The sequence below is a fragment of the Schistocerca serialis genome, chromosome 1, assembly GCF_023864345.2.
Source record: "Schistocerca serialis cubense isolate TAMUIC-IGC-003099 chromosome 1, iqSchSeri2.2, whole genome shotgun sequence".
NCBI lineage: Eukaryota > Metazoa > Arthropoda > Insecta > Orthoptera > Acrididae > Schistocerca > Schistocerca serialis.
Genome location: NC_064638.1, coordinates 95,451,903 through 96,028,618, shown reverse-complemented (window position 1 = coordinate 96,028,618; position 576,716 = coordinate 95,451,903). Strand labels below are relative to the sequence as shown.

At 42.9% G+C, this 576,716-nt stretch overlaps 1 protein-coding gene and 2 non-coding genes across 3 annotated transcripts; 2 read left to right on the top strand and 1 right to left on the bottom strand.

Moving 5' to 3' along the window:
* Nucleotides 1-126,410: 126,410 nt before the first annotated feature.
* On the top strand, nt 126,411-549,096 carry LOC126462698 (homeobox protein six1-like; the record flags this gene model as incomplete). The annotated part of the gene is made up of 3 exons (XM_050096093.1): nt 126,411-126,999; nt 488,709-488,859; nt 548,926-549,096. Coding segments are annotated over exons 1-3 (885 nt in total), but the record flags the coding sequence as incomplete, so codon positions are not given.
* Trnat-ugu (transfer RNA threonine (anticodon UGU)) lies at nt 257,085-257,159 on the bottom strand. Its single transcript has one exon. It is a non-coding gene; the product is annotated as a tRNA-Thr (tRNA).
* Nucleotides 346,423-346,496, top strand: Trnat-ugu (transfer RNA threonine (anticodon UGU)). Its single transcript has one exon. It is a non-coding gene; the product is annotated as a tRNA-Thr (tRNA).
* Nucleotides 549,097-576,716: the final 27,620 nt, after the last annotated feature.

The window sequence follows — 576,716 nt, the reverse complement described above, 5'->3', positions numbered from 1 at the left end:
GCACAGAACAATTCTCTACCAAGCCGCACCCACCCGGCTGGAATCTAGTGTTTACTTCCACGCTCCGCCCCAGTTCTGACGCACACTTCGAGCCAATGCACACTACGAACAGCACACTGCAACAAGTCCATATGGTTTCATCGGCATTACTTACGTTATGGGTTATGTCGGGAGTTCTTCTTACAAAGTGAGCTGACAGTCAAAGAGCCGACTGCCGACACAATTCCCGCAACCACACACATGCAAGTCGGAAGCCAGCTGCCACGAGGCGGCCTCTTCCACCGCTCTTGAGGGACATAACTTGTTTCTTCTCAGTGAACCGTGGTATTAAGTTACCTTGCACATTGCTTCCTCCTTGCAGTTGTGCCTTGAGAATGGCAGGGTGTGCTCCTGTCGAAATATCGGTGGTGGTCGACGACGTCACCCGGCAGTAAACCCGTAAGTTATCTTAACATTCAATTCGCTGGGAAAATTTAAGGTCTCAAAATGAATATAGGTTAAATCGAGTGTCACGCTGGTCTTGCCCCTTATCCATCAGTCGTGCGACTGGTACCTGCTTTCCACCAATCTCTGTCGTTTTATAACAGACAGGGAGTCATCTCACAGAAAGCAGCACACTGCACCTCAAGGTGCAGGGTGTCCAAAATTTTCAATGATGCTTAACAGGGTGTTAGTCAGCCTTTAGAACACGATACAGCAGACGTCCTGCGTGGCGTGGGTTTGCCACGTCTTCGGTAGATTTACAAAGATATTCTGCACCAGGTGTCTTCGAACGTGTTACACAGTTTCCATAATGTACGATCCGGCGGTTTTCTGGCGAGATTTGGTGCCCGATAACACCTCATATGTCTTCCATCAGGTTCAGACTCAAATCGCTCTAAGCACTATGGGACTTAACATCTGAGGTCATCAGTCCCCTAGACTTAAAACTACTTCAACCTAACTAACCCAAGGACATTACACACATCCATACCCGAGGTAGGATTCAAACCTGCGACCGCAGCTGCAGCGCGGTTGCGGACTGAAGCTCCTAGAACGGCTCGGCCACAGCGGCCGCAGCCGGCCATCAGGTTCACATGAGACGACTTTGGTGGCCAAAAAATCAACATATGCTCTCTATTATCCTACTCAATCAACTATACCCGATTGTGGGATTCTGACACGGCCAGTTACCCTCCTGGCAGACGCTATTGCTGTCCGAAGACATCAAGCATTAAGGGACGCATGTGTTTGCAGTTACGTTATGTAGCCGTCAGCTGTTCGATGTGCTTATGTTACGGTTACACCTGATGCTAAAGGAATAGCTGCATTAAGTAATGGAATTTGTATAGGATTAAAAGGTTGAATTCCTATTGGAGGTCATAATATTCCTATTTCAATTGTTGGTGCTAGTCTTCTTTTAAAGAAGGCTCAGAAGAATGATACAAAGAACAATACTTCTGATGCAATAAATAGGATTATTCATCATCGTAATCCAGTTGATACAAATCCTGTATGTAATCCTTGATAGTTTGCTTCCCGTACTACACATCTCCGTTTAGCCCTAACGGGTAATTAGAACCTGTTTGAAGAAGAAAGAATAAGTGAATTGCTGCCATAGCTGCAATAATAAATGGTAATACAAAATGAAATGTAAAGAATCGATTTAATGTTGCGTTATCAACTGCACATTCTCCTCACACTCATTGAACTAAATCAGTTCCCAAGTATGAATGGAGCCTTCAGTTATTGCCACAGGTCCGATAGAGACACAGATGAAATGCCCTGTAGCATACCACTTCCTCCACTGGCCTGTGTCCGTGACGTGGTGTGTCATTCCAGATGGTTAATGCCATATCCTGATACTACAACCAGCTGGTGATTCGCGTGGTATCGTCCAACGATGGCGGTGCCGTAATCTCGCTTCGATATCACAGGAGATAACGATGTTTGGCTGCATTCCACAATAGCGACCGCGAGGCGCTAAGGAAACCACACCCTCTCTCCCAGCGCCTCAGCGCCACAACACGGAGGCAGGTAGACAGCCAAGAAGAGGAAGGCTCGTCCCCAGTTCGTGACCTCCGTTCAAGAAGATAACATCGCCTTAGTTAAGACCCAAATGTGAATTACGTCTTAGTCTGAACGGTAACAGTGACCTTTATACATACGTAGTTCAAGTGCAGAATCCAGTTAAACGTCTGCATGAAGTGATGCTTTAGAGTTCCGAGACAGTTGTACATTTCTGTGGCAATGGACTGTACACCGAGGTGAGAAAAGTCGTGGGAAACCCATATGGACGTATATAGACGGCGATAGTGTCACGTACACTACGTATAAAGGGGCAGTGCTTTGGCGGACCTGTCATTTGTACTGGTGTGGTTCCTTTGAAAACGTTTCTGACGTGATTATGGGCGCATGACGGCAATTAACAGACTCTGAATGGGAGCTGGAGCTAGACGCATGGTACATTTCATTTCGACGAGATAGCCTTTGCGAACACCGCAATGCGTGCAGCACCTCCCCTGGGTTCGTGACCACAACGATGGACCCTATACGACTGGAAAACCACCTCCTGCTCAAATGAGGCCAATTTCAGTTGGTAAGAGCTGATGGTACGGTTCATTTCCCAAACTATTAGGGAATTCTAAATTTTGAGATCCACAGTGTCGAGAGTGTGCCCAGAATATTAAATTTCAGGCATTACCTCTCACGATGGACAACGCCGTGGGGCCTTTACGTGACGACCGAGAGAAGCGGTGTTTGTGTAGCATTGTCAGTGCTAACACTAGCAACATTGGGTGAAATAAGCGCGGAAATCAGTGTGGGACGAGCGACGAATGTATCCGGTTTTGCAGAATTGTCAGTGCTAACAGACTAGCAACACGGCGCGAAATAACAGCAGAAATCAGTGTGGGACCTGCGACGAATGTCTCCGTTAGAACAGTGCAGCGAAGTGTGGCGTTAATGGGCTACAGCAGCAGACGATCGACGAGATAGCCTTTGCGAACACCGCAATGCGTGCAGCACCTCCCCTGGGTTCGTGACCACAACGATGGACCCTATACGACTGGAAAACCACCTCCTGCTCAAATGAGACCAATTTCAGTTGGTAAGAGCTGATGGTACGGTTCGAATGTGGAGCAGATCCCACGAAGGCATGGACCCAAGGTACCAACAAGGCTCTATGCAAGTGGCAATGGTTCCCTCTTGATGTGTGCTACGTTTAAGTGCAATGGACTGGTCTTCTAGCCCAACAGAAGCGGTCATTAAATGTAAATGGTTATGCTCGGCAACTTGGAGACTATTCGTAGCCATCCATCGACTTCCCGTTCCCAAACCATGTTGGTATTTTTATGGTCAACAATGCGCCATGTCACAGGGCCACATTTGTTCGCGATTGGTTTGAAGAACATTCTGAACAGTTCGAGCGAATTGGCCACCGAGAGCGCCCGACACGAAGCCCTTCGTACATTTATGGGATATAAGCGGGAGGTCAGTTCGTGCACGAGATCGTCCACCGGTAACACTTTCGCAGTTACGGACGGCTATAGTGGCAACATTGCTCAATATTTCTGCAGGGGAGTTCCAACGACTTGTTGAGCGCATGCGACGTCGAGTTGCTGCGCTACGCTGGGCAAAAGCAGATCCGACACAACATTAGGAAGTACCCAGTGATTTTTGTCACCTCGGTGTGTTAAGTTAAGTAAATCTTTTTATCATTCTTGTATAAAGTGAACTAATGTTCAATATGTTGTAGTTCCACTCCTCCAACCCCCTGCACTGGCAAAGAATCCACAATTATACTGAAGATTGTAATTTTTCAGTTCATAACAACTGGCCTGGCCATTTCCATTGATCCACGGTGCAATCTCGATGATCCTGCGCCTACTGCAACAGTAACTAACGACATAGTGTGGTGAACATGGGAACACATAGGGCCGAACTGTGTATCTAGAAACACTGTAATCTATTGCCAAATCCTCCTCTAATCACCGTTTACTCTAAATGCGGGACAAGTCACCGACCTCTGCGTTCTGTGATGAGGCGTGCCAGTGCTACAGTTTGTCGCCTACTCGTTGCTTCACCGTCCTCGAACCATTTGTGAGATGGCAAGAACTATGCCCCTTACATTAAGTCATTAAAGATCACCTAACTCACGTTGAGCGAACAGTATGGCTGAACAAAAATGACTGACAAGGCACAATGCATCTTGTAGAGGGTGTAGTATGGACGTATTGAAATAATTAATGTTGGGTGATGGTTTTAAAGTAATTCACATGACATGAAAACTTTGTGGAATCGCGCCGATTTACTGGAGGCTAGTTTATCCCAGGGAAGTACCCAGAACTGACCGTGGCCACCTGGGGAGCAGCTAAGGGAAGCAACAATATACAGCTTAGGGCGGCTCAAGCTCTGAGAAATCGGTAACGGGGTGCAGCCTCCAGCCGCCTTAAGATGAGTGACAGTAGGTGGTTGACCCCACGCTGGTGTACCAGGAACTTGTATGCCTGTTGATAAATGTCCGTCATCCCGTTTTCAGTGAAACATGCGAGAAAGCCGCGCAAAGCTGCGGTGGAGCGGTCAACAGAGGTCAAAATATGTGTGTTCGTGACTACAGCAACTTCATGCTGAATTCACAGTCCACAGAATCTGAAGTAAATCAGGTGAAGAGTGACAGAATGAAATACGCCGGCCTCCGATGGGAACGTAGGACCAAGGAATTTGAGGTACTCTCCTGGCAGTCAGAATTCCGGAAAAATTGGTGTTTGTGCAGACGCTAACTTTGATGGGTGGCCTGGGAGGTGCTAAATAGAAGAAGTTGAGAGGAAGGGAAATTCTGTGGGAATTTATTCACTTCCCAGAGCAGGCATTGGTTGGCACTGGGAAGCAACGAATAATTAATGCGACTTGCGCTGCAATTGGCGTAAGTTATTTTGCTGGAGGGGAAACCGAGGTGAAGAGCAGACTGGGAGAAGTCCCCGTAGAGGTCTTCCGTTCCCAGCTTGCCAAAAGTGCGGACGTGGCGTTCTTTACTCAGCTTGTCTGAGAAAGAGTGAGCATCTCTGCAGTTTAGGACTTAGCAAATGGAACGATTGAGCTTGGAGATAGGAAGTTTTAGTTCAGCTATGTACTCAGCAAGATATCTAGGAGTGAATAGACGAGCGCAGACTTGCAGCACCACAAGGTCGGCCTACGTCCACACAACAACACCACTCCGCCACGCTGAATTCGGTGATATTGCGCCCGCTCTGACCACTGATTAATTTGTTGGATCACGTCGGCAAAGTTTCCACGAGGGTTTCATGGACCGTGTATTGTAGAATCCTCCTCGCACTTCGCATTATGCCTGGGTCAGTTGATAGGAATTACTTTTGATTTATCGCGCTTTACTCCACGCAAACGAAATTTATTACCACTGCCAGTTAGGAGAGTCATGTAATGTGATGATTGAAGGTCGTGAGTTAAAAATAAATGAGTGCTAATCGATTCCATCTGTTTTGCAATCAAGTAGTTGAAATCCCACGTCACTTTCTTAGTTAATTTTATGTTCAACATTTGCATCTGGAGTTCAATAGCTCAATATAACATCAATGTGCACCCCTTTTTAATTAAAAGGGATCAATTCTGAATCAATTAATGTCAACACTGCCACCGCAGTTCAATCAGGAATCACAGGGCCTCATTACTTTCTTTGCATTATCTGACATTGCAGCAGTTTTGCACTCTCTGTTGATCTTTTAGTCAATTACCTGGGGTGAACACACGCCAAAACCAGATAAGTGTCGGGTGGGGTGTTACATATGGCTGACCCATGCCAGGATACGATACTTTGGGATTTGCTAGGAAGTAGTCTTAAAAAAGGAAATTTTTCCACGTGATCCATTGCTTAGTCATTTTTAATTGAAAAACAGGTAGCGTTAGTTACAATAAGTTATACTGTCTTCTTCATGTGCTGTCCTTTCAAATTGACATTTATAGGTGAGTCAGCACTGTATTTGTGAGTTGTTGGTGTACTTATGATGTACTGAGCACACAGAACACAATCATTGGTACTAGCCTTTTTGGGGGATTTCTTTATGAACTGTTTGTCGCGTCATTGCTCACACCCAGTGTAACAAAATGGTTCAAATGGCTCTGAGCACTATGGGACTTAACATCTTACGTCATCAGTCCCCTAGAAGTTAGAACTACTTAAACCTAACTAACCTAAGGACATCACACAACACTCAGACATCAGAAGGCAGAGAAAATCCCTGACCCCGCCGGGAATCGAACCCGGGAACCCGGGCGTGGGAAGCGTAAACGCTACCGCACGACCATGAGATGCGGGCCCCAGTGTATCAATTTGTGTCCTGATATATGTTTTGTGTTATCTAATTATTGAGTGTAAGGGGTACCTGGGTTTTGAGTTTCCGTGTAACATAAAAGTGCAAATGATAACGAGGGGAAAAGCCAAGACAACGGCAGAATATAATCAGACTGTTACTCGGGAGAACATGGGTGATAGTAGGGAAAGCTCTACTGATGTGCGTGACGAACGCGAGTTGCAACTTCCTGAAACTGCCTCTCACGACTGGTTTAGCCAGCTGAATAGCAAGGACGTGGATTCAGGCAGTGATACTGAGGGCTCGGGGGACGCAGGGAGTACAGGATTAATCCACAAGTATGGAAGATCCAGCCTAAGAAGCCTGAGTGTGTTGGAACAAAACGGTGTCCGACCATTATCAAACGATTCATTCACAAGTGATCCGACGGGGGCGCGGAGACGGTACTTGTCTAGATATCGAAGGGTTCCTCAGAACAGAGGAGAAGAGTCGCATTTTCAACCACAAAAGGACGAGGATCAAAATGCGGCTACTCTCAAAAACATTGCGGACCTGTTGCAACAGATGCAAACGGTGAACTTAGAGCAGAGCGCCAACCTTAATGCCGAAATTAAAAAGGCGAATTCGGAGCTGAACTATAGGCTCACAGAAGTTCATAGGGAAGTAAAAGAGGAGGTAAAGAATCTCGGCGTCAAAATAGAGAAAGAGATTGCCATCATCAAACGAACGACAAGTGAAGCCAAATTAATTGCGAAAGGTGCAGGGAAAATAGCGAGAGAAACTCGGGACTCCACGCAAAGCACGTCAAAAGTAGGAGAGGTCATGTTATCAAGGCTACAGAGCCGGATAAAACGTGTTGAAGAAAAGCAACAAGAGCAACCGGACATAGGGCCCAACGAGATGTTTAAAGAGGAGGTGGCGATATTAAAAAGAAATTTAGAGGACGAGGTAAAACGTCTCATTACAGAGACATCAGGAAAGGAGAAGGGTGTAATTACTGCGTCGACTGAACCGTCACTTGCCGGACCACAGATAACCGCTTCACGGTGTGACAAAGTTGACACTATAAGCAACGGGAGCCACGCCTTCATTCACAGCTCTGAGGCAACGACCGAGGTAAACACGGACAGCGCGCAGCAGTCCAGTGAGCACAATTGCTGTCAACTGATTAGATGTACCGAACAACTGTCGAAAATACAGAGGGGGAGAGATGACGATAGCGTGTCGGAACGAATTAGTCCACGTCCCGAAGTTCATACGAATCGTAAGAACGGTCGAAATGATAACTGGAATGATGACCGGTTTGACTACAAGCATTTTGTATCAGTCCGAAAGTTCCATCACTACAAGGACGACGGTAATAGCTTGCATCCAAAAACGTTTATGGGACAATTCGAGCTATCTTTTCCCCCACACTGGCCATTGCTGTACCAGCTGGATTTTGTGTGCTCCCATATGGAGTGCGCGACCGCTGAGCACATGAGAAATGTAGCGAAGACGAGCGTCTCGTTCGAAGAATTCAAAAATGCCTTCTTGGGCAAGTATTGGTCTAAAGAAACCCAAGAAAGGATCAAACAAGAAATTATGATGTCCAGAGGTATGGAAGGGGCGGGGTACCGGAGTCCGGTCAATTTTTTTGAAAATATGACAAAAAGGAACCAGTACCTAGACAACCCATGTAGCGGTGCGGAAATCATCAGATTATGCTACATGAAACTTCCCATCTCGTATCAACAATCACTTGCCGGTCGTTGTGGTAGCGATACTGAGGTATTTAAGGGCATTTTCCGCGAACTGGAATTCGCATTTCAAGAGCAGCAGGCGCGGGAGAAACGCCGACAGTGTGAACAAAATAACAACCATCGCAATAATGGACCTCAGTGGGATAGTAGGCCAGTGCTGAACTACAACGGCCACAATCAAGATAAGAGTAATGGCAACTCGAAAAGAAGGTACACGGAAGATGAGCGACACTCTCCGGTGCAACATAATAAATTACAAAGGCCTTGGGGCGGTAATCAGCAATCGGGAAGGAACAGGAATAATGGTTACCAAAATATCAACCAGGAAGAGGTCGAAGTCCGCCCTCCGAAGCCTGGTCCATCCCACCTTAACGGGCAGGATTACGAATGACGAGACCAGAGCGCGGACAGGAGTTGCAAAACGTCAGTAACCTCGGAACTAGTCAGTAACATAAACATTATCGAATACGAGGATGTCACCGAGTTACTCTTCGAAGAAAAGGAAGGGCAACAAAATAAAGAATTATCCCAAATCGACTATGGCTTTGGTCGTTGATAGGAAATCCATACCAATGATAATAACGGTGGACAGTTGAGGAATGACAAAAAGATTAGCAGTCAACTGATGTCCCTGACATTCGAATTCTAAACGTGTCTATTGAGATATTTCTATACTCTTTCCAAGTAATGCACCCCTGACCTTCGTCTTTTTTTTGGCAAGAGTCGATGGGTTCAGCACATTCTTACATGTCTTAAATACCTCTTCTGAGATAGCTGAAAGCTGGCTTCCACTATCAATTATAGCGGCCACCGTTAAGTCACCTATTTTGATTTTGACTACTGGGTAGCCATAATCGATTTGGGTCGAGGAGAAGTCACATTAGGAGAGGGTGATAAAATCCATCTTCGTTTCGATGAACAGGCAATCCCAGGGCTGGTACAAAAGAGCTGTCTCAGACTACAGTTTCCAAACCAGGAGGAGTCAACAGGCGAAGCCGACGGCGGACAGGACAATCGAGATAGTACTTCGAAACAAGCACAGTTAGGAGAAATCCATAAGGAAATAAGCGAGAAATTGCAGGGCATAAGGGTCATAAGAGACGCAGACAAAGAAGGGTTAGACAATGTGCTAAGAAGGGATATTGAAGTTTTTCTCCCCAAGACGGGCTCCATAAAGGGCTATCAATATAAATTTGACGTAAAGAGGCACAAACCGTTTCGAGTACTGCCCTACACGATTCCGTGGTCGTACCGTCTATCGAACTCCAGCGTATGCAGAGGGAGGATGTGATAGAGCCTGCAAAGTCACAATACAACAGCCCCCTCAGGATCGTAGACAAAAGGAATGGGGAAATTCGACTTGTGTTAGATTCCCGGTAGATCAATACGATCATAGTTCCGGAAACCGGCAGACCCGGGGGGCTTGATGAGTTGCTGCAGAAATTCCATGGAGTTTCGGTGTTTTCCTCTCTGGATTTGAAATCCAGCTTCTGGCAAATCGAGTTGGATCCAGAATGTAGAAGATACACGGCGTTCATTGCATTTGGTAGATGCTATCAATTTAGGAGACTCCCCTTTGGCCTGAATATTTCGTCTGCAGCATTTATAAGAGGATTAGGACCAATTTTGGATGAGGGGTTAAGGGAGAGAATAACATGTTACATTGCTGATATCCTCATTGCGGTAAAGACATGGGAATCTCACAACATCTTCTAGGAGAAGTGATCTCCAAATTAAGAAAACATGGGGTGACGGTAAATATAAAAAAGTCCTGTTTTGGAGGAAGACAAGTACATTTTATTGGTCATGTCATCTCAGGGGAAGGAATTATGCCAGACCCAGAGCAAATGAGGGCAATCGCAGAATTTGCAACGCCTACCACAAGGGAACAGCTGAGAGGCTTTCTCGGTGTCGTGAATTTTTACAAAAAATTCATATATATAGAGGCATTGGCGACACCACGACTGTGTCAATTAACCGGAAAGAATGCGACGTTGGTATGGGACAACGATGCAGAAAGCGAATTCAGTATGCTAAAATCAGCTCTGGTAAAGGCTCCGATTCTGTCACATCCTGATCTGGCGCATTACTTCTGTATGGCCACGGATAGCGCGAAAACCGGGCTAGGCGTAATGGTCTTCCAAGAATATGAAGAAGATGGAATAAAGATACACAAAACGATCGCGTTCGGGAGTCGGGTGCTGAGTAAAAGCGAAAGGAACTACTCAGTAACCGAATTGGAGGCCCTCGCGATAGTGTGGGGGTTCCAGAAGTTCAAGTACGTCTTATTCGGACGTAAGACACATATCTATACCGATCATAGAGCTCTGGAGTTCTTACTTACGGCCAAATTAACGCATGGGAAGCTTGCGAGATGGGTTGCTGTCCTCCAGGAATTCAATTTCACAATAGTCTACGTACCGGGACCCATAAATGTAATAGCGGATGCACTATACCGTTCCCCTCTGGGGATAAGCGATTATCGGGCTGAAGAACTGGAACAAGAACATTTCTCCTTGTTCTATCTACGAAAAGTGGCATTTGAAAATTATATCTCAGTGACAATGCGTGATATTTGGCGAGAACAAGACAAAGATCCTGTGCTGAGAGGAATAAAAGAAAAGTGGAAAGATAGAACGCAAGCCAGGCTTAGGCAGCATTATCTGTTAAGAAAGGGGGTCGTGTTTTACAGAAGAAATCCGGGTGAGACGTTGTGGGTTGTGTGTGTGCCAGAGGAAGTAATAATCAAGCTCATCTGGTATACACATCTCAGTTATGCTCACTTCGGACCCAGGAAGTGTAGTGACTTGGCAAGACAGCCAAGCCACTCGGAGGTAGCCGAAAGGCACGCGTTTAAGATCACGCAGACTGGCGTGAGGTCTGGAACAGGACAATGTCTTGAGAATTGCAAATAAAGTACGAAGATCTTGGAATAGTTAACTTTAATCCATAATTGGTGTACATCGCTCTTGACGGTACATTAATAACAATCTCAATATAAACTGGTAATGGCGCCTTGCTAGGTCGTAGCAAATGACGTAGCTGAAGGCTATGCTAACTATCGTCTCGGCAAATGAGAGCGTATTTGTCAGTGTAGCATCGCTAGCAAAGTCGGCTGTACAACTGGGGCGAGTGCTAGGACGTCTCTCTAGACCTGCCGTGTGGCGGCGCTCGGTCTGCAATCACTGACAGTGGCGACACGCGGGTCCGACGTATACTAACGGACCGCGGCCGATTTAAAGGCTACCACCTAGCAAGTGTGGTGTCTGTCGGTGACACCACAGGAAGTGCTTCTTGAAACTAAAAAGCGTCTGTCACTTCAAAAACATGGAGAGACGAATACGCAAGTTTCTCGCGGTATGTAAGAAGTGTCAGAAGGCGAAAACAAGTACTGTAGCCATGCAGCCGCAGCTGTACCCCATTATTCCGGAGAAATTAAGACAAACAGCGGCGACGGACTTGATGGGTCCGTTACCAACCACACAAACGGGTTATAGATACATCATGGTGGTCTTAGAATTAACGTCTAAGTACGTCACCCTGACACCATTGAAAAGAGCAACCGGGACAACGGTGAGCAGGGCGCTACATAAAGATTTCCTGGCACGGGTAGGGGCAGTAGAGTATATTTTGTCAGACAATGGGCCACAGTACAGGTCGGAGCTATGGAAGAGAACACTTGAAAGTCATGGAATTAAACCAGTTTTCATATCCCGCTTCCACCCCAGTTCTAATCCCTCTGAAAGAACAATGAAGGATTTACGAAACCTTTGCAGGTTGTACTGCAGTAAGAAGCACGCCACGTGGGACATCTTCATCCAAGATTTTCAGGAAGTAATTAATGAGATACCCCACAGCACCACACTGTTAGCTCCAGTTACGGTACTAAAGAACCGGGACCCGCCGGACAGGCTCCGTCAGTTAGTGGAGTTTCCTCCAAGAACACGTCAGCGACATGGGACCGTCGTGCAGGAAGCCCTACAAAATATCCGAAGTGCAGGCGAGAAGCGCAAAGCACGAGCTGATAAAAGGGCGTGAGTACGACAATTTGTGGTTGGGGAAAAGGTACTCATTAAGACACACCGGCTGTCAAACAAGCAAAGGAAGTTGTGCCACAAATTCTTCGCCGCGTATAGTGGGCCTGTGCGCGTGCGGAGAATAGCGCATCCAACGCATTGGAAGTAGAATCCATAAAAACAGGAAAATCACTGGGAGTGCATCCGATAGCGCATGTAAAGGCGTTTGTGGAATGATGAACTGCAGACTTTGTACATGGAATTGTAGTAAATATAGGCTTAGAATAAGGATTTTTGTTAAAGTGTCTTGTTTGTTTGTGCATATACTGGTCTCAGTGGTAGAATGTTTCGTTTATATGTGCCGATATTTTGCGTTTTTATTATTAATCATGATATCTCGCCTCTCGATGTTGCGAAAGTAAAGTGTACTAGAGTATTTTGTAAAGACACATGATTAAAGAATGGAAAACAAGTATTTCTGGGCGTACCCCTAGAAAAAGATTGATTAGGAACTCTGTAAATTACCGAAAAGTTCCCTGGAATTGTATCTCCGTCATTGGAGAGCATATTTAAGATGGCCAGTCCCGTAGGTCGTTACGAGGACGCACCGACGCATCTTGTATGACGCTGAATACTGATTAGGAACTCTGTAAATTACCGAAAGGTTTCCTGGAATTGTATCTCCGTCATTGGAGAACATATTTAAGATGGCCAGTCCCGTAGGTCGTTACGAGGACGCACCGACGCACCTTGTATGACGCTGAATACGTAAGAGGTGGACAGCTATGCGCAGTTTCGTGAATTAGCGCACCCAGTATGCATTGATACGCCAGAAATACTTGTTGGTACCAAGATAGTGTAACAACTGCGAGTGTGAGCAGTGAGCTATATTTGTGTTGTACCATTATGACATTGCTAATCCGAAACATGTTCACAGGTCTTATAAAACCATTCGTGACAAAAGGAGAAAACGGGAAGAAAATAGAGAAGAAGTGTCGCAATAGAACACGATAAAGGACGCTATCCAAACTTCCAACAAAAATCTTGGTAAGACTGAAACATGTCTAAGTTTGTTGTGTTTTATACATGTTCGCAGGCACAATAAGAAGGACGTCTGTCACATAGGGAACTCAGAAGAAAAAACAAGATTAGAGATAAAAAGTAGTAAATAGTAGATATGTAGTCGGGTTGGCCAACACCGTGTTAGTCATAGGAATTGGTACTTAGAAATGGTGATGGAATCCTGTCCAAATAATCTTGATTCCCTATTCCTTGATTGTGTGTGTGTGAATGACTGTGAAGCAAGTTGTCTTGTACACTTTTTATGTTTATGTATTTAAAAAAGTTCAGTTACATTTCTATTTTAATTGATCCTGAAGTTGATTTACAAACAAGCAAATCATTCCTTTTATAATGAGACAATGTCATTGTCTTAAAAAAAATAAAAAAATAAAAAAATGTATAGTACTGATGGTTAAACATAAGCACTTTACATGTACTAAAATTAGTTATCTTAGTTTGTTAAGGTGGCGTAACTGAGCGAGAGGGAGTTGAAGCTACGACACCTGGCACACCACACACGAGCTGACAAGGAACGAGGACGACAGCAATGAGGGGAGCACACAGCTGACGATGATGATGGCATGCAGACCACGCCCTGAATCGACGGGGCCGGTGGTCAACTAAGCAGCCAAGGAGAGGTGAGATCCAGCACCTGTGTGTACAACAAAGAGGTCGGTCCTGATCTCTGTACACGGTGCGGATCGGGGGCAGCAATGAAGAGGTCCAAGAAGGTTTCTATATTTGTTGCTCGCCGCGTCAGGTGGAGCGACAGCCCAGCTGACCTATTGTGCCTAATGACACCAACTTTGAGCGCCTGAGCAAAAAAAATAGGCTCTGGTCTTATCACGGTCCCTCCCTTGCCCTAAAACGTCTATAGAGGAAGCAATGACCTGTGGCTGAGCCTCGAGAGGTCACCGATCATAGATGCACCGTTGGGGTCTTGTGCCTGTCGAACAAGATGTCAACAACGAGCTCTTAGGGGAGAGCCATCCTGCCTCAAGAAGATGCATGCGCCTGTGGCGCCATCTCCGTAATCGACGTTGCTCTCTTCTCAGCCGTTAGCCATCCCTCAACTTGCTAGTCAGAACTAATGTCACTTCTGTTCCTGCCGTGTGTGTGTGTGTATGTGTGTGTGTGTCAGTGTGGATTCAAATGAATAACATGCGCCTCAATGAACATACTCATTTGTTCTGTTTATGAATTATGTTACAAGAAGGTTATGATTTTATAGATGTGCCATTTGTTAAAACGTCATATATCTGTCATGCCACGTCTGTTTGTGTTAGAATAAGATTTCATACTTATACCTTGTTACAAATACACAACAGTGGTTGCTCAATACGCAATGATTCTTGTCATTTTGCTTGTGTGTTATATATATATATATATATATATATATATATATATATATATATATATATATATATATAAAAGTACATGTGTGTACACAATTCAGACACTGGACTGTGCCAGACCTTGTTGAATTGTGTAAAGATGACATTTACGCCATGCACAATATAAACGTCCAGAGACAGACACAAAAAAAACATTTATTAATAAAATGTCAATCGGACGTTCACATATAATTAATGAGAGCACAGAGGTGCTTAAAGATGTGTATTTGCCCTTTGCGACGTGTGTCCTTGTAATATAATTCTAGTTTTCTTTTGAGTACTCTGACCAATAATTGTCTCAGAAATCACCAGAGATTAAAGTAAAATTAGACTAAATAATGACAACATCTTTAACGGTAAATCCAGTCATTGAAGGCAGGTACCCTAGGAATGAGTGGGAGTTTGCAACATAGAGAAGGCAGTGGTAATCAATCACCCATAACTAACTACGGGAACGGATTAAAATAACAGTTATGGAGATATTAATTTTATGCCACAGGTGGTAACATCATAGGAGTCATCACCTGTGCTACAAAATTGATTTGAAGAGAGGGGCTATGTAAGATGGCAAGAACTATGCCCCTTACATTAAGTCATTTAAGATCACCTAACTCACGTTGAGCGAAAAGTAGGGCTGAACAAAAATGACTGAGAAGACACAATGCATCTTGTAGAGGGTATAGTATGGACGTATTGAAATAATTAATGTCGGGTGATGGTTTTAAAGTAATTCACATGACATGAAAACTTTGTGGAAATGCGTCGATTTACTGGAGGCTAGTTTATCACAGGGAAGTACCAAGAATTGATCGTGGCCACCTGGGGAGCGGCTAAGGGAAGTGACAATAGGCAGCTTAGGGTGTCTCAGGCTCTGAGAAAGCTGTAATGGGGTGCGGCCTCTAGCCGCCTTAAAATGAGTAACAGTGAGTAGGTGGTTGACCCCATGCTGGTGTACCAGGATCTTGTACACCTGTTGATAAACGTCTGTCGTCCTGTGTTCTGTGAAACATGCGAGAAAGCCGCCAAAGCTATGGTAGAGTGGTCAACAGAGGTCAAAAAATGCGTGTTCATGACTACAGCAACTACACGTTGACTTCACGGTCTGCAGAGTGTGAAGTAAATCAGGTGATGAGCAACAGAATGAAATACGCCGGCCTCTGACGGGAACGTAGGACGAAGGAATTTGAAGTACTCTCCTGGGAGTCAGAATTCCAGAAAAATTGGTGTTTCTGCAGACGCTAACCGTGATGGGTGGCCTGGGAGGTGCTAAATAGAAGAAGTTGAGAGGAAGGGAAATTTTGTGGGAATTTGTTCACTTCCCAGAGCAGGCATTGGTCAGCACTCGGAAGCCACGCATAATTATCGCGACTTGTGCTGCAATTGGCGTAAGTTATTTTGCTGGAGGGGAAATCGAGGCGAAGAGTGGACTGGGAGAAGTCGCCGTAGAGGTCTTCCGTTCCCAGCTTGCCAAAAGTGCGGACGTGGCATTCTTTACTCAGCTTGTCTGAGAAAGAGTGAGCATCTATGAAGTATAGGACTTAGCAAATGGAACGATTGAGCTTGGAGATAGGAAGGTTTAGTTCAGCTATGTACTCAGCAAGATAGCTAGGAGTGAATAGACGAGCACAGACTTGCAGCACCACAAGGTCGGCCTACGTCCGCACAACGACACCACTCCGCCACACTGAATTCAGTGATATTGCGCCCGCTCCGACCACTGATTAATTTGTTGGATCACGTCGGCAAAGTTTCCACGAGGGTTTCACGGACCGTATATTGTAGAATTCTTCCCCCACTTCGTATTATGCCTGGGACAGTTGATAGGAATTACTTTTGATTTATCGTGCTTTACTCCACGCAAACGCAATTTATTTCCACTGCCTGTTAGGAGAGTCATGTAATGTGATGATTGAAGGCCGTGAGTTAAAAATAAATGTGTGCTAAGCGACTCCATCTGTTTTGCAATCAAGTAGTTGAAATCCCAAGTCACTTTCTTAGTTAATTTAGCGTTCAACATTTGCATCTGGTGTTCAATAGCTGAATATAACATGAATGTGCACCCCTTTTTAATTATAAGGGATCAATTCTGAATCAATTAATGTCAACACTGCCACCGCAGTTCAATCAGGAATCACAGGGCCTTATTACTTTCTTTGCGTTATCCAACATTGCGGCAGTTTTGCACTCTCTGTTGATCTTTTAGTCAATTACCTGGGGTGAACACACACCAAAACCAGATAAGTGACGGGTGGGGTGTTACATATGGCTGACCCATGCCAGGATACGATACTTCGGGATTTGCTAGGAAGTAGACTTAAAAAAGGAAATTTTTCCACGTGATCCATTGCTTAGCCATTTTTAATTGAAAAACGGGTAGCGTTAGTTACAATAAGTTATATTGTCTTCTTCATGTGCTGTCCTTTCAAACTGACATTTAGAGGTGCCTCAGCATTGTATTTGTGAGTTGTTGGTGTACTTATGATGTGCAGTGGCGTAATCAGCCGATGCTGAGCACACAGAACACAATCATTGGTACTAGCCTTTTTGGGGGAATTCTTTATGAACTGTTTGTCGCGTCATTGCTCACACCCAGTGTATCAATTTGTGTCCTGATATATGTTTTGTGTTATCTAATTATTGAGTGTAAGGGGTACCTGGGTTTTGAGTTTCCGTGTAACATAAAAGTGCAAATGATAACGAGGGGAAAAGCCAAGACAACGGCAGAATATAATCAGACTGTTACTCGGGAGAACATGGGTGATAGTAGGGAAAGCTCTACTGATGTGCGTGACGAACGCGAGTTGCAACTTCCTGAAACTGCCTCTCACGACTGGTTTAGCCCGCTGAATAGCAAGGACGTGGATTCAGGCAATGATACTGAGGGCTCGGGGGACGCAGGGAGTACAGGATTAATCCACAAGTATGGAAGATCCAGCCTAAGAAGCCTGAGTGTGTTGGAACAAAACGGTGTCCGACCATTATCAAACGATTCATTCACAAGTGATCCGACGGGGGCGCGGAGACGGTACTTGTCTAGATATCGAAGGGTTCCTCAGAACAGAGGAGAAGAGTCGCATTTTCAACCACAAAAGGACGAGGATCAAAATGCGGCTACTCTCAAAAACATTGCGGACCTGTTGCAACAGATGCAAACGGTGAACTTAGAGCAGAGCGCCAACCTTAATGCCGAAATTAAAAAGGCGAATTCGGAGCTGAACTATAGGCTCACAGAAGTTCATAGGGAAGTAAAAGAGGAGGTAAAGAATCTCGGCGTCAAAATAGAGAAAGAGATTGCCATCATCAAACGAACGACAAGTGAAGCCAAATTAATTGCGAAAGGTGCAGGGAAAATAGCGAGAGAAACTCGGGACTCCACGCAAAGCACGTCAAAAGTAGGAAAGGTCACGTTATCAAGGCTACAGAGCCGGATAAAACGTGTTGAAGAAAAGCAACAAGAGCAACCGGACATAGGGCCTAACGAGATGTTGAAAGAAGAGGTGGCGATATTAAAAAGAAATTTAGGGGACGAGGTAGAACGTCTCATTACAGAGATATCAGGAAAGGAGAAGGATGTAATTACTGCGTCGACTGAACCGTTACTTGCCGGAACACAGATAACCGCTTCACGGTGTGACAAAGTTGACACTGTAAGCAACGGGAGCTACGCCTTGATTCACAGCTCTGAGGCAACGACCGAGGTAAACACGGACGGCGCGCAGCAGTCCAGTGAGCACAATTGCTGTCAACTGATTAGATGTACCGAACAAATGTCGAAAATACAGAGGGGGAGAGATGACGATAGCGTGTTGGAACGAATTAGTCCACGTCCCGAAGTTCATACGAATCGTAAGAACGGTCGAAATGATAACTGGAATGATGACCGGTTTGACTACAAGCATTTTGTATCAGTCCGAAAGTTCCATCACTACAAGGACGAAGGTAATAGCTTGTATCCAAAAACGTTTATGGGACAATTCGAGCTATCTTTGCCCCCACACTGGCCATTGCTGTACCAGCTGGATTTTGTGTGCTCCCATATGGAGTGCGCGACCGCTGAGCACATGAGAAATGTAGCGAAGACGAGCGTCTCGTTCGAAGAATTCAAAAATGCCTTCTTGGGCAAGTATTGGTCTAAAGAAACCCAAGAAAGGATCAAACAAGAAATTATGATGTCCAGAGGTATGGAAGGCGCGGGGTACCGGAGTCCGGTCAATTTTTTTGAAAATATGACAAAAAAGAACCAGTACCTAGACAACCCATGTAGCGGTGCGGAAATCATCAGATTATGCTATATGAAACTTCCCATCTCGTATCAACAATCACTTGCCGGTCGTTGTGGTAGCGATACTGAGGTATTTAAGGGCATTTTGCGCGAACTGGAATTCGCATCTCAAGAGCAACAGGCGCGGGAGAAACGCCGACAGTGTGAACAAAATAACAACCATCGCAATAATGGACCTCAGTGGGATAGTAGGCCAGTGCTGAACTACAACTGCCACAATCAAGATAAGAGTAATGGCAACTCGAAAAGAAGGTACACGGAAGATGAGCGACACTCTCCGGTGCAACATAATAAATTACAAAGGCCTTGGGGCGGTAATCAGCAATCGGGAAGGAACAGGAATAATGGTTACCAAAATATCAACCAGGAAGAGGTCGAAGTCCGCCCTCCGAAGCCTGGTCCATCCCACCTTAACGGGCAGGATTACGAATGACGAGACCAGAGCGCGGACAGGAGTTGCAAAACGTCCGTAACCTCGGAACTAGTCAGTAACATAAACATTATCGAATACGAGGATGTCACCGAGTTACTCTTCGAAGAAAAGGAAGGGCAACAAAATAAAGAAATATCCCAAATCGATTATGGCTTTGTTCGTTGATAGGAAATCCATACCAATGATAATAACGGTGGACAGTTTAGGAATGACAAAAAGATTAGCAGTCAACTGATGTCCCTGACATTCGAATTCTAAACGTGTCTATTGAGATATTTCTAGACTCTTTCCAAGTAATGCACCCCTGACCTTCGTCTTTTTTGTGGCAAGAGTCGATGGGTTCAGCACATTCTTACATGTCTTACATACCTCTTCTGAGATAGCTGAAAGCTGGCTTCCACTATCAATTATAGCGGCCACCGTTAAGTCACCTATTTTGATTTTGACTACTGGGTAGCCATAATCGATTTGGGTCAAGGAGAAGTCACATTAGGAGAGGGTGATAAAATCCATCTTCGTTTCGATGAACAGGCAATCCCAGGGCAGGTACAAAAGAGCTGTCTCAGACTACAGTTTCCAAACCAGGAGGAGTCAACAGGTGAAGTCGACGGCGGACAGGACAATCGAGATAGTACTTCGAAACAAGCACAGCTAGGAGAAATCCATAATGAAATAAGCGAGAAATTGCAGGGGATAAAGGTCATAAGAGTCGCAGACAAAGAAGGGTTAGACAATGTGCTAAGAAGGAATATTGAAGTTTTTCTCCCCAAGACGGGCTCCATAAAGGGCTATCAATATAAATTTGACGTAAAGAGGTACAAACCGTTTCGAGTACCGCCCTACCCGATTCCGTGGTGGTACCGTCTATCGAACTCCAGCGTATGCAGAGGGAGGATGTGATAGAGCCTGCAAAGTCACAATACAACAGCCCCCTCAGGATCGTAGACAAAAGGAACGGGGAAATTCGACTTGTGTTAGATTCCCGGTAGATCAATACGATCATAGTTCCGGAAACCGGCAGACCCGGGGGGCTTGATGAGTTGCTGCAGAAATTCCATGGAATTTCGGTGTTTTCATCTCTGGATTTGAAATCCAGCTTCTGGCGAATCGAGTTGGATCCAGAATGTAGAAGATACACGGCGTTCATTGCATTTGGTACATGCTATCAATTTAGGAGACTCCCCTTTGGCCTGAATATTTCGTCTGCAGCATTTATAAGAGGATTAGGAACAATTTTGGATGAGGGGTTAAGGGAGAGAATAAAATGTTACGCTGATTATATCCTCATTGCGGAAAAGACATGGGAATCTCACATCATCTTCTAGGAGAAGTGATCTCCACATTAAGAAAACATGGGGTGACGGTAAATATAAAAAAGTCCTGTTTTGGAGAAAGACAAATACATTTTTTTGGTCATGTCATCTCAGGGGAAGGAATTATGCCAGACCCAGAGCAAATGAGGGCAATCGCAGAATTTGCAACGCCTACCACAAGGGAACAGCTGAGAGGCTTTCTCGGTGTCGTGAATTTTTACAAAAAATTCATATATATAGAGGCATTGGCGACACCACGACTGTGTCAATTAACCGGAAAGAATGCGACGTTGGTATGGGACAACGATGCAGAAAGCGAATTCAGTATGCTAAAATAAGCTCTGGTAAAGGCTCCGATTCTGTCACATCCTGATCTGGCGCATTACTTCTGTATGGCCACGGATAGCGCGAAAACCGGGCTAGGCGTAATGGTCTTCCAAGAATATGAAGAAGATGGAATAAAGATACACAAAACGATCGCGGTCGGGAGTCGGGTGCTGAGTAAAAGCGAAAGGAACTACTCAGTAACCGAATTGGAGGCCCTCGCGATAGTGTGGGGGTTCCAGAAGTTCAAGTACGTTTTATTCGGACGTAAGACACATGTCTATACCGATCATAGAGCTCTGGAGTTCTTACTTACGGCCAAATTAACGAATGGGAGGCTTGCGAGATGGATTGCTGTCCTCCAGGAATTCAATTTCACAATAGTCTACGTACCGGGACCCACAAATGTAATAGCGGATGCACTATACCGTTCCCCTCTGGGGATAAGCGATTATCAGGCTGAAGAACTGGAACAAGAACATTTCTCCTTGTTCTACACTCCTGGAAATGGAAAAAAGAACACATTGACACCGGTGTGTCAGACCCACCATACTTGCTCCGGACACTGCGAGAGGGCTGTACAAGCAATGATCACACGCACGGCACAGCGGACACACCAGGAACCGCGGCGTTGGCTGTCGAATGGCGCTAGCTGCGCAGCATTTGTGCACCGCCGCCGTCAGTGTCAGCCAGTTTGCCGTGGCATACGGAGCTCCATCGCAGTCTTTAACACTGGTAGCATGCCGCGACAGCGTGGACGTGAACCGTATGTGCAGTTGACGGACTTTGAGCGAGGGCGTATATTGGGCATGCGGGAGGCCGGGTGGACGTACCGCCGAATTGCTCAACACGTGGGGCGTGAGGTCTCCACAGTACATCGATGTTGTCGCCAGTGGTCGGCGGAAGGTGCACGTGCCCGTCGACCTGGGACCGGACCGCGGCGACGCACGGATGCACGCCAAGACCGTAGGATCCTACGCAGTGCCGTAGGGGACCGCACCGCCACTTCCCAGCAAATTAGGGACACTGTTGCTCCTGGGGTATCGGCGAGGACCATTCGCATCCGTCTCCATGAAGCTGGGCTACGGTCCCGCACACCGTTAGGCCGTCTTCCGCTCACGCCCCAACATCGTGCAGCCCGCCTCCAGTGGTGTCGCGACAGGCGTGAATGGAGGGACGAATGGAGACGTGTCGTCTTCAGCGATGAGAGTCGCTTCTGCCTTGGTGCCAATGATGGTCGTATGCGTGTTTGGCGCCGTGCAGGTGAGCGCCACAATCAGGACTGCATACGACCGAGGCACACAGGGCCAACACTCGGCATCATGGTGTGGGGAGCGATCTCCCACACTGGCCGTACACCACTGGTGATCGTCGAGGGGACACTGAATAGTGCACGGTACATCCAAACCGTCATCGAACCCATCGTTCTACCATTCCTAGACCGGCAAGGGAACTTGCTGTTCCAACAGGACAATGCACGTTCGCATGTATCCCGTGCCACCCAACGTGCTCTAGAAGGTGTAAGTCAACTACCCTGGCCAGCAAGATCTCCGGATCTGTCCCCCATTGAGCATGTTTGGGACTGGATGAAGCGTCGTCTCACGCGGTCTGCACGTCCAGCACGAACGCTGGGCGAACTGAGGCGCCAGGTGGAAATGGCATGGCAAGCCGTTCCACAGGACTACATCCAGCATCTCTACGATCGTCTCCATGGGAGAATAGCAGCCTGCATTGCTGCGAAAGGTGGATATACACTGTACTAGTGCCGACATTGTGCATGCTCTGTTGCCTGTGTCTATGTGCCTGTGGTTCTGTCAGTGTGATCATGTGATGTATCTGACCCCAGGAATGTGTCAATAAAGTTTCCCCTTCCTGGGACAATGAATTCACGGTGTTCTTATTTCAATTTCCAGGAGTGTATCTACGAAAAGTGGCATTTGAAAATTATATCACAGTGACAATGCGTGATATTTGGCGAGAACAAGACAAAGATCCTGTGCTGAGAGGAATAAAAGAAAAGTGGAAAGATAGAACGCAAGCCAGGCTTAGGCAGCATTATCTGTTAAGAAAGGGGGTCCTGTTTTACAGAAGAAATCCGGGTGAGACGTTGTGGGTTGTGTGTGTGCCAGAGGAAGTAATAATCAAGCTCATCTGGTATACACATCTCAGTTATGCTCACTTCGGACCCAGGAAGTGTAGTGACTTGGCAAGACAGCCAAGCCACTCGGAGGTAGCCGAAAGGCACGCGTTTAAGCTCACGCAGACTGGCGTGAGGTCTGGAACAGGACAATGTCTTGAGAATTGCAAATAAAGTACGAAGATCTTGGAATACTTAACTTTAATCCATAATTGGTGTACATCGCTCTTGACGGTACATTAATAACAATCTCAATATAAACTGGTAATGGCGCCTTGCTAGGTCGTAGCAAATGACGTAGCTGAAGGCTATGCTAACTATCGTCTCGGCAAATGAGAGCGTATGTGTCAGTGTAGCATCGCTAGCAAAGTCGGCTGTACAACTGGGGCGAGTGCTAGAACGTCTCTCTAGACCTGCCGTGTGGCGGCGCTCGGTCTGCAATCACTGACAGTGGCGACACGCGGGTCCGACGTATACTAACGGACCGCGGCCGATTTAAAGGCTACCACCTAGCAAGTGTGATGTCTGGCGGTGATACCACAGGAAGTGCTTCTTGAAACTAAAAAGCGTCTGTCACTTCAAAAACATGGAGAGACGAATACGCAAGTTTCTCGCGGTATGTAAGAAGTGTCAGAAGGCGAAAACAAGTACTGTAGCCGTGCAGCCGCAGCTGTACCCCATTATTCCGGAGAAATTAAGACAAACAGCGGCGACGGACTAGATGTGTCCGTTACCAACCACACAAACGGGTTATAGATACATCATGGTGGTCTTAGAATTAACGTCTAAGTACGTCACCCTGACACCATTGAAAAGAGCAACCGGGACAACGGTGAGCAGGGCGCTACGTAAAGATTTCCTGGCACGGGTAGGGGCAGTAGAGTATATTTTGTCAGACAATGTGCCACAGTACAGGTCGGAGCTATGAAAGAGAACACTTGAAAGTCATGGAATTAAACCAGTTTTCATATCCCGCTTCCACCCCAGTTCTAATCCCTCTGAAAGAACAATGAAGGATTTACGAAACCTTTGCAGGTTGTACTGCAGTAAGAAGCACGCCACGTGGGACATCTTCTTCAAAGATTTCCAGGAAGTAATTAATGAGATACCCCACAGCACCACACTGTTAGCTCCAATTACGGTACTAAAGAGCCGGGACCCGCCGGACAGGCTCCGTCAGTTAGTGGAGTTTCCTCCAAGAACACGTCAGCGACATGGGACCGTCGTGCAGGAAGCCCTACAAAATATCCGAAGTGCAGGCGAGAAGCGCAAAGCACGAGCTGATAAAAGGGCGCGAGTACGACAATTTGTGGTTGGGGAAAAGGTACTCATTAAGACACACCGGCTGTCAAACAAGCAAAGGAAGTTGTGCCACAAATTCTTCGCCGCGTATAGTGGGCCTGTGCGCGTGCGGAGAATAGCGCATGCCAACGCATTGGAAGTAGAATCCATAAAAACAGGAAAATCACTGGGAGTGCATCCGATAGCGCATGTAAAGGCGTTTGTGGAATGATGAACTGCAGACTTTGTACATGAAATTGTAGTAAATATAGGCTTAGAATAAGGATTTTTGTTAAAGTGTCTTGTTTGTTTGTGCATATACTGGTCTCAGTGGTAGAATGTTTCGTTTATATGTGCCGATATTTTGCGTTTTTAATATTAATCATGATATCTCGCCTCTCGATGTTGCGAAAGTAAAGTGTACTAGAGTGTACTAGAATATTTTGTAAATACACATGATTAAGGAATGGAAAACAAGTATTTCTGGGAGTACCCCTAGAAAAAGATTGATTAGGAACTCTGTAAATTACCGAAAAGTTCCCTGGAATTGTATCTCCGTCATTGTAGAGCATATTTAAGATGGCCAGTCCCGTAGGTCGTTACGAGGACGCACCGACGCATCTTGTATGACGCTGAATACGTAAGAGGTGGACAGCTATGCGCAGTTTCGTGAATTAGCGCGCCCAGTGTAAACTTCCAACAAAAATCTTGGTAAGACTGAAACATGTCTAAGTTTGTTGTGTTTTATACATGTTCGCAGGCACAATAAGAGGGACGTCTGTCACATGGGGAACTCAGAAGAAAAAACAAGATTAGAGATAAAAAGTAGTAAATAGTAGATATGTAGTCGGGTTGGCCAACACCGTGTTAGTCATAGGAATTGGTAGTTAGAAATGGTGATGGGATACTGTCCAAATAATGTTGATTCCCTATTCCTTGATTGTGTGCGTGTGAATGACTGTGAAGCAAGTTGTCTTGTACACTTTTTATGTTTATGTATAAAAAGAAGTTCAGTTACATTTCAATTTTAATTGATCCTGAAGTTGATTTACAAACAAGGAAATCATTCCTTTTGTAATGAGACAATGTCATTGTCTTAAAAAAAATAAAAAAATAAAAAAAATGTATAGTACTGATGGTTAAACATCAGCAGTTTACATGTACTAAAATTAGTTATCTTAGTTTGTTAAGGTAGCGTAACTGAGCGAGAGGGAGTTGAAGCTACGACACCTGGCACACCACACACGAGCTGACAAGGAACGAGGACGACAGCAATGAGGGGAGCACACAGCTGACGATGATGATGGCATGCAGACCACGCCCTGAATCGACGGGGCCGGTGGTCAACTCAGCAGCCAAGGAGAGGTGAGATCCAGCACCTGTGTGTACAACAAAGAGGTCGGTCCTGATCTCTGTACACGGTGCGGATCGGGGGCAGCAATGAAGAGGTCCAAGAAGGTTTCTATATTTGTTGCTCGCCGCGTCAGGTGGAGCGACAGCCCAGCTGACCTATTGTGCCTAATGACACGAACTTTGAGCGCCTGAGCAAAAAGAATAGGCTCTTGTCTGATCACGGTCCCTCCCTTGCCCTAAAACGTCTATAGAAGGAGCAATGACCTGTGGCTGAGCCTCGAGAGGTCACCGATCATAGATGCACCGTTGGGGTCTTGTGCCTGTCGAACAAGATGTCAACAACGAGCTCTTAGGGGAGAGCCATCCTGCCTCAAGAAGATGCATGCGCCTGTGGCGCCATCTCCGTAATCGACGTTGCTCTCTTCTCAGCCATTAGCCATCCCTCAACTTGCTAGTCAGAACTAATGTCACTTCCGTTCCTGCCGTGTGTGTGTGTGTGTGTGTGTGTGTGTGTGTGTGTGTGTGTGTGTGTGTGTGTCAGTGTGGATTCAAATGAATAACATGCGCTGCAACGAACGTACTCATTTGTCCTGTTTATGAATTATGTTATAAGAAGGTTATGATTTCATAGATGTGCCATTTGTTAAAACGTCATATATCTGTCATGCCACGTCTGTTTGTGTTAGAATAAGATTTCATACTTATACCTTGTTACAAATACACAACAGTGGTTGATCATTACGCAATGATTCTTGTCATTTTGCTTGTGTTTTATATATATATATATATATATATATATATATATATATATATATATATATATATACATAAAAGTACATTTGTGTACACAATCCAGACACTGGACTGTGCCAGACCTTGTTGAATTGTGTAAAGATGACATTTACACCATGCATAATATAAACATCCAGAGACAGACAAAAAAAGAAAAAAAAACATTTATTTATAAAATGTCAAACGGGCGTTCACATATAATTAATGAGAGCACAGAAGTGCTTAAAGATGTGTATTTGCCCTTTGCGATGTGTGTCCTTGTAATATAATTCTAGTTTTCTTTTGAGTACTCTGACCAATAATTGTCTCAGAAATCGGCAGAGATTAAAGTAAAATTAGACTAAATAATGACAACATCTTTAACGGTAAATCCTGTCATTGAAGGCAGGTACCCTAGGAATGAGTGGGAGTTTGCATCAGAGAGAAGGCAGTGGTAATCAATCACCCATAACTAACCACGGGAACAGATTAAAATAACAGTTATGGAGATATTAATTTTATACCACAGCTGGTAACACCATAGGAGTCATCACCTGTGCTACAAAATTGATTTGAAGACAGGGGCTGTGTAAGATGGCAAGAACTATGCCCCTTACATTAAGTCATTAAAGATCACCTAACTCACGTTGAGCGAAAAGTAGGGCTGAACAAAAATGACTGACAAGACACAATGCATCTTGTAGAGGGTATAGTATGGACGTATTGAAATAATTAATGTCGGGTGATGGTCTTAAAGTAATTCACATGACATAAAACTTTGTGGAAATGCGTCGATTTACTGGAGGCTAGTTTATCCTAGGGAAGTATCAAGAATTGATCGTGGCCGCCTGGGGAGCGGCTAAGGGAAGTGACAATAGGCAGCTTAGGGCGGCTCAAGCTCTGAGAAAGCGGTAATGGGGTGCGGCCTCCAGCCGCCTTAAGATGAGTGGCAGTGAGTAGGTGGCTGACCCCATGCTGGTGTACCAGGAACTTGTATGCCTGTTGATAAATGTCCATCGTCCCGTATTCAGTGAAACATGCGAGAAAGCCGCGCAAAGCTATGGTAGAGCAGTCAACAGAGGTCAAAAAATGCGTGTTCATGACTACAGCAACTTCACGTTGAATTCACGGTCTGCAGAGTCTGAAGTAAATCAGGTGACGAGCGACAGAATGAAATACGCCGGCCTCTGACGGGAACGTAGGACCAAGGAATTTGAAGTACTCTCCTGGGAGTCAGAATTCCAGAAAAATTGGTGTTTGTGCAGACGCTAACCGTGATGGTTGGCCTGGGAGGTGCTAAATAGAAGAAGTTGAGAGGAAGGGAAATTCTGCGGGAATTTGTTCACTTCCCAGAGCAGGCATTGGTCGGCACTGGGAAGTGACGCATAATTAACGCGACTTGTGCTTCAATTGGCGTAAGTGATTTTGCTGGAGGGGAAATCGAGGCGAAGAGCGGACTGAGAGAAGTCACCGTAGAGGTCTTCCGTTCCCAGCTTGCTAAAAGTGCGGACGTGGCGTTCTTTACTCAGCTTGTCTGAGAAGAGTGAGCATCTCTGCAGTTTAGGACTTAGCAAATGGAACGATTGAGCTTGGAGATAGGAAGTTTTAGTTCAGCTATGTACTCAGCAAGATAGCTAGGAGTGAATAGACGAGCACAGACTTGCAGCACCACAAGGTCGGCCTACGTCCGCACAACGACCCCACTCCGCCACACTGAATTCGGTGATATTGCGCCCGCTCCGACCACTGATTAATTTGTTGGATCACGTCGACAAAGTTTCCACGAGGGTTTCATGGACCGTGTATTATAGAATTCTTCTCGCACTTCGCATTATGCCTGGGTCAGTTGATAGGAATTACTTTTGATTTATCGCGCTTTACTCCACGCAAACGCAATTTATTACCACTGCCTGTTAGGAGAGTCATGTAATGTGATGATTGAAGGTCGTGAGTTAAAAATAAATGTGTGCTAAGCGACTCCATCTGTTTTGCAATCAAGTAGTTGAAATCCCAAGTCACTTTCTTAGTTAATGTAATTTTCAACATTTGCATCTGGTGTTCAATAGCTGAATATAACATCAATGTGCACCCCTTTTTAATTATAAGGGATCAATTCTGAATCAATTAATGTCAACACTGCCACCGCAGTTCAATCAGGAATCACAGGGCCTTATTACTTTCTTTGCGGTATCCGACATTGCGGCAGTTTTGCACTCTCTGTTGATCTTTTAGTCAATTACCTGGGGTGAACACACGCCAAAACCAGATTAGTGACGGTTGGGGTGTTACACATTTGCCACAGGCACCAACACCTGAACAGCTACGCCGTTGTCGTAATTTTCGTTCCTAAACGCCGAGTTTTAACAGTCTGCCTTTTGTCAGATTTGCTTATGTCAGTGGACCTTCTTATTTGCGAACCGTACCGTCATTAGAATGATTCCCTATTCGTTTCCGCTGCGCTTATACATTTTCACTACCGCGTCACGCGCCTGAAACGTCACCATGCAGCCGGCCGCGGTGGCCGAGCGGTTCTAGGCGCTTCAGTCCGGAGACACGCAGGTTCGAATTCTGCGTTGGGCAAGGATGTGTGTGATGTCGTTAGATTAGTTAGGTTTAAGTAGTTCCAAGTCTAGGGGACTGATGACCTCAGATGTTAAGTCCCATAGTGCTCAGAGCCATTTTAACCGTCACCAAGCGGAATTCATTCTCACGGTGGACGATGATGATAATGTTTCGGCTCGTCATTGCGTTTTCACCTGTTTAGACTTTCATAATTTTGAAGCTATGTTAGATAATAGCAGTTGCTTTCAAAGTTTAATAACATAAGTCACAAAGTTTCTTATTTTATATTTTTCTGGTATTGAAGGTTTGAAGAAATTGTAACTTCAGAGTGTAGCCTGATTTGTAAGGTCTGGTATCTAAATGCAACGAAAGTATGGAAGAGAACCGCCATCCTGACCAACTATTTGGGGTTGACCTCCGTCAGTTATAAAAATAGTTGGCGCATTGCACGTCTTCTTTAGATGCCAACGTGGACAAGGTATGGCAGACGTTTGCAAGCAGTCCTCCAAAATCAGTTTCTCCGGACGTCACAGAGTGAGAAATTCCACAGTCAAAAAGTCTTGCAGATGACATTACTTTTTTACACTTACAAAGAGTAGCTGTTCGAGACACTATAACCGACGGACGTATTTGAAGAAGAACAGTTTGAAGTCAGCGTGCTAGCTAAGACTGACGCAAAGAAAGTCCTGTTGGGAAAGATTTGTTTCTTCAACGAGTCAGTTTTTTGTGTTTCCAGCAGGCTGAACCATCATAGCTTTTGCATACGGGGAACCATCTCTTTTGTAAGGTTATTTGATAATTTAAATTTAACAGCTTCCTTAATAACACAATACCAATAGCTGGAAATGCATCCTAGAATCTCAGTGTTGTTTCTAAAATCGAGGTTGAAATTCACTTGCACAGAGCTTACTTGCTCCAGTATTGCCTTGAAAGTGGCAGAATGTGCTCCTACTGAAATATCAGCGGTTGTCGGCGACTTCAGCCGGCTGGGTTCCCGTAGGGTACTTGAAAATTGTATATGGTTACAGAAACTAACATCTCTTACTGCACCTGTTTACAGTGTTAAATTATTTTCTAGAGGATCTGTTGTGTTAACGTACTTGAAAAATTTATAATGGAACAATGTTAATGTCCCTAGAAGTAGTGTGCTATCAAGATCTGACAAGCATAATTAGTAATATTTTGTAATAGTTAACTAGAACGGGAACTGCACAGATATTTTATTGCTCTATCGTTTATATTTAGCCTGAGCTTCTCCTTAACGTGATATGATTTATTATAACAGTAAGTGCATAATCATACAAAAGAAAGAAGAAACCATTAGCACTGAGGAAGATCAAGTTTAGCCCTTCTCTATTTCGTTTCGTGAATACCTTTTCTACAACGGAAAGGTGTAGAAGGTAGACCTGACAGACATCGTTGAGATAAGAGTAACAGGTGGGTTTGTCGCGTTAGGTTTGGGGAACCCTTTTTATGTGGAAAAAAGTTTACCGCAGACGGGCTGAGCGATAGGGAGTTTCCAGTCAGCAGCGATAGCTATTAGGGCTAACATATGCACAAATTATTAGAAGAACACGATTATTAATATTTCTACGTTAGGAAGTCGTCTGATGCGATCTGTGACACCATTCTATTAGGGCTAACATATGCACAAATTATTAGAAGAACACGATTATTAATATTTCTACGTTAGGAAGTCGTCTCTGGTAATTATTAGCCGTTGATGCAAGACATACCAGGCTAAATTGAACCACTTTACTTCAAGCAGGAGTAACAGGGGCAGCCATTATGACGCCACTGTAATATCATTTTAAGCAGAGTGTGAACAATTAGCAGAAGTTCCTTTCGTTGCATATCCTCAACTGTACTGCTCATAAAAAACACAAACTACAGAGTATTTATTTGTTATTGTTGTAAAAGAACAGCCAGGCTTAATTAGACAGGTACTGAGATCATGTTCGTATTTGGTCAACACACTGATAAGCCAAAACCTTATGACCACTGCCCACCGCGTCGCTGGATGCCGCCTCGTGTCGTTGCGAGCTCGTGGCGCGGTAACAAAGGTATGTAATCGGAGCAGACACGAACTGGGGATCACCCTAGCGAAGATATGAGCTGCAAAAGGAGAAATTCACTGAGATAAGCGTTTTTGACAAAGGGCAGATTATTATTCCGCAGAGCCCGTGAACGAGCATCTAGAAGACGGAGAATCTGGCAGAATGTTCATATGCTGCTGTCGTGAGCATCTACGGAAAGACGTAGAAGAACAGTGAAACAACCACTAGGCGCTAAATGGCAGAACGTGCACGACTCTTTACTGAACTTTGGGTTCGGAGATTTGTCTGCTCTGTAAAGTAGGATAGATGGAGATCCGTAGCATCTCTGCCGGAAGAGCACAATTCTGGTGCACGCACCAGTGTTTCCGGGCACACTCTTCACCGTTTATTGTTGAACATGGAGCTTTGCAGCAGACCACCCCTACATGTTTACATGTTGACCCAATGACATCGTCAGTTACGACTTCACTGAGCAGACCATCGCTATTCGACCATTGATCAATGGAAACGTGTCAGCTCTTCGGATGAGTCGCATTTTTGCTACGCGTCTCCACAAACGCCGTCATCGAGTTCAACGGTGACTCGAAACGTGCAGCGCGCCACGGACACAGGCTGATGGCAGCATTATTATCCTATGGCAGATATTCTTCTGCGCTTGCATGGGACCTGTGGTAGTAACCGAAGACTCTCCGACAGCTGCGAACCTCCTGCATCCGATTATGTTGGACGTCTTCCGCAACGACGACAAGAATTTGGCAGTGCAGATTATCATACATGGAAGCAGAATGGTTACTTATGAATAGGAATACGAAGGATGAATTCAATTTTCCTTCGTCTTCGGATGACCTTACTGTAGCTCATGGCCGACAGAATCGTGGTCACCATTCTCGCCCTCCAGGTATATAGCAGATGACGATGATGAAGAAGTTGGCCACAAGGCTAGAATGAGGTCAGTAGTGAAAGGCTTGCAACAGTTATCTCTTTAAGTAAATGATGAAAAGTTAACAAGTGTAAGTAGGCTGTTTAGGTTTTTATGTGTGTCTGTGCTGTGCTGTGTGCAGTCTGTGGCTGGTTGGCATTGTTGGAATATTCGCTATTGTAGTGTTGGGCAGTTGGATGTGAACAGCGCGTAGCGTTGGGCAGTTGGAGGTGAGCCGCCAGCAGTGGTGGATGTGGAGAGATGGCAGATTTTTGAGAGCTGGGCGTGTGTCCGTGAGAAAAACGAAATTTGTAAGACTGGATGTCATGAACAGATTACACACACACACACACACACACACACACATATATATATATATATATATATATATATATATATATATAAGGTAAATATATTGTTTGTTCTCTATCAAAATCTTTCATTAGCTAACTATGCCTATCAGTAGTTTGTGCCTTCAGTAGTTAGAATCCTTTATTTAGCTGGCAGTATTGGCGCTCGCTGTATTGCAGTAGTTCGAGTAACGAAAATTTTTGTGAGGTAAGTGATTCATGAAAGGCATAGGTTATTGTTAGTCAGCGCCATTCCTTTGTAGGGATTATTGAAAGTCAGACTGCGTTGCGCTAGAAATATTGTGTGTCAGTTTAGTGATGATCAGAATAAGTAAAGAGAGAAATGTCTGAGTACGTTCAGTTTTGCTCAGCTGTTTGGAAATCAAATAACGTAAGGGGTTTACCAGCACAGTAATTCATAAATTTTTCTAAGGGGACGTTACACAAGGAGCTACAGGAATGTCATAAATGGTTATTATGTTTGATTAAAACTACGAAGATATGCGGCCAAGAGGCAGAATGTTCATCCTTCAGTGGTTTTGATCCTTCTAGGACTGGTTTACAACTGCATATACACTTCTACATCTATCACGATATCTACATCTACAAGCTTTTTAATGGTATGTAATTTGTGTACCACTGTTTCTTTCCCTTTCTCTTTTCCAGTCGCAAATGGTTCGCGGGAAGAACGATTGCTTGCAAGTATCCGTGTGGGCTTGAATCTCTCTAATTTTATATTCACGGTCTTTCCGAGAGAGAGGAGGAAATGATAGATTATCTGACTGTTCTAAGGAAGTACGCCACTGGACTTTTAACAGCAAACCACAGTGTGAAGCATAATGTCTCTCTTGCGGCATCTGCCACTGGAGTTGTCTATCCCCGTGAAGCTTTCGTGCGTACTAGATGAACCTGTAACGAAACGTGCTGCTCTTCTTCGAATCTTCTTTATTTCTTCAATCAATGCTATAGGACGCCCCGCACAGAACGCATTTTTAATTTAATAATAAAACATACATTTTATCTGAAAATTTCCAGTATTATTATGTCAATATGAAACACAAAGACTGCCATTAACCTGCAACAAAATATGGTATATATGTCCTCCACGGCTTCATGCGCTCTGTGGACAAAATTTTCGACAACTCCAGACCAAAATGCCGTTTTAATTTGACCAATGGTACGTCTAATTTCTGCGTTGGGTTAATGGATGGTTCGCGGGTTGTTCACATAAACACAGGATTTTATATATCCCCACAATAAAGTCATATGTGTCAAATCACACTGTCTCGGTGGCCAGTTCTGATCACTGCTGCGAGAGATAAGAGGAGCAGGGAATCATTGCCTCAGAAACCTTGTTGCTTGAACGGAAGTGAGGCAGTTTGTCCCATTCCGTTGGAACCATACGTGTTCCACATTCAATTCTTCCAATTGCAGCCATAAAAACTATGCTATCTTGTGGCGATAGCGATCAGCAGTCACTGTCACTGCTTTTCCAGTCTTGTCTTCAAGAAGCTATGGCCCAGTTAGTTCGTCAGCGCATAACCAGCACCAAAAAGGGCCTCACAGACCATGCGAGTATTCTCTGTGCGCCAAATCCAGCAATTTTGTTTGTTCACGTAACCGTTAAGCAGAAAATGTGCTTGTTTATTAACGTAACCATTAAGCATAAAATGTGCTTTGTCACTTGGTATTATTTTCTTATGAAAATCACTATCCAATTCTTGTTTTGTGAATTCCTCATCGGCAACCGAGAGGGTGGCGCAGTGGTTAGCACACTGGACTCGCATTCGGGAGGACGACGGTTCAAACGCGCTTCCGGCCATCCTCATTTTGGTTTCCCGTGATTTCCCCAAATCGCCTCAAGTAAATGCGGGTATGGTTCCTGTGAAAGGGCACGGCCGACTTCCTTCCCTAATTGTATGGGACCGGTCACTCGCTGTTTGGTCCCCTTTCCCGAATCAACTAACTAATCCAATCGGCAAATGTTCGACGCTTCAGATGGTCCAACGGCTTCAGCTCTTGTGTTAATTGGTTCGTAAAAGGGTGCAAATGCCGATCTTTTGTTAAAATTCGATGGAAACTGCTTTTCGGAATGGCTAACTGTTGAGAACGACTGCGAATCGACTTCACTGGACTTGTAGCTATGTTCTCACTGACGGAAGCGACATTCTCTACCGATCGACTAGAATGAGGACGTCAAGGCGATTTGAGGTTCACTGTCGATCCTGTATCTTTAAATTTCCTTACTATTCTCTGCACTGTTCACACATTAGGCGCATTTCACCTGTCAGAAGTTACGCGAAGTGGTCGAACGGTCTCTGCATAGCATTCAGCATACTTGAAATGTACTTTCAAAATCTGAAAGCGTTAATCCATCATGTTAGCTGATAACATTACAATCAAATGCCAACTGAGAAGGCCAATCGGTAATCGCAATATCAACAGATGGCAACTGCTTAAATTTCAGGTCTGGCAGCCTAACAAATTGAAAGAGGGACCCAATTTAAAAACTGCGTTCCTTATGGGACGTACTTTTTTTGTTTTGGATCCCAAACTGACAAAGCAACTATCAACTCTTGGTAGAATGAGGGTTTCATAATCTCCTTTGTGGGTGGACGGCATTTCCTGAGATTTCTTTCAATGAATATCAGTCTGACATCTGCGTTATCTGCGATTAGTTTTATGTGGCCGTTCCACATTAACTGCCAATCCCTGCACCAAGCTCCGATCCTGTGTCTTTCCGCATTCCGCTACGGTTTCCTAGCGTTGCGACTGCTCTTTAAACATTAGCATCACCTGCGAAAAGCCTCGTGAAACTTCAATGTTACCCACTAGGGCTTTCATATAGAAAGTGATCAGCCCGAACATTATGAGTCGGTATGTCCACCTTTGGCATGGATAACAGGGCCGACCCGTCGACGCATGGAAGCAGTGAGAACTTGGTAGTCGCTGGAGGGAGTTGGCACCACATCTGCACACACAAGTCACTTGATTCCCGTAAATTCCGGGGAGGGGTCGATGACCTCTGACGCCAAGTTCAATCACATCGCAGATGAGTTCGACCGGGTTCAGATGTGGCGAGTTGGGGGAGCCAGCACATCAATTCGAACTCACCTCTGTGTTCCTCGGACCACTGCATCACACTCCTGCCCTTGTGACATCTTGTTGAAAAATGCCACTGTCTTCGAGAAATATGATCGTCATGCAAAGGCGTACGTGGCTTGCAACCAATGTACGATACTCCATGGCCGTCGTGATATTTTGCGCGAGCTCCACTGGACCCATGGATGCCGACGTGAATGTTCCCCAGAGCATAATGCAGTCGCCGCCAGCTTGTCTCCATCCCGCAGTACAGGTGTCAAGGAGATGTTCCCCTTGTAGGCGACGCATTCGCGCCCTCCCAACGGCATGATGAATAAGGTATCGGGATTTATCAGACTATTTAGCGCCCTGTCACTTCACCAAAGTACAGTGCCGATGGTCACGAGACCATTTCAGTGAGAGTTGCCGATGCCATGGTATTAATATCGGCATATATATATATTGGTCGATGTGTGCGGAGGAAAATAATTAGGAGTGTTTGGTGCACTGCGTGTTCAGATACACTTGTACTCTGCCCAGGAGAAAAGTCCGATGTTAGTTCCGCCACAGTTCGGCGCCTGTCTTATCTCAACAGTCAGCCCAGCCCACGACTTCCGATATCTGTAATGAGGGGTGGCTGCCCAGCCCCGCGACGTCTGGACATGGTTTCACCTTGGTTTCGCCACGTCTTGAAGACAGTCTCCACAGAACACCTCAAACACCCGACAAGTTATGCAGTTTCCGAAATGCTGGTGCTGAGCCTCCGGGCCATCACCATCTGCCCTTGCGTCAGAGACAGATCGCGCGCCATCCCAATTCTACAAACGTGCAGCATGTTCACTGATACTACAGACACCGTGCGTGTGTCTGACTAGCAGTCATTCCTCGCTAGGTGACGCTGCTATCGCCTGGACTGGTTTATACCGATAGTAGATCAGTGATCATAATGTTCTCGCTGATGAATGTTCATTGTGAAAAGTGATAATACTATGACACTGCCTTAGGGTACATCCTAAGTTACTTTTATGTTGAGAGGTGGCATGAGCCCCCTTTTATATTTCTATCTTACGATTTTCCTCTCTAATTGCATGCAGTGAAAAGCTGCCATTCCTTCACACATGGACTTCCCAAGCAGCGTCTCTCGTCACCCGGGTGGTCCGGTGACAGGCGGGCTCTGCTGATCTTGAAAGGGTTAAGCTGACGGGTGTGAGGGAGTCGAGTGAATGCTTTCTAGACACCGACATTGTACAATAGCGGCAGACACGCTCGCAGGGGCCTGAAGTAGCGGCTGGGCTAGAGGTTCCGCTACTTCGCAGAAACTTAGCGAAAACACTTTCTGGCGGGCTACCAGCGAGGCGTGGGAATGACTTGTGTACCCAGGCAGTTTTGGCTGGCAAATTCCCGCGCTTTCTGCAAAATCGTAACTGTGATTGGCTTGCTCAGGGCATAGCTCCATGACGTAGCAAAATCGGCGCAGAAATTGGCACCAAGAATATCCATTGGTGGAATGGTAGTGCTCCGGCAATAGAGTGGAATTTTCCGCCGGTTTTCGAGTTGCTGATTGGAACGCTTAACCATGGCCACTGTCGTGGGGGCGGGAATGTTCTGTGTTCGGTTTTGTACAGGTGCTCTTGTGGAGTAGTCGGCTCTCGCCTTTCAGTCGGAGTAGGTTACGACACTGAGCTCTCGCTGCTCTGGACAGCATGCCTTCCGTTGGTTGTCTAATATACTTTTATTTGATTGTAACTGTTTAACGAAGTTGCTGAAGTTTCGACTTCAACGTAACTTTCCGAGTACAGTTGGCAATTGAGCGTTCTGCGTACAAGCGGTCTATGTTGTCTGTCTTGGGCAGTTTTGGCTAAAGTTGACTGTATCGGAGTTACTATGTGACTTCGCTTGTGAAAATCAATCACTGTACCGTCAGAAGATTGTGTGGCGAGCCTTCTTCGTCTCCCTCAGAGGCGCATTTGTATCGATAGGAAGTCTTTAATCTGAAACAACCAGACCAGGACAATTTGTTTCGGGCTATACTCGTGACATTATCATCACCACGACGGGACGTCGAAGCAACCAGCCATCACTTCCAGTACGCCAGATCGTGTCCTTGCAGCTAAGAAGACAGCTTGGTAATATACGTCCGCAGCACCGGCAAAGCAGGCATTTTTGCTAGGCGATAATCAGAGCTCAGCAGAGCGCGCCTGTTCGTCTTCTCTAACTTTGTTCTATCTTGGGTGTTCATTGTCTGAGTTCTCACTAATGCAGCAGCAATTAATGTTGGGTTAGCTGTGTGTCTCTCTTAAAATTTGAGTTGCAAGGAATTGGCTCCACATACCACTTCGTCATAAACGTCACAATCTAGTTTAGGGACAGCTTCACCTTCACAGCGTTTATTTGAGTATCCAATTTGAGCCAATTTGATGTATTGTAAATGTTTCATGTGTTTTTGTTTATTATTTTGTGTTTAGTCTTAATAAATCATATTGTTATTTTGGACAGAACTTTCATTCTGTTAATCGGTAGAGCAACCCTATCATTTCTCACTACGTTAATGAAACCTTCCTTTATTTAACTTATTTATCAAATTAAATTATTGCAGGTGCCAAACTCTTTTTCTACTCCACTTGCAGGGTTTGTTACAGTCAGTTCGCGTATCTTTTTAATCCATGCGCAGCAGCAAAAGTCGAAGTTAGAATAGGGGGGGGGGGGGGGGGCTTAGAGCATCATTTACATATGTAGATTCTAGAAGAATTTAGTGTTAAATACACTGCTAGCCCCGGCACCTCGCAACGTCTGAAGACTTCTCTCAGTTGAGTATGACACACAGGGTTCTGTTCGCAAGAAACTTTTTAATCCAGCCACACAGCTGATCTGATATTCCGTATGCTTGTATTTTGTTCATTAGGTGACAGTGCAGAACTCTATCGAACGGCTTCGGAAAGTCAAGGAACGCGGCATCAACCTAGGCTCCTGTACCTGCTGCTTTCTGGCTCTCGTGGACGAACAGAGCGAGCTGCGCTTCACAGTGTCGTTGTGTTTTTCAACCCTTATTGATTTCTACAAAGGAGATTTTCGGTCTCCAGAAATGTAAGAAAACGTGATCATAAAACATGTCAAAAATGTTCAGATGTGCATGAATTCCTAAGGGACCAAAACTGCTGAGGTCATCGGTCCCTAGACTTAAACACTATTTAAAGTAAATTGTGCAAAGAAACACACACACACATCCATGCCCGACGGAGGACTCGAACCTCCGGCCGGAGAGCCGCGCAATCCGTAACATGACGCCCTAAACCTCGCGGCCACTCGGAGCGGCAAGACACATGTTTCAAATTTCTACAACAGATCGATGACGGAGGTGTAGGCGTTCAGTTTTTCGGGTCTGTTCGACGAATGACTCTTGAAAACGAGAATGACTTGCGTTTCTTTTTCTAATCGTTAGCAACGCTTCGCTCCTCCACCAACCTACTATACAAGAGTAGCGATTTCTTCCCCATACCCTGAATAAAACCGTACTGGTATTGGTGTCCCCTTAGGTCCAGTGGCCTACTCTCTGTTGAACGATTTCAGTTGCTTTTCTATCCCTTGGTCGTATTTCGGATCTGTCATTCGTGCGACGATTTAAAGGACGATGTGTTGCGCGATCTACCTCGGTCGAACAGTTTTGGGATAAGACAAATAGTATTTCGGCCTCCGTTTCGACGCCGTTGTGGTCGCAACCAATTTCCTTCCTTAACTTCCACAATTCTACTTCGTGCTCTGTCTCTAATAGTCGCCGACGGAACCCTAGGCTTATTTCCTTCCCTTATCCTTAAATTCCCTGTAAATAATATACCATTTTTAGTTTCTGTTATTTAATACGCAGCGTTAACCATTTCTGTAGAATACTTTACTTTAGTAATGGAACTCCAGTAATACTTGGTAGCGCTGAATCACTTTAAATACACAATACAACAACGCATTTAGAGACCATAATCAGGTTGCTGTCATGGTCTCATGTTATAAACACTAAGAACTCTAACAATAAATTTGTGACATTCCTAACATAAAATAGACCATAAGGGAAAAAAAAACGAAGCACCACGAAGGAATTACCCGAATGGGATGGAAATAGGCAAATGTGACTGAGAACTGATGGTTACGATTGAGGACGGGGCCGTAATCAGCTACTATAGGTTCCTTTTTGCAATTACACACATTTATTTTAAAATGAAAATTCCAGACTCAGCAATAAATAAAGATATCACACGTTATTAATGAAAGAATAAACAACTGTGTAATTAAGAGCGCTTTCAGGACGTTGCAGTTTACCAAATGAGCATAAAATACAGACACAGCAAATAATGTTTTAAAATAAGCCAGTGTGATCCCAATTAGAATTTTAAGGCAGGTAACCACAGTCACGGCTGAAGGCCTTTAACGCCAAGTAAGGCATTATATAAAAAAATTTAGAAACACACAATAAAACAGCAAATACAATAATAAAACACAAGGGCCAGTCACAGATGGTGCACCAGGAATCGACCTCTGAGCAGGTCCGCCAAAAAACACCTTCGCGAGCGATGAGATAGGCACCCAAGACTTGCATTCACTTCACAAGATGGTAACTCAGACTGGTGGCAGTCTAACGAATGACTAATGATAATCTTGCTGAGGCTACCTGACGTCCAGTAAACCAAATGCAAAGATGTAAAAATACGGCAAAGCCGGAACCGACGGTGTGGGCTCCGTCCGCAGATTATTGTGCTTCGAGGGCCCAGAACGAGAAAGGAATCACTACCACCAGAGTAGAAGAATCGCCAACCAACCCACAATCAAGAAAGTTGTCAAAACTACACGCCTCACCGGACAGCAGCGGCCGCGCGGGGTTAGCCGAGCGGTCTCAAGCGTTGCAGTCGTGGACTGTGCTGCTCGTCCTGGCGGAGGTTCGAGTCCTCCCTCGGGCATGGGTGTGTGTGTTTGTCCTTAGGATAATTTAGGTTAAGTAGTGTGTAAGTTTAGGGACTGATGACCTTAGTAGTTAAGTCCCATAAGATTTCACACACACATTTGGATAGCAGCGGCAAGGCGAGGAAACGTACACTGCCATTACAGACCCCCAGGGCAGGTAACTGGGACGTTAGTGCCCACGAGGCAGCAATAGTACCGCTGGTTGAACTTTTAACAAATAGTAACAAACTGAACGCAATAAATCATAATTAGAAGTCCAGGAAAGCTAATAAGCCTTCCCTAAGCACTCCACTCACTGCTCTTTACCTCGGCAACACTACAACACGAACCCAAGTCACTGGAGAATCGCAAGATCTCACAATGATGGAGGTTTCTTTACTTGCATCCAAATGCATTCAACTTAAAGCTTGCAGGATTCGATTTACGACGAGGTCGTGCAACCTTGTGACCACAGGCCTTCGATCCGGTAGTCCATGCGTGCCTTCAGTGGTCCCGGCGTGTTCTCGCACTGCGCGGACCTGGCTCCTCCTGAGTCCCCAACCGAACTGCACACTGACTCGTCCTGGAAGAACCACGACGCCTCCCCAAAGATAGGGCCACAGTAACTACATATCGATAACCGCCACTGCTTCCACTAGCGGACTGGCAATGCTTGCGAAACAAAGTGGCGCCAGTCAACACGAGAAGAAGACAAAACAACTGCAACCATGTCAACTATACGATACGGTCTTGCCTCCAATAGAGGACGGAAACCTACCAATAGCACCAACACGAGCCGCAGCATGGCTCAGTGACGTATATTTTCAAACAAACAAATGATTACAATTTCATAGAAGTTGGATGATTTAGTCAAGAGAAAGAGCGTCACAAACTGACCAAGTAGTTATTCGGAGTGGTACTGATTGACAGATTTGTTGGATGTCGTCCCGAGGGAGATCGTTCCAACTTCTGTCCTACGGGTTCGTTAGATCGTCAAAATGCCAAGATGGCTGGAGGGCCTAGTCCATAATGCTCCAAACGTAGTCAATTTCTGAGAGATCCGGTGACCTCACAGGCCAGAGTAGGGTTTGGCATGCACAAAGACAAGCAATAGAAAGGCTCATCGTGTGCGGGTGGACATCATCTTGCTGAAATGTAAGACTAGGATCGCTTCCCATGATGAGCAACGAAACGGGACATAGAATATGGTAGACGTTAAAAGCGATGGCTCGTTTTTATTTTACAGGTTACTATTCCTTGCTGTAGGGGCTGTGATTTTTGATACTTTGTCTAAACCAGCCAGGTAAAACAGAGGCCACTACTTCCACTACATCAAGTGGATTTAGTGCTCACGTATTCACACTGAGCCGTGAACACTTCCCAGTTTATCAGTGCTGAATAATTGAAATGATAATTACTATTATCGGTGCCAAGCGTGCAATGGTCGTGCCAGGCACGCGATATTGAATCTTTATACAATCGTTAATGGCGCGAGACCTGCACGACCTTATAGCAACCGTTATAGTTCTGCGTTATTCTGTTACACCAGTGGTGATTTCACGTATGAAAGAGCTAATGTAAGATTAAGGGACTCATTTACTAAACAGTTGAAAATTAAACAATAATACAACCAATTGGGGGTGGGGGAAGAAAGATTCGAGTTCAGCAACCTGCCCCAACGTACGTTCGTAACAAGCCATGATAGCAGGAGAAAAGGAATTTGAGCAACGATCGCCGTATTATCAAATAGGGTCCCATGTAGTAAAGGAAGGGGTCGCAGGCACTCAACGACCACCACCATAAATCAGCCAAAGACTAAGAAAGATGCTACTGTGCGTGAATCGCTAGGTAGCCTCCCGTACTAAAGGAATAAAACCCGCAAGACGCGAAACTATTCACAATGACCTATAAGGTTCCCTCTGGGCCGCAGGGCGCGAATCTACAGTCACGTCGGCGCTCATGCTTACCGAACTTCATCTCCTGGAAGCAGCACCTCCGGTCTCCGGCACACGGTCACACTAGAACTGACTTACTGCCCCTTTGTCCACTATCCACCCGCGGAGGGTGGTTGGTGCCTACCACAGAAAAACGGGCGCGCACCTGAACTGGCCAATCATACGGCCGGAATTTCACAGGGAGGCGACCTGGGGACATTAAAATCGAGCAGAAATAGCAGTTACAAGGTTGGTATGGTAGGTTGGGGAACTGAGATCAGGAGAAACTTTGGCCACTACTGAACCCTGGCGATCGGAAAAAGGATGGGAAACGGGAAGCCATCATTGCTGCTAGGAAGACTGCTGCCCTCGCCCATAAATAAAGAAAATTCCTGGCACCAAGCTCCTCTCACAGATCAGTGTGAGACAAACTGTAAAAATCGTCAAATAAATCAGGCAACCCAAAGAAATTATTAATATTGCCTGAATTATGCTGGGATTAGAAATATGAAATGCGAGCACTGAATGATGAATGAAGTGCACGTCTTTCAACGTGCTGTGCGGTGAGGCTGCCGTGGATGGCGACCAAACGGCACCTGGTAATAAATGGCACTCAGATCATCACTCCTGGTTATCAGGCTGTACAGCGGGCGTCAATCAGGTTGGTATCGCATCGCTGCCCGGGTTGTATCCAGACTCGTCTTCAGTCATCAGCAGGGCTCAGTTCGAAGGGGTACTAATCAGTGAAGCCAGATTCCAGGCCGAATGTGCCCGGCGCCGCACCGTTGCAAATGGGCTTGCTGGTGTACAGAGGTCAATGGTAGTCGGTGCAAGGGGCACCGTGAGATCAGCCCCCTGTCTGTGAACCGCCTATTCACGGTCCTTGTGGTTACTTAAACACCAGCTGCTCGCCGGATCCATGATAATGGTGAATCCGGGGCCCTGAGCTCCTCTCTGACGGTTCCTCGGTCCTTAGGTTTTGTCGTTTCTTTAGGTCGACTGCTTCCTACTCGATGCTGTATTCGGTCGTGGTTCACGCATTCCTGTCACCGTAGTGACATCGTTTCCATTCTAATATCGAGCGACTTGCCGATTATTTCAACCAACTCCTCTGACATTGTTCATGAGCGTCTCTGTGAGGCATATTTACTGTCCCATTAAGTACACGGAATGAAATTCACCAAGACGTCGTGCCCTGGTATCGAAATATTCCCTGTTTACTATTCTGCGCAGTGAAAGTGTGGTAAAGCGTCACACATTCATCTATCGGCTGTCGAAATTTACAATTTTGCATTTTCCATCGAAACCTGTATGAATATAAATTTGTGACCAATTTTCGTAAGTCCTTCGTGGTACGTCGTCTTCTGATTTAGAATTATAATAAAATGCACTGGGGCCTCGTGTTACATGACTGCAGCCCACTTCTGTCTTTGTCACCCCCATCACACACAGCATCCGCGCATCAGTCTCTGTCGTCTTCATCAGCTGTCTCACCAGGAGGGCTCAGTTGAAGTTTCTGCTGGTGTCGCTTGCTACTTCGTCAGAATAGCGGCAGAAGCATCAATTGGCCATTTCAGGTATTAACATTTCAACACCAGGTATGGTAGTATATAAAGTGACTGTACTTACTTGCTTATACAGTATAGTCGGAAGAATACATGTTTAAATTTGTCAATAAAATTCTTCTGGGTTGTTGACTGCATTGTCAATATACACTCCTGGAAATTGAAATAAGAACACCGTGAATTCATTGTCCCAGGAAGGGGAAACTTTATTGACACATTCCTAGGGTCAGATACATCACATGATCACACTGACAGAACCACAGGCACATAGACACAGGCAACAGAGCATGCACAATGTCGGCGCTAGTACAGTGTATATCCACCTTTCGCAGCAATGCAGGCTGCTATTCTCCCATGGAGACGATCGTAGAGATGCTGGATGTAGTCCTGTGGAACGGCTTGCCATGCCATTTCCACCTGGCGCCTCAGTTGGACCAGCGTTCGTGCTGGACGTGCAGACCGCGTGAGACAACGCTTCATCCAGTCCCAAACATGCTCAATGGGGGACAGATCCGGAGATCTTGCTGGCCAGGGTAGTTGACTTACACCTTCTAGAGCACGTTGGGTGGCACGGGATACATGCGGACGTGCATTGTCCTGTTGGAACAGCAAGTTCCCTTGCCGGTCTAGGAATGGTAGAACGATGGGTTCGATGACGGTTTGGATGTACCGTGCACTATTCAGTGTCCCCTCGACGATCACCAGTGGTGTACGGCCAGTGTAGCAGATCGCTCCCCACACCATGATGCCGGGTGTTGGCCCTGTGTGCCTCGGTCGTATGCAGTCCTGATTGTGGCGCTAACCTGCACGGCGCCAAACACGCATACGACCATCATTGGCACCAAGGCAGAAGCGACTCTCATCGCTGAAGACGACACGTCTCCATTCGTCCCTCCATTCACGCCTGTCGCGACACCACTGGAGGCGGGCTGCACGATGTTGGGGCGTGAGCGGAAGACGGCCTAACGGTGTGCGGGACCGCAGCCCAGCTTCATGGAGACGGTTGCGAATGGTCCTCGCCGATACCCCAGGAGCAACAGTGTCCCTAATTTGCTGGGAAGTGGCGGTGCGGTCCCCTACGGCACTGCGTAGGATCCTACGGTCTTGGCGTGCATCCGTGCGTCGCTGCGGTCCGGTTCCAGGTCGACGGGCACGTGCACCTTCCGCCGACCACTGGCGACAACATCGATGTACTGTAGAGACCTCACGCCCCACGTGTTGAGCAATTCGGCGGTACGTCCACCCGGCCTCCCGCATGCCCACTATATGCCCTCGCTCAAAGTCCGTCAACTGCACATACGGTCCACGTCCACGCTGTCGCGGCATGCTACCAGTGTTAAAGACTGCGATGGAGCTCCGTATGCCACGGCAAATTGGCTGACACTGACGGCGGCGGTGCACAAATGATGCGCAGCTAGCGCCATTCGACGGCCAACACCGCGGTTCCTGGTGTGTCCGCTGTGCCGTGCGTGTGATCATTGCTTGTACAGCCCTCTTGCAGTGTCCGGAGCAAGTATGGTGGGTCTGACACACCGGTGTCAATGTGTTCTTTTTTCCATTTCCAGGAGTGTATAAAACTGTCCGACGTTTAGGAAAAATTTCGGAGAGCGCAGTGACTTTTTGGAGAAACAATAGTCTTATCGTGGCTAAGCACTGAGCCAAAGTAAATTCTGATAACGGATTCGGGCACGTTTTCAATTCTATGCCAGAGCTCATCAACCGTAGTGGCTGGCAAGTGACGCCGAGTCATTGTCTCGATAACACAAGGCCATATGAATCGAGCTTTTTTAAAAGGGCATATCTCATGCTGAGTAAATTTTCAGGACACAAAAACTCCAAACTACAAAACATAGATGCTTTTTGGTGGTTTTATGTGATTAGTACAGTAATATCTGATTTCATGTGAGAAGGATTTTCACCTTAAGTAATTATGCTTTGTGTAATTGAACTATAAACTTCGTTTATTTACGCAATTTTTAAAAAATACATCCTAAATTAAAAAACTCATGTCATAATTAAGCAAACTTCCCTTGGTTTTCTTAAACTTCGTTTAATTATTTTTCAAGGGTATACAAAATACCATTAAGAGCAATGGGTTATGATACAAATCACAATAAGTACTAAAAAAATATAACACCAGTACTGTCATCAACTAGATTACATAAAATTCATTCTTCTTATTCCGTGGAATTTTCAGGTTCAGTTGGCCAAGAAAATAGTTCTGTGTAGAAATAATTGTGCTCATGAGGAATGTAGGGCTAGATTTTCTTCATGTCTTCAATCATTGCTCTTTTGATGGGAACTTTCCCAGAAGAGTACGATGGTGATGATGCCGGAGCAGGTTCATTGAACTGAAAGCCATGAAGAAAGTGCGGCAGCCCAGGCCATTTATCGTCGAATACTTCTTAATGTAACCTTTTCTTTCATGGGAATAGACTAACAGTAAGCTGTCTCAAATAGAAAAGCTCCTGAACTGGAATCTTTGGTAGGGTTATATTCTGCATGTAGTCAATTGCGGTGGACAAAACATGGCTTTCTTTTTGCCCCGTTGCAGATAATTCATGCTTTAGAACAGAATAAAACTTTCTACTCCCGCGTTTATGTATTAATAGTTCGGCTGTATCTGTCCTTTTAGCAACCTCGTTAAGATGAGAGGCTTTAATTTTCTGGTTAAGTTCTTCACAGGTACAACATACATCTACTTGAGGCCTACCAAATCTGTAGCCAAAACTTGTTATAATAATTCCAGTAGGTGTAGTATGAGACAGTTCTGAATTCAGGATATTTCCTTCTAAACAGTTTCCACATTGTTTCTATTTATAGCTGAGGGCTCAGGTAGCATGTTTTGTCCTGAGAATAATGCGATTCATACAATGGGAAAGATCTAAAATGATCGTGAATCGCCTCATGCATATCAGGTGCAAGACATCTGGTAATACCCCTACCTCTTTTATCTTCTGGAGTACATCCAGCCATTTTTAAAATTCTGATTCTTCTGACTCGCTTTTCACTCAGAGAAAAACTGAAGCGAAAGCTTTCATGCGCACCTTCATTCGATCACTTCCTACAAGAATGTGATAAGAGAAAGTAGCACTTTTCACTACCTTGGGATTAGTTCCACCGTCTGGTCTTCTTTGTTTAACTTCACATACATCAATCAAACCTTGTAGATACAAATCCTGGGGTCGCGCGGGATTAGCCGAGCGGTCTCAAGCGCTGCAGTCATGGACTGTGCGGCTGGTCCCGGCGGAGGTTCGAGTCCTCCCTCGGGCATGGGTGTGTGTGTTTGTCCTTAGGATAATTTAGGTTAAGTGGTGTGTAAGCTTAGGGACTGATGACCTTAGCAGTTAAGTCCCATAAGAATTCACACACATTTGAACATTTGAACAAATCCTGGGCATTCTTATTAAGAATATTGTAAAATTTTCGAAACACAGCCAATCAGTTGTCTTCCCCCAGATTGTCCAAACACTTTAATGTATATCTAACAGAAGAAAGAAAAAGAAAGAAACAAATGAGTAATTGTTGCAGTAAACGGAACTAGTACATGGTCGTTCTGAAGAAGATGGAAGCTACCATATAAAACAACTTTGGTTACCTATCAATAATATTGTTATTAATTGTTAGCTGATAGGAAATGAGGCACTTAAAGTAGTAAAGGAGTTTTGCTATTTGGGGAGCAAAATAACTGATGATGGTCGAAGTAGAGAGGATATAAAATGTAGGCTGGCAATGGCAAGGAAAGCGTTTCTGAAGAAGAGAAATTTGTTAACATCCAGTATGGATTTAAGTGTCAGGAAGTCATTTCTGAAAGTATTTGTATGGAGTGTAGCCATGTATGGAAGTGAAACATGGACGATAAATAGTTTGGACAAGAAGAGAATAGAAGCTTTCGAAATGTGGTGCTACAGAAGAATGCTGAAGATTAGATGGGTAGATCACATAACTAATGAGGAAGTATTGAATAGGATTGGGGAGAAGAGAAGTTTGTGGCGCAACTTGACCAGAAGAAGGGATCGGTTGGTAGGGCATGTTCTGAGGCATCAAGGGATCACCAATTTAGTATTGGAGGGGAGCGTGGAGGGTAAAAATCGTAGAGGGAGACCAAGAGATGAATACACTAAGCAGATTCAGAAGGATGTAGGTTGCAGTAGGTACTGGGAGATGAAAAAGCTTGCACAGGATAGAGTAGCATGGAGAGCTGCATCAAACCAGTCTCAGGACTGAAGACAACAACAACAACAACAATTATAAACATAAAGTATAGCTTTTAAACAATAACGTATTGCTAAATCGTTAACAAAAAACGGAACAAAACAGTGGAAGCAAAGTGGCATACCTTCAGGAAAATTCAGGTTTTTTAGCCTCAACAATGTTGCCTCTGTAGTTAACATAACCTTCACCCTCGAGTCGGGCTGCTTTTACTTTGTTTACCTTACATAATGACGGATTTGCACCACGCTATCAATGTCACTCATTTTATCGTTTGATGTGAACTAATTGTCAGCTGAACAGCAATGAAACAAAGGCTGTATATCACAGGTTATAAAATAAGCGGCAAACTGAAACAGCTGTTTACAATGCTGCCAACAAATTTTTTTAAAGAAGCGGAAGTCAGTGACATACGCCCATTTTTAAAAAAACTGCGATCTTTGGTCTGGTATTCTCGCTCAGTGTGAGGCATTATAAACACCCTTTTAGAACTAATCGAGAAAGTGATGGCCTAGGCAACAATTGAAGGTCTTCTTCGTCGAAGCAGATGAGAACAGCACGGTCTATGAGTGATTTTGAACTATCTTGTAGCAAAATAACGTCACGGAGACGTCTAATACAGGACACGGCACCGGCTTTAACAGGTTACAAATGTAGCGGCTGCTGTCCAAATTACCGTCCAAGCGAACCAGAGATGATCGTGTTGTTTACGCAGTGGCAACCTAGGCCATCACGTCAGGCACTGGGCTGCTATGACGAAGGAGAACGCAATTTGGCAACGCTTGTTCTCCTCGGAGCTTCCGAACACGGATACGTCCATCGTAATGAAGTAGGCAGTGCCGCACTCCTCTCAAGAGACGACGTGGTACCGCTCCTGGTCCAGTGTTGTTGTTGAGCACAAGCCGAAAGGGCTCTGGCTGGTGTCAAAAGGAGCTACAAGGGCCGCCGCCGTGCTGACAGTCCGTGGTGCTCCACATGTCGTCGCCCTGTCCAGGTTGAGATCCCCTGCTATACCCGCAGGACAGGACAGATAGTTTAATTTGTGGAAAGGGGCCAAAATGAGTGGCTGTCAGTTGCACTCGAACGTACTACTTTATTCATTTGACAAACATTACAAGAGTAAAGAAAACATTAAAAATAGAGCAAGCCAAACATTAATTTTAGAACTTAATTCCGGCTAAATGCGACATTCAGTTTCACGCTTCAAGGGCAAAACAGCTTTAATTTAAAATTGGCTGAAGGCCAACAACGTAAGACTCAAAAACAGGAATTTGAATTTAAAAGGCAGAAGACCTTATCGGAAAACATTTTTTCTAAATTAGGCTGAAGGCCAAACCATCTCACGCCTGAAGGGCAAAAGAACTTCAATTTAAAATCGGCTAGAAGCCATACACAAACAAACAACAAGGACAAATAAGAAAAGGCAGCACATCAAACGGCACTCAGAAGTTTCCAAGGGTCGGCCTGGAATTCAAACATTGCTCGCTTAGCTGAAAGAGGCAGTCGGCTCAACAATTCTCAATCCGTCGGCAACCCAACCGACAGACAGTCAACGGATCAAGCGACAGGATAACTTCTGCTCCACACGACCAGCTCACAACAGGGAGTTCAACGGAACAACGCAGAAGGTATCGGCGCCCACAACGAATTACACATTCAGCTGTCGAACCACACGCCGTGCTGGACAGCCACAACACGACGAGGAAAATACACTGCCCGAATTTACGTCAACAGCCAGGCAGGTAACCAGTACGTTAACGGCCACAAGGCAGAAGATTCCGCTGGTGCACTTCAATTCAAACAAATCAAGTTAAGCTCCAAAGGAGAGCGGCTAGAATTTCGCCAACTTGAAAACACACGTTGTTGCTCGCGGGAATGTCCCAACAGGCCAGAAGAAAACTCAAACGACACAATGTGAACAGTTGGGGCTTTCTGGTATTTTAAGTAAAGACTCAACTTTCTATCCGGGATCGGTGAGCCACGGACCTCGTAGCAATGGGAACAGCACCTCACATTCCGACCGCGCGTGGACGCCGCCAGCAGGCCCCGGCTAGACACGCGCCACGGAGACTTCCTCGCTGCTCCACGCCAACCGACCAACTGCCCAGGCCCGGAAACGGTGAAACGACCAAATATACGTCGGCCGATGAGACGACCAACCGAACGACCAACCAACGGTCGTCCCGCTCCAATCTCCCTCCGACGGACAGTTCACGTGTGTCGCCAGCGGTCGGCGAGCACTGGCTGTCGGCGCCTCACCGGCGCTCCGTCCCCGACTTCACTGCTGCTGCGTCCCGACTGCACTGCTGGTCCGTCTCCCACTGCCTGCCAGACACACGACGACCCGGAAATACTATCGGTAGCTGCAAAGATGGTACGACGGTGCACTTATCGATACGCGCTGCTGCTGCCGCTCACGGGCAAGTAAGGCAGTTAGTGACACCAGTAAATGGAATAAGAAAACGAGACGGCAGTACCGTAATAGAAGATGACAGACAATAAATAGGATAAACGCGAGCTGTGGACGGCTCACAGGTGAATACCTGTCTTCCTACAAAGAAGCCCATCACCTGACTCAAGGTACGTGACGTGGCTGTCCGGTCCAACATGGCCGAGGGTTGGTACTCTGCCTGATCTAAAGTATCCAGACATTCCTATGTAAAGCGGAACTGACCACCAGATGTCACTGGAGGCGAACTCGCCAGTACAAAAAGAGTCTGGGAGTTGTGTGTTCTCAGCAGAGAAGCAATAACAGCAGAACAGGTCTGTCAGGGGAGCTTAGTGACGTCGAAACGTGTACCTGTCATTGGATGTTGCCTGAGTAACAAATCCATCACAGACATTTGAACCCCTCACAAACTGCCCAGGTCGACTGTTGATGCAGTGATTGTGAAGTGGAAAAGCGACGTAACGAACGTAGTCAAACCGGGAAGGTACACTATTGGCCATTAAAATTGCTACACCACGAAGATGACCTGCTACAGACGCGAAATTTAAACGACAGGAAGAAGATACTGTGATACGCAAATGATTAGCTTTTCAGAGCATTCAGATAAAGTGGGCACCGGTGACGACACCTACAACGTGCTGACATGAGGAAAGTTTCCAACCGATTTCTCATACACAAACAGCAGTTGACCGGCGTTGCCTGGTGAAACGTTGTTGTGATGCCTCGTGTAAAGAGGAGAAATGCGTACCATCACGTTTCCGACTTTCCGGATTGTAGCCTATCGCGCTTGCGGTTTATCGTATCGCGGCATTGCTGCTCGCGTTGGTCGAGACCCAATGACTGTTAGCAGAATATGGAATCGGTGGGTTCAGGAGGGTAATATGGAATGCCGTGGTGGATCCCAACGGCCTCGTATCACTTGCAGTCGAGATGACAGGCATCTTCTCCGCATAGCTGTAACGGATCGTGCAGCCACGTTTCGATCCCTGAGTCAACACATGGGGACGTTTGCAAGACAACAACCATCTGCACGAACAGTTCGACGACGTTTGCAGCAGCATGGACTATAAGCTCGGAGGCCATGGCTGCGGTTATCCTTGACGCTGCATCACAGACAGGAGCGCCTGCGATGGTGTACTCAACGACGAAGCTGGGTGTACGAACGGCAAAACGTCATTTTTTCGGATTAATCCAGGTTCTGTTTACAGCATCATGATGGTCGCATCCGTGTTTGGCGACATCGCGGTGAACGCACACTGGAAGCGTGTATTCGTCATCGCCATGCTGGCGTATCATACGGCGTGATGGTGTGGGGTGCCATCGGTTACATGTCTCGGTCACCTCTTGTTCGCACTGACGGCACTTTGAACAGTGGACGTTACATTTCAGATGTGTTACGACCCGTGGCTCTACCCTCCATTCGATCCCTGTGAAATTCTACATTTCAGCAGGAGGATAATGCACGACCGCCCCCCCCCCCCCCCCCCCCCCCCCATGAAACATGGACCTTGCCGTTGGTGGGGAGGCTTGCGTGCCTCAGCGATACAGATAGCCGTACCGTAGGTACAACCACAACGGAGGGGTATCTGTTGAGAGGCCAGACAAACGTGTGGTTCCTGAAGAGGGGCAGCAGCCTTTTCAGTAGTTGCAAGGGCAACAGTCTGGATGATTGACTGATCTGGCCTTGCAACAATAACCAAAACGGCCTTGCTGTGCTGGTACTGCGAACGGCTGAAAGCAAGGGGAAACTACGGCCGTAATTTTTCCCGAGGGCATGCAGCTTTACTGTATGATTAAATGATGATGGCGTCCTCTTGGGTAAAATATTCCGGAGGTAAAATAGTCCCCCATTCGGATCTCCGGGCGGGGACTACTCAAGAGGATGTCGTTATCAGGAGAAAGAAAACTGGCGTTCTACGGATCGGAGCGTGGAATGTCAGATCCCTTAATCGGGCAGGTAGGTTAGAAAATTTAAAAAGGGAAATGGATAGGTTAAAGTTAGATATATTGGGAATTAGTGAAGTTCGGTAGCAGGAGGAACAAGACTTGTGGTCAGGTGACTACAGGTTTATAAACACAAAATCAAATAGGGGTAATGCAGGAGTAGGTTTAATAATGAATAGGAAAATAGGAATGCGGGTAAGCTACTACAAACAGCATAGTGAACGCATTATTGTGGCCAAGATAGATACGAAGCCCACACCTACTACAGTAGTACAAGTTTATATGCCAACTAGCTCTGCAGATGACGAAGAAATTGAAGAAATGTATGATGAAATAAAAGAAATTATTCAGATAGTGAAGGGAGGCGAAAATTTAATAGTCATGGGTGACTGGAGTTCGAGTGTAGGAAAAGGGAGAGAAGGAAACGTAGTAGTTGAATATGGACTGGGGCTAAGAAATGAAAGAGGAAGCCGCCTGGTAGAATTTTGCACAGAGCACAACTTAATCATAGCTAACACTTGGTTTAAGAATCATGATAGAAGGTTGTATACATGGAAGAACCCTGGAGATACTAAAAGGTATCAGATAGATTATACAATGGTAAAACAGAGATTTAGCAACCAGGTTTTAAATTGTAAGACATTTCCAGGGGCAGATGTGGACTCTGACCACAATCTATTAGTTATGACCTGTAGATTAAAACTGAAGAAACTGCAAAAAGGTGGGAATTTAAGGAGAAGGGACCTGGATAAACTAAAAGAGCCAGAGGTTGTACAGAGTTTCAGGGAGAGCATAAGGGAACAATTAACAGGAATGGGGAAAGAAATACAGTAGAAGAAGAATGGGTAGCTTTGAGGGATGAAATAGTGAAGGCAGCAGAGGATCAAGTAGGTAAAAAGACGAGGGCTACTAGCAATCCTTGGGTAACAGAAGAAATATTGAATTTAATTGATGAAAGGAGAAAATATAAAAATGCAGTAAATGAAGCAGGCAAAAAGGAATACAAACGTCTCAAAAATGAGATCGACAGGAAGTGCAAAATGGCTAAGCAGGCATGGCTAGAGGACAAATGTAAGGATGTAGAGGCTTATCTCACTAGGGGTAAGATAGATACTGCCTACAGGAAAATTAAAGAGACCTTTGGAAATAAGAGAACCACTTGTATGAACATAAAGAGCTCAGATGGAAACAAAGTTCTAAGCAAAGACGGAAAGCAGAAAGGTGGAAGGAGTATATAGAGGGTCTATACAAGGGCAATGTACTTGAGGACAATATTATGGAAATGGAAGAGGATGTAGATGAAGATGAAATGGGAGATACGATACTGCGTGAAGAGTTTGACAGAGCACTGAAAGAGCTGAGTCGAAACAAGGCCCCCGGAGTAGACAACATTCCATTGGAACTACTGACGGCCTTGGGAGAGCCAGTCCTGACAAAACTCTATCATCTGGTGAGCAATATGTATGAAACAGGCGAAATGCCCTCAGACTTCAAGAAGAATATAATAATTCCAATCCCAAAGAAAGCAGGTGTTGACAGATGTGAAAATTACCGAACAATCAGTTTAATAAGCCACAGCTGCAAAATACTAACACGAATTCTTTACAGACGAATGGAAAAACTAGTAGAAGCCGACCTCGGGGAAGATCAGTTTGGATTCCGTAGAAATACTGGAACACGTGAGGCAATACTGACCTTACGACTTATCTTAGAAGAAAGGTTAAGGAAAGGCAAACCTACGTTTCTAGCATTTGTAGACTTAGAGAAAGCTTTTGACAATGTTGACTGGAATACTCTCTTTCAAATTCTAAAGGTGGCAGGGGTAAAATACAGGGAGCGAAAGGCTATTTACAATTTGTACAGAAACCAGTAGGCAGTTATAAGAGTCGAGGGACATGAAAGGGAAGCAGTGGTTGGGAAGGGAGTAAGACAGGGTTGTAACCTCTCCCCGATGCTATTCAATCTGTATATTGAGCAAGCAGTAAAGGAAATAAAAAAAAAGTTCGGAGTAGGAATTAAAATCCATGGAGAAGAAATAAAAACTTTGAGGTTCGCCGATGACATTGTAATTCTGTCAGAGACAGCAAAGGACTTGGAAGAGCAGTTGAACGGAATGGACAGTGTCTTGAAACGAGGATATAAGATGAACATCAACAAAAGCAAAACGAGGATAATGGAATGTAGTCGAATTAAGTCGGGTGATGTTGAGGGTATTAGATTAGGAAATGAGACACTTAAAGTAGTAAAGGAGTTTTGCTATTTAGGGAGTAAAATAACTGATGATGGTCGAAGTAGAGAGGATATAAAATGTAGACTGGCAATGGCAAGGAAAGCGTTTCTGAAGAAGAGAAATTTGTTAACATCGAGTATAGATTTAAGTGTCAGGAAGTCGTTTCTGAAAGTATTTGTATGGAGTGTAGCCATGTATGGAAGTGAAACATGGACGGTAAATAGTTTGGACAAGAAGAGAATAGAAGCTTTCGAAATGTGGTGCTACAGAAGAATGCTGAAGATTAGATGGGTAGACCACATAACTAATGAGGAAGTATTGAATAGGATTGGGGAGAAGAGAAGTTTGTGGCACAACTTGACCAGAAGAAGGGATCGGTTGGTAGGACATGTTCTGAGGCATCAAGGGATCACCAATTTAGTATTGGAGGGCAGCGTGGAGGGTAAAAATCGTAGGGGGAGACCAAGAGATGAATACACTAAGCAGATTCAGAAGGATGTAGGTTGCCGTAGGTACTGGGATATGAAGAAGCTTGCACAGGATAGAGTAGCATGGAGAGCTGCATCAAACCAGTCTCAGGACTGAAGACCACAACAACCACAACAAACAATGCACGACCGCATGTTGCAGGTCCTGTTCGGGCTTTCTGGATACAGAAAATGTTCGACTGCTGCCCTGAACAGCACATTCTCCAGATTTCTCAGCAATTAAAAACGTCTGGTCAATGGTGGCCGAGCAACTGGCTCTGTCTGAACTGTGGTATTGTGTTGAAGCTGCATGGGCAGCTGTACCTGTACACGCCATCCAAGCTCTGTTTGACTCAATGCCCATGCGTGTCAAGGCCGTTATTACGGCCAGAGGTGGTTGTTCTGGGTACTGATTTCTCAGGATCTATGCACCCAAATTGCGTGAAAATGTAATCACATGTCAGTTCTAGTACAATATATTTGTCCAATGAATACCCGTTTATCATCTGCATTTCTTCTTGGTGTAGGAATTTTAATGACCAGTAGTGTAGTTAAACCGGGCATACCTATTGCACTGACGGACAGGAACCGTCGGACATTTCGGAAGATAGTTGCAAATAATGGTATGAAATCAACGGATGCAATTTTTCGCGAGATCCAACGTGCTACCAGCAGCCCAGTTAGCACAATGACTGCGCATAGTGAGTTAAAAAGAACAGGGTAGAACGGTCGAGCCGCTCCTTGTGGTCTTGCTATTCATGCTGTATATTAATGCTTTTGAGAACAATATTCACGGTAACCTCAGATTTTCACAGATGATGCAATCATCTACAACGAAGTACAGTCTGAACAAACCTATAGAAATATTCGGATGACCCGGACAGCAGTGGGGATTCCAACCTGATCTGTCGCCCACCACGCGGCCCGACAACCAGTTGTGATGGTCTGGGGTGGCATTTCTTTTCTAGCAGAAGCCCTTTGGTTCATCCGCGGCACCCCTACAGCACAGCAGTACGTCCACGGTATTCTATAACCCGATTTGTTGCCACCCCCCCCCCCCCCCATACCACCATTGGCTTACATTTTTACAAGATAATTCCCACCTGCTCACAGTGAGAGGTTCTACTCCTTGTCTTTGTGCTTACCAAATTCTACCTTGCCCTGTAAGTTGGCTGAATCTCTCCCCAATTGAGAACGTCTGGAGAACCATGGGCAGCGCCCTGATGTAACATGCCAATGGACAGAATTTAGCACAGTATGCCTCAGGAGGACATCTGAGCCGTGAGCGGCTCGCGTTCGTGCCCATTATTGCTTGACATCTTGTCTTTGCGGTTCTGCCGTCCCGTTTGTTATTCGATTTACTGGCGTCACTAAGTTGCTGGCTTGCCAGCCTGTGTGTGGCAACAGCAGCGCTAATTGATAATAGCACTGTCGTACTATGTATGGAGCGACTGCTAGTATTTCCGGGTTGTGTGTCGGGAGTTCATTGGGGACGGAGCAGCAGTGAGGTCCAGACAGCCATCATTCGCCCGACCATTGCTGGCACACATCACTTCAGTGGGGACGACCTAGGTTGGTCGTTCGGACGGTCGTCTCATCGGACGACATGTATTTGCTCGCTGAACGCTTCTGGGTTTTCTGTGTGTGTCGACTTGTGATTCCTCCAAGTTGTTCCATAGTGACTGGTTTTAGTATTGTTCGAGTTGTTTGTGAAGGTGTTTCGCGGAACCATCAGTAGCTTGTGGTTTTGACTGATCAGTTATTTTAATGCTGTTTGCGTGCTGGACTGAGTGGGTCAGGTGGGACAGAGCAGCGAGGAAGTCTCTGCGGCGCGAGGTCTGGCCGGGACTGCTGGCAGTGTGCACATGCTGTCGGATTGTGAGGTGCCAGCTGCAAGAGCTACAAGTTCGTCGCCCACCGAACCTGGACACTGAAGTTGAGTGATCAGTTAACCTGTTATGAAACCTCAACTACTGTGACATCTCTTTGTTCATTGTCGGTTGTTGCTTTCTGGGCTGTTCTGGCTAGCAGCAACGTGTGGTGTGTTGGAGTTGGCGAAATATTGCAGCTGTCTTCCAGTGTGGTCTTTAACTATTAAATTGGTTGTCACTTATCAATGAAGTGCACCTGCGGTATTTTCTGCCTGGTGGCCGTTAACGTCTCAGTTACCTGCCCTGGTTGTTAGCGTAGTTTTCCGGCAGAGTGTTTTTCCTCTCCGTGTTGATGCTGTCCAGCACGGCATGTAGTTCGACAGCCTTTTAGTTGTCAGTTGATATTTTTTTCTTAAGAGTGGTTATTGTGCCTTGGCTGATTTTAGACGCCAATTTTGAAGATGTAGTGTGGCTGCTATCTTCCTCCTCGACTGATATTTTCCATTCTCTTTCCGTTGGCCAGGCACAAGGGAATTGATTAGGTTGTTGGTCGCTCCTTCAGCCGTCCCTGGATTGGGTTGCCATCCCATTATTTAACCTTACTCTGGGCTGCCTGTCTCACCTCACCTTATGTTAGAGCCGCCTCCTCAGGCCAACCCTTGGAAAACTTCTGAGCACCACTTCTGTTTAGATTGTTATTTTCATTTCAGTCTGATGTATTGTGTGAGGCCATCAGCCCTCTATTAATTTAGTTTGTTTTAATTTTAAGATAAGGCCTTCAGCCATCTTAAATTAAAATTTTGAAAGTTGATTTGTTTAAGACTATTTTTTTTTTAAATTTGCTCTATCTGAAATCATTGTTATCCAGGTCCTAAGCCCTGAGTTGTTCAATGTCTTGTGTGTGGCCTTCAGCCGAGTATTTACATGAAATATTTTTTTTTAAAGTATGGCCTTCAGCTGCGTGTATTCTTTAAAGCAATTTTTATAACTTGTGTTCAGGCCTTCAGCCGTTCTTGTTTTTGGTGTGGTTTCAGGCCTTCAGTCAGCGCAGGAGGTATCACAAGTTTTCTCAACTAGGCCTTCAGCCATATTGCTTTAATTTGATCCTTTTAAGGCAATGTGTAATTAAGTGGTTCTTGGGGGACCACTTAAAAATGGGGACCAACCCAGTATTCACCTAGCGGAATGTGGAAAACCGCCTAAAAACCACATCCAGGTTGGCCGGCACAATGGCCTCGTCGTTAATCTGGGGCCGGCGCACCCACCCGAGTCCAGAAAGCAGCGCGTTAGCGCTCTCCGCTACCCTGGCGGGTTAACACTTGTCAGTCAATATTAAGTCAAATAACTGTCTGCGTAAGGGTCAGACATGCACCAACGCGTTACTGATCGTGGAGCTCTTTCTTTTGAATAAATCATCCAAGTTTTCCGAAAGTGGAATGATCTGTTTGTCTGTACATGTACATGTACATCACATCTACCCATTTCCGTCCCATTCGGATAATTTTTCGTGGTGCGTCTTCTTAGATTGAGTGTGGTTTGTATTTTCCTGTGCAGTGAAGAACTGAGCTGTCGCCGCAACGTCTGACGTAGGAATGCTCCTGAAAATCACGTAATAGCTGAGCTCGTCGCCGGGTCTGTGGGGCCGTAACTGACGGAACGGGCAGGTTGTGTCGCGCTGCGGGGGGGCGGGGGGGGGGGGAGGAATGGGGAGGGGGCGGGGCGGGGCGTCGCCCTGCGTGGGCCTCACGGCGGCGCCCACGCGCCAGCGCCTGCATTGCAGATGTCTATCAGCCCAGCCCCGCGCACAATGGAAGCCGGCGGCCGGCACAATACGGAGCCGGCGGAACCGCCCGGCTGCAAACTCGCGACTGCGCACTTCGCAGCCGCCGGCGTATGGCGAGAGAATGAAGGAGTGCGAACAATGCAACTCTGCGGGTACAGTGCGGCATGATTGTGGTGGAGGTGTCGCCCCTTGTCGACTAACAGAATGCCACATTAAATTTAATAGCTGTGCTGGTCTGCTGCAACTGCCGGCATGTTTCTGTCTCACCCTCTGCTATCTGTGCGAAAATGCATGACCATGCAAGGCCCCACACTGTTCGTAAAACAGTTGCAACAATCACACACCTTCTTTTTGAGTGTCTTCCTCATCCACCATATTCGGCAGACCCTGCCCCAAGTGATTTCCATATGTTTGGACCACTCGAAGACGCCATGGGAGGAAAGAAGTTCCGTTCTGATGAAGAGGTACGCCACGCGGTGCATGAGTCGTTGCGCGGACTACCAAATGAATATTTTTTTAAAGGAATTTATGCACTTTGTATGTGGTGTCACCGCCAGACACCACACTTGCTAGGTGGTAGCCTTTAAATCGGCCGCGGTCCGTTAGTATACGTCGGACCCGGGTGTCGCCACTATCAGTGATTGCAGACCGAGCGCCGCCACACGGCAGGTCTAGAGAGACTTCCTAGCACTCGCCCTAGTTGTACAGCCGACTTTGCTAGCGATGGTTCACTGACAAATTACGCTCTCATTTGCCGAGACGATAGTTTGCATAGCCTTCAGCTACGTCATTTGCTACGACCTAGCAAGGCGCCATTATCATTTGATATTTATCTTGTGATGCATGTACCGTCAGACCGATGTTCACCAATTATGAATTAAAGTTAAGTATTCCAGTAGTTACTTACGTTCTTTGCTACTATAAATTCCCTTAACTGTTCCAGACCTCACGCCAGCCTGCGTGAGCTTAAACGCGTGCCTTTCGGCTTCCTCTCATAATGACTTGGCTGTCTTGCCAAGTCACAACATTGTAAGTGCTGGAGGACTTGCATTGAGCGTGTGGGAGATTATGTTGAAAAGTGATACAGCTTTGTACCACTTCTGCACAATAAATAATATTTTAAAAAATATTTAACGTTTTCATTTGACTCACCCTCGTATAAAAAACTATTACTCACAGCTGCTGAAACGGTGTACATTTCACCAATAGAGAATAATTTCAACACTCACTTCACTTCATCGTTGGCTGACTGACACTGCAATCGGTTTTCACGGCTTTACTGAAACTAAAACAGTCACGGCTGTGAAGTTATTTTTATTTAAAAACAATACCTTTCGAAGGCATCATCACATTTATCTAAAAGAAGAAAGGAGGCCAATTAAATAGCTATCCTGTAAACACTGTAAGACATGGTTCTAAGCTGTGACAATAATTTAATTAAAACCGAAAAAGACACTCACGTAAAACTGTCGAATTGAAGTTCATTGCGCCGGCTACCAAAGGTCTGTGTCAACCGCATACCCATAAAACCGTCTGGATGGATATCTAGTCATCAGAATAATTACAAGGAACTGTGAAAACCTAGACAGAAATATGTAGAAATCAACTTACAATCACAATGGAAACGAGGTCTGAGAAACTGTTAAAGGAAACCTACGAAGAATTACAAATGCCTTTGAAATGTTATAGCAGCAACCAACACGGCGTACATGAATTTGGACCGGATTCCAAACAGGTGGGCTGTCTAACCGTCAGCGGCAATATTTGAAAGGTATTCCATTCAGCCAAAAGAGGGAAAAAGCTGAACTTATTAGAAGAAATGGAAATTACTACTCACTCATGTGAACGTGGTACTCATATTCACATACATAGTAGTAGTGTGGTTCTCCTTCCATTATCGACAAAAAAACTCATAAAACACTGTTTAAGAAACAGACTTCTTGCCGTAGTGCTTCTGCACGCAACGACGGAAAAGTTGCGACAAAGGTTCTGAGGCCTTGGATTACACTATCGAGGGGCGTGAGAACTGCTTTACGGAAAAACGTGTGAGATCTGCTATACCTTCTACGGTGTAACAAATAACTACTCTGTAATAAGAACAGCTACTTCGTGTATCACACCCGTTTCTGTAAAATCGGTGTCCTGGAAAGCAGACGCAGTTTCATTACCCTTTGAATAAGGTTTCACTGTTAAACAAACTTATTTTAAAAAGATTCAACATAATTTGATTGGTATAAATTAGGTTTCCCTCTAAAAAGAAAAGTCCAAGGAACGTTTATCATTTTGTTTCTATTTGTACTATCTCTACATAATTCCAATTGAAATGGACAAAACCGTAATGTGACAATTTCATAACGAAATTTGTTTAGTTAATCAGTGTATGTAAAAACGAGATTTTATTTGAAAATTCTCAGAAAATTTGTTGTATAAAATCGTAACTTTATATTGCCCTCAGTTTAATAATTGGACACAGTAATGAGTGCACAAAAGCTACACAAATTTCGAGGAAGATCTGCAGTAATAAACATAACACTTAATATCATAAAACTCGAAAATAGGTTGACGAAGGACACAACGGGCACGAACTTCCTGAATAAGGTATAGGCTGATGCTTATTTCCTGTATGCGAAAAATGAACGACGCTTACAAGAATTCAGTTCATTTTAATAGCAGAGGACGGAGTAAATACTGAGAAAGCGTTTTCAGCCACGGTTACAAAAAATACAAATAAAAGCACCATAATCGTTCGGGAGTGATACCCTATGATCAGGAAGAGGAGTTGGGGGCGTTGCCATTTTATCAAATAAAAGGAATAAGGGCATATGACCGGGTTCCTAGGAGGAAGTTATTGTCTTGCAACGTCCCCTTTCAACAATTTATACAAGACTGTGCTTAACCTGACACACAATATTTTGTTAGCGCAACGCAATCTGACTTTCAAAATTCCCTACAAAAGAATGGCCCTGACTAACATTAAACTATACCTTTCACAAATCACTTACCTCACAAAAAACTTCGCTGCTCAAGCTACTGCAATACAGCGAGCGCCACTACTGCCAGCTAAATAAAAGATTCAAACTATGGAAGGCACTAACTACTGATAGGGATAGTTAGCAAATGAAAGATATTAATAGAGAACGAACAATGTATTTACCTTGATATCATCACAAGTCATAATATATATATCAGTTCATGACAAATTACAAACCTCCGCCATCTCTCTCCCCACATCCACCACTGCTGGCGGCTCACCTCCAACTGCGCAACGCTACGCGCTGTTCACAGCCAGCTGCCTAACACTACAATGGCGAGTATTACAACAATGCAAAGCAGCCACAGACTGCACACAGCACAGCCAGTGATTTTCATATTTAGCGCTACGTAACGTTGCCAATAAGAAAACATAAACAGCCTACTTACATAGAGAAAACATAAACAGCCTACTTACATAGAGAAAACATAAACAGCCTACTTACATAGCCCCCATGCTCCCCACAAAAATTTTTACAAATGGTGTTGGGCACTGGCCAATACAGATTTGACAAAAATTTTTCACAATTACAGTAACAAAGATATAAAATGCACATACTTATTAATATTATGTTGGTCAAAAGATCAAAATTTCTCACAGTCCATAAAGACAGTCCACATTGTTCATCACAGTAAAAATGCAGAGTTTTTCTCAAAGTCCGAGCAGTAAAAGAAAATGCACATAGAAGTAGTGGATTTCCATGCAGTCTTGAAGAAATAGTGTTGACCTTCCAACGGAAAGACAGTGCTGACTCTCGACATGCAGACAGGTAATGGGCCACAACAGAGCAAACCCACAGCAGAGTCATTCGAAGTTTGGAAGAATATTGGTAGGTAGGTCATCACAGAGCAGACCCACTGGAGTCCTGGTAGAGATTACGGTATTGGTGGGCCACCAGAGGTGCAGACCCACTGTAGTCCTTGTAGAGATAATGGCAATAGTGGGCCATCAAAGATGCAGACCCACTGTAGTCCTTGTAGAGATAATGGTAATGGTGGGCCACCAGAGGTGCAGACCCACTGCAGTCCTTGAAGAGATGGCCAGCAGCCATCTGTTGTGACTGTGCAGGTGCACAATCACCACTGAAGAGTCTTGCGGATAATGTAGCAAGTCCATAACCACCACTTGTGCGCTCACAAAGTTTTTGGAATTGTCCTTAGAACCAGCAATGCTGTTATCCAGTCCCTTGCTGAATTATTAACACACGTGCAAACACTAACAGTCCCTACTTCTCACATATTGTCCATGTACTATGACCAACAGAAACGTGTGCAGTGAAATGTTACTTAATTTGAAGAACTGGTAACAATTACAATTTTATAACATGAGAATACAATAACAAAGGTACACAATACATCATTAAAAACATAACAATATAGATAACATTTGTAGTAATAGGGGCTTTACAAAAGAATAGAAATAGACATATACGTCAGTGTTATAGGAATTATGACATGAGTACATACATAGAAGATCAGAATAATTATTGAAACATCAACTTCACACATGAGCATTTAAACAGAATGAATAATGTCTAACATCTTTACAAAGTAAATAACATATTATTAATGCCAATTATATTTGAGGATAACAGTATTCCTCATCATAGTGAATGTAGCTTAATATTAAAAGAGGAAAAAATTCTATGAAACTACACAGAGACAGGAAGAAAACATCTACACAAGGGTACACAAACACATAGTGGGATAACACCAATAGGAAAGGACAGGGTTCGTTTTCAGTGTAACAAGTGGTACTGCAGTCCATCCCAAAACTTCATTCTATCTTTCCTCTTATTTCATCCCCTGTTTCCACCAAAAAAATTCTATCTAAGCATGCTTTCTGTATTTATATGTTCACACATTTCTTACCTCAACATTTATTTCCAAGAAAATCCTACCTAAACCTGTTTTCTCAATGCATTTCTTCCAATTCATCGCAACTCATTCTCTTAGAGGCTACCCCCTCTTAAGCTAACTTAAATCTACTGAGCTCAGATGCTAAACTAAGGAACGAGGCAATGCAGCAGCACAAAACAATTAACACAAGCAGCAATGACAAAAAATACAGATTGGCAAAGCTAGCAGCAGCAAATGTAATAACTTATATCAAAACATGACATAGCTCAAGCAGAAAAAATAGTACACCAAAGATAACAATGCAGATAAGGGAAATGTATAATCACATCTTAATGTCTATGTAATTAAAGTGGTGAACCACAAATTATTCTACAAAAGAAATTACCAAGTACTTGAAAAGAAAATTATAGATGCAGTTACTGGTATTAGTCCCTTCTTATTGTTCTCTCCATTCGAAGAGCTCCTTTTTCGAAGAATGTGGATCAGAAAATAATTATTTAATAAATCTGTTGACAGAAAGTGTTCACATTAGCAAATGCATTTAATTTTATTTTATGAAACCAATGCTGCAACACAGCTGGAAAACAGATGTCAAATGAAATAAGCAACTATGAAAAGCAAAGCATAAAAATATCATTCAGTAGTCATGTGACATTTCACAAGTTAGTAGCTCTCAACTCTCATAGAAAGACACTTGTCATTATCGGGTTTGCAGATGTACGAATATTTCCCATCAATTCATAAGCATTTCAGTAATTAGCACAAAGTGCGAGTAATCATATGTTTTCAAGTAACGAGGGTGTCGCATTAGCGATGAAAGGCACACCCTAATGGCTTGTTCTCCAGGTGTTTGACACGTCCCACGTCCCCTTTTTTTTTCTACCTGTGCCGCTGAAAAGGGCTCGCAATAATGGCTTTTTCTCCAGGCGTCTGACACAGCTGGGTGCCCGCGACGCATTACGTGCAGGTGGTCACTTAACTTTCTTACGGAAATATTTACCGCTACAGTGACAGCCTCACATAAAAATATTTCACAGGTCAAGAATTAGCGTTGCAAATCTGTAGAAACAAAATCCTATGAATATAACAGTGTCCAAAAAATGTTCAGTGGCATTGTGATACATTCACACATGATTCACACATGTCATAACTCTTAAAGTACGATTCTTGGTTTCCAACAACCTTTTCATAAATCAGAGTCCCTAACCCCTACTCCTTATTCCTTACCTTATTACACATATACATATTCATATTCATCAACACGTCTTCAATATTTCATCATAATAGCTACATAGCATAATCAGATTCCTCATATAGCATCAGCTTATTTATCATAAACATACCTCAACAGCATAGTACACATCGTCGTCGTAATAATAACATCATAACACTTCAGTCAAATCTTAAAATCGTCGTAACTTCCTCCAATAATTTCAAAACGTAAAAAAAATTCTCTGCTCATTTCAATAGTGTCATCTACCTCAAACGTACTTTAAAATCATGCTCCCTTACCAAATATATCATTCAAATCTCTCATAGTATCACAATGGTTCCGAAAAAATATGAACAGTTTACAAAGTACAGACAAAATACAGTTTCATAAGTGTGAAGTTATCCAGCTGTGTAATTACGTAAACATCTGTCACTGACGTAGTAAAAAAATGTTTATCTCTCAGTTAAATGATCAGATAGCTGTGTAATTTGTATGTTAGAGAAATATGGTACCGATGTGTAAAGTTGTATAAGCAAATACCATATTAGCTAGGGTTCCTTGTGGTTGCCACACACATGGTACACAAAGTAAGCGTGTACCCCCCTGAGGATAAATGTAATTATGCCCTCAGGTGTTACAAATTACAGCAATGGAATGAAATGTATCACGGAAAACTTTCTTTGTAATTCAAAAATCTTTAAAAATAAATGTTTTAAGTATAAAATTGATCACTGAAATGCGTGTCCTGTAGCGCTAAATGTGCATCTTGTTGTAAGATAATCTCTGTGGAAGTGTCGTAGTTATTTTCCTCCGAAAGCTAAGTTCTGCAGAAGCCAATGTACTTACCTCATGATAAACAAAAGTGAAATGCTTTGCGTATAGATATCGTAGTTATTATGCTTATTGGCGTGATGAAGAAAGTACTGTACAGTAACGTAATGTTGTGCCACGAAAAAGGCTGTCTCATTGTTGCTATACCACAAAAGTTACTACTAAAACATGTTTTTCTTTCCAGAAGAATTCAGAAAACTGTGCAGATATAAAACAGATACACCGCAAAAGTAACATTGTAAATTGTCACTCATTAGTAGCGTCGTGATAAAAATCGTGTAGCTGTCACATAAACTAACCACTGTGCCGTCTGGTATCTCACAGAAAGTACTTTAAACCCAGAATGTATTTTCAAGTAAACCAAAATGTTGCATTAAAATCTCATTAGCAGTACCAGTATGTAAGCCTTATAGTCGTTACGTAATCGTGCAACAAACAAGCAAGAATGTACACACACAATAACACTGTGACGTCTGTTTACTATAACAATGCATTCGTCATTTCTGTTTAAATAAGTTCTCTTGGTTCTTGATTGGATATTTAACTTCAAACATTGTTGTATTTTAACAGATTCTAAGTCTGACAAAGCATATTAGTAATGTGAAGCGAAAAATTTTATGACAAAGACTATGTTAAAAAGCAGATTATCTTTCAATAAACGGTTTTACATGTGAAATGTGGTGTAAACCTTTACTCTTCCTAGTACGCAGAGTTTCAACTTCAAAGCAATTATCAAGTTGTATACGTCGGTAAGGAATGCTAAAATTTGCTCAAGGTTAGCGTCTATGTTATTTTTCCCTGAGCCAGCGGCCGCACGCGGCTGCCTGCTGTGCAAGTCATTGTCTGTCTCTTTGTTGGCGCGCGTCGTTATTGGGATTAGGAGACCTAACTTCTACAAATTCGCCTTGCCGAGAGGGCCCTGCTCTGTTTGAATCCCGCCAGTTCTGATGCAATTGACGTCTGTCGTTATGATCATATCGTCTGTCGTCATTTCGGTAGAATCCGTAGTTCCTTCCTTGTCGGTCACGTGGTGGAGAATTTCTCCCTGAATCGTAACTCCGCGCTGAACTGTTGCGTCTGAAGTTATTCTGTCTCCCCTGGTAATAATTGTTTTGGTTCCCATATTGTCTGTTTCTATGGTTATCTCTGTCATATTCATTACTACGGAAATGCGATCTTTCTCTGTAACTATTATTACTCTGCCAGTGGTTGTCATACGGGTGGTGTCTGTTTTGGTCACGATTTGTGTTGTGAGAATAGCCTTGTCGTGTCAAGTTATTACTTCTTTCATCGCGGAATTGCGACGGATGTGACCTGTAATTGTTGTGTTCCTGCTTTCGCGTTCCGCGATTGTCAGTGTCAATTTCTAATTCTTGTAAAAGTCCCTGAAATGCTTCAATGTCGTCTTTGCAACGTCCTGCCAAAATAATATGTCGTAAATGTTCAGGCAGTTTGATTAAGCAAATGCGGATGAGTTCTGAGGGGCTGTATGGGTTTGAAAGATACTGATTCTTATGCAACATGTCTTCAAAATATTTCGTAAGACTGGAAAATTCAGATTGTTCGAAACGTTTCATCATTATGATGCTATGTTTTACACGGTCTTGTGTGGCTTGAGACCAATATGCTGAGAGGAAGGCATGGTAAAACTCTCCTTCACTGTGACAATCGTGAATGACCGATCGCATTCTTACAGCTGGTTCATTCTCCAAGTAGCCACACATAAATTCTAATCTGTGTTCTAACGACCAGTTGGGAGGAAAACAATGAGAGAATTGATGGAGCCATGCTTGTGGATGAATGTCGTTGGCAGAATTCTTAAACCTTTTGAATTTACGTGTAGTAATGAACAGCTTATAGTCAAAATCATCGTGTCGGCGAGTAGCATCTCGGTCATAGTTACGTCGTTTCGGCGGTTCCATCTCAAAATTCGGCGTACCTTGCCAACTTCTTTCACAATTTCCGAAGTGCCCTGTGTTGTTATTTTGTGTCTGTTCCGTATTTCTAAGTTCCTCTTCCCGTGTTGGAGCGCGAGTGTCTTCTGAAATACGTAATTCTTGTACTACTTGTGCCAACTGATCTTGCACTTCCCGGATTTCTCTTTTGTACTGTGTATTGATTTGATTTTGATTTTGTTTGAATTTTCTAATTTGTTCATACTCTTCTGTGTCAGTGAAGGCTACAGGTGTTGTGTCATTCAGATCATCATCTACCTTTGTAGATAAGTTAGTGAACTGATCTGAAAGTTCGGCTACTTTATCAGATAGTGAAATCATTTCCTCTGTATGTTTTTCTGAACCAAGTTTCAGAGTGTCCATTTGTGTTGCAATCGTGTCTACTGTGACCTTTAAGTTTTCCTGAGTTTTTGCAAGTTGCGTAACCGAATCGGTAGATGCAACTGAGTCAATTTTAGCTTGCAAGGTGTTGTGATTTTCATGAAAAATAGTTTGCAGTTCTTTTATGGCTGCTTCATGATTCTGTAATGCATTTTCATGCCGCGAAAAAATAGGTTGGAAATGCTCACAAATTTGTGATTTTACGTCATTACAGACTTTTTGACATTTCGATTCAATGTTATGTAACTCACTAGTTAAATCTTCACGTGTTTGTTCAAGTGTGGTGTCTAACTTTTGAAGATTTTGTTCCATTGTGTCTAACTTTTTGAGATTTTGTTCCACTGTGTCTAACTGTTGCTGTGTTTGTCTCTGATTTTGTTCCATTTGTTGCATTAATTGCAATAATAATGTATTAGTGTCTGGAATCTGTTTCTCTACGCTTTTCGGCAGTGCATTTGCACCGACAACATTCACATTTTGACAAGCAGAAAATGTGTCTTGACTTATTTGAGAAAACGGTGATGACCCAAAACCTGAATCTACAGTATTTGCGAAATTGTGTCCTGTCATTTCGGATTCCTGAGGCGAGCTGTTGCCGACCGATCGATCGATAATGCTTCCCTCTTCACTAATTGTTTCACTGTCCACGCCATTGTTTGCCGCCCGCTCCATTTCCCTATGCACAATTACCAACTTACTACTTTGAACATTAGTTAATTCATTACCCAGTGGTGCTGGCAAGCTACGCTCGTCGTCACTATCATTTCTCAATTTACTTTGGAGCCTAGTGTTACGTTTTTCACACGCCATAATTGTCACAATATTTCACACGATAACACAGAAAAGCACAATTTGAAGTGCAAAAATAGGAGAACACATTAACATAACACTGAAAATAATATCTAGTTAATTGCAAGCGTAGCTGCGAAATACTTGGTGCAAATCTATATGCATGCCACAACTGTTTTACTGTACAACAATGAAAGGCTACAACTGCAAAAGAGATTCTCTCTACACTTACGCGCTAGCAATAAACAAAAGCTACACTAAATACACAAACTACAAGAAAAATCAGAAGATTCCAGTGAGGTATCCTAGGCTAAGGGTCGACATATGCAACGTCCCCTTTCAACAATTTATACAAGACTGTGCTTAACCTGACACACAATATTTTGTTAGCGCAACGCAATCTGACTTTCAAAATTCCCTACAAAAGAATGGCCCTGACTAACATTAAACTATACCTTTCACAAATCACTTACCTCACAAAAAACTTCGCTGCTCAAGCTACTGCAATACAGCGAGCGCCACTACTGCCAGCTAAATAAAAGATTCAAACTATGGAAGGCACTAACTACTGATAGGGATAGTTAGCAAATGAAAGATATTAATAGAGAACGAACAATGTATTTACCTTGATATCATCACAAGTCATAATATATATATCAGTTCATGACAAATTACAAACCTCCGCCATCTCTCTCCCCACACCCACCACTGCTGGCGGCTCACCTCCAACTGCGCAACGCTACGCGCTGTTCACAGCCAGCTGCCTAACACTACAATGGCGAGTATTACAACAATGCAAAGCAGCCACAGACTGCACACAGCACAGCCAGTGATTTTCATATTTAGCGCTACGTAACGTTGCCAATAAGAAAACATAAACAGCCTACTTACAGTCTGTACTACGAGATTATGGAATAGGAAGCAAACTTTTGCAAGCAATTAAAGGTCTTTACATGGATAGTCAGGCAGCAGTTAGAGTTGACGGTAAATTGAGTTCATGCTTCAAAGTAGTTTCAGGAGTAAGACAAGGCTGCAACCTGTCTCCACTGTTGTTCATATTATTTATGGATCATATGTTGAAAACAATAGACTGGCTGGGTGAGATTAAGGTATGTGAACACAAAATAAGCAGTCTTGCATATGCGGATGACTTAGTTGTGATGGCAGATTCAATTGAAAGTTTGCAAAGTAATATTTCAGAGCTAGATCAGAAATGTAAGGACTATGGTATGAAGATTAGCATCTCCAAAACGAAAGTAATGTCAGTGGGAAAGAAATATAAACGGATTGAGTGCCAAATAGGAGGAACAAAGTTAGAACAGGTGGACGGTTTCAAGTACTTAGGACACATATTCTCACAGGATGGCAACATAGTGAAAGAACTGGAAGCGAGGTGTACCAAAGCTAGTGCAGTGAGCGCTCAGCTACGATCTACTCTCTTCTGGAAGAAGGAAGTCAGTACCAAGACTAAGTTATCTGTGCACCGTTCAATCTTTCGACCAACTTTGTTGTATGGGAGCGAAAGCTGGGTGGATTCAGGTAACCTTATCAACAAGGTTGAGGTTACGGACATGAAAGTAGCTAGGATGATTGCAGATACTAGTAGATGGGAACAATGGCAGGAGGGTGTCCCCAATGAGGAAATCAAAGAACAACTGGGAATGAACTCTATAGATGTAGCAGTCAGGGCGAACAGGCTTAGATGGTGGGGTCATGTTACACGCATGGGAGAAGCAAGGTTACCCAAGAGACTCATGGGTTCAGCAGTAGAGGGTAGGAGGAGTCGGGGCAGACCAAGGAGAAGGTACCTGGATTCGGTCAAGAATGATTTTGAAGTACTAGGTTTAACATCAGAAGAGGCACCAATGTTAGCACTGAATAGGGGATCGTGGAGGAATTTTATATGGGGGCTATGTTCCAGACTGAACGCTGAAAGGCATAATCAGTCTTAAATGATGATGATGATGATGATGATGAAAGGAATAAGGAACGGGAGGGGACAGGGCAGAGATGACGTAGGTAGTTCTAAACTTTTGAGAATAGCTGAGCCAGACTTTCTAGCACTTGACTCTTGTTGAAAATTTCTTTGGATCTATTGAATCTTTTATGTCTTCATCTATCCTGGGACACTGAATTCTTATACAAAATTGTTCTATACTTAAAACAATCACTGCTGCAAAACCTTTTTATTAAAAAAACACGTTTCACCGCGGTTAAGCATCATCAGATTATCTAAAAGAAAGAGAAGATTAATTAAATAACTGTTCCACGACCATTACAAATCATGGTTCTAAGCTGTGCCAATCATTTAATTAAAACCGTAAAAAACGTTCACGTAAAACAGTCAAATGAAGTTCATTGTGTTCGCTAGCAAAGCTCTATGTAATCACATACGCACAAAACATATAGATGAAAATCCGGTCGTCGAAACAATTAAAACGAACTGTAGGAACGTAGACAGAAACCTTCGGGAATTATCCCGCAGCCTGGATGCCAAACAGTTGGGCAATCTAAGCGGCGGCGGCACTAGAAATACTCAACGGCGGATTGCGAATATTGCCATGCTAATACAACGAGTGCACAACAGAGGGATTAAATTAGATTAAAATTAAAATGTACTGAAATTAAAATTATTTCAACGGGTAATATGGGCATCCCAAACTACCTGCAGTACTATGATACTTACCGAACCTTATAGTATTGTGTTAGACAAAGATAGAATTAAAAGTTAAACAGCAAGTCCGAAATCGATAAATCTCACAGAACCAGCGTCCAAGAACAATTAATTAATAAAACTGTGGTGTCACCGCCACACCACACTTGCTAGGTGGTAGCCTTTAAATCGGCCGCGGTCCATTAGTATACGCCGGACCCGTGTGTCGCCACTGTCAGTGATTGCAGACCGAGCGCCACCACACGGCAGGTCTAGAGAGACTTCCTAGCACTCGCCCCAGTTGTACAGCCGACTTAGCCAGAGATGGATCACTGACAACTACGCTCTCATTTGCCGAGACGATAGTTAGCATAGCCTTCAGCTACGTCATTTGCTACGACCTAGCAAGGCGCCATAGCATTTGATATTATTTTATATTGTGGTTATAAGATGTACCGTCAAGAGAGATGTTCTACAATTGTGGATTAAAGTTAAGTATTACATCAACTACGTACTTTATTTGCTACTATTAATTCCTTTAACTGTTCCAGACCTCACGCCAATCTGCGTGAGCTTAACGCGTGCCTTTCGGCTTCCTCTCATTGTGACTTGGCTGTCTTGACAAGTCACAATAAAAACAACTGTAAAATTAGAATAAAACTCTTACAAACCTTAAGAACGTTAACAAATTATATATGTCTGTGTAAGTGGCACGATGCAATGACACTGCACAATGGAATGCACGCTAAAAACCATACAATTATAGTGAATGTTAATACAAAACAATGAAAACCTATACATTTGAGTGCTTACATGGTGGTCAAGGGATTAAAACACATCATACACTGTACAAAATGACAAAATATAGAAGATCCGGAGCCAATGGTGCATGCCGAATAGGTCTTAGATTAGAGTACGATAATACAACGATAAAACAAATTATAGGAATAGTAGTGTTAAATCAATGGAGTGACCTCATTACAGGTATCAGTAAATTATAAAGGTGTGAGTTTTGCTGAGCAACCTGTTATTAAAAAGAGTACCACCATGTTCACATGAGTGAGTAGTAATTTCCATTTCTTCTAATAAGTTCAGCTTTTTCCCATTTTTGGCTAAATGGAATACCTTCCAAAAATTGCCGCTGCCAGTTAGACAGCCCAGCTGTTTGGCAATCGGGCCAAATTCATGTACGCTGCGTTGGTTGCTGCTATAACAGTTCAAAGGCATTTGTAATTCTTCGTCGGTTTCCTTTATCAGTTTCTCAGACCCTGTTTCCATTGTGGCTGTGAGCTGATTTCTACAATTTTCTGTCTAGGTTTTCACATTTCCTTGTAATTATTCTGATGACTAGATATCCATCCAGACGGTTTTATGAGTATGTGGTTGACACAGACCTTTGGTAACCGGCGCAATGAACTTCAATTCGACAGTTTTACGTGAGTGTATTTTTCGGTTTTAATTAAATTATTGTCACAGCTTAGAACCATGCCTTCCATTGTTTATAGGATAGCGATTTAATTGGTCTCCTTTATCCTTTTATGCCTTCGAAACGTATTGTTTTTCAATTAAAATAACTTTACATCCCTGACTGTTTTAGTTTCAGTACAACCGTGAAAACCGGTTGGTGTATCAGTTAGCCAATGATGAAGTGAAAGGAGTATTGAAATTATTCTCTATTGGTGAAATGTACACCGTTTCAGCAGCTGTGAGTAATCATTTTTTATACTAGGGTGAGTCAAATGAAAACCTTAAATATCGTTTTAAATATTATTTATTGTGCAGAAGTGGTAGAAAGCTGTATCACTTTTCATCTCCCCTACGCTCAATGCAAGTCCTCCAGCACTTACAAAGTGCATAAATTCCTTTAGAAAAATATTCTTTTGGTAGTCTGCACTACCACTCATGCGCCGCGTGGCGTACATCTTCATCAGAACGGAACTTCTTTCCTCCCATTTCGTCTTTGAGTGGTCCAAACATATGGAAGTCACTAGGGGCAAGGCCTGGTGAGTATGGTGGATGAGGAAGACACTCAAAATGCAGGTCTGTGATTGTTGCAACTGTTGTACGGGCAGTGTGGGGCCTTGCATTGTCATGTTGCAAAAGGACACCTGCAGACAGCAATCCACATCGCTTTGATTTATTTGCAGGCCGCAGATGATTTTTTAAGAGATCTGTGTATGATGCACTGGTGACAGTGGTCCCTCTAGGCATGTAATGCTCCAAAATGACGCCTTTTTTATCCCAAAAGAGAGAGAGCATAACCTTCCCTGCTGATGGTTCTGTTCGAAACTTCTTAGGTTTTGGTGATGAGAAATGGCGCCATTCCTTGCTCGCTCTCTTCGTTTCCGGTTGGTGGAGGTGAACCCAGGTTTCGCCCCCAGTAACGATTCTTGCAAAGAAGCCATCACCTTGTCGTTCAAAGCGCCGAAGAAGTTCTTCACAAGCATCAACACGTCGTTCTCTCATTTCAGGAGTCAGCTGCCGTGTCACCCATCTTGCAGACACTTTGTGAAACTAGAGCACATCATGCACAATGTGGTGTGCTGACCCATGACTAATCTGTAAACCTGCTGCATTGTCATTCAGTGTCACTCAGCGGTTTTCCTTCACTATGGCTTCAACTGCTGCAGTTTTCTGTGGAGTCACAACTCGTTGTGCCTGACCTGGACGAGGAGCATTTTCCACTGTGACAGTCACACCATTTGCGAACTTCGTACTCCATTCGTAGACTTGCTGCTGTGACAAACATGCATCACCGTAATGAACCTTCTTTTGTCGATAAATTTCAATAGGTTTCACACCTTCACTACGCAGAAACCGAATAACAGGACGCTGTTCTTCCTTGGTGCAAGTTGCAAGTGGGGGGGGGGGGGGCATTTTTATACTGATACTGCGATGGTACGTGTGCATCTGCACTATGCTGCCACCTACAGGACATTCTGCACGCTGTTTGTAGCACGCTTACCAACTTTTAGGATAGCGGCGTGAAATTTCGATTTGTTATTACACGTTTAAGGTTTTCATTTGACTCACCCTCGTAAATGAGTGACGAGGTAGTGCGGCGTCAGCGTGGCCGGCAGGAGCAGGTGATGCGTGATGGGAAACCGTTCGGGGCGTTGTTACCAACACCGGCCGTCGCATCAAACGGATTCTCCTCGGCCGAGGCGAGTCTGATACCCGCGCGCGGCCCACGCCTCTAGCTTTCGGACAAACAGCGGAAGCGGGTCGCGTGGCGCGGGCCCCGTTTGTGCTGCGTAAGAGCCGGCCCTTTGTCTCGCGGTAGTGCAGCATCACCGGCCAGACCCACGCCCACCTGCTCCGCGCGACGACATCCCACTGGCAGTGCAGGGACGAGGCGTGGCGCGGCGAACCCGCACCGGTGCTCCGGCCACAAGCCTCTACAAAGCGCAGACGTCTTGCAATAAGCTAACCAACGACACGCTAAAGCCTTCCCTGTTCCTCTCTTTTCTGTTGGTATACTCTAGGGCTGTTGATAAAATGTAGATATATCGATATAGCGATATTTTTCCCAAAATGTATATACACGAGGGACGTTCAATAAGTAATGGCTCTCTTTTTTTTCTCGTAACATATTTATTGTTAAAAGTCAGAATTTTGTGGCAATATACGGCATGTCTTGTCCGTGTCCTATTTTTCTTCGTAGTCTCAATCACGTTCTATAGCCATACGCCAACACTGTGGAAGAGCATGTATTCCTTTAAACGTCGACAAGTGCGAAGCAGTTCTGTTCACACACAGAGCGAAACTACTGCGCAAACATCAACACTGTCAACAGGTAACACTACATACACGCCCAGTACGTTTCCGAGAGAAAGTGAGATATCTCGGTGTCTGGCTGGACCGGAAATTTACATCGGGCGGGGAGGGGGGGCCGGCCGTTGGTGGCCGAGTGGTTCTAGGCGCTTCAGTCTGGAACCGCGCGACCGCTACGGTCGCAGGTTCGAATCCTGCCTCGGGCATGGATGTGTGTGATGTCCTTAGGTTAGTTAGGTTTAAGTAGTTCTAAGTTCTAGGGGACCGATGACCTCAGACGTTAAGTCCCATAGTGCTCAGAGCCATTTGAACCATTTGGGGAGGGGGTGGAGGGGGGAGGGGGGGGGGGAGAGACCACAACGAATACGTTACCAACAACAGCGCGCACGCGAGGCTCAAATAACTCTATCCAATACTAGACACGGAAAGTACACTGATTAGGAGGGTGTCGAGATCCATATACATAACACTGATTAGCCCCGTCTGGGTATACGTTGCTACTACACGCCTGCACCGCCTGCAGATCATACAGAACAGAGTGCTACGCATCATTAGCAACGCTTCACGCTACACACGCACCGTGGATCTCCACAATGAATACCGCCTTGAAACCCTCAAGGAAGTATTCAAAAAACACGCCACACGACGATACAGGAACTCGAGGCACTCAAACAGTCCTTTCATCCTTACTCTGGGAAACTATGATCACAAACTTAGGTGGAAGCATAAGCGGCCAAAGACACCCAGAAGCGACAACGTCGGCAAGCCCCTGCAAATCAGCAACATTGACTCGGTATGCCAACTGCTATTAAAGTCGACCAATAGGGTACAGCAGAGAAATCGACACGGTCGCACACGGACACACAAACAAATCGCCAACATTACCCTACACTGTGCATCCGATATATGACCTATCGGACACAAAACGATGATGAACCTAGCTGTTACAGGTATACTGACGCTGACCGAGAAATCAACCCCGGCACGCAGCGGCAGCCGCCGAGTAACAGCACCGCACGAAGTCAAAAGTATCTACCTGCATGATATCCACTCCTAACAAAGTCTACACTTGCATGACCTGTCGCAGGCAGCAAGAAAACCGCTACCGGTACTGCTCTTACAACCCGACCCGACTATCGCAGACTGAGCGAGGTGACGCAGTGGTTAAACACTGGACTCGCATTCGGGAGGACGACGGTTCAATCCCGCGTCCGGCCATCCTGGTTTAGGTTTTCCGTGATTTCCCTAAATCGCTCCAGGCAAATGCCGGGATGGTTCCTGTGGTGTCACCGCCAGACACCACACTTGCTAGGTGGTAGCTTAAATCGGCCGCGGTCCATTTAGTACATGTCGGACCCGCGTGTCGCCACTGTGTGATCGCAGACCTAGCGCCACCACAAGGCAGGTCTCGAGATACGATAGAGCACTCGCCCCAGTTGTACGGACGACATTGCTAGCGACAATACGGACGAAGCCTTCCTCTCATTTGCCGAGAGTCAGTTAGAATAGCCTTCTGCTAAGTCCATGGCTACGACCTAGCAAGGCGCCAATTGTAACAGTGCATGTATCTTACGAGTCGCATTTGTATAGTCAAGAGAGATGTATCACAAGGAGTCATTAAAGTTAAGTATAAAGCAGCTACGTACTTTTCTTGATAGCAGTCATAACGTATCTTGTTCCAGACTTGACGCCAGTCGGCGTGTGTGTACGCGTGCCTTTCTTTCGGCTACTTCAGTGTGGCGTAACAGTCTTGTTACGTCACAACAGTTCCTTTCAAAGGGCACGGCCGACTTCCTTCCCTAATCCGATGAGACCGATGACCTCGCTGTCTGGTCTCCTTCCCCAAAACAATCCCCCCCCCCCCCCCCCCCGACTATCGCAGAGGTTTTTTTCGCTTAGCTCTTGTCTTGTTGGCACTTTTTTCCCCTCTGCCCTTCAAACCGTTACCCTTCGTTCAACTTTCCACCCAATCTGTCTCCAGATGAGCGTGTACTAATGGTTAACCTTAACCAGACGTACGCAAATATCTCAGTACCCACATCCTGCGAGACTTCACTCTAGTGAAAACTAACCCTTTTGCAGAGATGTCAGTAGGCCTTTGCGTTGGCCATCAGGCGGGTGTGGGGGTGGAGGTGCTCCACCTCTTTATGAAAAAGTCCCTGCTGCTAAAAGCTCTTCCTGTAGGCGTGAGCACCTTTTTGAATATCCGAGAGTCTCGATCATTACAGAGCACTTCCAATGGCGAGCTGTGATCTTAATTGCACAGAAAATGTCTGGGATTATTCGGAGCAGCTGGTGAAACTTAACGATCAAGATCCCCGAATTTGTTATTTCTACCAGGTATATCCGTCAATGAGTGACTTGAGCTGGATAATAAATACCTGAAGGAATTTGTGGACTCTCTTCCTCAACTATTTGAGGCCATCAACAAAGGTCGTGTTATACGGTTTTAGCTTGCTATCTGCTGAAGCAGAATTAAGGTTTTGTTGTTTCAGATGGTTTTCTGACGATGCTGTTGCCTACACTAATGTTCCGATGGCGAATGAGGGGAAATTCAAACGGTCGTGTTTCACCGTTCCTTATCGGTGAAGCATTCAAGTTTGGCCCACCGGACTCGCGTTCTGGAGGAAAGACGTCAAATCCCGGTCCAGGTCTCGGTTTCCTTCAAATACTCTTAATCAGTGAAGCCAAGTGTCGGGATGGTTCTTTCGAGTGACCACGAGTAATTTTCTTCCCTTCTCTTGTACGACCTCCATCTCTAATGACCTGAAATGACATTCAGTCAATTTTCGATTAAATGGCTGTTCTCTCTAAATGTGACAAAAGACAGTAAAGCTCCTTTAACAAGAGAAGTGCCCGATAATATCCGCACCTCTCACATTATTCAAATACAGCACCTAGGAATAATACTGCAAAACGATGTGGAATGGGATGAAGGCGAATATTCTTAGTAGGATTCTGGGAAAGCACACTGCATTCGTTTAGGAAACAGCTTATAAAAGATTACTATAAGCTATTAAGTATTTGCTATTCTGAACAAGTTAACCTGACCGAAAACTTCAGAGAAATTCAGAGACGGGATTGTCTCAGAGCGGTGTAGCCAGTATAGAACTGAAATAAAATCTCTGGGAGAAAGGCCAAATTGTTCTTAAGAAACCATGTTGGGAGAGTTAAGAGGATCCACGTCCGCGGTAAACTACGCCACATCTCTACTAACGCAAAGTCGTATGGCATGACTGACTGGGGGACCTCGACGGGCTGGTTGAGCCACCTCATCAAAAAGGTTTTTTCCTATCACACACGCCCGCAGGCAGCTTTCCTTCGCGAAGTGTGTGTGTTGAATGTATCTGATACGTGTTGATGACCGTAATGGGTCTGTACAGTGTAGTATCACGTTCATGTTGGAGATGATGGGGGAAGGGAAAGTGAACCCGCTGCCAGCACATAGCCTACTCCTATCGAAAAGCACCAAGGGAGCCGCAGATCTTAACGTCCCCATCCAAGCAGGCGGATCGTCTTCAACAGTGTCACAAGCCCCCACTTTATGAGACTCTGCGGAAAGATTTGGAATTTAATCCAGGGCATTCGCGCAAACATTGGAGATCAGGAAGTTTATTTCATCCCTCCTCACCCTTGCCGCAATCGTCAAGCAGTTTTTCCAACAGCGAGTGACATACCCAAGCCCGGCGTTTAACTTTGTCATGTGACCGGCCATTGGTGAAAGCTCTGCTGTCTCCATCGTGTACCTATCTCATGTATGAGATGGATAAAATAGCAGCGATTAGTATGCATAGATAGACTTTCTTTTACTTCCCTCCATTTATGTATGCAACACACCAAAGATTGGACAACACTAATACAAAGCATGCTCATCTATATGTCTATAATGTCTTGCGAAGTACATCTGAACGTCAGATCCCCATCCAGCGATTCAAATTTAGGTTTTCAATTGTTTCCCTAAATCAATGTAGAAGCGGGGTCTCACGTAAAGAAGACGATGACCGATTTCTGTCTCCATTGTTCAACAAACCAGAATTCCATCTCTAATGACCTTCCTGTCGACTGAAAATTCAACACAAACCGTCGTTTCTTATTAATTAAACCTTCTGCTCTGGCAGCCTTCTGTTCTAAATGACCTTTGAACCACGAAGAATCGAATATTGAATCAACAAGCCTGTCACTTAAAACTGGCTAGTTACAAAATGTTTCCAACGTAATTTGAGATGCGTGCCACTACAGCTTGTTGTGAGATAGAGATCATTAGATGCAAATGGCTTCTGTGGATGTTGTTATGTTAGTAAAGAAAAAAAAGGCCGTCCTGCGTTCGTATATACACCATCCACACTTTTTGCAATCATGTTAATAACTGCTTACACAAGATACAAGAATCAGTGCTAACATTCAATAAGTTGCAACTAAAGCAAGAGACTCGTCAAAACTTTATCATACGTAGGAAACTTACAAGAGGCGTACTACATTAAATTGCGGGTTGTAGTTAGTAAGGGCAGCTCTTCTGATTTCTTGTGGAACTGCATTTTTATTCATTGTACTCAGACATAAATATATGCTTGACTTTTTACACGAAACAACCATAATATCTGTCTTTAATTGCTCATTAAGTCTCCCTTTCACAGAACTAACATTCCGATTGCTCGGGCAATTACGGAGGAACGAGAAAGTCCACTCCTTCTTTTCTTCTCTTCTTACTGAATTGTGTTTCCGTTAGTTTCTAATTTTAAACACACATCTCATAGGCAATACGCTTATGTATCAACTCTTCTAGAAGAGTAATGTAGTAACGCTCACATTTCCAATTTTGTCACCTCAGTTTTGTTACTTACGAGCCCCTAAAGTGCTGTCGAAACAAAAAAAATGAGGCTCATAAAGAATAATCCGTGTGTCGGAGACCAGCAGAAAGAATTAGAGCGTATATCGTGAGTATTAAAGTGAGGCAGAGCCAGCTAGTTGAGGAGAGGTCATTGATCGTTTGGTCCGCATTGTGTACGTTTAAAGCAACTACAAAAGAAGTTGCAGTTGCAACGTTTTGCCGGCCTTAGATTCATCAGCGATGTGGCATTAAATCTGACGTGTATGGAAAGGAAAACGGAAGTGGGTTTTCGAGGGAATAATCTCAGTCTCGGGCTTAAGTGATTTTGAGAAATACCACAAAAAGAAAATCAGAATGGTTGAATCAAGGTGTGAATTCTGCTGTCCTCGAAGACAAGCACGATATCAAAAACGGCAAAAACTGCCTGGTGGAAATGTTAAGTCTACCTCCACAAATGAAAAACAGATTTCTTGGAAAAATTTTGGAGAATACCTCTGTAAAGGACCGACTTATAAGACGCTAGGGCGTCCAATTCTAGAATGCTCTTCCAGCGTTACGAGTTCTTGTCAGACATGTCATCGACCAAATTCAAGAGGCGCTGCTCGGACCACGCCTGTACATGGCGTTCAAAAAACGTGTCAGACGTTCCTACAAGTATCGGCCAAAACTAGAAGAAAACCTCCTCAAATAATATGTCCAGAAGCTAATACCCATGAAGATGGGGACTGATCTGTCCTCTCATTCCCCTCTGTCTGCTACGTAGAAGGAGCCATTACAGACAGGTCCGTGTGTGATTATCACGTATTGTGACGTAATCTTCAGCTCTCCTTCGCGGTAAATCACCTGGCCTTCCAAATACACCTGTCCTGTTCGTGTTGCGTCACTTACATTGATCAAACGCTACTGCAACATCTGCGCATTGTCGATGGGTGCACTCCAATGCCTTTAAATAACCACACAGCCAGAAATCCGACAGATACAGATCCGATGAAACCGGAGACCACCCTGCCACAAGTTCGGTTGATTAATAACTAAATAAAGAAAGCTGTTTCCGAATTTCAGTATATTGTTATAAGAGTTCTGTCACTGGCTACTCCTGTGACTAAAGCTACAAATTTTGTGTACAAATCTGTTTATTAAACAGTTTTAGATTTACTCATTTAAGAAACAAGATAAAACTAAAAACACAAAAGAAAGAATTCGGGCGATGTCCTGTAGTTAGAGCAGAAACTGTTGATATTTTCGACCCGTACAAAGTGGTGCCAGGCTACCACTACATTAACATTATTTATTCCGTTTTGCTTATTTACGTTTGTTTCTTCGAAAATACCTTCACAACATTGAAAAAACCTGTAATATTCAGTCAGTATAACACCCTCCAGGTTTGTCGTGGGCGACTACGTACAGATGCAATAGCACTGCGATGAGGTAGCCTTCAGTGCGAGAACAACTCGCCATTGAGCTGTTTTGCCACTCTTCCATTGCATTCATTGAACCCAAACACGAGATGCATACCGACCAGCTCTTCATCTGTAAAACTTTTCCAACTGCTTTCTATTACTATTAATGTACAACTGACGCTGTTGCAACGAGGCATCCGAAACAAGACCGAGCAGTACCCAATGCAAGTGTGGAAGAGTAAAATGGGGATTACTGTCGTCAACGGCAGGTACTTTGAGTAAATAGAATGCTTTAATATCCGTAGAAGACACGCAGTGAATATTTGAGCAGTTGTGCAAAAATTTTCAGTAAAGGGGGGTAAAAAATCAAAAGAACTGTTGTTTCACTGAAATGATCCACGGGAAACCACGGTTCCTTATATTAAAATACTCAGAAAAAATCCGTGCACAATCTCCAATAATAATGCTGTGGAGTTCGTACTCACATCATATTGTTAGAGTAGGGATAAGAAGCTTTATTGCGTAATTCATGATTTGTATTGTATTATTTTTGTGTAATGACTACAGATATAAAGCTGTCTTCTCTGTGAAGCTTGTGTTTTGTTTAAAATGCAAGATTTAACGTTTCCCGCACTGGTAGCTTCTGAACAGGCTGTTCCACATATCGTCTTAATTACTACCTTATTTTGGATTCCATATCAACAAAGTATTTTTCCTTGAACAAAACAATACAAGTAATTCCATCACAATCCACCGTACAGCAGGTTAAAAAATAAATGGTTTGGAGCGTCAAATATCTATTCAGTATAATACGGACACTTTAACGTGGCGTTTTGGTAGGGGAGTCTCTCGAACTAAGCCTCAAATAATTTACAGTTCTGATTAGCAGTTATAAATTTCAGGCTGTCTTTTTTTGGCAACTATTTCCTTTTCATAGACTACAAGAACAGTCAGAATTTTTTAAATATTTAAAAAGATAGTTTAAAAACATCTTTTGCTGCTGATGTCTTGATGGCAAAAAGAACCAGGATAGTTTCCACAGAATACAATTGCCTTCTGAAGCCACTCTTATATGGCCATAAGCCACGATTTTAAATCTCGTTACTTTCTTTTGTATGATTGCGAATTTCTTAATAATAAGCATTTTAAAAGAGTAAGTGGTGTACTAAAAACCTTTAGGCGTAAGAAGTTATAGTTACGCCAACTTTTGTTTTGTATGAGTCTATGAATAGTCGAGACGACAGTGCCTCGATCTCATTTTGCCTCAGCTTATCTCGTCTCACGATGTTTGTATTGTGTTAGCTCGTAACTTTTAATTATCAAAGTATATAGTGTGACAGTTTCAAAACTTAAATTTCAGAAACACCTTCCACTTTATCTGAAAGTAATTATCTTTGTGAGAAGGAAAGCTTTTATTATAAAAAAGGTAATTAATATTTATGTTAATTCAGGAAAGTGAGATAAGGAGTTTCAGGGACAGAAATTAGTTCAAAGCTTAAATAGTGAGAACTTTAATTACTCTTTAACGCTACATTACTCATACCAGCGCAGCGATCGTTAAATATTTAATAAAATCGAACGAAAAATTAACGTAGGAGTAGGATGATTGACTACAAGAATTAATGAACATTGACTTCGTAATAACTCACAAAAATAGATTTTAAAATGAATTTAATTCACTAACGAGCCTGTAAAATTAATTTGGACAGGACTCGCTTAAAGATTATCGTCTTCAGTCATTGATTAATCCATCAAAGTTAAGGAGAGAAAGACACTGCGAAATATGCAGTTCTAGAGCGAACTGTGTTTTACGACAAATTTTAAAGACAGTAAATTGGGTCATCTTCTCGCAAAGAATATTAACAATTACCATGTCCTGATATCAGAAAGAATATAACATTAACAATGATTAACCACTACCAACTAATCAAGGAATATCAAAATTACGAGAGCCGTCACACTTCTCCACTTCCATATTGACTTCGGTTCACTCTTTTTATACTTAGTGCACAACATTAAATTTGAGAGACCGTGGAGAATAATTGACTAAATTACATCTGTAATGACAAAAAAAGGTTTCCTTCGGCAAAAGCTAATCATGTAAACACAAAGTTTCTAACAGGACATATTATGGTTTTAACTGACTCGCTGAGAGCAGTCGTGGGTTCGGTAGCTGCGTTTCCTAATATTCATTAAAGCATCCTTCCTCTGTGCTCGATTCGTCTATAGATATCATATTCATAATAGCCACTAGGAGTACATCTTTTGGCTATTCAGTTACATGTACCAGCACATCTATTGTAGCTGTTGCTAGTGGATTAGAATGTTGGGTGTCGTTAGCTCTGTGAATTCTATTGACTCAGCTTTTCTGAAATTACTCACAGTTGGATGCAGGTCAGCAACTTCTATGTCATTATAATAATCGTTAAAGGAAGCGTCTTCAGCTGCATAGGAAGATTTATATATTCACTGATTACTATTTTCGGACCGCTTGTCTATTATCAAATCATCCGTGTATGTTAGTCGTACGTTACAGACAGGTATACATTACAGGTCACAAAAGTTGTCACCGTGTAACTATGCACAGTAGCGCCAACACATGAACACTGTATGTCAAAACGTAAAATTTGTGTTAAAGTTTTAACACAGTAACCCAAGTATTACTTAGAAACTGTCCATGTGTCTTGAGGTAGCGTAACTCAAGGCACGCAAATTATGCAGGCTATATTCATTGAGTGTTTGAGAACGAAACGACTTAGCCAGTTCTAATGAATTTCGCGCATAATTTCAGATCTTCACGAAATTTCTCCTCGCTGACATTCCACACAAAATTATGAAAGGAGAAAAATAGTTTATCGTTTACCACATTTCCACATTTCATGCAATAAAAATGCAACATCCTGCGTGACGTTTTAATTTATTACTTCTTTACTACAACCGCTATTAACAACATATTTTTTAGCCAGTATTCACTTGTATCATTGAATGTGACTGCAATATTATAGCACTGTACTATACAAAGTTAGGGAGGTGCGATTTTTTATGTATGGGAGTTCGTTTCTTTAAAGAGTCAGGGGTGGGGGTGCAGTTTTATAACAGTAATTGGATTTTTAGCTCCTTCAATTAATCAACTATTTTACGTGTTCTGCGACAGCTGGCATTGTCATCATGAGAAATAATGTAATCTCTCCTGGTTCCGTCTACGATTTTGTTCACTGATCCTCTAAAGCAATGGTCCGAAATCTACAGTGTAAACAAAGACACAAACGATCATTTTCTACAATGCGCTTCTCGAACGAACCACTTCTGTTGGTTTCAGTTCATCGTGGAACACTCAAACAGTTGACTGTTGCTTAGTTTCTGGCTCTTACTGCTTGGACAATAAAATATTTAATTGATGATTCATTTATCATTATATTTTTATTTCTTGTTAGAAGTGGAATAAATGAAAGTAAGTTGATCTGAAGTCCTATTCAAACCCCAAATCAGGAATTTGATGAAATGGACAGGATCGTTCCTGTCATTAATGTTACAAGTACATCGAAGTTAAGCTTGACCTTAGGAAGTTGAGCACGGATTTTGCGTTTCTTTGGTCGGCTGTTTCAGCATTTCCTTGAACAAACATGTAGTATTCACCACTATTTCGAAGGAAATTTCTGTAATTTCAGCTTGATTAATTTATCTCTGTTGCAAAAATTATAGGCCTTAAAATGGGCGATGTTCCGTCGTTAGTGCGAATCTGCCTCGCAGCGCTTGTTTTATAAAATTCGACCTTATCTGTTCCCGCAGACCTCTTCTTATTTGGGTATACTAACTTGCAGCTCGAAAAAGTTGCTCCGAAAATAATATTTATATAAGTTGGACTTCTGACTCACAGACCTAGTCTTGACATATTGAATAACTATAGAAGATAGGTACTGAATAAATCTAAGGTAATTCATAATTCATCCTAACTTATATGCAGTATAACATAGGTCATCCGTCATTGTTAACAACCAGAAAATATTTTTTATTCAAGTCTAAAATAACAACCATTTTTATGTGGTACCCCATACTACCTATCTTCTATGATGCAGAGGTATTGTGGTGGTATTTTTACATCACTGTGTCTGCAGCTCATCGGGATTATATTAAATTTCATATATGCAGCATGGTCCGATTGAATTCAGCTCTGTCCGAAATTATAATAAGTTCAGTTATATCTATTTCATCCATATTTTTAAAAACTGGAACAGACTACGATCACAGTCCATATTTCATTTGTTTTCACGAACGCTACATCTGTTTTTAAACCCTTTATGCGGAATAGATTGGGAACAGATATTTTTCGGAGACGCTCATCCATAATCGAGTGTACTGTGATCTTCGACAGCCCCGCCTCACGGTAGGGCACATGCCCTTCCCCTTCGGTTACGTTGCACATAACATCGACCCCGTTCGGAACAGCAGTTGATTTTCCTCAACTCAGTGGAATTCATTGCTAGCGGAAGAACGACCACGAGGAAATTCTTAAACAAATTTAAAACAGTCCCTCCTAAAAGTGATTAACAGAAGTTGAACAAAGAGATTAGATGGGTTGCTTTTAAGACCGCCTCTGTAACGGAACGGTTACCGTCACTACCATCGGTGTGGAAAGACCCGGATTCGATTCCCGGTACCTTCGGTAATCATTTGTGTAGTGTCATGTCCCATATCGGTGGAATAAATTTCATTGTTATTACATCTCTTGGTCTTCCTGTTTCAATATTTTACCTACAGTATTGTAGATCGCACCTCTTTTTACAGCATTGTAGGAAGCAGTTGTCCAGTCGGGACAGGCCTAAGATCTGATCCCTCAATGGTGTATACATTATTTAACGATGTTGAGCTAAGCGTTTACGAGAATCGTGAAGCATGATCCAACGAGAAGCTTCCATTTTTCGCAACACTGTTTTTTGGACCGTTCATTGTACACAAACTACTCAGAAAATTTCTGGGTTGTCATTATTGTAACAACAAATAACTAGAAAATCTGAAACAGTACTATAACATGCCATCTCAACAGCGCTATATACTGGTCCTTAAAGGGCGAGCTTAGTACCAGAGAAGAGTAGGGAACCGTCACGTTAGCAACGCACAGGTTTCTGCACCAGATTTCAACGAACGTCCGAAGAGATGTGACTTCAATGCTTCGGTCCGTCTTGAAAGAGATCTTTCCTGAGTGTTACAGCTACTTGACAAATGATACAAGTAGTGCATTCTGGGAAATGAAGAATGTTTAGTATAATACGAATAAATTTATTTTGTTTTTAGCTTCTAATTCACTGAATTTTCAGGAAAGAAACTGGTCCTTAGCGCGTGACGAGTAGCGATGACGTTATATGCAAAACAGAGAGGTACATATGACATCATACAGAAGAATTATCTCTCTACAGGGAGAAGGCAAAGCAGGAAATTTCTATTTTTTTTTTTTCTTTGCAGGCTTGTAAGAACGAAACTTCTCCATTTCATACCAGAGGTACTCAAAAACACAAGTGACAGATTTCAAGTTACAGTATTTATAATTAAAATTCGGTTTCTTGGCTGTAAGGAGCGTGTAAGTTATTGTTTGTCAGGGCGAACTTACCATAATAAGTAACCTAAGATACACGTAACATATGAGACACTTGAACCACATTGTTATTATCAGTTGCGGCACAATTAAAACCAACGTGTAGTCCTTTAAGCTGGAAAACATAAAAATATTAACGACTGTAGAGAGTCTATCAAAATGGTTCAAATGGCTCTAAGCACTATGGGACTTAACATCTGAGGTCATCAGTCCCCTAGACTTAGAACTTCTTAAACCTAACTAACCTAAGAACATCACACACATCCATGCCCGAGGCAGGATTCGAACCTGCGACCGTAGCAGCAGCGCGGTTCCAGACTGAAGCGCCTAGAACCGTTCGGCCACAGCGGCCTGCGGAGAGTCTATCACTAATAATTGTTTCAATCAGTAGCATCAGCCCCATCAATAACTGTAAATTGTGAAACTGAAGTGAATGTGGGATTAAAATAAGCGTGCAACATTTGAGAAGGGAATTATAAATAAACATGACCAAGTCGTTTCATGAATTCCCTACCAAATCGACTGCTTTTCTCAATGCAGTGTTTCTTGCTCTTGTATTCGGCCCGACGTATAGGGCTTAAGTTACGAATCCTTTTGCTGGCGCCAGTAGCAAGTACTGCTAAACGCTGCTCTACAATTTCCAAGTCTGTCCAGTAGCTACTGAGTACAGATGGTGCTTACTAGTAAACAACATTAAGCTAAATGTGCCGACCACAGTAAAAAAAATGCAAATGTATAAACGAACTATACGTCTACGTGCTGTCCAATGCTTTGGAACAAGTACTTTCCACATCATACAAACTCTTTATACACGTACTTTAATTTTTATAATAGTTGCAGTTCCAGATCATCATCACAAGTCGTTGCGCTCATTGTTGAGTGTCGTGACCCCCATAAACCAATCATTTCCATACTGGTTGATTACCAGCTTCTCTTAGAGCCAGCTGAAGAGTTAGACGAGAAATCTTCTTGATTTCATCTTGCCACCTGCTCGTTGCTTTTCCCTCGGTCTCTCTCCCTCGATCTTCCCTTCCATGATTATTCTCTCTAAGTTTTCTCCATCACTTCTTACAATACCGCCAAAGTTGATGGATGACACGAAAAGAAAGGCTCCTGGAGATACTGAGTTACTGAATAATGAACATATTTGTTCTCTTCTCATTCCATTTTATGCACAGAAACCTGCGCCAGCACCAAAGGTCCAATGCATCAATACGCCGCTTGTCAGTGGCCTTAAGCGTCCATATTTCGGATCCATAAAAGAAAATGGAAAACACGATTGTTCCAACTCAACCGTGTGTTCAATATTGCTCTGTTCAGCCAGATGTTAAGTTTCTTCATTGTCACTCGCCCTAGCGTGATCCGTCTCCTTAGCTCATCATCACAGCTTCCCGTGTAGCAGAAGGTTAATCCAAGATAGATGAAGAATGCACTATTTTTAGTTCCTTTGACCGACATTTTAGTTGGACCTTCGCTCCTCGATCAATTATCATGGGTTTGGAACTGCTGAGATTGGGATCCAGTCCATATCGTAGACCAATGTCCTTTACTTTTGTTAGCAGCTCAGCAAGTTCATCTTCGCTGCTGTCTGCCATTAGCAAATCTGACGTTGTTAATAGTTCTACCACCAACTGAGATGCCTTTACGCCAGCCGTCAGGGGCATTCATATTGACATGTTGTGCATAGAAGTATTCTACAGTTGCGGGGATATAAGACAACCCATTTGCCAACTTTTGATACAATCATCTTCATAGTTGCGAGGTGATTATTGTATAGGCTTCTGATCAGTGCTGTCAAATCGATGGGACACCGAACTCTGCAAGCACCTGCCACAGCTGTTCCCAGACAACACAATCAAAGACTCTCCTGTAGACAAGGAAGTAGATGAAGATAGGAACTCAGAACCCTCACTATTTGTTTATTATTTCTCATATATCGAGAATCTGTTCACGAGGTCACTTTCCTCCAACAAAACCTGTTTGTTCTGTGGATATATGAGTTCTGGATATAACAATGAAACTGCAAACATGAAGAAATGAGGTTTCCTATTTTTCCATTAACACGTGGTTTGGCGGTTGCACGAAGGCCAGACAGACCAGATATCAATTACCTGGCTTTTCCTGGAACCAGAGTAAGCTTTAGATTAAATGATGTGCGCCACTACGCACTGAATGCCTACTGGAATATGTTCCTAAGTTGAAACGTAATTCACAAGAAAAGCCGTCTTAGTGTAAATTAACGCATCCCTTTGCTCCACCAATTACCATTTGTAATGGCGGCTGCATGTGGTCTAGACTCAACGTTCTTAGTCCTATTACTGTACACCGCAGGATTTACGACTTCCCAGCTCTAGTCGCAAGGCCTCGCGGATAAAGGATTTAATGAATTTTGAAATTAAAAATACCAGAAACCAGTCACAGTAGTGACGCTAACAAACAATGGAACTGTGGAAGAAATTTACTGCTAATTATTGCTGCGACGAATGCGCGCTCATGGGCACGGAGCGATTTCAATCTAGCAGATATGCCTGTGCGTAAAATTCACAGACAAATTTTTGTTGGACTGTCAGCTATGTAGAGCTGATATCGGTAAGAGAGGCTGAGGGAAATAAAAGCAGAATTAGGGTTTAAGGACCCGTCGACGACCAGGTCATCAGCGACGGTCCAGAAAAGGGGGGGGCGGGAGGGAGAATAGGATACGAAGTCAGCAGTGTCATTTCAAAGGAATCATCGTAGCGTTCGCCGTCAGTGATTTTAAGGTATCACAGGAAACTTAAATCTTGTTGGGCGAACTGGGATTTGAACCGCTGCCCTCCAGAATTCGAGTCCAGTGTCTGGCTCCATCGACACGTTGCTCGATCTCAGCTAAAGGAACAACTTTATAAAAGAATATAACATAACATAAAATGGAGTATTATAATAATATTAACCAATTAATATTAACTAATGCTTGTAATTAACTGTGTCAAGGACCAAACGTTCCCATAGTGGATATTGGTGTCACATTTTCGAAAACAGCCAGGAAACTCTTGTTGTTATTGTTTCCATGAGTCAGTATCAATTTCTTACTTGTTTGATGCGTCAATGAGACGTTGTAATAATAGATCAACAAATCAGAATTACTCTTGGTATAAAGACTAAACAATGGATGAAATATATGACAATCTGAATTGTTGAATATCAAATTATAGTATGGATTAAGACAGGAGGGACGAAGCTATTTATTTCAATCCAAGAATTAATCAAACGGTAATGTAGACCGGTGTGAAACTCTCACTTTTGAATACTTTGATCAAAGTCGAAAATCTTGCTGCACACGGTCAGCTACTTCAAAAACCTTTATTATTTACTACCAGTTTCGATTTTTACTGATTACCCTCACGAAGAAGAACATATAGGCTACATGCCGTTCCCTCTTACGCCGCATAATGTCCAAAACATGAAGTGGTCAACAGAACTCAATACATACATTAAATTTTGTTCAGTTGATTCAATGTACCATTAATTTAACAGCACGCTGCATTCAGCATCTGGAGCCCTAAAAAAATATGATCAATGCAGCGTGTGATATGGAATGCATCTGTGGGTCAATGCGAGTGATGTTGGAGTGAGTGACGTTTTTTGCTCTTTTATTCGTTTCTTGTAATATTTGTAAGGGCACTGAGAACATCCCCGTTGGGCGCTAGTAAACCCCAAAATCAAGCATGCACACACACACAAACACACACACACACACACACACACACACACACAGGCGCGCGCGCGTTCACAAATACCATCAGTGCTAAAATCTGAACCACAACACTCTCTCCACAGCCGCATTTCATGTCATATTTTCTAAAACAGCTACGGAAAGCTTGTTAGTTACTTTTCCATGAGACAACATCATGTTCTTACTTGACTCTTGCGGAGGCGACATGTTGTAATAATAACCGGTGACCAAAGACACATCACTTCCATATCCATATTATGAGAGCCAGATAGTAACTCAAATATCTAACGACTTAACTTAAATACAGTGTTTCCATTTGTAACGTAATCTTTCCGCACAAGACATGCTGAATATACACTCCTGGAAATTGAAATAAGAACACCGTGAATTCATTGTCCCAGGAAGGGGAAACTTTATTGACACGTTCCTGGGGTCAGATACATCACATGATCACACTGACAGAACCACAGGCACATAGACACAGGCAACAGAGCATGCACAATGTCGGCACTAGTACAGTGTATATCCACCTTTCGCAGCAATGCAGGCTGCTATTCTCCCATGGAGACGATCGTAGAGATGCTGGATGTAGTCCTGTGGAACGGCTTGCCATGCCATTTCAACCTGGCGCCTCAGTTGGACCAGCGTTCGTGCTGGACGTGCAGACCGCGTGAGACGACGCTTCATCCAGTCCCAAACATGCTCAATGGGGGACAGATCCGGAGATCTTGCTGGCCAGGGTAGTTGACTTACACCTTCTAGAGCACGTTGGGTGGCACGGGATATATGCGGACGTGCATTGTCCTGTTGGAACAGCAAGTTCCCTAGCCGGTCTAGGAATGGTAGAACCATGGGTTCGATGACGGTTTGGATGTACCGTGCACTATTCAGTGTCCCCTCGACGATCACCAGTGGTGTACGGCCAGTGTAGGAGATCGCTCCCCACACCATGATGCCGGGTGTTGGCCCTGTGTGCCTCGGTCGTATGCAGTCCTGATTGTGGCGCTCACCTGCACGGCGCCAAACACGCATACGACCATCATTGGCACCAAGGCAGAAGCGACTCTCATCGCTGAAGACGACACGTCTCCATTCGTCCCTCCATTCACGCCTGTCGCGACACCACTGGAGGCGGGCTGCACGATGTTGGGGCGTGAGCGGAAGACGGCCTAACGGTGTGCGGGACCGTAGCCCAGCTTCATGGAGACGGTTGCGAATGGTCCTCGCCGATACCCCAGGAGCAACAGTGTCCCTAATTTGCTGGGAAGTGGCGGTGCGGTCCCCTAAGGCACTGCGTAGGATCCTACGGTCTTGGCGTGCATCCGTGCGTCGCTGCGGTCCGGTCCCAGGTCGACGGGCACGTGCACCTTCCGCCGACCACTGGCGACAACATCGATGTACTGTGGAGACCTCACGCCCCACGTGTTGAGCAATTCGGCGGTACGTCCACCCGGCCTCCCGCATGCCCACTATACGCCCTCGCTCAAAGTCCGTCAACTGCACATACGGTTCACGTCCACGCTGTCGCGGCATGCTACCAGTGTTAAAGACTGCGATGGAGCTCCGTATGCCACGGCAAACTGGCTGACACTGACGGCGGCGGTGCACAAATGCTGCGCAGCTAGCGCCATTCGACGGCCAACACCGCGGTTCCTGGTGTGTCCGCTGTGCCGTGCGTGTGATTATTGCTTGTACAGCCCTCTCGCAGTGTCCGGAGCAAGTATGGTGAGTCTGACACACCGGTGTCACTGTGTTCTTTTTTCCATTTCCAGGAGTGTAATATTATTGTCTGCCTTATTTTGACAGACGAGACACGACGTTAATTAAAACCTCTGTGATAGTCAAACAGTAAACAAAGTCAGCTGCTGTGAAAGACTGTATCACATTCTAAAAATAAAAGAATTAAAATTAGAGAAAGGCTTACCACGACGAATTATCCGAATGGGACGGAAATAGATAGATGCGATACACATATACAGACAAACGAATGAAACAAATGATTACAGTCTCAGAAAAATTGGATTATTTATTCAATGGAAAGAACTTCACAAACTGAGCAAGTCAATAACACGTTGGTCCAAAAAAAATGTAAAATGGCTCTAAGCGCTATGGGACTTAACATCTGAGGTCATCAGTCCCCTACAACTTAGAACTACTTAAGCCTAACTAACCTAAGGATATCACACACATCCATGCCCGAGGCAGTATTCGAACCTGCGACCGTAGCAGCTGCGCGGTTCCGGATTGAAGCGCCTAGAACCGCTCGGCCACAGTGGCCGACACTTTGGTCCACCTCTGGCTCTTGTGCAAGCAGTTATTCCACTTGGCTTTAATTAGAGTTGTCTGATGTCCTCTTGAGGGATATCGTGCCAAATTCTGTCCAACATCGTCAACATCACGAGCTTGTTGGAGGGCCCTTCTCATAATGCTCCAAAAGTTCTAGATTGGGCAGAGTTCTGGCGACCTTGCTGCCCAAGGCAAGGTTTGGCAAGTACGAGGACAAGCGATTGAAACTCTCGCCTCATGCGGGCGAGTATTAAGTTGCTGAAATGTTAATCCAGGATGGCTTACTATGAAGAGCAACAAAACGGGGTCTGGAATATCGTGGAAGTACCGTTGTGCTGTAATGTTGCCGTGGATGGCAACCAAAGGTGTCATGCTATGAAAAGAAAGGGCATCATTCCTGTATGACGGACTACAATCGGCTAGTATCCTAGCGCTATCCAGGGCGTCTCCAGACACGTATCCGCTGGACGTCGGAGCGCTATTCGAAGCGGGACTTACCACTGACGAGAATTTTACATCAGTCAATAAGATTCCAAGTCGAAGCAGTGTCTGGATACGCCGCCGCCGCGGGGGATTAGCCGAGCGGTCTTAGGCGCTGCAGTCATGGACTGTGCGGCTGGTCCCGGCGGAGGTTCGAGTCCTCCCTCGGCATGGATGTGTGTGATGTTCTTAGGTTAGTTACGCTTAAGAAGTTCTAAGTCTAGGGGACTGATGACCTCAGATGTTAAGTCCCATAGTGCTTAGAGCCATTTGAACCATTTTGATAGACTCTCTACAGTCGTTAGTATTTTTATGTTTTCCAGTTTAAAGGACTACACGTTGGTTTTAATTGTGCCGCAACTGATAATAACAATATGGTTCAAATGTCCCATAAGTTACGTGTATCTTAGGTTACTTATTATGGTAAGTTCGCCCTGACAAACAATAACTCACACGCTCCTTACAGCCAAGAAACCGAATTTTAATTATAAATACTGTAACTTGAAATCTGTCACTTGTGTTTTTGAGTACCTCTGATACGAAGTGGAGAAGTTTCGTTCTTACAAGCCTGCAAAGAAAAAAAAATAGAAATTTCCTGCTTTGCCTTCTCCCTGTAGAGAGATAATTCTTCTGTATGATGTCACATCTACCTCTCTGTTTTGCATATAACGTCATCGCTACTCCTCATGCGCTGAGGACCAGTTTCTTTCCTGAAAATTCAGTGAATTAGTTTGTCGTTAGGATAATTTAGGTTAAGTAGTGAGTAAGCTTAGGGACTGGTGACCTTTGTAGTTAAGTCCCATAAGATTTCACACACATCTGAACATTTTTTGATACGCCCCGGGCAGCGGTGGGATACCAGTCTGACTCGCCCGCCGTACGGCCCGACAACCGGGACAACGGTCTGGAACGCCATTTCGTTTCATAGCAGGCATCCTTTGGTTGCCACCCGCGGCACTCTTATAGCATTGCAGTACGTCGACGATATTCAACACCCCGTTCTGTTGCCCTTCGTGGCGAACCATCCTGCACTTACATTTCGGCAAGATAAAGCCGGCCCGCGCACAACGAGAATTTCTAATGCTTGTCTTCGTGCTTGCAAAACCCTATCTTCGGCAGCAAGATAGCCGGATCTCTCTCCAATTGCGAAGTTGAGGGGAAGGGGTGGCATTATGAGCAGGGCCCTCCACCCATCTCGGGATTTTGAGGATCTAGTGCGTTAGTTGAGAGAATTAGGGAGAAGGCCATGGCCATCCAACAACTGTCTCTATCAATACCACGCCGAATGTTTTCATAAGGGCCAGACGTGTAGCAATGCGTTATTTACTTGCTCGATTTGTGAAGCTCTTTCTATTGAATAAATCATTCAGTTTATCTGAAACTGTAATGGTGTGTTTCTCTGCATATCTACATCAGATATACCGATTTCTGTCGTGGTGAGTCTTTTTTTTTTTCTTAGAGTGTGTTAATACCAGCTGAGATTTTTATTTATTATTATGCACAAGCAGTTTTACAACTATAGCATCTGTGTGAACATGTAAATCCATCTCAATCTACATAATGTCAGAAACATGAACTGTAGAATAAAAGTCAGTATGTGGATTTGTCCAATTTTACAGTCTACTCCAATATGCCGTAAGTACAGGCTGGCCAAATATCTCACGAAATAAGCGTCAAACGAAAAAACTACAAAGAACGAAACTCGTCTAGCTTGAAGGGGGAAACCAGATGGTGCTATGGTTGTCCCGCTAGATGGCGCTGCAGTAGGTCAAACGGATATCAACTGCGTTTTTTTAAATAGGAACCCCCATTTTTTTTACAAATTCGTGTAGTTCGTAAAGAAATGTGAATGTTTTAGTTGGACCACTTTTTTCGCTTTGTGATAGATGGCACTGAAATAGTCACAAACGTATAAGTACGTGGTATCACGTAACATTCCGCCAGTGCGGACGTTATTTGCTTCGTGATACATTACCCGTGTTAAAATGGACCGTTTACCAATTGCGGAAAACGTCGATATCGTGTTGATGTATGGCTATTGTGATCAAAATGCCCAACGGGCGTGTGCTATCTACGCTGATCGGTATCCTGGACGACATCATCCAAGTGTCCGGTCCGTGCGCCGGACAGTTACGTTATTTAAGGAAACAGGAAGTGTTCAGCCACATGCGAAACGTCAACCACGACCTGCAACAAATGATGATGCCCAAGTAGCAAACAAATTGCGCGAGAACGGGAATATCAAAAACGTCGGTGTTGAGAATGCTACATGAACATCGATTGCACCCGTACCATATTTCTATGCACCAGGAATTGCATGGCGACGACTTTGAACGCCATGTACAGTTCTGCCACTGGGCACAAGAGAAATTACTGGACTATGACAGATTTTTTGCACGCGTTCTATTTAGCGACGAAGCGTCATTCACCAACAGCAGTAATGTAAACCGGCATATAGCTCGCGTACGGTTGAAGCGGTACTGAATAGCATATTTCGTGACAGGTGGATTGGTCGTCGAAGCACCATACCCCCCAAGCTAGACAAGTTTCGTTCTTTATAGTTTTTCGTTTGACGCTTACTTCGTGAGATATTTGGCCCGGTCACGATCAATGGACCACCCTGTATAATATTATACTGCATCCAACAGAGCGTGACTTGTGTACGAACACCAACTTGGTCTATAGATTCTGGACGGACGGATTGCTGGGCTGAGTTCAACGCGTCACGTGCAAAGTTCCTTCATACCATTATTACCCACTTAATCGAACAAGTGCAGTGACAATTATTGTCGAGTAAATTATAGCATAACGAAAATGTCATTTCTAATGTATGTTATGGGACATCTGGCAACGGAGGCACGAAACTGTCTCTCAAGCGCGCACGTCAGCATACTGGTATTGTGTTTCACTCATCAACTCATTCCTGGACTGCGGAAACGACAGCTCAATTAGGCGATGATGCCACGCCACAGATGAGTCCCACAACCGCGCGCGTCGTGCTGTCAGCTTTAACATTATAATGCACGAAATACGTCGCTACCTTTCTCCAGCTGTCACGATCGATATCGCCATGGGTAGGTACGATAACTAATGAAGAGGGACTGAATACAATTAGAGAGAAAATAAATTTATGGCATATCTTCGGTAACAGAAGGGATAGAGTGATCGCCAACAGCCCGAAGCATCAGTGGATTGTTAAGTTGGTAATGGAGAGAATTGTAAGTGGTAAAAATTGTAAATGCGGGCCAACTGCAAGCAGACAAAATTGCTTTTCGCTTGGCTGACGTGCTGGTTCATCTTAAAACACAGTGGATTTATATAATTGAAACGTATTCGTTGTTGCGAATATGGACAACTATCAGCTTTATAATGGAATGACGACAATGGAAGTTTGTGGCAGAACGGGACTCGAACTCAGATTTCCCGCTTATCCGGATTTCATGCTTACCGACAACTGATGGTTGTCCATATTCGCAACAGTGAATAAATGTCAAGTACTTCATAGCGGCTATGGTCGCCGCAGTGCCTGCTCCTCCGGACATACATGAATGTGCGAAGAAACTTTGCGTCGCACCGCTGAACAACGAAGCCACTGCTGTAGAGTGCAGCGGTATTCGGTTGCAACAGTTACGCAGAGATGAAGAGATTTACACAGGCCAGCTTAGCGTAGAGAACGGCATCATACCAACCTTCGAACTAAAGACTGTAAAACAATATCATATGTTAACTGATTCTTTACTCGTTTCTTGCGATAACACCTTCATAACTATAAAAGAAAAGTACACTATTGTGTACAATGTCTGACGATGATCTTGTAAGTCGAAAAGCAGTTAACAAAATAAATTAGTACTCCAGAACACATATAATATCGTGCTTTTTATTTATAACAATATTGCAGTTTACAAATCGAGGAAATATGCTGAGAAATATAACTGGGAGAGTACTGGAGATTATTGGGGATACTGGTGATGTTTACGGTGAGCCGGTGACAGAGAAACGAAGTAACAGAAAATGTGAAGCATATCTAAACTTTCCTTAGTTATATACCGAAATAAAATTATTTGCTGCTGTTTTAGATTACTTTCCTTTAATTCTTTCACGACCACAAGAGAGTAAATGAGACAAGAATTTGCAACCAGAATTGCAAACGAATAACTGAGAAACGGGAATTATTGACTAATTTCTGAAATGGAACGTTCAGAATCTTTCAAATGGAGTTATAGTATGTAAAAATATGGACGTCAAGTTGAGTGGACAATTTAGGAAATTTTATTTCAAAGGAACACACCGCCATTTGACTGCGTTATTGTTTATCTAAGTACAACCCAGGTTTCGGCCTTTTCTGCCGTTTTCAAGTATTTGATTTTATGCCTTTAACACATATTGCAGGACACTTCGACAATAGTTCGTCTTGCGAATAGATCTATAATTAAGAACGTTATTGGTCCCAGAAAACTAGTTTATTGTCTACTGCTGGGTGATAACCTTATGTGTAGAGATTAATTCCGAACGCTCTGACACCGCCTACTCCACCTTTTTATCGTGTACTGCCCTTTAATCGATTGCTATTTGCTGCACCCACCGCCACCTAACTTTTGTTTCAAATGTTCTATTATTCTCCTATCCCTATAATTTTTCCTCTTGCTTTGTCTGACAGGTAAGTGCATCGATTATCCCTGAATAACCTACTTTCACAAGGAGACAGCTAATGATGATGTTTGTGCCACTCACTACCTCAGCTGAAAAATATTTATAAGCTTCTATCATTTTGTACTTCAGTATATAATTAGCTGTGTAATACTAAACTGGCTTCAAGTCAAGAAATAATAAAAAACAAGTAAAACTGTTGACGTTTTGTGGGCAGAGTACTGACGACAGGCGCTGAACGATAACGTTTTTTCAATCAAATGAATCCATTTCTTGTCTGATGGAGCTACTCTTATAGCTTCAATATGATTATACGATCGACAGTGAGAGATTCTGTTGTGCAGCCTTGTATGAAATACAGTGAATCCTCCACCACACACTTTTCCCTCAGTCATAACAGCGTTTCTAGAGATGTTGACAAAAGTGATAACTGCCCTTGATTAGTAGATTTACAATTCGAGTTTTTTACATGACATTTTGTTTTTTAACGTCCAGTGTCTCAAATCTGTCCACAGATGAAACATAAACAAGTATTTTAACCTGTTTCTTTCACTGTCGTTACAATAATTATATTCCCACAAGGCGATTCACGCTTTAAAACTTTTACGATACCGAGACAGCTGCTTCGTGCAAGATTTGAAGATTAATGTGGCACACCAACAGGAAAGAGAACAGATAAAGAAAGTAATGATACCTCATAATATTGGGCTTATTAAGAATTAAGATCGAATTGTTACGATAACATTGCAGAATTAGAACGTGCAAATACCTTTCGATCCTAGCAGGTTGCTTTTATTGCAGTTGCGAAACAATATCATAACAAGTCCATCTGTTGCTTAATAACTCGAGCTTAACAAGTTTTGACGCTCTGTTCATTTTTTGCATTTCCATACAGCGTAACAGCAGCTTTTTGTGACAGAAAATAACTTCCTTGACGATATGTATTTAATCAGTAACGCTATGACGGAGATGAGAACACCAAAACGAAATAGCAAGTGTACCTTTTGATAATGACTTAAGCTATGTTTGTCAGAAAATGTGCTTTACACAGATAATTACAACTGATTTTAAGAACACAATGATTCCAACCTGATTAATTCCTTTAGCTCTCTTCTTGATTGTGCCAGTCAGGTAACTGCAAAGCTTCTACCGCTTCTGGGCTCCTGAAACATGTATTGGCAGATTCTCTAAAATTGTTTTTCCACATGAATGAACTACAAATTATGGTCTTATTTCATGAATGAGAAATATTGCCTTCACGTTATTAACGCATTATGAAACATTAATGCCTAGGTGGAAAATCTTTCCTCCATGATTGGCTAGTACTGGGTTAACGGTGACGAGGTGCAGAATAAGAAAGCAAACAATACGCTCAAGCTAATGTTCTTTGCCTTCAAAGGAGTAAATCCTACCGTCCTGGCAAAGGAAAACAAGACGAAGGGAAAAAATGTGTTAATTACGGTCAAGGGAATGGGAATGCGGAACGTATGTCTCCTTCCGTCGTGATATACCATTGTTTGGTATGATAATCGTGTATGATAATCACGTAGCCGTTAGAAGAATGACTGAAAAAAATGTCGATGAATAATTCGTATTTTTTGTTCGTTTTCTACTTTCTAAAAGGCCGATGAATCTGACTGTGCCCATGAAGCAGCGTGTATGTAGAATCTGAATTAAGTACACTGAAAATTAGCGAAATTCAGCTGATATGTTCTACGGAATGGAACTTAGGAGAACATTTTCACGACGGAATAAGAAAACTGAAGAGTGTATAAGCAATGTAGCCCGATGCTACCTATAGTTTTTTTTTAATGTTCACGTAGTCATGTACCTAGGGTCACTTTGTCATACTGATTTTATAATTTTTTCCGTAGGCACTTCTTTTTTTTAGGAAACAAGTGAAGCTCATTACCCCTTTTATAAGTAGCGTTACTACTAGGGCACACGCGCAGAGATTTCTTTTTAGGTAGAATTGATTATAATGTCTGTGGAAGCGGATTTTCGAGGCAGCTACCCGGATAGAAGCCCGAGAAGATTTCATCAGCACTATACACCGGGAAAGCCTACATTCACAATGTCTGTGGAAGTTCACTTTCTGTATTTTGTTACTTTTTTACATGATGTAATGACATTCGCTATACTCTAATCGAAACAGAAACGAATCCGGTCAATAGAATGGTTGCATAATTCGTAAGCTTCTCTAAAAAATAAAAAAATGCAAATTGCCCACTCGAAATGTATTCAGCTGGAGACGAATGCACCGTCTCAGTGACACGACATATAGCCTTCTGCCAAGCGTACTTTTACGGAAAGTTAGTCTTAATACCATCACCTAAATGGACAGAAGATATAATGATTCCAGTACACTGACAATCTGTTTCTCGTTTTCCTGCGGAAGTAACGGTCACTGAAGGAGAGGTGAAAAGATCATTTTTCCTCTCCGTATAAGTCGATGACAGCAGATCATTGCCGTAGTGCATCAGCCTGTTTCTGAACTGGAACATTATTGTGTTCAGGGAATAGGTGTCTGATTATTGTTCAAAACGAAGGCTGGCGGGTGCTTAGATAAGATTAAGAGAACGAGGAACAGAAGACTATTAGGAAGACGCAAAAATGAAACTAGATTGTCGTAAAATAGCGGACAGAGGCAGTTGCGTAAAGACAACAACCGTCCTTGCTAGAAATAATCTCGGAACTGACAAAAGGAACCAAAACAATTTCAGCTTGTATGTTCAAACTTACGTTATGCACCCGTCAAGTGCGAGCAAAATTACATTTTGAAAGCGAAACGTGTAACGTAACAGTTGTTCTCTCACACAGCTTTTCTTCCGAAAGAGCAGGGTTCAAATCACTTCTGATCATTCTGACTTCCATCGTCCTCAGTTAGACTCCTTTAATTTAGATTTACTGCTTCTACAGCATAACCACGATACCTTTTTCCCCTCAGACCTTTTTCATAAGCAAATGCAAGTGTTTTTATTGACAAACTGCAAGCGGACTGGCAAACCACTTACTTATGAACTTACAGAATTATAATGTCCCACAGTTACGATTACATGTGCATAATTTCACCTACGCACAACGCAGAACGTAGAAAACTTCTGATATTTAGATAAAGAAAAGAACTTCAGAAATTAAACAAGTGATGACACTACATCTGAAACATGATTCTGAACAATAGAAAAAATTATTTACTATTTTTAAATACATGTAATATTAAGAAGGAGCACTTTCTGACGTATTTATTTTCTCATGAATAATTTCTCAGCTCCTTACGCCATCGTTAGGTGACAAATGAGTATTACAAACAGAGATAAAATGATGTGCGCCTTACAATATATTGGTGATACAGAAGATACAAAAATGATGACGTTTACTCAGGAATGTATTACATGTTTTATTTCACACATAAATAGTTATGTTAATCACATAACGAAACTTAGTTTTTTATGTGGAGATACATCCAGCAGTTGATGTGAAATAAAGTTGAAATTACAATTTTAATCTAGTATTTGTAACTAAAACTTGATTTAAAGATTGGGAAAATGAAATTGAGTTTTGCAGTGTAATACTTAAGTAGTTTTCTGTGTCATATTTTTACTGATATCTGTTTCCAATAACGTCATCTTTCTGGGGTTTTTGAAAACAATAAAACTTCACATTCTACATCATATGAGTGATTTTATGCTGAAGGATGATATGCAAAGGCTGAATCTTTCTTTCCTAATCTCCAGCTGTGAAATATTAAGAGTTATGAGAAAAAATGTAATAACAGGCTCATTCTATTAAAGATGAAATAGGTGAAATATTCGAAAGGGACCTTGATTACAGTTTACAGCATGAACTGAATGTCTATTGTTAATATTTCCAGCCATCTCTCCTGACTTGCTACGTCAATTACGCTATACTATACGGACGAAAAAAATCCATCTTTTGCAACTGAATGTACGTCTCATTTATGTGTACTGAACATGTTCCGCCTATTCTTGATAGGTATCTTCTGTTGTATCATTTTTGTGTCCTATATGTCCTTTTCATACCCCCGTGTGTTCTTTCACTAGGTACATGCAGCATAGGTTTCTTCCAATTGATAGGTCACATTTAAAAATTTCACTGCACATAATCTACACTGTAGCACACCGCACATGTTCTTTCTCACGGTATTATGTTCGCAAAACGAATGTTAATTTCGTGTTGAGGCTTAACTGAAATTCTTTCCGGCTGCACAATGAATAAAAAATATTTTCCACGTTTTGTGACTTTTAAATAAAGCACTTTTTCATCTTTTTAGATCGAAATACGTCGGTATCCTGGCCCTTTCTATATGACACGATACACTGCACGGTAAACGTGATACTTGTTTGGTCAGGTGCAGGAAAATACAGCGTCGGACTGTAGTAGAATCAGATACGCGCTTTCGTGCAGGACTACCCACCTGAATCTCACCTTTCACTAAAGAAACGAAGTAGATACAATGTTGTCTAACATAGTATTTCACGGTACAGCATTTTGGCACTGTCACTACACACTTCTTATCATTTTTGGACAAAACTGAAATCACCACCTAGCGATATTTGAATTACAAGTCTCCTGTTGCTTAATTTTTGCATATTCTGCTTTAGAATCAGCATTTTTCGAAATAGACAGGCGTGGTTTGGAAAATTTAATCATGTCGTCTGGTAACTGAGACGCGTGAGCAACAGCCAGATTTTTTCCAGTGTGCAAGCCACGCACAGTTAGGCGTTTCGAGAGTCACGCTTTCGTATCTGGCTGTCAGTGTTTGAATTATAAATCAGAAGTGTTTGAATTTTTCAACGAAACAGTCATTAAATAAAGTTTGATAGAATTTTCTCGTCCTAATTTGAAATTTCCAACTTGTGTTCCACCGGTTCGTCCCATCACACTACCGCTCGCTCGCCAGTGGCCTCCTTTCCCGCAGCAGTATCTGCATGTGAATACAAAAAAGAGAAAATGTATTTGGCGATTGTTGTAGTATCATGTGTTCGTTGTCCGCTAGAGTTCATCAGAAATTGGCAGCTAGCTTCAAATGGCAATAAATTACAAGCGTCAAACTCTTACACGAGAAATACTAGAAGCTGTAGACAAACTTAGATTTGATGCAAACCGTTTAAAGTTATTATAAAGTCTGAAGTATAGCAAACATAACAAAAATGTTCTTGGCATTATTTACAGTTTCAACATTAAAAAATACGAAAGGCCTACCTTACCATTCACTATACAAAACAATTTTATCGCTTAATGGCTGTTGTCAGTAAATTTAGATTACGTAACATATTGTGAAGGAATGACTGAATCCAATATGTGGACTACAGTTATGTCGGTCTTCGCACCTGCCTCCTCATATCGTGTATTTATTCTCTTGCGGACAAAGAAACGAAAAATTGTAGCAAACCCTGATAGCTTCTTTTGCGTTCAGCAGTAAAGACCCTATTGTATGTTATATATAATACACATGTTTCCTCAGCGGGAAATAGTAATTGGTTCCATGAATTGTCACTACCTTTACAGCTTAGTGTCGCCACACTTAACACAGAATATAGATGACACTACGATGCAACTGGTGAGATCTGCACACATATTGGAGTTTTTTTTTTTCTTTTTCCTTTTGGTGATGAGGTAGCCTTGGGGGGGGGGGGGAGGGGGTGGTTAGGAGGGGGCGTGCTACAAAATAAGGGAAAATAACGAAAGATATAGTCATTGTAACTTCTAGTATAGTCAAATGATTATAAAAAAGAATGTTAACAGGCCCTTTGGCAAACAAAAGATAGTTTGCCAAAGATAGTCATACAGCAGACTGATGTTACAAGTCAGAGGTCATCTAAAACTTGGCGTCCAAGAAAATAGTTCGGACAGTAAAACTAATTATAACAAGTTGAAACAACGAACAGAAACTAATGGACACGGTATTGCTGAATCTCCGCAATGGATATGGTGCTCACATTAACAACATGGAGATACTGCTTACCGAATCACAGAGGCAGAGAATTAGTCATCGTTTTCTGATTGCAGAATTTCTGCCCTAGTGACAGACAGATCTACATAGTCGCAAGAAAGGTCAAGAATAAGCACGCGGTTTAGAATGGAACCTTTACATGGATATGTCGCCAGCAGGCGTTGATTAATTGATTTACTTCGCATTACCGAAACTGGAGGGAAAGTTCCAGCTCTTTCCATTTAGTTTCGCCTGAACTTGATTTTACTATTGACTATTGGCTGAAGACGTATTGGCGCTGTTCAGTGAATTAAACCAATGGAAGACACTGAAAGTACGCTTACTAGTGTTTATTTCTGCTTTTTGTCACCTATAGCATAACACTGTGCAGTTGATTAAACTTTGATGTAATTTGCAGTTTCTTATCCTGGGAGTAGATTTACAGAACTGCGGAGCACTGATTTAGGGTAAGTCCAGGATAATTGGACTACTTATTTTCTTCAGTATAAAATGTTGGTGTTTTTCAAATTTTTTACCTCTACATGATTGTTCGTGAAGAGTGTCATGAGGTGCTGTTACTTGAGATACAACAGACATGATAAATTGAAAATATACATGTGTCGTCTATTTCATCCACAAGTGTTGTAAGTAGGTTGTTTAGGTTCTTATATTGGTAACGCCGCCGCCACGTAGCGCTCTGTATGAAAATTACTGGCTGTGCTGGGTGCAGTCTGTGGCTAGTTTGCATTGTTTCCTGCCATTGTAGTGTTGGGCAGCTGGATGTTAACAGCGCGTAGCGTTGCGCAGTTGGAGGCGAGCCGCCAGCCGTGGTGGATGTGGGGAAGTGAGATGGCGGATTTTTGAGAATGGATAATCTGGAGGTGTATCCATCAGAAACAGTACATTTGTAAGAATGGATGTCATGAACTGCTATATATATTATTACTATTAAGGTAAAGACATTGTTTGTTCTATATTAAAATCTTTCATTTGCTAACTATACCTATCAGTAGTTAGTGTCTTCAGTAGTTAGAATCTTTTATTTAGCTGGCATTAGTGGCGCTCGATGTATTGCAGTAGTTCGAGTAACGAAGATTTTTGTGAGGTAAGTGATTTGTGAAACGTATAGGTTAATTTAGTCAGGGCCATTCTCTTGTAGGGATTATTGATAGTCAGATTGCGTTGCGCTAAAAAAAATATTGTGTGTCAGTTTAAGCACAGTCATGTATAATTTTTCTAAGGGGACGTTTCAGTGTATGGATGAGATTGACCAGTGTACTGGGAAAGATGAACCATTTAAAAATGGCTATACATGAAGGAGAGAATCAGATCAAATTTCATATCTTTATTTGGACTATGTTGTAATGAAGACAAAATTATACTATTAAATATTTTAGACTAGAACAACTTTATCAGTTTGTTATAAAAGTTGATTGAACTTGGTTTTGAGTAGTTGCCTTTGTTCAAGCTTTGAAAACTGTCCCCTCCCCCCCCCCCCCCCCCTCCACTAAAAAAGCAAAGAACTTTGCAACAGAACGAAAAACCAGTCCTAGTTGCAAATATTTTATTTTTCATTCAATGAGTTGTTTCGGGCCTAGATTCATTTTCAAATCAACCTACAGGGTGGAAAATCAAGTTTACACTCATTCATAATACAGTTATTACCGAATTCTTAAGTATATGCCGAAAATACAGAGCATATCGTTTTAAACTTACGTAACAAAATGACATTTCCGAAGATCTCACAAAAAATGTGTAATGTACCTTGGAAGGGGGCGGCCTGTCGGGATGTAGGAAACCTTTTTATTTATTAAAATGTCCTCCAATGTATATTGTCTAACAGAAGTTGCTGACACAAGTTACTCTAGCACACTGGAAGTTCGTAAAAAAACTTTGCTAAAGGAAGCCACATCCTACCGCGTCTCATCGACACACGTATCAGTTCAGTATCTATTTGACATAAGGCGGGACATGTTCTGGATACTGCCTGGTACAGGTGTACCCAGAACACTTCAACTCAAACCTATTTCGTCATTCAACATGAAACTAACGTAATTGGTTCCTTCATTCACGCGCCTTAGATCATTATTAGTTACGTACTTTTCATTGAAACTTGGTAACATTTGTTACAGTGCCAAGGAGCTATTTCAACTGGTCAGACAATGAATCTGTTTACTATACATACAGGGTGAAGAAAAAATGTCGCGCTTTGAGGTCTGCATGCGTTTCCACATCCAGAGTCAAGACAAAAGTATATACAGCAAAATCAGACCGGGGGCATCTTGAAAACACATGTATGAAAAGGAGGAGCTGACAACTCTGTAACATCGTGCAGCGCATCGTAATGTACAGAGGAACGTGCATCACTACCATACCAGCCGGCGTAGTTCACTGAGTTGACTGTTGGGACATGAACCACGCATCCACAATGGAGCTAAAGTTCGAACACTCGCCAGGTGCCTTTTTTTATTGTTTAGACGTCCGTTCCCTAGTTCTCGACCTTTATAAGCAGGACATCGTTTCGTCACATGACTATAGCCTACCACGCGACATTGTGATCCATTAAACTGCATCCATATGTCTACGAACTGCGCAGAGCACAACCGTAACTGATCCTTTACAAGTCCATGTATGGCGACTTCCCAATGGACTACTCAAACGAAGAATATGTCGATATGCCTTTAGTGCTGGGTACAACCGATAACCAAGCTGCTGCTGCAGCCCTTGCGTATGTTGCTCGGTACCCACAAAGGCCCCATGCCGATAATAGTGTTTCCCGTCTCTTGGGGAAAAAAAAATGTAAATTTGTGGTAAGGTCTTACGGGACCCAACTGTGGAGGTCATCGGTCCCTAAGCTTAGGCGCTACTTAATCTAACTTAGGCTAAAGACAACACACACACCCATGCCGGAGGGAGGACTTGAACCTCCGACGGGGAGAAGCCGCATGGACTGTAACTAGGCGCCTAAGACTGTGCGGCTACCCCGCGCATCAATCTCTTGGAGATAATCTTCGTTCGCAAGTAACGGACATGGTCATCCAAGGACTAGAAGTGCTCCACGAATAGAGGACGCGATTATTGAAACCGTTCACCAATCTCCTCGGTGAAGTACCTGTGATACTGGAAAGCGGTTTCAGACATCTCAAAGCGGCCGGCCCTGTAACCGAGCGGTTCTAGGCGCTACAGTCCGAAACCGCGCTGCTGCTACAGTCGTAGGTTCGAATCCTGCCTCGGGCATGGATGTGTGTGTTGTCCTTAGGTTTAAGTAGTTCTAGGGGACTGATGACCTCAGATGTCAAGTCCCATAGAGCTCAGAGCCATTTGAACCATTATCTCAAAACCTGGTTGTTGAAGTATTGCACGATGAAGAGCTGCATCCACGATTACAACGCCAGCGGCTAGAAGACCGCCTTCGACGGGTACAGTTTTGAGAACGGCTTTTGCACCAAGTGGAAGATAACGAACATTTAATAAATAACTTAATATGGACCTCCACTCATGAAGGTATTTTCAACCTACACAATAGCCACATAAGACAATCCACACCGCACCCGTTAACGTGGTTTCCAGGCATACTTTGGCATCATCCTGGATACTGGAATCGTGGGAGGAGTGCTTTCGGGCCCTTACCTAACGCCACAAGATATGAATGCACCCTTGCATCGTACGTTTCTTTGCAATTCTTTGTCTGACTCATTAGATAACGTTCCACTTGCTGTTTAGCGACAGTTATGGTTTCAGAATTACGGTACACCGCCACACTTTGGAATGAATGTGTGTAACTGTCTAAATGAAGGGTTTCCAAGAAACTGGATTGTTCGTGGAGATCCAATGTTCTGGTCTCCAGGTTCCCCAGACCTTAATCCACTATATTTTTATTTGTCGGGACACTTAAATGAAAAAGTTTGTAATACTCATCCATAGATGTAAGCGACGGAACGGATTTCTTTTAGTTTGGAATGTTTTCTTTTCTTGTGCTACTCTGCTTCTTCTTTCCTGCTCCCTTCGTCTGTCATGCGTTATTTTCCTTCAAAGATAGCGGGATACTTTCTCATAGTGTACTATTTTCCTAAGTTCTGTTATGGTACGCTTCAAACATTTTCGTTTTTCTTTGATATAGTCTCGGTCTATATTCTGTGCTCATCAGACTATCAGTTCAACAGGTCTGTAATTCTTCCTCACTTACACTAAAGAGACTGATGTCGACAGCAAAATTCGTTATTGATATCCTTTTACCAAGAATTTTAATCCCACTCCTGAACCTTTCCTATATTTCCTTGTTTCTTTCATGTACATGTTTAACAGTATGGAGTGAGGGGCATCTGGTTCCTTGGCAGATGTCATTTTTAATCCGAGCACTCTGTTCTTACTGATCCCTCTTTGTTGTTGTACGTGTTGTACACTATCCAGATTAACCTATGGCTTATACCTGCTTTTCTGAGAATGTCAGACATCTTCCACCATGTGGCACCATTTTTGTTCAGTGTGGTTAACGCTCACCCATAATTTGTATGAGCAAGCACGAAGAAGTAAAGCAGCGTATGGATATGTGAATGCAAATGCGCATTTCCTATGAAAAATGTGCTCTCGCAAATAAGAGCCGAATGCTCCACAAGCCCTTGGGTGGGGCAGCGTTCTCTGTTCGGACAGTTAACGTGGATGCCGTTTCAATCACTTCCGTAAATTAGATCTACAACGAATTTCACAAAGGATTTCTAATGAGAAATTTTTCACGAATTACGTGACTCATCGTGTTAAATGTGGTCACGGAAATGGCAATGAATGTGTGTGTAAGTCGCCAGTATCGTCTATACGAAACAAAATTAAATATTACAAAAGGCTGCTCTGGTTCATTGTTTCAAGCCTGTTTACTGCAAGATTGGAGGGAGTCTTTTATGCGAAATACCACGAATCGGACCAACAGGCGAAGCCATAGTGGCGACCTCTCGAGAATCTGATACGCCGCCGCGGGCCCTTCAGTCTTCTCAATGTAAGGGTGGGCTCACTATGTGCCCCGATTTATGTGTCAGCCTTAGTGTAAACTAGCTCTTCAGGTGCGTAAACTTGCACTAGCATCAGTTACGTCTAGAATTTACTTCCACGGAACATACTCTTGCGCAGCAGGAAAATCTTAAAACATTAATTCTTAATCTTTATGTGACTTAGGAGACCATTGAAATGAAAACAAAATAATGTATGGGAAAGAGGTGCGGACGCAACTAAGAAAGAGAAGAGATGGGAAGTATTAGTAATGTGTAGCAGGACGTTCAAAATTAAGTGGAAAAATTAAGAACGAGCTGAATAGCTATTAAATGGTAGAAACTACGGAAGAAAACTGTGAGAATCCATTACCATAAAAATGCAATGGTTAGTGTGACCGCTTCTAAGCTAAGGAGAAACAGTGCTGAACGGAGCCGCGTAAGGAAAGAAACTGTAAGAGTAGATAAATATTAGCTGAATAACAAACAGCTTAATAAGGACGCTGAACGCATGGAAGCAGACAAAGAGAAGTGTACATGGTCGAAGAGCGGGAGATCAGTACCAAAACAATTGAAACATGCACGATAAATATAATAAATTGCTGTTAAAATATTCCAGTCGCGTCACCAGCTTAAATTCCCACGAGCTTTCGGCAGAATACCTTTAGATTACTGTCCGTGGAAGCTATAAGCTCCAGAAGATTTTTAAATTCGTTTCATACTGAGCCAGTACAAGTGCAGCGAACTGCCGATTGCCAGAATATAGCAGTTTCCGACAAAAACATTTGAATTTTGTATTATCAACGTTCATCTGTTATCCGTGCATTACCAGGTGGAATAATGGCGGGAGCTTGTGTATATTATATACGTGACTGCACCATACTCTCTGCAAACATTGATAGATTGCACACCCAAATCGAAATCCTGAAGACATGTGTAGAGAAACCGGATTACAGATCTCCTCCAGAAAGACAGAATTCATGAGCAACAGTAGTGCTATCTCCTCTGAATTCAGTAGCATCAAACGGGTTCCAAAATTTAAGTACGCTGGTGAAACACACCGGAGCTCGGAGAATGCCGATTTATCAGGAGGACATCAGGTCCTACAAAGAACCACGACAGCGACTGGAAGGTCAGCAGCAATACTGAAGTGCATCAATATATTGAACTTCTAGAGGAAACGACGCCTGTAGTCATACGGCAATACGAAGCACGTGCATTTAAGCAGATTGGCAAAGAGGATACCATGAGAAACACCGTCCGGACCACGAAAATACGTGAAACGGGATTATTTCTTATTATATAATCAAAAATGGTTCAAATGGCTCTGAACACTATGGGACTTAACTTCCGAGGTCATCAGTCCCCTAGAACTTAGAACTCCTTAAACCTAACTAACCTAAGGACACCACACACATCCATGCCCGAGGCAGGATTCGAACCTGCGACCGTTGCGGTCGTGCGGTTCCAGACTGTAGCGCCTAGAACCGCTCGGCCACTCCGGCCGGCATTATATAATCCCTTGTAAACTTTCTCGAAGGAGCTTAAGATGCATTACCTAAATCCAGCTATTTAGGATTTTCACACCTCTGAATTACATCCGGAAATCAGTTTCATTATTCTGTTGCGTTATGAGCTGATGATATATTTGAATGAATGTTGAAATATTGTCAACGAACTGGCAACGGCCCAACATCATGACGATTATGCCAAAATAGTGTGGAATTTGTTCAGTATTCCTCAGGTTCAGTTTGCGTAGTATGCCACTGAACATGATTATTGTTTCGTATGATTTACTGCATTTGCTAAACGGAAACCAATCATCCTAAAAAGTATTTGTGTTTTTCGATAGTGAATTCCTTAGTTTTGCCTCTTTTATGGCTTACGTACTTACTATTCAGAGCGCCTCGTGTATACAGAATTGGTGTTCCTTCTAACTGCAATGTGACTGTAAGTGGAGACACATAAACACGGAGCTTGAAGGTGACAGGAACAGTTTAGAATGGAGAATGGAGAATTAACTACTAAGGCGCACTGCAGTGGCAAGCATATCTGGTAGAACGAAAAACGAAAATATTAAATTAAACTTTGCTTACCTGAATGACCAAGTAGCATCAAAAAAGTCTTACGGAGCGTGCACGATCCAAACTTGAATGAACACATTTTTCTTGCTCTGAACATTATTTGTTTTCTGTTCTCTAAAGGAAATAAATCTTCCAGTACTTCTCTCTCTCTCTCTTTGAGATGAATGATTGATTCTGTGTTGACGGAGGAACTGACGGGAAGTCTGACGAAAGACGATGGCACAAAGGAAAATGGCGTTTAAGAGTAGATCTGGCTGTGAAGTCAGAAATACCTCGCAAAGCATTTGATATAAAAATGTCCGTTTCTTTCAAAACTACGAGAAAAACAATATGCCTCCATTGAAAGAGCAAAGCGTAGACAAACACGGTAAATAAAATTAAGTGACTAAAGATGGTGTATTCAGAGTGCCGTGATACAGCAACTGAATCGTGAATAATTTGAAGTTTTGTGGGCCGTGCTACAAACCTTTTATACGACAGTCGTACAAGAGTTCCACCTGTTCTGTAAGTAACCTTATCATCCTCTGTCGAACCTCTGCACCATCTGCAAAACTCTTTTAAGGATCCATTAGATTTTTGAAACAAACGATAATGACTTGGTGCGATATATGGTCTGTATGGTGGGTGCGATAAAATTTTCCAGTAGAAACAATGCAACAGTTTCCCTACCACAAACGCTTTTTGTTGATGTACATAGCGAGGCTTGTTTGGGCAGTTCGCCGCAATTTTAGTAATAAATCGCGGAAGGCTTGTACTATCTACTCGAGGTGGGCAATGAACAAGATGTACTATTCTGTTCTATACAAATTTTAGTTTTCAGCCTGCGGAAAGATGTTCTTTCGCGATGGGCGTTTGTCGACGTCCACTGGCTGCTGCTTATTCTCAGATCATGGTGGGAGGGGGGGCTATGAATTTTCAACGCCCGTCACAAATCTTCTCCTTAATTACAGTGGAGCACTCAACTGTAACACACTATTTATAAATGAATAATTCAATTTTCTGTAACTAGTTTGGGGCCCAGATGAGACGGCAGTGCGGACTGGTCATATAAATTTGACATATATACGAGAGCATACGTAATTTTTTAAAAATACTGCAGTATGTATGCTCTGAATAGAAAAAAATGACAAAAGCAGTAACTGCCGTACATCATATACATTAAACTATTGCTACGAAGGAGCTGACGGCACTTCAGATGTAAAGATAAGACGTGAACACTAATGTCCTCAATCTGTCTCATGATTAATTATTTGACATATCGATTAAGTAGATGGTTAAAATGTAATATTTTCTTCAAGCAAGTAGAACGTATAGACCTTGCTCGTATTGTAAAGGCTATTGTACACCTCTTATAACGTTTAAGCTTATAGGCCTATGTGAAATTTGCACGAGAAGTCCTCGCTGCCCTCTTTTGTTGGGCGTGGCTCAGACCCAGTTAGCGGATAAATGGATTGTTCACTCATTAGTACTGCTGCTAGTTGCAAATTTCTTTTTTATTGACATTTGTGAAAACAGGCGCAGTGTTCTCAGACCATCACGGATGGAATAAAATCTTCACTGTGGTCCCCACCAGATCTAAACTTGAACTTGGAAGAATATGGAATCGACACGAACGTTTGCAAGGCACTGTTTCGAGTACAGTACAGCGCCAATTGAGATTTGTTGATTTGCTAAAATTCATTCAGTTCAGTTTATGAAATCATCCATTAAAGTCCAATTTCTTCTAGACAATAACGGACCATTGCAGTTCAAGTTTGAAATTATGTAACAACTAAATCTGACATTTGCAATCTGATCTCGTTTTATCAACACCCCGAATGTTAATGAAAATTTACAATGTTTTTCATGTTTAGTTTTCCATAATTATCTACTTCTACAGCTACCATTCAGACAACTCCTGTCCCTACGTGCTAATTTATTTGGATTTTCGTATAGCATAATTTGTTGTTCCTATTCTGGTGACAAGAAAAGAAACATGGCTTCCTCATTTTGGTTGCCATCTGCTGTTATCTGTTCTATTATAAGAAAATAGTTTATACCTACTTTTACCGTAACTAATATAATAATCGTACCATTTAAAAAGTGTTCAAATGTGTGTGAAATCTTATGGGACTTAACTGCTAAGGTCATCAGTTCCTAAGCTTACACACTACTTAACCTAAATTATCCTAAGGACAAACACACTCACCCATGCCCGAGGGGGGACTCGAACCTCCGCGGGGACCAGCCGCGTACCATTTCAAATTCTGATACTTAGCCTACGCTACTAATACGCTTACCTTTTTTGATCTTGTTGTGATAACTGACCCTGAATAGACACTTAATACGTTGTCGACGACGCTGTTTGGTGATCGGAGAGCTAATCATCGGCAAGAGGGTTTAGAGTTACAGTATCCTCTTTTACTTCAATCATACCTTAGATATTCTTGCCTCCTGAAAGCGGTGTTTCACTCTTTGCCGTATTTGCTATCCACGGACGTCCTCATAGCACAATGCCGAGTGTGTTCATTTCTTTCCAGCTACAGCTAAACATTGTTCTCCCATCATTTCCGTTAAAATATTCGTTTTTTTTCACTGTTTTCATCTGTAGCACTTTTTCCTCACGCTAATGATAAATATGCACTAACAATGAATTACTCGTACCTGCTGAGATAACTTCTACAACAAACACATGTCAGGCGGACAATAATGGAAACAGCAATCTTACTAAAAATGAAATAGTATTTCTTTTCACTTTCTCTTTCTTTTCACTTTCTCTTAATTTGTGCTTTTACTTTCTGTATAATGCTCTCTCTGCATGCTACCTGTATAAGTACCACGCAAGTTACTCACTGATAATATTAGTAAAACTGTGCTTCCTCCGTGACAATTCTTTCGTCATCCAGTGCAAACTCTTATTCGAGATAACTAACGCCGAAAAATCAGAATTTAACCAAATAGAAAGCAGCTAACGCACAGATAACGCTGTTACTCGCTAGACTTCCTCAACGTATGATGAAACTCCAAAACAAACGCTTGAGTTACTCTGATCCAGCGAAAGACATGAACGTATTTATTGCAAAACAACGTTTTTGAAATTTCTGTTAAAGAAGTTGTTATTGCTGAGAACAACGCTAGATCAAACCCGACAGGCTTAGAACATATGAACGGTTTCAGAATTTCAGTATCACAAAGCAGATACTGTCATCTACGGCCGACCAGCTTCTGAGCGTACGGGAAGACATTAACGCTATTGACTAACTGTCAAAAGTTGTCCAGAGAGTTTGGTTGAATGGTTTAGTGTTAGTAAAACGTGAACTCTATTGCGTCTTTGCGGGTCGATTGCATTTTGAAAAATAGTGAAGATTTTTATTTCCTGGGGGGGGGGGGGGGGGGGAGAAGGCCTCCTGATTACTTTGACGAGGCCCGCAACAACTACTTCTCCTGTGTCAACCTCTTCAACTCAGAGGAACGCTTATAACCAACATTCTTAGTTAGGCCTATTGGTTGAATATATTCCCAGACTCTACATTTTTAGCTTCTACGGCTGCCTCTAGTACCGCGGAAGTTACTTACGGATATCTTATGTCCTGTCATACCGTTCCCCTTTTCTTGTCAATGTTTTCCGTGTGTTCCTTTCTTCGTCGATTCTATGAGGAATCTTCTCATTCCTTCTGTTATCAGTTCTCCTATTTTTCAATAACCGTGTAAGCTGTATCATCAAATCTCTCGATTCACATCTTTTCTGCTTTTTTTTTTTTTAACAGCCTGCCACTCACCACCATAAAATACTGTGCTCCAAACGTTCATTAGCAAACAGTTCTTCTTTATACAGTACTAGCTGAATTCTTATAGCTAATAATTGTCTCTTTGTCTGTTCTAGTCTGCTTCTTATATCTTCATCGCGTTGTCTGTAATGTGTCATTTTTCTTCCAATTTAGCAGAGTTCATTCACTTCATCTATTTCGTGGTCGCCACTTTTGATATTAAATTCACCGCTAAACCAGTTTCTGCTACTCCTCATTATACTCTCGTGTTCCTTTGATTTATCCTCAATCCGTATTCTGTGCTCACAGTCATATAGAGAGAGCTTATAGCACGTTTTCTCCCACACTTCGTGGAACAGATTGCCCTGCTAGCACTTAGACACGCGGCTTCACCGTGATAAAAGGCTCGCACGCTTCCTCGTTACGGTGGACCACAGCGGTCCCGACACAGCTGACGCCGGTGGACGTCTTCTTTTGCGTTCGCTTGAAGAGCCTACTTTCCGATACTCTACTCGACAATCTCATTGACCAGATTCCTAAAACCGTCACACTCGCTGAAATTGTCCGCCAGTTTTCTGTGACGCCAGAGGGCGTTGCACAGGTTGCAACGTGTCCCTGTACACTCCGCCATTGTCGTGTCGGTCGCCGTTTGAACAACTATGTTGAACAGCCAAACAAAAACACGAACAGGGCTGCCATGACGCTGTACGTGTTTTGCCTAAAGGCTGCAACGCTAATCCTGTAATTTTTTGCTGTTTTTTTTTTCTATCTGCTCCTTTACACATGTTCCAACATGTGTCGCTCATTTTTAATAGCGAAATTCATCCGTCACAATACCAGCAGCGTTTCCTGCAAGGATAGCCAACTTCATAGTAGTCGGTAAGGTGGTGTTACATGCGATCGGTTCATTTACATCAAAACATAGTCGTCAAGAGGGGGGTGGACAAGAAGGGGCAATTCCCGTTTCTTGGAACCTGGAGGTTCATCACAAAATTCTCACGCATTTACAGCAACGACTGCGGCTAGAGGAAGCCCTATTTTCATTTTTTTTTTAGTTCTGCCTTTGTGTTTATTCCTAGAGACGTTATCTAACTACAGAAAGGCGCGGGTCCAACACCGTAGGGCGAGGATTGCCAGCACAAGAGAAACACGGCAGCAGTAACTATGATTGGCATCCTCCCCAGTTCCTACAAGGACACCCCTGCATCTGCTGTACAACAGAATCACGATAGAAATTAACCATTTCTCTGAGAACAAGTCTCGTTATTGCTTGCTAATTACAAAAGAGGGAGTCAAATGAAGACGAGACAGATGGAAAAAATAAGTTTTTATTATTTCAAAAATAATCGCCATAACCTTAATACATTTATCCCACAGACAGACAAGACGGTCAATTTCTTCATGGAAAAATATTTTCGATTGACTACAGAACTATGGTTGTAAGCAGGTGTGCAAAACTTCGCCCGAAGCAAAGTGGCGGTCACGAATGTAGTTTAGGGCTCCAAAAACATGGAAAACGTTGCGAGCCCGCCCTAATGTCGCCAAGATTGTTTCGACTACGCTGCAAGTTTTGCTGTGAAGCCTTTATACATCCTCCATACAGTCACGACCTCTCCCAATGCGATTTCCATATTTTTGAGTCCTGAGGCCGCCAATCTGCTTGGGACGAACAGGTGCACGTCTAGGTTCAATCCTGGCTCCGCAGGCAAGCGCAAACGTTTTTCCATGAAGGCATTGACCCTTTTGTTTCACAGTGAGGCAAATGTATTAACAGTTATTGCGATTACTTTTGAAATAATAAGTAGTTTACTTACTTTTTTCCATCTATCTCGTTTCCATTTGACCGCCGCTAATACATTCAGTTTTATCCTGCAGACCAGCTGCAACAGACTCTGGCGACACGGTCGCGCTATACTGTACGTATGTACATTAATTCTTAATCTGTGAGTCCGAGTGCAATAGTCGTAAAAGAAGATACCATTTTCTGTGCTAGTAGAGAGATGAAAATTTGAAATTTCGAGGATGAAAAGATACCCTCTCGAGGAACTGGGAGCTTCTCATACTCGAAGAAGGGCAGCACACCGCAACATGCAACTATGAATTCTGCAGTCGTGGTATGCTGGCGCGGTTGCACAATAATGGGGTAAACAGAAGAGACGAGGGGTGCCTTCGTTTAGTCCGAGTGCGTCGAAAGTCAATTGCACCTGCAATTTTTATGGTTGTTTTGGGAAATTTCGCACATTCATCTAGTCGTATACTGGTGCTTATACGTAGCGTTCAAAACGAATTTTGTTGGACATAGTTATGCCAGTCAACACTTAAGAAACGAAGAACATGAAAGTAAAGCAATAACTCCACCTTATATTGTTATTTTCGCTGTGTTTTATGATTTTATAAGCAAGATTGACATGTATTCATGGATTTCGAATGGTGTACTGAAATGTGCATTGAAACCGAACTCCCCTTATGTGTTTTTGTCGTGTGGTAACATGTTGGTGAAGAGCTGTGGTAGATTTCTTGTTGCGTGCTCTCGAGTCCGTTGAAAGTTGCCCTGTTTATTTGTAAGGTCGTTCGCCAATCTCCGTAGCGTCTCTCCAACTCAGTGTCGACGTAGTGTAGCTGAAACTTTCTACAGTAATTAGAAGGATTAGAGAGAGTAACATTTACGTCCGAATCTCACCTACTTTGATAAATAACACTCGTTTATTTCTTCCGTGAATACAACTTTTACTATCGAGTTGTAGTACTTAATATTCACGATTATGAGTTCCCTTCGCCTTTATCAGAGCAAGAACAAAATTGAACTCATTAACATTACACCCAACAACAAACATTATAAAGAATCCGAGATATTGGTATGATTGTTGTTGTTGTGGTCTTCAGTCCAGAGACTGGTTTGATGCAGCTCTCCATTCGTTTTTCTAATGCAGGGTGTAACGTCTTTGGTTCCACACACAGCACAGTACCTGACGCAATTATTTCCCTAATAAAATGTGATATTACAACGACCATGAGTAGATGTGAAATTTTGTAGGTAAGTGTTCAGATCAAAGTGGAACAAGCATTTTTTAAAGTTTTATTCGCTGTATTTCCACTCCGAGAAGTATTAATGTGTCATTTTATATAGTTTTTCTTTTGGTGTACACAAAAAGGTTTTCTTAATTTTCTGACTCTCTTTTCTATTTCTTATTTTTAATTTCCACTTTAAACCTAACAATATTAAAATATGAATACATCTCTTTTGTGAATATTTTCTAGTTTCGAGGCTTTATTTCATAGCTCGTTGGGCACACAAAATTGAGTAGGCTAATACGAGGATGCAATCTCAAATCGTTTAGTTAAAAAGGTAACGTTCATATTCGCATTATTAACGTGAAAGTTGTATTTTTCCTATAGTACTGAAACTGGCTTAATATTAAGATATCAAAGTAATCCCTTAATAATTCTGAGATACAATTAAATTTTCTGTACTTCATATCAAATTGACTTCGTGAAGTGCATTTTCAACTTCTCGTGGCGTAATGAATAGTCCATTAAATTTCGGGCAGTCTTGTGATTCACTCGAGGATGGCCGGACAATACGCTGCCGAAATATCGGTGGAGGAAATTTTACTTGCGCGGCTGCATGCCCGAAATTTAATGGACTGATTTCGTGAAACTTCACACGAATTTGAGACTCACTATGTCAGTTATACGAAAAATGGAAATTTGCAGTCTCACCCAGACTTGCATAAATTCCTGTGGCAACCCACGTATCAAAACCACTAATGAATCATTCTTGAATAGCTTCTGGCTGTATCTACATTCAACTTTTAGGTGCATTTGATTAGAACTCTTGGTATGGTTTCGCTGTACAAGAAGCGAGTGGATATGTATTGGTAAAAATTAATTTCGTCAGTACAGCTGATCATTTTACTCTAATATGGATCGCGGCGACAGCACAGTGCGAAAGTTCGTGTTGTGGCATAGCTTTGGAATTGGCTCGAAGAAGAAGACCCAGTTCAAGAAGAACGCAGAAGTTTGACTGTAGGTCTCCTCCACATTTCAGTCCTGATATTTGTTCAGTTACATGTTTCTTTCTTTGCTTTTGCTTCTGCTTTGGTTCCTTTGGTTATCATTCTTTATTTTTTTCAGCAGACAAGCAGTTGACAATAGCGCTGATCTCAGATCAGCAGTACAGTTATTAAAATCCAGAAGGAGCTTACTGAAAGTGCGAACTCGGCAGTTACTTAATTATGTTTAAAATACTCGTCTTTAGTCTGTCTTAAAATTTCAATCGCAACAAGAAATTGGTTCCTTCAGAAGTCGACGCTAATATCCGCGACGAAGCAGAATTTTTGTGTCCAAACAAAAAGGTATGCTATTGATTTTCTGCGCCAATTTTTGTCTTTTGTAACTTATAAATCGAAAATATTGCTCTCTAAATATTATGATTTAAGATATCCATTTCTCAGTGGAGTACATATTAAAACGATACATTCTTTATGAGTTTGTATCCAACAGCATTTAAAGTCTCAGTTGAAATTTAAGTGCTTTTATTTGAACATAGTTCGAGGAAAAAAAAATTGCTCTAGTTGTTGGCGAATGGCGAATTACTAAAGATGCTTTCGTAACGAGATGGAACGAAACGAGTGAAACCTAAATAAGAAATTGCAGTAGAAGCCAAAACTTAAAAAGTCGTATATTATTATATTGCGGAGTAATTACGTACTCGTTAAGAAATTTTACGTGTCAGTTATGTTAAGTATCTTCATTAGGGCCCACGGAAATTACTATAAGGTCGAGCTGGTAAACGTCCCTTGCTTCGTGCGAATCGTAGCAAACTGAAGTGCACGTTCCCACAGTTTTTGCCTCATTTTTCCACACCGAGAGTTAATTTTTCCCAACTGCCACACGTTTACCGGGAATTAGAGGACTGGTTGCCGGGGTGCAGAGCGGAACCCGCGGGGAGAGAAGGGACTGTTATTTGCAGGTGGTCGGCCGCGAACAGAATTTCACTCCCGGAATCATCATCCATCATCATCAGTGTTCTGCCAAAAGGCAGGTCTTCACATGGTAGTTCTCCAGGCTGTCGGGCCTTCTGCCATCCTCTTCACGGCCGCATAATTTTGCTCTTTCCTTTATGTGGTCTGTCATCTTTATCTCTTTCTTGCTCTCAGTCTTCTCCCACAAACCAGTCCTTCCAAAGCACCTGGTAGCAAGCATTCCCTTCTCAATGAATGTCCCAACCAGTTGTTTATCCTTTTCCCTATAACCTTCAGCAGACATCTTCTCTCACCAAGCTTTTCCAATACTCTTTCATTACTCACTCTTTCCATCCGTCTACTCCCGGAATAATAAAGTATAAATCGATCATATTGCTCTGTGACTAAATATTATCTTTTACCGTACGATATTTCATTCTCAATTGATTAATCTTTGCATTAAATTGATATTATCCTTAAGGCTTTCTATCCACTAGCACTTAGAGTTCGAGCTGAAATTTAAATGCTTTTAAAGTAAATAAATCAGAACTGTGTGTTTCCTCTCCTCTCATAAGGTGGTGCTTGGTTTTGTGTTGTGTGAATTTCTTTGCTCCTAAGAGTATTTTATTTTCCATGCTTTTACTCTAGGAAGTTTTTGTTGTTGCTATGAGTCATCATTTAGATATTAACGGAAGAACATCACTGTTCCTAAAAGTGTTGTGTTCTTGCTATAAAATTATATCCTAAGTTCACCCACAACACTATATGGGCCCATATTTGAACGTTTCAGGTTCTGAGACTGTTTTTCCATTTACTAGGATATTCATGAGACTGCAAAAGTTTTGGAATTGAAGACACAGCGGTTGAGTTGAGTGATGATAATAGTCGTACAAACATTCGCAAATTGTCAAGTGAAGATCAGCGGGAAACATGGAAATGGCAGATTCAGCTTTGTTTAAAGGAACATTCTCTTTATTCGATTATAGATGGTACACGTCATTGTCCTACATTAAAGGAAGGAGTCCGCCCCCGGTAGCTGAGTGGTAGCCGGCACCGTAGCTCAACGTGTTCGGTCAGGGGGCTGCTCACCTTCTGTAATAAAAAACCGAGTAAAGGAATCAACGATCACCTTGAACGGATGTCTTGTGACGTCCGCTCGGACCAAACGCAATAAATAATACCGAACAAAATGAAGAGAAAAAAAAGTGGTCAGCTCGACAGAATGTCAATCCTAAGGGCCTGGGTTCGATTCCCGGCTGGGTCGGAGATTTTCTCCGCTCAGGGACTAGGGGTTGTGTTGTCCTAATCATCATCATTTCATCCCCATCGACGCACAAGTCGCCGAAGTGGCATCAAATCGAAAGACTTTCACCTGGCGAACGGTCTACGCGACGGGAGGCCCTAGTCACACGACATTTACATTTTTATTATAGGAAGGAGACGAACCGTTTGACGCATATCGGCGATGGCAACGGGACAATGCTCAGGCAGCTCGTGTCACTCGAACGGCGCTTTATGAGGAACCTGCTATTCATGTAAGAAAGAAGACTGACGCAAAAGAAATTTGGGATAACCTTACGTCAGTAAACGAACAATCTTTATTGCAGCGACTATATACATTGTTCGTTTGTTTCTTTGAAACGTCAAAAGATGACGTCACGCCTCTTACAAAACACACGTCGCTATTTGCGAACATTTTCCATGACTTGTTCTGTGAACTGGACAAAATTAGTCCAAATGCAACTTTGCCCTTTCGTTCCTCTACCATTGTATTGTCGAAACATTTGGACACGAACTCAGTTTTACAGGCCGACCTGATATCGTGTTCCCGAATCTGAGCAGACAACACAGCTTCTTATTGAGAATTTGCCTTCCATTGAGAATTCGCTAGCTACACAGGCAGCTGGTGCTTTCTACACAAAATCAAAATCGGAGGAGCAACTTCAAAAACAGAAGAAATTTGCAACAGAAGGGAGTAATTCAAAGAAGAAAGAAAGTCATTCGTGTCTGTATCGCAAGAAAGCTCGACATACTATCGCAAACTGCCGAAAGCGCATGGCCGCATAGGAAGCAAAAGCGACAGATAACAACAGTAATAATTTAAGTTCCAGTTTAAAAGTGAGCAGCAAATCAAATACATGTTTTAGCCAGTAGCTAATTGGCTCATGTTAATTTTGATGGTGCAGATTTTTGGATTTCGGACTCTGGCACGGCATATCATATTTCACCAAATAAACGGCATTTCGCTACATTTGAAAAGTTTCCGACTCCACCATGTGTACCGACAGCTGGCAAAGAAGTTATTTTGGCACATGAGACCGCCAGTATTCAGACTGAAATATTCATAATCAAAAGTGGACATATGCTTGGCTTGAAAATGTCTGATATGTACATGACGTCAGACAACAACTTTCCTCTGTCCGTTAAGCTACACAACGTGGATATAATGTGACTTATGATAACAAAGGTGTTATCATTCGACGACGTAATGAAATAGTCGCAACAGGAAGTATACATTACGAACATGCAAGTTTTTCTTCCGGATTCACAAGTAATGATTAACTTAGCAACTTCAGAAGAACCAACCACAATGTTGGCATGAGATAAACGTCATGTACGAGATGTGCTCTCTCGTTTCACTATATCAGGTAAGTGCCCTGATACCACATCGTTTTGTGATGGATGTGTTCTTGGCAAAACCCACCATAAAGCATTTATCCATCGCAGAGATCGTCCACAAACTGTCAGTGAGTTGATCAATGCAGACGTTAATGGACCCATGTCTACTGACTCTGTAAATGGTTTTCGTTACTATGTGATTTTCAAAGATGATTATTCTCGTTTCGTTCTGATATATTTAATGCGGAATAAATATGAAGTGGCTAACAGTTTGAAAACGTTTTTGAAGGATTGTAATGCTGTTGATCATAAGATAAAAGTATTTCGATGTGACGGTGGAGGAGAGTTTAATTGTAACATAGTTGCTATTGTTCTACGAGACCGTGGTATTGAGTTTGGTCTTACGTGTCAGACGCTCCTGTGCAAAATGATGTTACTGAACAAGCAAATAGACATATAGTTGAACTAGCCCGCTCAATGTTAAAACGTTACCTAAATCATTTTGGGCTCATGTATGTGACACAGCCGTTTTTCTACTCAGTCGTGCTGGGAAGTCAAGTGTTTAAGGTAAAACAACAGATTGAAGCTAGTGACCAAGAATATTCGAATGTGTTACCAAATCGACGCCCAGTTCGTGAAATACGTCCCTCAGTAAATTTTAGTGACTACCAATTAGGATACCAGCCTCACCACTATCAAGAAGCAAATACATTAGTTTGCCTGACAAAAGTAATCCACGAAGAGCTTGAACCAACAAACTTCAACGAAGCTATGGAAAGTAGTAATTCCAATAAATGGATTAATGCGATGAAAGAAGAAATGAAGGCATTTGAAGAAAATGATACCTGCCGGCCGAAGTGGCCGTGCGGTTAAAGGCGCTGCAGTCTGGAACCGCAAGACCGCTACGGTCGCAGGTTCGAATCCTGCCTCGGGCATGGATGTTTGTGCTGTCCTTAGGTTAGTTAGGTTTAACTAGTTCTAAGTTCTAGGGGACTAATGACCTCAGCAGTTGAGTCCCACAGTGCTCAGAGCCATTTGAACCAAAATGATACCTGGTACTTGGTAGAACCGCCTAGGGAGAAAGTGTTATCGATAATCGATGGGTACTTTGTATTAAATGTAAATATGATGGGTCGATTGATCGATATCGTGCTTGTTTGGTTGTGCGCGGTGTGTTTCAACGTGTCGGACTTGATAGTGATGTAACTTTCAGTCCAGTTGCTCGTTATGACGCTGTTCGTGCTGTAATTGCGACTGCAGCAGAAGAAAATTAGAAACTTGGCCAATTCGACGTTAGAACTGCATTTTTCTATGGTGACTTGGCTACAGAAATATACATGGCTCAACCTGAAGGTTTCGATGACGGGTCAGGACGGGTTTGTCGCCTCAAGAAATCATTGTATGGACGTAAGTAATCACTTCGTAGCTGGAATAATAAGTTTCATTCATTCATGACAAAAAAATGGCTTTATTAGTTCGACAGCAGATCCTTGCATTTACATTCGACAAGGCAATAGAGAAAAATTGCTGTTTGCTATTTATGTCGATGATGAACTTATCGCAGAAACAACTTACAGTGCAGTGAATTCATTTTTAGGTATGCAAATAGAGCAACGAGAGTCTGGCTTGTTTATTTCACAGCGAGCATACACAGAGAAGATTCTACATCGCTTTATCATGGCTGATGCAAAACCATTAAAAACTCCCTGTGATAATGAACAATTAGACACTGAATATAGCAATATTCTTGACAGCAACACTCCTTATTGTTCGGCTATGGGATCATTAATGTACCTGGCATGATCTACTCGTCTAGATCTCTCTTATGCTGTTCCAAAAGTTGCTCGATCTATGACTAAACACAGTTCTTCTGATTGGAACGCTGTAAAACGCATTTACAGATATCTTCGTGGTATTTCAGACGTCGATCTCTTCTGTACTTCATCTGGCGGTAAGCTTTGTGCCTATGGTGATGCTGATTTTGATAGCAACATAAGACGCTCAATAAATTGTTTTGTTTCAATGATTGGCGAAACGGCTGTATCGCGAACATCTCAACTGCAGAAATCAGTTGCACTATCCACCACTGAAGCGGAGTTCGTTGCTGCAAGTGAAGGAACCAAGGAGTTTGTATGGCTCAAGAGACTGCTGTTGGCGACCAGTGGATAAAGAAACCCGTCCGTATTGTTCATTGACAATGCAAGTGACAGTGAAGTAATGAGAAACGCAGAGTTCCACAAACGTTCTAAGCACATCGAAGTATGCTATTATTTTGTGCGGGAACTCTATCAAAGCGGAGATATCAAAGTGGAATACGTATGTTCTGAAAATCAACTAGATGACATGTTTACAAGTCCTTTAAAATCAAACAAATTTAAAGTAATGTGTACCAAGATAGAACTTCATAAGTAATGTGTTTCGTCTTCTTATTTTATATTTAAAAGTTGTACAGTGCACCACTGTTTGATGTGGGGGGAAGTGTTAAAGTAAATAAATAAGAACTGTGTGTTTCCTCTCCTCTCCTAAGGTCTTGCTTGGTTTTGTGTTATGTCAGTTACTTTGCTGCTAAGAATTTCTTTTATTTTCCATGCTTTTACTCTAGGAAGTTTCCTCTCCCCTCCTAAGGTCTTGCTTGGTTTTGTGTTATGTCAATTACTTTGCTGCTAAGAATTTCTTTTATTTTCCATGCTTTTACTCTAGGAAGTTTTAGTTGTTACTACGAGTCATCTTTTAGATGTTAAAGGAAGAAGATCATTATTCCTAAAACTATTGTGTTCCTGCTACAAAATTATATCCTAAAAATTATATCCCAAGTTCGCCCACAACAGGTGCATTCGTTTTAATGTGCCTCGCGTTGTTGGTGACTAGCGAATTGCCAAAGACGCGTTCGTAACAAAACGAGAGGAGCCTGAATAAAAATTTGCAACAAAAACTGAAACACAAAAAACTTCTATATTGGTATGTTGCGGAGTAATTACAATTCGTTGAGAAATTTTTCGCGTCGGTTATGTCAAGTATCTTAATTATGGCTCATCTAAATAACAGTAAGGTCAGGCTGGTAAACGCCGCTTACTTCGTGCGAATCGTAACAAACTTAAGTGGAAGTTCCCGTAGTTTCTGTCTTATTTTCCCTCCCAGAGCGTTAATTGTCCGCAAGTGGCACACGCTTACCGGGAATTACAGGATTGGTCGCCGGTCTGCAGGGCGGAACCCACGGGGGAAAGAAAGGACTGTTATTTGTAGGTGCTCGGTCGGGAACAGATTTTCACTCCCGGAATAATAACACGTCGTATAATTAATTACGGGCGCGAGCGGCGTGGCCGTAAAGATAGTGTTTTTATTAACGACGACGTTCCAGAGGCGGACAATGGTCGCGCCGCCGTCTCGCGTCTGACTGATGGCACACGTGGCCGGCGCGGCGCCTCCCACAGAACGCGCTAGCCCGGCCCCCCCGGCTGGGCGGAGACCAATGGCGAGCGAGCCGGCGGGAGCGAGGAGGGTGATTGGGCGCGGCGAGGGGGGCGGGACGCCGGCGAGCTGGTCGGGGCGGTAGCGGCGGGCGGCCGCGGCCGGCAGTACGTCTCGAGACCTCGAGCCGAGTGCGTCGACGCTGTGTGGGCGCGCGCTCGATCCGTGCACGTCGCCACGCGAGCAGCCAGCTGGGAGAGAGCGGCGGCGCATGGCCGGCTAGCGCGCCGGCTGCGATGCTGGCAGGGCCCCCCTCCGCTGGCGGAGGCCTGCAGACGCCGATGCACCACTTCCAGGCGCAGCAGCAACAGCAGCACTCGCCGCCGCCGGCGCCCCCGCCGCCGGCCGTCAGCGTCGGGGCGGCGACGACGACGGTGGCGTCGACCGCCCCCGGGGGCGGCGTCGGCGTCGGTGTGACGGCGGCGCCCAGTATGAGTCCGTTGCTGCCCAGTTTCGGCTTCACGCAGGAGCAGGTGGCGTGCGTGTGCGAGGTGCTGCAGCAGTCGGGCAACATCGAGCGCCTCGGCCGCTTCCTCTGGTCGCTGCCGGCCTGCGACAAGCTGCACAAGCACGAGAGCGTGCTCAAGGCCAAGGCCATCGTCGCCTTCCACCGCGGCAACTTCAAGGAGCTGTACCGCATTCTCGAGTCGCACCAGTTCTCGCCGCACAACCACCCCAAGCTGCAGGCGCTCTGGCTGAAGGCGCACTACGTCGAGGCGGAGAAGCTGCGCGGCCGGCCCCTGGGCGCCGTCGGCAAGTACCGCGTGCGCCGCAAGTTCCCGCTGCCGCGCACCATCTGGGACGGCGAGGAGACGAGCTACTGCTTCAAGGAGAAGTCTCGCTCCGTGCTGCGCGAGTGGTACACGCACAACCCGTACCCCAGCCCGCGCGAGAAGCGCGAGCTCGCCGAGGCCACGGGGCTCACCACCACGCAGGTCTCCAACTGGTTCAAGAACCGCCGGCAGCGCGACCGCGCCGCCGAGCAGAAGGACGGGTCAGTACGCGCCGCTTTGCTCGCCTCGCTAGCTGCCCCTTCCACCATAAACAGTGATTATTTGCAAAAAATTACGCATTACCTTCACCGGACAAAATCGTCACCCACTGGCTGTGCAACAAATTTTTTGTCCATCTTGAATGCGTTTACAGATATTTGTGAAAGTTTGTCAGGTTTCGGCTCCGGCAAAACATCATCAGATCTGAGTACTTTTATCGCTCGTGGAGCCAGAAGTCGTACAAAACTGTACACTACATAACTGTGCAATGTTTTGAGATACTGCTTAAACAACAATTGAGACAACCGACCATTTACATATTTTACGTAACCAAACGCAAGAGGGAAAAAGTAAATGATTTCCTACTAGAATTAGGGCAACAGCAACTGCAGCACCCTCACCCCTCAACGGCTCTTCTTCTGCATGACTCATGCAGCATGGACAGTGGCACAGGCCAGCCACTATGTCTTCTCCGCTTTCACATTTCTTCAGCCCTTTGGAATACCTCCATTTGACAACGTTGTTCTTGCTCTTAGCCTGTTTAAGCATCTCCAGGTGGATCAATCTAGAGTACCTCCCGATGTTAGTCACTCAGCACGTTATGGCCACATTTGAAGTTGGTCAAATGCAGATACTAGCTCTCCACAATTGTTTTCTGGCAACGCATGGAGACATAGATAGTGCTGACGCGGAACGGAGGAAACTTCTTCTGGGTCTCAACCTAGATCTTGGTCGCTGACGGCTGTAGATCGATGTAAATGATTTAGTTCAGCCTTTTTGCTTACAGTGTCTGCAGCTATTTTACGGCGTAGGACGATCTCAGGTGTTGCAATACCTGCCAAGCAATAACCTTGCCTGTAGGTGTCGGTTTTACACGTCCAGTGATCAGTAGGCTACAGGAGTGATCCGTCTGCTCCACTAAGGGTGGAAGGGATGTATGCAAGAATAAGACTACAGAGAAAAAACTAAAGAAAGACGAAAGTAATGAGAAGTAACATATGAGATTGGCAATAATTTTGAAAGTGGGGACCACTAAGTGGATGAAGTGAAGAAATTCTGCTATGTTGGAAGCAAAATAACTCAAACAGAGCAAACAAAGAGGATACAAGAAGCACATTGGTACAGGCAAAGAGCGTGTTCCTCGTTAAAAGAAATCTAGTGTATCAGTCGTAGTCTTAGTTTCACATTTTTATACGCAAATTTACATGCTGCGTCGTAGAACAACACACATCCGTTCGGTACGGGAATGGATTAGGAAATAATTTCGACAACACTGGTAAGATATATCCTCTACCGTAGTACCGTCGCTATTGGTAACATGTCAAAATATCGAAGGTCTGGCCTGGACATATACGTCACCGCCGGCCGATGTGGCCGGGCGGTTCTAGGCGCTTCAGTCTGGAACCGCGTGACCGCTACGGTCGCAGGTTCGAATCCAGCCTCGGGCATGGATGTGAGTGATGTCCTTAGGTTAGTTAGGTTTAAGTAGTTCTAAGTTCTAGGGGACTGATGATCACAGATGTTAAGTCCCATAGTGCTCAGAGCCATTTGAACCATATATGTCACCACGTAGAATCAGAATTAGAAATAAGTAATACAGATCGCTGTGTCTACTTCATCTGACGACGTCAGGTTTTGCAAATGTATGTGAATGTAGAAGCCATCCATGCTCTTTGGGTTAATGGTACACGTCTAATTTTACAAATAATAGAAATTGTCACACGAAAGAATCCTGTCGTCAGTAGTCTACAGAGGGTCAGTCCGAATTTCCCGACAAAATTTCGGAGGTTGATCAAGGTTATTTTCAGAGTATTTTCCTCTAATAGACACGTGGTTCCCGATGGCTCGTTACGGAGTAATTAAGTAATTACTATTTATTCGCTTTATTTCCGCATTAAACTTTTCTGTGACAATACGTTTACAGCAGTGAAGAAGCCCTGTGATATTTAACCATTCTAGTTAGGAATGATTCGGTTTCTCCTACGTACAGATACATAAGTAGTGTGGCGTGGTTACTGTCGCTTCGAGAACAGATCACCATGCAGTGGTTGCGTCTGTCATCCACTGCACTCAGTGAACCCATACATGAGATGTGCATCGACCAACTCTTCGTCAGTGAACCTATCCTTATTGCTGCGTTTCGCCTTTAACGTACAACTAACACTGCCAGAAAAACAAAACCCGAACGGGTGCAGTACTGAATCCAAGCTGAGGGCGAAAAGCGTAACGAGCCTCCCTATTGGCAACAGAAACTACCGTGAGCGGGTAGAACAGGTATGTTTTCAGACAAGACGCACGGTATATACCGTGTGCAGGCATTTTCAGTGAAATACAGATGAAAACATTAATATTGAGTATGGAATCTAACGAAGTACAATTACTGTATAATGGGCCATCGGGGACCACTGGTCCTTATACCAAAATTCTTTGAAAATATCTCTCAATAACATCAAGCGCCGTTTACCGCTAGATCCATAGGCGGCACCATTCCTCACAGAGGAAGATGCTCAACATTCGAAGACACTGCCAACATTTTGAGCTCTCTAAGACGTTCTGTGCTGTTTCCCACGAGTGGCCACATGCAAGTGAGCGAGGAGTTCCATACGATCCCTCACATGTTTAGTGTTGTCATATTAAAGTGATGAAAATGTTTCTAAAAAATATATAATTTAAAGGAATTTTGAGATTGGACGAACATTAATACACGGCAGAAAGCTTAAAAGCATATTCTCTCTTCCCTGCCGTTTCTAAGACATAACTACTTGAAATTAGTAGGGTAGTAAATTAATAGGGTTGTAAATTAACAGACTGTTTTGCGAAGTGATCCGTCGTAACTTCAACTTCTTCTTGAGACCACATAGCACTTAAGTAACTTAGTCAAAGATCTTTTATAAAAGGCTTTTTATAAAATACTTTATTGTGTGCTGGGGTACTTTTATGAGATCTTTAATATTAATTTAAGGGTGGGGCAAGCTGTTATTAAGATGTGTCAAGATCTTTGATAGTGTAGCACGGTCGGTATTCTTGGCCTCAATTCTATATCTGTATATCTTCATTCTTATGGGCGATGTTGAAACTTTCTTCTGTATTTAGTTATACTTTCATTTATGTGAGTGCTTCACATATTTCTGTAGTATATCATACTTTTTTCTAAATTCCAGATATTCATTAATTTCTCTCTATATCTTCTTGCAACGTCTAGAGGTGCCCATGTAAATCTAGTTTCCACGTCCTAAGTTCTTATTTTGCCTTTCTCTTACAAAACTATTGTTCACTCCCTTCCGAGGCAGTGGTCAAATTTCCCTTCCCAGTTAATAATCGCAAATGTAAAAAGCCTAAACAAGACACATGTAATGTTCCTCCGTTTCAGCTGTTGGTGGGAACGCTAAACTAGAATGGGGCTATAGAGAACTGCCGTGTTTAGAAAAACGGCTAATGTCTATATGATCTGCAGAAACATTGAAGTTAGTGGCGATACAAACACAATTAATGATTTGTGAATCTGCTGCCAGTTATAGTGCTGACACTTCCAAGTAGTTGTACTTGAGAAACATGTGAGTAAAGACCAAGAGTTTATACGATGATTTCATTCTCGGTCGTCCATACTATCAGCACTTTCCTATCAAAATTCACCCTGTTCAGTAAAGTGAATTTTGGCAATCTTCGCTCCCACATATAACAATTAATATGCGAAAAGTTTCGTCATATTGTCCTACCCTTATTACCGAGAGTTCTCTTAATCTGTTGCTACCGTAGTTCCTGTAATAAACATTATGAATGTTAAGCACACAAAAAACATTTCTTCTACCTTCTTATTTGGCTTGTCGGGAACCTAAATTTGACATCTCAAATCATTTAGTAAATATTACAGGACTTAACGTTTAATGGATAAAACCGCCAATAATCCAGAGAAAGATATTTTATACTTCATCTTATCAGCTGAATTTTGTTGTAGTCACCATTTTCAGATTGCTTGAGTTGTACCTCACACGCCGTTTAAGATGGATTTTAAATATTTAGAATATGTCCAGCTTATGCAAACAGATGTAGGCTACTACTCTGCACTGTGTTTTTGTGGCGTAACACGCATCTGTGATATATATATATATATATATATATATATATATATATATATATATATGACACGGCCATTTGTGCGAGGTGCTTTATGGTTTTAAATATATTAATTACGACGGACTTTCTATAATGTACTTATTTTTATCCACATGGCAACTTAAGATGTGAAGATGACAGCAAAGTATGTGGAAACCGGTTGTTTTAAAAAAAATATTTATACGATCTTGGCTGTTCAACCGTTGTAGCAAATAAAAGAGATCGCTCCTTCGCCCACAACAATATCTGAATTTTATTTCTTCTTATCTATAGAACAATAGTTATTGGTAGTAATATTATTTACAAATAATGATCTATTTACTGTAGTGTTGAACGCCGTATAGTTTCTGTGGTGTTAGCAAAATGGCCATCTTTAGACCCTTGGACTTTGTTTGGTACCCTGTTCACATTTTCTTTAGTTATCAAAACAGTTCCTTCTTTTTCTTTCCGTGCATTTCCCGTTCTCCAGCTCTTGGCAGTTCTTTATTAGCTCCAATATACGCTCTGTAATCTATTATATCGCGAATAGCAAGCAGCCTCATCTTTTTATTTTCCGTGTCAACAAATAAATACAACTGCGTAACGGAACGATGCGTCAGTGTCGACGCCAACTTCTAGCTGTCAAACACACCGCGACAATGAATTGCAACTTAATCATAAAGATTAACGCTTGTGACTCGGGTTCTTGCGAGATCACCATGATTTCTAAGGCTCTGCGTAAATGACATTTGTCGGAGTTTAAGTGGTAGCCGGTATTGACGTACAGAACCAGTAGTTGCGTGGGTGGACGGTGGACAAGGTACAGGGCCTTGTTGTCACAGGCTGGGGTTCCCTAATGCTGGAGGGAGGGTCAACACGCCGTCTTTCAGGAAGCCGCGCTGCGTTACTCTCTGGGACGGGGACGGTCTCGCGTGGTCAGCTGTTCGCTGGCCCTTGCTACTCTACTGTCAATGCGTTCGGGACACTTTAGATATCCTCCGCACCCGCGCTTGGGTGTGTGTGGTTTATAGGCGCACGACTACAGAGTTATCAGCACCCTAAATAGCTTCCATCAACTGACACAGTGCAGCTTAAATTAATGAAAACTTCACTTCATTTATGTTAATTTCATAAGCAAAACGAACAGTTTTACATAATGAACATCAATTGTATCTGACTCTTCAGTTGTATATTAGGACCAGTACTGTTCCTGATATGTACTAATTACTTTCCCAGTGGTGTTACTCTTGGGGAAGAAATTCTCTTTGCTGATGACAGCAATATTACAGCGACTCAGAAAAAAAGAGTACTCCCTTCAGAGATAGCAAATAAAAACCTCAAGGAAGTTTACAATCGTCCGATATGCAATAAAGTAATATTGAACATAAAGAAGACAAAATGCGATGAATATCAGTTTAAAGAGGAAAAATGATGTTGTTAAATCAAAGCTAGCCAACACATCCATTGACTATACAACGAACACAAAATATCGAGAATGAATGTTGATTCTCAACTGAAGTGGCGTAAAGACACAAAGATACCTGCAAACAGAATGTTAGACCCTTAGACTTGTCATCAGCGTTTAGCAGCCAGTATCTTTTAAATACGCACTATCCGTATGTACACTCAGTTCCCATCTACGGAATTCTTCTCTGGGGAACAAACGCACGAAATATGAACACAGTTTTCAAACTACAGGAAAGAGCCATAAGAATAATAAATATAATTTTTATTGATCTCATTCTAAAGGTCTGTTCAAAACACCTGGGATATTAGCTACATTATGTTGTGCAAATCGAAAAAAACATTGACAGTTCCTGCACAAACAGCTCTTTCCATGTCCATGGAACAATATGTAGACTACACCGACATTTACCAACAAGGAATAAGCATAAAACTCAAAACAGTATTTTCTGCAAAGGAATAAAATTGAATAATAAACTGCTAAATGCGAGCGAAGAGATTATCAAAACGAACTTATTTAAGAAGCCAGTACTTGTTAAAGCAGTACATTCTATGTAAAGAAGTACTGCTTAGGAAAAGCGGAGTAGGGGTTTGGTACAAAATGGCATAGGTAAATAATAATGGCTATAATAATAATAAAACATCTGTCATTTCACATTACACTTTCTGACTAGGTGACTTCCTTTTTTTCTTCAAAACCGTAGTCCCAAATCCCTGCGGTGGATAATACTCACATCTCCTTTCTGATCGCACCATCTCACTCATTATATACGGATAATGACACAGTTTTTTCAGTGTGGCAAATGGGAAGCTGAAAATAGAAACCAAATATCGTCTTTATACTCTTGGCATTAACTGATAGTGTGTGTACTGCTACAGTATGAAGTAATGTGTGTGTAGTGTGTGGGAGTGTGTGCAGTGACTGGGAGTGAAGAATGAATGAGCAGTGTAACGTTAGTCTCTTACAATATTAAATAATTTTTTTGGGTAACGTTAGTGCACACCAGCGATAAACCAAATGAGGTAAAACATTTTAAAGAGCCTGGCCTCCTGTTCGGGACGGTGCAGACTCCAGTTTTCATCAGGCCATCCTGATTTAAGTTTCCCGAGATGCGCCGGCCGAAGTGGCCGTGCGGTTAAAGGCGCTGCAGTCTGGAACCGCAAGACCGCTACGGTCGCAGGTTCGAATCCTGCCTCGGGCATGGATGTTTGTGATGTCCTTAGGTTAGTTAGGGTTAACTAGTTCTAAGTTCTAGGGGACTAATGACCTCAGCAGTTGAGTCCCATAGTGCTCAGAGCCATTTGAACCATTTTTTTCCCGAGATTTTCCTAAATTACTTCAGATAAATGCCGAAATAGATCCTACTTTAAGGCCACGACCGACTACCTGTTCCATCTAATCAAAGTAGACTTATAAATTTGTAAATGCCTGCGTACATGAATTACGTTATTTTTGCTGTCGTTAAATTTCACTACCACGAGATCTCCATATCCTTCTAAAATTGGTCTGTAAGCGAATAAAAGTACCATACTATAGCTACTTCATGATATAGGATCCTATGGTTTCGTATTTCGTTCACACGATAGCATGCCGTGTGTGATTCTCAACAGGATTTGTCAACAATTTTTTTGTGACGATACAGTTTTGTCAACAAGACAACGCTAAAGGCATTCATACTGTGCATAGTTAACATAGTTAAGACGAGTTACAGATATGTAGCAAGCTATGTAGTCACTATGGAATGCATATCTTTTCTCCACTTGTAAAATATGATGAAAAAAGTCTAGGGATATATCCCAATATATTCACTGTTATTTAGTATCAGGTATTACGTTATAGTCGGTTACTTAATATTCCTGTTGGAATTCCGAGCGCCATAAGCAAAATAGTAGACTATTAAAAATTTTAATATGTTCTAAGAAAACTTTTACGTACTTTTACGCATGATCGATACCTTCAGGATCGAGCAACCAAATTTTTGCTTACAAGTAAGTTACATCGATTCCTTTTTGATACATATTCAGTGTGTACAATAAGATTGTGCTTATAAACGTTTCATTTTTATTAATACTCCTCCCATTCTACCGTAAATAAAAATAAGACTGCAAGACCATTATTTCAAAAATTGATTTTCAAACTATGCATTACTTTTCCCTCTTGCAGATGAGCTTTCTCATACACTGCTGTATGATTTTAGGTATAACTTCCTGCTTCATTTAGGAATCAAAACTGGACGCTATTATGGTATTCCTTATTTTTATTTTTCTATTCCTGGCTAAATTTAGTTCGGTATGTATTACTGCCACTCTTCAGTTTGACGCTATTATGGTATTCCTTATTTTTATTTTTCTATTCCTGGCTAAATTTAGTTCGGTATGTATTACTGCCACTCTTCAGTTTGACGCTATTATGGTATTCCTTATTTTTATTTTTCTATTCCTGGCTAAATTTAGTTCAGTATGTATTACTGCCACTCTTCAGTTTGAGGGTATATGTATCTGGATTATAAACAGTCCATTATTTCCTATAGTGTTTGCGTCCTTCTTATTTGTGTGGACCTGAGGTACAAATATTTTTGTCCAAATAATTTCTTGTTTAAGTCAGATTCGTTGTTATTCAGCAATTGTTGAGCACTGTCTTTAACTTAAAACTTTATATAATATCCCCTAACAATATATCATGTGGCTATCTTCTTTAATACACATGAAAAGTAATAAAGGCACGTTTCCGCGTGTGGAAACATAATTCTAGATAATAGTGTGTAACTCTGACATTAATTCTCTTTGTGAACTCAGTACATAACGTATCACCCATTTCCGAGTACCTGATGAGATTCACAGTTTGTTGTGAACATGTTATCATGTTCTTTGTGTCCAAATAGAATTGTCTCGCCAAATAAATAATAAATCATTAGTACTGTGTCATTTTCCTAGTCTTTCTTTGCGTGTACGTCTGTGCATCCATGAACAAAAAATTATCAGAATGAGTAAATCAGTTCATCGCTGCCGTAATAACGCAGCTCACATCGTAACCCGGAAGGAAGCTGAGTCGCTTTGTGCACTTGCGGTGAACAAAGGGCAGGTCACCGAAGCGAACTGATCTGACAAGTGACGCTGGAAACAAAATCGTGTTTGTAACATTATTTCAGCAGCACCGGAAGCGGTGGCGCTCTAGTTGCAGAATCATTTAACAGCTGTCATTAAGTACAAAATACTGACGATAAATACACTGCCTCGTAAGACATTAAAATTTTCGATCTCGCCCCATTTATTCCGGGCAAAAGGCGTGTTAATACATAAAAATATTTGTATACTTTCTGCCAGTGTACACGACATAAAAACTAAGACCTCAAGTTCCATCATCAAATAAGCGACCTCTCACACTCCACCGAAATTTATAGCTTGCAGAAAACTCTTCCATTTTCATTGTTTAACCAATACAATTTATGAGTTTAATAATAATCATGATAATAATGTATGGAAACCACCTGAAGACTGAGGAATTCTTCAAACAACACTGATATGTTATTTTCCGGGATTAAAAGGAAAAGACTGTGTTTGATCAATGGCCAGGTAATTAAGGAAAATAACTGCAACAGAAGACAGAGTAAAAGAAAGTGAAACACTGAAAAATGCTGACATACGTTAAGAGTAAGCTTACGTATTTACTGTCTCACGGAAAGTCTAGTATTCCTCACGTGTACCAGCAGATGCAAGAAAAACTGACGGCATTTATCTAGACGTCAACAATTTCCCACGCGTAATTCGAAGTATCGAATTCGCTATTTTGTCGTTATCGATTACATACAGTCAGAGTGTCTCTTTGCGTGCTGCTTTATTTCATATAAACTAGTACAGTGCCTGTGATAAATGATAATAGAGTGTGTTTCGCTTTAAAAGAATTATCCACTTAGTCTAAATTTGATGAACACGTTTCGTCACAAATAAGTATGTAACGTGTGAATAATTACTTGGATGAATGTATGTATCTGCGAAATATTTTTGTGGTAACACATTAAGACGCATTCGTTACTAATTTCAAAGCGGAAGTGGTACCTGCAGAATTGGTCTTATTCATTAGGCTTCGAATTTCTGTTGATGAAATGCGTTGCTAGAAGCGTATCTGTAAGAACTAAAATTAAAAAAAAAAAATATTATTTAACTAAAGAACATAACAGATTGGAGCGTTCGAAAACGATCGGCCGTCAATTCCTACCACTAGCAGCCTCGTGTAAATATTTCTTTTCTCACAACTATGTGATGCATTGTACAAGTATAGGACTATTTTGCAATGGTAGCCTTAATTGTGTATACGAATTGCACACGTACACTTTTATATTTGTCTTTAAACAACCTTTAACGAAGATTGGAACACTGTCCTATCTTTCTCCAAAAATCCTGAGTCGGGCATGGATGTGTGTGATGTCCTTAGGTTAGTTTAAGTAGTTCTAAGTTCTAGGGGACTGATGACCACAGATGTTAAGTCCCATAGTGCTCAGAGCCATTTGATTTCTCCAAAACTACTACTCAGGTAGCCTCAAGATACACCGATCACGAAAAGAAATGAAATTATTTATTTTTGGGCGCTTAAGAGTGAATAAAACTTTGACTAAATATCGTCTGTGATTGCAGTTGACTGCAAACGTCGTTCCATTTTCTTTTTAATTATTTAAAGCTTAAAAGAGGAAGCATCAAATGATGCTCTTCTATTCATTGATCGCTGAAGAGGACGTTTGTGCAGTGTGGGAATTACTGTAGAAGACCGTTAGATTTACTTCCACGAGATAAAGACGTACTGGTGATTCATCATTAGCAGTTCACCGTGTTTTACATCACTGCACTTCAGTGAGGACGCTTTGTTCTTCACGAGCGTTTTGTTCGCTGAGCGGAGGCCGGATTGCACATTATCTCTCGTGATAAGAGGAAATAGTAGAATCATTCAACTGAGTCGCCGTTCGAAAATCCTGTCCATCAAGACCGGAATGATGATTATTTCCATATCCTCAAGGGCTTTTTCATACGTGCAATGCTCGCCGCTCACCACTCATTGAGAAATGGTATGAGGAGCAATGCCTTTCTGAAGTCACAGACATGTTTGCAAGTCTCTGCCGAAAATCTGGTCGCTTCAGTACCTTGAGACCTGCAGTGTACGCGCATAACCATAGCGTGATCTTCACATCTGTAACTTGTGCCGTGTTACGTTGTCATCCTTCAACAACGAAAGACTCGGATGCAAGAATTGTGATTTTCTATCAATGGGAACTTCGACTGCTGTTGGTAAATTACACTTTACTTCAAAATTATGTTTCGTTTGGTTTGGAAGGATGAATATTAATCCATTTACTTGGCCGTAAAATAAGTGGAACAGGAGAAACCTGACAGTACTGTTTGAATTGTACACGAGAACAGTGTAGGTAAATAATGGAAATCTTGCGATTAATCTAACAGTTTGTGCATGTCACTCTGTGCCTACGCCTAAAATTTTCATTACTCTTCAAGGTTCCCAACGACGCTGACCTTACTGCTGCGAAGAAATCCAATATTATAATTCAAATTTTCGGTTCACTGTTCAAAAGATCAATCAAGTTGGAAAGCAACGATTTTAGGTTACTGAAATGACATTCTTATTTTTTTCTCGGTGATATTCTTCTTCAAAAAGGTGAAAAACCAATAAATAAATAATTTTATGAAAGTGTATATCTTAAAATGTGGGTGTTGTTCAGTGTACTATTGAACATTCGCAGCTCATGTTTTAATTACTGATGATGAACTTCCAGACAGCTAGGCGAGAATAAATTAAAAGTTTGGCATTGTATCTTATCTCAAAAGTTGACTGTGAGGGAACTGCAGAATGAATGATCTGTATAGATTCAATATCTTACAAAAGAGACCTATGATACACAATAAATTATATTTGATATCTTGCCGTCCATATGTGGGAGCGTAATAGTTTGGGGTATTTTCATGTACGATTTACGCCATGTCCACCAGGTAGTAATGATAGGCACGCGGCTACGTACCAAGCCAAGAAAGTGTTGACTCATAACACCTGTTACAATTAGCTAGTTCAGGCGCTGATTAACTGATACCCTCTTATTTGTCTTAGGGTTTTTTCTATAAGCCGTAGGCTTTGGAGAGATTGGAGTAAACATTAATAGGCACTATGTTTAATTGGACTAAAATCATTAAAATTTATTTCTCACTTCATACTTCACGTGCTGTCGGGATTTTGTTGGATTAAAATTTAGCCTGCATAAAATTATTAATGTTATAATGTGACAAACATCCGTACACATCATAAAAATGGATGTATGTTCCTCATCTCTTCCAAACAAATGGACCGATTTCAACCAAACTTGCTACACATATCTATGATTATCAGGCAACAGTCACTGTCGGGGTAAAAATTCTCTACCTATCATAATTCAGGAGATATCGCGTCATAAACAATGAGCTACGTGAAAAACTTCCGCATCATGCATCACGTTTAAATTTATTACTTATGTGCTACTAACTTTATTCGCAATAAATTTCACAGACACTATCCACATATGCCGCTAAATGCACACACAAAATTGTATCTAGGTACCACTCATAGTACAGGGAATAAGACGTCATAAACACTAAGATGCATGGAAAACTTCCGCATCATGCATGACGTTTAAATTTAACACTTCTTTTTTACTAACACTATACGCAACATACTTCTCAGACAGTAGCCATATATGCCGCTGAATATACCTGCATAAATATATCATTGTGAGATAGGTAGTTCAAGAGATCTGAGGTCACATAAATACGGGGATGCGTGAAAAATTGCCGCATTATACATGAAATTCTAATACATTTGTTCTTCACCGCTAACTAAGACACTCGAACAGTCGTGTCAAGTTAAGGAAATCCCTGACATCTGGCAGCACTTTTGAACGCGTTCAACTGCTAATCGCACACGGCTGTAGGCGAAAACAATAGCCGTCTATAGAATCATGAAAAGTCGTTGCTATAGAGACGTTTACGAAATCGCGTTGTAGACATGCGTGCAGCTGCATCAGCATACACAAACTGTCCGGGACCATCTCGCATCGAATCTACTGCAGGTATATTTCTAATAGAATATTGGTAAAACGAATACCCGAGCAATGCCGAGTTTGTCAGTTAGAGAGAGAGAGAGAGAGAGACTTTCTGCAGCCTGTGTCAATATCGTTAAAATTCTTCAGCATGTGCTGCAGCATCATGTTATAAATTACTTACAATGCTGGAATATTAAAAGTCTACTGTTTCGGCTATGTAGCAGCGGCCTTCCTCATGACGTATTTACAGTGTAGTCTAAGAGCATAAATTTGTTTTTCTCCGTTTCTCTTCATTTGCCATCCGCCCTACCTCAGAATTCTTCCGTGGCAACGCATTTCAAAATCTTCTGTTTCTTTTCATATCACATGTAAAATAATTTCTACAAAAGGTTTCGTTGTTTTAATGGCTTCATTTCTGGCCCAGTATGACTATCGTAGGTTCCACACCCCGTGCCCCGGCGGAGTTGTGTTTAAGTGGTGGGAGGTAAATTTGCGTCCCCACATGGGGTCTTTCAGTGGTTTTATGGTTATATCTCGAAAATGACTCACAGTATCGAAAACAAGGTCCTATTAAAAGTTGTAGTACATTAAATCATGCATTAAATGAGACCAGACACGTATTTTTTGAACCACGAGTTCCCATACTAGTGTTCATCAAAGTTGGACGGATGTTAAAAAGTTATAGAAGAATAAAATCTGCGTTCCATGAGACCAAAAGTGAATTTTTTGGACCACCCATTTCCGAACAACTCCTCCTTAAAACTGCAACTGACATTCATCGTGTAGGTTGGGAAGAGAGGACCTTTTTCTTTGTTTTTTGCTGTTGCGTACTTCCATTATGAGCTGGCACCCTATCCCCCTATTCCCTCTCTCTGTTCTATGTAGCAGGAATAAGGAAGATTCCCAAGACAATATTACATGACTTGTCCACATCACTGACTGAGGTAAACGTGGAAGGAGCAGCTTCTGTCATCGATGGTGGATTTCTTCTACACCTCGTTGTGTGGAACAATGGTGAAACATTCCAATTAATCCGAATCAAATACGTTGACTACCTAAAGAGATACTGCAACCGAAGTGCAACAAGTGATGGCTACCCACAAGACCTGTCCACCAAGAGCATCAAATATGCCAAGCACCTCCGCCAAAGCGAAAGACACACTATCCTGAGGTCAACTTTACCGAGTTGACGATGGTGGCAATGACTCAGGAGCAATTCCTTTCCAACGACAGAAATAAAACACGTCTGATTAGCTCGCTTACTGAGAGGCTTGAAGGTGAAGGCTTCTCATTAAAGCTAATGAGGACACAGATCACCTGATTCTTGCCACGGTCCTTGAGGTATCACAGGAGCATCAGAAGGTTGCGTTAGCTGGTGAGGATACCGCCTTCTCATCATGCCCAGTGTCCTAGCCACATCATTATCAAACACATATTTCTCAAAACCTGAAGAAGGAACGACACCATCAAAAGTATTTGGTCCCAACAGCTTCAAAGCCACTCACATTCCTCCACGCCATAAGTGGATGTGACGTAACTTAATGCTCTTCAAGCAGGGCAAGAAGAAGGTGGTCAAGTTGCTGGTTAAAAATAAAATTCTTCAACAAGAAATGAAACCATTCTTCGAGCATGATACTGAAGCCGAAGCTATTGCCAGAGCTAGCCTACTTTATCTAAATTGCGATTCGACATGTTTTCCAAAACCCTACTGTAATCCCAATTCAATCTGGCATTGCTAACACCAACATCTGAAGCAGCCCGCTAACATTGCTTGAGAACTTACAAGCACAAATGTGTTTAGGACACCAGATGGATCTGCTCCTCTGAGGATGGCAGGTTTCAAAGTTTGGTCTTGATCCGTTCCTGCCTCCAAGAGAACCGGCTCCACAGCCTCTTCTCTCCACCATTTTCTGAAAATGCAATAAGGAGTATGCAGGAGGTTGTGGGTGTTATAAAACTGGGATTAAGTGTTTATTGATTTCTGCCAACTCCAAGGGGAGCTCCTGCACTAACTCCATCCAAACAGATGAAACTGACGAACCAGATGCTGACGAAACCTGGACTGCATATATGGAGCTACGAAAATTACAGACTTTGAGGGGCTGAGTGATGGACCGACGGACTTCGAATCGGAAATTACAGTCTTTGAGGAGTCATGTAGCCCAACGAGAGTCAAACGTGGACGTCTGTGAGATTTGTACCTGCCTATTTTTCCCCTTTCATCGTCACATCTTTAACTACAGTTCTTGTTGTTATGAAATATAATCATCACCTATTGATATCAAGAGCTGTGTTCCTTAACTTGCGTCCATCTTCATGTCAGCTAAATGAATCTCATCATATTATGTATGAAACAATTTTTTAATATTTTTACACATTCTACAATTTTAAAATTTTATTGTCTTATTATATTTACCAAGAACAAGAGTAGTGCGATGGGATGCTATTGCACTATATTTAATACAGTGTGAATAACTGCATTTTAAAGCCCTCACTGGCGATGAAAAATGTTCCAAATTTAAAGCGGAGCTGTAAGGAAATATGTTGTCCCAAATATTCACTTTTGATCTCATCGAACGCTGAATTTATTCCACTATTACTTTTGTATGGACAACTTTATCGATAGATGGATTAGTTTAGATGATATTATCAAAAAGTAGAAACTGAAACGAAATTTTTCATGATTATGTAAAGTTTGTCCAATTGTGATGAACACTAGTATGGGAAGGTTGGCCCAAGAAATAGGCATCTGGTCTCATTCAATGCAGAATTTAATACTCTAAACTTGTAACGTCACAATTTTTTTTGATATTGTGAACCCTTTACGAGATATAACCGCAATACCACAAAATACACCTTTTGGGGGGTGGGGGGTACATTTTTACCCCCACCACTTAAGTGGAACTTCGGCGCGAATAAAACCTAGGATAGTCATACCGGACTACGAATGAAACCACTGAATCAATAAAAACTTTGTAGCAACTATTTCCGATTCGTTTACTTTTTTCGTTCTACGCTACTGGGCTGTGTGGGTATTTGTAGCACAGGTTTCACTTGCGAACTACTGCACACAAATAACTGAATAAAAATTTTCTAGCAGTTAAATTTATATTCTATGTTAACATATTTCTCTTTTTCAGAAACGATCTGCTTGCTATTGCCATTCTGCATTTTACATTGTGTCTACTTTGCCCGTTGTCAGATATTTTGCTGTCGAAACAGAAAAACTCATCTAATACCTTTAGTGCCTCATTTCCTAATTTAATTCTCCAAGTATCACATGATTTAATTCGACTACATTCCCTTACTATTGTTTTAATTTTTGTTGATATTCATCTTATAACTTCTTTTCAAAATACTACCAGTTTCGTTTAGTTGCTCTTCCAGTCCTTTGCCATCTCTGACAGAAATACGAAGGCATAGGCAAACGACAGTAGTAGCTTGTAATTTATAGCAAGAAGGTTTCAGTTTCGACTGTGTCAAATAATTTAAGTGAGTGTTGGCCCCGTGTGTCACATTTGACTTTTAATTTATTGGCTGTCGGTACGTGCCCACACAGCCCCCACGAGAGTCTACCATTTGTTTCGACAATGCAGATTATCAATGTCACATAGGCTTAACGAAGAACAGATTCCTACATACAATGAGGTGACAAAAGTCATGGGATATCTCTTAACATCATGTCGGACCCACTTTTGCCGGCCGTTGTGCAGCAACTCAACATAGCATGGACTCAACAAGTCGTCAGAAGTCTCCTGCAGAAATATTGAGCCATGCTGCCTCTATAGCGGTCCGTAATTGCGAAAGTATTGCCGGTGTGGTGCAGAATGTTATGCACGAACTGACCTCATGATTATATCCCGCAAGTGTTCATGGAATTCATGTCGGACAATATGTGCGGCCTAATAATTCGCTTGAATTGTCCAGAATCTTCCTCAAACCATTCGGGAACAATTTTGGCCCGGTGACAGAGCGCATTGTCATCCACAAAAATTCCATCGTTGTTTGGGAACATGAAGTCCATGAATGGCTGCAACTGGTGTCCAATTAGCCGAGCACAACCGTTTCCAGTCAGAGACAGCTTCAGTTTGAGCAGAGGACCCAGTCCATTCCAGGTACACAAAGCTCACAACATTATGGAGTCAACGCCAGCTTGCAAAGTGCCTTGTTGACAACCTATGCCCATGGCTTAGTGAGGTCTGCACTACAATCGAATCCTACCATCAGCTCTTACCAACTGTGATCGGAACTCATCTGAACAGACCGTGGTTTTCCAGTCGTCTTGGTTCCAACCGATGAGGTCACGAGCCAAGGAAAGGCGCTTTAGGCGATCTCGTGCTGTAAGCAAAGACACAGTCGTAGGTCGTCCGCTGCCGTAGTCCATTAATGCGAAATTTCGTCTCATTGTCCTAACGGATACATTCGTCTGACGTCCCATATTGATTTCTGCGGTTATTGCACGCAGTGTTGCTTGTCTGTTAGTACCGACAACTCTACGCAAACACCGCTGCTCTCGGTCGTTAAGTAAAGGCCGTCGGCAACTGCGTTGTCCGGGGTGAGAGGTAATGCGTGAAATTTGGTATTCTCGGCCCACTCTTGACACTGTGCATCTCGGAATATTGAATTCCCTTACTATTTCCGAAATGGAATGTCCTGTGCGTCTAGCTCCAACTACCATTCCGCGTTCAGAGTCTGTCAACTCCCGTCCTGGTCGGATACCTTTTCATGCGAATCATCTGAGTGCAAATGACAACTCCGCCGTTTTATGCCTTGTGTATGCGATATTACCGCCATCTGTATATGTGCATATCGCTTTCCCATGACTTTTCTTACTTCGGTGCCTATCGAGTGCGTCCTAACCGCCACAAAAAACCAGGAACAGAGATTTTTTTTGTGTTTATTGAATTTCTTAGAATGGCTGTAATTCGACTTACAACACGCGCAGTAAGAAACCGTAGATTAGAAACAGCAGATTGTTAGATAACTGTGTCCGAGCCGCTTTCGGGTTCGTGACCGCCCGCCGGGCGCGTCGTGTAATTAGCCGGCAGTAGAGCGGTTGCCACAGCCGGGGATTTACTGCCGGACTTCACAGTGCGCGCCTCCCTCCCGCGTCTCCTGGTTGCGACAAGCTTTGTCTGGCAAATCGCTCGGCCACAACTCACGGCAGCCTCTTAATTAGCCATTATTCTGCGCCACACCGATTACTACCGCCGGCGGAACTGTAGCTCCTGGTGCAGGTCTGAGACGTCCCACACCAAACAAATTAAGAAGGGAGGATGGTGGGGGAGGGTGGGGAAATAAGAACACTCCGGCCATTGTCCCGTGCGTATCTGGTTACCATGCTACAGATTCTCTAACGGCTATCAAAACTACGATGACATTAAAGACGATTCGTGACCCCAATTGGAGGTACAGAAAAGTAGAAGAATATTTTGCCACGAGTATATATCCGTGTTCACATTACACTCGGTGAGGGGTCTGGCATCTTGCGCTGTGTGGTGAAGGATATTTCCGACACCACATTCTTATATATATATACCCACCATTTTACCTTTCCTCATGGCATTCCGGAATCGCGAATGACCCGTGGGAAGAATGATTTTCGATAAACAGCCTCATCAACTTCAATTTCTCTGGATTACCAGCAGCAGGATTAATTGCAGTAATTTGTATTATGCAGTTCGGTAAAGAAACAGGCAAAATTGCAAGATTCCCTTTTTATTCAATTGATCGCTAATTCTGGGTTACTGGAGCCCATTTTCAAAACGGTTCAAACGGCTCCAAGCAATATGGGACTTAACATCTGAGGTCATCAGTCCCCTAGAACTTAGAACTACTTAAACCTAACTAACCTAAGGACATCACACACGTCCATGCCCGAGGCAGGATTCGAACCTGCGACCGGACTAAAGCGTCTACAACCGCTCGGCCACAACAGCCAGCCCAACCCATTTTCAAATCGTCCTGCGAGATGGAGAGTTAAAATTACGATTTACCCAGTAAGCGTTTAGAAAAAAGTATTGAGTGCATACGGAGTGCTCTCCTAAATTTCGTCAGGAGCATTTCCTCTAGCGTTTCGAGAGATATTCGCAATTTCTTTTTTTTTTGGAAAATGTAGCGAGCTTCAGCCCCAACAATTACTGCCCGTTACGTCTTTTATGCGACGCTTATTATTAAAAAAAATTGTTGGTTTGTTTCCTCGTACAAACAAAATTATTTTTAATTCGGAATTTCACCTGTCCATTCGATAGAGCACCTTCAAGTTACTCTAGTCCGACGGGCTTTTTATCGATTCGTATTAACAGTTACAGTAGAACACGAAGAATAAATAGCATTCCAGTAGCGATTCAGTAGCCCTGCATCGTTGGCGGTAGCAGTCAGCGCGTTCCAGAGCTGTAGGGTCTACTACTACCGCTGCTGTAATACTGGTTATTCTTCGAGTTTTACTCTCAACGTTAATACATATCGGTGAAACAAATATGGTACTGGACTGATATGCGACTGCTCTATCGAATGAACGCGTAAAGTTCCGATTTAAAAATAATGTTGTTTGTAACGGGAAACAAAGCGACGCTTTCTATCAACACTGACGCCAGCTAAACAATACAAAAACGTAACTGAAAATACCCGCTCAAAGATTAGAGAAAATACGTCTGACGAATCTTAGGAGAGGACCCTGTTTAACAAGATACAGGTCGTATCGTACCAAGATATAAGTAGCAGACAGACGAAATAATATTTTCCAAGATAGCAGTAACCATGTCAAGATTATACAGATACGTACAACATGGTAAGTTTAACCATGAACAGTGACAGAACAGACGTATAACTAATAGTCTACTTCCTCCGCTGCCACAAGGAAATCTCTGGTAGGAGGCGCTGTATTAGAATGTGAGGAAAATCTTTATTACAGATTCCAATCATCAAGCACAATACAATAAAAGTACAAATCGTCTACCACACTTAAACTCTTTAAAATTCTCCAAAACCAGCTGGAACAATTACAACTAACAGACATAAACAAAAGTTGACAGGTAACATTATCCATTGTAACCCATAAAGTAATGTGGAAAGAAATCAAATTGTAAGTGAATACAACACTGAAAAATCATGATCACTTTTTAAAATTTCTCTGATTTTCTCGTCGCGCGCACTTCGCGAGATGTATATGTGAGCGTGTGGGGCGGGGGGTAAGTAATTGGTTATCCAACACTTCTTCGAATGTACGCTCTCGGAATTTCAACAGCAAGAACCTCCCAACGCCCGTGATTACAGCGCACCTTTGTAACGCTGTCGCACCGACTAAACGATCCCGTGACGGAACGCGCCGCTCTTAATTGGCTCTTCTCTATCTCTTTGGTGATTTTCCCTAAATCTCCCCAGGCAGATGCCAAGATCTTTCCTTTGAAAGTGCACGGCCGATTTCCTTCCGCATGTTTGAAGAATTCTGGGCTTGTGCTGCGTCTCTGATGATCTCTATTTCGACGGAACGTTAAACCCTAATCTTCCTTCTTTCTATCTCTTCTTTTTTATACCCAGCCTGGCAAGGGATCCAGACTGCGGAGCAAACCGCAAGAACTAACAGAACAATTGTCTTAATAAGCCACTTCTCTTGCGAATGAATTACTTTTCCATAAGTTTCCTCTAATTAATCCCAGCCTTGGGTTTTACTAGCCGACCGGTGTGGCCGTGCGGTTCTAGGCGCTTCAGTTCGGAACCGCGTGACCGCTACGGTCGCAGGTTCGAATCCTGCCTCGGGCGTGGATGTGTGTGATGTCCTTAGGTTAGTTAAGTTTAAGTAGTTCTAAGTTCTAGGGGACTGATGACCACAGACGTTAAGTCCCATAGTGCTCAGAGCCATTTGAACCATTTTTTGGGTTTTACTATTTCTTTTATATGGCCACTCCACCTTAGATCGCTCCACATGGTTAGTCCTAGGTACTTACACAGTAGTTCCTACTTCCAGTGATTTATCGTCAATGGTGTAATCGAACAGCGGCGAATCTCTCCGCCTGTTATCGTGGATTTATTTATTTTAAGGTTCAGCTAGCAGTTCCGGAGCCAATCGTCAACATTCTGCAATTCTCTATAGTTCTCTGACGTTGAAGCCTTCTTGTTAAACACAGCATCGCCTGTAAATAGCCTCAAGGAGCCTCCAACATTATACACTAGACCATTAATGTATCGTAAACAGTAACGGCCCTATAACGCTCCGTTGCGCTATTCCTGAAACTACCCCGACATCTACCGATTTTTTTCCCGTTAGTACGGCGGCTTGGTATTTCTGTCTGCAAGGAAGCCGTGAGTCCAGTAGTAAACCTAGTTCGATTGTCGGTGAGCTCGTTCATTAAACCACAGAACGGAAGTATAGAGAATAGTTGGTGCATTACGTAACCAGCCCCAAATACTTTTAAATGTTTTATTTTAGTACCATAAGCAGTTTCTTGCTACCATGCCCGCCTTCAGATGACTAATATTTTTCGCCACACGGATGTTTCGATCAACACCACGTCGTCCGCTCCGTACTGCACAATAATATTCGAGTATTTAGTGCCACTTTATCGGTTGTTTCATTAATAAAAAGACACTAAAGTACTTGCATTTATATATGATACAAAATAGTTGTATTCACTTACGTAGGTTCCAGTAGATGGCGATCTGTTCTGTTGTGGTCCATGTGGTTTTCTTTTCTAGCTCGTTGTTTATGTTCTTGAATTCCACCATGGCGATATATTTACAATATGTGTGTTACGGTGGAATTCAACAACACACACATCGAGCTAGCAAACCACATGGGCCACAACAAAACAGATACTCATCTACTGGAACGTATGTAAATGAACACCACTATTTTCTATTTTGCATTATATATATATATATATATATATATATATATATATATATATATATATATATATATATATGCAATTACTTTATCGTATTTTCATTTATGAAACAACTGATAAAGTAGCACAAAATACTCGAATATTCTTGTGCAGTACGGAGCAGGAGACAGGTCGTTGATCAAAACATCGTTGATAAAAACATCTACGTAACGAAAAATATTAGCCACCTGAAGATGGGCTTGGCAGCCCGATACCTGTTATGACACTAAAATTAAACATTTAAGAAGTACTTGTGGCTGGTTGCGTCATTCACCAACTATCATTAAAGCGGCGGAGTTCCGATGATCCAACGCGGATAAAATGACTAAAGCGAATGCCTTCCTTTTAGTCGAGGAACATGGAACCAATCAGGACGCCGTTTTCTCCGCCATTGTGCGTATCGTAGGCGAGCTGAGTGAACCGAGTTGTTGTTTGCAAAATATAGGTCATTCTGGAATTTTTGTTTCGAGTCGGTGCATGGATGTTAGCCTCGGCTGAAATAATCAGACAAATTAGAAGTCAAAGTTTCGTCCTCCATTTGACTCCACTATTTTCGAACCCTCACGTCTGACTATGACAATTTTTATACACATTCCTGATATGGTCGGTCTGGGGGTGATCTGTAACATATAGTGACTGAAGAAAACTTCACAAGCCAAGATGGCTAAAAAAGCATTTATTTATTTTTTCTTTTTGGATGACTGGTCTCCACAGAACTATGCAGTCATCATCGGATCTTACGCTTTCGAATTTTTACAACATACTATCCATCTTTGTATTACAAGTCACTTCACACTGCACATGCTCTTCCAGCTACACACTGCCATGTCAAATGTAAAAGTATTGTGTACAAACAGTACAGTTACGTTTGTTTGTACGTAAAATACTTTTACATTTGACATGCCGAATGCGTAGTGATCTTTGTTGTGTCGGTAGCTGGGCCGACACCGTGAAGTTTAGATGGCTGAAAATGAACTCTAGACTAACGCTGTAGCCGATAGGGCACGCACGGCTAAAGCAGACGGGCGTGAAGTCTGGAACATGAGAACTTATAAATGAATAAGAAGAAAAGTATGTAGATGCTTATTACTTATCTTTTTATTAGTCCTTGGAATACATCTCTCTTGAATACTCGTAAGCTATAGGCACTGATACAAATGGCGCCTTGCTAGTTCGTAGCCATTAACTTAGCTGATGGCTATTCTGTCTCTCGGCTATTGAGAGAGAAAGGCTTCGTACATCTGGTCGGTAGCTAGGTTCTCGTACAACTGGGCGGTAGCTAGGTTCTCGTACAACTGGGCGGTAGCTAGGTTTTAGTACAACTGGGCTGTAGCTAGGTTCTCATACAACTGGGCGGTAGCTAGGTTCTCGTACAACTGGGGCGAGTCCACTCTCGTATCACGAGACCTGCCTTGGTGGTGGCGCTAGGTCTGCGATCACAGTGGCGACACGCGGGTCCGTCATGTACTAAATGGACCGCGGCCGATTTAAGCTACCACCTAGCAAGTGTGGTGTCTGGCGGTGACACCACAATCTTCGTGGTAGTGGGAAGTGCATATGCAACTTGAAGCGACTTGTAAAACTGATGGATAGTATGTTGTAAAAATTCAAAAGCATAAGATTCAATGAAGACAGCATGTCTGTTTCGAAGCCGGTCTTCCAATAACATGCTTTTTAGCTATCCTGGCTTGTGAAGTTTTCTTCAGATACCATACGACAATATTTGAAGAGTGGAAATGGAAAACGTTCCAAGTGCCATTTTTTAAACAGAACATGTTTTCAGTGCTGTTGTGTTCTCGGTACTCTGTTGTATGTCCCTAGTCTTGATCCAGGCGAAAGTGTTTCAAACATGCGTTAGCAGATGGATCATCGTCTTTGTGTCAAGCTGTGCTTCCACATGGAGTTCCAAAATATAAAATATATGAGAAGTGGTTCTTCTTTTTATTACAATTCTACTAATTAAGAACCTAATGCTGAATTTATGCACTTGTACTGTGATAAATAAAACTTAATTTTTCAGTATGAATGGCACTTGCAACAAGTACTTTCATCCTGCTACTTTGCCGAAAACTGACATTTTTAAGACGACGGCTGGGTACAAAATACAAGGTGATTCTTGCAAAGAAGAAAAGAGCAACCAGCCACTGTTAACAAAACTATTCATTTGAACAAATAGCGGTGCTACTAGTTTACATTAGTTGTTAGACAGAAAATAGCCAAGAACTAATGTAAACAATAACGAGTGTAATAAAAATGTAAAAGTCCCTCTGAACATGACCCTGTTGGCTCTAAACCGGTAACGAAGCTATTTTAGTAAATAAGCAGAGGTATTAACAATGACAGAGTACTGTTTTGTTCTTTGTAAGCATCAATGTGTAAAAACGTTGTTATTGGCACGTAGAACTAGTCAGTTCCCTGGTATGGCACTTAGAACGCTCTAAATAAAGTGAAGCGGTGTTCACATTTTCTGGAGACTAAACCGTTATATACAACAGAGATACATTGCTTTTTAATTCTCCCAACAAATATCAGATTTGGCACTTAGAATGTTTTGCCGGCCGTTGTGGTCGAGCGGTTCTAGGCGCTTCAGTCCGGAACCGCGCTGCTACAAGGGTTGCAGGTTCGAATCCTGCCTCGGGCATGGACATGTGTGCTGTCCTTAGGTTAGTTAGGTTTAAATAGTTCTACGTCTAGGGGACTGATGACCTCAGATGTTAAGTCCCATAGTGCTCAGAGCCTTTTGAACTTAGATTGTTTCCCATTTCCTCTTCTCATTTACTGCATTTGGAAAAATTCTACTCACAGGGAGCGTTCTATGCAGTTTGACTGGATGACTACATGACGGAGATGCTCCGCGACTCGTTTACAAACTGACTGATACTTACGCATACTAGTGAAAAATGTAGGCCACTCTGCCCGAGTTGCAACTGTAATTTATTACCAATGACATTCACAACCAAAATTTTAATAATCTTTCTAGTGTCTAGAAGTATCGATATCTTACTCTTATACAGGCAGATGATAACAAGGATACAGCAATACTGTCGCGAAAGAATAAGAAATTTGTGATTTAAAATAAATTGTAATTGTAGTTGTACCTTCTAAACACACTATCAAAAATTTTGCGAGATAGGTTTCAATTGGGAATATAAAACCAGTGCATGAATTATTGTTCTTCAGAATCGCATCGCTTACTTCTCTCGTTTCGCACGAAAATATACTTATAACAAAGAATACGAAATGAAAATATTATGGTTTATTTGCAGTTAACGGACGCAATCAACAACAGAATCAAAATAAGCTGTTATTCAAGCACAGAAAGTGCTGTGTAAAAATAATGTAAGTTATACTCATGTGACGCCAAGGGATGAGATGATGGAATGTAATTGTTTCGATCCAAGGCAACATATTAAAATATGACTAGTGGCGAAATTCGTTTACAGTTATTTGATTCACTTTAACAGCTCCGACACTAAATAGGAAAACGTAGAACCCAAGAAAAATTTAAGTGAATTTTGCTGGAGGAGCATTTCATGTTATGAGAACACATTAACTTTATTATTAAGGCTCATTTAATCTCTGCACTTCTAATGTATTTCCAATATAAATGAAACTTCCTAGTTTTAGAACCGTTTCCTCAATCGCTGATTTACAGTCTCCTGAGTCCTAATCTTGAGATTGATTTGAATTATTTACGTTAATTAAATCTTAACTCTGTTCAAAAATGGTTCAAATGGCTCTGAGAACTATGGGACTTAACTACTGAGGTCATCAGTCCCTTAGAACTTTGAACTACTTAAACCTAACTAACCTAAGGACAACACACATATCCATGCCCGAGGCAGGATTCGAACCTGCGGCTGTAGCGGTCGCGCGGTTCCAGACTCTAGCGCATAGAACCGCTCGGCCACCCCCGCTGGCCTTCATTCTGTCTTCGAACGCAGTAATTTTATTTCCGTTTAAAAGGGAATTTAACCGACTGCTACCTACCGGACACGTACATTGCTCCATTGCGGTCATAGGATTTTTGACATTACCCATATTCAATCAAAACAGTTAATGCGAATTCCAAAGCTTTCCGAAAATGTATTTCCTCCATTTGACTGTATATAATGTACTTCACTACCTACGTTTCGGCCGTCGGCTATTTTCGAATGTTACAACGTCAAAATTCGTTCTAAGGACCTCGAACCAAGTCTTTTCTGTGATAGAGATGGGCTACACGTTCAGTCCTGGTTCCGCCATGCTAAATCAATTTCTCTTCAGCTTTCCTGAATGAGCGGAGACCACTGCTGTTTTGGTTCCTATATTAAAACGGACAGCTCATTTCAAACGTGGTTCTTGTTTCAGTGCGATTTGCTTGGTACGTATGATCTACTCTCACAGTTACCTATATTAGCATAACATGTATTCCCTATCGCGCCGATGCAGTGGGTTCTCCGTAGTGTAAACATTACATTAAGTGTGCGTCATCTAATGCCTTCCTCACACAAGTTATTAGGCACTTAAAGGCTATAAATAATGTGTGTATATGCTCTGTCCTCTAATGTAAGCATCCTTGGCGCAGATAAATCTAAACAGATGAACGAGTTCTGTTCCTTTTGCTAACGTAACCTCGACGGCTTTTTACTTTTCAGATTACTCATTGCAAAGAAGTACTTGCAACTTAATAAGTTAGTGGAGCGTTGCTTTAAATTTAGAATATGCGTTCTTACAGTGGTATTCACAGTCTAAACAAAGCGAAGAAGCATGCTGGATCTACTGCTTGGAGACCAGTTATTTTCTTCAAAAATTTTATTGAACATTACTTCTAGTTTTTTCCCTGTTTCGTTTTGTAAGGTACCACAGTCTAAATACTTGTAAGCAATAACACTGTTTTCGCCAGATATTTAATTTATTCCATTATTAATTTCGGCGTGCGGGCATTTTCAAGATGTTTTCAAGCGCCTTAACTCATCCCGCAGGCTACAACGAAACCAGTAATGTGCCAAATGTATGACACAGTCTACACTCATATGTGTGTAGTCACTCCATCTTATGTTCTTATGCGCAGTTAACATTTCACCTGTTTCCCCTCCGCACATGCTGATGTGTGACATAATTTCGTGGGATTATTACATGAATTTCATCGTTAGCGATAAACATTTCCAGAAGCTGAGGAAAGATAAGTAACTGTAATAACAGCAGAAAATCGAAGAAAGTTGTCATACTAATTATTTCCATCGTTTATATCTTCCTGAAACGTATTTTAATACGGTGGAGCTGAAGTGACAACACGTGTTCACTCTTTTGTGATGGGTAATGGGACCAGCAACTTCGGTATTAATTTTTTTATTTATTTCCAAAATCCGTTCCGTTGCGATAACACTCATTTCTTTGTGATGACTAATTTCGGACCATCAGGTCCAATCCCAAACCGTGCACGTGATGGTCCGAAATTAGTCATCACAAAAAAATGACTTCTGTCACAGATGTGATGGGTATTGGGAAGAAAGTATAAAATATGTTCACTCATTGTCTTTCGTTCTAAAATTCAGACAATATATCGGACTTGGAACCAATGTCAAAGAACAGCCGAAGCGCTAAAAATCGATGAAAACGCATTGTCAGGAAAGTCAAAGTTCAGACAGAGACGTTTCTGTTCAGTCTATTGTTCTGTTTCGCGGAACTAGCATGAGTAATTTTGGGAAACTTTTTCCAAGCTGTTACTGGGTATGTCAAGATAGCAGGATTCGATAATTCGTTTCGCTGGAGCCCAGCGGACGATACGAAGCCCAGTGCCGGGTGACGCACTACGTTAGACGTCCGTTAAATATTACTCGTTTCCTGTCCAGATAACTTGTCGCGAGACGTCGCTCGTTTAAAGAGTGACTAGTCAGCTTCATTCCACACACTGCGCAACCGCGGCTCCTGATATAGAGGAAGTACGGAAAAGTCGTTTTTAGATATGTTTCCGCAATTAGTGGTTAAGTATTCGGTTGACTAGCTCAGCCTTCACGGCAGCTGGTGGCTTATGTGTTAGTCTTACTGACCACCTTTCAGTAGTTTCTGAGAAAAAAAGTTACGTCTGTCGTTTCAAAGTTTGACAAACTCAGGAAGTGTTCCAGATTAATTCATTGCTAGTTAATTACATCTCCGGATAACACAATGTTTAAAACTTCTGAAGTTTGAAATTGTCGTGAAGTGAAATTATGTGAAAGAAATGATCCGTGTAGATGAGCTTGGAATCACAGTATGTTTTTCTCTGTTCGATACTTTGCTTACGCCACATGGCGTTATAACATGCATTTTCTTTTCTGTCTCATGAACATCCTTCCTCGATGAACCACTCACTGACCTCACTAAACTAGCAAATCATCCTGCAGCTATCTGGCATATATTAGAGTCACCACCCTCGTGTTTCTTTCAGAACTCGAGATGTAAGTGCTGTCAACCTATGAAACTTTCTTAGCTAATCTGATTACTTCAGTGCCGGCTACCTGATGCTCGTTCGCTCTGTCGGAGACATAGAGTGAGATTATCAACAACTAAGTCTGGCTACAGTAAAACTTATTAAAACATTCAAGGAAAACAGAGAGATAAACTAACTGCATCGAAGGAAACAAATGAATAGAAAATCTTTTGCAATCCATTGGCTGCCTACTACACTACCCGTTCCGAACTAAGTAACATGTCGGTTTTGAGGAAACTATTGCTGTGTATACAAATGATACAACACTTGTACAGATTTGTAAGCGTGGTCCTATGTCTGCGCTTGTACGTCTGCGGATGTTGGTGTATTTAAGGTAAAATCTGCGATTTCTACTCTAGCTTCTGTGCCCTTTTCGTCCCTTTTAGTACTACCTTCAAATTTTCTTACTGCTATATTTGCCTTATAGGCCCACGCTCTATCTCGCAAACATTTTGATGAATTCTTATTTACAGGATAGTACGTAAGTTTTCCCTTACGACGTTTCTCTAAATTACTTGTTAACTTAATGCAGAGACGCACGACAGGACTGTGTCCCCTTTTCTTATTAATGTATTCCTTTTTTCCCTTTCTTTGTAGTTAATCTGATGATGCCCCAAAAGGGTGAAACGTGTTATTAAATAAACATTATTTTGCTACCAAGACTGTTTACTTTTTGAAATATATATTAATTTATTTGCTGCCAGTTTCCAACTCACAGATCATCCTACGTGACAATGTTGTGTGTAATCTAACTGAGTAGCAAACGAGTGTGTTTTTTTAAAATTTAGTTAGAAGCTTATCTTCGTGAATGTGATATTTTTAAGAATGTAAATCGAAACAGAATGAGATTTTCACTTTGCAGCGGAGCGTGCGCTGATATGAAACTTCCTGGCAGATTAAAACTGTGTGCCCGACCGAGACTCGAACTCGGGGTCTTTGCCTTTCGCCGGTAAGTGCTCTACCATCTGAGCTACCGAAGCACGACTCACGCCCGGTACTCACAGCTTTACTTCTGCCAGTATCTCGTCTCCTAGCTTCCAAACTTTACAGAAGCTCTTCTGCGAACCTTGCAGAACTAGCACTCTGGAAACATCCCACATGCTGTGGCTAAGCCATGTCTCCGCAGTATCCTTTCTTTCAGGAGTGCTAGTTCTGCAAGGTTCGCAGAAGAGCTTCTGTAAAGTTTGGAAGGTAGGAGACGAGATACTGGCAGAGGTAAAGCTGTGAGTAGCGGGCGTGAGTCGTGCTTCGGTAGCTCAGATAGTAGAGCACTTGTCCGCGAAAGGCAAAGGTCCCGAGTTCGAGTCTCGGTCGGGCACACAGTTTTAATCTGCCAGGAAGTTTTTTAAATCGAAACAGATTACAAGTAAATGCATGAGAGCTCGACAGAGCAATAACTATTGCATTTCCTTCTGATTAAGATTAAAACGTCGTACGGCATTGTTCGGTGGGGAATCTCACAGGGTGGTTTCAGCCGCCTGTCGGAAAGGTTTTCTTCTTCCGCGCACACTGACCACTTCTTGTGGAAAGTTATGTGAGACTTGTGTCGTATTAGTAGTTGTAGAGCGTTGATAATTGTAATGGAAGCGTGTGTAGTGTAGTGTTATGTTTGTGTAGCACGATGGTGATGATGATGATAATGACGACGACGATAGGAAATGGGTGAAACCTAGTGCCAGCAAATAGCCTCTCGAACAGCACCAAGGAGGCCGTCGACTTAGCGTGTTCACCCGACGGACGGATCACCATCAGTAGTGTGATCAAGCCCTCACTTCATGAAACATTGGTGAGATGTGTGAGATTTAATCCAGGGCATTGGCGCAAAGACTGGTGATCAAAAACTTAACGTCACCACTTTTCATCCTCCTGCCAGCCAAATACTGACAGTGAAAATTTCATTTATCACCAGAATTCGAATAGCATACCAGCAAGTCGAGCTTCAACGCACAGGCGAACTCGACTACGGAGATCTCCATCGACCAAGACAAAAAGTAATTCTGGTCACTAGAAAAGAAGTTGAAGAATCGTGAACTGGACCTGCTTGTGTAGCGTAACGCGGAGGGGGGGATTACCCACGTTCCATTTAAATCTGTGTCGCATTAGTAACAATTTGTCCTGGACACGGAGCAGCCGGACTGCAGTGTTCAACTTTTTCCCAACATTCATCGAGACTACCAAAGGGCAACTTGACATAATCTGCCTCAGATACCAAAGCAATATAAATAACGATGTACACAGAACAAGCGGACCATTCGCTTAAGAGATTTTACTTTTTCCTTAGGTTAAGATGACCTAATGGTGACGCTTGGCCATGCAAACAAAATGATGCAAAATCAAGAAGAACGGTGGTGTCCTGTGTGGCTTTCGAAATAAGTGGACATAATGCCAAAGAGAAAGCGGAGGAGCTTTCAGCCTCAGATAAGGGTAGTAGGAGCTCCATGCTGACGTACGCCACCATGCTGTTGGGGCATGTGGTTTAGCCACACTCTTCGTGGGAATGTTTTAGGTCACACAGAAAATCGAATCCTAAACCAGTGGACGCAAATCGCGAAGGTTATCAGCGACCACTGAAAAGTAGTATGAAGCAATACTGTCAGTACGGCGCAACTAAGAAATATTGGGGGAACAGCAACAGTAATGAAGTAAGACGAAGGGACTAATGTCGTTGTGGTATAGGCTATATATATTAATATTTATTGCAAGAACCTTAAGGAAGTACCATTCATCCACGATAGAGATTGGTTCATTCATGAACGACAGAGACTGGTTACGTAATTATTGTCCAAAGGATCAATTTTTTGTCAGCCTGGGTCTTAACGTGTTAAACTGGAAGAGGATGCATAGGTGATCAGTGGCTGTCAGCACATAGTGATTAATGTAACCATCTAGTCGGAAATAATTTTCTTACTCTTTTTTGCATTCAACTGCTGGCTTGCGCAATACTGTGAAAGTCGAGGACAAAGATACTATCGAATTTCTCTAGTCATCCGCCGTGATAGACATTTTATGAGTACGGTGGTGGCGGGGGAGCGGAGAGAGGGAGAAGGAGGGGGGAAAGTAGTATGTTGCCTGAATGTTCTTGGAACATACGATCTTGGAAATTTAACGTACACGGTGTCTCTGCACGGTGCACGAAGCGCCTCTTGTAGCGTCTGCCAGTGGGGAATGAATGTCTGCCACCAGAGTCTCATGAGCATATTCGTAATTCTCTCGGCCTTACTGGTCCCATGACAAAACGCTCCTGTGTTCTTTAGATCTTCTTTCGCTCGTTAATTAACCGTGCCTGGTGAAGATGCCAGACCGATGAACAAAACTCAGGAATCTGAGATTCCTCTTTCGTGGATGAAATACTGATTAACTGTTGAACGTTTAATGTCAACATAAGGAAAACAGTATCAAGTTTATGTAGTTTGTACTTGAGATGATCCCATAGGCTAATGGCACCAACAGCTTCATGTCTGCATCCGTCGGCGTCACATCCCCTCGTTCGTAATACATGTAGAATTTTGAGCGTCCCCATCTAATCAGCCAAATACAGGTGACTAGTTTGTCGGTGGCATCTCACAGAGAAGCTCCGCTCTTCGGTAGGATTTTGCTGCAACTGGAGAACGTCACCGACGAAGGCCATTGGGTCCACATTTCGCTGCTGCCGGAAGTAAAGTTCTATCCGATTGACAAGAACGACCTGGGGAGCACAACCAGTAAAAGTGAGGGTTTGTGCTCCAGCTTTGTGCTACTCTGCACTTGAAGACCATGTCATGTTTCTGACATCCCACGAGAAGCAGCACCCGAAATAAAGATGACCGAAGTAAAAGCATCGCAAGCATATCTTCTGTTTAATTAGGAGGAAATACGTTCACGATTGTGGTCGACAAAGCTTAATTTACTTTAGCTTCTGATATTCCCAGCACACACTTGACACTGTAGATCTCGGAATATTGAATTCCTTAACGATTTCCGAAATCGAATGTCCCATGCGTCTCGCTCCAACTTCTTTTCTGCGTTCAAAGTCTGTTAACTCCCGTCGTGCAACTATAATGGCTTCGGATATCTTTCCACATGAATCACCACAGTAGTAATGACTGCTCCACCAATGCACTGCCCTTCTATAGACGCAATACTGCCGCCATCTGTATATGTTCACATCGCTATCCCAAGGCTGTTGTCTCCTCAGTTTATTAAATTAATGAATAAAAGATTTTCTTATCTTCGGCACACTTCGTTGCCACAGGATTGCTGCATAATTAACAACTGTCATTCACTAGCAACGCTTCACTTGACACACTTATTAAGAAAGTTTTCTCTTGAGGTACCACGTTCAACGTAAACAACACTACAAGTTCATCTGAAACTTCAGCTACTCCTTGGCCCTAGAGGGTGGTGTTGACTGCAGCAGCTGAGGTCGCTTGACGGTGGAATGATAGTTCATCACATTTGCGAGTTCTCTAGCACACCGACGTGGATCACTGTGGATTAATACGTTTAAGCAATGTTCATCAAATCCTGAAGATCTTCCTGAACTTGGGGAATCACTAACGTCAAAACATTATTTGTTAAAAGCGAAAGCCGTGCGGGATTAGCAGAGCGGTCGTAGGCGCTGCAGTCATGGACTGTGCAGCTGGTCGTGGTGGAGGTTCGAGTCCTCCCTCGGGCATGGGTGTGTGTGTTTCTCCTTAGGATAATTTAGGTTCAGTAGTGTGTAACCTTAGGGACTGATGACCTTAGCAGTTAAGTCCCATAAGATTTCACACACATTTGAACCTTTTTTTTTTTTAAAGTGAAAGTCATTTTCTAGCCATGATCTGTACAACAGCTTTATCCTCTACACGGCGCAAATATTTCTGGCTGCCTCCACTGCTCTCATCCCGGTATTGAACTCACACAGTAGAATATGTAGGAAATGTTCCGATTTCTGCACTTAGCACTCCATTTTCTAGCGTCCACGACTCTACTCCTTATCTCAAAATGACAATATATAAACTCAAATATTATGGGTGAACTACAAACAAAAAATGACAATCGGTAAAAAGTTCGTAACAGCAACTTGCAAAACAAAAACGCTTCCAACTTATTCACGAAGCTAGAGGATAAATAAAAAACTCACTGAGATATCCTCCAAAGCTTAGTGTACGCATTCCAAGAAAGAATGTTACAAGGTCTGTGAACAAACGCTATTACTTCCTCCCACAAATAAATCGCGCTAGAGTTATGCCGTGAAATTAGAAAGATATCACCTTACATCAAGGCACAACAACAGCGCTTCACCCCGCGCATCATCCGAAAACGCAACATGGAAGAAGAAAAATGATATTAGTTCACTATGTGTCCAATACCACAAAAGTGCGGTGGCTTAAAAATACAGATACATTTAGATATATAGGCCTAGTGACTGCAGAAGGAGAAAAAAAAATGCTATACTTCGTATAAGGAGGAATCTCAATGGAAAAGTTCAGAAGCGTTTCAAGTGCTCGAAAGCAATAAGGTGGGGGCGCGCAGCTTCTCAGTTAGCACTTACGTCTCTTTCCGGCGCGATATGATTCAGGCCGGACACGGCGGGCGGCTATTAACAACTCTTACACGCCCCGATAACTGCGGCGATAAAACACGGCCTCGCGCGTAATCGCCGCTGGAATCTCAGCGATCGGCCGGGCGCGTGTAAAATTTACATTTCCCCCGCGCCGCCCTCACGTGCGATACGAGGCGATACGAACGCCGGTTCTGGCGCTGGAGACGGAGCGGCCGCCGCAGAGCACGGCGTTCCAATACGGCGCCGGGATCACACGTGTGCGAGCGCGTATGGGAAGAGGCGGGCACGATAAAGAGGGCCGCCCGCGCCCATAAAGGAAGAGGCTCGTCGCCGTTGCTGGCTACTCGGCTATTACTTAGCAGTACGTATTCCAAAACAAATTGGCCGCGGAAAAGGGGGCGCACGAATTCAATTAAGGGCTACTTGTTGTCGGAGGAATGTAAGGAGGAGCATTAGTCGGGCGTAATGGCGCGAACGCTGATTGTCCGCGTGGAGGCGCGCCGCCAGGACCCGGCTGTGCGCTCCATTTCCCGCCCCCTCCCCCTGCCCCTCTATTCGCCCCCCCTACTCCCCCCCCCCCCCTACTCCCATCTCTACTGGCCGCTGACTCACTGGCCCCTCCGCTCGTGGTCTCACGTCTTCTGCCACCGTATTTCTTCGTTTCTGCTTGGTACGTGTAATACTACTAGTCAGCCGACGTGATAGAAGAAGAAACAGGAGTCTCTATAGAAGAGAGACGGGAACCAGGATTAGACTCAGTCAGAGCTTTAGAAGACTTAAGATCAAATAACGCAGAAGAGATAGATGACAGAATTTCGAAAATCGTTGGGGGAAGTGGCAACAAAACGGCTGTTGATGCTGGTGTGTATAATGTTTGAGTCTGGTGATATACCGGGTGATCAAAAAGTCAGTATAAATGTGAAATCTGAATAAATCAAGGAATAATGTAGATAGAGAGGTACAAATTGACACACATGCTTGGAATGACATGGGGTTTTACTGGAACAAAAAAAAGTACAAAAGTTCAAAAATGTCCGACAGACGGTGCTTTATCTGATCAGAATAGCAATAATCAGCATAACAAAGTAAGACAAAGCAAAGATGATGTTCTTTACAGGAAATGCTCAATATGTCCACCATCATTCCTCAACAATAGCTGTAGCCGAGGAATAATGTTGCGAACAGCACTGTAAAGCATATCCGGAGTTATGGTGAGGCATTGGCGTCGGATGTTGTCTTTCAGAATCCCTAGAGATGTCGGTCGATCACGATACACTTGCGACTTCAGGTAACCCCAAAGCCAATAATTGCACGGACTGTGGTCTGGGGACCTGGGAGGCCAAGCACGACGAAAGTGGCGGCTGAGCACACGATCATCACCAAACGACGCAAGCAAGAGATCTTTTACGGGTCTAGCAATATGGGGTGGAGCGCCATCCTGCATAAACATCGTACTACGTTCCAGCAGGTGTTTACGGCCAGGCTGGGGCTGATGCGATTCTGCAACATATCGGCGTACCTCTCACCCGTCATGGTAGCAGTTACTGACGTTTTGCTGTCCAGCGCCATCTGTCGGGCATTTTGTGAACTTTGTTTTTTTTTATTGGTTCTAATAAAACCCCATGTCATTCCGAGCATGTGTGTCAATTTTTACCTCTCTATCTACATTATCCCGTGGTTTATTAAGTTTTCAAATTTATACTGACTTTTTGATCACCCGGTACATCAGACTTTCGGAAAAACATCATCCACACAGTTCCGGAGGTTGCAACAGCCGACAAGTGGGAGAAGTATCGAAACATCAGCATAACAGCACATGCATCCGAGTTGCTGACCAGCATAATTTACAAAAAATATACAAAAAAATTGAGGATGTCATAGATGATGATCAGTTTGGCTTAAGAAAGGTAAAGGTGCCATAGAGGCCATTCTCACGTTGCTGTTAATAATAGAAAACTAAAGAAAAATCGAGATACGTTCATATGATTCATCGACCTGAAAAAAGCGTTCGACAGTGTCAAATGGTGTAAGATTTTGAGAAAAATTGGGTTAAGCTATTGGGAAAGATGGGTGATATGCACGTATGATATGTAAAAGAGCCAAGACGTAAGATCAAGAACGAAGTTCTCCGATTAAAAAGGGTGTAAGACAGAGATGTACTCTTTCACCCCTACTGTTCATCTGTTCATCAAAGAAGTAATGGTGGAAATGAAAGAAAGTTTCAAGCTTGGAATTAAAACTGAAGGTGAAAGGACAGCAGTGACAAGATTCGCTGATGACGTTCGTAACCCCAGTGAAAGTGAAGAAGAACTACAGTACCTGTTGAATGGAGTCAACAGTTTAACGAGTACAGAATATGGATTGAGAGTAAGTCGCAGAAAGACGAAAGTAATGAGAACCAGCACAAATGAGAACAGTGAGAAACTTAATAGCAGGATTGGTGATGACGCTAAGGAATTCTACTACCCAGGCAGCAAAATAAACCTTGACGGACGGGGCTAGGAGGACGTAAAAAGCAGGCTAGCAACGGCAAAAAGGGCATTGCTGGCCAAGAGAAGTCTACCAGTAACAAACACTGGCATTAATTTGAGGAAGAATTTTCTGAGAATGTACATTTGGAGCACAGTATTGTATGGTAATGAAACATGGACTGCGGGAAAGCCAGAAAATGATAGAATCGAAGCACATGAAGTGTGATGCCACAGAAGAACGCTGAAAATTAGGTGGACTTCTAAGGTAAGGAATGAGCAGTTTGTCCGCAGAATCGTCGAGGAAAGGAATGTAGGGAAAACACTGACAAGAAGAAGGACCAGGACGGTAGAGCATCAGTTAAGAGATCATGGAATAACTTTCATGGTACTAGAGGGAGCTGTAGATGGTAAAAACTGTAGGGGAAAGCAGAGATTGGAATACATCCAGCGAATAATTGAGGTCGCAGATTGCACGTGCTACTCTGGGATGAAGAGTTTGGCACAGGAGAGGAATTTCCGGCGGGCTACATCAAACCAGTTAGGGGAGTGATGGCTCAAATGGACTTGTGCATTGGGAGAATAGCCTTGGTATAATGTGCTGTGACCGGACGAAAGTACTTTCGGCCTGCCAGAACGCGGGTTTTGACAGCACTGGGAGAAGACTAATCGAACTAGAACACATGAAATGTTAGTCTCTGGATTATATCACATAGTTGTTACCCAGTATGATTATCAATAGCAGCTACTTCGACCATGCTGTACAAAAATCATGGGCCATCCAGACTTTCGGTTCCTGCTACCCTCACTTTCTTTGTCTCTTTCTTGGTATCAACCAACCGTAAACGGGGTCTGCCCTAGATTCACACTCGCCCATTCTGTTTTCACGTGAGGTTGTCACAAGGTTTTAATTTTTACTTTGAAAAACACGAAGTTGCATAATTATTTTTATGTTTACTTGCAAGTTCATGTCTGAAGATGTGTTACACATAGTAATCCTCGTGCCACAGTGCCTTGCAAACCCCAAATGAGCCAAAGTAAGATACTTCAGCCCATTGACAGAGTATTGTGCACTACTGTTAGACTATTGGCGTTCTTGAAGAAAGTGTTATAGGTTCTCTGCCGTTCCTAATCTGAGGAGCCTTCCTAGATTATTTGCAAATGGCGCTCTCATTCACAGTCCAGTATAGTCATCAGAAGATCAAAACACAGTGGAAAATAATTTACCCAAGATATCTGTATGGCGCGAAAAGTGGCAATTCATCTTAAATAAAGGAAAATGTAACACCACCCACATGAGTACTAAAACGAATCCGTTAACTTATGGTTATACAATAAATTTCACATATCTAAAGGGTGCCAATTCTTCTAAGTACCTAGGAACATCTTCAGTTTTTGTAGCACTATCGTCCTCAGTTGCGTATAATATTATGGTATGTTGATAATTTTTACTTTTGGACCGTCTAATTGCAACTGAATGAAACACAATTTTCGAGCCATACGCGTTCCGCCTTTATTCTCTGCAAGGCATCTTCAATGGCCTGGAATTTAAAGTTCTACTAACATGTTTCGTCGATGTTTTGTACATGCTCACACAAACACATCACATATTTTCAAAAATACATTCAGTAGCTGGCAGTAACATTCGATTTTTGGCAATAACATTCGAGAGTTCGCAACACCAAACAAAACATAACATCGGAAAAAATATTAAGTTTCTAGTGCCGTGAAATCTGAAGAACAAAATTTGAAATGGCAATTTAAGAATAAGAACAGCCCCAAAAATGGAACAAAATCATAACACATAGAACAACATCCAGGAAACCAGCAAGCAGAACTTTAACTTATTACTGCACCATAGAAAAGTAAATTGTTTATAACCCATGTATAGATAATTGAAACAAAGGCATTTTTCGTTGCGATGAGATCTTATCACGAAATTTCAAACTTCAGCTTTCTACTTCGAATGCGAAAATATTGTATTGTTGTCCACGTACATTTTGAGAAAAGATTATCGAATAAAATAAGAGAAATCAGAGCTCATAAGGAAAGTTTTAATCCTTTGATTTTCCCAACCACTCTTTGAGAGTGGAACGTGTAGATGTAGATGAAGAAAGGATTCGTTATCGGCAAGCCCATGCTGACGACGACTGGACTGGCCTCACAAAGCTGTAACATTTCCACTGTTGCCGAAAACGAATTTCCGCACGATACTCCACGTTGCCAATATGCGCTATTTTGTTCTGGCTCCGGTCATCAAACGGAATGTTGCTTTGAACAACTCAGTGATTTACAACGGATTGTGCCCTCGAGAAAAAGAAAAAAATTGAAAGGAAGTGGGGGTTTAACTTCGACATCGAGCTCTTGGGCTACAGAGGGTGAAGGAAATTGGTCGTGACCTTGTCACAAGAAACTTAACTCCTTTACGGAAATTACGTGGTGCTGTTGGAGATAACGTACCATCAGATTATGCTAACCATACGATTTTCACACCGAGCCACTTATAAGGCAACGAACAGTTCCCCTTGGAATCAAAACTACGTGTCAACTTCAAGTTTCCTGATGTCTGCACGTTACCTTTTATGAAGTGACAGTGGCGCTGAAAGAAAGTTAGGAACGATTAACAAGTGCGGGTCGAATGTCTGGATGTGTTGATTAACACCTGTTCAAATCACGAAACCAGCTTAAGGAGTAGTAATGCAACTAAGCAAGTACAGTTCTAGACAAACCAATGTGTGTTTCGTGAATCCCGTACGATGGGTAGTAAGAACTTCTTGTTACAAAAGGAACAGACAAGTTTGTGGCTTATTTTTTGGCAACGTCCATTGTCACTGATGTGTATAGCACATTCACGGGCCAGTTGCCAAGGGACGGCATCGTGCACGTTTTCAGTCGGTGAGTTATGTTGGGATGGTCGACAGGACCCCTAACTAGCAAACGAGATTTTACGATATTCTCAACGTATGGTACGTCGTTATTTTGTCGGAATAGAAATAAGTACACGACTTCAGTCTTCACAATTTCCCGAGCACAGTACTCCGAACACTGTCAGTTCCTATTAGTCGCTGACATGACGTATAGCAGCCAATAGCTGGCCTCACCAACACGCCTGGCACTCGTCCACAGGTATCGCAATCCGCCACCAAAGGAATTGCAGGCTAAGAGGAGTGACAGGAGAACTGTAGCACTAGTTGTTACCATCTCACTCACGACTGTCAGTGTTTGTGTGCTAATTATAGTCCGAAGTCTCGATACAACGGATCATGGTCCACAGGATTCCAGCAGACCTGTTCACGTTTCACGACGGGATCAGCAAACGACCTCTTTTGCTAAGAAATGACGTCTTTGACGAGCAGCAACTGTGTCAATGGAGTACGCTGGTTTTATGAAGCTCAACGCGTCGCAGTAGACCATCACCATCACTGCGTCAGCCACATCATTGTGACTATTGATGAGCAGTCACACACATCTACCTAAGAGTTACTGACTGGTTAAGCTACAATACTTTTTAAGTAGTAGTTCTCTCAGTGTTATAATACTTAAGTTTGTTTAGAAAACGCATTAAGTATGTGGTACTTAGAATCATAGTTTGCCACGGAAACCATTCAGAAACTGTACCGAAGGGATGGAATATGGCGGTGACAGTGGACTTCTTGTTCTAAGAACGGTTGCAGCCGCTGCGGCCACCACTGCGAGTTACGATTAGGCCCCCTGCTCACGCACTAGTGGCAGGAAACTGTAAGTTAGCTTCTTTTTGCTTCCAAGTTTAAATTTTAATCTCCAAGGCCTGTTCGGTTGGATATAAGTTTTTTCTGATTTTGTTCTGTTAATCTTTTTCTGTTCCTTTTAAGTAATTATAGTAAATAAATAAATGTCGTGTGAATAGGGCCTCCCGTCGGGTAGACCGTTCGCCGGGTCCAAGCCTTTCGATTTGACGCCACTTCGGCGACTTGCGCTTAGATGGGGATGAAATGATGATGATTAGACAACACAACACCCAACCCCTGAGCGGAGAAATTCTCCGATCCAGCCAGGAATCGAACCCGGGCCCTTAGGATTGACAATCTGTCGCGCTGACCACTCAGCTACTGGGGGCGGACAGTAGTTATAGTTGTAAACCGAACCAAATTGTACAAGAAAAAAATTTTCAGGCATTGTGTAGATTGTAACTCATTTGAAATTACAAGAAAACGGGTTTAACAAATGTGGGAATAAATAAATAAAAAATAAATACACTTACTCAAAGTAACAAGATACCAAGACAGACAGTAAGATTTCTGCATCGGTCGTTTTATCTCCAAACAGAGACATTACTAAAAGAGAGAGTTTTAGCTACCCAAAAAACAAGGCCTTTAGAATTCTCTAGCTGCTCATTACCACTGAAACATGATCCCAAAATTCAACCAACCTGAGGTTCTTAAGTCTCTCTTTGTTCTTCTCTAAACGCACAGAAACCGTTAGCGCCGCCTGCATTCGCTAAATATTTATTTGATCGCAGTAATAGTTCATAAACTATCATAGTTCTTTTAATATTAATTACTGGCTACCACTTGGATGCACTCGTAATGTTCTTGAAATTATTTTTGGAGTGTAAATTCGTAGGTTTCCAGGGCCAGTATCATTCGGAATAAAATAATTTTGGTTATTAGACAGCAGCATTTTAAAACACTAAAGCAACTAAATTGCCGACTTTCTGCGATCCTCGACACTATATAGGGGAAGGTATTCATCAGTATCCTGCAGTTAACCGTCCTGAAGAGAATCGCAGCAAATTTTAGTTGTTTTGCAATTATGCGGCCTGACAAATTTAAATGGCTGAAAGCACTATGGGACGTAACATCTGAGGTCATCAGCCCCTGGACTTAGAACTACTGCCCGAGGCAGGATGCGAACCTGCGACCGTAGCAGCAGCGCGGTTCCGGCCTGAAGCGCCTAGAACTTCTCGGCCACACCGGCCGGCCACCCATCTGGTTCCACGTATATATAGGCTGCGGCCTAACATCCAACACTATTTTATTCCGAATGCAGTCTCGTACATAGCTGCACTTTTCGTTTCCCTAGTTTCCCATTGCAGTCTGGCCATCACTACTGAGCATTGCTAACTGGCGAGGCTCTCAGTGTCGGTATGTATCAACAGCAGCAGGTAACGGGTATCGGTTGGTACCGACAATACAAGGAAATGTCCCAGAGAACAGCTTTCAGTTCGGCGGAATCTCACTTCACAAACGTCAATGTTATACGTTCGTATGTGGTTTTGAATTCTCTGGAACAATGGAACTTTAATAGTGACAACTATTTTTTTAGAACTTATGGAAAATGTGTACATGTTTCAGAGTATTACTGTCCTTCAAAATCACCAGCATTGTGTATAACCCGTTGCCAGCGATGTGGAAGGGACGGGATGCTCTTAGCAGCGACAGTTTGTGTTGATAGTTCGATTGGAGCGGGCTATTGCTCGACGAATCTCTGTAACAGTTCCGAAACGAATGGCAAGAGGTGCTTCCTTCAATTTAGGAGTTAGACTGAAGTCACAAGGGCTGAAGTCCGGGGACTGCTGTGCGTGCTCCAGCGCTTCCCAGCCCCTTCGATCGAACAAATCAGTGCCATCTTGCCCAATTAGCGCCAGAGCATTGCCCTGCAAAACGATGCGCGGGCTCTGCAGAAAGTTTCGCCTCATCTTTCTCTAAACAGATCACCGTCTCTGTTCCAAAAAGAAACTGCTTAACGAAACAAGCGGCGACTCTTTGTGCAGGACCAGCCCATCATTTTTCAGGACAGTGCTCAGACACTTATGGTGCAGGTTGTGATTGATTTGATCGATCCATGGGACTGGGAGCTACTGTACCACCCACCATATTCCCAGGTTTTAAGCCCTTGTGTGTTCTACTTGACTCTTAAATTGAAGCAAGCACTTCATGTCATTCGCTTCAGACCTGTTACAGAGATTCGTCGGGCAATAGGCCTCTCCATCGGAACTACCAACATATCTGGCGTTGCTAAGGGTAGCCTACGACTTCCACGTTGCTGGTGACTACTTTGAAGGACAATAATACTTACTTGTAAATATTTTCTATAAGTTGTAAACAAATAGTAGCTACTATTAAAATTCCATCCCTCGGACAATGAACGCGTGCGACCATTATGTAATGCCATACTCTATTGAGAGACAAATAAAATTTTCCAAAAGGGTGGTAAAAAGAAGTAACACAACCAACCCACACACTAAAATTCCGCCAACATGTATGAAGCAATTCGAATCCAGCGCCCTCTATTTACAGACTACTTCCTTTTGCTCTTCATACATCACACGGGCGAGACATGGGGACAGCATTCGAGTTTCTCGAATCTCTCCCCGTTTTCGTACTAATAAGGAGAATAATAAATATCTGGATCTCTGAACATTAAGAAAAGGAGAAAAGGAAGCCTTCTTTCGTCAAACTAAGCCTATTCAGCGATAGTCATGAACACAAGCTGGTGACTTTTTCTAAGCTGTCGTTGAGGTCTAAAATTAGGTCAGTTGGAAAAGCTACATATACATCTACATCTGCATTTATATGACCACTCTGCAGTTAGTAACTGGGTGGTTGGCCGAGGGTACGTCCAATCACTGTCACATTATTTCTCTATCGTTCCGCTCTCGAACAGCACGTGAGTGATTGACCCCCATCTATGCAGATAGGGGTCAATAAAATATTTTTGCATTGGAGGAAGAAGTTGGGCACTGAAATTTCGTGAAAGGATCTCGGTGCAACAAGAAACGTCTTTGTTATAATGACTACCATCTCAACTCTCGTGCCATATCCGTGACCTCCTCTCCCCTTTTTCCCGGTAACACAAAACGGGCTGCCCCTCTTTGAACTGTGCCGATGTCTTACGTCAACGCTGTTTGGTAAGGAGCCCATATCTAGCAGAAATGCTCCAGAGGAGAACAGACAAGCGTAGCTTAGGCAATTTCTTCAGTAGATTTGTTGCATTTTCTGTTTTGCCTATAAACCGCAGTGCACGTTATGTTTGTTGGGTCACTAACATGTAGTGTTCCAGTAAAATACACATTTATGGAGTTGCTCTCCAGTTACAGAGGTAATAGAAAAAAAAATGGTTCAAATGGCTCTGAGCACTATGGGACTTAACATCGGTGGTCATCAGTCCCCTAGAACTTAGAACTACTTAAACCTAACTCACCTAGGGACATCACACACATCCATGCCCGAGGCAGGATTCGAACCTGCGACCGTAGCAGTCACGCGGCTCCGGACAGAGGTAATAGAAATGAGATGTTAAAAAGCTAGAATAGGGAGAGAGGGAATGAGAGAAGAAAGAAATAAATTGTAGTAAGGTCACTGGTGGTACCAACAGTGAACATTTTGAAAAAAAAAATCATTTAGATACGCTATTGTTTCCGCAATAGCTTTTGCATTTCGTTTTTTGAAGCCAGGTTACGTAGCTCAAAAGAGGCACCTCGCGATCTGGCACAATGATTTACAATTCCCGTGTAACCGTGACAGATTTTGCACGTTATCCCTAGACAACTTTATGATGTACCAGGAGTGTTCCTTAGAAAATAGCACAGCAGATTTCTTTCTCAATTCTTGCCCAGTCCGCGCTTATATTCTGTCATTAATGACCTCGCCATGGAGGCGACGTTGAACACTAACTCTTCTTCCTCATTTCTTTGCAACAGGCTTTTACTCTCTCATGAGCCAATCCTGAAATCATAGACGTTTCTGCTTACCATCAATAAAACGAGATTCATAGCTGACAGATTCCCCTAAGATCAACCTATGTAAACAGAGAGCAGGAAAATAAACGACAGTCAAGGGAGAAGTACAGAGATGTGGTCGTCTGCAAAAGTGTGTGTCACGGATCTCACCCAGTGAGAAGGGAGAGACTCCTACTAGATTCGGGAAATGATGCACAAAATCTTACTAAATAAAACACAAATCTATTGAAAAGTGTGTTTATTAATTATCAAACACGCTATTGCTATTACTCTATGATAGGTAGACCTACCTGCTACCTGTTATGTAGCTACTTGACTCAGGCAGTGCATAGATTGGAAGAGTTTTGTACATATTATTCGCTAGCTGGCAGTTAACATTCAGATATATATGAATATTATATATTTACGCTGACAGTAATTTTTGACATTAGTTGGAAACACGTGTAAGAACTCAGCCAACTGGAGATGTAACACAGCTGCAACCCTTTGTGCCCTAGAGTCATGTGTCCGTGTGGCGAGACATGGGAGAATGTGCGCGTTCGATTTTTGAAGATCAGTTTTTTTTCTGGGAAGGGGCAGAGGCTGAGGAAGATGCAACTGCGTGCATCTCCTCAGCTCTCGCTTAGTACAACCTGGGACGTGTTATCTGTGGAGCAGTAGTACAATCTGACAATCTGATCAGTAGACTTTAATGACATTCGTTATTAAGAAAGCTATAGCTCTATCCCTGAGGGCATTTTCATTTCGTCGTTACAACTACAAGAAAGCGCGTGTTTTTGTCACTAGACGCGTTTCGCATTATTGAGGTATAGCATCATCGGCGGTAGTGATTTCTGCTTGGTTTCTCGCCTATATCAGGAAAATCCGTTTCCTAGCACCTTTTTGGTGTCTTTCCTCATTAGACACTGATAGCACTAGTCAAATTTTCGTTGCTCTACAGAATTATGCATTTCTTACGTTTTACACAGCACAGTTTTTCGTTCACCACTGGTATTGGTGTGCGAAAAAATGTTCTGTGTAAAAGTAAGAAATGCATAATTCTGCAGAGTAACGAAAAATTGCCTGCCTGTCTGCCTATTGAAGAAAGACACCAAAAAGGTGCTACCAGACGGATTTTCCTGATATAGGCGGAAAACCATGCAGAAATCGCCACCACCGATAATGCTTTACCTCAATAAAGCGAAAAGCATCTTGTGAAAAAAAAAAGGCTGAATGAAAATATCAGGAATTGTAAGGCAACTATGGACAGTATGGCCACACAAATGAAGGCTTCATCGCTCTACTGTTCATAAATTTACGGAAAATAGAAGTAATCATTCACACATACTTAACAGGAAGATGTGACATGAAACTCAGATTCTTTGTGTCAAATCAGCAATATAAATGAAATTAAGACAAGGAATTAAAGTTTGATAGGATTCGCTGTTATACAGTGACACTTCAGCATGAAGATAACGAAAAAATTAATGTGACAGATATACTTCGATGACGGAATGAGATTGGAAAGACCGTGAGAGCATGCGAGCCACGATGAGATACCGGAGCGGAACAATTGAGTCTTTGAGCGTCATGTTCGCCGATCCATGAAACTGAAGGGGAATGCTGTTAAATGACGACGCCTTGCTCCGCCCTAGTCGTGTAGTAAAGGGAGAAGAATATGGTGCACTGGCGCTCGAACCAAGGAGATAAAAAGAAACAACGTCTCAATTGTGTCGGTATACTGCCATTGTTTCTGTAATGCTCAGCGCCTGCGAGCTGCTACCTCGGGTGCGGTGTCCAACAAAATTTGTTGCGACGGGTAACAAGAGCATGACGTTATGAACATTTTATTTATTCTCTTTGGACATTCCAATATGGCGGTCATGCGCGACGCTATGACTGGAGGTGATTTTAAGTAAGCCAACCCTCAGGTAGCATCTAGTCGCTACGCAGATTTTTAACTGAATTAATCTTGTCATTTCCTCAGTGTTTCCAGAAGATGTGTTGTTGGTGAAAACTATGAAATAGTTCATGACTTGCTGAAAAACGTGTGGAAACGGTGTAAGAGACAAAACTTCAGGTTCCCAGCACTTCGGTGTACGATCTTTGGCTAGCAACTGCAAGATTTGGTTAACTGCAAGATAGGGGCTTACAAGTCAGTTGATGCCAGGAGCAGGTCTGCAGTCATTTATTCCCTAACTGATTATTTGTAATCACAGTGTTAATTCCTAGTCTCTGTTAGTCATTAATAGTTATTTATCTCTAATAATGAACCCTATAAACCGTACTATGAATGCTGTGTGATTGTCAGTTATGTACGTTCTCATTGTCGATTTAGATTGTTAAACAAAAAATAAGAAAGTTTAAGTTTGTGGGCTATTAACAGTGGCAATGCACAGGGTGATCAGGAACAGTCTGAAAATTTTGTAAGGTTGTGGCAGGGCAGGTTGTGTTGAGAAATAACCGTTAAGAACAAAATTTGATACATTGCGGCGTTTCCGAGTTAATTAGCATTGACGTTTGCCAATCAGGCCACTGCACTCGCAAATTCAAGTTGTCGGCCTGGGACGGTATCATCAAATGTGTCCTTCGAATGGTTTCGTAAAACGGACAAGAGGGCGGCGCAAAAATTGGACATGGGGCGGTAGTGAAGATCGAACCCGCTATCATCTACGCTATGAGCAACGCTCACATTAATTCTATCTGATTGGCTAAGTTCGATGCTAATTAACTCGGAAACGGTGCGACGTATGGAATTTGTTTCGTAACAATTATTTCTGACCACAACCTATTCTCCAACACCCATACGGACTATTTCTTATCACCCTGTAGAGAACTTACTACCATCATGAGAGAGATTTATCGAAAACTAAACGCACATCAAACAGTTTTAGAGTTTTTTTGACATATTAAATAAAAGGGTAGGTGGCTGAATAGCTGGGCAGCTAAAGTCCATGTATAAAATAAAAAAATCTCTATTTCTTATCAAATGAAAACATAAGAAAGGAGAGTTACGGGTAGATGCAGTATGGATGTCGACATCAGTATAGGCTTAGCATTAGCTAAAGTGTACATAGTTGGGAGAGAAAAACTGTCATGTTCATACTCAAGGAACGATAGTTTACAAATAACTTATTTTCGCTAAAGCAAAGATAACCTAAATCAAGAAGACTGAAGATGGATTTCAGCTCCATTTCTCCCGAACACTTGCACATTATCAAAAACCAATGTGCGATCCCAATACGTTTTCTAAAATGTAGTACTTTCCGTTCTCAAAGGCTATCATGTGCTACTGAAGAGTAGTACTGCACCAGCCACCTCCGTTTTTCTGGAAGACCGGAGTCTGGATTATAGCGAATTTCTCGAGTTCAAGAACTGCGGGTGAAGACCACTGAAAGCATCACGAAACGGCTTTTCTTACAATATCTGACGTCACATTCAGTATCTTACTTGTTTTTTTCTGATCACCCGGCTTTCTATGTACACAATATCGGCTAGGGTTTTCAGAGACTTTGCATCAGTCTCATTGTTATTTCGATCCCGTGAGTGCCAACACCTTACGAACTTGTTTTCAATCTAATTCCTCTGACGAACTTCATCTAATTGACACGGACATATCGTCTCCAGTTTAGGGGAAATACTAAATCTCTGACATCCATGGATCATTTTGCTTTGAAGCAGGTGAACAAAGAGAATCTGTTTTGCTTGTTTACTATTTTCATAATCCTCTATTGTGAAAAAGGTGACACTATCATATGCTGTGTAGCTATAAACGTTTGGGTCGGTCACATTGGCCAGTTATATTGCTGTCTAGAAGAAAAATTTTTGACGTAACTTTTTAACAGAATGCGAAATCACTAAACAGAGTCGGAGTTTGCTAGCGTTCTTTCCGTACCAGGTCCTTCCACTTAGCAGTTCACCGATGTGCAACGCACAAAGGTCAAGTGGAGAAGTAGGTTCCAGTGTTCCATTTAAAAACCGGTGATTTACCGAATTTCACTCGTCAAAGACACTTAAAAAAAAAAAGAGACCCAACGACGTACAAAAGTCAATTTTCTTCTAATGGGAAATTTTAAAATCTTTTGTGTCTGCTATCATAATAATTTCGTGGATAGTGTAAGAAAGATAAATACTTTCCGTTCTCAAAGACTGTAGTGGGCTGGTGAACAATAGCTATGCACCTACCGCCTCCGTAAGTAATAAGTGTAGTAAGTTACGTAGGATGTAGGCGCTAAGCGCTATGTAGCTACAAGTTGACTAAGACGAAACTGGCCCAGAAAATGTATGTAAACCGGAACAAATCGCTAACCGTCGCAGCAATTTTGATGAACTTTTCAGTAAAGGAGAGTACTCAAGAGAAAGTTACGCAGAAAATATATCGTCAGTTATCTGCGCAGATCAGGCTTATAAACATTTCCTAACTGGTGTTATAAGGCTACACTGTAGAGGCAGAATTGGGAGCTTACTTACCGGGTATTTATTTCGGTGATCATCCTACACAACCACATATTTTCGTAAACGGCAAATTTAAGGTACATGATCCAACAAATAAATGTGATATCTGTTTCCTAATGTCAAATTTAATGCGAACTGAGGTAGAAACAATCCATCACTTCATCTCTGTAATGAACCCGAAGTGGTCCATTTAATAAAACGATTGCTGACGAGAGTTTTCTCGCTATGAAATTCTCGATAAGTAAGGAACATGGAGACGAAAGTGAACTGTGAACTCCATTTTTCTTATTAATTATGTGATTAGTCTTCCCTGTGTTACGCTGTGGCTGTTCTTAAATTGCGACCAATTTACCGTAACTTTCTGGACGTCTGGGAATTTTTGGATCTATGCAAGTAGGAATGGCAGCATGCCAACAAAGCACTGAGAGAGACGAGGAGAAGATACAAATGAGCTAATTCAATAGTCTGCAAGTCGTCTTACACCCTGAATTATTACCGAAATAATTTGTGTGGAAAACGGCAAAGTATTTCAGTATTTCGTCTCATTTGAGACAACATTTCAGTGCATCACTGGGTTGACATCTTGTAGGGGAATTTACGTATCGCTTTAATAGTTCTTAACACAACGTATCTCTCTCTTCCTCGCTCTCTCTCTCTCGCTCCCCCCCCCCCCCCCTCTCTATCTCTCTGTCTTTCTGCCTGTGTGTGTGTGTGTGTGTGTGTATGTGTGTGTGCCCCCCCCCTCTATCTCTCTGTCTTTCTGCCTGTGTGTGTGTGTGTGTGTGTGTGTGTGTGTGTGTGTGTGTGTACGTACTAGTTGAAAACACAGTTATAGACGTCGAACAGTCTTGATGTGTTATGACACAATGATGTTTGCCACACTTCTACTTTTATTGTATCAGTCATAGATTAGAGGATAGCTCTGAACTACATAGTAATGAAGAACGCGCCTCCAGTTATTAAACTTTATCATTTGTTGTTTTCTCACTCTACTGTGACATAGGTTTCGCAAATCACTGTTAACATACACTGTTATTTTTACACAAGTTATTCATCTCGGTTGTGCTACACTATTGGATATCAAACTCAATTGCAATTATTTCATTCTTTCAGCTTTTTACAGCTGTGGTCTCATCTTCCCCGTCACTAATTTGCTGGAGTACTTGAAAGAGAGGAATTGATGCACTCAGCTTCCCACTGGCGACGAATCTAACTTTAGAAAATGTTATTACTCACGTCCAAAAATTATCGAGATCAAATTGAAACACAGGAAACTTCCATATGGATTTTCAGTGAGCGTTTTAAAAATGCGTAATCTTCCAAGTTAATCTGGGCGTAACAGTGAATATTTCCAATATTTCCTTCTTCTCACAACAAAATACATTATATTTAGTTTGGCGTGTCGTCATCGTTCTTTCTTTATTCTTGTTTTCCTGTTTTCACCGTTTGTGACAAGAATGAAGGAAATGTTCGACTGGAATCATTTGGTCCTACAGCTGACGGAAAGTCAGTCGTACCACTTATTAATCGATAATTCAGCAGTATATCACCAATTAGCCCTACGAAGGAAACAGCATGAAGATAAGTGAGCATCTCCAGTATTCACTAAGGTATTTGGATCTACTGGTTTTAAATACATGAGCTGTGACCTGCAGTTTTAAAAAATGGAGAGTAGATGGAATTTGTAACGCATTCAACATAGTATTAATACATACATATTACAAAAAGGGTAATATGGATGTGTGTGTGTATATGCGTGTATGTCCCATCTCCTCCTAAACCAGTGCACCGATTTCAACCAAACTTTGTATACGTATCCCTTACTGTCAGGCAACATTCTGTGTTGGGTAGGAACCACGTGTTTATCATAGTTCAGGAGATATGACGTCAAAGAGATGCGTGAAAAAGTGCCGCATTGTGCATGAGCTCTAAATGTATTAATTACGTGCTACTAACTGTATTCCAAATAAGTTTCGCACACAGTACGCACATAGGCCGCTAAGTGCATCTACAAAATTATACCACGGTATCACATATAGCTCAGAAGATATTACGCCATAAACAGTGAGATACGTGAAAAACTGCCGCATCATGCATGACGTTTAAATTTGTTACTTCTTTGCTACCAAAATTTTGCAGACAGTATCCATATATGCCGCTGATTGTACCTACACAAATATATCACTGTACGACACATAATTCAAAGAAGATTACGTCATAAGCACTGAGATGTATGAAAAAATGCCGCATCATGTACGAAGTTTTAATATGTTTATTCTTTATTACGTCACTCGTACAGTCGAGTCAGCTTAAGGCAATCCGTGACACCTGGCAGTGCTTTTGGCAGCTTTCTACTGCGAAGCGTAAACAGCTGTAGGTGAAAACAATAGCCGCCTCTAGAGTTATGAAGAGCCATTGCCATAGAGGCGTTTATAAGATCGCATTGTAGAAAGGCGAAGTAACAGTTCAAAATGTTCAAATGTGTTTGAAATCTTATGGGACTTAACTGTTAAGGTCATCAGTTCCTAAGCCTGCACACTACTTAACCTATATTATGCTACGGACAAACACACACACACCCATGCCCGAGGAAGGACTCGAACCTCCGCCGGGACCAGCCGCACAGTGAAGTAACAGTACTTATACATTCGTACACCACTTATATTTGTTTCTACAGCTGTTTCATATTTTATAGGTGCTTTCACGAATAAATGGAAATGAAATTGTTTCGATATTACACAACAAACACAAGTCATATTTTTGTGTTCGTTTCTAATAGAAAATTTGTAAAATGAATGCGCGGAAAATGCCGGGTTTCTCAGCTAGCGTTTCATAAAGTGGAACTTAGATGTACTGCGTTTTACAGGGAAGATTCGACTACAAGGGTCACAGTGCCGCCAGTACGGGAATTCGCCAGTAAAAATAAATGCTAAATGTGGATGATGCTACATAGATGGTGAATTTATAATTTTATTGCACCATTACATAAATCTGAAAACGTACAAAGCGTTTTATCGGTAAACTGGTATCTGAAATGACACTATTGTACAAGATTTTTTAAAAGGTCTAATAAGATTTTTTATTGCTCGGAACCACACTGACAGCATAGGGGTTGTTCTGAAATAGTTTAAAGTTCTTACTCACGCAAAATCAGACTGTAAATGTGAGAAGTAACACTGCTCATAATGAATGATCGACTATCGATTGTGACATCACCCCAACAGCACTGGCGTTTATTTTAACCAGACATGTCTTGCCTCAAAAACAGACAGAGAGAGGAAATAAAAATATGATCCAGCTTCCCGCACATAAACAGATGTGATATTCTAATTTTTACGCTGATAACCACGGACGAAAAAAAAAGGATTCTCTCTCTAAAGAAATGCCACGAATAATCCTGAAGGTCGCATCGCGATGATGTCACTCAGAGAAGAGGGGAAAAAATTCATCGTGATTTAAAACCAAAACCTTTTAGCGATCTACTAGAAAATTTTGAACAACAGAATAACAGTTTTAGCTGAGACACTTCTTTAAGATCACAATGGAAGTAGGAAAGGACGGTCGTACAGTGATAATATTTTTTATAAAAAGAAGACCCACGGAAAACAAAGAGAATTTATCCTTCAGACCCACGTTGTCTTCATAGATTTGAAAAATCTTTCAATCCAGTTGATCCGAAATTCTTTATGGATGGCTACCCACCACCTCTCATGAGGCCATTCAAAAGCTTATAATGTGAAACAAAAATAGTAATAAATACGGGAGATAAAAGGAAAAAGGAGTGAGACACGGTGTTCATCTTCACCCACTCTTTTTACTGATTGTATTGGTAATGTCCTTAAAAATTGGAAAGGAGATTGGTTGTTTGGTTTGGTGGAGGGGACCAAACAGCGAGGTCATTGATCCCGTCGGATTAGGGAAGGATGGCGAAGGAAGTCGGCCGTGCTCTTTCAAAGGAACCACCCCGGCATTTGTCTGAAGCGATTTAGGAAAATCACGAAAAACCTAAATCAGGATCGCCGGACGCGGATTTGAACTGTCGACCGCCGGCCGGGGTGGCCGTGCGGTTCTAGTCGCTACAGTCTGGAACCGCAGGACCGCTACGGTCGCAGGTTCGAATCCTGCCTCGGGCATGGATGCGTGTGATGTCCATAGGTTAGTTAGCTTTAAGTAGTTCTAAGTTCTAGGGGACTGATGACCTCAGAAGTTAAGTCCCATAGTGCTCAGAGCCATTTGAACCATTTGAACTGTGGTCCTCCCGAATGCAACTAAAGTGTGCTAATCACTGCGCCACCTCGCTCGGTGAAAAGAAGGTAATTACCCAGAAATAAAATGAGGTAAATAGACTAACCTAAGTCCATTACTATTTGGTGATGATAAGTTAATGAAAGAGAAACTGAGGATGACCCCACAGTTGGCAGTACTTTGGTTAAGCGTAAAATATACCGAATATTATAATTATGGCCTCTCAAGGTAAATACTCAATACAATTGCAATAATTAACTATAAAACAATTGATGAAGTGTCACATTTTAATTATCTGACCTGTGGCACGATTTATGATCATGATAAAGATACAGATAAAATGTTGCGCAAATTTCGGGCTGTATGTGGTACAATAAACTTAACACTAATCTACAACACTCGAAAAGATACAAAAAATTAAATTTTATAAAACTACGGTGATTCCATTACTCTGGCACGGAAACGAGATTTGGATAAATGAAAAGAATAATGACGGCAAAATACGTGGAGTAACGACGAGATTCCTGGCGTGACTGAAGTGATGCACGAGAATAGATTTAATAAAAAAATGAAAACATTTTAAATGAGCTGAATGTAAGTGACATGCCATTAATGATGAAGCAGTTGAGGGGCGTCGTTTCAAATCGTATTAAGTGCACAGATCATAATTTTACAGGAAGTGAAAAAAATTTCGCTTCCTAACCAAATGAAATATGTCAGCTATCAACGACAGTTTCTAGGTTTATAGTTTATGTTGTTCGCTGAACATAATACGTTTGATCCAATTATGCTCTCACAAAACTCGATTTGAAAATATTAATTTCAATTTTTTATTTTTATATAACTGATTTTGTTATCTTGTTTCGCGTTGTTTGGTATGGCGTAAATTTAATTTTTTTGTTTCGCCAGGTAGAATATTGCGACGCTTCCACACTTAAATCTGACTCCCCTGTGATTACAAAGCGTCTTAAAATTACTTAAATGTGGATGCCGGTCGAAGTAACTAAAACGAAATACGTCTCCTCATGTCAAAATTACAGATGGTAAAGCCCAATAAAGGTATAAAAATATATGTTTATGCAATATTTCCCATACGAATAACTCATCACTGCACCGACATTACAAATTTCACTGAAAACGATCATTCGTAAAATACGTCACATGTTGTTAGTTACTGAACTATCTTTTCTCGCTGTCTTTTAGTTTTCACAGCTTTAATTCTCATTCCACTTTCATTCAAACGCTCTCCCGCGGGTAATTAGTCCCTCATGGTGACTGAAAGTGCACAGTTATGCAAACAATACCACACTCCGAGCTGCAAGATGAAAATGGTGTGCACAACTGAAAAAGAGTGGGCTAATAACGCAGTGTGTTAAACGTGTCATGAACGTTTTGAAACTTCGGCTGTGATGTACATAATACGATTTTATCCGATCACATTTTTCAGTACTAAATCACTATGGGAAAGAATACGAAATGATCCAGTCTGACTCAACAGCGTTAAAGAGCATACCACAATTGGAGTGAACACGCATCAAACTGTATTTGATCTAGGCTGCATTTAATAAGTTTTGAAACAAAGCTCCTCAATTGATTACAGAGATATGGGGAAACAATGTGTGAACAAAACGATGGATGAAAGACTACGCAAGAAAATCCTGAACTACAACCAGAAAGGAAACGATGGACGTAAATTTTGTGTGAAGCCTGTTTGCTGACCCGTCAGAAAGATCACAGTTCATAGTAATTGAGAGTAAGTACAAAGTGAAACAGAAATAGTATCTGGTGTTCTCCGAGAAAATATTATAGGCTCTCTGTTATTTCTGATCTACATAAACGACTTAGGAGACAGTTTGAGCTAGACGTCTCAAATTGTCTGCAGCGCTATCATTTTCCGTCATGTATCTCATCAGACGATCAAAACAAATTTCAAAAATGGTTTAAACAAGATATCTCTATAGCGCAAAAAGTGGCAATTGACTCTAAATAATGAAAAATGTGAAGCCATACACATGAGCACTAAAAAGAATCCGCTAAATTTCAGTTACACGATAAATCTCACAAATCTAAAGGCTGTAAACTGAACTCAATACTTAGGGATTACAATTACGAATAACTTACATTAGAACCACCGCACAGATAATGTTGTGGGAAAAGCAAATAAAAGACCGTGGTTTATTGGCCCGAAAACTTAGAAAATGTAACAAGTCTGCTAAAATGACTGCTTACATTACGCTTGTCCGTCCTATTCTGGAATACTGCTGTGCGGTGTGGGATCCGCATCAGATAGGATTGACGGAGGACATCGAAGAAGTTCAAAGCAGGGCAGCTCGTTTTGTATTATCGCAAAATAGGGGAGAGAGTGTCACGGGTATGATACACGTATTAGGGCGGCAGTCATTAAAACAAAGGCGTTTTTCGCTGCGGCAGGATCTTCTTACGAAATTTCAATCACCAACTTCCTCCTCAGAGTGCGAAAATACGTTGCTGGTGGCGACTTACATACAGAGAAATTATCATCATCATAAAATAAGAGAAATCAGAGCTCGCACGGAAAGATTTTTTGTTTATCCCGCGCGCTGTTCGAGAGTGGAATGGTAGAGAAGTAGCTTAAATGCGGTTCGATGAACTCTATGCCAGGCACGTAATTGTGAATTGCCGAGTAATCATGTAAAAGTGAACAGGCAGACACATAATCCCTTTATGTAGACGACAACGAGCGACTAATTATTAGTTCCTAACTATCCCACAATCAACTATCTTCTTAGAAATAAACATGATGCATATGTCCATATCCAACGCTTGGACCGCCAGCAGTTTGCACCGTTTACGTCAGATGCGACAGCGCTGCCCGTGGGCGGCAACTGTTGGCAAATCGCCGCCCCGGCGCGACGGTGGGCGACGCCGCCCAGCCGCGGGGGATCAATACGCTTATCGCACTCAAACGCGCAGTGTCGGGTTTCCGAAGCTTCGCCCTCCCATCTCCCTCGCGAGCTATGAAAAATACGCTTAGTCCTCCTAACGTAAGCGACATTCCTTGTTCGCTTCTCCGCCACCTGAAAGTTAATCGGTTCATATTCCTGCTGCCGATATTATTCGCCTTCGTTTCTTTACATTTCACTACCGGTAAGAGCTCCCAGGGTATAATTCTGATTTCACAGAAAGTTTTCTGCCAAGCTCTCCGATTGCTCTAAGTGCATCAACAATAACTTTCCATGTGTCACTATGGGGAAAAAAGAAACTTAACTACTGCAAATGCAAACTTTATAATTAACTGCTTTGGCTGTTTTCCTTTAAATATTATTGAAAACAGAGTAGAAGCCCAATGGATTTATTAACTAATAAATTAAATGCTTTTCTTTCCTACCGACTCTTACTGTGATAGTAAAAAAAAAAAATAAAAAAAAATTGGTTCAAATGGCTCTGAGCACTGTGGGACTTAACTTTTGAGGTCATCAGTCCCATAGAACTTAGAACTACTTAAACCTAACTAACCTAAGGATATCACACACATCCATGCCCGAGGCAGGATTCGAACCTGCGACCGTGGCGGTCGCGCGGTTCCAGATTGTAGCGCCTAGAATCGCTCGGCCACCCCGGCCGGCTGTGATAGTCATTTCCTCTTTGTAGTACACTATATTTTGATCGACAGAAAATATCAAAACACGCTTACAAAAAAGTTCACCTACTCCACTACCACAGTGAAAATAACGTCTTTTAAAATTTTGTGCATGGCTAGGGCAGCAACTGTAGGATGAAATCTTTTTGTAGAAATAATAAGCAGCCAGCGAGTTGCAAAATGGAAGTTTTATTAAAAGCCCTTGACCATGATTTCAACGTTTATGACGTTTATGAAAATGCCTCCTTCAGAAGCAAATATGGATACCTGTATGTTGGGGTAGAGGTAAGTTAAAGTACAACCGAACTACTTCAGTCAAATATAAAATTTCATCCTCGTAATAATTCCTTCTGAAGAAGTCATTTTATTAAACTCTGAAACAATAGTAAAGGGTTTTTTAATAAACCTTCCATTTTGCAACTGATTGGCTCGTTATTATTTCTAGAAGGATAATATCTTTCCAAGGCGTTTGTGCAGAAAAAATCAAGTTTTATGGGATTGATAGTTTTACACACAAGTAGTCTGAATCATACATAACAAACAGAATGCAAAAGATTATGCTGAATAGTTCAAACAATTTCAGAAGGTTTGAAAATTTTACAAAAAAGAAAAAATCGCAAAGGGAATCCCACAAGGTTCAATTTGTCCATTGCGTCCGCCGCTATTCCTTATACATGTGAATGATCTTCCAATTAACATTCAACAATCAGAACTGGTTCTTTTCACAGACGATACTAGCCTTATAAGACATCCCAATTGAGGGAAACCAACATAAGAGATGATAAATGTTATTTTCCAAAGAGTTAAAAAGCGTTTCTCAGAAAATGGACTCCCTCTATATTTTGAACAATCACATTATATTCTGTTCTGTACGACAAACAGAGTAATTCCAACAACTGATGCAGCACATAAACACGAGCCTGCAAATATCTTAGAATGATCCACCTTTTTGAATGTACATAATGATTAAAACTAGTCCAGGAAGGGGCATGTTACTGAGCTTCTCAGACAATTAAGTTAAGTTATTTTTGCTTTTCCTATAATTGCTAATCTTGGAAACAAAGGGATAAGCCTCCTGACACATTTAGCATATTTCCACTCAGTGATGTCTTATGGAATAATTTTCTGGGATACCTCATCACTTAGAAAGAAAGTATTAATTGCACAAAGGCGTACAGTAAAAATAATACGCTCTGTTCAGCCACTGACGTTATATAGTTAATTCTTCAAGGAGGTAGGCATCGCAACTGCGCCGACACAACACGTAATATTCGCTAATGCAATTCGTCTTAAAAAGCCAATCAGGAATTGAGAAGAAGACTAATGTCTTTGCCTAAAATACTCGAAAGAAAAATAACCTTTATTACCGATTATCAAAGCTATCAATGGCTGACAAAGAGACCAATATACGACAACAAAAGTTTTTGATCATTTGCCTAATAACATAAAATTTCTGACAGGCAGCAAAGCAAGATTTATACCTAACTTAAAATCATTTCTTCTTGACAACTCCTAGTCCACGGACGTACTTCTATTTAGAAACCGGTAGGTGGAAAAAAAAGGAAAGAAACTTGTTTTTAAGTGTTGTTCCACGAGTAGGACTAAACCAGTAACGTATTAATTAATGTTAGCACTAACCATGAATATATATCGCGGAAACTGACTCGCTCTGCATCATTTCGATAAAGAAATCATTCAGATGGTCTATGGAACGCGTAGTTCACTTACTATCGAACTATATCCGTCCACTTCGCTATTCTTTTATTCGTTTGTTTTATGCACGCCAAAAAAAAGGCATAGACCCGCGTCGGGTGTTTTAAGGGTGACTGAGATAACTCACTCAGAAAAAAAACTGTCTGCAACTAGATTCTCAGTTTCTTTTCATTTTTTCTCTGAGCCATAAACTGTCCTTCATTTCAGAAAATTTACTTCAAGTCCACCGCTTTCCTGCACCTTAAATTTAATATGGGGACTAGTTATTGACACCACGGCCGGATAAAACCTCATATTACTGACTACTTGACAGTTACTGAAAATAGAGAATATAAAATATGCTAATGTTTTGAAAGACTAGTGACATAGAAGTAAAGTGAACTGGAAATTGAACAACTGGCGTTTTTCATTAAATAAATAAATTTGTGTCAAACGGCGTCAAGCGAATTAGTACTTAATTCAGACTGGTGTATTTTAAGCTGTCCTACAGTAAAAGTCACAAACAGAAAGTCGCTTGTCGTCTATAGTGTTTACGTAAATCACTGTCAGCAACAACACGAGGGATTTTTTCACTAATTTCAAGAATAATTTTCTAATTTTACAATGGCGTTTCTTCGAGAGCCTTACATGCACCAGCAGTAATATTATATGACATTTTGGGAAAACGAGAAATTACGTTGCTTCGCAGAACAATTCATTGTTGATCAGAATTATCTGCGATCATAGTTTACAGTAGCTGCTTTCCAGCGATAATGGTGAAAAGCAGAGACGTTATATCCTTAACGATGCGCAATTATTGTACGAAGTATTTGTTTTTCGTACTCTTCTGGAGTTTAACTTACATGACACTACGACTATTATTTATTGATCTGTGTCAGTCATCGCTCTTAGTCGAAGAATTGCTGCAGGGTGAGTGGAAATTGTTTTGAAAGCTTTAACCTCTACGGGCGGACAGAAAAGACTAATCAGAGTAACGTAGGAAGAATAATTAGTGTACGAGAATTTTATAGCTTATTGTCATTCAAATTAGTCGGGACTTTTTAAAGCTACATCACAAACGATTGTTTGTTCTCTCAATGTCCGCTTAAGGAACAATAGAACATTTAACTAATAGTGCTTATTTTTTGGAATAAAATGTTTAAGGGAAAGGGTTTGCAAAGTCCACCTCCTTATTCGCTAAGGCTGAATAAGAAAGAGGGGGGAAAATAGTGTTGGTGCATATAAAGGGATTAATATTAGTGCAATGTTAATTCAGATTGAATTAAATCTTGTGTGGAACAACTATTGAAATCACAACATAATACAGAGTTCCATCTAGCCCAGATTTAGCGTTTGAAGTGTCCTAGCACGAGTTTTCTCCTTTACGTTTGCCCAAAAGATTTCGATTTCTTCATTTTAAAGGAAAAGGAACGAAAGATTCCATTTGCATAAACGATAACCAAAGTTGAGTTATATTATGTTGAAATGAGTGTTAAATTTATGGCATGTTATTAAAGATAAAAAAAAAAATAGTTTCCTCTCAGATCGTAATCCCGATGTTGAAACGAACTACATGTTTCTTGATATTCATGATTTCCTGTTTCACCATTTAGATAATAGAATACTGTAGTGTAGTATAAATTCTAGACCACGTGTTCAGCTACGAAATCCCTACTTATATTCACTTAAAACGTTTTATTCGACCACTAATGAATGTCGTTACGGTATCTGTTTAATTTTGCGTCCAGAAACGTCCTCCGCCAGAGAAGTTCGAACTTCACGCTTCATGAAGTTTCCTGTCTCTGAAAATTCGTTTATCGAGGCTTAAGCTTTATTTAGTTCTTCATTTGTGTGACTATAGCTGCTTTACAGCCATTGAAGGTATCGTATGTCCACCGTTGCAGCTGCCAGCTGTATGATGTTTCCATTTCTATACATATTTTTCATTTTCCTTAAAAGTAATCGATTTCCAGAACAAAATGTAAGCTGATGAATCATTTGGTTTCTGAACAGTTTCGCTCATGAGAGGCGAGCATCCTCAGATATTCATTACCTTGTGGCAACATATGGAGGTGTTACAAAAAGGGGCAATGAGTATCTGAGGATGCTCACATGTAATGAACGAAACTTTTCAAGTAAATCTAATGACTCAAGGCCTGTGGCGGTTTTTCAGTACGTTCATCACAGAGGTTGCTGTGTCCCCTCTAGATGATGCCTGGGTTCGCTGTGTATCCTAAATTTGTTACGTACACATATTTGCCTACAACATTCAGGCAGAAAATACATGTTACATCAACTAAATCAAAGATTTGATTGTTCTAATATTTTTTTGTAATTTTTTGTAGAGCTCAGTTCACAGCGAATTCTGACTAGTGTGTGTTTCTTTTTAATTAATTAATGGTTAGCTTTCATATTTACAAATTTAGAAAAACAAATAATAAAACAAGAAGCACACTGTCTGCATTATATTGATAACTATTCCTTCCTCCAACGCTGTGGCCGAGAGGTTCTAGGCGCTTCAGTCCGGAACCGCGCTGCTGCTACGGTCGCAGGTTCGAATCCTGCCTTGGGCATGTATGTGTCTGATGTCCTTAGGTTAGTTAGGTTTAAGTAGTTCTAACTCTAGGGGACTGATGATCTCAGAGGTTAAGTCCCATAGTGCTTAGAGCCATTTGAACCATTTGAATCTTCCTCCAACAGTTTGGTTGTCGTTGCCATAATGGCACCTTGTTCCGTGGATGAGCATCATAGGACAGTGTTGAACATATTGGCAGTAGTTGTTCTCATTCCTTTCCTTGTGACATTAATGAAAAGAGAGAGAGAAAGAGTGAGACAGAGAGAGAGAGAGAGAGAGAGAGAGAGAGAGAGAGAGAGATCTGGTGAGGGAGTCGGGTATCAAGAGGAAGAAAAAGATAGAGAGGGGGGGAGGGCAGGAGAAAGAGAGAGTTGGAAAGAGACAGTGGGTGGTGGGGTAGAGAAAGAGGGGAGAAGACAAAGCGTGTGAATAAGACAGGACGATACACAAATGACAAACTATATCTCTGACAACAAATATGAAAGGTCATATTGCTTCTGACCAGCGAAAAGAGGTAGCTACGGCAATTTGGCACATTTATTAGTCACGTCTGTGGCCTAGTAGATATTATAACATGTTAATTGGTGTTTTTTAATATAATGAGTCGGAACAGATTGCAGCCGCGTATGCTGTCTGACGTTTGACTCACAAAGACGCCTGCCCCTTTAGAATAAGACGATAGGTTGTGGGTTTACTTCGTAATGAAGCACTCCAAACGGTAACACATTTTCCTAAAAGAAAATGTCGAAGAACGTTAAGCTCACACGTGGAGCTACAAGATTACTTAGAACCAAGAAATCTGACAATCTGTGACAGATATTAAATTCAGTAATCATTATATTAAAATTAAGAACAGGTTATGGGTTATTTGAACAGGCACAAGGAAAGGGTCAGAAGAATCGTAATGTCTGGAACGTGTGACAGTGGCGAGACGGTATTCTTACTGTAGGGCGGGTCTCTGCACTGGGAACAATGACACATTCGGCAGACAAATGCTCTATGACGAGCATTCAGACGGAGGCGGGCGTTCCGGATAATTTCGCAAAACGCCGCTTCGCACCCGAGAAGAAGTGGCTGCCAGCTACGTGATGCAATGCGCTCGTGAAATAGCCGCGCGCACTTAGCGAACGCTTCCACTGCCTCGTTTTCCTTCAGAAACAGAGCCTAACGAGCCGAAACAGTCCCTCGCGCTGACGAACCGTGAAATGCACGTCGCGGCTTGGTCCAAACATCTGTACGCTGAAGCAGTAGACAATCCCCAATCCTGATCTTCAGTTGCTGACATTACGTAGATGCTAATTATACTTTAACATCCATCAAGAAATCTCCCTTAATTATGAGACAGATTCTTGGTAATAGATAGGCCTATCTGTTTTGGAATAAAGGGTCGTTTCCCCAATTTCTGTCAGTCACGTATAGATATTCGAAATTAGAAACTATTAACCGAGATCGTCTCATTAAATGTTTCGTCTACGTTAATGTGGTATTGAATTTCAACGTTCAGTAAAACTTTTTTTCTGCTATGCTTGATAATTTCTATACACCTCAACGGGCACAATGCAGTCTGCATCCCACGCAACTGTTATACCAACAATTACTATCAATTTTAAATTACGTCCTGGTGAGAGATCTACTTTCCAAAATGGATTTTCTCGTTTTACTCATGTATGTAAGGGAGTTAGACGCCTGAAATGCTTTTTCGTACACCATCTATCCATTTGACCTAATTTTGTGTAAGACAATCTGCAGTTTCATGCTGCATATTACATTAGCTTTGGAGAGCACGTGTAATCCCGACAATAAGAAGCCAAAGCCAACTATTTCATTCACATTAAATCGACGGTTGTGTTCTAGTGTGGAAGAGAAAGTACTGAAAATACTCAGCGCAGCTTTATAGCGTTGCTCATTCAATCTGCAACGCTTTATGTTTTTTCTTGCAGACGTCATTTGACTGGCCGTCCAGAATTACTCCAGCCTCCACCGACATACCCGTCAAGCCTCACTTTGATTTCGAAGCGCCGGAATATTACTATTACGTTGGAGGGTATTTTTCTTATCGTGCTGTCTCACTAATTGTATTTCGTTGAAAAAGAAGCTCAATGTTTTTCAGTAAAAACAAAACATAAAATCGGCTCACTATAACTAGAGGTAACTAAAAGTCATCATTGTCATCATGATCATCATCGTCATCATCAGCCATTTGACGTCTACTGCGGAATAAAGTTCTCCTTCCGATTCGGTGCTTTACAGTCTTCAACAATACGGGCCCATGGTTCTCCTGCATGATTTCTCATGTCATCTACTCACCTTTGCTTGTGGGTTGTAGTAAAATCTTTTGTTTTGTGGAAATACATTTGTTACTTACAAATTAAATAGATATTGTTTTATAGTTTGATAAAAAGTACTTCTTTACCGTTTTCTCCTGCTCTGAATTTGATTTATCTATTTGATGTCCTCCAAACCATCATCTCTTCGTTCTTCAGGGTTTGAAGCGGAAATTGCCAGGTGTAACTATTTTTGCACATTTTCTGTACACAATCTAGACGAAGCAAATCATTGACGCACCAGATCAGTATTTTGGGAAAGATTCATCATCCAAATACCTAATACTTATTATTAGTGATGGTGTTCGGTCTGAGATTATTATCGAATTTACAGTAATAGTGAGAAAAGACTGTTGTAGACTGTTCATATTTATTACAAAATTTCGAAGATAGGAGAATAAGTTTTAACACTCCGTCGATGACCGTGTCGTTAGAGACGGTGCACAAGCTCGGATTTGGGAAGAATGAAGCACGCTGGTCTTTACCCTTAAAAGAACCATCACGTTATTTGTCTTATATGATTTAGGAAAATCACGGAAAACGTGTCTGGTAACTACTTTTAGTTGTTCTAGTTGGAAAGCTTATTCGCAACCCACTGGAAATCACTATAGTCATTAAGAATTAAATAAAATACAAGGTGTCGCTTTCAAACGTCCCAAATTTCAAAGGTCCAGGAAAACAAAACTACAACAGGTAATGAAATTACACCACACAGGTATGTTACAGCATCTCGGAATTTATATTCCCGCTAGCTAACTATTATTGCCAGAGTTCAACATGGTCGTTTGAAGTGAAAACAGCGACACCACAGCAGCTTGCGAAAGTAGTAGCGTAGTTTGCAGAAACGAAATCGCTGATTACTGTGGGAAGAAATTACAGTAGGTTGTATGAATATGATTCACCTGTTATGAAAACAATTAAGAATTGGTATCGTAAGTTCCTGGCAATTCAAAGTGTTCTGAAACACGTTGCACGTCTTAGTGTGCTCTTCGTAGTGTTTCGGAAGAGGCAGAAAATGGTTCAAATGGCTCTGAGCACTATGGGACATAACAGCTGAGGCCATCAGTCCCCTAGAACTTAGAACTACTTAAACCTAACTAACCTAAGGACATCACACACATCCATGCCCGAGGCAGGATTCGAACCTGCGACCGTAGCCGTCACGCGGTTCCAGACTGAAGCGCCTAGAACCGCTCGGCCACCCCTACCGACGGAAGAGGCAGTAGATGACATCAGACACGCGTGTCTCACACTCAGATGTCCACGTAACTCAATGCGACACGCATCTACGCAAGTTTAGAACACGGAGCGAGACTGTTCGCGTGGTACACCAGTGTCTTCCTTCGCATGCTTACAAGGTGCAAATTCTGCAACATCTGATGTCGAACGACAAACCATACCGACAACTATTTGCTACGGATATGCTGCAGTGCATTGGCCTAAATGCCATCTTCCTGGAAGGATGTTTATTCTCATATGAGATAACTTTTGATGTATCAGGAACGGTTAACTGGCGTAATTTTCCGATGTGGGACTCGCAAAGTCTGCCCGCTATTATTTAAGATGTTCTTGATAGGCTTACACTGAACGTCTGGAGTGGTCTGATGCACGACAGAACATGTTCTTCTTAACTGAAAGCATAGTGAATGGGTTAGCGTATCCAGTCATGTTAGAGCAAATTGCATACCCTACGATACAAGAATTGCAACCTGGTATCGTCTTTGAACAAAATGGAGCACCGCCGCATTAATCAATGGATGCTCGAGAGTTCCTGGGCACGAAATTTCACAATCGCTGCATCGGACAAGGAGGTTCTTCCGACATTTAGCCAGCTGGATTTCTTCTTGAGGGGATTCGTGATGGACCGCTACCATTCGAGCAAAGTGGACAAGACGTCGTAGCATTGATGTGACTGCAACAGAGACAGAGGACATGTTACGAAGACTGTGGCAATAAATTGAATATAGAATCGTCATTCTTCGTGCTACAAATGGTTCATATGTAGAGGTCTATTGATGATTATTACACAATCATATGGTGCATATGGTGAAATTGCAATATCATATCTTTTTTTCCTGGTCCTTTGAAATGTGGGAGGTTTGAAAGATGCGTGTATATCCATATGTACTGTATGAGAACTCCTACTGAAAATTTTTCTTCAAACACAGCTGTGTTTGGACGATGACAGGATTTATTGCTGTTTCTTCCAGTGAGGCATGAAACTGTCAGATTTTGAAAAGGGGTTTCATTTCTTGTTGTAGGTGTTCCGTAACTTTTCGCGTATCGCTCGCATTCACGCGGTGCGACTCAAACGTGACATTTTTTCGAGTGGCGCTCGATACAGTATCGAACTCTGCGGCGTATCGGGAAATCCCGAAGCCGTTCAAACTCAAATGTCGTAGGCCCTGTCTAGTATTAGTCTTTTTCAGATTAACAAGTCATTGGCAGCGATGATTTGGAAAAAATCCTTCTCCTGTACGGAGGCTGAGCGCAGACCTGTTGGGTTAGTAATCTGACATCCACCCCTTGAGCCACTGGGACAGGAGACTGGGCGTTAATCCGCCGCGTCGCGTTTCGTAGCTGTTGCTGTCGTTGCAGCCGACCTCCGCGGCTGTTGTGCTCGCCGGGTCGCCGGGAGACGGGAACAAAGGCATGAGCCTGCTAGCACTGTGCGTGGGGCAGAGCGTCGCTCCCTGGTAGCTATCCTCTCTTTGGTCACGTTCAACAGACGGCGCTTGTGACAGTAGAGGATTTTGCAGCACAAATGACAGGCGTATACTCAAAGAAGTCTTGATTGATATAACTCAGGACACGCTTATGGATCAGGGGCGTATCTCGCTTCCCGCGCCCGGGTTCCCGGGTTCGATTCCCGGCGGGGTCAGGGATTTTCCCTGCCTCGTGATGACTGGGTGTTGTGTGATGTCCTTATGTTAGTTAGGTTTAAGTAGTTCTAAGTTCTAGGGGACTGATGACCATAGATGTTAAATCCCATAGTGCTCAGAGCCAAGCCATCAGGGACGTAGCTGGCGTCATGGAAGCCGTGGGGCAAGTAGGTTAAGTTAAACCCTTTCGTTTTCTTACACATCTTCTTCCGTAACTCTTTCCCAACGCACTGAAACGTCCACACGTCATGTTACACAGCCAACCTCCCCCACCCCCCACCTTACCCCACAGCCGACAGAGTGGTAAAATACTGGAGATTCTTTCGGAAGGACAGGCTTACACGAACCCTGCAACTTGCTGGATACTGCGCTTGCTTCCAGTACCCGAATTACGCAATTAGCAGAGGACTGTGACTTTTTCCTTGGCCACTACGTCAGTACGCCGTATCGTAGGAGCGTAGCATTGCATTTTTATTACAAAATTTAAAGAAAAGGCGCATTATTATCTAAAATATTCTGAAAATAGGACAACTAAAAAGATTTAAGGAAAATAAATTAATAATAACAAATTTCAGTAGCAACTACTTTTATTCAGTAGATATTTTTAACCTATTGAGTCCCAACATTATGAAAAAATTTACAATTTTAAAATTATTCACGAATTTAACCGTTATCTTTGTAAGCATCGAATACAATAAGGAATTGACAGAAATTAAACAACCGATTGTTTTATGGAAGTGATTTCACCTCAGATCACTTAAGATTATTATATGATCTGGTGTTTCACTTTTTTTAAAAAAAAACTCACTTTGTTCGTTTTCGTTCGTTTCATCTACTGAGGGCGTACGTCGTGAGACACCCGTTTAAGTTGATCGTTGATCGGTTAACTCACTTTTTTTTATTACATAGGGCAGCTACCCCTCTGATCGAACACGCTGAGCTACCATGCCGGCATACTTTTGAATCACTCAGACATGTTATTATCAACCTCCCAGCATTTCCTGTGAAGATAAGCTCAGAAACACTTACAAGGGAGATTCACAGCTTACATCAACATTTGGTCCGACCTCTTCAGAGAAGTCATGCATAGCTGGGCTAATCTGTACGATGTAAACCATCTTATTGGTGAGTTTATCATGGCATGCTCATCGTCACCGTTATCACCAACATCGACGTAAACTACACTTTCGATGAGTAGTTCAGGACCTAGCAAAGGAATTGAAGTTCCTGATGTACTTGTCTGGTGGAGAACATTGCCAGAAGCATCTTCAGGTGACTTTCTACTTCATATGCCTCTGTATCCATATTAGTCGGATTCTCTTCTTCTAAAAGACGGACGTTTAGATCATGAATGACGTCTAGAATCTTCCATGAACACATGATGCCTAGAACAAACTATAATCCCGAATAACAAGCAAAAATGGACCTAAAATTTAATGAATTTACATCCAGTTGCAAAATTAATTATAAAAGTTCATAGAGCCCCGGTGATTTTTTGATGAAACTACTCATAAAAGCTGTAGTACTAACTCAAATTTTCTTTACGGTAACTTTAGATGTACTTACTTTCCCTATCAATTATCTCCTCAGTATGATTATTAAGCGAAAACCACACGTCAAGTAAGTTATGTAATAAAAATTTGCAGGCAAAAATCTACTACAATCACGTAGTAAATACTCCGCTCCGACTGTATCTTTGAACGCTGTAAACAACTGCTGCATATCACTACATTCGTAGCAATACCACAGTGAACCTCTTGGAGTCTCTGTCTTACGATGGTAACGGTGGATTCATGCGAAAGGCCCTGGTACTTAAACAATAATAGTAATAATAATAATAATAATAGAATGGTGTCTTTCGCTAGCCTTCTGCTTAGTTTTTCGTACCCCTAACCAAAGCCGACAACACTTATCCGAATATAATAATTTTGTGCTCTTCTCAAGTTACTTAAAAATAATTTAAAATAGTTTAAAGTTAGAACGAGTCGATTCACAAAGAGAGGTTAAACGAGGATGAAAATTAACGCAGGCATTCGTCGTTCTTCAAAGTGCACAGATACGTCTCTCCAAACATACGAACGCGCCATTCCACCTGAAGAGGAAGTTGCAGGTTTCGTGTGGGGATATCTTTTCTGAACTATGGAGTTCGAGTCCGCAGGGGCGGGGGGGGGGGGGGGGGGGGGCCGGAGGGCGGGGCTGGGGGATGGTGTTAAAAATCCCTCTGCTACTATCATTTAGACTCATATTTCCCTAAATCAGTTGAGGCAAACGACAGGATGGTTCCCCTAAAGAAGAACGCAGCCGATTTCCTTCCCTGGCTCTTCCAGCTTGCACTGCATTTCTGATCACCTCTTCCTCGAAGAGACGATAAGTGCTCTTCCTTTCTTTCCTTACCAGTCACGATAACTTTTAATGGCACACGCTTACCAAATGTCTGCTGCGTCCACCGATTCTTAATGTGGCCTTCGTTCATTTGCAGTAGACTATGTTTCTATTTCGTTTTGTATGTTGCTTGCCATAACGACAGGCCTTGAAACATTGATATCTAAACTAGAAATTTGATTTTTTTACTCAAAAATTTATTGTTGATGGATGGAATTTAGCTGTGTGACGTTTACAGGATCTTGTTTCCTGTCCCTTGTAAGTGTTGCGTTTAGTTCACCCCACTCACTATTACATCTCTTAAGAGCTTGGCATACCTTCTCCACTTTACCCGAATGTTGACTGTACGTTTCTCAGCAATTTACTTGGCTTTCTTGTTCGTAGCATCGCGAGTCTTTTTCTGTACAATTGTATATTGAAAAGGATGTGAAATACATGCCAATTGCATTTCTGGTTTTCCACTTTTCGGCCGATTTCGGTTTTCTGTTTTATTCCTTTCTTTCTTTTGCGCCCCGGAATGCCTGTTCTCTTGGAGTCCTCGGGATTCTGTCCAGTTCCTCCAGCCTAGTTACTCCCCATCACTACATTGGAAAAAGTCATTTCTGTGCCCCAAGGACGCTTGGTGGAGCAGTGTGTTACATAGACCGAGCACAGCTCTCAGTGATCCACTAACTACATGATACGCCTTTTACAGCCATTACTAGACGGCACTGTTGAGAAATGATATTACTCTTTGTTTCGATACTGATCTTATGTTATTGTTAAAACAATGGTTTCTGGAAGTTGTCCAGTAGTTTGTTTTGCAGCGAGTTTTTAAAGAAAGAGTGCTGTGATAAAATTTCAGTGATAGTTTTCATTGGATCATTTTCACGATTTTCGAAAGGGCGTTATTTAGTAACAATTCGAATAGTGTCGTTAAACTGTTTGCTGGTAATCAGTTATCTGAAGGAAGACTGCTTAAAATGGTTTGCAGAATTTAGTTATGCTCGTGCTTTCGTCAGCCACGGGTTTCGTGAAGGCCATCTTTGGCATTTACGAACGTCCAACGCACTTGGATAAACACGCCAGTGTTTTTGGTAGTAACTATTGCGTTACCCTATTATGCCAGAAGTCGTTGCTGGTAGAGTCCAAACATTATTCCAACGACTTCTCGAACGGTATGCAATTGGTCAGGACTTGAGGATTTGCCACGCCAGATGAAGAATAATGACGAAATCAATCCCAGGGCCGGCCGCGGTGGTCGTGCGGTTCTAGGCGCTCCAGTCCGGAGCCGCGCTGCTGCTACGGTTGCAGGTTCGAATCCTGCCTCGGGCATGGATGTGTGTGATGTCCTTAGGTTAGCTAGGTTTAATTAGTTCTAAGTTCTAGGGGACTGATGACCACAGCAGTTGAGTCCCATAGTGCTCAGAGCCATTTGAACCATCAATCCCAGGATACAAGAGGACATACGAAGTTTCGACTTTGACGCCTAGGAAACGCTAACAAAAGCATCCTGCAGTTTGCAGAGGCCATGTCCACCTGTTTATGGCTCGAGAATTCCAGCAATCACTTATCGAGAATCTCATTTATCACGAAACAAAAGGGGTGTCATCTGGTAAATAGTTGAAATTTATTCACGAACTTCAAACAGAAAGAAAACTCATGAATCACATTGAATTTAAATTATTAGAAATGTGATTTCCTTAGACAAACTTACACAAGTTGTGAATCTGATATGCGTACGTAGCCGGATATGAATCTCTTCTGGTATTTGCCTGGCCATTTCACCATAAATTGCAAAAATAATTTAAGATTTAATTATTTACGCGTAAACAAGTCACTCTAACCTTAAAATGAATTTTCCACGATTCTGAAGTAGACAATGAGAAGATAAATAACAACGAATATCGTCATTAGCTCATTAACAATCATATACAACCGTTCGCTCGACGAAAGATCCGTACCCAAAGACTAGAAAGTTGCACAGGTCACACCAACATTTAAGAAATGTAGTAGCAGTAATCCACTAAATGACGGGCCCATATCGTTAACTTCGATATGCAGCAGGATTTTAGAACATATTTTGTGTTCGAACATTGTGAATTACCTCGAAGAAAACGGTCTATTGACACACAGTCAACATGGGTTTAGAAAAAATCGTTCCTGTGAAACACAACTACCTCTTTATTCACATGAAGTGTTGAGTGCTACTGACAAGGAATTTCAAATCGATCCCGTATTTCTGGATTTCCGGAAGGCTTTAGACACTATACCACACAAGCGGCTCGTAGTGAAATTGCGTGCTTATGGAATATCGTCTCAGTTATGTGGCTGGATTTGTGATTTCCTGTCAGAGAGGTCACAGTTCGTAGTAATTGACGAAAAGTCATCGAGTAAAACAGAAGTGATTTCTGGCGTTCCCCAAGGTAGTGTTATAGGCCCTTTGCTATTCCTTATCTATACAAACGATTTGGGAGACAATCTGAGCAGCCGTCTTCGGTTGTTTGCAGCTGACGCTGTCGTTTATCGTCTAATAAAGTCATCAGAAGATCAAAACAAACTGCAAAGCGAACTAGAAGAAATGTCGGAATGGTGCGAAAAGTGGCAGTTGACCCTAAATAACGAAAAGTGTGAGCTCATCCACATGAGTGCTAAAAGGAACTCGTTAAACTTCGGCCACACGACAAATCAGTCTAATCTAAAAGTCGTAAATTCAACTAAATATCTAGGTATTACAACTACGAAGAACTGAAATTGGAAGGAACACACAGAAAATGTTGTGGGGAAGGCTAATCAAAGACTGACTGCCTACACTACGCTTGTCCGTCCTCTCTTGGAATACAGCGGCGCGGTGTGGGATTCTTACCAGATAGGACTGGCGGAGTACATCGAAAAAGTTCAAAGAAAGGCAGCACGTTTTGTATTATCGCGAAATATGGGAGAGAGTGTCACAGAAATGATACAGGATTTGAGTTGGAAATACGAGGGGCATTCAAGTTCTAGGGCCTCCGATTTTCTTTCTCCGGAATGGAAAGAGATAGAAACATGCGCATTGTTTTAAAATAAGGCCGCGTTCATTGTCAATACGTCCCAGACATGGCAGCACCGTACGGTAGATGGAATTTTACCGCCAGCGGCGAGAATGAGAACTGTTTTAAATACTTAAAATTGCGACGTTTTCCTTACTTGAACAGCGTGCAATCATTCGTTTTCTGAATTTGCGTGGTTTGAAACCAACTGAAATTCATTGACAGTTGAAGGAGACATGTGGTGATGGAGTTATGGATGTGTCGAAAGTGCGTTCGTGGGTGCGACAGTTTAATGAAGGCAGAACATCGTGTGACAACAAACCGAAACAACCTCGGGCTCGCACAAGCCGGTCTGACGACATGATCGAGAAAGTGGAGAGAATTGTTTTGGGGGATCGCCGAATGACTGTTGAACAGATCGCCTCCAGAGTTGGCATTTATGTGGGTTCTGTGCACACAATCCTGCATGACGACCTGAAAATGCGAAAAGTGTCATCCAGGTGGGTGCCACGAATGCTGACGGACGACCACATGGCTGCCCGTGTGGCATGTTGCCAAGCAATGTTGACGCGCAACGACAGCATGAATGGGACTTTGTTTTCGTCGGTTGTGACAATGGATGAGACGTGGATGCCATTTTTCAATGCAGAAACAAAGCGCCAGTCAACTCAATGGAAGCACACAGATTCACCGCCACCAAAAAAATTTCGGGTAACCGCCAGTGCTGAAAAAATGATGGTGTCCATGTTCTGGGACAGCGAGGGCGTAATCCTTACCCATTGCGTTCCAAAGGGCACTACGGTAACAGGTGCATCCTACGAAAGTGTTTTGAAGAACAAATTCCTTCCTGCACTGCAACAAAAACGTCCGGGAAGGGCTGCGCGTGTGCTGTTTCACGAAGACAACGCACCCGCACATCGAGCTAACGTTACGCAACAGTTTCTTCGTGATAACAACTTTGAAGTGATTCCTCATGCTCCCTACACACCTGACCTGGCTCCTTGTGACTTTTGGCTTTTTCCAACAATGAAAGACACTCTCCGTGGCCGCACATTCACCAGCCGTGCTGCTATTGCCTCAGCAATTTTCCAGTGGTCAAAACAGACTCCTAGAGAAGCCTTCGCCGCTGCCATGGAATCATGGCGTCAGCGTTGTGAAAAATGTGTACGTCTGCAGGGCGATTACGTCGAGAAGTAACGCCAGTTTCATCGATTTCGGGTGAGTAGTTAATTAGAGAAAAAAACGGAGGCCTTAGAACATGAATGCACCTCGTAATTAAAGAAAGGCGTTTTTCGTTGCGACGAAATCTTCTCACGAAATTCCAATCACCAACTTTCTCCTCCAATTGCGAAAATATTTTGTTGACACCGACCTACATAGGGAGGAACGATCACAATGATAAAATAAGGGAAATCAAAGCTCGTACAGAAAGATATAGGTGTTCGTTCTTTCCGCGCGCTGTACGACATTGGAATAATAGAATTGTGAAGGTGGTTCGATGAACCCTCTGCCAGGCGCTTAAATGTGATTCGCAGAGTATCCATGTAGATGTAGATGTACGAGTAGATGCGAAGGCAGGACATTACTTTCCGGTTCCGCTAATATTTTCGGATTAATGGGTACATCCTATAAAACTAAGGATACGGAAAGCCTGAAACAAAACTTGATTCGCACGAGACTGTCGACATGAGAAATGCCTGATGATTTTCATATGCAGGGACGTATAGGTTTCAGGTATTTCACATTACTCGTTTGCTGCGTTGTGTTACTGTTGGGAGTAGGCGAATGACATGAGTGCATGAAGGACGTAGTGATGTGTTTACGTTGATACTGCAGGAGTAGATGGGCAGAAGGGAGAGGGTGAAACCCAATGCCGACACATATCCTCCTCTCCTCTAAAAGCAGCTAGGGGACCGACAGGATTAACACCCTCGTCTGCCGGACGGATCACCATCAACAGTTTCTCACACCATCACACCACAAGACACTGCGGACATGTTTGGAATTAATACCCGTACTCTAGCACGCTGCCTTGGTGATCAGCACTTCCACTTGCCTGGCAAACTAGAAATTTCGGCCACCATCAGGTTCTAGATCGCAGATCTGTCACCAAAATATGCAAGGCAGCGTTTAAGTAATAGACTCGCATTTACAGCTGGGGTTATATCTTCGTTCTGTCGTCTAGTCTTACCAATGTAAATAACATTTAAGTTGATAGCACCAGTTTCTCGGATCGCGTCACATATAAAATAGTGTTATGATGTTAATAATCATTAAAAATTGCGTGATTGTGCTCTACACATAAAGCCTTTAAGATACTTCCTGTCCTCCACCGGTTACTCGACAAAGCAACACGGAGAAGTGGCCATAGCGGGAATTAACGTGTTCACAGATACACCCACGTTCCAGTTCAGATTTACATCTACATCTACATGGACACTCTGCAAATCGTACATAAGTGCTTGGCAGAGGGTTCATCGAACCACCTTCACAATAATTCTCTTTTATTCCAACGTCGAAAGCAGGTTCTTATTTCCCTTATTTTATTATGATGATCATTTCTCCGTATGTAGGTCGGCGTCAACAAAATATTTTCACATTCGGAGGAGAAAGTTGGTAATTGAAATTTCGTGAGAAGATTTCACCGCAACGAAAAAAACTTAGTTTTAATAATGTTCACCCCAAATCTTGTATCATGTGAGTCTCATTCTCTCCCCTTTTTCTCGATAATACCAAACGTGCTGCTCTTCTTCGAAATTTCTCGATGTGCTCCGTTAATCCTATCTGGTAAGGATCCCACATCGCGCAGCAGTATTCCAAAAGAAAACGGACAAGCGTTGTGTAGGCAGACTCTTTATTAGATTTGTTGCATCTTGTAAGTGTTCTGCCAGTAGAACAAAGTCTTTGGTTAGCATTCCCCAGAACATTTTCTATGTGTTCTTTCCAATTTAAGTAGTTCTTAATTGTAATGCCGAGGTATTTAGTTGAATTTACGGCCCTTAGATTTCACTGATTTATCACGTAACCCAAGTTTAACGGATTTATTTCAGCGCTCATGTGGATGACCCAACTCTTTTCATTATTTAGGGTCAATTCCCAATTTTCGCACTATACAGATATCATTTCAAAATCGTTTTGCAATTATTTTTATCTGTTGACGACTTTACTAGACGATAAACGACAGAATGATCAACAAACAACCAAAGACGGCTGCTCAGATTGTCTCCTAAATAATCTATATAGACAAGGAACGGCAGAGGGCTCATAACATTACCTTGGGGAACGCCAGAAATCACTTCTGTTTTACTCGACGACTTTCCGTCAATTACTATGAATTGTGACCTCTCTGATAGGAAATCGCGAATCCTGTCACGTAACTGATACGATGTTCCACAAACACGCAATTTGTCTGCAAGCAGCTTGTGAGGTACAGTGTCAAAAGCCTCCTGAAAAGATAGAAATTGGGAATCAATTCGAAATCCCTTGTCACTAGCACTCAGCGCTTCCTGTGAGTAAAGAGCTACACTACTAGCCATTAAAATTGCTACACCAAGAACAAAAGCAGATGATATTCATTGAACAAGTATATTATACTAGAACTGACTTGCGATTACCTTCTCATGCAATTTGGGTGCATAGATCCCGAGAAATCAGTACCCAGAACAACCACCTCTGGCCGTAATAACGGCCTTGATATGCCTGGGCATTGAGTCAAACAGAGCTTAGATGGCGTGTACAGGTCCAGCTGCCCATGCAGCTTCAACACGATACCACAGTTCATCAAGAGAAGTGACTGGCGTACTGTGACGAGCCAGTTGCTCGGTCACCATTGACCAGACGTTTTCAGTTGGTAAGAGATCTGGAGAAAGCGCTGGCCAAGGCAGCAGTCGAACCTTTTCTATATCCAGAAAGGCCCGTACGGGACCTGCAACATGCGCTCGTGCATTATCCTGCTGAAATGTAGGGTTTCGCAGGGATCGATTGAAGGGTAGAGCCACGGGTTGTAACACATCTGAAAAGTGCCGTCAATACGAACAAGAGGTGACTGAGACATGTAACCAATGGCACCCCATACCATCACGCAGGGTGATACGCCAGTATGGCGATGACGAATACACGCTTCCAATGTGCGTTCACCGCGATGACGCCAAACACGGATGCGAGCATCACGATGCTGTAAACAGAACCTGGATTCATTCGAAAAAATGACGTTCCGCCATTCGTGCACACTGGTTCGTCGTTGAGCACACCGTTGCAGGCGCTCCTGTCTGTGATGCAGCGTCAAGGGTAACCGCAGCCATGGTCTCCGAGTTGATAGTCCATGCTGCTGCAACGTCGTCGAACTGTTCGTGCAGATCGTTGTTGTCTTGCAAACGTCCCCATCTGTTGACTCAGGGATCGAGACGTGGCTGCACGATCCGTTACAGCCATGCGGATAAGATGCCTGTTATCTCGACTGCTAGTGATACGAGGCCGTTGGGATCCAGCACGGCGTTCCGTATCACCCTCCTGAACCCACCGATTCCATATTCTACTAACAGTCATTGGATCTCGACCAACGTGAGCAGCAGTGTCGCGATATGATAAACCGCAATCGCGACAGTCTACATGCGACCTTTATCAAAGTCGGAAACGTGATGGTACGCATTTCTCCTCCTTACACGAGGCATCACAACAACGTTTCACCAGGCAACGCCGGTCAACTGCCGTTTGTGAATCAGAAACTAGTTGGAAACTTTCCTCATGTCAGCACGTTGTAGGTGTCGCCACCGGCGCCAACCTTGTGTGAATGCTTTGAAAAGCTAATCATTTGCATATCACAGCATCTTCTTCCTGTCGGTTAAATTTCGCGTCTGTAGCACGTCATCTTCGTGGTGTAGCAATTTTAATGGCCAGTAGTGTGGTTGTGTATCACAAGGTTGGTGTTGCGATTTTTTTTTTTTTTTTTTTTTTTTTTTGTCAGTGTATTTAGCCCTGCAAGTGTATTCGTTCCCCGATTATTCTTAAATTCGGTACAGTTGAGAATCCCCTCTGTGTCTGCTGACAGCGAAGCGCGACTGCTGAATCTGTGAGATGACAGGTGGAGAGTTTTTACGACTGCGGCGGCGTCCATATCCAGAACACATTACCGCCGCCGCTGTCGAGTTGCTGACACTGTGCACATTGTAAGCGGCGCCTAAAAGCGGGATCCGGCGCAGCGCACTGAATGAGACGCGCCGCTCACAAACAAGGGGAGGCCGGGGCTCGGCTGGGGGACGTGGAAGACGCCACTGCGCCGGATGGCCGGATGAAAGCCCCGCGCCAAAAAAACGCCTCCCAAAACTACCGTGGCGGCTCTAGCGGCCTCTTGACGCTCCGCGCAGCAGCAGCCGACCCGCCCGGGGCCAAAAAAGCCGCTGTGAAAACCGTGAAAAAATACATCAACAACTCCCCTCTCGGAATCATATTTCCCACCGGCTACAGTAAATAAACGAACGTTTTCTTTTGGAGCTCACCAGCAACCGTGTTCCAATCTCTAGTGTATTCATAATAATGAAATTACGAATTATTCCTTTTTCTGTCTCTCACGCGAGATGGTCTTAAGAGCGAAGCAATTTCCTCGCCGATTTTCCTCGGATTTATCCTCTCCTTCGTATACACAACTCACAATCTTAATACAACAGAGTTTCCGTGCAATATTTCAATGGAATCCTTCGTATTTATCATGTTTAATTTCATGCCATATACTTCTATCAGAAGTTGCACTAAGTGGCTACTGCAGACGTTAAAACTTAGCGCGTTTTCTGCCATGTTGATTTGCTACAGCACAAATAATGAAAAGTGGGGTACCAGCTGCCTCATGCTATCTTTCACAGCACCTTCAACAACTCTGTATGCGAACACATTCGCGCTTTTTTAAACATGTAACTCGCCTCAAACTCCGGCAAGCTTCCCTTACTGTAACTCACTCACACATACTAGTTCATCCCTGTAAGCCGCTCATTCCCAACACTTCCTGTTGCTCTTTCTCACTCACTCACTCAGCCAAACTCGTTGCCATTAACTGCTTGTGTCTCCCTGTCATTGTCTTCTGTGTCACAGCTACAGTTCCCTTCGTTCTGTCCTAGTACAGGCTCATCTCACTGTCTCTGTCTGCCTCTTGCTCTCTCTTTTTGCTAATATCTTATTCCTTCCTTCCTACTGCTGCTACCTCTTCTCACTGTGCGCGGCTCCCCTGTCGGCGGTTCGAGTCCCCTCTGGCATGGGTGTGTGTGTTGTCCTTAGCGTAAGTTAGTTTAAGTTAGATTAAGTACTGTGTAAGCCTAGGCACAGATGACCTCAGCAGTTTGGTCCCATAGGAACTTACCACAATTTTTTTTTCTTCTCGCTGTCACTGTCTCTCTCTTCCTCGTTGTCATTGTCATATTCCTCCCCTATCCCACCTCCAGCAACTGTCTCCCTCCCTCGTTTCCTAGCACTGTTCTTTCACTGTCTACTATGTTACCCCTCTTTCTGTGACACTACCATTATCTCCTTCGCTATTACTATACCGCAGCCAAGGTGTACTCTATTCCAGTATATATTACTCTTTGATCTCCTTCTCGGCACCCTTGTCTCCTTCTCTCAAAGTATAAAAAACTGCGAGTATATATATTCGCATGACAAAATTTTTGGGAAAAATTTTAAAGGCGCTGATGAAGAGAACGAGACAGAACTTCTCAGAGTCTTTTAAATCTATGGGAAGATATTGACGTTCTTTGTGCTCCGGTAGCAGCGTTTTTCGGCTAGTTCCCTTCTATTCCCAGCTGCAGTAGGGTATTAACTCGTTTGATAAGGAATATATTGGCCAGTAAAATTTAGATTGTTCGCTTATGTGAAATTGAAATAACACAAAACTAATTTTACAAATCAGATCGGATTTCACGTGTTAAAAAATTTTACACATGCTTCACTGCTACAACATGGTGTTACGAGATGATGACGGAAACACTCCACAGCATATTTCTTCGCGCTACGTTCTTTTATAAATATCGCTTTGGCCTCACACCAGACTTTCCGTCCACATTTTACGTGTACAAGAAGAGAAAATTTGAACCTGTTTATCAAGGGAGTGGATAAAAATATGAAGTAAATTTTCAAGGTTATTCGATCTGTGCTAAGCGGGCGCTCGATTGTGGTTCGCTGGTGACGGCGAAAATATAATAAAAAAACAATTTTCTTGGGGTTTTCCGAAGAACCGTCCATGAACTAGTGGTGTCTTCGTAAGTCACATCGATCCCACCGTAAAACACATCAAATGCAAAAGGAAACAATCGATTTGCTCCATTTCCCCAAGCAGGAATTCATACTTTGACCTGTACTGTAGGATAGTGACACTAAGACGATCCTTCTGTTGGGTATACAACTCCAAAGGCTATGTAAAATACTTGACCCAACCTTTCTATCACCAACAGAACCCTGGGTATGAACACCAGAAAATCCCATTTTTATGCGCAGCGTTTTGTAATATACAGGTAAGGATGCTGTCGCATGCTTACCGATAACCTGACTACGAAAAACTTACTCGTTTTTCGTGTAAATGCAGTATGTGCTCGGTGGCTCAGAATTTAAGTGCAAGACAAAGGATCTGATAGTCTGGTATTTCATACATGGGCGGTCCTAGGATTTTTGTCTGTCGCTTATCAATTATTTCTTCTCATCTAGCGATGTCTCTTAATGTGAAAAATGCCGAGCTGCACCGTGGTTAAACTGTAGCTACATATATCTACATATATCTACATACATATTCCGCAAGTCACGTATGGTTCGTGGCGGAGGGTATACTGTACCAGTACTAGTCATCTCCTTTCCTGTTCCATTCGCAAACACAGAGAGGGAAAAACAGCTATCTATGTGGTTCCATACGACCCCTAACCTTTCTCATTTTCATAATCCTTATGCGAAATGTACATTGGATGCAGTATAATCGTTCCGCAGTCGGCTTGAAATGCCGGTCCTCTAAATTTTGTCAATAGCGTCCCTCGTAAAGAATGTCGCCTTCCCTCCAATGATTCCCATTTGAGATCCAAAAATTTCCTCGTAACACCTGCCTGTTGATCGAACCTACCGGTGACAAATGTAGCAGCTCGCCTCTGAACTGCTTTGATGTCTCCCTCCTACAAGATGCTGACTAAGTCAAGAGTCCAATAGGAAATGCATAAGAAAGCACTGCGGTCTTCAGACAACATTATCTTTGGTTAATAAAGATGCTGCGTCATTCTGCAGCACTTGATCTCGGAAAGCCGTATGTTTTATTTTGTAACGCTGCCTAGATTCTGTTTTAAATTTATTTTGGAATGCACTGGAAAAATCCTTCCAGAACTACGTTCAGGACATCTTTGTTTCGATCTCTCTATTAAGCGTCACGTGATTATATTGGACAGCCAAAAATTGTACGAAACGTGCGCCGTGCTTCGACTTCGCACGGTTGGCACTAAATGTATAGCCAAACGACTTGCCTGGCGTAGCGGTAATTAATTATATACAAATAGCTTTTTCGTGAATCAGTCTACCCGTCCGTGAAAACTGTATCAAAATCTCTGCTGTAGTTCCTAAGACTAGTCTTCACACGCAAACGCTGCACGGGTGGAAGGAAGGAGCGTTAAGATTAGCGTCCCGTCGACAGCGAGGTCATTAGAGACGGAGCACAAGTTCGGACTGTTCCAATTACGCGGAAGTTAACAGGCCGCGCCCTTTCAAAGGAACCATCGCGACATTTGCCTGGAGCGATTTAAGGAAATCACTGAAAACTTCAGTCAAGACGACCGGATGAGGGCTTGAACCGTCGTCCTCCCTAAAGCGAGTCCAGTATGCTGACCAATGCGGCACTTCGCTCGGCGCTGCAGGGGACTTACATTTATATGTACAGATGATATCTCGTAACGGGACTTTTTGATTTTATTCTTTCCGACCACCAACGAAACTTCATAATATTAGAACGAGTCGCATCCTTTTTTTGAAGTGAGAAGCAGAAAGGTAATATGAGGAACATGTATGTTATACGCCTCAGAGAATTTTCAGCTGATACGATGTGCAGCTGATACCATGCTCAGATAAATGTCATTAAAAGTGAGACGGCAAGACGATTGAGAGCAGCTACACCAAATAGAAAGAATGAAGCTGAAGAATAGACGAAGACAAGCCCAGGATTAAGATATATCACTTCAAATACACAAAAATCTGCAATTAACCACTTGATTTTCTTTTTCACTACAGTTTTAGAAAATTGTATGTCTATCGCCAGGTTCATTCATTTAAATATTAATGTTATGTATATGTCGACTTTTGGTGTTCGAATTTCTGGTCTACCTGTGAAGCTGTCGGGAAGCAGAGAGACACTACCATACGTAACTCAGGGGAAGTTTACGTACGGAATTTAACATTTGTGAACTGTTAAAGGAAATTATTTGATTAAGGAGGTATTTTCTTGGAATTGTGAAGTGGAAACATAACAGAAGTAACTGCTAATAGATGTTGGTGTGTTTCAACTAAAGTAGCAGTCAGGCTTAGACGTAACATTAGATTCATGGCAAAATAAACAGATCTAAATGCTGGAACAGATAAACATGCACAAACCGCCTGAAGTCATCCATTGTTATTTTAAGTAGCAAATGACATTTTTGACACGCATTGTTTTAGACAACTTCTTCATCTATATCTACACCTCTCACACACCCTATTAATGCGTGGCAGAGGGTACTAGACTATCATTTGTCCCAATTCTGTTTACTTCGCGAATGGGACGCGGGAGAACAATTGTCGGTAAGCCCCCTACGGCCTCGCATTTCCCTGATTTTATCGCCATACTAATTTCGCGAAATATGGGAAAGGGTAGAAGAGAGTGGTACGTTCCCTAACTCCCGTTGCAACGTACGTCCTCCTCTTTTTAACAGTTGATCTTTTCACGATGCACAGCTGTCTGTTGCAGTGTCAGGCCTGCAGTTGAAAGACATCTCCGTGGCGTGAGCTCAGTAAGAGATCCGTGAGGAAATGCTCAGCTCTTCTTTAAAACTTTTCTATCTCCACTGTGTCTTTTGAAATCACTATTGCTGTTGCTGCCTTCATCGCGTTCGTTCCGAAGACTGATTCAGCTCTCAAAGCCGGTCTATCTTTTCCAAATAGATTCATTTCTACACAACTACTTGCAACATATATTCATTTGAAATTGGCTTATCTATTTAAACCTTGGCCTTCTCTATAATCTTCACCCTCTCAACTCCTCCACCTTCCCCCCCCCCCCCCCACACACACACACAATGTGTACACACATACACACACACAGTTGCCTTCGTTACCAAATGGACTCTTCCGTGATGGCTCAGGAATCAGGATGTGTCCCTTCAATTTATTCATTCTTTTAATCTGGTTTTGCCACAAAGCTCTTTCCTACTCGTTTAGGTACGATTGGTAATCTAACCTTTCCATCTAATTTTCATAGTCTTTTTTCTTGTTCTGTTCTATTCTCTACAGCTCATCGTCTACTCTACGTTTGGGTATAACACCACATTCGAGACTAAAATTACTAAACGTATTAGTACAGGTGATGTTAATGAAGAAAAACATACATCGAAAAGAACCTGGAACTAACTTACAAGCTACAATTAACACTCAATAACACATACTATAGATTCGTAGTTGAATATTGTTTCATAAGTGTGGATGGTCTTCTAACTAGCGTTGTCTCGCCCTCACTCGTGAATTTTTGGCTCCTGAGGTGTCGATAGACGTTTTCCTCGCAACAGGGCAGGCTTCCGAATTCAGTAAGGACCAGTGAGAAGCAGAAGGTTGTTGGTAATAATTTAGTATAGGCATAGTAGGACGTGGATGCCGAAAACAATTGCTTGTGGTGTGCTAAAAAAACACCTTTGCATTCAACAGTTCATCCATCATCTTAGAAGAGTGGCGGTGTGTAAGGGAACTTAGAGACGTCCTTTAATGACGTGAGGAGTTTAGTTTAAAATTTGGTCCCTCTGTACCCTTGGTGAAATGTGACCGTCCCCTACTCCCCGTCACGGGAGGTTTACCCCGTAGCCGCGTAGTCGGGTAAAATATGTAAAAATAATTTTGTTATTTATTTTAAACAATGAATAAAATACTTTAATGAAACCATTATTTATTTACAAAGTTTATTAAAGAGCGTTTTTAACACGCTACTGAAAAACTGAACAATATTCGGACTGAAGGACAAACAGACAGACAGAGAGAGAGAGACATACGGACAAAATGGCTCTGCAGAAATAGTATTAACTGTTTTGATGGATCCTTAGAAAATTGACCTTTTATTGATATGTTAACAGATTAAAAGTCATTGAACCTATACTTACTTTGCAGATGAAATGCAACATTATTTGCACTTTCCTTTGAACCGTATGATTACGTATCTTTCAATCCCTGGATTCATATGATCACGAAGAGAATCGTTGATGCTGAACTTCAGCTTAGCTTCCTTCCACAAACGATTAACTTCTTGCTCATACATGAGTTTCGACTAGTCGGCATGCAACTTATCTTAAGCATTATGAAAGTTTTGATACAACTTCATGTTGAACACAATAACATTGGCTTCGTAAGTCTTGCGGAATGTCACGAATAACTTACCGACTGACATGCAGTAGTTTCGACATGCGGGGCAGAGAACTCCACCAGGGAAATGTCACATTTGTTGCACTTTTGTTTCAAATCGGAGTGAAAAGAACCTGGAACTAACTTACAAGCTACAATTAACACTCAATAACCATAGATTGGTCGGCAGTTTAATATTGTCTATGCTCGGGATTAATTGTATGAAACACAATACTATCCGCTATAGTTATGTGTATCCTCTGAATTAAAAGGTTGAAACGTCCCCTTAGAAAAATTTATGAATGATTGTGCTGATAAACCTCTTACATTATTTGATTTTCAAACAGCTGAGCAAAACTGAACGTACTCCGACGTTTCTCTCTTTAATTATTCTGATCATCACTAAAATGACACACAATACTTTTAGCGCAACGCCATCTGACTTTCAATAATCCCTACAAAAGAATGGCCCTGTCTAACAATAACCTATACCTTTCATGATTCACTTACCTCACGAAAATCTTCGTTACTCGAACTACTGCAATATAGCGAGCGCTAATACTGCCAGCTAAATAAAAGATTCTAACTGCTGAAGGCACTAACTACTGATAGGCATAGTTAACAAATGAAATATTTTGATAGAGAACAAACAATGTATTTACCTTAATAGTGTTTAAAAGTCATAATATATATATATATATATATATATATATATATATATATATATATATATATATATATCAGTTCATGACAGCCAGTGTTACAAATTTCCTGTCTCTGATGGGCACACGTCCAGATCATCTGCTCTCAAATCTCTGCCATCTCTCTCCCCACATCCACCACTGCTGGCGGCTCACCTAAAAATGCGCAACGCTACGCGCTGTTCACATCCAACTGCCCAACACTGCAATAGCGAATATTACAACAATGCCAACCAGCCACAGACTGCACACAGCACAGCCAGTGATTTTCATACAGAGCGCTACGTGGCGTTACCAATATAAAAACCTAAACAGCCTACTTACAAGGTGACACGAGACTTCCATTGCCCCCGCCCCCTGTCAATGAGATTTTGCCGGATCCTTCGCCCCCCCCCCCCCCCCCGCAACCCTGCCCCAGTTTTGAGCTCAAGGTATTATGGATGTACCCTTCTATTATTTTCACTACAGATGGCGTGAGATTTCACTACAAATGGGTCCGAGTACACTACTTACTAGTCTCTATCCGTTACATGTTGTGTGGAGCTCTTTTTTTTTTCAATCTGATATTGGATTCATCCGTCTGTGTGCCTGTCGGGGCAAGATGCGAATTTTGTGTGCGAATATTTTTCTTTTTGCGCACAGAGTACTCCTTTATTCTCCTCCGCCAGTAATGACTGAAGGAACCCTAGAGATCGTGAATTTGGAGGCTGGGAAAGAGATTTAAACATACGGTTCCCGAAAGCGAAAACTACGGAGCTTATTTGTAACAGGATACTGCTGGTGTTACAAGTAGAGGTGAGCGCAGAGGGTGAGCTTTGAACACGAGTTTTGCGCGGATACTTGGTCACGCTGAATGCCTATCTGCGTGCGGCATCTGAGGGCTTCGCCGACAGAGCGGCAGATGCGGCTTTGCAGGGGTGTCGGCGCAGCGCAATGAGCAGGCTGGGGTGTACCGTGGGAACAGCCAATGCGGTGCCCGCCGCCGCCAAACGGGTCGGGGTCGCCCAATGGCAGGCGGCGTCGATACGGCCACCCGAGGGGCGCGCCCACTCGCCCGCGACGCCCCGCCGCGGTAACGTGACGACTCCGCCGCGTCAGCGTCTGGACTCGATTCCTGCAAGCCGCGGATCAACGCGTGACGGGGCGAGTTCCGTACAGGGCATTCATCGCCATAGACACGTTCTTTATGCCTTACAGATGAGTTTATATTGTTTCGCCCAACAACGTACAGTCAACTGATTGCAATCGGTTCATCGTTGTTGAGGACGGTACCTCTCACTACGCGGCGGCAGTGTATTTTATTATGAAAAATATTAGCGATTTCTTCATGCTGCATTTTATTGATCTAGACTATTTACACAGCACACGAGGGCATTCAATAAGTAGTGCAACACATTTGTTTCTCGGCCAGTTTCGGCCGCAAAAAAGCGGAAATCGTTGTGGGACATCGTGGAATATTCCCGCGCTTCAGCCCCTACATAGTTTCATGAAGTTGCGATAGGTGGTAGCGCCGTACGTAACCTTCAAAATGACGCCTGTAACGGAGATGCGTTCCAGGCAGAGAGATGTCATTGAGTTTCCTTTGTCGGAAAACTAGAGCATTCCATATTTTCATACGCGCTTGCAGAGTGTCTATGGAAACCTGGCAGTGAACAAAAGCACGGTGAGTCGTTGAGCGAGGCGTCTGTCATCATCGCAACAACGTGGCGCAAACCTGTCCGATCTCCCGCGGGCCGGCCGACCGCACAAAGCTGTGTCTCCCGCAATGTTGGAACGTGCGGACACTCTCATTCGAGATGATCAACAGATCACAATCAAACTCCTCGCTGCACAATTGGATATCTCTGTTGGTAGTGCTGACACATTCGTCCACCAATTTGTGTACTCACAAGAATCGTGCCTCGCCTTCCGACTTCCACCTGTTTGGCCCAGTGAAGGATGCATTTCGCGGGAAGCAGTACGTGGTTGATGTGGATGCTCAAATGGTTCAAATGGCTCTGAGCACTATGGGACTCAATTGCTTAGGTCATTAGTCCCCTAGAACTTAGAACTAGTTAAACCTAACTAACCTAAGGACATCACAAACATCCATGCCCGAGGCAGGATTCGAACCTGCGACCGTAGCGGTCTTGCGGTTCCAGACTGCAGCGCCTTTAACCGCACAGCCACTTCGGCCGTCTGATGTGGAGGTTACTGATGCAACAAGACGTTGGCCAGTAGAGTGGTACCAAGCCGGTATACGTGGGGCGTTTGAAAAGTCCGTGCAAAGTCCGAGAGATGGCAGCACCGGTGCGTATCGATGTTATGTTTAGTTAGTAACATCTTTGGAAAGAATGCACACCAACTTTCAGCCATATTGGTGTATGTATTTCGTTGTGTTTGGCATTCGTGTGAACCAAGGAAGTCGAGTGATTGTCAAAAAAATGGACGAAAAAGAATTTCGTGTGCTGATTATGCATTACTTTATGAAAGGCAAAAGGCCTCAGGAGGCTAAAGAGAAGCTTGATAAACATTACGGTGACTCTGCACCTTCGATTACAACAGTTTATAAGTGGTTTCAAAATTTTCAGAGTGGCCATATGGGCACAAGTGATGCTGAACGTTTTGGACGCCCTGTGGAAATCATTGATAAAATCCATGATATGGTGATGGATGACAGAAGAGCTAAGGTGAGTGAGATTGCTAGTGCTGTGGGCATCTCGAATGAACTGGTACATAATATTGGACACGAGAAAGCTATCCGCAAGATGTGTTCCGCGATTGCTCACGCTTGACCAAAAACGGAATCGTGTGAAGTGTTGCAAGGTTTGTTTGCAGCTGTTCAGGAAGAACCCGCAGGGCTTTAAGCGTCATTTCGTCACTGTGGATGAAACATGGATACATTACTATACTCCTGAGGCCAAACAATAATCTAAACAGTGGATTACCAAAGGAGAATCTGCACCAAAAAAAGGCGAAGACCATTCCTTCGGCCGGAAAGATTACGGCGACTGTCTTTTGGGATTCGCAAGGGATAATCCTCATCGACTATTACAGGTGCATATTATTCATCGTTATTGCACCGTTTGAAAACCAAGCTGCAAGAAAAACGCCGGCGATTGGACCACAGAAAAGTCCTTTTCCATCCCGACAATGCACCAATACACCTCAGCAGTTGTGGTGGCAAAATTAATGGAAATAGGATTCCAACTCGTTTCACATTCCCCCAGTTCTCCAGACTTAGCTCCCTCGAACTACTTTTTGTTCCCCAATTTGAAGAAATGGCTGGCGGGACAAAGATTTTATTCAAACGAGGAGGTGATTGCAGCAACTAACAGCTATTTTGCAGACTTGGACAATTCCTATTATTTGGAAGGGATCAACAAATTAGAACAGCGTTGGACGAAGAGTATAAGTCTAAAAGGAGACTATGTCGAAAAATAAAAAAGGTTTACCGCAAACACATAAGTAGTTTTTATTTTTGCACGGACTTTTCAAACGCCCCTCGTACATGCCCATCCAGTAAGGAAAGTGGCGTAATGCCGCCACACTGAACAGAGATTATATTGGAAGTTAGGGTTTCTTAGCCAACGGAGTGGGGAATAACATGGCGTATTGCAGTCATGAATAAAACCAATTTGCTTTCAGAGAAAAATATGTTGCATTACTTATTGAACGCCCCTTGTACAGAATCAAAACTGATCATGCAATGTACAACTGCTATCGGCACTATACACTTCAGAAAAGAAAAAGATCTTAGCATCGCTTTACGCGATTTCACTTAAGTGCTACACTTCTGTGTCAGGATACAGCTGGTTAACAATTATCCATTCATCGATCTATTGCATAGGACCGATGTAGATGCGCTTGGTTTCCCCGATACATCTGATTAAGGAGTGTATTCTAAAACGAATCATGGACGTTGTATAAATAATCAGTATCAGTGATAAAGAGTCTGAACGAGTCTTTAATCTTTCACTTAATAAAATTTAGCTGATTGTGTGTCGATTACTGCTAAATATTGTATCTTAAAATCAGAATGTATTTGAAGGAAATGTAGTTCGCCTTATCACTTTTTGCTGCCCAAACATGTATCGTTACATTTGCAACGTCATGAAAGTTGTGTTTTGTGAGGTTCAACGTTTTAAGTTGCGATCGTTGTTCAATAAGTATACAGTATGTACTGCGTTTATGTCCCTTTTCTGCAACAAATGAGCATGTAGAAGAAGAGACAAACCAAGAGAAAACCACCTGAATAAAAGTACTCGCCGATGTTAGCACATAAACGCCGAAACACATTTGGACAGTGAAGAGGTTACTTGTTACAGGCGGACTCAAATTCTTATAAATTTGTGTAAAAACGCAGCTGCTGTGAAAACCAAACGATCATGACCCCCAAACTACAGATAGAAATACGATTATGTTTTCCCCTGCTACTCAGTATTACTTTATCAAGGGTCCATCCTGTGAACTGAGCAAAAGTAACGAAATTTTCCAATCGGTTGTTCTCGAGTATGCCGATACATACGTCAACTGACTGTAACTGAGCCATGTATACTTTTCTATAAATCTGAACGTAGTGGTATGAATTTCCGTCATTTTCATTTTATCTTTCTAACTTTCGATCAAACACTTGAATCGCTAAACCGAATCATGCTTCGTTAGATATGAACAACAATAATAATTATAATCATTGTGATCCGTCCATGGCTTGGTATAATCAAAAGACTTATAAAATAAGGAATAGCATTTAAATGATCACTCATTTATTGATACATTCATGTACTTATTGCAGTGAAATCATAGCGGGCTTAACCTAATTTGAATAAAATATGCTGTATGTGCGATACGCGCGTGAATGTAGCGATAAGTAAATGTTCATTTCGTGATGATTCCTTATTATATTTCGATTGTATCTCCTTATGAGCGTACAGCATTGACTATAATTATTATTTATTTTTGAATCAAGATGCTTTATGGTAGCGATAAGATTGTTCCCTTGAATATTAGAAAGAAGAAATAGCGTGCGGACTGCTAGTCTCTGGTTAACGCCGCAGCTCCATGGCTGAGCTCTCGTACCAGCGAAATCGGCGACCCGTTCGGTCTAAGCGCCTCTGGTGAGTATCCCCCTGATTTTGAAGCAATCTTTATTCTTCTCTAGAACTGTGTGCCGACGTCGTCACAGAACAGTCCGTGTCAGAGGTCAGAATCAAAACGAAACGTGCTCGTTGCCGTGATATGTGAAGCCTTTTTATTCTCTTGCCGAAGGATGTTTGCTCCTCTGGCCGGCTGCTCTGTAAACACTTGTCAAAGGCCAATTGAGTGAGGCGGTCTGGCACGACGGGCCGCGCCTGTGATGGCGCCTGTCATAAACCGAGCTGCCTGACAGGAATCGGGAGCACTTCTCTAGGTTAAGAACACAAATTATACGTCAGTATCCGCACCCGCCCGCTACAAGCTGCCACTGCTGAACGCGCTTTGTGCGAGTATCGTGAAATTTACCTGTCACTGAATTTACGAAGAGCACTCAAGATGTACATTACGCTGTTCGCGCACCACAGTATCCTCACTAATATCTTTCATTGGGGTTTGGTTATTATTTCGAGATTCGTAGTGACAAAATGTTTCCAGAAACTTCATTATAGCAGGCAGCAGAAACGCGTGCGGCCTATTTGTGAGCTGGAGGAAAGAATTCTGGGAGCCGCCTGCTTAACGCTACACAGCGTGTAACTGACGCTGTTTAGGTAGCAAACGCATCGATGACGGTTTCTGTTTCGTGGGAAATGCTTAATCTTTACTGTTTTCGCAGGCGTTGAAGCTGCTTTAATGCTTCTTGCTTACAACTTTACCTAATCAATGACACATGAGCTTCCAGGAAAACGGATTTCTTGTCAACTGTGGATGACAGAATCATTTGAAATGGTCAATATAATGAAAAGATAATTTCCACATTCACTTAACAAAGTGACTCTGAAAAAATTATAGCTCACTTGAGACAGAACGCCAGAGAATTATGGACTACAGGTAGGAGGAGATCAACTGCATCAAACAGAACACCATCAGTCCATGCAGTTCCACTTCTAGGTGATGATTCGTTGCGATATCTGTCGATAAAGAATAGACTCATATCAAAAGACTGCCGCAGAAACGCGTATTGTGGCTCCTGCTCTATAAGAAGTGCAACGTGCAAAATGATTCGTAGAAACAACCTCCCCCCTCCCCCCTCCGAACTTCATGAACAGCTTTTTTCTTTATTTTTCCAACAAGATGTCGAGCTGTTTCTTTCATCATTCACCATCTCTTACCAACTGATGTCGGTCCCCTGTCTCAAGTAACATCGCTATCTCGACGAGCTGCAGGAAAAAGTACATACAACTAATGCCTAAAAACTGCCGCAATAAATGAAAAACTTAGAGAATTATTGAGATCTGTATGTTTTCGATAACTGAGTAAACTTACTGGTTCAGTGACTCAAACCGATGACAATTATTCGGGCAGAATCATAACTCATGCGTTTATTGATTGGCCTTCTAGAAACACCCAAAATTCAGTAAGTTCAAGGGGCTCACCGAAGCGTTGTGTTCAGTTTAGATAGACTGTGGAGATATTTTCCATATTGTTCCGTATACGCAGTCACACCATGATTGTGTCATTGACTGAAACGATTATCAACCATCAGCTGTTTATTATAACCTTATATGTCTCCCGGTTTCAATCATAGACCATCATAACGAGTCGTCCAGTTGGTTACGACTGATAAATCTTAGCACGAGCGCTATTACTTTATTAGAATCTATAATCCTAACTTATTTCAAAAACATTCTTACGGCCAAAGTGTCATAGTGCACTCTTTTTGCTATGATTGGCTTATAGTTCGAAAGTTAGTATGAACTGTGAAATGCAGTACAAACTGTTGCTTCATGAACAACTAAATCTAGTCCTGTACTGACGCATTCCACCATATTCTGACTGCATCTGAACACCAGTTGCACTGGGTTACATTTGTGTCCTGAAGAAGTAGAACTGCATGTGTTTCCCATATATCTATGTTTATACTCCAGATGATGTATCCTCCTCTTAAAGGATAAGGGCACTCTAAAGTTCGTGTCGCAGTTTCCTTCTGCACAGTCTTCTATCCTTTTGATGTATATCTCTTAGCAGTTGATACAGTTGGAACCGCAAGACCGCTACGGTCGCAGGTTCGAATCCTGCCTCGGGCATGGATGTTTGTGATGTCCTTAGGTTAGTTAGGTTTAACTAGTTCTAAGTTCTAGGGGACTAATGACCTCAGAAGTTGAGTCCCATAGTGCTCAGAGCCATTTGAACCATTTTTGAGTTGATACAGTATCTGTACAACCATCTCAGCTATTACCGTCTAATTATCTCTGTTTCTTTTCCAAGAAACTGTTTCACTTTCAGTTTTTTTCTTATAAAAAAATTTCTTTCCGATCTAAACATTCTCGTTTTCAAAATGTTGATTTATATCGCCAGTTTCAGTCTTGTCTGTTTTCTTCTTTTCCTCTTCAACTTCTTTTCTAATAAGAATCAGAACTACATCTTGATGAAAAGTTCTGTGTGCATGTTCTTTAAAATTATATTGTTGTAATTTCTGGGAACACTACGTATACAGTTTTGAAATGATTCAAGTTTTCATCTGGGCGTATACTCTTTGTCACATAAAATACAATATTCATCTTTTTTCAAAATTATAACGCTGTAAGAGGGATATGTTACATTGTTACTATATTATCGTAAATTTCACTACAATTCAAAGGAATTAATAATCTATATTTGAAAAATGTTATACTACCGCCTTCAGCTGCTTTAAAACACTGTGTTTACAGAACCAGTTTCAGTGTTCTGACTATTATCGGGTTCTCACATACAAGTATTCACAGCATCATGTTAGGCGAAACATTAAATCGTTATCATCAGGTGATGAAACCATTATTTTTACACTGTTATCATATTGCAATGTGAAATACGTCATCAGTTTGTCAAAGCTGTGCTCGGCAGTGTACCCATTCATGTTAAAACAGCAATCGGCGTTAACACTGTGAGCAGACTGATACCACACAGCACAGTTTTTATAGACTGACGACATATTTATCTTACGATATGATAACAGCGTAAAAATCATGATTTTTGTCACCTGGATATGACGACTTTATTTTTCACCTAACATGATGCTGTGAATACTTGTATGTGAGACCCGATGATGGTCAGACGACTGAAACTAGTTGAGTAAATAAAGTATTTTAGCAGCAGCTCAAGGCTGTAATATGACATTTTTTAAATTCAAAAGTATAACAGCTGTGTGGCATCACATCCTGAAAAATTGTCATAATTTATAGTTTATGTAGTAGTTAATTGCAATTATAGGGTCACCAATGGTATTTCGCATATGAAATAAGTACAAAACTCCTGCTCTACACCCTACACTGACAATACCAGATGGCAAGAATCCTGAATCGGTACCAAATGTATCGTAAATTTTACGAGGATTTAGTAATCTATAGTTAAATACACTACTTGCTCTTCAAATGGTTCAAATGGCTCTGAGCACTATGGGACTCAACTGCTGAGGTCATTAGTCCCCTAGAACTTAGAACTAGTTAAACCTAACTAACCTAATGACATCACAAACATCCATACCCGAGGCAGGATTCGAACCTGCGACCGTAGCGGTCTTGCGGTTCCAGACTGCAGCGCCTTTTAACCGCACGGCCACTTCGGCCGGCGACTTGCTCTTCAATTTTTCTTCACGTACGGTATCTGATTTCATGATTTGAAAAAATTTCTTTTCTTTTCAACTTTGTGGCCGTGTGCACTTCCTGACGGTCGCATTTAACCTTTGGGAGGTAAGTCATGTGCGCAATCTGTCTGTGAATCGTGTAAACTTTGTTTTGTGTGTTATCGTATTTTAACTGTTTGTATATCTTATTTTCTGAGGCGCTCAATGGGGATCAGTTCAGATTTTCCCTAAATGAGTGTGGAAAAGCACCTAAATGCTACATCCAGGCAGGTCAGTACACTATGTAGATTCGATCTGGGTCTGGCCCACCTCCATGTCTCACAAGCTAGCGCACTGTGCCTTAAGCAATGCTAGAAAGTTTCTAGTTTATTTAGGTATACAGGGTACTAGGGGTATAACTGTAATATTGTGATCATTGGTACCTTAATATGTACCCACTTCAGTTGTTTTTTTCTCTGCGTCGACCAGTCTTCACACAAACACGTCACATATTTTACTACCTAATGTTTTCTGCATGGTTGTGACTGCACCATTAAATAGACTAAACCTGTCAGTACAGAATAACCATTTTCCGTCTACACGTCCACACTACAACATCTGACCTGCTGCCAAGGGGGAAATAAGCACTTATGTCTTCCTTATGACAAAGACAGCTTGGTACACTTATTCCGTCCTGAGAGGGGGGGGGGGAGGGGTTGGGAAGGCGGCAGAAAGGGCACCCTCTGCCACTAAAATTGTCAAATCAGTAATAACAAGGCCGACGATGCGTCACGTGGGACTAAGGCCAAAAGGAAAGGAAATGGTTCAGACATCCTGTACCAGCGGAAAAATGCTCTTAACGAAGCACAAAAGAAGGCGAATGAGTGGTCCTTTTTATTAGAAGAGTGACTACTCTGACTGAAAAATGGGGTACCACCAGCCTCATTCTATCTTCCATAGCACGTTTAAAGATTTTTCCAAAAATTTTGGCATGTGAACACTTTCGCACTGTTATCAACGTGCAACTCATCCTTCCCTCCCACAAGCTCCCCAAACTGGAACTCGCTCACACCCACTCAGTCGTTCATAGCCATCCTCTCCCACTTGCCCATTCCCACTCACTCGTTCAGCCCAACTCATTGTCGTTATCTCTTTGTGTAACTGTCACTGTCTCTTGTCTCACAGCCACAGTCTCCTTCTTTCTGTCCTACCGCTACTATCTCCTCTTACTGTCACTGTCTCTCTCTTTCTCTCCTTTTACTGCTTCCATCTCATTCGCTCCTTATTACTGCTGCTGTTTCCCCCATCCCTTCCACTCGCACTGTCCGCTTCACCCTTTGCATAGCACTATTGTGTCACTATCATCTACGTTCTACTGCCTCTGTATCCCTGTCTTTCTCTCACGCTATCATTGTTTCCTTCGCTCTTTTTAAACCACCACCGTGTTCTACTATCTTCTACTATTTATTATTTTTCCGACATTTCCCATTGCCACTGTCTTGTTAGCTCTCAGCATGAAAAAGGGCGAATATGTTATATGTTCTGATGCCGATTTTCTCAAAGGTGGTGAGAAAGGTAGATGAGGCCGTTGGCACCCCACTTTTCAGTCTGTGTCTTTTCATAAAGTGTAGAATAATCGCCTTTCTTGTGCTCCATTAGGAGCCTTTTCCCGCTAGTTCTCTTCTTTTCCCTGTCACAGCATGGCATGTCACTCATACGAACAGAACTTTATCGGTGAGTAAATTTTTGATAGTTTGCTTATATGAAATTGAAGTAACAGGAAACCATATAATTTCGCGTCTCAGACTGGATTTTACTTGCTTAAAGTTTTGCATATGTTTAAGTACTACAATACGGAGTCCCAGAACCCTTCTTGTGATCGGAGACACTTTACAGCATATTTCTCCCTGCTACGTCGCCGCTTAAACTATGTTTCCGCATCACGTCGGATTTTACTTGTGCATTTTCGTCTACAACTGGGGTAACTTTGAATCTCTGTATTTCGGAAACGGATAAAAATATCAAGAAAATTTCGGGATTGTTCGAGGTCGGGATCATACCAATACATCGTAAAAATTTCAGCCATTTTCTGTGCATTGCCGTCTTGAAATCAGCTTCTCAGTTTTTGGTACGAAAAAATAGTCAGAAAAACCTTCTTTGCTGTTTTCTAAGGAACCGCCCATGAGATAATGGTGCCTCCGTAATCCCCTTAAGATCCACGGTAGAGCACTTCAGATGCTAAAAGAACCAACTGATTTGCTTCATAAGCATAAGGAGAAGAAAATGTGCAACATACAAATTGCGACCCTGTACTGTAGGAAAGACTGAGGGCTCCTTCTGTCGGGTATTCAAATGGTCCGTAGCGCAAGAGCTATCCAAAATACTTGACCCAACCTTTCTATCAGCAATAGAACCCGACGTATGAGCCCCGGAACAGTCCCGTTTTTATTTGTGCCGTTTTGGAAGATGTTAAGCAGGGCAAGCTGCACCATGCGTATCTACATCTACATCTACATGATTACTCTGCAATTCACATTTAAATGCTTGGCAGAGGGTCCATCAAACCACAAGCATACTGTCTCTCCTGCCATTCCACTCCCGAACAGCGCGCGGGAAAAACGAACACCTAAACCTTTCTGTTCGAGCTCTGATTTCTCTTATTTTATTTTGATCATCATTCCTACCTATGTAGGTTGGGCTCAACAAAATATTTTCGCATTCGGAAGAGAAAGTTGGTGACTGAAATTTCGTAAATAGATCTCGCCGCGACGAAAAACGTCTTTGCTTTAATGACTTCCATCCCAACTCACGTATCATATCTGCCACACTCTCTCCCCTATTACATGATAATACAAAACGAGCTACCCTTTTTTGCACCCTTTCGATGTCCTCCGTCAATCCCACCTGGTAAGGATCCCACACTGCGCAGCAATATTCTAACAAAGGACGAACGAGTGTAGTGTAAGCTGTCTCTTTACTAGTGTCCTGCCAATGAAACGCAACCTTTGGCTCGCCTTCCCCACACTATTATCTATGTGGTCTTTCCAACTGAGGTTGTTCGTAATTTTAACACCCAGGTACTTAGTTGAATTGACAGCCTTGAGAATTGTACTATTTATCGAGTAATCGGATTCCAACGGATTTCTTTTGGAACTCATGTGGATCACCTCACACTTTTCGTTATGTAGCGTCAACTGCCACCTGCCACACCATACAGCAATCTTTTCTAAATCGCCGATTTATCAATAGCCTTACTACTTTCCCTTGAATATTATTCTGATTTATAAAGACTTATTAAAAAATTCTAAGAGGGAGGGAATATACAAAAGCTCACTACATGATGGACAATGAGTCACTCGTGCAGTTACGTAATGCAACTTTCGAGTTGTGTACTGTAGTAGGAACCGACAACTGTCGGTGTTGCGAGCGCGGTACGTGCGCCCCGGCGCCACTTTAAAAGTGGGCCGGCAGGAGATCCCTGGGAGAGCGGGGCGGATGTGGAGGAGTTCCCGCAGGTGGCGCTCTGCCGGCGGCTGGCCTGTGTCACGGCTCCCGCGGGAAGAGGCCGCATCCTGCCGTCGCGCCTCACGGCGTTAGCCGCACGGCGCTGCCAAAGGCCGCTGCCCTAACTCTTCGTATTATCGGCCACGACATCGGCTGCTGTGGACTACCACGAACCTGTCTTTTACTTCAGTTTGTCTCCTCTTTTCCAGTTTACAGTGTAATCCATCGGTTATGATTACGTCGTAGAATCGAAGCAGTGGAAACCTGAGGGGAACGAAATCACAGGGATAAAATTCTCTTGAGCTTCCAGCAACGTCACGTGGTTTAAAATCCGCAAGCTTTCAGCCGAGTGCTCCTTGGCCATTTTCAAGTGCAGGTTTACCTGCTGTGCACTGCCTTAACAGATATCGCGTGTTATTGGTCTAAGAACTTTTAGCATTGTAACCAATAATGGCATAAAAGGACGTTCGATACATTCTACTCCTATTTTTCTTTCCAATTCGACGTTTCTCCGCCGACTTACATATTATAAATTCACCTTCTTCTCAGAGGGCCTGTTACTTTAGATGATGTTCAGATGTGTGCGGTATCTTACGGGACTTAACTGCTAAGGTCATCAGTCCTTAAGCTTACACACTACTTAACCGAAATTATCCTGAGGACAAACACACACACCCACGCCCGATGGAGGACTCGAACCTCCGCCGCGACCAGCCTCAAAATGGTTCAAATGGCTCTGAGCACTATGGGACTTAAGTGCTGAGGTCATCAGTCCCCTAGAACTTAGAACTACTTAAACCTAACTAACCTAAGGACATCACATACATCCATGGCCGAGGCAGTAATTCGAACCTGCGACCTATCGGTCGCGCGGTTCCAGACTGTGGCGCCTATAACCGCTAGGCCACTACGGCCGGCAACTAATTATAATGATTTATTGTAAGTAAAAGGTCTTTTTTAAAATTTGGTCGAAGCGATTTAGGTTTTCTCTGTTATACTTGTTCCCTTATCATTTCATATTACCTGTCAGTTCACTTACTGTATTCTTACGATCGTTGTTAACAAGTTCTTCCTTACAACTGCATTTTGCATATGCGCGGCCAATACTTCCACAACACCTGATGCAGGGATTTTTATCTATATTGGTAGGGAATGTCTTAATTCCAGGAATAACCATTTTAAATCTATGTCTTTTGCCTTACTCTTTGTCTTGGGAAACGTATGGTTGTGAAGAATGACTGATTAATTATTACTATCTATACTTTGTACGTCGTTTAGGCCTGGATCAACCGTTTGGCCCCATAAAAGACGCTAGATGAAATGACTACTATGACCTTACGTGAATACATTCTTTGTACTGAATCTCCATCTAAAAGATCTGAGCCGGCTGGGGTGGCCGAGCGGTTCTAGGCGCAGGTTCGAATCCTGTCTCGGGCATGGATGTGTGTAGTTAGGTTTAAGTAGTTCTAAGTTCTAGGGGACTGATGGCCTTAAAAGTTAAGTCCCATAGTGCTCAGAACTATTTGAACCATTTAAAAAAAAATCTGAGACGTGCATCAGTAACGTCGTCAGGGACCTTACAATAGGACACAGTTATTCCAACAAGCTTGGCGTCAAATGAGGTCATCAAGGTGTTGTGATAGAGTTGTATTGTGCATTAAGTTTAACGTGAGAAGAAAGGCAGCCGCTTAAACGTAGTGTCGACGAATACGTGCACTTAAATATCTGTAATCAGTAGATTGACTTAGTTCTCCGCAAAATATGCCTAGCTCTTGGAAGTGGACGTCCATTGTTGTGAGAGACTTCCTATGTCCGTGATTTTACAGATCAACAATCATATACGCCTCATCGTTGTGGCTTCGTGGAGGCATTTTGCAGTTTTTTCCTCGCATCATTGTGGGTACTTGAAAGGAACGAAGGTAACCGTGTTATTCAGTACTAGGCGCACTGGATGATTCTCAAAGTCTGTAGTGAAAAACCGCAGAGACCTCACAGTTGATCCCAAAGAGTACTGGCTTTTTTACCTGATGCACAGTATTCGTATGGCGAGCGACTCTTACGTTATTCTGGAGCAGCTAAGTGCTCATTAAACAGTTCTAGCATCCCAAGAAAAGTATCTGAATCCTTTACCGAAGCACGGATCATCGAAGTACTCTACTAGCGGTATGTGGTAACACGTTAATGTGGTGCTTCTATTTCTAAATTTCTCCAATCATAATAGAACTCACTCTCATACGAGTCTTTCTTTTCCTGTTGCGCGATCTTGTTTCACACGAACACAGGTCCTTAACTTGCATATTACATTAGAATTCAGCTCTTGTAACTCGAAAGATGTCCTGGACTGTGGTGCAAAGTTCGCGGAAGACACAAACATATATGCTGTTTTCTCCAGAGCGACAGAAGAAATACGCAACACTCAGCAAATTATATGAAATCGGCATTTCGACCAAAAATTTTGATTTACGGGCCTGGTAAATGGAATCGTTTGTCAGATATATTTAAATTTTCGTTAGTTACCGATCACATAAAATCAGTTGCCCCTAGGATAGCATCATGAAGTAACGGCAGTTACATCTGCTATATATAAGTAAGACGGAAGTGTTAGTCAGGTGAATACGCGATCATTTCACGGCTAACAACACGATGTTATTGTTCCTTAACTGTTTTCACCTTTTCTATTGACATTTCGCTTGAAGTGAGCATGTCATGGGCTTCTCCTAACTTCAGAACTTCCAGCATTGCAGCGCGTCAGCGATCGTAAGTATCGAAATAATTATGAAAAATCCTCCTCGATTGCACAAACTACCTAGGTTTCAGCGTGAGTAACCACGCCTTCTTCAGAACAAATATAAAACAGCTTGCCTAAATAGGCATAGTCAAAGGCTAAAATAAATACCTACAGCGGCAAGACCCATAAAAAAATTTACATATACACGGTACATATGTGGTCTTGCCGCTGTAGGTGTTTATTTTAGCCTTTGACTATGCCTATTTAGGCAAGCTGTTTCATATTTGTTTTGAAGAAGGCGTGGTTACCCACGCTGAAACCTAGGTAAACACGAGGTAGTTTGTGCAATCGAGGAGGATTTTTCATAATTATTCTTCTCCTAACTGCTTCTGGGTGAACGTCCTCTCTTCCGTCACTGTGAGAGGCCACGCTCCTTTAAGACATTTGCTTACGTTCATTATGTTAAGTGTCCGTGTACCAAAGACAAAGTTTTGCTTCAGTTGACATTATAATCGATACTATTCATATATCCTGTTACAGTTTCAGCTGACATCTGGTTCAGCCTGGAAATCCCCCAGCGCCTCTCAGATACCTATGCGCCGTACACTCATATAATTTTGCAGGAAAATTGTGTGATATGCACTGATACGCCAAAGAATTTATTATAGGCATGCGTATTCAAATACAGAGATATGTAAACAGGCACAATGCGACGCTGCGGTCGGCAACGCATATGTAAAGCGACAAGTGTCTGGCGCAGGTGTTAGATCAGTTACTGCTGCTACAATGGCAGGTTATCTAGATTTAAGTGAGTTTGAACGTGGTGTTATAGTCGGCGAACGAGCGACGGGGCACAGCATCTCCGAGGTAGAGATGAAGTGGGGATTTTCCCGTACGACCATTTCACGAGTCTATCCTGAATATCAGGAACCTGGTAAAACATGAAATCTCCGACATTGCTGCGGCCGGAAAAGACCCGGCAAGAACGGGACTAACAACGATTGAAGAGAATCGTTCAGCATGACAGAAATGCAACCCTTCCGCAAATTGCTGCAGGTTTCAATGCTGGGCCATCAACAAGTGTAAACGTGCGAAGCATTCAACGAAACATCATCGATATGAGCTTTCGGAGCCGAAGGCCCACTCGTGTACCCTTGATGGGTGCACGACACAATGCTTTACGCCTCGCCTGAGCCCGTCAACACTGACATTGGACTGTTGATGACTGGTAACATGTTTCCTGGTCGGACGAGTCTCGTTTCAAGTTGTATCGAGCGAATTTATGTGTACGAGTATGGAGACAACCACATGAATCCATGTCAGCAGTGGACTGTTCAAGCTGGTGGAGACTTCTCTCTAATCTTGTGGGGCGTCTGTGACTTCTTACGTAATAGAACCCAGTACGTTGTCCTCGATGGTGAGTGTTCATCGGGGGTGAGGGTACCATCTGGAGTGCCCCATGGAAGTGTGGTAGGTCCGTTGTTGTTTTCTTTCTACATAAATGATCTTTTGGATAGGGTTGATAGCAATGTGCGGCTGTTTGCTAATGATGCTGTGGTGTGCGGGTAGGCATCGTCGTTGAGTGACTGTAGGAGGATACGAGATGACCTGGACAGGATTTGTGATTGGTGTAGAGAATGGCAGCTAACTCTAAATATAGATAAAGGTAACTTAATGCAGATGAATAGGAAAAAGAATCCTGCAATGTTTGAATACTCCACTAGTAGTGTAGCGCTTCACACCGTCACGTCGATTAAATATTTTGGCGTAACATTGCAGGGTGATATGAAGTGGGACAAGCATGTAATGGCAGTTGTGGGGAAGGCGGATAGTCGTCTTCGGTTCATTGGCAGAATTTTGGGAAGATGTGGTTCATCTGTAAAGGAGACCGCTTATAAAACACTAATACGACCTATTCTTGAGTACTGCTCGAGCGTTTGGGATCCCTATCAGGTCGGATTGAGGGGGGACATAGAAGCAATTCAGAGGCGGGCTGCTAGATTTTTTACTGGTAGGTTTGATCATCACGCGAGTGTTACGGAAATGCTTCAGGAACTCGGGGGGAGTCTCTAGAGGAAAGGAGGCGTTCTTTTCGTGAATCGCTACTGAGGAAATTTAGAGAACCAGCATTTGAGGCTGACTGCAGTACAATTTTACTACCGCCAACTTACATTTCGTGGAAAGACCACAAAGAGAAGATAATAGAGATTAGGGCTCGTACAGAGGCATATAGGCAGTCATTTTTCCCTCATTCTGTTTGGGAGTGGAACAGGGAGAGAAGATGCTAGTTGTGGTGTGAGGTACCCTCCGCCACGCACCATACGGTGGATTGCGGAGTATGTATGTATGTAGATGTAGATGTAGATGGACATGGCACTCAGGCACTCCGTCTTCAGGCCACAAGTGGCCCATCCGACGGCCGTGTCATCTCCAGCTAAGGATGCGGATAGGAGGGGACAGTGGTCAGCACACCGTTCTCCCTGTCGTTATGATGGTTTTCGTTGATCGGAACCTCTATTATTCGGTCGAGTAGTTCTTCAATTGGCATCCCGAGGCTAAGTGCACCCCGGGAGTGACATGGGACCCCTTGTAAATCTAGATAAGTCTCTGACAGGCGACACGTAAGCTTGTCTTATCAACCGCATCGATTCATGTCCATTGTGCATTCCGACGGATTTGGGCAATTCCAGCAGGACAATGCGACACCCCACAGGTCCAGAATTACTACAGAGTGGCTCCAGGAACACTCTTCTGAGTTTAAACACTTCCGCTGGCCACCAAACTCCCTAGACCTGAAAATTATTGAGCATATCTGGGATGCCTTGCAAGATGCTGTTCAGAAGAGATCTCCACCCCCTCGTACTCTTACGATCCATGGACAGTCCTACAGAATTCACGGCGTCAGTTCCCTCCACCACTGCTTCAGACGTTAGTCGAGTCCACGCCACGTCGTGATACGCCCTTCTGCTTTCTCGCGGGTACCCTACATGATATGAGGCAGGTGTACCAATTTCTTTGGCTCTTCAGTGTATGTAGATAATGTCCGGAAGGTGTGTTACGGATAGAGTAGGAAGTAAAGAAGCAGTAAAGAGTCGTAATACGATATCCATTGTTCTCAAAAGCAAAAGTGACGTAAGCAGAATATGTTTCCCTCATACTTCAGTCGGAACCAACTCGTTGAAACAGTCTCATAAGCTTAACATGAGGTAGACTTCGCAAGACCCTTAGAAATTTCTCTCTGTTGTACTTTCATGACCTGCTACGGAGCTCCCTCATTCGACGCACGTCCCAGTTATCTTAAGACTCGAGCTGTCGACACGTCTGCTCCGGCAAATGCATCTCGAGGCAGAGTACTTGGCAGATAGACTAAATTTAGCGCGAAACATGGCCACTGCCACGGGCACATCAGCGAGCCGTAAACTGTGCATCAGTGGAGGGCGCTGGGCGTAGCCAGCTGGCCGTGGCGGGCAGGAGGGCCCCGTGCAGTCGCTCGCCTGCCTGCCTGCCTGCCTGGGCCGTGGCGGGGGTGGCCTCTGCCGCCGCCGCCGCCGCCGGGGTCGGGTTTCGCCCGCATGCGCAACACGTGCACGCCGGCACACGTGTTGCGCTGTTCGATAAGGCGCCCGCGCTTACCGAATTACTGCTCCGCCGGTCGTCCGCAATGTATTCTTCCGCCGTAACAAACGAGCTCTAGACCGCCAATAGCGGACCATAAAGTTCGGTTGGAGTATGTCATCCTACTTCATTCGGAAAGAACGCAGGCTAATTAGTAGGTGTATGAAATATTTCAAAAGGTAAATAATAAATAACAACGGAACAAACGATACGGTGTGTGAAAGACATATTCTCCATGGCTTTTTCGCAATGTTTATGTGTCCACACTTCACCACACGGCACACATCCAACCGGTAGCCCAGTTCTTCCCTGTGGATCAGGATGGCAGCGAGACCAGTTGCTACTTTGCGGAGTCGTGAGTCTTAGAGTTTCTGTGGTAGAGGTTGAACATACAGGCTATTTATTAACAGACCGAATTCACCGCATGAACTGGCGTGAATACAGTAAATAATATTTTAACATAACGTCAAACGTGTTAGTAATAACTAAGATTTATACTGCTTAAGGGGAAGGAGGGAGGGATTTGCATTGAACATCTACATAAAAAGAAAAAATTATAAACTAAAATGAATTCTACATACTACCATTCGGCCTTCTGGACCACAGATATCTGTTCATCTTTAATCCAGACGGTACGAGCTACTTGTCTATTACACTACCTCTCGGAGATTCCACTTTTGTAATTTATAGTTCTGGACTACAATACTATACAACATCACACGTCCGCAGCTCGTGGTCTCGCGGTAGCGTTCTCGCTTCCCGAGCACGGGGTCCTGGGTTCGATTCCCGGTTGGGTCACGGATTTTCACCTGCTTCGAGATGACTGGGTGTTTGTGTTGTCCTCATCCTTTCACCCTCATTCATGAAAGTGGCGAGTTTGGATTGAGCACAGGTTGGGAATTTGTACGGGCGCTGATAACCGCGCAGTTGAACGCCCCACAAACTGAACATCACCATCATCATCATCAACAACACTACACTTCGCAGCACTACACTACACTACGCTTCTGTACTTGGTATGAGAACCAAGTTGGATTTCTCATTTGTGTGGATGCTTAGACCTCGGCGCGTTGAGGTGCAACTCAGGATTCGGAGAGGATGCACTACCACGCCACAAAAGGTGTAGAGGTTGGGAGATGGCTGTCAGAGTCTCAGTAAATCCTTCCTGGTCTTTCCTGAGGTTCATCTCCTTAATGCTTCCAGAAGGTTGTTGTAGGTGGATGCTCTGCCGTGGTGCGTCTCATTATAATGATGTACGGCCTCTTCTTGGTTGTCTCTCAGTCATGTCGGCTTGCAATTGATAAGGTGATACCTCAGCTGTAAGCGAGCTCAGTTTATGCTACAGATCCTCATTCCTTATTATATTACATACTTTTCCATTACCAAATGCCTTCCTGTCATGTTATGTAATATTTTGTCTAATGGCACATTCCAAGATGATGTCATATGGGGTGTCGATTACTCTACATTCACAAGTGTCTGTGGTGCGCTGTCGTATTTTTAGTAGGTAGCTAGGATATGGACCATGTCCCGGCAGGTAATGTATAGCTCCGTTGGCCGGAAGGAAGTATGTCATTCTTGCTCTTTCTTTTATGTTAGAAAGGAGCTGATAGATTATCCTCCCTGTTTTTGCCCTGTCCCAGATTTCTTGCCATTCTCTATCAGTGCATGCCTTTAATTCCTTATTCGATACGGCTGTTGTGTCCAGTACCTCCATCATCTTATCATATTCGCGCTTTTTAGGTCAATGTTGTGCACTTATTTTTCTTTCTGTTAGGACTAGAGGTAGCGAGCCTAGCATCTCAGCAGCGCCTCGGTCGGTGTTGTTTTATACGAGCCTGTCAGGCGCAGGAATAAATGCTGTCCTTGCTGTACCCCACAAGCAAAAATCGCAAGACGGCGAGTCCGTCTGCGACTCTAGTAGCATCAGGTCAGCAGCTTAAACACAGCCTATCCCGCGACGGGGCAACGTCCATACACGTGATCTCCAACACAGTAGTGGAAACGTGGACCAGCGCATTCTTGTTGAAAGGCGAAATCTCTCTTATAAATATCGAGTGGTGACACGAGCCATAATTGCAGTATGCTGAGATAGGTGATACCATTCGCAGTTCTATCAGCAAAGAAGAAGGGTCCCTACACTACATTGTTGGACACGGTACAGAACACGATAACTTTCTCGGAATCTCGGACAGTTCAGTATGGATTCTCTCTCCTCCATATACGTGTGATGTGTCAGTTGATCTTTCTCGAAATATGAAGAGTTGCTTCGTCGGTGAAGATTAATGTTTTTGAGAAGTCGTTATTTTCAAGATGGTGCGATATATCAGTGGAGAACCGCAGACGGCGCAATTTGTCGCCGCGCATTGTAACTTACGTCGTGCAGGATTTGCAATTTGCATAGCTTCACTCTTAATCGCTTATGAAGGATTTTCCGCACTGTTGGCTGAGGAATGTTCAGTTCTGCTATAGCTCTGGAAGCAGATTTTGTGGGACTTGGCAACAGCATGGCCCTCACATGTGCCTCTATCTGTTCTGAGACGCCCGGTCGGGTCGTACGTTTTTCACCGTATAAAAAAGCATCCTGCTCGAATTTCTTGTACCGCTTTACTGTGCTGTTGTAAACTGGTGGAATCTTGCGAAAGTTGCTTCGTAAAGTGCTACCAATTGGCAACGGGCAAATTATAGCATACAGAATTCGTTCTTTGACTGGTCCGCCGGCATTTTCAGCAGCTACGGTCGATGGAACTGTGTTGGCGATTTTACAGCATAAGTTGCCAGTACCATGGAATAAAAAAATTAAACTTTCAGATTTTTGTCTTTCACGTACTGGATCATTTGTTACATTATGTATATTCATACCGATGCTTAGAAACGTTTCCTGAGCTTTAAAATTAGTACCCTATATTTTCCGTGGCACGGCCACATCTGTTTCTTCTTCGATGTGCTTACGCAGTCGCAACGAGTGCATCTTCTGCGGTGAGACCACTAGTGTCAGATGATTACACCACCAGCTTTTTTTAAAAATTTTTTAAGAAAAAGTAATTCCCTCACTATTCTTTCAGAGACCATAGCGCAATAAACGCGGTGGCGTGCGAACTTCTTCAACATCGATTCCAGCAGTCACCCAGTAGATAACAGTTTTTGCTCTGTTCCGTCTGGTTTCTTCTGTGTTGTCCTATCCAACCTAGCAACACCAATACCAAAGACATTTTCAGCCTACCCATCGACTATGATAACGTCAAAATTGAATGGCTTCCATTTTATATGCTTCGCAATCTCCGTTTTTAACTATTCCAGTTCTGTCCCATTGCTGAGTCTGGCTCTTTTCAGTCAAATGCCAGGGGAGCTAATACTGTGGCAGGCGCAGTCCAAATTAGAAATATTTCTGAGATATTTTCCTTAAAACCAAGAGAAACCTCACGTTAACATTGGTCAAAACTATGGGTCTAAAATTCAGGAGCAATATGCGCCAATGGAAAATACAGTACTTCCATTGTATGTGAAATTGTAGTTGTTAATGATGTGTGCAGTGCACCTAACTCGTGGCCCTTCGTACGTGATGATATCGGCGTGACGGTTATGAACGCCTTTAATACGATAGCTCAAATAGACAAGACTCGCATTTTGGAAGAACTGGATAAAAGTCCCTTACGGCTTTCCAGATCTAAGTATCCAGCAATTTCTCGAAATTTTTTAAGGGGAATGCCAAAGTGCTGCCTTCCATCGACCTCTCTGTTGGTCCATCACGGCCAGGAGACATCGGCTGGTAAGTAATTTTTCATGTCAGTAAACTTCACCAGCAGCATATACTTGAAGATATTTTATTTCATTCTGAAGGCAACCAGTTTCCGTAATTCATTTTGCCATCTTCAGGCCCCATACGCTTTTATCCAAATAAACGAACTTATCGTATAGCGCCATAAAACACTGGATATCATGAATTCCAATCGTCATACACATGCTTCCTACGTTATTTGTAGGGCGATTGGAATTCAAATACCCATTTTTAAGGCGCTATACGATAAGTAGAAGATGGCAAAATGAATTGCCGAATCTGGATACTTTCAGAAGGAAATAAAACATCTTAAAGTATACAGCCGTTGGTGTGGTTTATTGACACTAAAAAGCCTTTCCGTCGTTTTCCAACGGGTTTCTAATAACCTCGTCAACCACGTTTGCTTAAACCTAATCTTCCTTGTTTCTGTCGTCGGACGATGTAACGAAATATGCGATTGCCGCCGGTGTTTCAACCTTCTTGTTGTGTTCCATCAGTAGGTGACAGCACTGCAGTGCTTAGAAAAATGGCAAGCAATGGCATAATGAAGGTGAAACCATGATGCGCTCTCATAAAATGGTGAAGAATGTTTCTGGAGGTGCTACAGTGGCTACTAGAACAACTACTCGCAGAGTTTTATCGCTGCTTGGAAGCTATAGGAAGAAGGTCATTGGCTGAAAGACGTGACGATGTCAATCTTCAGTGCACAGAAAGCGCCAAACACTGATTCAGTATGATTATGATGCATCTTAGGGCATGGACGAAAAAAAGCATCTGTGTAGTAAATCAACACACTGAGAGTACATGTAGCACGTCTCAAATGAATTTGCCCATCAAAAATTTTTGATGTTTTTGCATGACATAACTAAATGACGTTAAAATCCACAAACATCTTCAAGAACGCTACACTCGGACGAGAGTCTTGCGTCATTCGACATTCACTCAAAGACTAGTCCCATTAGACTACAATCTGCTTGGGTGATTAATGAAAATTAGTCATTGCCATTTTGAATACGAGGAAACTAAAAAATTTGTTCATCACTAGCTAGGAAAAGAGGTATACAGTATATTTTTAACACGTGACGATATTTGCCCGTATTTTCAAATGTTTAAAAAAATTGCCCATAAGGAGGGAGAAAGATGAACAAGTACATCTAAGCGATGTGAAAACCTAATTTCGATTTCGTTTTCGTCTGAATTTAAAGAGGAGTGAATTAGGGAGCATTCCTTCCTGAAGGAATTTCGTAGCTCGGGGCCAAGTATATTGGGGACTAGAGATAGCAAGCGACTTTAGCTTTCCATTGCGTGATTCTCTTACTTCTTTTCACCTCATTTGACTCTTATTATTTCGGAAAGATATCTTGATAAAATGTTAATCATTCCCATTGTTTCTTCCATTTGCATTTTAAAATATAGCAACTAGAACAGATAAAATTGCCGGCCGTTGTGGCCGAGCCGTTCTAGGCGCTTCAGTCCGGAACCGCGCTGCTGCTACGGTCGCAGGTTCGAATCTTGCCTCGGGCATGGAAGTGTGTGATGTCCTAAGGTTAGTTAGGTTTCAGTAGTTCTAAGTTCTAGGGGACTGATGACCTCAGATGTTAAGTCCCATAACGCTCAGAGCCATTTGAACCATTTTTTTTAGGGGAGTGATGACCTCAGTGCTTAGAGCCAGTTAGAACAGATAAAATCAGTGAAGTAAGGAATGATGGAATTTAACTTCCCGACGATCCAGAGTTCATAGCAGACAGATCACGAAGACAGACGAGGAAGGCAACGAAATCGATTGCAATCTTGAAAAAGGACCATTCCAAAACTTACCTGATGTGATTCATTCTATTCTCTGTTAGTGTCTTCGTGTAAAATGAGAACGTTCTTCCAGTGTCTTTAAATATCAAACGTTGTTGACGGTGGTCCGCCCATCGAAAGGGAACGCAAAGCGTAGCGGCTCTTCTTCCAATCTCAGCAGTACTCTACATCCCCAACCACGGGTTATCATTCCTCACTGCCTTTCTTCTCAGTAGCTGTCCACAAAAGCGGCGGAAGTGTGCGGGAAGAAATACTGCTGGTAGCCTTCCAGACGAGCCAGAGTTTTTTCCCAGTTCTATTGATGTGGTCTCTACAAAAAATGTTGGGTGAAGTGGTGTGATCCTTAACTCTATTCGGAACTTGGACTCTTGGGATATCTTAATATGCTTTCTGCGGTGCTCAGCACCTAATTCAGTTCGGTGGAACTTTCACAATAAGTAAATAAAACCGAGGTAAATCGTGCACCTCAGCTTTTAATTTTTCCTTTCTCTTCTGAAATTCCTGCTTAGTGTGTATAGCAGACCGAAGAACAACATTCGAGAACGGTCGAACGAGAGTTTTGTATGCGACCTCTTTTACATTTTCTTTCCATTAGTCCAATTAATCTGGCGTCAGCCTTTCTCACGGCTAGATTTGCATCCCTCCGTACAGACACTTCCAGATACTGGAAGTTTACGACTGGTTCCAGTGGCTGATCGCCGACTGCGAAGTCAGACGACGTCGAATTAGGAATATCAGATAGTTAAATTACATTTACCAAGCCTGAAGTCAGCTGTGAAGCCTTGTACAAGGCACTGGTCATCTGTGACGATCTTCGCTATGGGCGCAAAGATTTTGGTATCCCAGACAGTCCGTACGTCTGACAGTACATTCAGAAACTTGATATGAATTCTTTCGAATGCTTTTAGCTTGGAGGCAGTCATCCATTTTAAGCTTTTTATCGCTTCCCTAGACCACTTCACACTTCAGGTGAGTGACAAAACAATTTGTTACACAAGGGCTAAGCGTTTCATCTTTTCTGCTCCAACTCTGCTAACGGCCATTTTCAAATCACCTAGTCATCGAAAAGTGGCACGTGTTTAGCCTTATTACTGTCGCCGTGGTCTAACACGAATGACACGCCAACAAAAATAGACGTTATTGGCAATAATCTCCAGATACTGGACCTAAGACAATGATAATAAAAATCTTCTGTTGTGTTTGCTGAGAAAAAAATGAATAAAATAAAAAAATAAAAAATCATTCTCTTCACACCACATGACGGCAAAGACATTCTTAATTTCTCCCAACCATTTGGTTATTATTCGAACAAAAGACTGATTAAGTTTTTGATTGACAAATTGTTTTTCATCGACAAATTCGAGTTGTGTTGGGTTGTTTGAGGGGAGGAGACCAGACAGCGAGGTCATCGTTATCATTGGATTAGGGAAGGATGGGGAAGGAAGTTGGCCGTGCCCTTTCAAAGTAACCATCCCGGCATTTGTCTGGAGGGATTTAGGGAAATCACGGAAAACCTAAATCAGGATAGCTGTACGCGGGATTGAATCGTTGTCCTCCCGCATGCGAGTCCAGTGTTCTAGCCACTGCGCCACCTCGCTCGGTGACAAATTCGAGCTTCGGTTACCACAGATTACTGGAACCATCGCCTTTTGTATTTATTCTTCAAAAATGGTTCAAATGGCTCTGAGCACTATGGGACTTAACGTCTTTGGTCATCAGTCCCCTAGAACTTAGAACTACTTAAACCTAACTAACCTAAGGACATCACACACATCCATGCCCGAGGCAGGATTCGAACCTGCGACCGCAGCGGTCACACGGTTCCAGACTGAAGCGCCTAGAACCGCACGGTCACACCGGCCGGCTATTTATTCTTCAATTTTTATTTTCCATTACGAGTGTCGAATCACCCAACAATTCATCATGAGATGGTACACATTTATTGCATGTTTGCAACGTTTTGGGTGTCATGTAGAGTTTTCGGTATTTGTTGGTTTACGTGGAAGTTGTTACCTTTGGCTAATTTTGTGAAGTGATGTAAAATTAATGCCAGTGGAACACATACGTTGTGCTTCCAAAATAATGTTGCACCAAGTACGAACCGACAGATATTAGTAACTCTACATGACCCTCACAATGCTGCAAACGTGAGAAAAAATATGCAACAACTGGTAATGGAAAATAAAAATAAAAGAGCAAAACAAAAAGCAAATGGTCGCAGTAATTACTGGAAACATTTATTCATCACAGTTGCAGTGTTTCGCATCCATAATGGATAAAAGTTTTAAATTCTAGTTTATGGAAATGGAAATACCCTGTGGCTAGCGCCTCCCGTTGGGTAGACCGTTCGCCTGGTGCAAGTTCTTCGAGTTGACGCCACTTCGGTGACTTGCGTGGCGATGGGGATGAAGTGATGATGATAAGGACAACACAACACCCAGTCCCTGAGTGGAGAAAATCTCCGATCTAGCCGGGAATAGAACCCGTGCCGTTAGGTATGACATTCTGTCGCGCTGACCACTCAGCTACCAGCGGCGGACAATTCGAATTTAATGCCGCAGTGGGATCTTGTTCTTCAGCTGCTACATTCGAGGACCGAGGGAATGAAACTGATGATCATTTGGTGTATTTCTCTTGTGTATACATTCGTAATAGCCGTTCTATAATGAATTGATTGAATTATAGATTGCTAATACCATTTACTCCCAAATTACTGCGAGTTACTCTTACTAATTAAATTCCAGGTAATAAAATTAAGAGATAAAATGGAAGCAAATGTCTTCTCATCATCCGGCGCTGATGAAATCCCGTCGAATCCCCGATTAAAAGAATCGACTTCTGCTAATGAAACGAAGATTCCGTTATTTAAAGTGTGAAATATTAAGCACTGCACTTTGTAGCCACTCACGGCTACCGTTCACATTCACGACTTGGCCAATAAATTCCGGCACTACAGAAAAGAACGACTGTCGTCGATTTTAATCAACAGTGCACAAAGGAAGTTAAAAGTGCTATAAATCAGACCGTTAAGGCCGGGGAACGCAGGTAGGAATTAATTGGACGGCGGGGACAGTACGCGCATAATTGTCGCCGCTGCCAGGCGAGAATGTGTGTGGCCATTCCACGTAACCGTAAATCTTGCCATGAACAATGAAAATTATCGATAACTGCCTCAGTAGCACATTACGTTAACATTTATACAATGAGCTCCATCGGTTTTACTGTCGGTCCCCTTAGAAGTTAATTATGTGGGGTCATTCCAGTGAAAGTGCCGGCTGGCTTCCAGTGCTGTTAATTCGTATCCGTGGGAGGCTAGCTTCTACCAGACCAGTGGCCGTCGTCTCTGACTCTGAATCAGCCATCACTCTTATAGACCGTAGCCTTAGGGATATCTGACTTCGATAATAGATATGAAATATAGATCGACAGTTTCACCACTTGCTGTTTAACATAGCCTACTCACATATTCTTTTTCTCAAATAATATATACTGCAATAGTCAGTTGTTACTAATATTTTATTAGCATCTCGCGTTTCGGCACCATGCCTCCATCATCTGGTGCATTTACAGTTAATTTACACTGTAATTAAAAAATAAGTGAGGCTAGTTTCCTTTACTGTGCGTGCCAGTTACGTTATGTGTTGAAATGAACGGCTGTTCAGGAAGATAAACAATTTACAGTGTTTACATTAAGTGTTAGGCGTGATCAGGTCATTTTGTTAGTGCATTTACTTACATTTTTTGGTGATTTCGTTGTATGGCACACAGAGCTTAGTAAAAAGTACCTCACAACTTAGCGCTTTCACCAACATTTCTTTACATAAATCCAAAGCATCTTAAAACCTAAGGTAAACTAATTTGTATTTTTATAACTGTAGCATGCAGTGAAGATGAACTATTTATATCTAGATATGTTTCTGTCGTGACACATAATAGTTCAGTAGTTCGCAAATACAATTTTTTTTATTGAAAGAGTTACTTAACAATGAAGAAGTTTTTAAAGAAGTTAGTATTGTTACTTTCAGGTTTATCATTTAGCAAAAACTGTGCTATGAATGAATATTTCCAGTCATTTGGTGCACCATGTCCAGTTTGCGTAATATATGAAGATCATGCGCAGTATCATGGAATTGGTGATCTTTGTTTTTATGTGTGTGGTTACCGCTTGTTTATTATAGTTGTTAGTGTGGTAGACACTTACATGTTCGTTTTCTCTTTTTTGGAAGTCCCACACGGTTTGGCATACATACAGGGCTTTGCAAGTACTATACATTAATTTATAAATCCTTGATTCTGAATGTTTATATTGCGAATTAATATGTCTTCGTAGCCATTTGCTGTAGCTTTTTGTTTGATTGTACTAAGCTTATCAAGCTTTGCGTATTTATTCATTGGAATATTGCCGGGTCTGTTAACTAATGCTCTATATGCAGTATACTCGTGTACTGTAGAGTTTCAAGATGAGCGGCATATGATGGTATCTGCTGCTGTTATTTTCCTGTAACCTTTGAAGGTGTGTGATTTGTCTTCTTTATTGACTGATGTTAAGGTCTAGGAAACGGATGCTGCCATTGTTTTCATATTCCATAGTGAAGTTCATATTTCTATCCTATTCACTGAATGTATCAAGTATGTTGTGAATATCATTTGTTCCACCATCTACCAGCAGCAATGTATCGTCAACATAACGTTTGTGACAAATAATTTTATCAATAGAGCTTGGTTTTACTCTGAGGGTTTTTTGTTCAATCCATACACAGCAAAGGGAACTAACCTACTTCATTTTAATTTCAATGTAAAAGTAAATGTAAATGTTCCTGATGATGACAGCACGCTGCCGAAACACGTCGTACTAATAAAATATTATTAACAGGTGACTAAGGCAGTATAAATTATTTCATAAGAATCTTACAATAGAGTTGCAGCCGCCAAACAACATGCGTATAGCATGGATAAATTCTTGTTTCCTTTCATGCAAAGCCAAGAAGAAATGTGCTTAACATATTCTGACCACATTGTTATCACAACAAAAATCTCAATTTGGATCGAAAAACACAGATTTTCTTCTGCCGTACTGCTAATGAGGAACAGTTAGAATAATTGCTTCCTTTAATAATGTAGCTGATATAAATACCTCTTCTTCTACTTTCACGTAAGGAGTGATAGTTCTTGAATAGTTAGGTCCAACTTTTTTTATTCAACTTGTAGGCCACCGATACTCACGTTCCATACTTCCTTGATTCTTGCAAGGAATTTGGTATTTGTATTAAACTTGCAGTGCTTCGTAGTGAGCTGCTGCTATTATGGAGTTATCTGGCATGTGGATACAATATATGTACAGCACAAGTCAAACTTCCCTGCGAAATTGATAAGAAATGGATTTAAAAAAGAATTTAACACAGTTACAAATAACTGTTTCATTTAAGCACTAACTTTGCTTGCAATACAGAGATACTTAAAAATCGAAAGAGCAAAACCAATTAAGCTGCTGTTGCGTATAGGAGACACAAACCTTTCCTTTTTAACGATAAAATGATGTTATATGAGAAATTACTTTTAGGCGTTCCACTCAACTAAATGCACCGAAGAAAGTTGCGAAAGAATCTGCAAGTGTTACGCAGAAGTAAACTTGATGAGAGATTCATTGTGACTATTCAGACTCTGAACTGACGAGAATTTTTGACTCTAATGCAATATGAATGAAGTTTATGTATAATAACTATTGTGAGTGATTTGTAAAGATCACAATCTAGTGATTTTTATCGTAGACAGTTAGTATTTGGGTTATCAAATATCAACTTACTCGAAAAGCATAAATTTGAGGAAAAATAAACAAAATTACAGTAAGATTAAAGAGCTAAGAGTAAAATTAAATAACCTCCAACATTATTTTCCAGTGAAACATGTACTCTGAGAGAAGTGATAAAAGCAGAACTGGAGCGACAGAAGAACTGGAACTTTAAGAACAAAACTACGACCGTTGGAACTTTAATAGTGGCAACTATTTATTTACAGCTCGTACAAAAGAGATACGTGTTTCAAAGTTTTACTGACCTTCAAAGTAGTCACCAGCATTGTATATAACCCGTTGCCAGAGATGTGGAAGTCGTAGGATACTCTTAGCAGCGCCAGTTGTGTTGACAGTTCGAGCGGCGCGGTCTATTGCCCGACGAATTTGTAGCAGTTCTAAAGCGAATGCCGTGAAGTTTTTCCTTCAGTCTACAAATCGAGCTGAACTTACGAGGGCGTAAGTCAGGGAAGTGCAGTAGGTGGTATAGCACTTAGTAGCCCCATCAGTCAAGTCAGTAACAGCTTGCACTGTACGTGCTTGAGCATTGGCTTGCAAACTGATGGTCAGGTCCTGCAGAAAGTGTCACCACTTCTGTCTCTAAGCAGGTCGTAGGTTGTGTTCCAATAATGAACAACGAAGACTTCCGGCATAAGAAGTCATCCTCATTCAGCCAACAGCCTTTTCAAAGAGGGCGAAGGAGCGGACAGAGGTTCAGGGCACTCTTTTTGCCCTTGGGATGGGAAATTGCCCCTAAAGGCAGAAGAATCAGCAATGATCAGCGGCATGGGGATGCTGAAGGCACATAATGTGTACACACAAAACGTGTGTCCTGTAATTGATAAAATGTCGTGGTGATCTTCCGTTGGCGAAAGATTCTGGACTATTGCCTCATTCTGATCTCCGGGAGTGGACTGGCGAGGGGGATATCATAAGAAAAAGATTCAATAACCATCAAAAGGGTAACGATCTGTGAGACGGGGAGTAGAATGTCAGAAGTACGGAAGGTAGAAAATCTCAAAAGGAAAGTGCTAAAGCTCAACCTAGATATAGTGGAGGACAGTGAAGTGAAATGGAAAGAAGACAAGGACTTCTGGTCAGGTGGATATAAGGTAATGTCAACAGCAGCAGAAAATGGTAAAACTGGAACAGGAGTCGTTATGAATAAGAAGCTATGGCAGAGATTAAGTTACTGTTAACAGTTCAGCTGTAGGTTTGTTCTCATCAGAATAGACAGCAAACCAACACCGACAACGATAGTCCAGGAATACATGCCGACGTCTCAAGATGAAGATGAAGAGATATAAACAGTATATGAGGATGTTGAATGGGTAGTTAGATACATAAAGGGATATGAAAATGTAATAGTCATAGGCGATTGGAATGAGGTTGTAGAGGAAGGAGTAGATGAAAGGATTACGGGAGAATATGGGCTTACGGCTAGGAATGAGAAGGGAGAAAATGTGATTTAGTTCTGCAATAAATTTCAGCTAGTAATAACAAATAATCTGTTCAATAATCACAGGAGGAGGAGGTATATTTGGAAAACGGCAGCAGATATGGAAGATTTCAGTCAGATTACAACATGGTTCAAAAAAATGGCTCTGAGCACTATGGGACTTAACATCTGTGGTCATCAGTCCCCTAGAATTTAGAACTACTTAAACCTAACTAACCTAAGGACATCACACATATCCATGCCCGAGGCAGGATGCGAACCTGCGACAATAGCGTCACGCGGTTCCAGACTGAAGCGCCTAGAACCGCACGGCCACACCGGCCGGCATTACAACATGGTCAGGCAGAGATTCCAAAATCAAATATTGGACTGTAAGGCGCACCCAGGAGTAGATATAGACTCTGATCACCATTTAGTAATGATTAAGAGTAGGCTGAATTGTAAGAGACTAATCAAGAAGAGTCATTGTCAAGGAAGTGGAATACGGAGGTAGTAAGGAGCGAAAAGATACGATTGAAGTTCTCTGATGCTACAAATACTGCGATAAGGAATAGCTCGATATTCAGTTTAGTTGAAGAGGAATTGACATCTCTAAAAAGGGCACTGAGAGAAGCTCTAAGGAAAAACATAGGTACAAAGAAGGTAACTACGAAGAAACCATGGGTAACAGAAGTAATACTTCAGCTGATGGATGGAAGAAGGAAATTGAGGGAAATTGGGGGATACAGAAATACGAGTCACTTAAGAATAAAATAAATACGAATTACAGGCAGGCCAAGATGAAATGACTGCACGAAAAATGTGAAGAAATCGATAAAGAAATGCTTGTCAGGACTGACCCAGCATACAAAACAGTCAAAACAACTTTTGGTGAAAGAAAAACAATGATTGAAACATTAATAGTGCAACGGGAATTCCGCTATTAAATACAGAGGAGAGTGAAAAGAGTATACATAAGGCCTCTATGAGGGGAAGACATGTTTGATGACGTGATAGAAGAGGAAACAGTAGCCGATAAGTAGGAAATGGGGGATCCAATACTAGAATCAGAATTTAAAAGAGTTTTCAAAAATTTGAAATCGAATAGCGAAGAAAGGGTAGAAAACATTCCATCAGAATTTCCTCCAATGATTGGAGGAAGTGGCATCAAAACAACTGTTCTCGTTGGTATGTAGAATGTATGCGTCTGGCGATATGCCATCTGACTTTCGGAAGAACATCATCCACACAGTTCCGGGGATAGTAAGAGACGACAAGTACGAGAATTACCTCACACTCAGCTTAACAGCTCGTGCATTCAAGTTTCTGACAATTGTAATATACGGAAGAGTAGAAAATAAAATTGAGATTGTGTTAGATGACGATCAGCTTGGTAAAGCACAAAAGAGGCATTTCGGACCTTACGGTTAATAATGGAAGTAACGTTAAAGAAAAATCAAAAGATGTTCATAGGATTTGTCGACATGGAAAAAGCTTTCGATAATGTCAAATGGTAAGCTTGAAAGGTCCCCTTTGAACATTTCTACATGACTGTGCTTAAACTGACACACAATATTTTGTTAGCGCAACGCAATCTGACTTTCAAAATTCCCTACAAAAGAATGGCCCTGACTAACATTAAACTATACCTTTCACAAATCTATGTAAGTAGGCTGTTTATGTTTTCTCTATGTAAGTAGGCTGTTTATGTTTTCTCTATGTAAGTAGGCTGGTTAGGTTTTTTTATTGGTAACGCCAACTCTGTATGAAAATCACTGGCTGTGCTGTGTGCAGTCTGTGGCTGCTTTGCATTGTTGTAATACTCGACATTGTAGTGTTGGGCAGCGGCAGCTGGATGTGAACAGCGCATAGCGTTGCGCAGTTGGAGGTGAGCCGCCAGCAGTGGTGGATGTGGGGAGAGAGATGGCGGAGTTTTGAAATTTGTCATGAACTGCTATATTTATATATGATGATATTAAGGTAAATACATTGTTTGTTCTCTATTAATATCTTTCATTTGCTAACTATCCCTATCAGTAGTTAGTGCCTTCAGTAGTTTGAATCTTTTATTTAGCTGGCAGTAGTGGCGCTCGCTGTATTGCAGTAGCTTGAGCAGCGAAGATTTTTGTGAGGTAAGTGATTTGTGAAAGGTATAGTTTAATGTTAGTCAGGGCCATTCTTTTGTAGGGAATTTTGAAAGTCAGATTGCGTTGCGCTAACAAAATATTGTGTGTCAGTTTAAGCACAGTCATGTAGAAATGTTCAAAGGGGACCTTTCAAGCTGTAGGGAGAGATGTATAATACACAATATGTACAAGAGCCAAGACAGAACACTAAGGGTGGAAGATAAGGAAAGACGTGCTCGCATTAAAAAGCGTATAAGACATGGATGTAGTCTTTTGCAGGTACTGTTCAACCCGTACATCGAAGAAGTAATGATGGAAATAAAAGAAAGGTTCGAGAGTGAAATTAAAATTCAGGGTGAAAGGATATCAAGGATAAGATTCGTCGATGACATTGCTCTCCTCAGTGAAAGTGAAGAAGAGCAACAGGATTTGCTGAATGGAATCAACAGTCTGATGAGTACAGGATATGGATTGAGAGTAAGTCGAAAGAAGACGGAAGTAATGAGAAGCAGCAGAAATGAGAACAGCGCGAAACTAAACATTAGGATTGGTGTTCACGAAGTAAATGAAGTTGAGGAATTCTGCTACATAGGCTACAAAAGAAGAGAATCGAAGCATTTGAGATGTGGTGCTACAGAACAATGTTGATAATTAGAAGGAATGATAACGTAAGGAGTGAGAAATGTTAGGACATCTGTTACGACATCACGGAATAGTTTCCATGGTACTAGAGGGAGCTGTAGAGGGTAAAAACTGTAGAGATAAAAACTATAAAGAAAAACAGAGATTGGAAATACATCCAGCAAATAGTCGAGGACGCAGTTTGCAAGTGAGATAAAGAGGCTAGCACAAGAGAGGAATTCGTGGCGGGCCTCATCAGACCAATCAAGAGACTAATGAATAAAAAGAAAGTTCCTCCAAATCCCGTGCTAGTTGGAGGGCTCTCCCCATAATGTTCCAAACGGTCTAAATTAAGTCCGCAGATCTTGTTGGCCGAAGTATGATTTGTCAAGCACGATGATAAATAGTAGACCACTCACCATGGGCGGGCGAGCATTAGCTTGCTGAAATGTAAGCGCATGATGGCTTACCATGAAGGGCAACAAGACGGGGCATAGAATATCATCGACGTGCCGCTGCGATGTAAGGGTGCCGTAGTTGACAACGATAGGGCTCGGGCTATGAAATGAAATGGCACACTGACCATCACTCCTGGTTGTCGGGTAATATGGCGGATGACAGTGACGATGGTATCCCATTGCTGTCCAGAGTGCCTCCAGACATTTCTTCGCTGTTCACCGGGGTTAATTTCGCAGCGAGGCGCAGCATCGAAGACAGTCATTCCAGTTAATGAGACTCCAGGCCGAATGTGACCGACACAACTGCAAACGGACTTGTTGGTGTACAGAGATTAGCAGTAGTCGACGCTAGGATCGTCGTGAGCTCAGTCCCCTTTCTGTGAGCCGCCTATTAATGGTCCTTGTAGTCACTGAAGCACCAGTTGCCCATCGGATCGATGATAATGATGAACCCAGGGCTCCGAGTGCCTCTCTAACGGTACCTCGGTTCTCACGTTCTGCCGTCTCTCTAGGTCGACCGCTTCCTTCTAGGTCGGCCATGGTTCACCCTTTCCAGCCAACATCGTTGAATAGTGGCATTGCTCCTGTTCTAATATCGAGAGGTTCGCCGTTGACTCCAACTGGCTTCTTTGTGCCCTCTCTCAAATCTTAACATGTGTGTATTTTGTTCACGCACCTGTTTGCGAGGCATAGTTGCTGTCCAGCTAAGTACACGGAATGAAATTTGTGAAGACTTTATGCTCTGATATCGACATGTTCCCTGTTTACCATCCTTGTCAGCTGTGCGATGAAATTGCGCTGCACCGATATACACATTAATCTATCGGCCGCCTGTATTTATAGTTTTGCTTTTTCCGTCGATACCTATATGAATATCAATTTGTTATCAGTTTGCAACATGTGCAAAGATTTGGAATTTAGTCTGGCCTGTTAATGAGGTACGAAATGCCGTCATTCTCCTTTTCGTAATTAGAGTAATGAAAAGAATCTGTGTTAGCGGTATTCGGTGCCATACTTCGTCTAAGATGTATAGGGCGGGAAAATGAAACAGGTCCAGAAATTACAGTACGGCTGACACAGAATTAAATCCTTGTTAACAAAAATCGCAGAAGATGCTGGAAATGGCCACTGTTGACGTCGATGCGGAGCCGTGCTTGATTTGTCGGACTGTGAGAGGCTGGCAACCAGCTCCGCCTGAGGGTCAGAAGCAGTAGCGTTTTCAGTGTTCTGCTGTAGCTCCTTCAGTGTGTGAGGATTAGTTGCGTCCAGCTGACTCTTCAGTTTTCCCCAAAGGTAAGAATCGTAGGGAGAGAGATCAGATGATCGTGCTGACCAGCTGATAGCACTGCCTCTCTTAAGTATCCGATCGTCACCGAACGTCTCACGTGCTTGCGACAACGTTATCGTGGCGGTGTTTGCTGCTGCTCCGTATTGGTTAAAATACCCACACAGTCATTCACCTTCTCTGAGTTGATGGATATACGGATTAAACAGTTTCTGGAGGTGCCAGTTAGATTAACAGTTTGGTGAAAGACTGGTCTTACGATGCGGACACCATGAGGTTATTGACGACGCGGTTTCCACGAATTGTGCTTCGCATAACACTCGCACTGTTTTATTTTGAGCACGGTTTAGTGTTTGCATTCAACATTCACTAGAAATGTCTGCTCCTGTCACTCACTCACACTTATTGACACAGTGAAGTATTTGAGACAGAGCATGTGAGAGATGCGCATGTGAATACGAGTGGCAGTAATCCATTGGTACACTGAAATTAGGGATGGGAAAAACAGACCGATTAAAACCGGTACCGCTATTTTAGCGCTGAATAATTTGTGTTTTTCGATATTTGTTCGACCTCGGTTACAACAGGTTTTTTTTTTTCATTAAGGTGAGGTAAGCATGTCAGTTTTATAGAGCAGCAGAGCTAAGTTTTGCTGTTTTTAAAATACACTTTTTCAAAAACGAATATGTTTATTCGCAAAATTTCTGTTGCTCTGAAGTATTGTGACATTACAGAAAGCGAGAAGCGAGATCAGTGATAATTTGAAAACATCGCCGGCAGTTAGAAACTAGCAATAACACATGATGTAGGAATGGGTACAACAATGTTATGACAATAACGTACCTGTTGTCATATAACATGGCTTTAAATGGTTCGAATGGCTCTAAGCGCTATTGGACTGAACATCTGAGGTCATCAGTCTCCTAGAACTTAAAACTACTTAAACCTAACTAACCTAAGGACATCACACACATCCGAACCCGAGGCAGGATTCGAACCTGCGACCGTAGCAGCAGCGCGGTTCCGGACTGAAGCGCCTAGAACCGCTCGGCCACAGAGGCCGGCGTGACATGGCCTATTATAGAGTATGCGTGTACTCGTAGTGTGTAAGAGTTGCGTCCACCTGGTCTTTATAGTAGTTTTTCGCTGCCATCCTCGGTCATCGGTTGCGTTACAGAATGGCACCGTCCGTAGTTTGGAATAATTTTTAGAATCGGGATAGCACTGTAGTACAATATTCCATTTGCTTTAAAAGTTTACAAACGGGAGGAGGCACAACAAACTTGCGACGACATTTAAAGAGAAAACCTTCACAATATACCTTGGAAGAGAGGGTAAATTTGATTGATATACCTATGATTTTATTGACGTGCTATAAATTTAGGATAATAACTGAACCTTCAATTTTGTGGTTACTTCAGGGTGAAAAACGGTCACCATCTGAAGGTGATGATGCAAAGAAGACATCAACTTGTCACCCTTCTCTCCCGCTGTTACCGTTCCCGTCTCCTGCGCCTCCGCCATATTTGCTGGAGACAATGTGGCAGATTTCTGCCACAGCCTCAAACCCATATCGATCGAGATTTCCAACTCCTCACCTCCACTAGAATTTTTCAACCTTTGTTCAGAAAACTACGTTTATTAGCGGAAATAAAAGCAATAAAAAGCCGAAAATCGATTATTTCAGAAACAGGTTATTTTGAGAAGTTTTAAAAGTCTGTTTAAACCCGTTTTTTTAATCGGTATATGCTAAAAGCGGTTGCTTCAGCAGTAAATGCCACCCTATTTGAAATCACAATTTCCAGTATTTTCTGCCACGGACAGTGTCGTGTTTGTTAGTTCCGTGTAAGCCTTATAAATATTTTCCGGGCCAGTTTTATTTTGCCATCTCCATAGATTTAGGATCTCGGAAACGAATAACAATAGGTAACAAAGAATTTCATACTAACTGTATAAATTTTTATGTGAACACATTGTAATAACACGGTGTACATAGACTTTAGAATTCTTAAAAATTGTCTCATAGGCTGATTTTCTCGTCGATAATTGTCGCGCGTCATTCACCTGAGACCGTTGATTAGAACAGCTGATTGAAAATCGATAATTAGGTGTTTGACGGTCAGTTCTTTCCGCTGCCCGTGGAAGTTGCACAACTTGCTGTGGCGAAAGGGTACTTTGCATAATTCATTGCCACTGTACCAGTCCGAGTCGTTGCTTGTCGTGTGCCTCAGCCGTTCGCACGCACGTGGCGTGATGCACCTCCTTTGAGGAAAGGCGGGTGCTGCCATTCGACACTTGTTTGTTTGGCGTCGAAATGTAAACGGCGCAGGATGGAGTCGTGCCTCGGAGCCGTTGAGGACCTTCGCCGCCAGCGACCAGTGCTGCACAGACAACCTCTGTAGCGGCTGTGACGAGCAACGTCTTCCGACAGAAACAAACACAGAACGCGCTGAACACACTAACAGTTCACCAGGAAATTTCTGTTCCAACGTTTACAGTGACATTTATTTTATTCTTGTGAAATTTGCTAGCATACGTATTACCGGTGTTACTATTTAATTCGTACTCCATGCTACATACAAGGTGTAACCGGTATAGCTGGCCACGGTGGCCGTGCGGTTCTGGCGCTGCAGTCCGGCACCGCGGGACTGTTACGGTCGCAGGTTCGAATCCTGCCTCGGGCATGGGTGTGTGTAATGTCCTTAGGTTAGTTAGGTTTAAGTAGTTCTAAGTTCTAGGGGACTTATGACCTAAGATGTTGAGTCCCATAGCGCTCAGAGCCATTTCAACCATTTCGTAACCGGTATAAGTGCAAATTCTTTTTGATGCCCTAATATGTACACACATCAGCGAGTAGGCTGTTTTTCCTCTGCGTCGAACACTGTTCCAAAAGATACGTCACAGACTGCACCACCTGATGTGTTCTGCAGGGTCGTAACTGCGCCGATAAGTGGATTACGCCTATCAGCATAGATTGACTATTTTGCGGCCATGCGTCCATACTTTGACACCTGACCTGCTGCCCAGGGGAAAATTAGCATTATTGAGAAGTTCTTGTCACACATACTTGCAAGAACTTGCCAACCTAAAAACATACGACTTATTATGGCTATAATTATTAGTCCACAAATAATGTAAATGCTGATGCAATACTATTCAGTACACCGTCCATACTCACTAACAGAAATATGCACTAATATCCATTACACGCAGTCTGTTCGTGAGCGGGTGCTATGTTTCGAGGCCGGCTGGAGTGGCCGAGCAATTCTAGGCGCTAAGTCTGGAACTGCGCGACCGCTAGGTCGCAGGTTCGAATCCTGCCTCGGGCATGGATGTGTGTGGTGTTCTTAGGTTAGTTAGGTTTAAGTAGTTCTAAGTTCTAGGCCACTGATGACCAAAGTAGTTAAGTCCCATAGTGCTCAGAGCCATTTGAACCATTTTTGCAATGTTTCGGTTGTATCTACAACCACATCTATATTTTACGAAACGCCCTCTTGGTGCATTAAAAATGCACCTGTTACTAGTGTGCATGTGAGAATCGAAGGTAATATTCTTAGTTACTAAATTTCCTGTTAAAATTACAGAAACTGCACAACCTAGTGAAGGAAAATATTCCATACTGCGTTGAGGTGCATTCCCTGTAGATATCTAAGTTATTAATCAGAGGGATTACTGGCGAATAGTGTTGTCACATAGAGATAAACATAGAAAAATATAACGATTACTACGCTTTATTTTAATACACGAAGTTTGTGGAATAAGTGAACCCGAAACGCAAAACATACCGTGTGTGTCCTGGAAGAACTGAAAAAGAATTTGAAACTCACACATCCTACGACCGACGCCACTTCTTTCGCGAATGGAACCAAATATGACTCACCTTTCCGGCTAATAGATAGATGCAGCAGTGATGTCCTAAGAAACGTTTATTTGTAATACCCATGCTGCATTCACAATCATATTTCGCTTATGTACCAAATGACCAGTTCTCAGACCGTAAAAGCATACACAGCTGGTCATGTTTATTACTGATTTAAATGACCCTCTGATAAGAGACGAAATGGCGACAACGAGAGGAGACTCCTTTATTTGAGTTACGAATGTATCTCTTATTACTGTTTTGGTAATCATCAGAAATTCAGAACCACAACTTCATAGCTCAGTTTTTCAAATTTACTTCTTCTGTAAAAGTCTCGTCATTTCTCTGCAAGCCACGGGAACACTTCCGCAGTGCACCGAAAGGAATAGCTATCTCCCTAGTATGTTTATGAATCTAATGTTGAAGCTTGCTTTCGGGAGAAAATTCTGTAGATTCTTTCTCAAGCAGTCTGCAGATAAAATGAAATTAATGTGTGAGTAAAGTTAATCCGATATAGGCCTGTTTGAGTAAGCTGTGAGCAATGCGATGACTTTTGGAACAAGTTTTCATCGAAACGATGTTTAAAACAAAAATAAGTTTAAAGATTTTTAAGTTATGTTTGGATGACATAACTTGTCAGTTGTTGAGAAATATATACATGGCACACTCCCACGCAAGCTCGACTCCGGTTTCTTGGTGCTGTGGAAACCCACTTGGTCTCCAGCCAACAAGGAAGATGGAAAGCTCACGAAATTTCAGCGAGTTGTCGTGTGGTGGTTTCGTGGGATCACGTCACTAAATTAGACAGAGATGATGTTTAGTGTGAAGACTGGGACTTCTGCTCTACAGGAGGCTGTGATAGAAACGTTGAATGGGAATTTAGAGAACTGTTGAATTTCGGAAGTGGATGAAACGTACCTCTTAGAGGAAGAAGAGGGCGGACAACACACAGGATATCTGCCAAGACCCGCTGACGGCAAGTACTTGCATTTGGCTGACTACCACTACTCTCTACTCGCCCTGCTGGAATCCTACTGCACAATGCTGGGAAGTTAAATTCAGAAAATACTGAGCAGAATAGGAAATGGAGTACTAAGAAGAAATTAATACATGTCTCAGATACCCTGGACATTTAATTTCTGTCCAACGTAATCACAATCGTTCATATCAATTTACAAGAAGATGGTGCCATGCTACACACATACTTTTCAGATTGTCATTTTTTTTTAGGAAAGAATACATTTTGAAACTCATTAACACAGTGAGCAGAACATACGTCAACTGTCAGAAAAAATTCTTACAATGAAGATTGGCTATTCATGATGTCTTATCACATGTAACATTGGGGTTTACACGACCTTAAACTGTGTGCTTACGTGTGATAAGTTCATCGACCAGCTCAATGGCAGTGAACGAGCAGTTTGTTACCGAAGTATTCTTGTCTCTGTTGGGCAATGTCGCAGATAAGCCCTTACTTGAACGAAGCGAGATTGATACAATTTTGTTTACTTCTCATATCTATTCAATTAGTTCAAAGTAGACTCATTTCAGTCTGTAGACGCCTTTATTTGTGATGAAATTTGTCACTCATCGACATACAGTCGCGCACGAATATGCCACAACTTGCGGTTTCTCCGTAATTTGATGAGATTTGTATGTCGAACTAATACTTTTCTTCGTGGATACCACCTGACAGGTCGTGACTTAAAAGTTGGAAGTGGTCTTCGTAATAATATACCCATATCGTTATTATCCTCAAAAGTTAGGCATTTGAACATGAGCTCTTGGTTAAAACAAAAAATTAATCACATTCGAGGAACATCGCGCTAATTCCAGCCTCTATCCCTGACAATGACCTCAGTTTGACGAGAAAGTAAGTTGACAGGATACATCACATTGAGCTGAAGCCACCCACAGATTATTAGGTCCCTTACGTGAATGTTGACGGCTACGTTTCACCCTCTGTTCCAAATATTCCCCAGACGTTTCATGTTGGATTGAGATCGATTGACTTACCGGGCCAGTAGAGGTGCCTGAGTGCTCGTCATACCAGCAACGTATGTGTGCAGCCATGTGGAGATGCCAGTTGTCATCCTGGAATACGTGAATGTCCATTGCATACTCGTCAGTGGAGATGTAGAATAAAAGGCAACATTTGATCATCGAGACTGTTGACTCCTGGTTCATGTTCATGAAAACCTGGATGAGTTGTCCAAGTCATGGCACTAAAAACACCCACGAATCATCGCAGAATCTTCTCTGGCCTGTTCTACCCACTCCGTACATCACTGAACACGAGTAGCTACGTGTGCCACTGTGAGCAATGTCCATCTGCGAGGTAACCGACTCCAAATGGCAATTGCATGCGGTTCCTTTGCAATGTTCTCTCGAATCTGATGGAGATCGACCTGCGTTAATTGACAGCGACAATTCCTATACTGTTTAAACCAGTTATTGTCAAGACGTCACAATCACCTCTGGCAACTGTTCGTTAGGATCTTTTTTTCAACCATTGTTCCTATAACAAGTTACGTGACTTCGAGTAGTACGCCATTCCTTGCAGATACGTTGGACAGTCCATACTGAAGATACTAGTAGGTAGAGTGTTCTCATTCACGGTGTGGGCATGTGCAGGTCCAACCATGATAGCGCCTTTCTGCCATTCTGCCATGTGTCCACATCGACCCATCTTAGGACGCTGATTCTACACACCCGACTGGCTCTTAGTCGCGACCTCACCACCATGCCTTTCACCAGCGATGACAGGTCGCAAGACAGCCTGTTACCAATTCTACACTGAGGTGCCAAAGGCATAGGATACCTCCTAATATCGTCTCGGGCCTCCTTTTGCCCAACGTAGTGCAGAAAGTCGAAGTGGAATGGACTCAACAAGCTGTAGGAAATCCTCTGCAGAAAAATGCTGCCTCTATAGCTGTCCATAACTGAGAAAGTGTTGCCTGTGTAGGATTTTGTGCATGAACTGACCTCTCGATTGTGTCACATAAATGTTCGTTGTGATTCATGTCTGGAGATCTGGGTGGCCAAATCATTCGCTCGAATTGTGCAAGATGTTGTTCTGACAGGGCGCATTGGCAGCCATAAAAATGCCATGGTTGTTTGGGAACATGAAAACTATGAATGGCTGCACATGGTCTCAAAGTAGACGGTCATAACCTTTTCGAGTCTGTGATCGGTTCAGATGGATCAAAGAACCGAGTCCATTCCGTGTGAACACAGCCCACACCATTATGGAGCTGCCTCCAGCTCGCACAGTGCCTTTTTGCCAACCTGAGTCCATTGCTTCGTGGAGCTGTGCTACACTCGAACCCTGCCCCAGCCCTTACCAGCTAAAATCGGGACTCATCTACCCAGTCCATGATTTTACAATCAATATGACCATGAGCCCAGGAGAGGCGCCGCAGGCTGTTGGCAAAGGCACTGGCGTCGGTCGTCGGCTGCCATAGCCCATTAACGCTAAATATTGCCGGATATGTTCGTTGCATGATCCTCATTTTTTTCTGTAGCTGCTTCACGCAGTTGTTAACACTGGGAACTCTGAGTAAACGCCGCCGGTCGTTAAGTCAAGCCCGTCGACCAGTGCGTTGTCCTTAGTGAGAGGTAATGCCTGAAATTTGGTATTCTCGGCACACTCTTGACATCGTGGATCACGAAATACTGAATTACCGAACGATTTCCCAAATAAAATGTCCAATGCGGCTAGTTCTAACAACCATCCCGCATTCAAAGTCTGTTAATTCCCGTCTGCGGCCATAATCACGTCGGGAAGCTCTGCCAATGTACTGCCCTTCTGTACTTTGTTCAAATGGTTCAAATGGCTTTGAGCACTATGGGACTTAACATCTGAGGTCATCAGTCCCCTAGAACTTAGAACTACTTAAACCTAACTAACCTAAGGACATCGCACACATCCATGCCCGAGGCAGGATTCGAACCTGCGACCGTAGCGGTCGCACGGTTCCAGGCTGAAGCGCCTAGAACCGCTCGACCACACCGGCCGACTCTGTACTTTGTGTACACGATACTACCGCCATCTGAATACGTGCATATCGCCATCCCACGACTTTTTTCATTTGTGTGTACACCATCTACTGCCCTCCAAGGTGAATGTGTTATTATGTGAACCATCTACTGCCCTCCAAAGTGAGTGTGTTCTTTTAAGGGGAGAGAGGGGGCGGGGGACGAATATTTTATCCGATGAGTTTACATACACTGGTCTCCTCTATGGCAGTTGCGTTTCACATACGGCAGCGTATGACCGTCGACCATTATTACGATGACTGCCATCAGTGACGACGGTAATGACTTTCACTGAGGTAAGAGCGTAAAGGGCGGTGGTCGTCGAGTGGGCAACCACTCGAACTAAGCCAGGCGCGCATGTTGTCGGTGGCGGTACAGTAATTACCGGTGATGGGCGGGGTGGGGGAGGCGCCGCGGATATCGGGTTGCAGAGCAGTCCCCCTGCCTCCTCCACCTCTCTCTCTCTGTCTCTCTCTCTCTGTGTGTGTGTGTGTGTGTGTGTGTGTGTGTGTGTGCGCGCGCGCTTGGCCCCCACGGGGCGGTACCAGACCAGCGCAGCCGCTGCCCCATTTACAAATTATCGCGCATGCGGCGCTGTCGCGAGGAATCCTTGTGCGCGCTAAACAAGGCGGGCGCCGCCACTACAGCTCCTCGGGGATGCCATTAACCGCCCCCAAAGGACAGCACAGCCACCCTTCCAGGGCGACGATCACCGTTTTTCACAATAAATTAATTATGTCGTGCACCGCAGGCCGGTGTCACTTAGCACTAGAGATTATTTCTCATGCACAGAGGGAACTAATTAATCACTATTCTTGCATACATTTTTTCATTAGAAAATTGTGGTACTCAGTCGAATTTGACGTTCACAGTTGGTAGTTCTCTTGATGACAACTCAAACGTGCTACATTCGTAACAAAATATTAGCCGGCTTTGGCCGAGCGGCTCTAGGCGCTTAGGTCCGGAACTACGCTGCTGTACGGTCGCAGGTACGAATCCTGCCTCGGGCATGGATGTGTGTGATGTCCTTAGGTTAGTTAGGTTTAAGTAGTTCTAAGTCTAGGGGACTGATGACCTCAGATGTGAAGTCCCATACTGCTTAGAGTCATTTGAATCATTTTGAACCCGAATACTTATTTTAAAGCAGCTCTCAACGCCAGTCTATCCTTTCCATCTCTGCGTGACTGCTGAACCAGTTTTCTGTTTTCATCCGCTGGCTTCCGTTTACATTTTTTACCCCACCCCTTCCGCTCCCCGCTTCCATCCAGATTGGTGTTGGGAAAGCACAACTAAAGATGTGGACCGATGGACTTTTGAAATGAAAATTGCCTATCAGCTGAGGATAAGTAAACATACAATGCCTAGTAGATATCCTGCGATAACACAGGAGATATAGAATTTAACAGGAAACAAGAAAATACAAAAATGCAGTAAATGAAGCCGGCGGAGCGGAATAAAAACATCTAAATAATGAGACTGACATGAAGTACAAAATGTCTAAGCGGGAATGTCTAGAGGGCAAATGTAAGAATTTAGTAGCATGTATCACTAGGAGGAAAAAATGGTTCAAATGGCTCTGAGCACTATGGGACTTAACATCTGAGGTCATCAGTCCCCTAAAACTTAGAACTACTTAAACCTAACTACCCTAAGGACATCATACATATCCATGCCCGAGGCAGGATTAGAACCTGCGACCGTAGCAGCGCGGTTCCGGACTGAAGTGCCTAGAGCCGCTCGGCCACAGCGGACTGAGGTCAAGTCCCTGGTCTTCTAACATGTTGAACAAGCGTAGTCGGCCAACAGACTCGTATAATCTACGAAAGTGTAAATGACTGGAGTGTATTGCGGCTAGCTTTGTATTTTACCCGCCAGTACGCGAGTCCGACAGGCACTTGGTCAATTTTTTTGTTAGTGCACAACCGACTGCGGTGTAGCTGACACTCGTTGGCGAGGCCGTGACGAAGTGCTTTATAACCGGCCGGTCGCCTCCGTCGCTGGCGTCCAAGCAATACGGCGTCGGGTGCGAAGCGAGCGGCAGATAGTCGCGCTGCGCTGCGCCTGCGTTGCTTACCGGCGCGGCGCATACCGCGGCTCACGCACGCAGATAGAGATACGCTGGCGTGACCGCGGCCCGGCACGGCGAGGCGCAGTCAGCGTCCAGCAGCCAGCCAGATAGCGGCCGGCGCCGACGCCCACGCACAGTCGCCTCGCCCACACCGCGCTTCCTCGCAGCCCAGTGCCTATAGCCTCTAGTCGGCAGCCGTTTCTCAGAAATCTCTTAACAGTTTGTCGCAGCGAAAGTCTGTCGCCTACAAAATATAACGAGGTAGCAAAACTCACTGGATATCTCCTAATATCGTGTCAGACCCCCTTTTGGCCTGTGTAGTCCACCAACTCGGCGTGGGATGAACACAACAAGTTGCTGGAAGCCGTCTGCAGAAATATTAAGCCTTGCTGCCTCTGTACCCATACGTAATTGCAGGGCCTGCCGCTGTGACCGAGCGGTTCAGGCGCTTCAGTCCAGAACCGCGCTGCTGTTACGATCGCAGGTTCGAATCTTGCCTCGGGCATAGATGTGTGTGATGTCCTTAGGTTAGTTAGGTTTAAGTAGTTCTAAGTCTAGGGGACTAATGACCTCAGATGTGAAGTCCCATAGTGCTTAGAGCCATTTGAACCATTTGAACTATAATTGTGGAAATGTTGCCCGTGCAAGATTTTCTGCCGGAACTGACCTCTCTGTTATGTTCCATAAATGTTCGATGGGATTCACGTCGGGCTATGTGGATGACTAAACCTTTCGCTCGAATTTTCCAGAATTTCTTCAAACTAACCGGTAACCATTGTGGCCTAGTGACATGTCACATCGTCGTCTCCGAATACGAAATTAATTAATCGCTGCAAAATGTCTCCAAGTAGCCTAAAATAAGCATATCCCGTCCGTGATCGGTTCACCTGGGCCAGAGGATCTAGTCCATTCCATGTAAACACGGCACACATCATTATGGAAACCACTACAAGCCTCCACAATGCCTTGTTGACAACTTACGTCCGTATACTTATATGGGTATGGTGTCTGTTCTTTCGACATGTCCGAAAGAACAAACACCATTGATGACCTGCAGTCGTCTAGAACGAAATTAGAACTACAGTAATACCTTCAGCTGCTGACGGGCATTGATATATATCAACAGGGACAGGTGAAATTGTGTGTCTCGACCGGGACTCGAACCCGGGACCTCCTACTTACATGGCAGACGCTCTGTCCATCTGAGCCACCGAGGGCACAGGGGATAGTGCGACTGCAGGGACTATCTCGCGCACGCCTCACGCGAGACCCACATTCTTACCTTGTATGTCCACAAACTACATTCGTATCCATAAAAGTATATAGTTCTGGCAGTACCGGCCATGACCTTCTTGCTCTGTGCGGATGCACACATATTCCCCGAACTCTTACGGGACTTCGTAAGAATGTCTTCCACGAGTAATGAGTGTGTTGGGGTGGTACACTACGAATGTAGTGTGTGGACATACAAGGTGAGAATGTGGGTCTCGCTTGAGGCATGGACGAGACAGTCCCTGCAGTCGCACTATCCTCTGTGCCCTCGGCGGCTCAGATGAATAGAGCGTGTGCCATGTAAGCAGGAAATCCTGTGTTCGATTCCCGGTCGAGGCACACATTTTCACCTGTCCCTGTTGATATATATCAACGCCCGTCAGCAGCTGAAGGTATTAATATAATTCTAATTACTTACGTCCATGCTTCCCTGGGGTCTCCATCACACTCGAAACCTACCATCATCTCTTACCAACTGAAATCGGGACTCATCTAACCTGATTACGGTTTTCCAATCGTTTAGAGCTCAACCGATACGTTCACTAGGCTAGGAGAGGCGCTGCCAGTGAAGTCGTGCTGTTAGCAAAGGCAGTCGCTACTGTCGTCTGCTGCCATAGGCCATTAACGCCACATTTCGCCGCACTGCCCTAACAGATACGTTCGCCGTACGTCGCACATCGATTTCTGCGGTTATTTCGCGCAATGTTACTTGTCTGGTAGCACTGACATCGCCGCAGATATGGGGCGTTAAGTGAAGTCCATCGGCCACTGCTTTGTCCGTGGTGAGAGGTAATGCCAGGAATCTTGTTTTTGTCGGTACACTCTTGACACTGTGGGTCTTGGAATATTGGGTTCGTTAACGAATTCCGAAATGGAATATCCCATGTTTCTACATCCAACTACCTTTCCGCATTCCGTCCGCAGCTCGTGGTCGTGCGGTAGCGTTCTCGCTTCTCACGCCCGGGTTCCCGGGTTCGTTTCCCGGCGGGGTCAGGGATTTTCTCTGCCTCGTGATGACTGGGTGTTGTGTGCTGTCCTTAGGTTAGTTAGGTTTAAGTAGTTCTAAGTTCTAGGGGACTGATGACCATAGCTGTTAAGTCCCATAGTGCTCAGAGCCATCTGAGCCATTCCGCATTCCAAGTCTGTTAATTCCCATCGCGCGTCCAAAATCGCGTCGGAAATATTTTCACATGAATCACCTGAGTATAAATGATAGCTCCACTAATGCACTGACCTTTCATCCCCTGTGTATACGATACTACCTTCATCGGTACATGTGCGTATCACGCTATCCCATGACGTCTGTCACCTCAATTTAGGAAAGTTCCCATATGATTTCACCAATGAAAAATTTTCGTTTCGAAGAAAGAAGAAATTAATCAGGGGTAAAAGAAATAAGATAAGCGATAAACTTAACATCCACACTGGTGGTTAAGCAGTTATGCTACCTTGGAAGCAAAATACCATGGCGCGTGACGCAAGGAGGATATAAAAAGAGGATCAGTACAGCAAAGAAGGCATCCCGGGTCAAAAGAAGTCTGCTAGTGTCAAACATCGGCTTCACTTTGAGGAACAAATTTCTGCGAATGTATATTTGGAACACAGCATTGCTTGGCAGTGGATCATGAACTTTGGAAAATCGGCAGAGAAGAGAATCGAAGCCTTTGAGGTGTGGTGCTACAGAAGAATGTTGAAAATTAGGTGGACGGATAAGGTAAGGAATGAGGAGGTTCTCTGCAGGAGCGGCGGTGAAAGTGACGTGAGGCAAACATTGACAAAAAAAAAAAAAAGGACAGGATAATAAGACGTTTTGAGACATCAGGGAATAATTCCACTCTAATAGAGAGGCTGTAGAGGAGAAGAATTCGTGGCGAGCCGTATCGAAGCAGTCAGGAGAATGATGGCTCAAAATATAATTCAAAATGTGTATGGACGCTTGGCCCAGTACCATTTCAAGGCATGTTAATGAAATGACGATCGTAAGAGCTACCACTCGAAATTCGTGACTGTATTGAGGATTTATTGGCAGGTACGACGCAGCATGTTATCTTGGATAAAGAGCCGTCAACAGACTTGCCCCAGGAATGTGGTTAGACATCCTTTTTGTTCATGCTCTTTATTTATTACTTAATAGGAATTTCAGAAACGACAACATTTTCGCCTGGACTGTTGTTAAATACAGTGTGGTCAGAAAGAGTCTGAAAATCCTGTAGGTGTGCTGCAGGGTAGATTGTGCTGAGAAATAATTGTCAAGAAAAAATTCGATACGTTGCGCCGTTCCTGAGTTAATTAATATTGAAGCTAGCCAATCAAGAAGTTGCGCGTGCCGATTCAAGAGGCCCACCAGAGACGGTGTCAGATGGTTCAGATGGCTCTGAGCACTATGGGACTCAACATCTGTGGTCATCAGTCCCCTAGAACTTAGAACTACTTAAACCTAGCTAACCTAAGGACATCACACACATCCATGCCCGAGGCAGGATTCGAACCTGCGACCGTAGCGGTCACGCGGTTCCAGACTGACGCGCCTAGAACCGCACGGCCACACCGGCCGGCGAGACGGTGTCGCCGAACGTGTTTTTCGTTTGCTTTCCTAAAACGGAACGAGAAAGCGGAAAAAAATTTAACATGGGACTGTAGTAGACGTCAAACCCAAGTCAAAGGCTGAGCAGTCTGGTGCGCTATCACCTATGCTGTGAGAACAACTGACACTAATCGTATGTGGCGGGCCGCTTGAATCTGCGCCCGTAACAGTCTGATTGGCTAACTTCAGCGCAAATTAACTCGTAAACGATGCAACGTATAGAATTTTTTCTTAACAACTGTCCAACATTCTTACATGCTTTCCAGACTCTTTATGACTACCCTGCATATTTACTCGCGATTTCTCAAGCGACAGCTCAGTATGAAGTGCGTTAGTGCATAATGTTTTAATGCGACACTGTCCTCGTTTCAATCATGTTTACATGTTCCGTATGCGTAATAAGGCAGGAGTTTTCCTCATTTATGTAAATTATTACATTAAGTACTACCTCATTTAATAAGTGACGAAGGCTCCTGCCTTATTATGTATATGCAATATATAAACATGCTTGAAGTGAGGAGAGTATCCTCTTCAAAGCAACGAATATTCATGGACACGCTTCATATCGAGCTGTCACTTGAGCAACCGCAATTGTGAATAAATCCATTTAATAACAATCCAGCAGCAAAACGTTGTCATTTCTAAGATACTGCAGTACTGTGGACACAAGTAAGTTTTTGAAAAAAAGTAGCCTCAGACTTTTCGCTGGTGATGCAGTTGTCTAAAATGAAGTAGCAGCTGAAAAAAACTACACTAATATTCAGTCGGATTTTGACAAGATTTGAAAGTGGTGCAAAGATTGTCAATTAGCCTCAAATGTTCGGAAACGTACAACTACTTCACGAAATGTAGACAAGTAGTGACCTACGACTACAATGTCAAAGCGTTATAATTCGAATCAGTCAGGTCATACAAACACCTGGATATAACAAATTGTAGGGATATGGAATGGAATTATTACATAGGCCCAGTCGTAGGTAAATCAGGTGGCAGATTTCAATTCATGTGTAAGATACTCGGAAAATGCGACCAGTCTATAGAAGTGTTTGCTTACAAAGCACAAAGAAGGGAAGCACAAGTGGGGAAAAACTGACCTGTTAAAACCGCTACCGATAATTTTGTTCTGAATAATAGGTATTTTTCGGTATTTGTTTGGGCTCGGTTGTAACAGGAGGTTTTTGTTTTTTACTAAAACGGGGTAGAGAACCGAAATATCAATTAGCCGTAGCAGCAGTGCTAAAAGTTTTGATTTTCCAATAAATCTTTTTTAAAAAACGAGCAATTTTTAGGCGTAAAATTTCCATTGCTTCGAAACATTGTGTTATTATAGAAAATGGAGAAAGCGAGACGACAGCAACGAGCACTAAACAGCTGAATAATAATTTGTACAGCATAGCCGAGACAGTAATGTGCCTGTTACCATGTGGCGTGGCCTTTTGGATGTATTTGCAGTATACGAGACTTGCCCTATCTGATCTATGTGGTAATTTCTCACTGTTGCCGTCGGACAACAGTTGTATTACAGAATCGTGCCACCCCTAGCCTTCAAGTACTTTATGAAGTGCAGTATGAGTGAAATACAATGCTCCGCTCGTTTTAAAATGCCGTGTACAAAAAGTAGTGCGTTTGTATATTGTCTGAAGCTTAAATTAGATCTGTACTTAGTTAAAATAACTAGCTATCCAGTTAGAATTACTGATGCATTGCATCCTTAAACCATATTGTTAACTTCCTTTTTATTGATACATACTGCCAATGACTTCTGTTAAATATTGTAGGAATGCTTCCGGAGCATAAAAAATAATTTTCTGGCACAATCAAGAATTTGAAGTAACCCTTTTAAACATCAACCTGACAATGACTCATATCAAAACAGGATCCAACGAGTGAGGAAATTTATCTCAGTGAAATCGAATATCAATTTGGAAATCATGGTGTCAACCAAGTGGAATGTCAGAATGATCTTTCACTCTGTAGCAGAGTGTACGCAATTGTGAAACTTGCTGACAAATTAAAACTGTTATTCCAGGAAGAGTCAGGTGAAATTTCTTTGGGTAAGGTATGGCCTGCCTTTTTTTGCAGCCACCAGTTTTCTGATACGATAGTGTGCTGCGCGTATAAGGCTCCATGGTTGAGAGAGGAATATTTCACATCGAAGTTCACCCACGCCTTTTCAACTATATAAATGAGTGCTGATTTATTTCCCTGGACCTGTGCGTTCATATCTGCTTCAACCGTAACGTACGTTTTACTCTTCGACTAAGTTTCACTACATTTGACACGCAAGACATTTCACCGCTGTCTTTGTAAATTTTTGCTGATTAACGAAAGCTAGTGTAGAACCAAGTCAATATTTGTGAGACGAAAAGCGAAAAGGGCCTCTTGTAGGAGAAACAAAATTCTGAGTACAAACAAAAGCGTCTGAAGTATCTGTTTTCGTTTTCTTGTATATTGCAGCAGTTTACTTAATTCAGTAAACGCTCGTATCGATTTGAAATCTTTTTGAACAATATCATCAAAATCAGTCAGTGCCCGTTTTCTGATTGAGTACTTCTTGTCGTTATGAGGAAAAACATTGGCCGGACAAGAGGCCCTTTCTTAAATCTCGCAGCTGCCTATGCATTGCTTCACAAAATAGAATCTCCTAAATTTTATAGGCATTTTAAGGAGCTCAGAGTAGCTTTGTATAAAAGAGGAACGAGCTCCCTTTTATATGAGAGTTATAAATGGCCTACAGACGTTACCAGTTTGTAGTTGGTAGCCCTAAAATGCCAGCTAACAGCTGACGTTACTGTAGCAGTAAAAACCCACACCTATAACGCATATTAGCTCTGCTGCTGCTGTTAAAAACGAAAAAGATGAATACATCTTATTGGCTAAATGTATTGAAGAACAGTAATTCTAACAAAGTACCTCACATAACTAAATATATCCAATTTGAGTTCATCGTTAGCTACAAACGTATTGTACATTACAAAACAGCCTTTGATGGAATGAATCTGCGCACCGCAAATTTCCCGAAGAAAATGAACCCATTGGGTTTCCTGATGCAATAATTTCAGCGGCGATGAAAATCCAATGAAAAGATTATTTCTTTAAAAGCGCAGGACCTTTTACAGAGAGGAATAATAAGACGTTACGTGTCTTGAAGTAGAACCAGAACCTGAACCAGAACCTCAAATCAATGACAATGACGGTCGTGAGGAAGAACTTGACAAGGGAGATATTTGAGAATCACAGAAAAAGAGGCAAAAATGCTGTTTGTGAAGGGTCTTGAACCACTTCAGAGACAAGTATTTTAGAATTATAAAATCAAGTCCTTAACCCCAATAAAATATGGTATCTGGGTAATCTAATTTTGGAGGTTTTGTAAATTCAAAATTTTAGATAGTTTTGGGCTTGTTAATGGCTTCAAAATTAAAATTTTGGCTAAAAGTTGTCATAACCACTTTTCCAAAATAATTTATGCAGGATATAAAATTTTTTCTCAAATTGGGGCGAATTTATTTGGTTTTAAATTTTTGTACACTATAATGTGTTATAGATCTGAACGAGTTGATCACTTAATATGTGATGTTAACTTAAAATAGTGTATACAGTTTGACCAAGAACATATTAGAAGCAATATACATGCAGAATTTGTTTCTTAAATGTGTCATATGAAACAACGGTAATGACATGAAACGTTCAAACGCATTATCTCAAAAGACCCATTTTCGATCACCAGAATTCAACCTGTCACAAGTCATTTAAATTTAGAGATAAAATTCCATTTTTTTTACAAATTGCTCAGAATTTAATGCTGAACGTAAAAATTACAAAATTTCAAAACCCAATATTTTCGACAAGTTTGAAGTTTATTATGTGACTTCTGTCAGTGTTACAATCAGTTTTCTGCTATATGAATAATACACTGCATTTTAAAATACTAAAAGATCCTTGTGACAACTACAAATGCAGTATTAGTGGCATTATATATGCAGAATTTGCTTCTTAAGTGTGTTAGATGAAACAATGGCAATGACATTTGAAACGTTCAAACGCATTATCTCAAAAGACCCATTTTTCATCACCAGAATTCAACCTGTCACATATCTGCTGCCCTGACATCGTATAACGCAAGTTGTGATTTCACTAGCAGTTGCTTAATCATCACCTTTCCTACATTTGTCTGACTGCTTCCCCGGAGCGTTGTATTTATCTCATTCTGTGCGGGTTGGCTGAGTTTCCACTCAGGTGGATCTGCGCCCTGCTAGCAGAGCTCGATTAATAAAACTTTCTCCGGCGTCGGAAGCACCTGTGTAGGCAACCGGCTTCCCTGCCAGACACGGGAAACAAACAAACGGCCGCTCGTGGAAAACAGATCCCTGGTGTGGAACACACAGTGCAGTCGCTTGAGACGGAAATTCGAGAGCTCATACACACGTGCAATGTTCCACAACTTTGGTGGTCTGTGGCTTTCCAATAAACATGTCGGCGGGCTAGGTTCACCAAGCGTACCGCAGCATCAGTAGGCGTGAATCGTTATACAGGAATCTCACAGAGCGCTTTACGTTTTGATCTAAAGGCTACCAATTGATGGTCGTAGGTTACTGATCCACTGCGTTGTTAAGTAGTCAGATTAATTTGTCATTTACACATAGTTACACACTTGGATGCTCATTGCGTTTTCCTACTTTAATATGACAGATTTTTCAACGATGGGAAAAGTTGTACATTTCTCCTTAATGATGATTTGAAAAAGAACAATTGACCAATGGTTCCGTGCAAAATTAATTATATATAGATGCAGTTCATCCGTTCTGGGAATCGAGAACCTCAATGATTTTTGCCTGTTACCGGTTGCGATGATGGCAGTATATTAGTCTCGGAAATTCCAAGACCGTATTAAAATCTCTACAGTACTTCCTCAGACTACACCGGAAATATAATTAGAAGCGAGCAGAGATCTTCAATTTATATATGTAGAGAGAGACAATTGAATAAAACCTTTTTGTTTATTTGCTAATACATGACTATAACTTACATTTTATGTTTGCTTGCAGTAATTTTCGTCTATTATGCCTTTGACGGACGTTAAATGTATGTTCAAATGGGAAAAGATATTTTTATTTGATATAATTACAACTTAACAAGTCAGATTTACTTTACTTGCAGTGTGAAACCTCGCTTCTTGCCGAATTTCATGAATCTAAGTCAACGGAAAGCACCCTATATGTTTTGATGAGGGAATTTTCGAGTGTCAAAATATGTGATATAAATGACCGTATCTTTTCACTGCATTGATTTAGAAGCTTACAATGTTTACGCTGCCAAAGGACCATAGATCTTTGTATACGACATACATTTAAACTTGATAAATCTACCCTTTCCTGAGAGAAAGGATTCTTAATAAACAGACAGAAGCAGACGGACGGATAAAAAAAATAAAAAAAATATTTTTTCTTGTTGTATAACGACAAATTGATAATTATCGGATTTTTCTTTCACTTGTACTGTGAACCTAGCTTGTTGCCAAATGTAGTGAGTCTAGGTCAACGGGAAGCACCCTATAGGTCTTGATGAATGGATTTTCGAGTATCAAAACATATGACTTAAACGGCCGTGTCTTGTGATTGATGTGACCTAGAACATTAAAAGTTTTACGCCTCGAAGAGAGTATAGACCTTAATATGGGACATTAATTTTAGCTTGATACTTTTCTCGTTCCTAACAAAAAGGGTTCTTAACAGTCGGACAGACAGGCAGACACACGGACGGACGGACAACAAAAGGATCATATTAAGATTCCGTTGTTACAGATTGAGTCATGGAACCCTATAAGCAGTATTTTTTTAATAGGTGGTTCTCCTTCTTGCTTATTCTCTGAAGGGCAAGGCACACTATCACTTAGTTCGCACTCATAGCGTCCGATTAAGAAGTAAAATAGAGAAACAGTACTAATTCCAATTCCTTTCAGAGGAAAAGGGGAAGAGAATAGAAGTACCTGAGTCCTTAAACTACGCTGTAATAAGGAGCTAACAGCCTGTGGTTCTTTATAAATATCCTAAGCAGTATTCTGTATAATATGAACTGGTTTGAGTCATGACCAAATAACTTTCGCTAGTTTAGTGGTAGTGGTGGTGGTAAGTTTCTATGAGACGAAACTCTTGAGGTCATCCGACCCTAGACTGACACACTACTTAATCTTATCTATGCTAAGGACAGTGCACACACCCATGCCTGAGGGAGGACTCGAACCTCCGAGGCGCCCTAGACCGTGCGGCTACCTCGAGCGCTTGTTTAGTCCCACGGAATCTGATAAACATGAAATAATACAAAAAATAAATAAGCAAGTGGTAGTGGTACAACACATGGGCTGGACGATTCCCAGGCTCATTCAGTGCTGGTGTTTCTACCGATCTTTCCCCAGGGAGGATATATCAAACCACTAGCTTACGAAAATGCTCTCGTAACCAAGGAGCATTCGCGAGATAATTATGTTTCTGGAATTAATGGAGTGGGTCTTTGAGAGAGTGAGACAAAATCTCTTGAACGCTGTAGTGCAAGTTCTGAGGCCAATAGCTCTAGCTTTAAACAGTTGCTCTAGACATCATGTGTAGGTACATATGCGTACAGAAGTGAATTTTTTATCTTACTGCAAGTAGGAGGATGATGTTCAAAGAAGCAGTGTTTTGCTTGTTTTAGATGGAGTGCAAATTATTGTTAGTTATGGTTATGGAAGATAAATCACATAAATCATATTTGTGCCAGTCTTCTGTTGTAATTATTATTATATTAGTTATGATTAAGGAAGATAAACCACATAAATCTGTTTTGGCCAGTCCTCTGAATATAAGTTTCTCTGTTCAATGCAAAAATCGCGATCTCTCGTTTCCTGTAACATAAATAGTCATTTTGGACCCCTCAATCCATATACCTAATTTTAGCGCAAGTCGTCAGAGAGATACCAGAGACTTATTTCTCAGTGGTGCTGCGGAGATCATATGTCCGGAAACAATACGTAGGAAAGACAGTATGTCCGAGCCTCGCGTCCCGTAGGTGCCGGATGTATTGCAGGCGCAGACGTTTTCCTCCATTCCTCGTGAAAATTATTTTGAATCTTTCTTTTATTTTCTTGATTCCGTCTTCAGTTCACTGACTTTGCAGTAGGGCAGGTAGACTGCCGTAATGCCTTGTACCCTTTCTAACGCTAGCTCTTACTTTTTGGTCTTTCGTCGTTATTGTTGTGTATTTGTTCTTACACATATTGTACGAGTATATTACTCGTCTTTCCTTGGGATGTTCCCTCTTGGCTCTTGTCTTACATTACTCGTCTTTCCTTGCAAAGAACATCTTTCTTCCTATGGATTTCTAATATCTTAAATCACTTAACATCGTTAAAACAATTTCGTAATCACAGATTATTACCTCGTCACGGAATTAACTCATTTATTCTTGTCGTATCGTATTAACCGGCGAACTAGAAATGTGTCTTGCAGCTGTAACAGGTTTCACCAAAATCGACGCACCAAGCGGCAGTGGTCTGTCAGTTTACTTTGAATTTGTTCTTTCGTTACGCCGAAATATGAAAACACTGGAACTCCTCTGTATCTCTTATAAAACGACACGCAAAAATTCTTTGTTAATGTAATCTTCCGTCTTCATTAATTTTTGAATTATAGACCTTAAAGCGCCTCTGTGTAAACCACTATCAGAATATGTAAATCTGAGAGGTTATAATGACAGCTTAAACCGGAACGCGTTAAGATCTGTAATTTTTAAAAAAGCAACCAAGAAGGAAAATTACTTTAACTAATGAAAACATCACGGACTCGTATAATGTTTTTATGTCATTTATGGAGATAAATGAAAATAATTTATTGTCCGCGACAGTCATAATAATTTCAAACGAAATGTCTGTTTTCGGCTGGAATCTGCCATGCGCAGATCATAAAATATAGGCTGTGGTTCGGACAATAAATTTCAGAATAGTCGATCACGATGGTATCCAAATCGACCTTTTTTTTTCGGAAGAGAGAAATGGTTTGAGCAACGGAAGGGACGAATGCACACCTGTGTTGCGCCTGATTGGTTTACTTAGAAAGGACCACAACTAACTGAATATATTTATTAAGTATATGAATTCGTAGCTTGTCTTCTTCTCTTTGTGTCGGACGACACTATTTAATCGAAATTAATTCGCTGGCTGACAATTCCTTGACGTCAGCAGTATTATGTACAGATCTGCTACCTCATACAGCTGGCTGGCTCTGAGCACTATGGGACTTCTGAGGTCATCAAAAAAATGTTCAAATGTGTGTGAAATCTTATGGGAGATAACTGCTAAGGTCATCAGTCCCTAAGCTTGCACACTACTTAACCTAAATTATCCTAAGGACAAACATACACACCCATGCCCGAGAGAGGACTCGAACCTCCACCGGGATCAGCCGCACAGTCCATGACTGTAGCGCAAAAGACCGCTCGGCTAAACCCGCGCGGTTCTGAGGTCATCAGTCCCCTAGAACTTAGAACTACTTAAACCTAACTAACCTAAGGACATCACACACCCATGCCCGAGGCAGGATTCGAACCTGCGACCGTAGCGGTCGCGCGGTTCCGACTGTAGCGCCTAGAACCGCTCGGCCACCCCGGCCGGCTCGTACGGCTGATGTCAAGGAATTTGCTATTAATGAATTAATTTCAAGTGTTTGGCACAGCTGTAGATAGCCGGCAATGGTGTTCGACAATGGTGTTCCTTCAGAGATGCATGTTATCGATTAATTCATTTTCCTGCACGACACGAATACACGTCAGTAGTAAACGTCACGTGCGTCGCTACAGGGTTGCTCCATTTTTATGAAATTCTTCACAGCGCAAGGACTCAGTTTAAAGTTAAAAACCTATCTCCCGCTACTTGCCAAATAGTACTTTTCAATGCGAACAGAGTCGTTATTTTTCGCGCTGAAACATGAGTAGCGCCAACAATATTATTGATTTTATACAGATTAAAAATTGTGGATGCATAAGACGTTACTTTTTTATTACATTTATGAGAGAGACGAAACTTGGGGAAGTTTACAGTCCTTGGGGAAGTTTACATAAAATTAGCATAATCATCCGGACTTGCCTTTCGGTGGTAGAAATTTACTCTGGAAGTACCGGCAACTTCACAGTGAAACAAACGCGTGACAATTGGCCAGCGAGCTAGCAGTCAGAAGCGACTTGGGCTGTGAGCTTGCCGGCGCTGGCAGCAAGTGGGAGGAGGTAGGTCGACGGACGCCCGCCATCTGCGGAGCGACCAGCGGCCGGCGGCCGGGCACAGGTGTAGAGTGGCCCGGCGGCTTGGGTTTCACAGATTACCTGAATGCCAATAACCGGGTGTCGCCTTTCAAACTGACTCATCCTGTCCCGTGCGGACGCTCCGAACGCTATGTTTATTACCGTCCAAGCACAACCGAGAGTTTCTCGCCGGAAGCCAAACTGTTGCCGTCACTCCTATAAATAGCTGCGGCAGTTGCATTTCAAGTCAGCTCATGAATTCGACCGAGATGTACGCCAGTTATTTCTTCAATGAAAGAAAAGTCGTTACTGGATGGTTGATATAGGAACCACAGTACTTTCGCATAAAATCAGCATGATGTTATTCCCTTTTCCTTTCCCGTCAGGAGGTCTGGTTTCTCACAGTGATAGCAGGAAGGGGGGGGGGGGGGGAAGGGGCGTGGATCAGGAGGGGGTTCAGAGGGGGGGGGGAGGTGAGATACAAAGCAACGTAAATCGCAGACTGCACTATATACCGGGTGATCAAAAAGTCAGTATAAATTTGAAAACTTAATAAACCACGGAATAATGTAGATAGAGAGGTAAAAATTGACAGACATGCTTGAAATGACATGGGGTTTTATTAGAACAAAAAAAAAAAAAACACCACATGTTGCTAGACGCGTGAAACATCTCTTCCGCGCGTCGTTTGGTGATGATCGTGTGCTCAGCCACCACTTTCGTCGTGATTGGCCTCCCAGGTCTCCAGACCACAGTCCGTGCAATTATTGGCTTTGGGGTTACCTGAAGTCGCAAGTGTATCGTGATCGACAGACATCTCTACGGGTGCTAAAAGACAACATCCGACGCCAATGCCTCACCATAACTCCGGACAAGCTTTACAGTGCTGTTCGCAACATTATTCCTCGACTACAGCTATTGTTGAGGAATGATGGTGGACATATTGAGCATTTCCTGTAAGAAACATCATCTTTGTTTTCTCTTACTTTGTTATGCTAATTATTGCTATTCTGATCAGATGAAGCGCCATCTGTCGGACATTTTTTGAACGTTTGTATTTTTTTAGTTCTAATAAAACCCCATGTCATTCCAAGCATGTGTGCCAATTTGTACCCCTCTATCTACATTATTCCGTGATTTATTCAGTTTTCAAATTTATACTGACTTTTTTATCACCCGGCGCTCTTTTTTAGCGTAGACAGCGCAGTCACAATGTGGAAAGTCTCCTTAAGTAAGATTGATGTACCTGTTATGTGAAAGTTTGATTCGGTTCACGTTACGATATTTTTGTCCATCTTGCGTGCCACTGGCACTTAAGAAATCGTATACTCCCTGTGAGATTCTCAGCCGACCAACAATGACGCCATTGTATTTCCCCACTCACCCGGAATAACATGCCAGAGAACATAATTTAGGTTTTTTTTTAATGTAATTCTACATATTTTATGTGCAGGTACATTTCTTAAATGAACAGCTTGATGTATAACAGCAACGTCGCAGCGTATTATAGGAACACTGTTTCACGATTAAAGAACACTAATTGAGCCTTGCAAATAATTCTCCTTCTTTTCTGGCCAGTCAGCGACAGGTAATATAGCATTGAAGAAATAAGTAAATACAAGTATTTGTTAATGAAAGATATTATATTTTGGATAGTAGTAAAAAAACTTTGTCTCACTGTAAAAAATCAACATCAATACGTACAATATTGTTGATTGTAAAGCACTAAAAGCAGATATTGACCTTTTTCAGATTAATCTTATTTTTTTTACATGTCTTTGTTTTACGAGAGTTCTTTGAAAAGAATGTTAGCAGTAGTAGTGCGCCCATGGTTTACTTTTTGACTGTATGTGTCTTTAGCACAAACATAAATATCACTGAATGTGTCTGGTCATGAGAAAGACACGTATAATAGTCCCTGCAAAGAAACAGTTTCTGGCAAATAGAACCCTGCCCGTTGAAGCGTTTGACCTCGCACTTTATTAATGGCCATAGTGAAGGCTACTTTTATTGGAAATTGTTTTCTTATCTCTAGGTAAGGCACGGTTGAATCAGAAGATGTGAGGTTAATGCAGGGGTTTGAGCACCGTTTTATCGAAGTCAATGACTTTAGCAGTAACGATGCGCTTGCCTAAGTGAATTACTACTTATCTTGCAACATTCATTAATGTCAGGTTATCGATAAGGTTACAGTTTAACACAATAATAGCATTTTTCTTTAAAATCAATTAATGAGGTGGTAAACCGGAATGATTTAAAAAGTTAAAAAATTTCTAAATGGTACGATTGAACGTTGTTTATTTCTTCAAGTTGGACAAAATCACAACTGAGATAAATCATTGCCTCTCCAAATAACAAACTGGAAATGACATTAAAAAACTGTAGTACAATCTTTATATTTTGGACATAGAGTAGCCGTTGAATAGAATTGGGAAATTTCACGAGATAAAACGGAACGTTGTTTATTTCTTCGAGTTGGACGAAATCAGAACTGATAAATCATTGCCTCTCCAGCTAACAAACTCGAAATGACATATTCAATAACAGTTGTACAATCATCAATTTTTAGGCATACAGTCGCCGTTGAATAGAATTGTGAAACATTTTGTTCATTGATTTCTGTCGCGTCGAATATGGCGGTAGTCAGACTATTATAATTACAATAAAAGGATTTCTGATGCAGATAAAAGGTATTGACGTTAGGAGAAGTATAATGTAACGTTGCAGACGCTATAATGTAATGAAGAATTAAATTAGTAAACGAGTAATATAATGTTGTAAACGCTGTAAAGTAATGATGAATTAAAAGTTGAATAAATTAAGTTGTAAATTACGTTAGAAAAGTAAACGGCACTTATCTGTGATAATGAACGTTGATGTAACCCAGTTGATTTACGCATTACACAACGCTTGCCTAAAGAAAGTAAACACTTTCGACCACTCCCGTGCATAATAGGAAAATTGAATTGCCTTTTCATTAACGTTTACGGGAGAAATCGCGTGATAGAATACGCTTGCGTACAGAATCTAAATAACTGCAATAGCTGTCGTGCATGTTAGTTAAACAGATTGTCAATACATGGCACCTTCTACATTGGCTCCATAAAAGTCTTCAAAACAAAGTTTTTTAATGAAAACAATAACATTAAACTAAATGTCCCTTTTTCGTCATCAATGGTGAACCAAATCGTGAAAATGGTGTCTTAATCATTAATTTTGATTAAGAAATACGTGAGATATAGCTTACAGACAAAAAAATACAGTTTAGAAATAACATGTATGTATGATATCTTTAAGAACAGCAGGTTTGATTAAAAATATTCAGTTACACATTTGGCGATATATCAGACGCGGCACTTAATATCAATTTGTTACCGTTGCCTGGTCTCCAGACAGATATAGGTAGGAAATGATGCAACAATCGATAGAAATTTTATGAGCCAGATAAGGAGAAAAACCCGTAGTGGACATGTTGGTGCAGATAGGTTTCGAAACAATGGGCACCTTGAGTCAGAAAGCAGCTTTGTGAACTTTGCTTTTACCAGAGGATATATTATCGATGAAAAACACAGTTTCTTCGGTAAATTCAAAACTTTTGTTCTAAATGACACCGCGAACAGTGTAATAACTTGTTCGAAGAAAACTACTGTTAGAAATTAAGACTGCAGAGGCCTTATTGAAAAATAATATACGAGCTATATGTTATATGGGGATCAAGTCTCCTCTTTTACGTGCCACACAGTTGAAGTAAGTTTCGACAATGTCTTATGTATAAGAATCATCGATAAAATGACGGGCCACTGTGCCGACTGACACTTTCTGTCGGTTTTGCACTCTGCGAGAATGGTCCTTCACAACAGGGGACACTGCAGTCACTTCAATTGGAAACTAGATCAGCCACACAAGTTTTAGGACACTAAACTGAAAGGAAACCCAATCGCCGTGTAGGCTACCGTAAACTGTAAGTGCAGTCTATGACAAATCATAAAATGCGTACCTCGCGAATATTGTTTGCCGTATTTGTGACCTTAGGCATAATTGTTTGGCTACGTTTCCTATCGTCAGAGGCTTTGGAGACAGATGTTCTGTAGAATTTCCCGTTTACAGCTCGTCTAATTCGATCCCCCTTATTTGCTGATGATGGTTCCCTCGCATTGCTACCTTATTGAAGTAGTTATGACCTCCCAATATTTTCTAATTTAGTGATGATAAAATCCTATCATAACATTAGACTCAAAGAATTGTAATTTATCATCAGCTAATCCCAATACAACGTTCTCTACTGTCAATTTATCTGTGTCACGTGAAGTTCAACGGCTCATGTATCCCTTGTGGCGAGTGCTAATACTTATTTTAGAGGCTACAACGTTCACGTGGTCGCATTAACAATGGATTCTATGCGAGAAACGAGGATTCGAGCCTTACGTGGAATTACTCATGAAGCTTTTTTTGTTGCTTTGACTTTGTGTCAACGTCGAGGATTTTAAACTTCTGACAAAACCATCTCTGAACTTTTTACCAAAGAAATGAAAACGAATCCCTTAGCCGATGGTTCTGCGTCAACATTGCATCTTCCAGCATGTAGTGAGCTATTTAGTTCCATATTAGTTCTGCCTCCAAGGAGCGGTGTGTATTCAGTGTTTAAGCCCGTTCCTGCAATGACCAGTGTAATCTTTTCTTCTGTTGTGATAGCAATCGGAATTTTTATCCAGGTATTTATATGAAAAAGTGCCCGTTCCGTAAATCTTGTGGCCCAAATTTCATATGTTCCACTGACTACTTGTACATCTAAGAGCGAAAGCTGAATCTCTTTTTTAATTTAGAACTTGAAATGTCTGCATCTTCCCATTTTTGAAGCATCAGACGCAGAGGATATGATATCTCCATATTCTCTCACGATATCTCCATTAGCAGGAGATGAAATAATATGGAGGAAATTGTGCATAAGACCACTAGTTGAACCCAAATCTGGATATCACCATGCAAACCTATGTCAGGTCTAAATCATTTTGATAGGATGAGAATTTGAATTCTGCTCTTTCCAAAAACTAATGAAAAGTCTCAGTCAGTTTGCTAACTCTCACGGTACTACAGCCTAATCACTTCTAAACGCAAAGTAGGAAATATTATGACCTTTTTTGCATCACTGAAACATTCCAGCCCAGTTTGGCGATGGATTTCCACCTATTTTCAGTCACACTCATCAAAATTATAGCCATATGCATCTTGCTGAATAGTGGCAACGTTGATTACTTAAAATTTTATACTTAGAACAGAAGCGGAAGCAAAAAGATCGTAACGAAAATAAAAATCCATTTCTCGCTTCCACGGCATATAGCAAATTTAAAAACAGTGGAACAGATGGGTGCCTCATTTATCTGAGATGTTGCTCAATAGCCGGCCTTATTGAGGTTGCCATGTCCACTGACACGTTGTCAGAGACTAAGTAGAAAGTATTCGGCAGCGTTTCTGGATGTCTGACCAGTCAGTTTCATCACCAATAGAGTGTAACGCAGGTGTCCGTTGATCTAGATTGGTAATCTATGGAAGGGAAAACGCCGAACATTCCAACGCCTAAAGCCTCCAAACAGAACTCCGAGACGCAGTTCCTGCTACCTTCACTGTGCATTAGCAATAGTTACCAGAATGCCAATAAACGTATACTATGCAATTAATCGGCAAATCGATAGCTGAGCTGGGAACATTTACCGAAGTCTGACCTACTTGTTTTGCAGAGAGGAACGCAATCAGTCTTTTGAAAGTGTAACTCTCGTTTAGGTACGTAAAACCGTGGTTTTAGTTTCCTAAGGTTTCACTAGAGCTGGCAAGATTCGGGGTCGCCAGGACTACCTCCGAAGATGTCCAGCGCAGCTCTGGACGAAACGTCAGGATACGCGAAAAGTTTCTTCGACCACAGACATACAAACTGTAGGACTCATCAGAAGCTATGACATCCGGCCGCGAAAGCCTTCATTGTCTGATCATTACGTAAAACATTTCAGTTTCACTAACTGGTTGCAGTATTGACTGCAAGGAATCTCTCTGCGGTACTTAGGCAAAGCAATAAGATATCGTTTCAGGTTGACATTACCCATGTACGGAGTCTGGAACCCACATTCTGTTAGTTTGATTTGTGAAATATCTTAAATATATTACGGAAGACAGTATGTTTATTATTCACCAAAAATAAGAAATTAAAAGTCTCAGTACTGAATACTGAGTAATCAGCCGTCTGTCACCATTATTTTGGAATAAATGGATCGCCAGCAATCACATATATGTAATGGAAGCGTAAGATGTCACAAAATATTTTTTCCAAATTTTTTATCACTTATTAAACAAATCTTGTCGTTGAAGATTACATCATAATACTTACAAGTATGTTGACAATAACAACAGGTATTTAGTGTTTACATATGTTTTTGGGTAGTGTCCGCCTTTAGCAAAACACAGTTTTGTTCTTTAACCCAAACATGTTTTATTGCAGTTGCAGCATCTTCAGTGGGCTTTTATTTTATGGCTGTAAAAGATAAAGATTGTTCTTTACTGTTTATATACATGTAAATATTAGTTTTTAAATCATAATTACAGATATTTGAAAAAACACATAAAATTATGAATTCATACGTTTTTAGCACATGGTGTGGTTTTCCTGATGTATTATGTTTCTACAGTAGCTGTTTTGTTTCACAGTTTGTCATCTGCAACCCCTTGCACCTTAAGGTAGACAAATTATTTAAGCCAAAATTACGATCTGAGAACAGTTATGGCTATGCCTGAAATTAATTAATTCTGTGTGTGTGTTTACATTATGTTTCACTTACGTTTTCCTTTTCCTCATCTTCGTCACTGTCAAACACTATATATGAGCTGTCACTGTCACTGTTTCACTGTTAGAAGCTGTAAAAATAAACATGGTGGAGAGTGGAACAGTTGAAGGTGTAAGAACAAGATGGCTGACGGTGGAACAGTTAAGGTGTTCCTGGCGGTTGTTCTGAATCTTTGAGACGTGTCTGTGCATTTTGTGTGTATGTATGTGTGTGAGAGAGAGAGAGTGAGAGAGAGAGAGAGAGAGAGAGAGAGAGAGAGAGAGAGAGAGAGTTAGTTTGAGGTGTTTTCTTTGTTATTATTACTTTTGTGTGTGTGCGTGTGTGTGTGTGAAAAGAGAGAGAGAGAAAGAGAGAGAGAGAGAGAGAGAGTAGGTGTGAGGATTTCTCTTTTTCTTTTTGTGTGTGTGTGGGGGCTGGGGGGTGGGGGGTGGGGCGTGAGAGCTGTATAGGTTGGTCTTGTCTAATAATTCTTGAAGGAAGAGAACAGAGTTCCATTGCAGAGAGCTGTGTATTCATTTATCACTTGTTTCCCTTCCACTATGACTTTTAGTATCTGGTAAGTTTCTACAATTGTTAGTTTTTGTGGGGGGCTGTTGCTGCATTTGAGAATTATCAAATCAGTATTGATGTTTGTTCGGTTGTGTTTCTTGTCCATAAAGTGTCCAGCAAACGTGGAATGGCAGCTGCTACTTTTTAATACTCTTCTCTGTTCTGTGTATCTGGTATTAACGTTTCTGCTTGTCTGTCCTATATAAACCGATTTGCGGTCCTGGCGTGTTAGACGGTAAATACCAGATGTGCTGTTTTTGTCTGTGAATTCAGCGAACCCGCAGTACACATCCTGGGAAAAGTAATTAAAATTGGTATAAATGGAATCATATTTGGTTGGAATACGCTAAGATTACAAAAAATAAATTCCCAAAACCTTACTTTAATAGGCGTTGCAGTACAAGAGACATCTTCAAGTTCTTAGGTGGAAAAAATCTCGACTTTCACAGACGGTTCAGCTTACCACAGAAAGCACGTATTACAGGTGACGTAATGATAATTCGAATTGGGAACAGACAGAACTAGCCGAAAGAAGAGTGAAGTTTCAGAGAAAACCATCGATATCGAAATAAATAGGTAAGCCAGAAATACGCCGAAAAGGAAATATTATGCACCATTTTGTGGTCTACAACAGCCCAAAATAAGTACGTATTTCACTGAGCCTCGTCTTTCGTTTGGCACTAATGATACGCGTGTGCACCTTGACCATCCCGCACTCGACTGTCAATCTGGTGGCCGCTCACGTGACATGACACGCCGACCTGTACCATTCACTATGGCGACAGGAGGGCTCCGTATCCATCGCAGCAGATCTTGCTAATCCAGCTGCTCATGAGTGTATAGAAGTGTTGATATTAGTGTCGCCTTACTTTGGCTGTCATTGTGTATGAGCTTGAGTGGGGTTAGCTGGCCGCCGCAGCCGACGTATGTCGGGGCGGGAAACTGGCGACGGCTGGCTCCCCGGCTGGTCGCTGCCAGGGCGTGTTGCTTCTGAGGACACGCGCCGCTGGCACCACAGCCCAGCGCGTTAAACAGCGCCTCCCCTCTGGCTCCCACATCTGTGGACGTGTCTCCGCCACTGACGCCCTGTACGCTCCCGGTGCTGTATCTGTAACGCTGTATAAACACTGTGGGTAACTGCCCGAAGGCTGTCCCTGAATAAAGGCCGATTCACGCTTGAAGTTGAAGACGAAGTCAGCATCAAGTGGCGTTGCGTTCACGCTAAAAGTCAAAACAACGTCACTTCGCTTCACCCAGTACCGAATGATGAAAGTGAGGCTGTGATATACCATCCATGATACAAGATGTCGGAATATACACTACTGGTCATTAAAATTGCTACATCAAGAAGAAATGCAGATGATAAACGGGTATTCATTGGACAAATATACTGGAACTGACATGTGATTACATTTTCACGCAATTTGGGTGCATAGATTCGGACAAATCAGTACCCAGAACAACCACCTCTGGCCGTAATAACGGTCTCGATACGCCTGGGGATTGAGTCAAACAGAGCTTGGATGGGATGGCGTGTACACGATACCACAGTTCATCATGAGTAGTGACTGGCGTATTGTGATGAGCCAGTTTAATTTGTACAGCACCGAAGATGATCATTATGTGATCGAAAATCGATTCTGCTATCAATAAAATATCAATATTACGACCAACGCTGACCTTCCTTTTAATTTAACATATATGGTGGTCGTGCACACAGCACTCCACGGAGTCGCCAATCAACAGTACAATAAAGACTAAAGAGACACAAGATCCATTACTGTAACACGAATGAGTATAGGTAGAAGAAATTAAATATCGATATTAGCACATAGTTCCACCATTCCCGCCTGCCGAAGTGGCCGTGCGGTTAAAGGCGCTGCAGTCTGGAACCGCAAGACCGCTACGGTCGCAGGTTTGAATCCTGCCTCGGGCATGGATGTTTGCGATGTCCTTAGGTTAGTTAGGTTTAACTAGTTCTAAGTTCTAGGGGACTAATGACCTCAGCAGTTGAGTCCCATAGTGCTCAGAGCCATTTGAACCATCCACCATTCCCACTGTGGTGTGCGTACTGTAAGACCTTCGGTGCACACAACATCAGATTATTTGACTTGTCGCTCTAGCGAAGTAGGCGAGTGTCAGCAATACGTCTCGTGGTCTTATCGTGGCGTGTTTATCTTCTGCTTTTAGTTCAGACGATAGAAATGCCACTTGCACGCTTAGAGTAGCAGATTGACGGTGACCAACTTTAAACAGAACTTAATTTTCACACACATTTATTAAAATAATGACTACATAAAATTACGTAACTTGATTCTGGATGCTATTTACAATTGACAATCTGAAGTTCCTTTGGTCTTTGTTCATTAATCTTATTCTCACGTATCTCTGATACTTGCCAAAGTGTCTATACATTTCTCTTCATGGCTATGTACAGGAATATGATAATCTTATTATTATCTGGACTATAGACTGGTACAGACAAATGCAGACTAATGCACACTGACTAATCGGAGGTTGTACACTCGTTATAACACCTCGAGCGTTCAGGTATCACTGCGCGAATGTGATCCGAGAGGAGAAAAGTTCTACGTTGGCAGCAATCTCATTGGTTGCGTTACATATTATTACGCGGATGGGCGGAAGCAGAATTTGGTCCGTCTCTAAGATAGCGCCATCACGTAGTGCGGAGACGGACGAGCGATGCGCCTGCGCTGTTGTGCTAAGCGGGGCGCCCTCTATTGGGAAAGTCGTGTACGCGCTGACTACGCGGAACTATGTACACAACACCCACACAAAAGTCAAAAATTTTTTCCTGAGAAACCTTGAAGTTGACCTTCCGTTCCGTTGAGCAAAGCTGACCGTGTTTGTCAACGCCGTCACTTTAAATGTATTTTAGATGAAAAATGCATTTCTTAAGGTAAAGTGTGAATTGACATTAATTAAAATATGACATTCTTTGATCTTCTTCATCGTGCCACCGGCAGACGTTTAGTCTTACACGATTCTTGTCAGGCAATGGTGTGCTATAGGTTTGTCCAAATACGACGCATCAAAAGTATCAAAGCGCAGAATATGTGGTCGAAGGTCTGGACTGTTCCCATGGAGAACCGTGTTTTGTACTTACCTCAAGCGTTACTGCAATCAACTAATTCATTGCTCATTAGTGAGTTGAGAAGTGATGGCGTATTCCAAACCACGTCTACAGGATGCTATATTCAATTCTCATTTACTTGCTAGATGCTTCTCTCTCCTTCCTTCCTCTTACGTAATGGGTATAAGAAACTATTTTCGGCTTGTGTATAGCCTAACGTCACTGGAAAATAAGTCTCTCAACGCACAAAAACGTTTAAATCTGATATTAGTGCGTAGGCTTGCAGCTTCAACTCTTTTTTTTTCTGTATAGTCGACCTGAAAACAGCCGACGCGAAACAGTCGAAACGGCGGTGTTGCTGAATAGCTTAGTATCACAAAATGACTCAGCCTAACATTCTGAAACATTTTATTCTAATATATTAGAACTGTCTTCATGACTTCACGTGTACGCTTGCCGTGGATAGTGAGGTTTGATTTTGGCTTACAGGCAACAGCTTTGCCTACAATCGAGTTCGTTCAACACCGTATAATGATCTACTTCAGATTTGAAGAGAGCACACACAAAATGTTAAGATGTACATACACATAATTTAAAACCAAAGCAGACCGGTTTTATTTATATGAAGATCAACTCCCAAATAATATCAACAAGATCGCCTCTGTAAACTATCGCATGCTGTTTTTCCTATCCCCGACGTCACGTTGGTGAAGTTAAAAATAAGTAAAGCGTGATACGAATCTAAAATAAAAATAACAAATACATCTACAGAGGATTTTAATTCCACTAAAGTACACAATGTGGTAACTCCTACGTTTTAGGTTGCTTCTGTATATACAGGGTGACAATTATTGAACTATATGAAATAACATCGTCGTAACTTCTGAATGGTTTGCGTTAGGACGGTAAAACTGGACGGTTGGGCCATGATGGGAATTAGTGTGCGCTGTATAGTTTGGTTTAACGACGAAGCCCATTTTCATTCGGATGGGTTCATCAGTAAGCAAAATTGGTGCATTTGGGGGACTGACAATACGCATTTGGCGATCGACAAGTATCTTCACCTTCAACGGGTGACTGTGTGGTATGCAATATCAAGTCACGCAATAATCGGTGCGATATTCCTTGATAGTACGGTAACTACCGAACGGAACGTGAAGATTTCGGAAGATGATTTCATCCCCATTATCCAAAGCGACCTTGTTTTCGATAAGATGCGGTTGATGCAAGACGGAGCTCGACCACATCGAAGCAGGAGAGTGTTTGACGCCCTGAAGGGGCACTTTGGGGACCGCATTCTGGCCCTGCGGTACCCAGTGGTCACTGGCATGGGACTCGACTGGCGGCCACGTTTTCCGGATCTGACCACATGCGACACCTTTTTGTGGGGCTATGTTAAAGACAAAGTGTACAGTAACAAGCTCGAAAGCATTGCTGAGCTGAAAACAGCTGTTCAGGAGGTCATCGACAGCATCGATGTTCCGGCACTTCCAGGGGCCATGCAGAATTTCGCTATTCGGCTGCGCGACATCATCGACAATGATGGCAGGAGTATCGAACATGTCGTAACTTACATCCGAATATCTTTAGTGACTTTTACATGTTGACTAAAGTGTGTGCACGCCGTTGTTTGTAACTAATTTACATTTATTCACATACTTCAATAATTGTCATTCTGTAAATAGGTAACATTACAGTAAAAATAGTTCTCTTGTAAGTTTTGCTGAATAAATACAATCATGTGGATGTTTCACAAGTAGCTCGATGAAGTACAGTTTGTACGCTGCAGTAGTACGAATGGTAACATTTCAAAGGATGTTAAAAATTGACCGATATATACTTGCAAATGATTCACAATAAATGCGCATAGATATAATTGAGTAAAGAAAACCTTTCGTACTAATATTATCTCTCTTTCTTCGTGTGCATGTGAGTGCGTGTGTGTCTCTGTGTGTGTGCGTGTGTGTATGTGTGGGATGGGAGGTACGTTGTTTACTGTATTGGTAAAAGGGTTGCACCTACTGCAAGCTTAACTCCATATCCTCCATTTCTATACAGAAAATTAATGAATGTATACATTTTCAGAATGTGTGAATATTTGTTTTAATAACGCTATAATTAATTTCTGCTTCGACCTTTTAATAATAATTTGTTTTCTCTTTTTACAGGTAAGAAGACACAATAACTATAAGAGATAGCTGAAGATGATGTATTATCAAGTTTTCAGAGGTCTTTACCAGAAAAAATATATAAAATTAGTTGAAAATGTACAACTAATAAGGTACGAATGGGCATGAAGACTAGTTAAGGTAGGTGTTTAATATATTTTTTTCTTTTACGAACTGATGCCCTGTTGACAATCTGGTGTTGCAATACACTCACTCAAAAAAATCGTGACTGGTCCGAACTGTCGTGCCCCCCAGTTTTTATCTTTTTCGGAAGGTCTTTGAACTGCATCAATTCTCAAGTCTATGACAGAGTTTACGAAGCTGGTACACGCGAGTCGTTGTTAATAACTGCGTGTATAATTTCTCTAACAGAAACTGGCAGTTGCCTCGCACAAGTGTCTCTCGTGTTGAACATCGAATTGCAAGAGATCACCTTTGCGGTGATTACGGGCTTTAAATAAGCACCTGCAACGAGCAAAAGGAAAGGCAGTGGGAGAGAAAGTGGTGCATCAGATTTTCTTTCCAATACTCATTAAAATTATACATATCAATAATAATACTCTACAGGCGTTCGCCTGACCTGTACTTATCCGTCGAACTTCCTCAATAGTCTATAGGCGAGGTGATTTTCAGACTGTAGTAGATGGTGCGCGTTCAGCTTCACGGTTGCAGAATTTATGTGCTTCAGATTGCCATGTAATCAAAAATGCAAATGCATGCCACTGATGCAAGGAAAGCTGATGTTACTTCCACGCACTAATCGAAAGACGTTCTTATTATATAAACAGCCCTAAGCTGCTGAAAACTATATAATGCTGTAAATAGTTTTGATAATATACGTCATCATTTGGCTGGCTTTTAAATCTCAAAATGGCGTATGCATCAAGTCCATTCAGTGAGATACACTGAATTTTTTAAAATTTAATCGTATGGCTAGGGCCCCCCGTCGGGCTGACCGTTCGCCGGGTGCCGGTCTTCCAATTTGACGCCACTTCGGCGACCTGCAGTCGATGAAGATGATAGGATGATGACAACACAACACCCAGTCCCTGGGTGGAAAAAATTCCCCGACCCAGCCGGGAATCGAATCCGAGCCCAGAGGATTGACAATCCGTCACGTTGACTACTCAGCTACCGGGGGCGAACAGATACACCGAATGACTAAAGTCATTGGATTGTGATATGCACATTCACAGATGGCGGTAGCATCGGGTTCACAGGGCTTAAAAGGGCAGTGCATTGGCGGAGCCGTCATCTGCATCCAGGTGATTTGTGTGACAAGTTTACCGACGTGATCATTGCCGCTCGAGGGGAACTGACAGACTTTGAACATGCCATGGCAGCTGGAACCAGACGCGTGGGTCTTTCGACTTCAGAAATCATTAGGGAATTTAATATTCCGAGATCCACAGTGTCTAGACTGAGCCGAAAATACCACATTCCAGGCATTAGTCCCACAATGGACAGCGCAGTGGCCGACGGCCTTCACTTAACTTCTAATAGTAGCGGCGTTTGCGTAGAGTTGTCAGTGCTAACAGACAAGCAACACTGCGTGAAATACCGAAGAAATCATTGTGGGACGTACGACGAACGTATCCGTTAGGACAGTGCGGTGAAATTTGGCGTTCATGGGCTATGGCATGAACATCAACAAAAGCAAAACGAGGATAATGGAATGTAGTCAAATTAAATCGGGTGATGCTGAGGGTATTAGATTAGGAAATGAGACACTTAAAGTAGTAAAGGAGTTTTGCTATTTAGGGAGTAAAATAACTGATGATGGTCGAAGTAGAGAGGATATAAAATGTAGACTGGCAATGGGAAGGAAATCGTTTCTGAAGAGGAGAAATTTGTTAACATCGAGTATAGATTTAAGTGCCAGGAAGTCGTTTCTGAAAGTATTTGTATGGAGTGTAGCCATGTATGGAAGTGAAACATGGACGATAACCAGTTTGGACAGAAAGAGAATAGAAGCTTTCGAAATGTGGTGCTACAGAAGAATGCTGAAGATAAGGTGGGTAGATCACGTAACTAATGAGGAGGTATTGAATAGGATTGGGGAGAAGAGAAGTTTGTGGCACAACTTGACTAGAAGAAGGGATCGGTTGGTAGGACATGTTTTGAGGCATCAAGGGATCACAAATTTAGCATTGGAGGGCAGCGTGGAGGGTAAAAATCGTAGAGGGAGACCAAGAGATCAATACACTAAGCAGATTCAGAAGGATGTAGGTTGCAGTAGGTACTGGGAGACGAAGAAGCTTGCTCAGGATAGAGTAGCATGGAGAGCTGCATCAAACCAGTCTCAGGACTGAAGACCACAACAACAACAACGGGCTATGGCAGCGGACGACCGACGTGAGTGCCTTTACTGACAGGATGACATCGCCTGCAGCTCCTCTCCCGGGCTAATAACCAGAACGGTTGGACCCTAGTCGACTGGAAAACCGTGGCCTGGTCAGATGAGTCCCCGTTTCAGTTGGTAAGAGCTAACGGTGGGGATCGAGTGTGGCACAAAAAATGGTTCAAATGGCTCTGAGCACTATGGAACTCAACTGCTGTGGTCATAAGTCCCCTAGAACTTAGAACTACTTAAACCTAACTAACCTAAGGACATCACACACATCCATGCCCGAGGCAGGATTCGAACCTGCGACCGTAGCGGTCGTGCGGGGCCAGACTGCAGCGCCTTTAACCGCTCGGCCACTCCGGCCGGCAGTGTGGCACAGATCTCACGAAGCCATGGACCAAAGTTGTCAACAAAACACTGTGCAAGCTGGTGGTAGCTCACATAAAGGTGTGGGCTGCATTTATATGGAATGGACTGGGTCCTCGGTCCAGCTGAACCGATCATTGACGGGAAATGTTTATGTTCGGCTACTTGGAGATTATTTGCAGCCATTCACAGCCTTCATGTTCCTCAACAACGATGTTACATCACCGGACCAAAGTTTTACGCGACTGGTTTGAAGAACATTGTGAGCAGTTCGAGCGAATGATTTGGCCCCCCAGATCGCCCTACATGAATGCTATCGAACATTTATGGAACATAATGGAGAGGTCAGTTTGTGAACAAAATCCTCGCCCGGCAACACTTTCGCAATAATGGACGGCTGTAGAGGCAACATGGCTCAGTATTTCTGCAGACGGCTTCCAAGGACTTGTTGAGCCCGTATCACGTCGAGTTGCTGCGCTATGTCGGGGAAAAGGAGGTCAGACACGATATTAGTAGGTAGCCCATGACTTTTGCCATCTTAGTATATGTTACGTGTCTAGTTAATGCTGTGGTGTATGGCATGGCATCACCGAGTCCCAAAATCCAAGCTGTGGTATACATCACCCATCGTCATACACATCATGCGTTAGACATATTAGCTCGATCCGCCTTTGAACTGCTAACGTCATCTTTTTAAAGAGGGGCCACTATTGCATTTTTCTGTGGAATCATGTTGTAAAGCAGTCTTAGCAGTTACATTGTTTTCCATATGTTGAACATAATCTCATCAGAATACTTTGTATTGCTTTGTAGTGTCTGAAACTGACCCCACAGTTAATTCCTGTCTATACGAATGACCTTCTCTTAATCGAGGAGTTAGTGAACGATTCAGACTGTCAGCTTTTACCTTCGCACAACAATTACGGAAGAGTTATAATTTTGTATAGTTTAAGTAGGGTAACCTTTCAAAAGAACGATAGAAGGCGGCATGGAGCCAGTGCGAACCAAGTGAACCAGAGTAACGAAACTCTAGAGACTAGACTTTGCGTTTATTACGGCTTTGTACTGGTCGGCGCTGAAGAGATAATCGCTGTATTGTTGCGAGTAATTATAAGTTGGACTGAGTATTGTTCCATGTTTTGATTTGTATAATACAAATTACAATTTTACAAGCTGCGACATGGTCGCGAATAAAAGAGTGACCCGAATATAGAATAAATTTTCTTTACTTTACAGTCTATGGTCACAAATTTTTGTCAACAGACTGTTATGATCATCTTCAGATCCGTTTAAGGGGCTCCGGAAAGGCTCAAAATCATGAAAAGTTCAATTTTTACTTTTTTGCGTTTTCTGAATCTGCAGACTATTACCTTTTAATAGATATATAATTTATTCAATTCCGAAGACTACAACTATTTTTAAATTTTTTTTGAAATGTGTTCTACATGGGCGTGACCCACTGTGGCGCTGTTAAACTGCTGTCAAATGGTGTTATTATTAACGTCCGTGTTCATCAGGTACATTTTAGTGATGTGAGATAAAGTATGTGTTGTGGCTAACCTGTGATGGTTCAATATATATCGCTGGTGTGATTGTCGATTGTTTCATGTTTATTTACTCTGTCGTTATTTCGAAAATATTCGTAATTAATTCTGTTTCTTGAGTCTCTGTTTTGTTGAAGTATAATAATGAGTAAAAGTAAAGTTATTAGAAATCCTCTGAAGGCTTTTAAGAAAAGGAGAAATCTTGGAAAGCCAAAGGTATGTGTTATTACTGTAAACAATAAAGACGATAACCAAGTGAGTGAACCTAACCTCTCAAGTACACCTGCCCATAGCAGTCAAAGTGGGAAAGAAAATACTTCACAGAAGAAGCTTGGCTCAATGAGTGAAAACTATGAATGTTTTATGGGCGAATCGGATGTGAATGAAATATTTGATATGTCGGTTCTCAAAGGAATTTTTTCAAACTGTGTAAGATGTATTCATTGTAGTGAAGTTGGTCTGGAACTCTCCATAATAAAGCACGTAGGACTTGCTAGTGAAATACAACTGAAATTTGATAAGTGTTCACACATGACCACCTTTTGGAACAGTGTTGCAGTAACTGCAACTGAAGAAAATGGTAGCAAAATCTACGAACACAACAACGAGCGATGCTTGCTTTAGACAAGGAACGCCTTCGGGCTGCAGACAGGGCTGTAATGAGTCTAGAAATACAAGCAAGAGTAAACAGGAGGAGGAACAAGAGGAAGCTGGAGGAAGAGTTTGCAGAGGATGAAGATAATCCATCCTATGGACCTGGAATGCACTAAAAAGTTGATCCAATCTTTGTCGCTCGATTCCCAAAACTTTTATTTTCTCATACTAATTACATGTTTTCTAAGGATCTTCCAAACATATTTGTTTCAAACTTTCAGTAAATGTTACACAGTACCTTCTGCATAATTTAACACAGCCTTTTTCCAAAAAACTGTATATTTTTGAATATATAAATAAAAAATTGCAAAAAAATGTTGTGAATTTTCATTACAATTGAAAAAAAATCATCTTTAATAACTGAACTAAAATTTTGTAAAATCCCTGTGTTAAGTTGTAGCCCATATTCCAGTAAATAATCTGTAAAAAGTTCAACTTCCTACCTCAAATACTTTGTGAGGAAAGATGTAATTTATAAGCGTTATTTTAACATTGCAAGTATAGGGCGTTCCGGAGCCCCTTAATAAAATCATGTCCTAATACACTGGAGCCATGGTAGCATCGTGAAATGTTTGTGTCTGTGTTTAACATTTGACGATGCCACTACTGTGCCAGTATACTAGGAAATGATTTTATAAAACAGATCTGAAGATGGTCATTAAAGTGTCGTGTCCGGATGACAGTCATGTTCGCTACGCCACTGCTTACATTCGTTTACATGTGACGCAAAACGATAGGTTTTTGTTGTACTGTACTTTGCAATAAACCAGCGGCGACAGCAAAACCGGTAAATGAAATAATAAATCTTCCTCACTGTTAACGCACAGTTGTCTAACACAATGACAAAAATGCTGCCTGCCAGACGCAAGACTCGATCCCTGCACCCACGTGATAAGGGGCGCACGCACGTCCAGACGCCAACAATTCACTTAGTTTGGGATGATCAGTTGCGATAGATCAATAGGCTCCACCGCTGCAGGTATGGCGAGGTACTCATCTGGTGACGTCGCACGTTCAACATTTACCTTAAATTAATTGTCTCAGCATCACCTACGTCGCTTCGGAGGTTTTTAAACGTTAAAAATCATCCTGTATATTTAGTACCGCTGCGCCAGACAAGTCGTTCGGCTGAAAATATTTAGAGCTACCGATGCGAATCCGTTATAGATCGCTAGTATATTAATAAAAATTATATACCGAAATGGTTTTCCGGATTGTCGATTTAGAAGAAACGCACAAAGCACCGTTACTTAAAGCGGCTGGATAGGCGAAACTGTGCCGCAGACCAAGTTGACACTTGAGTGACGTTACTCAGCAAGCCGTACCAACACATGAAAAACAAAATTTTATCCACATCAGCGCCAACTCTATGTACGGTCTCCGCACTGCATTCGTTCTCTCAGGCGCTAAGGCGCAACACTCCCCTTTGCGCTTGGTTGGCAGCAGCGCGGTGCGCCGCGCAGCGCGGCTAATTTCGCGCGGCGGGGAGAACGGCCTCGCGTTGGCTAAACAGGCCAGCCGGAGGCGGGGTGGGTCGAATCATTGTGTCACCGCGGAATAAAATGGCGGCGCCGCCAGTGCGACCCCATCAATTACTCTAACAGCGCCGCTCGGTCGACGCCTCCGCCCCGACGTCCGCCTTCCGATCGACGCCTGCCACGCGACCACCGTCTCCTAACAAAGATTAACGACGCAGCCGAGAATCCCCCTCTTCACTCGCCTCTTGTAAATTATACCTGCTGCTAGGCAACATTCGGTCGCCATTGATTAACTCACCGTAACACCGCCGCCACAGCAACCGTCGCGGATGTTCTGCCTCTCGGTTGACGCTTACTTACAACAATGTTCAAGATACGAGGCGTGTTTTTTAAGTAAGTACCGTTTTGAAATTTAAAAAAACGCGCTAACATATGTTTACATGAAAGCCTGTACCTTAATCTACTTTTCTACATAATTTCCGTCAATATTGAGGCACTTGCCATAACGTTGTACCAGTTTTTGAATACCCTCCTCATAGAAGTCTGCCGCCTGACTTGTTAACCACTGCATCACCACTGTTTTGACCTTGTCATCGTCTTGAAGCTGCTGACTGCCCAGGTGCTTCTTCACTACGAGAAACAGTAGGAAAGTCATCCCGCAAGGAGGAAATCGTAAAGCGTCTGTTTTCTCTCACCTTATTGTCCACTTCCTGCACCAAACATTCATTAACGACCGAAGGACGCCCACTCCGCTCTTCACCATGCACATTTGTCCGGCCATCTTTGAATGCTCTCAGCCACTTTCTTACCATTCCATCACTCACTATGTTTTCTCCGTAAACTGCACAGATATCACGATGAATATCGATAGCTTTTAGGCCTTAAACACTAAGAAAGCTTATAACAGCCCCTACTTCACAGTCGGCGGGACCCACGATTATCGGAGGCATCTTAAACACTCAGTACACAATGTAAACAAGGAAGAATCAGACTGTAATGGCGTCAGTGCGTAGATTAAGGTGTAGGCATTCATGTAAAAATAAAATTATTGAGCTATCTTAGCACGTCTTTTTTTAATTTCAAAACGGCGCTTAGTCAAAAAACACGCCTCGTAATTAGTGTAACACGTGTATCAACGACCAATATGTTAAATGTTTGGATATAGGGGGGACCTGCGGTCTTATTCCATGTTAGAGCTCTTCGCTTTCAATGTACGTAGCAAAATCATGTGTCATCTATTTGCTGTGTTATGCATTACAGTGTCAGATGACCCCTCAGAAGGAAGTGAGTACCAGTGTCCCTGCGTTTTCTAGTGAGTTACACAGATGGTAGCTGCCATTTGTAGACATAATTCACCCAAGCACATACAACGTGACATCTTAATGCAGTGCAGATTGAAAGAGCGGTCTGGTTGATACAAAATGGTTCAAATGGCTCTGAGCACTATGGGACTCAACTGCTGTGGTCATAAGTCCCCTAGAACTTAGAACTACTTAAACCTAACTAACCTAAGGACAGCACACAACACCCAGCCATCACGAGGCAGAGAAAATCCCTGACCCCGCCGGGAATCGAACCCGGGAACCCGGGCGTGGGAAGCGAGAACGCTACCGCACGACCACGAGATGCGGGCAATCTGGTTGATACAAAGAAATTGACTTTCGGTCGTATTGCTGCAGATGCCAATGCCTCTCCATGCACTATCCATAGGTTGTAAACAGTATACAGGGAGACAGGTCATTGCGCAAAGTGAGTTGGCAAAGATTGCCGACACGTTACAGCCCCACGTGAAGAACGATATCTGGCCATGTCCGTGTTGCGGTGTCGTACGGTTATGGCAAACCACTGCAAGGTGATTTCGGAAGGGCCACTGGAGCAGTTGTTTTCGATCAGACTGTAACGAAAAGGTTAGGAGAAAGAACCTTACAACCTAGAGGTCCTACTCGAGCACCCCACTTGACACGACACGCCATACCACCACACGTTACTTCGAACAGATCCTGTTGGACTATTCCAGCTTTCTTCTGATCCCAGTGAAAAGTCTCAATTTCTTGAAAATATAATCTTTTTATATCAAGCAAGCATTTTCATCCACTCTTCTTTGAGATCACATCACGAAAACCATTTTTATCTCTACTTTCGTGAATGCCAACAAAAGCACTGTCACACAGCCAGCTGTTTGCCAAATCTTTTCTTTTTCATGCGCCACTTAGATACTAGTGCCCGCCCAGTTAGCTGAGCGGTCTAACGCACGGCTTTCCAGAGTGGGAAGGAGCGCCTGGTCCCCGGCACGAATCCTCCAGGCGGACTTGCGTCGAGGTCTGGTGAGCCGGCCAGTCTGTGGATGGTTTTTAGGTGGTTTTCCAACTGCCTCGGCGAATGCGTGGGGGTTCCCCTTATTCCGCCTCAGCTACACTATGTCGGCGATTGCTGCGCAAACAAGTTCTCCACGTACGCGTACACCACCATTATTCTACCACGCAAACATAGGGGTTACACATGTCTGGTGTGAGACGTTCCCAGGGGGCGGGGGGGGGGAGGGGGGGCAACAGCACAATAACCCGGGTGCGGTGTGGGGGCGACGGAGGGGTGAAGTGGACTGCGGTAGTCGTCGTGGGGTTGTGGACCACTGCGGCTGCGGCGGGGACGGAGCCTCTCCGTCGTTTCTAGGTCCCCCGTTAACATACAACATAGATACCAAATTTTTAAGGTTTTCATCGTTTGTAATTATACATTGTATAGTCAATGCCACGATCCGGAGACAAAAACTTACTAACGTTTTCTATTGCTTACCGCGTGGTATTTCGTAACCTCTAAACGCTGTGATTTTCATTTAACTTAGTTAAGGATGTTCTCCATATATAGGATTTATAAATTCGCAGGTTCTCATATTATAAAGCAGCGGTTGGCGTTATCCAAACAACATGTAATTTGCACATGAAGTCATATTTTATTTACATCTTTAATTTTAGAATAAAAAACATAAATATTGAAAGATATTTTAGAGTTTCGATGTCATTAAAAATTCTCATTTTTTCTGCCATATATAGTAAAATATTTCATGAAGTGGAATAAAAAGTTGTGCTACTTACGTCAAAGAAGTCAACGACATATTTCCTAAACCTGTACTGCGAAGTACTGAAACTCGATATTTGGCTGGCATTTTCTGTTACCTTGAATCCTAGTCATCCTTGTATCGTATTTCGGTGCATGTGACAGTTGGAATAAACGGGAGTGGACGATGGTGATGTGAGGCCTTTTGCGTCCATACAAAAATGTTATGAGACGAATGTCAATGAAATACAATTCACAGAAGTATAAAACTTCAGCACCATGGACTCCATTATACATGGGCAAGAAATTATGCGAATGGACGCCCCAGGATTGGCGTCAGGTGTTATTTACGGACGAAATCAGATCTGTTTGTACCCTGATAATTGCAGACAGCGTGTTTGAAGACAGTCCGGTAATATCGAACGCCTCCAGCACCGTGTTCCAGATGTGCAACCAGGTAGTGTTGGAGTGATGTTTTGGAATGGCATCACATGGGGCTACCTTACGCCTTTGAGATCAACCTCACTGGTTATTGAGGTCAACCTCGTTGGTCTAAAGTATATGGACGACATTTCCGCAGTCAATAGTGGGACTGTTTCGTCAACATTTTGGTGAAAATTTCATTTTGATGGACGACAACTCGCATGCTCATCGTGTTGTACTCGTAAGCAAGATCCTTCAGCGTACTGGGGTCACAGCTACGAGTTACACAGAATCTTCATTGAAGAGTGGACAATTTGGACCATAGTTGGCCAGATGATCTCATGGATTGTATGTTACGATGGATTCCAGCCTGCGTCCGAGCGAGGGGTCGTTTCACAACGTATTGACGTTTCTCAGCTCTGTGGAAAATCCACTTCTGCGCGGAAGGAAACGATTTTGTCGTTAACAAATATTGGCTTTTTTGATTTGGTGGTCTGGACACATAATACTGCGCACGCTTCAGAGTCAGTTCTTATTTTCTGTGCCATGAACTTCGGAAATAAGGAGGTGATGCAATACTTTTGTTGAGGTAAATACAAAGCGAGTACCATATTCAATTGGTAGTACACCTGGCTCTATTATTTATCTTACTGCGACAGAGACCGTAATAACTAGTAACCGTACGTGTATGCTCAAATCTATAAAAGATTCTATTAATGTTCCCAAAATTGTTGTATTTTATTATGCGAAGATACCAATAATATTATCGGGGAACACGATGAATCAGTTTGCTCAGTCTTTTGCACAGCGTTACCTACTTATCGCCATACACACACATGAAAAAATATGTGATTTGCATAAAGTTGGCATTGTGTCGCAGGAGAAGCCATTTTATAAATTTATGAGCATAGACGTCTAGATCACGTTTTTGTTTACTTGTTACGATCGGTTTGAACCTAATTATACAGTCATCAGATTTAACGGGTTGACTGTTACTATGGCCATCTTCATCGGGTGTACATCGTTATAACTTATCGTAGCTACCAATGGTAGCAACAGTCCTCCCGTGTTTTAGTGTTAAATCTTGTAAGCTTATTTGTACGTCGCTGACCTAGAGGACTACAAACCTTCTTTCCTTCCTGTCTGGGCAAGCTGTGCAGTGACTAGAGTACGTGGAAAGCTTACTGGGACGGGGTAGTCGATAATTCGATTGTAATATTGGCATTTTAATTTGATATTCCCCACAAATGATAAAATTTACAAAAAAAAAGGGTGAATCTCTTTGTCCACCCACACACTCCTGAGAATGGCACATTAACAATTTGCAATTACGCGCTCCTATTACCGGCAGCTGCGTTGATAAATACTCGGCACCTCGCAAGTATAACTACCAGATCAAGAATATTAGGTAACTTCTCATGGTTGGAATTCACAGTCATATAATAATTCTTAAAAGACACCATAGACGCCGTTGACTGTATAAAATATTTATTGTTACTATTGCAATTTCGGCCTTATGGCCATTTTCAAGTAACACTGAAAAGTTACATTCTGTCAGAATATAAAACTATTTGACATGAGTACACGTCGTCGTGTCAAATAGTTTTATATTCTGACAGAATGTAACTTTGCAGTGTTACTTGAAAATGGCCATAAGGCCGAAATTGCAATAGTAACAATAAATATTTCATACAGTCAACGGCGACTAAGATGTCTTTTAAGAAAAATCAGGTAAATTGTTGGAAGTGGTTAAGCGTTGATGAAAATCTCACTTCTGAGCACACAAAGAGCTCTAACCGCAGAACTCTGCACGGAACACGCGTTGGTGCAGTGCTGCGATACAGACCGTATATCTCCCTTCGAAGACGATGGCCAAAACGCCGTCTGCAAGTCCGCACCGCTCGATGGCTGAAGGCGGTCCACTCTCCACACAATTCTCCTGTCTCCCACGCGTACGAAAATGCGGCGGAAGAATACTCTGTTTCGGACAGTGCCGAATGTTCTATCATCGCCGAAATCCCTCCAACGGCATTTCTGAGATCTACCCAATGATCGAGTAGGTCATAACGCCCCTAGGCAAACGAAATTCCCGTCTACACCACGTGTTGTCCTGCACAGGTGGCTCCGGATGCCGGGCTACCCCCAAAAGCGCCGTATTATCCCGCGTTTCCGGTGACCGCTACCTGCCGCCCACGGCGGCCCGGCGAGCTACGGCCATCTGCAGACTTTACATTCCCCGATTCTCAGCTTCCGACGCTTTTCACCAACGCTTTAAGTTAGTGGCTCAATCATGCAGACATGCAGGGAATACTGCTCGAGTGTGCCTCATATTTTTCACAATTCAATAGAGTCATGATCTGATGCCCTTGCCAGTCCCTTTATTATTAATACTAATGTTGGTAAGCTAAAGTGTAAGTGCCCATGTCCTGACACATTACAAACTGAAGACTGTGTAACTGAGCCGGAAGAGTTAAAATAAAAATGTGATCTACAGAGGCTTCTTTATTAAGTTTGTTGAATCTCGCAGACAAGTTTACAAGTTTAAGAGCCCTTAATGCCTGTCGTTGGAGGTGATTTTAATTTAACTGATGGAAAAGGGTCGTGATAATTGACGATAGATATCGTCTGTTTGATCCACCACCTTCTAGAGGAGAATGTTGCTCGTCATAGTACTGGCCGTCTGTTCTGACGACTTTTGCGGCATAAGATTCAATCCCAGTTTGATAATCCTGGTTTTTGTCTGTGAGTTTCATCAGTTCATTGATGTGAATGCCGGGTTGGTTCCTTTATTTGCATCCTTGCGTAGTCGAGCGGTCACTATGCCTCTCGAAGGCGTTCGCGTCTACGGGACGTTAAGCGCAGCCCCGCTCTCGGGTCTCGCTGCGCGGCTTTCAAACGGCGCTGGCTACAGCCGGCGTGAGTCAGCGCGCTACCTAGAAGGCGACGGCTGGCGGTCCGCGGATTCCGCAGGGCCGGCGCGGCTGCAGCTAACCCAACACCCGCGGCATGCCGTATTAGGCCGTAACTCGAGCGCCGCTCTAACCTTACCTCGGGGTTCAACAATCTGGAACGCCGGCGGCCTTGCGATTTCGCACCATGTGGTCCCGCATGTGCTGTTTACCCTCCGCCATTACTATTAGCCGTTTCTCTCGTATTCCATCACTAATTGACACATTACTGGCCATTAAAATTGCTACACCAAGAAGAAATGCACATAAACGGGTATTCATTGGACAAATATATTATACTAGAACTGACATGTGATTACATTCTCACGCAATTCGGGTGCATAGGTCCTGAGAAATCAGTACCCAGAACAACCACCTCTGGCCGTAATAACGGCCTTGATACGCCTGGGCATTGAGTCAAACAGAGATTGGATGGCGTGTACAGGTAGCTTCAACACGATACCACAGTTCATCAAGAGTAGTGACTGGCGTATTGTGACGAGCCAGTTGCTCGGCCACCATTGACCAGACGTTTTCAGTTGGTGAGAGATCTGGAGAATGTGCTGGCCAGGACAGCAGTCCAACAATTTTCTGTATCCAGAAAGGCCCGTACAGGATTTGCAACATGCGGTCGTGCGTTATCCTGCTGAAATGTAGGGTTTCGCAGGGATCGAATGAAGGGCAGAGCCACGGGTCGTAAAACATCTGAAATGTAACGTCCACTGTTCAAAGTGCCGTCAATGCGAACAAGAGGTGACCGAGACGTGTAACCAATGGCACCCCATACCATCACGCCGGGTGATACGCCAGTATGGCGATGACGAATACACGCTTCCAATGTGCTTTCACCGCGATGTCGACAAACACGGATGCGATCATCATGATGCTGTAAACAGAACTTGGATTCATCCGAAAAAAGACGGTCTGCCATTCGTGCACCCAGGTTCGTCGTTGAGTACACCATCGCAGGTGCTCCTGTCTGTGATACAGCGTCAAGGGTAACCGCAGCCATGGTCTCCAAGCTGATAGCCCATGCTGCTGCAAACGTCGTCGAACTGTTCATGCAGATGGTTGTTGTCTTGCAAACGTCCCCATCTGTTGACTCATGGGTCGAGACGTGACTGCACGATCCGTTTCAACCATGCGGATAAGATGACCGTCATCTCGACTGCTAGTCATACGAGGCCGTTGGGATCCAGCACGGCGTTCCATATTACCCTCCTGAACCCACCGATTCCATATTCTGCTAACAGTCATTGGATCTCGACCAACGCGAGCAGCAATATCGCGATACGATAAACCGCAATCGGTTCTTCATCATCTCCTTCCAAGGTTTACGTGTAGTAATCACCTCTTCCGGTCTCTATCAACCATCCGTCCATCCATCAATCTCTTATGGCGACTACCTAGTTCTCTCTTTCCGGTCAACTGATAATTGATTATCTTTTTTGGCAATCTGTTTTCTGTCATCCTATGAACATGATCCTTCCATTACATTCTGTTCTCGTCTATCTTGTCACTAACTGAAAAGCTTTTTAAATCCGTTGTTTTGGTTTCCTTCCTTATTTTACCCATTTTATTACAGCCTCTTGCATATCTCATGAACTTCACCTCTGCTACTTGCATACGTGATTTTTCTCTTTTTGTTCCTATCCATGAATCGGAATCACATACAAGACCAGGTACAGCTATAACTGCATAGAATTTAATTAGTGTTCCTTTCTTGTTTTCTTCCTAAAGTTCTTCAAATTGTTCTGCTGATAGCTGGATATTAATTAACCCTCTTCTCAATATATTTGTCATAATAAAAACTAATACACATCCTTGGTAATTGAAATGGGATACTTAATCTAAAATTTTCTCATTTTTTATTATTTTCGATCTGATTGGTTTCTTTCATTTGAAAGCCATTATTTTTATCTTACTTGCAGATATAGTAAGGTCTTAATATATTGCGTTTTGGTCCAATCTGTGGAGCATCGTCCATAAAACTACAACCGATTAGCGACAAGCGGTTCTAGGCGCTCCAGTCCGGAACCGCGCGGCTGCTACGGTCACAGGTTCGAATCTTGCCTCGGGAATGGATGTGTGTGATGTCCTTAGGATCATTAGGTTTAAGTAGTTCTAAGTTCTAGGGGACTGATGACCTCAGATGCTAAGTCCTATAGTGCTCAGAGCCATTTGAACCATTTTGATTAGCGACAAGCGCACGTAAGAGCTGATCGCAAGACTTTTTGGGGACGCAACAGTCATTCGCAACACGTCAAGAATTTTCGACAGAGTGGAACAAACATCTCTTCATTCATGTCAACTGTATAACGAACCTGCAGACACCATTTTCGAGTATTTACTGTGAAAAATTATATGCGGGAAAGCACGTGTGTTAAAAATTTAACTTCCATTTTCTGTCTCATCTGCGTTCATTTCCGCTTGCTAATATAGTTGGAATATAATAAAGGTTTAAGCATGCTCTCAGTACATTAGCCAAAAACCGTGACGTGTAGCCTTGAGATTTCATAATTAAAGCCATTGCACCTCATAGTACATGCAGGTCAACATACTGTAGTGTTGATTCAGTAGTGCACTTTATTATCTTAAAAAGTTACTGACATTACAGTACTTGTAGGGTACTTCATTTAACATAGACGCTTTAAGCTGTAAACCCCACAAAAGAGAAATAGGAATTTAAATTTTGCCTAGCACTGACTACCCGGCCTGAGCAATTATCTTGAGGTCTTTTAATCAGTAACTGCGCCGCGTAGCATAACAGGTATTAGTTGGGGAAACTTGATTTAATGCACGCACCTTCGTGCACTCGCCACCTATTGGCTACCATTTTAAGGGCGTTGCTCTATGACTCTGCTTTTCTGACTTATGGTTAACTGGAAAAATTTGTTTCGACATCCTCTATCCTGCTTAAATTTACTATCAAGTTTTTTTTAAAGAAAGAGGAATAAATGGAAGTCTTAATTTACAAATGACTTTTCATATCATTCTGCTGTGAACCAGCTCTAGGTCAATAGTCTCACATATATCTCAATAGTACCTCATTAATATTTTAAATTATTTCCGGTTCATGAAGATTTTTTGAAGCTTTTAATGTTTTTCCAGGAATCATCAACTACAGCTAAACAAAATATGCTACATTTTACACTTTGAAGGCTACTCTTTTTTTTTTCTATATGTAATTTTCATTCGTTCTCTTATGTGAGATGCTCTCCTCATGTCCAATCTATAATGAAAATCACATTTAAAAAAAACTAGTGTTCTTCCAAATGATGTGTATTTTGTATAGTTGCAATAATGCTTATTGTAAAAACATAAAGCATTAATAGCGTTCAAATAATCCTTCCAAAGTGGGAATGATAATAATAAATAAATAAATTAGTTAAGTACAATTGACAGATATGAGTTTTAAAATGCATATGGAATATCAGGTCGTCTGAAACTATTTCTGTCATTTACAAGAACCAGAGAGCAAGATATTGTACCTTGTACCTTGAAAGAGTGATAAAAACTGAGATACTTCTCGTGCATTCGTAGGCGTTGAGTATGAATCACTGCAGAACAACCAATTAGTTCCTCATTGATATGAACTTCCACGAAATGGCTTACGTTCTGTGAAGCACTCTTACTGCCTGCCACTATCAGCAAGGGTACCACATTCAGCGGACGCAGCTTCTGACGTCACAGTAAAGAAAGTACACGAACTGTCTTGCTTAAAGGTAAGACAAGAGGGAAAATCTAGTGATCATTTTAAGATTTTCTGACCAATTGGTCTCTTTCAGAGCAGTATCTCCATGCTGCCGTCCTATGGAAATGATTTTCCACATTCTTCCGTTCATTACATTTCGCTTGACGAATAAGGATGGGCGGCCGGTGTGGCCGAGCGGTTCTAGGCGCTTCAGTCTGGAACCGCGCGACCGCTACGCTCGCAGGTTCGAATCCTGCCTCCGGCATGGATGTGTGTGATGTCCTTAGGTTAGTTAGGTTTAGGTAGTTCTTAGTTCTTGGGGACTGATGACCTGAGATGTTAAGTCCCATAGTGCTCAGAGCCATTTGAACCATTCGAATAAGGACAGTGTTTAATCACAGGTACCTCGCATGGCTCGGAGATCGTGTAAGTTATCTGCAGAAACGTTGATAATACCTCTTATTTAACACTGAAGTGAAGAGTACAGTATAAAAAGAACATTTTTTTTACAGTATTATCACTTTATTAAGGAAGATTGTAAGAGAAAGAAGTAATTAGGAAAGCTGTTGTTATAATGAAATGCTTTTTATCTCTCCATCTGGCTTTTTATACTACTTTATAAAGTGACAATGCTACTATCTTCAAACAAAATACTATTGTAACTTCTATATTTTTTTTTCTTTTTCGCTATGCTCACTTCTTTTGGCGAAAACAGCCGGGCGTACACGTCTAGCTCAATATTACGACGAGATCCTTCGTCGTCGACGTCGAGAACTTTGTTGGCTACTGAATTGTTGAGGTAGCTATGATATATCGAAGTTCCATAAGCCATTACATTAGCCTAACCATTGTAAAATATATTATTGAAATGGCGTATCATAATCTTGCGCTAAAGTATCTCTGTACTGCCTTAACTAAGTAGCGATGGGATTCCTATAATCCTAACCATTCAGTCTTTCCTTGAACGCTGGGTGATGACCTTGCGACACATAGTCGCAATTTTGTACCAGTTATACATCAGCTAAAATGAAACAGAACGATCAAACGAATCAAGGGTAGTTGCTATGATGTAGAGACAGTTCTGCTGTCGCATGAGTTTAACAGGTGATCGTGGTGTCTTCATAGCTTGTTAAACCGACTGGAGCAACAGTAGGGATCAGAATGGGCAACACACTCAACCTAAGTGCATTTCTAACAACCAGATCACTGGGTCCACGTAATCTTTGCAGTCCATCTACGAAGCAGTGCACGAACTGGGATTTTCTCAAGTCAAAACGTGCGGGATACACAGAGAGTGCATTGATTCGAGTACAAAGACAACTATCTCGATCAGCTGCCAAAAATTAGCAAGAATAGATGTCACCATACTTACAACGACAAGTAGTTGACACACAGCACAGCAACTAACATGCTACTTCCGTTCGTCGATGGACAGCAACAATAAGTAAACATTTATAAAATCATAAACCAACTTCAGTCTGTGGACGTCAGGAGCCGCAAGATTAAACGAGTGCTAGTTGTAAATGCGTATGGCAGGGTGCGGAGATCAGATTGAGCACAGGAACATTGCCATTATGGACTCGTAGTATGCAAAATGGGCTCCTGTACTAGTAATCAGCGCTGAGCTCTTTTTTTAGGTACAGAGAAAAGCAAATGAAGTGATTGGTTCTTTGATGGTAACTACATGCATTTTAGGCATGTTACGGCGAGTGTTCATGTGAGATACATTGATCTACTACAAGTGAAACTGTTGTCTAATTTATTCATCTACGGCACTTCAATGGAAGCATTCAAATGCTGCAGATCAATCCACCACCCTTGGCGTCTAAATTGCAGCAGAATGTTTCAATAAGAATAGAGCCAAAATTAATAGACACGCTTCGTTCAACAAGTCATCTGGCATCAATCTTATTTAGTACGCCCGGAATGTCGGCGAAAGTGACGACTGGGGAGATGTGTCCAGTTTAGTTATTCATTACTCTGTTACGGGACAAAAATGATTTTATCCATTACAATTAAAATTGAGGATAGTTATTTTGTGTTAGAGAAGAGAATACTTCAGTTATAGATCGCAATTTTCAGTTAAATGAATTATAAGTTCTTACATTGGCGTTGAAAGTGAACGACAAATGTATTTTCGAAAGTACATAAGTCAGTCGTGGATGGATCATGTGCCAAATTCAACTATGAATATAAAATTAAGACAGTAGAAGATAATATAGAGAGGACTGAACGTAATAGACTGCTGTGGTATGGACATCATACAAAAATGGAGGAGAAAAGGTGGCCTGTAAGCATATGGAAACGAATTCCTGCTAAAAAGACGAAAACGACAGTTACCGAAGAGAATGTGGGGATAAATAGAACTGTCAGCTGTAGATACCAGATATCAGAGGGAAGTTGTGCATAATATGGGCTTTTGGCCTATAGAATGTAGGAAAGGGCGAGTTCCGTAAAATGCCTGTAAAAATAAGAGCCTTTAGAGAAGAGGATAATTTACTTCTCTGATGTATTCTTGTTGTGTTATACAACCTGTAACGGTAATATTTGCAGTTTATGAGGGGTACTTTAGCTTTCAGCAATATTTCTTTCATAGAATAAAATTTGTTACAGGTAATTCCGACGTGAACAGGTCCCATCCCGATGCTGGTAAGACCAAATGACCCTAGGTACTGTAAACTTGTAGGAATTCGAAGCATCTTCAATTTTAACAGCTGTATGCCTACTGCCCTTCTAAAAGTCACGATCACTGAGGAAGCAGAGTAAAGCAACTTCCAGTGTTTCCCAGAACATACGTCGTTGCAACATTGGGACTGAACAGTAGCTAGTGTGAGAGCGGTATTCGGACGCCTGCTGACGTCATCAGAGAACTATACGGCCTTGCCACGCGCCCAGTAAATTGATCACTTCTGTCTGTTGCATCATAATTCAAGTTCAGATGCGTAACTACGTATGTAGAACGAGTGCTTGTTTTTGCGTTTCGTAGTTCGTCGGGATGCGCAGTATCAATGTTCGTCCTTGAAGCTACGCAGCCAGCCTCGAAGTCGGCTTTCGAAAATTCCAGATTTGTTGCATCATTAACACAAGGCTGCTTCGCAACGCAGACGGTTTTTTCTCCTGGTCATTTAGATAAAATCATTGCCTTGTCAGTCAGTTTTGTGCAAAGCACTACGTAGCTCGCAATACGTAGTGAATTTTTGGCGCCCTGTCAATATCTTTTGAGATTATCCTTTGATGAGGGTCTGCAGTCCATGGAATGAGTCTGGCAGCGCTTGACAGTGCGTTTTAATGTGTTTAACGGCGTCGTAAAAGCTATAGAGATGTATGTACGGTGTATCGTATATTCTCCCACCCCGACAGCTCCAGCCGCCTCATAAAGTTTTATAGTTTTGGAACTGATTAGTCATTCCTAGATCACTGTGCAGTGTGTTCAAGTGTGTGAGCTCGTAATGAGCTATTTCTTCCTTTTCATCCTGTCTCAATCATGCATTGGCTAGCATCCATAGGGTGAAGACCATGAAAACTGCGCCCAGTGAAATTTGCGCCAAACCAGAAATCTGTGAAAATCTGCCCCCAGTACCTGCTCCTTTTGCCTGACGGCATACCTCTGCGTCCCGACCGTCGTAATTACTCTGAACTATCTGTTCCCTAGGCACTGTCGAACTGCGACCCAATAGACCACCTCTACTACAGTAGCCGACTGTCTGAACAAAAAGCTTTAGTATCGCTCTAGGCATTCTCGAGTTGACATCGTGCGGGTTACTGCACTACACTACCGCACTTGTTTCCAGAAACAAAAGTTGTTTTTCTCATTTTGGATTGCTAGCCACAGGCGCGCTGAAGTATAACTCAGGATTGACAGAGACCATGCTCGTTAGACTAGCGTCCCGTAAATACGAGTATATGATTTACTTTCTATAGAAAAATTGTTTCACGTTTAATACAAAGTTATTCATTTTCATTCTCAGAGGCTAACAAAACGATTTATATTTCAGTACTGTGGATTATTCTGTCACAGAAATCTTGGCCCCGATGAGATCCTTCTGCGATTGAATTATTAAGGAATCTGTGGAATACGATTATTAGTCGGAATGGCGGCTTTCAACTGAAAAAGGCGTGGACCCAGTGATTTCTTCAGTATCTCCAGAAGAAAACATTTTACGCCTAACGACACGTCTAGCGACAGTTACTTCTGTATCATTAATGGCGACAGTGTCTGTGTTGTTGCAGTAACTGTATTTATTACAAGACAATGTCCTTCTGACGTGTATGTATCTCTGAAGGACATTGCATTGTCGCCATTAACTATATAATCACACATGGCGTAGCTAAAATAACGACATAAAATAATATCAAAGGTCTTCCTATGCTTAGTTTCTTGAAAGTGCGAGCATCTTGACGATGATTGCATGAGATACGGAGGTTTGAACCGGCACTGGGGGCGAGCTCGGATAGCCTAAGTGGTTAAGGCGACCGCTCATTGCAAGCGGGAAACCCGAGTTCGGATCCCGGTCCGACACAAATTTACATTTTTCACAAATAGCTGGCACTAACGTGTATTCACAATATGAATATCCGTTTCATTACAGTTAGTTTCATGTATTTCACATCTAAATATTAACTCTGCCGGGCCGCTTTCGGATAGAGGGCGTGCATGTAGTATTACCTTTACGCGGATGCTGAACTCGACAGAGAACGCCCATGCAACGGTAACTTCCGTGCATGCTCCTCTGCGTCAGATTTTTGTATAAAACATTCACCTGAAGCTGGCTGAATGGTCATCAGTCGAAGCAGTTTGGCAAATTGTGGACGTCATCTGGCTGCAATCCCGAATCCTCACGGAATACGTTTGATTCCTCTCTCGCTAAACTGTATATTTTCCTGCAGCTCAAATCTATATTCTACGACTGAGGTTCACGCTGTAAACCAGTTTTCATACACCATGTTATTTGTGTTTCTAATGTAATTGAAAGAAATTAGAACTGCGAGCATTTGGCTGATAATAGGCCGACCGTCTTCCAAATGTCAGGAAGTCCATCGTGGCGCAGAGTCTCCCTATGCTTCTTCAGACGAACGCTAGGATTTTTTTTAAACGTCAAGGTAGTTTCCTTTGTCGATAACTGACAGTAGCCGGCCGGTGTGGCGTAGCGGTTCTAGGCGCTTCAGTCTGGAACCGCGCTGCTGCTACGTTCGCAGGTTCGAATACTGCCTCGGGCATGGATGTGTGTGATGTCCTTAGGTTAGTTAGGTTTAAGTAGTTCTAAGTTCTAGGGGACTGATGACCTCAGATGTTAAGTCCCATAGTGCTCAGAGCCATTTGAACCATTTTTTAACTGACAGTATAACCAAATGAACTGCCAATAGTGGTCCCGAAGCGACATCACTACGTAAACCGACAAAAATCTTTCCATATAGCTTAGTCTTGATCGCATTATGTGCACTGGCCTACTTTCGATTAAAGTGACGATGCCCCAGGCAATTTATTATTCTTGTCTGCTTAAACAGACTACGCACATAGTGACTGCCTCATATACGAATTTTGTTATTTTACCCTTGGTCATAAAAACTGTGTCGTAACACTTTTCTACCTCTTAGCAAGTCATCGCCAAACGAACTGTTTAGAATGGTGGAAAAAAGGTGATGGCGCTGTAAAACACAAGAAAAGTAAATTACAAAATCAAACTAACCTTTATTCACAACTATACGTCTTAAATGCGATTCATAGATAGTTACCATGAGCATACAATTCTATATATTCATAGACGTTACTCTGATTTGTAAGTTAGTTTCCTATTATTTTGCTATTTCCCTTTTTAAGTAGTTTATATGACGATGAACTGACAAGGAGGAGTAACCGTTTATGATACCATTTGTGTGACCTGATGCTGAAATATATAACAAAAAAATTTCTGTGTCCGTAGTTCGGGTCCGCGTGGTAGATTCTTCTTCAAAATGTCTGGATGAAACGATAACAAGTGTCTCTTATTAACATATAATTTAATTATCTGTCTCTCTAATACAGTGGTTAAACAGAGTGGTATAATGGTTACAGAACACAGCCCACAAGTTTGGACTGTTGCTGGACGCTGTATGCCCAATGTGCCAGCTACGTAATCGCTTTGCCCCGTTTTTCTGTTTCCTTTCCGATCTGCCGTAGCTCTCGCATTGGCTCGATATCTGACTGTTTACGCTTTGCGGATTCCTCTGACTTGCGTTGCATATAATACTGAGATTATTTACGAGGCATGTAAGACGACATCTTGCATTATTTTGTACTTTGCAAACTAATACCGGTATTCACTTATATTTTGGCGAATATTTCTATTGTCCCTCTTTGAGTCCTAGTTCTACTCTCGAAGCTCTTTATAATAACACCCGAATCAATGACCTTGCTGCAGTATTCGCATAAATGAAAATGTTTCGTCTTCTTCTGAAATCGTCGAGCATCTGCCGTAACGTAAACTAACAAAAATGAAAATCAGTTTCGTGATACCGTCCATCCCCAGTCTTCTAAAGTTTGACGTACGTAAACGGCTGTTCCTCAAAACGTGACGCGTTTGCTTTACATCAGTGTTCAAATTTCACGTTTCGGTAAAGGTGGTGGATGACGGCAAGTGGGGAACTTGCTGAAATATCGATACACATCGATCAGTATACTCGGCTGATCCTGAGGAGAATGCATCAGTACACTAATTATGTCTTCTGAAGTGTCCCTCGGTTACGAAAGCTTCGCTCTAACGCTGAGGTGACAAAAGTCATGGGATACCTCCTTTTGCTCTGCGTAGGACAGCAGTTCGACGTGGCAAGGACTCAACAAGCCGTTGGAAGTTCTCTGCGGAAATATTGACATCGAACCATGCTCTGTCTGTAGACTTCCACTATTGCGAAAGTGGTGCCGGTGCAGGATTTTGTGCACGAACTGACCTCTCAAGTATGTCCCATAAATATTCGATGGAATTCATGTCGGGCTACCTTGGTGGCCAAATCATTCGCTCGTACTGTCCAGAATGTTCTTCAAACCAGTCGCGAACAATTGTTGCCTGGTGACACAGCTCATAGTCATCCAATAAAATACCATCGTTGTTTGAGAACATGATGTCCATGAATAGTTGCAAATGGTTTTCAAGTGCTCCAAAATAACCGTTTCCAGTCAATGATAAGTCCACCTGGCCTAGACGACCCAGTCCATTCCATATAAAGACAGTCACACCGTTATGGAGCCACCACCAGCTCGCACAGTGTCTTGTCAGCTTGGGTCCACGGCTTCGTGGCCTCTCCTACACACTCGAACTCTATCATCAGCTTTTACCAACTGAAATCGGGATGCATCTGACCAGGCGACGGTTTTCCAGTGGACTTGGGTCCAACAGATACGGTCACGAGACCAGAAGAGACGCTGCGGGCGATATCGTGCTGTTAGCAAAGGCACTCGCGTCGGTCGTCTGCTGCCACAGCCCATTAACACCAAATTTCGCCACCCTGTCCTAACGGATACGATCCTCGTACGTCTCAAATTCATTTCTGAGGTTCTTTCGGGCAGTTTTGCTTGTATTTTAGCACTGACGATTTCACGCAAACGCCACTGCTCTCGGTCGTTAAGTGAATGCCATCGGCAACTGTGCTGTCAGTGGTGAGAGGTAACGTATGAAATTTGGTACTCTGGGCACACACTTGACACTGTTCATCTAGGAATATTGAATTCCTTAACGATATCTGAAATGGAATGTCCCATGCGTCTAGCTCCAACTATCATTCCGCGGTGAAAGCTCGTTTACTTCCAGTCATGCGACCGCAATCACATCAGAAATTTTTTACGTGAGTCACCAGAGCAAAAATTACCGCTCTGCGACGCACTGCCTTTTTATACCTTGCGTATGCGATGCTACAGCCATCTGCATATATGCATATCGCTATCATACGACTCTAGTCACCGCAGTGTATGTGTTTAACGGGCAGCTAAGCAAACATGCGTTCTCCGGTGCAGGCGAATAAAACAAATGCCGATGCTTCTACTTGCTTGCTGTACGCGCTTTATCTCCCACGACAGAACACGGACAGCGGTTGATTTCTGTAGACACGGTCCATGCGTTGCACACTGTACGAAGCGGTGACGCGGAAGCAGAGCTGTGGAGTGTTTGCCGGCAGCCGTGGCGGCGGCAGTCGCTTCCTGGGGACTCCCGGCCGGGATCGAGTTGCTCTATTTCGGGAGCCGCGTGACGTCATGACGCGCCGCGGCGAGCCGTTCGCATCTGCCGCCCCGGCCAGCACGTGGTGTCTGCGAGGGCGGCTGCATGCAGGGAGCTCGTTCATTCTTTACGCTCTTGCCTTCGATGTACATCGATTCACTTCCAAAACTAAAGAACTGTTAGAGCTTATTGAATACGGAATGACATTCTTGACGGCGAGAAATCGTCAGACTCGAAAGTAGCTCCAGTTGCACTTCAAGGAAGTGTTGTAGGAACAATATAGTTTACAGTGTACTTGAGCCGATCTACACCGTCAAAATTGCAGAGGTTTTCCCAGGCTACGGTGGACCGTCTTAGGTAAGCGTAGACAACGCTGTTTTTCCGATTAGTCTTGGACAGTTGAAATGGTAATCCCGTTACCTGGACGTTAGATATATTACATACATATCGGGCGTTGCCTAATTTGTTTCCATAATCGTTCAGTGTCTCACTAGATTCCCCCAGAAACCAGAAGCGGCGAATCGTTCAGTAATTGAGTGAGGATTGTATAAAGGGCCACGTAAACTACAGAACAGTTTTGTTCCACATAGTTATCCTCCTGTCTATTACTTAAAAATAAACAGTATTTAAAGCAAAATTGAATCTGTCAATGTTTAATTATGGTTTTATTCGAAAACTGTTGATTTTTTACGAGTAACAGAGGGATGTTCTTGTAAAAATTTAGTAACGATACAGTTTTATCGTATAGTACTAGCTAACGCAAATTTCTCAATAAACAGGTGAAAAAAACAAAAACAAGAAATAAACAAAAACATCACAACGTTGGTTTAGTACTTTGTCGAACTTATATAAAATATGTCTCTTTGTTATTCATAAACAATTTTCGCACTTGTCAATAATAACAGAGAACTCTTACCTTTGATCATAACGAAGAACGTTCCCTTGAGAACAAAATAACAACAAAACATGGTTTTTTATGTTTGTGCATCTAAACTGTACTTGCGTCAAAAGTAGTTGCTTTAGTTACAAGGAAGAGAAGTAGTATGCGATCAACTAATTTTTGTTACTTATAAAATTTATATTTTTATTTTGTAAGGATATAAAAAACACAATGGACTAACTGTGACCAACGTGCGGTTCTACTTATGCGCAAAACAAACGAAGAGAAGTCGTCGTCTTCCAGTTGCTCTTCCACACAGTCATTTATATTTCTTTCCCTACCAATGCTACCAGTACTACCTGTGATCCTGTCATTTACTACGTCATTTATGCATGGTACCAAAGCTAACGAACCGTAGATTTAGTAGAAAACAAGTCTAGGTGCAAGCAAAGCATTATCTCCAGTGGCACCTTACAGAGGAAAAAATTTTGGAAATTTGTGGTAAGGTCTTTTGGGACCGAAATGCTGAGGTCATCGCTCCCAAAGCTTACACACTACTTAATGTAACTTAAACTACCTTACGCTAAGGACGACACATACACCCATGCCCGAGGAAGGACTCGAAATTCCGACGGGGGGAGCCGCCCGGACCGTGACAACACGCTATAGACCCCGTGGCTACCCCGCTCGGCCCTTACAGAGGAGGTAATAATGTACTTATGATATATTCTATTTCTTATCCCAATTATCTTTGTTCTGAGAGAATACAAACGAAGGGCAATCTCCGAAATTTTTACAATGGAGTTTGCGTCTACCCTATACAAGATGTTAGGGGTACAAGAGTAGATATTTTTACTCGTGACTGACTGAGTACTGAACAACATTACATCAGTATTGATTTTGTCTGCATACTAATAATTCTAGTTATGGGGAGTAGTATGTTTTTAGGTTGGTTAGCACCTCCAATTACATGTGACAAGAGCTAGTCATTAATGGTCATTTTGCCCTGGCCAGCAGGTCTGATGTTGAAGTGTTGACGTGTAGATGCCAGATGTTTAATATTTACTGACAGGCGTCGTCCACTTAACGGTGCAGTCACGACCATGTAGAAAACAACTGACATACTGAAGTGGGTACATATTCAAGTACCAATGATCGCAGTATCTGTACCTCTGCCCCAAACAACCTGTGTAGAACAGGTTCAGCGGATACGTCGAAAACCGTATAAGGATGTTTACGAATGATGCTGCTATATATAGAGAAATCGCTACGCTAGGCAATTGTAAAGAAGTGCAGGAAGACCTGAGATGACAGACACTTCTTACATACAATGTAAACAACTTTAACGCATTGCAAAAAATTTGCACAAAGACACATTGTGTGATTAGACGGTTGGTGGACAATTACTGAAAGCAGTTACTTCCTCTGCATATATTGTCGTATAAAAGCAAAGCGATTTAAACCACAACATAAAAGTAATTGTAGGAAAGGCAGCCGGCCGCGGTGGCCGAGCGGTTCTAGGCGCTTCAACCCGGAACCGCGCGACTGCTACGGTCGCAGGTTCAAATCCTGCCTCGGGCATGGCTGTGTGTGATGTCCTTAGGTTATTTAGGTTTAAGTAGTTCTAAGTTCTAGGGGACTGATGACCTCATATGTTAAGTCTCATAGTGCTCAGAGCCATTAGAACCATTTTTCGAAATTTCTCCTTGCTTTCCTTTACGATTGCTCAATGTGCAAATTAACTACAACTCTGCCCCACTCCCTTCTCAGTTACTGTTTTCTCTTCACGTCCTTCAACTCTTATAACAGAGCTAGGTGGCGCAGTGATTAGTACAATGGATTCGAATCCACAGACTACGGATCAAACCCGCGTTCGGCCATCCACGATTTCCCTAAATCGCTTCAGGCAAATGCCGGGATGATTCCTTTGAAAGGGCACGGGCGACTCCCTCCCGCAACGTTCCATAATCCGACGGGACCGATGATTTCGCTGTTTGGTCTCCTCCCCCAAATCAACCAGCCAGCCAAAAAACTTTTATAACTGAAGTCTGGTTTCTGTAGAAGTTGTGGGTAATCCTTTGTCCCCGGTATTTTGTACGCGGATCCTTCAGAATTTTACAGTATTCCTGTCAGTGTCGTCAAAATCTTCCAAGTGCTTACAACCAATATTATTTCAAACCCTTCTGAAGATCTCGAGAGAATGAATACAAAAAACAAAGAACAGACACCGCCCCCGTCCCCACACACACACACACACATATATAAATATATATACTGGATGGCTATAGTTAAAGTGCAGCTACTCACATAGGTCCAGCGTGGGCTGTAATTATCGTGTGGCAGACGTGCTAATGCGTACGTTAATGCTGGACTGATTCACGCTGGAAAATAATTCTTTCAATTTTGCCCACCGGATGCAAATATGTCGCTCTGCAGCATCTCGTCGACGTCTCCTGTAATCTTATTGAACAAATAATGTAGGTGGCGGTTAATAATAAAATCAACATTGTGTCTTTCTCACTTCTTTAACCTTCTCTGCCAACGTCCCATTCCTAATCCATTACATGTAAAAATATTTCAATACACGTTTCTTGCGTTCACAGCGCCAGATTTGCAGCTGGAGGCTAAAATTGAAACGTATTAGAATATACAATGTTTCGAGGCCATCGGATAACTACAGTCCACACTGGAGATCTGTAGCTGCACTTTCATTATAAGCACGCAGCATGTATGCGGTTTGGTTACCATTAAGATTATTACCGGGTGGATGCACTGTCTCTCCCAACCAAATTTTGCGGCAATTAGCGTAAGCCCGTGAGCAGTAAGTACGGCTGACAGGGTGCGCTACGCAAGTAGTGTGCGGCAAGAAGCTTCCTGGCAGATTAAAACTGTGTGCCGGGCCGAGACTCGAACTCGGGACCTTTGCCTTTCGTGGGCAAATGCTCTACCATCTGAGCTACCCAACGCACGACTCACGCCCCGTCCTCACTGTTTTACGTCAGCCAGTATCTCGTCTCCTACCTTCCAAACTTCACAGAAGCTCTCCTGCGAACCTTGCAGAACTAGCACACCTGGAAGAAAGGATATTGCGTAGACATGGCTTAGCCACAGCCTGGGGGTTGTTTCCAGAATGAGATTTTCACTCTGCAGCGGAATGTGTGCTGATATGAAACTCCCTGGCAGATTCAGTTTTAATCAGCCAGGAAGTTTCATATCAGCGCACACTCCGCTGCAGAGGGAATATCTCATTCTAGTGAGCGGCAAGTTGGGAATTTGGATTGGACGGGTTGCGTGCTCGGGTAGCCGAAGCGATTGAGGCGACCACTCGCGTAACGAAAGAAATCCGGGTTCGATTCCCTGTCCAGCACAAATTTATGTCGTCATTGAATCATTTCAATGCACGATTGCCGCCGATGTTGGAATCTCTATACGGTTTCATCAAGAAAACAATAATCCCACACACTGCTTACATCATGATACATACATAATGAACAGTTTATTTGCTAATGATCACGTAATATATATTATTGATATTAGGATGTTTAAACATAATCTAGTTTAGAGCCCTAAGATTGTAATGAAGGCAGCTCCGACTGTGCGTCTGAAGAAGAGCTGCACTGTAAGGTTCTCCGCTTGCATCTCCTACCGGCTATTGATGCATATAGCGGTCTCCAGTTTTAGAATCTGTCTCCGCGCTATAACTCGTTCAAACAAGAGCTGGAAAAAATAGTACGGGAGAAACTCCCTCATTTTGCGCGCACGTTCGCCGTTGCGATACGCGTATAAGTCGGCCACTTAGCCGTAAAGCCGATAATGGCGTTCGGCCGCAGCGGCGAGCGTCGCTGACAGAGGACCATAACGCGTAATAGCCGGTTGTTCGCCAAGTGTCGGAGCGCTCCGTTCCCAGCGAGAGCCTCTTAAAAGGCGACGGACTCGCCCGCTCGTATTGTTACGTCGCGCGGCCACGTATCCATCCGCCTGACCTCGGCCCTAACGACAGGCCATGTAATTTGCCGTGTAATTTCCTTATTCAATTAGCAACTCGTTTAATTACTGTCATCTTGTTATATAAACTAGTTTATTGATCACTTAGGCGGGTGTAATTGGTGTTCGGGAATCGGTTTTAATTAACACGACAATTACAGCCCGGTGGTTTACGTGGCCGGTGATCGGCGACTGGCGCTGCAGTGCGAGCCGCTTGCCCGCTTGTAAATGAGCGGTCATTATTTCGCGGCGCCTTTCCGGTGCCGCGTCTCTCAGCGCTGCAGCAGCGTAGGACCGCCGGGGCGGCGAGGTTTTACTGCCGCTCGCGCCGCCCGCCGCTGGGGTTGCCGCGCTCTGCCGCCGCAATGGCTTGAGAACTGTCTGCAGTTTATTTGAGATGTAATTAATACGACCTCCCACTCATAACGCAGCTTCTGGAATCCACAGTTCCGGTGGTTATACTTACTCCATCTGATCGAACGTGTCAGGACACCTATTGTTGTTGTTGTTGTTGTCTTCAGTCCTGAGACTGGTTTGATGCAGCTCTCCATGCTACTCTATCCTGTGCAAGATTCTTCATCTCCCAGTACTTACTGCAACCTACATCCTTCTGAATCTGCTTAGTGTATTCATCTCTTGGTCTCCCTCTACGATTTTTACCCTCCACGCTGCCCTCCAGTGCTAAATTTGTGATCCCTTGATGCCTCAGAACATGTCCTACCAACCGGTCCCTTCTTCTTGTCAAGTTGTGCCAAACTCCTCTTCTCCTCAATTCTATTCAATACCTCCTCATTAGTTATGTGATCTACCCATCTAATCTTCAGCATTCTTCTGTAGCACCACATTTTAAAAGTTTCTATTCTCTTCTTGTCCAAACTATTTATCGTCCATGTTTCACTTCCATACGTAGCTACAATCCATACGAATACTTTCAGAAACGACTTCCTGACACTTAAATATATACTCGATGTAAACAAATTTCTCTTCTTCTGAAATGCTTTCCTTGCCATTGCCAGTCTACATTTTATATCCTCTCTACTTCGACCATCATCAGTTATTTTGCTCCCCAAATTGCAAAACTCCTTTACTACTTTAAGTGTCTCATTTCCTAATCTAATTCCCTCAGCATCATCCGACTTAATTCGACTACATTCCATTATCCTCATTTTGCTTTTGTTGATGTTCATCTTATATCCTCCTTTCAAGACACTGTCCATTCTGTTCAACTGCTATTTCAAGTCCTTTGCTGTCTCTGACAGGATTACAGTGTCATCGGCGAACCTCAAAGTTTTTATTTCTTCTCCTTGGATTTTAATACCTACTCCGAATTTTTCTTTTGTTTCCTTTACTGCTTGTTCAGTATACAGATTGAATATCATCGGGGAGAGGTTACAACCCTGTCTCTCTTCCTTCCCAACCACTGCTTCCCTTTCATGTCCCTCGACTCTTATAACTGCCATCTGGTTTCTGTACAAATTGTAAATAGCCTTTCGTTCCCTGTATTTCACTCCTGCCACCTATTAGTGGACATTAATATGAGCTGTGTTCACCCTTCGCCCTTACACTCCTAATATCGTGTCGCACCTCCTTTTCCCCGGCGTAGTGTAGCAATTTGACGTGACATGGTCTCAACGAGTCGCTTGAAGTCCACTGCAGAAATATTCATCTACATCTACATTTATACTTCGCAAGCCAGCCAATGGTGTGTGGTGGAGGGCACTTTACGTGCCACTGTCATTACCTCCCTTTCCTGTTCCAGTCGCGTATGCTTCGCGGTAAGAACGATTGCCGGAAAGCTTTCGTGCGCGCTCGAATCTCTCTAATTTTACATTCGTGATCTCCTCGGGAGGTATAAGTAGGGGGAAGCAATATATTCGATGCCTCATCCAGAAACGCACCCTCTCGAAACCTGGACAGCGATTCAGAGCGCCTCTCTTGCAAAGTCTGCCACTTGAGTTTGCTAAACATCTCCGTAACGCTATGACGCTTATCAAATAACCCTGTGACGAAACGCGCCGCTCTTCTTTGTATCTTCTCTATCTCCTCCGTCAACCCGACCTGGGGTACGGATCCCACACTGATGAGCAATACTCAAGTATAGGTCGAACGAGTGTTATGTAAGCCACTTCCTTTGTTGATGGACTACATTTTCTAAAGACTCTCCCAATGAATCTTAACCTGGCACCCGCCTTACCAACAGTTAATTTTGTATGATCATTCCACTTCAAATCGTTCCGTACGGATACTCCCAGATATTTTACAGAAGTAACTGCTGCCAGTTTTTGTTCCGCTATCATATAATCACACAATAGAGGATCCTTCTTTCTATGTGTTCGCAATACGTTACATTTGTCTATGTTAAGGGTCAGTTGCCACTCCCTGCACCAAGTGCCTATCCGCTGCAGACCTTCCTGCATTTCGCTGCAATTTTCTAATGCTGCAACTTCTCTGTATACTACAGCATCATCCGCGAAAAGCCACATGGAACTTCCGACACTATCTACTAGGTCATTTATATATATTGTGAAAAGCAATGGCCGGCTGGAGTGGCTCTAGGCGCTACAGTCTGGAGCCGAGCGACCGCTGCGGTCGCAGGTTCGAATCCTGCCTCGGGAATGGATGTGTGTGATGTCCTTAGGTTAGTTAGGTTTAATTAGTTCTAAGTTCTAGGCGACTGATGACCTCAGAAGTTAAGTCGCATAGTGCTCAGAGCCATTTGAACCATTTGAAAAGCAATGGTCCCATAACACTCCCCTGTGGCACGCCAGAGGTTACTTTAACGTCTGTAAACGTCTCTCCATTGAAAACAACATGCTGTATTCTGTTTGCTACAAACTCTTCAATCTAGCCACATTGCTCGTCTGATTTTCCGTAGGCTCTTACTTTGTTTATCAGTCGACAGTGCGGAACTGTATCGAATGCCTTCCGGAAGTCAAGGAAAATGGCATCTACCTGGGAGCCTTTATCTAATATTTTCTGTGTCTCATGAACAATTAAAGCGAGTTGGGTCTCAGACGACCGCTGTTTCCGGAATCCATGTTGATTCCTACAGAGTAGATTCTGGGTTTCCAGAAATGACATGATACACGAGCAAAAAGCATGTTCTAAAATTCTACAGCAGATCGATGTCAGAGATATAGGCCTATAGTTTTGCGCATCTGCTCGACGACCATTCTTGAAAACTGGAACTATCTGTGCTCTTTTCCAATCATTTGGAACCTTCCGTTCCTCTAGAGACTTGCGGTACACGGCTGTTAGAAGGAGGCAAGTTCTTTCGCGTACTCTGTGTAGAATCGAACTGGTATCCCGTCAGGTCCAGTGGACTTTCCTCTGTTGAGTGATCTAAGTTGCTTTTCTATTCCTTGGACATATATTTCGATGTCAGCCATTTTTTCGTTCTTGCGAGGATTTAGAGAGGGAACTGCAGTGGGGTCTTTCTCTGTGAAAGAGCTTTGGAGAAAGGTATTAAGTATTCCAGCTTTACGCGTGTCATCCTCTGTTTCAATGCCATTATCATTCCAGAGTGTCTGGATATGCTGTTTCGATCCACTTACTGATTTAACGTCAGACCAGAACTTCCTAGGATTTTCTGTCAAGTCGGTACATAGAATTTTACTTTCGATTCACTGAACGCTTCACGCATATCCCTCCTTATGCTAACTTTGACATCGTTTAGCTTCTGTTTGTCTGAGAGGTTTTGGCTGCGTTTAAATTTGCAGTGAAGCTCTCTTTGCTTTCGCAGTAGTGTTGAGTCATAACTGCGAAAGTGGTTCCGGTGTAGGGATATTAAGTTCCCTAACGATTTACGGAATGGAATGTCCCCTGCGTCTGGCTCCAACTATCATTTCGCTTTCAGAGTGTGTTACTTCCCGTCCAGCGGTCATAATCACGTCGGAAAGTTTTTCACATGAATCACCGGAGTAAAAATGACACCTCCTCCAATACAAAAATAGTTCAAATGACTCTGAGCACTATGGGACTTAACATCTGAGGTCATCAGTCCCCTAGAACTTAGAACTACTTAAACCTAAGTAACCTAAGGACATCACACACATCCATGCCCGAGGCAGGATTCGAACCTGCGACCGTAGCGGTCGCGCGGGTCCAGACTTAAGCGCCTAGAACCGCTCGGCCACACCGGCCGGCTCCGCCTACACACTTCCCTTTTTTTTTTACCTTGTGTACGCGACACTACCGCCATCTGTAGATGTCCATATCGCTATCCCATTACTTCTGTCATCACAGTGTACGGTGGGTTGAGCTTCGTTAGAGTACTTTCAGTGAGATATCAGAATGTCGCGGAGCAATGACAGTCCATTATTTCTTAAGAACTGAAACCAGAGAAGTTAGTGATGTTTGGTGCTGGGATATGGAGTGAATTCGTCTTCCTAACTCATCCCAAACGTGTTGTGATGGGTTCAGGTCAGTGCTCTGTGCAGTCAGTCCATTTTAGAAATGTTGTCGTCCACAAACCATTGGCTCACAGATGCTGTTTTAGAACGGGATGCACTCTCTTGCTGATACTGTTATCGACTCCAGACTGTTCCTTTACTGTGCGCAGTGCACAATGCTGTATAATATATTTATATCGTTCCACATATATCGTTTTCTTTACAATAATGAAGGCACCGCACCGTAAGTACTGGAAAAACACCCCTACACCGTTGCACCTCCTCCTCTGTACTACACTATTGCCACTACACAAGATCGAATGTAACGTACACCACGTTCGCCAGTCCTTCCATCGGATTGCGCAAGATATATCGTGATTTATCACTCCAAATCGATCATTTCCACTCATCTAGTGTCTAGTGGCGTCTCTCTATATCACCAGAAACGTTACACGGCACTGAATACATAAATGTGTAACTTATGAGGAGCTGCTTGACCATTTTACACCATTCTTTTGTAACTCCACATGCGCAATCACAGTGCTACCTGAAATTCTGCTAGCACTTTGAAACTCACGAGTGTTTCCATTCACTGATTACATGCTATTATTTACAACCCCCTCCCTCCTCCGCAATGGTCGACGACCCCTGTTCCTTAGTGCACGAGGTCTGCCTGGTCTCGATTTAGGTGTGGTTGTTACTCCGCATTTCCAGTTTATAGTCACATCACCAACAGTCGACTTGTCCACCTTTAGAAGGGTACTATAAAAGTATCTCAGTTGGAGCAATATTAGGGTAAATCTCTTTTGTATCCCGCCGGGAAGGCAGCGCGTGGGTCTGCTCCTGAAAACTGAAGGGAAGGCTGAATGTAGAAAGCTAGGAGGAGCAAGTGAAGGTGAAGTACTTCGACCCTGCGTGTAAATTTAAATCACCTATACTATAGGAAGAATATGAATACCTAACTTTGTTCTGAGGGGCATGTAGGTGCGAAGCCGGATGTATCAAGCCTCACAAAAGTTACACAGCCAAAATCTGTAGTAGCTCGCCCACTATGAAATAGAAACAATGTTACTTGGTCGTCTACTCGGAATCAAATGGGTTGAATCTGGGGCGGCGCTCGTAGAGTTGCACAGCGCCGGCTAGAAGGCGCTGTCGTCGGTGTCGTAGTCGTAGTGCCAACCTAAGAACTTTTACCTACGCCGTGGCATCGTAGCTATTGATACCACAGTCTCTACTTGAAAGCTCTGGATTTTAAGTTCCACTTTTTTCTGACAGCCTGTATAGATTCCTTTGCCATATTTCGATTACTACAGTGCGGGTTTTCTACTATTGTACTGAAAAATTTATGTAACTGCAAGAATTTCAGCTTCCAGTTCACGACAGTATTGTAAAAATTGAAAAGTCGTTTTCTTTTTTTGTTTTTTGATTTATGTTTACGGGCTTAACATAAAAATCCGCTGAAAATACTGATGTCCCAGCAATGAAATTTTCTTTTCTGATGGGCCCGCATCATTCATGAGATGGGTAAAAGACACAGTATACAGTTTTATACCCTTTTTTCTAGTTTTTGCAACAATCTACTTACGCCGTTTAGGACTTTAGTAAAACAAAAACCAAAAAAAAAAGAAAAAAAGAAAGAACACCGGATACGAATCTAAGAATGAACATTTCACGCAGCAATTAACAATTAAAGAGAAACGTCATAGTCTGTAATTGAATGAAAATCATAAGTCACACAGTCACACCTCGTTTAAGTAAAAATGGCGAGTTATTGAAAACAGATGAAATCGGCTTATATTGTTGAAAGACATTTACAGTCACTGCGCCTTATCATAATTGCTTCCTGACATTTTTTATAAGGAGTTTATTCAATACTACGGCAATAATTCTGACCTGGCGCAAATGAAAAGACGTCAGTTGGAAACTAATACAGAGCAGAGACTGGCGGGTATTATAGTAACATTCCTTAAGGTTTTTTTTCTCCTACACCAGCGAGTCGTAGTCTCCGTATTGTTGCTCAATTTCGCGCCTCCAGCTCGCGCACGTCCATCATCCAGGTAGTTCTTCCCCTGCATCTCGAAGTTGTGTGGCGACTAGGAAACTCTTAATCGACGAGAATATGTAACTCAATTTCACATACTCTATTTAAAGAAAGATGTAAATGTTCGTTTGTTCGAGTTTATGTTTCCCCGAATGTTCTTTACCGATTTTGACACAATGTTGCATTCGAATTCGCGCATGCTTTTATATACCTACTGGAGCGCAACATATAATATATGAATATGTATGTAATAATTATAGGAAAAATCTATATAAAATGTTAATGTTCATTTGTTCACAGTGTGAAGTCTCTGGTAGTTCTTTGCCAGTTGATTCGAAATTTTGACACAATTTTGCATTCAATTAGTTGCGCGTTTCTACACACTTATTTTTATATGTGTAATATATAACTAAATGTGTAATATGTAAACGGGGCAATAGCTATTACCAAAAGTCTCGAAAAGAACGTGGCTGATTTACTTCAAATTCTACGCAGTACTTCGATCGTGTCAATACGCTTGTTACAGTAAAGTGTAAAAAAATAGAAGTAAGCAGACAGGAAAGTTGTGTTTACGGGTTATTGGCCTATTATTAGAATACTACGACAGAATCTGAATTTTCAGTAACAATAAACATAGCTCAAGGTCAGATCACTGAGAAGAGGGAACAGAAGATGGACAGGCTATGGGAGGAAATCGACATAGAAAGCGGAAAGGAGGAAATGGGCAGAGGGAGCGAGCAAGGGGAGATAGAGGTGGGGCAGAAGATGAACTGAGAGAGAGGGGAGGATGTGATGCACAGAGAGAGGAGGAAGGAAGAAGAAATGGACAAAGAGAGGGGGAGAAGGAGATAAGCGGCGACCAAGTGGAGGAGGAGATTAGAGGGTATATCCAATACCCATGCATATTAGAAACGTGTCCTTTCTCCTTTCTTCCTGCTTAGTTTAATCAGACTAAGCCACAGCAACCCACCGTGGGAAACAGCTAGTGATCGATATTAGATTTTATTTCCACTTGCCACCCTTCTCCCACCACTCAGCAAACATTTATTGTACAATATCACAGTTTTGCGTTTTGAATTAATATTTCTTGGGTGAAAAAAGTAGCAGATATAAAGGAACCCTTACAACGGGGAACGTAGTACAAATCTAACAATCTGTGTCTTAATGAATAATGTTAGGGACTAATGTGCACCTACGTGATGCCTGTTGCCCCGTGTAGTACTTGATGCATGAGACTTGCATAGTTCAGTTATTAATGTACGGTATGTCTAAAGTGAAGAACAAGGAATGAAGCTTGAATTAAGTGACAAAGGACTTTGTAATGCGATCAGCCACAGCCGCTAAACTTCACAACGAATGGAAGTAAACTGAACCGCAAGACGGCCGTAATTGGTGATCTCTTTATTGTCACAAACGATTTCTCTGCATTAAAACAGCTTCCTCAGGTGAAAGCACTGCTACATTAGCGCATCCAGATGCCCCCCGACGTTCGTAGTCAAGAATCAATCCCCTGAAGAGGGGAAGTCGTCAAAACAGGAAATCGAGGCGTATAATGTACGCACTTGACATCCTTCCGTGCTATATTCTTGCAACATTACACTGCCACCGCACTATTCGTTTGTGTAAATTGTTCGGCTCCAGATACTTTGTGCTAACTGTTCGAAGCTGGGGGCGGGAGGGAGGGAGGGAGGGGACAGGGGTCGCTATTTAACGATAAAATGGAGTGTCCATCGAAGCAAGTGCGTTTCTATCGAACAGAAACTTTTTTCTACACACTTTCAATACACCCATCTGTTTGTGCTTGACAGTAATAAATTCGAAAACTGCTTTCTAATTGGGTAGGGTGGCGAGAAGCTTTGGGAAGGCAGAGAGAGAGAGAGAGAGAGAGTCGTGATGCTGGAGAGCTTCACCAGGAAACTGGAAGGCCGCCAGAGTTCGCTGCCAACTCCGCCGCGTCACGGCTCCTACCAAATTAAAAGTTGTTGTGACATCCGACATGTACATTGGCTCTCCGAGGCTTTTCCGTGTTTCTCAGGGGTGGAATCCTGTTAAAATTTCAGTCCCGAATGATACGGAAAGAGCGCCAATACTTCATCTTACGCACAAGCTTGAGAATCATTGTTTACTCAACAAATCTTTCATATTACAGTTTCCAGAAATTATTAAATGACACTTTTTACTCAGCAGTACGTGGAGGTTTATCCGTAGACGCAACTCGTCTGTGTCGATGACACTCTTTTTTATTAATTTATTAACTGATTTATTTAACTGGCAGTGTAACGGCCATCAGGATTTCTCTTACATCTTACAAGGCATTCTATATATTTTACGTTACATTCATTACGACAGGCTTGCTGTAACTGAATCTAACATATGAAAATTACTATAACATGTAAGGGGACTTCAAAAGGTAAGTTACACATTACTATCCAACAATGGAAAATCGGGATGGAATAATGGCAGTATTGTGAAAAGGATAGTTGCTACTCGACACTCATATAGCGGAGATGCTGACGGTGAGTCGCAGATAGGCACAACAATAAGACTGTCAGCAAGTGAGCTTTCAGCCAAAAAAGAGCTTCATCAGAAATAGACAACATAACACACACACACACACACACACACACACACACACATATATATATATATATATATATATATATATATATATATATATATATATATACACGCAAACGCAACTCACACACATGACCAAAATATGTTCATGCGTGTGTGAGTTGCTTGTGTGTGTGTGTGTGTGTGTGTGTGTGTGTGTGTGTGTGTGTGGGTGGGTGGGTGTGTGTGTATGTTGTTTATGTCTGATGATGGCCTTTCTGGCCGAAAGCTCACTTATTGGCAGTCTTTTTGTTGTGCCTATCTGCGACTCAGCTTCTCCGCTATATCTTTTTTGTGGTATTGTCCTTACACATTACTATGGCAGGCCATGTCACTTTTATTCAGTGACACTTCGGAGTGACACAATACACGATACTATTTTACAACACAGTCGTCTAAAAACAACGTTCGGAACGATTTATCAATCGTTTAGTCTTCCCCTTGGTCAAGGAGCCGTTCTCGAGAACGCCTGATGCTCAGTTAGCTTGCCGAAGAGGTGGAATTCGCTTAGTGCCAGATCTGGATTTACCATTCAGAATCATCCACGTCCACGTGGAACCATTTCACTATGGCCGGACAAGACAGTGCATTTTGTGCACGGAACGCCAAAATTTCACGGTGAATCTGTGTGCGATTTTGACGTTTCGGCCACGACAACAGCGCCGTTTCGCATGCTTGAACCTTGGAGTACGTTTCCAGTTGCTGCTCCATTTCACTCCCACACTGTCGTGCATCTGTTATCCGTGCCGCAGCAGAACTGTACGAGAAATTCTTCAGATGATATGACGTAAACATTGATATACATGGAAAACTAGCTGTAATACAATAACCCCTTTTTAAAGTAATCAGACGTTTGAAGTTATTTTACACAAGAGAGGTCGATCCTTTAAAAAACGGGGTGGGAGGGGGGTGTATGTTAGTGGTATAACAGAAAACGAATGGCATAAAGTGTTACAGACTTTTTTCTTTCATCGTGTTTCAGTCTCTAACGCAATGCATCTCTTTCTCTTCTTCAGAAATTATAGTTGAAATTAATTTTTACAAAATAATAGGTTTTCTTATATATTTTCTCTAATTTTATTCAGAGGCGCACCTATTCACGTGCACCGATTAATTATTTCGTACATGATTAAAAAAACTCCATTGAGCAATCATGATCATCATTTATATGACTGACGAATAAAGTATTACTGTGTCACATTGGTTATTTGCAGCCACGTCGTTTGAATGGTGCTCATTGTTAACGATACGGTGTAGCTCAAAAACGACGGTGCATCGTTCCACGCCTACATAGGGACCATAAAAACCAGCCTTACAGGTTACCCATTTTTTAATTAGAAGGATACATTTTGTTGCATAATCAGCAGGATCGTCCCATCTCATTCCTTTGGAATTTTTTCTGAGAAGTTACATGAATTCGTTGGTGTATGAGGCCCCAGTAGACACTGAAGGCGAATTGATTCAGAGGGCTCTATCTTCGTGTTTAATTGCACAACAGAAAACGGGGATAGTTAAGAGAATGAAACAAAATTTTTATGTGTCTTTGTAGCGCGTTCATTGAGACTCGCAGTCTGGAGGTTTCCCTTGCTTGTAAAGCGAATCCCGGAATTGATGAACACCTTACATTTATTCACAATAATTGGGATCCCACGTCTGCCCACTATAAGCTTGTGTGATACTTGGCTGAAGCGAACCGTGAATCTTTAGTGGTGGGCCCGATCTCGGGCAGCCCACTCCACTCCTTGGCCTGGAGAATGGAATATTGTACCTGGGAAAACAGCAATCAAAATTAATGTAGATTTTTAAAAAATAAAACAGTCTAAGATCGCATGTAAGTCGCTAAAATGTAAAATTTGTTAATCATGTGACCGATTTCGATCTTGAGACCATTAAGACTCCATGATGACGCCTGGGGAGAGTCTGGACAGGAGCAGCCCGCTATGTAGCACCGGTAAACACTACTTCAGTGTTCTATTCAACCGTCATCATGGAATGTTATTGGTCTCAAGATGATCGTACCACGATCGAAACCGGTCACCTGGTTAACAAATTATTAACTCTGAAAACGTACACGCTATCTTATACCGCTTTTATTTAAAAAACGTTTTAGAATATCACCAATAAAAAACTAAATATTCGCTTGCGATCATTAAATTATTATCTTATAATGCTCAGTTTAGGATCTTCTACTACGGGTATAATTCTGACTCAAAAAGTTTGCCTCATCCTACAACTTGCATAAGTCTGACTCTTGTAGGTCTGGCACACACTGTATATCACAAGCTCGACTATTTATAGGCAGAAATATATTTAACTGTGCTGTCTACAGCGAATGAGTAGCCTGAGTTACAAACAGATAACAGTAATTGAGCTACAGCAACTTAGAGTAAACAACGAATGTTAACAGCGATCGTGATGACTGAGTGTTGTGTGATGTCCTTAGGTTAGTTAGGTTTAAGTAGTTCTAAGTTCTAGGGGACTGATGACCATAGATGTTAAGGCCCATAGTGCTCAGAGCCATTTGAACCTTTTTTTTTTTTGTTAACAGCGAATCATAGCATGACTGTACATATATAGCGCCAAACAATCATATAATACATTTAAATATCTTTAATGCATCTCATTTCAACATCCGTTCCAAATGATCTCATCACACATTTTATATAGAGACACATTCAATAGTTTTTATGTATTCGCCGTACACTTGAATCACAAGCGTTACAGGGGTAACAGTTCTTAAACTGTAAAGACGGGCAGGGGACCAAAAGTCTCTTATATCAAAACTCACAGCAAATTAAAATGATCACCTTTTATAAATTTTCCTGCATACATCTTCATCTCTACTCTGCACGTCACTATGCGTAGGAGAGAGCACTTGCCATTGTACCATTTATTACGATCGCATTTGCGTATGAGATGCGGGGATAATATTGCATAAATGTTACCACATGTTCTGCATTTAGTGTAATCTCGTCTTCGTCTTGTCTACGGAAGTGATGCGTGGAGGGTTGTAACATATTTCTAAGTTCCTCACTTGATACTGGTTCCTGAAACTTTCGTGGAAGGCTTTCACGGGATACTTGGCATCTACTCGTATAATCAAACCTCTGCAAGTTCAGGCATTTCAACATTTTCGTTGCGCTCTCCGGTGATTCAAACAAATCAGTGAATAACCGTTCTGCTCTCCTTTGTGTATGTTCCGTGTCCCCTGTTATTCCGATCTGGTATGGGTCCGACACGCACGAGCAGTATTCTGGTACGAGTCTGACAAATCATATGTAAGAAATATCCCTAGAAGACTGAATGCATTTTTCCAGTATTTTACCAATGACACGAACTTTACCAGTTTACTTACATAAGACTAACAACAGATTTACTATATCTCTGCGTTTCCTAAAGTGACAAAGTTATATTTCTGGACATGTAGTGCTAATTTTCAATGCTTGTACCACTTTGAAAACTTATTAAGTATTACCAGAAGATCTATGAAGCTTTTTTCAGATGATACGTAATTACAGATAACCACATAATCGAAAAAAGTATGGATGTACAACAGGAGCAGCTAGAGTTCAAATACACGTACCTGGGGCACTCCCGAATGTACTATATCTGTCGATACCGAGCGAGGTGACTCGGTGGTTAGCACACTGGACTCGCATTCCGGAGGACGACGGTTCAAACCAGCGTTCGGCCATTCTGATTTAGGTTTTCCGTGATTTCCCTAAATCGCTTTAAGCAAGTGTCACGATAGTTCCTTTGAAAGGGCACGGCCGACTTCCTTCCCCATCCTTCCCTAATCCGATGGGATCTGTGACCTCGCTGATTGATTCTCTTCCCCAAACCAACCAACCAACCAAATTCCATGTTCCCAGCCCACTTAACAACAAAAACTTATCTGTCGATGAGTCTCTGTGCAAGATATTACTATGCATCCACTCTACCACAAATATCGTTTGAAACTCCACAACGTCGTGTTTCTTTAATAAGCGTTAGTGTGGTAATGAGTCAAATGCTGTTGGGAATCAAGATATACTGCATTCGCCTGGCACGTAAGAAAAGCGCTACATGGATTTTTCATGACGTATGTTTTCGAAATCCGTACTGGCTGCCATGTTCTATTCAAGGTATCTTATAACGTTTGAACTCAGAACATGTTCTAAGATTCTAGAACATATAGATGTCAATGATATTGGAAGGTAGTTTTGCGTATCACTTTTGTTACCCTCCTTGTAGACAAGTGTGACTTGTGCTTTCTTCCATCTACTGGGCTAAATTCTTTGTTCAAGGAATCTTCGTACGTCATTGTTAAAAGGGTGGCTATTTCACCAGCAAATTGTGTATAGATTTATTTCTGTCTAGAGCAGTGTCTTACAACAGAATTTCGCATGATAGTTCTCAGACGCAAACGATGTTTATCAGTGCACCATTCTGTACGTGATGAAAAGCAGCCGAATTTGTGGGAGACGTAAGTGCGTGTGTTGGCAGCCCTGTGTCGCCCCTGCACGGCAGTGACGCAGCCGCTGTGTCAACACGCGTCGCCGACTGCTGGCTGGTCTGCGGCGCTCTGAATCACCCGACGCGGTCGCAAAACTCGCAGGAACGGCTCTGTAACGCATTACTGTCCCACACGGGAGATGCAGATTTCTGGCAATATCGCCACCGGCATCGCCTAAAAACAGTCACTCTTTTCAACCCCGTCACACACGAGCGGTTTACCACGCAATTTCATCCAGTAATCCGAACGCAGTTTGTCGCAAAAATCTGCTATAGAAAGCGACCTTTTACGTTTAGCATCAGTGGCAGTTGATCTCCGTATCACCACTACCAATTGCAAAAAAGTAAATAAATAAACAAGAATTGAAATTTATTGAACCTGATTTGAAACCCTTTACTTGGGAACCGTAAGTTATTTTACAGTATACATTACGTTTATCATTGACGCCAAGCGGGCTGCGTACATTTCTCGAGTGTGTTAATACAATGTATTTCTCGTTTATCAGTTTTCAGTTCCTTTTTCATTCATTAGTCATGTAGACAATGGTCTGCAGTCTCGATGGGCCTATAGAAATGTCAATAGTAGTACTGCTGATTTCTGTAACGCTTGATGTAAATTATTTGAAGAGGTGCTGGATTCCCTAAATATTTAAATTAAATGTTCATCTAATATTAAGTCACCACGTTTAAAAGTTTTAAATTTTTAGCAATGTATGTAGTTGTTTCATGAATAACTCAAATTTATCAGATGGAGTCAAGAGTATCTTGATTGGTACTATCAAATGTTCATGAATTTCTACATCAAAATGCAAATCACTACAAAGTCTGAGGGCGCCATTGCTTATATAAGCTCACAGGACAAAAAATTAATCTCCCCAATGCTCACACACAGATGACTCTTTAAGCCTTTGCAGCTAGAGCAGCAATAGAGTCACCTGCTCAACTGCGCTCTCACTGCGTCTACGCGAACGTAATGCAGTAGCGATTGGTGACACATTTATGATTAAGGCGGGGGTTGTACGGAAACACAGGTAAATGTAGCCACATTACAGAGTGGCAAAAAGAAGCCATCGTGTTTGACCATGTCCATGGCCATATTGAGTTGAATTGCTGTATTTGTTGGTGTCTCGCGCAGGCTGTTCAACGCGCCTAAGGCAGTGGTGTAACACATGTGGGAACGAAACACGGTGTCATTATTGTAGTCGGCAGAAATTCCTGTCTGAGGGGAGCAGAAACGAGTTTCACGGTCTGTGACTCAAAATCACTTCCAAACCCGACAGGAACTGCCACGGACAACAAATTAGTGTCCATCCTCATCTGTTTGTGAGAGAACATTGCGATGGGAACTGCATGCGAGGAACATTTGAAGTCGCCCACCCTGCAAGACGCCATTGCTCACAAAGGCGCATAAAAACGACAACAGCAAGGTTTATCGGGCTGGAAGAGTATGAGACTGTTTTCCTGAACACTTCCACATCGTCTTACATTTCGATTGGTCTGAAAAGTCACCTGACTAGAACCCCATAGAAAATATATGGGCCTTCCTTCTTAATATAACTGGCAACTCCGCCTTCTGTTCTCAGAGTGGTCCGTGCTCCTTGGACAACTACAAATATTAATGTTAAATTCTTATTCTTTTTACTCAATGTGACCAAGCGAAGCGAAACAAAACCACATCACAACGTTTAATAACTAGACAAGCGAATTACAGCCCGGCAGCCATATTGTCAAACGTCGTACGCGATCCATCAGGTTTCCTGAGAATTCCGAGCGATCAGCGACTTATCGCTGCGATGCACGGTTTGCCCACACACGTGCGATCTGTAGACAGATCACTCGACCTAGCGACTGATCGCTGCGATACGTCGTTCATGTGTGGAGTTCTCTACAGCTGAACCTACAGTCCCTCCAACATTAAGGCCTTGCAATGCCAACGCTGTCTTTAAAACTTTGTTATTGAGTCAGAATAGTGTGGACTTTCAAGTTTGCAGAGACACTTTAGATACTTTGAGTGGTGCTGGAATTCAGTATGATTCACATTTCAGTTAAAGATTTCAGCGCTTGCACGGTGATAGAACACATTGCTTGTTGGATTAGCACGAAGAAGAAAAGGAGATAAAGGTTAATGTTCGGCCGATGACGACGATGTAAGAGACGGGACAATCATGTGGTTATGGTCGTTAGGTAGGGCAGAGAAAGATATCCAGAAAATTTACTCAGATTAGGAGGCATAATGCCTACTGTAAAGTAAACATTCTCTTAAAAATTATACGGACCGAATTAGAAATTTGCTAACAAAAATTCGGAGGCTACGCAGGGATGTATTCAAAGTATTTTCGTAAAGGGTCCGAAATCTCCGGTAGCTCGTTACAAACTGAATTTCGTTTGATTTCTTACTCTCATGTATTAATGTATGTGGTGTGAACCGAAAATATCTGCACAAAATAAATGTCGACGGTATGCAACCTATCACAGTGTTTGTTCGAATCTCTATGAATGCAGCAAAATGTTTCGTGTTAACTAATTATTTCGTTTGCCTCTTGGTAGACCAGCTTCGAAATTGTATTCAAATGCATAAAATTGTGAATATATACACAATTTATTTATTTAATCTGTTTTCGTATTACAATGTAACATCAGACTGTAATTCGGACCTCTAATCTGATGATGGCCTTGGTAGCAGGAAATCGGACACCTAAGAAATTAATCCACAATTCTTTGTTTTTGTTTATAAAATGCATTCGTGAAATAACTACTTTTAAATTTGCACTGCCTTGCTGCGATGGTAACACCGGTTCCCGCCAGATCACCGAGGTTAAGCGCTGTCCGGCTTGGCCAGCACTTGGATATGGGTCACCGTTCGGGTCTGCTGAGTGATATTGGTAAGAGGGGTGCACTCACCCCTTGTGAAGCCAATGTAGGTTCCACTTGACTCAGAAGTAGCAGAGCCAGTAACGAAAACTGACAACGGCCGAGAGAGGGGTGTGCTGACCACTTTCGCCTCTGTATCTGCGTCCGTTGATGCCCACGGGCTGAGGATGACACGGCGGCCGGCTGGCACCTTCAAGGCCTGATCGGACGGTGTTTGTTTGTTTGCATAGTTTTCTAAAGGAGTTTACAGTTACTCTGTAATGGAAACGACAACACACATAGTTACATAATTTTTGTAGTAGCTGGTGAGACGTCTCTATATAATTTCACAGCTCAGTGTGCTCGTGGTTTATGGTGGTGTACAATGTTTTTGCATGGACTCTACGTCTGTACCGGGGACAGCTTATACCAGTTCTTCACATAAAAAATTCTGACACTAAGCACACAACTACTGACCAAGATGCACAGTGTAAGTACGGACTTTTTATTTTCTTTTACACACACGAAGTAATTTATTAGCTGCAATACACTGTGAGTCATTTTGAGCGCAATAATAATTTCGTTGTTGTATATGCTGAAATAAGGAAACTGTTTCCTTAGAATCAGTGAAGAAAGTATTTTATGGAAAGCACTAGCAAGGACAAGAAACAACGTGCTCGTATAGCTTAACGCAATAGGATAACACACAGAACAAAGTTTAGATGAACTGATGAGTCAGACGATAGGAAGGACAACCGTTTAAAAGATAGAATAAAATAAATTCGCCAAATCATGTAAATAACGGACCACATAAGACTCAATAAACGTGAGAAAATAGAGAGAGAGAGAGACTAAGTAGAAGGGACAAAAATATGTGATAAGACTTCAGGAAATAACATCGCTGGTGCTAGAGGGACCAACAGAGGGCAAAAATTCTAGAAGAAGTCAAGGTTAGAGTACATCCAACAAGAACTTCGGGACGCTGGATGTAAGTGTTATTGTCAGCTGAAAATATTAGCACAGGAGAGACAATTGTGGGATGCCGCGTCAAACAACAAAAAACGCAGACGGAGATCTGGGTTTCGGTTCTGGGACAGGAGTGGCGTGTCATAGTGTCTTACTTCATTGTTCTCTCCCCTACTTCGCTCTAAATGTAATTTTCTGCCACGACTACTTTTAACGCACTACAAAGATTTTAATAATAATGATAATAATAATAATAATTTAAAATTTTTAATATAATAATGATAAAAAAATTTACGTTATTTATTACTCATCATATCTCCCGAGACAGGCTTGCAAGAAACTGAAATTCAGAAAAATATATCATTTTAGAAGCGTCTGTCCGAAAATTTGAGAAGTACATGCGCTTTGCAGTTGCTTTAGAACAATTCTCACAACTATGGCAACTTGATAATCTACAGTTCTACACTGTCTTCAGTATTTCGCTCAGGATTACGATGGTGAACACATGTTTGAGGACTGTGACTGTGAGTATGTAAACGTGGGGAGGGGGAATGCGGTTTTGTTCAATCGTTGATACTTCTTTTCGTGAAGTATTTCTATGATTTTCTCCTTTTTTCCTATTGGACGGTCTTCCCCTTTGTGTCTTGCTTTACTGAACCTCTTGCATTTTGCCAGTTCTGCCTGTGGATCCACGAAACGTGTCGTAAAAAATGGTCAGCCTGTGGTTCGATGCCTTTTTCTGGTGGGAATGTTTTCTTCAGGCAGACATGACACAAGCTCATGCTCATTGCTGGTAACTTCTTGGATTCTTTCACATCTTCGAGACACCTATTTTTCATGCCACTTAATTTTCTGAATTTTATCTGAGAAACTTGGAAAGTGTTATGCGTAAGAATATGATCACTTTTAGCAAAATGTTCTCGGGGTGGGAGGGGGGGTTTCACAACCCTCATAACTCCCACACACCTTTAGATCTGAAAAACAGAGAGAACCTGGATGAACAACAGCCTGCAAATGACCCTGTCTTCCTATGACGCTCATTAACAGTGTGGATCGACTATGTACCGAGAAAAGTAAGACAATAATATGTTCACGAATTTCATAAAGCAGATTCAAAAAGTCTTGGTGTTTATCGAAATCTGCACATTTCTTTGCTAAAAGAGATGAATTGCACTAGTGCCTAAAAATAGCACTGGTGGACGTATTTCTGCCGTGTTATGACCAACAATTTAAACCGGCCGCCGCCGCGACCGAACCCAGTTGCCTCTGAGCAGCCATAGCGTACAGATCTCCGTGCCGGCACGTTCACAGGAGCTCAGTCCGTCAGATCACCTGATGATGGCGACATGTATGATCGCCGAAATATTGTGCCCGTTGGACACTGTAGACCGGCAGTACACCCGTGGATATTTTGATTACCAACAATAGTAGACTCAGCTGCAGCAGCGGAGTGCTCGCCAGCGACTGAGCAGTAGGACATCTCATGTAACCGCGACGCCTGTGCTGCTGTGGCAGGGGCTGAGGTGGGGAGTGGAGGTCGCCGCACGTCGCGCGTGGCCCCTGTGGCGTATGCAGCCCCGCGTCGCTCTCCCGTGGCAGGTCGGGTTTCAGCGGGCGGCAGCCGTATTGCTTACACAGATAACAAGCGGTGGGCCTGCGCGACCGGCAGCGCGTCTGATTCACACCGCGACGCGACGCCTCCCACTCTGGCGCGGGTGCCCAGGTGTAGGCGACAGCGGCCGCTAATGTCTTCTCCAGTAGCGAAAAGGACGAGGCAGCGCTTCAAACAGCCCTCGTAGTCGCCGAGATAGATGTCCGAATGTTATGCTTGTCCTCGCCTGAATACGCAGTTTTAACATCAGGGGCCTGGGAGGCAGCCCTCGCTGATGGATGTCAGATTGAGATTAAGTGATACTTCCTAATCACGATAGAGGTATTAGTACAAGTCTAAAGGTAGAAGGAAGACAGCTTGCTGGAAATCTGAGATCAGTTTAACCATTAAAAATTATACAGAGGGGTCGAAAACAATGTATCCACTGTTTAAAAGTCCATGACTGGCAAACTAATTGACGGAGTTGACTCATTTTTGGTGGAAGTGTAGCTTAATTCCAACTTAAAGATATGGCTGTAGGTGTTTGAAATGGTCACCATTAACATCCACACACAAACGATGCCGCCGAACTGCAGCACGAACTACTGACTGCAACGTGTTCAGTTGGATATTTGTACATTAATGTACGATGGATTCTCGAAGTTCATCCAATGTAGTTGGCTTTTGTCAATAAACGATGTCCTTTAGTGTTCCCGACAGGTAAAAGTCCAGAGGAGTTAGGTGTGGGGAACGTGGTGGATACTCCACAGCACCTCTTCTTGGTAGATTTTCGTCGAGATACGCCCTAACACGATTTTGGTAGTGGGCTGGGACACCATATTGTTAAACATAAACTCTTCCGTCTCCTCACAAGTCTCGGATGGCAGGTAAAATGGATGTCTGAAGCTTCTGAAGGTACACCTCACCGGTAACTGTGCCGTCAAAGAAGAATAGTCCAATCAAGGTCCGGTAAGACAACCCGCACCACTCATTTACTCCTGGCAAATTCACGGCTTTGTCTACGTGGACGTTCGGATTTTCGGCGGCCCAGTAGATGCAATTGTGGAGATTTACTGTACCACTGAGTTTGAACTGTGCCTCATCAGACCACACAATAATCTCTGAAAACTCTTTATCGTTGCGCACCATGTTAGTAAACCACTCTCAGTACTCCATTCTACCATCTGGCTCGTCCTTGTTCATTGCGTGTAGCAATCGTGGGATGTAGCACTTCCTTTTTGCTGTCTTCAAAATTCGCCGAACGCTTGAACGACTCACTCCAGTTTCACGGACACACTGCCTCACAGACTTCTGTGGTGAGCGAGTGCATTGTTGTAACACTCGACGGGAAGATGGATAAGCCGTAGAGGTTCTGTGGAGTATCCACCACGTTCCCCACAAATAACTCCTCTGGACTTTTACCTGTGGGGAACACTAAATGACATCGTTTATCGACAAAAGCCACGCACATTGAATGAACTTCGAGAATCCATCGTACATTCATGTGCAAATATCCAACTGAACACGTTGCATTCAGTAGTTCGTGCTGCAGTTCTGCGGAATCGTTTGTGTGTGGATGTTAATGGTGACCATTTCGAACACCTACAGCGATATCTTTAAGTTGGACCTTAAGCTACACTTCCACCAAAGATGAGACAACTCCGTCCATTAGTTTGCCAGTTATGGACTTTTAAATAGTGGATACATTTTTTGGGCCCCTCTGTATATTTATATGTGTACTATAAATAATATTTATTGAACACAAAGTCACAAAGCGCTGGCCAGGCGCCCAGCTCTTACTATGTACTCTAAACACCGGAGACAATTTCACTGACCTGCAGTTTGTTCCGGCTACCACATGAAATGGTACAGAATTCACTATTTGCAGCCTAAAACCTCTCAGCGCACAAAATAGGATACCAGCCAGTGCCTAGCCAACGTAACTCCACGTCTCGTCGCTTTCGTTGATTCCCATAGGTGGAAGATAGTTTCGTTTACCTATCGTGGATGCCCACAGAATAGTCTAATGTCTGTATCTAAGCCAGAATTTACTTAAGTCCATTGACTGGAATATTCTCCTGTCACTATCTCAACTCGAATTTCGATTTGGATTGGATTGGATTGTTTGGGGGAAGAGACCAAACAGCGAGATCATCGGTCTCATCGCATTAGGGAAGGATGAGGAAGGAAGTCGGCCGTGCTTCTTCAAAGGAACCATCCCAGCATTTGCCTGGAGCGATTTAGGGAAATCACGGAAAACCTAAATCAGGATGGCCGGACGCGGGTTTGAACCATTGTCCTCCCGAATGCGAGTCCAGTGTGCTACCACTGCGCCACCTCGCTCGATCGGATCGAATTTCGAGATCACACTACCGACTACTAGTAATGCCAGTATTAAGACCTTTCTCTCTTTTTTTAAATTTGGGATAAGCCCTTTCGTATCACGGGGTTCACGTGAGACCTCCCAGCCTTAAGAGTGACGGGAACATTCTAATGACTACTGACTACTTGAGGTCTGGAAAACTCTTGCCTCGTCTGTGTTGTACGCAGTTCTCTGTGACGAATGGGCAGTGGGTATGTGACTATATCCTCGTCGCGTTGCCCGTTACACGTTATCTCTGATTCAACAACCCACTTGTTCACTGCCTCGAGTAAACGCCACTGGTAGCCGCCTAAATTTAAGAAATGAATGTGTGTCAGTAGTATACACAACAAACATCAGTATATGGTTATATACCTATGTACGACAGTAGTTTATCTTTACGCGACATAAATTTACCTTTACACGACAGAACATCTTTTTTCGCCAAATGAAGGACCTTCGATTAAATATTACAGGAATTTCACACTTTCAAGTGACAGCATGTAATCTGGTTAGAAACGAGATACGTTTCCATTCACAGTTGTGTTGTTTTCATGTGGTGGACGTACATTTTACCTGTATCGACTCTTCTCACTCACCATCAGAACAAGTATCTTGTTACGAAAGTGTCAAATAATCAAGCATCCAAAGTGACCTCTTAAAATAAAGATCATTTTAAGTGAGCACGATGGGGGCTAGACGACTATTTGACGTTGCGGACTATGAATGACGATGAATTTGTCATTCAAACTAAGTAATGTCCTGAGCTTTCATTTCGTCTTCTCAGGAAAGAGTGGCGAAGGAATACCATTTGATGCAGCTAATCACGGGGTCATAATTTCTGTTTCGTCCCTAGTTATTAGCTGTCCAATTTTCCATCGACTCAGAGATATATACAGTATTTCTATAAATTTTAACGGAATCGAGTTCATAATTAAATATGAAGAAAATTTCCTGAGGAAACAAGACTTTCTCGAGCAGTAAAAAGAGAGCAAAGGCAGTGACGTCGTTGATCACACGCTCCACTTTCATTCGAAATATCTGTGCCTGCGATCATTGCTCAGTCAAGCAAAATGAGATAGTCTACGATTTTCCAGGATCCTAAAAATGAAAAATAAAGTAACAGTGTTGATTGCGCCGTTGCTTGGATAATCAGACTGGTTTTCTCAATGACAGTATCAACTTCAGATGCTTGCAATGACTTCGTACAATTTTAATACAAGCCCAGGTGAGATTCGCTTTTATGGCATATATTTACGGTTTCTACTGTCAAATACTGGGATGGTTCCAACGGCACGGTCACGTATATGATTTCAGTATTCAGTGTACAAATCAGCTGGTGATCCGTTATGAATGAATTTCTGCCGTCAGTACGTTGAACCCTGAGAAGCACGAAAATGGACTGCTGCGATGAATCACACCACTAGCGAATTATTATCTGCCGGCCGAAGTGGCCGAGCGGTTAAAGGCGCTACAGTTTGGAACCGCGCGACCGCTACGGTCGCAGGTTCGAATCCTGCCTCGGGCATGGATGTGTGTGATGTTCTTAGTTAGGTTTAAGCAGTTCTAAGTTCTAGGGGACTTATGACCACAGCAGTTGAGTCCCATAGTGCTCAGAGCCATTTGAACCATTTGAATTATTATCTGATTTATTCAAACGAGAAAAGTGCTTAAGGAAAATGGAAACTCCTTTTGCTGATTTTATGAAGTGACATATTCATTATCAGCACCGCCCTGTGCCCTATAGTCGTATCTGTAAACGGAACGCTTGCCGTTTCTTTAAACTTGTAATGTGGTCCCAGAAAGGCGCGTGATTCACGCCACACTGACTCACAACGAGCCTGAGTCCGCGGAGTGACAGAATTTGCCTCGTTACGAGACGGTTAATGACATGATTGTGTAACCACAAGTGGCCACTCTTGGGTAAACGGTCGCCAGCTTCTGTTGGCAGCTTACAGCCTGTGCTAATCGCGCCCTGTTGTGCCAACCATACAGCCACAGGAAATCAGCATTGCTTACTTGTGGAAGCTGATTGCACTTTACTCGATAGATGATAATCACACCTCTGAATTCAGGTAGAAGGCAACTCAACTAGTACTCGGTAAAACTTGTTTTTAGTAATACTCCTCGAATTAAAATATGGAATTGTACGTTTTCAATATTTTCCCTGTGTGGAAAGCAATTTGTTTGTTTCGCTGGTCAGTACATCAGGTCTCTTGTAGTCGTCACATACTATCCTGAAGATGAAGTAGTCTTCACGCTATGGAAACTTCCTAGTTTTTGTTCCCGTTAAATCGTAATAATCGTATAATATATCATAGAAGCCAACGTATTGACACGGATTCCTGCCAGTTTTGTTTTCAAGTCCTTATTTCAACTAAACATATTAATTTGAAACTGTGCCTTTTTTCCGCTGTACCGATGCAATACCAAAGAAAGTCCTCTGGTCTATAACCCGCAGCGTACGCCCATATACGCGGAAATACTGCACCTTATCATATGTAGATAATCAATACGTTGTCACCCGTGTGCCTTCCTCCAAAGATAAAAAAAAATAGTATCAACACTTATGCTACTCAAAAACTGTATTATATTTATTTTAACAGGGTCAAATTCCTTGGAGGTATCTTTTCAGAACCTGAAAGTGCCAAAACGAAACTTTTAATTGGCCAATGCTAAAAGCAGGTATTAGGGTTCCAGTTCAGTGCACAAATTTAACGTGTCACGTATAACAGGTGGCAAAGTGGCGTCAAATCAGCGTGTTTGTATTAAGCTGGAAACTACATAACATTTATTTATTACTCATCTTTATTTAATTCACTGTATCTCCAGGAAAGGGGAGTAGAGTTCTACACATTCCATAGCTTAGACGAAATGTTTGCAGATTGACAACGAATTGCTCAACTTGTTTTCACTGGTCCATCTTTACACGTTTTCCGAACGCATATTTTATACAGAAGTGGGTATCGAATTATGTACAGAAGACTGGAGAGAGTGGTGGAAACTGACTTCGAAGAATATACGTTGGGATTCTGAAAAAATGTAGGAACACGTGATGATACTGAGTCTACGATTTATCTTAGAAAATAGATTTGAAAAAAGTAAATCTACATTTAAAACGTTTGTGAATTCAGAGGAATCGTTTGCCAATGTTGACTGAAACAGACGTATTGAAATTCAGAAGATGGCAAAAATAAAACACAGGGGGAAAATGGTTATTTATGTATTTCTTTAAGCTGATTTGGTTAGGGTCACAAAGCCCTCTCCTACATGGGACCAGAATTTCACACAGTATCTATTACATCATAGTTACCTAAGAAGTAACTATTTTAATATGTCAACTAGTATTAAAATGATTTGAGTGTCTTAAATGGCAGTGTGAGTAAATGAACTAATGAGTTAATACTGGCGTTACTTGTATTACTGCAGTTCGTGCCACTAACAGCAATAAATATAATAATAATAATAATAATGACAATAATTGTGACATGAAGAACAACACAAAATAGATGTTTTCTGGTATAGCGAGTTCTGGGAGAAGGAAATTTAAGGAGAATGCATCGGCTAAGACTACTGGGGAATGAATAAGATCAAGTTAGAAAGAGGAATATAGAGCTTTCACAGACAGCAGTTACAAGAGTCGAAGGTACCAAATTGGCCACGCGGGGTGGCCGAGAGGTCTAGGGCGTCTTGTCACGGTCCTCGCGGCTGCCCCAGTCGGAGGTTCATCTACATCTACATCTATACTCCGCGAGCCACCTTACGGTGTGTGGCGGAGGGTACTTATTGTACCACTATCTGATCCCCCCTTCCCTGTTCCATTCACGAATTGTGCGTGGGAAGAACGACTGCTTGTAAGCCTCCGTATTTGCTCTAATTTCTCGGATCTTTTCGTTGTGATCATTACGCGAGATATATGTGGGCGGTAGTAATATGTTGCCCATCTCTTCCCGGAATGTGCTCTCTCGTAATTTCGATAATAAACCTCTCCGTATTGCGTAACGCCTTTCTTGAAGTGTCCGCCACTGGAGCTTGTTCAGCATCTCCGTAACGCTCTCGCGCTGACTAAATGTCCCCATGACGAATCGCGCTGCTTTTCGCTGGATCATGTCTATCTCTTCTACTAATCCAACCTGGTAAGGGTCCCATACTGGTGAGCAATATTCAAGAATCGGACGAACAAGCGTTTTGTAAGCTACTTCTTTCGTCGATGAGTCACATTTTCTTAGAATTCTTCCTATGAATCTCAACCTGGCGCCTGCTTTTCCCACTATTTGTTTTATGTGATCATTCCACTTCAGATCGCTCCGGATAGTAACTCCTAAGTATTTTACGGTCGTTACCGCTTCCAATGATTTACCACCTATGGCATAATCGTACTGGAATGGATTTCTGCCCCTATGTATGCGCATTATATTACATTTATCTACGTTTAGGGAAAGCTGCCAGCTGTCGCACCATGCATTAATCCTCTGCAGGTCCTCCTGGAGTACGTACGAGTCTTCTGATGTTGCTACTTTCTTGTAGACAACCATGTCATCTGCAAATAGCCTCACGGAGCTACCGATGTTGTCAACTAAGTCATTTATGTATATTGTAAACAATAAAGGTCCTACACGCTTCCCTGCGGTACTCCCGAAATACCTCTACATCTGCAGATTTTGAACCGTTAAGAATGACATGTTGTGTTCTTTCTTCTAGGAAATCCTGAATCCAATCACAAACCTGGTCCGATATTCCGTAAGCTCGTATTTTTTTCACTAAACGTAAGTGCGGAACCGTATCAAATGCCTTCCTGAAGTCCAGGAATACGGCATCAATCTGCTCGCCAGTGTCTACGGCACTGTGAATTTCTTGGGCAAATAGGGCGAGCTGAGTTTCACATGATCTCTGTTTGCGGAATCCATGTTGGTTATGATGAAGGAGATTTGTATTATCTAAGAACGTCATAATACGAGAACACAAAACATGTTCCATTATTCTACAACAGATTGACGTAAGCGAAATAGGCCTATAATTATTCGCATCTGATTTATGACCCTTCTTGAAAATGGGAACGACCTGCGCTTTCTTCCAGTCGCTAGGTACTTTACGTTCTTCCAGCGATCTACGATAAATTGCTGATAGAAAGGGGGCAAGTTCTTTAGCATAATCACTGTAGAATCTTAAGGGTATCTCGTCTGGTCCGGATGCTTTTCCGCTACTAAGTGATAGCAGTTGTTTTTCAATTCCGATATCGTTTATTTCAATATTTTCCATTTTGGCGTCCGTGCGAAGGCTGAAGTCAGGGACCGTGTTACGATTTTCCGCAGTGAAACAGTTTCGGAACACTGAATTCAGTATTTCTGCCTTTCTTCGGTCGTCCTCTGTTTCGGTGCCATCGTGGTCAACGAGTGACTGAATAGGGGATTTAGATCCGCTTACCGATTTTACATATGACCAAAACTTTTTAGGGTCCTTGTTTAGATTGTTTGCCAATGTTTTATGTTCGAATTCGTTGAATGCTTCTCTCATTGCTCTCTTTACGCTCTTTTTCGCTTCGTTCAGCTTTTCCTTATCAGCTATGATTCGACTACTCTTAAACCTATGATGAAGCTTTCTTTGTTTCCGTAGTACCTTTCGTACATGATTGTTATACCACGGTGGATCTTTCCCCTCGCTTTGGATCTTAGTCGGTACGAACTTATCTAAGGCGTACTGGACGATGTTTCTGAATTTTTTCCATTTTTGTTCCACATCCTCTTCCTCAGAAATGAACGTTTGATGGTGGTCACTCAGATATTCTGCGATTTGTGCCCTATCACTCTTGTTAAGCAAATATATTTTCCTTCCTTTCTTGGCATTTCTTATTACACTTGTAGTCATTGATGCAACCACTGACTTATGATCACTGATACCCTCTTCTACATTCACGGAGTCGAAAAGTTCCGGTCTATTTGTTGCTATGAGGTCTAAAACGTTAGCTTCACGAGTTGGTTCTCTAACTATCTGCTCGAAGTAATTCTTGGACAAGGCAGTCAGGATAATGTCACAAGAGTCTCTGTCCCTGGCTCCAGTTCTGATTGTGTGACTATCCCATTCTATACCTGGTAGATTGAAGTCTCCCCCTATTACAATAGTATGATCACGAAACTTCTTCACGACGTTCTGCAGGTTCTCTCTGAGGCGCTCAACTACTACGGTTGCTGATGCAGGTGGTCTATAGAAGCATCCGACTATCATATCTGACCCACCTTTGATACTTAACCCAGATTATTTCACATTCGCATTCGCTAATAACTTCACTGGATATTGTTGAATTCTTTACTGCTATAAATACTCCTCCACCATTGGCGTTTATCCTATCCTTGCGGTATATATTCCATTCTGTGTCTAGGATTTCGTTACTGTTCACTTCCAGTTTTAACCAACTTTCCGTTCCTAATACTATATGCGCACTATTTCCTTCAATAAGAGATACTAATTCAGGAACCTTGCCCTGGATACTCCTGCAGTTTACCAATATTACGTTGACTTTTCCTGTTTTTGGTCTCTGAGGACGGACGTTCTTTATCAACGATGATAATGTCCTCTCTGGTAAGCCGTCAGGTATTTTATCGTTTCGCCCAAGGGGGGGGGGTCCCTCTAACCTAAAAAACCCCCGTGTGCACGCCACACGTACTCTGCTACCCTAGTAGCTGCTTCCGGTGTGTAGTGCACGCCTGACCTGTCTAGGGGGGCCCTACAGTTCTCCACCCAATAACGGAGGTCGATGAATTTGCAACCATTATAGTCGCAGAGTCATCTGAGCCTCTGGTTTAGACCCTCCACACGGCTCCAAACCAGAGGACCGCGATCGACTCTGGGCACTATGCTGCAGATATTAAGCTCAGCTTGCACTCCGCGTGCGATGCTGGTTGTCTTCACCAAATCAGCCAGCCGCCGGAAGGAACCAAGGATGGCCTCAGAACCCAAGCGGCAGGCGTCATTCGTTCCGACATGTGCTACTATCTGCAGCCGGTCACACCCAGTGCGTTCAATAGCTGCCGGAAGGGCCTCCTCCACATTACGGACGAGACCCCCCGGCAAGCACACCGAGTGCACACTGGCATTCTTCCCCGACCTACCCGCTATTTTCCTGAGGGGCTCCATAACCCGCCTAACGTTGGAGCTCCCTATAACTAATAGGCCCGCCCTCTGTGACTGTCGGGACCTTGCCGGAGAATCGGCCACTGGCCCAACAGGCGAGGCACCCTGTGGTGGCTCGGAAACGATGTCATCACCACTAGGAAGCACCCCGTACCTGTTGGAAAGGGGTAAGGCAGCTGCCACGCGGCCAGATCCCACCTTCGCCTTTCGGCCAGGCACGCGCGAGCCCACCACTGTCCGCCATTCACCCTGGAGTGATGGCTGACCGGTAAGATGCTCACTGCCGGAAGACGCAGCGACATCAGGGGTTCCATGTGATTCCAAGGCCACCGAAGTAGGCATAGGTCTCACCACAGTTGCCCCAACGCCACTACGAGCCGACGCCTGCGCCTCGAGCTCGATGAGCCTAACAGACAAAGCCTCCACCTGCCCCCGAAGAGTGGCCAATTCTCCTTGCGTCCGCTCACAACAACCACAGTCCCTACACATGACTATGTTTACCCTACAAGCGAACGGTGTACTCGCCTTATTAGCAGCAGGAAATAGAAGTGCTCTCTCACTGACGGTCTAACCGACACTGAGCTGTTCTAACCAAACAAACAAAAGCCTGTACGATACGAGGGTCGATAGCAACGGCGATACTGTACACTACACTGTTATTAAAATAAACGGTTGTGTCTAGTAGGCACTCAAACACGCAAGAAATTACAAAAATAAAATAGTAACTACCCAGATAACTGAAAATAAGTTGTACCTGTTTGAAGCTCGTAAAAAGGTTCGAGTCCTCCGACGAGCATGGGTGTGTGTGCCGTTCTTAGCGTAAGGTAGTTTAAGTTACATTAAGTAGTATGTAAGCTTTGGGACCGATGACCTCAGCAGTTTGGTCCCATAAGACCTTACAGCGAATTTCCGTATGTAAATGAAGCCGTAGTAGAGAGAGAGAGAGAGAGAGAGAGAGAGAGAGAGAGAGAGAGAGAGAGAGAGAGAGCTGCAGCCTGTCCTCGATGTTATTAAATTTGTACATTCAGCAAGCAATAAAGGAAACCAAGGAGAAAATTCGAAAGGGAATTTCAGTTCAGGGAAGAGAACAATAACATTTGAGGTCTATCGATGACACTGTAATTCTGTCAGAGCCGGCAAAGAAATTAGAAAATCAGCTGAACGGAATGGATAGTCTCTAAAAAAGAGGTTATGAGATGAACGTGAACAAAGGCAAATGAAGGGTACCGGCGTGTAGTCCAATTAAATCAGATGACCCTGAGAGAACTATATCAGAAAATTAGACTCTGGACGTAGTGCATTAGTTTTGGTATTTGAGATGCAAATGACTGACGAAGGATGAAGAAAAAAAGGCTCTAAAACACAAACTGACAATAGTGAGAAAATCATTTCTGAAAAAGAGAAATATTTTCAACATACTATGTAGTAAATGCCTGGAAGATTTTTCTAAAAAAGTATTTTTCAGAAGCGCATCTTTATACCTTAGAAAAAGTCGATAAACGTTATACTCAAGAACAGAATAGAAGTTTTTAAAATATGATGCTACAGAAGAATGTTGAAGACTAGATAGGTAGCTACGATGATTAATAAGAAGGTATTGCGGCGAAGTGGGGAGAAAAGCAGTATTGGCACAACTTGACTAAAAGATGGGATCGTCCGAGGGGACTCATCCTGCGGCATCAAGGAATAGCCAGTTTGCTTTTCAAGAGAAGTATGAGCACAAAAACTGTAGACGGAAGCAAAAGGCTTGACTACAGTAAGAAGACACAACACACGAGTATCAGTAAGAACAATTTTGATATCTTCGTAGGAGACTGTTTACAGTTCAACTGTCGTCGAAGTTGAAATAATGAATTCTGTTAGTAATTTCTATCAGTTTCACCACTGTTTTGTGTGTAACCGATTCGTTAGAAGCAGCGCTTGCTATCGACGTGATTCTTTACTGCGAAGGACATAGCAGCGAGGTAGTGTCATGACTTTGAGAGACTGGCTGCGAGAACGTGCGGAGAAGTTCCCGATGTAACTAAAACAGGTAACGAGGTGTCGCCTGCCAAGAGCCGCTTTACAAAAAGTCCTCCCAGGCGTGCAGATACGTCGCGTCAGGTGAGCTGGCGTTCCTTTGAACGCGACCCAATATTCCCGGAACTGCGTGCCGTGGAGGCGTGGAGCAGTCTGTTTGTCCCGCTCAACTAATGTCTCGCGATCCATCTGAGAAGACCCTCTTGGGCAGAGGCCAGTATTAACGCGGTCCGACTCGATCCGTTCCCAGAGACATTCTTTCAGGTGTGTTGCACCACGGACAAGATGGAATGCGTGTGATCTTAACCCGTCAGGTAAAGGGCCGTACTATTAGCAACAAAATTATCCCCAGTCCAGTAGCAGCAGAAGTAGATATTTCAAGTAACAAATTGCTGGGCGTAGATGTGATGCTGAAGCTGAGTACGTGTAAAGCATAGAGAAATTAGCTGCTACTTTTCCTAGTCATAGTTTTCTTTGTAATGCGTACAGACGGCGAGATAAAGAATTGCAACAGTTAGAAGGGAACAATGAGTACGAAAAGTGTTAATTTCCGATAAAAGAAAAGTGAGCACGAGACAAAGGTTGTTCTGCACTGACTACCGAAATGTGACGAATACTTAATATACATAAAAACAACTGAACCAGGTGTTTTGTTCCACTCATGATTGCAGTTACTATAAATATGTGTTTTTTGGGTATTAACAATCTTGCACACTGACTGTCATTGCTGGGATTAAAATATCCATTTAATTTGCATTCACCACTACAGCGTATTTCCAGGTCTGTAGCCATTTTCAAGTGACTGAAACACATGTGATGTTATAGTAGTTAAAATACAAAAAATAAATAAAGGAACTCCATAATACAGCCTATCAAATGGGCATATTTGGTTACGGTCGAAGTGTTTGTCAGGTAACACAACGGTAGAAAACTGCGGCGTTGACCTAGAATGATACATAATTTAACATAAATTAAGTGTAAGTGAAGATGGTAGGCACATAATAAAAGAGAACATAGTATGATAAAATATTTTACACTTTACTGTACGTAGTAAAGAGATAACACGGAGCACCTTCCGAACACCATTGACGTAATGCACCTCTTGAAGGTGTGAAACTGTGCTGATCTGTGTACGAGTATAAAGAAATCTTGCGCCCATCCCATCAGGAAAGTAAAAATTGTTTAGTGTGTGCATGGGAGAAATGAAAGCAAGATTCATAGGTATGTCATAGCAGTGTGTTCACGAAAGACCTAGTGTCTTGTCATCGGTTGTGAAGTGAGGTAATGTGGTGAAATGTTTTATCATATGATATTCTCCTGTGCTATCGCCCTGCAATTTTTATGGTCTTTGGAATACCTCCTTCTTGCCTCATTATAATACGTACTTTCCGAACTCCTTTTATATCAAAGCTATCTTCAGTAGATATTTTTTTGGAATAGTGCTGTTTTGTTTTCATACCTAAAAATACGAAACAGTTGGCACGATAAACTTTTACACTACAGTCGCAGGTTCGAATCCTGCCTCGGGCATGGATGTGTGTGATGTCCTTATGTTAGTTAGGTTTAAGTAGTTCTAAGTTCTAGGGGACTGATGACCACAGCTGTTAAGTCCCATAGTGCTCAGAGCCATTTTATAAACTTTTACATAAATAAATACCTGCCTATGCTACCAAAATCTGCCTTTCTTCCGAAACTCGCCGCAAAAGTAAATATTATATTGCAACAAGAAAAAGGCTGTTGGGTTTACACCAAGAGTATTTTATACTTTCTGCGGAAAACTGCCTCACCAACGAAAATGTTACTCAACTTACGATTAATTATTGTGCCGTGGACGTCAGCCCGCTATTACAAACTGCGATAGGCTACAGCGACCTTTCCGCTCAACACGTTGTTTTCCACTGCTGTTCACAACAGCAGCAACTATTTTATGCGAATCGAGACACCCATAGTCTACCCTTGACATTGTATATCTGAATAACACGAGTACCTCAAACGTTGGGCCTCCACAATTTGGTAGCAGTTTTATCTATTATTGATTGCCAATGTTTACTCAAGTGTATGGTTTATAGGTAACATATTTAACTTAGCTTACAACAGTGCAACATAATAAATCAATCATCACCTTATAATGAATTCTTCTCTGCTTTTGTAAATGATGGAAGTCTATGTGAATGCAGCTTGCCGCTAACTTGGTGTAATGTTTTGTCTGTACAGAAGTGTATCTGTCGCCTTTATCGCTCTTTCCCTCTCACACATAAATCGGTACAATAAAAGTCAGGGCTTCGTGTTTTCTAGTTAGGCTGATCCGTGAAAAGACAGAGAAACAATTATGCTAATGGAGGATTCTCTCACTCTCTCTCTCTCTCTCTCTCTCTCTCTCTCTCTCTCTCTCTCTGTCCTTTATCTGTGTACAGTTTAAATATATTATTTACGTGAAATCAGCCTAGTAGAATCTCTGGTGGAAGATTGTCGGATTGCTAAAGGAGATTTATTTACTCTTCTTCGCGCTAAAGCGAGCTAGGAAAGTTTGTGCCGCTAGCGTGATAGATAAAGAGAAAGACAAACCTGTAAAAGAAAATTACATGAGACTTGGAACCAACAGAAAACGGAACATGTACGGAAATGGATTCAATATACAATTTTCCTCAGAAATAAGATTTGTGACCATTTTATTCTAGAGTGAATGACGAATGAGTTCTCTGTCTGAACCATTGATGATTGTCTGGGCCCTGTAATTAATTGGGAAGTTTCAGCTGTGACGAAGAGAGCCTGCAATCTCTGAGTTTTTTTTGAAATCGTCCAAAAAGGCTTCGTCTACATCTGAAATTTTAGATCTGTCGTAAACTGAACGAATTGTTCAAACGATCGATTTTCCCAACTGAATGCAGCGCTTAATAATAATAACAAATGTAAAGATCTTTTCCAGCAAGCCAGCCGCTGAATATTAAGACGAAGGGCTCCACCAGAGATTCTACTAGGCTGATTTCACGTAGATAATATATTTAAACTGTACACAGATAAAGGACAGAGAGAGAGAGAGAGAGAGAGAGAGAGAGTGAGAGAATCCTCCAGTAGCATAATTGTTTCTCTGTCTTTTCACGGATCAGCCTAACTAGAAAACACGAAGCCCTGACTTTATTGTACCGATTTATGTGTGAGAGGGAAAGAGCGATAAAGGCGTCAGATACACTTCTGTACAGACAAAACATTACACCAAGTTAGCGGCAAGCTGTATTCACATAGACTTTCATCATTTACAAAAGCAGAGTAGAATTCATTATAACCTATTTACAATATTTTCACTTTGAGTGGCATCAGAGTCGCAACGTAGTTACGAAATGATGACTAGGAATCGACTGACTGTGGTTTGGTATTAAACTTATGTCTCTATCGATTTTAGCCTTGCAGCATTTTCAAATGGTTTCCAAGTTCCTTAACACATGTAACAGTCTAAACCGGAACAACTAATGTGCCACATACGGGATGTAAGGGTAAAAGTGCAGTTATCTCTGTTGATGCCTGAGAGCGGTGTACTGTACAACATTACATCAGTATTTGCGTCGTTTGCAGACTAATAATTATAGCTGCTACAAGTCGTATGTTTGTAAGTTGGTTAGTACCTTCAAGTACATGTGGCGAGAGCAAGCCATTAATGCTTACCTTCCTCTGGCAGCAGGCCAAGGGTTGAAGTGGGAACGCATGGACGCATAATGGTTAGTCTATACTGCCGGGTGTAGTGCCCTTAGTGGTGCACTTAACAGCCATGCAGCAAACATTAGGACATAAAGCTGGTGGTGCGTTTGTGGGAAGACTTTTTGACACAGAGAAAAAACAACCAACATACATTAAGGCACCACATATAAAAATATCTTCACATATACCCATTACACCCTATATACATGAGTGAAACGCATCAGACGCTCCATTTCATGTTCCCCTATACAACCATGAATGTTGATGATATCAGATATTTGGGACATCGGTTGTTCCCTTTCAGTCTGTTACATGCGCTAATGCACTTCAGACCCATTTGAAAATGGCTTCATCCAGAAACCAACAGTGAAATAAATTGAACATTAGACCAGGTATAGTTTCTTGGCAAAAATATTTTCATTTCATAAATAACTTTATTAGCATACCGAGAGTGGCGCCAACATCTGACTCTCTGTAATTTGTAAGTACATTTTTACTGAAGGCTTCTCCTTCACACACACTCATCAACATCATATGCACGTCTGTCCCTACGCTTCAGCAATTTGCTATAAAACTTAACAGATTTATAAGAAGACAGTAACTGTTCTCGAAAGAACAGATACTGTAGATGACCGTGCAGCTTTACCCTGGAGTAAATGGTGACTAACTGAAACCCTCAGCTGCCGACAGGTGTTGTTGATATACCTCGATGTGGACAGCTGACAATGTGTGCCCCGACCGGGACTCGAACCCAGGATCTCCTGCTTTCGAGAACAGTTACTGTCTTCATGTATGTAGTTAAAGGCTACCCAGCCATTGACCTTCGTCTGTGCGAATGCGCACAGGTTGCCCAAACTCTTACGGGAATCGCCAAAGCGTGCGCGAGTAATGAGTGAATGGGCAAATGTGTATAAAGTACATTACATAGGTAGAATTGTGGACAGTTGGGAATGTGAGTCTCACGGGAAGCGTGGAAGGGATAAGTCCCTGTAGTCGCGCTGTTCATCTGTGTCCTCGGTGGCTCAGATGGGTAGAGCGTCTGCCATGTAAGCAGGAGATCCCGGGTTCGAGTCCCGGTTGGGGCACACATTTTCAGCTGTCCACATTGAGGTATATCACCAACACCTGTCGGCAGCTGAGGGTTTCAGTTAGTCATCACTTAATAGATTTGGCTTGCGCAGTTGCACTATGACACAAATCTTCAACGCTAAATTCATTCGACTTGCCACCGCAATAAATGTGAGCTTAGCGTGTTTGACGTTCTGTGTCGCTCGTCAGTTTGGTTCGTAATGTCCACGTGCATACGTTTAATGAAATTTGCCGTTTGTGTAATGGTATATTCATCACCTAACATTTTAGACCCAAATTGTAAGGAAACAATTCTCCCAGGAGCGTTTATAACTGAGCAAGTTTGATTCCAAATTACTCGCTGAGTGCGGCATTCGTGACATAATTTCCAATGTGTGTAGCTGTATTGCCAAACTGTGATATATCATTTCCATTACTGACGTGAGATGGCTAAATGGCCACAACCTAAAAGCCAAACTCAAATTTAAAAAAAGGGAGAACTTCGTGACATCGGCTGCAATGAATATAGATGTATCATACCCGATACGATACGAGGAAGTGGACAGAAATCTGAGGAAGATCGGAATGGGTCGGGGAGCGTGCACGGGTAGCAAAATTAGTTTAGCCGACCACTCGCGATAAGCGGGAAATAAAGGTTCGAGTACCGATCCGGCACAAATTTTAACGCATCACGATTTGAAAATACATCTATGCTCATTGCAACTGATGTCATGAAATTCGCTTTCAGAGAATAATTTAGAATAATATTTCATGCAGCTGCTGATCGTCAAATCCTATCTAAATGAACAAGCTTTGTTGTTCTATAGGATGTTTGAAGGATGTCCATCCGGTTTCAAAAGACTGCATTTTCTACATGTATGAAGACAAGAACTGAAACTTCAGCTGGGTTCCAGTTGAAAGTTGCTGTTTCATGCGATTGCCGATACTGCTCTCCCTGGCGGAACCAAACCAACATACGAGTCGAGGATGCCACAACGCAACAACAAGGACTTTCAGGTGCAATTCAGCACTCCTTAACAACGAGCTGCCTCAACGAAGGGTCGGTCGTAAGGGAAGTACGGATTTTGCATTGAACCGTTGGTCGTCTACGTGATTCCCCTTCCAACAAGTTTTAGTGAAATGCGGTGAGACACAGCAACAACAATGAGTGCATTAACTACAGAAACGATGGAAAAAGTGTGTGAGTTTGAACCACCCATATGCCAAAAAGGTGTGGGTGGTAGTAAAAACAGCAGCAACAACATGACACGAGAATATCCATACCTCATTCATCCAATATTTGAGAATGAGAGCGCTGAGTGACTTGCAACAAACTTTACAAATAATTTCAAGCCTTTACGAAACCTTTTTCGCTGACCAACCACACAAAAAGATAAAAGGAAAAAAGTTTGTCACTTACTACATTTTCGCAGTTCATGCAGCAAATCAACCACATGAAGTACGACGATTAAATTTATTAATTCCTGGCTACTAACTGTATTCGTGACACGCTTTGCAGACAGTATTCAAATATACCACCGAATGTACCAGAAAAATAATATCACTGTACAACACATAGTTCCTGAGATAAGACGTGATAAACACGACATGAAAAGCTACTGCGCGATTCAAGACGTTTAAATTTATTACTTCGCTGATACTAACTCTATTCGCAACACTTTTCGCACACAGTATCCAAATTTGCCGCTGAATGTGCCTACAGAACTATATCATTGTCCGACACGTAGCTTAGAAGATACGACGTCATATACTGAGATGCGAGAAACATCTGGCGCGTTATGCTCAAATGATTTAATGGCTCTGAGCACTATGGGACTTAACATCTGAGGTCATCAGTCCCTAGAACTTAGAACTACTTAAACCTAACTAACCTAAAGACATCATACACATCCATGCCCGAGGCAGGATTCGAACATGCGACCGTAACGGTCGCGCGGTTCCAGACTGAAGCTCCTAGAATCGCTCGGTCACATCGGCCGCCGCCACGTCATCAGTGACGTTTTATGGTATTACATCTTTGCTACTTACTGTATTCGCAACATTTTTCGCAGACAGTATCCGCATAAACCGGTGAATGTACCTGTAAAAATATATTATTTTACGACACTAGTTCAGGAGATATGACGTCACAAATGCTGAGATGAGCTTCTGCATCACGCATGACGTTTTAATTTATTATTTCTTTACTATTAACTCTGTACAAAACACATTTCTCAGACAGTATGCACATACGTAACTACATGTGTCTGCAACATTATATCGTATATCACATAGTGGAGGAGATACAACGTCGCAAATATTGAGCGGCGTGATAATAGAACTGCAGGGCGAAATTCGCTAGATGTACAGATGAAATACGTGTACAAATACGAGTGAGATATGTTGAATACATTTGACACGTGCGTATGCCGGCAAAGCCACGGATAAAAAGCTCATCCTAAACTTCTGTAACGGTTTCAATAAAATTTGGTATACATATTAATTACAATCTGGAGAGAAACACTGTAAGGGTAAGAATCACCGGCTTCATTTTGGAATGAGTGTGATAATGTGGAGAGAGAAGAAAGGACAAGGAGATGGACGGACAGCGAGAGGGAAGAAGGGGATAGGTCACGATATGAGGAAGAGGAGGAGATGGACATAGGGGATATGAAAATGGTCAGAGATAGGGGTTATGGGAAATTGACATAATAGGGGATAGGAGGAGATGGACAGACAAAGGAAAGGAGATGCTTAGAGACATGGAGAATAAGAGATAGGCAGGGAGATGGAGGAGGAAGAGGAGATGGACAGAGAAAGGAAAGAGATGGAGATGAACAATGAGAAGGGAGAGGAGGAGATCGACAACGAAAGGGAAGAAGCAGGATGATGTCAAAAGAGGAGATGGCCAAAAGAAAAGGATGAGAAGAGTGACAAAGAGGAGCAAGGAGGGGATGGAATTGTAAGGGACGAAGAGGAAGATGAGGAGATGGACAGAGACGGGAAGGAGGATATTTACTAAGAGAGGGGTTGAGAGGATGGAGTTAGAGGGGGAGGAGGCGATAGAGGGTGAAGAGGAGATGGAGAGAGGGGGAGCAGGCGTCTGACAGAGAGAGGAGGAGGAGAAGGAGGAAATGGAATTAGAGGGTGCAGGAGGAGATGAACAGAGGTAGAAGGAGCTGATGGACAGAGGAGGAGCACGTGGGCAGAGGGGGAAGGAGCAGATTGATAGAGAGTGGGAAGAAGTCATGGACAGAGAGAGGGGTGGGAGGAGATGGATGGAGAGTGGGATGTTGTGCTGGTGGACATAGAGACGGGAAGGAGGAGATGCATTAATAAAAGATTGGAATAAATACACATCCAAGAAACTCCGGGTACTCAGCTAGTAAAGAAATAAAAATATAGCCTAGTAAAAAAGGATGAATCTTTTTAAACCGCCCTGCACTTTGATACTTGTTCACTGCTGTTCTAATGCTGCAGCTAGAACTAAGTTTTTATTGTATGGGTAAAAATAGCAAGGTGAACGGGGTATGGGAGTTGTTGCACCGGTTAGGCATTGTGCGATCACTCTTAAAATGTTTCGCGGCAATTGTAAGGCGAGTGATGCACGTACTTACGTGCACGCGATAGCGGAGGAACTCGCCGGCGGGCCGTGGTTGTGCGGTGGGCGTGGCCCGTAGTGTGTGTGTGGCCAGGAGTCGGACAAATCGCCAGTCCTGCGGCGGCTCGCGCAGCATTTCTCGGCCTGAGTAATGAATGCGCCGTGCCTGGCTGCACTGCCCTCACACCGGCCGTGATGGAGATCATCGCGGCGCGGCTGCTTGCCAGGTGGCCGAGTCTCGTGCTTCTTCCCATCAGATAACCCGGCAGCGACGCGGAAATTTTTAACAACATTAGATTTTTAAGATATCTGTTCTGGTGAGGGCGCAAGAAATTTACCACGCGAATTTTATTATCGTGTTTAATTAAACGCTACTTGTTTCGAGTTACAATTTATTAATCAGGCCAGCGCTACAGGTCATTAATACGTAACGATACGTCATCTACAACGTACTTTCTTTTTAATTTTTATTTCGGCATCCGGGCGGGGCTCGTACAGCCATCATCATACTGCCATCTTCACACATAAAAGGAGTTCCTGTAAAGTTCGGTGTATGGTCACAGAAAATAAAGAAACAAAACTTACAAACAAAATACCTTACTGACTTTCAAAGTAATAATCATTAGTTACGAAACACTTCTGAAGTAGGTTGTAAAGCTATTGAAAACTATAGAATGGAGATGTGACCAGACCAATACGATACACGTACTTCCCATAACAGCAGTGATGGAATGTGAGGCGCCTTGTACTGTTCGTGAATTTTCCGGAACATCGATGTTCCTCGTGCCACAATTTAATAATCATTACTAGGCACATTTTGCTATAATCTTTGCGTTTGCATTTGGAGATCGCTTTCCATTCCGTTCACCACGTGTCTTTCATTATTAATCTGATAACGTTTAAAATGTCTGTAGACAGTAATTCCACGTGTCCTCTATCATCAACACAGATTGATGATTTGGATGGCTTGTCTACTGATTTATTGCGAAGAATGCCACAGTACACGGAATGCCCAGTACACGGTAACTCGTTGATTCGTAGTTGTAATTTGTAACATCAGATTCGTGATGTCATATGCTGTAGTATGGTTGGATCGTCCGCTACACAGATGTCTTAATAGTTCTAGTGCTGACGTGAAATCAGAAAGGATAACAAACTTATAGCCCACGAGCATCTTGCTGTATCGCAGTGCTCGTTGGATAGCTTGAGTTTCTACTGCTTGTCTTCGTCCTTAACAAACCCTAAATTGACCCCATGGTTACGGGATCTCTCTCCAACTGGGAATGTCTAGAGCCTTATAGGCAGGGCCCTCCAACCATCTCGGGATTTTAACAGTACAAAACTGCAATTGGACAGAATTTGGTACGATATTCCTCAGGAGAACATCCAGCAACCCCATCAATCAATGACAAACCGAACAACTGCTTGCATAAGGGCAAGGGTGGATAAATGCGCTACGAACTTGCTCAATTTGTGAAGATTTTTCTCGTGAAAAAATTGTACAATTTTTTTTGAAATTGTAATCATTTCTTTGTCTGTACATGTAAATCACGTCTGCCGATTTCCGTCCCATTCGGATAGTTTCTTCGTTGTGCGTCGTCGTCTCATTTTTTGTGTTAGAGTGTAACAGTTAGAGTGTAATAGTTAAGAGTGTAATACAAGGTTCCTTGCTTCCTTAGTTGACGAGTAACGCGAGACCAGTATCGGCTCTTACAGCTGTGGTGTTGGAAAAAATGGTCCCAATGGCTCCAGCAATATGGGACTTAACTTCTAAGGTCATCAATCCCCTAGAACTTAGAACTACTTAAACATAACTAACCTAAGGACATCACACACATCCATACCCGAAGCAGGATTCGAACCTGCGACGTAGCGGTCGCGCGGTTCCAGACTGTAGCGCCTAGAGCCGCTCGGCTACCACGGCCGGCGTGGTGTTGAATTTATAAATACTGGGTATATGGAATTGTAAAGATGGAAAACATTCGCTCAATGGAGGCACAGTCCTAGAGGATCGCCGATTTTGCTCATCATCTGCACGTGTCCAGTGCATACTTATATATAAAAATGGTGTATTTGTCAAGCATTTTCGATAAATGAAGGTCCAAAGTCTTCTGTGACTACTGGATGCCAGATGACTGCATCTGGCTAAAGCAGCAGATTAGGATTCTGGCCGTACTATTTCGTCATTTTTTTCTTAACATTCCACCAAACACTTGTATATTTCAACCAGTCATGTTTGTTCAGATAAGATCAATATTGGAGAGTGTAATCGAGGTAGTAAGGAGCTTCAATGATGAATGCAGGCTCATCATACGAGTGTTTGGTGGAATTCTAGTCTGCCGTCATAGCCGCTATTAGACAGTTGGAATTTTCGTATGGTAAAACGCTGAACCTCGATTTCTCGGAAGTGCTTGAGAAGCGCATCGTACTAGAGTAGTATTTGTTATATCTAAGTATGCACTACATCTGAGTGAAATATGAGCAAAATTAGTGATTGCGCATACTACACTGGTCTGTTGGACACCTCTGCGGGCTGTGGCAACAGTGAGTACGGGCAAACACAATTCATAAGCAAGCGGAGCAGCGGAGAGTTAAAGGAAAGGAAAGCAGTAGACACGTGGTGGCCTGAATCATAATAGTGGCGGGCTGTTCATAAAGCGGAGAGGAGTTACGACGCGCCCTGGTAAACAGGCGCGGCTGGCGCGCCTCCAGCGGCTGCGACCAGCTGTCGCCCAGCCGACCGGCAGGTGGCTGTGGCCGCCACGCTAACACCCCTCAAAATGCCCCCAGGTCCCTACTCACCGCCGAGCAACTGGCGCCAGTCACGTGCCAATTGCACCATGTCACAATGTTTTGATCCCAATTATGGCTTCTGGGGCAGGGACCCTGCGACAGGTGGATGACTAACTCCAAACATCCAATACCACCCCCTCGGATGGGTAATTTAGAGATCTGATTCGGAAGCGAAAGAGAATCAATTGCGCCAGTGGTGACTACTGCCGCCATTCGTGTAGCAAGAAAACCATGTCACACTGTTTTCCCAATTACTGCTCTCGCGGCGGGCGTAGTGACAGGTGGATGTTTAACTCCAAACATCCAATACCACTCTCTGGGATTGATAATTTAGACATTCGGACAGGGAAAGGGTATCAACTTGCGCTATTGGTGGCTATTGGTTTCATTCGTGTGGCAATAAAACTCTGTCTTAATGTTTCGATTCCAAATTATGGCTTCTGGCGCAGGGGCGCGATGGATACAGTGACAAGTAGATGACTAGCTCCAAACATCCATAACCACCCGTTTGGCTGGATAATCCGGAAATACGGACGGCAAAATGAGATCAGCTTGCGCAGGTGGTGGCTACTGTTGCGTCACGTGGCAATAGCATCATGTGACAACCACTTCGATTTCTAATTCTGGCAGTATCGGTACAAGCAGTTGTGAAAAAATGATGAAATATGCTAGTCACTTGAAATTTGTGCGTTTGCTATGCTGCTTAGTGGGGGTTCCGCGAGCGGATCGCAGTATTGCATTAAGGAGATCAAAGAAACAGCAGGTTCCCTGAAGTGGCCACACAGAAAGCCAGAACACTGGTGCAAGAGGATTTTCGCGAGCAATAAGGAGACCTAACAAGCCACCCGGCGGGTGAGTAGCAAATGAGAATACGGAGCTATTTATAGTAATCCACCAATAATTAAATCTAACATTTGTAACAGAGAAATAGTAGTGGGATAAGGATGATTGATATAAGAAAACAAGAATACAATATCAACGAATACTAAGGAGTAATGCCGGCCGGAGTGGCCGAGCGGTTAAAGGTGCTACAGTCTGGAACCGCACGACCGCTACGGTCGCAGGTTCGAATCCTGCCTCGGGCATGGATGTGTGTGATGTCCTTAGGTTAGTTAGGTTTAAGTAGTTCTAAGGTCTAGGGGACTTATGACCACAGCAGTTGAGTCCCATAGCGCTCAGAGCCATTTGAACTAAGGAGTAATAGCAAAAATAGGTAGCGTGGATGTTGGTCGCTCTGTGATGCTCGTGATTCTTAAGAAGTACTTAGGGGACGTCCATTAATTATGTAAGCTCAAAATAGAGAAGGGAGGGGTCCGGCAAAATCTCACCAAATCTCATTTAAAGGGGGTGGAGGCAATGAAAATCCCACAGAACATACATTATTATAACTGATAACATTTTGTTTCGTAAAATTAATCCAGATAATAGGCATTATTAAAGTGTCCAACAAAAATTATGGCATCTCTGAAATTAATGCTTTACACTTGTGCATGTCCGGGATTCCCTGATTTGAACCAAGTGCCATGCAAGTGTCAGATTTCACTCGGGGAGTTCCCTGCAGCGCCGGTCGAAATCAGTGCGTGTGTGTCACTGAATCAGTCATGATATTTTGCAACGCATATACCTATGGCCGATGTTACTGTGTTCAGTATGAATTTGTCTCAAAACTTTTACATTTTTATATTAAGCGACCAACCGAGAAGTCGAAACAGGCGTGCGAGCTAGAAGTCAATCGCTTGCGGAAGGAAGTTAAGTTGCAGTTCACTGACAAGAATTGTCTTAGTGGTCATATCAAGAGATAGAAAAGCTACGGACTCATACGGCTCAAAAGATGGAGCAAATAATGTTGTCAGTCATCTGCAGTGACATTTAATGTATATAATGTATCAATAAAAGGTCAGTTTTTTTAGGAATCCATCAAAACGATTAACACTCTTTTCGTGGAGCCTTTTTGTCCCTCTGTCTCTGTCCGTCTGTCCGTCCAAATATTACTCAGTTGTGTCATGTTTAAAATAAAATTTGCTTAATCACATGCTAAAAACACTGTTTAATACACTTTCTAAATAAACGTGTTCATTTTTAAAGTGGTGTAATTAGTGTTGAAACTTCACGTGAGGGAGAAGGGGGTCCCGGGGACGTATATACAGATTTGCCAAAGTCTTTATTTGCAATTTCACAAACATGGTAGGTCCTGTAGGCGATGATATCTCTATCCACAAAACTCTCCAGTCCAGATACATTAGGTACACCGGATCCACCACGTACAACAGCGACGGTTAACCATCCATTCCCATGAGAAAATGAATCGTTCAGATCAATACTAAAATTCAGCCTACATCCACAAAACACAGCAGGTCCATCAAGTAAGGAGTGTGCAGCGACAGATTTGACGGTGTTCTTCTTCTTGTCAGCGGCTGAAGTAGTCATTTCTATGTCTTCAATTGTCCTGTAAATGGTCTGTCTTGCACGACGACGACATCTCCTATAAGGCATCTTGGCAGCGTTCAATGCAGTTGCCTGTGCAGCAGCAGCAGCGCGAATGACCGGCTACGCCGTGATCGCTCGCTTATATCCCCGCTGACGCGGGACTTAGAATATTTCACAGTGCCAGCTACGCTACAAATTACAGGGCTACGCTACAAATCACTTTATTTGTGGAAATACAGAGTACAATCACCAACAAACTTTACATATTCACAACATCCTTTACCTTTAATCCAAATAAATACAGTTTCATTAACAGATAACTTACGTCTACTACGGGTATAAAGGGAAAGGGATGAAGGGGACGTATATACAGATTTGCCAAAGTCTTTATTTGCAATTTCACAAACATGGTAGGTCCTGTAGGCGATGATATCTCTATCCACAAAACTCTCCAGTCCAGATACATTAGGTACACCGGATCCACCACGTACAACAGCGACGGTTAACCATCCATTCCCATGAGAAAATGAATCGTTCAGATCAATACTAAAATTCAGCCTACATCCACAAAACACAGCAGGTCCATCAAGTAAGGAGTGTGCAGCGACAGATTTGACGGTGTTCTTCTTCTTGTCAGCGGCTGAAGTAGCCATTTCTATGTCTTCAATTGTCCTGTAAATGATCGCGGTTCCATGAGAAGTCTTGTCTTTAGCTGTTATTCTGTTTCACCGATGACATCGCTAAAGACGGGATTTTAAAATTAACTCTTTTTCTTTTTTTCCGAGTTACTCCATCTTGCAAATGTAATAAAACACAAGGTATCAATCACTTCATCGCATGGCATCAAAATTTAAATGGGCAGCACAGGACGAGCTATTACACTAATAGAGAAATGTGATAATATCATTAGTATACTGCTAGATATTACAGATTTCTATTAAGATAAACGCATATCGCTCATTATGATTTATTATCTTCGCCGTGATAGTTTCAGTAGATAGTATAACAATATTTCGAAATGAAGTTTATTTTCCCTTAAGCAGTACAGATAGGAAAAAAAGTATGTTCCATAAGCTTTGTAGAGAAGGATCATATACCGTGGGCTACCTCGTCAACATTCTCAGGTCCAGAAAAGGACTAGAATGTTTGCTTACTCGCTCACCAATCGCAGCAGACAAGTCTTTGTGGCCTAATCTAGGAAATATAAAAGAGGAGAATGGATTCATCTCTGTCGCCAGGCAGCTTGTCACTCCCGCCCCAGGAAGATTCTACATCTGCTGCTGACTATGTTGGACAGCGACCAAGTGCCGTTGTCGACGACGTCAGGCACTATTCCTTCGCGAAAACGTTTACGCAATCGCTAAAATACGTATGACTGTTGGCTTTAGTCGTGAAAAACTGCCGTACCACACCATCTGTTTTCCTCGTATAACTGAGACACCTCTGGATCAGGGGCAGGTCATTACAAACAGACGTCGTGATTCAGAACGAAAGAGTTATTAAAACCTCTTTCTTTCTTATCTTACATGGAGCACAGTATAGTAGACTGAGTAGTTAATTCTGACAACGTCCAATCCGTCTATTTAGCACCGTTTCTGTTACTCATTTAATCAGTAACACCTTATACTATTTCTAGAATAAGGATATACTTCATTACACAATATCTGTGTACAATTTGCAGCAACGCCGGCTTCCACAACCGATCATTCCGTCACGTGTAGGCTACGGTCACAGTCCCGGCAAAGCAGATGGTCTTTAACTCAGTCGACCTAGACTCGTGAGAGAAGTTTGAGATAACAAGTGATAGTGGCTTCTGTTTCTCAATGCAGCATCCTCAAACCATTCCACCTTACCCCTACAATGGTGCTTAAGATGAAAAATAAAGCAGGAGTCGGTCGGCACTACAAGATCTTACATGCACCATACTTGCAGTTCCTCATACGTAAGCGAAATTCGCATTTTGATCCATTACATTTCGGGAGCGCAACTGTAGAAACTCTTGTCTTCTTCTTCTAATATTTCGGCCACATACACTTCGGTCATGTTCAGTGTAAGCCAACAGATTGAATTTCCAGAACTCGTTTTTTCTTTTCAGACCACAGATGCACAAGCTTCAGAGACGTTCATCGGTGGCAAAAAGTATGCATAACCTAAATCTATGGTCACGCCACATATAACATAAAAGTCGCGACATTCCGTTTCGTTTCTGTTACCGAAGAGATAACAGCGCCCCAAGCGGCCAGCAAGAGACAGTTCTGAATAAGATATCGCATGACTGCGAATACTAACTTTTATATTGATTTGTATCATAGTTTTTACAATAGGGAGTGTATATAACGTCATAAAAATCGACAATAACTAAAAAATTACACTACATTTGTGATTATTTAGTTTCCTAAGGACCCTGGGAGATACGAAACAGTGCATTACAGAATAGGTTTTCTACGATTCTCTTTGTAACGTACAGACATTTCCTGAAATATGTCGTTTTCCATTAACAACAAAAAACTGACAGTAAACATCAGAAGATCCGACGTTTTACAGAAATTTATCAAACAAAGGAAAGTTTTGACCTTTTCACGTTCAGCCGAAATAGTGAATGTGGAACGTAGGAAACCTATGTGGAATGTAGTACCTACATTGTTTAACATATCAAATAAGCCACCACAACTGTAGCCTAAGGGGAGACCACACAGACGTGATAATAAATCGTCAAACACAGGAAAAACTAATCCCAAAATTGTTGCTAAATCTGAGCCACAAACGGCAAGAATCTTCAACACATTCGCTTTTGAAGCAAAGTAATTACATATACAAAAATATTCGCGCATAAGAAAGCCTAGTGAAGTGTAGAAAAGGGTGAATCATTGGACCCCATGAAAAAATTAAAATGTGAAGGAAATTGCCTACGATAATAACTACAGACAAAAACAGAAATATATACGCCTCATGCATAAAGTGTGTTTATATTCTCTTTCTTTCAGCGGAATAAGCTGCAAATACAGACATATTCTGAAGTATTTCTTAATGAGTGATTTGTAGCTTATGTCACCAATCAATGTGATTTCGCTGTTTTTACATGTATTTCGCGGTAATTTATGTCTCTTGGTAACTTACTAATGCATGGAGCGCAAAAATGTAGCAACTGCTGCGTTAATTAATTAGAAAATAATTAAAAACAAACATTATCCTTACCACGCATTTGACAGTCTGCTTTCTCAGCGCTTGTGTAACAACTTTCCACCATGACTGTATTTATTAGACTGTGGATACCCGGTCGATCCATGTTGGTGTATCACTGTATCATTATTAGTTGCACTGTAACGACGTCTTTGCGGAGTGTACTAAAAAGAGCGACGGATTCCGTGAAGTCTTCATGCAGAGACCGTGTTAATTAAATTTTTCGTCAAGCGAACTTCCACTGATGCTTTCATCACTGAGTCCAAAAAGGATGAAATGGACACTACAATTTCGATATTTCATGCGTGCTGCTTTCATCACTGAGTCCAAAAAATATGAAATGGACGCTAGAATTTCAATATTTCATGCGGTATTAAGTGACAGAAATATTAGAAGAAGAAGAGTTACTGCGGTTGGACTCCAGAAATTTAATGAAGCACTTACTGTGTGGCGAGAACATGAAAACACACACAAAATTCGCATGTTTTCGTCAACATCTGCTTCAACAATTTATAGCATTCGTCTGCATCATATTGCAAGCATAGCTCTATTACTAAAATATATTTGCGTCACTTCATCAGCTCAGAATATATTCGTAACAAATTGCGAACTCTTTTAATCCAGTAACTACGATGTTCAGAGCGCAAAACATTTTCATTTCAGGTAATGTAGTTATTCCGCTGCCATGCCTTTTAGCTGGGGAATACAGCAGGCAGGTCGCTCTACACGCTGCGTAGCATTTGACGGAAGACATTTCACAAGACTACCTTCTCAAATAGTTTCCTGAAGATGAACAAATTGGCCAAAGTGGCTACGGCATTATTTAATAATTAACTTTCCTCTCACTGGTCTTCACTCCGAAGCCTGGTTTGACGCAGTCCTCCAAGCCAGTGTATCCTGATGCAAGCCCCTTAATCTCTGCGTAGCTACTGCAACACTCACCCATTTGAACTTGCTTACTGTAGGTTTCTCTCTACAGTTTTTACATCCCTCCCCCACTTCCCTCCGTTATCAGAGTAACAATTCCATGATGTCTCCGAGTATATCTTATCAAACGATTCATTGCTTTAGTTAAGTTGTTCCATAGTTTTCTTTTCTCTCCAGCTCGATTCAATGCCCCTTTATTAGACAGCCAATTTATCAGTTTTAGTTTCACCAATCTCTGCAGCACCACATATCGAAAGCTTTTATTCTTTTCTTGTCTGCACTGTTTATCGCTGATGTTTCACTTAGGTAAATAACTATATACATAGTATCTTCCAAACACTTAAATACCTATTCAATGTTAACCATTTTTGAGAAACGCTTTTCCTGCATATGCTAGTCTGCATTTTGTACCCTCTTTTCTTCTGTTGGGATAATTTTCTTGGTACCCAAATAGCAAAATTCATCTACTACTTTCAAGGTCTCATTTTATAGTCTAGTTCTCTCAGCAACGCCTGAATTAAATCGACTACATTTAAAATACACTATTATAATGGCAAAAGGTATCCAGGTGTGTACTATGTAAAATTACGAGGGGCGCTCAATAAGTAATGCAACACTTTTTTCCGGAAAGCACGTTGGTTTTATTCAGGATTCCAATACGCCATATTATTCCCCACTCTTTTAAATACAAAACCATGTTTTCCAACATAATCTCCGTTCAGTGCGATGGCCTTACGACACCGTACTGAGAGGGCATATACACTACTGGCCATTAAAATTGCTACACCACGAAGATGACGTGCTACAGACGCGAAATTTAACCGACAGGAAGAAGATGCTGTGATATGCAAATGATTAGCTTTTCAGAGCATTCACACAAGGTTGGCGCCGGTGGCGACGCCTACAACGTGCTGACATGAGGGAAGTTTCCAACCGATTTCTCATTCACAAACAGCAGTTGACCGGCGTTGCCTGGTGAAACGTTGTTATGGTGCCTCGTGTAAGGAGGAGAAATATGTACCATCACGTTTCCGACTTTGATAAAGATCGGATTGTAGCCTATCGCGATTGCGGTTTATCGTATCGCGACATTGCTGCTCGCGTTGGTCGACATCCAACGACTGTTAGCAGAATATGGAATCGGTCGGTTCAGGAGGGTAATACGCAACGCCGTGCTGGATCCCAACGGCCTCGTATCACTAGCAGTCGAGATGACAGGCATCTTATCCACGTGGCTCTAACGGATCGTGCAGCCACGTCTCGATCCCTGAGTAAACAGATGGGGATGTTTGCAAGACAACAACCATCTGCACGAACAGTTCGACGACGTTTTCAGCAACTTGGACTATCATCTCGGAGACCATGGCTGCGGTTACCCTTGACCCTGCATCACAGACAGGAGCGCCTGCGATGGTGTACTCAACGACGAACCTGGGTGCACGAATGGCAAAACGTCTTTTTTTCTGATGAATCGTGTTTCTGTTTACAGCATCATGATGGTCGCATCCGCGTTTGGCGACATCGCGGTGAACGCACATTGGAAGCGTGTATTCGACATCGCCATACTGGCGTATCACCCGGCGTGATGGTATGGGGTGCCATTGGTTACACTTCTCGGTCACCTCTTGTTCGCATTGACGGCACTTTGAACAGAGAACGTTACATTTCAGATGTTTTACGACCCGTGGCTCTACCCTTGATTCGATCTCTGCGAAACCCTACATTTCAGCAGGATAATGCACGACCGCATGTTGCAGGTCCCGTACGGGCCTTTCTGGATACAGAAAATGTTCGAGTGCTGCCCTGGCCAACACACTCTCCAGATCTCTCTCCGATTGAAAACAACTGGTCAATGGTGGCCGAGCAACTGGCTCGTCACAATACGCCAGTCACTACTCTTCATGAACAGAGGTGTCGTGTTGAAACTGCATGGGCAGCTGTACCTGTACACGCTATCCAAGCTCTGTTTGACTCAATGCCCAGGCGTATCAAGGCCGTTATTACGGCCAGAGGTGGTTGTTCTGGGTACTGATTTCTCAGGATCTATGCACCCAAATTGCGTGAAAATGTAATCACATGTTAGTTCTAGTATAATATATTTGTCCAATGAATATCCGTTTATCATCTGCATTTCTTCTTGGTGTAGCAATTTTAATGGCCAGTAGTGTATGTCCGCATTGTCCTACTTAAATGGTCGACGTCGGAGCAACGTCTTGCTGCGTCAATATAATCTACGTACTGCTTTCCGCGGAGTGCACCTTTCATTGGGCCTAACATGGGGGCGGAACGTACGAGTTCCGGATAGTAGAGTGGATAAGGAAGAACAGTACAATGAAATTTTGTGGGCTCCTCTCGGGTGCACACACTTGTTTGAAGTCCTGCGTTGTTACGAACAAGGGGAAGCTCGTTTGCATTTTGGTGGCAAAGTAGTTTCTTTAATTTTTCTGAGGGTACTGCAATACACAAGAGAGTTGATTTACACCATGACGGAATACATCAAACGGAACAGTCCTTTCTGAATCCCAGAAAACCATCTCAATGACCTTATCAGCTAAGGGTACTGCTTTTAATTTATTTTTCGAGGGAGAGGTGCTGTAGCGACACTCCGTGTTTCCTGTTTGAATGATGAACCCATGTTTCATCACCTGTGACGGTGTTCGACAAAATGCTGTCACAATCAGCCTTGCAACACGCAGGCAATTCTACACTAATGGCCCTTCGCGTCTCTTTATGGTCTTGTCTTAGGCGGCTAGGATCACAGCGGGCACACACCTCTCATTACCCGAACTGATAGACAAGCGTGTCAACGCTACCAACAGATACGTCCAGTTGTGAAGTGAGGTGTTTGATTTTGATCCGTCGATCACCCGAATGAGAGTGTTCGCATGTGACAAGACTGCAGGAATCATAGCTGTGTGCGCCCAGCCGTCACGCGAGATGACAGTCCCCTCGCCCAACGACTCACCGTGCTTTTGTTCACTGCCAGGTTTCCTTAGACACTCTACAAGCGTCTATGAATATCTGTGATGCTCCGGTTTTCCACGAAAAGAAACTCAATATCAGCACCCTCGTTGGAACTCACCTCTCTTAGAGACGCCCTTTTGGAGGCTATCGGATCTTCATGAAACTATAGAGGCTGAAGTGGGAATATCCCACTATGTTCCACAACAAATTCCGCATTTTTTAAACGGAAACTGTCCGATACAAAAAATGTGTTGCATTACTTATTGAACATAGCTCGTAGAAATAGCCTCCGTCCAAGCCTAACACCACTGCCATCAACATCAAAAGCATCGTGTTTCTTACACTACAATAGAGGCGTTCACTTCTCTCATTCTTTCCTCATGCTACTTCACACTTAATCTCAGGTGCGCCGAGAAACAATGCCAAAGATGTTAACGAAAAATACACGGAGTACTTGCTTCTCTTGTGAAACACGTTCTGTCTAGGCAGCTTGGCGCCCCGGTCGCAACGCTTTAGCGAAAGCATCTGGTCAATCCCCCAAGCGCAATTCCGCCCCTCGATGCGGCTGGTTCGCCAGGCCCGCTCCTTGGCCATTAGGAGCCCCTGGGGCGCGCTAACTACCGCACGTGAAATACACATCAAGATTTGTGCCCGGCCGGCCGTGAAATCAGTTGTTGGTATATCTTTAGGCCGCCATTAGTCCGTGTAAGCGTTCTCGTTTATCGGCGTGCAGCGCTACTTCGCTCGCTATGGCGTGAGGCTCGTTTCCGTATTTAGGTGCACGCCGAGAACACTCTGCACCTGTGTTGCTTTCGGCCTGATCGGCTTTCGTATTATGTAACCACGGCCCATGTGGCGTGTTAAGTCTATAAAAAAATGAAGTTTCATAAAAATTAAACATTCACTATAAGCTGCGGCTCTTATCTTGGTCTGATCCGCGTCTGCAGAAAAACAGTATGGAATTTCAATCATTGGCGATTTTTGTTACATGAGCATAAAGCCGTACTCCAAGGCACATTTGTGTAGCTAACGTTTCGTCTTCTAATGCTGGGTATATCTTTAGAGGTAGCGTAGACGTCGCAGAATTCAAGTGTTCATTTAATATTTCCCACATGCAACTATCTGCTTGTGCAACAAATTTTGTATACTCCTGCTGTGGCCAGATGTGGGCGTTTCTCATTTCTCGACACGTCCTTCCCATACAGCTGCTTGATCTTATTCCTCCTTCTGAATTTCGTTATACAGGCATGTCGCAAAGTGCACATACGAATTACTAAAATAATATTCTAGTCTTGTGACCTGTTTACAGCCTCAGTTGACATCTCCAGAATTAGTAGAGATTGTACATAGAAACATGCCTTAGACTATGGACTAATGCCAATATAACGTAAATCACCAATGATGTAAATACTGACCATGAAATTGTGCATACTATACAGGATTTGTGGGTATAATTGAAATGCGGGGAGGCGATTTTTCATGCCTTTTTATTTAATATGAGGATGATTCACTGGTTGGAGAGTGATAATGGGGTGTTATCCAACATCAGTGTTCTTATTAACGCATACTGAATCACAAAGACTGTTAATATTGAGCTCTTCCTACCTTCAATTTCTCTTATTTAATACGATGCTGTACTCTCATGTTTTCTGGATGATTTTTGTGTGCATAAGAAGGCACAGTGCACTGGATCTGGGTCACGAAGGGGAGTGAATGTAGCGAAAGAAGCAGCCTTTTTGCCGTCAGCCCAGCCTGGAGCCTCATGTGTTTGTTTCAGCAGAAGTTGGGAAACTGGAGCCAGCCAGGGAGGGTAACAGACCATTGTGCATTTTATAAAGGGGCCCGGCCAGTGGCTAAATTAAGGCCGGGGGGCGTCAGAAGGGCATTTTCTGTTGGTTAGAGTAATGCTGCAGATCAACATCTCGATTAGTTAGAGCCTGCACAAAGAATTTGTAAAGCGTTTCACATTCCATTCATGATCTCTATGAATAATTATGTTTGCGTTGAATAAATTCTTGAGTTTGTGTTAAAACCCTTCAGTTTATATTAAACAATTTATCTGTGCAAATATCCGATTTAGTATCTACAGATAGTCCCTTTAATAATTTATATTAGCCATTAAAATTGTGCACACTAATATGTAGTTTCGATCTTAAAGGTGTCTCTGACTCTTAATTAGTTTCCTGGGTCAGAATAAGATTACATATGTAGAGTGTTTCACACGTTTTGATGTAACTAATTTGGTGACGTCAAATTAGTCTTACGGATGATTTCACTGTCTTCAGTGAGTTTTTATTCTTTTCCTTTCTCTGTCCTTTATGTGTCACAACATACACTGAAGAGCCAAAGAAACTGTTACACTTGCCTAATATCGTGTAGAGTCACCGGGACCACGCAGAAGTGCCGCAACACGATATGGTATGGACTCGACTAATGTCTGAAGTAGGGCTTTCCATAAAGAGTACCAGGGAGTGAAGATCTCTTCTGAACAGCACATTGCAAGGCATCCGAAATATGCTCAATAACGTTCATGTCTGGGAAGTTTGGCGGCCAGCGGAAGTGTTTAAACTCAGAGGAGTTTTCCTGGAGCCACTCTGTAGCAATTCTGGACGTGTGGGGGTGTAGCATTGTCGCGCTTGAATTGTCCGTCGGAATGCACAATGGACATGAATGGATGTGGGTGATCCGACAGTATGGTTACGTACATGTTGAAACGTCCCCTTAGAAAAATTATACATGACTGTGCTTAAACTGACACACAATATTTTTTAGCGCAACGCAATCTGACTTTCAAAAATCTCTACAAAAGAATGGCCCTGATTAACATTAACCTATACCTTTCACAAATCACTTACCTCACAAAAATCTTCGTTACTCGAACTACTGCAATACAGCGAGCGCCACTACTGCCAGCTAAATAAAAGATTCAAACTACGGAAGGCACTAACTACTAATAAGCATAGTTAGCAAACGAAAGATTTTGATAGAGAACAAACAATGTATTTACCTTACTAATGTTCAAAAATCATAATATATACAGGAGTTCATGACATCCAGTCTTACAAATTTCAAAACTCCGCCATCTCTCTCCCCACATCCACCACTGCTGGCGGCTCACCTCCAACTGCGCAACGCTACACGCTGTTAACATCCAGCTGCCCAACACTACAATGGCAGATATTTCAACAACAATGCAAACCAGCCACAGACTGCACACAGTACATCCAGTGATTTTCATACAGAGCGCTACGTAACGTTGCCAATAAGAAAACATAAACAGCCTACTTACATAGCCCCCATGCTTTCCACAAAAAATTTTACAAATTGTTTTGGGCAGTGGCCAATACAGATTGGAAAAAATTTTTCATAATTACAATAACAAAGAAATCAAATGCACACACTTATTGATACAATGTTGGTCAAAAGCTAAAATTTTTTCACAGTCCATAAAGACAGTCCTGATCTTTCATCACAGTAAAATAGCAATGTTTTTCTCAAAGTCTGAGCAGTACAAGGAAATGCACACGGAAGTAGTGGATTTCCATGCAGTCTTGAAGAAGTAGTGTTGTCCTTCCAATGAAAAGACAGTGCTGACTCTTGACATGCAGACAGGTAATGGGCCACAACAGAGCAAACCCACAGCAGAGTCAGTCGAAGTTTTGAAGAATACTGGTAAGTAGGTCATCACAGAGCAGACCCACTGTAGTCCTGGTAGAGATTATGGTATTGGTGGGCCACCAGAGGTGCAGACCCACTGCAGTCCTTGTAGAAATAATGGTATTGGTGGGTCATCAAAGATGCAGACCCACTGTAGTCCTTGTAGAGACGGCCAGCAACCATCTGCTGCGACTGTGCAGGTGCACAAACACCATCGAAGAGTCTTGCGGACAATATAGCAAGTCCATAAACCACCACTTGATTCCAGGTTCGAATCCTGGAAGGGTCGCCATATGAAACGTCCCCTTAGAAAAATTATACATGACTGTGCTTAAAGTGACACACAATATTTTTTAGCGCAACGCAATCTGACTTTCAAAAATCTCTACAAAAGAATGGCCCTGTCTAACATTAACCTATACCTTTCACAAATCACTTACCTCACAAAAATCTTCGTTACTCGAACTACTGCAATACAGCGAGCGCCACTACTGCCAGCTAAATAAAAGATTCAAACTACGGAAGGCACTAACTACTAATAGGCATAGTTAGCAAACGAAAGATTTTGATAGAGAACAAACAATGTATTTACCTTACTAGTGTTCAAAAGTCATAATATATATAGCAGTTCATGACATCCAGTCTTACAAATTTCAAAACTCCGCCATCTCTCTCCCCACATCCACCACTGCTGGCGGCTCACCTCCAACTGCGCAACGCTACGCGCTGTTAACATCCATCTGCCCAACACTACAATGGCAGATATTCCAACAACAATGCAAACCAGCCACAGACTGCACACAGCACATCCAGTGATTTTCATACAGAGCGCTACGTAACGTTGCCAGTAAGAAAACATAAACAGCCTACTTGCAATGTCACCTGTCAGAGTCGTGTCTAGACGTATCAGGAACCCCATAACACTCCAATTGCACTCGCTCTGCACCATTATACCGCCTCCATCAGCTTCAACAGCCACTTGCTGACATTCAGGGTCCATGGATTCATGAGTTTGTCTCCATATCCGTACACGTCCATCCGCTCCATACAATTTGAAACGAAACTCGTCTATCCAGTATTCAAGAGTCCAACGTCGGTGTTGATGGGCCCAGGCGTGGCGTAAAGGTTTGTGTCGTGCAGTCATCAATGGTACACGAGTGGGCCTTCGGCTCCGAAAGCCCACATCGATGACGTTTCGTTGGGTGGGTTGATCATTGACACTTGCTGACGGCCCAGCACTGAAATCTGCAGCAATTTTCAGAAGGGTTGCACTTCTGTCATGCTGAACGATTCTCTTAAGTCGTCGTTGGTCCCGTTCTTGCAGGATCTTTTTCCAGCCGCAACGATGTAGGAGATTTGATGTTTTCTCGGTTTCCTGATATTCACGGTACACCCGTGAAATGGTCGTACGGGAAAATCCCCACTTCATCGCCATCTCGGAGATGCTGTGTCCCATCCCTCGTGCGCAGACTATAACACCACGTTCAGACTCACTTAAATATTGATAAGCTGCCATTGTAGGAGCAGTAACCGGTCTAACAACTGCGCCAGACACTTTTTGTCTTATACAGGCGTTGCCGACCGCAGCACCGTATTCTGCCTGTTTACATATCTCTGTATATGAATACGCATGCATATACCAGTTTCCTTGGCGCTTCAGTGTAATTTACATTATAGAGCCTGTATAGGGAGAGAGTGGCCAACCGGACGATGAGGCGGCCATTTTTCTGCCCAACTGCGGGCGGAACTTTTGAATGGCCAGTAGTGGAGTAGTGGAGTACACACTCACCGAATCAAAAGCACAAGACAATATGGCGAAATCATTCGTTAAATACCTTTCTTTACAGGTATAATATACTCTTAGTAGCCTACTACGTACAGCACAGGAAAATTTGATACAGTGGCTGTAAATATTATTCGTTACTTGCATTTATCTCCTTTAAAGTTCGTTTACTAGACATATTGCAATGAAAGTAACGTAAATAAAAAAATATAGTGTATAGCACTTGTTTTGTATCGGAAGTGCATAACGCTAAAGATTTAACGTACCTGTATTACGTCAGATGAATGAAAGTCGTAAGCAGTTGTTTATTTGTGACATGCAAAAAGTGTGAGACGTATTAGTACTTCTTGTCACGTCTTCAAACTTGTTGCATGTCATAAGTAAACAACTGCTTACGTCTTTGGTTCAAATGGCTTTGAGCGCTATCGGACTTAACATCTGAGGTCATCAGTCTCCTAGAACTTAGAACTACTTAAACCTAACTAACCTAAGGACATCACACACATACATGCCCGAGGCAGGATTCGAACCTGCGACCGTAGTGGTCGCGCGGTTTCAGTCTGAAGCGCCTAGAACCGCTCGGCCACTCCGACCGGCGGTTACGTGTTTCTTTCATATATATATATATATATATACTGAATACCTCTCGTAGATAACAAACGAAAAAGATTACAAAAATCAGGTAATGTTAAATGTAGACTACTGTAATAACGACCAAATATAACAAGAAAACTACCGTATCCCTTCTACCCCACAGTAAGTAGGCCTATTAAGAACTGTCTTAAAGAGTACCTACAGTTATTTACTACGAATAATGTTTCAGCAACCACGACAACTGCGGAAAACTTGCTTACAACTTGCCTGCGTCAACAGTCAGGCAATAATACTAAAACCGAAATAAAGCCTAGTGTTCTGATTCGGAACGAAATAAAGTTTGACACTATAAAGTCGAATGAGCATGGCACAATAATTACAGGAACTTTCCGTATATTGCAAGTTGTTTTATATGTAGTAAAAAGCAAAAACGACTTACTTCGCATAGATAAGAGTACTTGGTTGGTTTCTACAAGGTTCCTGTTTGATTTATGTCAGCCCTGTTGACTGCGACTGCCCACTGCTTTCGTCTTTCTTCATTGCGTGGAAATGCTAACATGCGAAATCCACCTTCGCCTCTATTGGAACAACCAAATGCAGCACAACCTGGCATCGTTTACGAACGTCTACAGAACGAATTACAGATGTCAAAAACAATACTGTACAATTACTAACGTGTTTACTTCAAACATGTAGGCCTACCGATTTCATCACAAAACTCTTTGGTATTTCAACTCGTATTTAAGATCGCAAACGCTAGTTACGTACTAAAAACGATATACAACTAAATCGAACATGCATGCACAACGCATAACAAGTCTCTCAATAATTCAAATACCTTTTAATCGTTTCCAAAAGTCCTCTGAACTTCAACTCAAAAGCAATGCGAACATAGGAAGCGCGGGAGACGTTTGGCTGAAAAATGGCGCCAAATCTAATCAACCAATCACGAGCAACTTCACCTATGGCCACTCTCTCTGTATACAGGCTCTCTAGTTTACATGTTGTGTTTCTCCACGGGACGTTTTGCGGCAGCAGTTTGAGATGTATTTCCTCTTACTGTGGCGCCACTTTAGTTGCATGTATAAACTCGGCTTAGTACGACATCTTTGTTGTTCCTGTTCGCGAAATGTGGATTTCGCTTGTCACCAGTGATTTTACGCTGAGGAGTAAGGTGCTTTGCAAGAAATCGTGCAGTTAACTGACTAGTTGTGCATGGAGGTTTTAGCAGACAGAACCGTTCGCTTGATGTCCAGCGGTGGTTTCCTCAATCTATAGGCAGCACCATATAAACGCTTCTTGGGAAAGCGCGTTGTGAACAAGACGTCGGGCAGAGCGTGTTCGCTGGCAGGGCGTCACAACAGGAGCCGTGGCACGGGCCACACCTGTTCGCCACCGGGCGACGCCTCAGCAGGATTAGCATGTGCTTAGCTCGCCGGCCGCCTAATCCCCAGCTTGTTCCCACCATTCACCGTGTAGGCCCGGCCCCCTGCCTCTCGCTGCCCGCCAACAAGAGCAACGCGCACAGGGGTGGTCACTTCTAAAAATAATCATCACCTCCTCACTCCGTGGGACGGCCGCCCAGCGTTCATTCAGCTACTACGCTGCTGCACCGAGACCACTAGTTTTTGCTTTTGTGACTCCGATGAAGCGTGGAAGCTTAAAGCTGTTCAAGGGTGGTACTGGTTTTTACTGGCTGTAGAACAAGAAACGGTACTAAAAGAAGACGTAAAATATATTCAGGATTTTCCTGCTTCTTCTGTCTCTCTTCTGCTCCCCCACCTCTCCCCCAAGCCATCTTTCACTCCGTATGTGTGTATGTGGGAGGGTGGGGGGGGGGGGGGGGATGAGTCAGTGGCGTTCAACCAGAGCGAATTATTGTATCGAAGAAGTCCTTACTCAAATACAGCGTTATTGTCGTAGTGACAGGATCCTCTAGTCACGCGCAATCATCCATCCAAACGATTTCCGAACGCTACTTGAAGTCCAGACAGTGGGCACACACGTGGCCACTGTTAGCAAACCATCAAGCAGACGACTGCTTGAGGAATTTCACTGTGCTTGTTGTACTTGTCTTTTTATTTATTACTTGCTTCAAACCCGGCATTGCTGGGTATTCATTTTGTCAATTTTCTATTATAAATGAAAACAAAAAATGAACTGTTTTGTATTGAAGCACTGAAAAAATTCGATTTCCATGTATTCGTGAAAACACCTTTGAAATTATGAAACAATCGTAGAAAGGAGTGTGTAAAATGTCGGTATGTAAACATGTGAAATGTCCAGTTGTATAAATACGGTACCCAAATTGTTTTGTAAACGTCTCTAAGGGAACCCTTCTTCATAGTTGTATTAGACACCTATTGTTTTCGCCTACAGCCATCTGCGCTTCACAGTGTCAAAAGCGCTGCCAGGTGTGAACGATTTCCTTAAGTTCAGTCGATTGTAGGAGTATCTTAGAAGTATAGAATCAATTTGTTAAAACCTCATGCATGATGATTTTTTTTTTACGTATCTCATTGCATATGATGTCATATGTCCTGATCCATATGTCCTACAATGATATAATTTTGATGGAACATTTAGCGGCATATGTGGATACTGTCAGCGAAATATGTTGCGAAAAGAGTTAGTAGTATGGAAGTAATGAATGTTAACGTTATGTGCAGTTTTTCACGCGTATTAATGTTTGTGACGTCATAGTTCCGGAATGATGTGTAATATCGTAATACTATTTTGTTCGTGCATTTAGCGGCATATGTGAATCTGTCTGCGAAATTTATTGCAAATAGAGTTAGTAGCACGGAAGTAACACATTTAAATGTCATGCGTGATGCGGCAGTTTTTCACACTTCTCATTGCTCATGACGGCTGACAACGTAATCTCCTGAACTATAAAAGGTAGGTGGTTCTTACCACCGCAGTGATTGTTGGCTGACAGTAAGGGATATCTGTACCGATGTAGGTCTGTATGGGACCATTTCCAGCTCTATTAGTGCCTCTATTGCTACAAGTGCATACACATGTGATGAAATATGGGTACATGAAAACAGCTTGGGAAGAGTCGTGTGCAGCATCTCGTTCGTCATTCCCTTCGCTCAATAGTATGATTTCTCTGGAAAATTTTCACTCCGTCGAAATAGCTCGTATTATTACTTCCAACTTAATGGTACTGGGTAAATACCTGACGTCAGCGGAAAGTCAGAAGAAAGTTAAAGGGAGGTCTCTATCTCTTAAAAGAGTCAAATAATCTCCGACTAAAGCATTCGGCGTGTATTGTATACCTCTCTTGCAGCACATTTTAAATGGTCTAAGGAAATACCACCATCAGTCAGGTTGGCAGTTGGCAGGCAGCTGCCGGAGTCACAGAAACTCCTGTTCCTGTATTGTTAACATCGAAGGCCATGTCTCTGTTGTGCGACCGTCTATTTGGTCAGTCTAATAAGAAGAAATTCACCTTCCTAAAATAAAATCTGAGCTTTATGATTATTCCCCTGAACTCTCGTCTTAACAGTATTAGAATTAGTATATTACAATCTCTCTGCGAATGGTGTGAATTTTGCCTGTTTGTATCTGAATTTTAATGGTTTCTCAGGGATTAGGCCAACGCGGAGCTGTAAGGTAAAGCTGTAAGCAGCCCGAAGATTGTTTTCAACTCCATAGTGCTTTACTGGTCGCGGATCGGTTGGAAGTGGTATGCCGTTGTCTTGCTCCCACTTCTGGGCTGACTTTTCCAGCCAGCTGGAGGGAGGTGGTGGGATGGCAGATAAGGGGGGGGGGGGGCACCATTAGTTCGACGCTGATTCCGAACAACAGTCGAACTCGGTATTTTTCACAATAACAAATATTCCCAGAGCTGAAAGAACTGAAAAATGACAAAAATAGTCAGACTTAGGCAGCTTACCATTGTGCCACCAAGCCACAAGAATGTGAAAAAAAAATTGCATCGGTTGCCAAACTGAAGCGTATATTAGATTCAAATGTAGCCTAGCTTCGATACGCTGGTTGAGATACTGTACGTGTAGAAGTTGTGTTTGCTTATATTTGGTTCAAATGGCTCTGAGCACTATGGGACTTAACTTCTGAGGTCATCAGTCCCCTAGAACTTAGAACTACTTAAACTTAATTAACCTAAGGACATCACACACATCCAATCCCGAGGCATGCTTATATTTGATGAATGTTTTACCTACATGATAGCACTCAAAATGTACACGTATTTTTCCTCCTTATGAACCACTGAGCCTACCTTCGGCAACTGAGAAACTAAACTTGTGTCTCACCGCAATATTTTCTTGTATTAAATCAATACAGTGCAGTTTATAAACTGAAATTTGGCCACTGTGATTTAAATCAAATGGTTCAAATAGCTCTGAGCACTATGGGACTTAACTTCTGAGCTCATCAGTCCCCTAGAACTTAAAACTACTTAAACCTAACTAACCTAAGGACGTCACATACATCCATGCCCGAGGCAGGATTCGAACCTGCGAACGTAACGGTCACGCGGTTCCAGACTGTAGCGCCTAGAACAGCTCGGCTACCCCGGCCGGCTGTGATTTAAATAAGTAGACCTTATTTTCCTAACAGATGCTCTCATATTTATTGTGTAAGGACAGATGCATTACTGGAGTCCTGATATTGAAAAGGAATATCGGGCTTTAATATTCCGTCGATGAGGGGGTCATGAGAACTGAGCGTACGCTCGTATAGTGCAAGAGCCCACGACCATACCCATGTCTCATCGTTTTACTGCCAAAACAGCATAAAATCATTAGATTAGATAGTTCTGAACCCGACTCGGTGGGGAGTAACGGTGGAAACGACACAGCTGCACGCCAGTCCATTTGTGCTACGTAAAAAAAAGAGCTATGGTATTATCATAATACGTCTGATATCGTCTGATATTTAAAAATATACATAGATTCTGTCATTTTATTAAGAAAATGTTTGTTTTCAGATATTTTTCGCCTAGCATATTACCTGAGCTCATTTTTAAAAATATCAACAAAGTTTATCGAATTGTGCCGTAGCAAACCGGTTCATTTTGTTTTTAAAGTTTTTTTTGTAGTTATAGGGATTTTTACTAATTATATTTTTTTTTCCAGAAGAAGACATTCAAGAAATTGGTAATGACCTGGAGGGTGATTTTGCTGATGACGATAAAGTTGATGAGTCCGCCAGTGATTAAAAATGTTTAGAGTTTTTCTCTTCGAACTTTATCCCACTTTCTTCACAGTGCAATTTATTTAACAGATCCTTCAGTACTATGGTTTCGAGTAATCTCTTTATTAATCATATCACAATTTGAGAGTTGCAGCTTGTTAATTGTCTTGCGATACACCTCAAAACGATCTTATAATGATTTTTGAATGTCGAAAAGCCGTCTCATTAGTAAGGTGCTGCACTAAACTTACCTGATATTAAATTTTTCTGCATCTGGACAGCTTATTTTATCATGTACAACAGTTTTCTGACCTAATACTTTGTTACCGTTAGGTAAAATCTTTCATCATTTTCATAACGGTCTCAAAATGGAAGGTGGTCATGTTTTCTTCTGAAAAATGATTTTTGTTTATTAACTGACAGAAATCTAGCAGTAAAACAGATTTTCAGGCGGTTTTCTATGAATTTGGTTTTTGTTTTCATTCTTCAAACTGTTCCTATGCTTTGCTCTGTGCTACGGGCATGTGAGAAACGTGGTTTCGGTTGTTTTAGATCTATCATTCATCTACAGACCAAAAATCAGACTTATTGCTATGATACAGTTCGGTTAATAGACATATTTCAAAATACGCGGAGGTCAGATCTGAGGTGAAAACTTTTTATAATTAGTATTAATTAGTTTAGGACAATCGAACCTATCGACGTTATATGGTTTTGGGTGTATAGTTAAAAGTAAAAAAAATTGGTCGTGGGGTCTCGTACTGTTGGGGAAGAATAGGAAAGGAAATCACCACCGCGCTTTTCACAGAAACCACCCCGGTATATGCATTGAGCGATCTATGGAAACTACGGGAAACGTAAATGATCGGTCAAAGATGAGAAGTGCTGACTTCGCTGATACGAATCCATTGCGCTACCTACTCTATTCTTTCAGGTGAATGATGACAAATGCATTGTGGTTGCACGAAGACAGAGATTACACGCAGGCGTATGATTCATGATCAGAAATGACTGACGAATCAAATTTTCCAAATATGATCATAAAAGTGTAGTCACTTCTCCTTATACGTTTACGCCACTTGCCATCTTCAGAGGGTTGTACAACAATCAGAATAAAGTATCGGAAAAGTAATGACGCAGGTAGCCCGTGTTAACATCCTCAAGATCAAACATTCCATAAACGTGATACAACGTTCGTCATCATTGTTACTGATACTAAGTATTAGCACACACTGTGATTCTGTAGTCTTTTGAACATGACCAGTAGCTGAATCGTGCAATGAGAACACACCGGTAAAACGGAAACGTAGTCTCCCTTTGTTCGTTGAATGGGACCGTCCCTTTGACGTGTACACAGTTCCGAACACAACAATATTTTATAATACAAGGACTAAATGTGCTGGTGTATTGTTCTTGTTAGAATACGTATAGATAAGAACAGTTAATAATAGCTCAAAGGGTGCGAAGAATAGCAGCTGCTAACGTGAGATGTAGATAAGCAACACACATGTAGCAGAGGTACTGCTTGAGAATCAAAAGAGCTACTGCGAATTCGGTGGTTCTCTGTAGTAGCTGGAAAATAAAACATGTGAAGCCAGCTCAGAAGCAATGAATCAAAGTCACACAGCGTATCATATATCTTAGGTGAGCTACGTGACACCGCCGTCCAGGGCAGAAGGCGAGAATCCTGTCAGTATTTTCGAACTCCAGCTGCTGCCTTTATATCAAAGCAGAATAGCAGCAGCTAAATCGGTTTCACGGCTTGTGAGTTAACTGCCTTTGCTTCACTTGACGAACTGATGTAAACATATCACTAAAATACGGATGGAAACATATAAATTAAATTCCGTTGCTTCAGACCAGCGCCGTCCAAACTAATAACAATGTAGTTAAAGTTACGTGCCTTGTAACCTATGACTCTACCTTTTAGTAAATCCACTGCTGCGGCACTAGATTTGAATAAAATATTTGATGCACTGCAGAAAGTATTAAAATTCTATACGTAGCACACGCCAACATCGCGTTGAAGAAATAATACTCATGAAAATGGTACTTCCTGGCCGGAGGCTTTACGGAAGCTATCTATGTCCTTAATACATCATGTAACAGTCTACCCGCAGAGAACAAATTTATTCTAAAACGGTTGACATGAATTATCTGAAATCTCCTTATGAAGAAAATGATAGCAATTTACGCCAGTTATAGATAATACGAAATACACGCGATTCAAGAGAAGTTTTAATATGCGGGTTGAAGTAGATAAGAGTTTAAGGTTGTAATCATGTTCGGGACACAGTTTGCAAATTTAGGTGAACTGTATCATAAAAAATAAGAATCTGGATATAATTTTATTCAGTTTCGAACTAAATTCGAGTGGTTACATTTAAACTGTTCAATATCAACAAAAGCAAAACGATGATAACGGAATGTGGTCGAATTGAATCAGGTCATGCTGAGGGAATTAGATTAGGAAATGAGACACTTAAAGTAGTAGATGAGCTTTGCTGTTTGGGGAGCAAAATAACTGATGTTGGTCGAAATAGAAAAAAAAATGTTCAAATATGTGAAATCTTATGGGATTTAACTGCTAAGGTCATCAGTCCCTAAGCCTACACACTACTTATCCTAACGACAAATACACACACCCATGCCCGAGGGAGGACTCGAACCTCCACCGGGACCAGCCAAACAGTCCATGACTGCAGCACCCTATACCGCTCGGCTAATCCCACGCGGCGTCGAAATAGAGAGAATATAAAATGTAGACTGGCAATGGGAAGGAAATCGTTTCTGAAGAGGAGAAATTTGTTAACATCGAGTATAGATTTAAGTGCCAGGAAGTATTTTCTGAAAGTATTTGTATGGGGTGTAGCCACGTATGGAAGTGAAACATTGACGACAAATAGTTTAGTCAAGAAGAGAATAGAGGCTTTCGAAATGTGGTGCTACAGAAGAATGCTGATGATTAGATGGGTAGATCACGTAACTAATGAGGAGGCACTGAATAGAATTGGGGAGAAGAGCAATTTGTGGCACTACTTGACTAGAAGAAGGGATCGGTTGGTAGGACATGATCTGGGGCATCAAGAGATCACCAGTTAGTATTGGAGGGCAGTGTGGAGGGTAAAAACCCTAGAGGGAGACCAAGAGATGAATGCACTAAGCAGATTCAGAAGGATGTAGGTTGCAGAAGATACTTGGAGATGTAGAATCTTGCACAGGATAGGGTAGCATGGAGAGCTGCATCAAACCAGTCTCTGGACTGAAGAGCACAACAACATTTCAATTTTACCGACGTTTGTGTAGCCCCTAGAAAATGTCAGAGAAAAATTGTTCGAAACGTTGATGTCACACGTCATAGAATTATTGATAACATGTGACACCGACGTCTGAGTAATTTGACTGTGGTGGATGCCTACACAGTAAAAGTGGAAGTTGAACGACCTTAGGAGACTGGGGCCGTCGAGCCTGTGAAATGTGACGTGTGAATAATGATTTTAGCATTGCCCTTAGTAAGCTCCAGTTCCTTCGATCTGAGTTTCAAAGCTGGTCACTAATTTTGTGCCAACATCTGTCCCTGGATAATGTACAGCTTTATGCTTGCCGACGGACAGTCAGAAAGTGGAGCGTTATTTTTCCGAAGACTCTTGCTCTCCAGTCGTAATCACATTCCCTCTTCAACTCCTCTGTTCCGTAAACTTGCAACATTACTGCATTTCTCTTCATTGACATTTTTCGCATTTTGGAACAAAACATGTTATGTATGTGTTTCTCTATTGTGCAAAGACATTAGTTTTCAGAACACGTTTGCACGCAGCAGTCAGTGTTCTTACTGTCTTCGACAGTACGTGGCACATAATATTCCTCCCGTCTCTATGCGCTTGCGAATATTTACCTTGGTACTTAGGTAGAAATGAACAAATGATAACAGAATGCAGATATGAAAATCATTTTAAGAAAGTTGACTTTTCAGCCAATTTCGATCATATAGGACTATCGTCAGGCACAGAAACCATCGCCTCAGCATGTGTAAGGACCCATGAGATCGTAAACGATAAATCCGTGTCGGTTTACTTACTATAGTGAGAAAGTGAATTTATGACAGTTTTCTACGCGCTTCAGAAGACGGATGTCACGCCAACAGCTTACAAACATAATGTATCTCCACTAATAATGCTGTAACCCCTTTCGGTGTTCTACATTTACATCTATACCCTGAGAGCCACGTTATGTTATGTGGCGGACGGTTTTTCTTGTACGTCTGTTTCTTATATTTCTACCCTCCCCCATCCTCCCGCCTGATCCCCCCCCCCCCTCCCCTGCCTGCTTAACTCCTTTTCCGTAATGAATGGAGCGCGGGAAGGAGAATGACTGTTGGTAAGCATTCGTATGAGCTCCAATGTCTGTTATTTTACTTAGTGATCTTTTCGCGTGATATACAGAGTATAAACGAAAATTTTTGCAGGGTATCACAGTGGTAAAGGGGAAGTAGAGACGAACAGTTTTGTACGTGACACTCGGTCTATCAAATCGGGAAAGTGCTTCAAATCGTCCTACAAAACCACGTCTGTTATTTTACTTAGTGATCTTTTCGCGTGATATACAGAGTATAAACGAAAATTTTTGCAGGGTATCACAGTGGTATAGGGGAAGTCGAGACGAACAGTTTTGTACGGGACACTCGGTCTTTCAAATCGGGAAAGTGCTTCAAATCGTCCTACAAAACCACGTAAGGTACAGCGAATGCGCGTCGCTCCTTATTTTCATATTCTCTCGCTCTCTAAGAGCAGACTAATAGTGCTATAGAAAACATGAATACGATCTTCTTTGTCGGAAATTTGATTTAGTTTAATTTTGCACTGGGATACGTTTTCGCTAGAGGCTGCAGTTTTCGAGTTATTCAAGAAAAACGGACGAAAATGACCTTCAAATGCCCCTCCCCCCCCCCCCCCCCCCCCCCACCATGCTCATTCCAACTTTGATAAAGATCGGATCGTAGCCTATCGCGATTGGGAGGTATCGTGTCGTGACATTGCTGCTCGCGTTGATCGAGAACCAATGACTGGTAGCAGAATATGGAATCGGCGGGTTCAGGAGGTTAATACGGAACGCCGTGCTGGATCCCAACGGCCTCGTATCACTAGCAGTCGAGATGACAGGCATCTTATCCGCATGGCTGTAGCGGATCGTGCAGCCACGTCTCGATCCCTGAGTGAACAGATGGTCGGATCCGTGATTGGCGACATCGCGGTGAACGCACATTGGAAACGTGTACTCGTCATCGCCATACTCGCGTATCACCCGGCGTGATGGTATGGGGTGCCATTGGTCACACGTCTCGGTCATCTCTTGCTCGCATTGACGGCACCTTGAACAGTGGACGTTACATTTCAGATGTGTTACGACCCGTGGCTCTACCCTTCATTCGATCCCTGCGAAACCCAACATTTCAGCAGGATAATGCACTACCGCATGTTGCAGGTCCTGTACGGGTCTTTCTGGATGTTCGACTGCTGCCCTGGCCAGCACATTCTCCACATCTCTCACCAATTGAAAACGTCTGGTCAATCATGGCCGAGCAACTGGCTCATCAAAATACACCAGTCACTACTCTTGATGAACTGTATCGTGTTGAAGTTGCATGTGCAGCTGTACCTGTACACGCCATCCAGGCTCTGTTTGACTCATTGCCCAGGGATATCAAGGCGGTTATTACGGCCCCATATGGTTGTTCTGGGTACTGATTTCTCAGGATCTATGCACCCAAATTGCTTAAAAATGTAATCACATGTCAGTTCTAGCATAATATATTGTCCAATGAATACCCGTTTATCATCTGCATTTCTTCTTGGTGTAGCAATTTTAATGGCCAGTAGTGTAAATGTCAATACTGCCCTCAGACGGCACAGTATTTCTGGGAAGCGCAAAATATTTCAAAGAATTTGATATTGCGCAAACTTTCCAATCTCTCCCCCAGACGTTTAATATTACTACGCTTTATGAAAAATTGGGGAGTGTTATTGAGCGTCTAGGGGTTGCTTGAAGCCTCTCCGTAAACAACGACATGCTGTTTTTTATATGAATCAAATTCTTCCATCCAATAGCGCCGTCTGGATACTCCGCGCGCTCCCGTTTCGGCGGTTGCCAGAGAACAAAGTTCCGTGGTGTGGTGGTGCTGCCACGGCGGCACCGCAGTAGGGGTGTGGGTCGGCGGCGCGCTGCCCCTGCGCCTGCGACATGTGCCCAGTTTTTGCCGCCGGGCGCGCGGCGCGGCTGTTGACCTAGCGAGGCCTCCGGGCCGCGGCCGAGGCTGAGGGGCAGCGCCGAGCCGTATTTTTAAACGGGCCCGGGCTGCCGCTCCTCTCCACTGCTGTGCCCTGCTCTGCTCTCCGAGACACACTCCCCCGCGGCCAACTCTCGGTCGGCGTTTAACCGTCCGCACACGACACGTGTGGTGTCACCGCCAGACACCACACTTGCTAGGGGGTAGCCTTTAAATCGGCCGCGGTCCATTAGTATACGTCGGACCCGCGTGTCGCCACTGTCAGTGATTGCAGACCGAGCGCCGCCACACGGCACGTCTAGAGAGACGTCCGAGCACTCCCCCCAGTTGTACAGCCGACTTTGCTAGCGATGCTACACTGACAAATACGCTCTCATTTGCCGAGACGATAGTTAGCATAGCCTTCAGCTACGTCATTTGCTACGACCTAGCAAGGCGCCATTACCAGTTTATATTGAGATTGTAATTATGTATCATCAAGAGCGATGTTCTCCAGTTATGGATTAAAGTTAAGTATTCCAGAAGCTATGTACTATTTTTGGCTACTATAATTACTTTACCTTGTTCAGACCTCACGCCAGTCTGCGTGAGCTTAAACGCGTGCATTTCGGCCTCCTCTAGCAACACGGTGTTGGCTCTTCTGCCAACACTTCAACACGGGGACGCGGCGTGCAAGGGTACAAGGCTGTGGGTTTGTGAGCGCCTAGACACGACCTCTCGGGTCGCATTCGCCACCACAGAGCTCACTTGTCACTTACATCTGGCCCGTCAGCCATGTACGTAGTATTAAAAAAAAAAAATTGTTTCCGGCTATGTGCCCGCATTACTATACTGTTTGTACGATGGGCATTCAATAAGTAATGCAACTCATTTTTTTCTGAAAGCAGGTTGGTTTTATTCTGGATCTCAATGCACCATATTATTCCCCAATATTTTGGCTACAAAACACTTTTCTTCAACATAATCTCCATTTAATGCGACAGCCTTACGCCTCCTTTATGGTCAGATCCTGTATGCTCGCATGGTACCACTTTACTGGTACACGTCGGTTCGAACTCATGTTTCATCGCCTGTGGCGATGTTCGACAATAAGGTTTCACGAACAGAATACACAAGGCCAAAATTGTATTTAATCGGAGAAGGAACTTACTCACCAGCAACAACATCAGTCTGAAAATAAGGAAACGTATCATGAAAGGTTTCGTTTGGAGTGTGGCCCTATACGGTTGTGAAACTTGGACGATTGGAAGAGAAGAGAGAAGACGGCTAGAGGCACTGAAGATGTGGTGCTGTAGAAGGATGATGAAAATCAGCTCGAGAGACAAAGTAACAAATGAAGAGCCGGCCGCGGTGGTCTAGCGGTTCTAGGCGCGCAGTCCGGAACCGCGCGACTGCTACGGTCGCAGGTTCGAATCCTGCCTCTGGCATGGATGTGTGTGATGTCCTTAGGTTAGTTAGGTTTAAGTAGTTCTAAGTTCTAGGGGACTGATGACCACAGATGTTAAGTCCCATAGTGCTCAGAGCCATTTGAACCATTTGAACAAATGAAGAGGTGCTTAGAAGAGTACAGGATGGGTCTGAGCACTATGGGACTCAACATCTGTGGTCATACGTCCCCTAGAACTTAGAACTTCTTAAACCTAACTAACCTAAGGACATCACACACATCCATGCCCGAGGCAGGATTCGAACCTGCGACAGTAGCAGCCGCGCGGTTCCTGACTGAGCGCCTAGAACCGCTAGACCACCGCGGCCGGCAAGAGTACAGGAAACCAGATCTCTGTGGAGCCTCATCCAAACAAGAAAAGACAAACTTGTAGGCCACATCCTACGATACAACAACATCGTTGGAACAATAGCATAAGGAGCTATTGAAGGAAGGAATCGGCGGGGGCGACCAACGATATCATACATGCAACAGATCATGAATGACGTTGGATGTAACACATACGTGGAAATGAAGAGGAAGGCAGACAGAAGAGAGGAATGGCGCTCTGCTGCAAACCAATCTCAGGGTTGAACACTAAAAGAAGAAGGAGAAGTCATTCGCTGCTCTTTATGCTATTCTGTTAAGTAGCGATGACCCCAGCAGGCACACATTTTGAATACCCCAATTGGTGGACGGATGTATCAACATTGCCAACAGAAACGTGGAGTTGGGCAGCGAAGCGTCTGATTGTGATCCGTCGATCTCCTCGGATGAGAGTGTCCGCACGTTCCAAAACTGTAGGAGTCACAGCTCTGTGCGGCCGGTCGACACGCAGAGAGCGGACGAGTTGCGATGATGACGGATGCCTCTCCCAACGACTCACCATGCTTTTGTTCACTGCCAGATCTCCGTAGACTTTCTCTCGTTTTCCGCCAAAAGAAATTCAAAGACAAAAGAAATTCACTGACAGCTCTTTTTGGAATGCACCTCCGTTACAGACGTCATATTGAAGACTACGTGTAGCGCTGCAACCTACTGCAACTTCATGAAACTATAGGAGCTGAAGCAGGAATATTGTACGATGTCCCATAACAAAGTCCGCATTTTTTCAAGCGAAACTGACGGAGAAAAAAAATGTACTGCATTGCCTGTTGAACCCCCTCGTAAAACCAACGTTCTATCTTTTATGTCCAATCCCATTACAAGCGCCCGCTACATAATGTTGTTTATAAAACCAATGTTCCCTTCACTGTTACATTTGTGTCCACTCCCATTACGAAAGCATACAGCGTAAAAAGAGCAAGAGTTGTCATTAGCTGCACGGTGAGTATACACCGATAGTAAAAACCAGACAAACCAGAACAAAAGCAGCGTCGTTGTAAGCGTAGCGATATGACGACATACTGAACACGTCATACAGTACGGAACAGGTGATTACTGACCATCTGGCAGTGTGAGTGGTACCATGTAACACACCAGTAGCGCCTCTTCCAGCTGAAGGTGCAGCATCTCTAATCTGCGTCAGTACCCACTGTAGATGGAGATACTAAAGTTGAAACTGGCCTTTAGCAAGATGACACACTCATTGAAGATGACTGTTTCGTTCATAAACAGTTGCACGAACCTACACTCACATACATAGATTTTGCTCATTTCTGTTATACCTCCATTAAAGTCTGTGCATGTTTATGGGATGCCTTTATCAGATACCTAAGCAATACCATTCATTGTTTTTGGGCGCACCATTTCAACTACGATGGTATACGTTTGCACAGTAACTTTTAGAAACATGAAACTGAATAGCACCTAAATCGAGTACGTATCAGTGGCTATCAACCACCGGTCTGATACAGTAGGTAATATGACTTAAGGTTTCAGCTACATTATGCATTGCATTTGGACAGGTAGTGCCCAAAAGCTGATAACTATTTAAAAAAAAGACAACTTTCAAAACTATCAAAAGCTGCTGATAAATATTAACTACCTGTTTCGATAATCTAATCATGTTTAGGTACTATAAAATTATTCTCAACAGCCTGTGTGGCGATATTCTTACCGTGGCGTTAAGTAAAGTAACAACTATCTCTGGACACTGCTCTCATTAGTAAAAATACAGTCAAACAGTAAAACTCATTGATGTAGTTTGTAGAAGATGTGTTCACAATTCCCATTAGAGGCTTCTGGGAGCTGTAGAGTTTTGGCTGGGAACCCATGCCTGAAAACGTGCCGTTTGGATAAGAAAACAATATTGGAAAACAGGCCATTTTGATATCTCCCGCTCCACGGTAAGCACGCAGTGAAGACAACGCCCATGGTGTCGCTCATATGTCGAGTACTCGTTGTCGTATCCTCCTCTATGTGACGAACGACGTCCTCTTCAAAACCGACAGTGCTGCGCGACCCTGGAACACCACAGGCAATCGTCCTAGTTGTGAACGTACCAGTTTCTCGCAGCTGTTTGTCTAGGTGGGGGAAAGTGTTGTGTGATGTCATAATTACAACAGGTACCGACGACGGTGCCCCATACTTAGTTTGTGTGCGTACCGTGACGTGGGAGACTTGAAGTGATCCGAACTTATTTTTATATCCAAACGGCAAATTTCCTAACATGGGTCCCTCATCAGAACTTATCTACTAAGGTCCCACTGCAACCATTTGAACCCTGTAATAGGAATTGTGCAACACCACGTACAGTTATACAAAGCAGACTGTACGCCATACAGGATACTGACTATGGCAGTGGTCGAAGACCATTGAACTTTGTTACTGCATTTTACAAATTACGCGACGTACTGCTCCGCAGATTTAATTGGAAACGTTTATTGGTGGCCCAGGATGTCTTCACTGCTACATTAACAAATCACCATATCTGCAGCCAGCCTCTCTTCAACCCGCGAGACAAGTTAAACTTGACAAGCCAAAGTCAATAATGAAAGGTTCCAGAGCTATCTATGTAACTACTCCTAGTTAAAGCAGCGTTGGACTGGAATACACTCACCGCTAACAGTTCGGTTCTCAACCGCCGACTGGCTATTAGCAGTTGCCGTTGGTAATTACCGTAACAACAACCAGGTATACAGTTCAAAGTCAATAGACAAGGAAACGCAACCAAAACATCGCTCTCCAATCTCCGTATGCAATAAACATAATTTATTCCTATGAACTGATCGTAGCCAAGTCCATCACTCAACCTCCAGCTAGTTAATGGCTCCACATTGCAGTCTTTACTAAAAAAGGCCACGCTCACGCCGAGAACGCTCTTAGGACTCCGTCAGGCAAACTACCCATCTCATCCCGCTGTTTAGTGCTAAGATGCCCCTGTGGGGAGCCCGTCAAAAACTAAACACGGACCAAGCATGAAAAAAGGAAGAAGGTGTACTAAAGTGTGAAAAAAGAAGCAAAATCGAAATAATGAACGGTCCAAGCTCGAGCTGTACATTTGAGAGCCACAGCGTCGTGGTTATGTGCTCACGTTGTTGGACTGTGAAGTTGGGGATCCGTGTTCACATATCCCTCGTGCCCCATGTTTTCTTTTCCGTCCAGTCACTGACGTCACTGTTCACCGTATTCAGATTTCTGTCGGAGTCGTGGTGTAACGTCCGTTTGCAACGGCGAGGTGTAACGAAACGACCTCCAGATGTACGTACCTTGCCGGCCGCGGTGGTCTCGCGGTTAAGGCGCTCAGTCCGGAACCGCGCGACTGCTGCGGTCGCAGGTTCGAATCCTGCCTCGGGCATGGATGTGTGTGATGTCCTTAGGTTAGTTAGGTTTAAGTAGTTCTAAGTTCTAGGGGACTGATGATCACAGATGTTAAGTCCCATAGTGCTCAGAGCCATTTGAACTATTTGTACGTACCTCCTATTTCTTTTACGTAAGAACTACATGTTATCACTCTTGCGTTCATATTAGAAGTTTTGACACTTCAATTCCTTCGTTGTAACATAGTTCACACAATTTATATGTTGTTTTCATTTGGGTGAGAGGTCTGTATGGTATTTCGCTTCCTCTCACAATGAATCACATTATCTTGCGATGGTAGTATATTCTTACCATATAACTAATACTCTATAACCAGTCTATGGTACGACAATTGCCAAGACTGCAGAAGGAGAACAGGCAAGTCAATGAGCGGATGGAAAGTTCGAAATTTTGTGAAAATAAATAAATAAATGGAATGGAGCACAAGAGAGATTCGAACACGGATCTCCCGCGTTGCAGTCCAACACCGTGACCACACAACAACGACGCCGTGGTTCTTGCAATTCGTTCAATGCTGCACATCTTGACCTTGGACCGTTCACTGTTTATATTTTGCTTGTTTTTTTTCACAGTTCACAACCTCTTCATCCTGTTTTCATGCTTTATACGTGTTCAGTATTTGACGGGCTATCAACTGAGACATTTTACCATCAAGTCTGAGTGGATTGCGATGGGAGTTTCTCTTGTAAGTAACCTGTTGACCACGAAAGCCATCTGATATACACAATGAGAGCACATCTCCACTTGCAAATTCTCCATCTCACGTGGGATGCCGTCTGTCCCCACACCACTTCAGAAAATTATTTAACTTACAGGCTTTTCAGCCAAACAGAATCACGAAATCACGAGCCGAATGTATGCATTCTCAGTCGCCATTTCCTGCTCCTGCTTACAGCACTTCAGTAGGGTGCTGCGTCCCGGGGGACTGTAACAACCTTTTCCGCAACGGGTTGCAAAGCACCAGCTGTCATAGGGAAAATACTCCCTCTTAAAATCAACCTTAGCTGGTTCCCACCGCCACCACTTAGGAGGATTAGGGAAAGCCCAGACCCACATCTTCAACCGAGAAAAAACCCTTCCCAGCAAGCGGAAACAGGCCGAGACAACTACAAAGCGAAACGGGGCTAGCACACGTAGATGGACAGAATATGATACCTTACAAGATGACTGACCAAAGTCGAAACACGTATTGGTGCGCCCTTATAAACAATAAAAGTATTTAAATTAATAATATATTGGCACTGTTTGCGAACATAAACATAAAGACACACCACAGGGTTTCATTGGAGAGTACTAAAATTAAAGATTTTCGCAAATTTTATTAGAGTAACAACAATCTCATTGCAAAATTTTAAAGTTACAAATTCAAACAGTATTTATCGTATAATAACATTTATTACAATGGTGTCCGCTTTCAGTTTATCTGCATCTTCAGATCATTCTCCATTGGTGGCATGCTGAGGTGGTGTACGGAACTGGTACCGTCCTTTGAAAGGTGAACGTAAATTGCAGTTGGAGATTGGTGTGAATTTAGTTTGTAAATACGAGGGTCACTCCAAAAGAAATGCACGCTATTTTTTAAAGTCCATCTTTTATTCTACATGTTTGAAAGTTTTACAGTGTGTAGATACATCCTTTAGGTTCAATATTTTCCTTTCTCCACATAATTTCCATCCCTCTCGACTGCCTTACGCCATCTTGGAACCAGCATCTGTATACCTGCACGTTAAAATTCTGGACCAACCTGTTGGAGCCACTGTTTGGCAGCGTGCACAAGGGAGTCATCATCTTCAAACCTTGTTCCACGAAGAGAGTCTTTCAGTTTCCCAAAGAGATGATGGTCACATGGAGGCAGTTCACGACTGTAAGGCAAGTTTTGTGATCGCTTCCATGGTTTTTTGACTGACATATGGCCGTGCATTGTCGTGCAACAGCAAAACATCCTGCTTTTGCCGATGTGGTCTAACACGACTCAGTCGAGCTTGAAGTTTCTTCAACGTCGTCACATATGCATCGTTAACTCTCTGCACATTGTCTGGAGTGTGTGCAGTATGAGGCCTGCCGCTGTGAGGACAATCCTCAATATTGCCGCGCCCGCTTTCATCACATAACCTGCTTGCCCACCGACTAACTGTACTGCGATCGACATCAGCATGTCCATACACCTTTTTCAACCTCTTGTGGATGTTTCCCACTGTCTCGTTTTCACAGCACAGGAATTCTATGACAACACGTTGCTTCTGACGAACGTCAAGTGTAGCAGCCATCTTGAAGACATGCTGTGACGGCGCCAGGTTGAACTAAGTTTGAAAACAAGCGGGAAGGATGCATCTACACACTGTAAAACTTCCACACATGCAGAATGAAAACTGTATTTGTTGTGTACATAGTTCCGCGTAGTCAGCGCGTACACAAGTTTCCCACTAGAGCGCGCCCCGCTAAGCACAACAGCGCAGGCGCAGCGCTCGTCCTTCTCCGCACTACGAGATGGCGCTGCCATAGAGACGGACCAAATTCTGCTTCCGCCGATCCGCGTATTAATATGTAACGCAGCCAATGAGATTGCTGCTAACGTAGAACCTTTTCTCCTCGCGGATCACACTCGCGCAGTGATACCTGAACACGTGAGGTATTATAACGAGTGTACAGACCTCCGATTAGTCGGTCTGCATTTATCTGCACCAGTCTACATTTGTCTGTACCGGTCTATAGTCAAGTTTTAGTCTGCGCCTAATAAGATTACCATATTCCTGTACATAGCCATGAAGATAAATGAATAGACACTTCGTCAAGTATCAGAGATATGTGAGAATAAGATTAACGTACCAAGAGCAAAGGAACTTCAGATTGTCAGTTGTAAATAGCATCCAGAATCAAGTCAAGTAATTTTATGCTTATTATTTTAATAAATGTGTGTGAAAATTAATCAAGTTCTGTTTAAAGTTGGTCACTATCAATCTGCTACTCTAAGCATGCAAGTGTCATTTCTATCGTCTGACCTAACGGCAGAAGATAAACACCTCACAATAAGACCACGAGACATATTGCTGACACTCACCTACTTCATTAGAGCGACAAGTCAAATAATCTGATGGTGTGTGTACGGAAGATCTTACAGTATGCACACCACAGTATTTTTACAAAAATGTGTGCATGTCTTTTGGAGTGACCCTCGTAAAACGGAAAATAAATGGTTTCATGCAGTAAAGCCTGTTTTTCATTTGTAAGTTTAAAATTAAAACTAATACTTCGTGGTGTAACGTAGAACAAGCAATAAAAATATTCGGTTAAAAACGGAAGCAACGACGACACTGATCGCGCACTCCCGGCAGTCGGCGACGCGGATGGTGTGTTAGCTGTGGCGGGAAAGCCGTCCGAGTGTGTGTGTGTCTCTCGTTACCCGGAGATGAGACTCGAGGTAGCGGAGCGCAAGTGGAAAGGGACGGTCATGCAACAGGCGGTCCAGCGCGCCTTTCTCAGCCGGTAACAGCACTTGACGTCGCCGAGATGCGCGCGGGACGTCAAGGGCTATCGAGAGCGGCACAATGGCGTGCCTCCCAGCTGCCTACCCAGTGGGCTGGCCACCAGGTGTGCGCCACGCCGCGCCTCCATCAGGTACCTACCGCCGACACGGGCGGCGCGGCGAAACAATGTGCGAACTCAGCGCAGCCGCCTGATCAAGGTCGCGGCGAATACTTGCCGCGTCCTGTCGGTTGCGGCCATTAAATCTTCAACACTGCGAATGCGGCATAAAAAAAGAAAAAAATTCTCACACGTCTACATACTGAGATACGAAAACGATTAAAATTTTAGTGTAATGTAAATATAGTGTTTCCGGACCCATGACCACGTCACCCATTCGATTCCTTTAGCTGCGAAGAATGTCCCCTGAACGTTTCTACACACATTTTGTTACGCTCTGTATAGGGTAAGGGTACACAACGGTTTTCACATTCGGAAACAGCATTCAGATGCAGCTTGTTTGTGAGAAGATAGTGTTATGTTTCGTGTAAGATCACATTTCAGAATTCGTGACCTATCAAGCCTGCGCTTCATCGTTCCGGATGTTGGTCGGGATGCCAGGCGAACGAGAAATCGACGGGTTCAGGCTCTAACAACCCTACCACAACAAAGGTCAAAATTTAATAATGATTGTGTTGTTGCTCACGCTGCTAAATACTGCATTTTCGGGCAACAACAAAGTTATTATGTGACAGGTGTCATTAGAGCACAGTTAATAAGGTCATTTCATGTAATAATGAATAAACTAGGCACTCATCTTTTCGTGTTTCCCACGCTGGTCTCGTTGTGAATTCATGGCTCAATCGTCGAAAATCTAGATGGTGATGATTCCAAGTTCGGATGCAAAGATGCCTAGGTTTTATTCTGCTATATTCAAAAGTTTTATAGATATGTTTCACAAATCATTCTTGAAGATTAAACCTTTGAAAGTTAGCACAATGGTGATGTAAAAAATAATCAGCACTCCGAATTTAAGTTACACTTCCTTTTTATTGCTTTTGTTGCAATATCACGTAACACACAAAACATCACTTCACAATACAAAACATACTGGAAAACATCTTCCTCACTCTTAAAGTTCACATTTTATAAACTGACTACAATATGCGTCTTTCCAACATGACGTCCAAGACTTGACTTTCTTAAGGTCCGACTCTCTAACTCTCTAATAATCGCTTACGCGCCCAAAAATCAGAGTTACAAGTACGTCAAAGATCATAGTGACAAAAGAAAGAGCCGGCCGCGGTGGTCTAGCGGTTCTATGCGCTCAGTCCGGAACGGCGAGACTGCTACGGTCGCAGGTTCGAATCCTGCGTCGGGCATGGATGTGTGTGATGTCCTTAGGTTAGTTAGGTTTAAGTAGTTCTAAGTTCTAGGGGACTGATGACCACAGATGTTAAGTCCCATAGTGCTCAGAGCCAGAGCCGCAAAAGAAAGAGTTCACATAAGAATAATATCATTGCAATATAAACATATCGATGTATCAAAGTACCTCTACATTAATGAAATCAAATCTGAATGTTGTCTCAGAAATATGTTAACTACTCTACAGAAACAGCACAATATTGCTGGTATCGAGAGGTTGAGTTGAGGTGCCGTAATGGTTACGTAATTCAAGTACCATTACAAGGTGTATCATTTCAAGGCCATACAGGATCTCAGTAATCCCGCAGGAACAATTGTTTATTTGTTCCGCTATTTATGCTTCTCAAGCTATAAGGATAAAATGGTGCGTAAGAACATAAATAAGAGTAGTTTATGTGCTCATTTTTCGTCGTAGCCATGATCAGTCGGGTCCCTGACCTGTTGATTTGTTTTGCAATCTGTCCCAATCATTACCAGCATGTGCATTGCTCGTTAAGTGGCCGTTGATATTTTGTATGATTTTTGAATTAAAATCCGATGTCTCAGTGCCATAAATCAAACGTACTAATAAGCACTTGCTTCTCGGACACATCTGGATCTCAGTTTTGAAAATGCTGTTTAGTTTACCGTAATCACTCCAGGTCAGTTATGTTCTACCGTTAATTTCTTTTGCAGTCATCCAGTCCTTCTTCACTTCCACGGCTGCAAAAAAAAATTAATTAATTAATTAATTAATTAATTAAAAAAATAAATAAAAAAATCGTTCTTAATTTGTGTACCAAATGATGTGTTTCTCACACATTGCTTTACTGTTATTAGTCAGTTTACGTTCATTTACAGAGACGGATACAAATTTTAATCAACTGTGTTACGAAAAATGACATCTTCCACGCCGTAATGTTTATTACAGTGAATGTGATCTCTAGAACGTGAAATCAAGTAATTTATACACGACCAGCCGAAGAAATACTACAAACTAATTCATTCATAACATTAATAATAGAAACAGCTCTTGACTTCCGCAGTACCCGCTGGGAACATGCAGTCAGCTGCAAGACCACCACCTCTCATGTTGAGCACCGGTCGAGAGTGCGCCAGACGTGCACAATGAACCTTGTGCAACATTTCAAGCAGCGAATACTTCACTTTGGCACTTAACTTTGATCCCTACCGTTGCCGCATAACAATCGTCTGACAGCGAAATCGTTCGTTGGTAACGTTCTGAAAGCGACCTTCTGTACTGTCTGACTGTGGAGTTTAGTCATTGTTAACGATCGCAAAGAGCAGTAGAAAACGAATAGGGAAGAATTTACCTCTTACTTCTGCTTGAGAGGAACTTATAGGTTGCTGGGAAAGTCAACACAGCCAGTTTTAATTACACATGCGGATGGGGCGATGGGTATTGTCTCTATGCAAAGGTAGAACTTTTAAGGTGGGATTTGACATGTTTCAATCTATAAACACATAGACTTGTCATGCGTTTATGAGAAATATGATGACTTGTCATTTCTTTGTTTTAGAATCTGCAACTACGGAACGACACCATATTTACTAGCACAATTCAGGCAACTTTTAAAAGAGCTAGTAAGAGAATGAATGGGCATGGAAACAGTTACAGACGCGAAAAGTGCCTGTTTAACTCATATACAAAAACAATGATATAAATATAAAATATTACATTCTCAAAACCGGCCGTAAATTACTAACATACTCTCCATCGCGCCTTTGTCAAAAGCTCAACTCTGCCTTTGAAGTTCCTCAACTTTTTGTTACCGCTGAGGCTTATTCATTGACTGCTTTTCACTGTCATTTCCTGATCTGGTAAGAAATACAAGGTTTGCATAAATTATACACTGAATTACAGACCACACACCGAGGTGACAAGTCATGAGATAGCGATACGCATATATACAGATGGCGGTAGTATCGAGTACACAAGGTAAAAAAGGACAGTGCATTGGCGGAGTTGTCATTTATACTACGGTGATTCATGTGGAAAGGTGTCCAACGTGATTATGGCCCCACGACGGAATTAAAAGACATTAAACGCGGAATGATAGTTGGAGCTAGGCTTCCATTTCCTAAATCGTTAGTGAATTCAATATTCTGAGATCCACAGTATCAAGAGTGTGCCGACAGCACCATATTTCAGGCATTACCCATCAGCACGGACAACGCAGTGGCCGACGGCCTTCACTTATCGACCGAGGGCAGCGGCGTTTGCCTAAACTTTTCGTTGGTAACAGACAAGCAAGACTGCGTGACATATGCGCAGAAATCAGTGTGGGACGTATGACGAACATGTTTGTTAGAACGGTGCGGCGAAATTTGGCTTTAATGGGCTACGGCAGCAGAGGACCGATGTGAGTGGCTTTACTAACAGCACGACATCGCCTGCAGCGTCTCTCCTGGACTCGTGACTGTATCGGTTGGACCCTGGACGAATGAAAAACCGTAGTCTGGTCAGGTGAGTCCGATTTCACTTGGTAAGAACTGATGACAGATTTCGAATATAGCGCAGTACCCACAAAGACGCGGACCCAAGTTGTCAACAAGACACTGTGCGAGCTGGTGGTGTCCCCATAATGGTATGGGCCGTTTTTACATGGAATGGACTGGGTCCTCTGCCCTAACTGAACCGATCATTGTTTGAAAATGGTTGCATTCGTCTACGAGGAGACCACCTGCAGCCATTCGTGGACTTCATGTTCCCAGACAACGAAGCGCCATTTCAGCGGGGCACAACTATTTGCGATTGGTTTGAAGAACTTTCTGCACAGTTCGAGAGAATTATTGTGCACCCAGATCGCTCGACATGAACCCCATCGAACATTATGGGACATAATCGAGATGCTAGTTCGTGTACAAAATCCGACACCTTCGAGACTTTCACTATTATGGACGGCTACAGAGGCAGTATTTCAGCACGTGATTTCCTACGACTTGTGGAATTCCTGCCTCATCGACTGCTGCACTACACAGGGCAAAAGGATGTTCGGCAAGATATTAGGATGTATTCCTCCAGTGTAGTAACTTTAATCTAGCAGGGGAGAGAGACTGCACTTAAATGTTACGTTATACAATGACTTAACGAAGTTTTTAGTGATTTTGCTGGTCGCCTTAGTAAATTAAAATGTATAAGCCACTGGTAAGGTTCACTATTTCAAATGTATTAACGAATGCACTCAGTGTGTAACAGATCATGTGCACCGTTGTTGATGCTACAACCTCATCATATATATCCCCTGACCTTAACAAGTCGTTTACTATCATCCTGTAAGAAATATCCTTCACGTCAAGTCAGGCAAGTTGAGTCCAGGGAAAAAAGGCTTCGCGACTCTTACCTGGAAATGATTGCTAAGAAATTACCTATATACACTCCTGGAAATTGAAATAAGAACACCGTGAATTCATTGTCCCAGGAAGGCGAAACTTTATTGACACATTCCTGGGGTCAGATACATCACATGATCACACTGACAGAACCACAGGCACATAGACACAGGCAACAGAGCATGCACAATGTCGGCATTAGTACAGTGTATATCCACCTTTCGCAGCTATGCAGGCTGCTATTCTCCCATGGAGACGATCGTAGAGATGCTGGATGTAGTCCTGTGGAACGGCTTGCCATGCCATTTCCACCTGGCGCCTCAGTTGGACCAGCGTTCGTGCTGACCGCGTGAGACGACGCTTCATCCAGTCCCAAACATGCTCAATGGGGGACAGGTCCGGAGATCTTGCTGGCCAGGGTAGTTGACTTACACCTTCTAGAGCACGTTGGGTGGCACGGGATACATGCGGACGTGCATTGTCCTGTTGGAACAGCAAGTTCCCTTGCCGATCTAGGAATGATAGAATGATGGGTTCGATGACGGTTTGGATGTACCGTGCACTATTCAGTGTCCCCTCGACGATCACCAGTGGAGTACGGCCAGTGTAGGAGATCGCTCCCCACACCATGATGCCGGGTGTTGGCCCTGTGTGCCTTGGTCGTATGCAGTCCTGATTGTGGCGCTCACCTGCACGGCGCCAAACACGCATACGACCATCATTGGCACCAAGACAGAAGCGACTCTCATCGCTGAAGACGACACGTCTCCATTCGTCCCTCCATTCACGCCTGTCGCGACACCACTGGAGGCGGGCTGCACGATGTTGGGGCGTGAGCGGAAGACGGCCTAACGGTGTGCGGGACCATAGCCCAGCTTCATGGAGACGGTTGCGAATGGTCCTCGCCGATACCCCAGGAGCAACAGTGTCCCTAATTTGCTGGGAAGTGGCGGTGCGGTCCCCTACGGCACTGCGTAGGATCCTACGGTCTTGGCGTGCATCCGTGAGTCGCTGCGGTCCGGTCCCAGGTCGACGGGCACGTGCACCTTCCGCCGACCACTGGCGACAACATCGATGTACTGTGGAGACCTCACGCCCCACGTGTTGAGCAATTCGGCGGTACGTCCACCCGGCCTCCCGCATGCCCACTATACGCCCTCGCTCAAAGTCCGTCAACTGCACATACGGTTCACGTCCACGCTGTCGCGGCATGCTACCAGTGTTAAAGACTGCGATGGAGCTCCGTATGCCACGGCAAACTGGCTGACACTGACGGCGGCGGTGCACAAATGCTGCGCAGCTAGTGCCATTCGACGGCCAACACCGCGGTTCCTGGTGAGTCCGCTGTGCCGTGCGTGTGATCATTGCTTGTACAGCCCTCTCGCAGTGTCCGGAGCAAGTATGGTGGGTCTGACACACCGGTGTCAATGTGTTCTTTTTTCCATTTCCAGGAGTGTATCAACAACTATTATAGGAGCACCCAATGCATGCCACGAATTACACATTGTTGCAGTTATTGTAACAGTGCTCAAGTATGTGGTTCAAGCACGACGTGTAACTGTGTACAATAGCCAAAAAAAGTAGAATTCTTTATTAACGATAGCGCACTCACCAAATATATACCGTGAGTCTCTTCCCTACAAGTACCCCTGCACATCATGATTCTTGAAATCCTATATTGAGCTTCTGTAGAATATTACACAGAAATAAAGTTTCCTCATCGTTAGGGACAACATTTTACTCTCTAAACCTTTTGGAAGAAAGGTTCTTCTTCATTCAGCTTGATACTGACCGAGTCTTATTTCTTTTCATGGGTTTCGTGGAATAATCAAGAATGTGGTATTTGTTAGCGAAATTCTTCAACAGCTTCATGTCGACTAACAGCGTTTAAAAATGATTTGATGCGTTACATTTACTTCCTTGTCATCATACAAACATTGTGCGAAGGCTGGAACTTAAATAGTGGCAACTATTTATTCATAACCGATACAAAAAAGTTACGTGTTTGCACCTGTTACTGTCCTTCAAAGTAGTCACCAGTGTTCTGTAGAACCCGTTGCCAGCGATGTGGAAGGCGTAGTATACCATTAGCAGATCCTGTTCTGTTGATGGTGCGAATGGAGCGGTCTAAAGTTGTGGTGATTCTCGTGTACGACTGTCATGGTGTTATCCTAACGCATTACGTTCCCCCACGGCAGACCGTCAACACACAGTATTACTGTTCGTTTTTGGAGCATCTCCTGCGACCAGCTTTGCGAAAGAAGCGGCGACACTTTCTGCGCAACTCACCCATCATTTTGCACAACAAAGCTCGGGTGCATACAGCGCAAGCTGTGGCTGCTCTGTTCGGTCGATGGGACTCGGAAGTACTGTACCATCCACCATACTCCCCGGACTTAAGTCATTGTGAATTTGAATTGATTCCGAAGATGAAGGAACCACTTCGTGGCATTCGCTTCAGAACTGTTCCAGAGATTGGACAGGCAGTAGACCACTCCATTGGCACCATCAATAAAACAGGTTCTGCTAACGGTATACTATGCCTTCCACATCGCTGGCAACGGGTTCTACACAACGCTGGTGACTACTTTGAAGGATAGTAACAGGTGCAAACATGTAACTCTTTTTTATCGGTTGTGAATAAATAGTTGCAACTATTTAAGTTCCAACCCTCGTATATGCTTCAGTACACGCCTTATTCGCAAGCATGCATAATCTCCGAGTTCTAAAGATGAGCAGGACACCCTAGATTAATGCGTGTTCTTACCGAATCGCTATTGGTGACAGGTACCAAAAATGGAGAACATGCCGTTGATAGTCCTCCACGTGATGAGCTCATTGCCTCGTACATCAGCGTTACACAGTAAAAACACTCGCACTGAAATTTCTTCCAAAGTCCATCGTTCCTTGAGTCTCTCTCTCTCTCTCTCTCTCTCTTTCTTTTTTCTATTATCTCTCCCTGTTGTCTTGAAGGCTCCTCCGTCCATGTACATGTTTATCTTTAAATCCTCTACATGCGGAACTGAAACGGAGTTCACTGCAATTCATTTTAATTTCAAGTGGCTAGATTTTTGTCTTTACAGAGCATCTTAACAGCATGTAACACTCTCCGGTATTGTGCCTGAAAATTGCAAGGCAAGAGTTTCAAGTTAGTGGACAATACACTTATAAATATTAACTTACACGTTTTGAATGTTTAGTGCTTTAATAACGTTTTGAAATAGTGCGACTGCATTATCCTTCCTATCGTTGCAGTGAGCGACAATCAAGCCAGATCAAAAGCTCTTTGTTCAAGGCGTTTAAAGCTAACCTGTAAGAGCATACTCAAGAGAGAAAAATATTGTGATATGCTTGTATGCATTGCCATCTTATGCAGCTGAATTTCAGTTGTAGCGATAAAAGCGAAATGTAATTTCTTGCTTTCATTCGTTACCTGAAACTACCCTCACACTTGCTACACGGAATTCCGCGTTACCAACCAATCAGTAGTCCTAGTTGGTACTAGGTTGCAGATTATAGGTGACACAAGCAGTTCCAAACGAAAAAGAATGGTAGAGAGAATAATAAGAGCAAGTAAAGAATCAATTGTTGTTGTTGTTGTGGTCTTCAGTCCTGAGACTGGTCTGATGCAGCTCTCCATGCTACTCTATCCTGTGCAAGCTTCTTCATCTCCCAGTACCTACTGCAGCCTACATTCTTCTGTATCTGCTTAGTGTATTCATCTCTTGGTCTCCCTCTACGATTTTTACCCTCCACGCTGCCCTCCAATACTAAATTGGTGGTCCCTCGATGTCTCAGAACAGCTCTCCATGCTACTCTATCCTGTGCAAGCTTCTTCATCTTCCAGTACCTACCGCAGCCTACATTCTTCTGAATCTGCTTAGTGTATTCATCTCTTGGTCTCCCTCTACAATTTTTACCCTCCACGCTGCCTCCAATACTAAATTGGTGATCCCTCGATGTCTCAGAACAAGTCGTAACAACCGATCCCTTCTTCTAGTCAAGTTGTGCCACAAGCTCCTCTTCTCCCCAATTCTATTCAATACCTCCTCAATAGTTATGTGATCTACCCATCTAATCTTCAGCATTATTCTACGATGATGAAAATGACGCGGCAAAGTATTAGAAATAAAAAAGTACGTTTAAACCAATTTACTGAGTAAGAATGATAATAAAAGTCTTTTGATTAGGTTAAATAAAAAAGTCCGCTGCTTTTGAAGAGATTATAACCTTCCACCTTCTACATGTCTGGTTTATACGCTAACAACTACGCTATCCCATTACACGCTCTTGTATTTATGATTCTGATGTGTAAATCGCAACGATTGATTGTCAGCCTTCAAAAATTCGGCTTCACGTACAAATGACGCTGATCTGCATCTTGTGCGCAAGGATCCAGTAGTTTTTGGTTAGTGCTGTGTATGAAATGTGTGTATTTCGTTAGCAGAGTTGTGTGTGTGATGTGATTATCATGTGTGATGAAATAAGCAATAGAAGAGGGAGACCCAAGATTCGGGATAGAAACACATCAAGAAAGAAAGCCGGACAAAGAACTGGGAGTGAACTAATTACTGTGGCGGTATGTCAACGGCGGACGGTTCGGAAGTGACGTTGGAAGTACAAGCTAGATCGCGCGCCAACTATCAAGTTATTTTAATTGGACTGTAATCCTCTGGTGTTGGGGGCCTGCGACAGAGTATAAGGTCAGCGTGTACGAGACGACGGCGACGCGACGCCACCCACAGAGAAAGTGGGAGCCGTTAAAACGAGTGTGAGCGGCAGTGGGCCAGTGGCTTTCCCAATCAGTGCCGCCGTCGCCGTGTTTTACGAGTCTGCTGTGAATAGTTTTTATTGGCCGCCCTGGCGCCGCCGAGCCGGCTGCCAGCCACAAGAGCACACGGCGCACAGCAGAGGGCGCAGGGGTGGCTTCCAGGCAGAGCTTCTGCAAACAAACAGCGAGGGGGCGCGGCGCTGGGACTCCCCTCCACCCCAGCCGCTGTCTGCCTCCCTCCAGCGCGCGTTACCAGTTCTCATCGCACACGTTTGTGCCACGCACGCAGATCCGCACTGTTGAATACGTGTCAGAAAACCGTCTCACAACTTTTCTTGTTTCGCGAGGTATGCACCGGGTGGTTATAACTAAAGAAAAAATTAGATATTGCGATCCCCTGATATAACCGCAGTTTAATTTGTGGAAGGCGGCCAAAATGAGTGGCTGTCAGTTGCACCAGAACATACTACTTTATTCATCCGACAAACATTACAAGAGTAAAGAAAACGTTACAAACCAAGCCAAACATTAATTTTAGAACTTAATTCCCGGCTAAATACACCATTCAATCTCACGCCTCAAGGGCAAAACAACTTTAATTTAAAACCAGCTCAAGGCCAATCACTTAAGACATAAAAACAAGAATTTAAATTTTAAAAGGCAGAAGGCCTCATCTTAGAACATTTCTCTAAATTAGGCTGAAGGCCCAAACTATCTCACGCCTTAAGGCCAAAACAACTTTAATTTAAAATCGGCTAGAAACCATACATAAATAAACACCAAGGACAAATAAAAAAAGGCAGCGCATCAAACGGCGCCCAGAAGCTTCCAAGGGTTGGCCTGGAATTTAAACATTAACGCTCGCTTTGGTGAGACAGGCAGTCCGTCCGACAAGTCTCAATTCGACGGCAACCTAACCGACAGGCAGTCAACGGACCAAGCCACAGGATAACTTCCGCTTCACCCGACCAGCGCATAACAGGGAGTTCAATGGAACAACGGCGAAGGTATCGGCGCCCACAACGAATTACACACTCGGCTGTCGAACTACACGCCGAGCTGGACAGCCACAAAACGATGAGGAAAATACGCTGCCTGCATTTACGTCAACGGCCAGGGAAGGTAACCGGAACGCTAACGGCCACAAGTCAGAAGATTCCGCTGGTGCTCTTCAATTCCCGAATACTCAAGTTAAATTAAACTCCACAGGAGGGCGGCTAGAATTCCGCCAACTTGAAAACACGCGTTGTTGCTCGTGGAAATGTCCCAACAACCCACAACGAAATTCAAACGACACAATGTGTACAGTTGGGGCTGACTGGTAGATTATGTAGAGACTCAACTTTCGTATCCGGGATTGGTGAGCCACGGGCCTCGTAGCAATGGGAACAGCCCCTCACACTCCGACCGCGCATGGATGCAGCCGGCGGCCCCCGGCCAGACGCGCGTCACGCAGACTTCGTCGCTGCTCCACGCCAACCGCCCAACTGCCCGCACACGGCACAGCCAGAAACTATATGCGCGAGGCCAACGATAGTACAAGGGTGCGAATATCGATACACGCTGCTGCTGCCACTCGCAGAGAGAGAGGATATCAGCATAATCGCGATAACCGCGGGAGACTAATCACAGAATAGCAGTGAAGGTTTAATGCAAAGCATAATACGAGTTAGCCACGGCTCAGATATGCTAATGAATTAAATGCGGAACCGATTTATGGTGAAAAAAATTACTTCTAGTTTTGAGCGCCAGGTGCAAATCTGGCGCTGTAGAGCGTCTCGTTGGCGTCTCCGGTGCTCATATTGAAGAAGCTGCATAAGCGGTGGTTAATAATTTTAACATTATGGGTCTCACTTTTTTGAACTTCCGTGCCCATGGCCCATCCGTAGTCCACCTTGTCACCAAATAGGAACCAATTTTTTCCACCGTAAATCGGTTCAGTATTAATGCATTAGGAAGTTTCACTGCCATACGATAATTACAGCCCACATTGGACCGTATGAGTGCCTGAATTTTAATTGTAACAAAAGACTTCTTTTAATCCCTTGTAACATCTCATTTCCTGGCCGTGCCTATGTGCTCTTCCTTCCAGTAGTGTCTACGACAGGGTTGGGTCCTGGTAGTAGGATGTATTCTTCGGCCTGGATATAATGTGCTGGTTATTCCCTAATCTTCCTAAATGGGCTGTGGTAAGAGTCTAAATGGCTGACTTACATGGAGGGTAATATCGCCCTCTTAGCCGGTGATTCCGACACCCGTTTCAGAAAGAAGTGACGTTTTACAGAAACCCTGTTAGTGAGAGGAGGAAATGCCCAATCACTCTGATTGCCCGAAAGAGCCAGTTGTAGAATTACACGATCCAGACACATTAATGTGACCACTGTCGAAGTTTGACATCAACGTGTAATAACCGCTCACAGATAGCATGTGGCAGCACTAGCAGTGGAAGGTATATAAAGCGTGTCGGGTGGGAAGTCGTTATCGTAAAGTGGAAACGGAGTGATATAACTGACGTCCAAAAGGGCATCATCATTGGCTTTCGGGCCAAGGATGCAAGCATTTCCGAAACGACTAAGTCAGTAAACTGTTCGCGAGGAGCTGTGGTTAAACTACGCTGTGCATGGTGAGATGGCGGTATCCAAAACTGGCGACGAGGCAACTGTGGTGCGCTACAGGCCTTAGACGAACGACGGCTGAAGAGATATGTGCGGGCGAATAAACGTGAAACCACTGAGCAACTGACCGCCCAGGTGATCTAATGGGCTACCAACAGTGACTCCTCAACGACCGTTCAGTGAACATTGAGGGACTTCTACAGCAAACGCTGACTACTGTTCATAGGCGATAAAGGCTGAAATTTGCACGCCAATACCACAACTAGTCGTTTACTGAGCAGCGGTTGCTGGTCTCTTCGTATGAATCACGTTTTAGGCTCCTTTGGATAGATGGCCGTTTGCGTGTACGGCGTGAAATGTCTGAAAGAAAACGCCTTCCAGCAGTCATGCATCCCTGTTAAAGGGCCTTCCCTTCCTGATCAGGTCATTCTGGAAGGCACAGTGAATCATAGCAGGTATGCTCTACCTCGATGTCCACGCCCAACCCTACACTCAATTTGTTTTTACTCAGAACAATGGCACCCTCCAGCAGGACAATGCAACTTGTTACACAGCTCGCCGTGTATGTACGTGTGTTGAATAGCACGGGGATGATTACACTGCACTCCCCTGGCTACCAAACTGTCCGGATTTAACCCAATCGAGAATGTGTGGGACCACCTGGATTGGGGTGTTTCCGCCACGGATCCTCAACCTAGCAGCCTTGCACTGTTGGCCACACTACCGGAACTCCACATCCCTTTTGATACAGCCCAGTACCTCATCCATACTCTTCCTCCACGTTTCCCAGCAGCGTGACCTCCAAAAGGTCGTTATTCAGGCTTTTGACAGGTGTTCGCACTTATGTGACTGGACAGTGTATTTTGTGCAACACTTTGAAGCACGGGGAATCGAAAAGTCGGCCGACAGCCCTCGTAGGGTTGAACCAATAAGTCATGAAACTTCGGGGGACAGAGCTTGCCGTTTTCAGTGGTTTTCATTCCGGAAGTCTGCGGTTAACGATCCTTCGTGATCAATGAAGCAATTTTACCGCTATAGAAAGCCTACTTAGCAATCTAAAGTGTGTTCTGGTGCGAGGGCGTCGAATCCTGCTTGAGCACGTTGCTGATTTTCTCTGTGGGTGTTGAGGATTAGACAGCGTGAACTTGTCCGGCAAAAAGAGGCCTCAGAACAGAGCTTGGTACGAGCTGGAGGTGGTGATGGATAAAATTGACGGTCTTGTCTAAGGCTAATTGATACCAATAAATTTAATTTGTTTCTATGTAAATTTGAACCTGGTGTGTCTGAGTGACTTTTTCACTACATTCTTTGAACTATATTCCTCTTTTGTTGTTGATCATAGGCTGAGGTTGCTAGTAACTAGTTGAAGGCGGTGCGCTGAACTGTTTGCAGTGAACGTATTCCAGTCCAATGGTCGGATCTTGGAATCTTTCTTGAGCTATATGGAATTTAATTATTGACTTCGGCGCTGTGAGAAGTTCAACCCTACCTCGCGGATCAGAGCGACGTGGGCGACCCTTATTTAAGCTAATGTTACAGTGTATCACTGCATAGAACGATTCCGGGTTCCCCAGTAAACATTAGCGATTAAATCTGTGGAGCGGTATGTTATGTGATTCGTCTCGCGTACTGCAGGTTGCTAACGCAGTCCTCACGCGGTACGTGTTTCTCATCACGAACTACACCAGACGTGGTGTCCGTCGTGGTTGCTACTCGCTCTGAAACGACCAGCTACGCCTCTCGAAACGTGCTCCTCATCGTGATTTGCGACCGCAGCACTTTCCTGCTGCAGTTGTCAAAAGCATCTGACGTGCTATCACACTGTTTGTGGATTCGCGTAAAGTACTTACTTTAACTCTGTTACAAATAATCGAAGAAGAGAGCAGAAAATCACGAACAAGTCTATGCCTTGAACAGAAAATTGCTGGTAGAGGTATACTAAATATGCTGCACAAAGATTTGATGTACATACTAGTTATTCGTGAACTCATTTGAGACTTAATCATTTTTTCTGTTTTAAATTGAATATAGTTGAAGTACAGTGTCTAATGTTAGTTTACACATGCATATATCCATATTCTCGATATTTTATTGATTATTCTCACTTTGAAATAACGTACTTCATCACATAGATTTCAAGATCGAGATTCAATCCGTAATTTCTTTAGAAGGGAAGAGGAGATTTTTTTCGAAGCTACTCCCTATCGTTCAAAACGATATTTACTGGCAACATTAAATCGTGATGCAGTTCATAAAAACCAAGAGATAGGTATACATCTTTTACACGAAGTTTTCTAATACCAAAAAATTCCAGTTTACTCTCTGGCATAGACTGGCCGTCACATTAAGATTTCTAGTCACTGAGGAAACATTGCAATCGTTGGATTATGCAACAACAACTGCAGAAAATACATTATTTATATTAAATAACCTCGACTATTGCAGACAATACTTCTTTTAGATTACAAAGGAAGTCCCAGAATCTTTTAGAAAACAAAAGGTGAAAAAAAAATTGTGGCAGTAGTTACAAGCGAACCCGCTGGGCTGTTAACTACGCTACAGCTTTGACATGACAGCAGTGCCTAAGTAATGTCTAAAAGACTGCAACTACAAATCTCCTTTCCTGATATTTAACTACGAAAAATTGTACCAAATATGATACCCTTAAATCATCATTGTGCCATAGTACCGAAACAGTATAATTTCATAGAATGCCAGTTATAACACAAGAAGCTGGTTCAAATGGCTCTGAGCACTATGGGACTTAACTTCTAAGGTCATCAGTCCCCCTAGAACTTAAAACTACTTAAACCTAACTAACCTAAGGACATCACACACATCCATGCCCGAGGCAGGAATCGAACCTGCGAACCTGTCGCGTGGTTCAGACTGTAGTGCCTAGAACCGGACGGCCACACCGGCTGGCATAACACAAGAAGCATCAAATACAAGAAATCTTCAAGGTCCGATATATAGCTTCTCGTAATTTCAAAAATTTGAGTTGACAGAGCCTTCCTTTTGCGCTTAGCAATGCAGTGGAAAGTGCAATTTCACGCTGTGACGTCACCAGCTCCTGATCCCCCAACATTTCCACGTCCCATGAGGGAACGCCTAGTGGTTGTGACCGCAAGTGGGTTGGTACGTAGATACGGAAGACCCGAGGAACGGACCAAAGGATTTCACCGTTAGAAATGGTTGGAGAAAGCCTGCGATTGTGTTTATTTGTCAGAAGATAATTTTGATGCTGCCAGCACGACGCGTTTCCTAAAATAATTTCCATTCTCAAATGCTTTTTCCGCGTCTTATGGCATTTGTGCGTTTCCGATGTGTGAGACGCTGCATCATTCTGTTGTCTTTGGGTTTACTTGTCGTCCATTTGTGCAGAAACTCACACATATTAAACATCCCTTACACATTTTACATGTTGAAAAGAGAAACACACAATAACAATCGTTACACAGATATTTCATAAATGTATGTCTTATCTGATGGGACAACAGATTCCCCCCTGTACCGGAAATTACTTTTCTTAAAGTATTCGACAGGGACCGTGGGAAAGAATTATGAACCAGGCCCTTACGTACGCTCCACAGACGGAAACCGTGGCTCATGACGCATTTGATAGTTAGCAGCCTCATGTCTAGATACCCTGACGCTGTATCTACGTGTTTTCCGGCTGTTCAAATCACCTAACTCACCAGGTAATCTCGAACGAAGCCTTTTTTAAAGAATGTTTAGGGGCAAGCTGGATCAGTGTTCGTTCAAGATACGTTTTGGAGTAGTGAAACACCTTTGCTAACCATCTCTGCTTCGCTAAACAATTGTACGACATAATTATTTTGTGCGATAGAAGAATATTGTTTCTCTTCCGTCCATCTTTCTTAGCACGAAGACGAATCTTCAGCATCTACAAGGCGGGCTTGTTTCTCTAGTTGTAAGAGCCTAGAAAATGGAAGGTCGCTGGATCGAATCCCAATCAGACCCCGAAATGAATGTCTGCCGACACGCTAGCCATCACCATTCAATGACTCGAAGGGATGCCAGAAGCGATACGGAGGAAGTGACGTACAATTGAAAGAACTTGCAAACAGACAGCTCCCAGCCAATCATGCCATTCCAATTTACTTTTGCAGACTCTACAAGCTGCGACTTAAGCTAACAAATCCAGTATAGTGTTAACGAAGCCACTACACAGCTGACAACAACGTCACCAAATACTGGATAGCTGCATTTCTAATATATATTCAGTAGCCCCTATCTGACTGCTATTGAGAGTAAATGAGACTGTTGGCACGTTCTTTTCTTGCCCCGTCTGCCACTCATGTGCTGAGCGTGTAAACAGTCGAACTGGAAAGGCGGGCAGGCCCTTGAGTCGGTGGCTGACGCACGTGCGAGCGTGCGTGTGTGCGTGCACGGGGCGGAGGCTGCGGCCGCTGCTGCGGAATGCGGAACCGCGTGCCGGAAGCGGGGGCGGAAGCTAGGGATCTGCCGGCGGTGCGTCACGCCCGCTGCTGCCGCCGCCAGCGCGCGAAACAATAAAGCGTTTCATTTACGTAGGTTCTGACAAGAACGAGCCGTACAGCTGTAGGAAACTGACGTAGAGGTAACTCTGACAGATTTCTTACGCTCTGTCTCTGTGGCGAAAACGTCAATTATAACTGGCTGTATGGAGTTGCAACAAGTACAAAGCCTGACAAAAAACAGTGATTCACCCAGACGAAGATATCGTCGAATGTCAATGTGACTTCGTACACGTACGCACCATCAGAGGGTGCGTAAATATTCATATTTGCAATCCTTATTAAAAGTAGAATGCTTCACAAGAGTTCTTTGTTGACGTTCGTATTAAGTGTTGTTACCGGGCCTGGTAGGGTATACATTGAGGTGACAAAAGCCGTGTGATACCTCTTAATATCATGTCGGACCTCCTTTTGGCCGGCGTAGTGCACCAGCTCGACGTGGCATGGAGTCAACAAGTCGTTGATAGACCCTGCAGAAACACTGAACCATTCTGGCTGTATAGCCGGCCATAATTGGGAATTTGTTGCCAGTGCAAGATTTTATGCACGAACAGACCTCACGATTATGTCCCTTAATGTTCGATCGGATTCATGTCAGGCGATCTCGGTGGCCAATTCATTCACTCGAACTGTCCTGAAACTTTCTCAAACCAATCGCAAACAATTGTGGCCCGGGACGTGTTTGGGTACATGAAATGAATAGCTGCAAATGGTCTCCAGCTAGCCGAACATAAACATTAACAGTAAATACTCAGTTCAGTCAGACCAGACCATCCAATCCATTTCACGTAAACATGGCCCACACCGTTATGAAGCCAGCACTAGCTTCAAAAATGCTCAAATGAGTACGAATTCTTAAAGAGACCAAACCGCTGAGGTTTCAAAAAAATGTTCAAATGAGTGTGAAAGCTTATGGGACTTAACTGCTAAGGTCATCAGTCCCTAAGCTTACACACTACTTAACGTAAATTATCCTAAGGACAAACACACACACCCACGCCCGAGGGAGGACTCGAACCTCCGCCGGGTCCAGTCGCACAGAAGCTGCTGAGGTCAACGGTCCCTAGACTTAGACACTACTTAAACTAAGTTGTGCTAAGAACAACACACACACCTATACCCGAGGGAGGACTCGAACCTCCGGTGGGAGGGGTCGCGTAATCCGCGAACACTCCGGGCGGCCACCACCAGCTAGCACAGTACCTTGTTGACAGCTTGCGTCCATGGCTTCTGTGCCACACTTGAACAAATGGTTCAAATTGCTCTAAGCACTGTGCGACTTAACATCTGATGTCATCATTTCCGAGAACTTAGAACTACTTAAACCTAACTAACCTTAGGACATCACACACATCCATGCCCGAGGTAGGATTCGAACCTGCGACCGTAGCAGCAGCGCGGTTCCGGACTGAATCGCCTAGAACCCCTCGGCCACAGTGGCCAGCACTCTTGAACCCTACCATCAGCAAAATCTTGTACATGGCTGCACGTTCAGAGACCGTGAATAGTTACAATTGAAAGATAATTGGCCCTCGGTCACTATTTTTAACAAATTATCCTGGTTTCGACACTGCTAGGAGTGTCTTGCTCAGAATTTAAATCAAAGAATGACCTATATTCTATAACACGGTCACAGAATTATGACTAAAAACGTATGATCGAGTATAAGTAAGGAATCGTTGTGAAAGACTGGCAGTACTTATATGTCATTTATAACCTGCACCATGCAAGTAACCAGCAGCCCTTAGTGGCTCGCCATCACAGTTTTCTTTAACTTTAATCTTTTTTTTGTGACTAATAGAAGCTTTCGAAATGTGGTGCTACAGAAGAATGCTGAAGATTAGATGGGTAGATCATATAAGTAATGAGGAGGTATTGAATAGGATTGGGGAGAAGAGAAGTTTGTGGCACAACTTGACTGGAAGAAGGGATCGGTTGGTAGGACATGCTCTGAGGCATCAAGGGATCACCAATTTAGTATTGGAGGGCAGCGTGGAGGGTAAAAAATCGTAGAGGGGGACCTAGAGATGAATACACTAAACAGATTCAGAAGGACGTAGGCTGCAGTAGGTTCTGGGAGATGAAGAAGCTTGCACAGGATAGAGAAGCATGGAGAGCTGCATCAAACCAGTCTCAGGACTGAAGACCACAACAACAACAACAACAACAACAATGCCCTTTTGGCATATTTATTATTTTATAAATGACATATAAGTACTACCAGTCTTTCATGACGATTCCGTACTGATATTCTATCATACGTTTTTAGTCATAATTCTGTGACAAGGTTATAGAATATAGACCATTCTTTGATTTAAATTCTGAGGAAGACACTCCTAGCAGTGTCGAAACCAGGTTATTTGTTAAAACTAGTGACCGATGGCTGATTATCTTTCAATTGTTCCTACCATCAGCCATTACCAACTGAAATTTAGACTCATATGACCAGGCCACGGTCTTGCAGTGTCTGGGGTCCACCGATATGATCACGAGCCCAGGAAAGGCACTGCAAGCGCCTCTCGGTCGTTAAGTGAAAGCCACTGCATTGTCTGTGGTGAGAGATAATGCCTGAAATTTGATATCGGATTAGGATGCCAACCCACGATGACCGTGTCTTTATGTTACTTTACGGATCAGTGTTTCAACTGCTGATGCAAGTGGCTTTGCTGTGGGTGATGTACACTAATAGGCCAATTGAAACGCTGGATGTAACGTTGGTATGTACAGTATTAACACTTGGTAACAAAGTTGGAAAATTTTTGTTGAAGGTGGCAGGGCCGACTCCGCTGCTACTTCTTAACATATCTACAACATTACAAATGTTTTAACACACTCAGTTTTGTCTTATTAAATGTTCCGCGATTGCGCTTCTGTATAACCGATCGATACGGCAAATTATGTTTGCATAACGAGGGCCGCACTTGACAGGTATCGCCAATCTATCTTTCGGAGCAGCACTGAAATTTAATAGCATCGGCCGCCACAAAACTTGGTCCGCAGCTGTAAAAATGCCAGCGGCGGCAGCAGCGTGAGCGCGGAGCCCGCACCGCGTCGCGCCGGGCTGAAACCCGACACCGGGCAGCGCCTCCCATTACCGCCGGGAGGCGGGAGCGGCGGCGCTGGCGGCGGCGGTGGCGGAGGCCGGGGGCGGCAGCGGCAGCGGCAGCGGCGACGGCGGCGGCGGCGGCGGCAGCGGCGGGCAGCCAGCGCGGCTCCGCGGCTCTACTTTTGGCCGCGCTGCTCCCGGCACTCGAGCCGCGCAGACACTCCACTCCGCCCGTCGCCGGCAAGGCGCGTGGTCCCGCTGGGGTTTCGCGTGCAGTCACTGCGGCGGTGGGCTTCCCCGCGCGCGCCAGCCACCGCTCTTAATGCCAGCAGCTAATTGCTGCACTTACTGCCCGCTAAACTCGCACACAAACGCTTGCACCGCTGCTAAATTTACTTCCATCACGATAGGCGGCCCCCGACGCTTGGTGTATTCAGAAAGACTGTACTGAGTTTAGCCGCTGTTACATACCGCACTAAGGAGACCAAAATTTGATCATGGTTTTAAGGGAATGACCAACACGTGACCATGATCTAACGGACGGTCTAGGGGAAATTTAATGGCAATAAATTTCAACTGCACACCTACATCGTATGTTCTTGGAATGCATGATACAGACAAAACGAGTTTTTCAGTTTGTATGTCTAATGTATGTCTAATGTTGAGGCTTATATCGCTAGGTGTAAGACAGCTACTGCCTAGAGGAAAATTAAAGAGACCTTTGGAGAAAGGAGAACCACTTGCATGACTATCAAGAGCTTTGACGGAAACTCAGTTCTAAGCAAAGAAGGCAAAGCAGAAAGGTGGAAGGTGTATATAGAGGTTCTATACAAGGACGATGTACTTGAGGACAATGTTATGGAAATGGAAGAGGATATAGATGAAGATGAAATGGGAGATATGATATTGCGTGAAGAGTTTGACAGAGCACAGAAAGACCTAAGTCGAAACAAGGGCCCGGGAGTAGACAACATTCCATTAGAACTACTGACAGCCTTGGGTGAGCCAGTCCTGACAAAACTCTACCATCTGGTGAGCAAAATGTATGAGACAGGCGAAATACCGTCAGACTTCAAGAAGAATATAATAATTCCAACCCCAAAGAAAGCAGGTGTTGACAGATGTGAAAATTACCGAAATATTAGCTTAATAAGTCAAGGCTGCAAAATACTAACGAGAATTCTTTACAAACGAATGGAAAAACTGGTAGAAGCCGACCTCGGGGAAGATCAATTTGTTATATTTAGATTAAAGTTCAGTCTTGATCACGTTATGTCTGTTTTAATGAGTAACCGGTTTCGGTTTTTTCTATAAAACCATCATCAGACCCATTGGCTCCCTTGGGTTGGTAGGTGGAGCTCTCCTTGCTGCTGTGCAGTCAAATGTTTACCAAGATCAATTTGGATTCCGTAGAAATATTGGAACAGGTAAGGCAATACCGACTCTACGACTCATCTTACAAGGGAACCTCCCCATCGCACCCCCCCCCCCTCAGATTTAGTTATAAGTTGGCACAGTGAATAGATCTTGAAAAACTGAAAACAGATCAATCGAGAAAACAGAAAAAGTTGTGTAGAACTATGAAAAAAATAAGCAAAATATACAAACTGAGTAGCCCATGTGCAAGGTATGCAACATCAAGGCATGTCTGATCTCAGGAGCGCGATGGTCCGTGGTTAGCGTGAGCAGCTGTGGAATGCGAGGTCCTTGGTTCAAGTCTTCCCTCGACTGAAAATTTTACTTTTTTTATTTTCGCAAAGTTATGATCTGTCCGTTCGTTCATTGACGTATCTGTTCACTGTAATAAGTTTAGTGTCTGTGTTTTGCGACCGCACCGCAAAACCGTGCGGTTAGTAGACGAAAGGACGTGCCTCTCCAATGGGAACCGAAAACATTTCATCGCAAGGTCATAGGTCAACCGATTCCTCTACAGGAAAACACGTGTGATGTATTCTATTCGACACTGGTGACGGCATGGGCGTCACATGACAGGAATATGTTGTCGACCCACCTAACTTGTACACTTGGCGAATGGGTAAAAAGATTCTTCTACCTTGCCTGATTTAGGTTTTCTTGTGGATGTGATAATCATTCCCAAAAAAATCGATCGCATCGAACGGACAGATAATAATTGTCTGAAAATAAAAAATTGTTGTGGATTGGCAAGACAGCCAACCCAGTATGAGAGGAAGCCGAAAGGCACGCGTTTTAGCTCACGCAGGCTTGCGTGAGGTCTGGAACAGGTCAAGGAAATGAGACTAACAAAAAACGTACGTAGCTGCTGGAATTCTTAACTTTAATCCATAATTGGTGAACATCGCTCTTGACGGTACATGTTTTACAGCATCAATAGTAACTGGTAATGGCGCCTTGCTAGGTCGTAGCAAATGACGTTGCTGAAGGCTATGCTAACTATCGTCTCGGCAAATGAGAGCGTAATTTGTCAGTGAACCATCGCTAGCAAAGTCGGCTGTACAACTGGGGCGAGTGCTAGGAAGTCTCTCTAGACCTGCCGTGTGGCGGCGCTCGGTCTGCAATCACTGATAGTGGCGACACGCGAGTCCGACGTATACTAACGGACCGCGGCCGATTTAAAGGCTACCACCTAGCAAGTGTGGTGTCTGGCGGTGACACCACAAAAATTAAACTTTTTACCAGAGGGAAGACTTGAACCAAGGACTTCTCGTTCCGGAGTTGCTCACGCTAACCACGAGACCACGGCGCCCCTGAACACAGATTCAATTTGATGTTGCCTGTCCTGAGCATGGACTACTCAGTTTGTATATTTTGCTTTTTTTTCATAGTTCCACACAACTTCTTCCCGTTTTCTCGATTGATCTGTGTTTAGTTTTTCAAGGCCTGTCCACTGGGCCAACTTATAACTAAATCTGAGGGGGGTGCGATGGGGAGGTTCCCTTGTTAGAAGATAGATTAAGGAAACCCAAACCTATGTTTCTAGCATTTATAGACTTAGAGAAAGCTTTTGACAATGTTGACTGGAATACTCTCTTTCAAATTCTGAAGGTGGCAGGGGTAAATCACAGGGAGCGAAAGGCTATTTACAATTGTATATAAACCAGATGGTCGAGGGATATGAAAGGGAAGCAGTGGTTGGGAACGGAGTAAAGACAGGGTTGTAATCTCTCCCCGATGTTATTCAATCTGTATATTGAGCAAGGAGTAAACGAAACTAAAGAAAAATTCGGAGTAGGTATTGCAATCCGTAGAGAAGCAATAAAACTTTGAGGATTGCCGATGACATTGTAATTCCGTCAGAGACAGCAAATGACTTCGAAGAGCAGTTGAACGGAATGGACAGTGTCTTGAAAGGAGGATATAAGATGAACATCAGCAAAAGCAAAACGAGGATAGTGGAATGTAGTCGAATAAAGTCGGGTGATTCTGAGGGAATTAGATTAGGAAATGAGACACTTAAAGTAGTAAAGGAGTTTTGATATTTGGGGAGCAAAATAACTGATGATGGCCGAATTAGAGAGGATATAAAATGTAGACTGGCAATGGCAAGGAAAGCGTTTCTGAAGAAGAGAAATTTGTTAACATCGTGTATAGATTTAAGTGTAAGGAAGTCGTTTCTGAAAGTATTTGTATGGGGTGTAGCCATGTATGGAAGTGAAGCAATGATGATAAACAGTTTAGACAAGATGTGAATAGAAGCTTTCGAAATGTAGTTCTACAGAAGAATGCTGAAGATTAGATGGGTAGATCACGTAACTAAAGAGGAGATACTGACTACAATTGTGGAGAAGAGGAGTTTGTGGCACAACTTGACTAGAAGAAGGGATCGGTTGGTAGGACATGTTCTGAGGCATCAATGGATCACCAATTTAGTATTGGAGGGCAGCGTGGAGGGTAGAAATAGTAGAGGGAGACTAAGAGATGAATACACTAAGCAGATTCAGAAGGATGTAGGTTGCAGTAGGTACTGGGAGATGAAGAAGCTTGCACATGTTAGAGTAGCATGGAGAGCTGCATCAAACCAGTCTCAGGACTGAAGACCACAACAACAACTGTGGTGTCACCGCCAGACACCACACTTGCTAAGTGGTAGCCTTTAAATCGACCGCGGTCCGTTAATATACGTCGGACCCGCGTGTCGCCACTATCAGTGATTGCAGACCGAACGCCGCCACACGGCAGGTCTAGAGAGACTTCCTAGCACTCGCCCCAGTTGTAGAACCGACTTTGCTAGCGATGGTTCACTGACAAAATACGCTCTCATTTGCCGAGACGATAGTTAGCATAGCCTTCAGCTACGTCATTTGCTACGACCTAGCAAGGCGCCATTACCAGTTACCATTGATACTGAGTCATGTACAGTCAAGAGCGACGCTCATCATTAATGGATTAAAGTTAAGTATTCCACCAGCTACGTCCGTTTTTCTAAATTCTAATTTCCTTGTCCTGTTCCAGACCTCACGCCAGCCTGCGTGAGCTAAAACGCGTGCTTTTCGGCTTCCTCTCATACCCGCTGTTGGCTCTCCTGCCAACCCACAACAACAACCGTGTCTAATGCATCACTTGCATGTTTTGTTGCATTACGCAATATGTGATTTGTGCATTTGGTTTCACTGACCACAGAATTACGCTTCACGCATTTTACATTTGCATTATCTGCACAGTACGCAGTGAGGTTCTTTTCATCTGAAGTATCAAAATTCGGTGAAGGCTTGATCAGACCTTCAACACCGTTAGGTAACTCATCGCCCCGTTTAACGAAGTCAAGTCGCCTGTTTCTGATTAAATTTTCCGGATCAGCATACCGTACAATTAGAGAGAACAGCTTACAGTTTACGTGGTTGGAGATATCGCTTGCGAAAGAGAAAAATGATTGACGTTAGGAAGAAGTCCGCTATATGTCGGTAAAATAGTTGTTTATTAAAACAAAACCGGTTTCGCGGCTTGAAGCCGCATCATCAGGTGCAATGTAGAAGGTAAAAAGTAAAGTACAGTGTCACCACATTTTGTGGATTAAAATTAATAAAGGAATGTATAAAATATACTCACAACGTTAAGAGATCATAGGCACACCGATCGCTCCTAGTCAAAATTTACTATTGAGGGAATATCGTCACTACTATCGCGAGCGAAAGGTAAAGAAGACAATAAGCAACAATTTTGCCAGTTGTTAGTGGAGTTCTTCCTAACATCATGCCTTTCAACAGGTGCCTAGAGTATAAAGTAGCTTTAGAGAAAAGGTTGCTTGTTTTAAATGGATCTTTCAAGACATCAGTGAAGTTCTGAAAACTTTTTTGGAGCCAAAATCTTTTTCACAATTGCCTCTGGCTTAGTTCGGGCATTATCTCAGCGAAATTAGAATCATGGTAAACACCCTTCGGTAGTTTATTTCTGCAACCTACTCTTCCGTTGCTGATATTATGTGACAATATCAGAAACTACTGCCAACTCACTTGCAACTTTTTTAATGCCCCTGCTACCATTAACAAAATAACTGAGGAAATTTAAGGACGTAACCACTTCTTTTTCGTTCCCATTACGAACTCCTACACAGGAATGGTGGCTGCCATCGGTATATCCCCCATAAGCGATGCTGCACCCATGCTTTCATATCATACAGTACGCTTGTGTGAGTCAGCTGATCCGCCCGCTGCGGCCGAGCGGTTCTGGGCGCTTCAGTCTGGAACCGTGCTGCTGCTACAGTCGCAGGTTCGAATCTGCCTCGGGCGTGGATGTGTGTGATGTCTTTAGGTTAGTTAGGTTTAAGTAGTTCTAAGTGTAGGGGACTGATGACCTCAGACGTTAAGTCCCATAGGGCTCAGAGCCATTTGAACCATTTGATTTGGCGAGGGGACCAAACAGCGAGGTCCTCGGTCCTATCACATTAGGGAAGGATGAGGAAGGAAGTCGGCCATGCCCCTTCAAAGGAACCATCCTGGCCTGAAGCGATTTAGGGAAACCACGGAAAACCTAAATCAGGATGGCCGGACGCAGGTTCGAAGCGTCGTCCTCCCGAATGCGAGTCTAGTGTGCTAACCACTGCGCCACCTCGCTCGGTGGGGTCCACTGTCCCATCATTATTGCTGCCCAGAACATTACACTTCACCTGCAAACGGCTGGACTTGCTGAACGTATCGGTGTTCCTGGCGCTTTCAGCTCTTCTGCAAACCCTAACACGTCTAGTGTCTCGTCGCAGACTACCTCAGACACACCACTTTGAGTGACATGCAACCGATCGGCAACATCCTGCTGTGTATGACCCCCTAAAAAGTGAAGCCATGTCCTTACTCTATCAAAGTGTTGTATGCCTCTACGTGGCATGTTACTGCAGTGCTGAACACAGACTGAATGAAGCTGTTGCTGATACTGGGCAGCTTGCGGTGTGCCGCTGCGGCAGCAGTGTGTTTAGATGACTGGGAAAATGGCCGCAAAGCATACGAGTAGTAAATACCGTCCAGTGTATGGGCTCTAACTGGACAATGCATGAAGCAATTAGGTCATTGAGACTTCTAGTATCGTAGACTACATTTCACGACAGAATTCCACACTTTTGTTGAGCAGTGTGTAACACTAAGGTTTAAGTGAAATAAATACAAAAATAATTATTTGATAGATACCAAATTCACCCATGGTTAGAAATAGCCGACAGTACCCTACTCCCTTCTTCTGTGTGCCGAAACAAATCGTATCTGATCGAAAAGTTCTTAATCATAATATCACGGTAGTACCCTTTCCAGCTTTGGTCCAAATGGCTCTAAGCACTATGGGACTTAACATCTGAGGTCATCAGTCCCCTAGAACTTAGAACTAATTAAACCTATCTAACGTAAAGACATCACACACATCAATGCTCGAAGCAGGATTCGAACCTACGACCGTAGCAGTCACGCGGTTCCGGACTGAAGCTCCTAGAACCGCTCGGCCACTGCGGCCGGCTTTCCAGCTTCCTTAACTTATAAGTTGTATGCGCTACTTCGGGACAAGTGCAGGATTCATAGCCGTTCATAATGCATTAGCAGTTGTGACGTTTGCAGATGAATGAAGTAATCCGTGTTTCCAAAAGAAGGAAGGAAGATTAGGGTTTTTAACACATTAACACGCCACTGACAACATTATCAATAGAGACGGAGCATAAACACAAATAGGGGAAGAAAATCGACAGCGTTGTTTTTAGAGGAACCATCCCGGTATTTGCTTTAAACAATTTAGCGAAATCAAAATTGCAGAGCGCTATCGCAGATTCCTGATACATGGATTTTTAATTACTGAACTGATTCGTCATTTACACATAGCTTATTTGAATATGAGCGTGATTCAAAGGTAAGGAGAAGCAGAGAATTAGACCCATAGTATCTCTCTATATCTTTACAAGCAACGTACAGTTTGCTGGTGAAGTTTGCAATCCAGTTCCACTAAGGCGCCGTTCGAACTATGTCATGCAGCGTAGAGCCCTGAGATGCTTAGAAGCACATCAGTAAAAGACATCACGTAGACGTACGAAGTGGAGTATGTTTGACGACGACATATATACGTAAAATTATATGTGACATGCTTGACATGTGATGAGGGTGATGTGTTGCACTTAAAAATGGGTCCAGTGCCGAAATTGCAATAGTGGGCCCACTAAACATAATTGTAGTTATACGACAAAAACGTTGGCATTTGGAATTGTCTAATTTTTGTGATTTAGGCAGGTGAAAGAAATTATTGCAACGGTTAATTTGAGATACAGGCACGATTAAGAGAATACACGGCAAGAACCACGGGGCGGTGGAGGTGTTTGCGCCGTAGCGATCTGTGATGCTCTCTTCACAGCCGAACCACCCGCCGCTCAGTATTCATCCACTGCCGTAGCTTAGTGTTTTGTTTTGTGTTCTTGAGTGAGTGCAAGATCGTTGAATGGAAATGACTGCTTCCAGTGTCTGTTCTGCAATCGTAAAATCGTACAAAACAGGGTCTTTCTGCTTATTTGTTCATAATACTTTACATTGATTTATGCTAAGGGTCAATTGCCAAACCCTGCATCACGTACTGATTCTCAGCAAATACTCCTGCCCTTCCCTGCAGTTTTATAGCGCTGAGACTCCTCTGTGTACATCTTGTTAGGGGTGTAAGTTTAGATATTTTGCTTGGTGATTGAGTACACTGTACTGAACAACATTACATCAGGATTTACTTCATTTGAGGACTAATAACTATAGCTACTAGGAGTAGTATGTTTTTAGGTTAGGAAGTACCTCCAAATACATGTGGCAAGAGCAAGCGTGGATAGCCGGTTAGGTGCTGAAGTGTGGGTGCTTGGATGCAAAATGGTTAGTCTTTATTGACACGCATAGTCCATTTAGGGGAGCAGTAACGACCGTGCAGAAAACATGAGGTAATATATTATGTAACGTGTTTGTTGGAAGACAGACGCATAGAAAAAACAACTACCACAATGTAGTGGGCACATATTAAGGTACGAATGATCTCAGTATCTACACTTATGCCCCAACCGCCCTGTTTAACAACATCTGTGTCTGACGATTAAGGGCAAAGTGATACTACAGTATTGACAGGTCCTGAGAGTATGTTTCGAATATGTTTGGTGAAAAGTAATGTTTTTCTGTGTAGTCACAAGTTGTACTAATCTCGCCGGCCGCGGTGGCCTAGCGGTTCTAGGCGCACAGTCCGGAACCGCGAGACTGCTACGGTCGAAGGTTCGAATCGTACCTCGAGCATGGATGTGTGTGATGTCCTTAGGTTAGTTAGGTTTAAGTAGTTCTAAGTTCTAGGGGACAGATGACCACAGATGTTAAGTCCCATAGTGCTCAGAGCCATTTGAACCATTTTTTGTACTAATTTCTGAAAGCAATGAAAAAAATTAAGAATTAAGTTTCATATAATTTATAGGAACAATGATACGAAACAAAAGTAGATGAATACTTGCAAACGTGTCTATTGTTTTCAGTTGCTAATACTTGTGTGTACCCAATACTTTTTGCTGATTTGGGTTGTGGATGGGTTTCAAAAGCGAACTTTCGAATCTCCTTTCGAAATGCAATGTGAAGCGTCATGCTATTCCTACTCTGTACCTCCCATTACCACCACCAATGACACTTCTACTACAGAAAACAATGCCTAAGAATACAAACAATACACGTTTACGCCAACAATTACATAAAGAAATAAAAGAATTTAAGCAAAAGATACAGATTTACAGGATCGTCTCTCACAGTGTAATACTCGGTTACTTAAAAATAAACGTTTTTTTTAAAGTGGTCAAGGATTCTTTATCTGCCTTTCAACAACAAGTGGTCATTAAAGAATAGTGTCCTGGTTGTTTGAAGATGTTGCCATGGCTTTGGGTTGTACATCTTGTAAAGAGTTATGTTTTTAATAAAGAGAAGTTTATTTGTTTCTTTAATTAATAAATAAAATAATAATAACGCACTATAACGTGAAAAATCCTGACTGCATTCACAATGATGTGTATTGGTTAAACTTGTTGCGCTATGCGTCAACAAGCTTTAATTTCTGATGACCACACAACCATCTCTCAGTGTCTTAGGAATTCTGTAGGATGTTACAACGCAAGATTACGTTTACGAATTTTGTAATTCGTTTTAAAATTAATCTGTTACGTTGAGGAAGGAGAGCTGTTAATTAGTTAGTAATGGATGAAGAGATCTGATTAAAAATGTTGTATGAAATCAATTTGCTCGTTTGCATGCATTCTACATTCGGGGAAAATGTGACCGGTATTTCCAAACATTACTCCTTCATATTCACAGTAAGTACTATCTCGAATGTGTATTTGGTCAAGATGGCTACGGAATGATCCATGATAAAGTCTGATGTGGATTATGGAATTCCTATTTTTTTTTTTTTCACCTTAACTGTGTGGAACCAGGGCTTCGGCTGTGTTTGTTCATAATATTCCCCTTTACTGCGTATTGATGACTGATACTCATCTTCCCAGTGACGTGTCTATAATCTTCTATTCGGTGCAGTGAGGCGAGAGGATTAGCTGTGATGCCACCGCTCAAAGCACATCTGCGCGTGATACTTACCGCGTCTTGTATTAACTACGGGTAGGTAATGAAAGCAATGCGAATATTGTAAGAGCTTCCGTTTACCCGGCAGTCAATTTCAGTAAAATTCTGCTGAGGGTGTGCTACGTTCATATGTAATAAAACTACCAACGTTTCGGCTGCCATTGTAAACAGCCCTTACCAGATCACCCTGCAGCACCAGCGAAAACATTAATATTAGTGTAACATTTTCCCGATATTTAGAAGTTACCACAGTGACGAATTTTCTCTGTTCCATCAGACACTGGCACTGTGATGCAAAAAAAAAAATACAATCAGCTGTGTAATTAGCCGAAATACTGTGTAACAAATTGATCTACAACCATACTGCAATGCCCTCTTCAACAAGGCAGTGAAATAATTAACACCAACCACATTTCCGTACCGCTATTTTCGGCGATTCGCAAACCAGAGGAATATGGGACGAATGGAAGCGAGAAGACAAATGGAAAGAAAATTAGGACAATGGTCATTGTTTATGTGGCCACCCTGTCCGTGGTGATCTTCTTTGTGTGTAGCGACGTGACTTTGGAGGACTTCCAGCCTATATTTACCTGTGTTTACGTCTCCCTCTACGTCACACCGCGCCACGGCAGCTGTCAAACAAAAGAAAACAATCAATGTGGTGTCCGCAGATAAGTGTTCTCCCCAGTGTTCAACAGAAACAGAAAGAAAACACTTTTTCCGGACCCATTACGGCTGTCTACCACGGGACAGCTGAGAATTTCCTGCTTGTTCGTTCTCCAAGCGGGTATATTCGGCAAGTAGTTCCGTCCAACAAAAGCAAATCCTTTGCTCTCCTAATCATAAATCTTTGGTCGATTCCTGGTACGTGATTTAGCTCTTTGTGGGACTATATCTCATTGCGGATTTTCGTTACCAGTCTACTTCGAACATCAAGAAGACAACTAAAATACTTCAATGAATTTACATCATATCGTTACATGGTAAAAAGGCTGATATTAAAATATCGCCTTCTTGTAGTATACGGGTATTATGGGAAGAAGATTACAGCAAAATGGGGAGAGGTTTTGAGGAGGGGGTAAAAGAGGAGGACAAAACATAGGCGAAGCTTGGTAGACGCTCTGAATTATTCAAATCTCTGAATTATTTAAAACTGTTATTTTAAAACCATAGGCCAAAGCAAAAATTATTTAAGTTATAAAATTTTAAAGAGCCTTAAACAAATATTCTTAAAAAACCTTTTTGAAAAAGTAATATAAAGTACTGAGAGCTTATGCACGCATCAGCAAATGTCATATCCTAAAATCATAAAAAATCATAAAATTCATGGACTTTGTTGCACCCTAATTTAACATTCAAAACAAATTTTATAAAAATGTATTGTAACGAAATGTAAGTCACACCTGAAGATGGCAAGCCGGCCGTTGTGGCCGAGCGGTTGTAGGCGCTTCAGTCCCGAACCGCGCTGCTGCTACGGTCGCAGGTTCGAATCCTGCCTCGGACATGGATGTGTGTGCTGTCCTTAGGTTAGTTAGGTTTACGTAGTTCTAAATGTAGGGGACTGATGACCTCAGATGTTAAGTCCGCTAGTGCTTAGAGACATTTGAACCATTTTTTTTAATGGCAGCTGGTAACGCGGATATTTTGTTTATTTAAATGATCGTTGATGTAAAACATCATTACACAAACGTTTACAAAGGCTGTATTCTTGCAGTTGATATTATGCCAGTTTTCAAACAAATTTAAGTCTGCCATTGCTCCTCCCAAATATAAATTATACTTGTTTGTGCTCTCTCAATATCGCTTGTTAGTATTACTCCAAGATAAAATACTTATATGACACCACGTTGTCATGATGTTGAACACTAGTCTCGTAATCAAGGTTTTTTTTCTCATTGTAATTGGCATTAAGTTGCTTTTATTCTCATCCATTCTACCAAGTTGGAGATTTGTCAAAGTCTTCTGCAGTACCTTAGGATCCTTCAGCGACTATACTTTGCTGTAGACAGCAGCATCGTCAGACAAACAAACTTTTATAGTACTGCTGATGCTGTCTTTTTAAATCTTTTGTGTAAACATCAGAGGACCTATTACGCATCATACAAGGTTCTGTTAATAAGATACCATACATCTGCAGAGATAATCCGTCTGATAGTATCTTGCTTAGCGGTTGGGGTTTGCCCGGGTCCTTTCATCAGTATCCCGTATTGGACTTACGGGTAGAAATTCGTCACGTGAGCTATACTTGGACGCTGCTTCTGACGGTCGCCTGTAACACGGGCCGTGCCAGAAGCTATAAACGATTGCTAAAAGCGTGTCGCCGGTCTTGATGAGCACACTCTACGAAACCGAAAGCGAGACGGGCCCTTCGTTTCCGCTACCTGGCGCTGCCCAGCGCCCCATCCATCATCGGGCACAGTTCTACGCAGGCGACGACGTCGACGCGGCCGGAGCCACTCATTAAGATGGCCGATAACGCCGCGCCGCACCTCGCCTCGGCTACCCTCGACTCGCCCTGCAGCGACTATCGATACCGGGCTCGCGCGAGCTCTCGTTCGTCGTATTGTCTGCGGCTAATTACTCGAGTGAAAAACCATTAGCTGATAGTGGTCCGCGCTCGCCCCGTGATGGATGTTGCATTTGATCGACGAGTTTGCTGGACGCAGACGCGACCGCGTTGTTAATGACTTAATTGGGTGGAGACTACCTTCGCAGCTCGTAATTTATAACTTCCGTCTCCAGAAGCATCCCACAAACACAAACAACACTGGAGAGCGGTCGTCCTTATCAAACATGGGACGAGTCGGCAGTCCCGGAGTGGATATGCAACGGACAGCCACGACACGCCAGGCCTGAAACAAATAGCACGGCCATTACGGTACTCGCTTTTCCCGCTACCAAAAGCGCACCTCATTTTTACTCAACTTTGAACGAAAATAAGTCGTTGCAGATGTTCTACTACTATTTATTTCCACTGGATGCTGACCTTTTTATTACCATGAGTCCCACGGCTAAGATCGGCTTTTGTACAGTTTGTTTTATAGCGTTCGGTCTTCCTTCGTGTAGTCCTCCATCTCTTCCTATCATATATTAATCTTTCCATCACCGATGACTACAACAATAAATAATTTTACGTGTTCGATGATTCAGTATCAAAGTGCCAGATTACGGATTCAAAAGTCTCGAGTTCGAGTGTCGGTCAGTATTAGGCCTTCATAACTTCTTTCACCTCTGCGAATGTCCGCTAATACGAAAAGTGCCGAGCAGAAGCGTGGTTCAGGGTCCGCATTTAACTGTAGGCCTGGCCTATAACAGGCTTGGTAAGTAAGTTCTACCAACTTTGGGAGGAAGGCAGTGACATACCACCTACAACAAGACCGTGCCTAGTAAAGCTCCGTTTCATTCAAACAAATATTCGGGTTGATGACAGTTGACTGTACCTAAATAACCAGAATTTATCATAATTCGTCTTACCTCGCAAATGTTTAAAATGGAATGATCACATAAAGTTGATCGTCGGTAAAGCAGATTCCAGACTGAGATTCATTGGAAGAATCCTAAGGAAATGCAATCCGAAAAAAAGGAAGTAGGTTACAGTACGCTTGTTCGCCCACTGCTTGAATACTGCTCAGTGTGGGATCCGTACCAGACAGGGTTAATAGAAGAGATAGAGAAGATCCAACGGAGAGCAGTGCGCTTCATTACAGGATCATTTAGTAATCGCGAAAGCGTTACGGAGATGATAGATAAACTCCAGTGGAAGACTCTGCAGGAGAGACGCTCTGTAGCTCGGTACGGGCTTTTGATGAAGTTTCGAGAACATACCTTCACCGAGGAGTCAAGCTGTATATTGCTCCCTCCTACGTATATCTCGCGAAGAGACCATGAGGATAAAATCAGAGAGATTAGAGCCCATACAGAGGCATACCGACAATCCTTCTTTCCAAGAACAATACGAGACTGGAACAGAAGGGAGAACCGATAGTGGTACTCAAGGTACCCTCCGTCACACACCGTCAGGTGGCTTGCAGAGTATGGATGTAGATGTAGATGTAGATGTAGATGTAACTTGCTCTGCTCCTTTCAACCGCAGTTTAACTACGCCTGCATAACTTAACATACATCCACTAACTCGCCTCTTCTCCTGGTAAGAGCTAACCATAAACATAATCTCTCAAGAAATCATTTTAGCATCTCTACATTTTGTATTTTTATATATGATCAAAATTGAAGACCTTTCTTTAGCACCTCATAAAAACACTTTTAGTTTCTTCTCTTATTTTCTCACGGTTCAAGTGATAAAAGGCTCTCAAAGATAGAAGAGAAAAGCAAATGTATCAATTTGTGACGAAAAATCCAGGTCCGGACACGACTGAGTCTTGCGTGGAATGTTATAAGCAGAAATGAGAAAACCTCAACTTTACCTTTTGATTTGTTAACGACGGTGAAAGCCTATTTTTATATATTTGTTAATAACTTCACTTGTGACCACAAGTGGCACAAGGTACAACGGCCGGCCGCTGTGGCCGAGCGGTTCTAGGCGCTTCAGTCTGGAACCTCACGTCCGCTACGGTCGCAGGTTCGAATCCTGCCTCTGGCATGGATGTGTGTGCTGTCCTTAGGTTAGTTAGGTTTAAGTAGTTCTAAGTTATAGGTGACTGATGACCTCAGAAGTTAAGTCCCATAGTGCTCAGAGCCATATGAATCATTTGAACCAAGGTACAACATTCAGAATAGCCATCCAAAGTGCCATCTTCTATCTTCCCTACAGACATACACAACAAACTTTTGCTGTACCCGGTTACATAAACCCAGTTTCGTTCGAACAGAGTCACAGGCAGCGAGAGCTCTTGCCAGGGGGCTTTCTTTAGTTTCGATAAGACCCTCGTAAGCAAATCTTGTCACATGATTTTACAAGAATAGATCGAATGAAGTCAGATCAGGAATACGAGGTAATTATTTTCCACCTCAGACGGATTTATGATTCAAAATTAGTAATTTTGAAAGAAATAAAGCTATTCGAAGTTAGTAAATATAATCTGGGATTACCTGCGCAGATTGTAATAACAATAATTCCTCTGTGACTTCCATTTCTTGTCTCTTCTTTTTTCCTGAAAATTGAGTTAATAAAGAAACATAGTGTCACGCAAACAGGTAAGAACTATTCGTCTACTCATCCACCATTAAAAGAAATTTAATGAATGAAAACTATGATCCGGCATTAGGTGCAAGTTTAAGAGAGATTGTGACATGTGTAAACATTAAACATTAATATTTAGAAGAAATGGCTAATGTGCAGTCGCATACATGCAAAGGTAATTAATAAAAAAAATGGATTCACCTATACTGAGATTTTTGTTCATCCTCGACGATAACTTTATTTATAAGATTGTTCGCCCCAACGCATAGAAAGGAAGTCCACACAGTGGCAAAAGAAAAAAAAAATTTAGGGACTAGGATTAACAGAACCATATAATAACTGACGGAGAATGAAAGGAGGAATGTTAGAGTGGCCTTTAAAAAGCACCTCTTCCCGTTGTCCAGGAATGAACGACTGAAACTAACCATTGAATGCCTAATGAGAGTAAACCAAGGAAATACGAATGTAATGAGGAGTAACTGAAATGAGATTAACGGTAAACTTTCAATTAGTATCAAAACTGAGGATCACTTAGTGGACGAAGTGAATGAATTCTGTTACCTTTGAAGCAAAGTAACTGATAACGGAAGAAAAAACGATATAACAATCAGATTAGAGGAATTAAACAAGACATTCCTAACCAAAAGCAATCTGATATCGTACACGGGTTTAATTTGGGGAAGAAATGTCTTATGATGTACGTATGGAGTACAGGATAGTGAAACATGGACTGTGGGAGGAGAGGAAAAGAGAGACTGTAAGCATCTGAGACGTTGAAAATTAGGTAGGTCGATAAAAAATGAGAATCGGCTTGGTGAAGGAAAATGTGAAAATCACTGACTGGAAGAAGGTTTACAGGAGTTGAGATGTGAGAGAATAATTTCCAGGAAGCAAGAGGGAGCTGTAAATGGCAAAAACTGTAAGGGAAAAGAGAGGTTCGACTACAAATTCATGGAATACCCAAATTGATGTGACCACCAACTATGTTCGACGTCAGCGTGCAATAACGACTCGCAGACGGAAGGCGGCAGCACTAGCAGTGGAGGGCATATAAAGCATATCAGGGAGACACAGAAAAAAGTGCAGATGTTATCGTACTGCAGAAACAGAGACTTTTATCTCACGCCCAAAAGGATATTATTATTGGCTTTAGGCCAAAGGCATTTCTAAAACAGATAGGTTTGTAAACTGTTCGCGTGCCGCCGTGCTTAAAGTATACGGTGAATGGCAAAACAGCGCTGTCCAAAACTGGCGCAGATGCAACTGTGGTCATCCACGGTCCTTAGATGACAGGGGGGGGGGGGGGGGGGGAGGGGGGAATGACGGCTGCGGGGATGTGAACGGGTGAAAAACATAAGCTGTTGAGAAACTGACCGCCGAGATCAACCAACGGACTACCGACAGTGTGTCCTTAAGGGGACCACACCCTGCCTATCTAACCCATGATAATTTAGGCAAGTATTTGACCCATTTCTGAAAAAAAACTATTTGATGCAGGACCTTAATATTTTTACTATATGTTACATGATGCTAATAGAAACAACTGTACTAAAATCTACTTTATCAATTTTAAATTTATAAGAAATACTTTTTTAAATTTATTGACAAAAAACATTAAGTTTTTTCTGCAGAAAATATTTTTTGTGAACTTCCTAATGGGGGAATACTAATGAATGTAGTACCAGAGGTGGCTTTTTATTTTATGCAGAGTCTCTGAAAATTTCATTCATTTATCTATGATACTTTCTGATATAATGGGGCATATCAACTGAAAATTTTAGTTTGCAGGAAATTGACTTTAAAGAAAAAACTTTTGAAATTTGTCACTTAGAGTTAATGAAAACTGTCCTGCTGCATATGATGGCCCTTCTTTGGCCTCTAGCAGGTCTTCCAGCTTCTTTTTCATCTTCCTGGCTGTTTATCTTGCTTTCTTTGCCATATTAGATGCAGACCTGTCTGCATCAGCTATCCTCATTTTATCGCAATATTGCAGCAAAGCGATCATATTTTCACCAGGATTAATTCCCAGCTTTTTCAGTACACAACACTTTCCAATATTACCACAATTGAATGTAATAACAGCATCATGAACTCCTAGTTTCATTGTAAACATGCCTACAAATACAGTTTTAGGAAGGCAGTTCCAAATTATGCTGTTGAAACATTCATTTGGGTTCTGTGTCTGCCCATGCAGACATTTCCTTAGAAGGTCAAGGTGAGCCAAGTCTCTGGAAATAGGTTTAATTGCTGTAATAACAGCAGCATGAAGAGAATGCTGGTGATAATAAGATTCTCCAGTTGCCTCAGCCCTATTGTATTTGCACCACGAATTTTCTCCTGATGGACACAATCCATGACATGGCTTATCATCAGTAGAGGACTTATGGAAGAATATGGCCCAAACATCTCTCTTCATTGCCTCCAGATTTTCTTTGTTTCTCCTGATTGCCTGCCCATAGTATACCTGCAAGCTTTGTATTTCAGTTTTAGTTAACCGACCCTGTCCGGTCAACAATTTTCCATGTTCTAATTTTTTTCCTCTCACGTCAACAATTAGTTTTATCAGCCTTGTTCCCAAACGTTTTTGAACATGGCCTACACGTTCTATTTTGCTAATAATGGCATCTCCATATGGCTTAGCGTTGACAGTGGGTGACAGAAAAGTGGGCGTGGCACATAAACACACGTGGTAGGAAAATGCACTTTAAATGCTCGAAAAAAAATTTTTTCAGCAAAATCCTTTTCAGAGTACTTAAATGAAAACCTTAATCTATCGAAGTATGATGAAAACCGAAAATCGATTTTTTTCGACCTGAACCACGGTGTGGTCCCCTTAACAACCGTTCAGCGAACGTTGCTTCGTATGGGCCTCCCCAGCAAACGTCACAAGCTGCAATTTTCAAAAAAAAAAAAAAATTGTTCAAATGGCTCTGAGCACTATGGGACTTAACTGCTGAGGTCATCAGTCCCCTAGAACTTAGAACTACTTAAACCTAACTAACCTAAGGACATCACACACATCCATGCCCGAGGCAGGATTCGAACCTGCGACCGTAGCGGCCACGCGGTTCCAGACTGACGCGCCTAGAACCGCACTGCCACACCGGCCGGCTGCAATTTTCACTGATGTTCGTCGGCGAGGAAGGCTGGAATCTGAACGCTGTTATTAACTGGACGTCCACTAAGTGACGAAAGATGCGCTTTTTAGAGGATCACGCTTTGTGCTTCATCGGCGTGAAACGTCTGAAAGGAAACACCTTGCAACAACAGTCGGAAGAGTCCAGGCCGGAGGAGGAAACGTTGTGGTCTGGGGAATGTTTTCGTAGCATGCCCTGGGTGTTCTAGTTATTCTGGAAGGCGCAATGGATCAGAACAAGTGTGCATCTATCATTGGGGACCATGCCCACCTCTACATGCAGTTTGCGTTCCCACGGCGTGATGCCATCTACCGACAGGACAATGTAGCTTATCATGGATCTTGCAGGCTACGTGTGTAGTTCGAACAGCACAGGGGTGAGCTTAGCGTACTCCCCTTGCCCCAGATTAAAGTCCAATCGAGAATCTTTGGGACCACTTCGACCGGGCTGTATCCTCGGGCTGGATCATCAACCGAGGGCCGGCCGTGGTGGCCGAGCAGTTCCAGGCGCTCAGTCCGGAACCGCGCGACTGCTACGGTCGCAGGTTCGAATCCTGCCTCGGGCATGAATGTGTGGGATGTCCTTAGGTTAGTTACGTTTAAGTAGTTCTAAGTTCTCCTTGAACTGATGACCACAGATGTCAAGTCCCATAGTGCTCAGAGCCATTTGAACCTCAACCGAGGAAAATAATGCGGCTGACACGGCACTGGAATCGGCATGGCTCCACATCCTCGCCAGTAGTTTCAAGAACGTCACTGATTCTCTTCGTGCACGTCTACGCTGCAAAAGGCTGTTATTCAGGCTTTTGACGGCTGGCCACGTTAATGTACCTGGACAGTGTATACACAAAATATCGAGGGTATTGGGTGTAAGTGTAGCTCTGGGGTGAAGAAGTTGGCACAGGAGCGGAAATCGTGGCCGTTCGCATCAAGCCAATCAGAAGACGGACGAAACGTAGAAAAAAAATCGGGTGAGTGTGATTAGAAATTCACAGCTATTTCCTTCATTTTGAGGAGGGAGGATGGAGCAAAGCTGTAATATCCAATCGCCTATTACTCTACCGCCAGAGCGGTAAATCAATAAAGCCGTGAGAAACTTTTGGTCAAACTCGTCTTAGACGACTGTTTTCTGTCTCGGAAGACAATAACGGTCGCTCATAAAGCAGAGTAACACGGAACTCATTTCGTAAAATAGAATGTAACGCCGGCGTAGTAAAGGGAAGAGGGAAAAAAGGAAGATCAGGCCGGTATGCAAACTTCGTTAGTCGGCGCATAAGTCTGGCCGTAAAAGACTTTGGCGGGCGCAGGCGTCACGGTCGGCAGGCGTCGGTCGTGTGGTGGATGGCTGGGGTGCCGCCTAAATTAAAACTCGCCGTCCGCCGGCCTGATTGGGGACGTTCCCCTCGTAATGCGGAAAGTGGTCGATGCAATTAACTCGTCGATTAGAGAACACGTTCCGCCCTCCGGCGTTCCGGGTACAGCCAATCACAAAGGCACATATCGTCCTACACGGTAGCCTTAAACGGTTCCCACTGCGCCTCTGTCGTTTTCGGCTCTGTCAATATTGTGGTTAATTTCGAAGCCGTTTGCCAGCGTTAATAAACTGGAAAAAATTAACTCCTTTAAAGATACAACAGGACCTGTTACATACGAGGAGTGGCCAAAAAATCGTTGGTAAGCACTGGATGCGACGTCGCTCGTCCGATTTTAAACCCTATCCAGAGTATCTTTCTCCTTACAGTCCAGCTAGAAACGATGCCCCTACTTCCCAATCGGCAGCGATGTGGCTCACAGCAGACCGTCGATCGGCCTCGCTCAGCACCCGAACTGTGCGCGGTGCACAAAACTGTTCATGCCAACAGTGTCCGACCTCCACAATTAGCGAAAGATCAGTGTTTACCTCTTGCCCAGTCCCCACAACACATCAGCATTCCATGTTGTAGGAAAGTGGCACTTTTAAGATACGGAGTATTCAGAATGAGGTTTTCACTCTGCAGCGGAGTGTGCGCTGATATGAAACTTCCTGGCAGATTAAAACTGTGTGCCACACCGAGACTCGAACTCGGGACCTTTGGCGATACGCGAGCAAGTGCTCTACCAACTGAGCTACCCAAGCACTACTCACGCCCCGTCCTCACAGCTTTACTTCTGCCAGTTGCAGGTTCACAGGAGAGCTTCCGTAAAGTTTGGAAGGTCGGAGACGAGGTACTGGCAGAAGTAAAGCTGTGAGGACGGGGCGTGAGTCGTGCTTGGGTAGCTCAGAGAGTAGAACACTTGCTCGCGAATTGCAAAAGGTCCCGAGTTCGAGTCTCGGTCTGGCACACAGTTTTAATCTGCCAGGAAGTTTCATACGGAGTGTTGTTACAATTTATTACGAAATTTTAAGAAATAATGTCCAACTCACAGGAAGATGCGGAAGAAGCGTCTAAAGAAAACGAAGTATCGGTGTATAACGAGCTTCAGTTGCAAGCATTTTTTTATTCAGAAGATGTTTTTACCTGACAAGAACGCCTACAATGAAGGCTTTCACGACCGGATGTTTCAGCTGCTGATAATTCTTCCGGGTTTTATGGCCGTGGTCCATGGAACTCTTCAATCCCTGACGTTTCGTCCAAGGCTACGTAGGACATCTTCGGAGGTACTCCTGACTGTGCTGAGTCTTGCCGACTGACGAGTCGGACGTCGAAGAGCGGCCTAAATACCGTGGAAAGTGGGCGTGGTCTGGATTTCACGTGATAGCAGAGATAAACCTTGTCAAAGATAAAAAAATTTTAACTATCGATTATAGTACATCAAAGATAAAACCTTCTCATCGATTCTGTAGCGCCACAATCTATCTATCACTGAGTTTCATGGCTTCTTCTTTTCCGTTAAAATTATCTCCATGTTTACATATTTCGATGGCTTCTCTGTACAGCCGTTGAAGAGTTCCATGGACCACGGCCATACAACCCGGAAGAATTCTCAGCAATGTCCATTTCACCTTTTTGCGATTGCACAATTTTGTTCTGGACGAATACTTGTCTTTTACTGTTCTCCTCGCCACTCTTTTGTTCGCAACCAGAGCTGACACTGTTCAGGCGAATGTAAGAACCTGTTTCTACTAATCTCACTTACAAACAAGTCAATGTTGGGGAGAACTGATTCGAAGAGTTAAAACGGGAATAAAACCTCTCGCAACCATTTGTAGCTCAACAGAATACAGAGGATTCGTCTATCCAAATAAGAGAGCGTGCCGAAATGTAACGCCTCCGAAATTTTTTACGTGAATGGTCTTAAAGCTTCTTAAGTAAATCAAACGTTATTAACATTCTACAAAGTTATTATTTGCACATTTCATCTAAACACTTGCAGCCATCTGTCGCCGTGTAACGTGGGGCTGTGGAACGCAACGACGTCGGTGTGAGAGAAAGGGCGTGCTGTAGGCCAGCCACGCATTCTAAGAGTTCGTCCATACGTGGAGCACCTTCTCCTTCAGCAGGGCAATGGCAAACCACACGCGAGCGCTGCGACTTTTGCAGCAGTCCGGCATCTAGGATTCACTATCGCCGATCATCCTCCGTACAGTCCAGACTTGGCCCCCTATCTGATTTCATGTGTCTCCAAAATTTAAAGAACACCACCAAGGATGTCACTCTGATAGCGACGAAGCGGTGCAAGCAGAGGTGAGGTTGTGGCTCCGTCAACAAAGTCAAACATTCTACCGTGATCTATCAACAAACTGGTCTCTCGTTGGAGAAATCTGTTCGTCGCCACGGTGACTATGTTCGGAAACAAATATGTAGATATGAAGAAAAAAGTTGTAGAATATTAATAACATGGGTTTTCTTTAAAAACTCTAAAGAGTTTTCACATAATATATTCGGTCTTTTTACGTTTCAACATGCAGTCGTACATGTACGCACCCTTCCAGTTGTAAGGCAAGTTACGGAATTCGGATAGATTCATTAGTCTACTCTTTCTCGATCATTTCAGAAGTTTGGTGTCTACCTGTCCCCCCGTATGGCTCTGCGGAGGCGACTTGACATCCGTTCGGCAGATACTTGTGATTGTTCAGAGCGGCGGCTTACGTCTGTGGAAAAATTGTCTGTGCCAAACTGAAGATCCGCCCTAGACACACCTGGGAAACCACAAGTCTTGTGTAATCTCCGGTGTGGTGTTGGTACTGGTTAACTCATGAAGTGCCGCCATGTTCATTACGCACCTGTCTATAACAGCCGGTGGTTCCCGGGTTCGATTCCCGTCGGGGTCAGGGATTTTCTCTGCCTCGTGATGACTGGGTGTTGTGTGATGTTCTTAGGTTAGTTAGGTTTAAGTAGTTCTAAGTTCTAGGGGACTGATGACCATAGATGTTAAGTCCCATAGTGCTCAGAGCCATTTTATGACAGCCGGCCGTTTTGCCCGAGCGGTTCTAGGCGCTTCAGTCTGGAACCGCGTGACCGCTACGGTCGCAGCTTCGAATCCTGCCTCGGGCATGGATGTGTGTGATGTCCTTAGGTTAGTTAGGTTTAAGTTGTTCTAAGTTCCAGGGGACTGATGACCTCAGATGTTAAGTCCCATAGTGCTCAGAGCCATTTGAACCATTTTTCTATAACAGACGTCCCAAACATCGTGTCTGCACTTGCGTCACACGCCATATCTAGCATAAATACTGTCGCGTCCTACACACCACATCCTAAAATGGGACCATTCGTCAAGCAGCTTTTGGCTGCTCACTTTACGCAAAACCAAAGGAAACCTTTATTGGCAACGGTATGTTATCGATCAGCATGCGGTTTTACATTCGTCAGTTCTTATAAAGAACATCATCACTTCGGAGCACATCATTTCGTTGCACTTGATGGTGGAGCCTAAGGATAAAATAGATCTGCGCTTGAATTAGTACTGTTCGTAATCGCAATGGGTTATATCAGCATTGACTGATACTTATTTTTTCAAGTATCCTTAGTTCTAATAGCTAATTATTCGCTTTGTCGTTTACACAGCCTGCACCCAGTGAGTTGACTTGTGACAGTACCAGCATATATACCGCTTTGTGATAACAAGTAAAACTGGCAGCTTAATGTTCTTAACTGTCCTGGAGGAAAATACATCGTTAGTAGTTTTTGGTGTAAGATTCGTGAAATTCCCTGAGGCAGTCCTGAGAGGGTGCAGTGACGAACCTGGGTGGTCGCGGCGCTGTGAACGCGGGACAGCTAAAGCCTAATGGGTTGCTGGTTCGCGGAAGTGTTGTGGACACGCCCTTTCCGTTGTGAGCGAGGCAGCACTCTATTGAAAGATACAGCAGGGTGACCACAGGTCCCCTGAGCACTTCTGTTGTGATAAATCTGCATTTCCCGTCGGCGGTTTGAAATCGCGAAACCGGCATTGTGCCGTGTTCAGTGTGGGTTAAATTACAGAAGCCAACTGTCCGTTTGATGTCAGCCAATCGGAAGGGTCAATATCTGAAGCAATGAGTCGCGAAACAGCAAAATACAATGTACTAACCTCTTGGCAGTTAAAGTGCGTACTGTGGGTCCTCCTGCATCTCCCTTGTTGAGAGCAATTATTGGTCGTGTCTGTGGTTAACTGAAGTTGTGAATTCTTCCCACCAACCAGTAAGGGTTCAGAAGCAGTCGAGGAAACGGTGCGGTACGCGTGGCCACGAGCTAACATCGAGCAACAGAGGCGCCTTTTCGCAACCTGGCGCAGGTTTTGCTGAATCGATCCAGTAAGTGTCGCTTTTCAGCACTAGCGCTGCTTTTGCTCTGAGTAGCTCACAATTTGCGAGGTAAGTTTCGAAACTTGTGTTGCTTTTTCGGTGTCCTTACTTGCTCGGATATTGGATCCGGTTTTAACTTATGTTTGCGATCTGCACATGTTCTGAAAAGCCACTCACGGTTCCGCGCAATCTTCTGTTCAACTAGAGGTATCCACCACCTGTTAGCTGAGCAGTCTGCCCCAGGTAGGCTTCGCTCAATCATTTATTGTACTTTTGGGCACATAACGTGTATTCCATAGTGGAATTTGATTTATTACATTTTTCAGAGACAATTTATCTGCCTCTTATCTGATTATTAACTAAGAAACTGTTCATAGATGCATTTCCAGAAAATATTCACTTTGCTTGTGAAACAAGTTAGGGAAAATAAACCCGGTGTTTAAAAGTATTGATTTGTTTCCTCCTTTTTTATTGCTCTGCAGCAGTTACGGTCAGCCGATCCTCATTAAATAATATCTATGACCGGTTTCTTATGCATAATTCATTTGTGCTTTTAGTGTGACGGCGTTCGGTTGTAAAGCAGGTGCTTCTGAACAGAAATGTTTATGTGTGATACGAAACTTAATTAATTTTGTATGACAAATGACTAACGGGAACTGCTTTTATTTGTATTAGATAAAGTCTTGAGATCACAGAGCTTTTTCTGTTACTATGGTCAGCAATTTTCTGGGTTAAGGCAATGTAAGGCTTACATCAGTCTGGATATCTTTTGTGTGATGAGCACGTAAATGTGGCATCAGGCAACACTTTCCACTGCCGAGCCCCATCACATGCTCACAGCAACGATCCCTGTAAGCAGCACATTCCGACTGCCACGTAATTGTGAAAGTACTTTAAAGAAAGGCGTGTGAGGTGCCCACGCATGAAGAGGGAGCAATGTAGTTAATGATGAAAACGGCAGCTAATGTTGCAATTAGAAGAGTATGGTAAGGAACAAGTCACTACTTGATAATGGCTACTCTGGATGCGGAAATTGGCCGTAATTTGTCAACAGATATGTTAATTGCAAGTGGAGGTACTCTATTCATCATTAATAGTTTACAATTACGAATTGGCTCGCCACTTACTACTAAGGAGAAACTGACTAGGGAAGTAGTTCTCACTGAACGAAAGCTTGTAAGATTTCATGATTTTCCCAGGAGATTTCTTTTTTTCTTTTTTTATGAATGTGGCTTATTCCTGCAATTTTTAGTACGCTGAATCATAGTGTCATAACGAAGAATTTGTTTCTATGGCGCTATTTGCACTCGGTAATATGTATCGCAACCATTATAATAAACTCTTTGATCAGTCTTCTTTACATACAGGTGTTCGGTATGTAATTACGTAACTTCCCTTTTCCAGATTTTAGTGGACGTATTTAGTGTGACAAATAGTCGTGATTGTAAAAATTATCTTGACAGCTTTTAGTACTTTTGTAGTTAGTTTTTGACTACGAAACCTGAGGATGCACTGCAGGTTTCGTGAAGAAGGTACATATCTCATTCCGAAAACAATCGTTGTGATCACGATAGAAATGATGTGCGTTTCCATCTTAGATTCAAAAACTACTGTGAATGACAGGGAGGCTAGGGTATGACTCCAAGAGCATATTACTAACTTCTCAGGCAACAAAAGGAACCCACATTAGATTCCTGTCGTGCATATTATGCCGGGAAAGTTGAAGTTACGTAGTCTGATGAAAGTTAGTTTGCTTTTTCCCTGAAAATTTGACCGACGTTAGTAAGGAACAGAGTGATTTCATCAATATATCAAAATGATGCAAAGACGCTATCAGGACTTTTGGAATACCGGTATTATGGAAGATTACTGGTGATCACTTCACCAAGAGGTACAATAGGCAATTCAGGGGAGAAAAACTCGTTTTAAACACTTTAATGAGAACATAAAAAGGAAATATAAGTCAGTGGATTCACAATTCGTATGTAATGAAGAGACATTTTCATGTTTATATCTTTGTTGAAACTGAAAACCAGAATTACTTTTAACTCTAGTTACACGTGTTTTTATATTGCGGTTTATAGTAAAGTCACATCGTGCCGAAACTGTACGTTAAAGAAAAATATGTGACCATATGTGAATTTGGAGCACAAAAACCGTTACATTACAAAGGGTAATCAGAAAATATTTTTTCGTTATTCTGGGTAGTCTTTTATAATTATCAATCCCATTTTTATGTCTAAAGAAATACAACCACTTCAAGTAATTTATTCAATAAAATGGCATTTATTTAATGGGATAGTAGGAACATGCAGACTTCAATTTTGTTACGCAGTGGAACTTGAAGATTATGCTTGTGAGTAGATTATTACCCCGGGAACTTTTTTCTTCACTGTATGGATATTGGATTTCTTCTCACACTGACACAGTATTTCACTGAACGGTATTTTTAAGTGGGATCTTGTGCTGTGTAAGGAATGGATTTTACGCGGACGCAGGTCACGTATCTGATGCGAACAACACAGCTGGTGCGTGCTCTGCGTTAGAGTGGGGGACGCCACCTCCATGTCTAATCACGTAACAGCCGCCGAGGCTGCGCCGGGACCGTCCAGAAGTCCTCCAGCACTTCAGAGCAAGATGTATCTAAAGTAAGGTTGAAATGTTTAACATAATTCGCATTTAAGTTTGACTGCCTGCTGATTACTTACTAACGATTTTTAGGTCTTAAAACGTGCATTTTAGGCGCCTACAATAGGCTATTTCAGTAGTGCCTCTTTTAAGCAATATAAAACCTAAGATAGGTCCTAAAACGTATTATGGAGAAAAACCAAGCATAATGTAAGATTGACAGTGTTGACGCATTAACATTCATTAAAAGCAAGGAAATGAAAATACGCGCATTTGCACAACATAGCAAACATTATAGTACTATAAAGTTCAAACTGGCCACAAACATTTTTAGTATTTCCAACATAAAAATACAGTATAAAACACAGTATAAAACATCTATAGCCATATGTTGAAATGTGTGTAATATAAAATTTAATACAAGCCAGATAAATGTCCTTTACTTTACGTCTGTAGCCCCAAATTTTTTGTCACCAGACTACCGGTTTCGGTGTATAATGACCATCTTCAGATCTGTTCTATAAAAACATGTCCTAATGTACTGCAGCCATAGTGGCATCGTCAAATGTTAAACACAAAATTAGCACGAGCATCGTCAAATATATATAAAAGGACAGTAGCAAAAGAGTGAAACTTGGCTTTTAGAAGGAAAGCTGCCACATCGCACCTATCTCTATCTGGCTGTGTACGCTCCTGTAGAATTGACCGTTATGCCTGCGGGAAAGTTTCGTCGATTAGCTGTAGTTCTCAAATACTTGAAAACATCAGATGTAACAATTGACTTTGTTCCCGAACTGACAAAGAAATTTGATTTATTAGAGATTTTTAGATGCATTTTGTTTGCCTTCGTCTGGTTATATAACGCACTCCGTCAGTGAAGTGTGGATTATTTGTACTGATAATTTACTCACTTTGTGTCAGGCGATTACCCACTGCGCAATTTAAACACCCTCACGGTTAATGCAACAGCTGGCTGACTTCCTCCGACGGAATATAAAGGATTATCTCCGCCGATAGGTCTACTTCTTGCTACTACGATGTTGGTTCCACGGTACTTCACGAATTCCCTAGTCATTTCTCGATGTATCAAGTATCCCTTTTGCCTTTATTATTAATAATAATCATCATTTCGAATAGATGTTGTGACATCTGGTGCTAACATTATCTCCTCCCGACACCTGAGAGTCAACAAAAATAAATAAATTAATTAAATAAATAAATAAAGATGTACTTTTTTCTTAAATTAATGCCAAAAGCCGAAGAGTTACACATTTCACTGCTGATGAAAAATTCCCGTTGAGCTCGTGTCTCAGTGCGGCATCAATGCTTTGTAGGTAGCTGCTTGCAAGAAGTTCATGTAGCGTGCCGAAAATTTGTGAGATACTGCTCTAATCGCAGAAGATCCACACATAGTGGAAGCATAAGCTTTCGAAGCGGTTACCACCTTCAATAAAAATTTCTGGATATGTGAACGAGTTTTCATGTAGTTTCGTGAACATACGTTTCGGCCACTGTTGCAAGTGCCCAACACGTTTGTCTACAAAGCGACTTGAAGACGCGCTCACACATCCGGCAACGTTTTATTGAAGAATCATCGGACTGACGAACAGTGTCTTATGTCTCAGGTGACAAAAGTCATGGGACACCTCCTAATATGGTGTCGGACCTCCTTTCGCCCTGCCTAGAACAGCAACTCGCCGTGGTATGGACTCGACAAGTTGTTGAAAGTCCCCTGCATAAATATTGAGAAATGCTGCTTCTATAGCCGTCCACAATTGCGAAAGCATTGCCAGTTCAGGATTCTGTACTCGAAGTGACCTCTCGATTATGTCCCATAAATGTTCGATGTCATTCAGGACGAGTGATTCGGTTAGCCAAATCATTCGCTCGACTTGTCCAGAAAGTTGTTCAAGCCAGTCGCGAACAATTGTGGCCCGGTTACATAGCGCATTATAATCCACAAAAATTTCATTGTTATTTGGGAACATGAATGGCTGTAAATGGTCTATAAGTAACCGAACATAACGACGACGCAGCCCATTCCTTGCAAACACAGCCCATACTATTAAGGAAACAACACCAGCTTGCACAGTGCCTTCATAACTTGGTTCCATGGCTTCGTTTCCTTGGGTCTGCCCCCCACACGAACTCAACCATCAGTTCGTACCAACTGAAATCGGTACTAATCTGACCAGACCACGGTTTTCCTGTCGTCTAGGATCCAATCCATATGGTCACGAGCCCAGGAGAGATGATGATGGTGATGTTTGGTTTGTCGTGCGCTCAACTGCGCTGTTATCAGCACCCGTACAAATTCCCAATCGTTACACAGTCCACTCTCGCCACTTTCACGAATGATGATGAAATGATAAGGACAACACAAACTCCCAGTCCCCCGGAGGAGAAAATTCCCAACACGGAAATCGGGCGGGAATCGAACTCGGGACCCCGTGATCCAGACGCAGCAACACTAGCCAATAGACCACCACCTGCGGACCCCAGGAGAGAGGCTGCAGACGATATCGTGCTTTTATCCAAAGGAGGTGCGTCGGTCATCTGCTACGCCAAATTTCGCCGCACTGTCCTAATGCTCTCGGTCGTTAAGTGAAGGCCATCGGCCACTGCGTTGTCTGTGGTGAGAAGTAGTGCCTTAAATTTGGTATTCTCGGCCCACTCTTGACATTGTGTATCTCGGAATATTGAATTCCATAACGATGGAAGTCCCATGCGTCTAGCTGCAGCTACCATTCCGCGTTCAAAGTCGTTAATTACCTCGGAAACCTTGTCATGCGATTCACCTGAGTACAAATGACAGATCCACCAATGCAATGCCCTTTTGTATCTTGTGCACACGATGCTACCGCTATCTGAACATGTGCATATCACAATCTCACGACTTTTGTCACATCAGTATATACTCCTCATACGTAAATTTAATGTTCACGTTACAGCACTCAACTCGTGACGCATACAGATATCAGTGATATTGTTTCACAGTGTAAAATGAATATATTTCATCTCCTTCAATCATCTCTCACATAAAATGTGAAAAACTGCAGTTTTATAGTTTTCTTTCTCTCTGAACTTGGGCGAACGCTGTCCAACGTTACTGTTGGTGAACCTAGCAGAACGAGCAGCTAGTAGGGTATTCTGTTTCCGTGTCTGCTGGCGTCATCAGCTTGCATGCAGAGTAGCGGGCAGGGTTCCCAGAGTTGCCAAGTATTGTGCCAAAAACTAAAGTAACTTTATCAGTTTTGTTTTTCTTGGTTTCCAGGGGTTTCATTGTTTTCGTAAGTAATTTACGTGAAATTCTTTAAACTTCGTTGCATCGGGTTTTGCTTAATGCTCTTAATTTGCAATTTTATTGACATTTTCATGTTCTATTTGACTGTGACTGTGTGCCTCTCTCCCTCACATACAGCATTTTCTGCCTTGGCCATGTAGTAAATGCCCTACTTAACTACTTGTGTGCTCTCTACCCCTTTTACTACCAATGACTCCGCCTTTCCGTAAGGTAAATTATCCTCTCAATATCATCAGATCGCAACAGATTGCTACGAACTGTAGCGCACATTAGCTTTTCAGGTGGTACTTCCATTCATTACAAATCGTCCCTCTTTGTGAAATTCGAAAGACTAACTCGGGAAATTGAATCCTGGTTCTCCACACTAAAATGTGTTAGCAGTCCCGGTACCCCTGGGTCAAAATTTTAAATATATTGTATATTAAAATACTTATATATAAAAACTATGTATTCGGCGTATCTGCCTGTGCATACCATTAGGGCCTTTAATAGAGATCTATGCAGCTTCATATCGCCCTTGACATCTTGCGGAGCATCTAAGAAGTTATGCCTCGAAAGGCTTCCCCAATTGTTCATCAGTCTTGTACCGATGTTGAGATGTTGAGAAACATGGTACTTGATTATTCCTCGTAATACGTTTACTGATATAGTAAGGTACGGAATTTATGGTGAGCCTTCAATAGCGTTGGAGATGCCGATCCATGCCCAGTCCAGTAGGCCTCAGACTGTTCATGAAGGAACTCACACATCTGAATAGCAAACTGTGCTGGAGCTCCGTGCTTCTCTTCACACAAATAATCCATAATTCCCTTGTCTTAGAAGTGAGGTATTGGCCACTTCTCCAACACGTTCATCCACGGAATCTACTCTTCGAACAAATGTAGTCCAAAGAGATTCGTGATGATATCCCAGTTCATATCATAACATGAGGCGATTTCCTTTCCAACTCTTTCGCATACTGGGGATTTGGACCAGGTAACAACACTCCCTCTGTGTGAACTGCGAAGTCATCAAAAATAACGCTGGGAGAGACAGGGATATAGATATTGTGCTAACAAAGCACATGCTACTTTATGTCGTTGCTACTTTATGTCGTTATCATATAATTCTTTTACAAACATGGTTCTAGATCATTTTATTATAAAGTCTTTTTAGGTTTCCATACCTCAGACGATAAAAACTGAACATTTTATAGCATCACTTCGTTGTGCGTCTGTCTGTGTGTCTGTCCGAACGTTTAAGGCCGGCCGGAGTGGCCGAGCGGTTCTAGGCGCTACAGTCTGGAACCGCGCGACCGCGACGGTCGCAGGTTCGAATCCTGCCTCGGGCATGGATGTGTGTGATGTCTTTAGGTTAGTTAGGTTTAAGTAGTTCTAAGTTCTAGGGGACTGGTGACCTCAGAAGTTAAGTCGATTAGTGCTCAGAGCCAATTGAACCATTTGAACGTTTAAGACCCTGTTTCTCAGGAAAAGAAAGACGTATAAACATGAAATTTATGCCACGTATTAAGGTCTGCGACTCCTTGGAGATGCAAAAATCTGAAGCTTCTAAGTCAGTACAGTCGAAAGATACGACCATTTACGTCACATATTTTGATACTCGCAGACTCACTCATCAAAACTAGAGAGCCTATATACAGGAAAGCATTCTGTCTCTGAGAACATCTTGTGAGCACTTTTTGTCATGTCTTCAAACAGTTTTGCATGTCACAAATGGTGCACTGCTTATGATTTTATTTTATCAGACGTAATGTGGGTTATATTTTGCACTTGAGATGGAAAACAAATCCCACAGGGCTTATGTTTGTGTGTGCCCTTGTTATTGCGGTGATTTGGCTTCCAAAGGAGCTTCAGCACATAAAGATCTAGGTGCCGAATAGTTTCCACATTTACTGTATGATATTGTACTACTAGGGGTCAGTAGCATCCAATCATTCGATAAACGTTTGCTTGAGTATTTCTCGCAATTTCATTTCGTGTTTTTGTCTCGGTGACAGAGGTATTTCCGCGGACTTTGCGCTCCGCTATCACCCGTACAAACGTTCCGCCCGAACTTTGGCAGAAAGATGGCCGCCGTAGCGGCGTTGGCCATTCTCTCTCTATGCAGGCACTACAGGGAACCTCCTGTTGACCTATAATGATGAAATTGGGCAAGAAGCGAGGTTCCACAGTACAACCAAAGGATATATCCTAAAATTGTTAATTTGTAAATTTATTATGTGATTTGTTATCCGACTTTCCATCCATCCGTCCGTCTGTTAAGAATGCTTTTTTTTTTTTTTTTTTTTTTTTTTTCAAGAACGAGTAGACGTATCAAGTAGAAATTTATATCCGGTGTAAGGACTGTAAGCTAGTCAGTCAGAGGAATCAAAAGATACGGCCATTTATGTCATACATTTTGAACCCGCCAGGGTAACCGAGAGCGCTAACGCGCTCCTTCCTGGACTCGGGTAGGCGCGGGCCCCGGATCGAATCCGCCCGGATTAACGAGGCGGTTTTCCACATCCCGCTGGGTGAATACCGGGCTGGTCCCCACGTTCCGCCTCAGTTACACGGCTGGCAGGCATCTGAACACATTCGCACTATTCCACGGATTACACTCGACGCAGCCAGTTGGGGTACACTAATTCCGTCCCGGGGGATACGGGGTGGTGGCAGGAAGGGCATCCGGCCACCCCTTCACCATTAACATGCCAAATCCGATTAACGATGGCTGACCCTGCATAACTGCGTGACAAGGCTCAAGTGATAGAATTTATGTCACATATTTTGATACTCGCACACTTACTCATCAAAATCTAGAGGGTCCTTCTTGTTAGCCTAGGATCAGGACATTTAGCAAGACCATCACTTTCATAGTACAAGCAAAGGAAAAGAAATCAGGAAATTGTAAATCTGTCATTATATCACACAAAAAATATTGTATTTCATTTGTTATCCTACTTTAGACATGAATTTAAAACATTCCCGATGGTCTTGGAATGCCCAGGAACGATATTTCGCCAGTATCAATGGCCATAACAGGCAAAAATTATCGATATTTTCGATTTCCAGAATGCATGAACTGTCTATGTACACAATTAAGTTCGTACGTAGCCCTTAGACCGCGACTTCTACTCGCACCTAACCCATTTTTTTTAACGTGGTCATTCATTATTGATCACGCTATTTGAAATTTAGCTGCAACAAGAAACTATTCATTCAACTGTGAAGATTTAAGAGGGATTCCGAATTTCACGGAAATCCTGCAGTTACCAACAACGCTACCTGTTAGGCCAATTAACCGGTCCACACCAGCCTTGCGGGTTGAGAGACTTGTGTCACTGCTTTCCTCTACTGCAGCAGCTTCCACGTTTGGTGAATGAGGCGGCAGCCGCCCCTGCCGCCGCCTCCGCCGCCCCCGCGCCTGCTCGCTTGGTATTCCCCCGGCGGCGGGGCGCGTAACGGCTGCGTGCGTGCGTGTCGGCGCGCATATCGTGTTTCACAACTGTTAGCCCGGACGGAATAAGCGCTGTGCGCACAGCTGGCCATCACCGCGGCGCTGCGCCTACCAAACACGCCACAACTACACTTCACGCGGGATGCTGCACTACTCTAAGCGATACCCCGCCGGCGAGCCACGGGTCCTCTGGGAAACAACTGTAGCTCGGTCGTTGGGTAGGACTGTGGATACGAACAATAACCGTCTTGCATTACGTTCACAGAAGTCTCTAGAGGAACGGAAGGTTCCAAATGATTGGAAAAGAGCACAGGTAGGGTCGTCGAGCGGATGCGCAAAACTATAGACCTATATCTCTGACGTCGATCTGTCGTAGAATTTTAGAACATGTTTTTTGCTCGCGTATCATGTCGTTTCTGGAAACCCAGAATCTACTCTGTAGGAATCAACATGGATTCCGGAAACAGTTATCGTGTGAGACCCAACTAGCTTTACTTGTTCACGAGACCCAGAGAATATTAGATACAGGCTCCCAGGTAGATGCTATTTTCCTTGACTTCCGGAAGGCGTTCGATACAGTTCCGCACTGTCGCCTGGTAAACAAAGTAAGAGCCTACGAAATATCAGACCAGCTGTGTGGCTGGATTGAAGAGTTTTTAGCAAACAGAACACAGCATGTTGTTCTCAATGGAGAGACGTCTACAGACGTTGGAGTAACCTCTGGCGTGCCACGGGGGAGTGTTATGGGACCATTGCTTTTCACAATATATATATAAATGACCTAGTAGATAGTGTCGGAAGTTCCATGCGGCTTTTCGCGAATGATGCTGTAGTATACAGAGAAATTTCAGCATTAGAAAATTGTAGCGAAATGCAGGAAGATCTGCAGCGGATAGGCACTTGGTGCGGGGAGTGGCAACTGACCCTTAACATAGACAAGTGTAATGTATTGCGAATACATAGAAAGAAGGATCCTTTATTGTATGATTACATGATAGCGGAACAAACACTGGTAGCAGTTACTTCTGTAAAATATATGGGAGTATGCGTGCGGAACGATTTGAAGTGGAATGATCATATAAAATTAATTGTTGGTAAGGCGGGTACCAGGCTGAGATTCATTGGCAGAGTCTTTAGAAAATGTAGTCCATCAAAAAAGAGCTGGCTTACAAAACACTCGTTCGACCTATACTTGAGTATTGCTCATCAGTGTGGGATCTGTACCAGATCGGGTTGCCGGAGTAGATAGAGAAGATCCAGAGAAGAGCTCCGCATTTCGTCACAGGGTTATTTGGTAAGCGTGATAGTGTTACGGAGATGTTTAGCAAACTCAATTGGCAGACTCTGCAAGAGAGGAGCTCTGCATGGCAGTGTAGCTTGCTGTCCAGGTTTCGAGAGGGTGCGTTTCTGGATGAGGTATCGAATATTTTGCTTCCCCCTACTAATACCTCCCGAGGAGATCACGAATGTAAAATTAGAGAGATTCGAGCGCGCACGGTGGCTTTCCGGCAGTCGTTCTTCCCGCGAACCATACGCGAGTGGAACAGGAAAGGGAGGTAATGACAGTGGCACGTAAAGTGCCCTCCGCCACACACCGTTGGGTGGCTTGCGGAGTATAAATGTAGATGTAGATGTATTTACTCAAAAATAGTCTACCTGGTACACGCGAATCAAATCACGGCTGAAATAGTTTTAAAAGTTTTTAGAAGTAGCTACCGTAGTCCTTTTTCGGAGTCGCGTTTAGTACTGCAGTACCGATTTCTTGAATGCCCTCAGTTGAGTCACTACGACATAACGGTGTCCATTCACTGTAAATTTCTGTTTGGAGAACAACCAGAAGTCGGCTGGGGCCAAAAAATGGTTCAAAAGGGTCTGAGCACTATGGGACTCAACATCTGAGGTCATCAGTCCCCTAGAACATAGAACTACTTAAACCTAATTAGCCTAAGGACATCACACACATCCATGCCCGAGTTAGGATTCGAACCTGCGACCGTAGCGGTCGCGCGCTTCCAGACTGAAGCGCCTAGAACCGCTTGGCCACAACGGCCGGCTCGGCTGGGGCCATATCCGGGGAATACGGTGGGTGATCCAGGACTGTGATCCATTTGCTGGCCAAAAACTCGTCCACAGTCTCCCCTTTGTGGGCAGGGGTGTCGTCATGGAGGAGCAACGCGGAACCTGCCTCTCGGTATTCGGGGTCGAATTCGACGTATTCTCGCCCACAAACGCTGGAGAACTCGCAAAACTTGAGGTTGCCTCACTGCTCCATTGACCTTTACCAACGAGTGTCACATAAGTACTGTTACATACGCAGCTAGGATGCCTGCTGCAGCAATGCTAGCGCTTTGACTTTCTACACAGCGGTTTTTAAATTTCCAAGGATCGTGACGCCTCGAGATAGCATTGCAGTTTGGAATTTCACTCAAGTAGTCGTTAAGGAACTGGAACACACTGTGTATAAGAAGACGTAAGTCTATACTTTCTATACATGAATGTGGAGTGGGAGGCGAAGATGTGCGATGAACTAACCATAGGGTCCCAGAATGAACCTTTCAACCTGCTGAGAAGTGTACACTACTTTTAAAGTTCTTGGCAAATTAAAAGTGCTTGCTAGACTGTGGCTCTAACCAGAAACCTTGCCTGTTGCAAGCAGTACTCTTATCAATAAAGCTATCCAGACACAATTCACAAGCTGCCCTCACAGCTTTCCTTCTACTAGCACCTGATTCCTTCCTTCAACGCTTCATGGCAGTTCTCCTGCCTAACTCACAGGACAAGAACTGCTGGAAGAACGGATACTGCAGTGAAATGGCTCGGGCCACAGCCTGGGGGGAATGTTTCAAGAATAAGTCACTCTGCAGCGGAATACTACAAAATTCTCTCAGCTCCAGAACTAATATCCAAGTTTTGTGGTGCTTACAACACTTGTAAAACATTTCAAACAACCTTCCGGGCGTCGCGATTTAGGTATTCTGCGATTTCCTCAAAACCAGGAAACTGTTGAGGTAAGTTCTGAATCAAGCCACCATTAGTTTGTTCCCCAATATTACACCAGCTGAGCTAGTGCATGACAACCTTCTCCTCAATGAGTCGTTAAAATCTGGCCCCTTCTCGTCTCTGGTGGACAGCATCTTCCCTATCTTGCCTTCGAAGTGGATTGCTTATCATTGCGCTAAACTCATGACCATTTCGAACACTCACCTCGTAACACATAACAACAGACTGGAAGCAGCGAGGTTTTAAGCGGAGTAACGAAAAGAAAGAAAATACCGTTGTCTAATATTTCGTCGATAAATAAGAGAGTAAAGACGTGATTCGACAGGAAAATGTCAAACAAATTGGCTGAGGTCTTTCCAAAGAAATATGACAGCAGTCATCCACTCTTGAGTAATGTTGCGAAACTAGTGGAAACCTAAATCTGAATAACGGACAGAGATCCTCTCGAATCCGAATTTGCTGCTGCGAAGACAGCACCCCTTCGGTTGTTGCGGAATTAAGAGGATTTTGTTTCATTTTTGCAGCCGGCTGCTCATAACAACGGCAAATTTCGCTTACTTGGGGAATTTCAATACCTACGAGGTGTGATGCAGCCCGCGCAATTCGAAGATCTTTTCCAATCAGTGGGGAGATATTGCAACTGTCTTGGTAGTGTATGTCAATGTGTCTGCACTGCACAGGTACAAATCTGTGGATATCACACTCTTTGACAAGGGAACAGTTCCCGCATTGTTGCTTGAGATCTAAAGAAACGCTCAAAAATGCAAAGTATTGTATTAATAACATTGCTACATTAGTTTTCATTGCTAAAGCGCGCCATTGAAGTTGCGAGAGAAGAAGTGGGTGTATAAGTGAAAGGTTGGACAAATCACTGTTCTAAAATTCAGTTCTGACAAAAAACGAGTGGTTGCGTTTTTGTTCACCTTGAACTTTGTATTTTGACCTTCAAGCGAACAGTCACAGTCAAGTGGTGTATTGAAAAATGTCTCATATTGCAGATGTGTTTAAAACCACAAGTGTACCCTATTGTTGAATGCCCAATGCTTCAGTTACTCACTACCTATACAGTCTCTGTGGATACAATTCCGTGGGACGTAGGGTCCTGTTGTTTCTATTACAAAAGCTCAAGTGAAAGTATGATGATTCTTTCGCGGATAACAGGTTGTTACAGATCTGGCACGATGATAATCAAATGGTTCAGATGGCTCTGAGCACTATGGGACTTGACATCTATGGTCATCAGTCCCCTAGAACTTAGAGCTACTTAAACCTAACTAACCTAAGGACAGCACACAACACCCAGTCATCACGAGGCAGAGAAAATCCCTGACCTCGCCGGGAATCGAACCCGGGAACCCGGGCTCGGGAAGCGAGAACGCTACCGCGCGACCACGAGCTACGTACGATGATAATCAATTAGCAGATAAAACTTGAAAAGTGATAATGTTGCTTCAAATGAAATTATATGAAATAACATAAGCCCGTTTATTATCTTCTCAGTTGCGTATTTTATTCCGCAACACTCGGTTCCTAATATGAAGAATGTTCTTCATTGCAATGTCAGTACGCAACAACAATAAGCAACAAAATTAAAATATTCGCATTTCTTTTCTCTTTCATTGACATCACAATGAAGGTCCGCTGAGGGCACTCCCAGAGCAGTGACTGGGATTGGAAGGGGAGGAGTGTGACATGCAAGCGTAACTCTGGAATGGCTACAGCAATTACGCACGAACTTAGAACGTATATGACTTACTGTGTGGAAAAAGATAGTAGCACGAAAAGACTTGAAGCTTGGTTCTAAATATGCATTGGCGAATAAATACGCTTCTTTATTATGTTTTCTGTTCTATTATTTCCATGTTTCGGCGAATTACAGATTTTCCTTTTTCCGCATTCCCACGCAATGAGATTTTTTTATTTCAAAGAAAATAAAATATGAATTGTAAATGCTTCATTATTTCCTTATACATTTGGTGGGGAACCTGTCTCAGTCTTGTAGCCTAAGTCTTCATTCGTACTAGACTACTTTTACCGAATGTTACTCGAAGGCTTAACAAACGCATGGATGACGTTACACACAATAATGTGACGCAAGACGTCTAGTCATTCTTGTTCTACGGCGAAGACTGGGTCAAATTCTGCGAATTACTTCGAGGATGATTCCACGTCTGTTTACTCCTAAAAACTACGCCGCAAAGTCATTCACTCGTACGTCAGTGGCTAGAGATAAAGGGCGTAGAAATCGGCGTATGGCGTAAGTATCACGAAACAGACGCACTCGGAGCCCGAGAACGTGTTTCGCAATCCCCCACAAGGCTGCCGCTGCCGGTTGACAGGGCGAACTGCGTTTTAGTTTTTCCAGCTGAGAGCAGCTCAGTCACGGGTCGCTGCTTCCCAGATTGTTCAGTTCGACGTGTCGCCTCCTGGAGCCTTGAGACGTATTGCCACACACAGAAAGGGAACACCCCACAGCTAAGTACGCTTGTCCTAGGCTTCATGGTCACCTCCTTGAGATACTGGACGGGTCGAAATAACACTGAGATGACGAGCTCGCCAGTTATTGTTTTAACCGTTCTGGGTACGCTTGTCGCGTTAATTCCCTATGAACATCCAAGCTTTCGACAATATCCTCTATTGTCTTCCTCAGGTTATCCCAAAAGGCACCATTGACCGGTCCAAACTAGAGCTGTGCTGAACACTCAGCAACAACCACATTACAGACAAGGAATGCAGGTGCCGAAATAAACCGTCTACTATTTGTGTTCAGACAAAATGGCTGTAAGGTACATCAAATCAAGTCCGCTCTTCGTAAAATGCAAAGCCAACTCTAGTCAATGAACACAACTCGATTAGATGTGTGTGAACTGCGTGTTTGTATGTTCCAGCAAAGCAGTGGAACCCCTAGAGGGATTTCAACCAGTTTTGAGAAACTTACCACATAGTACCACGACACAGGTATAGTAGGAGGGACACCCCTAGCACCTCCATCGGTTGCAGGTGGCGCTAGGAAAGGGGTGACATTAAGCAAAATTCCGGAACGCCTGGAGGAATTTAAATCAAAACAGGTTCGAGTATGGTTTTCTATCTAGAAAAATACCGTGGGGTAAGACAACCCCAGCTCACTTTCAGGTGAGGTAAGAACTTCATGTAAAAATAATCCATCATGAGCTACATTAATGTCGAATCCATAGTTCTTGGGGTTTCGGGTGTAACTAGAGGCAGCCGCAATGAAATTTGACTCCTAGGGCAAGGACTGCAGTAGGATGAGCCGACCTGTAAATCCCAACTCTGGAACACTTGGAATAATTCCACTAACAGCTGGTACTGCGGGCCTTGGACAGTCCTAACACTCACAGAGTAGGAGCGGGTGGTAGGGAAAGGAAGGGGCGACATGCAAGCATAACTCTGCACGCCTAGAGGAATTTCAACCGAATGTGGAACGTATATGACTTACTGTGTAGATAAAATTGGTAGTACCCACAGCACGAGGATGCGGATGTGCAAGGAGGAATATCTAAAATAGTCGATATTAGTTTCCTACCTATAGTTTCCGTATCCACTACAACAAGCCGTTTTTACACAGACGGATTTCACTGGTCACTCTGGCAGGATGAAATGACCGTGTCCCAACTCTGAATGATGCACTGTCCTGTAATATATAACTTAGTACTCCGGCGAAAGAAACCTCTATCACCCCACCCACTCCCTCCACATCCCAGTTCTGTGGTACTTGGGGGATCCAAAACACTACACGTCACATCTTAACTGAGTGTATTTTAAGTTGTGGGTAGAGGGCAGAAACAAAGTTATGTGCAGAGTCATAAAGTCGACTTAGCTCCAGACGCCAATGTCCAGTATCACTAGCCTCTCTGGTTTTGTCTCTTGAGGAAGAATGGGCTACTCTTTCTCCACAGATATTCAAACACATCACTGAAAGTGTCCCCAGCAGGGCTCAAGCCCTCATAAAGGCGAAGGGTGGACATATCTAACGTCCACGAAGAGGCGTCCGGATACTTTTCATCAGATAGTTTTTTCAAAGTCTTTGCATCAAAAATCTAGATCACGTCGTGAGGCACAAACTTTGTTAGAGACAAAATGTCTGCTTGCGTTAGGCGCCTTTTATTACTGTTCATGCCCCTGACAGGCGGCACGGCATATACACACTGCGACGTACGTTTACAATCGGTGTTACCTATAATCAGTCATCTGCGTCGCATAAAGAGGGATTGGCCGAGATCCTGATTCGCCTTTAAAATACCTCTCTCTGTTTAGACACATTCGTTCCGAAGGTTATCTTGTTGAAAATCACTGTATCAATTTACTCATGTTGCTAGGATGCAGCTGCAGCACATCTGGTTAGTAAATCCTGGTAGGTTGGTGAAATCTCATCGTCCCAGGGCAGGTGAATTCAATAAGAAGACTCACAGCGTCACTGGGAACAGTCAGCGAAGATACTGTCTCTTACAAAATTTGTTCCCCGTAAGTCATCTAGACGGTCCGAGTCACATTAATATGACAACTGCCTATCTTCGACATCAACGTGCAATAACCACTCACAGACGGCAGGTGGCAGCATTAGCAGTGGAGGGTATATACACACATCAAAAAAATGTTTTGCATCACCCCGGTTCCCAGAACTCCTTAAGATAGACGTTGACTATGAATATTGTATCACAGACACAGTCCCTTTGACTGTTCAGAGATGTCACTAAATCCGCCCAAAGACGCAAACAACCATGCATGAGCAGCGCCTGTTAGACGGAGGGGGTCCGACAACCGTTCAGTTCCAGTCATTCCACCAGGAAGGAGGTACATAGCTCCTGTTGTCTGTAGTTCAACCATGACTAGATGGTCAATACTGCGGCTCGATCGCGTTCGCATTGTTACTTTGTGCCAGGAAGGGTTCTCAACAAGGGAAGTGTCCAGGTGTCGCGGAGTGAACCAAAGCGATGTTGTCCGGACATGGAGGAGATACAGAGAGACAGGAACTGTCGATGACATGCCTCGCTCAGGCCGCCCAAGGGCTACTACTGCAGTGGATGACCGCTACCTACGGATTATGGCTCGGAGGAACCCTGACAGCAACGCCACCATGTTGAATGATGCTTTTCGTGCACCCGCAGGGAATCGTGTTACGACTCAAACTGTGCGCAATAGGCTGCATGACGTGCAACTTCACTCCCGACGTCCATGGCGAGGCCCATCTTTGCAACCACGACACATTGCAGCGCGGTACAGATGGCCCCACCAACATGCCCAATGGACCGCTCGGGACTGGCATCACGTTCTCTACTCACATGAGTGTCGTATATGCCTTCAACCAGGCAATCGTCGGAGACATGTTTGGACGCAACCTGGTCAGGCTGAACGCCTTAGACACAGTCCAGCGAGTGCAGCAACGTGCAGCTTCCCTGCTGTTTTGGGGTAACAGCATGTGGGGTCGACGTACGCCGGTGGTTGTCATGGAAGGAGCCGTAACGGCGGTATGATACGTGAATGCCATCAACCGACCGATAGTGCAACCATATCGGCAGCATATTGGCGAGGCATTCTTCATCGACGACAATCCCGCCCCCATCGCGCACATCTTGTGAATGACTTCCTTCAGGTTAACGACATCGCTCGACTAGAGTGGGCAGCATTTTCTCCAGTCATGAACCCTATCGAACATACCTGGGACAGATTTAAAAGGGCTGTATACGGACGACGTGGTCCGCCAACCACTCTAAGGGATCTACGCCGAATCGCAGTTGAGGAGTGGGACAATCTGAACCAACAGTGCCTTGATGAACTTGTGGATAGCATGTTGCGACGAATACAGGCAAGAATGAATCCAAGAAGACGTGCTACTGGGTATTAGAGGTACCGGTGTGTACAGCAATCTGGACCACCACCTCTGAAGGTCTCGCTGTATGGTGCTACAACATGCAATGTGCGGTTTTCATGAGCATTAAAAACGTCGGAAATGATCTTTATGGTGATCTCTGTTCCGGTTTTCTGTACAGGTTCAGGAACTCTCGGAACCGAGGTGATGCAAAACTTTTTTTGATGTGTGTAAAACGTGTCCGGCGGACGCCTAAAAACAGCGCAGACGAAAAAGGAAAGGGAGCGATTTATCTGACGTCCAAAAGGGGGTGATCACTGATTTCCGGGCCAGGGGTGAAACGATTTCCGAAACGGCTTCCTTTGTAAGCTGTTCCATGCCGCCTTCGTTCGGGTAAACCATGCATGGCAAAATAGTGCTATCCGTAAGTAATGAAGAGGCAACCGTGGGGCACCCTCAGCCTTAGATGACAGGGCTAAACGACGACTGCGTAGACGAGTACGGGCGAAGAGACGTACAACTATTGAGCGCTTGACCACCCAGATGAATCAACCGTGTATTTTCAATGACTGTTCAGTGAATGTTGCTGTATACAGGCATCTGCAGAAAGTGCCTGGTTCAAGTACCCGTGGTGACTGTTGTTCATCGGCGATGAAGGCTGCAAAATTGCACGACAATACCGCAACGGGACGGCCACTGAGTGGCGAAAGACAACCTTTTCAGATTGATCAGGTTTCGTGCTCCATCGGCTGAAATGTCTGAAAGCAAACACCCTACAACAATTCTTCGAAAGGGACAAGGCCGAAGGAGGGGGTGTCATGGCCTTAGGAATGTTTTCGTGGCATTCCCTAGGCGATTTCGTCATCCTGCAAGGCACAATGGATCAAGTATGCATCTATCCTTGGGGCCATGTCCAGCCCAGAATGCAGTTTGTTTTTTCCTTGGCACGGAGGCATCTATTAGCAGCATAGTGCTCGCAGTGTACGTGCGTATTTTTAACAACACCAGGATGAGATTACCATACTCCTCTGGCTATCAAACTTCCCGGATTTAAACCTAATCATGAATACAATGGGACCAAATCGGTCGGAACGTTCCCGCCATGGGTCCAGCTGGCCACGGCACTGGAGTCAGCAGGGCTCCTTGTCAGTAGCTTCCAGAAAGTCACTGACTCTCTTCCTGCATGTCTCGTAGTGGTCAAGGTTGCAAAAGGTGCTGATTCAGGCTTTTAACAGATGGTGACATTAATGCTGCTGGACAGTGTTCATCCCTAAACGTTTGAGGCAAGTTGTAAGAAAAATGTTCGGCACAAATTTTAAGACACATTCCTCACACATAGACGAAGAATTTATGTTATATGAACATTGCTCTGGAAACGCTTTGTTTCCATGTTACAATTCATTTTCTCCAACGAGATACGACGAGATCGGACTGTAAATTTTCGCAGTCGACATGTAAGGGCACACATCAGTCCTCACGAAACTGATGAAGCAAATCATCAACGAATATTTGCTGTCAATGTTTGGGGCGGCATTGTTGGTGACTGTTTGGTAGGGTCTCACTTTCTTCCACCCAGTTTCAAAGGACAGAGTGATAATTTCGTAGAGAATTTTCTACCTGACGTGTTAGCAGATGTGCCTTAAGCTGTTCGACAAAACATGTACTTCATGCACGATGGAGTACCTCCTTATTTTAGGATTCATGTCCGTCAGCCTCTAAATAATAGATTCGGTGACAGTTGGATAGGTAGAGATAGACCAATAGCCTGGTCGCCACCCTCTCCGGACCTAAAGTCACTAAACTTTTATTTAGGAGGGTGGAGGGGGGGGGGGGGGGGGAGGGGGCATTTGAAATCTCTTGCGTATGGAACCCCAGAGCAAAATGTTCAGAGTCTCTTGTCTGAATTATGGAAAGCTGCGAAACTACACTCAGTACTCCAGGAATACATCAGCGAATGCGAGATTCACTATGACGGCGGGTTGATGCATGTATCAATGCCCAAGGAGGGGATATTGAACATCTCCTGTGAGAAAGAGTCGTGTGCAGTATGCTGGTGCGTTCTGTTTGTTTATGTTCCCCATGATGGATGAGTGGAGAAAATGAGTTGTAACATGGAACCAAAGCGTTTGCAGACCCATGTTCATATAATATAATTTCTTCGTCTAAATGTGAGGAATGTGTCCTGCAATTTGTGCAACACATTTTTGTGTGTGTGTGTGTGTGAGAGAGAGAGAGAGAGAGAGAGAGAGAGTGCGTATACAGGATTAGCCAGTGAAACGGGCAGATTGGAGATGGCCTTTACAGCTGGAATGTGAGTGGTGAGGGCAATGGTGGCCGGCTCCGTTCTACCCACATTTAGTTGCGATGGATCGTTGGACGGGTGAACATCGCGGCTACGCGGGTAAAGCGTATTATACGAATGGTGAGAGTTTGGTGAAAACGCGACGTGCTTTTCGACGCCATTTCAACATTCCGCGCAACAGGCCTGTTCCCGCGGATAACGCAATTCGTTCGTGGATAAACAACCTTGAACAAACTGGATCAATGTCTAAAAAACGAGGTGGGAGTGCAAAAACCTTTAGAACCCCTCAAAACATCGCTGCTGTTCAACAGGCGATGCTCGGAAGTCCTCGCCGATCTGCCAAACAACGTGCTCTACGTCTTGGAATAAGTAACACTTCGGTGAGAAGGATTCTTCGTCAAGATTTACATTTTCACTCATACAAAATACAGATTGCCCAATCTCTCAAACCAAGTGACTATCAGAAATGCTTACAATTTTGTGAGGAAATGGCCAGAAGACTTGAAGAAAATGACGACCAAGTAAACCACTTGTGGATGAACAATGAGGCGCATTTCCACCTCTCTGGTTTTGTTAATAAACAAAACTTCAGATATTGGTCGGAGGAAAACCCTGGAGCACTTCATGAAACGCCTCTTCACGCTCAAAAAGTGACGGTTTGGTGCGAAATGTCGGCAAGAGGAATCATAGGCCCATTTTTCTTCGAGGATATCAATGGAAGTGCTGTGACTGTTAACTCTGTGCGTTACGTTGCAATGATCCAGAACTTTCTTACGCCAGAACTCGCCCGTTTTCCTGTGAATGAACACACAATGTTCCAACAAGATGGGGCAACAAGCCACACTGCAAGAGTTGCCACGAATGCTGTGAATGCTTTGTTTCGAGGCGGCGTCATTTCCCGAAACGGGGATATCCCTTGGCCCCCTCGCTCTCCAGATCTGACAACCTGCGACTTCTTTCTATGGGATTACTTAAAAGCAAGAGTTTTTCAGAAGGATCCACCCAGAACTATCCCAGACCTAAAACAACGAATTCGGGACGAAACTGAAAGAATACCAGTCAATATGCTGCAAAATGTCATGGGAAACTTCCAGGCACAGCTGCAGAAGTGCATAGATTCCAATGGAGGACATTTGCCAGATATATTCAAAAAATAATTTTTTCACTTATTGTGCAGTAAATGGCTACCTTTGTGCTCTATATTTATAACCATTAAATTTAAAAAAAAAATCTTAAAAAATTAGTTAGTTATTTAAAGCTTCCAGTTACACTGGCTAACCCTGTACATTTTGTAATGGCATTTATATATAGTAATTGCTAATTTTTTGGGCCGCTTTTGTTCACACCCGTCTCAGAAGATACCTCGCTGCCATGCATGTTTGAAGCAAATTGAAGTTCTGGCCGCCATGTTTTCTTTAGTCAAGGCATTCGTCGGCTGTGTCCCTCCTCCTTGTAACTGCGTTTGACTTACTTGAAATAGCCCATAGTAGCTTTATTTTTTCTAAAACAAGCATGAGTTGTCTTGTAGTGTTATCTACATCGAAAAGTTTAGCCATATTTCGACAAAAACATCCCTTTTTGCTGTCAGTGTACACTGAAATCACTGCTGTCTATTGCTTGTTTTAGAAAAAAATAAAACTAGTATGGGCTATTTCAAGTAAGTCAAACGCAGTTAGAAGGGGGCGGGACACAGCAGACGAATGCCTTGACTAAAGAAAACATGGCGGCCAGAACTTCAATTTGCTTCAAACATGGCGGACCTATAGCCACTCTATGAAATTTTAACTCGTTGCGTGCACCCAAACCTTTGGGCCATGAACATCATCACTGGTTTGAGTGTGCGCACATGCTGTACTCGACATTCGCACAGCTCGCTATTGGCCGGTGGGTGGTGGCGCGACCGAGCCCTGACCTACCGCAGGGGACCTCCGGCCGTCAAGAGCGGCAGGCGGCGTGTCCATTCACCGAGCAGCGGGCCGATAAAAATGTTTGCGTCGGCAGATAGGCAGCGCGCAGGCCGCTGGCCGCGGGCCAGAGGTTGCGCCTTTTTAACTCCGTAGTGCGTAAATACCGGCCGGCCGGCGGTGACGCGCCGCGGCGATAGCGGCGCAGCGCGGCGACCGTCATTCACACGGCGCGCGGCGCGGGTATTCTCGGCCGCGGGCGCGTGTTTTACTGCGCAGTCCGCGGCGGAGCCGCCGCTCGCGTACTCCGCCTGTTTATGTGACTCTCCGAAAGAGATATTTTGGAATTTACAGGCGCGCCGCGAGCAAAGAAACGAGAAACATGAGGACGTTGCGGTGAAGCCTGGTTTCAGCAACAAACTCGTTTACTGGTCATATGGCAACAACGACATAAATCTCCTCGGCAGCGACAAAACTTTCGGATGAAAATTAACGCCAGTTTTTCAAGCTCGCACCGTCGTAAATCCGCACTTCCCTCACGGTAACGCGTCCCGGAGACAGTATATTACCCTCCGTCACGGACGATTCTAGTAATGGCGTCTAGCAACGGTTAATCGAAATCGTAGCATCTAGACTTCCAGTGCAATTTTAATCTCTCCACTGCAGATGACGAAGGCATCTCGAAGGCATACAGTCGCAATGTATGCGTTACTCGAAAGATTAAAAAGTTGCCAAGACTTATTTATATGACGTACATAATCGATTTTGGAATATACACGCCATTATCAGCTTATGTAGGAAACTAAACACATCTACATCGATTCAGTGAAATACACTCTAGCACAAGGAAAAAAGAAAAAGAGAGGCACCACCGAGGAATTATCGGAATGGGACGAAAATCGGTAGACCTGATATACATGTTGCATGAGGGCTTAATTAAAGAGAAAAGACTAATATTAATGAATAAATGCAATAATTTTACTAGCTGTGTGACAAGTTACGAAGACTCGTAACCGGTTGGCCCTGACTATTATTAGCACGCAATCTGACTGCACAAAATAAAAATAAAGAATGACAAGGAATTTCCATTAACACAATTGATTAATAAGTCCCCTGCAACTATAAAAGCTACGAAACAACAAAGAACAAGTGTAACTGTTCTGTGTGTGGTAGTGTGACTCAACGTACATGTATCTGACTCGGTTCTTTCTCAATACGACAACATATTTTAAACACCGTTTACAATGAACTAATTGAAAAACCAGAAATACTATAATTGCACATAGAAACCAGAATTACAAATCTAATAAATGAAAACGAGCCAGATGCTTTGTTGACTGTACCTGTGAGCAAGAGGGATTGTTATTAAAGAAAACTGTAATACCTTTTTACCTCATTATATATTGACGAAAATATTCCATTACACCAGCATCATAAATCAAAAGCCCATCTCCTTTCTCAAATATATTCTGCCAATAGCATCTTGTTCCATTACACCAACCGAACACTACAACATTCCAGTCAACACTCAGATCGTCTACTCTCTCGCCCAATGGAACAACGACTGCTCTCGACATCCTCTGAACTACTACTGCCAGTGGCGGCGGCGGAATAATAATCTCTGGCGCTGTGACTCAGCGTAGCCATATTTCAATGTACATACAAGCAAATTATTACAATTTCAGAAAAATCGGATGATTTATTCAAGAGAAAGAGCTTGAAAAATTGAGCAAGTCTGTAACCCGTTGGTCCACTTCTAGTCCTTACGCGATCAATTATTCGGTTTGGCACTGACTGAGTTCTTGGTTGTCCTCCTGAGGGATATCGTGCCAAATCCTGTTCAAGTGGAGCGTTAGAGATCCAAAATCCAGAGCTGGTTGGAGGCCACTGCCCATATTGCTCCAAACGTTCTCGATTGGGGAACGATCCGGCGGCGTTGCTGGTTTGGCAAGCACAAAAACAAGCAGTAGAAATCTCGCCGCGTGCGGGAAGGCATTATCTCGCTGAAATGTAAACACAAGACGGTTTGCCATGAAGGGCCACAAAACGGGGCGTAGAAAATCGTCGGGGCTTACTGGTTTAAACTAGCTAGCATTTGAGAGCATACAGGTTGCATTGGTCCCTCCAGCAATACACCAGTAGGAGGCAGCTATTCAGTACCTCCATCAAGTAGATCCTCAACAAATGTAACACTGTCATTGAGGAGACCTGTGTTGTCACTCTGTGCCTGGCATTGTGTCTGAGAGTTATCAGCGAGCCACTGCAGTAGAAGTTTCGCGTAACTTTTATTCGCACCTGGCTTACGGCCCGCAAAGAGCGGTGGGATGGGGTGGGGGGAAGTAGGGTAAGAGGCAGCACTTGCCCTTACTACTCCTCCACACTCACCCAGGAATCTGGAGTACAAAATTTCTATTCGTTAAAGATTTTAAAGTTGAGACTGAAACGCCTTATTTTTTCGTTTCTTTGCTTAGTACGTGTTTTCGAAAATGGTTCAAATGGCTCTGAGCACTATGGGACTTAACATCTGTGGTCATCAGTCCCCTAGAACTTAGAACTACTTAAACCGAACTAACCTAAGGACATCACACACATCCATGCCCGAGGCAGGATTCGAACCTGCGACCGTTGCAGCCGCGCGGTTCCGGACTGCGCGCCTAGAACCGCTAGACCAGCGCGGCCGGCACGTGTTTTAAATAACAGACACACTGGCTAGCAACGTTGTCTGAAAGTGGTCTCTCACATAAAACGTGAAACAGTTGTTCCTCAGTCATTATATAGGATCGACTGGGTTTGCTTCACCTTCATCACTAACTTCACTCCTAAAACAACTCTTACAAGGGAACTGTCCAATCCGACATGTCGAAACCTGCCCTGAATTTTTATACTGGACGAATACACTGAAATAAACCCAAACAAATCAAAATGCATATAACTTAACTACAGATCACTGACGATGCTTTACCACAATAAAGCGAAACGCATCTGGTGAAAAAATTCACGCATTTTTGTAGTCGCAACGACAGAAACAAAAATACCCTCAAGGACAATGCCAAAAATTTAGCTGCTAAGCGGCACTGCAAGCATTTTTTTTAAATATTGAAATTTGCCAAATTCGTAGCCGGAGCTGTGGCAAACAGCACATTAGCAACACGGTGGGCATACATCCTTGGTTAACGGCACGTTGGTAAACACATATCACGGCACAGCGCGATTGTTATTTGTAAAGCAAGTTTCGATTTCCGTTAATAGTCTCTCTGACACAGCTGTTCACAGTTACTTATTGCTCGAATTTTCAACTCGTTTAATATCCATAACAATTAGTAGTTGCATTAGTTTGCTTTTGTTCTACAGTTTGTTTGTAGAACAAAAGCAAACTGGTGCTTTTCATTTATTATAATTTTGTTCTACCAAGAACCGACGGAAGATTCTGGCCGCTCGGGATTAGCCGAACGCTTTCGGGCGCTGCAGTCATGGACTGTGCGGCTGGTCCCGGCGGAGGTTCGAGTCCTCCCTCGGGCATGGGTGTGTGTGTTTGTCCTTAGGATAATTTAGGTTAACTAGTGTGTAAGCTTAGGGACTGATGACGTTAGTAGCTTAGTCCCATAAGATTTCACACACATTTGAACATTTGGAAGATTCTATTAACATTAGTAGTTGCCTTGGCGGTATCGCTAAGTGTTAACAATGGAGATTAAACTGGAATAATTTTCTTTGTGATTTCTTGGTATTATGCCTGCTAATAGTAGCATCTGTCATTGTGCAGGTTCCAGAGTCTCACAGTAATGTGGAATCCAATTAATACTTTCAACCTTGCAAAGATGAAATATGAAGAATGTCGTACGCAGTCGAAATCACATACTTCTCCCGAAGACCTACATATTTGATGTTTATGAGTTAATTTATTTGACAGAGATGTCGGCATTTTGTTAGAAATTGTGTAACATTAGAAGAAACAGGAAATAACTCCGACAATTCATTGAGTTGTGCTAATCAAAGACCAGAACAAAAACAGAGTACCTTCCAAGCTCAAAGAAAACGTATCCATATAGCTTACCGTGAGAAAGAAAAGCCTGTAAATTTTTTGGTTAAACTAGGAGGAGGAAAACGCTTAAACTTAAGCAGTGTGCAAATCCTCTTTCGTTTCGTAAAATCTGATCACGAATTGTAAAAATAGAAGACAGATTTACACGAAGTATGAGATAGTGTCAAAATGAGACTCGCAAAATTGTGAAAGGAAAACTTCGAAAGATTTAGAATCGCTCGCGAGAGTCATTGCACGATTACCAAGGGAGATCTGAGAGACAGGGCGCTCTGACTTGCAGGTGAGATAAACATTAGTGATTTCCAGACTTCTTTGAACTGGTTGAACAGATTCATGAAACTATACGGAAAAGGAAGCTGGAAAGTTAAGAAGTTTACCTCAAGTAAACCTGTAGAGATGTAATTAATATAAAGCCAATCAGCCAGGTTTCATACAAATCTCACTTCATAATGTAGAGAGAAAAAAAGAGAGAGATGCTTGTGCAGTTGACGAATGCCACGACACATTCGTATTCAACAATCCCTGTAATAAGTATCAGTCGATTACTGTTTCTGCAGCTTTACAGCTATCTTCAGTAATCTCAAGGAAAATTAGGATCGAAGATAAAAAAAGATTGTTTACTTGTAATCGACGTAGCATAATGTGGAAAAATGGGAGAGAATAATTTTTAATGTTACATTCGAAACGTCTTCTTACCATTGCGCGAAAAATTCATTACTTTTGTTGGACTCTTGGCCTACACGTAACGACACGTCTGTCTTTAGGAGGTAGACGAAAAGGCTGTTAATATAATTCGGATTCCATCCGAAATTAATGGTGTGATTCTGCCCCTCAATAAGAAATTTTTTCAACAGTATAAAGCATTTTTCAGAAAATTCTTACCCTGTATACTTTCCTATAGCTCATCGTCATTTCAGTTTAATCAGCTGAACAATATTGTTAATCGTCAGTCTTTTCTGCACTGCCTGTTTGCACCGTCACATTTTACGAATTTGATTAAGATCGCCTGGTACGCAGCACAATATGCAAAACCACGGCCACAACCATTTCTTAGTCCATTCCAGTTCCGTCTAAATAAAATTAGTACTTATTGTGAAGTCCCTCAATGCATAAACTTTTTTTCAACTGTGCCTGGTGTAAGGAAAAACTTTGTTTTAGTCAACCAATAGACACTTCACATTTTCCAGGTGACTACAGGGAATAAACAAGGAGCTGTTTCATTCGTACTGAAATATACAATATTCGGATATCATCATAAGAACTGTGCTATAGGAATTGTTACAAAACATTTAATGTCAACAAATTAAAGTCCTGACTTATGAAAATCGTCTGTAACGTAAAATCATACTGTCATGATTTTCTTTCTTCTGCATGTCACTTGTGTAACGATTATATGTGCAACAGTTTAACTGTCGATATGAACTTCAAGTTATTCAAAAAATTAGTGAAGTGAGACATTTTTGGTATGGTTTATTTTGTATCCCGCCTGGAAGGCGGCGCGTGGGTCTGCTCCTGAAAACCGAAAGGTTGGCCGAATGAAGGAAGCGAGTAGGAGCAGGTGAGGTAAAACACGTCGGTACTACAGTATGAATTTAAATCACCTTTACTCTAGAAAAAAGAATACATAATTCTGCAATGATGTGTGATGTATCCCGGCCGTCTGCTCTTGATGAAATGGGCAGAATATGGAGCGGAGCTCGTAGAGCTCTCCCGCTCCGGCTAGAGTGCGCTGTCGTCGGTGTCTGTCGTAGTGCCAACTTTAGAACTAGTATTTACGCCGTGGCATCGTAGCTATCGATAACACAGTTTAAATACTGGAAATTCACGTGTGCTTCCTTTGGATTTCGCGTTACCCGGCACTACGTCCTCTTGTCACGGTTGTTTCTGCTTACTCGCCGAATCACGCACCAGGCAGAAGAGCCATAGAAAAGGCTGGTATAAGCGGTTCTTCGTGCGGCAAAAATGAGCAGCTTTAACATTAAAAAAAAAAAAAAATGCTTGCAGTACGCCTTAGCAGCTGAAATTTTGACAGTGGATTTCTTTCGGAGTGTTCTTCCTGAGTGGAAGATTTCAGGGTAGATTTCGACATATTTCCCTTCTTAGAACGATTTGCAGTTCACTCTTGATTTGCTGCCGTAATGAGGTCGTTTGACTGTTATCCCGGCGCAGCGGTGACGATGACACGGCGACGTGCCGCCTCCTTGATGAAACACAAGAGAAGAGGAAAGCCAGCCAGGCGGCTTTCTACCGGCGACACCTGACACCTCGCCCTTGTCCTCGCCACGCGCTTCCGCGTACGCTGCCGGGGGCCTTTCGCAGGAGCGACACTTGTCCAGCCCTGGAGAGCCGACTCGTGGCTGCACTGCTGATAGGCAAGGCAGCAGTTACTTCACAAACACGTTGTTAATACACTACTGCCCATTATAATTGCTACGCCGAGAAGAAATGCAGATTATAAACGGGTATTCATTGGACAAATATATTATACTAGAACTGACATGTGATTAGATTTTCACACAATTTGGGTGCATAGATCCTGAGAAATCAGTACCCGGAACAACCACCTCTGGCCGTAATAACGGCCTTGATACTCCTGGGCATTGAGTCACACAGAGCTCTGATGGCGTGTACAGGTACAGCTGCCCATGCAGCTTCAACACGATACCACAGTTCATCAAGAGTAGTGACTAGCGTATTGTGACGAGCCAGTAGCTCGGCCACCATTGACCAGGCGTTTTCAATTGGTGAGAGATCTGGAGAATGTGCTGGCCAGGGCAGCAGTCGAACATTTTCTGTATCCAGAAAGGCCCGTACAGGACCTCCAACATGCGGTCGTGTATTATCCTGCTGAAATGTAGGGTTTCGCAGAGATCGAATGAAAGGTAAAGCCACGGATCGTAAGGCATCTGAAATGTAACGTGCACTGTTCAAAGTGCTGTCAATGCGAAAAAGAGGTGACCGAGACTTGTAACCAACGGCACCCCATACCATCACTCTGGGTGATACGCCAGTATTGCGATGACGAATACACGCTTCCAATGTGCGTTCACCGCCATGTCGCCAAACACGGAAACGACCATCATGATGCTGTAAACAGAACCTGGATTCATTCGAAAAAATTACGTTTTGCCATTCGTGCACCCAGGTTCGTCATTGAGTACACCGTCTCAGGCACTCCCGTCTGTGGTGCACCGTGAAGGGTAACCGCAGCCATGGTCTCCGAGCTGATAGTCCATGCTGCTGGAAACGTCGTCGAACTATTGGTGCAGATGGTTGTTGTCTTGCAGACGTCCCCATCTGTTGACTCGGGGATCGAGACGTGGCTGCACGATCCGTTACAGCCATGCGGATAAGATGCCTGTCATCTCGACTGCTAGTGATACGAGGCCATTGGGATCCAGCACGGCGTTCCGTATTACCCTCCTGAACCCACCGATTCCATATTCTGCTAACAGTCATTGGATCTCGACCAACGCGAGCAGCAATGTCGCGATACGATAAACCGCAATCGCGATAGACTAAAATCTGACCTTTATCGAAGTCGGAAACGTGATGGTACGCATTTGTCCTCCATACACGAGGCATCACAGCAACGTTTCACCAGGCAACGCCGGTCAACTGCTGTTTGTGTATGAGAAATCGGTTGCAAACTTCCCTCATGTCAGCGCACTGTAGGTGTCGCCACCGGCGCCAACCTTGTGTGAATGCTCTGAAAAGCTAATCATTTGCATATCACAGCATCTTCTTCCTGTCGGTTAAATTTCGCGTCTGTAGCACGTCATCTTCATGGTGTAGAAATTTTAATGGCCAGTAGTGTATTAAGAACTTACATTGCACTGCGAACTCTTTTCAAGGTTCTACCATGGAAATTGCAATTACGTTAATATGACACTCTTGTAAATATTGACGGCTAATTAGTTTTGGCCGTCCCAAGTAAAAATATGTAATTAAAAAAATTCCCACGCTAGTACCCACAAGAAAATAAGATCAGTAGCATGTGAAGGACACTAGCCCACGAGTGCGCGCTGCATGTCAACGAAGTGAGGAGCGTCCCCTGAGGCGGCAGCAGTATCGGAGGTGTTCCCGCGTCGTCGCGCCTGCGACGTGCCCACTTGGCGTTTGAGTGGCAGCGGAAAGCGGGGAATGGAGGCCGGGCGTGTCTTCTGGGACGCGTCCGTCGCCGGCGCCGTTGACACACGCCGGCTGCTCCCTGCGTCGCCTCGCACGGACGCTCGACGCGTGGCGTCCATACGCCTAGCAACGTCTCCTCGCTCTTAAGAGTCATCAATCCGTCTCCGTAGCCGGATTTGAAAAACTGTGGCGTCACTCTGCCCAGAGGGAACCAGCAGTAATTATTGAGGCTGAAAAAAAAGTTGCAGAAATCTGTCCGAAAGAACACTAATGTTCATCAATGTTCCGTATTAAAGAAGGAAGAAATATTAGGGTTTAATGTCCCGTCCACGAAGAGCTCACTTTTTTCATTTTCTGCGGGGTGAAGAGGGTGGTGAGAGGGGGGCGATGGGGTACGAGGTGTTGTCAGCAGTATGATGTTCACCGAATCAATGCTGTATTTTTTCTGTAAATGTGTCTACACACTGAGGTGACAAAAGTCATCGGATAGCGATATGCACGTGTACAAAAAAATGGCTCTGAGCACTATGAGACTTAGGTCATTAGTCCCCCAGAACCGCTTGGCCATCCCGGCCGGCAAGCCATGGATCCAAGTTGTCAATAAAGCACTGCGCAGGCTCATTGTGACTTCATAATGCTGTGGGCTGTGGAATGGACAGGGTGCTCTGGTCCATGTGAACTAATCACTGACTGAAAACGGTTACAATGGTTACTTGGACACCATTTGCAGCCAATCATGGACTTCATGTTCCAAAACAGCAATGGAATGTTCGTGGAGGACAATGTTCCACGTTAGTTGGTCACAATTGTTCGTGATTGCTTTGAAGAACAACCTCGACAACTTGAGAGAATGTTCTGATCACCCAGATCATCCGACATGAATCCCATCGAACTTTTTCTGGACATAATCGAGAGGTCAGCTCGAGTAAAAAATCGTGCACCGGCAACACTTCCGCAATTATGGACGACTATAGAGGCAGCATGGTTCAGGATTTCAGCGGGGGACTTCTAACGACTTGTTGAGTCCATGTCATGTCGAGTTTCTGCACTACGCCGGGCAAAAGGAGGTCCGACACGACATTAACAGGTATTCCATGACTTTTCTCACCTCAGTGTAAGTCCAGATTATTATCCACAAACACCATGTGCGAGTGTACCTACGGAGAAAGCGGAGGTAAGAGTTCCGACGGCTTAAACGGCTGTCTGCACTGTGTTTGGGGACAAACAATCCCAGTTCGGTTTTACAAAGACTCTACGTCGTTGGACCCTTACTCAGTTTGCTCAATGCCACTGGCATTCGCCTCTAATGCAATGGTTTCCTCAGTTGTGGGATGAAGTCCAAGCCGCATGGACCGAGATCTGGAGAGTAGGGCGCGTGGGAGAGGATCCATCTTCCAGCACAGCCAAACTGACACTGCATATTTCATGCGCTGGAACGGAGTCATCCTCGCATGGGGTCGCGACCTGTCGGTTGATCCGGTAGTGTTTGCCACCAGCTTTCGAATATATTTACTGCGATTACAGTGATGCCACATGGTCGCACGATACGCTGTAGTTGCCATGACTTACGGAATGACCGTGGTGTATAATTAAGTAACACAGAATCCTCGGAGTGGATCTTTCGCTCAGTGCAGTCCCAAGCGACTGGAAGACAACACGGGTGACTCCTGTACAAGAGAAGAGTAAAGGAACAGACCCACACAATTACAGACCAATCCCTAACGTCGGTTTGCTACAGAATTCGTGAGCATATTCTCAGTTCGAAACAGTAAATTTCCTTGAGAGTGAGAAGCTTAAGTCCAAGAATCAGCACGGTTTTAGAAAGCATCGCCCGTGCGAAACTCAGCTCGCCCTTTTCTCACGTGGTATTCTGGGGACAATGGATTAATGGCAACAGGCGGAGTCCATATTTCTAGACTTCCGAAAATTATTTGACATAGTACTCCACTGCAGACTGTTAATTTAGGTACGAGCATATAGAATAGGTTCCCAATTATGTGAGTGGCTCAAAGACTTCGTAAGTAGTAGAAGCTAGTGTGTTATCCTCGATGGCGAGTTTTCATTAGAGACAAGGATATTGCCAGGAGTGCCCCAGGGTAGGGGAAAGCTGTTATTTTCTCTACACATGAATGATGTGGCGAACAGGGTTGGCTGCAATCTGTTGTGTTCTGAAGATGCTGTGGTATATGGGAAAGTGTCGAAGTTTGTGGGAGGATACAAGATGACTTAGTCAAAATTTTTAGTTGGGTGAGCTAGTTCTCAATGTATAAAAATGTAAGTCAATCCGAAACAGTTGGGAGAACAAACCCATAGTAATTCGGATACAGCGTTAGACGTTTCCTGCTTGACACAGTCACGGGGTTGAAATATTAGGGCGTAACGTTGCAAAGCCATATGAAATGGAACGGGCATACTAGGATTGTGTTATGGAATGCGAATGATCGACTTCGTTTTATTGAGAGAATTTAGGGAAAGTGTGGTTCATCTGTTAAGGAGACAGCATATGGAACGCCGGTGCGACCTATTCTTTAGTACCGCTCGAATGTTTCGGACTCGCACCAGGTTGGATTAACAGAATACGCCGAAGCAATTCAGAGGCGGTCTGCTTGATTTGTTACTGGTAGGTTCGAACAGCACTCAATTATTTCGGAGATGCATTGGAAACTCAAATGGAAATCCTTGGATGTAAGGTGGTGTTCTTTCCGAGGAAAACTATTGAGAAAATTTAGTGAACCAGCATCTGAAGCTGACTACACAACGATTCTATTGCCGTCAACAGACATTGCGCGTAAGGGCTACGAAGATGAGATACGAGAAATTAGGGCTCAAAGGCAGGTACAGAGACATTCGTTTTTCCCTCGCTCTGTTTTTAAGAAGAAAAGGAAGGGAAATGACTAGTACCGGTACATGCTGGTACCCCCAGCCACAGACCGTATAGTGGCTTGGCTGGTGTGTATATAGACGAGATGTAGATGTAGACACCGTAGCGAGTTTCGACTGTTTTTCATAGTATGAAGATACTCTTCGCGAACACCAAAATGTCTTAAACTATGTCATAGAACATAACACGGTGCTAATACGTAAAGTAAAATAACGTTGTAATAGTGAAGAGCAGTGAAGACAACAGTATTTATTTTATGAACAAGATCCTGAACACGATACTTTCAAAAATAAACCTGTTCGTTTGCCTTAAGTCGTGAGAATTTAATAGGCTATGTTCTTGCCCCATTTTAGCACTCCCCCCAGCTTTCATCTCATAACCAGACTATTAGTACTGTCAACCGTTCGATACGACACTTCGCTGCTATATTTCTTTCCACGCATCTCCTCTTGTAGATGTTCTCAGTTAGCACTAAAATTAATCCCAAGCACAGACTATGTATGCACGATAACTGCTTTTGTATACTGCGCTAAGAGTCCTGAATGCTTCAGTAATGAATACTAAATCTCTACTGTATATCAAATAGACACTTGGTTTATAAGCCTTGCCAAGGTTCGTGCGGCTTCCCCCGTCAAAGGTTCGAGTCCTCCCTCGGGCATGGTTGTGTGTGTGTGCATGTGTGAATTGTCAGCGTAAGATAGTTTAAGTTACATTGAGTAGTGTGTAAACATAGGTACCGATGACCTCAGCAGTTTGGTCCCATAGGAAATTACCACAAATTTACAATTTCGTTGGTGTATACAGTAAATGTATGTGTACAGTAATTCTCGTAATCGTAAAATTCGTTTTTTTATCCTATAGAGACGCCCGTGATCGCTATATTTGTTCAAATAATTATTTTTATTTTCAGACACAATCCCATTTATATATTTCTATTACCTGTTTGACACTATCAGACTGTTCAAATGGTTCAAATGGCTCTGAGCACTATGGGACTCAACTGCTGAGGTCATAAGTCCCCTAGAACTTAGAACTTCTTAAACCTAACTAACCTAAGAACTTCACAAACATCCATGCCCGAGGCAGGATTTGAACCTGCAACCGTAGCGGTCGCGAGGTTCCAGACTGTAGCGCCTAGAATCGCTCGTCCATCCTGGCCGGCTATCAGACTGTCATCTTTAGTTCAATGACCCGCACAATCCTCGCTGAATATCACGTGTGACAATGTATGAACCGTAACGACAGAATATCTACATTGTTGCACGTTTATCGGAGGATGGTACAAGTAAAACCACCAATATGAAAGTATATATGTTATTGTGACTGGAAAAAATAATTTTAATATTCACTGGTTAATAAGATAGCAGTTTATTCACAGCACGTAACAATTTCAGCTGTTTCGCTCCAAAATAGATTGTATGTAAATTTCACTTCAGTTAAGTGAAAAAAATTGAAATTTGTGGTAAGGAACCAAACTTCTGAGGTCATCGGTCTCTAAGTTTACGCACTACTTAATGTGACTAAAACTAACTTACGCTAAGGAGAACACACACAACCATGACTTCAGTAAATGCAGCTGAGTGTAATAGGTGCAATAATTTAAATATCTGTGCATATTTTTATCGAGTGTATTTCGGTGGCGCCTAGGAGCATTGATCCAAAGGAACGGGGCTTCATTCCCCGTGAGCCCATTTTCAAGGTTCCGTGCCTCAATATGTATTAATACATACGGAACCTTTATAGGATCGATTTGTTGTCCGTCCGTCCCTTTGTTTGTTTGTCCGACTATTAAGAATCCTTTTTCTAAGAAACGGATGGACGTATCATGCTAAGATTTATGTTACATATTTTGAAACTCGCATACTCACTCATCAAAACCTATAAGGTACTTTCCGTTGACCTAGAATCATGTATTTGTTCAAGAAGCAGCGTTTCACAGTACAAGTGAAGCAAAAAAATCTGAAACTTATTAAACTGTAATTGTATCACAGAAGAAAATATTTTTTTGCCGTTTGACTATACATTGCATTCATCGTCCGTGAAAAGCATAGCAGACGACCTGATGGAAACACAAAATGCGAGTCGCAGTCGTTTTTTACTAAGTAAATGAAGATGTTTTATTAAATCTTCTCCCTCTCTGTATGTCCGGGCTAGCCTGAGGAAGTGCTGCAGAGATTTTTACATGGTCGTCGAGCTTCTGGGATAGTATCTTGCCGGTATCGATAGTATCGACATCGATAACTGGGAAAAATCGTTGAGATTCTCGGTTCCCAGAATTTATGAACTGAGTTTGCATGAAACCCTTAGTGCGCAAGTCATACTCACACTTGGCCAATTTTTTTCACCTCTGGCAGTGATTCGTGAACGTAAAAAACGCTTGCGCCTTCATTCGAAGCCCGTTATAGTGTCGGTCCTCATTAAAGCTGACTGGCCACGTAAGCTGCCGGCCGCGGTGGCCGTGCGGTTCTAGGCGCTCCAGTCCGGAGCCGCGCTGCTGCTACGGTCGCAGGTTCGAATCCTGCCTCGGGCATGGGTGTGTGTGATGTCCTTAGGTTAGTTAGGTGTAAGTAGTTCTAAGTTCTAGGGGACTAATGACCACAGCAGTTGAGTCCCATAGTGCTCAGAGCCATTTGAACCACGTCAGCTCGAAGGTCGTAGGAACATTACGTCATATCAATATTCTGATTGATTACAGCTTTATCTTCATTTCAATTTTCCTCGCATGTTAATTAAAAATGTGTTACACTGTGAAGTTAACATTAACTTACCTACGAGATGAAATTAAACTCGTAGTTAAGATGTCTTTTACCTAACTGCACCACAGTTATTCGGCAGCTCAGTTGTTGCAGCGGTAGACTGTCGAATTTTGTAAGATGAAGTCCATAGATCGCCGGTTCAAATCTGTTCCAAAATAATGTTTTAGCTTATTTGTAAAACGATCGACAATCACACTTCCGAAACTTCACCACATCGATCAGAAACAGAGTATTACTGTGTTTTCCTTGCTGTTTACATGCACTTACTTTCAGAATCGCTGCTCACACATGTCACGTTCAAAAAGATATTTTCTGGTTAATGTGACCACACATTTTTTACTTTATCGCAAACAATACTTTTATCTTGGTACATTCCAACTGGGATCGTTATTGTTTAAACTTTTTCAGTTTTATCATCTTACATGAAGATGAAGTAAGTCTGCTTCAGGCACTGTCGTTAGTTTACACTCATAAACATCACAGTCCTTACGTTCGTAACACCTGCATGTTGTACACGCTTTGTATCTCTTTGTATAACCTCATCGTCCTACATTTCGTTGCACTGTGGGCGCATGATGGATATCTTCACAACTAGCAATGCTTTCCAAACAAGTGGATTTTTGTTCGCAAAGGAAATGCATTTACCTTCTGTTGTCCATTTCTCAATCTAAGATTAATCTGAAGCTATATATAATACATCCCACAATCGAAACAATTGCTACAATCTGTTCTTGCTAACACTATTGTCGCATTTCGTGCAAAACTTTTAAAAATGCATGACCCTTCCAGGATTGGAACATGTGACCTCTTTATCTGCAGTAGGATGCGCTATTCCTTGCGCTACAATTTTTTTTTGTTTTTGGTTTTTCAAGAGGCCTCCATACACCCTTACAAACCTTCCTTCGCCACCGAAGGCCCTTTGCTGAGTGTCTTCTACAGAGTAAATCAGCGCTAAGTTTTGCCAAGAATAATTTTATTGTGCTTTGGGTTGTAGTTCATGACTGATAGTTGACGATCTAATATCCGGACCGATTTTCAGAAGTTCTCCAGTTCCTTAGTATTAAGCGAGTTGAATGATGTTGCAGGGAGCTGGGACAAGAATGTCCTTCGTTGCACATATCGCCGCTCTAAATGGGGGATCAAGGCTTCCACTATCATCGTTCACAAAATTACTTTCTATTGTTGTAATAGCGTTTTCCATCACTAAATAGCTAAACTGTTTGCAGAAAAGTACGTAAAACCCTCCTAACTTCGGCTACTGCTCGTATAACACACGAAGAGCTTCGTCTTACTCGTAGTCTGCGACGTCACAAGAGTATCACTCAGTAACGGAGCGGTCTGTATCATGTGACCATATCTTGATTAGTTAATGATTTTTAAGCTTCAATTACATAAAAATAACAGATGTTTTGTGAGAATACTGACCTTAAATGCTATTTAAATGTTATCAGAATAACAATAATCCGTAGCGTATTTTTAACATAGGAAAATAGCCTACTGTGGCTTTTTTTCTAAGTGTGAGGTGCGCGACCACCGGCAGCATACAAAGTAGACACATGGCATGTGTGAGGCAGCAGAGTGGCGCGCATATGTGATAGCATCAGCGAGCTTCCTGGGGCCACCGGAACCATCCTGTTGCTCCCGTCAGCCGGGCCGCAGATAAACACAACTGCGCATCACAACTGCGCGCATCCGTGTTCACGGTCTGGACACTACGGCTAGGAAGTAACTCTGCGAAATACCACCCACGTGCAAACCGTACACTGAACTGGGATATTTTTACACAAGGCTACAACATCACAATCACCTGCAAATCTTATCATTGGCATGCGTTCCGCATCCGCGTCAATGGACTGTAAGGAATTTAAGTTTTTTGATTACACTAAATGTAATAACAGTACTGAGCATTACACATCACTTGCACCACTACAACAGCATAGCTGTTCTTTCGTTTCATATTTTTTGCTGTTTTTCTTTATCAGTATTCTCATTGGTTTGATGCGATCCGCCACGAGCTCCTCCCTTGTGCCAACCTCTTCATTTTCAGTGCGACTTACATGCAACGTTCTCGATTTTTCTTCAATATATTCCACCCTCTCTCCCTCCCCCCCCCCCCCTGTCCCTTCTTCAACTCAGTGCTTTTTCCACATATTCCTTTCCTGCCGGTTCCCTGAAAGACCTTTCATGTCTTATCAGTCCACTTCATTTTCCGCTTTTCTCCGTAAGACATCTCAGACGATTCGATTCTCTTCTTCGCCGTTTCCCACAGTCCATAATTCACTTCTATGCAATGCTGGACTCTAGAAGTACATTCTCAGATGTCTCTTCCTGGGATAAAGCTGTACGTTTGATAATAGTTGGCTTGTTTCAGCGACGAACACCCTCTGTGCCTGTAATAGAGTATTTCTCGTACTCTTCTTTAGTCATTATTCATGTATGCCAAAAACTTTATAGTCTGGACACCACAGTCACGATAAATCATTTTGAGAAATAAAACCAGTTCAGGTGTAATGTATGATCTTTTATTATTAGGCACTAATAGTTTCACAGCACTTACAGCTGCATTTTCACTTGCAAATACAGGGTGTCCCAGCTATCTTGTCCACCCAAAATATCTCTGGAACAATAACAGCTATTGGAAAACGACTTTCACCGGTATCAATGTAGCGCTGGGGCCCATGAATGTACATATTTGGAAACATTCTAAAACGAAAGCATATGTGTTTTTTAACACAAACTTATGTTTTTTTAAATGGACCTCCTATATTTTTTCTTCAGCAATCCATAGCATGACAAAGCACATACACAATGGCGTTGATTGCATCGCAATATTCCCATTACATCCCGAGATATTGAGACGCGAAGTTGACGCTTGAAACACCCGACATGCGCTGCTAGCGCACGTCCTGAGGCTCAGGCGTGAACCCCATGCTACCCATAATCGCGATGTGATTGACATGCGTAATCACACTTCCGTACTTATAAAGAGGTCCGAAACGAATAATACCGTCTGCTGCCATCCTGCATTAACGTCGTACATTCCAGCAGTTATTTATCCCACAGGCTAGGGGTGATGTGGTTCTGTAACATATCTGTGTACCGCAACGTTAGTCACAAAGTTAACTTCGCTTATCGTTAATCCGTTACTAAGAAGGTAATGCCGTTCAACGTTAAAACTTTACTTTACTGTAGATCTAGCGCAAGTGACAGTTAATCATTCACTCGTAATAGTAAAATTCATGTTGATGGCTTTAGTGAAACGAGCAAGTGGACTAAAAGTTTTACCGTTGTTTCGGACCTCTTGATAAGTATGGAGGTGTGATTACGCATGTCAATCACATCGCGATTACGGGCAGCATGGGGTTCACGCCTGAGCCTCCGGACGTGCGCTAGCAGCGCATGTCGGGTGTTTCAAGCGTCAACTTCTCGTCTCAATATCTCTGGATGTAACGGGAATATTGCGATGCAATCAACGCCATTGTGTATGTGCTTTGTCATGCTATGGATTGCTGAAGAAAAAATATAGGAGGTCCATTTAAAAAAACATAAGTTTGTGTTAAAAAACACATATGCTTTCGTTTTAGAATGTTTCCAATATGTACATTCATGGGCCCCAGCCCTACATTGATACCGGTGAAAGTCGTTTTCCAATAGCTGTTATTGTTCCGGAGATATTTTGGGTGGACAAGATAGCTGGGACACCCTGTATATAACTGGAAAAACAATCGTGCAAAAAAAAAAAAAAAAAAAAATTAATAATTCCAAGCATAAGATGAAACGATAATGAAAAATGTACTCAGTGGAGTCAGGAGTGGTACACATAAAATATTACGTGAAGGCCCAGCGTTCCTAATCAGTCCCATGCAACAGGTATCCGCAGAAAGGGCGTATGTCCTGTACGTAATAAGTTATGGTGTGGAACGCTCCCGTAAAACCGATGGAGAGGAGTAAGGAACAATGAAGAGAACTTTTATGTAATGTCACAATGGACAAGAAGGAAATGTCGGAGTTATTCACCGATCGTCAACATGTAGACGCGAACACCCACTGTCACGTGGTATCTAGGAGACACTCAACCGGCTGAAAACTTTCTGCCGCCATAATAGCCGTACATCAAGGAAAATAGTCTGGAGTGTGCGAGTTCCTATTAAAACGCGAGACAAAAAATGATACTATAACAAGCCTTATTAACCATAACGTGAAGGCTTAGGTTGTAATCAAGTTAACTTACCGACAGCTTGAAAATTTTTCCATTAACTTTTTATTCGCCTCTAGATATAATATCTCGCCATTTCGTCCTCGTGAGAGTCTATCCGGCTGTCGAATGCTCATTAAAAGTTTCGCTTTGGTTGCCAGTTATCTGGGTTGGATTCAGTCTGAATCTAAAGCTGGTTTGGCAGAATTTTCAAGGGAAAAAGTACCTATTTCCATCATCTACTACCATGCATTCAAGCACGCGTCTCTTTCCATTTAAAGTTGAATTATTCGTTTAGCCACTTCTCACCTTACGTAGTGACGTTAAAGACTATTTGTTATCGAAATATAATATTCCAAGTACTTCCTACTTATATGTACAGTAATATTGTTACATGAGTCGACTATATCAGGACCTCTTGCATTTAATGAAGAACCCATAATCTTTTTTTCTAAAACTGAGTCAATGTAGTGTGGATTCAATGAGTTTCACAGGAATCATCCTACCTCTCATTACTTTTTCCTTCTGGTCTTCCTACTGTCTTCTCACTTGCTCCATCTCTGTATTTCATAAACTTCATGGTTTACTTTTTTAATATAACTAACTTCATCGAAACATGGACAAATCGATTTTAAGTGTTCTGAGAAATTTTATTAAAACATTTTCTACAAAATGTTTTCATCACTTGTCATTTACACAATTAAAAGATTATGTAAAAAAAAATTGTTTTAAATTTTCTGTTAAATTTTTATTACTTTCAGTAGCTTGTGAGTAGAGAAATTTTTTGTTTGGTTCTACAGAACTAAAGCACAATGTATTTCAGTACTACACTCGGGCACGTGTCAGCACGAAAGCGCAATGTGTGACGAGATGATTCGTTGATACACGACGGCTGGTATTCAAGAGAGTCAAGGACAACAAAGTGCACGATTTTATTCAGACCACGTCACAGTAGCGTTCCTAACCTTCACAGAGCAGCACTGGTGATAAGTTAGCAAAAAGTTTCAGTTGCAGTAAATTTTTGAAAGTGAACTTCCACGAAAATCGTTTCAACAAATCGCATGTCTAGCAAATTTTAACAGAAAAAACACCAAAAAATCCTTATTGTGCGATATGTAATTTTAAGCTCGCATTTATCGTTCAATAACGTTCCTGCAGGCTATTCACATGTAAATCGGTAGTTCATACTTGAAAGTTATATTTGTTGCAGAATTAAAATGAAAATTTAACGAACACATATGCAATAGAGATGTTAAGCCCTAATTTTTCGTATAGTTTCACTCAACGGTGTTAACCAATGAACTTAATCCGGAATGACCACGCAGTCCTTGAACCGCATCTAAATCCCTGCACTTAGACCTTTTTACAGTAGAAAATAGTATCTGTAAAGCCTGCAGTGAGAGTAGAAAAAAGCCCAATCTGTCCTTTAATGTATGTAGCACTCATCATTCACGCCTTTCAATGTGCATATTGAAAATGCAATATAGAAACTGAATGAAAAGTTTAGAAGTGGAGCTCCTAGCTTATAGAAAACTATAGTCGCTAATGACTAACAGACGGTAAGGAGAACTGTTAAATGCAATTTGCAAGATATTTAACGGAGATATTCACCATAAACGGAAACAAAGGAAATTTTGATAAAATTCGAACATGGGTCAGAAACTTCTGAAAACGCCCCAAATAATTTTTCTCTTCACAGAACTAGATAATCCCAAAGGTCCAGGTCACAGGACAAAGACCATTTTTTTTCTAACCAATTAAATCTACTAATGACGATAGCAATGAAATGTGAAATTTTTAGCAGGAGGACAATCGTAATGTGGAATTTATGGCGTAGAACACCATGATAAACGAAAGACTGAAACATTAAGAATAAATTTTTACGGGCGTTTGGCTATAAGAAGTAGAGAAAGATGAAGACTCGCATAACATAAATGAATAGATGACTGCGTTAAGTGAATCGGATGTCTGTAAAAAAGTTATTAATTTTAAATGGAAACGACTAAGTATCCACTCTCAATGAGTGAACAAACTCGTTTAGTAGTCACGCATTTGTTACGTGTTGTGCGGAATTTTCAAATCATTGCTGTTTACCAGCTAGAACCTTAGTGAATTGCGTAGTACTATCGGGATTGTTTAAAACCTGTATTGACTTAGTGTACCAACTTGACGGCATCGTTTACTGAATTATTTCTCTCTATAATCGAAAGGATTTGATGCTTTCCAGCGGAATGCATCTCCTTTGGCTGTCTATGTCACCACTTAAATTCGATATCGCCAATTCTGGGAACTTACATGGTGACTATTATTACGTTCTGTAATGTCAACTATTATGATTGTCATGATGGCTATATTCACAAGTATGACAGAATCATGACTTTTAATTCGAAGTAACTGTCTCACTGATTGATAACTGTTGTATAAATTTAAAATCCAATACTTCGACGACTGTTGCCATTGTGTCGAAAAATATACTCGGTTAACGTCCCGAGTGGACAAGTGTCGTATGTGGTGTGTTTTCATGCACATTCATGGCTCCCCCGTAATATACCGCCATTAACAGCGATCACGTGAGAGCTTTTCCGGCCAATCACGTGTCGTGATTGAGCGCCATGGCTTATTGATTGCGGCCATTAGCTGATTACCCACAGATTACGCCTATCCAGGCTCGTCATTAAAGTAATTAGTTCAGCTCTCTAGCACAGGTCCCGACAACGCGGGATGTATGCCTACTCCTATCGCATCCTGCTTTAATAGCCCTATAGATCTGAGATGCCTCTGTAAACAACCTCGGCTAATCCTTTAGCAAACAACGATAGCCGCGGAGACAGCGATTTCAACTCCGTTAAAGAAGACAGTTTTCAGATCCTCACGATGTAATTACAGTTCCAGGTTAGTGGGAAGGAAAATATATAGAGAAGCTACAGGAAGTGGTCTAGAAAATAGAACATGTAGAGAAGACTTTTACTGAAAAAGTACGTGTTTTAGTCCATAGTCCCCGTTTTTTATTTTGCCTACTGGCCACCGGTTTCGGTGGACAGTACCATCCTGAGGCCATCGCCTGGATCGTTGTGAAAGGGTACACAACTTACAGAACCGTCCATGGAATTATCTGAAAGCCAACATTACTCCCTTGCACATTTTCCCTGATAGAGCATAGAGTGGGATCACGCAGTCCCCGTAGAGAAGTGTCCAGGAATGTTATGTCCCTGTGTCAGCCGCTGCTGTATCCATACTGATGATGGTAGAGAACAGCCCTGATGAACAACGACAGTGATATCGAAAGCAATTCCAGCTGGGTTCCGAACCACACTAGTGGCACAGAGACGCAGAAGCTGTACCCAGCTTGAATAGGCCTGAGACCTCGTGACAACGAAGAGATCGCGGGATGAGTTAGAGTGAGACTTGCACGAATGCTTTCCCTTGATCCAGAAATACCACATTCTGTTTTTCCCTTTGCTTTTCCGGCAATAGACGTGTGGCGTGGATAACATAGATGGTGCTGAAGACCTGAACTAATCCACTGTGGCTGAATTACTGGAATTTTGTGAGTGCATTGTCCAGCGTTCGCTCTATTACTATCAGTGCTACACGCAGGGTTCGAACAGGGCGGTAAGTTGATCAATTGCTAACATATCGTTTGGCCTTCCAGACTGGAAGTATTTCTTAATGGCATTCTGGAAACCTGCCGTCTTGTGTGTCTAAAGTGGGTCGTACAATTCTTTCGTAACGTTGAGCAGGTAGTACAATACGATCAAAACAATGAACATCTCTAAATAAAAGTGTTTTTTACGTTCGTTATTGCAATAACGCACAAATATGTTATTCGATACAATATAATTTAACAATAATGTCATAAAAACATAATTAGAAAGAATGTGAGACGAAAATAACTAATGAAGCAAAAAACAAAAATGAAGCTATTAACTTGCTTGTAATGTCGATCTCTTACTGCTTTTTGGTTTGCATCTGCATCATATGTCTTTGAGTTTTGCATGCAAGAAGTGAGAAAATAACCTACACTTATGCTCACCTACGCATTTTTAGCAAATTATCCCTGTACAGGCTATTTGTATTATTTTTAAATTCTTCTGGGCGTGCACCGTTTTAAATGTCTTGTAAGAGCCTTATATGTATACTAAGCCAAAACATTGCTATATTCAAAGATTTTTAATTAAGACATTTACTGGATCTATAGGCTTATTTCGACTCCAAGACCATTTTCAAGCTATATGTTAACATCGGGAGTTGTTAGTGCATCTGCCTATGTCTGCTCGTAACTAAGAACAATAATGTACATCAGGTTACCCTCCATTCAGAGGCTGTTGCACGCAGCTACTGTTATATTGACTTGTAAATAATAGATTTTAACTATGAGTCGTCCTTTTGAATTTTTATTGGCAAATCTAGATTTCAGCTAGAAACTAGCCATTCACAATGCACTATCATTTTTGATCAGTGCATATAATTCCTGTTGGTCGGGCTTATATACAAGTCAAAATAATGTACATATCTGTTCTATTGCTTTCTTCCATAACATAACATAACATTAACGCTGTCGCTGTCTAATATCTTCTATTGCTGCGTATCGTAGATGTAGCGCAGACGAAAGTTTATTCTCTAGTTAAATAACATCTACCCATGTGAAATTTGTTGCTGAGCAATATTCGTGAAGATCTATTTAATATTTTCAGAAATTTGATGGCTTCAGTTTACACCTAGGTCAGCGATGTTATACCGTTCATAGTTGGCTTATTCATCTATGGAGCTGTGTGCGGTAGAAGTAAATTCTTGGCTACTGCTCACTGGTGCTGGCTCTGCCTGTAAATTTGTTTTGTCCGTTATCGTGATATACAATTTCAATAATATTGTCAGTATAATTATTATGTTTTAAGTCGGTTTGGTAGTTAAGAATTTTGCCTGGATATTTGTGTGTGTATGTAGATTCCTATTTCTGCAAAAAGGTCGTTATTTGGCCCTTTGGTGTTTTGTGCAGAATTCGTATCGATTTACATTGTGGTTTTCTGTTTTCATGTGACTTAGCTGTCAATTGAAGCTGTTAAACTTACAAAAATATGAAATAGGTTTCAGCAAATATTGCTCAGCAACAAATTCCACTGCTAAGACGTTACATAGCTAGAGAATAACAATTTCATCTGCGCTACACCTACGATACGCATCAATACCAGGTATCAGACAGTGCCAGCGATAACGATGTGCTATGGAAGTAAGTACTACAAAAAACCTATACAAAATTGTTATTAGTTAGACATAAGTAGATACACTCACAAGCCCATATGTTTGCAAACAGCTTGAAAATGGCCGAAGCAAGCTTATGACACCACTAAATAATATATTAAAAAAAAGACTTTGAATATAGCAACGGTTTGACTTACTATATCTCTAATGTCCTTATAAGATATTTGTGCTCTGTAGCAGTAGCATGCGATGGTTATTCGGTGACTCGAAACATTATAACTCCATACAGTTTTCATAACAAAATATATAACTGTATTTATATCACATTAAACTTTTAACATTGTCCAGTTGCTGAGTCACTGGAAACAAAATCGAACCATCACAATTCTTTGTAGGTGAATATATTATCCTTTTACTAATATTTATATTACACTAAATTGCACTTACATACAGTATACAACAAACACAACACTTCGCCAGTCACACAGTATTTTTACGCTACTTGTGAGTTTGTATTCACGTATTTCTCGCTTTGGCCACCACACTTGTGTATCACATCACGACACTGATTCTCTCATAGACTGTATTACTAACGTCTGTTCTGACCCCCCACCCCGCCTCCCCATCATTGGCATCATTTATCTCACTCACCCCTCTCTTCTGTTAACACGCCTATTATTCTTTCTCTGATATTTACTCGGAACTTCTTTAGTTGATAACCGAGATATATTATTTCCTACAAGTTCAGTTATCTAAATGTATCCGTATTCCCACTTAAGCTTCGTTGCGGTTTGAGAGGGTTCGTGTCCAAGCTTCCAATAGGAGTGCGCATGAGAACACCACAGGCTGATGGGATCGTAAACCAATACAGTCGAACAGTATTGATGGTCTCTTTCATATTCTGTGGTGGAACAGAGAATATAGGCCGCGCCCTGTCACAAAATGAACTGTTTCTCTACTGAGAATGAAGTGATTCATTTGTTGGGGAGGAGACTGTATTTTCACCGTCCCATTGTTCCAGGTGGGTACTGTTGTGTCAGACCTTAATCTGGATCCCAGGCAGGAATTTGAACCAGGTCGTCCCTAAAGCCGTCGGCACACGGACCGTGTTGTCGAACGTTAACGTTGAGCGTGCCGAGTTCAACGTGCTGCTGAACGCTCAGGAACGATGCGACTTGTGCATACGGTACGTGGGCCCCAACGTGGTATACGCGATCGCAACGCACTCCAGCGGCAGTTGTGGGATGTGTCTAGTTCGAAAATCACATTGTTTACTCAACGGGCGCGCGTAAAATTCCGACATTAGCTCCATTAAAACGCACATTTCCTCCATCATCCACGAAAAGGAGAGTACCATGTCCAATCAATAAGAACACAGGCTTATAAAAATTCCATTATAAACAGTGCGGTACAAATTTGGAATACTTCTCCTCATAAGATAAACATTATTTTATCATTCCCACATTTTAGTAAAACCCCAAGGTCAGTCTTACTTTATCAGTGTTCCAACCCAGTAGTAGAATCTTTGCAGCATGTGAATTACGAAGCGTAAAAGAAAAAGGAGCAAAATATCTTTCTACAAGTAGCGCCAGCTGTCCTGTAGATTGTTCGACTGGCTTAAAGTTACCTCTCAAAAAAAGTTGAACTTATATTTACATAACATCACATATTATAGTATATACTTATATTAAACTAATAATAAAGTATCAGAACCTAATAAAAACACAAATGTTGGGAAAAAATTTGGAAGTGGGAAGCGCGAACCACCGTCCCATCAGATGCCTCTGCAGCGGGCAGTAACGCTAGTCATAACGTTACACCAATAACAGGCTTCATACTTCTATTCATAGTATGTTCATTCCTGCAGAAAACATTAATCGTAGATATGTTTAATTATAACAAATTGTACAAAGAACAATGCGTTTTGGGTGGATCTTCAGTGTGTCGCTGGCTTCAAATAGCCTACTCTCATAATGCGCAAGTTACAATAATTCTTTTGCCACGAATGTCATGTTTCTCATTATTTTATTGGAACGAATCACACAGTTAACAACGGGTTTTCCAGTGATTCTCAATTTGCTGGTGCTCAGAAACGGCATATACACATATAGGCTTGAAATGAATGCCAATATGGCGCCTCACAACTCTGTACTGAAGGGAGACGGCGTTTGTGTGACGTAGGTGGCGTTGTGCCATCTCATTGGTCAACGCTCAGACGCACGCTCAGAATATCTGACATGCCAGATATCACTCTGCACGTTCGGAAAGACTCCCGAATGTGCTATTCCACGCTATGACGTCAGAAACTCAGCACGCTGAACGCTCAACGTTCGGATGCACGGTCCGTGTGCAGACGGCTTAAGGCGACTCCAGTGTCGTAACCAGTGCGGCACCTCGCTCGGTTTGACAGTTCCGGGCTGTGGAGCAGACACTCATGTTTTAGCACCGGACGCGTGGAGGATTTATGTAGTGAGTGGGCCATTTGTTACGGGAAGCTGGGCCAGGTGTGATGGCCTCCAATCAGTTGCGCTACGGGTGGGGCGAAGTGGCAGTGCGTGTGACGAGCGGCGTCTGACCACGTGACAGTGCAGCCACGTCAGAGGAACACGTGCTCCGCATTGAGCCCCATGTACACGAGCGACTTCCGTATCTCAGTCGACTATCTGTGCCGAATGACTCTACTACGTCGCCACTAGCGTTTTATTCCGGTACTGAGTCCCGTGTGTCACAGCGAACGTCTTCGGTGCCAAAATTGCGTGTGTTGCGACTACCCTCTCTGCGCAGTTTGGCGCCCTACCTGTGAAATTAAGGTTTTGTTTCTAAAAATTCGAGATATACGAGGGGCGTTCAGTAAGTAATGTACACTTTTCTCTCAGCCAGTTTCGGTTGAAAAAATGCGGAATTTGCTTTGGGAAATCCAGGAATATTCTCGCTTCGGCTACAATAGTTTCATAAAATTCCGACAGGTTTTATATGCAGCCTTTAGAATGGCGTCTGTAACGGAGGTGCGTACTAAGCAAACAGCTATCACTGAGGTTTTTTTTTTTTTTTTTCTTGGCGGAAAACCAGAGCAACGCAAATATTCGTACGCGTTTCCTGAATGTCTACAGAGAAATGACAGTGAACAAAAGCACGATTAGTCGTTGGACGAGGCGTCTGTCTTCATCGAATCAAGGTCACAAAAACCTCTCCGATCACCCGCGCGCCAGGTGGTCGCACACAGTTATGTCGCCTACAGTGTTGGAACGTACGGTCACTTTTATTAGAGGTGATCGACGGAGCACAGTGATCCATATCGCTGCACAACTGGACGTCTCTGTTGGTAGTCCTGATACGCTCGTACACCAGCTGGAATTAAGGCATGTGGGCCGGCCGGTGTGGCCGAGAGGTTCAAGGAGATTCAGTCCGGAACCCCGCGACCGCTACGGTCGCATGTTCGAATCCTGCCTCGGGCATGGATGTGTGTGATGTCCTTAGGTTAGTTAAGATTAAGTAGATCTAAGTTCTAGGGGACTGATGACCTCAAATGTTAAGTCCCACAGTGCTCAGAGCCATTTGATCCATTTTTAAGGCGTTTGCCCACTGGTTTCCTCGCCGAATAACACAAGATCATGAAGAGCATGCGGAGTTGCTTGCATTTATATGGCTGATAGTGACAAATTTTTGTCGAATATCATTTCAAGTGATGAACCGGAAAGGAAACGGCAGTTCATGGAGAGGGCAACACCACCTCTCCTCGGAACAAAAAGTTCAAAGCCGCACCCTCAGAAGTTAAAGTAATAGGGACTGTCTTTTCGGATTCTGAAAGGGTTATTCTGTTTGATGTCCTCCCTCATAGTGTAACGATACACTCTGAAGTGTATTGTGCCACCCTCATGAAACTGAAGAGACGACTCCAGCGTGTTCCTCGACACAAAAGCAGACGAACTTCGTCTCCATTACGATGCAAGGCCTCATACCAGTCTGCGCACCCGAGGGAGTATCGTAAAACGTCATTGGACTGTGACGCCAATTCACCGTACATCCCGGATCTCGCATCTTCAGACTTCTATCTGTTTGGCCCAATCAAGGATGCACTCTACGGGAAGCAGTATGTGGATGACGGAGAGATTATTGATACAGAAAGACGTTAGCTCCGACACTGACCAGTAGAGTGGTACTATGTGGGCATACAGGCCCTCCAAATAAGGAGTCGTAAGGCCATCGCATTGAACGCAGAGTATGTTGAAAAACAGGGTTTAGTAGGCAAAAAAAGTAAAATGGCATATTGGAATCCTGAATAAAATCAATCTGCTTTCAGAGAAAAATGTGTTGCACTAGCTGTTGAACACCTTTTGTAGTAAATGAATATAGGAACTGGCAATGGCCTTGCAGCAGTGCATACACTGGTTCCGGTCAGATCACCGAAGTTAAGCGCTGTTGGTTGCGGCCGGCACTTAGATGGGTGACCATCCGGGCCGCCATGCGCTGTTGCCATTTTTCGGGGTGCACTCAGCCTCGTGATGCCAACTGAGAAGCTACTCGACCGAATAGTAGCGGCTCCGGTCACAGGAAACCCATCATATCGACCGGCAGAGTGGTGTGCTGACCACACGCCCCTCCTACCCGCATTCTCACCTGAGGATGACACGGCTGTCGGATAATCCCAATGGGCCACTTGTGGCCTGAAGACGGAGTGCTGTGCTATGCAAATATAGGAATTAGCAACGATAATTTATTACTGACAAAAGCAGAAATTATTTTGAATGTTTTTGACAGAGATGGCTTGCTCAATACTCCACACTGTAACGAAGTGTCGCCTGAACATCTCAAAAAATTAACATTTATGTGCTCGACAAAATACGTTCATGCAGACATATCAAATAATATTTAGAAGGTAATATGTAACGCATTTTTCCGCTTTCCGTTGTCTTTTGTTTTCTTTCTAAGTCTAACATCGAAATTTTCACCGTTCCATGAGCACGACTTTTTTACTGGAGAACCAATATTCATTAAAATCGTTTTTTTATCTGTTGCTTTTTGTTTATTCAGATGTTCTTAAACTTAAATACCTCTTTGCCTTCAGGTATTTGGTCGCTCTTCTGAGAGAACGCTCTTAGTAAAATATCAAGTCCTTACGCATCCTTCGAAATGTGTCACAAACACAAAGGAAAGAATACGACAGAGATTGATTATTAAATCCACTACTATAGCACGACTGAGAGCCGAGAGGTTAACTTCCGTTGGTACCAGACGGCGCAACAGTCACCTGTTTTTGGGGCATGGTAGCCATCAGCATACTCGGAATTTCAGAACTCTACACCCAGCACAGTCAGCTGATCATTGCCGTCACTGACCCTATAACGACGTGGTCTGGGGGCCGATTTACACGCAGTCGCGCGACGAGCAATCACCACGAGATGTCGATTATAAGAAGACAGTCGCTCGTGTAGAACGGGCTTTCGGCCCACGAGACTGTGTCGGCAACTCGTTAAAAATACTCATACTGGCGACGGGCAGCTGCAGCGTGCGCTGCAGTTCTAAGAACGGCATTTCGGAGACGTGCGTCCCCCCCCCCCCCCCCCCACGTGGAACTAGAGACGCCTGATAACCGCCGTCTTGCTCAACGCACTTTCACCAACGTTCGTAAAGCCTTCCACAACTGTTGACAGTTGCTGCTTGCTATACTGAAAGGTACAAATTTCGACACCAAAGGACACGTGAATGCAGTTCTGTCTTCAATTCCTCAATAAGAGTTCCCTCAGCTTTAGGAACGTTGGTAGATAAAGCTTTTGTAAACAATTCTACCGTTACGTTTTCTTTCTGTTGCCGTGCGCACCTGGTAATCGATCGAAATTGTAATGAAACAAAACAAAATGATGACAAAAGTCATAGCATACCTCCCAATATCGTGTCAGATATCTCGACGTGGCATGGATTCAAAAAGTCGTTGGAAGTACCCTGTATAAATATTGAGCCATGCTGTCTCTATAGCTTCCATAAAGTGTTGCCGGTGCACGATTTTGTGCACGAACTGACCACTCGATTACGTCCCACAAATATTCGATGAGATTCACGCCGGGCGATCTGGGTGGTCAAATCGTTCGCTCGAATTGTCCAGGATGTTCTTCAAACAAATCCTGAACAGTTGTGGCCCGGGGATATAGCGCATGATCATCCATAAAAATTTCATCATTGTTTGGGAATGTGAAGTCCATGAATGGCGGAAAATGATCCAAGTACCAGAACGTAGCCATTTCCAGTCAATGATAGGTTCAGTAGGACCAGAGGACCCAGTTTATTCCATGCCAACACAGTCCACACCATTACAGAGCCACCACCAGCTTGCACAGTTCCTTGTTGACAACTTAGGTCCATGGCTTGGTGGGGTCTGTACCACATTCGAAATCTGCCATCACCTCTTACCAACTGTCATCTGACTAGGACACGAGTTTACCGTCCTGTCGAGTCCAACCGGTATGGTCACGAGCCCTGGAAAGGCCCCGCAGGCGATGTCGTGCTGTTGACAGAGGCACTCGCGGCGGTCGTCTGCTGCCATAACCCATTAACGCCATATTTCGCCGCACTTTCCTAACGGATATGTTCGTCATACGTCTCACAATTATATATCTGCGGTTATTTCACGCAGTGTTGCTTGTCTGTTGCACTGACAACTCTACACAAACGCGCTGCTCTCGGTCGTTAAGTGAAGGTCGTCGGCCACTGCGTTGTCCGCGGTGAGTGTTAATGCCCGAAATTTGGTATTCCCGACCCACTCGTTACACTGTGGATTCGGAATATTGAATTCCCTGACGATTTCCGAAATGGAATGTCCCATGTTTCTAAGTCAGACTACCATTCTGTCTGCTAATTCCCATTGTGTGGCCATAATAACGTCGGAAACCTTTTCACGTATCACATAAATCACATGAGAACAAAAGCGGGGCCGGCCGGTGTGGCCGAGCGGTTCTAGGCGCTTGAGTCTGGAATCGCGGGATCGCTACGGTCGCAGGTTCGAATCCTCCCTCGGGCATGGATGTGTGTGATGTCCTTAGATTAGTTAGGTTTAACTAGTTATAGGGGACTGATGACCTCAGTTCTTAAGTCCCATAGTCCTCAGAGCCATTTGAACCATTTTAACAAAGGGGGGCTCCGCCAATGTACTGTCCTTTTATACCTTCTGTACGCGATACTACCGCCATGTGTACATGTGCGTATCACTATTCCACTATTCCACTCACAAGGGAACCTCCCCACCGTACCCCCCTCAGATTTAGTTATAAGTTGGCACAGTGGATAGGCCTTGAAAAACTGAACACAGATCAATTGAGAAAACAGGAAGAAGTTGTGTGGAACTGTGAAAAAATAAGCAAAATGTACAAACTGAGTAGTTCAAGGGATGATAGGCAACATCAAGCACAATACAAATGCAAGAGTGCCGTGGTCTCGTGGTAACGTGAGCGGCTGAGGAACGAAAGGTCGTCGGTTCAAATCTTCCATCGAGTTAAAAGTTTAATTTTTTATTTTCAGTTTATGTGACAAACTCTTATGTTTTCATCACTTTTTTGGGAGTGATTATCACATCCACAACAAAACCTAAATCGGGCAAGGTAGAAGAATCTTTTTACCCATTCGCCAAGTGTACAAGTTAGGTGGGTCGACAACATATTCCTGTCATGTGACGCACATGCCGTCACCAGTGTCGTATAGAATATATCAGATGTGTTTTCCTGTGGAGGAATCGGTTGACCTATGACCTTGCGATCAAATGTTTTCGGTTCCCATTGGAGAGGCACGTCCTTCCGTCTACTAATCGCACGGTTTTGCGATGCGGTCGCAAAACACAGACGCTAAACTTATTACAGTGAACAGAGACGTCAATGAACGAACGGACAGATAATAACTATGCAAAAATAAAGAAAGTAAAATTTTCAGTCGAGGGAAGACTTGAACCAAGGACCTCTCATTCTGCAGCTGCTCACGCTACCACGGGACCACGGCGCTCATGTGCTTACAGTGTCCATGATGTTGCCTATGTAGCCCATGGACTACTCAGTTTGTATATTTTGTTTATTTTTTCACAGTTCCACACAACTTCTTCCTGTTTTCTCAGTTGATCTGTGTTTAGTTTATCAAGGCCTATCCACTGTACCAACTTATAACTAAATCTGAGGGGGGTGCGATGGGGAGGTTCCCTTGTCAGTGTATCCTGGAGATCTTCGTTTTGAATGCTATTGGTAGAGGAGATGCAACATATTAATCGCACATGCGCAGAAACAGGAGATCGTGCCGTCGTCTGCTAACGACGGAAGTTAATCAATATACTTTTCGATATTATTTAGCACTTAGAAGCGAAACAAAACACAATGGATGGGGGAAAATGGTGCTATACTCGTATATTACTTTCTGTATACAAGAAATTATATTGAACGATTGTATTGGAGAATAAGCATGAAAGAGAATATAATGACGTTTAATGAGACTCGATGGCTGCTACGTTTGCTAAAGCATACAATCCATGCATTAAGAGGGCCGTCTCAAGAGGTGCTAAATTCAGGTACTGCGATACCGCTATTCGCAACAGTGTGTTTATGCAAGCGAAAACGTCAAAAGAGGAAGTGCAGGACATAGAGGAACAAATTGTTTTGGAAGACAACTGCTACGGTTGCAAAAACTGTAGATGACCGAAAAGAGATCAAGGAACTGCATCAAAATAATAAGCAATCAGTTCATTCATTCAGGAAACAAAGGCATAATATCTGACATCTTAATGGACCAGTCGTGGAAATACTACTCAAACAAATCTTTTTAAAAGTTTTACAAGTTCTGAGAATTAGAAAAGATTCTCCTAAGTCGAATGAAGACGAAAAGAGACCTAAAACTGAACAGAGCGCGAATTGCGGGATATACTTTCTACCATTATTAACTACTCATTGCGCTGTTCCATTCGCCCTTGTTGCGATGGAAAAATTCATGCGATATTCACTTTTATCTTATTCTCGAGAACACTGCGCACCGTATACGATGACGACAGGAGAATTACTGTACATACTAAGTGGAATTCCGATTCTCTAATTCATCCAACAGTTTCACGAAAAAAACGTCGCCCCTCTTCCAGTGATTCGCATTTAAGTTCTTTGGGCATCTTTGTTAAGGGCTAGCCGGCCTGTTGCGATTTTAGCAGTGCATCTCTGTCTTGCGTCAAGTCAGTTTGAGATGAATCGTACTGCAACAGTGATCTAGAAGAGGTCACACTAGAGTCTTAACCAGTGCACTTTACTTTCCCAGAATTATCCCTCAGATCTAAATCTTCCTTTCACTTTGTCTGCTGCTGATCTCACGCTTTGATTCCATTTTATATGGCATCGAAGCGTTGCTGCTACATAAATGGTGTCAATTCAGTTATCGAGTACTATATGGTCTTTCGTTTATTAGACCCATTCAATATTTATCCACATGTAAGAACAGTAACCATTAAGCAGGCTTAAAGGAAATGTTGCTAAAGCTGTTGTGAATTATAGCAGTCTAATGACAATAAACAGTGTAGTTATAACTGGCGCCTAGGGCAAACTCCCACGTTTCAACTCCCTCCCCGCCCCCCTCACCCATGCCCGCCCCCCCCCCCCCCCCCACCGACAACATCTAATCAAGACGATTTTACACGGAACTAAAACGAACAGATTTTAATAATTCTTTTAGTTTGTGATATAACATTGTTTCATTGCCGATCAGTACAAAGACCGTAGTAAAGAAAACGTCGACGACAACATATGCTCTCTACACCACTTACATTACACAGTGCGTTGTTTCACTTGGTATAACGAGAGTGCTTCCGTCTAGCAGCCGAAATAAAAAACAAAGTCTCAACATAGCACAGTTCGAATCTCCTGAACCCTTTTGAACATCTCCGCCTCCTTCCCATTATGGTGTTTTCCAATCCTTTCCCTTCTTCTTCTCCTCTCTTCTACTTCGACCTCCCACTTCTTCCGCCCTTCTTCATTATTTTCACCTTTCACAGAACTGTGTCTCTACGGATACGTTATTCTGACATGGATCTCAGAAATTTATCTACATTAATTTCGTTTATAGTTAACACTGTAATTCTCAAGAATTAGCAGCTTCCAGTCTTGGCAGAAATCCAGTCTGCATTTGGATCGCACCACCATGACACCTGTGCAGAAAGGCATGCAGTATTCTGCTGCGACCAGTTTCAAAAGGCTAATTAAAAATTTTAGCAATAATCCTTCCACATTCGCGTCCGAACTGAGGAATTTTCTCATGGATAAGCCTTTTTATTCTGTTGGGGGGTTTCTGGAAAAATTCCTTTGTTTAGTGTTAATTGTAATAATATTCAGGCTGTTAGGAGTATAAGCGCAGATATTTTTATTGGTGACAGAGGATGTGTACGGAGCAATCAGTATTTACTTCATTAGCAGACTAAGAATTACATTAAAAGCAGTAAGTTTTTAGGTTCGTTAGTACCTCCAAGTAGATGTGGTACAAGGAAACCATTAATATTTATCTTCCCCTGGGCAGTATAACAGGTATTGCAGTGTGGATTCGTGGACCCAAAATTGACAGTCTATACTGACAGGCGTAATCCACGTAGTAATTTATGTGATGTGTTCGCAGGAAGAAGATGGTACACATTAAGGTAACAATTATCGCAATATCCGTAGCTATACCCATAGCACCTGGTATAATAGCCGCTTATCAAATGCATAGGATCCGTCTACATTTTATTTTATCTATGTTGATCTCATATACTGACTCGTTCAGTGACCATGGAGATTTGCTCGTCAATTAGGTCCTTCAGAACTAGACGTGTAAAATATTTTTTTTTTTAAATGTTGTAGCTTTTAAAGAGTGCAGCCAACTGAGAGCGTTGCTGATCTCTGTGTGTGTGTTGTGTCGGCAGGTCCGGACGGTCTGGAGGTGAAGGAGACAAGGCGGGGGCGGCAGGCCCCAGCTCGGCGCTGGACTCCAGCTCGGAGTCTGCAGACGGCGACCACAAGCCGCCCGCGGGGCTGGACCAGCAGCAGCAGCAGCCGCCCGGCATTCCCACGCAGGTGCGTCACCTCACCTCTCTGTCCCACCATCATCTACTGGGCGCTATGCTGCATCCCCGTCCGGTGCATCATACAGCATGAAATGAACTCTTACCTTGTAGTAATTGTTTCTACTGAGGCTACATATGGGGTGCCAAACATACTAGGCGTTAAAATAATGTACTTCATATTTTGATAGATGGTGCTATGAACTAAAACAAGAAAACACTGTCCAGTAAACATGCATACCTTTTTTTTTTTTTTGGTCATCAGTCTACTGACTGGTTTGATGCGGCCAGCCACGTATTCCTTTCCTGTGCTAACCTCTTCATCTCAGAGTAGCACTTGCAACCCACGTCCTCAATTATTTGCTTGACGTATTCCAATCTCTGTCTTCCTCTACAGTTTTTGCCCTCTACAGCTCCCTCTAGTACCATGGAAGTCATTCCCTCATGTCTTAGCAGATGTCTTATCATCCTGCCCCTTCTCCTTATCAGTGTTTTCCACATATTCCTTTCCTCTCCGATTCTGCGTAGAACCTCCTCATTCCTTACCTTATCAGTCCACCTAATTTTCAACATTCGTCTATAGCACCACATCAAAAACGCTTCGATTCTCTTCTGTTCCGGTTTTCCCACAGTCCATGTTTCACTACCATACAATGCTGTACTCCAGACGTAAATCCTCAGAAATTTCTTCCTCAAATTAAGGCCGGTATTTGATATTAGTAGACTTTTCTTGGCCAGAAATGCCTTTTTTGCCATAGCGAGTCTGCTTTTGATGTCCTCCTTGCTCCGTCCGTCATTGGTTATTTTACTGCCTAGGTAGCAGAATTCCTTAACTTCATTGACTTCGTGACCATCAATCCTGATGTTAAGTTTCTCGCTGTTCTCATTTCTACTACTTCTCATTACCTTCGTCTTTCTCCGATTTACTCTCAAACCATACTGTGTACTCATTATGACTGTTCATTCCGTTCAGCAGATCATTTAATTCTTCTTCACTTTCACTCAGGATAGCAATGTCATAAGCGAATCGTATCATTGATATCCTTTCACCTTGTATTTTAATTCCACTCCTGAACCTTTCTTTTATTTCCATCAGTGCTTCCTCAATGTACAGATTGAAGAGTAGGGGCGAAAGGCTACAGCCTTGTCTTACACCCTTCTTCATACGAGCACTTCGTTCTTGATCGTCCACTCTTATTATTCCCTCTTGGTTGTTGTACATATTGTATATGATCCGTCTCTCCCTATAGCTTACCCCTACTTTTTTCAGAATCTCGAACAGCTTGCACCATTTTATATTGTCGAACGCTTTTTCCAGGCCGACAAATCCTATGAAAGTGTCTTGATTTTCCTTTAGCCTTGCTTCCATTGTTAGCCGTAACGTCAGAATTGCCTCTCTCGTCCCTTTACTTTTCCTAAAGCCAAACTGATCGTCACCTAGCGCATTCTCAATTTTCTTTTCCATTCTTCTGTATATTATTCTTGTAAGCAGCTTCGATACATGAACTGTTAAGCTGGTTGTGCGATAATTCTCGCACTTGTCAGCTCTTCCCGTCTTCGGAATTGTGTGGATGATGCTTTTCTGAAAGTCTGATGGTATATCGCCAGACTCATATATTCTACACACCAACGTGAATAGCCGTTTTGTTGCCACTTCCCCCAATGATTTTAGAGATTCTGATGGAATGTTATCCATCCCTTCTGCCTTATTTGACCGTAAGCCCTCCAAAGCTCATTTAAATTCCGCTTCTGATCCCCTATCTCTTCTAAATCGACTCCTGTTTCTTCTTCTATCACATCAGACAAATCTTCACCCTCATAGAGGCTTTCAATGTATTCTTTCCACCTATCTGCTCTCTCCTCTGCATTTAACAGTGGAATTCCCGTTGCACTCTTAATGTTACCACCGTTGCTTTTAATATCACCAAAGGTTGTTTTGACTTTCCTGTATGCTGAGTCTGTCCTTCCGACAATCATATCTTTTTCGATGTCTCCACATTTTTCCTGCAGCCATTTCGTCTTAGCTTCCCTGTACTTCCTATTTATTTCATTCCTCAGCGACTTGTATTTCTGTATTCCTGATTTTCCCGGAACATGTTTGTACTTCCTCCTTTCATCAATCAACTGAAGTATTTCTTCTGTTACCCATGGTTTCTTCGCAGCTACCTTTTTTGTACCTATGTTTTCCTTCCCAACTTCTGTGATGGCCATTTTTAGAGATGTCCATTCCTCTTCAACTGTACTGCCTACTGCGCTATTCCTTATTGCTCTATCTATAGCGTTAGAGAACTTCAAACGTATCTCGTCATTCCTTAGTACTTCCGTATCCCACTTCTTTGCGTATTGATTCTTCCTGACTAATGTCTTGAACTTCAGCCTACTCTTCATCACTACTATATTGTGATCTGAGTCTATATCTGCTCCTGGGTACGCCTTACAATCCAGTATCTGATTTCGGAATCTCTGTCTGACCATGATGTAATCTAATTGAAACCTTCCCGTATCTCCCAGCCTTTTCCAAGTATACCTCCTCCTCTTGTGATTCTTGAACAGAGAATTCGCTATTACTAGCTGAAACTTGTTACAGAACTCAATTAGTCTTTCTCCTCTTTCATTCCTTGTCCCAAGCCCATATTCTCCTGTAATCTCTTCTTCTACTCCTTCCCCTACAACTGCATTCCAGTCGCCCATGCCTATTAGATTTTCGTCCCCCTTTACATACTGCATTACCCTTTCAATATCCTCATACACTTTCTCTATCTGTTCATCTTCAGCTTGCGACGTCGGCATGTATAACTGAACTATCGTTGTCGGTGTTGGTCTGCTGTCGATTCTGATTAGAACAACCCAGTCACTGAACTGTTCACAGTAACACACCCTCTGCCCTACTTTCCTATTCGTAACGAATCCTACACCTGTTATACCATTTTCTGCTGCTGTTGGTATTACCCGATACTCATCTGACCAGAAATCCTTGTCTTCCTTCCACTTCACTTCACTGAGCCCTACTATATCTAGCTTGAGCCTTTGCATTTCCCTTTTCAGGTTTTCTAGTTTCCCTACCACGTTCAAGCTTCTGACATTCCACCCCCGACTCGTAGAACGTTATCCTTTCGTTGATTATTCAATCTTTTTCTCATGGTAACCTCCCCCTCGGCAGTCCCCTCCCGGAGATCCGAATGGGGGACTATTCCGGAATCTTTTGCCAATGGAGAGATCATCATGACAGTTCTTCAAATACAGGCCACATGTCCTGTAGATACACGTTACGTGTCTTTAATGCAGTGGTTTCCATTGCCTTCTGCATCCTCATGTCGTTGATCATTGCTGATTCTTCCGACTTTAGGGGCAATTTCCCACCCCTAGGACAAGAGAGTGCCCTGAACCTCCATCCGCTCCTCCGCCCCCTTTGACAAGGCCGTTGGCAGAATGAGGCTGACTTCTTATGCCGGAAGTCTTCGGCCGCCAGTGCTGATTATTTATCAAAATTTAGGCGGTGGTGGGGATCGAACCCGGGTCCGAAGACGTTTTGATTATGAATCAAAGACGCTACCCCTAGACCAGGGGTACCCCCATATGCATACGTAAAGAGGTATAATAACTTGTTCGTCTTCGCTAGTGTGAAACAAATCTCTTCTGCTGCAAGCTCTTTGCTACTGCGAAATGCTTTCTGTAAATCGCGCTGGGTAAGTGAAGCGCATACATTGGTTCTAATAGGATCTTATATACCAGCAAACAGGCTGTGTTGCTTGAGGCTTTCCCGATGGATTAGTTGAAGATATGGTTCTCGGGCGAGATGTCGGATGTCGTTGTGAAGTTCCCACAATATTTCAGTGGTGCAGCTGATCGACATCTTGAGGTGCGGTGAACACATTGCTGGGCAGTTTTTTTTTCTTACCCCCTTGCCCCATGAGGGCGGAGAAGGTTGGGGGTCTGGCAGTGGTACTGTCAACACACTCTTTAGCCAGTAGACATTATACACTAACACAGATGCTAACACGAAACAAGATGACATACTTACCATGAATTCAATTTTTTTAAGGGTAGTCTTAATGGGAGAACGTAAGACATGATGTTGTCTTCATGTATAGTTTAAAAACAATGATAGAAACGTGGACGGACAGCAGTTAAAACATTTCAAAAATACCTGAAGAACAGCAAACACTTGAATAAAAAACGCAGAAGAGACACTCACCATTAAAGACGACGCACTATAAACTTTCACTAAACTGGAAAAGGACCTGCCCTGGGACGGCAGATGGTTGTTATAGAGCCATAGAAGGAGATAGGAGAGCTGTGGTAATGTGGACTAAGGATTGGAAAGAGGTGGTGATGAGATAGGGGTGGCCACTGGGACCAAAGAGGAGTAGTCAGTATTGGGAACTATAAATGTGATGGGAGAAGGGGGTGGGAGATAGGGACCGACAAGTAAGGGAAAAGGAGGAGGTGTGGTATGGCGTGAGGACGAAGAGGGAGCCATTGGGAGAGGGGTAGGGGGTACGAATAGGGTGGGATGGATTCAAAGTTCGTAGGATGGGTACACGTCGAGGCAGAGTTCGCGTTCTGTGAGGGAGAGGGTTGAAATTTCTTTGGGAGAGGATGTGGAGGGTATGTAGGTGGATTACTGGTGGGATGTGTAGGTACAGTCTCAGCAGCGCCACTAGGACCGTAAAGGAGTTTGCAGATGGTGCAGCTTATTCGGAGATGTTCAGTGTGAATGAGGAGAAGTGGAAATTCGATGAGTTGGTAAGGGGTAGAAAAGTATAGGGTGGATCAGGAATTTGTCTGTGTGAAGGATAGTGGAGGAGTGTAGTCCTCATGATCGGCCAGTTAGTAATTTTAATAGTTCTAGTCTATCACTAATGGGCTGTGACTGAAGCCTCATATTTATGCCAGTCTAAGAAGAAACGGCGCAGGCGTGAAGGCACCAAATTCGGTGGCCAATAGAGGAGATATCCTAATCGGTAGCGATAGAGATAGCTACGCCGTCTGCTGGACGATGAACCAAAAGCTCCGGCGCACGTGCCAAGACTGTCAATCATAATATGCGGTTTCGTCGGTCAACACTACGCCCTCAGTCCGGAGCCGCCTGCCGATATAGAGTACGTAAAGTGATAGTGGCAAGTAGCGTATAATCGCAGTGAAAACAACTGCGTTTATTTTATGAACAAAATCCTGGATATGATTCCTTCAAAAAACCTTTTTGTCTGTCTTTAATTCTGAGAATTTGATAGGCTACGTTATTGCCATTTTTTAGCACTGTCCTTTTCTGCCCCATTAGCTGAATGGTCAGTGCGTTGGATTGCCACGCATGGGGACCCAGGTTCGATTCCCGGCTAGGGAGGGAGATTTTCTCCCCTCACGGACTGAGTGTTGTGCTGTCCTCATCATCATTTCATCCCCACTGTCGACGTGCAGGTCGCCCAATGTGGCGTCGCACTCAATAACACCTGCTCTTGGCGGCCGAACTTCCCGTCTGGGAACTCTCGGCCACTGACACCATACACTCATTTCCATTTCCAACACTCTCATTGGCTTTCATTCTGTAACCACACAGACTACAAGTACTGTCATCGCTTCGGTATGAAACTACGCTGTCATATTTGTTTCAGCCATCTCCTTTCCTGTACTGACCTGATGTTCGGCCACTGCAGATTTCTCTGGCTGGTCCAGAAGCGTCTGTCATCGATGGTCGACGCATCTGTCCAGCACGCTGCGACATATTTGTCCAGTGTATGACTCCCACAGCTACAGGGACTCTTATAGACACCATGCCTTCTTAAATCAAGGTTGTGGTTCACTGAGCCTAAACACTTCGTTGTGTAGGATGGTGACACCTGGTGGTCTGTAAATATAGCTCCTTCCGTATAGATCCGCAGCTCGGTAGATATGCTGCTTGTATCTTACATACACATTTATACACATTATATACTAGCTGGGGTACCCGGCTCCACTCAGGGAGTTAATAATCGAATTTTTCCATTCATGCAACAGAATCCTGGTGTTCGTCTATTGAATTTTTTCCCTTCGGAAGATAGGCATATTTTACCCATTTTTCCAATAACGACATGTTTTTGTTTGTTATATTCTTCCGTCGGGTCGTAGTCGAATACTTCATTTGTTAGATTGTACCGTTTACTCGTCCTCGTCCACCCTTCACCTAGGGTGATACTTTCATGACTGGCTTGCGTTCGCAATCTTTTATTATAAGATTGTTTCGCAATTCTTGATTCTTCAATCCGTTCATCATTTCGTTGTTCTTCGGTGTCTCTGCTTCTCCCGGTGCTCATTCTTGTTTGTTGGGAACTTAAACGTGCTTCGCTCTCTTCGTCTGTTTCGTTTTTTCGCTGTCTTTTTTTTTTTTTTTGGTTTTCGTCGTTTTGCTTCAGAACTGGTATAATCTCTTCTTTTACCTCTGGGTATTGTCTGAAATATAGATCAAATCAACTTTTTATTAACAAATACGCTAAGTACACTTACATACTTATCACTATTTTCGGTCACTGTATCACTTTGGCTACCGATATTTCACTGTTTTTGTTTCCTCACTGCATTACTTTCTCGGTTCCCCCCTTTGTCACTGATGAGAAACTGATGTTCGAAACCACGACGGGTGTTGCTATATGCACCCCCTACCAATGCGTAGCGCCACCAGTGACGAATTCCAGAACGTACCAAAAAGGTTTCGAATGATCCACAATGTTCCTGAACGTTCCATAACATTGAGGAGTGTTCTGGAATGTTCCACAATGATCTAGGATATTACGGATGTTCTCCAACTCTCTGAAATATTACAGAATATTCCAGACTACTCCTGAACATTTTAACATGCCACATCATTGTGGAACAATCGGGAATGTTGTGGAATGCTCTCGAATGTTCCGGAACCTTCTAGAAATTTCTAGAGAACGAAACTTCCCAGTCCTTAGATCTTAAAAAGCACACCCTTCAGGTAAAAATGGGCACCCTTTTCGTAGATGGGGAATAGGCCGCTACCACACCACGTAATTCCCATGATCGTACCGGGACTCGTTTCTGAGTTTTAATGGCACGCACATTGTACACTTACTTTTATAATATACATTCATTACAAAAACATATAGTCTATATCCGTTTGAATGTTCACTAGAGCATCGGGTGAAGATTTGAAATAAATCGGTCAAGAACTTTCCGAGATTTTTAAGAACAACGTTTTACTATTCTATAGTAAATATATACTTATGTATTATAAATCTTATAAAAATATGTACCCTACGTCCGTCAGAACGTTTACTAGAGTATCGTGTAAAAATTTGAAGCAAATCGGTTTAGCAGTTTTAGAGATTTTTGATAACAACGTTTCGCCTTTACTTGTTACACATATATTTGTGTATTATAAATATTTAAAAGAATATCAATCCTCTGTCTGTCCGAAAGTTGAGTATCGTGTGAAAATTTGAAGTAAATCAGTCACGTGCCAGTCGAGATTTTTGGTAACAACGTTTTCTCGTTATATATTCTGTATACCGTAATGCATTATATACATAACAAAAATATACAGCTTACATCAGGCCGAATGTTCATTAGAGTATCATGTAAAAATTTAAAGTAAATCGGTCTAGAATTTTGGAGAGTTTTAGTAACAAAGTTTCCGTTTTATATATTACATACGTAGCTATACACTATATATATATATTTTTTAAAATATGTAGCCTGTGTCCGTCCAAATGTTCGTTAGAATACTGTGTAAAAATCTGAAGTAATTAGGTCAACTACGTTTCGACATTTTTGGCAACAAAAAACAACTACTTGTTTTTATATTGTGGTATAGACTACAAAGCGGCAACCTACGCCGGCCGCGGTGGTCTAGCGGTTCTAGGCGCTCAGTCCGGAACCGCGGGACAGCTACGGTCGCAGGTTCGAATCCTGCCTCGGGCATGGATGTGTGTGATGTCCTTAGGTTAGTTAGGTTTAATTAGTTCTAAGTTATAGGCGACTGATGACCTCAGAAGTTAAGTCGCATAGTGCTCAGAGCCATTTTTTTGCAACCTACGACAGCGTTTACATTGAACTTATAATAATGTTGCTGCATCAGTCCGCCACCATGTAGTGGAATAGTTTATACGGTCTACACTTCTTGTAGTGGTCCGTTTACAATGTGCTGACATGATCTAGAAGCTTGCGCTCGTTACAAAAGCACGCGATGTTCACTTCCTCGGTAGAGGTCGTGGCGTCTTGTTTACATGCGTACGTCAAAAGGCAAAGTGACTGTGTCAGAAGCACGCGCAACGTGTTGTTATTGTGTCATAACACTTGTTGGTTTTGATAACTGAGTCAGTTAATTGCGTGCGGACGCATTGGTCCACGAGATGCGTGGCTCATTAGCAGCTGTCGATCATGCAGACACTCAGATTACGCGCCATACTTCATCAAGGCCTCGGCCGATAAACTACATGCATGCCTCTGTCGCAATGATAATGAAAATATATGGCGTCGAGACATTTTCTACAGAGAAGATTTTATGGAACAACTGCGAGAACTTCGTAATATACACTCCTGGAAATTGAAATAAGAACACCGTGAATTCATTGTCCCAGGAAGGGGAAACTTTATTGACACATTCCTGGGGTCAGATACATCACATTATCACACTGACAGAACCACAGGCACATAGACACAGGCAACAGAGCATGCACAATGTCGGCACTAGTACAGTGTATATCCACCTTTCGCAGCAATGCAGGCTGCTATTCTCCCATGGAGACGATCGTAGAGATGCTGGATGTAGTCCTGTGGAACGGCTTGCCATGCCATTTCCACGTGGCGCCTCAGTTGGACCAGCGTTCGTGCTGGACTTGCAGACCGCGTGAGACGACGCTTCATCCAGTCCCAATGGGGGACAGATCCGGAGATCTTGCTGGCACCTTCTAGAGCACGTTGGGTGGCACGGGATACATGCGGACGTGCATTGTCCTGTTGGAACAGCAAGTTCCCTTGCCGGTCTAGGAATGGTAGAACGATGGGTTCGATGACGGTTTGGATGTACCGTGCACTATTCAGTGTCCCCTCGACGATCACCAGTGGTGTACGGCCAGTGTAGGAGATCGCTCCCCACACCATGATGCCGGGTGTTGGCCCTGTGTGCCTCGGTCGTATGCAGTCCTGATTGTGGCGCTCACCTGCACGGCGCCAAACACGCATACGACCATCATTGGCACCAAGGCAGAAGCGACTCTCATCGCTGAAGACGACACGTCTCCATTCGTCCCTCCATTCACGCCTGTCGCGACACCACTGGAGGCGGGCTGCACGATGTTGGGGCGTGAGCGGAAGACGGCCTAACGGTGTGCGGGACCGTAGCCCAGCTTCATGGAGACGGTTGCTAATGGTCCTCGCCGATACCCCAGGAGCAATAGTGTCCATAATTTGCTGGGAAGTGGCGGTGCGGTCCCCTACGGCACTGCGTAGGATCCTACGGTCTTGGCGTGCATCCGTGCGTCGCTGCGGTCCGGTCCCAGGTCGACGGGCACGTGCACCTTCTGCCGACCACTGGCGACAACATCGATGTACTGTGGAGACCTCACGCCCCACGTGTTGAGCAATTCGGCGGTACGTCCACCCGGCCTCCTGCATGCCCACTATACGCCCTCGCTCAAAGTCCGTCAACTGCACATACGGTTCACGTCCACGCTGTCGCGGCATGCTACCAGTGTTAAAGACTGCGATGGAGCTCCGTATGCCACGGCAAACTGGCTGACACTGACAGCGGCGGTGCACAAATGTTGCGCAGCTAGCGCCATTCGACGGCCAACACCGCGGTTCCTGGTGTGTCCGCTGTGCCGTGCGTGTGATCATTGCTTGTACAGCCCTCTCGCAGTGTCCGGAGCAAGTATGGTGGGTCTGACACACCGGTGTCAATGTGTTCTTTTTTCCATTTCCAGGAGTGTACTTTCAGCTACATTACCGATGCACACCGCTGATCATAAAATGGCAACGACAGGGAGAAACACCGAGAATTCGCTGCCCGGAGCACCAGTCCAACCCCTTCCGTATCGACATAAATTTATGTGCGACATAAACTAAAGTCGGCAGGGAGGGGTATTTCTACGTCTGAAAGATAATGTCTACTCGGATTTTGCGCAATTCACATAAGATTGGCGTTAATAGCACCCCTTTGAGGATGCAAATCAGGTTTGCTTTAGATACGCGCTGTAACGGTCGTGAGTGTTAGTTGGCTTTGAGACTGGAGGTAGTGAGCTGCTGTTAGTCAAGAATGCCCTTAAGGGGACAAAGTCTCCACTATTAACACATCACTGAGCGGCCGAGCGGTTTTAGGCGCTTCAGTCAGGAACCGCGCTGCTGATACGGTCGCAGGTTCGAATCCTGCCTCGGCCATGGACGTGTGAGATGTCCTTAGGTTCTAGGTAGTTCTAAGTCTAGGGGACTGATGACCTCGGATGTTGGCCCATAGTGCTTAGAGCCATTTCAACCATTATTTTTGAAGTTTGAACGAAGTCACGTAATAGAGCTACAAGAGATGGATGTTCCTTCTGCGATATTGCTCAAAGACTTGGCAGGACTGTAGCCATGATACATGACTGCTGGCACCGACGGTCACAAGGATTTACTGTCGCTAGGAAGACGGGGCTCCGGATGGTCACTTGAAGCTTCCGAGAGGAAAGACCATAGTGTTCGCGTGTGGCTCTGGCGCTTCGTACTGCAACTGCACAAGCAGTTGCACCACAGTGACAGAAGTACTACAAATCTGTTACTTCAAGAACAGCTCCAAGCCTGACGTCGTGTAGCTTGCATTCGACTGACCCCAAACCACCGCCATTTGCGACTTCAGTGGCGTCAAGCGAGAGCTCTTTGGAAGGCAGGGTGGAGGTCCGTTTTGTTTTCCGATTAAGGCTGGTTCAGCCTCGGTGCCAGTGATGGCCGTGTTTTGGTTAGGAGGCCAGTTGAGTGCCTGAGACCAACCTGCGTGCTTGCTGGGTACACTGGACCTACACGAGGAGTTATGGGCTGGGGTGCGATTTCTCGTGACAGCAGGATCACTCTCGTGGTTTCCCACGCACCCAGACTGCAAAACTGTACGTCATTCTGGCGATTCGACTTCTTGTGCTACCATTCATGTACAGCATATCCAAGGACTGTTTTCCAACAAGACATCGCTCGCCCACATACCACTGTTGTAACCCAAAATGCTCTACGGAGTATCGACATGTTGCCTTGACCCGCTCGATCACCAGATCTGTCTCTAATCGCGCATATATGGGACATCATCGGACGACAACTCCAGCGTCAACCACTCCCAAGTTAACCATCCGCGTATTCACCGGCCAAGTGCAGCAGTCATGGAACTCCATCCCACAAACTGACATCCGGCTCCTTTACAACACAGTACATGCACGTTTGCATGCTTGCTTTCAACATTCTAGCGGTTACACCGGTTATTAATGTACCATCACTCCACATTAGTGGCTTATCTCACGCTTACCTTAACCTGTGATCTTTCAACATTAATCACTTAAATACGTCACCTAGAAAAACGTATTTCCGAAATTTTGTCACTCTACATTGATTATTTTTTGGTGTTGCGATTTTTTTCGTCAGTGTATGTTGTACATGTAACTGCACGCCGTACCACCACGCCAGGTTCTGGCACTGTACAACGATGACGAATACGATATGTAAGCGCTCGTTCTCCTTCGAGCCTCAAAAAACGGATGCAACCATCGTGATGCAAAACGCAGAACCGGGGCTCGTTTGAAAAGACAACATAGTATCACCGATGAGTCCAGAGTGGTCACCGAGCGAGGTGGGGCAGTGGTTAGCACACTGGACTCGCATTCGGGAGGACGACGGTTCAATCCCGTCTCCGGCCATCCTGATTTAGGTTTTCCGTGATTTCCCTAAATCGTTTCAGGTGAATGTCGAGATGGTTCCTTTGAAAGGGCACGGACGATTTCCTTCCCAATCTTTCCCTAACCCGAGCTTGCGCTCCGTCTCTAATGACCTCGTTGTCGACGGGACGTTAAACACTAACCACCACCACCACTACCACCTCCAGAGTGGTCTTTGGGCACACAGTTGCCGGGAGCCTGTTTCTGCTGCCATGTTATGGAAAGCCGCAACAAAGGGAGCTTTGCTGGCAGTCCATAGTGTCCCAGATGTCGTCATACTCTTCGTTTGGAGACTTGACTCACTGCAAACAAGCCCAGTTCCTAGTTCAAGGTGCGTGACAGGATTTATACGAGCACAGTTCAGAAAGTAAGAGACGTTTTGAAGTAACAGTTAACGGTATGGAAAAACCAAATTTTAATTTATAGATGAAATTTGGGGAAAACGTTCCTTAGTCATGAAACGACGATTTTCACGTATTTCGTGGTTGATTTTCATCACCAGTTCGTCAGTCACATAGCTAGGCCTGCCAGTGCAGTCCTCAACGTGAATACTGGTAGGGTCACTTTTAAAATCAGTGCACCATTGCAACACGCGGCTTTCACTCATTATTCCTTTTCCGTGCACATCACAAATGTCGCGACAAATTTCGAAATTTCGATTGGTTTGCAGTTCTTTGGCAAGAAAAACCTGATCATAGAAGACAGCTCACAAGTGACGGGCTTTTCTAGTGCAGCGCACATTTTAACAAGTTATAAAAAGCAAAGTAGCAGAGACACAGAACACGCGCTAGTACCGCTGGATGCGTACTGAGTATAGGAACTTTATGGTCTCAAAATGGCGGCTGTAGCACCGACCACCTCTGCGAGAGACCAAAACGTCTGTTACTTTCTGGATATCCCTCATACGACCCTGCAAGGCCGGTTGAACAGTTTGTTCGTCCTCACAAGCTCTAGTTCTGCGAGTTGTTAATGTCGAACACGGCGTTGAGTATAGCCCTGCTGAACCCATCGATTCCACAACCGCCTAACAGTTGTAGGATTCCGACCAATGCGAACAAGAATATGGTGGAACAATAAACTGCAATCCTGATAGGCCACAATCCTACCACCGTCGAATTCCGACACGACTGGTACATGTTTCTTCCTCTTAGAGGAAGCATGACACGATCTTTTTATAAAAAAAATAATTTCCAAATCCGATTTTTGAACAATTCTACCGCGTGATCCTTTCTGGTACAAGATGAAACAGAACTCCTCCGACAAACTTTCAGAGCGATACATTTTGGTATGCAGAACCCACCGTCTATGGCACCGCTTTAGAAAGTAATAATGTAACTGAGACATGGTAGTTACTGGAATTTAGGAAAACGTGGAAGGGAGCACCCACCAATATAACTTTATTTTCACGTAACCTGTTTATTTAACAGTGTATAACCATAAACGTTGTGATCCATCTTACAAAATGAACAAATTTGCTAGAGAAATCAAAACAGCAAACAATAATTATAAGACGGCCGGATCTGCAGCCCGCCCGTTATCAGATGAAACAGCGGTGTTTACTACCGCACTTTATTAAATGACCTTCTGCAACACATGAAAACTATACAAGCACCATTGATGACAAGAGTGACTCAGTTGCTCACAACAGATGACGTAACTTTCAATTTAAGAGCTGTATATCGAGAGGTTCGGCATTAAGATGCGCACCTGTGCTTAAAGGTTAAACAGATTAGGAAACAATATGACAATGATAAGGCTTACTTCGAAGCAACCAACCTCTTGATTCCAATCGGCAACCAAGGTGCTACTGGATCCCAGCCCGCCCCTTTTGACAATCTTATTTTGACTAAAGCCCTAATGACATTTGGCTGTTAATAGTTTCAAAGTTAAACTGACTGTCAGTTATTAAGATCGCTCTGAAGGAACGTCTTAAAACATTACTTGTGAACACTTATTACAAGAGAAATCACTCGGCGGGACCACAAGATCCAGCTAAAAATACATCAATAATGGCACGGCCTTTCAAATACAGTAACGCACAGTGTAGTACAACAGGTTGTTCAGATTATAACTAATGGAATTAAAATCAACGAATTGAACCGGTTAACATCCTAATCCAACCAGAAGACCCCTTTGTTCAACGGCAACCTGTTCCTTAGTACAATTTTCTGGCTGTATTTACGACCAGGAGCTGATTCATTAGAACATTAATGATCGGGTATAAACCAGAAAGGAAAGGGAGTATAATAGTGGGTCAAATTTTTAAACAACTATTGTCTTAGTACAATATTACGACCTATATTTACTACCATAGAGCCGACCGAGTAAAACTCTAAGGTCGGGTACAAACCAGAGAATAATTAGGAGGTCAGGTAGACAATGACACAAATCACCACTAGGATTACAGAATGTTACTCCCCTTTATCAATAAGCAGTTCCATGGATCCACGGGGCGTCGCAGCGGTTACTGAGTGGTGCCAATGAAAGCGAGGTAGAAGACGGTAGCCAGGCCACGAGAGGTCGTCCAACACGAATGTTGCCAACTAACCCACGGGATATCGGCCTACTGTTTGTAGTCGACGCTGACCCCGGCGAAGTACTCCTGTATCTTCGCTCTGCGCAGGCCCTCCTAGAGTAGCCCGTGGCTTCAGTCGCTCGGACCTCATGACAACCTCTTGTCGCGATGCTACCGCCAATCCCCAAACTTCGTGCCCCCTTCTCCGCCCAGCGAACCCGATATATATGTCGGCAACCAGAGACATAACCCACAGATACCACCTCTTCTTCATAGATATTGGCAATGGGCCGCAAGAGGGATAACACCTGAGCCAGTGGCGCCAGACAGAACACTCTACTAATTCAATGCCACCACGGCTCAGTAACTATGATTTATTCGTTGTGTTACCGCAATCACCTCTGTTTCTGTGGAAACAATTAGACAAAAGCGTAAAACTCGTAATACGCAATTAGCAAAAAGTACAACACGAAACACGGTGTAATGCAACAACTCTCAGAGGCAAAACTATTGTCATGTGGTTGCTGTCGTTGCAGGAACAGATCAGCTTAGTCATTGACCCGCTCTTCGTCTGCATTCAGTAAACCCGTTCACGTAGTGCGTATCGGTCAAGTCCTCATCACTAAATCTATCCATAGAACTGTTGCGTATCACTGTTAACGCAGTGCGTGATAAATTAGGATAGTGTTTAAAATAACGAAAATTATTCCTGGTTTATTACACTGAAGCTCCAAAGAAACTCGTATCGGCATGAGTATTCAAATACAGAGATATGTAAACAGGCGGAATACGGCGCTGCGCCCTGCAACGCCTGTAGTGTAAGACAAGAAGTGTCAGACGCCGTCGCTAGATCGGTTACTGCTGCTACAATGACAACTTATGAAGCTTTAAGGGAATTTAAACGTGGTGTTATAGTCGGCTCACTATCAATGGAACACAACATTTCCGGGGTAGCGATGAGGTCGGGACTTTCCCGTACGACCAAGAATGAGTGTACCGTGAGTATCAGGAATCCGGCAAAACTTCAAATCTCCGACATCGCTGCGTCCGAAAAAAAATCCTGTATGAACGGGACCAACAACGACTGAAGAAAATTGTTCAAAGTGACAGAAGTACAATCCTTCCAAGAACTACTGCAGATTTCAATGCTGGATGAGCGTGCGAACCATTCAACAGAACATCATCGATATGAGATTTCGAAGCCGAAGGCCCACTCGTATACCCTTGATGACTGCACGACACAAATCTTTACGCCTCGCCTGGGCCCGTCAACACCGACACTGGACTGTTGATGATACGAAATAAGTTCCCTGGTCGGATGAGTCTCGTTTCAAATAGCATCGAGCGGATGGACATGGACGGGTATGGAGATAACTTCGTGAATCCATGGACCCTGCACGTCAGCACGGGACGGTTCAAACTGGTGAATGCTCTGTAATGGTGTGGGGCGTGCGCATTTGGAGTGATGGACGCCTGATACGTCTAGATACGACTCTGGCAGGTGACACGCACGAAAGCACCCTGTCTGATCACCCGCATCCATTCATGTCCATTATGCATTCCGACGAACTTGGGTAATTTCAGCAGGACAGTGCGACACTCCACACGTCCATAATTGCTACAGAGTGGCTCCAGAAATACTCTTGTGAACTTAAACACTTCCGCTGGTCACCAAAGGCCCCAGACATGAACATTATTGAGCATATCTGGGATGCCTTGCAACGTGCTGTTCAGAAGAGATCTCCACACCTTCGTACTCTTACGGATTTATTGATAGCCCTGCACGATTCTTGGTGTCAGTTCCCTCCAGTACTGTTTCAGACATTAGCACTTCGTGCTGCGGCACTTTTGCGTGCTCTCGGGAGCCCTACACGATATCGGGCAAGTGTTCCAGTTTCTTTGGCTCTTCAGTGCATACTATCCGTTATCTTCCGATGATGCATTAAAAACGGTTCAAATGTCTCTGAGCACTATGGGACTTAAAATCTATGGTCATCAGTCCCCTAGAACTTAGAACTACTTAAACCTAACTAACCTAAGGACAGCACACAACACCCAGCCATCACGAGGCAGAGAAAATCCCTGACCCCCGCCGGGAATCGAACCCGGGAACCCGGGCGTGGGAAGCGAGAACGCTACCGCACGACCACGAGATGCGGGCGATGATGCATTAAAAATTGAGGTAATGGAATAGGATACAGCGATCTCCTTGTCCTTGAGTGCATATGCTTCACTACATATCTTTCGACAGACATTAATTGTACTGAAAAATATTTGCACTAGTTGCTTGACTGGGAAACATTCATGAATCTTACGGAGCGTGTTACGTGAATGCTGTGGCAGGCCTGAGTGGCCACAGCCTTCTGTACCAGGCACCTGTTCACCAAATGCTATCTGGCGAGATCCAAGGAGGCCGCGCCAGATGACGCTACAGGGCTGCCGTAGACACCCTCTCATCTCGGATTCTCTTTTTAACTGCTGCCAGAGCCACTACACGACCGTTGGCTGTTCGCGATAACTCACCAACTTGGCTGTATTTCGCAGTCGGTGGCACTATTCTTTGAATCTTGCCATGCGCACGCCTCTCAGGCCTGGTTCAGATTAAGCTTTCCGACATCGCAATACGCCGTCTTTGAAGTGCCGGACTTTCGAATGAAACAGAAGAGTAATCACACGGATATTTTACGCTGTGTTTTACAGTCACACCGATGTTTCTTATAGTCCACTTGTTGTCTTCGCAACTCAGGAAATTCCGTTTCATACGTCGACAGGCAGTGACAGTATTTTATTTGCGACAAAGGAAATTCGTAAACAACGACGGAACGTGGCCAAACTGTATTTTCGGCAAACTGACTTCTGTTACGACTGTTGCGCAACGTAGAACAACAGAGCAAAGATAATTCTTAGCTGATGGTAGAAACTCTTAAATTTTCGTTTAATCCTGATTGCACATTCACATTTCTCCTCCTATTTTCGTCTATGAAACGTTAAAATATCCCACATCATGTTTAAAATCGTAATAATACAAGTAAAATATGTGCTTGATAGCTAAGTGGTCACACCAGAAATCCAAGTCTGTATTTCCACATTCAGTCACTGTGGACTTTATGCTGTCATTCATCGCTTTTTTCATGTCTGAAAATGACATCTACATGACACGTAAAAAATGCTAGGCTGCACTGCAATTCGGAGTCTTTGTTTAACTACATCCGCTTTAACTGAGTTCGTCTCCTCAAAGCCTGCAGGAAAGCAAGTGAATACCTTCCCCATGAGGACCGCGAGTTGAAATACATGCAATGTTCAGATCAACCCTCGGAGTGAAGAAAGCTTTAAATTTATAATTACCACCTTGTATTGTTTCCTCTCGCAATTGCTGCTTGAGAAGGACGTTAGTAAACGTGCCAATGAGTTCTACGAGGTGTGGCTAGAAAAAAACCGAACTAGTACTGGTGAAACAATAAAACGAATGCAATAAGGCTGAAAGTCGCGTGGCCTGTCACGTGACTCTCGCTCCGCCTGCTGCTCGAGTTTCATCTGCCTCCTGCACTCAGTCTGCCCGTGGCGTCTGTTTTAAGTAGTTGACGTTTTGTCTGTGCGTCGGAAAATGTTGAGTGTACAGAAAGAACAGCGTGTAAACATCAAATTTTGTTTCAAACTAGGAAAATCTGCAAGTGAAACGTTTGTAATGTTACAACAAGTGTACGGCGATGATTGTTTATCGCGAACACAAGTGTTTGAGTGGTTTAAACGATTTAAAGATGGCCGCGAAGACACCAGTGATGACACTCGCACTGGCAGACCATTGTCAGCAAAAACTGATGCAAACATTGAAAAAATCGGTAAACTTGTTCGACAAGATCGCCGTTTAACAATCGGAGCAGTGTCTGAGTTAACAGGAGTTGACAAGGAAAGTGTTAGGCAGATTCTTCATGAAAGTTTCAACATAAACAAAGTGTGTTCAAAAATGGTTCCAAAGTGTCTCACAATTGAACAGAAGGAACGCCGAAGAATGATTTGTTCTGACATCCTGGAAAACATTGAAAGTGATCCCACCTTCTTACAAAATGTTATTACTTGCGATGAATCGTTGTTTTTTACTTACGATCCCGAAACTAAACGCCAATCGATGCATTGGAAAACTCTTGGTTCTCCACGACAAAAAAAAGCACGAATGTCAAAATCGAAATTCAAGGCACTGATGATTGTTTTTTTTTGACATCAAAGGGATTGTGCACATTGATTGGGTACCAGAGGGACAAACAGTGAATCAGCATTACTACATTAGCGTCCTGGCTACCCTACGTTAGCGAGTACGGAGAAAACGGAACGATTTGTGGAGGAAAAAAGTCATGGATCCTTCACCAAGACAATGCCGCAGCTCACAGTGCGTTGTCAGTGAAGACGTTTTTGGCCAAACACAACATTCCCATCTTAGATCATCCCCCCTACTCACCTGATTTGGCCTCCTGTGACTTTTTTCTTTTCCCTAAAGTCAAGTCAGCTTTGAAAGGAACTAGATTTGAGACTGTTGAAGCAGTAAAAGAAAAAGCGACGGAAGTAATGTATGAACTTACCGAAAATTATCTGCAGCATTGCTATGAACAGTGGAAAATTCGTATGGAGCGGTGTAGAGACCGAGGAGGAGAGTACATTGAAGGAGATAACATAAATTGTAAATAATTGTAAATAAATGTTTTTTCCAGCATCAGTCCGGTTTTTTTCTAGCCGCACCTCGTAATTTCCCTGATTTGCTCATCATGATCATTTCGCAGAACGATCGTGGGGGAAGTGATGTGTTGTCCGATTCTTCTTGGAGCAGCAAAGCTATTGGCAATGCACAACGCCATTCGTGTAACACCTACAGTGGAGTTTGTTGAGCATCTCCGTATTGCTTTCGTGCTTGCTGTACGATCCCGTGACATAACGCACCGTTCTCCGTTGGATGTCTTTTCCATTAATCATACATGGCAAAAGTCCCAGACTGACGAACAATATTGTAGAATCATTCCAACGAGAGTTTTTGTAAGCCACTTCCTTCACAGAACCTAGCTAGGTGGCGCCGGGATTTTCACACTGTCCTCACATTTGGAAAGATGGCAGTTCAAATCTTCGTCCGGTCATCCAGAATTGGAGTTTCCCGAGTTTTTCCTACATCGCACCGGGTTAATGCTGGGATGGTTCCTTTGCAAACGGCTCAGCCGATTTTCTTCCCCATGCTTTCGTAATTCGAGTTTATACTCCGTATCTCATGAGAGCAGTATCGTAGAGACAAAGTCTAATTTTCCTTCCTTCATTCTTTCTGTCACGAATAAATTACATTTCCTTAATTTGATGTAATACGATGTGGTGGGTGGCTTCGTTAGGTCTGCAGCTACATTATTCATTTTGTAGGGAAAAATAATATGCCAAAAGGTGTTGAATTTTTTCGCTGGACAGTATTCGCAGAACAAACTTTGGAAACCAGTCTACAAAAAAAGTTAGGTAAAAAATCAGTAATTGTTTGGTGGACCACTTTTCTACATATTTCCTTAATATTCTTCCAATGAATCTCAGCCTGACATCTGCTTTTTCCACTTTAGATGTCTTCGGATTGCCAATTCTATGTAACTTAGGGTTATTACTGTTTCCAGAGATACATCGACAATAGTGTAATCGAACAGAGGACCTCTTCGCTTATTAATGCGCTATACGATATATTTATTTACACTCAAGGACAACTGGCAGTCGCTGCTACAGTAGTGAGTCCTCATAGTATTTCTATGATCTTTCCCAGAGAAACAGCTTTAGAAGATGGAATTCAATTTTTCAGCCTTGTAATCCCACGCTGTTTGAAGTAACGCTTTTGAATTACCGGGGAACATTGTATTGTAATCCGAAATAGCGTTAGATGTCATGAAGCCGGCCGAAGTGGCCGAGCGGTTCTAGGCGCAACAGTCTGGAAACGCGTGACCGCTACGGTCGCAGGTTCGAATCCTGCCTCGGGCATGGATGTGTGTGATGCCCTTAGGTTAGTTAGGTTTAAGTAGTTCTAAGTTCCAGGGGACTGATGACCACAGATGTTAAGTCCCATAGTGCTCAGAGCCATTTAGATGTCATGAACCAGTAAAATGTGGACGGTGCTTCTATCTATAGCGGATTACAAACATTTGTACGACCACTTTTTGTAACAAAAAGTGATATTTGTGCGTGAAAGAATGCATTCAATCACGTATGCTGGCGTTAACCAAAGTGTACTAAAGTGTAAAATGTTGGGCCAAATATATAAAATATTTCCAGAGCAGAATTGCATCTCTGTATACAAAAAACAATGCCCTGACTGTCTGACTGACTGACTCACCATCGTCCAGCCCAAACAACTGAAGATAGAAACTTGAAATTTGGAGAAGGTGTGGGGTCTTATGCTGTAAGCGTTGTCAAGAAGCGATTTTTCGAAATTCCAACCCTAAGGGGCTGAAATAGGAGATGAAGGATTTTTTCGAAAAATGTCGCTATTAAGGCAATTTTGAAGCTAGACCTGCGGAAATTGGTATTTGGTTTCTCAGTCAGAAAATAAAAATACATGCTTTATCATTTTTGGGAATTCAACCAATAAGGGGGTAAAATAGTGAGTGAAAGTTTTTTTGAAAGTAGATAATTACTAAAGAACTACTAAAACATATTTAAGGCTACATCTACGACAGCTGGTACTGGACTTCTTGGATAGAAACGAAGGAAATACCTTTTTCAGTGTTTCTGGACATTCAGCCACAAAGAGATTGCAATAGGAAATGAAAATTTCTAAGAACATGTTTCGTTGCTTTAAAAAATTTTAAAGCTGAATTTATAGAAATTGGAATTTCACTTCTCGGTTAGATATAAAGAAATATTTTTTAGGGGATTGAGTAAAACAGAAGATTCATCTGGCGTTCCTCAAGAAAGTGTTGTAGGCCCTCTGCCGTTCCTAATCTATATAATCGATTTATGAGACAATCTAAGCAGCCGCGTTAGATTGTTTGCAGATCATGCTGCCATTTACCATCTAGTAAAGTCATCGGAAGATGGAAAACAATTGCAAAATGATTTAGACAAAATATCTGAATGGCGCGAGAAGTGTCAATTGAACCTAAATAATAAAAATTGCGAGGTCATCCACACAAGTACTAATATGTAACAGTTTATTTTTGGTTATTCGATAAACCGCACTAATTTAAAGGCTGTCACTTCAGCTAAATATCTATGAATTACACATAGGAACAACTTAAATTGGAACAATCACATAGGTAATGTTGTAGGGAAGGCAAACTAAAAACTGCGTTTTATTGTCAGAACACTTAGAAGATGTGACAGATCTTCTAAAGAGACTGCGTGTTCTGCGCTTCTCGACCTCTGCTACAGTAATGGTATGCAATAGGGGACCCTTACCAGGCTCGATTGACGAAGGACATCGATAAAGTACAAAGAAGAGAAACTCGTTCTGTATTATCGCGAAATTTGGGATGTGATTTGGGAGCTGGGGTGGATATAATTAAAACAAAGGCTATTTCGTTGCGGCGATATATTTTCACGGAATTTTAATCTCCAGTGTTTTCCTTAGAATGTCAAAACATTTTATTGAGAACCACCTACATAGGCAAAAATGATCATCTTAATAATCGAAGACAAATCTGAACCCCCACGGGAAGTACTCGTTTTTCCCGCATTGTTTAGAGAGACGAACGGTAGAGAAACGGTGTGGAAATAGTTCGAAGAACCGTCTGCCAGGCACTTACGTATGAACTGCACACTAGTCATGTACTTGTTGTTACTCGTTGAATAGCTCAGTAAACTGATACACCTGCCTAATATCGTGTAGGGCTCCCGCGAGCATGCAGAAGTGCCGCAACACGACGTGCTGGAGGAAACCGACACCATGAATTATGCAGGGCTGTCCATAAATCCGTAAGAGTACGAGGGCGTGGAGATGTCTTCTGAGCAGCACGTTGCAAGGCATTTCAGAGATACTCAATAATGTTCCTGTCTGGGGAGTTTGAGTGACTAGCGGAAGTGTTTAATCTCAGAAGCGTGTTCCTGGAGCCATTCTGTAGCAGTTCCGGACATGTGGGGTGTCGCATTGTCCGGCTGGTTAGCCGAGCGGTCTGTGGCGCTGCAGTCATGGACTGTGCGGCTGGTCCCGGCGGAGGTTCGAGTCCTCCCTCGGGCATGAGTGTGTGTGTTTGTCCTAAGGATAATTTAGGTTAAGTAGTGTGTAAGCTTAGGGACTGATGACCTTAGCAGTTAAGTCCCATAATATTTCACACACATTTGAACATTTTTTGTCCGGCTGGAATTGCTCAAGTTCGTCGGAATGCACAATGGACACGAAGGGATGAAGGTGATCAGACAGGATGCTTACGTTCGTGTCATCTGTCAGGATCGTACCTAGACGCAATCTAGACGCATCATGGATCCCATATCACTTCAACTGTAAACGCCCCACACCATTACAGAGCCACCACCAGCTTGAAAAGTCCCCTGATGACATGTACCGTCCATGGATTCATGAGGTTGTCTCCATACCCGTGTATGGTGTATGGTGTATTGAACCGGCGACCTAGAAATGACGCAGGGGCTTCATCCCCCCCGTGGTTCACAACCCTACAAAGGCTACAGCAGTCCACTCACCCCATCACCGCCCCACGCCGAACCCAGGGTTATTCTGCGGTTCGGCCCCCAGTGAATCCCCCCCGGAAACGTCTCATTCCAGACGAGCGTAACCCCAAATGTATGCATGGTAGAGTAATTTTGGTGTACGCGTACGTTGAGACAGTGTTTGCGTAACAATCGCGGACATAGTGTAATTGAGGCGGAATGAGGGGAACCAGACCGCATTCGCCGAGGCAGATGGAAAACCGCCTTAAAATTCATTTGTAGACTATTGGAAGACGTTCCTTTAACCAAGCAAACTGGAATGTACTTGCAACATGACGGTGTCCCTCAACATGTTACCTTACGTGTGAGGGACCATCTCAACCGCACCTACCCTAAGCGCTGTATTGGCCGTGGCGGTGCTATTAACTGGCCTCCAAGATCACCTGACCTTACACCTTCAGATTTCTGTTTATGGGGTTGGATGAAATCAAAGGTGCACAAAGTGAAGGTAAATACACGAGATGAACTGCTTCGTCGCATCGTGGACGCTGCTGAATTGATTAGGAATCAGCCACAGGCAATTGAACAAGTAACACAACATGCTATCGCTAGAGGGAAAAAGTGTATTTAAGTTCATGGTGGGATATTCTAACCTGTTCTGTGAACCGTATAACCATACGATAAGTGTTAAAGCCGTGCGTAAAAGATGTGGTACATCATTTTCAATTGAATACATGTAACATGCATGTTGTAATTTGTTATGTACTCAGTGCAAAATAAATAAACATTATGTAAAAATGTGTAACGTAACTGTACTTCTCTGTGACATTGTTGTCAAAAAAATCAGATTACGGTCGAGTTGTACTGCGTGTGCGTTCACGTTATGTACATCAATTTTGCAGAATTAAAGTTTCTTTCAATACCCATACCTCCCTAACGAAGCATTTGCGGACCTATGTTCGTATAACATTTTTGTTCGGAATTACTTATATTATTACTGTGTAAAATATTGACCTTTGCTCCCCAAACACCCTGTATACGCCTTGCCGACCGCACCGCCGTAATCTGTTCGTTTACATATCTCTATATTTGAATACGCATGCCTATACCACCACTTGCACAGTAGGTTAGAAATCAGTTTAATAATGTTGCTCACGCAGCATTTGTTCGCTTTATCGGGCAACAACAAAGTTATTGACTGTAGATGGTATCGTCATAATGGAAATAATGAAGTGACTTATCTTGCATGGATTCCCACGTAGACTTCGTCGAAGTTGTTATGGCTTTATCTTGCTGATTCTAGGGTGATTCCACTTTGACTGCTAGAAGGTCCAGATCTATATTTTAGCAATATTTGAAGACCTAACAATTGCGTTTTTCAGGAAATTTCTTAATGATCAAACAATCCCAGATCAGAACAATGGTATGGTAGAAATAATTTTTGACTTGGTGTTCACGATCCACATTTTTATTAAACTTCTTGTAAATTCGCATATACTTCTTCTTAATTGTCACACCGTCAAGAAAATCGTTTTGTATCAATCTTCATATATTTAATTTCCACTTTAACCAAACACAAGACTTGACTATTCTTTTACAAAGCGAAATAACAACTTAACTTCTGCAAAGTGAAACAAAGACTGCTCTGTACGCATTCGCGCCAAAACGGTTACAAGTAAGTCAAAGATTATGACAGTCTCACAGAAATGAATACACACAAGAACCATATCACTGTAATATATCGATAATCGTAGTACCTATACATTAATAAAACCAAATGTGAATATTATCACAAAAATATGCCTGTTACTTCACAGAAAAGTAGTAAGATATTACTGGTATCGAGAACTGGGGTTGGAGTGCCGCAAAGGTCACGTAAATAAAGAACCATTACAATCTACATCTACGTGATTACTCTGCTATTCACAGTTAAGTGCCTGGCAGAGGGTTCAATGAAAAACCTTCAAACTGTCTCTCTACCGCTCCACTCTTGAACGACGCGCGGGAAAAACGAGCACTTAAATTTTTCTGTGTGAGACCTGATTTCTCCTATCGTGATGATCATTTCTCTCTATGTAGGTGGGTGCCAACAGAATGTTTTCGCAATCGGAGGAGAAAACTGGTGATTGAAATTTCATGAGAAGATCCCGTCGCAACGAAAAACGCCTTTGTTTAAATGATTTGCCACTCCAATTCACGTATCATGTCTGTGGCACTATCTCCCATATTCCCTGACAGTACAAAACGAGCTGCACTTCTCTGAACTTTTTCGATGTCATCCGTCAGTCGCCGGCCGGTGTGGCCGTGCGGTTAAAGGCGCTTCAGTCTGGAACCGCGTGACCACTACGGTCGCAGGTTCGAATCCTGCCTCGGGCATGGATGTGTGTAATGTCCTTAGGTTAGTTAGGTTTAATTAGTTCTAAGTTCTAGGCGACTGATGACCTCAGAAGTTAAGTCGCATAGTGCTCAGAGCCATTTGAACCATTTCATCCGTCAGTCCCACCTGATGCGGATACCACGCCGCACAGCATTACTCCAGAACTGGGAGGACAAGCGTGGTGTAAGCTGTCTCCTTAGCAGATCTGTTGCATCTTCTAAGTCTACTGTCAATGAATCGTAGTCTCTGGTGTGCTGTACCCACAACATCAATGTCATCGTTCCAATTTAGGTTATTTTGTAATTCAGTGTAGAAGATGAGGTCCTGCTCCCTAAATGCCGCTTGTGCCTTGTTGTCTTATGACGAATTTTATGTGTTTGAGTCAAATCTTATATTTCACTAATATTTGACAATCGCGGCCTCGTTTGTAGCTAAAATCTAAATCTGTGAAGCACATCAACGGAGGTTCGAAAATGATGCCACGGGAGTTTGTTGCTGTGTGTTCTGAGCTCGGGAAGAGCGCGAGCCGGTATGGTGTGGGTACGGGCGTAGCTGCTGGGAAAGAGAGAGAGAGATGCATGCCGCCCACGCGCCGTGCGGAGGCTGCACGCGCATTCCTGGCCGTCGGCTGGCGTGGCGCCCGGAATGCTAGCGCGGCGCGGTGTTTACGCAGGCGCGGCCTGACAGGTGTCGCCGCCTTGCCCCACACTCGCCGGCTTGTTCTTCGGGCGCCAGCCGCCAGTCCACGCCGCCGGACAAAGGCCCGCAGAGTGCGCGTCGCGCCGTCACAGACGTCTCTGTTGCCGTCGCCAGTGCCCCGTTGTCTTCCCACATCGACACTTCCCGGAACACTGCAACAAAAATGTACTCCGAGGTGACAAAAGCCGTGGGATACCTCCCAATATCGTGTCGGATCTCCTTTTGCCAGGCGAAGTGCAGGAACACGACGAAGCACGAACTTCAAATGGTTCAAATGGCTCTAAGCACTATGGGACTTAACATCTGAGGTTAACAGTCCCCTAGAACTTAGAACTACCTAAACCTAACTAATCTAAGGACATCACACACGTCCATGCCCGAGGCAGTATTCGAACCTGCGACCGTAGCAGCAGCACGATTCCGGACTGAAGCTCCTAGAACCGCTTGGCCACCGCGGCCGGCAAGCACGAACTCAATATGTCTTTGGAAATCCCCTGCAGAAATATTTAGCGATGTTGTCACTATAGCCGTCGCGAAAGTGTTGCCGGTGCAGGATTTTGTGCACGAACTGATCGCTCGATTATGTCCCATAAATATTCGATGGGATTCATATCGGGCGATCTGGTGGCCAAATCATTCGCTCGAATTGTCCAGAACGCGGTCTGGTGACATGGCTCTTTGTCATTTATAAAAATACCATCTTTGTTTCGGAACGTGAGGTCCACGAATGGCTGCGACTGGTCTCGAAGTATCCGAACGTAATCATTTCCAGTAAATGATCGTTTCAGTTAGAGGATTCAGTCCATACCAGGTAAACACAGCACACTATGAAGCAACCACCAGCTTGCACACAGCCCTGTTGATAACTTAGGTCCATGACTTCGTTGGGTCTGCGTCACACTCGAACCCTTCCATCAGCTCATACCAACGCAAATCGGGATTTAGCTGACCAGACTACGGTTTTCCAGTCGTCTAAGTTGAAACCGATATGTTCACGAGTCCAGGAGACACGCTGCAGGCGATACCGTGCTGTTAGCAAACGCATTCGTGCCGGTTGTTGCTGTCGTAGGCTATTTATTACAGATTTCGTCTAACGGATACGTGCTTAGGACGCCTCACGTTGATTTCTCCGTTAGCACTGACAGCCCTACGCAGACGCCGCTGCTCTCGGGCGCTAAGTGAAGACCGTCAGCCGCTGCGTTGTCCGTGGTATTCTCGCCACACTCTTGACATTGTGGACCTCGGAATATTCAATTACCTAACGATTTCCGAAACTGAATGTCCTTTTGATCTAGCTCCAACTGCCATTCGGTTGCCCAATTCCCGTCATGCTCCCATAAACACGTCGGAAACCGTTTCATGTGAATAGCTGGAGTACAAAGGACAGCTCCGCCTATGCGCCGCCATTTTGTACCTCGTGTACGAGATACTACCGCCATCTGTATGTGTGGATATCGCTACCCCATGACTTTTATCACCTCAGTGTATCTTTCGATTACAAAAGAATAAATAAATAAAACAATAATGATTAGTAGTAGTAAAAGCGCAGGTGACGCTTGTATATAAGAAGGGTAGAAGGACGGATCCTCAAAATTACAGACCAATATCCTTAACATCGATTTGTTGCAGGATTCTCGAAAGTGGTTCGAATATAATGAATTTCCTTGAGACAGAGAAGTTGCTGTCCATGCATCAGCACGGCTTTAGAAAGCATCGCTCCTGCGAAACGCAACTCGCCCTTTTTTCACATGATATCTTCCGAAACATGGATGAAGGGTGTCAGACGGATGCCATATTCCTTGACTTCCGGAAAGCGTTTGACTCGGTGCTCCATTGCAGACTCCTAACTAAGGTACGAGCATATGAGATTGGTTCCCAAGTATGTGAGTGGCTCGAAGACTTCTTAAGTAATAGAACCCAGTACATTGTCCCCGATGATGAATGTTCATCGGAGGTGATGGTATCATCTGGAGTGCCCCAGGGAAGTGTGGTAGGTCCGCTGTTGTTTTCTATCTATATAAATGATCTCTTGGATAGGGTGGATAGCAATGTGCGGCTGTTTGCTGATGATGCTGTGGTGTACCGGAAGGCGTCGTCGTTGAGTCACTGTAGGAGGATACATCATGACTTGGACAGCATTTGTGATTGGTGTAAAGAATGGCAGCTAACTCTAAATATAGATAAATGTAAATTAATGCAGTTGAATAGGAAAAAGAATCCCGTAACGTTTGAATACTCCATTAGTAGTGTAGCGCTTGACACAGTCACGTCGATTAAATATTTGGGCGTAACATTGCAGAGCGATATGAAGCGGGACAAGCATGTAATGGCAGTTGTGGGGAAGGCGGATAGTCGTCTTCGGTTCACTGGTAGAGTTTTGGGAAAATGTGGTTCATCTGTAAAGGAGACCGCTTATAAAACACCAATACGACCTATTCTTGAGTACTGCTCGAGCGTTTGGGATCCATATCAGGTCGGATTGAGGGAGGACATAGAAGCAGTTCAGAGGCGGGCTGCTAGGTTTGTTACCGGTAGGTTTGATCATCACACGAGTGTTACAGAAATGCTTCAGGAACTCGGGTGGGAGTCTATGGAGGAAAGGAGGCGTTCTTTTCGAGAATCGCTACTGAGGAAATTTAGAGAACCAGCATTTGAGGCTGACTGCAGTACAATGTTACCGCCGCCAACTTATATTTCGCGGAAAGACGACAAAGATGGGATAAGAGAGATTAGGGCTCGTACAGAGGCATATGGGCAGTCATTTTTCCCTCGTTCTGTTTGGGTGTGGAACAGGGAGAGAAGATGCTAGTTGTGGTACGAGGTACCCTCCGCCACGCACCGTATGGTGGATTGCGGAGTATGTATTTAGATGTAGATGTAGATGAAAGTATGTGAAGTTTATGAGACCATCTTTAAGGACAAAAATGGCTCTGAGCACTATGCGACTTAACATCTGAGGTCATCAGTCGCCTAGAACTTAGAACTAATTAAACCTAACTAACCTAAGGACATCACACACATCCATGCCCGAGGCAGGATTCGAACCTGCGACCGGAGCGGTCGCTCGGCTCCAGACTGTAGCGACTAGAACCGCACGTCCACTCCGGCCGGCTCTTTAAGGACACACTGAAATACACTCCTGGAAATGGAAAAAAGAACACATTGACACCGGTGTGTCAGACCCACCATACTTGCTCCGGACACTGCGAGAGGGCTGTACAAGCAATGATCACACGCACGGCACAGCGGACACACCAGGAACCGCGGTGTTGGCCGTCGAATGGCGCTAGCTGTGCAGCATTTGTGCACCGCCGCCGTCAGTGTCAGCCAGTTTGCCGTGGCATACGGAGCTCCATCGCAGTCTTTAACACTGGTAGCATGCCACGACAGCGTGGACGTGAACCGTATGTGCAGTTGACGGACTTTGAGCGAGGGCGTATAGTGGGCATGCGGGAGGCCGGGTGGACGTACCGCCGAATTGCTCAACACGTGGGGCGTGAGGTCTCCACAGTATATCGATGTTGTCGCCAGTGGTCGGCGGAAGGTGCACGTGCCCGTCGACCTGGGACCGGACCGCAGCGACGCACGGATGCACGCCAAGACCGTAGGATCCTACGCAGTGCCGTAGGGGACCGCACCGCCACTTCCCAGCAAATTAGGTACACTGTTGCTCCTGGGGTATCGGCGAGGACCATTCGCAACCGTCTCCATGAAGCTGGGCTACGGTCCCGCACACCGTTAGGCCGTCTTCCGCTCACGCCCCAACATCGTGCAGCCCGCCTCCAGTGGTGTCGCGACAGGCGTGAATGGAGGGACGAATGGAGACGTGTCGTCTTCAGCGATGAGAGTCGCTTCTGCCTTGGTGCCAATGATGGTCGTATGCGTGTTTGGCGCCGTGCAGGTGAGCGCCACAATCAGGACTGCATACGACCGAGGCACACAGGGCCAACACCCGGCATCATGGTGTGGGGAGCGATCTCCTACACTGGCCGTACACCACTGGTGATCGTCGAGGGGACACTGAATAGTGCACGGTACATCCAAACCGTCATCGAACCCATCGTTCTACCATTCCTAGACCGGCAAGGGAACTTGCTGTTCCAACAGGACAATGCACGTCCGCATGTATCCCGTGCCACCCAACGTGCTCTAGAAGGTGTAAGTTAACTACCCTGGCCAGCAAGATCTCCGGATCTGTCCCCCATTGAGCATGTTTGGGACTGGATGAAGCGTCGTCTCACGCGGTCTGCACGTCCAGCACGAACGCTGGTCCAACTGAGGCGCCAGGTGGAAATGGCATGGCAAGCCGTTCCACAGGACTACATCCAGCATCTCTACGATCGTCTCCATGGGAGAATAGCAGCCCGCATTGCTGCGAAAGGTGGATATACACTGTACTAGTGCCGACGTTGTGCATGCTCTGTTGCCTGTGTCTATGTGCCTGTGGTTCTGTCAGTGTGATCATGTGATGTATCTGACCCCAGGAATGTGTCAATAAAGTTTCCCCTTCCTGGGACAATGAATTCACGGTGTTCTTATTTCAATTTCCAGGAGTGTATTTCAGATTAGCAGGAAGACGTCAAATTTCAGACTTCTATAATTCATGAGACGATGGAATACTAACCATTATTATTACACATCTTTGCTTCCAGTGCAATGGTTTACTCGAACGTCAAACCATTATGAATTTTTTTCTTGTAAGTAGTCTCCACGGGTTTGCCACCGGATCACGTTGTGCAAATTTCACAATATTTCCTCGGAGCAACTGTCCGACATCTTCAGGTGGTTCAACCTTATTGGTGGCTAGGTACGACTGACGGTATCTGAACGTTGACGCCCCGTTTCTAGAACACGCGCGCGAAGAATGCGCAGCCTCGGAAATCGAGCATGATGTTTCGTTGAATGGTTCTCACGCTAACACTTGTTGATGGCCCAGCATTGAAATGTGCAGCAATTTGCGGAATGGTTGCTCTTCTGTCACGTTTAACGATTCTCTTTAGCGGTCGTTGGTCCCATTCTTGCAGGATCTTTTTCCGGGCGCAGGGATGCGGAGATCTAAAGTTTTACCGGATTCCTGATATTCACGATACAATTGTGAAACGATCGTAATGGATAATCCCCACTTCATCGCTGCATCGGAGATGCTGTGCCCCTTCGCTCGTACGCCGACTATACCACCACCTTCAGGCTCACTTAAATCTTGGTAATCTGCCATTGTAGCAGCAGTAAGCGATCTAACAACTGCGCCATGCAATTGTCTTTTTTTGATGTTGCCGACCGCAGCGCCGTTTTCTGCCTGTTTACATACCTCTGTATTTGAATTCGCATACCTATACCAGTTTCTGTGGTGTTTCGGTGTATATAGTGTATTCCTATAATACACCCTTGGGGCAGTTCGAAGCTACTTTCACGTCTGTAGATTACTCTCCGTTAAGAACTGCATACATTGTTCTGTTTGCTAGGAACTCTTCAATCGAGTCACATAGCTAGGCTGTTATTACTTACTTTGTATGTTGATCATTAGGCGACAGTGTGTAACTGTGTCGAACGCCTTCCGAAGTCGAGTAACGCAACGAACACTGTGTTTTACTGTTCACTGTCCGTCCAATCATATTTTCTTTTCTTTTCGCTTTCTGCATTAAAAAAAGGGTGAAAGGAACGGTCGCTGAAAGTGCTTGTTAAATGTGCTAGGATTTTGTAGTACGTTGAAGATATTAAACACAAAGCCACTATACTCGTCAGACACGGTAGCTATTGAGTGGTAGTCTGAGACTTGATACTGTATACCTCACATTAGGGAACTCTGAACTGAGAACCTAGCACAATGGTTCCATCCGTCTCCATGTTCACCGAAATACTGGAATCTCTTTTTCTTCGGGACTGTGGAATGTCCTTTGTCGTTTTATGGAACTGGTCCTCTGTTGTGATAAAGAGCTGCACCCGTTTCCCTTACTTGCGCGAATTTATATTTGAATGTGGGTATTTCTATTCAGTCTCTTGGGATGTTAAGCTGTGTCGGTGCTGGTATTCGATTTCAAGAACAGCTAATGTCTTATGGTTAGTACAAATGACTCAAAAGTATTGCTAATTTTCACAATGAGAGAGCGTGACTAAGACACATCAGAGGCTTGACTGAATTTTTTCCAGCAATTCCAAAGTATAAGATTTTTTCTGTAATGAATTTCGGAACATCTTGATTGTGGGGTGTATTATTGAGGAAGTATTTACAAGAACCAATCATCGTTTAATCTGGCAGCTGGCCTTTTGAAGAAAGAGCATGGGAACGTCATCTGACCAAGCAGTCATGGGAAAAATGCTGTTTCATCCTCCTCTTTTCTTTCTTATTTTTCCACTCTGCTGTATTTATTCACCGTAAGTTTACGTAAATTGATTTAAGATCCAAGTGTTTTCTTATTTACGCTCCTGACGAAGATGCAGAAACCGATCTAAATCTGCAGTCTGTCATACACTAACAGAGAGCGTGAAAAAGTCGGTATAACGTACAGTGTACATAAACACTACAACCCCTCTATCACAATAACTTATCAGAAGCATAATCAGTGTCTGGTTTGTGTGTAACCATTACACCAGCGAAAGGCTGGTGTAACCGAGGTGTCTTCGGAGTTGTTCTCGTACCTGAAAATTAGTGTTGTCACGCCCTCTGTCACGAGATGACTCAGATTACGGTTTTACATATATTCTTGAATCTTTTTAAGGTAACTAAAGATGAAATCACCTGATTCTGTAATCAGTGGAATATAAATATGACATCAATAAACACAACTGAGTGGAAAAAGAAAAAGGGAGAATAATAAAATACAGTTTTTTCGTCCCTGGTGTAATTATTTAGTTTTTTAAATTATTTTATGATTCTTTACTCATTTCCTACGATTTCACAACCATCTACGGAAGCTACACATTGAGTTTAACTGTACAGTAAGAGAAGTTCCCATAATACGTGTTCTCAATTAGAGTAATATTTCTACCTTATTTTTGTTATAATGTTTACTTAAGACGAAAGTTTATTACTACAGAATATATTTTCCACTATATCTAAACAAACACTTGGTCGATCGCTTGAAGCACATTGTGACTGAAGTGCTTAACGATTACCTCGGCGGGTGGTCACTTATGTATGGGTTTCTTAGTTTAAGCAATCCTTTCACAGGGATATAGTCTTTCACCCTACTGTTGAATCTATACATAGAGGAAGTAATGACAGAAAGAAAAGGAAGGTTCAAGATGGGAATTAAAATTTAGGGTGAAAGTATTTCAGGGTTAACGCTCACCGATGGCATTGCTGTCATCAGTAAAAGTGAAGAAGAACTACAGGATGTGTTGAATGGAATGAACAGTCTAATGAGTACAGAATGTGGAGTGACACTAAATCGAAGGGAGATAAAAGTAACAGAAGTAGCCGAGATGTGAACAGTGAGAAACTTAACTTCAGAATTGGGAATCGCGAAGTAGACGATGTTAAGGAATTCTACTACCTAGAGAGCAAAATAAACCATGATGGATGGGGAAAAGAGTACCACTGGCATTAAAGGGCAGCCGGCCGCGGTGATCTCGCGGTTCTAGGCGCGCAGTCCGGTACCGTGCGACTGCTACGGTCGCCGGTTCGAATCCTGCCTCGGGCATGGATGTGTGTGATGTCCTTAGGTTAGTTAGGTTTAAGTAGTTCTAAGTTCTAGGGGACTGATAACCACAGCAGTTGAGTCCCATAGTGCTCAGAGCCATTTGAACCATTAAAGGGCATTCCTGAACAAGAGAAGTCTAGTAGTATTTGACGAAATAATTTCTGAGAATGTACTTTGGAGCACAGCAATGTATGATAGTGAAACATGGACTCTGGGAAGCATTTGAGATGTGGTGTACAGAAAAACGTTGAAAATTAGTGGACTGGAAAGGTAAGGAATGAAGAGATTCTCCGCAGAATAGTCGAGGAAAGGAATTCATGGAAAAGGGAATGACTTCCATGGTACTAGAGGGAGCTGTAGAGGGTAAAAACTGCAGAAAAGGACAGACCGGAATACATCCAGTAAATAGTTGTGGACGTAAGTTGTAATTGCTACTCTGAGGTGAAAATATTGACACAAGAGAGGAATTTGTGTCGGGCCGCATCAAACTATTATTCTCAAGTTCCTTAAGAAGAGTCATAGCAATGGCCAGCACAAACGTGCCCTAAGCGCTTGATCCTGATTACTTTCCCCCTTTTGAAAGTAGACATAAATGTTTTCTCCGCTTTAAAGACGCCTAATTCTATCTGGTTCCCGTAATGTGATACAACCATGCGATATATATATATATATATATATATATATGGTCGCTTCTGCTTAGAGTACTATTCACCTTCAGACAAACGCAAATTTGCATTTTGGATCTCTGCAAGATGATGATGTTTAATCAGTACATAAATGCTGGTAACGATAAGGGCATTTACAGATGCGGTAGTATCGCGTACACATGGCATTAAGGGCAGTGCATTGGCGGAGCTGTCATTTGTACTCGGGCGATACATGTAAAAAGGTTTCCGATATTATGGACGCAATAGGGGAATTAACACACTTTCAACACAGAATGGTAGTCGGAGCTAGACGCGTGGGACATTCCATTTTGGATATCGCTAGCGTATTCGATGTACCGAGATCCACTGTATAAAGAGTGTGCGGAGAGTACCACTGACAACTCAGTGGCCGACAGCCTTCATTTAACGACCGAGAACAGCGGCGTTCGCGTAGAGCTGTCAGTGGTAACAGTCAAGCAACACTCCGTAAAATAACCGCAGAAATCAATGTGGGACGTACGAAGAACGTATCCGTTAGGATAGTGGGGCGAAATTTGGCGTTAGTGGACTATGGCAAAAAAAGACCGACGAGAGTGCCTTTGCTAACAGCACGATATAGCCTGCAACGCCTCTCCAGGGCTCGTAACCACTCTATTATATCATAGACGACTGGAATAGCGTGGCCTGGTCAGATGAGATGATGATAGGGTGGCGCGATCCACGAAGCCACGGACTCAAGTTGTCAACGAGGCTCTGTGAAAATTGGTGGGGGCTCCACAAAGATGTGGGCTGTGTTTGATGAAGTGGGCTAGGGCCCCTGGTCCAACTGACCGATCATTGACTGGAAATGCTTATGTTCAGCTATTTGGAGACAATTTGCAGCCATTTGTGACGGAATTTTTTGGCTAACAGTGCACCACCTCACCGGGCCACAATTGTTCGTGATTAGTTTGAAGAACATTCTGGACATTTCGAGCGAATGGTCTGGCTACCACGATCATACGACATGAATTCCATCGAATATTTATGGGACGTAATCAAGAGGTCATTTCGTGCACAAAATTCTTCACCGGCAACGCTTTCGTAATTATGGACGCCTATAGATGCGGCATGGCTCAATATTTCTGCAGGACGCTTCCAACGACTTGTTGAGTCCATGCCACGTCGAGTTGCTGCACTACACCGGCGACAAGGCGGTCCGACACGATATTTGGAACTGTCCCACGGCTTTTGTTACCTTACTGAATTTTTATAATATTCGTAGCATGAATAATCTTGGCTTTTTAAACTGTTGTGTGGACGTTCCACTTCCCGGCAGGCGTCAAAGGCTACTGTGAAATGTTGAAATTACGCTCTGTACCGTCGCTATAATTATTGGCATTTCACCATTACAAATTTATGTGGTGGTTGTTTTATTCTAGGTACGTGATCTCTTTCAACAAGACAGTTCCTTTGTGTGTAATAGTTTACTGAGTTTGTGCAGCAGCTGGGAAACAATTTGCCTCGCAGTTTTGCAGATAACGGGCAAAATCCACAACATTTTTCGACGAATACTGCGTTACGGTCTGCGTTTATCGAATTCTGAAGAAGTTAATCGTATTTCTGCCTGCCGGCCACTGTGGCCGAGCGGTTATAGGCACTTCAGTCCGGAACCGCGCTGCTGCGACGGTCGCAGGTTCTAATCCGGCCTCGGGCATGGATGTGTGTGATGTCCTTAGGTTAGTTAGGTTTAGATAGTTCTAAGTCTAGGGGACTGATGACCTCAGATGTTAAGTCCCACAGTACTTAGAGCCATGTGAACCTTTTTTATTTTTTAGTTTGTAGACATATGAAATAACGATACAATTGGCTACATAGCCGAGCAGCTAGCGCCCAGATAAACACAATTAATAATATTTAATTTTTATTTTGGAAGACACAGTGGCTGTCTTTCACCATGTCCAAATAGTGGTGGTGGTCCTTACGATAAACTGGGATTGTGTTTGCTGTCATACATTACATGCCGGGCAAAGTAGCGTGCGACATCACATTACACTACACAAGACTTTTAGTATTTAAGTCGACTGTGATGGAGCTAATTGTGCTACTAGAAGGAATACACAAGAAAAGATATCTACGGAGAACTCTAACCAAATGAAAAGACAGCATGTGGGATGTGCACTAAGGTATCTACCCTCCAACTTTTATATCTCGTAGTAACCTTTTTGTTTCTGCGTATGCAGTACGCAACTTGCTCCGTAATCTAAATTACGCAGTCTGTCCATCCAGTGTTTTCCCTTTAACGTGCTACTACCACAGTTTGGATTATTACTAGATACCTTAGTGTACATCCCACATGCTGTCTTTTCATTTGGTTAGAGTTCTCCGTATATATCTTTTCTTGTGTATTCCTTCTAGTAGCACAATTAGCTCCACCACAGTCGACTTAAATACTAAAAGTCTTGTGGAGTGTAATGTGATGTCGCACGCTACTTTGCCCGGCATGTAATGTATGACAGCAAACACAATCCCAGTTTATCGTAAGGACCACCACCTCTATTTGGACATGGTGAAAGACAGCCACTGTGTCTTCCAAAATAAAAATTAAATATTATTAATTGTGTTTATCTGGGCGCTAGCTGCTCGGCCATGTAGCTAATTATATCGTTATTTCCTATGTCTACAAACTAAAAAATAAAAAAGGTTCACATGGTTTTAAGTACTGTGGGACTTAACATCTGAGGTCATCAGTCCCCTAGACTTAGAACTACCTAAACCTAACTAACTTAAGGACATCACACACATCCATGCCCGAGGCAGGAATGGAACCTGCGACAGTGGCAGCAGCGCGGTTCCGGACTGAAGCGCCTAGAACCGCTCTGTTTCTAACGTTTAAAAAACCTTACTTTTCCTTAATAACATATTATCAGTCCTAACAACACATGAAAACCTTACTGTTCTTTACAACAAGACTGATAATTAAATAACGTCCCGCATCATTTTACGTACAGCACATTGTCCAGTATTGTCCATAACCAAATCCCTACCCACAGTTACCAGGAGCTCCCGATATATCATCATCGTAATGAAAAGAATGTACATCACATCATCATATCCTAAAGATCACATACTTTACCTTCTCAATTTTTTCAAATTCAAGTTGTAATTTATGTTGAAGAGAGGTAATTTGGTCGGTGCCAGTCCGACTCCATATACTGTTTATACAGGGTGGTCAGAAAATGTCTGAAATGCTTGTAGGGGTGTTGCAGGTCACGCTGTGCTGAGAAATAAATGTTAAGAAACAAATTCAATACGTTGCGCCGTTTCAGAGTTATTTAGCGTTGAAACTAGCCAATGGGGGGCATCGCTCGCTCACACTCAAGCGGAGTGCCAGGGGCGGTATTGCCCAACGAGTGCTTTGTTTGGTTACATAAAACTTGGATTTGCGCGCAAAACGACCTGATTGGCTAACTTCAATGCTAAATAACTAGGAAACGGCGCAACGTATTGAATTTGTTTCTTAACATTTATATCTCAGTACAACGTGCCCTGCAACATCCCTACAAGCGTTTCAGACATTTTCTGACCACCTATATATATTGACACAGACTGGAATTATATATATATATATATATATATATATATATATATATATATATATATATATACTTCGTTCGCTTGCAGATTCATCGTGTGTTTCACGTTTAAACGTGGCACGTAGCCCGCCACTCGGGACCGCTTGACCACACGAATCTGCCCCCCCCCCCCCCCTAGCCACGCTTAAAAAGCTGTACTAGGAAACGTTGCTCATGCGGTCACGGTTGAGGTAGCCGTGCCTCCCGAAATATTCGCCCGCAGCGCTCGCGGCCGTCAGGAGTAAAGTGCGACTCCGCTGGTCCGGGAGGCGGGTGTGCGTAAATACGGCTGTCGGCCGACACGGGCGATCTCTATCGGCCGCTGCTGGCGCTGGCGTCGGCGTCGGCGTCGCCCTGACAAACGGCGCCGGCCGGCCTTTAACTCGCGGGTGCAGCCGATTTACTGGCCCGGCCGCGGCCGTCCGAAACACGCCGAAACATTTATAGCGCGGCGCCGCCAACAGATTCAACGCTGCCCTTCTCCCCTGATCGTCCCTTCTATATCTCGCGCGTCGAGGAACTTCGTGTTTGTGCTCGCACTTACCTTGCTCCCCTCCCTTCCTCCCTCCAGCTGCCTTGAATACTCAGATTCATTGCGTTCTGTAGTAGAGACAACTAGCCAGTGACAGAATGTTGTGACATTACAGACTAACCCGCGTTTGTTTCGTAACAAAGTGTATTCCTGCGGTCTGCTTCCGGCGTATTCTGTGTTATCCACGTGAGTTTTTGTAATTAGGCGTCGCAGCTAACTATGCGGTGACCGGAATTACTGCGAGTATGTTACAAAATGATGAAACCAAACTAGTTACGGAAATTCCACCTTGGACTATCAGTTAAGCAGTTCCCATAACCTGCAGGTATTGTACAGAGCTGCAAGCTTTTTTCCACCGCTCCTATATCTTTCTTCTTCACATAATTACACTGACGCCAAAAAATCGCAACAGTAAAAAATAATTAATGTAGAGTAATGGAATTCCGCGAAACATTTTTCTCGGTAACATTTGAAAGTGATAAACATTGCAAGATCACAGGTTAATGTAAGCGCGAGAATAGCCATTGTTGCAGTTGAGAAATGCTGATACATTAATAACCGGGATAACCGCCAGAATGTTAGTATCAAATATGCAAACGAGCCTGCATTACTGCAAAGGTTCCGGATGCCAGATAGTGGAACAGAGTTTCATGCTTGTTGCACTTGGTCAGTTAGTACACGGACAGTTAATACTGGTTGCCGCGCGGGATTAGCCGAGCGGTCTGTGGCGCTGCCGTCACGGACTGTGCGGCTGGTCCCGGCAGAGGTTCGAGTCCTCCCTCGTCCATGGGTGTGTGTGTTTGTCCTTAGGATAATTTAGGTTAAGTAGTGTGTAAGCTTAGGGACTGATGACCTTAGCAGTTAATTCCCATAAGATTTCACACACATTTTTTGAATTCTGGTTGTGGATGACACTCGAGTTGTCGTCCGATGATATCCTATATGTGCTCGATTAGAGACAGATGTGATTGAACAGGCCAAGGCAACTGGCCGACACTCTATAGAACATGTTGGGTTACAACAGCGGTATGTGGGCGACCGTTATCCTATTGGAAAACATTCCTCGGGATGCTCTTCATGAGTGGATAACAGGCCAAATCACCAGATACAAGTTCAGTTTTGCAGTCAGGGAGCGTGGGATAATCACGAGGTGCTCCTGTTGTCATACGAAATCGCACGCCAGACCATATCTCCAGGTGCAGGTTCAGTATGCCTTGCAAGCAGACGGGCTGGTTGCAAACTCTCTGCTGACCATCTTCTAACCAACGCACGACCATCAGTAACGCCGTACGACGATTTCACGAGTGTGCCGTGAATATCAGGAATCCGGTAAAACATCAAGTCTCTGATATCGCTGCGGCCGGTAAAACATTCTGCAAGAACGGGACCAACGACGTCTGAAGAGAATCATTCAAAGTGGCAGAATTAAAACCCTTCCGCAAATTGCTTTCGGAACCAAAGGTCCACTCGTGTATCCTTGATGACTACACGACACAGAGCTTTACGCCTCGCCTGGGCCCGTCAACACCGACATTGGACTGAGGGTGATTGGAAGTACGTTGCCTGGTCGGACAAGTCTCGTTTCAAGTTGCATCGAGGGGATGGACGTGTACGGGTATGGAGACAACCTCATGAACCCATGGACACTGCATGTCGGCAGGGGACTGTTCAAGCTGGTGGAGGGCTCTGTAATGGTATGGAGCGTGTGCGGTTGGAGTGGATGTGATTCTCGACAAAGGAGGTTCACTTTACGGCATATGATGGTAGAACTGGGAATAGGGTGTTGGCAATATCTTTCGTGCTGAGAACGCAAGGGCGGTATTTTTACCAAAACGGTTCGAACTCATTTCACGAAGCGACAAGTGTCTAATATCGAGACTATGTGGAAAAATAATCTATTGGTTGGCTGTATTGGTTGTATGAAATAAAATGTACACCTCTCACTGCAAACTTTGTAACTTCAGTTTCTGATCATCCTCCATATCTTTGGTTCTTCGTCCCACAGAACCCTTAAAATCCTTACATATTATAAAAAATGTGTGTGTGTGTGTGTGTGTGTGTGTGTGTGTGTGTGTGTGTGTATTCCACATCTTCCCGTAAACCACTGGACCGATCTCAACCAAACTTGGTACAGATAACCCTTACTGTTAGGCAACAATTACTGTGGGTATTAAGAACCACACACCTACCACATTTCAGGGGATACAAACTCATAAACTACGAGATGAGTAAAAAATGTCATCAGTATGCATGACGTTTAAGTGCGTTACTGCTGTCTACTAATTCTATTAGCAATAAATTTCACAGACAGTATCCAGATATGCCGCCAAATACGCATAGAAAATTATATCGTGTTACCACACACACTTAAATAGAAGCGACACCATAAACATAGAGGTGAGTAACAAAATGCCGCATCATGCATGATCCTTTAATGTATTACTTCCTTGTTAGTAACTCTGTTCATAACGCATTTCGCAGACAGTATCCACATGTGTCGCTCGATGCACCTACACAAATGTGTCACTGTACGTCACATAGTTCAAGAGATACGACCTCATTAACATTGAGATACGTGAAAAATCCCGCATCAGGCGCGAAGTTTTGATACATTTATTCTTTACTAATACAACACTATTACAATCGATTCGACTTAAGGGAATTCCTGGCACCTGGCAGCGCTTTTGACAGCTTTCAACTGCGAATCGCAAACCGCTGTAGGCGAAACCAACAGCCGTCTTTAGAGCTACGAAGAATAAATGCCATGGAGACGTTTACAAAAATTCGTTGTAGACACGTAAAGTAAGCGTACATATATATTTTACATTATCCAATTTCTTCCTACGACTGTTTCCTAATTTCAAAGGCATTTTCACGAATACGTGGAAATGAAATTTTTTCAGTATTATACTACGAGTACAAACACAGTTCATTTTTTTGTTCGCGTCCCTAACAGAAAATTGACAAAATAAACACCCGGTTAATGCCAGGTTTATCAGTTAGTAAATAAATTAAATAAAAGCTGGTTAGCAAGCTCCAGACAAGAAGGTTTAGGATTCGGTGTACGAGTTCTCCTAGGATTTTTACGAGAATGCTTTGCGCCCGTGGAAAACGTCGAACTGCAGCACGTTTCGGATCCCACGTTGGTCGGTAAGTCTCACCGTCACAGGTCAGAGGAAGGAAACTGCTGAACACCTCCAAAAATGGTTCAAATGGCTCTGAGCACTATGGGACTTAACATCTGAGGTCATCAGTCCCCTAGAACTTAGAACTACTTAAACCTAACTAACCTAAGACATCACACACATCCATGTCCGAGGCAGGATTCGAACCTGCGACCGTAGCGGTCGCGCGGTTCCAGACTGAAGCGCCTAGAACCGCTCGGCCACTGCGGCCGGCTGAACACCTCCAACAGGATCTTGTAAACTCATCTTTAGGTCGATAACTGTCCATGGTTGACGCTACTGAACAGACGTTTCTATGTGGTATTATAGCATAGTCGGCAACATCTCGTTTCTCAAAATTTTATTACCCTTTAATAATACAAATCAAAACGGTACACATAACACGATGGTGCAGTTTCTATTTCTTTCTTGCTCTCCTTGGCCTTCCTTCTATTCAACTTATTCTTCATAGAGGGGAGAGAGGTACATCTATACTCCACAAGACACTTTATGATGAGTGGTGGCGGGTGCTTGATATTCTACTGTCACCCCCCCCCCCCCCCGCCCTCTTTCCTGCCCCACTCGCGATTGATGCGCAGGAAGGATGTAGTAAGGATCAGTATGTTGGTTGATTCTTCAAAGGAAGAATGCTCTTGGAATTTTAACAATAAATCATTTAATGACGCCACTAGCGTAGGACGACTGTCGCCCTAATGCTTTCTCGCTTACTAACCCAGTCTTTGATGAAATGTGCTGCCCCTTGGATTTTCTCTATGGCTTCTATCAGTTCCACAGGGTAAGGATGTCAGTCTAAAGAGCAATACTCAAGCGTAGCTTGAAAGATGGCATTGTAACCAGCTTCATTCTTAAGTGGATTCTTCCAATAAATTTCAGTTTGTCATTTGCCTTTCGTGCTATTAGTTTCACGTGGTCGTTCCACCTTATATCGAGCTGTATGCTTACTCCCAAACGTTTAACTTATGTAACTGCTTCCAGTGATTGAGCGGCAATCGTGTAATCAAACAACCAAGGGTATTTCCGTTTGTTTATGCGCAATCTTACATTTTAACTGGATGATACAGAAAGGATGTATCTAAAAAAATTCGTTTTGCATCAGGCGATAGTTGGGGTGTAGCTCTATAATCAGCACAGAAAGGTCACACATGCAGAAAGGTCATATATGCAGAAAAGTCACACATACGTACACTGGAACATGATTTCCCTGACTGTTCATTATCATGAAATATGCAGAATGAACATACCTAGCACAGCTGTTCCCTTTCTGTAAAGTAGTGAATTCGGTGTTTATTTGTAGTAGGCTTGACAGCATGTATGACATTTCTGAATGTTTCCTACTATTCCTGTTGTATGTTTACCATGAAGGAACCTCCAAGAGATCACCTGATGGAGTTTATCGCTTTTTGTTGGACTACATGCAACAAAATAATAAAGAACAAGATGTGTAGCATCTAATATTGTTCCCTGGTGCACATCCTGGACAAAACAGAACTCATATGTTGGTTCGTTTTCGCTTAATATGGTTGATAAAGATGTACTGAAATCTACGAGTATAAGAAAAATGGTTCAAATGGCTCTGAGCACTATGGGACTTAACATCTATGGTCATCAGTCCCCTAGAACTTAAAACTACTTAAACCTAACTAACCTAAGGACATCACACAACATCCAGTCATCACGAGGCAGAGAAAATCCCTGACCCCGCCGGGAATCGAACCCGGGAATCCGGGCGCGGGAAGTGAGAACGCTACCGCACGACCACGAGCTGCAGACTCTACGAGTATAGCCCTCTATTTTCCTGTACGAGGATACTCCTTTGTGTCTTGTTACAGGATCTTTGGGGGTTATTACGCGGTTTATCAGGAAGAGTGACATAATATATACAGTGGAACAATACTGTGAACTCATGAGAAAAGAGCAGAATGTATGGAAATTTCTTCATGGAAGTGCTGGAGTCAGATGATATTCTAGCTTTCAAGATACGATAGCCCAGGCATTATAAAAAGGTGTGTCTGTCACATCAAACAGAAGGAAGAGACATTCCTAAGGAAAGAAAAATTACTTTTCAACTGTGCAAGTTGAAGTGAATTGAAAACAAATTAGATGTGAAAGACAAGATTTTTGACTTTTAATATATTGATGGACTAACCAAGCACACATTAAATGCTACAATATCCCTCCGAGTCTCCAGCATGAGAAACTATGCGTCACTGCTAGCGTTCCAACAATGAGAAAGAAAACGGAGGATCTGCAAAAACGTGCACAACACATTCTTGCAGGATACAATGAGTTTCATGAGAAACGTTTCAAATGGCTCACAACATTCACAGAAGAGGATAATGAAGGAGAAAAAAAAACTGCCCGTAATTGCTCTAATCATATACTTTTCATGAGATTCATACTAGTTTCTCTCACTTCCTAATACTTTCATGTGAGATAATGTTATAAGAGATTTTCTGACTGTTTATTGTGTATTTACCATTACAGTTCTTAAAATTCCTATGATTGTGAAAGGCATAATCTACAAAAAGGGCACATGTACGATGTATACAATGTACAATAATTGTCTGGTATGTCAGATATCGAAGTAGTTTTCCTTTCAGTGTTGTGACAAAGCAGAATTGCAAAGCTGCAGAAAAGTTTCATTTGCAAACTTTGCGCCCGGGTTCCCGGGTTCGATTCCCGGCGGGGTCAGGGATTTTCTCTGCCTCGTGATGGCTGGGTGTTGTGTGCTGTCCTTAGGTTAGTTAGGTTTAAGTAGTTCTAAGTTCTAGGGGACTGATGACCATAGATGTTAAGTCCCATAGTGCTCAGAGCCATTTGAACCATTTTTTTGCAAACTTTGTGTTTCGATCTATCTATAACGTTTTTTGTATTTACTGAAAATTTTCACTTTTGTTGAGTGCAAACTACCAACCCTTCTACTAGTAGTCGTTTTTCTGAATTTCACTACAATTTTTTGCGTCGCGATTCTCTAAGTATAATGGCAGTCTACGAGCAACTGCTTAGTTAAGCAAGCCACTTACTCGTACTGTAAACAGCGATGCCTCTATAACGCTTCCTTGGGGTACGCCCAAAGTTATTTTAAGATCTGAAGATTTCTCTTCGTAATGAATATTCAGTCCAGTCACAAAGCTGGCCATATATCCAGTACGTTCGCCTTTTATCGTTTTATGTTTTGATTAACACGGGTCCAATGTGTAGCAATCCTGTTTCAGCAATTTCACGTTTCGTCGAAAATAGCCTAGTCCAGCTTGGCACGCAGCTGTGGTGACTGAGTTACCTTCTCCAGTTAACAGCAGAGAGTGCACAGGTGCTCCGCGGTTTTGTCAAGCTTCCAAATGTGTTTTAAAATCTCCCATCTGGATAGTCAACAGCTCTACCAGCCAAAATCATTTCGTCGCGGACGCGTTTACAAATAATTTTTCTTACGTCATTACTGTGAGAGTAGAAAGTAAAGTTCATACGATTTACCACCATGGAGATGAAAGCACACATATGTTTTCTTTGGCTCCAAGAACAACTGATCTATTATGATCTGTAGATAACAACGGTTCCAACAGCATACTATACATAACGGTATCAAATTCTCCAAAAAGTATTGTTGAGGTATTTTACAAATTCATTCTAACAAGAAGATCCGGTAATTTGGAAGAATGCTTGCAAGCGCTATATATCGAAGGTGCGACTGTCAGATATCGATATTTTTTCAGCAATGACAACTACAACGACAAAAGACGAACGATATGGATTTTGTGTATAACCTGCCGAGCAGTCTCCGTTTCAAATGATGAGTGTTCCAAATGTCTTTTTTATTGAAACCAAGGGGATATGAGGGTGTAAGGGTGAAGGCAAGCGAATCAGTTTTTATTGTAAAAAGTGATAACACGTTCAGAGGGGAAGCAAGACTGTAAATATGATTACTGCTCGATTCAGTTGCAGCAGTATGCCACGATTTTCGAGGGTGTGGTTAGGCTGAAACCTAAAACCACAGTTGTAACTGCTGCGGTTGAAACGAGCATTACTGATATTTATGTTCTTGTTCTCCTCTGATCATTTACAATGGACATTGCTTACAAGACAGCCGCGTGGTCTTCATTGTATTTATGGAGCACAGAAGTTTATTAGAAACGTAAATGAGCTTGTCATTCGGAGTTAATTATGCCGCTGTACTTTGTAGAAGTAATAAAAAATACCTTCAACAGTGTAAAAGACGTGTCTATCTTTAAATATTTTAAGACAGATGGAGTTACTATTGCATTCTGATATTAACATAATACGAGATATTAGTTTCATGTCGTACATGAAAAATCGCTCACTTCGCCGCACATTACATGTCAGTCCTCACAGTCAATATATGGCTCCGTGACAGTCGCAGCTTCGAGATATGTTGCTTACAAGCGTTCTTCCAAGTTACGGAAGATCCTGGCAAGGCAACAAATTAAGATTGCGTAGTGTAGATTATGAGGCGTACGAGATCTTCTAGTAATGAATTTCAGATGATTGATGAACATATATTTCTCTCAAAACAGCGTGTTGTCTTTCCTTCGATCCAAAAAAAAAATTGTTTTTGTCATTTTCACAGAAATACCCCAAAAATGGTTTCTTAATCGAACAACGATAACGACTCGAAGAACGGCAACGTCTGAACAAAAGCCAGAATACGAGAAAAGTTAGTTAGATTACGTCGAGATAGTGGAGTCTGTTATGTATTTTAAGCCATACACTAATTCATTTTATCTCAGAATTTGGTTCCCCACGAATACAGGGTGACACATATTTTCAAGGGCAAAATTTTGTAATTCACTGAGGATTCTAAAATGAGAACTTTGACTCAAGAAATTACAGTGGTAACGAATATTTAGTCTTCTGTCGGCCTAAACAACTTGAACCTGACAATATCAGCTGAAGCGATCAAAGTGGAGATCATCAGACTCAACACACGCATTACAATGGCCCATAAAACCAGTGGCCCATAAAACCTAGTCGCACATTCTCAAATATCCCTAGCATCTTTTAACTAATCTGCCTACTGGGTATTCATACACCAACAACTACATGTAACGCTATTTGATGAAAACTGTAAACGTGAGATATGGCGCTACGCTGGGCAATCCACAGTATCTCCAAGCCAAGGATGAGGGTATCCGTTCATATTTGTCCGCTGTTGGTAGAGAGAATAAGTCAGGACATTAGTTTTAACTATAAAATTTCTTTCAGTTTTTGTTCACATAAACATTTTAACGGTTGTAATGGTGTCTATTGACTAATTATTATCAGTAGCTCTATAAAAAATAAGTAACAGTGTACAAGTAGACGTATAAAACAGCCTACTTACAACATTAACCAACGGAATAAGTCCCATTAAACAAATTATGTGAACATTAACTGAAATAAACTTTACACTTAAGGAAATCTCTTCAAGTGCTGATGATCATTAATTTTGATGTAGGAAGAAGCTACAGACACTCGCGAACGGCAGAAGGTGCAGTCTCCTACAACTGTGGCACATCTCAGCAGCGTGCGGCACTCAGAGAGTGTGTCAGTGTCGCACAATTCCAGCCAAGAAGTTGATATGAGCGTGGAGTACGGATTTTCTCATTCCAAACATGATCACCGCTGAAAGAAGCCTTCTCTCTGAAGGAGGCAAATCGTAGGAAGTTCAGCAGTAATTCGCCTAATAATCTACTGACAGAACTGAACCTTTGGTGAAAAATCGACTCCATTGCTTCTGAAAGTTGTTTTGGTGCTCTACCAGTATTCTCCTTGAAGTATTCTTTGAAGTGCGTATTTCTCGCGTAAGTTGACGAGTGCTTATCGATGACTCTTCCCAACATTATCTAATTTTCCAAATAACTTTCGAGAGATAAGTACGTACAAGCACACTTATTCTGCTGTTCAGAATAAGCTATTAATTCTTGATTAGGTACGTCAATACAGCAGTCTCGGAGGAAAGCTATAGATTTCGGGCCTATCACTGCATTTACAATTTTTTTACTTATTGTTCTCAATAAACAAGATTTTTAGGCAGAGGAGTCAGTTTTGTAAGACTTCTGCCAATCTAGCACTAGAGCAGATTCTCTGTCTCGCACAGCTCTAATGATCCACATAGTAAGCTTTTTCGCTAAATCTAAGGTGTATTTCTTGAACAGTTGCTAACATTCACTGCATTACTTTAATAACTACTCGTTTACATTTCTTGGATTACACTTGAGATTGTTTTATCGGAACTATATTTACATCAAACAATATAACATACAACAATCGTAAGACTTTGGATTGTAATCAAGCAACGGAATAAGTAAACAGTGCAATAGACCATTTACAAATCGTGCGTGAATGGAAACACAGAAATGAGCAAAGAATATCAGTCAGCACTTTGTCTAGGATTCTGAGAAAAAGTCGATTCAATTTCAACAAACTCTGTATCAACAGCCTCTCGAAAGAAGGCATTGATTCAGCTGGTGTTAGTATACCGAACGAAACGTGAGTGCTACAGTTGGAGTTAGGATTGATAAGTTGAGCGACCGTTTGAAAAGAGGGAAGTGGTCGTAACAAGTTGAAGCATCGTGTCGGTGCAACAGACGTGTACGAACGGCAGTCGTGGATCGCACCAAACCAGCGCCACAGTCGGGCGATCAGTGATGAGCATTCTGCCATCATGGCATTCTCGGCTTCTTAGGCAAAAGAGGGTATGACCGAATAGATTATGGTTACCTGTTGTACTTTGGTGTTTGCACTCGGTTTTCACTGCACCATCAGTGAACTCATCGCAGAGATTCTGACAGGCTCGTCTGATATCAGCTAGTTTGTTCGCAGTCGTCACGGAGCCCTTGCAAAGCCCACACTATCTCCGGCATCAATCTATACCGTCTCAAAATGCCGGAGACTATTCAGATGATGTCATCTTGATACTTCAAGATGACAGAGACACACAACTCGCCCAACGGATACTAGATAACTACCGACAGTACAACAGTGCGCTCTTGTAGATGTACAAACCTACAGTCTTACCCATACGTCTGCACGAACTACAACACCCTTGCTTGCCATGAGTTGTGTGTTAAGCTGGAAAATATAAAATCCATCTTACGAGGGCAAAACATGAGGTACTTCTAACGCCTCCAAAACGTCTTCTTCGTCAACCAGTACACTCTTATATCATACTTACACCATTGTTACACCATGCTTACATTCTTACAGTGCTTTCCATGCCTAAAGCGCTCGCACAGCAAGTCCTGGCCTCGACTGCCTGGTACATCTGGCAATACAATGTGTTCAAAGTACCTTTCAAAGCTACCATCACACACAGCAAATTATGGGACTTGGACTTAAAAATCCAGAAAGCCACAGCTTGTCGATTATTCTCAAAGATCATACAGAATCATAATAACTAAATACCTGTACCCATCTTTTCACCAGGAAATTGACTCTTCGCTGCTAATGTTGTACCAGAACACATTACCGTCTATTACCAAGCCCTTATTCAAGTGGGGAGTCCTTCTTAACTCGGTGTCATTTACATACAGTTCTTTGTTTAGCCCTCTTCGGCCTCACTCCCTAGCAACAAAGTTCCCACAGCGCAATCTGGTGTAGATATAGAGCAATGTTTTCCGTCGAACGCTACGTCATTCATACAGGCAACGTGGTATGAAGCTGTCACCAAACCAGTGCCTACACGTGAGAAGTCTGAACCGAACGATGCTGCTCTGCAAACGCTGTCGTATACCCGGTATCTTCAAACATCAATTCTTAATTGCAACTAAAACGTCATTTGGAGATCCTTAGAGAATCAAAATCCCTTGTGTAAAACATCTTCAAGCGTCTGATTACTTTACAAATGAATGAGTAGGTTAAATTTTTGACGTTAAGCATGTAAACGGCAAAAAACTTAAAAAAGTTTGGGGATCATGTTCAAAGTTTGTTGGAAGCTGCTATGTGCTCTCATTATGTATGAATATAATCTGGGTGATTTGAGCTCCATTTTAAGCAAAAAGTAGTTTTTCACACAACTCAGTGTTGATAACATCGTATCAACTGAAGTATGTGTCTTACAATGATATAACTTTGCGGGTAGTACACACTGAGCAGTCAGAATATTAAGACAACCTACCCAGTAACCATGTCCATCTTTGGAAGGGATAACAGAGGCACCGCGTCATGGCATGGAAGCAAAGAGGCCTTAGTAGGCCGCTGGAGGAAGTTGAGATCACGTCTGCACACTTAAGTAACCTCATTCCCGTAAATTCAGGGGAGGGGTAAGTGGGACTTGCTCTGACGCCACGTTCAATCGCATCCCAGATGTGATCGAGCGGGTTCAGATCCGGCGAGTTGTTGGGGCCAGCACATCAATTGTAAGTCGCCACTGCGTTTCTCGAACCACTCAATCAGACTCATGGCCTTGTGACATGGCGCATTATTTTGTTGGTTCAAAAATGGTTCAAATGGCTCTGAGCACTATGGGACTGAACATCTGTGGTCATCAGTCCCCTAGAACTTAGAAATAATTAAACCTAACTAACCAAAGGACATCACACGCGTCCATGCCCGAGGCAGGATTCGAACCTACGACCGTAGCGGTCGCGCGGTTCCAGACTGAAGCACCTAGAACCGCACGGCCAGACCGGCTGGCTATTTTGTTGAAAATTGTCACTGCCGTAGGGAAACGTGATCATCATGAAGGAATGAACGTATTATGCAAACATTGTACGATACTCCTTGGTGGTCATGGTGCCTTGCACGAGCTACACTGGACCCATGAATGTTCCTCAGAGCATAAAGGAGCCGTCACCAGACTGTCTCCGTCCCGCAGTACAGGTGTCAAGAACCTATTCCCCTGGAAGACTACGGATTCGCGCCATCCCATCAGCACGATGAAGAACGTATCGAGATTCATCATATCATGCCTCGCTCTGACACTGTGCAATGTCCAGCACCGAAGGTCACGTGCTCACTTCACTCCTAGTTGCCGATGTCGTGGTGTTAACATTGGTACATGCATGGGTCATCGGCTGTGGAGGCCCATCGTTACGAGTTTTCGGTGCACTTTGTGTTCAGATACACTTTTACACTGCCCAACATTGAAGTCTGATGTTAGTTCCGCCATAGTTCGCCGCCTGTACTTTTTTGACAGTCTGCCAGCCTACGACGTCCGACATCTGTAATGAGGGATAATCGCCCGACCCACAACCCATGGACATGGTTTCACATTGGTTTCACCACGTTGAAGACACTCCCCACCGCACTCCTTAAACACCCGACAACTCGTGCAGTTTCCAAAATGCTCGTGCCCAGCCCCCAGGCCTACAAAATCTGCCGTCCGTCAAATTCAGATAGATCGCGCGACATCCCATTCTACACAAGGACAGCACTTTGACTGATACCTCGTGCACCGTACTTGTGTCTGACTAGCAGTCAGTCCTCGCCAGGTGACGCTGCTCTCACCTGAACCGGTTTATATCGATAATAGGCGGATGGTTATAATTTTCTGACTGATCAGTGTATTTAGGTGCTGCCTGTAAAGTATATTGCGAATTGAGAACAGAGTTAATAGAAAAGAAGCAAGAAATTGAAACGTCATGCTTGATCCCGAAGTTATACTACAAGAACAGCGAATATGCAGTAAGTGATAAAATTACTTCCTTGCATCATTGTGCGGGGATGTCAACGAAAAAACTTTCATAAAGGCTTTAAACTATGTTTAAAGTTTGTTGGAAGTTGGTAAGCGCCTGAAGTACTGGGGTAATTTGCTCGCCTCAAGACATATACGCAGTTTGTAACAGTAAAGTTGTTTTATTGTGTTAAACCTTTAAAGTAAGATCATACCCCTTAATCAGTTGATTATGGCGGCATTTTAAATTATTAAATCCATCAATATTATGAAGTATTGAAAACTGAAAACTAAATTTTGTTATCCAGGAAGCCATTTCACGGCCATCCTGCAACTGAGAGTATGAGCCATGAGCCATGAACCATGAACCACTAACCGGTTTAGTCGGTTACTAATATAGATCTTCATGCACTGTGGATATATATTGCTTTGATACATGTAACCAGCGTTATTGGTGAGTGAGGACACACACACACACACACACACACACACACACACACACACACATACACACACACACACACAGGTTCTGGCTTACCGCTAAGTGAGACAATCATTGCGGATGTAACACATCAGGAAAAACTTCAACGGTTTCTTGGGACTTCTTGTTTCCTCCAGACTATTCCGAAGCGCCCTTCCACGACTTCTTCTTCTACAATATCTTAATCACAGAGTAGCATTAAATTGCCTCAATTAGCATGTGTTATACCAAAGATCGAAATTACTAATTAAATTAGCTGAAGGTAATGTTTCCAACTGAAGAGTCAAAGCTAGGCAAACTAAAAATTCCTATTCATGGCTGGTTACGTTAGACGTGAATTATCTGTTTTTTTTACTGACTTAAGCTTGACTATTAAATCAACGGTGCTATCAATACCGCACAGCACTGCATTAAGGTACTTGGTATGAGGTACTGAGTCGTGGAATGTTATTAATCACGAAGGCTAAGGCCCATATGCTTTAATCTTTGCTAACGTACAGAGAGTATGAATGGACTTGTCATAAGTACAGTAGATCAGAAAGTGTGGTCCAAGACGACAGACATAAAAAAATAATGTTAATCAGTCTTTTTTTCTCAAATCATACTTCTTTTACAGAAATTTCAGATTTCAATTTTGCTACGAAGACGAAATGGCTGGCGCACCCTTTCAATAACTCCTGACATAATGAGGATAACTGCAGCAGTTGAAACTTCGGTATGTTGATTGGATTTCGTGTCACAGGCGTAGTTCCAGAATGGTGCGTTTCTGACCTGTAGTTACTTGAAACATTTTGGTGGACTGGACGTTCTCAACTCCTCTCTGACCTTTTAATCGGATTGTTTTGCTCCGCCCTGTCTACAGATATCATATTGATAGGAAAATATAGAGCTCCAGAGGTATTTTCCGAGATTTTATATCTTACTTTCTGAATTAAGCACTTGTTGCTCAAAAGATAGTGAAACGTTTTGTGCGACCCGTGTTATAAATAGAGATTCCGCGAAAGAGCACATAATTTTGTGTGCAGACACTGCGGCAGCGAGTGGAACTGCGGGGGTTAGATGTCTGGGAGGTGATAGCGGGAACAGAATGGAAACCGGGACGGCGGTCCCTCTCCCGAGCAGCCGTCCGTCGCAAGGCGGCGGCCTTAAACTCCATTTACACCTCCTTCTATAGTGCGGGGCTATCGCATGTGCAGCGTAAATACGGAGGGGCGGATAAAAATACCGGGCGGACTGCTATAAAAAGAGATATTTCACGTGGATAGCGGGCGGCCAGGTGTCGAAGGCCGCGGGCCCAGGGCTGGCCCAGATAGGCATCGTCCTCGTCCTCGGGCCGCCAGATAGCATCTCCGCGCGCGCCGCACCGCCAGGCCGCGTTCAGCCGGCGACACGGGACAGCGGCAGGGGGCGGCGGGGGTGTCACAACTTCGGCACGGCTCACTCCGGCGCGTGGGCTGGCTCATCGTCTTACAGAAGCAATCAAATAGCAGCGGCGCACAGTTTTTATTTCATTTAATCAGTCCTCAGTCACAAGTTTCATTCTTGCACTCGCACACATACGGCTTCAGCTGAACTGCTGCTTCACATTCGTTGGGACCATAGAGGCGCGTGCAGTTGGAAACTGCGTGTACAGGTTGGTCCATTGACAGTGACGGGGCCAAATATCTCATGAATTAAGCATCAAACGAAAAAACTACAAAGAACGAAACTCGTCTAGCTTGAAGGGGGAAACCAGATGGCGCTATGGTTGGCCCAGTAGATTGCGCTGCTATACATCAAACGGATATCAACTGCGTTTTTTGAAATAAGAACCCCCATTTTTATTACATATCCGTGTAGTACGTAAAGAAATATCAATTTTTTAGTTGGACCACTTTTTTCGCTTTCTGATTGATGCCGCTGTAATAGTCACAAACGTGTAAGTACGTGGTATCACGTAACATTCCGCCAGTGTGGACGGTATTTGCTTCGTGATACATTACCTGTGTTGAAATGGACCGTTTACCAATTGCGGAAAAGGTCGATATCGTGTTTATGTATGGCTGTTGTGATCAAAATGCCCAACGGGCGTGTCCTATGTATGCTGCTCGGTATCCTGGACGAAATCATCCAAGTGTCCGGACAGTTCGCCGGATAGTTACGTTATTTAAGGAAGCAGGAAGTCTTCAGCCACTTGTAAAACGTCAACCACGACCTGCAACAAATGATGCCCAAGTAGGTGTTTTAGCTGCTGTCGCGGCTAATCCGCACATCAGTAGCAGACAAACTGCGCGAGATTCGGGTATCTCAAAAACGTCGGTGTTGAGAATGCTACATCAACATGGATTGAACCTGTATCATATTTCTATGCACCAGGAATTGCATGGCGACGACTTTGAAGCTAGTGTACAATTCTGCCTCCGGGCACGAGAGAAATTACGGGAAGATGACAGATTTTTTGTACGCGTTCTATTTACCGACGAAGCGTCATTCACCAACAGCGGTAATGTAAACCGGCATAAGATGCGCTATTGGGCAACGGAACACCCACGATGGTTGCGACAACTGGAGCATCAGCGACCTTGGCGGGTTAATGTATGCTGCGGCATTATGGGAGGAAGGATAATTGGCCCCATTTCATAGATGGCAATCTAAATGGTGCAATGTATGCTGATTTCCTACGTAATATTCTACCGATGTTACTACAAGATGTTTCACTGAATGACAGAATGGCGATCTTCTTCCAACATGATAGATGTCCGGCACATAGCTCGCGTGCGGTTGAAGCGGTATTGAATAGCATATTTCATGACAGGTGGATTGGTCGCCGAAGTACCATACCATGTCCCGCACGTTCACCGGATCTGACGTCCCCGGATTTCTTTCTGTGTGGAAAGTTGAAGGATATTTGCTATCGTGATCCACCGACAACGCCTGACAACATGCGTCAGCGCATTGTCAATGCATGTGCTAACATTACGGAAGGCGAACTACTCGCTATTGAGAGGAATGTCGTTACACGTATTGCCAAATGCATTGAGGTTGACGGACATCATTTTGAGTATTTATTGCATTAATGTGGTATTTACAGGTAATCACGCTGTAACAGCATGCGTTCTCAGAAATGATAAGTTCACAAAGGTACATGTATCACATTGTAACAACCGCAATAAAATGTTCAAACTTACCTACGTTCTGTATTTTAATTTAAAAAACCTACTTGTTACCAACTGTTCGTCTAAAATTGTGAACCATATGTTTGTGATTATTACAGCGCCATCTATCACAAAGCGAAAAAAGTGGTCCAACTAAGACATTCATATTTCTTTACGTACTAGACGAATATGTAATAAAAAAGGGGGGGTTCCTATTTTAAAAAACGCAGTTGATATTCGTTTGACCTATGGCAGCGCCAACTAGCGGGCCAACCAAAGCGCCATATGGTTTCCCCCTTCAAGTTAGACAAGTTTCGTTCTTTGTAGTTTTTTCGTTTGACGCTTATTTTGGGAGATATTTGGCCCGGTCGCGATCAATGGACGACCCTGTATATCTTGAGACGTTGTAATTCACGGCGAGAAAATTATCCAGACTACACTGAAGTGACAAAAGTCATCGGACAGCGATATGGAGATACACAGAGGGTGGTAGTATCTTGTACACAAGTATGAAACTGCAGTGAATGCCCGGAGCTGTCATTTGCACACAGTCAATTCATGGGAAACGGTTTCCCAACTGATTATGGCCGCTCGACGGAAATTAACAAATTTGAACGCGGAATGGTAGTTCGAGGTAGACGCGTGGGACATTCAGTTATGGAAATAACTGTGGAATTCAGTATTCTGAGAGCCACAGCGTCTAGACCGTGACGAGAATACCAAATTTCAGGCATTACCCCCCGCCAGGGACAACGCAGTGGCCGATGCCCTTCACTTAACGACCGAGAGCAGCAGCGTCCGCATAGACGTGTCAGTGTTAACAGACAGACAATTATGCGTGAGATAACGGCAGAAATCAATGTTAATGAGCTACAGCATTAGGTGACGAACTAGAGAGCCTTTTCTAATAGTACGACATCGCCTGCAGCGGCTCTCGTGAGCCCGTGAATATATCGGTTGGACCGTAGATGACTGGAAAACGGTGTCCTGATCAGATGAGTCCCGATTTCAATGGTAAGAGCTTATGGTAGGGTTCGAGTGTGGTGTGGACTACACGAAGCCATGGATTCAAGTCGTGAACCAGGTACTGTACAAGAGGGTGGTGGCTCCATAATGGTATGGTTTGCCGTGTTGGGTGCTCTGGTCCAACTGAACCGATATTTCACTTGGAGGCCATTTGCAGCCGTTCATGGACCTAATGTTCCCACGTCAACGTCAAGAGTGGGAGTCGGGGAGAGAGGATTCCGGTTCCATTATAAAAGGAAAAGACTGAGACTATCATACCCAGCATTGCAGCATATGAAGCTTCATGTCTCCGTGTCGCATGGTTACTCACAGTGTCTTAGATAACGCGTAAAGCAGCTTTTACGAGGTGTACCGTAATTAATAGTGAAAATGATGATAGACGAGTGAAAATGTACTATAATACAAGCAAATATATTCCAGGTAACATGATTCCACATACGAGCAGTTTACTAGATAATTGCGGAAGTGTGGTTATGAGCCTCCATTGAAGTATTGTTCGAGTTAGTAAAAACGTATTTCAAATATAAACTTTTTCATCAAGTCACCTGCTACATGGACTTGAATTTCACCCACAGCTTACGTTAAACAAATAGCACAGCTTCAACACGTTAAATGTTACAGTATACTGTTGACCCGCACCTGTTAGAGAAGGGTAACACGTTCTCGCATCTGCATGCAGGTCTGGACGTGTGCCAGCAGTGAATAACTAATTATTTTAAACATTTCTGTATCATCCCGATATATCTCGACATAACTGAATCTGTTGGAAGCAGTAAACATCAGTGCTCAGACCATCAGACCACTAGACACAGCTCAACAGCTCCCCTCATCTAACCTTCACTTAAACTTCACGTTTTCCCCAGTTCTGCCCAAACTGTCTGTTCTATTATATGCCTCCATTATTTCTTGTATTTATTTACTTTCTTGGGGTTGTCTATGTACTCCATATACTCTGTCGTTTTCTAATTTGTACATCTTCACTATAATAAGAGAAAGTCTCCATGCCACAGATATCTCATGTAGCTTATGTATTTTCCGATATAAATGTCACCTCCATCTTTGTTTCTGCTTCTTTTTCCTCTTCAAGCTATTCCTTAGTAGCCTTGTACTGCATTAATTTTATTTTATTGTGCACGTTCCCTCTTCTGTTAACTATAATTCTTTGCTAATATTGTCCTCCTCCCTCTCACCTCATCTTCGGTCGAGCACACGCAATTACAAAAACACACACACACACACACACACACACACACACACACACACACACACACAGGTTTTTCGAGGTTTAGTGCCAATCTTTTTCTCGTTTGGTCCATTTATATTTATTTCCCGTTTAACTTTAACATTTCCAATTACGTTACCACTGCACAGTCGAAAATGAGGTTTACCCTGTGTTTGTACCTCTCTCGATGTTTAACATCTTTTTAAATAGTGTTCACCAGTATTTTACCCTTTTCAATGGCGATAGTCAGTTAAAGTCTGAAGCTGGCCTAATAAGCTAAAAACGGCGTAACCAAATAAATTGGTCATTTCGTTTATAATCTTGACAAGATTGAAAATTCGCTACTCCAGATCCTCATCTTATCGACATGAGTGCTGCACACTTTAGAGATGAACCCAGACTGAAAAATACAAAAAATTCAGAGCTGCTGATGTCAGAACCTAAGTTAAGGCCCGGCTCGCTCTATCCAGCGTGGGCACAATGGCGCAGTACATGCCCTCTTAGATCAGCAGAGAAATACGCTGACGCCCCATTATGAATGTACCACGTTTTCCAACTTTCCCACGGAGAACATCCTCACATAATCCCGGGATTATGCTGCCCAAACAAACGAAAGTAATCCTGTCGTTCAAGTTTTTCTGGAAGAACATGCGGCCCAGAGAAACCAACATCTACTACCCCCAACCACACATTGCATGAGAAACGTTCTTAATGTAACGACTTACACACAGCATTTCGATTTACGTCAGATTTTAGCCCAATTAGATGGGGACTTTGTCGAAAAATTTACATTTCAAATACGTCTTTGGACAACGATTGTACTACACTGCGTTTCGCTGGAGGAGTGGGTTGCGGCCCCTTGTTCGAGAAGGATGGTGAACTACATTGCTGAACACCTGTTTCAGTATCACTTACACTTGTTAAGCAGGTATCGTGATCATTGTACTCCTCATGCACACTGTCCGCACAGTCGAGCATATACGACACCACACATTTCACTGACTCGTCTTGAAGAAACGCTAATATTTCATCTGTCACTTCTTTCTCACCCAGCTAAATTCCTTGGGTTCCTTTCTAACGAAATATCAACTTCGACAACTGTTTTTGTAAATATAATACAATGTTTGCTCTTTGTTTATTGTTAACACTGCTCTCCTTTTTGTCAGTACCAACAGCACTGTAGCACTGTTGTGAGTTACTCGTCGACCAAGCAGTTCAACTACGTCCCATAGCCTCATTGTGTGCGCACCATTGAATATTTCCAGTCCCATCCGCTTATGCCGTTGGTAGCCAATATTTTGGTTGCACGGTAGACAATTTGTGGAGCGTAGAATGTTTGTAAACATCGTTGGCCTTTTGCGACGTCGCATGTCAATCGAATCAAAAGAAACGGCCATTTATGTAGCATACCCTGATATTTGGAAACTCACACATCAAAACGTGCAAATGGACCATCTATATACATACAATACTGGCCATTAAAATTGCTACACCACGAAGATGACGTGCTACAGACGCGAAATTTAACCGACCGGAAGAAGATGCTGTGATATGCAAACGATTAGCTTTTCAGAGCATTCACACAAGGTTGGCGCCGGTGGCGACACCTACAACGTGCTGACATGACGAAAGTTTCCAACCGATTTCTCATACACAAACAGCAGTTGACCGGCGTTGCCTGGTGAAACGTTGTTGTGATACCTCGTGTAAGGAGGAGAAATGCGTACCATCACGTTTCCGACTTTGATAAAGTCGCGTGGCTGCAACGGATCGTGCAGCCACGTCTCGATCCCTGAGTCAACAGATGGGGACGTTTGCAAGACAACAACCATCTGCACGAACAGTTCGACGACGTTTGCAGCAGCATGGACTATCAGCTCGGATACCGTGGCTGCGGTTACCCTTGACGCTGCATTACAGACAGGAGCGCCTGCGATGGTGTACTCAACGACGAACCTGATGCACTAATGGCAGAACGTCATTTTTTCGGATGAATCCAGGTTCTGTTTAGAGCATCATGATGGTCGCAACCGTGTGTGACGACATCGCGGTGAACGCACATTGGAAGCGTGTATTTGTCATCGCGTATCACGCGGTATAATAGTATGGGGTGCCATTGGTTACACTTCTCGGTCACTTCTTGTTCGCATTGACGGCACTTTGAACAGTGGACGTTACATTTCAGATGTGTTACGTACGACCCGAGGCTCTACCCTTCATTCGATCACTGCGAAACCCTACGTTTCAGCAGGATAATGCACGACCGCAGGTTGCAGGTCCAGGTCCTGTATGGGCCTTTCTGGATACAGAAAATGTTCGACTGCTGCTCTGGCCAGCACATTCTCCAGATCTCTCACCAACTGAAAACGTCTGGTTAATGGTGGCCGAGCAACTGGCTCGTCACAATATGCCAGTCACTACTCTTGATGAACCGTAGTATCGTATTGAAGCTGCCTGGGTAGCTGTACCTGTACACGCAATCCAAGCTCTGTTTGACTCAATGCCCAGGCGTATCAAGGCCGTTATTACGGCCAGAGGTGGTTGTTCTGGGTACTGATTTCTCAGGATCTATGCAGCAAAATTGCGTGAAAATGTAATCACATGTCAGTTCTGGTATAACATATTTGTCGAATAAATACCCGTTTATCATCTGCATTTCTTCTTGGTGTAGCAATTTTAATGGCCAGCAGTGATTTTACGTTTTTACTCGCACTTGTCAGTTTTTTTAATATATGACATATATATGGATACTTATGTTTTTTTTGTGGACTATATATACTGTATTTTATTAAGTGGTGTTATGTGTTACGTCTTACTCTAGATAAAATAAATGAAATAATAGGAAAATCTGGGCACAAGAAGCTCAGGGTGGAGATAAGTTGGCTGAAAAGATGGTTCGGTGTTGCAGGAGACGGCGCACCACGGCGCGGAGCTGTACCCGAGCGCCGCAGCGAGCGGGGGTGGAAGCGGCGGCGGCGCGGGGGCGGTGGACCTGAAGCCGTCGGTGGCGAGCCTGCAGGCGACCGTCATGTCGAACGCGACGCTGGCCGCCGCGGCCGCCGCCTCCGCCTACCAGTCGCAGCTGCTGCCGCCGGCGTGCCCGCAGCCCGCCGTGGGCGTCGGCGTGGGCGTCGGCGTGGGGGTGGGCGTGGGCGGCGCGCACCTACACCACCACCACCACGCGGCGCCGCCCGCCGCCGCCGACGCGCTCATCCACGACTACCACTCCTTGTGACAGTGGGCCGCTGGCTACGGGTACGGGCAGTGACCCTAGCCAGCGCGCTCGCAGGGCCCGCGCGCGGCCCGCGAGCCTTCCCAGCATGCAGCGCGACGCCGCCTCCTGCCACCGCCGCACCCGCCCTCTGCCGCGAGTTCTCCCGCGACGCCGCACCTCTTACTGCCCCGAGACACCTCGTCGCCGTGGTGAAGCAATTCCTCCGCGCTCGACGGTGGACATTTCTTCCGCGCTGAACGGAGTACTGTGCCCGACAAAACACTTTGCGGCACATAATTTTCCACAACAGCATCTCTTAGCACGTCGGTTCGCTACATCTCATCGGATTGTAGGTATTCAACAATATCACCGTCTAAATTACGTCGTTTGAAGGAAGTATTTGGTGCTTAACGGACAACACTCAATAGCATCGCAGTGACTGATGTAGTGACACGTGCAGCACGACAAAAGGGGGCTCAGTGTTCCAACATTGATGTACCGACAGTGTGCGGACTCTTCTGTGGAGGGCAGTGCAGATGGTGGTACGATGCAGAGAAAGACTCGAGACTTCCATTAACTATACCGGTGATATATATTTTGCACTCAGCAGTGACATTAACAATGTATTGCTGTATCTGCAAGATGGTTTTGAGTTATTTGAATCGACATTTGTATCCACACGCACGATATTCCCTCGAAGGGCTCTAGAATTTACGTATTCGCACATTCTTCCCAATGTTGTATTATTTCTAAGATAATAACCCCTATGATGATATCTGCTTAGTTTCAAAGTGTATGACAACACGCGAATGAGACATTCGTCTCCCTGACAGCATTCCTTAAGTAGAGGAAACCCTTTCATGGGAGAAACTTCCGTTAAAATTGTGCAAATTTCTGCCCTCTGGCGTTTTATCACCACCGTGAGCACAAAAACATGCATTTTTGTACCACTATAGTACATTAGTAGGGCCACCCTTCAGTACTTCTCCCAGACACGCACAGTTGAGCTACTGACGTACAACACAGTCATGAAAACGAGAAACGATTCTCGGAGGAAATCTGACACGAAATTTTGTAACATATTTTATTATTGTTTTTACTTCGTTGACAGTTTTTGACTTCTTCAATACTGACACAACAAGAGACGAGTGTGGAGCAGATATTTCCGCTAAAAGACAGTGCAAACGCATTAAACGAATGTGCACAAAGAGGGCAGCATTCAGCACTTTTCACGGCCTACGCTGTCATTTTGCATTTTCCTCGGTGTAATTTATTATATTAGAAGTCGCAAGAAGTGCTTCAAAACTAAATTTAAAAAAAAAGTTCGGTAAAAGTGATGAATTCACATTTGTTGTGACTTCGGAAGTTCGTCAAGCTTACGTAATAAGAAGCAGACACTTTTTGGATTTCTACGTTGATAATAAATTTACGAATTCCAACTCTCACTTTGCTTTCCTGGACGGTAATATGAGCGGCAGAAGAATCATGTGCCTTCAGGCAGTGCATTAAATGTTTCTTCACAGACTAGGAAGTATTCTCGCCAATTCTCATAGCCAGTATGTGACTACAGCGTACGTCAAGCGCACGCAAGTAAGGGTTACTTGATCAACACCTCAGATATCCTGTCACTGCGCATAGTAATTGCAGTAGCCTTCTTTGTAGCAAGAACACATTCACATTATAATCCGGTTAATCTTTCAGTACCGCTTAACAGTAATTATTATTGTGACTGTGTGAAAATGTCTATAAAAATACAGTGTTTCGTTGGCGCAAAATGGGCACAAGAACTGATGATGTATGTTATGTGACGCTGGCTTACGATGGGATGGAAGGGCTGTTCCACCTGCGCCTGAGACGTCATCATAGATATGCGACAGAGAGAGCTGCCACGCCAGCTGGCCTGGACCGTGGCAACCCATTTCGGAACCATCCCAGCGGCTACAAGTCCAGACCGTCGCCCTTTGTGCTCTGCCTTGTGTGTACATACTTACCTGCGGCCCCTCTGTATATATAAGTTATGATGGACAGAGTGTTGTACATATAAGATTTAGCGATGTAGTTCTTGTGAAACAGTAGTCCTCTTCCGCTAGGCAGCATTCATTTCCGATAACATGGGCTAACGTATAATACGTGCGCGGCTCTAAGCTTAAACACAACTGTGAATGCGTATGTTAAGTACAGATCAGCAATCATTGTATCTTACCTTGGTCTGGTCCATTGTCTCCATCGTCCCTACGTGTGTAACCGCTTCGGAAGTACAATTACTATTTGCACAAATACAATGTTACTTATTTATATTAATAATGTGAGCAAAAGTTTTTTGTGTAGTCTATATGGTCCCTTAATTTAACAAAACGAAACATGCAGTAAAAATGGAAAAATTTTGAAAAGATCGGTGACATTCTCTCATTTAGCTACTGTAATAGCACTGTCCAGTGGCAACAATGAAAGCCCACTTTATTGTGCCGCAAGCATTCTAGATGTGTGAAATCGTGATAATTTAGCTAGTGAACAGGACGCGAGTCTAATTCAGATCTCTGTCAATTTCAAGCACTGGTCTTGCACGCTCCATCTTCAGCTTTTCTCAAATCTCTGTTCGTCTTCCAACTTCCATCTCATAAAATGCTGTTAACACTCCGTGGCCGAAAGGATTTGCCTGAGAGACTGGCATTTCCGAAGCCCAGTTTTACTTAAAAAACGATATTTGTCGCTCTTAAGTAAAGTGCTTAGCAGTTTGATACTTACCTCGCAACATGGCTGATCAGTTCATCTCGCGTTCAGTAAAGGCCAAGGATTCTGTTGGACCTCTGGTGCGGTACTCAATCGTACATCAGTCAAGCGACAATTCTATTGCACTAGGAGACGCTTCCTTTAACGTAGGTAGTGTTGATTAGTAGGATGTCAAATCACAACTGCTGTATTACCACATGGCTCAAGATCCTCTGCACTGTGATTGCCCTGCATACCATACACAACCCCTCCCCATTTGAATTTATGTGCTAATTTACATTCTAAAATTTCCTCAAATGGCACTACTATCCATTCTAATGTACCGTTCTCATCGAGGAAGGCTATGAAGGCTACCCGCTGCCTTAACAACTTGTTCCCGCCTCTGTCGATGTGCTTTCTCCATTTTTTAGACTTCTATAATACCCATCTGGTTTAGGTAGTTGGTCCCCTCCCCTCAACAAACACCCCTCTGCCAAGAGATATCTTAGCCACATGAAGTTGAGAGAAGAGGTAACAAAGTTTACCGTTATCAGCATCGTCTCCTTAAAAGGATTAGGTGTTGTAGTCACCTGTTCCGGCCTCTATCATCGACCCATCCATCTCTTATGAGGTCTATCTAGTTCTCTCTTTCCAGTCGGCTGATACTTCACTATCGTTTTTGACAGTCTGTTTTCTGTCACTCTATCAGAGTGTTCCTCCCGTTTCTTTCTGTTCTCCTGCCTTGTCATTAACTGAAAAGAGTTTTAAATCTGATCTTATTGTTTCATTACTTATTTTATCCATTTTATTACACAGCTCGTGAACTTTATTTCTGCTGCTTTCAGACTTGATTTTTCTTTTTTTGTTACTGTCCATGATAAGAAACCGTATACTAGAGTGTGTACAGCTATAAATTTATAAAATTTCACTTGCTTTTGCTTTCTTCTTTTTCTTTCCAAAATTCTTCCAACTGTTCAGCAGTTGTCGTTGTCATCATACATCCTAGATAACTGAAGTGGGAAACTTGTTCCAAAATTTTTCTCATTTATTATTATTTTCGATCTTACTGGATTCTTTCCTTTGAACGCCATTATCGTCGTTTTATTTGCAGATATAGTTAAGTTGTAATTTATCGCGTTTTGGCTCGACCTATGTACTGCTCTTCGTACATTATCTTCAGTTCCCTATACAACTGCTTGGTCATCTCCATATGGCAGAGTATTTAGTGGTACCTAGAACCGTATTTTAATTCCAAGCTGTATTTCATCTTTTCAGTTCGTAACTGTGTCATCAATATATAAATTAAATAAAGTGATTGATAGACTGACCCCTGTCGAACACCTTGATTTACTGAAATTTCATCTAGCATTTTCGAACCTGAACTTATAACTATTTTTGTGTTTACATGTAGACCCTTTATGGTATTAAAAAGTGTTTATGGAAACCTTTCATTTCCATTATTATCGACAAAAGGGGTCTTTTTTCCTTATAACAGGCTTTCTGATAGCCAATAAATTTATAAATATATCATCATTGCACAAACGTCCCTCTCTGAAGCCTCATTGTTCTCGTGTAATTAGTGCATCAGCGGTAGTTTGTAACCCTTAATTAAGAATTTTCCATTAAATTTTATGTCAGTGTTTAGTAAAATAATTCCTCCATAATTTTCTGTGTCTTTCCTATTGCCTTTTTAAAATGTAGATGTAACTTTAGTTGGGTTCAATTCTTCAGGTATGGAACCATTCTTCCAACACATAATTAAAAATGAAGGAAACATAATTCTAAAATGATTCCTCCCTGTTTGATTAATTCGATATTAATGTCATCTAGGCCAATAGCTTTTCTATTTCTTTCTACATTTAAAGGTACTTTTAACTCTTTTTTGTGCCTATTTTATCTACAGAATTATCATCAGTTTTTATAAAATAACTTCCTTCACTGTCTTCATCATACCATAAATTTCTGTAGTGGCGTATCCGTTGATTTTCTGTTATTATAGTAATGTTTTCAGTACCTTTTTCTGTTTTATTCATATGCTTCAATGTTCTGTCCTTTGTGAATGTAATGTTCAAATGAATCTTGCCCAGGATTTACTATGGTTCATTTTTATAAATTCTTTGTTTATTTCTCTTATATTTATTTCATAGGCTTCATTTGTCTGTGTTTGCAAATAGGCGTAGGGAAAGGCTAACTTTGTACCCATCTTAAATTCGCCTTGATAAAGGCAGTACAATTTAAAGCGCATTTTCTGTCTCTTGGAAAAACTGAAAGGTGCTTCCCCGAGGTCCAGCCTCCAAACCTGTCCACTGCGTTGCTGGACTCCAGCACTCGTTTCAGACTCGCCCCGGAGGTATTTCTTGCTCTCGGCCGCGGCAGGAGTTGGGATGGCCATCGTCACGGGAACAGAGCCCGCCTTGTGCTGGGACCGTCTTAGGGCGCTCTGTGCCCCCCTCCCCTTCCCTCTCCCCCTCCTTCCCCCCCACTAATAATAGCCCCTCCGAGGCTGGACACATGCCATCAATTACAGCTTTAATTCCCGCGAGCGTGCTGACGCTTCCACGAATACGTGGCGCGTTTCCTGGGTCCGACTCTGGCCGTCTAGCGTTTCACCAGATAACGCCCCTGTCTCCGGGAATGTCACGCAATTACGCGGTTGTCCATGCCGTCCGCCGACCTTCCCCTCTCCGTCACGTCTTGAGCCACCGGCTGTCCGCTTCTGGGCAACAGCTGCTTCAATAACCGCGCTACCAGTTTACCACGGACAGCCAACTACTGCAAAATAACTTCGGGTCCCCGGTTTTCTTATCGTCTTCTGTCCTCTCGCCACTCCTTTTTTTATCACTGCTGTCCACGCCACTCTCCATTTAACAAAAATACATCTTCATTTTTAATTCGTGGGGACGCTGCGAGAGTGGCTGACAGCGTAAATTAATTATGTCACCAGATAATAAGGTCACAATGCTTCCCTTTTTTCTGCGTGCTCTCGTGTTTTCGCCCTTAATAAAGTAATTAGCGTTCCAACTCGTGATAATGCTGTCACAACAGAACGTCAACCTCCAAAGTTATACGGCCTGCATCGTCTCTGTTGTTCGTGTAGCCCAGGAATTTTTCCAGAAAAATGCTACACCAGCAGATGGCTTGTGTAATTATCGACTTTATCAGTAACATCTCTAATCGGCATTACAGATGCACTTAACGAGGACACTTTTTCCATTTAGAGAGCAAGTTTTCGGATAATTTGACGGGCTACATCTTGACATTAGCAGTATTGCGTACCTTAGAATTAACTGCAGGCTTGAAACATTTTCTGCCTTATGATTACTCTCACTGAAAGATGGTTTTTTTTGTGGTATGCAATTTAGATAGTGACAAACATCCGGACAATTAAGTATTCAGGAGATTCACTACAGCAGCCTACTTTCAGTTTTGATTGTGATGACTTTAACGAGAGCACGGTTGGAGACGATGGACCAGAGTATTGATGTGGGGGCACTTTCCTGTTAATTTTCGTTTAGTAACAACCGTAGTCGCATCTCAAAGTGTCGGACACGGATTGGCCAGATGCAATTGTAGGGCAGCAGCTTGTGAAAGTTCCTAATTCGGATTGCAGCTGTGACGTTCTTGCAGTTTGTCTCGTTGCCAACTCCCGTGAAAAAAAAAAAAAAGATATATATAAATGGACTTGTTCATTCTCAAGAAAGCACATTTTCAGCAGCGCACAAAAAGGGACTTTTGTTGCTATTACTTTTGAAAAATAAAAATATTGTACATGTCTCAAAACTTTGCACATTTCATTTCATTGCTGCTAGATACTTTCGTGTAAAGACGACATATAGTTCGAAGTCATTTCCAATTAACTCTTGACCCATGCTAAAAAAAGTACATGGAACAAATAGAATGACTTTGTAATAAATGTCTTCTTTTCACTTTTCCCACAAATATTTCTGTAGTTATCACCGACCAGATCAGCGAGACATCTCGATCGACGTCATACAAGTGAGTTTCACTTTTATTATTATGTCTTTATTACACGTCTGGAGGTAAAAGTATCGAAAAGGAACAATTTCTAAACCATAACAGAGTACATAACAACAACAGTATGGAATTAATATTATAAGCTAAGAAAATATCTCCAATTCTGTGTAAAAACATAAGTAGGATGTAGTGCATGAAGAGGCTGATTGCTTCTTATTGTCAAATCAAGATAAACAATTCCTCAAAATATTGTACCACATCCACTCATAAGCTGAAGTTTACACATTTATTTAAAATATATATAGGCTTTGTCTCGTGGAAAGTGGAAGTGCAGTTAAAGTGACATAAATCGTAATAATGGTGTAAAGCCTGTGATCAAGTGACAGCTCTTGTTCAGGAAGAACAACTATAATTTGGTGATATTGAGCTTTGTCTAGTCATTAGTTCGAATCTGAGCCTGCATAAAATATTATTCGCTTTAACGTGGTTTAGATGTTTTTCTATTAAACCTGTATTCCTTCTACGTGTCCGGATCTCTTCTACGGCTGTTGAGAATGGTTGTGGTGATACGGGATCTCTCTCATTTCGAAACTCTCTATCATCATGATGAAGTATAATGAAAGCTGTAGAACTGGCTCGTAAGTTCCTTGGTATACTGACATAATGTGAATCAATAGATTGCTTCAAGAGGGCTGTTACTAATTTTGTTGAAAATGAGCTTCCACAGCCAGTCTGTTCAGATATTTTGTCATGGTCGACTAGGTGCTGCGATGTCCAATCCAATTGCTATCGTGGAGCATGTGTCAGTGGACAAATGGCTATCGGACAGGATATGTAGAAATCGGCCGTGTCAAGATAAACTATTTGAATAAAGGTGCTGTGGAAAAAAACAAATTTCGTGTTCAACTGTGGAGATTCGTCGGGATGCATTGCATATGCACCAACTGTGTTGTAATGTCCTAAATTGAATTCCACTTCTTTCGGCGCCGTATATGGAGTGAAACCGACTGCTGGTACCGTACGCCCGTGAGCGGGTGGTCCCGTTCGTCTATGTTAATCTTAAACAACTTATAAAATGCAAATGCAAATAAACTTCTGCAACTACTGGAAGAGGTGCAAATTTGATAGTAGAACTGAAACTGAAACGTATTCAGAATAACATAAGGCAGGAGAACATACTGAAAAGCAAATTTTTGGGAATAACGCTGCTTACACAGGAGGGGTTTATGAGTTTTTTATGAGGTGCAGTTTAAGACATTGACTGGGTGGGTAGCAAAAGACATAAACGTTAAGTACTTTTCGTAAATTGAACAGATTATTCAAAATTAAGCTTTCGATGTGTCTAGGACGGAAAGTTTGCAGTCTGTGTGTTAGTTCTGACTTATGGTAGGGAGAGATGGGGTTTCAGTGCCTGAACTAATCAAACACTGAGAACTGCTTAGACAAGAAACCAAAGAAATGCATTAGGGAACAGACTAGAGTGGAAGACGTATTTATGAGTGAAATGAAAATTAAATGACGGTGAGCGTGACATGTAGCCACGTGAAATAATATTTAATCACAATATAATGTGAACCAGGCATTCAGTCAAATAGTTACTGCTCTGAATTCATGTGTAATTACACAACAGCAAAACACAGATTCAGGTCTTCCCGCTGACTGTCTATTTGCTGATATCACTGCGCAAATGGTTGAGCAATTACTACTATTAGATAGTAATAATCTCACATCTAGGAGTGAGACTGCTGCAGGTCTTTGCCAGATGCAAATGTTAGTCATATGTTTTTCACAGGGAATTCCCTACTTGTACGACGGTTCATAAAATATTTGAAGAAAAATCTCCTTGTATTTGATTCTAGAGAGTGAAATTTTGTGTTATTGGGAGGTATCTCTTGACGATAGCTTTCAGGTCTTCCTGGTATGCAACACCTCCGTGCCAAATAATGAGAACTATTAAACTAACAGGTCTGTCTACTTTTACCACACGGTTAGCTTTCATCGAGATGGTAGCTGGTGTTATTCTATGGCGTGAGATGATTCACACCATACAAGTGAGTTATACGCACAGTCACAGCTCTATGGGGTCCATCTTTTCGGACATTATTTGCGGAGGTCCCATGAATCCTGTGCATTGGACGATTCTCGAACTACGTAATTTGAACCCCTATGAAAAAAAAGAGACACCAGCCTATCCTTTCTTAACTAACTGTATGGACATAATATTGTTTGTGTGTGTGTGTGTGTGTGTGTGTGTGGCATTTGTGACCCTCGGTAGATAAAGGGGAAATAAAACTATCTCGAAAACCTTATTGACGAAATAGATTACGAAAAGGGATAATCACCTGAGAAACAAAAGATACAAAGATCATAAATAAAATTCTAAGGAAAATAAAAACAACTAAATGCAACATCAGCTCTGGTAAGCTGTATATACTTTGTAAACATACAGTATCATAGTAAAGAACTGTCAAAATATCTCTCAAAAACATATTTTTTAACGTTTTGTAAGTGCAAAAAATATTTTACTTACCACAGCTTGACAGAAAAGATATTACTGTAGATGCAATACGATCGTCACTTCCAATGGACGCGAGTACTAATGCAAAAATAAACATTGAACAGTCATGTTTTATGTATTGATAATATTACCAATGTTACTTTCGCACCTGACTCGATAACAACAATTAAGCCGAAACAGACCTGTTGTGTAAAATATTAAATATATTATTTTACTGTAGCTAGTTTTGTAGCTTTCATTTTCATTATGTCTTATATTGCTGAATAGCTATTTTTCAGCGACAAATACTTTTGAGTGGCACATACAAATGAATCGTATTTCGAGCAAATAAACAGTTACAAATCGCGCAGATGTTTTAACGGGTGCAAACATATGAGTCTTGTTTTAAGCGAATAGATAGTAGGGCATCGTGTTTGGATTTGAGTTTATTGTTGTCTTAGTATGAGAACTCACAGAATTCCTTTCACGAAAATGCAAACATGAGTCTTAATGTTTAGCTGGTATTGACACGTTCCAGTCGATATGACACAGTGTTGTATACAAGACAGTATACTGTACAGATAGTGAGGAGTCCTTTATTATTTATACTCTAGCGTAAACACAGTATGACGTCACTCTGGTGAGTTACAATCAACCATTTTTAGATCTACGAATGAGATAAAAGAAAATTTAAATAACAAAATACTCTAAGCTGACATTTTCTGTGACTTGTCAAAAGAATTCGATTGGCTGGCTCTGAGCACTATGGGACTCAACTGCTGAGGTCATTAGTCCCCTAGAACTTAGAACTAGTTAAACCTAACTAACCTAAGGACATCACAAACATCCATGCCCGAGGCAGGATTCGAACCTGCGACCGTAGCGGTCTTGCGATTCCAGACTGCAGCGCCTTTAACCGCACGGCCACTTCGGCCGGCTGAATTCGATTGTGCAGTTTATAGTATCTTCCTAGAGACCCTCAGGTGTTATAGCATCAAAGCTCTTCGGACATCTGGCTTTCATCCTGTGTAAATAAAACAATACAGCGCGACGAAACACCTACTTCAGAAAGGGGATTAAGCTCTACAGGTATACTAAGGGATCGGTATAGGACCGCCCGTTGTCCTACATAAAAGAATTGTCGTATGTCTAACACACAAAAATAGTTGTATTGATGACGGTGCAACTATTATAAACAAGACTAATGGAGAAATTTCAATTCTTCTCTGTGTTAACAACTACAGCCTTGTGAATGCGTTGTCTCTGAACGTACTTAGAGGAAAAACAATGCATGCTTTTCTATACTGTAAAAGGCTTGACCGCAAATTAGAAATTATGTATCAGGGTACATCAATAAATGAAACAGCATATTCTCTTTTGACGTTAATAAGAGCCTGAAGTGGAAGTGACGAGTTATTGAACTCCTTAACGCCTCAGCTCTGCAGCTTTTTTGAATTACCTATAAAGAGACATTTCTGAGCCCAAAGTTTCAGAAGTTGACATCAGTTTTCCAATTTTCTTACACTCATGTCATGGTACCAAAGTCTGGGACAACTCGTCACGAAGGAACATTTTGTTGCACAGAAGCGTGTAATATGGATAATATGTGGTGCCTACTCTACATCCTGTTGTACACATCTGTTTAAAGAGTTGGGTATACTGACAACAGCCTCACGGTTCTTCTATTACCTTGTGGAAACTGTTGTCGACAATCACTAGTAATTTGAAACCGGCAGTATCCGCAAAAATCTTTGACAGTGTGTGTGTGTGTGTGTGTGTGTGTGTGTGAGAGAGAGAGAGAGAGAGAGAGAGAGAGAGAGAGAGAGAGACTCAATACAGTTAAGTATAAATCACACTACGTAAAGTTAAATAAAGTAGTTTATGAAATTCATGTAAATGGTCAGCATGTTCCCACGTTTTCCGCTGAGAAAGTGTATAATAATTGTAAAACTCACTCGTTCCACGTGACAGAGGGAGATCATAAATGTGATCGATGGAACATGCACACAACCAACAGCAAGTCGCGGTATTGTAATGGATCATTTGAGTTTATAGAACAACTTTTACTTCTCTTCGAGTTCATTTGCATGTTGTTAGCATCTATAATAAAAGTGAAGGGCGTATTCAATGGACAAAGCTTTCTGATATACAGTCTAAATGAATCCAGATTTAAACTACAACTGTAAGATTACTTTTAGCAAGCTCTCAGAAGGTAAACTAGTCATACTAACGCGATTCGTAAATAAATGCTAGAGAAAACGAATTCCGGTGTTATAAACTTTTGATGCTCTAGAAAAAATCTGGTGGAAATGAATATTAATCATCATCCACTGTTCAGGTCAAAGTTACATATTACCAGAATCACAGTCACCGGAGGATGTAACATAGTTTTCATAGACACAGTAGCAAGTGCTCATACCTCTTAAATACCCTCAGAGATGGGTTATTTAATTGGAGTACTGTTGTTAAAAATTGCAGTACATGTTTCACACACGTAAGGGAGAGAACTTTTCGTTCTGTTGAAAGTGACGCTGTTCTAGTACATCATCTCACCAGACTGCTATGAAATACTTCAGTTGTTAATTTAATAATCGTTAAAAACTGAGGGGTGTTTCACATTCACAACCAAATTTGACAAATGTAAACCCAGAACGCTTGAACCTCAAAATATTGAAAGGGAATCGTTTCTGTAACTCCTTTTTATAAATGTTTCTGGTGTTATATTATGATTAAAGTGTTATTACAGCAGCAACACTCATGTTTTCTTGTCTCGATATCCGAAAATACACGGTGTATGAGCACAAAATATTTTTAAGTAATTCGATTGTCGTATCACTGTTCTGATGTGCTGCCGCTGAGCAACGAAGTGCTTTGCGACAGTCAGATTAGTAACGCGATCATTTTCCAGTAGCTACGAGTACATCGCACACCATATTTATCCCTTGCAAGAGAGGCGAGTGAACTGTCTATAGCCGGCCGGTGTGGCCGAGCGGTTCTAGGCGCTACAGTCTGTAACCGCGTGACCGCTACGATCGCAGGTTCGAATCCTGCCTCGGGCATGGATGTGTGTGTTGTCCTTAGGTTAGTTAGGTTAAAGTAGTTCTAAGTTCCAGGGGACTGATGACCACAGATGTTAAGTCCCGTAGTGCTCAGAGCCATTTCAACTGTCTATAACGAGAAGACAAACGTAATGAGACTCACAGAACCGAATGTAACATACGAGAACAGCCTCGACGGTAATATTCAATTACAAATGAACACGAGGAACGTAGTTCTGAGATGGTTCCTAAATTACTAATCGAACGTAAGTTCCACCCTTGTCTTCAGGTCCAGTTCGTTTTTTTAATTACAAGTCAGATGTAAGTTTCAGCCTTGACAACACTCTTGCAACAGCTCTGAAAATTGTAAGTATAAAAGTTTCGATTGTGTCTCCAAACTCCACAGCGTCTAATTTTTTAATGAAATGAAATTCGTTCTCCTAAAAGTCTTTTCGTAATTTATTGTTTCTGGCTTTCAGAATAAGTAGAACCTCGGCATTTTCGTTTCATGTAAGACGTCTTTACAGGACGCACGTAACGAAACTTTTCAAAACTGTTCTCTCCCGAAGTAGGACTAGAGATCACCTCCTTTACGAGTAACCGACAATGCCAAGAGACCAAGCACGCTGGACAAAAACATATCTCTTCATCTTTGAAGTAATTTAGTGACAACAGCGCTAATCAAAATCTCGTCACCGAGCACAGGTAGATCAGTTCCAGTACATTCTTCACCGTGTAATGTCGTCTAGCCCTTCATAAATCTGTATATTTACTTCATGGATAAATATATTACAGAAAACTTATTGACATGGAAGCATAAATAGGCTTTTACTCTAAATCAGATTATTATTCTAATTTTCATTCTCAATAGGTCAATGGTCACATCCACTTGGGAAAATAAGAAAAATAATTTAAAAATTAGTGGCTCTTATTGTGATAATGTTACGGAGGCCTCGGAAACATAGGCCTACAACACTCGAACAGATGTAACAAACATCACGGCAATATCGGGCAAAGTGGCTTTAAAATGTACTAGAACAGAAAACTACATGCCATTGGAGAGCTTCTGACAAAGAAACAACATGGATTCAGAAAAAAATCTCGGTGAATCTCGGTTTGCGTTATTCATACATGATATCTTGGAAAGAAATAATGTAATTGAACAGGTAGTTTCCGCCTTCCTGGATTTCCGAAAGTCGTTCGACACTAATGAACAAGATGCAATCAAACGGAATATTTTCGCTGATGTGTGATCGACTTGAAAAATATGTGACGAACAGAACCCAGTGCGCTGTAATGGACAGCGAACGTTCTGCAGAAACGAATTTAACGTCGGTAGTCCTCAAGCGAGCATACTGGCGTTTCTAACGTTATCAATATTCGGAAACGATTTATCGGACAGGAGTAGCAGTACACACTGTTCGCTGAAGATGCTGTTTTCTATAGGAAAGTACATCTACATCTAGAAACACACTCCGCAAACCACCACACGATGCAAAACGGAGGTTACGCTGTGCAACTTTTAGTATTTTCTTTCCTGTTCCACTCACAAATAGAGAGAGCGAAAAACGACGGTTTTTATACCTCCGTAAGAATCCTAATTTCTGTTGTCTTACCTTCGTGATCCTTACCCTAAATGCACGTTGCGGCAATAGAATCGTTCTGCAGCCAGCTTCAAACGCCAGTTCAATAAATTTCCCCAATTGTGTTTCGCGGGCAGAATGTCGCCTCCCGTCCAGGGATTCCCAGTTGAATCCACGAATCATCTCCGTAATACTTCCGTTTTTGTCGTACCCACTGATGACACGCATCTAAATTACAGTAGAATTTTCCATTAATCCGACCTGTTGGGAATCCCAAACACTCGATCACTACTCAAGAATGTGTGTCACTAGCGTTCTATACGCGGTCTCTTTTATCTACATCTACATGGATACTCTGCAAATCACATTTAAGTACCTGGCAGAGGGTTCATCGAACCACCTTCACAATTCTCTATTATTCCAATCTCGTATAGCGCGCGGAAAGAATTAACACCTATACCTTTCCGTACGAGCTCTGATTTCCCTTATTTTATCTTGGTGGTAGTTCCGCCCTATGTAGGTCGGTGTCAACAAAATATTTTCGCATTCGAAGGAGGATGTTGGTGATTGGAACTTCGTGAGAAGATTCTGTCGCAACGAAAAACGCCTTTCTTTTAATGATGTCCACCGCAAATCCTGTATCATTTCTGTGGCACTCTCTCCCATATTTCGCGGTAATACAAAACGTGCTGCCCTTCTTTGAACTTTTTCGATGTACTCCATCAGTCCTATCTGGTAAGGATCCCACACCGCGCAGCACTATTCTAAAAGAGGACGAACAAGCGTAGTGCAGGCAGTATTCTTAGTAGGTCTGTTAGATTTTCTAAGTGTCCTGCCAATAAAATGCAGTCTTTGGTTAGCCTTCCCCACAACATTTACTATGTATTCCTTCCAATTTAAGTTGTTCGTAATTGTAATACCTAGGTATTTAGTTGAATTTACGGCTTTTGGATTAGACTGATTTATTGTGTAACAGAAGTCTAACGAGTTCCTTTTAACACTCTTGTGGATGACTTCACACTTTTCGTTATTTAGGGTCAACTGCCACTTTTCACACCATTCAGATATTTTTTCTAAATCGTTGTGCAGTTTGTTTTGATCTTCTCATGGCTTTATTAGTCGATAAACGACAGCATCATCTGCAAACAACCGAAGACGGCTGCTCAGATTGTCTCCCAAATAGTTTATATAGATGAGGAACAGCAAAGGGCCTATAACACTACCTTGGGGAACGCCTGAAATCACTTCTGTTTTACTCGATGACTTTCCGTCAATTACTATGAACTGTGACCTCTGTGACAGGAAATCACAAATCCAGTCACATAACTGAGACGATATTCCATAAGCACGCAGTTTTACTACGAGCCGCTTGTGTGGTACCGTGTGAAAAGCCTTCCGGAAATCCGGAAATACGGAATCGATCTGAAACCCCTTCTCAATAGCACTCAACACTTCATGTGAATAAAGAGCTAGTTGTGTTTCACAGGAACGATGTTTTCTGAACCCATGTTGACTGTGTGTCAATGGACCGTTTATAGATGAGCTCAACTTTCTAGAATCCTCCCAATAATCTGAAGTCGGCCATTCACCTTCTCTACTACCGACCTTACATGATCGTCCCATTTAATATCGCTGTGCAACGTTACGTTTCGACATTTAATCGCCGTGACTGTGTCGATCTGCACACCACCAATAATGCATTCGAACGTTACAGGATTGGTGTCCCTATCCGTCTCCATTAACTTACGATATCTCTACATTTAGGGCTATCTGCCATTCATCACAGCATATAAAAATCTCAATCAGTATCCTCTTACAGTCAATTAATGACGACATCTTCCCGTACAGCACACTATCATGATCAAACTGCCTCAGACCGCTGTTCGCGCAGTCCATCACATTGTTCATGTGTACAGAGAACAAGAGAGGTGCTGTCACACTTTCCTGGGGCGCTCCTGGTGATACCCCTGTCTCTGATGAACACTCGCCGTCGAGGACAACGTTCTGGGTTACTGGGTTATGTTACTTAAGAAGTCTTAGACCCACTCACATACCGTCGTTTCAAGGTCGTAGGGAAGGCAAATGACAGACTTGGGTTATTGGGAGAATTTTGCTAAGCGTAGCTCATCTATAAAGGAGACCGATCAAAAACACTTGCGCGACCCATTCTTCAGTACTGTTTCATTGTGTGGGATCCCCACCTCGTCGGATTAAAAGGAATGCATCAAACCAATTCAGACCTGAGCCACTAGATTTGTTTCCAACAGGATCGATGAACATGCGAGTATTACGGAGATGATACGTGAACTCAATTGGGAATCCCTGGAGGGAAGAGGACGTTCTTTTCGCGAAACACTATTGAGGAAGTTTAGAGAACCAGTATTCGAAGCTGACAGCGGAAGAATTCTAAAGTTGTCAATTTACATTTCACGTAAAGACCACAAGGATAAGAGAAAAGAAATTAGGCCTCGTATAGAAAGTCGTTTTTACCGAGCTCTACTCGCGAATGGATCGGGAAAGAAAATGATTCAAGTAGTGCAAAGAACCCACCGCCATCCTCGGTACGGTGGCTTGCGTGGTGAGAAAATGCAGAAAGACTTGGTGTACTGAATGGGAGCTGTTTTATAATGTAAATAAATGCAAAATAGTGGCCTTACCAGAGAGGAAGAACCTGGCAGCATATGACTAGAAGACTAGTGGTGAACATCTTGCGAAAGCCACATCGGATATTTACTGCTAGTGCTTAGAAGCGATATAAAATGGGATGATCAGTTGAAACCGGTACTGCGAAAGGACAATGGAAGGTCGATTTCTTGGTAGAGTTCTCAGAAATTAATGTGCATCTGAAAAGGAAGATGCACACAAGATGCTGTTGCGACTACTTCTATTGTTACATAATTTGGAACGCTTGGAAGTTAGGTATGATAAGATACGTCGAAGAATTCAGTGACGCGCAGCTAGTATCGTAACGTCGGCACAGCCTGTACGAAAGTGTGACGTAAATGCTCACGGAACTTAAATGAGGATGCCTGGAGTAAAGACTACGTATTCTCGCAAAACCCAGTCGCGTAAATTTAGAGAGACTGCAAGTCCGTGAGACAGTTCTACTGCCAACACCGCGAGGTCATGAGAGTGACGACAGAGAGATCGGTCTGCGTACAGTGAAATACACGAATGTGTAGGACAGAAAATATGTAATACTGGAATGAAATACCCTCTGTCATGGACGGTTCAGTGGCTTGTGAAGTATCCTGTATATGTAGGTGTAAACGCAGAGAGGTGTGAGCAGTGACGAGAATGGTCTGGTGTACAGCTGGAAGTCAAGAAGCAAGCGCGTATCACGGAGGTTGTTCGGAAGGTCCACGTATACAAAACACCAACATATTCTGTCAGTCATACTTTTAGGCTCTAGCGACGCACTGCAAAAAGCTGGCATGTATGACACATCTTACTCTAATGAAGCATCAACAGTGAGGGAGTCTCCTGCATCAAAGCCGCCACAGGTGGTAAGTGAACTTCAGACTACAGCCAGGATAACACAACCGAACTGATAGGGCTTTCTCAGTCTTATTTGCTATTTTTGTGTTCCAGTCACGAAGAAAATCTTAATATGTGCACGTTACTCCTGCTTGGACTATATTTTCATAACACACGCTGTCAAAGCAACACAAGAAAGACATAAGATAATATAGCTGCTGGACAGAAAGAGGTGAAGTACCCAGAACGGTAGGAGGAGACGAAATGAAACTTGGTAGGTTGATGGGGTATATGATTGTATAATACGTAAGTGTTTGGAAAATATAGACAAATATGCAGTGTATTTGGTAGTACCAGTCCACTTATCAGCAATGCGTTTTAAGCACTCTGACCTTGATGCATGCAACGATTCGGTTGTGGAGGGTGTCATAAAGTCGTTGCATCCTCTCCTGAGGCAAACTCGCCCACTGGTACTTCATAACCGGGATAACGGCACTGAGACGGAGTTGATGTTCGAGTTTCACTGGGGACAGATCTAGGGATCTTACCGGCCGCGGGGATACTTCAAGGCAGCTCGTAGTGACACGTATCATGTGTGGACGAGCATTATCCTGTTGAAAAACTGTACCACGATAGCGTAGGATCAGAGGTAACAGACATGGACGCAGGATGGCCGTGACGTACGGCTGTGCCGTCACAATTACTTCAATCACTACCAGTCATGAAGTTATACCCGTTGACTCCCCAAACCATGACGACAGTTGTAACACCGCTGTGCTACTACTTGTTCTCAGATGACTGGCGCAGATCTGAAGGGATTGCGATGTATGTCAGTTGCATGATACGGTGGTCGTCCCTTGTGGTCGTCAGACGTGGTCGGCAGGAACAGGAACCTTGACTACGAGTGTGAATGCCTTCACGTTCCCATGCAGTCCAACGTCGCGTCACTGTCACATCCGAATGCCCCTCTAATCTGGATATTGCACAATTCGACCAGGCAGCCGAAGGCAGATTCATACCTAGGCCCCTTTGAAACTCCGTCAAGTGCTGATAACGCTGTCTCATACGGTTACGCGGCCTATCTGTGTTCTTCGCTGTGATCACTCAACACTGATGCTATTCACGGCCCTTCAACATGCGACCAGGGTGTGGTAGGTAAGTAGGTAAGAGTAAGTGAACTTCGAACTAGTCTATAATGAAGGCAAAACAAAATGGTGTCTCGTGCTTTAAGACAGCCGGGTAGAACTGATAGAAGAGATAGGAAAGATCCAACAAAGAGCGGTGCGTTCCGTCAGGGGATCGTTTAGTCGGTGAAAGAGTGTTACCGAAATGCTAAACAAATTCCACTGACAAACGTTACAAGACAGGCGTTGTGCACCACGGAGGTTTGCTATTGACATATCGAGGGAGCGTTCTCCGGGAAGAGTCAGACAATCTTACTTCCTCCCACATACATCTCGCGAAATGTCCACGAAGAAGGAAGTACCAGAAATTGGAGCTAATACAGTGGGTTACGAATTATCAGTCCCACGTGCCATCCGCGAATGATACAGGGTAGGGGGAATTAGTTACTGATGCCAAAAGTACCCTCCGCCACACACCATTAGGTCGCTTGATGTAGATGTAACAAAACTAAACACGAACAAAAATAAAGCTCTCTGGTGGCCGTTCTAACTCTTACAGATAACTGTCATAATTATTTGCATACTCGCCTATGGACTGTAGGTGTACGAAGCTACATTGACATCCGACCATGTCTTCTGGGTGTTGGCCTTTTATTAACAGTCAGTGTGTTCCGTCACATTGCGATCACCTCTTCGGGCTCAAGTGGCACAACGTTACACCACTACATTAAGCTGGTAGATATGAAACAGCTTACAGTGTAATGAAGACAAACAAAATAGGTGTCTTGTGCGTTAAGACTTCTACATGTGGTAAGTAGGTAAGAGACAGCAAATGAACTTCAGACATCTCCGCAATGAAGACAAAACAAAACAGGGGTCTCGTGTTTTAAGACGTCCACATACGGTAAGCAGGTAAGAGGATGTGAACTTCAGTCAACAGCCATAATAGCACCACAGAATAGAGAGGTCTCTCTCAAATGTGTTTGTTTTTTTGTTCCGATCACGGAGGAAGTCTTGCCTGTGCACGCTAATCCTGTCTGAATCTCATTTTTCATAACAATTGCCATCCCATAAACACAAAAAGACGAAGGATAACTATTTTATGCGCCCATTTCGCCCGCATCTCGTGGTCGTGCGGTAGCGTTCTCGCTTCCCACGCCCGGGTTCCCGGGTTCGATTCCCGGCGGGGTCAGGGATTTTCTCTGCCTCGTGATGGCTGGGTGTTGTGTGCTGTCCTTAGGTTAGTTAGGTTTAAGTAGTTCTAAGTTCTAGGGGACTTATGACCACAGCAGTTGAGTCCCATAGTGCTCAGAGCCATTTTTTGCGCCCATTTCGAAATATTAACCCAATGTTTGATACCATTTCGAGGCACATTTGCGTGAGAAAACAATAAAGTGACATAAAAGGAAAGTTGTTGGTTATATAATCCATAAAAAATAACGCTGGCGTTGTGAATGAATGATGGTAACGTAAGCCTTAGTCCTTACGTTGTCTGTTAGTAACGAATTACTATCTAAACTGTTTAAATTCACTTTTGGTATAAATCGCTAAAAAGAGTTTCATCATAGTCAAATAATAATTTCGATTTCCTTACTCCCCTCACTTAAAAATGTCTCTGCTTGTCTAAATAAACAAGAGTATTTTCGCTTTCCTGGAAACTAAATCCCTATCAGAGCCGTTATTTACCTGATTGTCTGCAGCATATTTAATAGTACGACTAAGTCCTGTAGCAAAGCAGCATCCTCTCGCTGTTACTACAGTGTCTACCGTTCGTAGGACAGATACTATCACACATACTTAGTAGATATTTTGTCTGTTCCGAACTAATTCAAAAATGTACCTTTTAATTTAGAAAGCAATGCACTTTCTTTAACAATTAATGCCCAGAAACTGCAGGGCAGATTAAAACAGTGTACCAGACACTGGAAACCAGAACCCTATCTTTCGTAGTCGACGATCTTATCCTCAGAGCTCTCCATACGGGCTCTGAGGCCCAGTCCCACGGCTTCAGTTCTCTCTGTTATTTTTTGATTTGTTTTAAACATGTTGTAAAAACCCAATATTTTATGCCATTGATACAGAACTCCATTTGCATAGAAGTTTTCTTCTCATTTTCCTTTGTCTTCTTCTTCTTCCCTCAGAACTTGGGCTCTTCCTATTATACCCACTTGTTACATGCCTCTATTGCAAATTAACAGTTGCGTATCTGGTATTTCTACCTCTTTGTTGGCATACATAGTGATATTACTCACTTTTTCAGACAGTTCATTATTATTTTGTGTTTTAATTTTCTTTATGTCTTACGACATGATCTCTCCGCTTATTTCTATAGCTCTGAATCTGCTTGTTAATAAGTCCCAGTTCTTGTCCAACTGATGTTTCCCCTATTCTTTGTAATTAAGTATTGACGACGCTGCCATTGATTTAAAAATGTTATTGTGTGTTCTTCCCTCTGCGTTTTACGCGGTACATAGTCTCATCGATTAGTACTGAATCTTTCTGTTTTCTTTCGCACGTTTCTTTCGTTAGCAAAGGAGACGGTATTCGCCAAGAAATCGTATTCATTTACACTATTATACCTCTCTCATGTTCGTTTATTAAAATTTTGCTTGGTACTAGGAGTTGACTGTTAAAAGCCGTAAGCTCTGTTTCTAGTGCAAATAGTTTCTGTTGGCAGTTACACTTAATTTACGGTTTTAATGGTTTTTGGAGGATGACATCACTATCACCATTAAGAAAAATATGGCAAATAGTCTTGTCATTAAATAATGTCGTTAGTGAAAATTGTAATGGTAAAATTATAGCTGTTGCTTCAGCTTATAATCAAATTACACATTAAAATATATGGGAGACAAACTTACGTGTTCACCTAAGGTAGGTGCTCAACATAACGTATGCAGGAAACGAACCCCCGGCGACAAAATTGCGTGGCTACAGGAGCAGTACTCGTATAACTACAACAGAATAATTGTGACAACATGTGAATAACAATGGTTTATGTAAAGAAGGTACATCGAAATACACTCTGGTTTTGCTTGCAGAGAAGATGTGGCACTGATGTAAATTTCTGAACCTGATCTAATCTAGCACAGTAGATGATTACTAATTAATCTAGTTGATGTTGACAGGTTGTACTGCAATCAGAGAGTTTAAGTTCAGTCTCTCAATACGTGAACACTTTGACTATCACTTCGATTCATGTTCGACACTCGGTGTACACTGCCCGAACTGGAACTGGTCGGCACTGCAGATGACTTGTAGGCAGCGGTAGTCTGGTGGAGAGACAGCACAGTTTAAGTGTGGACCCATTCCACGTCGAAAAACTGTATTCTTATTGTAGATCTAGAGCTATGGATCATATTAATACAAATAACCTAGAGTGGTTCGAACTTAAGTACACCCACAACCAGCGACAGTAATTTTAGAGTCTTTGTACATTTACTGAACAACTGTTATTAAGTAGCGAACAAAACTAAAACAAATGAAATAACGTGCCGAGTCTCAAAGCAGCATAATTCAATAAGTGTGCTGGGAGTTACAACTGTGTCATGCGGTTAAATTGGCCCGAACTTTCGAGTTGTCACCCATTGCCAAGTGGGAATGACTGCAGTTGGGCTGCTTGGGTTGCCCATTGATTGCGTGGATCTTTATGTACTACTCTGAGTTTGAAGCAGAGGGTCATTGACACTCATCTACAGTCCCTGCCACTAAAATCCTTTTTACAATGACCGTAAAGCGATATTAGATAGCTGCGATTGGTGTATCAGTACTTGTAAACACCCTAGACAGGGCACGTTGGTACACCACCAAAATGGATTACCATTCCCGGCGCGATTATGACATCGTCCAAACACCATTGTTCCTTTCTCCATGTCAACCTGTCTTGCTGCTCTGATTCCATACACCGTACTCGCCCGTACACTTGAGTGCCACGATTACGTCATTGGTGAAATGTCACATGACAGCCTGGTGCCAATTCTACAGGGTGTCCCACATAAACCTTGTACCCCTCACGTACCAGTTAATCATCTCTAGTCGAATTACTTGTGAGGTGGCAACACTGTTTCGAAAGTTGATTGCACTGTGTTTTACCAGAAAGTTGAGTGCAGCAGTGTGTTCGTGCGTCAGTTGTTGTGAGACGCTCGTGTTATCGAGTTGTTACAAAAATGAGACAGTTTGAATTAGTACAGCGAATGGACACTGTTGAGTGTTAGGTGAAGACAGTTTCCACCAAGGAATGCAAAGAAATGTTGTAATGTTGATACATTAAGTTGTTCTGCAAGTGGTGCTGATATTCAAGACAATAAAAGCTGTGAGCTATCTGAGGAAGTTAACCTTGCATTACTGAGCAACTGTTTCACCAGGTATTCATTCCAGCTTACCAAATTCCCAACCAGACTAACATTAATTATAATCGTTTAATAGTCATCTTACGACAACCGGTGATATATATATATATATATATATATATATATATATATATATATATATATATATATATATATAAAGAAATAAATCAGTTTATATTTGGACATTTATTTTAACATTGATCATCGTTCCGTTAAAATTTCAGCATATTAAACTTGATTCATAACTAAACTGGTGCCTTATTTAGGATTGTGAAAATGTGAGTTTGTAATCTTACGGAACACATCAAATAAGGAGCCAAGATTGGGAGACTGCATACAACACTGCATTCATAAAATAACATACGAAGAACGTTGAAACATATACAAGAGGAAATTAACCACAACCAACCGATTCAATTTCCACCCAAAGAAGTTACGTTCATAGCGCAAGCGCAATCATGTCCGTCATGAAATTACCACACACTGGTATACTAAATTCGTACTAACTCTCTGTGGAATCTTCCCGAAAAGAATAGCTGAGGGCTACTTTGATGATTACACCACATGCTTCACGTGGTCAACTTGGTTTACACGAAGAATATAACTCCACAATAATTTTGATAGTTAAAATAAATTACATCGATACGCAATTTACGAAAGAAAAACCCCGAACTGGTCCTATCGTCTTACTATTAACCCGATGGCTCAAACAATGGTATAAGCACGTGGTTCTGGTCTCACAAAGTACACCCCACATGGCTGAACATAAAGAAAAGTTGCTATATTGAAAAGTATTATCAAGACGAGACGTTATAATCTCACGCACATTCGCATTTAATATTGATGATCTTAGAGTTACGAATCATCAACACGTGGTTCCACTTTACTCACAAAGTAGTGACAAAGCAACTAGTGGAAGATATTCTGAACTTCACACTCGAATTACACTGCGTTGCAATTTAAGACAACATTAGATATTTTAGATCTAAACCTGAAATAAAGGTGATTAAATTTTCAGTTAGGCTGAACTTAAGAAATCCATTGTCCTCCGGACTTAGCAGACACGCGCTTAGCCGGAGATCTTACCACTTCAGACGCTCGCCGCGGACAGACTGGCCTGGGCCCCTACTGAGGGTGCTTTACAGATACAAACGGAAGTGACCAGAGAGGCAGCTTCCTATACCAACATGACAAGGGACGGACAGGACCATACCAAGAATAGAAACCTCTTTGCTTTAGGAAGCGTAGCTACCTGTTCCGACGTTGGTCCTACTGTTCTCTAGCAGACAGCCTTGTCTGCTACCATCGAGCATGCAACTGGAAATACACTTGCTCATTCATCCTCTCACACAGAAGGGAAGGGGGATGACAGTATCTTATCATATACAGTATATAAAAGAAAGCGAATGTAGGTTCCGTATGAAACTGTGTGACATGAATTACATATAAACTGTGTTTTAAAATGTAGTAGTGTGATAGATCGTTCTTGATTATGTGTAAAAGTGTCCGCCCCAGTAGCTGAGTGGTCAGCGTGACGGATTGCCGTCCTCTGGGCCCGGGTTCGATTCCCGGCTGGGTCGGAGATTTTCTCCCCTCAGGGACTGGGTGTTGTGTTGTGTTCATCATCATTTCATCCCCATCCGGCGTGCAGGTCGCCCAATGTGGCGCCGAATGTCATAAGACCTGCGATATGGCGGCCGGACCTGCCCCGCGAGGGGCCTCCCGGCCAATGACGCCAAACGCTCATTTCCATTTCCATGTGTAAAAGTAACAACAGATACCTTTCAATGTTTCAAGCGAAGTATACTGGTAAGGATCCCTCATACGACCAGCACTATTCAAGATCTGTACAAGATATGGGGGGTTGTAAGTCCCACTCAGAATGTGCAGAGGAATAGGCAGTCGATAGCGAGGACCGCTGAAACTATAAACAGAATTCGCATGGACGTTACGTGAAGTCCTCACAACTTGCTAAGGAGATTATGGCTGCAGTTTGGTGTATATATTGCGTCATCATGTACTAAAAGAATTGAAATTCAAAGCCTACCTTATTTATGTGGTGCAAGAGTTGAAATTTGAGGATCGTTATTGTAACTGGATGTTAACATCAATTGCTAATAGTCATTTAGGCCCGTGGGTTAACTTCATTTCAGATGAGGCCTAGTTTCATTTGTCATGTTACGTAAACTCCCAGAATTGTAGACGCTGGTCGCAGGACAACTCACATATTCTGCATGATGAACCTCTCGTCTCAGAGAAGACAGGTGTTTGGTGTGCGGTGTCTGTCATGCGCACTATTGGCCTCATATTTTTCAATTGCACCTAAACAGCGCCCGACATCCAGGGATCTTTGACTTCCTGTATTCACAATTAACAGATGCAGACAATCTGTATGCAGTACTTCAGCAAAATGCAACAACAGCCCGCACATCCAACCAAAGTAGAGACAACATCACCAGCGTGTTCTCTCAAGACAGACTTATCAGTAGACGCCTCTGGCGCGCAAGATCCTCGGACATAACATCGTGTGATTTTTATTTATGAGGCACACTAAAAGACTAGTAGAGAAATTAACAACGTCGAGCCCGTAGAATTGCAGCGTGTTACTGGTAACGTTGTCACACGAAGTCGGTGATGCCTGGATGCCTACGGCCATCACTTCTAGCACCTCTTGTAAACAGCTAATGTTACTTGAATCCCGGGTTTGAGGGGTACCGGTTTTATCAGTATTCTCGTGTCAGAAGTATACATAAAACACAGTTTCTACAGCAGTTGTGAGATCAGTGTAGTTTATATAATCTTTGGCCAAAATTTTACCACTTCCAATGCATTTACCATTGCCTGGTGAAGGTCGTCTTCTGCGCAGGTGGCAGGACACAGTCGATACTGAAGCATATGTTGAACAGTGTGTTCATCCTCGCAGTCACATTGGATTTTGTTTTCGTCAGTGTATCCACATTTTGTCAGGTTAACCCTTGATCTGTCCACTCCCGACCTCAGCCTATTCAAGGACTTCCAGACTGACCAATTCTCATCATCAACAGGGTGGAAAGATTCTGAAAATCTTTTCCAAGCGGGGGGGCACGATGTCTCAGCCCTCCACAGTTGCAGCCTGTCTTCTTTATCAGTGGTTGCTAGTTTCTCCGATGTTCTGAGGAAACTTTCTCTTTGACTTTAGTCTTTGAGAGGAGAATTGATGCCCATGTGTGGGATGCGTTTTTTCCTGCTCCAGATTCGCCTTTCCCTGTTTGCTGCAATTTCTCTTCGAACTGGAAGTGGCGCAATTCCTGCAATACGGCAGAGCCACTCGACTGGAGTTGACTCAAGCAGCTTGTTTTAATTCTGCATGTGCCGTTCAGGGCAATATCCACCTGTCTGGCATGTATTGACTTAAACCAAACAGGACAGCGGAGTAGCATAATATGACTGCAGAAGTTCGGATGGTTTCACTATGATCCGACCAGTCTTCTAAGTGACTTGTTCCTGGTGGAGACTTTTGATTTGCAGTGTTTTTTGAACGTTAGAGATGTGTCGAGTGTTATTCCTAGGTATTTTGGCGTATCACAGTATTCTAATTTAACCCCTGAGCATTCTGTCTTTAATTTGCGGTGGTTTCCCTATTTCACACACTTGTGTCTTTAATGGGTTTGGTTTAAGGGGAGACGGTGGCAGATATAATGAAAAATTTACGAATTATTTTTATTTGCTTATTTGATAGTAAATATAATTGAGATTATTATCCAAAATTTTTTCCTTGAAATTCGAACTACAAATGGCGCAAAAAATTGAAACCCTAAGCAGTGTAATGCGCCAAGCCCGCTTTTCAATGTACCAAATGGAGGAAAAATTTTATGGCAGAATTTGGCCTGTGAACCTAGAAAATATAGCTTTAGAAGGCTGTGATTTTTTTGTATACATAACAGCAGTGTTGTAAAGAGGGCTGTGGAGCCATTTTCTGTGGTATAGAAGACTGCGGAGTGTTGAAAACAAGTTTTGTGCTGTTCAGTGGAATTCGAGTGACACTTGATTTATTGTGCTATTCTTTCTGCAAGGTTGAATCTGTTGATCCCTTTTTACAATGCCTAGGCCTGGTAAAGTATTTAAAAAATATAGTAAGTCCCATATTTCCAATATAAAGCGAGAAACTGACATTGAGGTTAGGGTCGGGCCTGCAGTGGCAAACATTAGCTTGTCTCCAAGTGCATCTAAAATAAAACTTGGGACAGAGATTGTGTCAGAAGAAACAAATCATGACAGAAATACAGGTTACAGAATTGTGGATTTGGAAATGGTGGCAGAAACACTTAGAAAAGCCTGCAACTGCTCTGTTTGTGGAGGAAATGTGGATTCGGTTAATGATGGAAAGAGAGAAAGTTTGGTTTGCACATTGCACATTTTGTGTCAAAACTGTGATGCTGACAGACCATTCAAGACATCAAAGGTCAGTAATAGAATCTATGAAGCCAATATGAGATTTGCTTATGGACTAAGATGTATAGGGATTGGAAGAGATGGTGAAAACCTTTTATGTGGTGTTATGAACATGCCTGGTCCTCCCCTAAAATTTTCTACAATTAATAATACTGCTCTCCTCAATGCAGTTGCAGAAGTAAGTGAAGAGAGCATGAAAACGGCAGTCCCAGGGGTAATTCAAGAAAATAATGAAGCAACTAACAGCAACGATATAGAAGTTTCCTATGACAGTTTCTGGATGAAGAGGGGCATACTTCACT